General features: G+C 44.3%; 2 protein-coding genes, 1 long non-coding RNA gene and 1 pseudogene across 4 annotated transcripts; 2 read left to right on the top strand and 2 right to left on the bottom strand.

The window, feature by feature from the left end:
- The first annotated feature begins 195,635 nt into the window (after positions 1 to 195,635).
- Positions 195,636 to 439,230, top strand: LOC146798941 (exocyst complex component 3-like). The gene is made up of 11 exons (XM_085626310.1): positions 195,636 to 196,055; positions 240,149 to 240,716; positions 286,979 to 287,090; positions 331,024 to 331,128; positions 351,562 to 351,662; positions 366,801 to 366,902; positions 380,599 to 380,731; positions 384,301 to 384,390; positions 397,483 to 397,638; positions 415,193 to 415,314; positions 436,471 to 439,230. Exons 1-11 carry the CDS (start codon positions 195,827 to 195,829, stop codon positions 436,640 to 436,642), a joined length of 1,890 nt encoding a protein of 629 aa, XP_085482436.1. The 5' UTR covers positions 195,636 to 195,826; the 3' UTR covers positions 436,643 to 439,230.
- Positions 265,460 to 270,729, top strand: LOC146798942 (uncharacterized). The gene is made up of 2 exons (XM_085628021.1): positions 265,460 to 266,373; positions 269,863 to 270,729. The coding sequence occupies exons 1-2, from the start codon at positions 265,842 to 265,844 to the stop codon at positions 270,477 to 270,479; spliced, it is 1,149 nt and encodes a 382-aa protein (XP_085484147.1). The 5' UTR covers positions 265,460 to 265,841; the 3' UTR covers positions 270,480 to 270,729.
- LOC146798943 (zinc finger CCHC domain-containing protein 17 pseudogene) lies at positions 372,975 to 375,307 on the bottom strand (annotated as a pseudogene). The gene has a single exon (XR_014968810.1). The product of XR_014968810.1 is annotated as a zinc finger CCHC domain-containing protein 17 pseudogene (transcript).
- A 127,959-nt stretch (positions 439,231 to 567,189) lies between the features above and the next one.
- On the bottom strand, positions 567,190 to 571,027 carry LOC146798944 (uncharacterized). Its single transcript, XR_014968812.1, has 3 exons — positions 570,530 to 571,027; positions 570,338 to 570,411; positions 567,190 to 567,650 (listed from the first exon to the last, which is right to left on the bottom strand). It is a non-coding gene; the product is annotated as an uncharacterized LOC146798944 (long non-coding RNA).
- Between the last annotated feature and the right edge of the window lie 5,689 nt (positions 571,028 to 576,716).

Below are 576,716 nucleotides of genomic sequence, written 5' to 3' on the forward strand. Positions count from 1 at the left end.
TATGATTTCAATAGTTCTGTGCAAATTAAGCAATTATTTGTAAACATTCATAATCCTGTAAACACTTGGTTTATTTATTCTACGAATATCCTATATGTGCAAAAAGTGCTTTAAAAGTGCTAGTGTCTTTTTATCCACCCCTATAAAGTGCTGTGGTGCAAAAAAAAAACATGTGTTGTTACATGAGCCCATGTATAACAACTACACTAAAGAGAGATTTTGGTTTAGGAATGAGATGCGGCATTCTAAAACCATATTGGGTAAGAATATATGTTCTTATATGTTCCTGTTATGTACCAATCAAAGATTAAAACTACCTTTACTGCGATTAAAGCCAGGTGTGTAAGTCTTCTGTCGTGTTGAGTCCGTACAGGCTCTTGCTGTCTAATTCAAGGATATATTTTGTTTCGAGTCGCCTTAAAATAGCCTCCCTGTTTCCTCCTCTTCTTGGTGGAGGGACGCTATCTATTCCATAGTACTTTAAATGGTCCAAACTACTAGCATGGACTTCTTCAAAGTGGCGGGCCACCGGATAAGTCATATCTTTATTGGTGATTGCCTGTGCTTCCCACATACTGCAGTCCACAAGAGCACTCCAGCACATACACGGCAAACTCAGACTTGCAGGTCAGAAATGTATTTATGACAGTGGGTCTGCCCTTGAATGATGTTAAAAATTACGTTTTATTTTCACCATTTTTACACGCCCTGCATGCTGCACAGCGAACGAAACCCTTATGGTAGGACTGCCAATTAGTGCTTGTTGTTACTTCTGGACTACTGCTGAATAAGTAGTCACTTGTGCTCGGCGCCTTCCTATATGTGATTAGGGAAGTAGTTGGCATTTTATCCCCTATAATCAGATAATTTTGCACTAGGTGGCAATTGTTGTTAACAATTTCTCAGGCTGTCCTTCTGTCTGTTATATGTGAGAATTAGGCGAGGGCTGCTTTCTGTGGCTGAGCTATTTGCTCGTTTGATTATACTTTTTATATATGTGTGTGTGTATATATATATATGTAACATAACATGTGTATTTGTAAAGCGCACGTTCACCACTACAGGTATCTTGGCGCTGAATAACAGATGTTTGTTGTTACCCAACTCAATGGTACTCATTTTATCGACGTCAGATGGATGAAAGGCTGAGTGGACCTGCTGGGATTTGAACCTGTGACCATGAGGTCGAACACAGGCCCCTGCAGTAGACGCATTAGTCCACTGAGTCACCATACCCGGTATATATCAAAAAATACACTTTCAGGCATACAGTGCAGTATAAATTATGCAAAAAAGAAGCAGAGAACCCTGGGCAGCAGCTCCTATATAGAGCACCCTACAACAATAGCGACACTCTGTATTTGCTCACCTGTAATGTCTGCTTTTCTATTTAAGTTTTTAAGCATATATTTAGCACAGTGCTATCCACGCCTGGACAGAAAAGGACAAAGTATTTTGCCATCACTACAGCAAAGTGTTTAAGCATAGGATTAGCACAGTGCCATCCAGCCTTTTACCACTCCAGGCACAGTATTACAGCTCTGGATTGGGAAAATATCATTCAAGCAAACCTGGAATGAATAAAAGCAACCCAACCTGCAATGAACATGGTAACTTTAGTGTATCCACAATTGGCATATTTTAATTACCTGAAAGTTCCCAGTAAAGTGCACTATATGTGCTCAGGGCCTGTAAGTGAAATGCTTACGTTACCCTGTAAACATGCCTCCAGCCTGCTATTGCAGATTCTGTGTGTGCAGTTTTACTGCCATGTTGACTTGCGACTTAAAACCCCTTGCCAAGCCTTAAACTCCCCCATTATTAAATATGCCACCCCTAAGGTAGGTCCTTTTTAGGCCATGGGGCAGGGTGCTGTGTAATTAAACGGTAGGACCTTACATTTTAAGTTTTATTTGTCCTGGCGGTGATAAACTCCCAAATTCATTTTTCACTACTGTGAGGCCTGCCCCTCTCATAGGTTAACACTGGGAATTCCTTATTACTCTTTTGAATTGTAGTTCCTGATTGAGAAGGAGCTGATCTATCATGTTTGGTATCTATGGACTTGTAACAATAAATCCTTAATGGCAAAGTTGGATTTATGATTACAACTTTTGTAGTAAGGACTCCCTTAATACGTACATACATTGTTAAGTTAGCATAACCACGTTAGAAGTTAGAAAGCCATCTTGCTGCTTTTGCACACGACACTGCGTTCACATGTTATTGCTTAAACGAACTGCTGACTCGAGTTTTGCCTCACACGAGAGCAATCTGTTGTTACCATCCCGAGCTCTGCGAAGCGACCTTGGTCTGCACACGATGTGACAAACAGTCTGAGTTGTTAGACAATGCATGTTTTCCACTCTAGGTTGATCGACCCACTATTTAGTCATAACACACGAGCAGCTGCACATACCTGAAAGTTGGTGCTTTTAATATCACGGACATCATGTTTATTATTCAGACCGAAGACGAGCCTTCCTGCGAGAAGACTCCTGATGCTCCTGTGATGTGATTTCACTAAGCTGATCTTTGAGGTATGGGGTCCCCTATTCAAGCCTAAGAGACCTTCTGTTAGTCTAATAATAATATTAGCTTCTTAGTAAAGGGAAAGTGGTAGTATCCACTGTCATTATAACATGATCACCCCTTTTATATTCTATGGAATTGTAACTATGTTGATGGTTTTGATTTTAATCATTTGTCTGCTTGTATTAGCCAAAGGACTGCATATTAGGACACGTGGTCTATAAAAATAAACTCTTTTTATTTTCACCGTGTCTCTGTTGATTCTTGTTGTGGACTGATGTGAGAATAATATACGAACAGGTATTTCCGATTCCCACCATTCCTGAGTATGTACTGAGTCGCGTGTTCTGGGTTGTCTTTTCATTGGGACCGCCGAGCTAAATCTCGGATAACGAATGGGACACTTATGCTAGCCGGATACTGGGTTCTGGGTTCTGAGGTGAGTTTCTGGTACACCACAACTCACTGAGGTCCTGGGGTTCTACGCATAGTTCTGTGTATAAGCAGAATCCCTGCAACATGGCGCACCTAACGTTTGGTCTATGAGTTGAAACGCCTTAGTAGTGCTCGCGTTTGTCCACAACACCCTCATTCTTGTTTCCGGATAACAAGTCTGACGGATTTAAACCTACCTAGGTCTATTGATATAGGTTCTTTCAAGCTTGATAATTAAAAAGGTTAGTGAACCCTTGTGCTACTGATAGTTTCACGTGTGTTGTCCTAATGTCGGTGGATATTGCGGCGCATAGCCGTGCGGCTCTGAAACGTCATTTGACGCAGTATGGGGTACCGGACACTGGTATGAACGTCATCTTTGTGGTGGGAGCCGATGCGGCTCATCCCTATGAGTTGTTCTACTCTTGGGTGACGATTCCAGCGGTGGGGGATGATGACACCTTTCATTCTTACACTGCCGCTGCAGTGCCGGCGAACTATACGCCGTATAGGACACAGGAAATACCAATATCTGCTTGGCAGCATCTTATTTGGTTTAATGGCGCCCTTCCCCATGTGGTTATACCGCCGAGAATGGGCCCTTTATCAATTGCAGGGGCCACTTGGCCGGTACTAGCCGGATTTACGCCTCATCCCCGTTACCTCACGGTGACGGTGGCTGAGCTGCGTGTACTTCACACTGCCCTCATTACGGTATATAGGGCGTTAGTGCAGTATGTGTCGCTCAATATGCAGGCGGGGGCACCTGCTGTTGCGGGACAGCCTACTGATCATCACGCGGTGGTCATTAGTCCTGTTATGGTCAATTCTGTTATGGGCAAGCGCCCCCAAACTAGGGATGATTTCCCCTTTTGGCTTGCTGAAAAATTTGACCAAATAGAAGCGGTTTACCCGAATACTACTCCTGTGGAGAAACACAGGATCCTCACCATTAGTTTGCCTAAGGACTTGGTCCCCCACATTGATGATTGTGCAAATTGGGGCAAGGTCTTTGCAGCGACGTACGCGCAGTGCTGTGGCACTCCGTCTATGTTGCAGCTGCCCTCCGTAATCAAAAGAGTTCAAGAGAACCATGGTGCGGAGTCTGCGATAGAGTTAGGGATGCGGCTCCTCGGGCAATTTGACCTGGTGGCTACCATGATAATTGGTAACCTGAAGGGTGATGCTTTGCATTTCCAGGTTCGTAATGAACTGAAACGAATTCCTGAGGAGGACAAACCGCAGGAATTTGCGAAAATAATCGCAGAGGCATATCGGGATTTGGGTCGTAGCTCTTTAGGAGTTAAGCCTGTAATAAAGAATCCCGATCTAAAACAGCAGGGTAAGGCAGAAACGTCTGGTAAGGACGACCGGCCTTTTTTCCTAAACAAAAATGGCAGGTTAAACAACAGGGGAAGCAGCAGCAGCAGAAACAGGGCTCTCGGCCTGCCTCTCCCGTACAGTCAAGTAGTGAATGCACTTATGATCTGCGCGATCGTGCTGCTATAAAGTCTCCTGATAGATTTCAGGTTTCTGAACAGCGCTCTCCTCGTTCTTCACAGGAAACATCGGCTACACAGTCCGGTGGCGGAGGCGGTGGCAAAGGTCGGGGTGCTCCACAACAGCGTGACCAGCCCCGACAGACTGAGGGTAAAGGCAAGCAGGACGAATTTGCACGACAAAGACCCCCGTTTCAGAAGAAGAAAGTGGCGGCTCTGACGGCAAGGTATGCCTCAGACAGTGCGGACACAGCTTCGGAACCGGACATGGGCGCTGTCGCTCCTGGACAGCGCAGCGGAAATTACCATAGTCCGTCAAGCTCTGCGTCCATTTCTGGCGGTGACAGCAACTGATATATCGGTTACTGTGGAAACAGCTGACACCAGAGTGGCTCCCCCTGATAGACTTTATGAAATAGTCTTATTAATTGAGGGTGACATACAACGTACAATAAAAGGGATTTTTTGGGATAATCTGATCACCACCTATGATATCCTCCTAGCGGAGGCAGATTGGCCCCCAGCTTTCATTTTAGAGGCTCCTAGAGGGGAGGAAGTAATCCTCCCATCCTTTGCGCACACGGTGCCTAAGGATCAAGCTGAAGTGTATGCTGAGGAGTGAGCGCTTGCGCTTGCGCCGGCGGTGTATCGTACTCAGGTGGGATGGGACAGATTGTCCCCCTGCCATGAGATTCCATTGCGGTCTATGCCCCAGCCTCAACCTCAATATCCTATGCGTCGTGAAGCGAGACCCCACGTCGCGGCAATCCTTGAACAATTGGAATATCAGGGTGTTATTGAAACATGTGTGTCCCCTATGAATAACCCTTTATTCACTGTAACGAAGCCTGACGGCTCGTACCGTTTAGTTTTGGATTACCGGCACCTAAACTCCCACTGCCGGACCTGCGCGGTACAAAATACACATAGCTCGGCTTTGGTCGACAGTCTCGTGCGTAAAAGATTTAAAAGGACACTTGACATTTCCAATGGCTTTTTTAGCCACAACCTGTCCACACTGAGTAGCCAGTGGACAGCGTTTACTTCGGGCGGAAAACAAAAACAGTTTACAAGATTAGCCATGGGTTACAAAAATAGCCCTGGCGTCTTTTCTGCTCGCGTGGTTTCTCTTTTAGAAAGAATAGACCCCGAAGCATACTCATATGTTGACGATATCTATCTTACGGATGATGAGCTGATGCCGCATCTGTCTCGCGTTGACAATATTATCGTGAGTTTTGCAGACTATGGCTACAAATTCTATTTTGCGAAGTCACACATCGCGGAATATACGGTGTTGTTTTTGGGCTACGAGCTCAACAATGAAGGTAAGGGGTTAGCCCCCCACTTTCTGGAAAAGTGTGCACGCTTAAGTGCTCCTACGACACTGAAGAAATTACAATCTCTGCTGGGTTTTCTGAATTTCGGCCGTACGTACATTCCTGATTATGCCCAGCGTATCAAGCCGCTTTACGCCTTGGTACAGCCTTCGTTTTCGAAATCTGGCTGGCAGCTAGAACACTCTGCTATTTTACAGTCTTTACAGGCTGACCTTCTTGCTTCACAATACTTGCTGACACGTGATAACCGCACTAACCTGGTAATCAGAATAGTACCAGGCGCGGTGGGGTTCACGTATTTGACGTTTAATGAGGGCGACACAGTCCCCATTGCGTACAAATCCCACTTGTACACCTCTGCTGAATTACGTTTTTCCACGGTCGAAAAAGTTCTGACTGCTGTGCAGATGGCGATCCTCAAGGAACGCGCACTGTCGCATGGAAAACAGATTCTGGTTGTAACTCCATATCCTGCTTTAGAGGCAGTGACTAAAGCAAGTGTACCCAATTCTAAAGCTTTGCATCCACGGTGGATACAATGGGCTACAACATTGACGTCGCCAGACGTCACTTACATCTTTGATGCCTCATTACAGACTCAAGAGTACTTGCAGTATGAATTCGTTCATCCGGCACCTCTGTCTTTGCGCCCGCTCGAAGAATACCATTGTGTCATATACACTGACGGGTCTGCGCAACCCGCAATTGGATCGAAGCACGCTTATTCTGCGGCTTGCGCAATTGTCGTAGGTACATTCGTAAATGGTGAATTCCAATCTGATGCAGTGCATACGCAGTCATTGGGTGATTGTACCGCGCAATTGGCGGAGCTCCGGGCTCTGGTGCTTGCACTGGAGTTTGCTGATCCCCGAGTCACTACTCTTATAGTGAGTGACTCCTTCTACTGTGTCCAGTCCTACAATGACAATTTACACTTCTGGTCTCAGAATGATTACCGCGACACTAAAGGTAGCACAATTAAGCATAAAACGCTTTGGGTTCGAGTGGCGGACTTTAAAGAACGTCTCCCTCTCGTAAGTGTTATTCACACTCTTGGTCACCAGCGGCTTGGTGTCCATGCTGTCGGCAACAGCTTAGCTGATGAGGCAGCGAAAACAGCAGTGGCTACATACTAAGTGGCAGCAGTTACAAGATCCAAAAGTAAGATTGATGATGACATCTTGGCAGCTATTGCTGCTACAGAGAAGGGAGGAGATTACCCGGAGGGTTTTCCCTCTCGGTATATTTATCATTTAAGTCCTGATAACGTCCCATTAGTGAGGATTAACGACGTTGGTGATAGAATAATTCCCAACGCGGACTGCAGACCAGCACTGATCTTGGCTGCGCACGAGGGGTTGGCATCAGCCCACGCCGGTGTGTCAGCTACAATATCTCTGCTACAACAACGTTACTGGTGGTTTGGTTTATATAAACAAGCGTGCGCTTATGTTCTTGATTGTGACATTTGCCAACAGATTAAACCTTCTACTGTTGCGCGCCCACCACAGACACAGCTGTACATCTCTAATAAGCCATTTGGTTGTGTTTATTTAGATCACTGAGGTCCTTTTTCTTCTGATACTGCGTACAAGTACATCTTGGTTGCAGTGGATTCGTGCACACGTTTTCTATGGGTGTGGCCACAAAGGAGTGCTGACTCGCGGACTGTCATCAGGGATTTGCGTGTCTTTGTGGGAACTTTTGCGTGTGGTACCTTCCATTCTGATCAGGGCCCTGCGTTCGCCTCTAAGGCTTACAAGGAGGCTATGAAAAATTTGGGGGTCCTTGTCAAATTTTCGTCTCCCTACCGACCTGAGGGTAATAGTGTGGTGGAGCGAATGAACCGTGACTTAAAGCAATCATTGACGGCACGTGTTTTAGGCACAGGCCGGAACTGGCTAGCCCATTTGTATAACGTCCAACGTGCACTAAATAATCTCCCTAGAAGGTCTCTGGGTGGGCGGACCCCGTACATGATGCTCTTCGGAATCAGAATGTTTGTTCCAGACCTTGATGGTCTAGATATTGCGGCGTCGACCGCACCCTTTGACGTAGATGATCACTGTGCTGTTTTGCAGACTCTACAAGAAGCCAGAGACTCTCTTTCGAAAGAACATTTGCCCTCCATGTCTGAAGCTGAGGTTCAGATTCCGGTAGTCGGCTGGCTACCCCGAGTTGGTGATCTGGTCCGTGAGAAGGTGGAGAACAAGAAGGAGTTCGGCCCCTCTTATCGTGCACCAGTTCCAGTGCTTGGAGTGCAGGGTACAAGAACAGTCATTTTACCTCCACTTCCTGGTCGCAAAGAAAACAGGTACATCTCTATTGACAATGTCAAACTTCAGCGAGTGGCCGATACTTCTTAGTATGACTCCGGCAGTTTCATGCCAGACAATGCAAATAAATTCAATGATGGTTCCTGCTTCTACCACCTTGTCTGATGTTGCAATCGAGATGCATTCAGTTACTGATCCCTTGCTGATACCACCGGCTGGTGGTTTGTCCGATGAGACTGAGTATGCTTATCCTACACGTGGACCTTCGCCTGTTTTACAATCTACAGCACTTGGCCAGTCCCGTTTTTCCTTTGACACTAACTCTTTGCCCTCCACTCCCCCATCAAACATTGCTGTTTTTGTGAGCTGGTTTAAGAAACATTTTTTGATAGCTCCTTGGACATACATCTGGTTGATGCTTTTTGGTATTTTTTTGTTTATGTCCATTGGATTTGTTGTAGTTTTCTTCCGTTTGGTGGATGGCCATTATCTCAAAGAGAGATCGACAATTAGACTTATCAATGGAACTTTGGCCCCCCACTCCTCATCCCACATCATGAAAAGGGACCAGACTTTTGTGAATATTACTGCCTGGCCCGTCATGGATGGAATCGCATGGGATGCAGTTAAATTTCAAATTCATGGGCCTACAGAGGTCATTAATGTGCCTAATGTATTTCGTGTTTCTATGGGTGATGTAGTTAAACAGAACATACGTTCTGATGATTGGGATGTACACGCCATTGAAGCACTGTTTTCAGATTTGAAATATTATGCCGCCTTTGATGCAGAGGATTTGTATGAAAATGCGGCTAATTATGCGGAACAGTATTGTTTTCAACATTATGGCAATCACTTCTTGCATAAATCAAATTTGTTTAGAAATTTTGTAAATTTTACCCAGTGGGAACATTGTCCCACCCCCTCGTTTGGCAGTTCACACACATTAGTTGATAAGTTTACTTATTTTACTGATTTCAGTGTTTCAGCCCCGGCATCCTTTTATTTTAAAGTTAAGCCTGAGTCTGCCTCCAAGGTTAGACTGACACACACCAAATTGCTATATTCTAAGTCCTTTATGGATGAGTTGTCAATCAAAGGTTATGATCTATGGAAGGCTACTATTGATCTTAAGTCGGTTTGGGGTTCCAAACCGTGGCAGGTTCAGGGAACTGAAGCTTTACACCGTGCCTGTCTAGTACCAAATCATATGTTGTTTTTAAATGCAACCATCTTCCAAACCACCTGTTTCGGATTGGCCACTTCTAAAAAACTAAATTCGCCTTCTGTGCCGGATCTGGGTGCTTACCCAAATTGGAATAATCACACAGATCTGTCCCTTCCTGCTTTGCAGTTATTGGTTTCCAATTCGTCTTTCAATATTTCGAAATTTAATAGTGAGGGATGGTTAATTTGGCAAAGCAGTTCTGATACCTGTCAACGTCGTTTTCTAGGACTGAAACCGGGGTATACTCAAGATCGAGTGGACCCCCGTTTTGAGTCGTCACATACAGTAACTACATACTCTGTGGGGAAATTATGTCAGTCCTGGCTGCGACATTCCACCTTGGCATCTGTCAAAGTTCATTTATCAAAGTTACATGACAAAATAGATTTGAATGATTTTGTTAAAGGTCCTGTGGGTGGCAGATCCAAGAGATGGGCGTATGCTATTTACAACGAAGTATGGAAACTGTCGCAAATTGAGGCAGCTTCAAGATTGAGAGCTATTGATCAGGCTAATATGGAAAAAGTATTAGCAGTAATTGATAACAGCATTAACACTCTTTCTTCTCGCATTTATACATTAGATAATATTGTTTCTTCAATTGTTGAGATTGTGCAGGATGGTATGTCTGTGTTGTATCATGGTCAAAACCAGCTGCGTTCTGTTATGCAGTTTGCATGGACATTACAAACATTGAAGGCAGGGAAGGTCCCTTGGGACTATCTGAATACAACATCGTTATTTCTTCCCTTTAACCTTACTGACAAACAACAGTTCATGTCCATGAAGGATGCTACATATTCCCTGCTCCATATTGAGAAATTGGAGCCGTTACCTTTTTCTGTTGCGGAAGTCGATTCCGCTGTGTGGCTCTTACACGGATTGATAAGTCTACCGTTTGCGCTTTTTAAGTTTACCTCTTGTATGAAACACTATGCTCTGGGTAGATATGAACAGCTGGGTACCGCTTTCATACATGAAGTCTGGTCCCTCCCCTTTACGTATAGATGTACAAGGGACGGTACTGAGGTTTATCTGAAGGGTGAAGAATGTACAACGTCACCTGATCATTCTGTTGTGTGTAGGCACATTCAATTAAAGGGTGCTTGTAATGTACACGCTCCGAACTTGGCCTGCGTCCTCAAAGGTATCCCGGTACCAGTGATTACGCCATCTTTCACGCTGCTAGCAAACGGTAGTTATTTAATTTTGAACAATGAAGCTTGCTGCGGGATGTTAGTAGGGATCCCGTATATAGTAACTGTAACACAGAGGGTTGTCTGCTGCAATAACGTCCTGTTTCCACCCCCGCATGGGAGGCTGGATGCTTCTATCTGGCCTTCAATTCCAACCTTGAAAGCAGAGTTCGACAAAATGAGCAGAATAAGAGCGCTATTGTCCCAAAAGGAGGTGCCATTGACTTCCTCCCGGGAAACATTTGTCCTTCACGTCGCAAATACGCACACCGAGGTGCAGGCGCTTTTGAACACTGACCTCCCCCTGCATTTTGGTGCTTTGATCCAAACAATTTTCAATGCCTCGTCCACGACTGGCCTGGCTCATTTTTTTAAACTTGTGGGCTCGGGCCTCGTGACCTCTTTCCAAACTATTTTTGGTGTGATTCCGGCATTTTTTCATTCTATTTTCTCCAGCGTCTTTGGAGGTGTCCCGTTAATTCTGGCTCTAGTGGCAGGTGTGCTACTTTTACTTTTCATCTTGCGGAATGGCTGCTCTTTCTGTGTCACACGTCAGCCTGTCCCGTCTGCAGCTTCTTCGTGACAGGATGCTTGATTACTATGGTGTCCTGCCGTTGGCGACTTTGAGCCTGGCATATGGATTATCCTTCCGGTATTCCTACTTCACCTGCGTGCAACCTGTCTTCCACTGCCTAGATTGTCCCTTTGAATGGCCTATGGATTTGTGCTTAACCAACATGGTGTCTCCGGACCCGGATTTTGATCGACTGATGAGGCCCTTAGTGTCTCACGAGTCTGCCTGTTCTGGTGTTCGGATTATGGCCTGCGGTGCGGCGCATGGTATCCTGGGTAATTGGGACATCGTGAGAGCGGCATATGACTTCTTGAATATGAGTTACTTGGAAGTACACGCTGGTTGCCCTCCGATGGTGCTAGAGGCTCCGCTGATGGAAGAACACGTATGTTCCTTTTCTTTACTTAACTGGATGGCTGAAACCTTCAGTGGCCGTACCAATGATTTTCTGTTGGAAGCAGTGGCCACATATGCTGCATATACTTTTATGGATTGAGTGAACTTTCGTCCACAGTGTTTTCCTCACGTGTCTTGAACTGTCCCTGTACGTCTGCACTTCTGCCCGGTGAGGCGTTTTTTCTTTTTTCACCTCCCACGGCACGTTTGAGGTTTTTTGTTTTTTCTATCTATTTTTGTTTTTTTTCCCTGTTCGAACTTTGCCTGAACTGACCTGTTCCTTTTTAAATTGGATACGCCTTGTTCTGCTCTGTCACGCTTGAACTCTGCGTTCTCTCTTTTCTTGCATACTAAGTAGTGCTTCGATCAAGGGGGCATGTAGTAAGGACTCCCTTAATACGTACATACATTGTTAAGTTAGCATAACCACGTTAGAAGTTAGAAAGCCATCTTGCTGCTTTTGCACACGACACTGCGTTCACATGTTATTGCTTAAACGAACTGCTGACTCGAGTTTTGCCTCACACGAGAGCAATCTGTTGTTACCATCCCGAGCTCTGCGAAGCGACCTTGGTCTGCACACGATGTGACAAACAGTCTGAGTTGTTAGACAATGCATGTTTTCCACTCTAGGTTGATCGACCCACTATTTAGTCATAACACACGAGCAGCTGCACATACCTGAAAGTTGGTGCTTTTAATATCACGGACATCATGTTTATTATTCAGACCGAAGACGAGCCTTCCTGCGAGAAGACTCCTGATGCTCCTGTGATGTGATTTCACTAAGCTGATCTTTGAGGTATGGGGTCCCCTATTCAAGCCTAAGAGACCTTCTGTTAGTCTAATAATAATATTAGCTTCTTAGTAAAGGGAAAGTGGTAGTATCCACTGTCATTATAACATGATCACCCCTTTTATATTCTATGGAATTGTAACTATGTTGATGGTTTTGATTTTAATCATTTGTCTGCTTGTATTAGCCAAAGTACTGCATATTAGGACACGTGGTCTATAAAAATAAACTCTTTTTATTTTCACCGTGTCTCTGTTGATTCTTGTTGTGGACTGATGTGAGAATAATATACGAACAGGTATTTCCGATTCCCACCATTCCTGAGTATGTCCTGAGTAACGTGTTCTGGGTTGTCTTTTCATTGGGACCGCCGAGCTAAATCTCGGATAACGAATGGGACACTTATGCTAGCCGGATACTGGGTTCTGGGTTCTGAGGTGAGTTTCTGGTACACCACAACTCACTGAGGTCCTGGGGTTCTACGCATAGTTCTGTGTATAAGCAGAATCCCTGCAACACTTTAAAAATGCCACTTTTAGAAAGTTGGCATTTTTCTGCCCTTAAGCCATGTGTGGCTGCTGCCTGTTCCCAATACACGTCTGGGGTGGGTGACAGCTGAGCTTTCTGCATTCCCTCTTGACAGCCACACACAAAGGGAGCTTAGGTATGTCTGATGGGCCATTCATATCCTGATGGGTCATCCTGGGCAGTATGTAAGGGAGCAGCTGACACTTACACCTGAAAGGGCTGTGTCTCTTTCCCACACAAAGGACTGCTTAAGCCCCTGTAGTGAGTCAGGAGCAACGGCAGGAAGAAAGGATCTCTGTGCATCCCTTTTTTGCGCTGCTTGACAGCAATGCATCGTTTATGAATCCTGCACTTTGGTGCCCACGGTTCACCTCCTGCTTCACGCATCTCAGCTCCGTTGACGGCGCAACCAAGATACTTTTCAGTGGGACCAACTTGGTTCCTGTATCGGACCTGTGCTCCATTGCAGTCAGCCTGAACTTTTGGATTTGACCCAGTCTAGCACGACCAGATTGCCCCGGCTTGCACTTTATGCTATTAAGCACTATATTATAATATATTCTTTAAAAGTTCATAACTTCTACGTATTGGATTTGTGTTGCTTTGGTCTTGTTTTGTTCATTAAAATATACTCTATTTTTCTAACATGGTGTAGAGTCTTTATGTGGTGTTTCACTGTGTTATTGTGTGAAGTGTTGCACATTGCCTCTTAAGTTAAGTCTGACTGATCTGTTCCAAGCTACCAGAGGGTGTGGACAGGTTAATTTAGGGTGTGGACAGGTTAATTTAGAATTGTGGTTCTTGCTTGGACAGGTTGCATACCTCTGCCAACCAGAAACCCAAGCGTTTTGACTTGCCTATATCTTTGGCACCATTTGACGAATCTTCACAAAACTTTCCCAAAAAAAGTATGCCTGTGATTCTTGTTGCACATGAGAAGTTTGGGAGTGATCCGTCAATCCGTCAAGCAGGGGCCGAGAAAAAGGGTGGGGCAAAAACTTGTGTTTCCCATTTTAATTCCCATATGAAATTTAGACATGGCTACAGCCCAAACTGCTGAAAGGAATTACACCACATTTGGCAGAAATGTAGCTCTTGGTCCAGAAGGCAACCTTCCTGAAAATTGACATAAATCTGTTCAGTAGTTTTGGAAATATTAAGGAAAAGCCCAATTTGTATATATATGGACATGGCTCCTCCACGACACCAACACGGAGGTTTGCGCACCCACACGCCATGAGAAGTGTTGTGATTAACTGGTCATTACCTGTTTGGAGAGTTGCGCCGACCATTTTCTAATGTGGAACCGAGTCCTGCGGTTGAAATAAGATGATGGAAAATTATAGAAGGGATCAGGGTAGGAGTACCCTGACCCCATGGGTGGATTGTACTGGTGTGTCAAGAATCTGTTATTAGATTTAGAATACTAAAATCTCTTTTTTTTCACAAGTGGATGGTGTTGCGACCCAAATGTGGTGTTCAGCACAGTCTCCCATGTATAGTCATGTTGGTGCCGCAAACGCCATAAAAAAATAATAATAACGGCCGCCATTTCATGCGGCGTGAGACATCCCAGGGGATCGACATAAACATAATAAACTTTACAAGAGGTCTGAGAAGGAGCAGCCTGAACCTCTGAGTGTATTTTAGGGATTTGTGAGTGATCTATTTTGAGTTTCAAAATACCAAAATTAGTGTTTTTATTTTTTGCCACGTGGAAGGAGTTGCGACCTATTGCGGTGCTCCGAGCAGTCCACCCGTGTAAGGTCACAGTGGAGTCATGACCCTCGCTGAAACATTTCAATCAGACATTCACCCACTTACAGACCCACTGAGAGACTCACTCACACACACACACAAACCTTTTCAGAGACTCACATTCTCATGCACTCACTTACAGAACAACTCACAAATTCCTTCACTCACTCACAGACCCACTCACACATTTATGTTCACATTCATAGACTCATTCAGAGACTCATTCACCCAGTCAAGGATTCACTCAGAGAATGGTGTGCCCACTCCCAGACCCACTTACCCAATCATGCACCCACTCACATTCCTACTCAGAGACTCAGGCACCCATTCACAGAACCACTCACAGACTCATGCAGCCAATCAAAAACCTACAAACACACTCATGCACCCACTCACAGACCCACTGAGAGAGTCACACACCTACTCACAGAGCCACTCATAGACTCACTCGCCCACTCATAGACCCACTCAGACACTTAGGCACTCACTGCCAGACCCACTCAGAGACTCATGACCTCACTCTCAGACCCATTTAGACATTCATGCATGCACTCAGAGACCCACTCACATTGTTATGCACACACTCACAGACCCACTCAGACATTTACACACCCACTCACAGATCCACTCAGACATTCATGCACTCACTCACATACCCACTCACAGACATATGTACACACTCACATATTTATTCTGAGGCTCACTCACTCACAGATGGATTCAGACACTTATGCACTCACTCACAGAAACACTGAGAGGCTCGTTTAACCACTCACAGACCCACTCAGACACTTGCACATTCACTGATAGACCCACTCAGAGACTCATGCATCCACTCGCAGACCTACTCAGACAGTCATGCACCCACTTACAGAGTCACCAAAACAATCATACACCCACTCACATATAAACTCACAGACACATGCACCTACTCACAGACCCACTCACAGACTTATACACCCACTGGTAGACTTACTCAGATACTTATGCACCCAGTCATGGAGTCATTCAGACAATCACAGACCCACTCAGACACTTAAGCACTGACTCATAGACCCACTAAGAGACTCAGTCACCCACTGACAGACCCACTGAGACACGAATGAACTCATTCATAGACCCACTGAGACACTCATGTACTCACTTACAGATCCACAGACACACTCACGCAGCAACTCACAGATCCACTCACAGGCCTACTCACGCACTCCCAGACCTATTAAGACACTTAAACACTTATTCAGAGTTTCATTCAGACACTTGTGTCGGATACGCTCCAGTCTCGATGTCCCTGCGGACCGGCCCCTTTGATGGGTGGAGCGTGCAGCCTTGAAACTGCGTGCTGCACCATGAACGACTGCTCGTCGTTCCTGAACCCTGTCCACTTACAAGAATGGTGTCTGGTGTTTCGACGTCCGTCAGTCCCTGCTGTATCCTGCTTCATCTGCGTTTCCTAGTCCCTGCTGATCTCCGTCTGCATTTTATCGTCCCTGCTGTTCTCCATTGGACAGTCGGGTTTATCCAAGTGCATCGGGTACATCGTTCTTTAATCCCTCACGTGTGCTTCCTGGAAGCCTGCTGTTGCTCCTGGAAATAAACAGAAGAGGAAGACATTGCAAAAGTGACTTAGCTGATATTTTTTATGAAGACTTGTGATGCCTTGCTTGTTACTGAGCAACAAATCGAAGCACCTGAAAGAAAAAACAACAGAGACATTATAAATATTATTGATTTAAAATATGTTTAAAACATGAATATTACTAATAGTTTGCATGAATAAGCAACAGTAGTTGACATAAGTTGAATATTTTAAGTTGTTTTGAAAGCTTAACCTGAAATGCTGCCTTAGATGATTTAATTATTTTTTTCTTGATTATCCAGGGTTCTCTATGATATTGGAAATATGTTTTTGTTTTTTGAAGAAGAATTATTCATGAGAGATATAAGCATCCTGAAAAATGAGTTTAGTAAGAAGTCGTTAGAGAGTATATACAAAGGTATGAGTTACAATTGTTAAACCAGCCTATTATACATTCAGGTGAGAAAGGGGTTATATTAGGACTCTCTCGTAGTTTCATATTTTAGATGCAGCAGAGACGTGTCTGGAAACACTAGTATAGCTAGCAAAGGAGGAAGGGACATTTAGAACAGATCAAATTCTATAAATAGTCAGCTTACAACTATATTAATTATATTCTAAAAATGTTGTTGTTTGTGTTATAGAATCGAGAAGGTCAAGACCATCAGGAGCCTTGAAGTGATAAACTGACATTCTCCAGTTCGAGGCCCTTTGTCCTCTTGGGCTCAGGTAGGGTCGGTAGGACTGACCTTCATGGTCTATATAGAAGTTGGGAATTTTTAGCATGACCATCTCACGTGATATTACCTGGCTCCTGGTGGGAAATTTACGGAAATAAATTCAGACCTTAACACAGAGAGTGGATGTCCTTCAGAGTTTAACTAGCGCAAATCCAAGTGTATTAGGTTTTGGCCAGGGTGGAAGATCTTCAGGGAAAGGTTTTGCGCAGTTTGCTGCTGCAGGACCCAGTCTGGGTACAGGAACCCCTGCAATTCAAGTAACTTCTCCATCTAACCTTCCTTTAGCACCTCCTGAGGTTTTAAATTTGTAACATTTATAAATCAATGTCAGTTGCACTTTATGTGTAAACCTATTTGTTTTCCTACTGAGCAATCCAAAGCAACCTTTATTTTGTCATATTTAGGGGGCACAGCATGCAACTTTATCAATACCCTTGGTTGAAAGGGATGATCCATTGCTGTATAACAATTCTGCTTTTAAAATAGAATCAAAGAAATGATTTGATCGACATACCTTTATTCAATCTGTGGATACCGAGTTACTTAATTTAAGACAAGGAAATAAGGATTTATTGACCTATATCACTACGTTTAACAGGCTAGTGGCTGAATCAGGTTGGGCTGAAGCTAAAAGGACTTCCTTATTCTATAGGGAACTTCAAGATGGATTTAAAAATCTGTTGGCCCAAGTAGTGGATCCACCAGAGAATTGTAGCGACTGATAGACTTTGTGGTGACTCTTAATCATTATCTAGTAGAGCGCCATCGAGATAAAGGACGGTCAGATACTGAGGTGGTACTATATAGGGAAAAGAAACCTGACTGGGAAATAACTGAAGAATCTGAGCCCATGCAGATTGAGAGTCTTTGTTGGGTAATTGAGTGATGATGAACAACAACGACGTATGGTGTCGAAACTTGTTTGTATTGCGGGTACAAGGGGCATTTTATACGAGATTGCCCTGTGAAACTTAAGAAGAATCGGGAACTAGATGACCCAAGACATAAAGAGGCAAGTGTTTCATGTTCGCAACTTGAAATCGCTTCAAAAACCTCAGCTCAGACTTCCTGTATACGACAATATTGATACTTTTTCGTGACAGCTCAAGTGTCAAGGAACGGGGACTCGGCCTGTTTTCAAATGTTAGTAGACTCAGGAGCTACTAGAAATTTTATAAACAAATCTGTAGCATCATCATATGGGATTCCATTTGAGTGTAAAGAACACGTATATGAGGTCAAAACCATTGTTGGAAGCACATTGAAGTAAGGTCCAATTACCCATTGTTAGACCTGTCAGCCCTTTTGGCTGTTCCCTCCTCTTTTTATGTTTTTTTTCCCTTTCCGTTCTCATATTTTTTTTCCTGTCCACTAACTACTTTTTGGGTGTTGCTGTAGAGGCTCTGGGCGCCCTCTTCTTACTATCTGAGGGAGAGGCGCAAGGTGCTTCCATGAGGAAACCAGTAGAGGGAGGTTAGTCACAAAATGGTGGTTCCAACTGTCACCTCAGCACCTGGGCCATAGACTGCCATGAGAGGTTCCGGAACCTTCTGGGCCACTCTGCCAGTCAGGCCCCAGGTGATAAATAGAGGTGAGGGCAGGGCGGCCATTTTAGGACTCAGTTGAGCTGTGAGGTAGTCAGGAGTAAGGCACCTGAGTGGGGAGGTGGCTGCGCTAGATAGGGAATTGACAGGTCTTAGGGTCTGCGTGACTTCCCTCATCAGCTGACACCACCCTCAACCTTCTGACCGGTCCCTGAGCACAGCCAATGACTTTGAGGAACAACTTCACCTCATGAGACACCTGTTTAGTCAGAATTACTGAAAGAAGATTAGAGGGGAAGCCTCCGTCCTGAGCTCTACCTCCCACACCCTTCTGGTGCCCGGGATTTGAAATCAAACAAGACTCAACGTCTGACTACCAGTCCTGCCTGTCGGGAAGGTGACTGGGACCAAGAGATAAGCATGTGGCTGGCCTATTCGATTGCCCTGGAGTGAATGCGGCACCCTTAATTTTAGCCCCCCCTGACATAAATCCCCACCGGGAGCACTCACCGCCGTAACCCCGAGATTGGGAAGCTGCCCGCCTCTGCTGGGAGGCTGCTGGTAATCACTGGGAGATCTGGGGAGAGAGTCGGGACTCCCTGGAGAGGTCCTGTGAGCAGGCGACGCGCCTGAGAAACTGAGGAGAAGGACATCCAGGAAGTGGAGGTTGCGCAAGGCCGTGAAGCGCCTTCCCAGTGTCATCTGACGAGGGCCGATTCTGTAGCGCCGCCCCACTGTTGCCGGAAAGGAGAAGGCCGCGCCCCCCCGCGAGCTGCATTGCCTCAGGCAGCCGCGGGCGCGGATCAAAGCAGCAGCGGAGTGACGCTGAGTCAGCGCCTGGCCTGTGGAGCCGTGTGGGGTCTGGAGACGACTCCGCGCCCCTGTTGACACCGCGGGTGCGAGGATTTTCCTTCCCCCCCCCCCCGCGAGAAGACCCCGCATTCAGGAAACCCTTGGGGGAGGTGGCCTGTGGGTGTTCCCCGTGTTCGCCCCCTCCGGGGACTTCCCTTGCCGATCCCTTGAGCCCCACCTGCCCCGCGTGAAGGGGGAAGTACTCTACCCGTACCGCCGATCTTCCCAAGCAGAGGAGGACGCCGAGGTGGAACCGTAAGCTGGGATTAAGGGAAGAAGGGAAGGAGTGAGGGAAGGGGGGAGTTACCAAGCAGGTGAAGGCCTGGCAGTCCCGGCTGATGGTCCCAGGGGAAGCCAGGATGTGATACTAAGATCGCCAGTACAAAGAGTTATTCATGTGAAATGTTTAAAGTGTGATACTAAGATCGCCAGTACAAAGAGTAATTCATGTGAAATGTTTAAAGTGTGATACTAAGATCGCCAGTACAACGAGTAATTCATGTGAGATGTTTAAAGTGTGATAATAAGATCGCCAGTACAAAGAGTAATTCATGTGACATGTTTAAAGTGTAATAGTCAGATCGCCAGTACAAAGAATAAATAAAGTGTAATGTTTAAAGTGTAATGGTAAGCTCGCCAGTACAGAGAAGAATTCATGTGTCAGGCCTAACTGTAATAGTAAGATCCGGTGTAATGTTCAATTGTAATACCTTGATTTCCCGCAACAGACTAGTTTGGCAGTATAGCGCCTAATGGTAGAAGCGTGGTCGCATACCACAGCCTCAGTTCCAGGTAACAAAGAGAATAGTGCAGACATCGAACTGAGGGGCAACGAGGTGGGGGGTATTGACCTTTCAATATCCCCATGCCAAGAAACCATTGTGGGAAAGCTATACGAGTGGGAAATTAATAAGGCGTTCTGGGACCTAGGCGCGGGATTGTCCCATCTGATGGAGTTTAGGTGGGGGATCATACTGAAGTAACAGAAGGAATTGTATTGTTGACTGAAATACTATGAAATATTTGCACCGGAAATGTGATGGTTAGAATTGGTTGAGTGCAATTAAAAAGGAAATATAAAACTTCCTCTTATCAGTTTGGCTTATTCGGTGTAGTGTCCTTTTTAAGTGGTGTTGCGTCAAGGTGTGAACTGGGTGTGATGCAAGCACGATAAGCCATGTTGGGATAGAAGCCTGTTGGCCTGAGCCAAGCTACCTCTAGGACGTTAGGTCCAACACCCATTCTGTTGCTTACTTGTGGCTATATGTTCAAAGGAATCATAGGGAAAATATCCAATTTGACTTGATACAAACTCCGCAGTTTCAGACAATTCTGGGAATATCCTGGTTAGGGACTCATAATTTAGATAAAACTGGATGGATCGTTCTCTATAGTTTTGTTCCATATCCTGTAAAGATCCTTGCCTGTATGTGCCTTCCAACTTAGATAGCTGTAGCGATGGTCATAGAAAAAATAGTCCATCTATTCCACTGTGTTAGCTAGACTTGAAAGAAGTTTTTGACAAGCACAAGGCATCTGTCCTTCCATCGCACAGACCCTATGATTGTCAAATTGACCTAGTCCCCAGGGTTCGCATCTCTTGTAGCAGAAGTTATGCATTAACTGAGAAAGAAAACATCCATGTGAAGGAATACCTTGATGAAATGCTTCCCATAGAATTTATCAGACCATCGCACTCTCCTGCCTTGTCGCCTCTATTCTTCGTACCAAAGAAGGGGGTGAGTTACACATGTGCATAGATTATAGAGTTCTTAATGATGAAACTGTAAAAAATCAATATCCTTTACCTCTCATTTCTAGTCTATTAGGCCAAGTTAAAAATGCTCAAGTATTTACAAAACTGGATTTGCGAGGCGCTTACCATCTGGTACGAGTTAAAGTGGAAGATGAGTGTTAGACAGCCTTTCGGACTAAGACCCACTTAGACATTCATGCATGCACTCAGAGACCCACTCACATTGTTATGCACACACTCACAGACCCACTCAGACATTTACACACCCACTCACAGATCCACTCATACATTCATGCACTCACTCACATACCCACTCACAGACATATGTACACACTCACATATTTATTCTGAGGCTCGCTCACTCACAGGTGGATTTAGACACTTATGCACTCACTCACAGAAACACTGAGAGGCTCATTTAACCACTCACAGACCCACTCAGACACTTGCACATTCACTGATAGACCCACTCAGAGACTCATGCATCCACTCGCAGACCTACTCAGACAGTCATGCACCCACTTACAGAGTCACCAAAACAATCATACACCCGCTCACATATAAACTCACAGACACATGCACCTACTCACAGACCCACTCACAGACTTATACACCCACTGGTAGACTTACTCAGATACTTATGCACCCAGTCATGGAGTCATTCAGACAATCATGCTGCCACTCACATACCCACTCAGAGAGTCACTCACGTAATCACAGACCCACTCAGACACTTAAGCACTGACTCATAGACCCACTAAAAGACTCAGTCACCCACTGACAGACCCACTCAGACACTAATGAACTCATTCATAGACCCACTGAGACACTCATGTACTCACTTACAGACCCACAGACACACTCACGCAGCAACTCACAGATCCACTCACAGGCCTACTCACCCACTCCCAGACCTATTAAGACACTTAAACACTTATTCAGAGTTTCATTCAGACATTTGTGTCGGATACGCTCCAGTCTCGATGTCCCTGCGGACCGGCCCCTTTGATGGGTGGAGCGTGCAGCCTTGAAACTGCGTGCTGCACCATGAACGACTGCTCGTCGTTCCTGAACCCTGTCCACTTACAAGAATGGTGTCTGGTGTTTCGACGTCCGTCAGTCCCTGCTGTATCCTGCTTCATCTGCGTGTCCTAGTCCCTGCTGATCTCCGTCTGCATTTCATCATCCCTGCTGTTCTCCATTGGACAGTCGGGTTTATCCAAGTGCATCGGGTACATCGTTCTTTAATCCCTCACGTGTGCTTCCTGGAAGCCTGCTGTTGCTCCTGGAAATAAACAGAAGAAGAAGACATTGCAAAAGTGACTTAGCTTATATTTTTTATGAAGACTTGTGATGACTTGCTTGTTACTGAGCAACAAATCGAAGCACCTGAAAGAAAAAAAAAAAGAGACATTATAAATATTATTGATTTAAAATATGTTTAAAACATGAACATTACTAATAGTTTGCATGAATAAGCAACAGTAGTTGACATAAGTTGAATATTTTAAGGTGTTTTGAAAGCTTAACCTGAAATGCTGCCTTAGATGATTTAATTATTTTTTTCTTGATTATCCAGGGTTCTCTATGATATTGGAAATATGTTTTTGTTTTTTGAAGAATAATTATTCATGAGAGATATAAGCATCCTGAAAAATGAGTTTAGTAAGAAGTCGTTAGAGAGTATATACAAAGGTATGAGTTACAATTGTTAAACCAGCCTATTATACATTCAGGTGAGAAAGGGGTTATATTAGGACTCTCTCGTAGTTTCATATTTTAGATGCAGCAGAGACGTGTCTGGAAACACTAGTATAGCTAGCAAAGGAGGATGGGACATTAGGTAATTAGAACAGATCAAATTCTATAAATAGTCAGCTTACAACTATATTAATTATATTCTAAAAATGTTGTTGTTTGTGTTATAGAATCGAGAAGGTCAAGACCATCAGGAGCCTTGAAGTGATAAACTGACATTCTCCAGTTCGAGGCCCTTTGTCCTCTTGGGCTCAGGTAGGGTCGGTAGGACTGACCTTCATGGTCTATATAGAAGTTGGGAATTTTTAGCATGACCATCTCACGTGATATTACCTGGCTCATGGTGGGAAATTTACCGAAATAAATTCAGACCTTAGCACAGAGAGTGGATGTCCTTCAGAGTTTAACTAGCGCAAATCCAAGTGTATTAGGTTTTGGCCAGGGTGGAAGATCTTCAGGGAAAGGTTTTGCCCAGTTTGCTGCTGCAGGACCCAGTCTGGGTACAGGAACCCCTGCAATTCAAGTAACTTCTCCATCTAACCTTCCTTTAGCACCTCCTGAGGTTTTAAATGTGTAACATTTATAAATCAATGTCAGTTGCACTTTATGTGTAAACCTATTTGTTTTCTTACTGAGCAATCCAAACCAACCTTTATTTTGTCATATTTAGGGGGCACAGCATGCAACTTTATCAATACCTTTGGTTGAAAGGGATGATCCATTGCTGTATAACAACTCTGCTTTTAAAATAGAATCAAAGAAATGATTTGATCGACATACCTTTATTCAATCTGTGGATACCGAGCTACTTAATTTAAGACAAAGAAATAAGGATTTATTGACCTATATCACTACGTTTAACAGGCTAGTGACTGAATCAGGTTGGGCTGAAGCTAAAAGGACTTCCTTATTCTATAGGGAACTTCGAGATGAGTTTAAAAATCTGTTGGCCCAAGTAGTGGATCCACCAGAGAATTGTAGCGACTGATAGACTTTGTGGTGACTCTTAATCATTATCTAGTAGAGCGCCATCGAGATAAAGGACGGTCAGATACTGAGGTGGTACTATATAAGGATAAGAAACCTGACTGGGAAATAACTGAAGAATCTAAGCCCATGCAGATTGAGAGTCTTTGGGGGTAATTGAGTGATGATGAACAACAACGACGTATGGTGTCGAAACTTGTTTGTATTGCGGGTACAAGGGGCATTTTATACGAGATTGCCCTGTGAAACTTAAGAAGAATCGGGAACTAGATGACCCAAGACATAAAGAGGCAAGTGTTTCATGTTCGCAACTTGAAATCGCTTCAAAAACCTCAGTTCAGACTTCCTGTATACGACAATATTGATACTTTTTCGTGACAGCTCAAGTGTCAAGGAACGGGGACTCGGCCTGTTTTCAAATGTTAGTAGACTCAGGAGCTACTTGAAATTTTATAAACAAATCTGTAGCATCATCATATGGGATTCCTTTTGAGTGCAAAGAACACATAAATGAGGTCAAAACCATTGTTGGAAGCACATTGAAGTAATGCCCAATTACCCATTCTGTTGCTTACTTGTGGCTATATGTTCAAAGGAATCATAGGGAAAATATCCAATTTGACTTGATACAAACTCCGCAGTTTCAGACAATTCTGGGAATATCCTGGTTAGGGACTCATAATTTAGATAAAACTGGATGGATCGTTCTCTATAGTTTTGTTCCATATCCTGTAAAGATCCTTGCCTGTATGTGCCTTCCAACTTAGATAATGAGAGGGCTGTAGCGATGGTCATAGAAAAAATAGTCCATCTATTCTATGTGTTAGCTAGACTTCAAAGAAGTTTTTGACAAGCACAAGGCATCTGTTCTTCCATCGCACAGACCCTATGATTGTCAAATTGACCTAGTCCCCAGGCTTCGCATCTCTTGTAGCAGAAGTTGTGCATTAACTGAGAAAGAAAACATCCATCTGAAGGAATACCTTGATGAAATGCTTCCCATAGAATTTATCAGACCATCGCACTCTCCTGCCTTGTCGCCTCTATTCTTCGTACCAAAGAAGGGGGTGAGTTACACGTGTGTATAGATTATAGAGTTCTTAATGATGAAACTGTAAAAAATCAATATCCTTTACCTCTCATTTCTAGTCTATTAGGCCAAGTTAAAAATGCTCAAGTATTTAAAAAACTGGATTTGCGAGGCGCTTACCATCTGGTACGAGTTAAAGTGGAAGATGAGTGTTAGATAGCCTTTCGGACTAAATTTGGGTTATATGAATATTTAGTGATGTCTGATAGTATATGTAATGCACCTGTGGCATTCTAATATTTTACTAATGAGGTTCTGAGAAAGTTCTTGTATATCTGCACAGTTGTTTACCTTGTTGTCATTTTGATTTACTCTTCTTCAATGAGGGAACATGAGAAACATGTAAGAGCTGGTTTACAATGATTAAGAGATAATAAGTTGTATGTAAAGATAGGGAAGTGTGAATTCCATGTTTCTAGGGTCTCCTTTTTGGGTTATATATTGTCACCACAGGGAGTTAGAATGGACCCACTAAAAGTCACAGCTATTTTACTTTGTAAATTTCCCAAATCAGTGAAAGAAATCCTGAGTGTCTTGGGATTCACTCATTTTTATTGGCGATTTATAGATCACTTTTCCACTGTGGTAGCTCCAATAACACAGTTATTAGAGAAAAGAGTGGCATTTCATTGGTTCCTGAGAGCTGTACAGGCTTTTGAACAACTAAAAAAGTCATTTGTTACAGCCCCAAAGTTGCAACATCCAGACACATCCCAAACATTTATAGTGAAGGCTGATGTGTTTCAAATAGCAGTAGGTGGGGTTCTATCACAAAGAAGCAAGGAAACATGTCTACTTCACCCTATAGCTTATTTTTTACACAGATTTACTCCAGCTGAAGAAAACTATTCAAAAGGGGGTAAGGAATTGTTAGCCATTAAGAAAGCCTTCAAGGAATGGAGATATTATTAAATGGGGGCTTTACATATGGTTACAGTGTTACAGACGATAGAAACTTAACATTTTTAAAATCGGCTAACGCACTATCTATGATAAAATTGCAATGGACCCAATTCTTTAATGATTATGATTATATAATCCAATTCCAATCAGGCAGACAGCATGGAAAGACAGACGTTTTGTCGCGCCTCAGACATGGGGTTAGAGAACGTGAAACAGAATATGCATCAATAATACCCTCAGAACTATTAAAGGCGCAGTGTTTTCTGAGGACACCTTTTTAATGGAAGTAGCTGTAGCCCAGAAAACTAAAGAAGCTGAAAAAGTCATACAGAGTTACAAAAGTAATTTAATAAATGATATATATTACACACAAGAAAAAATATTTGTTCCATGACTGCATTACAGCAACATGCACTACAGTGATGTCATACACATATATTATCTGGCCATCCGGGGGAAAAAAGACTTTAGAATTGGTTTGGCAACATTTTTGGTGGCCCACATTAGTACCTAACACTAAACAATGTGTGCAAAGGTGTACAGTGAACGCACAAAGTAAGGATATACACCAAGCACCTGCAGGCTTATTGCATCCATTACCTACTCCTCCATGTCCATGGCATACAGTTTCTATGGATTTCATAACTGATTTACCTAAGACAGAAGAAGGTCACACACCAATCATGGTTACTGTAGATATGTTTTCTAAGAGAGCTCATTTTACTCCATCATCAGGTTTACTTAATTCTAGAGAACTTGCCAATAATTTTGTACAATCCAATTTATGCTTACATGGTTTACCTTCAGTGATTGTATCCGACCGAGGATCTCAATTTGTCTCGAAGTTTTAGAAGGCCTTGTGTGGAATTTTATAACTAGAGGTTCATTTATCTACTGATTATCATCCTCAGACAGACAGTCAGACATAGAGAGTGAACCAATGTTTAGAACAGTATATAAGATGTCAAGTTTTATAAACTGTTGCAGATTGGGCTAAGATTTTATGGGCAGCAGAATTTGCATACAACAATACGCAGCATAGTTCAATCAAAATCACTGCTTTTCAATGTAATTCATGTTTATCACCCTCGTTTCTTGTTAATACCCCCAGTATCTGTTGCTGAGGTCCCAGTGGTTCAGAATTATTTAGATCAGATCAAGGAATATCAACTACAAACACAAGGTAATCTGGATCAAGCTAAACTTGTATTTAAAAGATATGCAGATAAACATTACACACCCACTCCCAAAAATCTGGTTAGTGAACAGGTTTGGCTATCCACACAGCATATCAATTTGAAGGTCCCTCACAAATTTCAACCACAATTTATAGCCCCTTACGAAATTGTTAAAAAGATAAATGACGTTGCCATGAAGATGGATTTGTCTTTACAAATTCAAGTACATCTAGCGTTTCATGTGTCATTATTGAAACCTGTTGCTCCCGGAACCGTGCTTCCCCCTAAACCTCCAGCCGTAGATGTACCTGATGAACCTGAATTTGAAGTGGAGGCCTTTTTGGACTCTAAACGATTTTACCATAGATTATACTACCTGATGAATTAGAAAAGATATGACCCTGAGGATCATATGTGGGAACCTGCATGTCATGTGCTTGCTCCTGGTCTCCTACGCCTCTTTCATTGCTGTTATCCTGATAAACCCAAGCCAGTTGAGAGGACCATGGGGGCTGTGCTGTCAGGAATGCTCCAGTCCTGGCGTCTCGGCAGAGCTGCCCCTTTAATGAGTGGAGGGTGCAGTTTTGAGACTGCGCACGGCACCACGAATGACTGCTCGTCATTTCCGAACCCTGCCCACTTACTTGAATGTCATCTAGTGTTTTGATGTCGTTGATGAAGCGTGTAAAGCAAAATTTTGTATACCTTCTCTATTTTTGCATGAAAATAGTAATGACGTAATTAATTTTAGATATTAATTTGAATTAACTGTGTGCTGTGATATATTAATCAACAACGTGCATTTTTCATAAACACAAATTACACGTGGGGCTCATTGCTATTTGCATGGCAGAATAACTTTAATGACTAATTGTGGTACGCCTATTAACAATAGAAGGTGTGGTGATAGAATATTGCATGATTTATGTTGCTTTAGTGACGTTTGCGTTTCTGTTAGGGCTGAATGGAGAGTATTATTGCTTTAAATGTCGCTATAAGCTAGGAAAATACTAATATATAAAGGGATTAGTGTGGGTTTAACATTAGAATCTTCATTCCCGCATATTAAATATTCTGTTGTGTTTGTTTTGCTTAAGTTGGCATTAGGGCCTACCAAGCCATGATATTCAAAATGGAGTTCGGAAGTGGCCACCGTCTTCTGCGCAGACTCGGATGGCTCCGAAGATCTCCAGGCATCCTCAATTCAGAGGACAGAGTTCCTGGTCAAGGATAGGAACGTGGAGGACTGCCACATTTCAGTCAGTAAAATTACCCGGAGAAACAATAGACACCTATAATAAAGAATCAACATTGTTGCATGAGCAGGACATAAACTGAGGATATGACCAAGCTAATTCTCTGAGAACCCAAGACAGTGGGAAAACTGGACCATATAACAATTTTTGCCGGATGGGCCAATCACAGCTCTTCCCAGTTCAATAAATGTTTCATGTTACCCAGAATTTTATTATAAAAAGAATAGTAAAATAGGGAGGAGTTACAGCGTACAGCGTGCGTCCCGGAGGAGTTAGTGCGTTCCAGAGGGGTGTCCTGAATTGCTTGTACGATTGCGTGGTCCATTGGATATCTTTAGGACTGTGCCGTGCTGAGCGAAAAGAACTTTCGGACTTATTGAGCTTGGCCTGCATTCGATTGGGACAATTATTCAAAAGAATTTTGGTTATGCAGCGCCAATTGAATTAGAAAAGACCCGATAGCGAGAATAGGTAAATCTAAATGTCATGCTAAATTGTGCTGAATAAGTAAATTTGAGTATTTGTTGACCTAAATCCTAATTATGCAACTGAAAGCAAGAAATTAGATAAACTAAATATTGATTAAAAGGAAATGAGTTTGTGGTTCTTCAAGTAGGTTACTAAAAGTATTCTGAAGCTTTAATGTGTTTTAGCTGGTTCTAAATCACCATCAACCAGTCCAACTAATTGGTCCATTGACCAAGTGGTGGAGTGCCTTGATGTTAAGGTTAGGATCCTATAGGCGTTTATGTAAATTTGTATATTCTGTAATACATTTTCCTTCCCTATAGGTGATAAGGTACCCCCCACATGTCCAGCGGATTCCTCATCCCTCCTGTGTGCATACACGTGAGAGAAGCGTATGAGTGTTGGTGTTATGGGCCCCACCAATGAATGCGTGTGTGAATGAGTCAGCGTGACGACGGGTCTGTGACGCAGGGAGGATATGTAAATTTACCCCCCTTTTCTGCTGGATCAGTTTTTCTGGTAGCAGATTGATGGTTTTATTGTATTGGTTTGGTGATTATTGATTATTGACTATTGATGATCGAATGATTGATTGATTTTTGATTTATGTTCTAACATACTATGTTGAGTCGCGTCACGTTCTATGTTGTTTTGAAGACTTCCGGGATGCAGAAAGTTGGATGCCCTGTAGGTACACGGGGAAAACGTGTGGCACGTGAAGTCGCACGGTGTGTTGTCTTGTTGCCCTGTAGGTACACGGGGAAAACGTGTGACGATTAGAGTCACACGACGCATTGTCTGGGTTCGAATTGGCAACATTGTCGTGTGTTATCGGTAGGGACATTTTTCTGTGTGGAAGTGGTGTATGGATAGCGAATGCCACCTGTGAAATTTCGGTCTTAAGAACAGGAGTCAATTGTGAGCTCTGATTACGTTTATCAGTGGAAAGGTAATAGGTCTCCCCTAGGGAAGTGCTAGTTTATCAACGGATGAAATAATTCTGTGGAAGGGCAGAGAAATACAGGATTCTTGTGTAAATGGACTACATTTTCCATATGAATGTGTGTCAGTGAAATAGCATTCGGTTTTATCGTGAAACTCTGGCCTTAATTCTCAGGAGCAGTGTAGTCTCCACATGTGTTTTATCTCCAGAGAAATGGTTAGCTAATGCTTGTTAGAAGGGTAAGGTAGAGGGAAGTGCTACTTTATCGGTGAGTGGAATCATTCCATGGTAGGGCAGAGGTAAGCGTTGTTCTCGAGAAATACGGAATTCTTGTGTAAAAGGTAAAAACTATTTCTTTGGTTTAGCGAAGCGGACAATGGTGGTGTTTTTATGTCGTTACTAACAGATTTTTGGTGAAAAAGAACGAAGAGAAAGTTTGCCGATAAATTTTGTAAAGGAGGGGTCAGTGGAAGCAGGCGTAGCGAGAAAAGCTGACGTCAGCAAGTCCACGCTGGGATTGGCCAGCCATTAAGAGACGTAGATGCTCCGGATTGGGGCGTTAGTGTATGCTGCGCTAGGAGTCGAGAAGTGACAGGGTGACGTTAACGCTCTGGATTGGAGCGTTAGTGTGAGTCGCGCTGGGATTGGAGAATTACCAAAGTGACATAGACGCTCTGGATTGGTGCGTTAGTGTGAGTCGCGCTATGATTGCATAAGACCACAGAATAGTTGTATAGGAAATCTAGCGATATAGAATAAGGAAAAATTATGTATTACGATCCACCAGGAAATGAGAAAAAGTCCTGGTTTGGGAAGAATTTATTTAAAAAGGATAATACGATTGTGACTAGAGAGGGACAGTTGCTTTCTCCACCGTAATCGCCCGCATTCTTCATGGTTGCAAAATATGGGTATCATACATGTATTTGGCTAGATAATTGGGCAAAATATACAAAAGATGGAGATTTAGCGTTTCCAGAAAATGGTTAATTTAATTTAGCGGTATTAAGGAACTTCAGAGAAAGGATGATGAGATTAGAACCGAGACCTAGACCTGCTCAGTTCGGCGACGGAGTGCAAATATGGCCGATGGAATATTCCCTCTGAGAAATGCTGAAGAGACTAGTAGTAGAAAGTGTACAGAAAAGAGAAACAATACAGGATCAGAAGGCTACAAGTATGGTGTGAATGAGTCGGAGGATGATGTACTCGAGGACATGTTTTATAAAAATACCCCCCGTACCAACCAAATTCTACTTTGTTGACACAAAGTGCGCCTGTAAAAGAGGCACCACAAAATATAAAATTCGAGCCAACGCCACCTGAGGTAGGGAAAAATAATCCCTTTAGAGAATCAGAAAATACACAGCCCGGTAGAATGACAAATGAAAACTCAGCTGAATTAGCCAGAACTACCCTGGAATTAACTGAAAAGATTAGGGAATTGACCAAAGATATGGAAGCTGTAACTGTTCCTGTAACAATAGGACCAGTGATGCCTGTTTTTGATAAGCAAAAGGATAGTGAGCATTGTCTAACAATCCCTTATTACAGTAATAAACAAGTTGAAACAGGAAAAGGGAATTCAGGAGAAAATCCATGGGGACAATTGGCAGGAACTTCTGGGTTAAGTACTCCTAAAAATTTGACAGTGACTCAGAGTACAACAAATAAAACATTAATGACAACAGAATCAGCACCAGGATCACCAAAGAGTCTAGAACGAGTGAGGAATGAAATAATTCCTGTAGGTCCCACTTCTGATGAACTAAGTGAGTGGTTAAGGAGCTTACAGCAAAAAGATGCTGAACCTCGACCGTTAGATGTGGCCAAATTAAAAATAACTTTGGAAGACTTGATAGTAGGGACTATTCCCACAGAAAAGTTAAAAGCATATCAGGATGAAGAGCTAATGTTTCTATGTAAAACTATAACATGGAGGGCGAGAAATTTGCATGAGAAATAGGAAGAAGTGGCGAAATGGGTATCGATTTTGAGAAAATAAAGTCATTACAGAAACCATACAGAGTAGATTTTGCTGAAAAAGACATTGAGAATTTGAATACCGCAGGAAGAATAACTCAAATTAAAGAGCTAATTGTTTTACTAAGAAAATGGGGCGATGTAGAATGGAAGAGCAGGTGGTTTCGGAAACAAGACGATGTAACAGACAAAATGTTTGCAGCTTTCCCAGTAAGAGAAAAAGAGAAAGTGGTAACTGAGTGTCCCATGAGGGAGATCCCAGGAGGAGGCTATGTGCATGTTCCTTGGACTAGACAGGACATTTTATCATTTACAAATGACTTTCCCCGTCTTCGCGAGAAGCCGGTGGAATGGTATAGGCAGGTAGACAGGTTTTCGAATTATCAAAAGTACTTTGGATTGATTTGAACAGTCTATTTGATAAAATTATGCCAGCAGATCTATGGGCAGAATGTAAGATTACAATAGGTTGGCCTACTCAGGAATACCCTAGAGATCCTCAAACAGGTGCTCCTGATCCAGAGGTAATGAGAAAATATGAAAAGGTAGTTACCTTTATAAAAAATAAAGTACCACCAAAAGAAACTGATTGGGTAAAGATTGATAGAACTCACCAAGAAGTAAAAGAATCTGTACATGCCTATTATGAGAGATTGTTATTGGCTTTTAAACAATACAGTGGTGATGAAAATTTGAGTGAGAAAGATTTAAGTAATTTTGTATATCGATGTGTGTACGGGTTGTGACCAGAAGTAAGTGAAATGATTAAACAGCATACTGTGGATTAGCAAAATAAAAAGATAGACGAAGTATTGAGGCATGCAAAGTATTTTAGCGATGAGATTGAAGCCAAGCAACGTAAGTTAAAAGCCACGTGGGCTCAGGTTAAAAAGTGGCAGAAAGACAGGAAGCCCAACTGATTGAACAGGCAAATGGCATGAGCCATATGAAACATAAACCCAACATTGGGAAGGGAAAAGGACAGATTAGTATAGAAGAAGCCAAAAAGAAGTGGCCATATCATAACTACGGAAAGATAGGGCATTGGAAATCTGAGTGTAAATTACCCCCAAGTGCTAATGGCGATAATGCATCATTAAATCCACAGGTGCAGAATGAGGTGAGTTGTCAACCACAGCGACAACAGCAGGTTGTTGCCCAACAAAGTCAGGTGCCAAAACCGCCTTTTCCGCAGAGTGTAAACCCTCAGAGATACAGTAATGAGACAGGATTCTACACCGAAGAACAGGTAACTAAGCTGCCGCGCGCTAGTGCTGTTTCGCAGTATTGGCTGCAACGCGATGAGTGAGTCAGAAGAAAGTTATTGATGGTGCCGACGAGAGGAATAAGAGTGCGTACTTGGCGCAACTCTGGAAGTAGACCAGACAGTCCCACTTTGTGGATGGAAAGATAAATGATAAAAACATTACTTTCCTAGTAAATACTGGTGCTACTCGTTCAACTGTTAGATCAGCTGACGTTAAAAATCTTCCTCTCTCGGACGACACAATCCAAGTAGTTGGAGTCTCAAACAGACAGATAAAAACGTACCTTACTGAACCAGTTAAAGTTAAGATATGGAAATTTTCAGACATGCACCGTTTCGTTGGGTGTGATACAAGTCCTGTAAATTTGTTAGGAAGGGACTTGTTGTGTAAGATGAATTGCACGATTTTCTGTACTCCTGATAGTATAGCTTTTGAAACTCCAGATGAGGATGTATTGTACAAAATGACCATGGCAAATATGGAACCGGAGGTTACTGAAACCTTTGCTGTATTTGACCCAGAAGAATTGCCTCAAGAATGAAGGAAAACAGTGAGACCCGATGTGTGGGATTTCACAGGAGAGGATATGGGATTGATGAAAAATTTAGATCCTGTAAAAGAAGGAATAAGTTATCCAAATATTCCGCAGTATAAATTGACGCCCGAAATAATTGCAGGGGTTACTCCTATAATAGACAAACTGATTGAACAAGGTATTTTGAGAGAAATAATAAGCAGCTCATGTAATTCACCGATTATGGGCCTAAAAAAGCCTAACGGAACTTTCAGGATAGTGCAAGACCTGAGAAAGGTGAATAAAATTGTTGTATCATGTTGTCCCATCGAACCAAACCCTTCTGTGATTCTATACCAGATTCAACATGATGCAGAGTGATACACAGTCATTGACCTGTGTCACGCTTTCTTTTCTATTCCATTACACCCTGATAGCCAACAGATTTTTGCTTTCCGGTTTGGCGAACGTACTTTGGCATGGTGCCGAATCCCACAGGGGTATACAGAAAGTCCATCGATATTCAATCAGATTTTGAAGAAATCTCTAGAAGATTTAAAAATGCCCAAAAGTTCAGTACTAGTCCAATACATTGCTGACCTACTGGTGGCATCGAGAACTCGAGAGGCCTGTGTAGTGGATACTGTAGCTCTACTGAATCATTTGGCGGATGGAGGACTTAAGGTATCCCCATCAAAATTACAGTTTTGCCAAAAAGAAGTACAGTACTTAGGTCATAAAATAGAAAAAGGACTGAGAAAAGTGACTGCAGATAGGATCAGGATGATCAAAGGAATGAGAGCCCCAATGACTCGAAGAGAGGTGAGAATGTTTCTTGGAATGGTTGGGTACTGCCGTCAGTGGATCAGTAATTTCTCACTGATTGCAAAACCTCTGGTACGTTTGACAAAGAGTGATGTAAAAGACCTAATTGAATTGAATAAGGAGGAGTTGAAGGCTTTTAAACAACTGAGAGATGGTTTGTGTGAAGCCCCAGCTCTTGGCATGACTGACTATGAAAAAGAGTTTGAGCTCTATTGCAGCGAAAGAAATGGATGTGCGCTTTCTGTACTAGTACAGAAACATGGAAAATTGAGACGACCAATTGCATATTTTTCGGTTATACTAGATCCTGTAGCTGTGGCATTACCTGGTTGTTTGAAAACTGTAGCAGCTACTTGTAAGAGCCTGGAACAGGGTGAAGGAATTGTGATGGGATATCCTGTGAGGGTATTTGTGCCTCATGATGTGGCGATCCTTTTAACTAGGAGTTATGATGCATAGTCGTCTAACTAAGTATGAGAAGGTCATTTTAGGTGCAACGAATGTGAGCCTTGTGAGATGTCTAAAAGTGAACCCTTCAACATTGTTACCTGATGCGGAGAATGTGGAAGTCAGGGATCATGTGGATCATGATTGTCTGGAAGTGCTTGATTTTTGTACTAAGCCACGCCCTGATATAAAAGATGTACCTCTGAAAGAAAGTGACTATGTGATGTTTGTGGATGGGTCATGCTTGAGAACAGACGAGGGGATTTTGAGTGCAGCGACGCAGTATGTACTGTAGCAGCTGTACTGGAAGCATCTTGTCTAAAAGGAGTGAAATCAGCCCAGGTTGCTGAACTATTTGCATTAACAAGAGCGTGTAAGTTGGGGAAAAATCTGAGAGTCACTGTGATTACCGATAGTCAGTATGGCTTTGGTGTGGTGCATGACTATGGGCAGATTTGGTCCCAAAGAGGATTTTTGACATCGGGTTGAACTCCTATAAGGAATGCTGAAGTGGTTGGAAAATTGCTTGAGGCGATACAGCTGCCTAAGCAATTGGCAGTAGTAAAATGTGCTGCACACTCAAAGAACGCTGATTATATATCAGCGGGGAACGAGTTTGCCAATGATATGGCACAATATTGTGCACGCAGCCAGAATTCGGTTAATCGAGGCAGGGAAAAGGAAATGAATTCATGTCCCTTACTTTTTACTAACACTGTGAATACATGGGAGGAGGTGAGGCAGTTACAAGAAGAATCAGGAGATGAGGAAAGGAAACAGTGGATAAAATCAGGATGTGCACCCCGAGAGACAAATCACGTTTGGGTTTATCGGGATGGAAGGCCAGTCATGCCTGATAGCATGGTCTCTAACATGGCACGGATGTATCATGGGCAAGCACATGTAGGAAGGGATGCTATGATTAGGCTTTTCAAACAGACATGGTATAATGCCAAGTTTAGACTTGTAGCTGAGAGCTTGTGTCAGAAATGCCTTATATGTCAGCAATACAATCCTGGGAGGAAAACAGTGGTGAGCCTAGGAACGATAGGACGGGAAGGAGGGCCTTTCACCAGAATGCAGATTGACTTAATTGAAATGCCCCCCTGCAATAGACTAAGGTATGTTCTAGTGGTAGTTTGACTATTTTCACGATGGGTGGAAGCATACCCAACTAGAAGGAGTGATGGAATAACTGTAGCAAAACTACTGTTGAGACAATTTATTCCCAGATTTGGTTTTCCAGTCACGATCGAATCAGATAGAGCAGGGGTACTCACAAACTTTCTGTCGGGGGCCAAAATTACAGTGTGGTTAGTGGCCGAGGGCCGCACTGGTAGGGGTGGAGTCAGTGGGGGCGGGATCAGTGGGGGGCGGAGCTAGAGTAAAAAAAAAACTTTCAAAACATCTGTCTCCCTCTCTCTCTGTCTTCCTCCCTCTCTGTCTCCCTCCCTCTCTGTCCCCCTCCCTCTCTGTCCCCCTCCCTCTCTCTCCCTCTCTCCCTCTCTCTCCGTCTCTCTCTGTCTTCCTCTGTCTCCCTCCCTCTCCCTCCCTCCTCCATCTCCCTCCCTCCCTCCTCTGTCTCCCTCCTTCTCTCTCTCCCTCCCACTCTCCCTCCCTCCCTCTCCTTCCCTCTCTGCCTCTCTCCATCCTCCGTCTCCCTCCGTCCTCCGTCTTCCTCCCTCTCCCTCTGTCCTCCGTGTCCCTCCCTCTCTGTCTCCCTCCCTCTCTGTCTCCCTCCCTGTCTCCCTCCCTCCCTGTCCCCCTCCCTCCCTGTCTCCCTCCCCCTCTCTCCCTCCTCCGTCTCCCTCCCTCCTCCGTCTCCCTCCCTCCCTCCTCCGTCTCCCTCCCTCCCTCTCTCTCTCCCTCCCTCTCTCCCTCTCCTTCCCTCTCCGTCTCTCTCCGTCTCCCTCCGTCCTCCGTCTCCCTCCCTCGCCCTCTGTCCTCCATCTCCCTCCCTCCTCCGTCTCCCTCTCTCCTCCGTCTCCCTCCCTCCCTCTCTGTATCTCCCTCCCTCTCGGAAACAAAATCGGGAGAATGGGGCCTTGAGTCGGGTTACTGTCATGTATGGGCGTTGGAGGTGTGCTGCTGCAGAATCCGACATTTGAAACGCAAAATGCACGTTTTTTTTCCTTACCTTTCAGAAGCATTGAGCGCAGTGGCAGGCAGAGAGAGGGTGATGCAAGTGTTGTGCACTGGCCTGGCAGGTTGCTGGCAGTGCATGCAACCCCATCCCCCCCGTGTGGCAGCCCGGCGGGCTGAAACAGCTTCCAGGTACACACACAGCCGCCCGGAGTACTTCACAGGTCTTTAAAAGACCATTCGCTTGTTGATGAGGCTTTGTTTTGCTTTTTCACCCTTTCTAGAGCCCCTGCATCGCCACCCTGATTATTGCTGGAAGAATTAGCACTCTACACAATACAAGCCCTGTCAGCTGAAACCCCCCGAGGAATCGGGTTTTTGCTTGCAGGAATTGGGAGGCGGGAGACTAGCCTTGAAATTGGTAGTCTCCCGCCTGAATGGGAAGGGTTGGCATGTCTGGGTACGATGTCTGCAAGGTCCGCGGGCCGCCAAGAAAGGCTTGCCGCGCCGCTGGCGGCCCGCGGGCCGTACTATGACTATCCCTGAGATAGAGGAAAGCATTTTCATAATGAAATCATGAAATTGATTTGTGAAGCATTGAATGTACAGCAGAAACTGCATTGTGCTTATTCCCCAGAGGCTTCTGGTGTGGTGGAACAAGTGAATGGCACCATTAAAAATAGATTGGGAAAAATGTGTAGCCACAGTTTTGAAATGGCCTGATGTCTTGCCTCTAGTGCTCATGACTATTAGATCCATCCCTGATAGGAATACTGGATTGAGTCCCCATGAAATATTAATGGGGAGAGCAATGAGTAATGTTTTCATTCCTGTCAACAAACTACTGCCTATATCTGATGACTTGGTATTGGATTATTGCAAGGGGTTGGCTGATTCCATTCATTCTGTGTTTCATCAGGTTGGATCGGATGCAACCACTCTTGAAAAGAAGCCGGCTCATGATCTAAGTACAGGAGACTGGGTGAGAGTTAAAGTGCATAGAAGAAGAAATTGTCTGGTCCCACGGTGGGGTAAACCGCGTCAAGTAATCTTGACCACCACGACAGCTGTGAAATGTGCAGGAGTGAAGAATTGGATTCATGCTAGTCATAACTTGCGAATTCCAAATCCAGTGAATAACAGTGAAGAAGAACACTTTAAAGAATCTGATACCAGTTCTGAGTCAGATTCAGACGAAACAAGAACAAGACCAACTCCTGAAAGGGGGGAGTTAGAATCAAGTCCAGTTATAGCACCAGAGAATCGACCATTAAGAAGGAGATTTGAGATTTCTGACACTAGTTCAGAGTCAGATACTGAACAAGTACAAGTACATGAAAGAGTAAAAGAAAACAGTGAAGAGACTGTCAAAGAAATTCTCGATAAAGAAGCTCCACATGTAAAAATGAGAGAAATTTCACCTGAAATCACAGAAGTAGTTGGTGAGGTACAAGATACAGAGTGCGAGGGAAAGATTGTTGCAGAAGAACCCCGAGGAGGTGTAGGAAAACCACATATCCAGGTAGAAGAAGGAACAGTTAGTCAGCAGGAAAATTGTGTGGAAGAAACACGAGGAGGGACAGAAGTAAATAAGGAACAGGAAGTTATGGAAAGAAAAACTACCGAAGGTAAGAGTCAAGGTGGAACTGAATCTGAGGACAATGACGAAGAACTACAAGAAGGTCGAGTTCTGAGAAAAAGAGCATGGAGAACTGAGAGAAGTGAAAAAGGAAGTAAGTTGAAAAGGCCAGCAAAGGAGGAAGTTTGGCCAAACAAGGTAAAGAGATTAAGATATTGATTAACACGAGTAAAGTCATCTAGTGCTGAACAAGTGAATGAGATGTCTAGCCAAGAGAAATCAAAAGACATTGATCAAGCACTCTTGGAGAAGGGAAAACGGACTAAGAAACCCAACCAGATGTCTAAGTCACCAGAATGGACATACGTGGCACTTCCTGAAATACAAGAGGAAGCAGACAGCCAAGGGGATCTAGGTGTGACTATACCAGAAGTGGTTGAGGAAGACGAAGATTCAGAAATCCTGAGAGTTACCTTGTCCGACATCGGCGAAGAGACGGATGTTCAGGAAATTCTGAACCAAGACTTTGAGAGTAAAGTGAAAGACGATCAAATGTCAAATTGAGGAAACCAAGGTATTCCAGAAGAGAAAAATTTGAAAATACTGAATAAGAGACATATCCGAAAGGAACCAAGTAGGCGCCTACAGCCTTGGGTTTAGACAAAACTAGTTGTGAGTAGACGAGGCTAAGTCAAAAGACACTGATCATTTTCCGAAATGGCAAACACAGAAGGTAGAAAATCTACATGTGTGTTCCTTTGAAGATGGTGCAAGGTGTGTTGCTGTTGTACAGGATTACTAATGCTTCTGTGGAGTGTAGTAGCTTTAATAGTTTCATTTAAAGTAACGTTTGAAACAATAGAAGGTCATAGTGAAAATAAGTCTAATGTAGAAGAAATTCATGATATTCATCCAACTAAATAAATAGATAGAACTTACTTACATAAGGATAGGTCCATAACTGATTTTTCTAACAATGTCTTCTCAAAATTGTTGTGTGAATATATAAAAGCCATGGATGTGAGAGACTGCTACATCTGCATGCAGTTACCTGCATCAGTGTCTGAGGGAGTTACATACCACCATCTTCCAGTGACACACGGAACAACATGTAGTGTATAAGCGAGTTTGTTTTATAAAACAGGGAAACTAGAATATAATTTTTCTGATGTAGATAACATTTTCTCACAAGTACCTTTAGTTCCTGAATTGAATAGGGTAAAACCTGGTAAAGTTTTGGGTGAATTTTTCCTAGAAACTAGAGAATTAACTTTAGAATCAGTATTTAGATATAATCTCACTTGTAGTCTGAAGAGGGAAGAAAATACTTTTTTAAAATATGGTAGAAGAAAGGAGAATCAAGATGCAAAGAAAGATACCTGAGGTAAAGGAAGAAAAGACAGTCTGGGACGTTGAAAGAGAAAAACATTTGAAAGGAGAAACTAGTCCGGCTATGGCTTTAGATTGGCCTCAGAAAGGAAAATTGTGTATTAGAAGAAATCAAACTGTGTATGATAACTATTTTATAGGTGCGAGTGATTGCCATGATACTTATAGAATCATGGGAGGATGGGGATTTAAAGGAGGGAATGATCCGGTATTCCCTGGATTATATTTTATCTGTGGGAAAAAAAGCTTATTAACGATTACCGGACCATTGGTATGGCACATGTTACCTAGGCCTGGTCTTTCCAAAAATATTTCATGTGGGAAGAGGAAAAGATGGTGTGCATGAGATAGGAAGACAACTAACACGTAGAAGGAGGGAAAGTTGGTCAGAAATTGTAGGGGATATTTTTGGAGCACTGATACCAGCCGTTGGAATATCTCTGAATGCACAAGAAATTAGAAAATTGTCTACAGTAGTGGATCGCTTATCGACAAGCACTGCTGGAGGGTTCTTACTGGTGAATACCGAAATGGTTGCCATGAGAGCCCTGATTATGCAAAATCGACTTGCCTTTGATATTATTTTGGCCAAAGAGGGAGGAGTCTGTGGAATGCTAAAGGTGCAACATTGTTGTACTTATATTCCAGACGAAAGTCAAGATTTGAAGACATATTAAGAATATAACTGACTTGCACGAGGAGATTATTCCATTGGAGGTTAAAAGTGTTTGGGAGAAGATTGGGAAAGGGTTTTCAACTATTAAAAACTTTTTAATAAAATTAGGTAGTACATTTATTGGTAAAATTCTAATTCCAGCAACCTGTGTGATATTTTTAGTATTAATTCTGAGACTAGGATGTTTATGTAGCAAAAGAAGAAAATTAAAAAATCACATAAAAAGAGAAGCTGCTAAGAAAAGAGAGAAGGAAAGAAAGGAAAGAGAAATGGAAGATATAGAACTAGAAGAATGGAAAGAGAATGTTTATAAGAAAACAAGAGGATGAAACGGGGAAAACAATCACGTGACATAACAAAACCTAAGAGAACCAAATTCATTTCCATGAAAATGTTATCAAAAATGTAAGGGAATTTGTGGTGATATTAAAAATCACCAAAGGGGGGATTGATGGAGCAGGTAAAGCAACATTTTGTAGACCTTCTCTATTCTTGCAGGAAAATAGTAATGACGTAATTAATTTTAGACATTAATTTGAATTAACTGTGTGCTGTGATATATTAATCAACAACGTGCATTTTTGATAAACACATATTACACGTGGGACTCATTGCTATTTGCATGGCTGAATAACTTTAATGACTAATTGTGGTACGCCTATTAACAATAGAAGGTGTGGTGATAGAATATTGCATGAATTATGTTGCTTTAGTGATATCTGCGTTTCTGTTAGGGCCAAATGGTGAGTATTATTGCTTTAAATGTCGCTATAAGCTAGGAAAATACTAATATGTAAAGGGATTAGTGTGGGTTTAACATTAGAATCTTCATTTGCGCATATTTATTATTCTTTTGTGTTTGTTTTGCTTAAGTTGGCATTCGGGCCTACCAAGCCATGATATTCAAAATGGAGTTCGGAAGTGGCCACCGTCTTGTGAGCGTGATGTCTTCTGCGCAGACTCGGATGGCTCCGAAGATCTCCAGGCATCCTCAATTCAGAGGACAGAGTTCCTGGTCAAGGATAGGAACGTGGAGGACTGCCAGATTTCAGTCAGTAAAATTACCCGGAGAAACAATAGACACCTATAACAAAGAATCAACATTGTTGCATGAGCAGGACATAAACTGAGGATATGACCAAGCTAATTCTCTGAGAACCCAAGACAGTGAGAAAACTGGACCATATAACAATTTTTGCCGGATGGGCAAATCACAGTTCTTCCCAGTTCAATAAATGTTTCATGTTACCCAGAATTTTATTATAAAAAGAATAGTAGAATAGGGAGGAGTTACAGCGTACAGCGTGCGTCCCAGAGGAGTTAGTGCATTCCAGAGGGGTGTCCTAAATTGCTTGCACGATTGCTTGGTCCATTGGATATCTTTAGGACTGTGCCGTGCTGAGCGAAAAGAACTTCCGGACTTATTGAGCTTGGCCTGCATTTGATTGGGGAAATTATTCAAAAGGAGTTTGGTTATGCAGCGCCAATTGAATTAGAAAAGACCCGATAGCGAGAATAGGTAAATATAAATGTCATGCTAAATTGTGTTGAATAAGTAAATTTGAGTATTTGTTGACCTAAATGCTAATTATGCAACTGAAACAAGAAATTAGATAAACTAAATATTGATTAAAAGGAAATTAGTTTTTGGTTCTTCAAGTAGGTTACTAAAAGGATTCTGAAGCTTTAACGTGTTTAGCTGGTTCTAAATCACCATCAACCAGTCCAACTAATTGGTCCATCGACCAAGTGGTGGAGTGCCTTGATGTTAAGGTTAGGATCCTATAGGCGTTGATGTAAATATGTATATTCTGGAATACATTTTCCTTCCCTATAGGTAATAAGGTACCCCCCACATGTCCACCGGATTCCTCATCCCTCCTGTGTGCAGACTCGTGAGAGAAGCGTATGAGTGTTGGTGTTATGGGCCCCACCAATAAATGAGTGTGTGAATGAGTCAGCGTGACGACGGGTCTGTGACGCAGGGAGACTATGTAAATTTGCCCCCCTTTTCCACTGGATCATCGTCCGTCCCTGCTGTTTCCTACTTTGTCAGCATTTCGTTGTCCCTGCTGATCCTCGTCTGCGTTTCCTCATCCGTGCTGTTCTCTGTTTGGGAATCCGGTTAGTCCGAGTGCATTTGGTCTGTCGTTCTTTAATCCTTCGTGAGTGTTTTCTGGAAGTCTGCAGTTGCTCCTGGAAATAAACAGAAGAGTAAGACATTACAAAAGTGGCAAACTCTTCAAGGGGTAACGCCTCACTGGCACCTTATGTGTGTTTAAGACTAGGAGACTTATCTGATATTTGTTTTGAAGACGTGATGACTTGCTGTGACTGAGCAACACATTGAGGCACCTGAAAGAGAAAACAAGTGAGGCATTATAAATATTATTGATCTAAAATATGCGTAAAACATGAATATTAATTAATAGTTGGCATGAGTATGTAACAGTAGTTGACTTCAGTTGAATATCTTAAGTTGCTTTGAACGCTTAACCAGAAATGGTTGATGTAACTAATATAGTCTTGGCTATCCAGAGTTCTCTATGTTATTGGAAATGTGTTTTTGTTTTCCAAAGAAGAATTATTCATGAGAGGAATGAGCATCTTGAAAAACGAGTTCAGCAAGAAGTCATTTTATTTGGCCACAGGAGATAGGGCTCCCGGCTCCCGGAGCCTTTTAAGGCTTTTGGAGGGGGGCCATGTTACTCCCTCCCCTTTTAATTAGAATTTGGTCCCAGGGGATGGGGTCTCCAGGGACTAATAAGGCTTGGGAAGGGGGGCTGCATGCCCCCACCCTCTGAACATGCATGTTTCGGGCCCGTGGGTTGGGGCCAAGGGGCCTGAATGCCAACCCTAAGCCAATAACTCCAAAGGCTGTGCACTGCGTGGTGTTGGCAGCATGCTGGGGGTTTGGGCACAGGGCCTGGGGAAATGGTCAATCCCTGTGGCCAACCCTCTACTGCACACAACTTATGGCCATGAGCAGCGTGGGGTTGGCTGTCTGTAGGGAGTTGGATGCAGGGCCTGACAGCAATCCAGGATTTGCGCCAACCTCATGCCACGCACAAGCGATGGGGTTGACTGGCTGCAGGAGTTGGACGCAGGGCCTGGCTGCAAGGCTTTATGTATGGTAATAAAATATCAATTTACAAAGTAATGTTATACTTGTGATAAAACAATCTGTTTTTGTGTACAAAAAACCTTAGAAATTCACTGAAAAAAACAAAGGTTAAAGTAGAGTGATAGGTAGGTGTGATGAAAAGATCTGGGTTTTTTTTTAACTTAGAAATTTTCCTAAAAAACAATATTATAGTGACATTAAGGTTGCATGAATATGTCAGTGACAATATTAACGTTTTGAACTCAAAATACCACAGACAACCATCAGCTATAGTCAGCAGAGCTAACTGCAATTTGCGCTCCTGCCATGCACTGCTTATGACCTCACATATTACATCACTCATAACATGTGACATGTTCAGTGACATCATTTGTGACATCACTGATGATGCATCCAGACAGTTTCTCAAAGCTTAATGGTTAAGGTGGCTTGCCCACGGTATGTTTGCCTGGATTAATACTAACCCTGGGCGGAGCTGGCGGAGCGGGACTACGCGAAGGTCCATGGAGTTGGGAACAAACTCCGGGGAACTCCGCTCCGAGACTGCCACCCGCCTCCACCCTCCTTTTACAAATCAATTAGACATTAATTAAAACAACAAAAAAACACTTACCTGTACTGCGGCATCCCCGGGCTGCCTTCCTCCTCTTCCACACCGTATCTCTCCTGCATTGGGTAATCATTGCGAAAACTGCGCATGCGCATTTCTTGCGAGAAATGCGCATGTGCACTTTTTGCAATGATCACCCAATGTGGGAGGGAGACAGCGAGGAGTAGGAGGAGGGCAGCCCGGGGACGCCGCAGTACAGGTAAGTGTTTTTTATTGTTATAATTAATGTCTAATTCATTTTTAATAGGGGGGGTGGAGGCAGGGGCTGGCCAACTCTGTTCCGCTGTGAAGTGTGCCATTCCGCTGAGGAGTATGCAGTGCTTTGCCTACTCCGTGTTCCACGAAGAACACAGAGTAGGCAAATCTTCGCACATCCGCTGGCGGAGCGGAGTTCTCCGCCCGCGCCTCATTAATACAGTACTTTCAAAATGTTCCATAACCCTTATTTTGCAATGCACCCTGTACTACATTAGTGAGATGTCCACAATGCTCTTGTAAAACATCTCTATCATAACTTTCATCATACACAGGGATCATTTAAGGAGCTCTCGCTGAGAACATTTATTTGGACTTGAAGTGCAGGTTGGGAAATTCATTGTAGTCTTATATACTAATTTGGCACAACTCATTCTATTGAGGAATTGAAGCAAACCATTCAATCTGTTATGGTAGTTCTGGAGATTAGCATGTCTCTGGCAAAGATTTGCTCAATTAACAAGGCCAGCATTTGAAATTCTCGGGAACAACAAAGCAAAATGTGTACAATTGACTATAGTGATAACTTGTAGTGTGCCAAGTTTTATTTTGGCAGCCGAAGTTATATCAATTTACTGATTTTCACTACTCACAAATTTTGCATGATTGATCCTGCATTTTGTGGAAGGCAAATCCTGCAAATGCACAAATAAAAGTTTTCACACCCTGTAATGGGTGAATTTATGCATAAAATGCACATAGTTCCCTCTGCTGGGGGGCAGATCAAGATGGGGTGCAAACTGATAATTAGTGCACGTCGCAAGCAACGGATATTAGCAGGGGTGCAATTTGCATCTGTATTTTGCACACCATCTTAATTTAATCAAACTTTTATTATGAAGTATATTTTATGTTGAACCATTTTATTTAGTGTTAAGTTAGTATATATACAACAAAAATTGTCACAAAAGTCACGAGTTTCAAGTAAAAGTGCCCAGGTGAAAAACTTCATAGGCTTTGCAAGTGTGTGGAAATTTACCAACTAAAACAAATCTGCAGTCAAAGATGGTGTATCTCCTGTTTATAAAACAATGGGTCCATGCCACTTTTTGTGACTCATTTAACACTGTTGTGAACCATGGTTGGATGCCAATGGTGGGTGATTGCAAAGTTGCATAATGGTTTCAAAATCAAATAACAATATAGCTTATTGTTGAGGGCTGTGTGCTTTTCTGCATTCCAGGTTGAGGTCTTCCATTGTCTGAGGTAAGGATGACTTTCTGGCAGACACAATGTCCCCACACACTGGAATATGTGCTAGACAAATGCACTCAGAAGCTGCCACCTTCTCAGGGGGAAAAACAAAGGTGTAAAAAACCTCCTTGCTGGATGACGACTTCAAAGGATTGAAAAAAACAGAACTCAGGAATCTAACAATAGAATTCCTCTGGACTGAAGAGGCAGGATCAGCAGGTAGAGTGAGTCAGGAAACAAGCGAAGAAACACAGCTTTGTTGCAAAGCACCCCTCAACCAGACTGGAGCCCTTATAAAGCCAAAGAACAAGAAAAGGAAATTATATCACGTGACTGGAAACGTAATAGAATGGGAAGTCTGGGAAGAAACCAATGTAGAAAGCCATGATGGAAAAGAAAAGAAGATAAAAAGCTGAACTAGACTGGCTGCAGAGTAGCATTAAAAGGCAGCTGCAAACCCTCTGGCAGACGATGGCAATTTTAGAGCTGGAGGAACAAGGAGCTGCGGCCGTAAACTGTGGAGCACGAGGGGAGGCATTTAAATGAGACGCACAGTCTGCAGCTGCCGGCTTTTTGCAGAGTTTTCTCAGGCCCGGAAGCAGGATCAGGCAAGGTACCAGGCACCCAGATGGCCGAGATGCTGATGTCACACCACTTGTAGAGAGTACTTTTGCATCCTTATTTTGATAACAAAACAGCACTTTCTATGGAGGACTGGGTACCATTTCTGAAGTACAAACAAAAAACCGTCCTTGCCTTTTGTCCCGAGGACTTCATCACCCCCAAAATCTACCTGAGTGGGTTACCCAATTACATGGAGACAGCAGTCCTTTATTGAAACTTGTTACGAGCCCGATGCCTTTATGATAGCGTCAATTTTGACCTAGCTAGTGGGCAGTGATCTGCAACTCTTACATTTTACTTTATTTTTTTCCCCAGTCATTTAGACTTTTGCATAATGTGGGCATCTCATATTCTGATTGATTATTAAACCAATATGTTGTTAATTGGAAAAAGGGCTGGACTGTGAATTAAAAGCAACTCAGGTTAAAATGTTCAAACCAGCCCTGCTCCTTTCTCCCCCAACTTCTTTCTCTCTTTCCACACATCCAGTTTCTCTTTCACTCTCATTCTACCTCCTGACATTCCCGCTATGATTGCTGCAAAACCTGAGGGCGCTGTAAAAAGCCACAGAGGCGCCATCTTTGGCCCGTGGCCTCCAAAACTCGTAGTCCAAGATCCTAGCTTTCCAGGGAAAAGCCCTTGGCATAAATAACCGGTTCGACCATGTTTGAAAACTGAAGTTCTTTTGTAAATACCTTCTTGAACTAAAATCCAGCAAACTGCTTTTGCAATTATATTTTAAAAAGTTCTTTGTGGCAGTGTACAATTACGAGTTGCACTTCTCTAAGTCTGTCAATCTGAAACTAAGCCATGGACATGAGTTCAGTCACATTACCACTATTGAATTTACACGCTCTTCTTTCGCTTCTTATTTTTGGAGTTTCTGGGTAATTTAAGGGTGTACCACAAGCAAGATTAATTGATTTGCATGCTAAAAATGTGCTGTTTGCTATACCATTTTAGCGTTATAGTCAATGTATGTGTTTGGGTGTGTGTGTGTGTGTGCATTCAATGAAAGAACAAAGGTTAAAGATGAGTTATAGTTAGAAAACCTTGATATAGCATTTCTACACAAGAAAACGTAACTACAAAACGTTAGAAATGTTATAGTTATAACCTAAACTTATAATTTACGCTCCGTCATTTGCCAGGCACAGTCGTCATTCAGGAGGAGGCTTCCGGCATCGTTGAATATGAAAGAGGAAGGCTGTGGCCGGCGGTCCCCCCCCCCCCCATGATGGATGGAGCCGAACACATCCTAGTGATTGTACACACAGATCACGCTGGGAGCCCAACGTGCATACTGGACGGAAAAATACAGGGGCAGATTTACAAGAAAGTGACGCATCTATACAGGTGCGTCCCTTTCCCTGCGCCACCCTTAGAAACCCTTGCGCCACCATAGATGCGCCGTATTTACAATACAAAGCGATACCAAAGGGGATGATGGATGGAGCGCTTGAGCAAATCAAACACTCACCCCCAGTCAACTGATCTGGGTTTAATCCATCATCATTCTTTAGCTCACTCCACCACCCCAGTTCAGACATGGCCATATGCAAATCAGTCTGACCCTGTGCCTCATGGGAACAGTCCAGCCCGAACTGCGAAGCCATGTCTTCCCTGGACCAGAAACAAGCATCCTGGGACTGGTTTCGGGTTCATAACACTCGTCAGCCAGGCTATCTTGAATCCAGGGGCAAAGTGAGCAAGGGACCCACGTCTGGGCATACCCTGCCAACTTAGGGCGAACAAAGCGATACCAAAGGGGATGATGGATGGAGCGCTTGAGCAAATCAAACACTCACCCCAGTCAACTGATCTGGGTTTAATCCATCATCATTCTTTAGCTCACTCCACCACCCCAGTTCAGACATGGCCATATGCAAATTACAATTTTTTATTTATTTACAATACAGCGCACTATGGCGCAAGCATTAACAGATGCGTCAGAAATTCTGACGCATCTGTTGGTGGAAAAGTCACGCATTGCTGGAGTTGTGTCGCAAGCACGACGCAACTCCAGCAATGCGTGTTGAGGCCTATTCCCACTACACTGCATCACTACTTACACCTGCTTGAAGCAGGCGTAAGGTTTTGACGCAGTGGCGTCCTAAAAGTGGCGCAGTGAAATCTTGTAGATTTCAGTTCGTCACTTTTATGAGGCCTTCCTGTGTGGGAACGCCCACCCTGCATACATTATACCTGATGCAGGTATAATGTGACGCAGGGCTTTACAACGTGACGCATCTCCCTAGATGCATCACATTGTAAATAGACCGCATTGTTTGCGCTGCTGTTGCGTCAAAAAAGTGACGCAACTGCAGCGCAAAAGTCAAGCAAGGGGCTTGTAAATCTGCCCCACAGTGAGGGGTTGGACAACTCGTTACAAACGTGTATGTTCCTTGTCCGAAGCTAGTGTCCCGCTCTCTCCAGCGTTTGGGAGCCGGGCGGTGTATCCGCGTTTACACAGTGGGTTTGTACCCGGAGTTCAAATTACTCCAGAGGTGGGTGGACTGCTAAGCTAGGCAGATGACAGCGGACAAGCTGTTTGCGTGAGTAGCATGACATTAGAAGGTAATCAGCAGGTTAATCGACCAGAAGAAGAGATGGTGATGACCAGTATAAAGGCCAAATTGCAGAAACTGAAAAGCAATGGAAGGGTGAATTATCAAAATGGTGGGAGATTGCCTCTTTTAAAAAACATATATTGGGGTTGAGCGGGTACCCGGGGGTCTCAGAATTCTAAGCACAACAAGTTATGAAAATCCACATCCCAACATATTGAAGGAATGGAAGGAACATAAAGCAAGCTCAATGGGTATGATGACAATTCTGAGACAAATCAAGGAATTAAATGAAGGCATTGAGACCAATGGTGATAAGGCAACTGTGATTGAATGAAAAAATTATATGAATGAAAGATTAAAATCGGCTGAAGATGCAATAAAAATGTTTTAAAAGCGAGCAAATTTACTAGGGTTTGCAATGATTACAACATGGGATGGCTACACACCTTCTCCAAAAGGTTTGACTCAATAAGGAGACAAAAGCTAGGAGAACATACTAGAATTAGGCAGGATATCAAGGTGAGTGACACAGAAACAGATATGAGCTTTGATACAGATCAGGAAGAAAGCGGGCCATTATCTCTCAATCAAGTAACAAGCTATCCAGGGCTTTAAGTGGGATGACAAAAACCGGGGGGCTTTTCAAAGGGGTGTGGTCGATGTAATTAAGGGGATGGCTTAAAAACACGTAAACTAAAAGATCCGGGCTTAGCATAGTGTAAATTTGCTGCTTCTGTCATTGCATCCAGATATATAATACAACAAGTAACATTTCACCTTGAACAAGCCAGGATTATTGGCTTTGACAGTAGTTAGTTTCACAAGCTAAAAAGCAACAACTATGGCTTCCTTGTTTATAATAATGAAAATACTTCAGTTCTGAAAAGATGAGATTGTAAAAGAACTTTAACATGTCTCAATGAAGTTGCATCAAAGGCAGTGAGGGGTGGTACTGCTGCAGAGTTAAGATTTTTATTCACCCTGAGAATGAGGGGGAATAAAGGAGAGCCCGATTTGGACTCGTCTCAGCACCTGCTTTTTAGAATTGCTGGTGCTGAGCACCAGCAGGACCTGGCCCACTTAAAGCCCTGAAGCTATCCATCAGTAGTAGAGGAGTTTGATTTTTAATGAATAGACAGACAAACAAACCACAGACCACGCAGAGGAAACGTCGGTTGAGGAGGAAATGGAAGGAAAGGAGAGAAAAGTAAAGGCCACAGGAGGAACAGAGAAAGGCAAAGGGAAACCGATGCAGAGTGGGAAAGTGTAAGTGACAACAACACGGTAATTAATTTGTCTATTGAAGCTCTATCACAGTCTGATTTAGAGGTATTATTGTTGGGATAATGGGATAATGTTTTTGTCCAGAGGCGCAGTTTGATTCTGTCCAAACTAGAATAAAATTATTTAAGTTGGTGAGAAAACTGAAGCTAACCAAATACCATGAACAAAAGCCACGTGATACTGAAAGGTCCGAGAGGAAATCAGCAGCAGTGACATTTTGCGAATACTTAATGAAATCTGTAAACCTGCAAACTTTTATTATGCGATATCTTTTGAGGCACAGCAAAGGACAGGGGTGGGAAATTAATGTTTTCACACTTGTAACCTTCTTGCCGGTTAAACATGGGTTCATGATGACGTCAGATCAGGCCATGGATGTTGATAGCCCAAAATGCCAGAATAGCTGCAGTGACATCGTACAGCCTTTGACCATCAATGGTATCACAGAGTTGACCCCTACTCCACCTTTTATTTATTAAAAAAAAAAAAAAAAGATATTTTTATTGAAAATACAACAAATAGAAATGTGATGACAGTTGGCAACATGTCACACCTTGATAAAACATAGACATATGTTGACAACTTCTCACCCGGTCTCCGAATCCACCACACTCCCAGCCACCCCCAACAGATCAAAGGGCGGTGACAAAGGCCAGACGTCGCGGATCCCCAGCATCCCTAGTAGCATCATAAATTGGACGCACAACTCTCCCCGATTTGCATTCCTACTCCACCATTGGCCCCTCAAGAGCAGGAGCGGCCCGTGCAGGTAAGAGCCATGCGGTGGTGGGACAGGGTGAGGGGTAACTCGACAGGCGATGAGGTAGAATTAATTATTTATTTAGTTTTCCCTCATAGTCGTCTGTCAAGTTCCCCCCATTCCGCCCCACCGCTCTTACCTGCACGGGCCTACTGAAGAGTCTTTTATTTGTTGCCAAAGGCTAAAGGAGGGCAAAAGATCGACAAAGAGGTCTAATCACAGAAAGGAATATGGGCTCTTGGACTTATAATTACTTTCTGTTCGAGCTGCTGCCTCCATGAGTTCCAGGTGTCAGGGGTTGCCAAGGGTTCATGGTAGCCTGTGGTTGTTAGCACAAAGAAATTTGTATAGAAATTTTTGGTCGCTTCTTGATATGGAGTAGCAGGTATGGGTTGTATGATCTGTGACATTATCATTGTGACTGTTGGGTTCTGCCAACATGTGGAATTTATAAAGCGACTGGAGGACAAGGAGGAGAGCTAACGTTGGATTTCCTCTTCACGCCTTCCCAATTTTGGCCGAATGGGAAGCTGGCACAGATGCACAAAATGAAGCCAACAGTTCAGTGGCTAGTGCTGCGCGTAGAGAACAGTAGTCCTGTCCCAAGGACAATTGCAGATAAAAGGGAAGAGGACCCACAAAGTGAAGTGATGATGGTCACAATGCGTGTAGAGCATGGGAGAAGCAACTGCAGTTTTTTTTTAATTCAAGTGGAATCAACAGGCACAAGTATATGCAGAGTGATAGAGCATTGGGGGTACATAACTCAAGGGAACACAATGAAGCACTCTGGGTCTTTGGACCTAACCTGCTGACTTTCTCCCACCATGTTTCATGACTGACCTGTACTTTGGTTTTATGTCAGAACAACTTGTACAAAGACATTGTACTAGAAATATATTAAAGCCAGAACATCGCCTACCAAAATATACTGAAGGCAAGTACAGATGTACTATTATTATCCCCACACCTAGTACAACGAAGAGCTATATCTCATCAAGGTACATTTATGTGGAATTAAGAATAGTACATTCATATTTTTCTATATATACTTATACACAATACTTTTGCAGTTGATATTCTAGCTACAGTATTTTTGTAGCATGATGTAGCCTCAGCTCTCTTGCCTTTTTTAAAAACTTTTTAGCTATACTTGAACAAATGTTTGCTATCGTTCATAATTTTGTAGTTGTAGTGCTCAAAGTTAACTGAAGAGGGAAGTGATGAAGAGTCCCTAGAAAGACAGTCAGCCCTTACTGGGACTTTGCTGAGGGTGTCTGTAATGGCCACCAGCTAGGATCCACAAATGACTGCATGAGATTAGAGTGATCCTGGAGGCTCTAGAGAACTAAGAGGGAACTAGAACCAAAGAGGTTCTATATCCGACCTAAGTCTGATCTTTGAGGAGACAAAGTTGCCCTCTTTACGCCCAGTCTCTTAGCCAGAGACATCAACGTCCATTTTACTGATGTCTGACCCCTCTGTGAGTATCACTCGCTGATATATCCTCCGACCCCTATTTTTACCCTATCAAGGTAGAATCCATCAAGCTAGGTACATTTGAAAAGTGGGCCAAATGGGCGAAACAAACAAAGTCTGTGGGGTATCTATGTATTACCTTAAATTTCTTCATTTGGCTCTGTATAAACTTAAAACATTTATATTAACTTTCATATATTTTCCTGAAATGAAATTTATTTTTCATAATATTCCAAGAGCTCTTACTACTTCTATGTTCTTATCTTAAAAGTGGCCTTACAGATACCTTAGTTATCAAGAGATGTCCCTCATCTTTAAATACACTTCCTACTATCCTTTCTCGCAAATCTCTAAAACACTGACATTAAATGGTCAGGGGTAGTGCAGATTATCAGTTGCTCTTATTCAATGTTGTTACGTGATATGCAACCAGAGCTCCTCCTCATTGTTCAATCCCGTGGGGCTCTTGGTTTGCATCTCAATGATATATTTTGATTCTAGCCTCCTTAGTCTTTAGACCCTGTCTCCACCTCTTTCATCCTTCGGGATGTGATCCAGGCAGAAGAACTTAAGGAGGTTTTGATTAGATTTATGGTACTCTTGAAAGTGGCGTACCACTGGATAGGTAACATCTCGGTTTTTAATGGCACGCATGTGCTCCAGAACCCTCATTTTCGTAGGATGTACTTCCTACATAGTTGAGGGGATTTTTTTAAATTTGTGGTCCTATGACTAGATCTGTTTTCAAAACCTTCCAATTTCTTCGGAAGATTTGTACAATCTCCGAGGATTGGGCTGAGTAATCTGTTATCATTCTGACTTCGTTTTTCTTTTCCTTCCTTGTATCTCGAGTTTCTCTCTCTCCTACTATCAGATTTTGTCTTATCAGATGTTCTCCTTTTCTTTCTGCTTCTCTCAATATTCTTTCTTTGTACCCTCTCTCTCTAAGTCTGCTAAATATTTCCTTTTTAGATTTAAAAAATTTCCTTGTCAGTTGTGCAGTTCCTTCTTATTCTGACGAGCTCCCCATATGGAACCCCCCTGATTACACTGTCTGGATGGAAACTTTCCGCGTGTAGCGTACTGTTCCCAGCTGTAGGTTTTCGATATAAAGTTGTTTGAATCTTATCATCTTCAATGTAAACGAGTAGGTCCAGGTAGGGTACCTGTGCTTCACTAATACATTCCGTGAATGTCAGGTTGCACTCATTGTTGTTCAGGGCCGCCACATAGACATCAACCTCATCTCTCGACCCCTTCCAAATGATGAAGAGGTCATCTATGTAGCGAGCCCACAACACAATGTTGTCCAGCCATTTTTCATTTATCCCTGCCCAGGCCACGTGCTTCTCCCACCAGCCCACGCATAAATTCGTGTAGCCGGGGGCGATGCACGTGCCCATCGCAGTTCCTTGCTTCTGATGGTACAGTTCCCCTGCGAAAAGGAAGATGTTATTTTTCAAACAAAATGATGTCAATTCCATAATCATTGAATTGTGTTCATAATATTTAGCATTTTGCTTTTTCAAAAAGAACTCGATCGCTCGCAAACCCTGATCATGATGTATGCTTGTGTACAAGCTCGTTACATCTAAGGTTACAAGCAACATATCTGGTTCCCATTGAATACCTGAAATTACAAGCAGGAAGTCCTTAGTATCTTTTATGTATGAGCTTAGGTCTCGGACTAGTGGATTTAAAAAGCAGTCAATATATGTAGAGGCATTTTCCAGCAAGCTATTCAGTGAGGATACTATTGGCCTGCCTGGTGGGTTCTTATTGCACTTGTGCACTTTTGGTAGGTGATAAAAAGTAGGGATTTCTGGTGCTTCACACAGAATTAATTTATAGTCCGCATCTCTCAGTATGCCTTTGTCATGCCATTTTTCTAGGATTTCATGAAATTCAATTATACTATTATCATATACTGAGCGAGTGACGGTCCTGTAACATTCTTTGTTCGAAAGTTGTCTCTACGCTTCTTTTTGATATTGCTTTCTATCCATCAATACAATATTTCCTCCCTTATCCGAGGGTTTTATAATCAGGTCATCATAATTTTTTTAATCCATTATTGCTTTCCATTGGGTTTGTGTAATGTTTTCCTTGCTTTAATCTGGGCCCCTCGCTTGCAGTTTCTTTAAGTCACTTATGATTAGATCATGGAAGGTGTCAATTGTGTCGTACGCCGTCTGGGGAATAAATCGCGATTTCAGTTGGATGTTACTTGGGGCACCTACTTGTGCTATTCCTGCCTCTTTGATTGTCCTGATTATATCAGCCTGGCTCGCCAATGTGCTTTCGTATTCTAATTCACGTAATAGTTGTTTTAAGAAATGAGATTTTTCATGATGGCCACCAATTTCCATTTAACAAAGGCGTATTAGTTGGACATTTGACTCATATAAAACCAGAGAAATTTGAGATGTCATCAGTGATGTCATCAGTGATGTCACTGACCATGTCATGAGTGATGTACTATGTGATGTCATCACCAGTGCATTGCGGGCGCGCGAGTTATAGTTAGCTCAACTAACTATAACGGGCAAATTTCTCTGGTTTTATATGAGTCAAATGTCCAACAAACTATAACGTCCCTCAAACCTATGTTTTTTTCAGTGAATTTCTAAGGTTTTTTAAATGCTAATTCCTAACTATAACGTCTGTAAAACCTATGATTTTTTCATTGAATTTCTAAGGTTTTTTAAATGCTAATTCCTAACTATAACCTCTGTAAAACCTATGGTTTTTTCAGTGAATTTCAAAGGTTTTTTAAATGTTAATTTCATACTTTATAATTTATAAAACCTATATTTTTTCTATTTTTTTGTAATATTTTGGAACTCTATTATCCTTTTTTGTTTTTAAGTTGAAAAATATGTAATGTTTTATATCTTTAAAAAAAAGTATATATATTGTGTTTTTTTTGGGGGGAGAAAACTGAAGTCCCATACCGGTAGTGTACCAAGCTCCATCAGCACGCGAATGCTATCCGCCATATTGCTAAACTCATAAAGGATGCGCATTTCGTATTCGATGGGTTCATGGCACCGTGTCCCGTGAAACATCATATACGTATGTGGTCGTGCCAGCTGCTACTTTGGTATGCGACGGGTACACAGTACCAAGCCGCGCCTTACATCATGTACGTATGGGGTCACGCCCGCTGCGACGAGTGCACGCTGCCAGGCCCTGTGTTAAGTCATAGACGTATGGTGTCACGCCGGGAACGCAATTCCCTCATTCTTTTTTTCGTCTCAAAACTATATCTAAATAAGTTTAAAGTGTATATGAGAACAAGCGATAATCTAAAATATTTTAAACATTTATATATTTCTAACTGTAATAAACTTATATTATGGTAATATTTTCTCAAAATCGCATCGGGTGCGGCCTCTTTGCGCGCTCGCTGCGCCATTGCCATGTGACTTTAAATAAAGCTTTTTTGAAAACTTTTTGCTATGTACACATATCTGACAGTACACACAACATGCAACCATCATCTTCATCAATATTCATGCTCTGTAAAACAGCCTTCCACCTGTGATAGCCATGCATCTAAAAGCTACATACCAGACCTTTTCCCCACTGCCAGAGGTAACATGGTTGCATACGCTGTCCACAGCACAATGTAATGTGGTACGGCCCAGGGGCAGTATCATGCATCATAATAAACACACGGACACAGATAGATAGTGGAAGTGGGTACGGGCACGTGCGCTCGACTCCTTTTTATTACCAGGGTCACATATCCAGTGACGTCTGTGCAGGATGCGTGTGGGGTCAGTGTAGACCAGCCCTTAGGGAATGGTTGCTGCTAGCATCAACTACAGCAGTAATCATTGGATCACACACAGAGATTCAATAATAAAAGGGTCAATAGTTTGTGCTGGAGTAAGGTAGGGACACTAGATGTGAAATGATACAGAAAAGATTCTATCGTAAAACAACCATAACTTGTGGTATGCTAAGATACAGGCAGTAGATCTGAAATAATACACAAAAAGATTGTATCATAAAGGGTCTATCAGGTCTAGTGCACTTAGATAGCCATATCAAAAGCATTCAGCATGTGCACAGCCAGCGATGATGCGTGCTGCGGGCATGCCGTACTAAGAGCACTGTCTGTTGCCTACAACACTACATCATCTGCAATAGCGACTCGATCAGAATTGTAAACACTGCTGTCTGCAGTGTAGGCCAGAGAGCGGTCAGCAAGGGCCAACAGCCACGTGGCGTTAACTTGAGCTGCCCAGTTTGCCGTACGCAAAGCACCAAAAACCGCGTGCGGACCCTGTGATGATGCGTATGCGTGGTGCAGACAGAGTGCACTGGAGCAATGTCTTTTGCCTACAGGACTGCGTCATCTACAATAGCGACTCGATCTGAATTGTGAACACTGCTCTCTGCAGTGTAAATTGAAGGCAGTAGTGAGCACAGTCTTCCATGAATACTTTTTCTCACGTCCTCTTCACAAAATACAACAACGTAAATTAAACAAAACTCTGCAATAAATAAATCAAAACAATTCGAATTGCGATCTCTGCTGTCCACTGTGTACTCTGTTATTCAGTGTTCTTTACCACTACCAAGAAGAATTTGGTCATTGGACTAGACCTATAAGTCATCTTAAAAAACTTCTTCAAGTAAGTATACTAAAAGGCTATTGTGTATATTTCAATAGATGCAGTTCTAACATCATACATTGTAGGATCAAGACCCTGTTTCACTCTTTGGACCTTCTGTACCGCGGTGTACTCCACGACTGCAGTCACCCAGCCCCAATAATCATGTGCAGCACTTAGCTACGGAAGCACAGAGTCTGATGCACGTCAACGCAGGGACTTCTGTGAAAACCCACAAGCAGCAGGTAATATCGGACATCGTCCATTCTGGGATCAAGACACCGTTCCACTGTTGGGACCTAGAGTTGCTTGCACCTGGTCGAAGGGAGTACCTTCATCTCCACTCTCAGATGTAGTTCTAACATCGTCCATTGTGGGACCAAGACACCGTTCCACTGTTGGGACCTAGAGTTGGTTACAGCTGGTAAAAAGGAGTACCTTCATCTGCACTCTCAGATGCAGTTCTAACATCGTCCATTGTGGGATCAAGACACCGTTCCACTGTTGGTACCTCTTCGACTACTGTGTTAGTAGTATACAGAGCACTTCACGGTGCTGGGCCTCAGGCTGGGTGCTGTCTGCCTGTGTCGCGGTAGCCAGCGTTGATCTCAGGAGCCTTCCCAGCTCGCAGACCTCGGCCCAAAAGCTTCCGCCGGCACGTGGTGGGCCCTCTTTCACATACGACGGTGTCGAAAGGTGAACTGTGAGGCATATGTGCGTCGCAGTGGCCATGATGGTTTCTGGGTAGCAGCAGGCTGAGAGCATTATTCCTGCAGCCACCTTCGCACACGGCGTCAGCCTCGTGGCGGTGTAAGCTGCCCAGACCTGACAGACATGTTCGCCATTCCAGAAGAGAACCACACCCAGAGAAACATCCCTTTTATTGATACCCCCATGCTAGCCTTGCGTATGCCGAGCCAACCCACTACGCTAAAGATTTGGGGGAGAGGGGGCAAGTGCGCGCTATATTTTCATAATCTTCCCTACTGACTGTACTATCATGGGTGCGTCCACTGTCGACTTCACTCAATAGACCATCAGTGTATGTTGACATGTAAATGTCTGTGCTCTGCATACTCAAGTCTGTCCAGCACATCCCCTCAATACTTTGCACTGTATACTTTTATAATCGAGAATCACTTGCCGCCTTCGCACATACTTTGCTCCCATCTCTCCCCGCATTCTGCATTGTGTGGCAGAGGTGCCATGCCATGTTTGGTTTGTGTACATGGCTCGCTACGGTTTCCACAGTACGTAGTGTTGTTGTGTCTGCTAGGTGTACATGTTGTTTGTCATGTTTTATATAAGGAACCGCGTTTATTCACGAGCAGTGGTTTCTCCCATTTACATATCGCTGTCTTAAAGAGGATACCAAAGTTTTTCTCACAGGTGAAAAGTGGGACCACAATGGCAATCATTCATTACCATGCAAGAATGTTCAACTGCACGATGCTTCTAAGCTTACAGCCCCCAATCGTGCGTGCTTTCTTAAAAGCACGCCAACTCCCACAATCAGACCAACATTCACACAGCTTTCTAACGGCAGCTATCTGCTTCTTAGTAACATGGACTGCTACGCAATGTGAGCTGACATACCGTATGTCCTTACAAGCCGGATAACTTCCTCTGGCAATCTCTATTCCTACCCACACAAAGTAACTCCCAAAGTTCAACTTGGCCTTCAATACCTACTTTGAAAACAGATTTTATTAAACGGAGCAAACTGAAAGCGCTTTTCCCTCACTTGTCCAAAAGTAATTTATCGACTGCAGATAGCACGAACTTCAAGTAAAATACACTCCCTTTAAAAATACGAATCTCCCATTACACTTTGTGAATTGTTACACAATTTTCAACACATCTGACATTTAAGGTGTGGCACACTTTTTTAACATTGTCTCCTCCGGCCTTCTCACAGGCTTTCAAACTGTTTTTAGTCTAATACCAGACTTCTTTCATTCGATCATCTCTGGGATAACAGCAACAGTGCCCATAATTCTCGCTCTGTTTGCGGCCATCCTACTACTATTATAGCTTGTTAAAAATGGCTACGCTCCCTGTGGTAACAAGCATATCCGACAGAATACGTCTCTACGCAAAGCTGCATCAATACCGTGAAAAAATGGAACAACTTTTCAGCTGCCTGCCTCTATCTATTATCGGAGCCAGCTACAACATGACATTTATTTACACATATACAATCTGCGTGCAACCATCTTTATATTGCAAAACTTGCCCAATCGACAGGCAAATGGATCTATGCCTTGCCAACATCCCAGCAAACGCTCCCGATATCCAGCAGGTAATGGAGTATCTTGAAAACCATGAACTTGATTGTTCGGGCAGTGGAGCAATGGCAGATGCAATGCAAAAAGGTATACTGGCGGAATAAGATTTCTGCGCAGCCGCAAAAGATCTCCTGCAACGTGCGACCTTTGACAACATCGCAGATTGCCTGCCAATTCAAATTGCCGCTCCAACATTCGAGGAACATTACTGTCCCTTATGAATTGGATCGCTTCGCTTTTCTCACACGATGGCAACAATCGCCTCTTGGAACATTACGCATCTCAAGCCGCTGAAGAACTTCCGGACTGCAATCTCCAAGACTTATAAGAAATTCACTTTATTCTTCGATTGATTTTTTCCAACTTTCTTGACTTTTTCCTATTACATTTTTTAATACACTTCAATTGAACTATTTTCATATAATAACTTTCTAAGTATGCTTAGGTATTTGAACTCTGTTTTCACTATTGGCCCTTACCTCTCCACACTAACCAGGGATGGATGATGTATGGCCTATGCAAATACGCTATTTACTTGCTAAATTAGCCTAAACCCGACATCCATTTTGAAACCATATCTATTCTTTGTACACACGTCTCTCTGCCTGCCTCTTATCCACGAAGCCCTTTCAAACAAATTAGCTCATCCTCAGCACTCTGCTCACGAACTGGCTATCAAGATCAAAAAACACGGCATTGTTTAGGAACTGGTTGGCCGTGTGATAATCGTATCCTACCTTTATTTTCATTATACAATTTACAGTCATTCATGTCTAATATGTATTGTTTATGTCACATGGAACTGTAACATGTAATGTGGAATTGACTGATGCAGAAGCTTAGGTTTGAATACAGCAGAAGCGGTTGGAGTTTGCCTCAGCTGGATGCCTTAGCTCTTGCACCAGTGGGTCCATTTATGGCACTTAAATAAAGACACTTTTTATAGAACTTGCAGACTCCATCGCTTTATTACACACAGCCACTTTCTTAAACACACTTGATTTCATCTTTTGTCTTCTGTGGCATTGCAACATTCTGCATTATATTCTTCACAATTATTTCTTTATTCCTGCTTGCTAAAACACTCCATTCGAGTCTTCAGACCGGTAGGGGTGAGTAGTTTGCTTCCCACTCCCGCTATAGTCTAAACCCATACTAACACCACTTGCACAGGTATGCTACAGCGGCCAGTATGCTACAGCGCCCAGAGTACATCAGTTTACAGCAATCAGCTCACGGTTTCATCCTCGAGTGTACCGGCACCTCACCTCAGCACCATCTCACTCTGGGCAAAACAGCACTTTCACACCGGTAGGGGTGAATACTTCGCTTCACACTCCCTCTATAGCACACCCTAACCACCCCACAGAGCTCACAGCACTATAATCTAAACCCATACTAACACCACTTGCACAGCTCACAGCTATGCTACAGCGACCAGTATGGTACAGTGTCCAGAGCACATCAGTTTACAGCAATCAGCTCACGGTTTCATCCCCGAGTGTACTGGCACCTCACCTCAGCACCATCTCACTCTGGGCAAAACAGCACTTTCACACCAGTAGGGGTGAATACATCACTTCACACTCCCTGTGTAGCACACCCTACCCACCCCACAGACCTCACAGCGCTCCTACCCTCCTCTTTCCTATGCTTTTAGTCCTTTTTTCCCCTTACTCGCTTCAATGGAATCACAAAATGGCAGCCAACACTTCCTAGTTGCAACCGCTCGCAGCGCTCACAACCGATAAGCAGCAAGCTCGTGCGCGTAACGCCTCAGCCAATCAGATGGCAAAATTCCCAAATATCAATATCTGTAAATTTCGATATTTCTCAAAAACTTACTGAACGGATTTACACCAAATAAACATTAGCGTGCTTTCTAGACCAAGATCCCTCTCCCTGCCAAATTTGGGGTAATTCCATTCACCCGTTCGACCTGTAGCCTTGTCTAAAGTTTCATACGGAAATTAACATGGAGAAAACACGTTTTGGGACCCCCCTTTTTTCTCAGCCCCCCATTGACGAATCACCCCCAACCTTCCCACATAGGAGCTGATATAAACAAAGAATTAGTTTGGAAAATTTCATGAAGATTCATCAAACGACGCCAAAGTTATAAGCAAAACAAAAAAAGCTCTTCCTATGGAAACTTGGTCCTAACTATAACTACCTACTGGCAACCGCCAGTAGGTAATATATGTATATATATAATATATATATATATACATAGGAAATATATATGTCAAGTCTTGTTCACGGTTACGCGAGTCCCTCTTTACTTTCTCTATATATACAGCATTTCCACTTGTGCCTAAAATGAAGCCTATGGGAAATGTAGTTACACATTAAAACCATTGTTTCTAAAAGACATTTCTACAAAAAAGAGATAGTATGTACATATTATGTCTTGACAATTCATACCCATAGTATTGATTCTTTCTTATTACTTTGAAACAGTCTAATCTATGATTTTAATTACTATTTCTGTGGACCGCATTATTTTTATCCACTAATAATCATGCATACTGAGTAGTGATTTTTTTGTTGGCTTACATTTGCCTCTTTACCTTATGAGAGGACTAGTACATGGTATAGAGTCATAATATCGATGTTTAAATATTGATATGCAATAATATTGATGCTTAAATATCGATGTGACACAATATCGACCTGCACGAATATCGTCGACCAGAATATCGACATGCAGGTAAGAAATAACGTTTTTTTACAATTACTGGAGTGGGAATTGTAATTTTAACTGCTCTGCTATCCAACACTTTCCCTACTGTTACACTCCGTGGAGTGGCAATAGTAAATTATTCCCCTCCGCTATCCAACACTTTCCCTACTGTTGCACTTTTTGGAGTGGGAATAGTAATTTTATCCCCTACGCTATCCAACTTTTTCACTACTGTTATAGTTAATGTAGTGTAAAATATATTTTTACAATAAATATTAATTTTCATATTTTAATTTAATATATATATTTTTTATTTTTATATTTCTATTACAGGTTTATGTAAATGTATTTATAATTTCTATTTTGTTTCTAACATTTTATAATTAATAATTCAGTTAACCCCTTCGCTGCAGGGGTAATTCCCCCACGGTGCGGGGGGGGGTCCGCGGCGCCGCTGTGCTCGTGACGAGCTCAGCTCGTCATGGCTCCTAGTGGAGCTGTGCCCGCGGCCGCTATGACGAACTCAGCTCGTCATGAGCACAGCTCCACTGTGACTCGGCTATATATATATATATATATATATATATATATATATATATATATATATATATATATATATATCCTGGTTACCGTGTTTGTTGATCTCGGTAATCCTCCGGACGTCGACAAAACAGGGTACACGGACCAGGTAAAAGTGCAAATCAATATTTATTGCCGAAAGCGACGCCCATGTATATATATCTCTTTAACTCGTAGCACCTCCAATTTGAAAAGGAAGACCTTCTGTTGTGCAGATTTATTTATTATTTAGTCCTCTACCATATAAATATATATATATTTAAATATGTATGTTTAATATTTTTATATTACATTTATTATTTATCATTTTTAACTTTTTTAAATAATTCTAACTATGTTTTTATTAACCATACTTATTATTTAATTAATTTTATTTTATTTTTAAGACATTTAAAAAAAAAACGATCTTTAAACAACAATATTTTAAGCAACGATATTTTGGTTTCGATATTTTTGTACTTATCTTTGTAGAGATAGGATGTCGATATTCTGTCCATCGATATTCTGTACTCAATATTCTTGTAGGTCGATATTCGGTCCGTCGATATTCTGTCAGTGATCCCTAGTACCTGTTATTAAATCCCCACCCATTATTATGTTTGGCGGTCACTTTTAAACCCTTAATTGATGTGTCAATTGTTTAATAATCAGACCTCTGTCATCCCTAGACATATGGGACTTTTCAAATTGTTGTGCTCTTTACATGAAGACACTGGTAGCCATGTTGTAAGTTTCTAAGTCTTCTTTATTGGTTCCATTCCAAACAGTATCAGTCTTAGTTCAGCCATGTACTAGCTCCTACACCAAGCCCACCAGGAGCAGCCTGCCTAGCTGCTCAGCCCATCTCCAACTGTCATCCACACATCCACTCAGGCACCCAGGCATTCCATTCATCACAGTCACACCAACATTCCGTTACCATCTCTCACTCTGGCTGAGCAGCTAGGAAGACCTAGGCTAATTACAATTAAATGTAATACTCAGGATATAACATTATCCCTTTCCTTTTAAAATGAAAAGAAAGATTAAAACACTAAAGTAGAGAACTATACACAAGAGAAGCAGTAATGTTCATAACTCAAGGATGCAACTAAAAGTAAACATCACAAAAGAGCGAACAATGCAAATAAAGAAAAGATGGACAGAATACGACATATAAAAACATGCATCAAAATCCCCCATCTTCTCTCATGAAGAATAAGTCATATCAAAGCGTGAAATAGATTATCAAATCACAAACTATGTTAAAACGAAGAGAAGAAGACTAACACTGCGAACTTTTGGGAAGGATCAAAAATTGTCAAGCAATTTCAACTACAAACTAGCAATAACCCCATCCTTCCCAATGAACCTTTGAAAATAAAGTAGTGAAGGGTGCACACACCCCATGACAAACACCCGAGGCCAGAAACAGACAACAAGGGTGAACCAACACTACAGATGCACGTGTACCACAATATGGACCACATAGAGGGTACACACAGTGAGGTGCAGGGCGAATTCCACACGACCACAACTGAAGCGTGGGGTGACTTACACAGGACAACACGTGATGCGCAGGGCGACTTACACACAACACCATCTGAAGCGCAGGGCGACTTACACAGGACAACATGTGACGCGCAGGGCGACTTACACACAACAACATCTGAAGTGCAGGGCGACTTACACAGGACAACATGTGTGGCGCAGGGCGACTTACACACACACACAGACAAGACGTGCAGCGCAAGGCGACTTACAAACACATCAGACCAACGTGCAACGTAAAACGACTTGCACACACAACACAAGAAGATGGGAACCACCCACCAAGACAAGAACCACCCTCATGTAAGGGAGAAACTGTGATGTCCACCCACCAGAAGACTAGGACGTCCCAACCATAAACAGCGTTAAACTGTGGAATCACGACATATGAAACTTTTGATATTACAAATACAATTCCATCTACTGTAGAACACAAGTGACTTATGCCCCACGCCGGTGAGCGACCTCTCACCCGAGTTGTGCAAGATCAGAGCTTTCCCTACATAGGGGAAACAAAAAACACAAGAACAACCACCATATTGCTGGACTTCACCCAAAATATTTAGGGACAATAAACATTTGAAAGGAAGAATATGTCCACCATAGTTGTGCTACTAAGCGTAAAGGCTAGCATGTAACTTGATGCCCAAGAATCACATGTCATACCTCAATATAATGTGTGTACAGACATGACCAAGGTAACAAAGTACCAAAACACACACAGTTAATACAGACTGTGGAAGCGAGCAGACTGATGACTAAGTGAGTTTCGTTGGCAAACGCCCGTGGTGACTCCCCATTCGCTGGATTCTGGAACCACATAGAATTTGTCCGCCGAAAGGTTTATAGATAAATGTACCTTTAGTTCGCTGAAGATGACTTTTGCCACACAGTATGGGAAAACAGAAAAGCGAAAAGAGCTGCTTCAAAGCTGACACTCGTAAACAAGCCCGCGCCGCCCTGTCCATTACAGTTGACACGCGACGATGTGGTACACCTTTGTGCAAGCTTTATTGCGTACACTCTCGCAGCACATACAGAGTAGCGTGGTTGGCAAAACGAAGGTAAATAACAGGCAGACTGTGCCAGCCCCAAGATGGCGGCACGCTTTTTGCGTCGTCATGCATGGTGGCTCACGGCACGCCAGAGCGTGAATGCGTCTGACAACAGAGCTCCGCACAGCAACCAACGTCACAGAAGTTCGAAGAGGGGACACGTGCAACTCCAACAATAATGTGAGTGGCACGCGCAAATTTTAAATTTGAACTTGTAAAAGACCGTTGTTAGATCCTAAGGCTGAGGGCAGATCGTAAACGGTAATAAAATATTCACTAAAACTTGCCATTCTCTCGACAGAGCTCATGACATTAAGCCCCTCCTGCCCCCTTCTGTTGCCTACTGCCGCTGGCGGTGAGAGCACATAAACAACATGTTACCACCCATGTCCATTACACGTATGACACGCCTCACAGACGGCTTGTACACCCGGCACAACAACTATTACCATAGAACAAAGCACTGTGTAGATTCATGAAGGCAGAGATACACCAGTATCTGACACCAAAGTCAGACGTCACCTTTCCTTTATTTCCATTGCTTTTTGCGGATTATCTTCAGAAACCAAGCAGATCAAAACAAAATGAGAGCCATGTCCCACGCTGTCCAAGATCAATGTGTGTTGCAAACTCCAATCCAATTTGTGGAAATGTAGAGGATCAAAACAAAATCCAATTTGTTAAATGTCCTTAGTAGTGCACTCCATGAGACAAAGCACTAGACTTAGCGAGCTTCCAGTCATCCATTCCTTGTACACTTGACTCCAGATTGTGAAAATTGTTCAGGGTCACACCAGTATTCTCTTTGTAAACTGATTTTAATTAAGCTCACATAAAGACCAAGGCACAAATCTTAGCAACACGACACCACTCTTGTGTGACACCTGTGAATTCACTTCACTGAGTTGGACCACAACTCACATCTTGAACAGCCACACTCCTTTGCGCAGTGGATACATCCATATGGCAGATTCAAAAGGAAGTGGTAGGGTGAAAGTCAGTCCATTCATACCCTAACAAACAGACCATACCTGTGGTCAAGTTCATGGAGCAAGATCAGGCAGGATACAGGTTGGGGCCGTCCGGTGACAGGACACTGGTGGGGCTGGCTTGCCTTTTACTCCATTCTGCTTCATGTATTTTTCTTTCCTTTTTCTTTGTAGTTGCGCTGGTTACAATGGTTTCTTTGTAAACTCTGGGTTACTGTTCAGTCCTTAAGCACACTTGGGTCCAGGTCCGCTCGTCGCCAAAATTATGTTGTGCTCTTTACATGAAGACACTGGTAGCCATGTTGTAAGTTTTAGTTCAGCCATGTACTAGCTCCTACACCAAGCCCACCAGGAGCAGCCTGCCTAGCTGCTCAACCCATCTCCAACTGTCATCCACACATCCACTCAGGCACCCAGGCATTCCATTCATCACAGTCACACCAACATTTCGTTGGCTGAGCAGCTAGGAAGACCTAGGCTAATTACAATTAAATGAAATACTCAGGATATAACACACATGTTTTGTAAACCCATGGGCTCAGTGCCCATTCCTATATACTGCTCATTATGCATTACATGCGGGATTAAATGCCCAATTGTATTCTCAGTTTCTTTCATGCAGTCATTGGTTTCTAATTCCACAAGTAATTCTACTTACACAGCTAATTTAACAGAAAGCAAGTTTCTCTTAAAATTATTTTTCTGTGTCAATGTCTATCCATTCATAGATGAACAAACAGCTCTTTATCCCCAGTTAGGCCATATGGATGTTTGATTTTAAATCTGATGATCAGGTGCGATTCCAAACGTCTCAGCTTTAGTGTCCTCTCTCTTCCTCTTTCGTAGGTACGTTGGCAATTCCATAATATCTTATTTGATTCCAGTCACAAGTTTTTTGTATTTCCAGATGTTTGGCAATAGTATAATTCATATCTTTATTCTGAATCGCTCAGATGTGTTCAAGCATTCTCTTTTTCAAAGGGCATATGGTGCTCCCTATGTATTTCAAGTCACATTGGCATTCAATCATATACATCACATACATTGTCTCACATGTAATTCTCTCATTGATCGTAAAAGTTTTTCCTTTAAAGTCCACAACCTCTTGTATATTTTTCCCGATCAGGCATGCTTTAAATTTGCCACATCATACAAATCCTGTTTGCTGTTGCCATGTTTTTGGTTTTGTATTTTCAAAATTACTTCTCACTAAATGATCTTTAAGTGATGGAGCTTTCCGGTAGGTTATATTCGGTCTTTCTCCCAATATGATTCCAATATGCGACTCTTTCTTTAGTACATTCCAACGTTTATTCAATATACAAATTATTTGTGAGTTTTCTTTGCTGTAACTAAGTATCATTCTGATTGTAAAATCTTCTTTGTTTTTGCATTTGCATTGTGTACGAATATTGACAGGACAGGGTTCCGTCCTGGATGCCTGCACCCCTTTGAGAGAGTGCGCTGTCTGTTGGGGAACCAATTGGTGGAATATATATATATCTATCCAAAACACAGTATTCCACCTGGGACCAGCCGAACTCGCGGCGGGTGCAACCGGAAAGCGGATGTTTTATAGCCGACAAATACCCTGTGAGTGCACCGGACCTTGGGAGTATCACGAACTCCTTGTTTTTGCTGTTTCATAACCGGTTTCCACCACCGCTTCCCGGTTGCACCGGCCGCGAGTTTGGCTGACCCCAGGTGGAATACTGTGTTTTGGATTCAATTTGGGCTGCTGAACCACCGCTAACGGATTCTGTTGACCTATTCAGGTTGTGGCTTGTACAAAGCTAGAGTGCTTCACCATATGTGGGACACTCACAGTGTTTTCGTTTTTAATCCAGCGGCAGGCGAGGGGATGTACAGGCACAGTTATTACGGCTGCCAATTAACATTTTTAGCGATGGGAGCGCCATAGACATTGCATTAGGCAATAAATAATGAAAACGGTGACGCCCCATTACCGGCCCTTCATTGGCCAAGGATCCACCAACCATATGGCAGAACCGTTTAAATGACTGTGTTGTTTCATTGACAGCTTTTCCGCACTGATGACGGCAAGAGCCAGAAACGCGGCTGCTGATGTTTTATAGCCAACACATACCCCGTGAGTGCACCGGACCTTGGGAGTGTCATGAACTCCTTGTTTTTTTGCTTTGTATGTATGCTGCGTTGGCCGAAACGCGTTATGACCGAATTGTACTGCTAAAAACTGAAAAATAAACGCCACACAAAATCAGCATACAGAAGTTGTCTGTTTCTCTTTTCGGTGCCTGGAAGCACCTGCGAGTGCTAATTGTATATATATATATATATATATATATATATATATATATATATATATATATATATATATATATATATATATATATATATATATATATATATATATATAGCAAACTCCATGCGCTGTTCCTTCTCCCGGCGTTTTAAAAAATGGAGGACGGACCACAAGTATGTGCAAAGGAGTTTATTCCGCTCCCTTACACCACATCACCAGCATGACGCGTTTCGATCCCAAAGGGATCTTGATCACGTGACGCGCTACACGGTGCGTGATTGCTTAAGTACATTCCTTACATTTTTTGTTTTTTAAAGTGACCTGTGCATTTGAACATCACATGGTTTTCGACCACATAGACATAGAAAACATATAAAAAAAAATTAAAAAGCTTTCAATTTGTCCCTTTAAAATTACATGTAAAATACAAGTAACATACAGTATTAGATTATAACTCAAAGCTGTTATAACGCTACCATGGCATTGTGCAAACTTGCAATCTCCCTACTCATGATAAATGCTGGTGTCCGATGCCGGTTTGGCATCGGCCGTCAATAGCTTGGTCAGATATCAAAGCTATAATTACAGTACTGTTCAAAGTAAACCATTCATATGTAAACTGATCGACTGAAATGTTCAAATAGTGCAAAAATCTTGTAGTGCAAAGTGCTTGTGTTAAAAAACAAAACATACTGTATGTTTAAAATACAACAAAACACCGTGTGTAAGTGTAAATAGAACTTCTAGAAGTATGCAGCAGCGTGGACTAATGTCTAGTATTTACAGGGATATGTTTACTTTTAAATTGACTTCTCAGTTAGATTTTATTGATGTTTATCTCGGCTGGCATATTTGTATGTTATCCTTATTCAGATAATCTCTATGTGACATTAGAGGCAAGTATATAGATCCTCAGCTTGGTTCAGACCCCCGGGGTGTTTGGTATCGAGGTTTAAAATGTACTTAGTCTCTAATTGTTGTAGGGCTCTCACTCGGTCACCCCCTCATTTCCTGCTCGGAACACTGTCAATCAGAAAGTATATTAAAAGAGTCGGATCTGCATTGTGTTTTTCTCCAAAGTGTCGGGCCACCGGATAGGACTGATCTTGATTTTTTATTGCCCTGATGTGCTGAAGTACCCTCTTATGTCCCTGCAGTATAGTACTGCCTACATACCGGAGACTACAAGGGCACTCCAACACATAAACCACATGGTTCATTTTACACGTAAGGGCCTTGGTAATCGGGATCTCTATAGAGTTAAAAGGGGTTTTGTAGGAAGTGGCGTTGATACAATATTGGCATGCCTTACAGGCTTTACATTTGAAGAAACCATGGCGTTGACTTAACCAAGTGCCTTTACCTGCACTGTCTAGGTCATTGCGCACCAAGGTATCCTTCATGGAGGGCGCTCTGCTGTAAGTTATAGCAGATTTTTTTGGTAACATCTGCCCTATAACTGGATCACCAATATTATTGGCCAGTTCCTATCTATGTTTTTTTTGATGTTTTTACTCTGCTTGTTGTACCCAAATATAAACCTAAATGATCCCTCTTTATCCTTGATGGTCGCCTCTGGCTTGCTTTGGTTGTTTAAAAGGGTGTTAACTGATTACTTTTCTGAAAGGCATTGTTTATGCATTTAGGAGAGTATCCCTGAGCCAAAAATCTTGCTTTGCTAGATGCCTGGGCATGTTTCAAATCATTGTCATCACTACATATTCTCCTCAACCGTATCATCTCACCAAAAGGTATACTCTGAATTAGATGGTCAGGGTGGGCACTGCTCGCATGTAACACCGAGTTGCCCGTGGTGGGTTTTCTATGTAGTGTGGTATGTAACTGCCCATTAAGGCTATAGATCACAACATCCAGAAAATGTACAGTTGTGGTACTGATAGATGCAGTGAACTGTAGATTCAAATTGTTAACATTTAAATTCTGAACGAATGTCTCTGCTTCATTTAATGTACCATGCCATACCATGGCATGGTATGATGAGTTGGGATCGTCTATATATCTCAACCATTTTAAGACATTCCTGGTCATGCTGGTCAAAAATTAATTACGGAGGACCAGCTCCTCCCACCATCCCATGTGTAGACAGGCATAACTGGGGGAGAAGCTGGCCCCAATCGCCACTCCTCGTTGTTTCTGGTACAGTAAATTTCCGAAAATGAACACATTGTTATTAAGGCAAAACTCCACCATATTGACTAACAATGCATTATGTTGATCAAAATCAGAACCTCTACGTGAAAGATAATATCTTAATGCCTTAAGACCATCCTGATGTCTAATGGATGTATATAAAGATGTAACATCCAATGTGATTAAAAGGTAGTCATCTTGCCATGACAAATCTCTGATTTTGGAAAGGAAATCTCCCGTGTCCCTCACGTAAGAAGGCAATTCTTTCATGCGCGTCTGAAGAAAATAGTCCGCATAGACTGAAGTTTTTTCTAAGAGGCTGTTACGTGCTGATATAATCGGCCTTCCTGGAGGCTTGAGTGGATCTTTATGGACTTTTGGAATGAAGTACATTATCGGCGTCACGAGATTGTCGTTCTTCATATATTTATATTCATCAGTATTCAACAGACCTGAGTTTTTCCATGCTACAAGTTTCATATTATAACAGTTGTACATGCTTTTCAAATTCTGATGGTCATAACGATGGTAGCATTCTCTATCCCTTAATTGTATTAATTTGCCCCCTTTGTCGGAGTTTCGGATGATTATATTTTTTTTCTCTCTCAGTTTGTTCATTAGTTGATGGTATTGTAATTCTTGTTTATTAATTTTTCTTTTTACATTGGCCTTTGCCGCATGGTGGAGTTTTTTAATGCTAAAGGTGACCTGTTCATTGAATACATCAATTGAATCACGAAGAGTTATGGGAGTAAAAGTCGATCGTGGTTTAAAAGGTGTTGCACATTTCTCTTGTTCTGATTGACTGGTATTTCGCCCTCCTCCTTGTGTTAAGTCATTACTTTCTATGGCCAGTTCTTGTATTGTTCGTAGAGTTGGCCAGTTAGTTGCTGTTAAATTGAATGGCGGAGATATTTGGCTGTCCGTAGGCTGTTGCTTGGTTTGTTTCTGTAGGAGGAAATGTTTTTTGAGTTTCAGTTTTCTTATACTTTTGAATTAATCAATTCTGGTTGCCGCATAATTTAGAGAACTCTCTGGGCAGTATGACAGGCCCAGGGCCAACAACTGTTTCTCTGCTGCATTAAGTGTGGTATTCGTCAAGTTGATGATGGTTTGGCTATTGATGGCTTGATGTTGTTCTATCGATTCCAGTTGCGCCGTGGTTGTGCCTTCTGTTTCTGCTTTATTTTTGGCTGCTGTACATTTTCGTTGGGCTTGCAGTCTTTTCCTGCACTTGATGGTTGAGTTCCTGCTTGTCTGTTTTGATTTCGTGGACGCAGGGTGTCCCTGCGTTCGATGACTAAAAAATCCACTTCATCTGCCAAGAAATACTAGCTGGAATGTGTGACATGGCTTGTTGTCTGGTTTCTATTTCCGTGTCACTTTCCTGGGCTGAACTAAGGTCAGAATTTGACACCACCTCTGTTGTCCTACCCTGATCAGCTAGTCCAGTTTGGTGTCCACTTCCGGTTCCCTCATATTTGGACATTTTCAATTTATCATATTTTTTGGCAAATGTGAAAACGTGACCGCATTCGTAGTCCATGCGGTCGCGATGGAATTTATAAGCCTTTCTTTCTCTTATCTTTTCCTCCTCTCTTTTCAGCCTTTTCACCATTTCTTCTTTGAGTTTTTTTAATTCATTTTGTTGGGTCATTTGACTTAACTCCTCATTGAGAGCTTCTATCTCCACTTGAATTTTGGCTCGATCTGTTTCTGCATATTTTACTAGAATAATGATGAGCCTTTTAGAAGATTCCAAATTAGTTTCCGCCCATTCTTTCATCATAGATTTGTCTGGGTTCTCATAGCTGGGGGCTAAAAGGATGCAGAGTCCACAAGGGACTCTCCCCGCATCCAAATACCATTGAAGGGACTTGGCCTCCCACCACTTACTTTGTTCTGATCGCATTTGTTTTTCCAATTGCCTCACTTTGTCTCTGAGGCTAATGCTGCGCGGCTCAGGTGGTGCACTATGGGTACTGAAGCCTCTTGTAAATGCCCTGCTATCATCAAACATTCCTGCTGCCTCTTCTTCTCGCTCTCTTAGCCTGTCGGCTGACATGATTGTGGTAATTGGCAAGTCAGTTTCACTATTGATAGCAAACGTGTAAGTTATTTTGGCCGGAAAAGTTTCCCCGATCACTTTAGTATTCGTGCACACCTCCGTACCCAGTTGCTTCGATTAGCTGCATGAGCAAGCCCACACACTCCACAAGGTAATTGCGTCCCGCGGGTCCTCCGACCCGTGTTCGCTTACCTTTAACGTGGCTGAAGTGCGTCTACTGCTATCGCGCTGGGGGGCCTGCAGCCGATAATCCTCCCGGATTGTACGTTGCTTGACTTGAGCCCAAGCCTGGATCCTTTGATGGCGGCCGATGCCCAAACTGTGAAGGGGGCCTGTCTTTAACCGGAGGAATCCGAACTGGTTACATCTATGAAGCAAACTCCATGCGCCGTTCCTTCTCCCGGCGTTTTCAAAAACGGAGGACGGACCACAAGTACGTGCAAATGAGTTTATTCCGCTCCCTTACACCACATCACCAGCATGATGCGTTTCGATCCCAAAGGGATCTTGATCACATGACGCGCTACACGGTGCGTGATTGCTTAAGTACATTCCTTAAATTTTTTTGTTTTTTAAAGTGACCTGTGCATTTGAACATCACATGGTTTTCGACCACATAGACATAGAAAACATATACATCTATGTTACAAGGGGACCTTGAACGTCAAGTTTAAAAGGAGTATATGTTTAAATAATTTGTTTTTTAAAAAGCTTTCAATTTGTCTCTTTAAAATAACATGTAAAATACAAGTAACATACAGTATTAGATTATAACTCAAAGCTGTTATAATGCTACCATGGCATTGGGCAAACTTGCAATCTCATTACTAATGATAAATGCTGGTGTCCAGGTTTATATATATATATCCCAAAACCTTCTCCATTAGGAAAGGAGTGAGCCGCACACTTACGGTAATTTGAAATTGATTTATTTTCCAGCGCTGGCGATTTTGTCCTGATGCATTTCGATAACCTTTACCTTTCTCAAAGGAGGGCCAGGGCATCTGTGGGTTCTAATACACACCAACAAACAATTGCGCTATTTAAGAGTTTTTCGCCCCCTGGTGGGCGCCCCGATGGGCTGACTATTCACGCATGCTGGGACTTGTGGTGCGCATTTAAAACCCCTTAACCTTCAGTGGGTGATGCCAAACGTTCTGCTGTATTTTACAATTACCGTAACTCCCTCGCATGCCACTTTGAAGCTGCTGGAGACCAAACCAAAGTACAATCCTTGGCGGCTGCCTACTGCCCATACTGCTTCCACAAAACATACAAACAAGGTCCTTTCTCGGGCAGGATTGGCGCTCTTTTGAACGGTGGTGCGTTGCTCGCGGCAGGACCAGGCCGGAAAGACATCCCAAAACCCTCTCCATTAGGAAAGGAGTGAACCGCACACTTACGGTAATTTGAAATTGATTTATTTTTCAGCGCTGGCGATTTTGTCCTGATGCATTTCGGTAACCTTTACCTTTCTCAAAGGAGAGCCAGGGCATCTGTGTGTTCTAATACACACCAACAAACAATTGCGCTATTTAAGAGTTTTTCACCCCCTGGTGGGTGCCCTGATGGGCATGCTGGGACTTGTGGTGCGCGTCCTGACCCTCCAATTGTCAAGAGGGAATGCACCGCGGGTACGGGCCACCAGAAGTATTTCCCCAAAAGATTCATAAAGAGCGGGTTCACAGTTCCATATATTTAATTTATTCACCCAAAATGGTACAGACAAGTGTCAGCCTCAGACGCGTTTTGATCGCCTCCGCGATCTTGATCACATGACGTGCTGATGCCGGACCACCACATTTAAATTCAGCGCATCCAATCATTGAAGAGACCAGTGATAGTGCAAAGTAAACATGAAAAACATACTGCAAAGGGAGCACGTAGTTGAATGAAAGCCCTTTTAACAACATTCTATTTTAATTGGCTTCCGCAGCTCTCATGGTGGTAATAATACTTGTACAAGACAGTTAATTTATTAATCGAATGGTCATGCAAATGTATGGTGCCTTGTTATATCTTTTTTAAATCGATTGCAAGGGACACTTATCTTAATGTAATAGTAACTGTAACAATGAATATGCCCATATTAGCTAGAATTATGGCGAGTGCCTAATCAATGGTGCCAATTCTTGAACATAAAAAATGATTTACATATACAATAAATATCCCTCAATGGTAAAAAAGATTATTGCTAAAAAGATAAATAGGTACCATAAAATGACATGTTTAAAATACATTTTAAATTGATATAAATACACGATTCTAAAAAGGCTCCATAAGAATAAGACAACGCTCCCTAAAACATGTGCAAAATCAGTTCAAAAAGTGCTATATGTAAATAAAAAAAACCCTTATACTAAAAACACACAGATGGTGGGACTAGTGCAAGAGGTCGAAAATACTGTTATCTTCAGCCTATAAAGTGCATATTGCTTATATTGCCGCTGCCCTCAAAAATACAGTACATAAAATATCAGTGCAAATTATTCTGGAAGATGCTAAGGAACAGAGAATATCAGACAATATCAAAGCATTGGATGAGTTCTAATCACAGCAATAGATAGGGATATTGAGGGTCATAAGTTAACATGTCTATGCAAGTTGACGTATTGTCTCAGGATACCAGGAGAACCTTCCTGTTTACATGATTACAAAAAATTATAAAAAATTATTATAAAAAATTGTGGAGGTCCTCACTGTTGTTCAAGCCAATGGGCATTCTGGTATCAAGTGTTAAAATAAATGAAGACCCTAACTGACGTAATTGCCTCTCCCTATTGCCGCCCCCCCCGAATTGAGGGAGGGAATGCCCCAATTACAAAACATTTTAAATCACTGACTTTATTTGCATGAATGGCTTTAAAATGTCGCACGACTGGGTAATTAGAATCCAAGTTGACAATTGCACGTAGATGTTGCAATATCCGATTAAAAACTGGTAATTTCGTACTTCCGATGTACTTAAGATGGCATGTGCATTCAAGCACGTACACCGCAAATTCCGTCCGACATGTGTAGTGGTCTTTGATTGGGACTGGAATAACACAAAAAGCTGTACGATACTCAGATACATTGATATCCAAATTTACACGCCCGACAAGATGAGCATTTGAAAAAGCGAGATTTAGATAACCAGGTGGTTTTAAAAGTTAGTTCAGGACTGGATTTAACCAAGGCATCCCTCATTGAAGGTGTCCTCCTGAATGTGATGGCAGGGAGGTCAGGTAACAGGAATTTCAATGTCATGTCAGTTAGAATGATAGGCCAGTGCTTGTAAACAATTTTACGAATGATCTTATCCTGTTTACAATAAGTGGTGATTAGTCTGATTGGTTGTTTGTCATCTGTTATAGTTTCACTCATTGTTGCTGCATTCTGTTCTTATCTAGTTATTAAACATAACTCATGTGGACGAGAAATGGCCTTATCCAAGGCCGTCTGTAAATTTGACAGTTTGTAACCCTGGGACAAAAAACGATTAAGGGCCTCATTTTGACAGTGTATTAAATCAGGTTCACAACTACATATGCGTCGTAACCGAAGAAATTCACCGTAGGGTATACTTTGAATGAGGTGGGGAGGGTTGGCGCTGGTAGCATGCAGCGTGGAATTGCCAGCAGTGATCTTCCTATGAAGCTTAGTTTCAATCTTGTTCTCCCAAATGTACACCTCCACATCTAAAAATTCTACCCTCTGGGTACTTAGGGTGGCAGTGAACTATAGGTTCACGTCATTGTCATTAATAGATGTTACAAAATGGGCAGCCTCATGTTGTGTGCCCTCACATATAATAAAAATGTCATCAGTGTATCTGCCATAATATTTTATGTGGGTGTCCCAAGCCTCCTTGTGGGTTACCTTGAGGACGTGCTCCTCCCACCAACCCACCAAAAGGCAGGCATAGGTAGGGGAAAAGCACGCCCCCATGGCAACCCCTCTCAATTGTTTGTACAGGGTTTTATTGAACAAAAATAAATTATTGTTCAGGCAAAGGTCAATCATTTGGAGTAACATGCAGTTGTGGTCATGTAGATTAATGGCACGGTAATTTAAGAAATGCCTTACAGCTTCTAAGCCTTGTGTGTGATGAATGCTGGTGTACAGCGAGGCTATGTCAAGTGTGATTAACATATATCCAGACTGTCACTCAATTCCTTGCAATTGTTTCAAGAAATCTCCTGTGTCTTTTATGAAGGAGGGCAGGGTTGTCATGTGTGGCTGGAGAAAATAATCAACATATTTTGACATAGACTCCAACACATTGTTTCTGGCTGAAATAATTGGTCTGCCAGGTACAGGGGAAATACCCTTGTGAATCTTGGGAATGGAATACAGGGTAGCTGTAGTTGGAAAATCATTTTTCAAAAATAGAAATTCCTTTTTTGATAATAAGCCCTGTCTCTTCCATTGTTGCAAATGCTTAGTCACATTCATTTTCACCTGGGTCTAATGTTCACGACCAACTTTAGATTAACAGTTAGAGTCTGAAAGGTGGCCTTGAGCCTCTTGAAGGTAATCGCATTTCGGCAATAGCACTATATTGCCTATAAAACGTGAAAATGCAGGGAGCTGTGGGAGCAAAAACATCGTGTGCAGTTGAATTTGCCTCTGAAGAAAGAGCGTGAATGCTCTGAAACGCGTCAGGCAGGAGGATGTATAGAAGCAGAATGAAAATGCCTGTTCCTGAAATAAATGAATTGTGAAAATTCGCTGGCTGGAGGAGTGCGTCTCTAATGCAGGGCATTTTTGGAAGATTTATGACACGGCAGGTCCAGCCGTGAGAGAAACGCACCGCCTTTCAAAATTCAAAAGGGACCGATTTTCCTGAACTGTGTAGGAGAATTCACCGGCGCAGCTGGTTTTTAAGTGAGGAACAGGATTGTCTTTCCGAAACCCACTGAAGGGTAATACCGATCCTTGAAATGTTTTAACTGCACAAAATCCACTGGAGGATATTAATTAAGGGCGCCTAACCACAAGTTCCAGCATACACCAGGATTAAAGCATTCAATTAAGGCACACCGGAGGCCTATAAAACGTGAAAATGCAGGGAACTGTGGGAGCAAAAACATTGTGTGCAGTTGAATTTGCCTCTGAAGAAAGAGCGTGAATGCTCTGAAACGCATCAGGCAGGAGGATGTATAGAAGCAGAATGAAAATGCCTGTTCCTGAAATAAATGAATTGTGAAAATTCGCTGGCTGGAGGAGTGCGTCTCTAATGAAGGGCATTTTTGGAAGATATATATATATATATTTATATATATATATATATATATATATATATATATATATATATATATATATATATATATATATATATATATATATATTCACTGAAAAAACCATAGGTTTCACACACGTTATAGTTAGGAATTAGCATTTAAAAAACCTTAGAAATTCAGTGAAAAAACCATAGGTTTCACACATGTTATAGTTAGCTGGACATTTTACTCGTAAAAAACCAATGAAATTGCCCCGTTATAGTTAGTTCAGCTAACTATAACTCGCGCGCCCGCAATGCACTGCTGATGACGTCACATATTACATCACTCATGACATGGTCAGTGACATCACTCATGACATCACTGATGACATCTCAAATGACATCACTGATGACATCACTGATGACATCATCCAGTGAATGTGTGTTTTTCTGAAAATTAAATATGTTTTATATATGTATATCTCAAGGTCGATGGAAGAATAAATGGGTATATAAGTGTCTAAATGGATGATTTGTTTTTGAAAAATTGATTGTGTAACTGACTGATTAAGTGTATCTCTCACTTTGTGTATAAGTGGCTGCATGGGTTGGTGAGTAGCTACATGGGTGTCTATATAGGTTATTAGTTGTTTTTTTGAGTATCAGTCTGAGTGTCTGTATGGTACGGTGGGGGGTATTACGTAGTGCATAGATGCATGAATGAGTGACTCACTGTTTGTATGTGTTGAAGACAGCATGTGTGCAGGACTGTATGGGTGGATGAGTGTGTGTATGGGTATGTTAGTGAGTGAATGACTGTCTCAATAGTGTCTTCAGAAGTAACTACATATGTTTTAAACTAGTATATGTGACTATTGGTGTATATATGTGAGTATATGTGAGAGGGAGAGATTGAAAGAGTTCCTGTATGAATAAGTATGTGTTTCTATAAGTGATTGTTTAAAAGACTAAGTATGTGTAAGTTTCCGTAGAAGTAAGTATGGTGGTGTGTGTATTACTGTATATGCAAGTAAATGTATGTTTTATTCTTTATTAGCATGAGTGACTATGTGTGTGAGTAACTCTATGGATGAGTGGCATTGTGTAACAGGATGTATAGATGTATGAGTACATATGATGAGTGAGTACATGTATGAGTGACTGTATAGGACTGTTGGTGAATGAGTGGATGTGTATGTGGATCTTAGAATTACTGAAGAGGTTGTTGTAACTGGTATTGGTATGTCCATTGTTTTGAAATTTTTAGTCTCTATTTTTGAATGTGTGTATCAAAGCTTATATTAAGGTGAGAGGAGGTCTGCCACTCTATCACAAGGATGATGTCATCAGTGATGTCATCAGTGATGTCATTTGAGATGTCATCAGTGATGTCATGAGTGATGTCACTGACCATGTCATGAGTGATGTAATATGTGACGTCATCAGCAGTGCATTGCGGGCGCGCGAGTTATAGTTAGCTGAACTAACTATAACGGGGCAATTTCATTGGTTTTTTACGAGTAAAATGTCCAGCTAACTATAACATGTGTGAAACCTATGGTTTTTTCACTGAATTTCTAAGGTTTTTTAAATGCTAATTCCTAACTATAACGTGTGTGAAACCTATGGTTTTTTCAGTGAATTTCTAAGGTTTTTTAAATGCTAATTCCTAACTATAACGTGTGTGAAACCCATGGTTTTTTCAGTGAATTTGCAAGGTTTTTTAAATGCTAATTCCTAACTATAACGTGTGTGAAACCCATGGTTTTTTCAGTGAATTTGCAAGGTTTTTTAAATGCTATTTTTTTTTTTATTCTTCATTTTTTTCAAACATATTTTTAATTTAATTTTCTTATCTTTTATAAAGACTATGCTTAAATTTTTAAAATCCTTAAATATTTTTTTTATATATATTTTTTAAAATAAACATGTAAAATTTATTTCCAGTTTTTTTTTTTTTTTTTTTTTTTTTTTATAGTACGCGTACCGTAAGCTCACGGTAAGCGTACGGTTTACGCAACGTCCGTAATCTATCTACGCTGCTTGCGTATAGTTACGTACTTTGCGTAGCCGCGCGTACTGCGCGTGGGACGCGTGCGCGCTTACGCAACACGCGCACGTTACGCGGAAGTGCCGGGGAGTGACTGTTATGCGCATGCGCGCAAGCGCGTGTCTTTTTTACGCGCACGCGTACTTTTTGCCGTAAGCGTACCGTAAGCGTACCGTAAGCGTACGGTTGGTCATGTGATCATGAAACACAACTTTTGATTGGTTGAAACTACTTTCAGTTCTAGAACTCTCCTACACCACACCCATTCCCCTCATTTCTGCTTGTGATCCCTTGGGAGAAGGAGCTGGTTTGTCTTTGGGATACGATGGCAGAACAGCAGAGCTCTTCTGAGAGTGAGGCTAGCACCAGCAGCACTGTCTTGAGGCAGAGAGCGAGGAAAGTAAAGCCTTCTTATGTTTGGGATTATTTTACTTTTCCAGAAGGCCAGCAAAAGGTGAATGCACCCTTAGTTACTTGCAAGCTGTGTAAGCGTGTACTTTCTAGAGGTAATCCTAACAGGAAGTATTCCTTTGGGAATCACACCATGAAGAGACACCTCCAGGATGTACACAGAAGGACACATGGTCATCTTTTTGGAGGTAACTCTTCAGAAAGACGAGCCAGTACATCCACAGCAGCTCAGCCTGGACCATCATCTGCAGGGCAGACTCCTTCTTCTGCAGGTCAGGTGAGCCCTTCATCTGTGGGGGGAGAATCTCCTTTTGCTGGCCCTCTGGAAATTAACCCTCGGTTTGCGAGGGTTGAAGTACGGTGCGCCACTTGTCACGATCTAATTACTTATAGGGAGACCAGTGTTTCCCTGGTGAACAGTAAAATAGATCAGCACACTTGTCGTACCGTCTAATATTCCCAATCTTTCTTTCCTCTGTCCCTGCATGAACACAACGGTTCTTTTAAGAGCCAACCTTATCTTTCATCTTTTTTTTTCTTTTTTTTTAAAAACTTTTTTTTTTTTTTTTTACCGTACGCGTACGGTAAGCGTACCTTTTTTTTATTTTTTAAAAAAAAACACTAAAAATCATTTATCACATTACAAAGTCCTTGAGAGACTACAATTTTTATTTTTGACTTACCATACTCACTCAAAAAAATATTTATTCATTTGTTTTTTTTAAAAATAGTTTTTAAAATGGTTGTAGTTTCCGAAAATTTTCTATATCGATCTGAAAATAAAGAAAAAAGTATTAATATTTTTAAACCATTTTATAATACAGTACACATATTTACATTTTTTACCAAAAAATATTTTTGCCTTATTTTTGCTGTTTTCAGAATATATTGCATTTCACTATTAATTGTGAAAGCAATTGCATTCATCATTTTACAGCGGGCAAAAAAAATTAACAATCACAAAGATTGTATTAAAAAAGCCCAGAATCTCTTCTCACTTAAACTTATCATTACAGAAATGCATATTATTCTAAAAAAATATCATCTAAAAACAATACTTTTTTCTTTAAAATACCGTCTGATATGTTTGTTTCAGAAGTATAATCACAATATTATATCTCAAATAACTCCAAAATACATCTGATTTTATTTCCTTTAGGCCAAATAGTATTTTTTTTTTTTTCCTGGAATAAATTTCCAAGGGAAAACCATTAAAATTCTAAAGTTTAATCTGTCCAGATCTCACCAATTCTCTGTAACATTTTGGTTCACGAAAATTTTTTGAATAATTTATTTAGTCCACAATAGAATTGCTTACTTTTCCACATGGCCAAATAGTAATTTTTTAAATCATTTTTGAAAAAATTTCCAATGGCAGTCCAATAGCATTCCATAATTTAAAATGTGCAGAAGTTACCGATTATCTCTAAATTATTGGTTTTTCAAAATTGCATTAAAAATTAAAAAAGTCCACATTACAATTGGTTATCTTTCCTTTAGGCCAAATGATAATTTTAAAAATCTTTTTTCTACAAAATTGCAATGGTAATCCAGTAAAATGGTAAAATTATTTTGTCCAGATCTTGCCAAATCTCTCTAAAATTTAGGTTTCAGGAAGATTAGATAGGAATTTGCTAAATCAAAAGGCAAACGTTGTTTGAAAATCAATTGGGAATCATTACACAGTGTCCAGCCTTTTTCACATTTTAGATAAACTGTGTAATGTCCAGAAGTAACAGTAGGTCCATCATGGAAAATTATTGCAACAGTTACAAAAGTTTTTCCTGAAATTGATAATTGCTGTCCTGTAAACTTCTTTATTAAAGTATCCAATTTTGATCCATCAGCTCTACATCGTTGCATCATTAAAATTACATACTGTCCGTATTCCCTTAAAATTAATGTTGATAACATGTCAGAATTACACTCACCACATTTCATGCTATGATTAGCATCTTTAACTAATTTTGCAAAAGTGACTGTTTTACTCTCTGGCAATGTCAAATAAATAAACCTTTCATTATCAACAATAGAGCCACATATATTATAACAATTATCACAACTATGTTCCCATTTATAAGAGAGACCAAAAAAAATGTCAATGGGAACTCCTTCTTCTTCCACTACCTGAAGAAAATACATCAAAAATTCGTGTGCATCTTGCTGTTCATTTTGAGAAAACTGTGTTCGTCCTGAACATACATCTAAAAGTTTTCTAATATCAGTAGCACTTTCTATTTGAGTTTTATCTTTACTCAGCTTTTGAAAAAGGAGACTGAGCTCTGAACAGAATCTTTTTCCCTGATTTACTATTATCTGCTCTTGCAAACTTTCCAGATAAAATGCAACATTCAGCACTACATTAGCGTAGCAGTTGACACCAGAGCTATTTTCAAAATGACATCCTACAACCTGTTCTTCATTGTCCTTTTTCTTTTTGTTTGCAATTACATCACTCCTCTTTTTTTTCCTCTTCTCTATATCTTCATTACAGATATTCTCATTTCTCCTTTTACGAGAAACTACACGTTTCTCCAACACAGGATACTGACCTAAATGAGGAGCATAGCTTCTTCTTAATCTATTATACTCCTTTACACAGTTTGTATCAGCACTAACTTTTGAGTCATCAAAGTCTATCATGAATAAACCTGATAATGTTTTGACTCGTGACAAAGCTACATATGCCATACCTTCTTTGAACACAGTTGAACCAATGTTCACAAATGCACAATCTACAGTCAATCCTTGAGACTTGTGGATAGTTACAGCATATGCTAGTGAAAACGGAAACTGCTTCCTACGTACATATAAGTCTTTCACAAGCATGAAACGAACTGAACAACGACAAATGTCTTTAACTTCCTCTATCTGATCAAATTTTATCTGTAAACATTCAATTCCTTCTTTTTTCTGATAATTAATAAAACCCACAACTCTTCCCATCGCTCCATTCACTAAGCCTTTCTCAACATCCAAATTTCTCCTTAAAAACACTCTACAGTTCATGCAAACATAAAGATTTTTTTCTAATCCTGCTGTTTTGGAGATGTTCTTCTCTAGTGAGTCCAATTTATTTTTCAGTTTGCCTGTTACTGTGACAGTAATTCTTCCATCCTCAATTTTGTCCACTGCTTCCAATTTCCTGATGTCTTCCTTTTCCAATTTCAAAAGCTCCTCATTAAATATTGAGCATTCACGTAGAGTTGGCATTAAGCAGATGACACTTTTGTTTTCTGCAATATTCTTGTATATTTTCTCTGCAACTATTTCTTCCTTTGGAAATAAATTATGTAGCAGCCGACTCTGTAATGCTTTTTTCCCAACATCTGTGAGTAGTCCAATCCTGATATCTTTCAGAATACTTCCATATTCTTCATCGTTTGCTTGCCTCATATTAGTTGTAAGTTCCTTGTACTCAAAGAAGGACCAAATATTTGTATTTCCAATGCTTCCCAATGACTTCTTCGTGTCTTCATGTGTCACAGTATTAAACACTGGTTGTCCTTTAACTGGAGTAAGTTGCAAAAGATCCCCAAAAACTATGACGTGTTTTCCACCAAATAACACGTCATAGTCTGTCTTCAAAATTTGCTGCATTCTTAAATGCACAAAGGCAAGCATTAAGTTTGATACCATGCTCACTTCATCAATAATGAGAACTTGCATCTTCTTCAATACTCGTGAAACTTCCAAGGATGCTTCTCCAGTTAGCTTGTTGAATTGTATTTTGTTCTCATGCTCCACTGGTAACATTAGCAAACGATGTAAGGTGATTCCTTTTATGTTATATGCTGCTAACCCAGTTGGAGCAGTAACCACACAAGACAAAGTAGAATCCGTTTTTTGCTTTAGGTAGCTTCTGATGACTTTAATTAGGAAACTTTTTCCAGTGCCAGCTTGTCCGCTTACATACATCCTGATTGGATGAAATGATGTGCATGAGCACTCTTTTTTGATATGTAGAAATCCGTGATCAATTTTGTTTTTGATCTCTTCATAAATTTGTTGCTGCTCTTGATTCAGTTGTCTTTCCAAATTTTCTAAGTCTATAAATTCTTCTTGAGCTTGATTCATAGCCGTTTCCACTTCATTCATGGCTATTGATGCTTCATTTTCAACGATTGGTTGTCCTAGGGGATCTTGACTGTGTGTTCCTGAACTTTGACTGTCCTGAGAACTGTCTCTAGCTATTTCTGCTGCAATTGTAGTTTCCTGTTCAATTTCTTCATTTAACATTTGCAGATAAGTTGAGAATGTACTGCATTGTATGCTGTCTTTGCAAGCATTAAAAGAATCTTCATAGCTCTGGAATTCTCCCAGTAGTTCATCCTCTGTACGCCATGGTTTAAACAACTGTAAAAGAGCCAAGTAGTAAAATTCTTTCTTGTCGGTAGTGTCGCAACTCAGCTTCCGGTGATTTATCAAACTTCCTTTGGTTTGCTTCACCAAACATCCTTCTTCACCAACAACTTTATATTTTCCACTGTTGATGTCTTCTGCAGCTTTCCGTGAATAAATGTAGTTCTGTAACACTTCATAGAGACACATGTTCTCCAGATGATGACTTCTCTTGGGATAATATGTGTCCAACATGTTTGTTTTCAATATGTCTGTACTTTCTGGGTCATTCTCAGCCAAATATTCAATTTCTCCAACAGATTTCAGTACCCGATTTCTCATTGCTGCAAGGCCTAAACTTGCCCAAATTATTCTTCTTGACTTCGAGTAGAGACTTGCAGAAGATAACCTATCTGAACATTCGTAGGATCCAATTTCTCGATGCGATAACATCTTCAAACTGAAACTGTACAGCTTCTTACTGACAGTCTTCTCGTGAGAAATCTCTTCCCACATTTCCTTCAATTCTGTTTTTTCTGATTTCGTAATGTAAGACGTTACATATCGAGCAACAGCAATGGAATTGTCAGCAACATACTGTATATCCATGTTAGCGTTCCACATGGATAAAATGACTGGGTTGTAGTCATTTATATTTTTTGATTCTTCTTTTCTTTTAAGGTTGTAGGTATTCTTAGGTGATTTTCTTGTGATAGTATGTCTCACAGCTGACATAAAACTGTTGACTCTTCCATTTGTAAGAACAGGTCTAGGAAATCCAAATCGACATTTAGTGTAGTATTTTTCTTTGCTCTTGTATTTCCGTCGACAGTATTTTCCACACCGATGACTTTGGAAACGTAGAACTTGCTCCTTTAACTTGTTCTCTTCTGTGCTTTTAGGTATAGCACATGTTGCATATTCTTCAATGTAAGATAACACTGCTTCATCAGTATCTGTTCCAAACTTTGGGGCATCCTTGATCCACAGCAGCATATGAATATGAGGAGCACCTCTTGCCTGGTACTCTTTTCTCCAAAAGAAATCCACTACTTCTCCAAGGGGTGGATTTTTTTTATTGCAGATGAAGGATATCATAGCCTCAAATCTATGATTGAAATATCTGCAAACATTAACCGGATCCAATGAGCACAGTCCTCCTGCTGTCTTGTATTCGATGTTTTTAATGTTTGAATTGGCCTCTCGTAGAAAATCCAGTAAATCATCCCAAGCGTACTCGGCACAGCTTAGGGTAAGGAACCATGTTGGTGTTCCTAAATTGCGTAACATGCATTTTAGTTCACCATGGCGTCGGTACCAATATTCATTTGTCCCACGCTGACAAGCCATCAGATTGATCAGTTGTGTTTCCAAATGATCATCTCGGTGCTGCACTTTCTCCATAAAATCCTTAGCAGACACATTTTGTAAATGTACTCCACTTTTTAAAATGTGATTTACTGCATAAGACAGTGCAGACAAGTCGCTTTCAAATAAAAGATGGAACAAATAAGGAATACTTTGTCGAAATCTGGGATCTTCAGCATATAGTCTTGTAGTTCGATACTCTGAAGCTGGAATCTGTTCTGGACGTTCATCGTATCGTCCTCCTTTTCCTTTAGGAAACAGCTGGGGAAAACATCGAGCTTCCAAGCTCTCCTCCCATACACTCACGGGATTTCCTTTTGCTTTCTTCATCTGAAAGAGATCAATATTGTCTCCCATAACTTCTTTCAAATGGAGAGGATGTATGCTAAAATGTTCATAAATTTCTTCTTCCTTTGACTTGTCCACTTTTTCAATTTGTCCAGTTGGTGTTTCTGTGTCTCCTTGTAAATCTTCTTCTTCTTCTTCTTCTTCTATATAAATTGATTCATACCATTTGTTATTTTTTTTCAAATACAAATTTGCTCTTTGTACTTTCCGCACATCTACCAGCTCCTGCCAAATCTTCTTATTCTTTGTAGGTACACCATTAACCAGAATAATTAATGGTTCAGTTTCCAAAGTATCCGCATCAATAGTTTCCATATTTTTTTTCAAATCCAAGGGCAAATACACCACTCTACCTTTTAAACCTCTCAGTAAATCTGAAGGAGGTAATTTACCAGTTTTGGGCTCCATACGTACTATGGTCTGGAACGGATGAACACATTGAATGAGTATAGACTCATATGTATTTAATTCAGAAAGTTCAGAAGGAATAGCATCCAATTCTAAATTATTATGTACAGCTCTGGTCGGCATTCTATTTTCCTCTAACTTGTTGTAGCAGTATTTACAAATACGCTGATCTTCACCCAATTCAAAACAATTTTCAAGAAATATATATGTGGCAAAATCCATCCACTTATAATTATCTTCATTTTCACTCTTTCTGTAGAGATCAACATTCCTAGTTTGTTTTCTATAATGAGTTCTGCGGCAACAAATACAAGTAACATTTGGTCTTTCATTAGAGATTATTGCAAATTTTGTTATGTGATCATTAAATGTCTTACTTACACAAGGTTCTACATTCTCTTCCACTTCTGCCTCATTTACTGTGTCCTTCTCTGCACTGTTTTGTTCAGGACCAAAGTAACAAAACTGAATTTCATCAACAACCTTCTCTACATCTGATACCGTTCCTCGGAACAGAGCCCTATTCAATTCATTTAACTTTATTGCTGGACTTTTGGCAAAATACAACCGTCTCACAAACTTTCTCATTTCAGTATGATGAACAGCCAGCATCCTAAAATGATGGAAAACACTATTGCACACTTTTCTAGATAGACAAGCAAGAGAATGACCCTGCAAACCAGTATTCTCTCTCACTCTGCATGGATCCAGACTTTGAAGCACCTTAATCTTTTGTTTTACACTTTTTTTACTATATTCTCTTAGAAACTCTCGAAATCTGTCAATAGATTCCTGATGCACAGTGCAAATACTACTACAATTCCAAGTGTACACTGGGGCTTTAGGACGTCTCCCCATTGCCTCATCTGCCATCACTTGTACCTCATCTCTTGGAACCATTATCTCCTTCTCCATTATGCAACCATTTTTTACTTCGTATGAACGACCTCTGGTGTCAACTGCATGCAGCAAACTATTACTTTGAAAATAGCTCTCTTCATTAAAAAAAGGTTCACTACTTGAACTATGCATCCACTTTCCTAAAAACACTTTACAAAAGTTTGTTCTGTTCACTACTCTTTTGCTTTTGCTTTGTGATTTCAGTACATTAACCATTTTATCTAATGTACGCATCCTATTCAAAATTAATATGAATAGTTTCCTTTTTAATTCTAATGCTTTTGCTGCAATGGCTTCAATTTCTTTTTTTCTCTTGTAATATTTAGCCTTTTGCTTATATTTCTTTATATCCTTTATCAAATTGGACATAACTCTTCTCTGAAACATTTTTCTACGTATCTCTTTAAATGCTGTTTTTCTGTTTATGTTAAACTTTTCAATTGCAGAAGGTATATTTGCATTAACTAAATTCTCAATTTTTTGCTGTTCTCTATGTTTTGTTACATTTTTCCGAGAACAGACATTTTGTACATTTTTCTTTGTTTTGAATATTTTGTTTAGAAATTGTTTTTTTTGCTTACCAGAAGATTTTTTCTTTTTCCCAACATCAGCATCTTCTACTAACTTTGGTCCTCCAGTCGTCTTCAAATATAGTTTTTTTTTTAGCGTTTTTTGAACTCGAGATTTTGTAGGCATCTTAAATTTTGTTCACTGTTCTTCAGTAATACCTGAAAAAAACTAAAAAAAAAATCCTTTATTGTATTTAAATATATTACTACATTTCTTTTCACAATAGTCACAAAACGAAATTTCTTTGCCAATTTGAATGCACACAAACTGCTCTTTTTTTTGGGCAAGTGAAAATCTCTTTTACAAACTGTCACATTATGAAACCAAGCTGTTTTTTCAGACCACCACCATGTGTATTCTCTGTGACTGCCTACACTCCAGCAGGGGCAACCAGCCTTAGTGATGCTGAATGTATTTGCATTACAGACTTAAACCTGAAAACCCCACTCGCTTCTAATTACTGTGCATGACTATACATGGCAAGCACATGGGTGTGTGCTAAGCCTCTGCTTCTTCCCCCAAAAATTCGCTCCCCCTTTCCATCTACTGCAACTGTGAAATCACCAGAGCAAGACGCAATAAATCTCTGCCTATAATTCTTCTATGCACACAGAGTCATGTTTTCACATTAGTGCCAAAACGAAATTTCTTTGCCAATTTGAAAGCACACTTACTGCTCTTTTTTTTTCGGGCCAAGTGAAAATCTCTTTTTACAATTTGAAATCACTTTTACAGACTGACACATTCTGAAACCTTTTTTTTAAATTTATTTAAATGCACATGTCCAAGCTGTTTTTTTTTCAGACCACCACCGTGTGTATTCTCTGTGACTGCCTACACTCCAGCAGGGGCAACCAGCCTTAGTGATGCTGAATGTATTTGCATTACAGACTTAAACCTGAAAACCCCACTCGCTTCTAATTACTGTGCATGACTATACATGGCAAGCACATGGGTGTGTGCTAAGCCTCTGCTTCTTCCCCCAAAATTTCGCTCCTCTTTTCCATCTACTGCAACTGTGAAATCACCAGAGCAAGACGCAATAAATCTCTGCCTATAATTCTTCTATGCACACAGAGTCATGTTTTCACATTAGTGCCAAAACGAAATTTCTTTGCCAATTTGAAAGCACACTTACTGCTCTTTTTTTTTCGGGCCAAGTGAAAATCTCTTTTTACAATTTGAAATCACTTTTACAGACTGACACATTCTGAAACCTTTTTTTTAAATTTATTTAAATGCACATGTCCAAGCTGTTTTTTTTTCAGACCACCACCGTGTGTATTCTCTGTGACTGCCTACACTCCAGCAGGGGCAACCAGCCTTAGTGATGCTGAATGTATTTGCATTACAGACTTAAACCTGAAAACCCCACTCGCTTCTAATTACTGTGCATGACTATACATGGCAAGCACATGGGTGTGTGCTAAGCCTCTGCTTCTTCCCCCAAAAATTCGCTCCTCTTTTCCATCTACTGCAACTGTGAAATCACCAGAGCAAGACGCAATAAATCTCTGCCTATAATTCTTCTATGCACACAGAGTCATGTTTTCACATTAGTGCCAAAACGAAATTTCTTTGCCAATTTGAAAGCACACTTACTGCTCTTTTTTTTTCGGGCCAAGTGAAAATCTCTTTTTACAATTTGAAATCACTTTTACAGACTGACACATTCTGAAACCTTTTTTTTAAATTTATTTAAATGCACATGTCCAGGCTGTTTTTTTTTCAGACCACCACCGTGTGTATTCTCTGTGACTGCCTACACTCCAGCAGGGGCAACCAGCCTTAGTGATGCTGAATGTATTTGCATTACAGACTTAAACCTGAAAACCCCACTCGCTTCTAATTACTGTGCATGACTATACATGGCAAGCACATGGGTGTGTGCTAAGCCTCTGCTTCTTCCCTCAAAAATTCGCTCCTCTTTTCCATCTACTGCAACTGTGAAATCACCAGAGCAAGACGCAATAAATCTCTGCCTATAATTCTTCTATGCACACAGAGTCATGTTTTCACATTAGTGCCAAAACGAAATTTCTTTGCCAATTTGAAAGCACACTTACTGCTCTTTTTTTTTCGGGCCAAGTGAAAATCTCTTTTTACAATTTGAAATCACTTTTACAGACTGACACATTCTGAAACCTTTTTTTTAAATTTATTTAAATGCACATGTCCAAGCTGTTTTTTTTTCAGACCACCACCGTGTGTATTCTCTGTGACTGCCTACACTCCAGCAGGGGCAACCAGCCTTAGTGATGCTGAATGTATTTGCATTACAGACTTAAACCTGAAAACCCCACTCGCTTCTAATTACTGTGCATGACTATACATGGCAAGCACATGGGTGTGTGCTAAGCCTCTGCTTCTTCCCCCAAAAATTCGCTCCCCCTTTCCATCTACTGCAACTGTGAAATCACCAGAGCAAGACGCAATAAATCTCTGCCTATAATTCTTCTATGCACACAGAGTCATGTTTTCACATTAGTGCCAAAACGAAATTTCTTTGCCAATTTGAAAGCACACTTACTGCTCTTTTTTTTTCGGGCCAAGTGAAAATCTCTTTTTACAATTTGAAATCACTTTTACAGACTGACACATTCTGAATCCTTTTTTTTAAATTTATTTAAATGCACATGTCCAAGCTGTTTTTTTTTCAGACCACCACCGTGTGTATTCTCTGTGACTGCCTACACTCCAGCAGGGGCAACCAGCCTTAGTGATGCTGAATGTATTTGCATTACAGACTTAAACCTGAAAACCCCACTCGCTTCTAATTACTGTGCATGACTATACATGGCAAGCACATGGGTGTGTGCTAAGCCTCTGCTTCTTCCCCCAAAAATTCGCTCCTCTTTTCCATCTACTGCAACTGTGAAATCACCAGAGCAAGACGCAATAAATCTCTGCCTATAATTCTTCTATGCACACAGAGTCATGTTTTCACATTAGTGCCAAAACGAAATTTCTTTGCCAATTTGAAAGCACACTTACTGCTCTTTTTTTTTCGGGCCAAGTGAAAATCTCTTTTTACACTTTGAAATCACTTTTACAGACTGACACATTCTGAAACCTTTTTTTTAAATTTATTTAAATGCACATGTCCAAGCTGTTTTTTTTTCAGACCACCACCGTGTGTATTCTCTGTGACTGCCTACACTCCAGCAGGGGCAACCAGCCTTAGTGATGCTGAATGTATTTGCATTACAGACTTAAACCTGAAAACCCCACTCGCTTCTAATTACTGTGCATGACTATACATGGCAAGCACATGGGTGTGTGCTAAGCCTCTGCTTCTTCCCCCAAAAATTCGCTCCCCCTTTCCATCTACTGCAACTGTGAAATCACCAGAGCAAGACGCAATAAATCTCTGCCTATAATTCTTCTATGCACACAGAGTCATGTTTTCACATTAGTGCCAAAACGAAATTTCTTTGCCAATTTGAAAGCACACTTACTGCTCTTTTTTTTTCGGGCCAAGTGAAAATCTCTTTTTACAATTTGAAATCACTTTTACAGACTGACACATTCTGAAACCTTTTTTTTAAATTTATTTAAATGCACATGTCCAAGCTGTTTTTTTTTCAGACCACCACCGTGTGTATTCTCTGTGACTGCCTACACTCCAGCAGGGGCAACCAGCCTTAGTGATGCTGAATGTATTTGCATTACAGACTTAAACCTGAAAACCCCACTCGCTTCTAATTACTGTGCATGACTATACATGGCAAGCACATGGGTGTGTGCTAAGCCTCTGCTTCTTCCCCCAAAAATTCGCTCCTCTTTTCCATCTACTGCAACTGTGAAATCACCAGAGCAAGACGCAATAAATCTCTGCCTATAATTCTTCTATGCACACAGAGTCATGTTTTCACATTAGTCCCAAAACGAAATTTCTTTGCCAATTTGAAAGCACACTTACTGCTCTTTTTTTTTCGGGCCAAGTGAAAATCTCTTTTTACAATTTGAAATCACTTTTACAGACTGACACATTCTGAAACCTTTTTTTTAAATTTATTTAAATGCACATGTCCAAGCTGTTTTTTTTTCAGACCACCACCGTGTGTATTCTCTGTGACTGCCTACACTCCAGCAGGGGCAACCAGCCTTAGTGATGCTGAATGTATTTGCATTACAGACTTAAACCTGAAAACCCCACTCGCTTCTAATTACTGTGCATGACTATACATGGCAAGCACATGGGTGTGTGCTAAGCCTCTGCTTCTTCCCCCAAAAATTCGCTCCTCTTTTCCATCTACTGCAACTGTGAAATCACCAGAGCAAGACGCAATAAATCTCTGCCTATAATTCTTCTATGCACACAGAGTCATGTTTTCACATTAGTGCCAAAACGAATTTTTTTTGCCAATTTGAAAGCACACTTACTGCTCTTTTTTTTTCGGGCCAAGTGAAAATCTCTTTTTACAATTTGAAATCACTTTTACAGACTGACACATTCTGAAACCTTTTTTTTAAATTTATTTAAATGCACATGTCCAAGCTGTTTTTTTTTCAGACCACCACCGTGTGTATTCTCTGTGACTGCCTACACTCCAGCAGGGGCAACCAGCCTTAGTGATGCTGAATGTATTTGCATTACAGACTTAAACCTGAAAACCCCACTCGCTTCTAATTACTGTGCATGACTATACATGGCAAGCACATGGGTGTGTGCTAAGCCTCTGCTTCTTCCCCCAAAAATTCGCTCCCCCTTTCCATCTACTGCAACTGTGAAATCACCAGAGCAAGACGCAATAAATCTCTGCCTATAATTCTTCTATGCACACAGAGTCATGTTTTCACATTAGTGCCAAAACGAAATTTCTTTGCCAATTTGAAAGCACACTTACTGCTCTTTTTTTTTCGGGCCAAGTGAAAATCACTTTTACAGACTGACACATTATGAAACCACCATGTGTAACTACAACAAAAACAATTCCCATTTCTATTATTCATTTCTTAAGTTACCACATACATCCCCTCTCAAACTGTAAACTCACCTTTAAAATTAGTTAGTTGTGAAAGAAATGTGACACTCAAACAGCAGATTATCAGAGCCAGGATCTCTGTTGTGTTCACCTCTCTCCTCTCAGCAGAACCAGATAATGGCAAACTTTCCCTCTATTTTTCCACACATATACATGTAAGTTTCAAATCTCAGTGCTTCCCCCTTTTTTTCAAATGTAATGACACATTTCTATTGGTTGAAAACCATCCCTTTTCCAAAAGTACCCTGCCCCCAACTTGACTTCTGCCTAGTACCCTTCCCCCAACTTGACTTCTGCCTGCTACCATAGCAACAGCTCATGGAACACTGCTGTGTGCAGTTAGGTCAGAAGTTCGACACACAATGTTTCAATTCCACAGAGCAAGAGTGCTTGACTTTTCAAACCTAACAGCAAATCCATAGTACTGTTCTTTGGTTACACATTTTTTTGTACCAATACAAAACATGCTTCTATTAATTTTCACATACAGCCTAGTTTTTTTTCTAGAATGGTATGAAACAGCCAATCAGTTCTTTTTGTTTTGTAAAAAATATGTATGCCTCCATTTCCAAACTGTCTTTCTTTTCATATTGCCATTCTACTGAAAGACACCTCCTGAGTGCATCCAGTTCTCCTTTGAAGATGTTCACAGTGTGGATTGTAGGGCACAGCTATGTCTTCTGGAGTGAAAAGTTTGCAGAGAAAACAGATATGGTGAGAGACCTTGCTTTGCCAAATGTAGACATTAAATGGATTGGTCAGAGAGGGTTAAAGTGGCACCAATTGATGCCATTGGTGAAATCCTTCATTCAAATCCAACACCCTGACCTCATAATAGTGCACTGTGGTGGCAATGACCTAGGCACTTTGACTGGGGTAGGTCTGGAAATGCTTATGAAGGACACCTTTGCACAACTGTTTACACTTTTCCCTAAAACTGCCTTTGTGTTTTCCAACATATGCCAAAGGCAAAAATGGAACTGGTCCAATCATTTCTGTCCTCAGATTGACAAAGCAAGAAAGCACGTCAACAAATCTGTTTCTGCTTTCCTCCGTGACTATGGTATGGGTGCCATTTACCACAACAACTTGCGTTACGACATGCAAGACATTTATAGAGGAGATGGTGTGCACTTCAATGATGAAGGGAACAGAGTCTTCCTCTTGAACCTTAGACTCTGCATCGGTACTTACTTGTAGGTACCACTAAAAAAATGACTCCATAAACACAACAGCTCTTTTTAGAGCTCCCTAATTTCTAAACTCTTAAATCTGCTTTTCATTTATTTATTTTTTTTTTTTTTACCGTACGCTTACCGTAAGCTTACCGTACGCGTACCCCGTGATTTTTTTTAAAATCAATAAATGTTTTTTTTGTACTTTTCTGTCCTTCTTTGACCCCCTTACAATTGTTAGGGGGTCTGTAACTCTCCTCATTGCCCCTTTCCTTGTTTTCACTCTTTTTTTTCAGAGTGAAATACACAAAATGGCGGCCGCCGCTTCCTGGTTTCGGCCGATTCGAATGTTTACTAAGATCTAAGAGCCAATCAGAATCGCGCTCGCGCACGCCACCGTACGCTTACCGTAAGCGTACGGTAAGCGTACCGTAAGCGGGCTCAGATATATATATTGATTTAAAGGCTATTTTCTCAGAATCTACTGAACAGATTTACACCAAACCTACAAAAGGCACTTCCTTGACCTAGGGACTACCTCTCTGCCAAATTTTGAGTAATTCTGTTCAGCCGTTCGGGCTGTAGCTCGTTCTAAAGGTCCTATGGAAAAATGCATGGGAAAAACGCGTTTTGGGACCCCCCTTTTATCTCAGCCCCCGCTTGACGGATCCCCCCGAGACTTTCAGGGTAGGAGCGGAGCGTAGCGCCCCACCTATTTTGAGAAATTCGCGAGGATTCGTCGACCGGCGCCAAAGTTATTCAAAATAGAATGTTGAGGTTTTCCTATGGAAACGTGGTCCTAACTATAACTACCTACTGGCGACCGCCAGTAGGTAATATATATATATATATATATACATATATATATATATATATATTGTCCTTCGTTTCCCCGCAGGGCTGGTTTCTCGCGCACTCACGGAAGGAACAAGGCGTCACCAATTCTTTTCATCAAATTTCTTTTATTACAGCATGCCAGTTTGAAAACTCTACGCGTTTCAGTCCCAGCAGGGACCTTGTTCACGAGACTGGTATGTACTGAAACTTTTTTTGCTTTAAATCCACATCTAAAATAAAACGTGACATCACTTCCTTTTGGTACAGCTAGGCATTATGGTAATGGAAGTCCTTGCTTTTTAACTTAGCGATTTGCACAACAGCGTATTTGTAGTGTTTTTGGACAATTTAAACAACCTCGACTGGGGTATTCTATTGATTGACATCCCCTGCAAAGTACAATGTGAAGACTGCAATTATGATGTATGCTTTCCACGGCATTCGATCAAATTCGTGACTATACCCTGGTATATCTGTATGAATTACCACAATAAGTTGTACTGTCTGTGGCCCTCTAGTGGGCCCTTAGTTTTCATAGTTCGATTCACTGTTGATTGATTCAAACAATGTGTCCCAACCATATTTGATATGTCATAATTATCAATGCCCTCCAGTGGGCCCTCATTTTAGACCTATTTCTGAATCTTAATTACCTCCCAGTCGGCTTTCCTTTCTCATAAGATTTTTACTGTTCCCAAAGTGCCCCTAAATCCACCCAAAATTAGATTAACATATATAAAAACAATTTACTGACAGTCAAAGATAATGTCACTCATAGCAATAAGCTTGAAGTAGGTTATTGAGCAGTTTATAGATGGTAATGGAGTTCTTCGTCTTGATTTAGACCATCAGGGGTCAAAGTTCTGAAGTTCAAAATATGTTTCGATTCCTTTTGCCTCAAAACTCTTTCACGGTCTCCCCCTCTGGGGTGTGTTCCCACTGCTTCAATGGCATAGAATTTTAGATCTTTCCAATTTCCCTTGTGTTCCTTTTCCATGTGTTTGGCCACTGCATTACTCCTGTCGGTGTTTATTGTGGCCCTTACATGTTCCAAGATGCGCTTTTTCAATTAGCATTTTGTGCTTCCCACATATTTCATTGAGCAGGGACATTCAATTATATAGATCACAAATTGGCTCTTACAGTTGATTAGCTGTTGGATTTTCCACATACGTTTGTTAGCTATAAGTACTTCCTTGGTGTTTTGGGCGATTGCACAGACTTTACAACATGTACATTTAAAGAACCCTTTGGGTTTAAGCCAAGTGAAACCAGCCCTGCGGGGAAATGAAGGACAATTTGATTACGGCTTGACCCTGCCGTCTCTGAACGCACCGCCTCAGAGCGCCCAATGATTTCTCGAGTGGGTCGCTTTATAGAAATTACTTTGAAATCGGGTGAACGCCGGCCAGGAAACAAACAAACATTGGACTGCTCACGAAGTCTTACCGGGAAAAGCTGTAACGGGAGACGCGAGTCCGGAGGGAAACGTGGAGCCCGGGGAAGCTGGAATCGGTAAGCGAGCTACTTTGAATTGTTTTCCTTGATACAATGTATCCGAGTTGGAACGAAAGCCGGTTGGTCTTTATTGTGCATACTTCCCTGTAAAATAAACGAGTTAATCTCAAACTCGGAAACTAATTCTGTTCAAATTAAGGAGTTTAAAGTATGCACCAAGGCGGAAGGAACAACCAAGTAAGATCACGTTGATCTAGAAAATTTCTGCAGAAACATTTTTTCAAAACAAGCCAGTTCAACATGGATAAAAGAGCGGTCAACAGAAATGCACTCATTGACACATTTTTTGACGAAGAAGTTATTGCTAATGTTGGGGAAGGACCAACGAGCAGCTCAAACAAGCCTGATATCAAAAAGAAATTAAGAACATGGGAAAAATTATCAAAAAAAGAAATAAATAAGTGGTGGGAAGTGGCATCTTTAAAAAAATATCTGGAAGTTAAACGAGTGCCACGTGGACTCTGCATTGGTTTGATGCCCAATCATGTCGACACAAGTAATGAATTACTTAATGAATGGGGCGAACACATTCTAAAATCCTCGTTAGGACTCATGGAAATTTTAGTCAAACACATTGCAATCGCCTTGGAAAAAAACACCATTCAGTTAAAAGAAATTGAAAAAGAACGCGCAACTGCGGAAATGAACTTAGATCTAACAAAATTCAAAGAGGAATTGGAAAATTATATTGAAAAGCACGAAGAAACCGTGCGAAGAAGGAAACAATCAAAGTTTCAACGCGATAAAGAGGATTATTTGGAAGGACGCATCTTTACTTATGCGAGGAAATACGACCGTTTCAAACAACACGAAAAATCGGACTTGGCAACTAACAGCAGCAGTCTGTCCTCCTTGACATCAACGGATGCGAGTGATCTAGAAGGAGATCCAATCGAAAAAAGATCAAAATGTTCTTTTTTAGGGGAAATGAGGTTGGCACTGCAACAGAAAAACTGGGAAAAGACCATGGGAGGACCATCCTCCAACAATCGAGGAAGAGGCAGGGGGCGCGGCAATGCCCGCAGAAACCAACAAGAAGAGGCAAGCGACAGCACAAAACAAAGCTTCAGCGCAAACCGAGTGGGAACAATGACACGGAGCATGCGACAGAAATGGACTTAAAAAATCTGGAAAGCAGCGTCGCAAAAGACTCACATGAATTACAAGTAATCAATCTTTCAAAGAAAATTCTCACTGAAACTGAAATGGAACTTCTCAAACGTGGACTAAATTTCTGTCCAACAAGTGGCCTGGACCTAGCAGAAACAAGAATAGATCTATATAAGTTTATACGAAAAATCAAACTAGCAAAACTTTTTGCTGAAAACCCAAAAATGGCAAAATTCAGCAGAACCACTATAACACCGGATATGGATTTAATTGCACAAGATGAAGAACACTTCATTACCCTAATGGAATTAGACAAGAATCCGGAAGATGAGAGAGGTGAGTTACAAGCTTATTGTGACCAATTGGGAGCAGGATGCAGCCAAAAGAAATCGCAATCAAAGTTCTATCCGCAATTGCCACATGGAAACAAAATTGATCTGTTTCACGAATGTGTGATAAGAGATCTCTACCAACTTAACCACTCAAAAAAGCAGGACAATTTATCACATGAAGAGAGGAAGGCTCTGTCTGACTTGAAAAACGATGATACCATTGAGATAAAAATGGCAGATAAGGGAGGAAACGCCATTGTTTTAGACAAAGAGGCATACATGAAAGAAGCATACTCACAACTAAGAAATGAAGAATATTATGAAAAACTTAAAACAAATCCCACAAAAAAATGGAAAGAAGAACTGGACATTAAATTGGACACATGGAGCAAACAAAAATTGCTAGATGAGGATGAAGTGAAATACCTCAAAATGGAATATCCTAAAATGGCCACAATATATTTTCTACCGAAAATACATAAGAATTCAAAACATCCTCCTGGAAGGCCAATAATCTCAGCAAAAGGAGCCCTATTGGAACCAATGGCTAATTTCTTGGACGTGTTCCTATTACCATTCGTCAAGGGTCTTACTTCGTATCTACAGGACACAGGGGATTTGTTGAGACATCTACAAGATACCCCATGGCACCCGACATACAAGTTAATAACTATGGATGTCATATCACTGTACTCTAACATTCAGAATGACATCGGTCTCAAAGCATGTAAACACTTCCTGTCGGAGAGAAACATCCAATTCGCCAATCACAACAACATGTTATTGGAAATGATCCAAATATGTTTAGAACAAAATTCCTTCATGTTTGGGGAGGAAATTTTTCGCCAAGTCAAGGGTACGGCCATGGGATTTTCTTTTAGCCCATCGTACGCCTGTCTAACCCTGGGCCAATGGGAGAAAACCTGGGCATGGAGCATTGAAAATGATATCTTTGTCAACAAGACCATAGCCTGGTTTAGATACATTGACGATTTGTTGATAATTTGGGAAGGGACTGAGCAGTAATTTGCTGAGTATTTTGAGATATTGAACAACTCCCATTGTAATCTGAAATTCACATCCAACATCAGCGATCAGAGAGTGGTATTCCTAGATACCGAAATCTACATCTTGGAAAATACAGTACACACGACCTTACATCGTAAAAATACTGCAACAAACACAGTTTTACATGCTGGGAGTTTCCACCAAAAAAGTCTAATAAAAAATATTCCTTATGGTGAATTTCTGAGGATTAAAAGAATTTGCTCGAAAGATGAAGAGTGGGTAAAACATCGAAACCAAGCCATAACAAGGTTCAGAAAAAGAAACTACAGTTCAAAGATGATTCAAACCTCTTTACAAAGGACCACGACTATCAACAGAATGGATTTGTTAAAAGAGAAACAAAAAGAAACAAATGAAGAAAACAAAATAAGGTTAATAACAACTCACTCCACGGAGAATGCACAAGTGATGAAAATACTACGCAAAAATTGGCACATTCTGCGTATGGATGCAACCACATCGACAATAATGGGGGATCACCCAAACATAACGTACAGACGGGCAAAAAATCTAAGAGATCAATTGGTCCACAGTCATTTCAGGAATCAAAAGAAACAAGACACTTGGCTTAAACCCAAAGGTTTCTTTAAATGTACATGTTGTAAAGTCTGTGCAATCGCCCAAAACACCAAGGAAGTACTTATGGCTAACAAACGTATGTGGAAAATCCAACAGCTAATCAACTGTAAGAGCCAATTTGTGATCTATATAATTGAATGTCCCTGCTCAATGAAATATGTGGGAAGCACAAAATGCGAATTGAAAAAGCGCATCTTGGAACATGTAAGGGCCACAATAAACACCGACAGGAGTAATTCAGTGGCCAAACACATGGAAAAGGAACACAAGGGAAATTGGAAAGATCTAAAATTCTATGCCATTGAAGCAGTGGGAACACACCCCAGAGGAGGAGACCGTGAAAGAGTTTTGAGGTAAAAGGAATCGAAACATATTTTGAACTTCAGAACTTTGACCCCTGATGGTCTAAATCAAGACGAAGAACTCCATTACCATCTATAAACTGCTCAATAACCTACTTCAAGCTTATTGCTATGAGTGACATTATCTTTGACTGTCAGTAAATTGTTTTTATATATGTTAATCTAATTTTGGGTGGATTTAGGGGCACTTTGGGAACAGTAAAAATCTTATGAGAAAGGAAAGCCGACTGGGAGGTAATTAAGATTCAGAAATAGGTCTAAAATGAGGGCCCACTGGAGGGCATTGATAATTATGACATATCAAATATGGTTGGGACACATTGTTTGAATCAATCAACAGTGAATCGAACTATGAAAACTAAGGGCCCACTAGAGGGCCACAGACAGTACAACTTATTGTGGTAATTCATACAGATATACCAGGGTATAGTCACGAATTTGATCGAATGCCGTGGAAAGCATACATCATAATTGTAGTCTTCACATTGTACTTTGCAGGGGATGTCAATCAATAGAATACCCCAGTCGAGGTTGTTTAAATTGTCCAAAAACACTACAAATACGCTGTTGTGCAAATCACTAAGTTAAAAAGCAAGGACTTCCATTACCATAATGCCTAGCTGCTCCCAAAAGGAAGTGATGTCACGTTTTATTTTAGATGTGGATTTAAAGCAAAAAAAGTTTCAGTACATACCAGTCTCGTGAACAAGGTCCCTGCTGGGACTGAAACGCGTAGAGTTTTCAAACTGGCATGCTGTAATAAAAGAAATTTGATGAAAAGAATTGGTGACGCCTTGTTCCTTCCGTGAGTGCGCGAGAAACCAGCCCTGCGGGGAAACGAAGGACAATTTGATTACGGCTTGACCCTGCCGTCTCTGAACGCACCGCCTCAGAGCGCCCAATGATTTCTCGAGTGGGTCGCTTTGTAGAAAATATATATATATATATATATATATATATATATATATATATATATATATATATATCAACGCTCCAACTTCCTTCTGTCGCAAAGGAAATAGGCTTTCACGGGAGACGCTCGGAAGGAAATTTTATTCCGGTGTAACAAACAGACGCGTTTCGGCGAATTGCCTTCCTCGGTGTTTACTCGCACACCGGGAGGTCGCCATTTTAAGTGCATGCATAAGCTATCATAGCAATACATCAACATAGAAAGCGGACTTGCACATTCAACAAATATATCGTCCGCCATTGCTAAGTTTGCAATAATAACTTGTTCAGATAGTGAATACATGGCAAATCACAATTTCATCATCCTTAATGCCAATCTGAATTATAAGACAGAACGGAAAACAAGTTATATCCTATGTACACATTTGCACGCACTATGGCAAAATTTACGGGATATTTTTCACGTCAGCCAGCGACGTGAGTCAGAGGGCCCCGCTTTGTCAAGTTGGCCACGGACATATCTGGCGGCTGCTGTTGCAGTATTGTTTGGGCACCGAGGGATCGGTAGTTCCGTGGCACGCCTCACCTTCCAGGACATCCGATGGCGGCGAGATGTAGGGCGGGTTGCATTGTCACTCCTGCCTCCACCATCATTGATTGCCTGGATTGCGGGGCTGAAGCGGTGTTTGGGGACCCGAGGACACACCGAGAAAATTACACACACAGGATATTGGCAATTGGGTATCACCTTGCTTGCCCGGCATCCCGCGATTCCATTTGGACCCCCCTGCAGCACCTACCGGGAGTACAGAGGCATCCTGGGACCCGTAGTTCCTACGAAGGACGGATCGGTGAGCAAGCATTCGATGGGTGGAGCGGGTCACCACCAATGGTGAAGCTGCTGGACAATTATTTTCAGGTGTTCCCATGCCTCCTGGGATTTAGGCATCCGAAGAAGGCCGATCAAGGGCCGAAATGCATCATGCCGCATTTATTTCAATAAAAGGTGTTTCCGTACAGTCCCCCGTGAGGCCTCTGCTCCTTTCTTCCGGAGGAGATTTGTGGGATATTTTTCACGTCAGCCAGCGACGTGAGTCAGAGGGCCCCGCTTTGTCAAGTTGGCCACGGACATATCTGGCGGCTGCTGTTGCAGTATTGTTTGGGCACCGAGGGATCGGTAGTTCCGTGGCACGCCTCACCTTCCAGGACATCCGATGGCGGCGAGATGTAGGGCGGGTTGCATTGTCACTCCTGCCTCCACCATCATTGATTGCCTGGATTGCGGGGCTGAAGCGGTGTTTGGGGACCCGAGGACACACCGAGAAAATTACACACACAGGATATTGGCAATTGGGTATCACCTTGCTTGCCCGGCATCCCGCGATTCCATTTGGACCCCCCTGCAGCACCTACCGGGAGTACAGAGGCATCCTGGGACCCGTAGTTCCTACGAAGGACGGATCGGTGAGCAAGCATTCGATGGGTGGAGCGGGTCACCACCAATGGTGAAGCTGCTGGACAATTATTTTCAGGTGTTCCCATGCCTCCTGGGATTTAGGCATCCGAAGAAGGCCGATCAAGGGCCGAAATGCATCATGCCGCATTTATTTCAATAAAAGGTGTTTCCGTACAGTCCCCCGTGAGGCCTCTGCTCCTTTCTTCCGGAGGAGATTTGTGGGATATTTTTCACGTCAGCCAGCGACGTGAGTCAGAGGGCCCCGCTTTGTCAAGTTGGCCACGGACATATCTGGCGGCTGCTGTTGCAGTATTGTTTGGGCACCGAGGGATCGGTAGTTCCGTGGCACGCCTCACCTTCCAGGACATCCGATGGCGGCGAGATGTAGGGCGGGTTGCATTGTCACTCCTGCCTCCACCATCATTGATTGCCTGGATTGCGGGGCTGAAGCGGTGTTTGGGGACCCGAGGACACACCGAGAAAATTACACACACAGGATATTGGCAATTGGGTATCACCTTGCTTGCCCGGCATCCCGCGATTCCATTTGGACCCCCCTGCAGCACCTACCGGGAGTACAGAGGCATCCTGGGACCCGTAGTTCCTACGAAGGACGGATCGGTGAGCAAGCATTCGATGGGTGGAGCGGGTCACCACCAATGGTGAAGCTGCTGGACAATTATTTTCAGGTGTTCCCATGCCTCCTGGGATTTAGGCATCCGAAGAAGGCCGATCAAGGGCCGAAATGCATCATGCCGCATTTATTTCAATAAAAGGTGTTTCCGTACAGTCCCCCGTGAGGCCTCTGCTCCTTTCTTCCGGAGGAGATTTGTGGGATATTTTTCACGTCAGCCAGCGACGTGAGTCAGAGGGCCCCGCTTTGTCAAGTTGGCCACGGACATATCTGGCGGCTGCTGTTGCAGTATTGTTTGGGCACCGAGGGATCGGTAGTTCCGTGGCACGCCTCACCTTCCAGGACATCCGATGGCGGCGAGATGTAGGGCGGGTTGCATTGTCACTCCTGCCTCCACCATCATTGATTGCCTGGATTGCGGGGCTGAAGCGGTGTTTGGGGACCCGAGGACACACCGAGAAAATTACACACACAGGATATTGGCAATTGGGTATCACCTTGCTTGCCCGGCATCCCGCGATTCCATTTGGACCCCCCTGCAGCACCTACCGGGAGTACAGAGGCATCCTGGGACCCGTAGTTCCTACGAAGGACGGATCGGTGAGCAAGCATTCGATGGGTGGAGCGGGTCACCACCAATGGTGAAGCTGCTGGACAATTATTTTCAGGTGTTCCCATGCCTCCTGGGATTTAGGCATCCGAAGAAGGCCGATCAAGGGCCGAAATGCATCATGCCGCATTTATTTCAATAAAAGGTGTTTCCGTACAGTCCCCCGTGAGGCCTCTGCTCCTTTCTTCCGGAGGAGATTTGTGGGATATTTTTCACGTCAGCCAGCGACGTGAGTCAGAGGGCCCCGCTTTGTCAAGTTGGCCACGGACATATCTGGCGGCTGCTGTTGCAGTATTGTTTGGGCACCGAGGGATCGGTAGTTCCGTGGCACGCCTCACCTTCCAGGACATCCGATGGCGGCGAGATGTAGGGCGGGTTGCATTGTCACTCCTGCCTCCACCATCATTGATTGCCTGGATTGCGGGGCTGAAGCGGTGTTTGGGGACCCGAGGACACACCGAGAAAATTACACACACAGGATATTGGCAATTGGGTATCACCTTGCTTGCCCGGCATCCCGCGATTCCATTTGGACCCCCCTGCAGCACCTACCGGGAGTACAGAGGCATCCTGGGACCCGTAGTTCCTACGAAGGACGGATCGGTGAGCAAGCATTCGATGGGTGGAGCGGGTCACCACCAATGGTGAAGCTGCTGGACAATTATTTTCAGGTGTTCCCATGCCTCCTGGGATTTAGGCATCCGAAGAAGGCCGATCAAGGGCCGAAATGCATCATGCCGCATTTATTTCAATAAAAGGTGTTTCCGTACAGTCCCCCGTGAGGCCTCTGCTCCTTTCTTCCGGAGGAGATTTGTGGGATATATATATATATATATATATATATATATATATATATATCAACGCTCCAACTTCCTTCTGTCGCAAAGGAAATAGGCTTTCACGGGAGACGCTCGGAAGGAAATTTTATTCCGGTGTAACAAACAGACGCGTTTCGGCGAATTGCCTTCCTCGGTGTTTACTCGCACACCGGGAGGTCGCCATTTTAAGTGCATGCATAAGCTATCATAGCAATACATCAACATAGAAAGCGGACTTGCACATTCAACAAATATATCGTCCGCCATTGCTAAGTTTGCAATAATAACTTGTTCAGATAGTGAATACATGGCAAATCACAATTTCATCATCCTTAATGCCAATCTGAATTATAAGACAGAACGGAAAACAAGTTATATCCTATGTACACATTTGCACGCACTATGGCTATTTAACAAAATTTACGCCATGTATTGGCTGTGGCATCCAGGTAACATCGCTAAAAGCGGATTAATACATTGCTTTGAAAAAACCGCCATAAATAAACAAACAAACCTACAGTTGTGGATCATTAATTCGACCATGTTCATATTACATGACGGTACCTCACAACTTGAATACTTTGGGTCTAAATTCCATATGGATAATAACCACTAGGGCCACCCTAGCTTGTTATGTGCATCACAATTTAGCCATGTATTGGCTTACGGCATTACCCCTACACTAAATTAGTGTGTAATAGACCCAATTCCTGTCAAATTGTCAATGTCTGCATCCCGCCGAGTATCGGCTTTTTTGTACCATCCTTAATACATACTCAACACGTAAGACACAACTGCTAAAATCCTTCTCATAATATTGTAACAATGCAATCATTGAATTTGGAAGTCGGAAACAACTCTACTTTCAATTAATCAACTCATGGCAAATAGTACAGATGCTACTATTAAATCTCTACTCATACCTTATATTCTTGTTTTTTGCATTTCTCATGTGCCCAGGTGTGATGCCAGTTCCTCCAGTTCGAAAGGTGCAACCAGAGCTGATATATATATATATATATATATATATATATATATTCACTGAAAAAACCATAGGTTTCACACACGTTATAGTTAGGAATTAGCATTTAAAAAACCTTAGAAATTCAGTGAAAAAACCATAGGTTTCACACATGTTATAGTTAGCTGGACATTTTACTCGTAAAAAACCAATGAAATTGCCCCGTTATAGTTAGTTCAGCTAACTATAACTCGCGCGCCCGCAATGCACTGCTGATGACGTCACATATTACATCACTCATGACATGGTCAGTGACATCACTCATGACATCACTGATGACATCTCAAATGACATCACTGATGACATCACTGATGACATCATCCAGTGAATGTGTGTTTTTCTGAAAATTAAATATGTTTTATATATGTATATCTCAAGGTCGATGGAAGAATAAATGGGTATATAAGTGTCTAAATGGATGATTTGTTTTTGAAAAATTGATTGTGTAACTGACTGATTAAGTGTATCTCTCACTTTGTGTATAAGTGGCTGCATGGGTTGGTGAGTAGCTACATGGGTGTCTATATAGGTTATTAGTTGTTTTTTTGAGTATCAGTCTGAGTGTCTGTATGGTACGGTGGGGGGTATTACGTAGTGCATAGATGCATGAATGAGTGACTCACTGTTTGTATGTGTTGAAGACAGCATGTGTGCAGGACTGTATGGGTGGATGAGTGTGTGTATGGGTGTGTTAGTGAGTGAATGACTGTCTCAATAGTGTCTTCAGGAGTAACTACATATGTTTTAAACTAGTATATGTGACTATTGGTGTATATATGTGAGTATATGTGAGAGGGAGAGATTGAAAGAGTTCCTGTATGAATAAGTATGTGTTTCTATAAGTGATTGTTTAAAAGACTAAGTATGTGTAAGTTTCCGTAGAAGTAAGTATGGTGGTGTGTGTATTACTGTATATGCAAGTAAATGTATGTTTTATTCTTTATTAGCATGAGTGACTATGTGTGTGAGTAACTCTATGGATGAGTGGCATTGTGTAACAGGATGTATAGATGTATGAGTACATATGATGAGTGAGTACATGTATGAGTGACTGTATAGGACTGTTGGTGAATGAGTGGATGTGTATGTGGATCTTAGAATTACTGAAGAGGTTGTTGTAACTGGTATTGGTATGTCCATTGTTTTGAAATTTTTAGTCTCTATTTTTGAATGTGTGTATCAAAGCTTATATTAAGGTGAGAGGAGGTCTGCCACTCTATCACAAGGATGATGTCATCAGTGATGTCATCAGTGATGTCATTTGAGATGTCATCAGTGATGTCATGAGTGATGTCACTGACCATGTCATGAGTGATGTAATATGTGACGTCATCAGCAGTGCATTGCGGGCGCGCGAGTTATAGTTAGCTGAACTAACTATAACGGGGCAATTTCATTGGTTTTTTACGAGTAAAATGTCCAGCTAACTATAACATGTGTGAAACCTATGGTTTTTTCACTGAATTTCTAAGGTTTTTTAAATGCTAATTCCTAACTATAACGTGTGTGAAACCTATGGTTTTTTCAGTGAATTTCTAAGGTTTTTTAAATGCTAATTCCTAACTATAACGTGTGTGAAACCCATGGTTTTTTCAGTGAATTTGCAAGGTTTTTTAAATGCTAATTCCTAACTATAACGTGTGTGAAACCCATGGTTTTTTCAGTGAATTTGCAAGGTTTTTTAAATGCTATTTTTTTTTTTTATTCTTCATTTTTTTCAAACATATTTTTAATTTAATTTTCTTATCTTTTATAAAGACTATGCTTAAATTTTTAAAATCCTTAAATATTTTTTTTATATATATTTTTTAAAATAAACATGTAAAATTTATTTCCAGTTTTTTTTTTTTTTTTTTTTTATAGTACGCGTACCGTAAGCTCACGGTAAGCGTACGGTTTACGCAACGTCCGTAATCTATCTACGCTGCTTGCGTATAGTTACGTACTTTGCGTAGCCGCGCGTACTGCGCGTGGGACGCGTGCGCGCTTACGCAACACGCGCACGTTACGCGGAAGTGCCGGGGAGTGACTGTTATGCGCATGCGCGCAAGCGCGTGTCTTTTTTACGCGCACGCGTACTTTTTGCCGTAAGCGTACCGTAAGCGTACCGTAAGCGTACGGTTGGTCATGTGATCATGAAACACAACTTTTGATTGGTTGAAACTACTTTCAGTTCTAGAACTCTCCTACACCACACCCATTCCCCTCATTTCTGCTTGTGATCCCTTGGGAGAAGGAGCTGGTTTGTCTTTGGGATACGATGGCAGAACAGCAGAGCTCTTCTGAGAGTGAGGCTAGCACCAGCAGCACTGTCTTGAGGCAGAGAGCGAGGAAAGTAAAGCCTTCTTATGTTTGGGATTATTTTACTTTTCCAGAAGGCCAGCAAAAGGTGAATGCACCCTTAGTTACTTGCAAGCTGTGTAAGCGTGTACTTTCTAGAGGTAATCCTAACAGGAAGTATTCCTTTGGGAATCACACCATGAAGAGACACCTCCAGGATGTACACAGAAGGACACATGGTCATCTTTTTGGAGGTAACTCTTCAGAAAGACGAGCCAGTACATCCACAGCAGCTCAGCCTGGACCATCATCTGCAGGGCAGACTCCTTCTTCTGCAGGTCAGGTGAGCCCTTCATCTGTGGGGGGAGAATCTCCTTTTGCTGGCCCTCTGGAAATTAACCCTCGGTTTGCGAGGGTTGAAGTACGGTGCGCCACTTGTCACGATCTAATTACTTATAGGGAGACCAGTGTTTCCCTGGTGAACAGTAAAATAGATCAGCACACTTGTCGTACCGTCTAATATTCCCAATCTTTCTTTCCTCTGTCCCTGCATGAACACAACGGTTCTTTTAAGAGCCAACCTTATCTTTCATCTTTTTTTTTCTTTTTTTTTTAAAACTTTTTTTTTTTTTTTTTTACCGTACGCGTACGGTAAGCGTACCTTTTTTTTATTTTTTAAAAAAAAACACTAAAAATCATTTATCACATTACAAAGTCCTTGAGAGACTACAATTTTTATTTTTGACTTACCATACTCACTCAAAAAAATATTTATTCATTTGTTTTTTTAAAAAATAGTTTTTAAAATGGTTGTAGTTTCCGAAAATTTTCTATATCGATCTGAAAATAAAGAAAAAAGTATTAATATTTTTAAACCATTTTATAATACAGTACACATATTTACATTTTTTACCAAAAAATATTTTTGCCTTATTTTTGCTGTTTTCAGAATATATTGCATTTCACTATTAATTGTGAAAGCAATTGCATTCATCATTTTACAGCGGGCAAAAAAAATTAACAATCACAAAGATTGTATTAAAAAAGCCCAGAATCTCTTCTCACTTAAACTTATCATTACAGAAATGCATATTATTCTAAAAAAATATCATCTAAAAACAATACTTTTTTCTTTAAAATACCGTCTGATATGTTTGTTTCAGAAGTATAATCACAATATTATATCTCAAATAACTCCAAAATACATCTGATTTTATTTCCTTTAGGCCAAATAGTATTTTTTTTTTTTTCCTGGAATAAATTTCCAAGGGAAAACCATTAAAATTCTAAAGTTTAATCTGTCCAGATCTCACCAATTCTCTGTAACATTTTGGTTCACGAAAATTTTTTGAATAATTTATTTAGTCCACAATAGAATTGCTTACTTTCCCACATGGCCAAATAGTAATTTTTTAAATCATTTTTGAAAAAATTTCCAATGGCAGTCCAATAGCATTCCATAATTTAAAATGTGCAGAAGTTACCGATTATCTCTAAATTATTGGTTTTTCAAAATTGCATTAAAAATTAAAAAAGTCCACATTACAATTGGTTATCTTTCCTTTAGGCCAAATGATAATTTTAAAAATCTTTTTTCTACAAAATTGCAATGGTAATCCAGTAAAATGGTAAAATTATTTTGTCCAGATCTTGCCAAATCTCTCTAAAATTTAGGTTTCAGGAAGATTAGATAGGAATTTGCTAAATCAAAAGGCAAACGTTGTTTGAAAATCAATTGGGAATCATTACACAGTGTCCAGCCTTTTTCACATTTTAGATAAACTGTGTAATGTCCAGAAGTAACAGTAGGTCCATCATGGAAAATTATTGCAACAGTTACAAAAGTTTTTCCTGAAATTGATAATTGCTGTCCTGTAAACTTCTTTATTAAAGTATCCAATTTTGATCCATCAGCTCTACATCGTTGCATCATTAAAATTACATACTGTCCGTATTCCCTTAAAATTAATGTTGATAACATGTCAGAATTACACTCACCACATTTCATGCTATGATTAGCATCTTTAACTAATTTTGCAAAAGTGACTGTTTTACTCTCTGGCAATGTCAAATAAATAAACCTTTCATTATCAACAATAGAGCCACATATATTATAACAATTATCACAACTATGTTCCCATTTATAAGAGAGACCAAAAAAAATGTCAATGGGAACTCCTTCTTCTTCCACTACCTGAAGAAAATACATCAAAAATTCGTGTGCATCTTGCTGTTCATTTTGAGAAAACTGTGTTCGTCCTGAACATACATCTAAAAGTTTTCTAATATCAGTAGCACTTTCTATTTGAGTTTTATCTTTACTCAGCTTTTGAAAAAGGAGACTGAGCTCTGAACAGAATCTTTTTCCCTGATTTACTATTATCTGCTCTTGCAAACTTTCCAGATAAAATGCAACATTCAGCACTACATTAGCGTAGCAGTTGACACCAGAGCTATTTTCAAAATGACATCCTACAACCTGTTCTTCATTGTCCTTTTTCTTTTTGTTTGCAATTACATCACTCCTCTTTTTTTTCCTCTTCTCTATATCTTCATTACAGATATTCTCATTTCTCCTTTTACGAGAAACTACACGTTTCTCCAACACAGGATACTGACCTAAATGAGGAGCATAGCTTCTTCTTAATCTATTATACTCCTTTACACAGTTTGTATCAGCACTAACTTTTGAGTCATCAAAGTCTATCATGAATAAACCTGATAATGTTTTGACTCGTGACAAAGCTACATATGCCATACCTTCTTTGAACACAGTTGAACCAATGTTCACAAATGCACAATCTACAGTCAATCCTTGAGACTTGTGGATAGTTACAGCATATGCTAGTGAAAACGGAAACTGCTTCCTACGTACATATAAGTCTTTCACAAGCATGAAACGAACTGAACAACGACAAATGTCTTTAACTTCCTCTATCTGATCAAATTTTATCTGTAAACATTCAATTCCTTCTTTTTTCTGATAATTAATAAAACCCACAACTCTTCCCATCGCTCCATTCACTAAGCCTTTCTCAACATCCAAATTTCTCCTTAAAAACACTCTACAGTTCATGCAAACATAAAGATTTTTTTCTAATCCTGCTGTTTTGGAGATGTTCTTCTCTAGTGAGTCCAATTTATTTTTCAGTTTGCCTGTTACTGTGACAGTAATTCTTCCATCCTCAATTTTGTCCACTGCTTCCAATTTCCTGATGTCTTCCTTTTCCAATTTCAAAAGCTCCTCATTAAATATTGAGCATTCACGTAGAGTTGGCATTAAGCAGATGACACTTTTGTTTTCTGCAATATTCTTGTATATTTTCTCTGCAACTATTTCTTCCTTTGGAAATAAATTATGTAGCAGCCGACTCTGTAATGCTTTTTTCCCAACATCTGTGAGTAGTCCAATCCTGATATCTTTCAGAATACTTCCATATTCTTCATCGTTTGCTTGCCTCATATTAGTTGTAAGTTCCTTGTACTCAAAGAAGGACCAAATATTTGTATTTCCAATGCTTCCCAATGACTTCTTCGTGTCTTCATGTGTCACAGTATTAAACACTGGTTGTCCTTTAACTGGAGTAAGTTGCAAAAGATCCCCAAAAACTATGACGTGTTTTCCACCAAATAACACGTCATAGTCTGTCTTCAAAATTTGCTGCATTCTTAAATGCACAAAGGCAAGCATTAAGTTTGATACCATGCTCACTTCATCAATAATGAGAACTTGCATCTTCTTCAATACTCGTGAAACTTCCAAGGATGCTTCTCCAGTTAGCTTGTTGAATTGTATTTTGTTCTCATGCTCCACTGGTAACATTAGCAAACGATGTAAGGTGATTCCTTTTATGTTATATGCTGCTAACCCAGTTGGAGCAGTAACCACACAAGACAAAGTAGAATCCGTTTTTTGCTTTAGGTAGCTTCTGATGACTTTAATTAGGAAACTTTTTCCAGTGCCAGCTTGTCCGCTTACATACATCCTGATTGGATGAAATGATGTGCATGAGCACTCTTTTTTGATATGTAGAAATCCGTGATCAATTTTGTTTTTGATCTCTTCATAAATTTGTTGCTGCTCTTGATTCAGTTGTCTTTCCAAATTTTCTAAGTCTATAAATTCTTCTTGAGCTTGATTCATAGCCGTTTCCACTTCATTCATGGCTATTGATGCTTCATTTTCAACGATTGGTTGTCCTAGGGGATCTTGACTGTGTGTTCCTGAACTTTGGCTGTCCTGAGAACTGTCTCTAGCTATTTCTGCTGCAATTGTAGCTTCCTGTTCAATTTCTTCATTTAACATTTGCAGATAAGTTGAGAATGTACTGCATTGTATGCTGTCTTTGCAAGCATTAAAAGAATCTTCATAGCTCTGGAATTCTCCCAGTAGTTCATCCTCTGTACGCCATGGTTTAAACAACTGTAAAAGAGCCAAGTAGTAAAATTCTTTCTTGTCGGTAGTGTCGCAACTCAGCTTCCGGTGATTTATCAAACTTCCTTTGGTTTGCTTCACCAAACATCCTTCTTCACCAACAACTTTATATTTTCCACTGTTGATGTCTTCTGCAGCTTTCCGTGAATAAATGTAGTTCTGTAACACTTCATAGAGACACATGTTCTCCAGATGATGACTTCTCTTGGGATAATATGTGTCCAACATGTTTGTTTTCAATATGTCTGTACTTTCTGGGTCATTCTCAGCCAAATATTCAATTTCTCCAACAGATTTCAGTACCCGATTTCTCATTGCTGCAAGGCCTAAACTTGCCCAAATTATTCTTCTTGACTTCGAGTAGAGACTTGCAGAAGATAACCTATCTGAACATTCGTAGGATCCAATTTCTCGATGCGATAACATCTTCAAACTGAAACTGTACAGCTTCTTACTGACAGTCTTCTCGTGAGAAATCTCTTCCCACATTTCCTTCAATTCTGTTTTTTCTGATTTCGTAATGTAAGACGTTACATATCGAGCAACAGCAATGGAATTGTCAGCAACATACTGTATATCCATGTTAGCGTTCCACATGGATAAAATGACTGGGTTGTAGTCATTTATATTTTTTGATTCTTCTTTTCTTTTAAGGTTGTAGGTATTCTTAGGTGATTTTCTTGTGATAGTATGTCTCACAGCTGACATAAAACTGTTGACTCTTCCATTTGTAAGAACAGGTCTAGGAAATCCAAATCGACATTTAGTGTAGTATTTTTCTTTGCTCTTGTATTTCCGTCAACAGTATTTTCCACACCGATGACTTTGGAAACGTAGAACTTGCTCCTTTAACTTGTTCTCTTCTGTGCTTTTAGGTATAGCACATGTTGCATATTCTTCAATGTAAGATAACACTGCTTCATCAGTATCTGTTCCAAACTTTGGGGCATCCTTGATCCACAGCAGCATATGAATATGAGGAGCACCTCTTGCCTGGTACTCTTTTCTCCAAAAGAAATCCACTACTTCTCCAAGGGGTGGATTTTTTTTATTGCAGATGAAGGATATCATAGCCTCAAATCTATGATTGAAATATCTGCAAACATTAACCGGATCCAATGAGCACAGTTCTCCTGCTGTCTTGTATTCGATGTTTTTAATGTTTGAATTGGCCTCTCGTAGAAAATCCAGTAAATCATCCCAAGCGTACTCGGCACAGCTTAGGGTAAGGAACCATGTTGGTGTTCCTAAATTGCGTAACATGCATTTTAGTTCACCATGGCGTCGGTACCAATATTCATTTGTCCCACGCTGACAAGCCATCAGATTGATCAGTTGTGTTTCCAAATGATCATCTCGGTGCTGCACTTTCTCCATAAAATCCTTAGCAGACACATTTTGTAAATGTACTCCACTTTTTAAAATGTGATTTACTGCATAAGACAGTGCAGACAAGTCGCTTTCAAATAAAAGATGGAACAAATAAGGAATACTTTGTCGAAATCTGGGATCTTCAGCATATAGTCTTGTAGTTCGATACTCTGAAGCTGGAATCTGTTCTGGACGTTCATCGTATCGTCCTCCTTTTCCTTTAGGAAACAGCTGGGGAAAACATCGAGCTTCCAAGCTCTCCTCCCATACACTCACGGGATTTCCTTTTGCTTTCTTCATCTGAAAGAGATCAATATTGTCTCCCATAACTTCTTTCGAATGGAGAGGATGTATGCTAAAATGTTCATAAATTTCTTCTTCCTTTGACTTGTCCACTTTTTCAATTTGTCCAGTTGGTGTTTCTGTGTCTCCTTGTAAATCTTCTTCTTCTTCTTCTTCTTCTATATAAATTGATTCATACCATTTGTTATTTTTTTTCAAATACAAATTTGCTCTTTGTACTTTCCGCACATCTACCAGCTCCTGCCAAATCTTCTTATTCTTTGTAGGTACACCATTAACCAGAATAATTAATGGTTCAGTTTCCAAAGTATCCGCATCAATAGTTTCCATATTTTTTTTCAAATCCAAGGGCAAATACACCACTCTACCTTTTAAACCTCTCAGTAAATCTGAAGGAGGTAATTTACCAGTTTTGGGCTCCATACGTACTATGGTCTGGAACGGATGAACACATTGAATGAGTATAGACTCATATGTATTTAATTCAGAAAGTTTTTATGTACAGCTCTGGTCGGCATTCTATTTTCCTCTAACTTGTTGTAGCAGTATTTACAAATACGCTGATCTTCACCCAATTCAAAACAATTTTCAAGAAATATATATGTGGCAAAATCCATCCACTTATAATTATCTTCATTTTCACTCTTTCTGTAGAGATCAACATTCCTAGTTTGTTTTCTATAATGAGTTCTGCGGCAACAAATACAAGTAACATTTGGTCTTTCATTAGAGATTATTGCAAATTTTGTTATGTGATCATTAAATGTCTTACTTACACAAGGTTCTACATTCTCTTCCACTTCTGCCTCATTTACTGTGTCCTTCTCTGCACTGTTTTGTTCAGGACCAAAGTAACAAAACTGAATTTCATCAACAACCTTCTCTACATCTGATACCGTTCCTCGGAACAGAGCCCTATTCAATTCATTTAACTTTATTGCTGGACTTTTGGCAAAATACAACCGTCTCACAAACTTTCTCATTTCAGTATGATGAACAGCCAGCATCCTAAAATGATGGAAAACACTATTGCACACTTTTCTAGATAGACAAGCAAGAGAATGACCCTGCAAACCAGTATTCTCTCTCACTCTGCATGGATCCAGACTTTGAAGCACCTTAATCTTTTGTTTTACACTTTTTTTACTATATTCTCTTAGAAACTCTCGAAATCTGTCAATAGATTCCTGACGCACAGTGCAAATACTACTACAATTCCAAGTGTACACTGGGGCTTTAGGACGTCTCCCCATTGCCTCATCTGCCATCACTTGTACCTCATCTCTTGGAACCATTATCTCCTTCTCCATTATGCAACCATTTTTTACTTCGTATGAACGACCTCTGGTGTCAACTGCATGCAGCAAACTATTACTTTGAAAATAGCTCTCTTCATTAAAAAAAGGTTCACTACTTGAACTATGCATCCACTTTCCTAAAAACACTTTACAAAAGTTTGTTCTGTTCACTACTCTTTTGCTTTTGCTTTGTGATTTCAGTACATTAACCATTTTATCTAATGTACGCATCCTATTCAAAATTAATATGAATAGTTTCCTTTTTAATTCTAATGCTTTTGCTGCAATGGCTTCAATTTCTTTTTTTCTCTTGTAATATTTAGCCTTTTGCTTATATTTCTTTATATCCTTTATCAAATTGGACATAACTCTTCTCTGAAACATTTTTCTACGTATCTCTTTAAATGCTGTTTTTCTGTTTATGTTAAACTTTTCAATTGCAGAAGGTATATTTGCATTAACTAAATTCTCAATTTTTTGCTGTTCTCTATGTTTTGTTACATTTTTCCGAGAACAGACATTTTGTACATTTTTCTTTGTTTTGAATATTTTGTTTAGAAATTGTTTTTTTTGCTTACCAGAAGATTTTTTCTTTTTCCCAACATCAGCATCTTCTACTAACTTTGGTCCTCCAGTTGTCTTCAAATATAGTTTTTTTTTTAGCGTTTTTTGAACTCGAGATTTTGTAGGCATCTTAAATTTTGTTCACTGTTCTTCAGTAATACCTGAAAAAAACTAAAAAAAAAATCCTTTATTGTATTTAAATATATTACTACATTTCTTTTCACAATAGTCACAAAACGAAATTTCTTTGCCAATTTGAATGCACACAAACTGCTCTTTTTTTTGGGCAAGTGAAAATCTCTTTTACAAACTGTCACATTATGAAACCAAGCTGTTTTTTCAGACCACCACCATGTGTATTCTCTGTGACTGCCTACACTCCAGCAGGGGCAACCAGCCTTAGTGATGCTGAATGTATTTGCATTACAGACTTAAACCTGAAAACCCCACTCGCTTCTAATTACTGTGCATGACTATACATGGCAAGCACATGGGTGTGTGCTAAGCCTCTGCTTCTTCCCCCAAAAATTAGCTCCCCCTTTCCATCTACTGCAACTGTGAAATCACCAGAGCAAGACGCAATAAATCTCTGCCTATAATTCTTCTATGCACACAGAGTCATGTTTTCACATTAGTGCCAAAACGAAATTTCTTTGCCAATTTGAAAGCACACTTACTGCTCTTTTTTTTTCGGGCCAAGTGAAAATCTCTTTTTACAATTTGAAATCACTTTTACAGACTGACACATTCTGAAACCTTTTTTTTTAATTTATTTAAATGCACATGTCCAAGCTGTTTTTTTTTCAGACCACCACCGTGTGTATTCTCTGTGACTGCCTACACTCCAGCAGGGGCAACCAGCCTTAGTGATGCTGAATGTATTTGCATTACAGACTTAAACCTGAAAACCCCACTCGCTTCTAATTACTGTGCATGACTATACATGGCAAGCACATGGGTGTGTGCTAAGCCTCTGCTTCTTCCCCCAAAATTTCGCTCCTCTTTTCCATCTACTGCAACTGTGAAATCACCAGAGCAAGACGCAATAAATCTCTGCCTATAATTCTTCTATGCACACAGAGTCATGTTTTCACATTAGTGCCAAAACGAAATTTCTTTGCCAATTTGAAAGCACACTTACTGCTCTTTTTTTTTCGGGCCAAGTGAAAATCTCTTTTTACAATTTGAAATCACTTTTACAGACTGACACATTCTGAAACCTTTTTTTAAATTTATTTAAATGCACATGTCCAAGCTGTTTTTTTTTCAGACCACCACCGTGTGTATTCTCTGTGACTGCCTACACTCCAGCAGGGGCAACCAGCCTTAGTGATGCTGAATGTATTTGCATTACAGACTTAAACCTGAAAACCCCACTCGCTTCTAATTACTGTGCATGACTATACATGGCAAGCACATGGGTGTGTGCTAAGCCTCTGCTTCTTCCCCCAAAAATTCGCTCCTCTTTTCCATCTACTGCAACTGTGAAATCACCAGAGCAAGACGCAATAAATCTCTGCCTATAATTCTTCTATGCACACAGAGTCATGTTTTCACATTAGTGCCAAAACGAAATTTCTTTGCCAATTTGAAAGCACACTTACTGCTCTTTTTTTTTCGGGCCAAGTGAAAATCTCTTTTTACAATTTGAAATCACTTTTACAGACTGACACATTCTGAAACCTTTTTTTTAAATTTATTTAAATGCACATGTCCAAGCTGTTTTTTTTTCAGACCACCACCGTGTGTATTCTCTGTGACTGCCTACACTCCAGCAGGGGCAACCAGCCTTAGTGATGCTGAATGTATTTGCATTACAGACTTAAACCTGAAAACCCCACTCGCTTCTAATTACTGTGCATGACTATACATGGCAAGCACATGGGTGTGTGCTAAGCCTCTGCTTCTTCCCTCAAAAATTCGCTCCTCTTTTCCATCTACTGCAACTGTGAAATCACCAGAGCAAGACGCAATAAATCTCTGCCTATAATTCTTCTATGCACACAGAGTCATGTTTTCACATTAGTGCCAAAACGAAATTTCTTTGCCAATTTGAAAGCACACTTACTGCTCTTTTTTTTTCGGGCCAAGTGAAAATCTCTTTTTACAATTTGAAATCACTTTTACAGACTGACACATTCTGAAACCTTTTTTTTAAATGTATTTAAATGCACATGTCCAAGCTGTTTTTTTTTCAGACCACCACCGTGTGTATTCTCTGTGACTGCCTACACTCCAGCAGGGGCAACCAGCCTTAGTGATGCTGAATGTATTTGCATTACAGACTTAAACCTGAAAACCCCACTCGCTTCTAATTACTGTGCATGACTATACATGGCAAGCACATGGGTGTGTGCTAAGCCTCTGCTTCTTCCCCCAAAAATTCGCTCCCCCTTTCCATCTACTGCAACTGTGAAATCACCAGAGCAAGACGCAATAAATCTCTGCCTATAATTCTTCTATGCACACAGAGTCATGTTTTCACATTAGTGCCAAAACGAAATTTCTTTGCCAATTTGAAAGCACACTTACTGCTCTTTTTTTTTCGGGCCAAGTGAAAATCTCTTTTTACAATTTGAAATCACTTTTACAGACTGACACATTCTGAATCCTTTTTTTTAAATTTATTTAAATGCACATGTCCAAGCTGTTTTTTTTTCAGACCACCACCGTGTGTATTCTCTGTGACTGCCTACACTCCAGCAGGGGCAACCAGCCTTAGTGATGCTGAATGTATTTGCATTACAGACTTAAACCTGAAAACCCCACTCGCTTCTAATTACTGTGCATGACTATACATGGCAAGCACATGGGTGTGTGCTAAGCCTCTGCTTCTTCCCCCAAAAATTCGCTCCTCTTTTCCATCTACTGCAACTGTGAAATCACCAGAGCAAGACGCAATAAATCTCTGCCTATAATTCTTCTATGCACACAGAGTCATGTTTTCACATTAGTGCCAAAACGAAATTTCTTTGCCAATTTGAAAGCACACTTACTGCTCTTTTTTTTTCGGGCCAAGTGAAAATCTCTTTTTACAATTTGAAATCACTTTTACAGACTGACACATTCTGAAACCTTTTTTTTAAATTTATTTAAATGCACATGTCCAAGCTGTTTTTTTTTCAGACCACCACCGTGTGTATTCTCTGTGACTGCCTACACTCCAGCAGGGGCAACCAGCCTTAGTGATGCTGAATGTATTTGCATTACAGACTTAAACCTGAAAACCCCACTCGCTTCTAATTACTGTGCATGACTATACATGGCAAGCACATGGGTGTGTGCTAAGCCTCTGCTTCTTCCCCCAAAAATTCGCTCCCCCTTTCCATCTACTGCAACTGTGAAATCACCAGAGCAAGACGCAATAAATCTCTGCCTATAATTCTTCTATGCACACAGAGTCATGTTTTCACATTAGTGCCAAAACGAAATTTCTTTGCCAATTTGAAAGCACACTTACTGCTCTTTTTTTTTCGGGCCAAGTGAAAATCTCTTTTTACAATTTGAAATCACTTTTACAGACTGACACATTCTGAAACCTTTTTTTTAAATTTATTTAAATGCACATGTCCAAGCTGTTTTTTTTTCAGACCACCACCGTGTGTATTCTCTGTGACTGCCTACACTCCAGCAGGGGCAACCAGCCTTAGTGATGCTGAATGTATTTGCATTACAGACTTAAACCTGAAAACCCCACTCGCTTCTAATTACTGTGCATGACTATACATGGCAAGCACATGGGTGTGTGCTAAGCCTCTGCTTCTTCCCCCAAAAATTCGCTCCTCTTTTCCATCTACTGCAACTGTGAAATCACCAGAGCAAGACGCAATAAATCTCTGCCTATAATTCTTCTATGCACACAGAGTCATGTTTTCACATTAGTGCCAAAACGAAATTTCTTTGCCAATTTGAAAGCACACTTACTGCTCTTTTTTTTTTCGGGCCAAGTGAAAATCTCTTTTTACAATTTGAAATCACTTTTACAGACTGACACATTCTGAAACCTTTTTTTTAAATTTATTTAAATGCACATGTCCAAGCTGTTTTTTTTTCAGACCACCACCGTGTGTATTCTCTGTGACTGCCTACACTCCAGCAGGGGCAACCAGCCTTAGTGATGCTGAATGTATTTGCATTACAGACTTAAACCTGAAAACCCCACTCGCTTCTAATTACTGTGCATGACTATACATGGCAAGCACATGGGTGTGTGCTAAGCCTCTGCTTCTTCCCCCAAAAATTCGCTCCCCCTTTCCATCTACTGCAACTGTGAAATCACCAGAGCAAGACGCAATAAATCTCTGCCTATAATTCTTCTATGCACACAGAGTCATGTTTTCACATTAGTCCCAAAACGAAATTTCTTTGCCAATTTGAAAGCACACTTACTGCTCTTTTTTTTTCGGGCCAAGTGAAAATCTCTTTTTACAATTTGAAATCACTTTTACAGACTGACACATTCTGAAACCTTTTTTTTAAATTTATTTAAATGCACATGTCCAAGCTGTTTTTTTTTCAGACCACCACCGTGTGTATTCTCTGTGACTGCCTACACTCCAGCAGGGGCAACCAGCCTTAGTGATGCTGAATGTATTTGCATTACAGACTTAAACCTGAAAACCCCACTCGCTTCTAATTACTGTGCATGACTATACATGGCAAGCACATGGGTGTGTGCTAAGCCTCTGCTTCTTCCCCCAAAAATTCGCTCCTCTTTTCCATCTACTGCAACTGTGAAATCACCAGAGCAAGACGCAATAAATCTCTGCCTATAATTCTTCTATGCACACAGAGTCATGTTTTCACATTAGTGCCAAAACGAAATTTTTTTGCCAATTTGAAAGCACACTTACTGCTCTTTTTTTTTCGGGCCAAGTGAAATTTGAAATCACTTTTACAGACTGACACATTCTGAAACCTTTTTTTTAAATTTATTTAAATGCACATGTCCAAGCTGTTTTTTTTTCAGACCACCACCGTGTGTATTCTCTGTGACTGCCTACACTCCAGCAGGGGCAACCAGCCTTAGTGATGCTGAATGTATTTGCATTACAGACTTAAACCTGAAAACCCCACTCGCTTCTAATTACTGTGCATGACTATACATGGCAAGCACATGGGTGTGTGCTAAGCCTCTGCTTCTTCCCCCAAAAATTCGCTCCCCCTTTCCATCTACTGCAACTGTGAAATCACCAGAGCAAGACGCAATAAATCTCTGCCTATAATTCTTCTATGCACACAGAGTCATGTTTTCACATTAGTGCCAAAACGAAATTTCTTTGCCAATTTGAAAGCACACTTACTGCTCTTTTTTTTTCGGGCCAAGTGAAAATCTCTTTTTACAATTTGAAATCACTTTTACAGACTGACACATTCTGAAACCTTTTTTTTAAATTTATTTAAATGCACATGTCCAAGCTGTTTTTTTTTCAGACCACCACCGTGTGTATTCTCTGTGACTGCCTACACTCCAGCAGGGGCAACCAGCCTTAGTGATGCTGAATGTATTTGCATTACAGACTTAAACCTGAAAACCCCACTCGCTTCTAATTACTGTGCATGACTATACATGGCAAGCACATGGGTGTGTGCTAAGCCTCTGCTTCTTCCCCCAAAAATTCGCTCCTCTTTTCCATCTACTGCAACTGTGAAATCACCAGAGCAAGACGCAATAAATCTCTGCCTATAATTCTTCTATGCACACAGAGTCATGTTTTCATATTAGTGCCAAAACGAAATTTCTTTGCCAATTTGAAAGCACACTTACTGCTCTTTTTTTTTCGGGCCAAGTGAAAATCTCTTTTTACAATTTGAAATCACTTTTACAGACTGACACATTCTGAAACCTTTTTTTTAAATTTATTTAAATGCACATGTCCAAGCTGTTTTTTTTTCAGACCACCACCGTGTGTATTCTCTGTGACTGCCTACACTCCAGCAGGGGCAACCAGCCTTAGTGATGCTGAATGTATTTGCATTACAGACTTAAACCTGAAAACCCCACTCGCTTCTAATTACTGTGCATGACTATACATGGCAAGCACATGGGTGTGTGCTAAGCCTCTTCTTCTTCCCCCAAAAATTCGCTCCCCCTTTCCATCTACTGCAACTGTGAAATCACCAGAGCAAGACGCAATAAATCTCTGCCTATAATTCTTCTATGCACACAGAGTCATGTTTTCACATTAGTCCCAAAACGAAATTTCTTTGCCAATTTGAAAGCACACTTACTGCTCTTTTTTTTTCGGGCCAAGTGAAAATCTCTTTTTACAATTTGAAATCACTTTTACAGACTGACACATTCTGAAACCTTTTTTTTAAATTTATTTAAATGCACATGTCCAAGCTGTTTTTTTTTCAGACCACCACCGTGTGTATTCTCTGTGACTGCCTACACTCCAGCAGGGGCAACCAGCCTTAGTGATGCTGAATGTATTTGCATTACAGACTTAAACCTGAAAACCCCACTCGCTTCTAATTACTGTGCATGACTATACATGGCAAGCACATGGGTGTGTGCTAAGCCTCTGCTTCTTCCCCCAAAAATTCGCTCCTCTTTTCCATCTACTGCAACTGTGAAATCACCAGAGCAAGACGCAATAAATCTCTGCCTATAATTCTTCTATGCACACAGAGTCATGTTTTCACATTAGTGCCAAAACGAATTTTTTTTGCCAATTTGAAAGCACACTTACTGCTCTTTTTTTTTCGGGCCAAGTGAAAATCTCTTTTTACAATTTGAAATCACTTTTAAAGACTGACACATTCTGAAACCTTTTTTTTAAATTTATTTAAATGCACATGTCCAAGCTGTTTTTTTTTCAGACCACCACCGTGTGTATTCTCTGTGACTGCCTACACTCCAGCAGGGGCAACCAGCCTTAGTGATGCTGAATGTATTTGCATTACAGACTTAAACCTGAAAACCCCACTCGCTTCTAATTACTGTGCATGACTATACATGGCAAGCACATGGGTGTGTGCTAAGCCTCTGCTTCTTCCCCCAAAAATTCGCTCCCCCTTTCCATCTACTGCAACTGTGAAATCACCAGAGCAAGACGCAATAAATCTCTGCCTATAATTCTTCTATGCACACAGAGTCATGTTTTCACATTAGTGCCAAAACGAAATTTCTTTGCCAATTTGAAAGCACACTTACTGCTCTTTTTTTTTCGGGCCAAGTGAAAATCTCTTTTTACAATTTGAAATCACTTTTACAGACTGACACATTCTGAAACCTTTTTTTTAAATTTATTTAAATGCACATGTCCAAGCTGTTTTTTTTTCAGACCACCACCGTGTGTATTCTCTGTGACTGCCTACACTCCAGCAGGGGCAACCAGCCTTAGTGATGCTGAATGTATTTGCATTACAGACTTAAACCTGAAAACCCCACTCGCTTCTAATTACTGTGCATGACTATACATGGCAAGCACATGGGTGTGTGCTAAGCCTCTGCTTCTTCCCCCAAAAATTCGCTCCTCTTTTCCATCTACTGCAACTGTGAAATCACCAGAGCAAGACGCAATAAATCTCTGCCTATAATTCTTCTATGCACACAGAGTCATGTTTTCACATTAGTGCCAAAACGAAATTTTTTTGCCAATTTGAAAGCACACTTACTGCTCTTTTTTTTTCGGGCCAAGTGAAATTTGAAATCACTTTTACAGACTGACACATTCTGAAACCTTTTTTTTAAATTTATTTAAATGCACATGTCCAAGCTGTTTTTTTTTCAGACCACCACCGTGTGTATTCTCTGTGACTGCCTACACTCCAGCAGGGGCAACCAGCCTTAGTGATGCTGAATGTATTTGCATTACAGACTTAAACCTGAAAACCCCACTCGCTTCTAATTACTGTGCATGACTATACATGGCAAGCACATGGGTGTGTGCTAAGCCTCTGCTTCTTCCCCCAAAAATTCGCTCCCCCTTTCCATCTACTGCAACTGTGAAATCACCAGAGCAAGACGCAATAAATCTCTGCCTATAATTCTTCTATGCACACAGAGTCATGTTTTCACATTAGTGCCAAAACGAAATTTCTTTGCCAATTTGAAAGCACACTTACTGCTCTTTTTTTTTCGGGCCAAGTGAAAATCTCTTTTTACAATTTGAAATCACTTTTACAGACTGACACATTCTGAAACCTTTTTTTTAAATTTATTTAAATGCACATGTCCAAGCTGTTTTTTTTTCAGACCACCACCGTGTGTATTCTCTGTGACTGCCTACACTCCAGCAGGGGCAACCAGCCTTAGTGATGCTGAATGTATTTGCATTACAGACTTAAACCTGAAAACCCCACTCGCTTCTAATTACTGTGCATGACTATACATGGCAAGCACATGGGTGTGTGCTAAGCCTCTGCTTCTTCCCCCAAAAATTCGCTCCTCTTTTCCATCTACTGCAACTGTGAAATCACCAGAGCAAGACGCAATAAATCTCTGCCTATAATTCTTCTATGCACACAGAGTCATGTTTTCACATTAGTGCCAAAACGAAATTTCTTTGCCAATTTGAAAGCACACTTACTGCTCTTTTTTTTTCGGGCCAAGTGAAAATCTCTTTTTACAATTTGAAATCACTTTTACAGACTGACACATTCTGAAACCTTTTTTTTAAATTTATTTAAATGCACATGTCCAAGCTGTTTTTTTTTCAGACCACCACCGTGTGTATTCTCTGTGACTGCCTACACTCCAGCAGGGGCAACCAGCCTTAGTGATGCTGAATGTATTTGCATTACAGACTTAAACCTGAAAACCCCACTCGCTTCTAATTACTGTGCATGACTATACATGGCAAGCACATGGGTGTGTGCTAAGCCTCTTCTTCTTCCCCCAAAAATTCGCTCCCCCTTTCCATCTACTGCAACTGTGAAATCACCAGAGCAAGACGCAATAAATCTCTGCCTATAATTCTTCTATGCACACAGAGTCATGTTTTCACATTAGTCCCAAAACGAAATTTCTTTGCCAATTTGAAAGCACACTTACTGATCTTTTTTTTTCGGGCCAAGTGAAAATCTCTTTTTACAATTTGAAATCACTTTTACAGACTGACACATTCTGAAACCTTTTTTTTAAATTTATTTAAATGCACATGTCCAAGCTGTTTTTTTTTCAGACCACCACCGTGTGTATTCTCTGTGACTGCCTACACTCCAGCAGGGGCAACCAGCCTTAGTGATGCTGAATGTATTTGCATTACAGACTTAAACCTGAAAACCCCACTCGCTTCTAATTACTGTGCATGACTATACATGGCAAGCACATGGGTGTGTGCTAAGCCTCTGCTTCTTCCCCCAAAATTTCGCTCCTCTTTTCCATCTACTGCAACTGTGAAATCACCAGAGCAAGACGCAATAAATCTCTGCCTATAATTCTTCTATGCACACAGAGTCATGTTTTCACATTAGTGCCAAAACGAAATTTCTTTGCCAATTTGAAAGCACACTTACTGCTCTTTTTTTTTCGGGCCAAGTGAAAATCTCTTTTTACAATTTGAAATCACTTTTACAGACTGACACATTCTGAAACCTTTTTTTAAATTTATTTAAATGCACATGTCCAAGCTGTTTTTTTTTCAGACCACCACCGTGTGTATTCTCTGTGACTGCCTACACTCCAGCAGGGGCAACCAGCCTTAGTGATGCTGAATGTATTTGCATTACAGACTTAAACCTGAAAACCCCACTCGCTTCTAATTACTGTGCATGACTATACATGGCAAGCACATGGGTGTGTGCTAAGCCTCTGCTTCTTCCCCCAAAAATTCGCTCCTCTTTTCCATCTACTGCAACTGTGAAATCACCAGAGCAAGACGCAATAAATCTCTGCCTATAATTCTTCTATGCACACAGAGTCATGTTTTCACATTAGTGCCAAAACGAAATTTCTTTGCCAATTTGAAAGCACACTTACTGCTCTTTTTTTTTCGGGCCAAGTGAAAATCTCTTTTTACAATTTGAAATCACTTTTACAGACTGACACATTCTGAAACCTTTTTTTTAAATTTATTTAAATGCACATGTCCAAGCTGTTTTTTTTTCAGACCACCACCGTGTGTATTCTCTGTGACTGCCTACACTCCAGCAGGGGCAACCAGCCTTAGTGATGCTGAATGTATTTGCATTACAGACTTAAACCTGAAAACCCCACTCGCTTCTAATTACTGTGCATGACTATACATGGCAAGCACATGGGTGTGTGCTAAGCCTCTGCTTCTTCCCTCAAAAATTCGCTCCTCTTTTCCATCTACTGCAACTGTGAAATCACCAGAGCAAGACGCAATAAATCTCTGCCTATAATTCTTCTATGCACACAGAGTCATGTTTTCACATTAGTGCCAAAACGAAATTTCTTTGCCAATTTGAAAGCACACTTACTGCTCTTTTTTTTTCGGGCCAAGTGAAAATCTCTTTTTACAATTTGAAATCACTTTTACAGACTGACACATTCTGAAACCTTTTTTTTAAATGTATTTAAATGCACATGTCCAAGCTGTTTTTTTTTCAGACCACCACCGTGTGTATTCTCTGTGACTGCCTACACTCCAGCAGGGGCAACCAGCCTTAGTGATGCTGAATGTATTTGCATTACAGACTTAAACCTGAAAACCCCACTCGCTTCTAATTACTGTGCATGACTATACATGGCAAGCACATGGGTGTGTGCTAAGCCTCTGCTTCTTCCCCCAAAAATTCGCTCCCCCTTTCCATCTACTGCAACTGTGAAATCACCAGAGCAAGACGCAATAAATCTCTGCCTATAATTCTTCTATGCACACAGAGTCATGTTTTCACATTAGTTCCAAAACGAAATTTCTTTGCCAATTTGAAAGCACACTTACTGCTCTTTTTTTTTCGGGCCAAGTGAAAATCTCTTTTTACAATTTGAAATCACTTTTACAGACTGACACATTCTGAATCCTTTTTTTTAAATTTATTTAAATGCACATGTCCAAGCTGTTTTTTTTTCAGACCACCACCGTGTGTATTCTCTGTGACTGCCTACACTCCAGCAGGGGCAACCAGCCTTAGTGATGCTGAATGTATTTGCATTACAGACTTAAACCTGAAAACCCCACTCGCTTCTAATTACTGTGCATGACTATACATGGCAAGCACATGGGTGTGTGCTAAGCCTCTGCTTCTTCCCCCAAAAATTCGCTCCTCTTTTCCATCTACTGCAACTGTGAAATCACCAGAGCAAGACGCAATAAATCTCTGCCTATAATTCTTCTATGCACACAGAGTCATGTTTTCACATTAGTGCCAAAACGAAATTTCTTTGCCAATTTGAAAGCACACTTACTGCTCTTTTTTTTTCGGGCCAAGTGAAAATCTCTTTTTACAATTTGAAATCACTTTTACAGACTGACACATTCTGAAACCTTTTTTTTAAATTTATTTAAATGCACATGTCCAAGCTGTTTTTTTTTCAGACCACCACCGTGTGTATTCTCTGTGACTGCCTACACTCCAGCAGGGGCAACCAGCCTTAGTGATGCTGAATGTATTTGCATTACAGACTTAAACCTGAAAACCCCACTCGCTTCTAATTACTGTGCATGACTATACATGGCAAGCACATGGGTGTGTGCTAAGCCTCTGCTTCTTCCCCCAAAAATTCGCTCCCCCTTTCCATCTACTGCAACTGTGAAATCACCAGAGCAAGACGCAATAAATCTCTGCCTATAATTCTTCTATGCACACAGAGTCATGTTTTCACATTAGTGCCAAAACGAAATTTCTTTGCCAATTTGAAAGCACACTTACTGCTCTTTTTTTTTCGGGCCAAGTGAAAATCTCTTTTTACAATTTGAAATCACTTTTACAGACTGACACATTCTGAAACCTTTTTTTTAAATTTATTTAAATGCACATGTCCAAGCTGTTTTTTTTTCAGACCACCACCGTGTGTATTCTCTGTGACTGCCTACACTCCAGCAGGGGCAACCAGCCTTAGTGATGCTGAATGTATTTGCATTACAGACTTAAACCTGAAAACCCCACTCGCTTCTAATTACTGTGCATGACTATACATGGCAAGCACATGGGTGTGTGCTAAGCCTCTGCTTCTTCCCCCAAAAATTCGCTCCTCTTTTCCATCTACTGCAACTGTGAAATCACCAGAGCAAGACGCAATAAATCTCTGCCTATAATTCTTCTATGCACACAGAGTCATGTTTTCACATTAGTGCCAAAACGAAATTTCTTTGCCAATTTGAAAGCACACTTACTGCTCTTTTTTTTTTCGGGCCAAGTGAAAATCTCTTTTTACAATTTGAAATCACTTTTACAGACTGACACATTCTGAAACCTTTTTTTTAAATTTATTTAAATGCACATGTCCAAGCTGTTTTTTTTTCAGACCACCACCGTGTGTATTCTCTGTGACTGCCTACACTCCAGCAGGGGCAACCAGCCTTAGTGATGCTGAATGTATTTGCATTACAGACTTAAACCTGAAAACCCCACTCGCTTCTAATTACTGTGCATGACTATACATGGCAAGCACATGGGTGTGTGCTAAGCCTCTGCTTCTTCCCCCAAAAATTCGCTCCCCCTTTCCATCTACTGCAACTGTGAAATCACCAGAGCAAGACGCAATAAATCTCTGCCTATAATTCTTCTATGCACACAGAGTCATGTTTTCACATTAGTCCCAAAACGAAATTTCTTTGCCAATTTGAAAGCACACTTACTGCTCTTTTTTTTTCGGGCCAAGTGAAAATCTCTTTTTACAATTTGAAATCACTTTTACAGACTGACACATTCTGAAACCTTTTTTTTAAATTTATTTAAATGCACATGTCCAAGCTGTTTTTTTTTCAGACCACCACCGTGTGTATTCTCTGTGACTGCCTACACTCCAGCAGGGGCAACCAGCCTTAGTGATGCTGAATGTATTTGCATTACAGACTTAAACCTGAAAACCCCACTCGCTTCTAATTACTGTGCATGACTATACATGGCAAGCACATGGGTGTGTGCTAAGCCTCTGCTTCTTCCCCCAAAAATTCGCTCCTCTTTTCCATCTACTGCAACTGTGAAATCACCAGAGCAAGACGCAATAAATCTCTGCCTATAATTCTTCTATGCACACAGAGTCATGTTTTCACATTAGTGCCAAAACGAAATTTTTTTGCCAATTTGAAAGCACACTTACTGCTCTTTTTTTTTCGGGCCAAGTGAAATTTGAAATCACTTTTACAGACTGACACATTCTGAAACCTTTTTTTTAAATTTATTTAAATGCACATGTCCAAGCTGTTTTTTTTTCAGACCACCACCGTGTGTATTCTCTGTGACTGCCTACACTCCAGCAGGGGCAACCAGCCTTAGTGATGCTGAATGTATTTGCATTACAGACTTAAACCTGAAAACCCCACTCGCTTCTAATTACTGTGCATGACTATACATGGCAAGCACATGGGTGTGTGCTAAGCCTCTGCTTCTTCCCCCAAAAATTCGCTCCCCCTTTCCATCTACTGCAACTGTGAAATCACCAGAGCAAGACGCAATAAATCTCTGCCTATAATTCTTCTATGCACACAGAGTCATGTTTTCACATTAGTGCCAAAACGAAATTTCTTTGCCAATTTGAAAGCACACTTACTGCTCTTTTTTTTTCGGGCCAAGTGAAAATCTCTTTTTACAATTTGAAATCACTTTTACAGACTGACACATTCTGAAACCTTTTTTTTAAATTTATTTAAATGCACATGTCCAAGCTGTTTTTTTTTCAGACCACCACCGTGTGTATTCTCTGTGACTGCCTACACTCCAGCAGGGGCAACCAGCCTTAGTGATGCTGAATGTATTTGCATTACAGACTTAAACCTGAAAACCCCACTCGCTTCTAATTACTGTGCATGACTATACATGGCAAGCACATGGGTGTGTGCTAAGCCTCTGCTTCTTCCCCCAAAAATTCGCTCCTCTTTTCCATCTACTGCAACTGTGAAATCACCAGAGCAAGACGCAATAAATCTCTGCCTATAATTCTTCTATGCACACAGAGTCATGTTTTCACATTAGTGCCAAAACGAAATTTCTTTGCCAATTTGAAAGCACACTTACTGCTCTTTTTTTTTCGGGCCAAGTGAAAATCTCTTTTTACAATTTGAAATCACTTTTACAGACTGACACATTCTGAAACCTTTTTTTTAAATTTATTTAAATGCACATGTCCAAGCTGTTTTTTTTTCAGACCACCACCGTGTGTATTCTCTGTGACTGCCTACACTCCAGCAGGGGCAACCAGCCTTAGTGATGCTGAATGTATTTGCATTACAGACTTAAACCTGAAAACCCCACTCGCTTCTAATTACTGTGCATGACTATACATGGCAAGCACATGGGTGTGTGCTAAGCCTCTTCTTCTTCCCCCAAAAATTCGCTCCCCCTTTCCATCTACTGCAACTGTGAAATCACCAGAGCAAGACGCAATAAATCTCTGCCTATAATTCTTCTATGCACACAGAGTCATGTTTTCACATTAGTCCCAAAACGAAATTTCTTTGCCAATTTGAAAGCACACTTACTGCTCTTTTTTTTTCGGGCCAAGTGAAAATCTCTTTTTACAATTTGAAATCACTTTTACAGACTGACACATTCTGAAACCTTTTTTTTAAATTTATTTAAATGCACATGTCCAAGCTGTTTTTTTTTCAGACCACCACCGTGTGTATTCTCTGTGACTGCCTACACTCCAGCAGGGGCAACCAGCCTTAGTGATGCTGAATGTATTTGCATTACAGACTTAAACCTGAAAACCCCACTCGCTTCTAATTACTGTGCATGACTATACATGGCAAGCACATGGGTGTGTGCTAAGCCTCTGCTTCTTCCCCCAAAAATTCGCTCCTTTTTTCCATCTACTGCAACTGTGAAATCACCAGAGCAAGACGCAATAAATCTCTGCCTATAATTCTTCTATGCACACAGAGTCATGTTTTCACATTAGTGCCAAAACGAATTTTTTTTGCCAATTTGAAAGCACACTTACTGCTCTTTTTTTTTCGGGCCAAGTGAAAATCTCTTTTTACAATTTGAAATCACTTTTAAAGACTGACACATTCTGAAACCTTTTTTTTAAATTTATTTAAATGCACATGTCCAAGCTGTTTTTTTTTCAGACCACCACCGTGTGTATTCTCTGTGACTGCCTACACTCCAGCAGGGGCAACCAGCCTTAGTGATGCTGAATGTATTTGCATTACAGACTTAAACCTGAAAACCCCACTCGCTTCTAATTACTGTGCATGACTATACATGGCAAGCACATGGGTGTGTGCTAAGCCTCTGCTTCTTCCCCCAAAAATTCGCTCCCCCTTTCCATCTACTGCAACTGTGAAATCACCAGAGCAAGACGCAATAAATCTCTGCCTATAATTCTTCTATGCACACAGAGTCATGTTTTCACATTAGTGCCAAAACGAAATTTCTTTGCCAATTTGAAAGCACACTTACTGCTCTTTTTTTTTCGGGCCAAGTGAAAATCTCTTTTTACAATTTGAAATCACTTTTACAGACTGACACATTCTGAAACCTTTTTTTTAAATTTATTTAAATGCACATGTCCAAGCTGTTTTTTTTTCAGACCACCACCGTGTGTATTCTCTGTGACTGCCTACACTCCAGCAGGGGCAACCAGCCTTAGTGATGCTGAATGTATTTGCATTACAGACTTAAACCTGAAAACCCCACTCGCTTCTAATTACTGTGCATGACTATACATGGCAAGCACATGGGTGTGTGCTAAGCCTCTGCTTCTTCCCCCAAAAATTCGCTCCTCTTTTCCATCTACTGCAACTGTGAAATCACCAGAGCAAGACGCAATAAATCTCTGCCTATAATTCTTCTATGCACACAGAGTCATGTTTTCACATTAGTGCCAAAACGAAATTTTTTTGCCAATTTGAAAGCACACTTACTGCTCTTTTTTTTTCGGGCCAAGTGAAATTTGAAATCACTTTTACAGACTGACACATTCTGAAACCTTTTTTTTAAATTTATTTAAATGCACATGTCCAAGCTGTTTTTTTTTCAGACCACCACCGTGTGTATTCTCTGTGACTGCCTACACTCCAGCAGGGGCAACCAGCCTTAGTGATGCTGAATGTATTTGCATTACAGACTTAAACCTGAAAACCCCACTCGCTTCTAATTACTGTGCATGACTATACATGGCAAGCACATGGGTGTGTGCTAAGCCTCTGCTTCTTCCCCCAAAAATTCGCTCCCCCTTTCCATCTACTGCAACTGTGAAATCACCAGAGCAAGACGCAATAAATCTCTGCCTATAATTCTTCTATGCACACAGAGTCATGTTTTCACATTAGTGCCAAAACGAAATTTCTTTGCCAATTTGAAAGCACACTTACTGCTCTTTTTTTTTCGGGCCAAGTGAAAATCTCTTTTTACAATTTGAAATCACTTTTACAGACTGACACATTCTGAAACCTTTTTTTTAAATTTATTTAAATGCACATGTCCAAGCTGTTTTTTTTTCAGACCACCACCGTGTGTATTCTCTGTGACTGCCTACACTCCAGCAGGGGCAACCAGCCTTAGTGATGCTGAATGTATTTGCATTACAGACTTAAACCTGAAAACCCCACTCGCTTCTAATTACTGTGCATGACTATACATGGCAAGCACATGGGTGTGTGCTAAGCCTCTGCTTCTTCCCCCAAAAATTCGCTCCTCTTTTCCATCTACTGCAACTGTGAAATCACCAGAGCAAGACGCAATAAATCTCTGCCTATAATTCTTCTATGCACACAGAGTCATGTTTTCACATTAGTGCCAAAACGAAATTTCTTTGCCAATTTGAAAGCACACTTACTGCTCTTTTTTTTTCGGGCCAAGTGAAAATCTCTTTTTACAATTTGAAATCACTTTTACAGACTGACACATTCTGAAACCTTTTTTTTAAATTTATTTAAATGCACATGTCCAAGCTGTTTTTTTTTCAGACCACCACCGTGTGTATTCTCTGTGACTGCCTACACTCCAGCAGGGGCAACCAGCCTTAGTGATGCTGAATGTATTTGCATTACAGACTTAAACCTGAAAACCCCACTCGCTTCTAATTACTGTGCATGACTATACATGGCAAGCACATGGGTGTGTGCTAAGCCTCTTCTTCTTCCCCCAAAAATTCGCTCCCCCTTTCCATCTACTGCAACTGTGAAATCACCAGAGCAAGACGCAATAAATCTCTGCCTATAATTCTTCTATGCACACAGAGTCATGTTTTCACATTAGTCCCAAAACGAAATTTCTTTGCCAATTTGAAAGCACACTTACTGATCTTTTTTTTTCGGGCCAAGTGAAAATCTCTTTTTACAATTTGAAATCACTTTTACAGACTGACACATTCTGAAACCTTTTTTTTAAATTTATTTAAATGCACATGTCCAAGCTGTTTTTTTTTCAGACCACCACCGTGTGTATTCTCTGTGACTGCCTACACTCCAGCAGGGGCAACCAGCCTTAGTGATGCTGAATGTATTTGCATTACAGACTTAAACCTGAAAACCCCACTCGCTTCTAATTACTGTGCATGACTATACATGGCAAGCACATGGGTGTGTGCTAAGCCTCTGCTTCTTCCCCCAAAAATTCGCTCCTCTTTTCCATCTACTGCAACTGTGAAATCACCAGAGCAAGACGCAATAAATCTCTGCCTATAATTCTTCTATGCACACAGAGTCATGTTTTCACATTAGTGCCAAAACGAAATTTTTTTGCCAATTTGAAAGCACACTTACTGCTCTTTTTTTTTCGGGCCAAGTGAAAATCTCTTTTTACAATTTGAAATCACTTTTACAGACTGACACATTCTGAAACCTTTTTTTTAAATTTATTTAAATGCACATGTCCAAGCTGTTTTTTTTTCAGACCACCACCGTGTGTATTCTCTGTGACTGCCTACACTCCAGCAGGGGCAACCAGCCTTAGTGATGCTGAATGTATTTGCATTACAGACTTAAACCTGAAAACCCCACTCGCTTCTAATTACTGTGCATGACTATACATGGCAAGCACATGGGTGTGTGCTAAGCCTCTGCTTCTTCCCCCAAAAATTCGCTCCCCCTTTCCATCTACTGCAACTGTGAAATCACCAGAGCAAGACGCAATAAATCTCTGCCTATAATTCTTCTATGCACACAGAGTCATGTTTTCACATTAGTGCCAAAACGAAATTTCTTTGCCAATTTGAAAGCACACTTACTGCTCTTTTTTTTTTCGGGCCAAGTGAAAATCACTTTTACAGACTGACACATTATGAAACCACCATGTGTAACTACAACAAAAACAATTCCCATTTCTATTATTCATTTCTTAAGTTACCACATACATCCCCTCTCAAACTGTAAACTCACCTTTAAAATTAGTTAGTTGTGAAAGAAATGTGACACTCAAACAGCAGATTATCAGAGCCAGGATCTCTGTTGTGTTCACCTCTCTCCTCTCAGCAGAACCAGATAATGGCAAACTTTCCCTCTATTTTTCCACACATATACATGTAAGTTTCAAATCTCAGTGCTTCCCCCTTTTTTTCAAATGTAATGACACATTTCTATTGGTTGAAAACCAACCCTTTTCCAAAAGTACCCTGCCCCCAACTTGACTTCTGCCTAGTACCCTTCCCCCAACTTGACTTCTGCCTGCTACCATAGCAACAGCTCATGGAACACTGCTGTGTGCAGTTAGGTCAGAAGTTCGACACACAATGTTTCAATTCCACAGAGCAAGAGTGCTTGACTTTTCAAACCTAACAGCAAATCCATAGTACTGTTCTTTGGTTACACATTTTTTTGTACCAATACAAAACATGCTTCTATTAATTTTCACATACAGCCTAGTTTTTTTTCTAGAATGGTATGAAACAGCCAATCAGTTCTTTTTGTTTTGTAAAAAATATGTATGCCTCCATTTCCAAACTGTCTTTCTTTTCATATTGCCATTCTACTGAAAGACACCTCCTGAGTGCATCCAGTTCTCCTTTGAAGATGTTCACAGTGTGGATTGTAGGGCACAGCTATGTCTTCTGGAGTGAAAAGTTTGCAGAGAAAACAGATATGGTGAGAGACCTTGCTTTGCCAAATGTAGACATTAAATGGATTGGTCAGAGAGGGTTAAAGTGGCACCAATTGATGCCATTGGTGAAATCCTTCATTCAAATCCAACACCCTGACCTCATAATAGTGCACTGTGGTGGCAATGACCTAGGCACTTTGACTGGGGTAGGTCTGGAAATGCTTATGAAGGACACCTTTGCACAACTGTTTACACTTTTCCCTAAAACTGCCTTTGTGTTTTCCAACATATGCCAAAGGCAAAAATGGAACTGGTCCAATCATTTCTGTCCTCAGATTGACAAAGCAAGAAAGCACGTCAACAAATCTGTTTCTGCTTTCCTCCGTGACTATGGTATGGGTGCCATTTACCACAACAACTTGCGTTACGACATGCAAGACATTTATAGAGGAGATGGTGTGCACTTCAATGATGAAGGGAACAGAGTCTTCCTCTTGAACCTTAGACTCTGCATCGGTACTTACTTGTAGGTACCACTAAAAAAATGACTCCATAAACACAACAGCTCTTTTTAGAGCTCCCTAATTTCTAAACTCTTAAATCTGCTTTTCATTTTTTTTTTTTTTTTTTTTTTACCGTACGCTTACCGTAAGCTTACCGTACGCGTACCCCGTGATTTTTTTTAAAATCAATAAATGTTTTTTTTGTACTTTTCTGTCCTTCTTTGACCCCCTTACAATTGTTAGGGGGTCTGTAACTCTCCTCATTGCCCCCTTTCCTTGTTTTCACTCTTTTTTTTCAGAGTGAAATACACAAAATGGCGGCCGCCGCTTCCTGGTTTCGGCCGATTCGAATGTTTACTAAGATCTAAGAGCCAATCAGAATCGCGCTCGCGCACGCCACCGTACGCTTACCGTAAGCGTACGGTAAGCGTACCGTAAGCGGGCTCAGATATATATATTGATTTAAAGGCTATTTTCTCAGAATCTACTGAACAGATTTACACCAAACCTACAAAAGGCACTTCCTTGACCTAGGGACTACCTCTCTGCCAAATTTTGAGTAATTCTGTTCAGCCGTTCGGGCTGTAGCTCGTTCTAAAGGTCCTATGGAAAAATGCATGGGAAAAACGCGTTTTGGGACCCCCCTTTTATCTCAGCCCCCGCTTGACGGATCCCCCCGAGACTTTCAGGGTAGGAGCGGAGCGTAGCGCCCCACCTATTTTGAGAAATTCGCGAGGATTCGTCGACCGGCGCCAAAGTTATTCAAAATAGAATGTTGAGGTTTTCCTATGGAAACGTGGTCCTAACTATAACTACCTACTGGCGACCGCCAGTAGGTAATATACATATATATATATATATATTCACTGAAAAAACCATAGGTTTCACACATGTTATAGTTAGCTGGACATTTTACTGATAAAAAACCAATGAAATTCCCCCGTTATAGTTACTGTAGGCAACTATAACTCACGCGACCGCAATCCTCTGCTGATGCTAATACTGTATTTAGACACTTATTTGCCCATATCTTCTTCCATTAAATTTTAGCTATACATATATTACAAATATTTTTTTTTCATAAAGACACATATGTCATCAGCAGAGGATTACGGTCGCGTGAGTTATAGTTGCCTACAGTAACTATAACGGGGGAATTTCATTGGTTTTTTATCAGTAAAATGTCCAGCTAACTATAACATGTGTGAAACCTATGGTTTTTTCAGTGAATTAGCAAGGTTTTTTAAATGCTATTTCCTAACTATAACGTGTGTGAAACCTATGGTTTTTTCAGTGAATTTGTACGGTTTTTTAAATGCTAAGTTACTTTACGCCATTTGTGGCGTGCGCGCCCACTTAACGCAGTTCGTTCCGTGCACGGATTTTATCAACTTTAATAAGCCCTGTACATTTGGTGGCCTTCGGCCACCAAAAGCACAGGGGGTGAGGTCAATGTGGATAGTGTTTTTTTTATTTCGATTTTATAATTTCATGTTGCCAAAATTACGTTTTTTTTCTCTATTAATAAGCCCTGCACATTTGGTGGCCTGCGGCCACCAAAAGCACAGGGGGTGGGGTAAGTGTGGATAGTGTTTTTTTTATTTTTATTTTTTTACCGTAAGCGTACGGTAAGCTTACGGTAAGCGTACGGTAAGCGTACGGTAAGCGTACCCTGCGAAATTGCCGAAAAAAAAATAAAACCGTTTTTGCTCTTGGGGGATGTTTGGGGACTCCCTCAACATGACTATGTGGGAGGGAGTTGTCAAAACAGCCCCGTAACATGTTTTTGGCCATCATGTTTGATAAACAACACTCAGTGCGAGAGACAAAATGGCGGACGCCGCTTCCTGGTTTCGGCCGATTCGAATGTTTACTAAGATCTAAGAGCCAATCAGAATCGCGCTCGCGCACGCCACCGTAAGCTTACGGTAAGCGTACGGTAAGCGTACGGTAAGCGTACCGTAAGCGGGCTCAGATATATATATTGATTTAAAGGCTATTTTCTCAGAATCTACTGAACAGATTTACACCAAACCTACAAAAGGCACTTCCTTGACCTAGGGACTACCTCTCTGCCAAATTTCTAGTAATTCTGTTCAGCCGTTCGGGCTGTAGCTCGTTCTAAAGGTCCTATGGAAAAATGCATGGGAAAAACGCGTTTTGGGACCCCCCTTTTATCTCAGCCCCCGCTTGACGAATCCCCCCGAGACTTTCAGGGTAGGAGCGGAGTGAGCGCCCCACCTATTTTGAGAAATTCGCGAGGATTCGTCGACCGGCGCCAAAGTTATTCAAAATAGAATGTTGAGGTTTTCCTATGGAAACGTGGTCCTAACTATAACTACCTACTGGCGACCGCCAGTAGGTAATATATATATATATATATATATATATATATATATATATATATATATATATATATATCTTACCTACTGGCAGACGCCAGTAGCTACCGGTAGGTAGTTATAGTTAGGATGTAGTTTCCATAGGAGGAGCGGTTTTTCATTTGATGATAACTTCGATGTCGTTTGACGAATCCTCGTGAAAGACACACACACACACACACATATATATGTATATATATATATTTTTATCCTCCTGTGCTTAAGTAGCAGCCACCGCACACCAAACCAGAGGGCGCGTCGTCGTCACCGGTCACTTAAGCTCAATCCGGTCTATCATCGCACATCAGCCTCGATACTTTCAAGGAAGGACGACGCCATGTGGTGATTTATTCTGCTTTATTTGTCGTTTACTCTACGTGTTTCGCCTGTGCCAGCAGGCTTGTTCACGAATAAAGTTTACTACACAATATACCATTTTAAATCTTGTGCATGTGATGTAAATCACGTGAGAACAACAAATACATGGGAATAGAAGACAGACTCGTAGTTTTTAAGTCTATCTATAACTAAACAGTGACTTCGAACATCGTTTTACTTCTCAAGTGATGTATTATTAATATATACATCGACTGGCATAAAAAAAAGAATAGATCATTTCATTCTAAAATCTACTACCATTTTAAATCACAGATCAAATTACAAATCAATGCCATTTCCTCGACTAATTTAATTCTAAGAAAATCATGCCCAAAGTGGGCTGAAGTGCCACAGTTCATATTATATGTCACTTAGGTTATCAGTAGCCCAAGTGGGCAATAGACAAATCTTCATGTAATATGTAGTATATAAAAAAGTGCTCTTGTATAGTGCTTAAAAACTTAGGAATTTGGAGAAAGGGAACATTCAAAACTTCTACATTAGAAAATACTAAAAAATATTATTTACACTTTTAATCATGACACTGCTTACGTGGCACAAGAAACAACTTATAAATGTGGATACAAATCCTCTTCTATATTCAGACCAGCAGGGCTTCTTGTGTTCAATTCTACTATATAGCAAGATTCCAATTTTCGCAAGCTTTTTTGTCTATCACCTCCTCTTTTATTTGGAGGAATTGCATCGATGACAAAATAGACTAAACTTTGAACGTCCTTATTATGGAATCGTTCAAAGTGACGTGCCACTGGGTAAGATCTACCCCTATTTTTAATCGCTCTTAAATGTTGCAAAATGCATTTATGTACCGGTAAAATTGTACTTCCAACATATTGCAGATTGCAAGCACATCTTAAAACATATACAGCATAGTCGGTTTTACAATTATACTGTCCTTTGATCTTTTTCACTCGCTTTGATAAACCAGGTTTATACGACATCGTATTTATCCCATGTGTGCATGCTTTACATTTTATTCATTTTACAAAACTATCTTTACGCTTTAGCCAAGATCCACTCGTGGAACTGCTTTTACTTGAAATCATATTGCTAACTAGCATTTGTTTAAAAGATCTAGCTCTGCGAAAAGTTATCAAAGGTCTTTTGGGTACTAATGGCCCAAGTACTGAATCATTTTTAATCACATGCCAATGTTTTGATACGATGTTCCTAATGGGGCCATGTAGTTTGTTATAGTTCGTAATTAATCTACACTTGTTAATATTTTTCTGTATCATTCACTTTAAAAAGTACATCCTCCCTTCTTTGTTTCTGTACCTTCTCTAGTGAAGTTTGAAGACAATACTCGGTATACCCCCTCTCTCTGAATCGATTTTTCAAATTCCTCTACTCTTTCTCTTTCACTTCTGGTTCACTGCAATTTCGTACTACTCTCAGACATTCCCCATATGGGATACTATTCACTAAGTTCGTCGGGTGAAAACTCGCTGCATGAAGCAGTGTATTCCCCGCTGTATCTTTCCTGTAAAGTTTCATCTGGAGTTTGAAATCCTTAATATAGATTGTTAAGTCTAGAAAATTAATTGAAGTATCATTAATCGTGCTAGTGAACTGCAAGTTCAAACTATTTTTCTAAAGCTTATTGATGAATTCTTTCACAGATGGTACTGTGCCCTTCCATACAATGAATAAATCGTCAATATAACGACTCCAGTGTAGGATATTGTTCTCCCACTCAATGTGGTACTGCTTACGGACCACCTGCTCCTCCCACCAGCCCATATGCAAATTCTCATAGCTGGGGGCGAAGCAGGTGCCCATTGCAGTACCACAGGTCTGATGGAACAATTCATCATTAAAGAAAAAATAATTATTTCTTAAACAGGTTAATACCATGGCTAATAACATCTGGGTATGAGACCATATTTTGATTGGTCTATTGCCCAGGAAATATCTAACCGCATTCAACCCGTCTTCGTGTTTAATGCTCGTATACAACGTTGTCACGTCAATGGTAACCAATAGAAGATCTTCTTCCCACGGTAAGTCATTCACTGTTTTGAGAAAAGCCCCCCGTATCTTGTATGTATGAGGGAAGTTGTTTAACTAGTGGATTTAAAAATGAATCTACATTATATATAGTGGTATATACAGTTTTGTTGTCATTAGCAGGGAACTGAGTTTTTGGGAGGCCAAAAGATTTATCTTTTGCTAGACCCCAAAACATGGGCATTTGTAGGCCATGTTAAGGTTTTGTTGTTAATGGAGGCAAGCAAGGAGTGCTCTTAGTGGCCTCTAGTCTCCATGCCCTCCCTTTGAGGCGACATGGATGACACATAAACTTGAAAGGGGAATAGGGACAACAGGAAGTTGGTCGTAGGTAGCAACTGTGGTTTTGTTCTACGACTGTATCAGGCTGGACAGTAAAACACCTGTTGAGAAAGGAGAAGGTAAATGGGCTCAGAAAGAGAAAACAATGCCAGAACTTCATCTGATTAAATGATAAGCCTTTTAGTGGAAATTACTGTTTCCCTGGAACTGCTTCCTCCTGAATATGTACACCTTGATTCTTCTCAAGGTTCTATAGCAGTTCTTTGACAGTTCTCAAATGTGTCCCTGTAAGACAGTTCACCAGTAAGTTCTGCCTTGATAATTTCTCAAGTTTCACAGCAGGTTTAATATCGAAATTACGTTGCTGGAATCAGAATGCATCGGGACAGGCGATGTGGTTTGGGGGTTTATTGATTACTGTGATGATCAATGGAAAACCAGGACTGCAGAACAGAGGGCTGTGTTGAAACTGTCATTCTGCTGAGAGGCCACTGGAGAGAGGGCGCAGTGATGGAGTGCCCCCTCAGGGAGCCGGCAGATGCTTGCAGGGCAGAAGCGCAGGGTCTGAGAGCCCATCAGAGAAAGGGAGCAGTATTTAGGGTTCACCACTGGAGAGTCGACTGATGTCTGGAATGTGGAGGCACCACCACTAAGAGGCCAATGAAGAATGGAGAACACCACAGAATCGCGAAGCATGAGAATATGTGCCAAGCGAAGAGGTGAAGTGAGCCAAGCAGAGATCCAAGAACAACGGGAACATGAAACCAAAGGCTCCGAAAAAGGAAATTTGTTAAGGAGCAAGTCAGCATCAACACAAGTACTTCGATACAGCGCTGATAAACCAAACAAGCAGACTTGTAGTATAGAGGAGTAGCAGCTTCTCTACATGGGTGTGCACCATAGACTTGCCATGCTCTGCGCCATACCCCTGAGACAAGCCCAACCTACCTATAAAGCCATTATGTACGGTATTGCAAAGGAAGGTGGTGCTTGAGGGTTGTTACGGTACCATGGTAGAGTCACTTCTAGTGGGCAGCACTCGTCTAGAAGATGCTCTGAGTCATTTGGTCAGGAGATATGCAAGGGGCATACCAACACTGAAATCCCTTAAAGAATTACCTCTATAATTGGTTAAATGCAGAAATGTAAATATAAGTGCAAATATCCTTATACATAAGGTGTTAACAATTCATCAATTGATTACCAGGTATATTAACATATAATTGTAGAAAATAAAATTCATCCACATAACTGTTGACGAGGTTTCATTATTTTTCAATTTTGGGAGTGGTCCGTAGCGTTTTCGTAACATAAGGATCAGCAAACACACCTTTTGCCCCTTGTGGGCTCGCAGGCCTGGGGCTTTTACAAGGCTGGAAGTGAGCAATAACTTACAGATGTCATTTCTTCTGCTAGTTACCTTCTGGGTTAGAGAGGACACCCAATACGAGGGAACCAAATAACCCAACCAAATTCTCTAACAACAAAAATATGGCGATTAAGGATTGCATTTGGTCACGGGATGTCTCTGTTTTTGGATCTGCTGTGCACTGTTTTTAGGTCTCGCTGAGACAGCGCAAGCTGTCTCTTTGAGACATTTTGTAAGTGGGTTTTCAAAAGTGCTACCCACATGGTTTTGCTGGCCTGGAGCTTGAGTGCACGATGGCGTGCACGTGCACAGCTGCTCCTCTGCTCCTTGCATTCCCCCCTTCTTTTCACCCAGCCCTTTGATGCTCTGCTCGCATCTCCCTCCTCCTCCTCTTTTTTTTTGTCACGTGTATTCAGGCTCCTCGCATTCCCCCCTCCCTTCTCGCCCAGCCCTTCTTGTTTTTTTTACTGCACTTCGACCTCTGGGTAAACATCACAAATCATTTAACGTGGAGTGTCAAAACAAATAGCTCCTTGCTCAATCCAATGAAAAACAATCATTTGCAATGCAATAGGTCTCGCATTTACGCAAGTTTAAGGTATTGGCATTGTAAATGACAATGCGTTTTATTTATATTTCAAAAACCAAAACAATTTCGGGGTGGCCTGAATCTTTTAAGCCATAGGCAGAGTGGAACTGCAGGGGCTCTTAGAAGGGGTGAAACAACAGCGAGACCTCATTAACATGCAAATGGTCTTTTAAAGACCTGTGAAGTGCTCGGGTGCGGCTGTGTGTGCGCCGGGAAGCTGTCTCCTCCCGGGCTGCCACACACGACGGGGGGGGCTGAAGCCCTTTGAGTCCAATGGGTGTTGCGCGCCTGACTCTCGCTCCTCTGTCTCCTTTTGTTCTTTATTTATCCTGTGCTTATTCGTGCCTCTCTTCATCCACCGTTCCTCAATTCCACTCCATCAACTGTCCTCTCTTTTTCCTCACTTCTCTTCTCTCTACTCTTCTGTTATGTTTTCCCATTCTCCTCTAACCTTGGCCTATTCCACTCCTTTTCCCTGTGTTATTTTACCATTCTCTTTCTCTCTCCTAATCTTCCTCTGTTCGCCCCTTCTTTTGTGAGTGGCAGTTCACCTTCATTTTCTCACCCCCCACTCGCATTGCCACCCAACCCGTTCCTCATGGACCTTATTCACAATAGCTGACGTTGATCTGAGTGCATTGTGGTTGTAAACAAGAAACAGGAGAGGCTTTCCAGTCCTGAGCCTTGCTCGCCCCGCTCAGAAGCTGTCAGGGTCCTTCATTGTCCGGGGTTGCAGCCTCGACCTGAGTTCAGAGCACATCAACACTGCTGTGGCAAATATTGAGGCTTAACAGGAGCTAAAGATTACATGCTTAATATGCAGATCTTGCTGTGGTTCAACTGATGCCCCATGTGGACCTTTTCTTTTAGTTGGATGTCACATGTGCAATTATGGTCGCTTATTATCCATATTGCAGGTCATTCCTTTTCATTCTCACTAAGGTGTAACACTGGTGCCCTCTGCCAGTCTTCTTAGTTGTAAGTTAAGAATTAGTCCTATGCATTTCAACTCTGGAACAGTATTACCAGACAATAATGTAGTAGGGATTTTGGATTATGTCATATGAACACAGGCAACATTTGATTGTAAACATTTTTTTTTTATTATAGTCAGAAATTATGACGCCAACAGTAGGTTATGTAGCTGCAATAAATTGTTTAGGTCATTGACTATTAGTGTACCATCACACCGATATACAAACAAGTAATGCTTGATCAATAAGTCTGGTGTTGCCAGCTTTCCCATCGTTCTTTGTGTTTGGTTGAATGCTGTATGGCACCTGGATTGCCTGCGATTTATGGTGAAGATACTGTTTGGCTCTGGGATTGCTTGATGTATCATATCCGTATCCTGAAACCGTTAAAGACCTGGCTATTCTCTCAGCCCTGGGCACCTTGTTTGCTGTGGCCCATCTATCATGACCTATTTTTTATCTTCTAGCGCCTGGACACCCTCGATGGAGCTGTTTCAACTCTAAAGATACGCCACATAATTACACTCTACTCAATGCAACATAAATACACTCCACATACCACTCAGTACCACATCATTACACACCACATAATTACACTACTCAATGCAACATAAATAAACTTCACATAATACCACTCAATGCCACATAATTACACGCCACATAATTACTCTACTTAATGCGACATAAATACACTCCACATAATACCACTCAGTGCCACATAATTATATGCTACATAATTACACTGCACTCAATGCCACATACACACCAAATACCACTCAGTACCACATAATTACACGCCACATAATTACAGTCTACTGAGTGCAACATACACTCCACATAATACCACTCAGTGTCACATAATTACACGCCACATAATTACACTCTACTCAATGCAATATAAATACACTTCACATTATACCACTCAGTACCACATAATTACACACCACATAATTACACTCTACTCATTGCAACATAAATACACTCCACATAATACCATTCAGTACCACATAATTACACGCCACATAATTACACTCTACTCATTGCAACATAAATACACTCCACATAATACCATTCAGTACCACATACTTTCATGTTAAAATCTTTTTTTAATCAGGTTGTTCAGTTGTATATAATGTCGTCTTGGTTTCTATAGAGGTAACAAAAATGATTAACACTTTTTATTATAACTTTTCAACATGATGCACAGCAGCCACAATGCTCTACAACATAGCCAAAAGGTATGGCTAAACACATAAGGTCCCAAAGGCGAGACCTGTTGGCTATGCCAATGCTATGCCAGCGCATGCGCTGGTCTGGCGAGACTTTTTGAGATAGAGCTACATTGCATGTGCGCGGGCGCCGCTCTTGACCGCGATTACTTTCACGGCCGCACGGCTGCTTGGCATAGCCAATAGGTCTTGCTTTTGGGACCTTATAAGTATTTAGTTCTGCAACTGTTGCATGGCTAAACACTTATAAGGTCCCAAAGGCGAGACCTATTGGTTATGCCAATGCTTGTTCTTATTTCGGCCACTCTCCTCTTGGCAGCCATGTTTTTAAGGGCACCTTCGCGTGCGTGTTTCTGCTTCTTGCGGTGTTGCACTTCTGTGCTCTATCAACACTGTTTGTTCAAGGTCAGATATTATTACACAAGCACCAGGATTTAATTGCCGAGGACATATGTTTTTCTGTCTCAGTGTAAGGTTATGGACATACACAGCCTTGTACACAAGCAACATGGCTAAACGTGGAAATTAAAATAAAGAACGGAGAGGTTTAAAATAATTATTTTGTACACAGAGCACTGGCCCGGAATCTCAATTGGAGCATTGTGGAGTGTGATTTTTTTTTAAAGGCGTGTCCGTGTGTGTGTGTTTGGGCGGGGTTGGCGGTGGAGCGAGGGAAAGAAAAGATTACACAAACACAGGAGAGCATCAAAGTATCATGATGTGCTGTGACTTTCTCCAATTATCCGAGGACTCCGCAAGAACTACAGTAGAAGGACAGTAGGAAATATGGCAAGATCAACTGAAAGCTGCCGATTCGTTCTGATGCGTTTTTTCATTTGATTTCACCTTCACAAAAGTTACTCCGAAGAACAGAATTTTATATTTTCCATTCTTCACATAAAGGGAGTAGCCAGAAAATTTAATTACCCCCCATTTTCAACCAAAGCTCTTATGGCACCAAGCAAGTAAAGCAAGTCATCGCATTTCTACCCAAAAGAGCTTGTTTGTCTGTGCAATCCAAGCATCTATCCATTCATCCTTTCATCCTTCCATCCACGCGCTGATATCCACCATTTTACCTTCACATTCTGTCATCCATTCAACCTTCCATCCATCACTCAGTCTGTCAACATTCTGTCTGTCCATCCATCCATCTGCACATCTACATCCAAACCTATCCATCCATCTTCAAACCTAACCATCCATCCATTCATCCACCCTTTCACTCACTCATCCATCTTTCCACTTATCCATCCCCCTTCAATCTATCCATCCATCCATTCAATCCTCTATCAATCCTTTTGCTCATCCATCCACCCTTTCATTCCATCCATCTGTCCTTTCACTCAATCCATCCTGTTTCACTCATCCATCCATTCAACCTTTCACTCAGCCATCCATCCTTTCACTAATCCATTCACCCTTTAACATATCCATTTATCGACTTATGCATCCATCCTTTCACTCATCCATCAATCCTTTCGCTCATTCATCCATGCACTCTTTCACACCATCCATCCATCTGTCCATCCATCCATCCATTTACTATTTCACTCAGCCATATATCCTTTCACTCATCCATCCGTGCATTCATCCATTTACCATTTCACTCATCAATCCCTCTTTTCACTCACTCACTCACTCATCCATACATCCATGCATTCTTTCACTCTTAAAATCATCCACCCTTACGTGCAGTGATACAGCTAGCCTCCCTTTCACTCATCCATCCTTTCACTGATCCATCCATCTTTTTGCTCATCCACTCATCCGTTCATACGTTTACCCTTTCACTTATCCATTTATCCAGTCACTCATCCATCCTTTCTCTCATCATCCGTAGATCAATCGATCGATCAATCAATCCATCCATCCATCCACTCACCCCTCCCACCCTTTCACGTTAATTATGAGACTTAGTCAGCCAAGGTGCAGTCAGAAGAAGCTAGTCATGAAACCCACCCCCGCTGTAGCTGCTAAAGCTGGGGAGGGGAGGGGGGGGGGTTGTTGAAGACGCCCCTGCTTCACATGCACTGCTTCTGGGGGACCCCTGTAGTACAAACAGTTCTTGGCTGTGTAGTTTGTGGTTTTCCCACTGTCATTGTGCTGTAACCAACATAACATTCGTGTTGTATCAGGAGTGATATCCATGTGGAGTATTGTACCCTGGTGTATCTATAGAAATAATCACCGTTTGGACTCTCAGACCTATTGTGGCATGTGCCCGGTAAAGTACACCAAGGCCTTAGTGTAGGATGTCAGTGTGAAACTCCAGCACCAGCAGAAATGTATTGAAGGCCCACACATCTCGATTACATTAACCCCTTCGCTGCGGTGGCGCTGTGCTCAAGACGGAGCCACTCCGTCATGAGCCACGGTTGAGCTGTGCTCATGACGGAGCGGTTCCGTCATGACTCCGCCCAGTTGCGTTGTCCCCCCGCACAGGCGGGGAAACAGCGCCGCGTAGGCGGAGCAGCCGCCAACGGTCGTGGCATGACGGAACCGCTCCGTCATGAGCACACGGCAACCGTGGCTCATGACGGAGCGGTTCCGTCATGAGCGGGGAAGGGGTTAAAACAATCGGAATTGATGACACATATTGCAGCTCACGGGCATTTAGATATCTTTACCGTTGTCTGGAAATATTGAGTTTAACACTGAAACTGCAATACTGACAATTTCTCTGTGCAAATTTCGACAGACAATACCCTGTGTCTGCATCAAACACACGTGCCAACAATTCTGGCTATTATGATCTTTTATTTTATTTATTTTATTTTACAGATTTGTAGAGCGCATGGCTGCCCGTAAGCGTCCCAGCGCTAGTGAAAAGAACCAAGTGCGAGGGAAGCATTATGGGAACAGCCAGGTCTTGAGTGCCCTACGAAATACGAGTAGGTTGGGCTGGGCTCTAATGTCTGGGGGCAGTGAGTTCCATAACTTGGAGGCATTGTATGCAAAGAGTCGACCTCCAGATCGGGCTTTCTTGATTTTGGGTACGGATGCCAAGTTGCAGTGTGAAGACCGTAACGTTCTCATGGTGGTATAAGGAGTAATAAGGTTTTTTAAAATGGGTGGGGCCTTACCATGCAGGATTTTATGTGTCGTGCAAAGTGCCTTAAAGTGTATTCTCTCCTGGATAAGCAACCAATGCAGGGCGTTTAGGGCAGGTTTGGCTGAACAGCGACGATGGATTCCAGTGAGAAGACGGGCGGCGGTATTTTGTACTATCTGAATCAGAAGTTTTTGTGATTGTATTGGAAGTAATGGCAGAATTTTTCTAGCGGTCCGTAGGAGGCCATGGCACACACCAGCCGTTTTCCTTGCTTGGGTGATAAAATTGAGGCCTTCATCTAGCCAGATTCCTAAACTCTTGATTTCTTCTTTCGGATTGGGTGGCGTGCCCATACAGGGCGGCCACAGGGATTTGGGTTGGTAAAGTGACTGATTGCCTAGGACAATTATCTCTGTTTTATCATTATTGAGTTTGAGATGTGAGGTGTTCATCCATTTGGTTATGTCGCTAAGACAGTTGTGGAGGTTGGTGAGGGATTGATCTTGCTGACTTAAGGAAACTACCAATTGGGTATCGTCAGCATATGTTAAAAGCTTGATCCCAAAAGGGGTGACGATCTTCTTCAGGGGGGACATGTAGACATTAAAAAGGGTCGGACTCAAGGACGAGCCCTGTGGGACCCCACAGCTGATGGCAGTGGACCTAGAGAGGAAATTACCATCTGCTACCTGGAAGGATCTATCGTTAAGGAAGGATTCCAACCAGGACAGGGCCGTCCCTGTGATCTTTGCAGATTTAAGTGTACAAAACTATATTTGTCAACGATTGGTTTACAAAACGAAGCAACCGCGATATATCTTTTACATGCAAAAAATCCAGCTGATACTCACAGAAGGAAAATGTTACCAGCACAGGTGCAACCATGTCCGCGGTCACTCATGGCATGAGATGAGGGGGCAATAGAGGCATGTTGATGTGCTGTCACCATTCTGTCGGTCCATTCATTCATCCGCCCTTCTTTATCCAAACCTAACCATCCAGCTTCAAACCCAAGCATTCATCCATCCATCCATAGATCCATCCATTCAGCCTTTCAATCATCCATCCATCCTTTTGCTCATACATCCACCCTTTCCTTACATCCATCATCATTTTAACTCATCCATCCATTCACCCTTTCACTCAACCATCCATCCTTTCACTAATCCATCCACCCTTCAACCTATCTATCTATCTATCTATCTATCTATCTATCTATCTATCTATCTATCTATCTATCTATCTATCTATCTATCTATCTATCTATCTATCTATCTATCTATCTATCTATCTATCTATCTATCTATCTATCTATCTATCTATCTATCTATCTATCTATCTATCTATCTATCCATACATACATCCATCCTTTCACTTATCTATCTATCCTTTTGCTCATTCATCTATGCACTCTTTCACTCAGTTCATCCAATCGTACATCCATCCATCCATCCATTTACCCTTTCACTCAGCCATCCATCTTTTCACTCATCCATCCACCCTTTGACCCATGCATCCATTTCATTAATCTATCCCTCCTTTCACTCACTCATACATGAACCCATTCACCCTTTCACTCATCCAACCACCCATCCTTTCGACCAGTAATCCATCTACCCTCCCTTCCACTCATCCATCCATTCTTCCACCCACTCATACATCCTTTCACTCATCCATCCATACATTTAGCCTTTCACTCATCCATCTATCTATTCACTCATCTATCCACCCATCCGCACATCTATCCATATATCCATCCATCCAATCCATCCTTTCACTCACCGCTCCTACCATTTCACGTTAATTATGAGACTTAGGGGTATATTCACAAGAATGAGTGCTAAACATCTTCAAAAAATGCAACTTTACACATCGCAGCCTATCGCGGCAAAATAACCCTGTGTCAACGTGGAATTCACAACAAGGCGGTACCATGCGATAGTCTGCCGAAACTTCGGCCAATGTCCGCGGTATAACCACCTCGATGGAGATAAAAACACAAACCTCAACGTGAAAAAACATGCGATGGGCCAAAGCGCGATGAGGAAAGCAGTGATAAGCAGCGCCAGGCCTGCAATACACACATGGCAGGTAGGAAAAATCACTATAAAAGTAGAGAAAAAACATAAACACAAACTGACCAACACCCAAGCACCATGGAGGCAGCTGGAGCAGGCGCAGAGAACGAGCGCAACCCCACAAGACCCCCGGACGACCAGCCTGGGACCTCGGGGACAGGGAAGGGCAAGGACAAGAAGAAGAGGAAGTCCGCAGGAAAACAGGATCCTAGTCACGGAGGTGATGGAACACCATCAACAACTGTTTGTCACCTCCAACGTGTCATTGGGCACCAAAAATGGAATATGGCGGGACATCGTGGACAAGGTGAATGCCGTCGGAGAGCACAAGAGGTCAATGGACAAGGGCAAGAGGCGATGGATTGACATCAAGCGGAAGATCAAGGAGAAACTCGCAGCCAACCAGAAGGCAGCAATGCAGACTGGAGGTGGTGGCCCAGCGCCACAGCTCGAGCTGGATGACATGGAGGAGCTGGTGTCGTCAGTCATCAGTGTGGAAACTGTGGCTGGAGTCGTAGGACCAGACACTGCTCGACAGGACACAACACAACCGCAACAGAGTGAGTGACCACCAGGTACTGGGGGGGACGGTTGGAGATGGCCACAATGGCACACATGCACAATCAAGCAGAGCACAGTGCACACCCACAATGACTCTGGGTCATGGCCCTGATCTACAGACAGTCACAATGTGCAATGCCATGCTGTCTGAATGTCAACATATACCATGCAGCTACATACATGTGGACACATTGTGTAATACATCAACTCCCCTTCAAATTGCAGGGACACCGTCAACTCCTCCTGAAGAGCAGTCCCAGCCACACTTCACTGATGATGAGGAGGACACCCCCAGCATCGACACCCAAGTCCTCCAAGACATCATTGACACCATCTGCAACTCACCTCCAGGATCAGGGCAGCCCAGCTGCATCGAGGAGACCCCACCCCCTACCCAAACCACCCAGCAGGAGGCACCCACAGCCCCGGCAGTCTACCAAGACCCCCAGGAACAACACATGGCCTTCCAACACAGTGTGCTGGAGTGCCAGAGGGAGACGGCTGAGCAGGTGTGGGTGGGGTTCACCATCATGGCTACCAAACAGGACGCCATCCTTGGGTGTCTGGGGTCCCATCAGGGACCATCTCCAGTCCCTAACGGACACCCAAGGCTCGCTCCATGGTCTCCAACGAGCCCTGACTGACATCGCTGGAATCATGACGTGGAGAGAAGAATACCTGTCCGCTCAGAGTGGCTCCAGAGATGACAGCCGTGAGTTAGCACACATGCTGAGGCTCATGGAGGACATGGTGCGGATGGAGGCGGAAAGGATGGTGGCCACCGCTGCACATCAGCGGAATGTAGCTGGGATCTACCATGCCCTGCAGATCCTCAACATGGCATTACTGCCACAAGGTGTGGCGCTCATGAATGCTGCTGCCCCCACACCATCCATATCTCCGCCCCCTGGTGTGTCAATGCCTCACAGTGCGGCAGGCGTATCCACTCCGGCACCTGATGTGTCACTGCCACACAGTGTGGCCGACAGTCCTCCTCCGGCCCATGATGTGTCAGTGGCACACAGTGCCGCAGCCAGTACTGCAACACCCACATGCGGGGCAAAGCACACACCCGAGGACCAGGACGTGGATGGGTTTGTGTTCAGAAGAAGGCACTAGCATTCATTTCCGCGACCTGGCCTGTTTCTGCTTGGTGCCACACATAGCCCCATGACCTTCCACTGACCCCCGATACACTCCGCTGCACTCACCTTGGACCGCGACATGGACTGCCATATCCTGCCTGATGACCAATGACACGGCAACCAGACTGTGGGCTGTACCCTTCCTCTTCCGCAGTACTTTTCATCCCCGGATGGACTCTGGCTGGCCCTACACGGACCCATATTGTGTAGTGTGCTTGGCATGGCCCTGTACTGCTCCAGCTGCACAACTCCACTGGATGGGCAATAAACATCCAGTAACGCACTGCTGTGTCATGTCTGTCATCATTCATGTATGAATGTGTGGATGAATGTAGGGACAGTGATTTCCCTTACGTCAATGATGCTCATCTAGTGGGATGCCAGTCACAGTGTGTTACATTGCTTATCGTGTTCCAGGTGCCGTGGACACTACAACCGGGACACACGCATTAGTCACTTCCTTGTCCGGACATGGACTGAACCACGCCCAGAGCCCCCAAGTCATTTTTGCAAGCCCTGCGCAGGTCCGGCGTACGCCAGACCAGACCACTCTGCTTACGCTCCGAGGGGGGGCCCACATAGCTATCTGTCGCATGTGTACTTGCTCATGGTGTGCAGGTCACCGGTCTAGTTGTCAGCATGTCACGGACACTCCCTGAGGGCAGGTTTGCATACACACCACACCCATCTGGCACAGGCATCACAGGCCATGTGACCCCACAAATATAAGGGTCCGACAACGTCACATTCCCCTCTGCCGGTGGTGACTGGATGAAGGACGCTCCACGGGTCTCAATCATAAAGGGCCCATGAGTTGTTGCGCACAGGGTTAGTGGCACCCGAAGCCTTGCAGCTGTAACGGGCCTACCATCACGTGGCGCTGACTGGTGTTGCACAGGGTTAGTGGCACCAAAATAGCTGAGTGGGTGTGCAGCCTGCGATGATGACGTGTGCACTGATGTGGTCTCCGCCATTGATGACTCAGGACTCAGCGTCATGTGTGGGACCTGCTGGACTGCAGGGTGGGTCCGCATGATGTGGACCATGCCATGGTGGCGGGACCGGGGCCTGGAGCTTGCACGGGCATGTGGTGTGCCCACTGGTGGACACACTGGTTGCAGTGGGTGAGCAGTTGGGCCTGGGTGCGCAGGGGCGGCGGTGTCTCTCTCGCTCCCTTCCTTTCCTTCTCTCTCTCACACTCACTCTCCCTTCTCTCCCTCTCTCCCTTCCATTCCTTCTCTCTCACTCTCTCTCCCTTCTCTCTCTCTCTCTCTCACTCCCTTCCTTTCCTTTTCTCACTCTCTCTCCCTTCTCTCTCTCTCTCCCTTCCTTTCCTTTCCTTTCCTTCCCTCTCTTTCTCTCTCTGGCTTTCTTTCCTTCTCTGTTTCTCTTTGTCTCGCTCCTTTGATGTGCGCATGACACACGTCCTGATTTGTGCTTTATTTTCCAGCCTGTGACGTCGAGATTGTCCATGACGGACCCAACAGGAGTCTTCAGCATTGGTGTTTTGTGTTGTATTTCAATAAAGTTTTTGGTTGTTACTTCAGTGCTGTGTGACTGTTTCTCATGTGTTTTCATTTTGCCAATGTGCGTCATCATGTGCTTTTTGTGGCTCTTGTATCGTGCACGGTATGTGTATATCCGGGGGGGGGGGGACGGGACGGGTCCTGGAGGAGGTGGCGGGCCTGGGGTGGTTGCAGTGGGTGTTGTGGCTCTCAAGGTTATCCACGTTGCATGATCATTGTCTCCATGGCATCTGTGGGTCTTCCGGTGTGGCTCTTGGCTAGGCTCCCCTTTATGCTGCAGGTAGTCGTCCTGCTTAACACCAGCAAAAGGCAGGTGTTGATTCCCTGCTGCTACCGCGGCTTATCGTCTGTTTTTGGTTCAATTCGTAGATCTGGCAGTTCGTTATGAAAGTGGTGTTGTGGTTTTTTCGTGTGTTTTTGCACGGTAACGCCTACTCTGCATTTCATTAGGGTTAGTTAGTGGTGTCCACCGTGAGGATAACTTTTGGGGCATTTATCGCAGGAATACTGGCGATGTCTGCAGTTTGCACCGGCTTGTGAATGGGTGTTAAATCTATCTCCACTTTTGATGCGTTAAGGTGGAGATAAATCGGAGATACGTCTTTGTGAATGTCCCCCTTAGTCAGCCAAGGTGCAGACAGAAGAGGCCCATCAAGAAAACCCCCCCGCTGTAGCTGCTAAAGCGGAGGAGGCGGTGGGAGGGAGGGGGTTGAAGACACCCCTGCTTCACATGCACTGCTTCTGCTACTGGGGGACCTCTGTAGTACAAACAGATCTTGGCTGTGAGGTTTGTGGATTTTCCTCTGTCATTGCACTGTAGCCAACATAACATTCGTGTTGTATCAGGAGCGATATCCATGTGGAATATTGTACCCTGGTGTATCTATAGAAATAATCATCGCTTGGACTCTCAGACATATTGTGGCATGTGCTCGGTAAAGTACACCAAGGCCTTAGTGTAGGATGTCAGTGTGAAGCTTCAGCACCAGAAGAAATGTATTCAAGGCCCATGCATCTCGATTACATTATAACAATCGGAATTGATGACCAATAATGCAGCTCACGGGCATTTAGATATCTTTACACGTTGGCTGGAAATATTGAGTTTTACACTGATACTACAATACTGACAATTTCATGGTGCAAATTTCGACAGGCAATACCCCGTGCCTGTATCAATCAATCAATCAATCAGGGTATTTGTGAAGCGTGCTACTTACCCGTGAGGATCTCAAGGCGCTGAGGGGGGGGGGGGGTGTGCCGCTACTGCTCGAAGAGCCAGGTCTTGAGGAGTCTTCTGAAGGCGAGTAGGTCTTGGGTCTGTCGTAGGTGGGTTTGGAGGGTGTTCCAGGTCTTGGCGGCGAGGTAGATGAAGGATCTGCCGCCGGTGGTCGTACGTTGGATGCGGGGGACAGCTGCGAGGGCGAGGCTGCCGGAGCGGAGCTGGCGGATGGGGGCGTAGAAGCTGAGTCTGCTGTTCAGGTAGGCTGGTCAGGCGTTGTGGAGTGCTTTGTGTGCGTGGGTGAGGAGCTTGAAGGTGATCCTCTTGTCGATGGGGAGCAAGTGCAGGTCTCTCAGGAGGGGGGTGATGTGGCGGCGGCGGGGGGCGTTTACGATCAGTCGGGCGGAGGCGTTTTGGATGCGTTGTAGCCGCCGTTGGTGTTTTGCTGGGATTCCTGCGTATCAAACACATGCGCCAACAATTCTGGCTATTGCAATGATTGCAGATTTAATTGTACAAAACTATATTTTGAACAGATTGGTTTACAAAAAGAAGTCACAGCGATTTATCCATTTAAATACATTTTGCATGCAAAAATATCCAGATTTGTTTCAGCTGTTATTCACAGAAGGAAAATGTTACAATCACAGGTGCAGCCATGTCCGCGGTCAAGCATGGCACGAGGTGTGGGGGTGATGGAGGCAAGGGACATGTTGGATGTGCTGGAGGGGGATCAGGGCAGGGGACACCGAGTAGGGGATGAGTAAGGAACCTTAGGTTTTGGACTTCAGAGAGGAAACTCTGACTTGGCGGGTCAAGGGTTAGAGAAAAGAAAGAGAAATCCAGCAGAGCGCTGCCTGAAGTACATGAAAAGGTCAGGAAAACAAGGTCAGGAAAACTTACACAATTTTCAAGACAGTGGACCTCTGGATCGCTTCCATTTTTATAGGGTTCAGGAAGATAGTATGCTTTTAGAACAGTGTCTCTATACAGCAGGGAGCTTTCCTTCTGTCTGTACGCAGTGACATTTCTCCACAGATCCAAATCCACCCTGGCTCAGATCACAGACAAATATTCAGTTTTTCTCGCTGATCACAGGCAGGTATGACAAGACACAAGCATCTGCCTGGTCACAACAGATTAGATGGCAGGTTTCGATCCTTCGGCCTATGCATGAGGATATCTAAGGAAAATCTATTGAGCCCTATTCTAAACTAGGAATAAGGACAGCCCTGTTTAAGTCAGGGAAGCAGGAAAGGTGTCAGCATAATGGGAACTTCAGTACAAGTTCTCCAAATCAAGGGGAAAGCATAGCATAAAGCCACGCAAAATAGCAAGAGGTGTGTACCTCTCCAGATCTAAGGGGCATCTGCTGCCTAACTAACAATGCGAACACCTATTACAACGTACAAAATCGACATAATCTCCAGTAAAATTCCATCATCACAGTAGAAATTGGCTACATCGTTCCATTCTCCCTCCTTCCAATTGGAACATCGGGGTGACTTTGAGCGTCCAGTGTTGGTTTCCACAAATATTTTAAATTTAGGTTAATGGATATATTGGTTTTTCTTTGTGGGTTTTTAGTAAGATATATTTTATATTTATTTTTCCAGCCTTGAAAAAGTCTTAGTAAAAGACGAAACACGTGTCGTCTAGATCGTGTGCTGGGATTTCAGTTTTAACAAGTAAGATGACAATCTACTGAAACTGAAGGGGTTTGGATTCTTTGACAATGGAGACTATTGACTGATGGAAGTGATCTTTCCTATGTGTACTGACGAGTACATGTTATTTTGGATGCAGTGATCAACCTACATTAATGTTGGACTGAACATTTTTTATACGAGGGTGTGCTGTTCAGGCTCTTTCTGATTTTCAATGTATGCATGTTTTTTAATATGCTGATGATGTCTCTAGGTAGGGGATGTCAATATTTGCCTGAAGCACCCCGATTTAATTGTGAACAATTTAAACTATACGCCAAAAGATAACTTGTTCTAACTAATAATTTTGTGTTATATTCTGGTGTGCGGTTATTCCTACCTACTTGTTGTCATATAACTTTAGGGGTGTGCCAGGCTGAGGTGGGCTTTTCCTACTCTGCTTACTAATTCTCCCGCCGTCCTAAAAGCAAAAGTGGGGCCTGGACAGGGGGGTGGGCATCTCTCCTAGTTGAAGTTGCCCAAATCAGCACATCACAACGTGAGACCCTTTGAGACTCACCGCCAAGCGTTGCTGTTCCTCCCTAGGGTGACGTGTGAAGCACCTCCACCCAGAGCAGGCTTTGTTCCTGACCTCCGAGTGCACAAAGATCTCACCCCATGAGGTCAGAAACATGTCTGGTAGTGTCTGGCTGGTGGGGACCAGTCAGCAAATACACTAGAAGTTGGTCGTTTTTCAGGTGCCATCTCTAACATGTCCTCTGAGTGCATTTTATAATAAATCCAACACTAGGCATCAGTGTGGGTTTATAATGCTGAGAAGTTCACTACCAAACTTCCCTGTTTTTAGTAAAGCCATAATGGAGCTGTGGAGTTTGTAATGACAAACTCCCAGCCCACATACTCAAAATGGCTTCACTGCACTTGCAATGTCTGTGAATGGCACAGACACTGTAGGGGCATATTGATCATGCAGCTATGCCCTCACCTGTGGTATGATGCACCCTGCCTTTGGGCTGTTAACCCTGCTAGAAGGGTGACTTACCCATGCCACAGGCAGTGTTGGGGTCATGGCCCACAGCGTGGTGTGCCATGTTGACTCTTCAGTTTGGTCTGCACCAAAACATGCAGCCTGCAGTGGCAGTGTGTGGGTGTTAAGGTAAGGGGTCTCTGAGGGTGGAATAATACATGCTGCAGCCGTCATAGGCCTTCTCTGGTCACAAGGCCCTTGGTACCAGTGGTATCTTTTACAAGGGACTTGCATGTGGCCCAGAGTTGTGGCAATTGTGGAAACAAGGGTACCGTTTTGGGAAAAAACACAGGTGCTGTGGCCTGGTTAGCATGCTCTCAGCGCACACTCAGTCAAGTTGGCATCAGGTATCTTACAAAAAGTCAGGGGTAACCATGCAAAACCTTCCTACAATAGTGTACTGCTTACGTTTATAGCATGTTTCTGAAGTTGGTTTCTTTCATTCTTTTATTTCATTGAGTGTTTTTTCACTATTCTTGGATTTATTCTGAGCAGAAAGTGCCATTCTCTAATATCATATTACTAGGTATGGACCACATTGGAAAGACAATTTGTAAAGTGTTTAAACGTGTTTTAAAACAATTGAGCTCATGGCTTTTTGGTCTTTATTTACCTGCAAGGTTAATTGTAGCTATCTGTTGGTTTCACACGAGTAGCAGAGCATTTTGTCAAAATCTAGGAATGACTTATCATCCAGTATTTCCTCCATTTGACTAATTAAGCAATTAAAAAGGATAGCCTTCAGTGATGATCACTGGGCCTCCCCCTGCCATGCCCTCTTCTCAGAGTGATAATCTGTCACTGGTCTTCGAGATAGTTCCACAGGCATTTTATCACTATGGGACTGACGCTGAGGTTGTTGGGTACTTAGGGCCACAAGTACGAAACATTTTTAGGGTCGGAAATGGCAGATTGGGCCGTTTCCAACTGCAAAAATGCTTTTAATTATGTACAAATTGGGATTCTTTAACACGTTGCTGAATCACAATTTGTGCTGGCGATTCGGAATTTTGAAGGGGTGTGTTTAGGGAGTCCCTTCCAAATACCAAATCTGAATATTTTGTAAATGAATCATGGTCGCAAATCATTCATATTTTACCAACTAAATGAAGGAAGTGGTGACCTATTTGCAAATGGGATGAGGTCCCCAGGGGGCCTTTTCTCTATTGAGAATGAAAAACAAATGTTTGTTAAGAGTAGGCAGAGCAGTCCCACGGACCACTGCCTACTCTTAAAAAATGAAACTGCAGTTTCATTTTTTCTTTGTAAAAGTGGTGGTCTGCTGACATCAGACCAGCATCCCTGTGATGGGTGCGATTCCTAATGGGTCGCAAATTGCGACCTACATCATGAATGTGCATGAGGTAGGTCTATTTGCAACCCACTAGGAATCGCTATGGAAACTCATAAGAGTTTCCTACATAGGAAATACCGATTTCCTAATTGCGATTCAGAGAGAATCGAAATTAATAAATTGGTATTCCTGAAATTGATCCATCTGGTCCTAGATGCTTATTCAGTGCTTAATTTGTAAGAGAATAAGTGCTGGCACCCAAAATGTTGCTCCGAAGCCTGTCTCTGGCGCTACTGAATTTAGCAGTGGCGAATACCAAGGCCTAACTTGCCTTGATTCCCTCATACCTCCTTAATCGACCTTAGACACTCTCTGACAATTTTATTTCACTCTTCGAGGTTTGTTTTCATCCCTGCTTTTCCCTTTGTCACTGGTTTCCTATCATTCGCTCCCTCTTTATTTCCCCCTTTTCTGCTTTTCTCTCTTTTTTCTGCTTCAAAGTCTTATTTGAACATTAAGTCCTGGTTTCCAAAAACTTGTGCCAGTGGGCCTACCTGCAACCACTGACTCAAATTAAGAACGCCTTACAGTTTTTCTCTTGTGTGGAACTGGGTCTGAGGATACACTGAAAAAAAGTAAACCATACCCACTTTTATTCTTTGATCTATGCTCCAAATGACATACCTAATGTTTTATTCCTTTCCACTGTTGAATAATTCTTACGAAGTTCTTGTGTTTCTTTATGTACAATTTTGCTTCCCAAATTATTTTTTGTGTGATTTTCATAGGATAACCACCACCAAGCACAGGTTTACATGCCATTTTCAGCCAAGCTTTTAGTTCTCACCCAGTCCAACATGCATAGGCCAACAATTCGCTGAATCAAAAATAAGCAGGGTGTGGAGGGCAACACATTGAAAAGTCCTGGCGTCTTACTAGTTAAGGGGTAACAGAGAAACCCAACTGCACACTAATCGGACCAGAAATACCTACCCTTCCTTTGATGCAAGAGTTGCAGAAATCTAAAAGACATGCTCACCAACTCCTCATTGCATTTATTTAGTAGGTACACTGTATTTCTAAATGAGGCCTGGTATAGAAGAGGGTAAATACACAAAATAATAAGATGTATATATTCTGCAATTAGATAGGTGGGATGATGGAATGGAGGCGTAGGGCCTCATTACGAGTTCCCCGATGCAAGGAGTTTAATTCTGCATCCTCAGAGTTAATAATAAATGGGGTCATGGTCCGGAATTAGAAGAAATTTTGGTTTGAACTTTGAAAATCACTTGAGAATTTAGGAATGACAAAGGGAATTCCTAATTCAGGGTCCCAATCACCAAGTAATTACGCATCTCTCCTGGGACTGATTCCCCTGGAGATTTCAGTTGCTTTCAATAGCCAAAATCTTTGGGAGTGGGGTGAGTAACTGGTCTGTTTTATTTCCACAGAGGTTGCAATTCTTAATGAGGAAGTTATTATATTAGAGTAAATATGCTGAAGTGGAAACCGACCCAAATTGGTTGGGAATATAGCAATCATTGAGAGAGTATTGAAAAAAACAGTTTCCTTTGCTCCTTGGTTCTGGTGTGCAGACCTTTGAGGGTACCTTTGTCTAAATCACTGGATCTGCAATGTTGATGGGCTCTATTTGATCTACAATATAACAAAAGAGAGAGAAAGGGATTTCACAACTAAGTTGTAAGGGGTACTCCCAGTCCCCTAAGGTATACAAAATAAACAAAGAAGGGGGTATCCTTAAATGAAAGAAGGTAAAAACCTTCTATCTGTTAGCGATTTCACAGAGAAATAAAAAGAGAAATTATTTCTTTTTTATGAAACCCCTCACTCACCAACCTAGTTGGTGACGTGCTTCATCATCGGGGTTCACCCGGGCAGCCGAATACCACCCGGGTGTGCTTCAACGCCTGATTACAGCAGAGCAGGTTTGTTATTATGTCAGTACGTGTAAGTGACGTGTGTGAGTGAGTGAAATAAAGTTAAAAGTAATCCTACTGTACTCCCTAATGAATTTAATATGGAGCAGCAGGATCACAATTAAAAAAGTGGTGAGGTGTAATACTAATGTAGGTTTGATTTGACCTAAAGTATTATCCAAAAATTGATGGTCTACATGTTTCAACCTTTGAGTGTAGTCACAGGTTTTCGTTAGGACCTATCGACACACCGGGCGGTCTACACACATTAAGGTGCATCCAACCCTGGAGCATCTGTGTGCCACCTACAGATACTTGCGGAGGTGGTAAAAGGGTTCAGGGAGTCCTCTGCGTACAGATGAACATGAAAAAAGAACATACAGTACTGGGCCGTCAGAAAATAATCTATTTAAAATTAGAGTGAACAGTGCCCATTTCCGTGTGAACTCTCATTTTTGCGCATATAATCACCACATTCTGAGTTATACGCCCCGGTAATTGCCAGTGATTATTGGAACCGAACATCCGTTCCATATTATGCGAAATTAGCATCAACCCACTAAATCGTTGTGGAAGTCGTGGGTGTCTTACGGCTACACAGCAATGGTGAGCATACTTGATGTGTAATTCTACAGAGCGGCCAGACGCACGTGAAAACGACTCTATTTGTGACATGCGTGCGCTAAGGAAATTATTTAAAAACAGAACACAGTGAAAATGAGGAAAAGACTCAAAACTCACTCGCGATTCTTAATCGAATCGTATCATGGGCTCATAAGGGAGGCAGACGGTGCTGCGTTACTGTTGGACAAAAAACACAAAACACGGGCGGCACTGGTCAGAACACTCAACTCTAAGTGCCTCACGTGTGTATGGCCACCAGCTCTTCCCTCCACACTCTTACCTCAGCTCACCGACTACCTGCCACAAACCTGCGGTACTTCCCCTAGGCGCCCGGATGTTACTGAGTGGGCTGCAAAGCTTCAACTAAATACTCCTCACTTCCTGGTTAAACGTCACATGACTAGTGGGCGTGACCTGGAGTGAGGAGACAATTCTTAAAGGGACAGGTCGGTTTTACCGGTGAATGGCTAGTCAAAGGTGAGACGATAAAAAGGAGTCAAGAGTGATTGTTAAAAAAAAAATTTTTTTTACATGGAATAGGACATTCCACACATAGGAGGAATGCTCCAAAAAGGAAAACAGTAGTTCAACTAAAATTACATGGCACATTGAGGTTACTTGTTCTGCACAGAGTTCCAGGGTATGCAATCGTTCATACCATGTTTGTGGGTGGACAATCTGTGTATCCAGCGTTGTTCTTTCTCATACAGATATTTCTGTGTGTTGGTACCAGTCACAGTTTCAATTATCATCCAACGCATGTCGTTAGGTGTATGATGGTGTTGAAGAAAGTGTTCTGTTAGACGTGTAGTTTGTTTTTTGCATCTAATAGTGCTCCTGTGCTCATAGATTCTCTGCTTCTCTTTCCTTGCTGTCATCCCTATGTAACGAAGTTTACACGGGCAGGTAATTAAATATACTGCATTGGTGGTATTACAGTTTGTGAGTTTTCTTTGTGACCATTCTCTGCCAGGTTCTAGGGATAGTGTTTTCGTGGCCGTGGTGAGGTGGCACACGCTACAGTCACCGCATGGAAAGTGACCTGTAATGTTAGGTAGTCCCCATGAATTAAGGACAGTACATCTTGTTGGTATTTCTGGTTGTTATGGTCTGGTATGTATCAATGCATCCTTAATACTCCTTGCTCTCTTAAAAGAGAACAAGGGTTTATCCCATTTTAGATTGCCTGTATTCAAGATGTTCCAGTGTTTGTTAATTGTCCTTGTGACCTGGTTAGAGATAGTACTTTATGTGGTGACGCACGTAAGAGGCGTGTCCGTCACTTGTTTCAGATTGGGTTCCAACAGTGCCTCACGGTTCTGATTGGCAGCCCGTTTTTTGCAAGTTGCTAATATCTTTTCGGGATATCCTCTGTCTGACAATTTGAGTGACAGGTCATTAGCTTGGGAACGGAAGTCAGAGCTCTTGCTACAATTTCTCCTAATTCTGAGATATTGTCCGAAGGGGAGGTTTTCCCTGAGGGGCCTGGGATGGAAGCTATCAAACCTAAGTAGATTGTTTTTCGCAGTCGGTTTGTAGTGTGTGCGGGTTTAAAGGGCCCCGTTCTCTATGGTGATCACAACGTCCAGAAAGACTAAGGACTGGGTGTCACTGCAGTGAGTAAATCTAAGATGGTCATCACATGTATTTATCCATAAGAAAAATTCATTTAGAACATTCTGAGGTCCATTCCATATTAGGAGTACATCCTCAATGTACCTTCGCCATAGTGTTATGTTACTAGAGAAGGGGTTGGATGTGGTCAGGATGAATTTCTTCTCAAAGTCATAGACATAGAGTCCTGCCACACTCGGGGCGAAGGTACTACCCATAGAAGTTCCACCCGTTTGTAAATACAGGGTACCCTCGAACTCAAAAAAATTCAGTTTCAGGGCTAGGGTGGCGCAATCGATGATGAACCCCTTGGGGGTTCTATGGGACCATTCTGAGTTATCGAGTGACTGCTCAAGCACGTTCAGAGTCGCATCCTGAGGGATGCTGGTGTAAAGGCTTTCAATATCCAGGCTGACGAGGATGGTGTGTTCGTCAACCTGGATTGTTTTGAGTAATGACAGAAGACTTTTGGTGTCCTGGAGATATGTTTCCGATTGTTGGACAATAGTCTTAAAAAAGAAGTCACAAAATCTTGATAATGGCTCCAGGAGTGAACCAATCCCAGAAACAATGGGCCTCCCTGGTGGTGGAAACTTTTCTTTGTGCATTTTGGGGAGGATCTAAAAGTAAGGAATTTTGCCTTCCGTAGTGGTCAAGTAATCTGCCTCCATTTTGGAGATCTCATTGTTACAGGCTGCTGCATTAACCAATGAACTGATGTCACATTTTAGGTCAAAAGATGGATCAGAGGGGAGTGGGAGGTAATTTCTCCTATCAGATAACAGTCTCAGACATTCTGCTCGATACATTGCTTTATCCAGTATAACCACCCCTCCACCCTTATCAGCTTGTTTTATTACGATGTCCTCACCGTTTTTAAGACCCTCTAGAGCAATCTTACAATCTTTGTTGAGATTGAAAAACGGCTTCTTGTCTGGTAGTCTCTCGATTTCATTGAAGACCGCTTGTTCAAAGGTGCTTATTTCACCAGGGACCATGTGTGGTGGTGGTGTAAAACTAGATTTGAGTCGTAGTCCCGTCTCATTAGTGTCAACATTTGATGTGTCATTACTTTTAGTTGCAAAGAACGCCTTTAGTCTTAGTTTACGGAAGAAAGTGGCAAGTTTACAGTGTAGATTGAACTTATCTAGTTTAGGTGTCAGGACAAAGCCCAGTTCCTTTTCCAAAACTTGTTTTTCTGCCGATGTGAGCTCTTTTTTCGATAGATTTGTGACTAGGCTCTGTTGCTGCTTGTCCCTGCCTGGGGTTCTTTTGTCTTGCTCCTTGTGCTGTGTCCCACTGCCCCCTCCTCTTCTTCCCAATGGACCTGTTGTTGATTTTGCGGCTTCCTTCGTCCTCTTCCCCTTCTGCCTCTCCCTAAAAAAGGCAGCCTGAACATGTTTTGTGGGAAAGAGGGTTGCATGAAAGGTGGTTGCCAACCGTACATAGGATTGAAAAGACCGGGTGGTCCCCCCATCATTGGTGGATTAACGGTGGGCCAGCCACTGAATGGTCTTGATCTGCCCTTGTTTCTGTACCTCCCACTGTTCGTACTGGAGGTACTGCTATCGGATAATATGGAGCGGATGTTTGGTTCCAATAATCACTGGCAATTACCGGGGCGTATAACTCAGAATGTGGTGATTATATGCGCAAAAATGAGAGTTCACATGGAAATGGGCACTGTTCACTCTAATTTTAAATAGATTATTTTCTGACGGCCCAGTACTGTATGTTCTTTTTTCAGGTTCATCTGTACGCAGAGGACTCCCTGAACACTTTTACCACCTCCGCAAGTATATGTAGGTGGCACACAGACGCTCCAGGGTTGGATACACCTTAGTGTGTGTAGACCGCCCGGTGTGTCAATAGGTCCTGACGAAAACCTGTGACTACACTCAAAGGTTGAAAAATGTAGACCATCAATTTTTGGATAATACTTTAGGTCAAATCAAACCTACATTAGTGTTACACCTCACCACTTTTTTAATTGTGATCCTGCTGCTCCATATTAAATTCATTAGGGAGTACAGTAGGATTACTTTTAACTTTATTTCACTCACTCACACACGTCACTTACACGTACTGACATAATAACAAACCTGCTCCGCTGTAATCAGGCGTTGAAGCACACCCGGGTGGTATTCGGCTGCCCGGGTGGACCCCGATGATGAAGCACGTCACCAACTAGGTTGGTGAGTGAGGGGTTTCATAAAAAAGAAATAATTTCTCTTTTTACTTCTCTGTGAACTCTCTAACAGATAGAAGGTTTTTACCTTCTTTCATTTAAGGATACCCCCTTCTTTGTTTATTTTCTATTTGATCTACTCCATATGCATCCACAAAGTGACATGTTCACCTCTGTTTTTATAAAATGACTGATACCTTTAAACTTGAGTTGAGAAGCACCATGTTGACCCTATTTTGTGAATGCAGCTACCGCCAAAGTAAATATTGAGATCCATGTCTGCCCTACAACATGTGGATGGACCAAACGGGACTCCATTTTTGTCAAAACCTAAAATCATCACCATATACCTTCTCTTCATATTCTGTCTAGATCTCTGAGAACAACCTTTCAAAGGGAGCTCTCCTACCATCTTCTTAGTAGTACAGTCCAATCGGTGCCATTTCCGTAAAGGCTGTGTTTAGAATTACAGGATCGTAGGGGCAATACGCTACCACACTTTCACCTTTCACACATTCAAGAAATTGAATCAATTAATCTGCAAGAGTGTAGGGGGAAATACAACAGAGGTGCAACCAATAGGAAAGGAGGTAGGCGAAAAAGTTCTGGATGACCCTGCAAGCAGGGCCAGGTCCAACAGGTAGGTGTTCTGGTGTCCCATGCAAGTTGTAAGGATTGAGGGTTGTGGTCTGAGTGTGTGCGCCTCAAGTAATCTGTGTGCTGGATAGTATGGAGGAGGCTGATGGACCCCACGATTCTGTTGAGTCTGACATGCAGATCATGCAGAGAGAAGTAAAAGGAATAAACTCATGTTTTCGGGGTGCGGGTATGCCATATGTCTATAAGGTGCCAGTGTAGGAGACTCGCCCAGCGCCTAGGCATTAGAGGTGGCCAACATGCGTAGCAAGGCAGGGAAAGAACAGTCCAGACCCATGTCTAGAACAGGTTTAAAGTCACCCCCTAGGAGCCACGGGATCCCACTCAAATAGGACATTTTGCTAGATAGTGTACGAAAGATCAAGGTCTGGTCAGTGTTGGGGGCATATATTGTCCCTATCAAAAGACGGCAGTCATCTAAGCGGCCGAGTAGTAACACATCAGCATCTATCACAACCTCATCCAGGGACCCCCGGCTTTACCATGATCAATACCCCCCTGGCATAGAAGAAGTAGTTAGTAGCAAATACTTGGCCTCGCCAGCGTCACTGAAGTCGGCGAGCTTCGACAAGTGTCAAGTGTGTCTCCTGCAAGAACACTATATGAGTGGATCTGGTTTTAAGGTTTGTATATCCAGCATAACGGCACAAGAGCATGTGCATACCCCTCATATTCCATGTGAAAATGTTAGTGTGGGTCATGAGAAATGGGAGTTAAAGCCCTGTAGGCAGGTAACTCATGTGGGGCAGTGGTCCCCACAGTGTATAGTGGCATTAATAATAATAATAATACAGAGATTTATTGAGCGCGAACAGCTACCTCTGGGGAGGTGTCCCGGCGCTAGCGAGTCCCACAACAAGAGTAAGTAGTCAGGAAGGGGGGCAGGATTATTGCGTAAAAAGCCAGGTTTTTAGGAGTTTCCTAAAACTTGCTTCTGACGTAGCGGATTGGATGGCAGGAGGCAGGGTATTCCAAAGTTTCGCCGTGCCGGCCGAGAAGGATCTGCCTCCAAGTCTCGCTTTCCTTATGTGCGGTACAGTTAGCTTGAGTAGGGAGTTTGAGCGTAGCTCACGTTTTTGGTGGTAGCGAGGAAGTCGGAGTTTCAGATAATTTGGACATGTGCCTTTTAGCGCTCTGAAAGCCAGGGTTAGCACTTTGAACTTAATTCTGCTTGCCACTGGTAGCCAGTGCAGCTCGTGCAGATGCGGAGAGATATGCTGCCTAAAAGGGACCCGTTTTATTAATCTCGCAGCCGCATTCTGCACGATTTGTAAGCGTTGCACCGCATATTTAGGTAGACCAAGATAGAGGCCATTAGAGTAATCGAGTCGAGAGGTGATTGTTGCGTGAACAACCGTTTTCCGGCACTCGAGTGGTAGCAAAGGCAGAAATTTCCGCAAATTTTTGAGTTTATGCAGGCAGCCCGTGGTGAGCTGTTGTATATGCGGCAAGAAAGACAACTTCTCATCCCATTTTACTCCTAGATTTTTTGCATGGGGGCTGGGAGATGGGGCAGGGCCCATTTCCGTTGGCCACCACAGATCCGGAGGGGGATGTTTGGGGTTACCAAAGAATAGCACCTCCGTTTTGCTCGCGTTCATTTTAAGTTTGTTTGTGTTCATCCACTTGGCCACGTCTTGCAGACAGCCCCTGATTTTGCTAAATGCTGCCTCGGACGTGTCTGTGTATGGGAAGACTAATTGCGTGTCGTCCGCGTAGGATATTGCCTTGACCCCCCATTTGGCAATCAAGGTGAAGAGTGGGGCCAAGTATACATTAAACAGCAGGGGGCTGAGTGCCGACCCTTGTGGGACGCCACACCAGAGATTTTTTGGTCCAGAAGAGAAGGGGCCCAAGGCCACTTTCTGGGAGCGATTAGTGAGGTAGGAGAGTAGCCAATTGAGAGCTTTGTCTCCAATACCTATGTCCTTAAGTCGGGTCAGCAATCTGCTGTGATCTACAGTATCAAAAGCAGCTGATAGATCCAGGAGCACCAGCATAGCTGATGCCCCTGAATCTAAGGACCACCTGATAGACTCGGCAACCTCAATGAGGGCCGTCTCGGTGCTGAAGCCGGCCCTAAAGCCCGACTGAGTTTCATGTAGGGCGCCGCTGTCTTCAATAAATTTGTTAAGCTGCCGTTGGATTATTTTTTCAAGCATTTTGCCGGGGGCTGCAAGGAGAGAGATGGGTCGGAGATTGTTCAGATCATCCGGTGCGCCTTGGGGTTTTTTTTTCAGCGGGAGAAGTGTGGCCTGTTTCCAACAGTCCGGAAACGTGCCCGTAGCAATGGACGTGTTCCATATGTGTAGGAGGGGAACTGCAATTGCTTCCGACATTAGTTTCCACAGTTTAGGTGGGCAGGGATCGTCCGGGCCTCCCGATTTACATTTTTGTAATTCTTTTACTGCTTCAGAGAGGGTAATAGGCTGAAATTGATTTAAAGGGGTAATAAGGCACTCAGAGACTCTTAGCTCATCCATTAATGTCGGCTCAGGGTCCGTAAAAGTGTCATAGACTTTTAAAATTTTGGTATCAAAGAAGTCTGAAATGGATTCGCAGAGATTTACTGAAGGGATGATATCCGTCTCGATAGCTCTGGGCTTGAAAAAGGATTGAACAATCTTGAATACTTCTTTGCTTGATTGTTCCGCCTGTAGGATGGAGGCCTCAAAGAAGTTTTTCTTGGCTTTTTTAATAGATAAATGTAGAGCATGAAGGGCTTTTTTATAGCTAGATTTGGCAGCGTCGCAGTAGTTATCTCGCCAAAGGCGTTCCAGTCTTTTACATTTACTTTTTTCGGCCTTGAGTTCAGGGGTGAACCACGGTGCAGAGGGAGATTCTCTTCGTGATGTGGCAATACTGGCCGGCGCTATAGAATCCACTGTTTTGCTTATCCACAAGTTCAGAGAAGCCGCATCGGAATTAGCATCTGAGGTAAGGGGTATGGGGGTCGCGCGAAGTGCTGGGCATAATTTGTCCGCTGTTAGATTGTCCCATTTTCTCCGCACATAGGATCGCTTTCCAGTGCTCTGAGATTGGGTGGGGATTGAGATGGTCATGGTAGTTAGGTAGTGGTCCGTCCAGAGCAGCGGTAGCGGAGAGGAGGCTGTTGTGTTTGGTATGTTGGAAAAGAAAAGATCGAGCATATGCCCTGCCCGATGCGTGGTGCCTGTAATAGCTTGAGTCAGATTGGCCGATTGCAGGGTAGAGATAAGATTGGAAGCCTGTGGACAGTCAGGAATGTCGGCGTGGAGATTGAAATCGCCGGCTATGAAAAAGTAAGAGTGGTCTAGAGAGTTTAGGATTATAAAGTCCGTAAGCTCACACAGGGCTGATGTCGGACAGTCAGGGGGTCTATAAATAACTAGGCCTGTAAGAGATAGTTGGGGGGTAATTTGGAGGCAAAAGCGTAGCCCCTCAATGCTTGGGAGTGTTGATGGGTAAGTGCAACCAGAGAAAATGGGTTCACTGGAGTAGTAAATCATAATCAAGGAAAGACGGAAAAGCAGAACATGTAACATCATCAGAGCAGAGGAACAACGGGTATCTGCCAAAACTGCCAAAATGTCAGTGGCAAGTACCGGCCTTAAAGGCTGGCTAAAGGAGGTGCCAGGGGATGGTGCGAAGCCAAGGTTGCAGGGCCCCGTATAAAAGGACATGAAGATACCAAGTATGTGGATGAGTGTACATATAACTGCAGTGCAACATGAGGCATAGAATACCTGTGTGTGAAATTAGGTGGGACACCCCTGAGAACTGGGCAACCGCCGGCTGCAACAGAAGCGAGGTTAGCACATGCATAATTAATACAATAAAAGAATATGGTGATAGTCAGCAATGTTTCATATAAGGTCCTCAGCAGATTGTGGAATCACTTCTGGCGGGGCACTCTGGAAGGCCACGTAGCAGGAAGGCCACGTGGTAAAGGACCCATCATGACTGAAGGATTTCTTAGAGCTAGCCTCTGGTGTTGCAGGGATTCTGCACATAGAAAGAACTATGCACAGGAAACCAGGACCTCGGTGTATTGTGGTGTACCAAAAAAACCATCTCAGTACCTAGAACCCCAATCAGACTAGCAATAGTGTCTCATTCGTTCTCCATACTCCAGCGAAGCTACCAATGATTAGGCAACTTAGAACATGCGACTTTGTTCCTCTCAGGAGTAGTGGGAACAAGAACACTCTTTCACTTAACACTCATACTAGTCCACAACGTGAGTACTCAGAGACACTGCATAGTTTAAAATGTTTATTTTAACTAACATGCTCTATAATGCAGTACACGAGCCAATACTAGCAGCAAAATGCATAAAAACAATATAATCAGCATTGTTACAATTCCATAGAATACAAACTGGGATAACATGTTATAATGACAGTGGAAAAAGGACTACTGTGCCTTACCACCATCCCCGTGCTAAGAGCTAGTTTATTATTATGATAGAAGACCTCTGGGCTTTGTCAGGGGGACCCCATACCTCAAAGTCTTAGATGGAAAAGTCTACATCTCCGGACAAGTACAAATATTCTGTTCTTGAAAGATTTCTTCAAGGGTCTAAACATGCATCCTGTTGTAATATTAAAAGGCACTGAAAAATCAGTAGCGCAGCTCTGTTTTCTGACCTTGAACATTATGTGCAGACGAGAAGCACAGAGCACAGTAAGGTTTGTGAAAGGCAGACTGTTCTCATGTGAAAACGTGCAAGCAAAGTATTTATGAAAACAGAGCCATGTAGGAACGTGTGCAAAAGAGGCTGAATGACGGCCAGGCATTTATGAAGTGATGCTAACTTAGCAAGGTCTGCTGTTAATGCCCTATCCTCACTGCACCCTCCCCTGGTCAGTCCCATGGACGGTGCATTAAGCAGAACACAGAGTTCAATAGTCTGAGCAGTATATAAGAGCATTCATCGTAAGTATGTCTCAGATTATGCAAAGAGAGTCTGTTAGAAATGTGCAGTAATGCTAGAAAAAAATTAACGTGTCAAAAAGAAACACCAAAAAAATGTTCAGCAGAGATGGGCGCCAGCCAAGTTAATCCATCAGAGTGTATGAGCAGTAAGTGGCAACCGCTTCCAAGAGGAAATCATTGTTATCATCCGAAAAAAGAGATGCCATCCAGTTTAGTAAACTGAAGCAACACACGTGTTCTTCAATAATGGGTGCTTCCAGCACCAGCGTAGGACAACTTGCATGATACTCAATGTAACTACGTTGCAGAAAATCATGTGCCGCTGCACAGATGTCCCATTATGCCAAAACTCCAAGCGCTGCTGCGCAGGCCATAAAACCAACACCTCAACAGTCTTGCTCATGGGCCATTAAGGGACTCATTAGCGTGTCAAAATCTGGTGCAGGCGATGTAGTATTGGAGAGGCAAAGATCCAATGCCCACTGATACCGACATTCCATGCAGGTGAAGACAGGTTGCACGCAACTCCAATACGCAAAACAAAACGACAATCCATAAGCCACACTGAGAGTGGCCAGCGGCAATGTACCATAGCATTTAAGCACACGGTTATGTAGCAGCTGTAGCCGGGCGGTGAACGACCACAAGAGGAGCAGCCATTTTGTAGCAGGCAAATCAACAGCAAAACTCCAGCAGATAAGGCAAGCACTAGTGGCACCCCCCCGAAGATGCTGGAAATAATAGAATGAATAAGTGCTGGTATCACACCGAATATAGTTTGTGAAGAGGTTACAAGGCCAGAGCCCACAACTTTAAAAAAATGTGCCACGCCTGCAGTATGAGAGGCATTGAAAATAGTATGAATCAATTCACTGAAATGCTGTAGGAGGTCAGTATTCAAAAGGGCTTGTACTTCTGTCCGCGTGTTAGCCACCTGGAGGACGAATGTCTCACGGGCAGATGTGAGTGCAACTTCTTTTTTTTACAATAAAGCTCTTATTCTGCTAAATTTATTGAAGTCTGCCTTCAAGGTCGGAATGGAAGGCCAGATCTAGTTATCGAGCCTCCCATGTGGAGGTGGAAAAAGCACATTTTTACAGCAAACCACGCGCTGCGAGACAGTCACAACGTAAGGGATGCCAGCTAACATGCAGCAGCATTCTTCATTATTTAAAAGCAGAAAACTACCGTTCGCTAGCAGAGTAAAAGTAGGTTTAATGGATGGTACTGGAGTACCTTTCAAAATACACGCAACATTTGGTGCGGTAAGATTACACGCGCTATGCAATTGTATGTTCTTGCAGACTAGGGAGTATTCGATCGAGGACTCACATGATTCACCAGTCAGGTAAACCTCTTTGTCATCTCTCTAGCATCTGTATGTGAAAGCTGAAGACCACACCTCATTAAGAAAAGAGCCGCCCAAAGGTTCAAAGCGGCCTAGCGGATAATGCTTTATGCAGGAAGTAAATTTAAACAAGGAAAAAGGCAGTGTTATAACCCCGTGGATGAGCCAGACTGCTGAGTCCGTTTCGGCCACGGAGAAGGGAAAAAGGTGTATTTTTTCAATATATAAAAGAGTGTATGTAGCATCTTTTCATGGACATAAACTGCTGTTTATCAGTCAAGTTAAAATGTAAAAATAAACTTGTGGAGTTCAAATAATCCCATGGCACTTTCCCCATTTTCAGTGTTTGCAAAGTCCATGCAAATTACATTACTGAACGCAATTGATTTTGACCATGATATAAAACAGCCTCCTCCTCCTGTACAATATCAACGACAGATGAAACAATATTATCAAGTGTATGAATGCGGGAAGAAAGTGTGTTGCTACTATTGTCAACAACAGCAAGTTCTTTTTCTAAGTTGGCTGGATCTATTGTCCTTAACCTGGATGCTGCTTCCATTTGCAATAGCTTCCATATTTCATTGTAAGCAGCATAAACAAATCTTTTTGATCTTGGAGCAACAGGGCCTTTTATGAAATCGGTCAAATCAATGTCATCTGACAGTAAGGATAAAAAATGTTTAACTGATTTCAGTGTAAAGTGTTGTAACCAATTTAGACATAGTTTCCCAACAGAATAGGCGGTAACCGAATGTGTGTTAGAAAAACGTGGATCAGGTTTATCCTGAATGTAGCTTGGGGCCTTGTTATAAAAATGCAGTTGGCAAGCATCTGCACTGGTTGGCCAACTAAGCCACCCTAGGGGGTCTAAACTGGAAATATTAAATGTAGCATTCGAGATCAGTGCTTGTAATTGTTCAATGGAGTAATTTGTATGATTGCTCCAGTTATTATATTCAGCTAGTGGTGGAATAGTGGGGCCATTCATTTGCTTCGTTGAAGCCAAACCAAGTAGTCTGGAAAACTGAATTATTTAAAAACTAAATTTGTGTTGGGATGAGGCACGCACGATGCAAAACTTCTGTGCCCCGCACCTGCCAGAGTCTAGAACCCAAACTGATTATAGATCCACTGTGGCTTTCCACAGATCATAGCCACCCACAGACAATTCCTCAATAAAGGAAGTGGAATATAACAATTTAGTGTGGGTGAGCATTACCTTAGGATTGGATGTATAATTCAATCTAAAATAGTAAGAACCTGGGTTGTACCTAACAAAATTTGTAAAATAAGTACATTTACTTAACATTGTTTTCGAGCTGCCATTCACTGGAGTTCGGCAATGATCCCATTGTGTTTAATTAAAAACATTTCTAAATATATTAGCTTTATGTAGAAAATGATGTCCATAATGCTGGTAGCAAAATAAATCAACATAATTTGCAGTATTTAAATACAAATCTTCAGCATCAAAAGCAGCATAATACTTTAAATCCGAAAATAACGATTGTATGGCTTGAACATCCCAATCATCAGAACATATGTTTTGTTTAACTACATCACCCATTGAAACACGAAGGACATTTGGAACATTAATAATCTCTGTAGGGCCATGAATTTGGTACTCCACTGCATCCCAGACAATGCCATCTGCAACTGGACAGGTGGAGATGTTGACAAAAGTCTGGTCTCTTTTCATGATGTGTGAAGATGAGTGTGGAGCCAAAGTTCCATCAACTAGTTTAACAGCAGAGCGTTCAGGCAGGTAGTGACCATTGATGAGAAGGAAGAAAATTGTCACAAACCCAGTGGACATGCACAAAAATATTGCAATCAGCACCAACCAGATGTATGTCCAAGGAGGAACCAAATATGTCTGTTTGAACCAGGTAACAAAAAAATTGAATTTTGTAGGGGCTGTAGATGATGTGGAGTTTGAGTCAATTGAAAAACGTGACTGGTTAAGGGTATCCGGTTGCAGACCAGGCAATGACTCGCTTGTCGGATAAGTATACTCAGTCTCATTGTTACAGCTAGATGTCAGCGGGTTAAGCAAGGGATTAGCAACAGAGTCCATCTCTATGGCAGTGTCATTCCTTGCGGTGTCAGAGGCGCCAATCACAGAATGTCTTGCAATTGCTGGACATGAAGAGGCAGGTGTTATGCTATTCAGGATCGTCCAGACGTTGTAGCTTGACATTGTCGATCGAGATGTATCTGTTGTCTTTTCGAGCAGGAAGCAATGGTAAAATGACTGTACGAGTACCCTTCACTCCAAGCACTGGAACCGGTGCACGATATGATGGACCAAATTCTTTTTTGTTTTCCACCTTCTCTCGGACCAGGTCTCTGACTTTGGATAGCCAGCCGATTACCGGAATCTGCAGTGCAGCATCAGTGGCAGAGGGTAAATGTTCCTTTGCAAGACTGTCACGGCTCTCTTGTAGATTCTGTAACACAGCAGAATGATTATCTACGTCACAGGGTGTGGCAGATGCCGCCATATCTAGACCATCAAGGTCTGGCACAAACATTTTCATGCCAAAGAGCATTTCGTAAGAGGTACGCACACCCAGAGATCTTCTAGGGAGATTATTTAGTGCACGTTGTACGCTATACAAATGGGCGAACCAGTTCCTGCCAGTACCTAAGACCCTAGCTGTCAAGGATTGCTTTAAGTCACGGTTCATTCTCTCCACAACTGAGTTGTCCTCAGGCCTGTATGGAGATGAAAATTTGACCTGCAGCCCCAAAGACTTCATGGCATCCTTGTACGCCTTAATCGGCGAACGCTGGACCCTGGTCCGAATGGAAGGTGCCACATGCAAAAATTCCCACAAAGACACGCAAATCCCTGATGACAGTTCGAGCATCAGCACTTCGTTGTGGCCATACCCAAAGAAAATGTGTGCACAAATCAACTGCAACTAAGATAAATTTGTAGGTAGTATCTGAAGAAAAAGGACCGCAGTGATCTAGATAAACACAACTGAATGGTTTATTAGAAATGTATAGCTGTGTTTGTGGTGGGCGTGTAACCGTAGATGGTTTGATCTGCTGATAAATGTCACAAGAAAGCACATAATTCCGGGTTTGTTTATATAATCTACACCACCAGTAACGCTGCTGTAAGATAGAGACCGTCGCTGACTCGCCAGCATGGGCTGTAGCCATGCCGTCATATGCAGCTGTTATCAGTGCAAGTCTGCGGTCCACGTTGGGAATTAACCTATCACAAACGGTATTAATTCTCACATTAAGGAACTTTATCGAGATTTAAATGATAAGAGTATTGTGAAGGGAAACCTTGCGGGTAATTATCACCCTTCGCTGTAGCAGCTATGACTGCCAGAATGTCATTATCAATCTTATTCATGGATCTTGTAACTGCTGCAACTGAACACGTGGCTACTGCAGATTTAGCTGCTTCATCAGCTAAACTATTGCCGACCATTTGAGCACCCACGCGCTGGTGGCCAAGAGTATGAATTACATGTGTGAGTGGCAGACGTTCTTTAAGATCTGCAACTCTAACCCAAAGCATCTTATGCTTAATTGCGCTGCCTTTGGAATCGCGATAGTCATTCTGAGACCAAAAGAATAAGTTGTCATTGAAAGACTGAACACAGCAGTAAGAATCACTTACGATTAAAGTAGTCACATTAGGATCTGCAAACTCAAGTGCAAGCACCAAAGCACGCAGCTCGGCCAATTGGGTGGTACAGTCACCGAGTGCCTGCATATTCACGACACTGGACTTGAACTCTCCATTTACAATGGTACCTGCCACTATCGCCCATGCTGCCGAATAAGAATGTTTTGATTCTATCGCCGGTTGCGCCGAACCGTCGGTGTAAATGATACAATGGTACTCCTCAAGCGGGAGCATGGACAGAGGAGGAGGTTGAACAAATTCATACTGCAAAAACTCCTGAGTCTGCAGAGAGGAGTCAAAGATAAACGTGACATCCGGAGAGGTCAAAGAAGTCTCCCAATGTATCCACAGTGGATGCAAAGCCTTGGAGTTTGGTACACTCGCATTTGTCACTGCTTCTAAAGCAGGGTACGGTGTCACAACTAAAATTAGTTTCCCCTGAGCCAGTGAGCGCTCCTTCAGGATTACCATCTGGACAGCTGTCAAAACTTTTTTTAACAGTGGAAAATCGTAGTTCTGCTGAAATGTACAAATGTGACTTGTAAGCAATAGGCACTGTGTCACCTTCATTAAATGTCAAGTATGTGAAACCAACTGCACCTGGCACGATTTGTATCACCAGGTTGGTGTGGTTATCACGTGTCAACAAGTATTTAGATTCAAGAAGATCAGACTGCAAAGACTGCAGGATAGCTTAATGTTCCGGAAGGCAGCAGGCTTTTGAAAAAGTAGGTTGTATCAAAGCATACAATGGTTTGATACGCTGGGCATATTCGGGAATATGAGTACGACCAAAATTTAAAAATCCCAGCAGAGATTGTAGTGTTTTCAGGGTTGTTGAAGGATGCAAACATGCGCACTTCTCCAAGAAGTGAGGTGCTCAACCTGGACCTTCATTATTGAGCTCGTAGCCCAGGAACAACACTGTGTACTCTGCAATGTGTTACTTTGCAAAGTTACATTTGTAACCATAGTCAGCAAACAAAATAATGATGAAGTCTACACAACAAAGATGCGGTCATAATTCGTCGTCCATGAGATTAATATCATCAACGTACGTGTACGCATCAGGGTCTATGTTGTCTAGCAAAGAGACAACACGGGCGGCGAAAACACCTGGGCTGTCTACAAGAGCAGAACTGTGGGTATTCTGAACCGCAAAGGTGCGACAATGAGAGTTCAAATGTCGGTAATCCAATATAATGCGGTACAACCCATCGGGTTTGGTTACAGTAAAAAGAGGGTTATTCATCGGTGATACACATGTCTCAATAACTCTTGATACTCTAATTGATCTAGAATCTCTGAAACGGGAGCTTTTGCCTTACACCGGAGGGGATATTGTGGTTGTGGCTGTGGCATAGACCGCAATCGTATCTCATTTGGGGGAGAATCTTTATCCCAGCCCACCTGAGTACGGTACAGTGCCGGTGCAAGCACCAAAGCCCATTCTTCTGCAAAAGCCAATGCTTGCTCCTTAGAGACGTTATGTGAAAAACTAGGGAGTATTACCTCTACCGCCTTGGAGTGGCTAGAACAAAATAAAAAAATTAAAGTATGAAGATACAAATTTTATTCGCAACATATTTAGAAGCACAGTATAAAATATCTTATCGGAATAATAGCTCTAGCAATCACAAACTGATCTTAATTCACTCTGTCTTGTATTAATGTAATTTAGGCCAATTGTGTAATATTATTGTTTTTATCATTTTTGTTTTAAGTTTAGGAGTGAGTACAAGAATTAGAGATAAGATATTTTATACTGTGCTCCTAAATATGTTGCGAATAAAATTTGTATTTTAATATTTTCACTTTTTTGTTTGGTTACATTTCCTCCTTGTTCACTTTTCATTTGACTGGTGTATTAAGGGTGTGTGAGGTAAAGTAAGTTGTTGTGTATAATATTTACCCGAAGGGGACTTTTTTCATGACTTTGGTCGTTGTTGGTACCCTTCCCCTTCGTTGCTGGGTCCCTCTCTCTCTATTTCTGCGGCTAGAACAAAAGGCGGGGGCCAATCTGCCTCTGCTAACAATATGTCATATGAAGAAGTCAGATTTTCCCAAAAAATCCCTTTAACTACACGTTGTATATCACCTTCAATCAGAAGTACAATTTCATATACTCTGTCAGGGGGAGCCACTCGAGTGTCAGCGGTTTCAACTGTAATAAATGTCTCAGTTGCTGTCGCCTTCAGAAATTGACGGAGTGCTTGCCGCACTATTGTAATCTCCGCTGCGCGGTCGAGCAGCGTTACTGCTAATGTTAGATTCAGGAGCCGGGTTCTCACCGTCTGTGGCATATCTCGCTGTTAATGCAGCAACTTTTTTTTTCTGAAACTGTGGGCGCAGACGAGGAAAGTCGTCTTGTTTCCCTTTTCCGTCACTCTGACGAGGTTGCTCATGTCCTTGCGGGGCAACTTGACCTCTGCCGCGATCCTGGCATTCATCTCCACCGGCTTGTGAGCCTGATGTTTCCTGTGAAGAACGAGGAGAACGCTGATCAGGAACCTGAAACCTGTCAGGAGACCTAATTCTTGCGCGATCACGCAAATCATATGTGCGCTCAGAAGACACGGGTACCGGTGACGCTACACGCGACCCTTGTTTCTGTTGCTGCTTCCCCTGTTTTTTATTCTTCCAATTCTTTTTTGGAAAGGTGGGACAGTCGTCCCTTTCAGACTGAGACGTCTGCTGTGTTTGCTGTTGTGCCGGTATTCTAGCAAAAGGCTTAACACCCAAACTATTGCGACCAATGGTTTTATAAGCCTGGGCAATAATTTTCGGTAATTTGCGTGGCTTATCGTCCTCCGGGACAAGGCGCAAAGCATTAGACACTTGAAAGTTTACCGCATCTCCCTTGACCTTTGCAAGGATGAGTTCAGCAACTACGTCGAACACCCCGACTAACCTCATTCCTAACTCAACTGCCGCCTCCGGACCGTGCTCATCCTGAACACGCTTTATTATGGAGGGAAGTACAGTCATGGAGGGTGTGCCGAAACACTTCGTATAAACAGCCGCAAAAACTTTACCCCAATTATCACAATCTGTGACCTCGGGTACTAAGTCTTTCTGCAAACTAATTGTTAAAATCCTGTGCTTCTCCACAGGAGTGGTATTTGGAAAAACTGCCTCCAGCTGGTCAAATTTCTCTGCAAGCCAATAAGGTAAATCATCTTTATTTTGTGGACGCTTGCCCATAACTGAATTAACCATGACAGGACTAATAGACATTCCGCCAGGTCTAGCTGGTTGCGCTGCAACCCCAGGTGCTCCCACCTGAAGATTGTGTGTTACAAATTGTACTAATGCTCTATGCACTCGGATCAAAGATGTGTGCATAACACGGAGCTCCGCAATCACAACTGTTAAATAACGTGTATGTGGTGTGTACCCGGCCAAAACTGCCAAAGTGGCCCCATCTATCGATAAAGGGCCTAAACGGACCAGAGTCACTGGGTGGGGGAGGGCTCCATTAAACCAAATGCGGTGCTGCCATGCCGACAGTGGAACTTCAAGTGTCCTGTATGGCGGATAAGCATGAGGTGTCTGTGTAGGAGTGTAGGTATGGAACAGATTATCAGTTCCATCCACCTGCGGAAATGTTACCCAAGAATAAAACACCTCAAAGGGGTACGCTGAATCGTAGGCGCCTAAATGACGTCTGAGTGCAGCGCAGCTATGTGCCGCTATATCAACGTCAGCCATGAAGACTAAGAAACGAAAAACAACTCAGTGCGTGGTAGCGCAAACAAGGGTAGTAATTCAAAAGAAGAACAATACCATTTCATAAATCCAAGCTTGAAAAAACCTATAAAAACATCAATATAGGTAGGTTACACCGTCACAGATGTTTCTGGAAAACAGAAGTGAGGGGGTTGTGGACCAGCAAAAAGTACTACTAAAGTGCCTTGTATATAAGTACCAGACCAAACGTTAGGGGCGCCATGTTGCAGGGATTCTGCACATACACAGAACTATGCACAGGAAACCAGGACCTCGGTGTATTGTGGTGTACCAAAAAACCCACCTCAGTACCTAGAACCCCAATCCGACTAGCAATAGTGTCTCATTCGTTCTCCGTACTACAGCGAAGCTACCAATGATTAGACAACCTAGAACATGCGACTTCGTTCCTCTCAGGAGTAGTGGGAACAAGAACACTCTTTCGCTTAACACTCATACTAGTCCACAACGTGAGTAATCAGAGACACTGTATAGTTTAAAATGTTTATTTTAACTAACGTGCTCTATAATGCAGTACACAAGCCAATACTAGCAGCAAAATGCATAAAAACAATATAATCAGCATTGTTATAATTCCATAGAATACGAACTGGGATAACATCTTATAATGACAGTGGAAAAAGGACTACTGTGCCTTACCACCCTCCTCGTCCTAAGAGCTAGTTTATTATAATGATAGAAGACCTCTGGGCTTTGTCAGGGGGACCCCATACCTCAAAGTCTTCGATGGAAAAGTCTACATCTCCGGACAAACACAGCTCTTCTGTTCTTGAAAGATTTCTTCAAGTGCCTAAACGTGCATCCTGTTGTAATATTAAAAGGCACTGAAAAATCAGTAGCGCAGCTGTGTTCTCTGTTATGTCTAAGGTGCATGGGACTGAGCAAATTCAATTAACAGTGGTGTTGTTTTCTGACCTTAAACATTATGTGCAGACGAGAAGCACAGAGCACAGTAAAGTTTGTGAAAGGCAGACTGTTCTCATGTGAAAACGTGCAAGCAAAGTATTTACGAAAACAGACCCATGTAGGAATGTGTGCAAAAGCGGCTGAATGACAGCCAAGCATTTACGAAGTGATGCCAACCTTGCAAGGTCCGCTGTTAATGCCCTATCCTCACTACACTGGATCCAGACAGAGTGTGGTCTGACATTGTGGATGCCATCCATATGGGCTGATGCCTCTCCAAGATCACATGCACCAGGTTTGGTGCAGATTTGGGTGGTGAAGGGTGGTGCTCCTTCCTGTAATGCCCCTGGTGGTCGCTCCTCGGTCGCACCCCGAGGCCATGTTGCCGGAGGGGACGGGAGGCACAAGGCCCCAAGTCCAGTGTACTCCATCCAGTCCCACACATATTCAACAGATTCAAAGAAGTACACGGTCCCGTGCACCACCACGCGGAGACAGTCAGGGAACAAGAGAGACTATTGTATGTACAGCTCTCAGAGGCGCTGCATGACTGCAAGAAAAGAGCTCCTCTGACGCTGCACTGCCATAATACTGTCAGGAAAGATCATAACAGAGGTATTGTCCACTTTTATATCTTCTAGCTTATGAGCCTCAAGTAAGATGGAGATGCGGTTCCTGTAAAGAAGCAGGCTGAACAAGAAATGCCTGGGGTTGGTGCCAGATGGTGGGTGGCGTGATGATAAACGGTGGGCCCATTCAATCGAAAACAAGGCAGAGAGTGCCAAGTCAGGGAGCAGGGTACAGACCTAGGTCCTAGTGCATGACACTACATTCAGGAATTCCACAACTTCGGGGAGACCAACCACACATATGTTATTCTGTTGAAATTGGCCCTCCGCGTCCCCCACCCTCCATTCCAGCACATGCACACGGTCCACCAGGGCCTCCACTAGAGGTGCTGATTCGCATGATGTCGGTTGGAGTTCAGCCAGCATGTGCTTGACATTTTGTTTTTGTCCACCTGTTTGCGGTGATCAGCATGTAACAGGGCGAAGTCCCCCATCCCTTTATCAATCCTGCTTTCAAGTGATGTTTATGTCTGCTCAAGAGATGTTCTGATCCTCTCCACAGCCTGCAGCACAGTGTCAATTTTAGTGCCAAGGGAAGCAGATGGGTCGGGCTGGCCCATTGGTTCAAGCTCCCAGGCAGCTGCCCCACAACTGATGGCTGTCGCAGCATTTTGGGCCAGGCCCCCAATTGGCACGTGTTGAACATCAGAGGGGCCTGAGTCAGGCAGTGTGTACCAGCAGCCCCCTCTCCCAGTCCGTTGGAGGTTGCTGGTGGTGTGGGGTGTACAGCCAACTAGAGATTAAGGAGCAACTGTGATCATACCACCAAATAGGACCCACTTGTGTGTGCCTTAGTGTATGATGGAATGCTGCTGCATGAGCAGTCCAGGAGTGGAGTGGGGTGCTTGTCCATCAGAAGGCAGAGTGGGAGCTGCAGCATGTGGGGCCTGCTTGCATATGCCAGCCAGGAAATGGCGCTGCAGCACGAGCAGCCCCGGGCTAGTGAGCGACCATGCCCGCCGAGCAAGGACTAAGGAACTCATTCACAGGTCTGGTAGGTGCGCAGGTTGGGTCTCCACGGTGTCTTTTCTTCGGGCCTTCTTGCTGACACTTATGAGTGTTGGGGAGTGTCGCAACATGGGCAGCCCACCTAGGTATTGATTCCACCATCACTAGGTCCCAGGACGTGGTAGCCTGTGCGGCAGGCGGGCGACACCGGCGATGAGGTGTTTCTCGTCACTCTGCAAAACAGTAACTTTGCAGGAGCTGTACAGTGGTCCCAAAGTCCATGGAGCAGAGAGTGGCAGGCTCTTGATGTGTCAGGCCCAACACTGCAGAGAGGACGTGGCTATTGGCGAGCCACGGTGGGGTCTCCAGTGCAGGGACCAGACCGGGGGCCACCACACCACCTAGCGACCACGGGCCCCCTACAAGTGAGAAGAAGTGGGAAGACGCAACCCAGGATACCAAGAGGGGGGTGTACGTGTAGGAGGCATATGGTGGCGTGGCACAGCAACAGAGTGCCACCCCAGGTCTGGCAAGCTGGCCAGAGAGAGCAAGGGAGTGGTCAGTGTAGTCAGCGGCTCCTATGGGGGTTGCAGGCCTCACCGCCACCATATGCCTTGTCTAGTCGTGGCGGAGTGAGCCGGAGTGAGCCGATAGGCTCAGTCTGCCACCCCAAGGGTCGCGAGCCCCAGGAAGCAGGACCTGTCTTGTATCATAATAAGGCAGCTAGGCAGGGGGTGGGTATAGCGGGAGCGGCCGATGGGAGCCAGTCCCGGCCGCAGCAGCCAAGTGTGATGGACAGTGGAACTGCAATGTGTCCCGGCCCAGGTGTGCTGGATCAATCCGCTGGGACCAGGTGACCCCCTTCCCCAGGGGGGCACGTCAGAGTCTGTATCAGCTCGATGGCTGGACCCAGATCCGGTCTCATCACCTGACCAACGTGGTCCAACTCTGCCACAGTGATATGTGGCCAGGCGAGAGAGATGCCCCAGCAAGGGCAGCCAGGGAGAACCAGCGGCAGCCGCGCCAGGCAAGGATGGTGATGGGTGCATAGGCAGCAGGCCCAGCACGGCACATATATTCCAGGAGGGCTGCGTCATCTGCCATAGGCTGCTACATGGTCACACCCCTGGCAGGGGTGTGAGCATGGCGCTGGCCCACGGCCACCCCGTCTCCCACATAGGGGCAGTCATCCTCGGGTCCTGTTGCAGCGCACCATAAGGCCCACCCGGCGGCCCTGTCTGGTTAAGGGGAAGTAAAGGAGGGAAGCCAATGTTGTAACAGTGTTGCAGCCTCCCCGCCAAGGCGCTGCACCAGGGGCACAATGGGGCAAGCGGTGCGGTGCACAGTCACCTTGTTGGCTGGGTACAGTAGTGGACAGGGGCTACTATTGTGCCAGAGTGGGAGGGAGTGCTCTGTCGCTGTTGTTCTTAGCTCACCACTCCACTGCTTCAGTCTGTAAGCACCTTTGTGGCCAAGTACGGAGTCAGGGCCCATGTGCCTTTATGCTCACATGGTCCCAGCGGCCACTCCCAGGCAATGGGCTTGCAGCGGTAGGCCTCGATTAGGCCCTCTTCATGATTTACCACCTGCCGCTTCCAAACCATTCATTTTTGACAGTGGCAGATCCAGGGTACTCCCTGGGGAAAGTTGGTGTGCATTGGTGCTTCAGTGGAATAGTGGCAGTCAAGATTACCCCCAGATAAAGGCGTTGAAGTGCAGAGCTTACTCATGACGTGTCCATCATTGTAGCATTGCTACATCCTCCCACCAATGCGGTTTCATGCTGGCTCGAGGCACTCACCACTGTTGCCCTCTCTCAGGCACACGGGCTGCGACACCCGTCGGCCCTACTCCAAGTTGACTTTAAGAAGGCCTTTGACTCGGTAGACTGGTCCTTCCTGAGCACAATCCTGGATGGAGCGTGGCTGGGGCCCCATTTCTGTAAGTTTACTAATCTCCTGGACTCCCACCCATCTGCGCAGATTCAGGTAAACGAGTCCTCCTAATCGACATCAGCCCCCGGCACTGTAGGCATCTCTCCTCTCTCCTGTTCACCCTTGCGATAGAGCCTTTGACATGCATTATACGGTGCAATGCCCAGATACAGGGCTGGGTATGGGACTGAGGACCAGAGGAGCACATTGTACTGTATGCAGATGATATACTACTCTTTCTAGCTAATCCGCAATCTTTGGGCCTGAGATGCCTGGAAAAAGATTATCTTTGTGAAGGGGCCTCGGGTCTCTGTGTCAACAGGGTAAAGTCACCGCTGGTGCCAATCAAAGGCGACCTGACTACCTGCTCATGGAACACCTTCATCCCTACACATCTTCTATCATTCCGCTACTTAGGGATTTATGTTTCCATGCTCCCGAAATTGACATGAACTCTTAACTTGTCTCCCCTATTCACTCACATGAAACAGGCAGGCCCAGCAGAAATGGAGGTGCTTCCCCTTCAAGTTATGGGGCAAGTGGCCCTCTTCAAAATGATTGTGTTAGCTCAGATCCATCTATGTCTTGCAAAACTTCACCCTCTCTCTCCCCCAAGAAGTGGTTACACAGTCATAACTCCAGTATCCACACCTTCTTGTGGGCAGGTGGCCGCCCCCAGATTGCCCAGGCCAATTGCCCGTCGTCACCCTATGATGGAGGTCAGGGAGTAGCTGATCTTAACTGCTACTACTTAGCCTCACGGTTGCCAGTCAATAATGACTGGCTCAATGGGGGCTGTGATGACTTGACATACCAGGCCGAACTGACCATGCTGAATCCTGAGCAGATCCTGAATATCCTTTATGGGGCCCGATCCACCGCTCTCACCCAGAGAGCACTAGGGTGGTATTTTTACGCTTCAGGGCAGTTCTGCGCCTCACATACTGGGATCGGAATCTGACAGAGGTAATCCCTCCCTCTGACTGGGAACATGGCTACTCCACATTACAATGCTGGAGGGATTCCCAAAATGGGATAGGATAGGAATCACTCTCCTGGGCGAAGTATAGGCAGGCAACTGCATACTGATGCTCCAGGAGATTCAGAAACGGTTCCTGCTTTCCTGCACTCAGTTTCACAAGTATTTACAATTGCGGCATGCCCTTGTGGTTAACATCCCCTCTGGCACAACAGTCCCAGAGTTTAGCCCCCTTGAGGCCAAATTTCTGGCCGGGAAGCTCGGCAAGGGAGAAATTTCACAGGTTTACCTATCCTTGGTTATAAGTGCTCCAAAACAGTTCTCAAATTAAAACAGAAATGGGAGGGCTGGTTGGCTGAGCTGGATGATGCAGACTGAAGGGAAGCCCAGATGACCCCCAGGGAACTGGTCATATCTACACGCCTGCGCCTGATTCAACTCAACTATTTGCACCTCCCTTACATGATCCCCATATGACAGGATCCCCCAACCTACTTGCTTTCGCTGCACAACACCAGAGGCTGGCTTCTTTCATTGGGTCTGGGCCTATCCTGTGCTTGCCTGTTATTGGCAGAAAATAGAGTGCGAGCTCCCATTGGTGCTAGACTGGGCACTCCAGCTTGCCTCTCAGATTACCCTACTGGGGTAGCTTGACGACCTTGACAGCCCCAGACTCGAGCATGTGTTTATAGGGTGACGCTGCTGGTTGCTAAACGAGACATAGCCCGGAAGTGTAACTCGACACACCCTTCTTCAATGGCCAAATGCCAGGCCGGGGTGGACTGGTGTGCTCAACAGGAAAGGCCCAATTACGCGGCCTTTGGCTGCCCACAGAAGCATGGGAAGATCTAGGGCAAATGGTGGGATTACTAGAGACTGAACTGGGGGTGTGATTATTATGAGATGTGAAAACTGGACATGGTCAATGGTGGATGTGATGGGTGGTTTTTGTTTTTGAATTGGTTAATGTATGTGGAAAACAATATCATTTGGCTATTAAAAAATATCTCCTTAAACTCATAAATAGGAGGTGATTAATCCACTAACTGGATTACGTGTCTGTCTTCCAAGTGGCGCCACATAATGTGTTTACATCTTTAATCAGACCTGGCGTTTTATCTGAATGCACTTTGCATGCTTGGATTCTTTTTTAACCTGATCATTTTAATTGTTATTTTACATGGTATTTCATAGGATCAGAATCAGTTCCAGCTTTTTAGAATAAAACAGCATTCCAATTCCCTATAATGTCCCATTTCCACCTTCTCCCTTTTTAGGTCGAGCCTAGCAGAAGCGTGCATGCGCTGCTCGCTCTGCAAGGCATGCTGTCTTGGAGTATGCACTGGAAGCCCCGCCCACTCTCCGTCCATATTTATCATTGGCTTGTATCATTGTCCTCGGTAAATGCTGACTTCTGATTAGTAAATAGGCTTGTTAGTACCTCTTTGGTACCCCCTTGTCTGCATTTTTTACCTCCTATAATGACTGTACCTTTTACTTGGCTCTTTACAGAGTCTGCTTTATCTAGTGGGTGAGCACTATTTTGTTTATTGACACTGATGGGGACAATGGCGGCTGCTTTTTGTATTTGCAGCGAGCCCACACAGGACAATGGTGGCTGTTTTTTTATAGAGCGCTATGCCGTAATAACTTTAGAGACAATGCGCTCAGTTACACATTTTTTTAACTTTCATGTTGAGCGTGGCGCCCGCTTCAGGGACACAACGCTCAGTTAAAAAATATATATATTTTAAACTTTCATGTTGAGCGTGGCGCCCGCTTCATGGACACCGCGCTCTGTTTAATTTTTTTATTTTTACTTTTAATAGTCAGTGCGCCGCCCGCGTCAGGGACACTGGGCTCTGTTTCTTTTTTTTCTTTCTTAACCTTTAATAGTGAGCGCAGCGCCCGCTTCACGGACACCGTGCTCTAATGTCTCACGTTGCTGATCTAATGCCTTCGGTTTGGTGGAGCATTCGTAATGCAATAGGTCTCGCATTTACGTGAGTTTGACCTATTGGCATTGTAAATGACAATGTCTTTTATTTATGTTTTGGTTTTTAAAACATAAATAAAAGGCAGTGTCACTTACAATTCCAGTAGCTTAAACTTGTGTAAATGCGAGATCTATTGCATTGCAAATGCTTGTTATAATGGGGCAATTAGGCACATGAGGTAAAACAAATCAATATTCTTAGGGCCTGATTACGAGGGGGGCCAATAAATTCCGACCCATTCGTAAACCCCTGTTTACGTAAGGGTTCGAATTATGAGTATGGCCATATTTAACGCATATGATAATTATATGATGCGTTAAATACCTCAGCAGTCAATACATTTTGGCAGATTAAACCTGCAAAAATTTAACAGGGAAAATTGTGCTGTATTTACTGTACCATGCGGATTTTGGTGTGTTAAATTCCAAAATCTGCATGTTATTCTCCACAAACTTGTGATAGGTGCTATTTAAGCCAGCAGTTGCCGGTGGGGCCCACAGTCACTGTCACTGACTATTGGGGACCAGAACTTATTTTTATGCCTCAGACATGTACAAGAGCAAGAGGAGGACAACATACAAAGAGGAAAGACGGAGTAAGAGAAACACTGAGAAACAGGCACCCAAAAATAGTGAACTAAAGTTCCAGGGAGTGTCTAATAGTGGATTAAAGAGGGCTGAGGTGGCTTTAGGACTACTCAGCCTTGGTATATGGTGCTGTGACATTTAATTGCACGGGCCGCTGGCTTCTGGGCAGAGCTCTGGGCACCAGCACTTGTTTTACGGCTTATACTTTCTCAGTAAAACTGCAAGTTTGTTGGTCGACATAAACGTAAAAAACTATGCAAGACTGATTCTACGAACACCATCAGGATATGTTGGCCTTAGGCCTGCTAGCTCACAGTGCACCATCTGTACCCCTAGCTGCAATTGAATAACAAGTGGAATGTGCAACCCCAGAATACAACCCTCACTCCCCAATGCAATTGTGGAAACAGATCTAGAAACCTTTCATTTGGTTACTTATGCATACCCAAAGACATGCACAAGAAATACACAACATGGCGTTTCAATATTTATTGATGCACTATTATTCTTGAGTAAAGTACGTGAGTTGCAATAATCAATAGAAGGAAACAGAATAGCGTGATCAGCATTACGGAAATGATGAAGAAGATAAACGATTCCACCACTGTGCTGTAACAGAGAATATATGGTTTCAGATAAATACAGTTATAGTTTGTGCTTCTACCTAGCACTACCTAACGTACTATGCCTAGGTAGGGTGAGTTTGCCATAATCCCTGTAGGGTGATCTAACTCCCCCATTTTCTGCGGGTAACTTTTATCAAGAAGCCCATCTCTGTGGAGAACTGGGCTGCATCCCTTGCAAGAGGTAAACAGGAATCAGCTATGGTGGAATTCTGGCATGGGGTGACCTCACAGTGCCAGCAAAATGCTCCTTTAACTAAGAGATGTTTATATAATAAACAGCACCCATCTTGCCATGCTGAAGACCCAGTCAGGCCGCTATTGTTGATTCTTTTGTGATAGCTCAGTCTCTGAGTGGACAATAACAAACAACAACATTTTATGCAGTAAACTTAGCCCCTGTACAGAATGTTTAAGATATTTGTTATATGCCTACGAAGTAGAAACGTAAGCAAAGCCATATCTGAGAATATTATCCAGCACAGGCTCGTAAGCAAATGTGTGTCAATTCTCAGCACGGTTAAGAAAAGAAGGAAACTTTAAAATGTAAGCATGTAAAATGTGGTGTTCCTACTTTTCCTATATGTGAGCACATGACACACTCATTCTATTACAACTTAAGCACCGCCTGGAAGCGACTCAATTCAAAATATGCAATGTACAACAGTATTATGCTGACTGTAAAAAAAAACTGTTAACACAACATCTTGGAAAAAGCAAACACCCTTAGGCAATGCAAGATTAAGTAAAGCATGTGAAATATAAACAAGAACAACATGGATTATTTTACATGATTTTACGCTCATTGTTCAGAAATCAATCAGTGTTTTTGCCTGTAAAGCTAAGGTCATGAATACATGGCCTGAAAGGGACCCGGTTCAACGTCCGTTTTTAATTGCTACAGGGTCTGGGATTTGGAGAGACCTGGCCCACTTGAAGCCCTGAGTAAAGTATAATCTTTCTATTGCTGCTATGTACCATAGTCTGAGGTGGCAAAGATTGCCACAATCGATTTTATGACCAAAAAGATTTCTGTCTAAAAGGGTCTAATTATCAGACAGTCCCTACAAACGTGTTTGAAGTCTCACTTGCACAGTGGGGGCAACCCTGTAGGGGTCCCTCAAACTTTCAAGAGGGGCCCATTCAGCCCAAGGTTAATGCATATCTTTGAGGCATGGGAGATGCAGGAACCCCTCATCACATTCTGCAGGGGGATCCATTATTTTGTGTTACACCACTGGCTGATGTCTCGCCAACAAAATAAGTTTGTATTGGGAGAAAAACTATGGGGTTTCGAAGTGCCTAAATACCAGTCATTTACCACTTTGTAGTTGGCTTTTCCCCTGGTATGCTATTCATGTCCTTTATAATATCTTGCCATAGGTATCCCCATTGGTTATCTATCACCTGGTTGTCTCTCTAGCATTCCATTTGTGCAGGTATTTGTATTCCATTTTATGCAAATTTCAATTCAATTCAATCTTTCTTTATTCGGCATTTCAAAAAAAGCCATAAAAGATATTGTTACAAGAGCATATACATTATAAAATTCATCACATAAAAACAATAAGTTCATCACATTGATACAAAGAATTTAAAATCATCTCCTTCATTGACATGTGTGTTTGCTGCATTTCCCATGTGATTAGCCTAAGTGGCTATGCAAGAAGTGGCATATTTGAAAAGGTGTGATATGGTCATTTCACAGTTTTACCCTAGGTTGGATCTATGTCGCATAATGTACTGCAAGAGGTTCGAAACAATGTAGACCACCTCTTCCCCCTCGAGTAACTGTAAGTATAATAAAGCTGGGCGGCATGTGCGAAAGCCCCTACGCTTTAATAGGGGGATTAATAATTTCCTCCGTTGATGCGTGTAGTGTTTACAAAAAAGGATGGTATGAAGTGTAGACTGGGATGATGTCCCATCGCAGGGACATGGTGGCAATATTTTATCCCAGTTATTTTTAAACGGAAAAGTGACCAGGCGGTAAAAGAGGTTCAATCTAAACCTGACTAAAAGGAACTGTTCATAGGGAGCTATGTTGTATGTCAGGTAGGGCTGAATACCAAATGCCGACTGGACTAATAAACAGTGTCTAGTTGTTTGTTTCATAACCTCTAAGTTAAGTCTGAGCTCTTCGAGGTGGTTTAGGCAAAGTTTATAAAAAGCTTTTCTTGCTAATTGCTGAATCTTGGTCGGGTCTTTGTAGTAATTTTCTAGGCCAAGATCAGTAAAGAATTTTTTGATGTAGTCTAACCACCTGGATCTATGTGCGTTATCTAGGCTCATACAGTCTTGAACAATTTGCTGCGTAAGGACTGTGTGTTCAGATGTCCAAATCCTGTGCCATAATAACAGAGGCTGAATTCTCACCAAATCTGTGACATATGGGAGACCCAGTTCCAAATGACAGGGATAATTGGGGGCTGCCGTAGGTAGGGCTAGAAGATATTTCAAGAAGCCATTTTCGACCAATTGGATAGAAGTAGCCGCTACGTGACCCCATACACCTGCTCCGTATAGGGCCACTGAGAGGCATTTGGCTTTATAAATTTTGATCATCTCTGAGGGTGCTTTTTTCCCTATTTTCCTTGAAAAGTTTGTGAGTGCAGAAGTGTTTCTTGCAAATTGCAGTTTCCTCACTTCTACAGCCGGTTTCCAACTAAGTTTTTCGTCAATCATGACGCCGAGATAAGGATACTTATCCGTGGTTGATAATCTTTCGTCATTCAGGTAGATGGGCTTAGTTTTGTTCTTCCTTTTAACTCCAGCCTTCATGACGAAAGTTTTCCCGACGTTAATTTTAAGGTCAAGGTTGGCCATGAATGAAGCATAACTGTTTAGGGCCTTCTGTAGCTCATTGGGAGTACGAGCTAATATCACAGCGTCGTCAGCATACAGAAGGGCTGGGACAGGGCGGTTTGCTACCATTGGGAGATCTTGGGTCCCTTTCAGCATCTCTCTTTCTAAGCCGTTTGTGTAGAGGGTAAATAGGAATGGGGCCAGGACACATCCCTGCCTCACGCCCTTCTCCACCCCGAACGGCGCTGTGAGCTCTCCCCCTATGCCGAACCTTACTCTAGCTGACGCGTCAGCATAGAATTCCCTAATGTAAGTTACCGCGGTTTGTTCCAACCCTATATCTAATAGGATGGGCCAGAGTTTGGAATGGCTAACGCAGTCAAATGCAGCTGATAAGTCTACGTAGACCATATATAAAGCTACAGCTTTGATGTTAACGTATTTATCAATTAGTAATGATAAATTTAGAGCTTGGTCTACGGTCCCCAATCCTTCACGGAACCCGTATTGTAAATCGGATAGAATGTTATTTTCCGCGACCCATTCCTGCAAGCGATCGAGTAGTATTCGGCCCATCATTTTTCCTGTGGAGTCCAGAAGGGAGATGGGACGGTAACAGGAGGGTAGGTTCCGATCTCCCTTCTTAAAGATAGGGACTAATATGGAACTCTTCCAGGACTCAGGGATACCGGTAGAGGTCAGTGCATTGAAGACCCTGGTCAGAAAAGGGATCCATAACTCGGGATACATTTTATAGAAGTCTATGGGGACACCGTCAGGGCCAGGGGCCTTGCCTTTTTTGCTTGCATTTAGTGCCCTTTCTACTTGGTCACAAGTGATGGTCATATCAATGGGAAAACTCGGGAACTGGTGCTTGAGAGAATCATTTCCTCCGAGGTCATTTATTATTGGGTTGGACTTAAAGATTTGTGAAAAGTGCTCTACCCATTGTCCTTCGTCTATAGCAACCTCTATGTTAGGGAGACTGCCCTTATCAGTTAAAAAGGGTGTTTTTACTATCTTCCAGAAGGTGATATTATTATTACTAAGACAGCTCTCGTGTAATTGGTCCCAGAGTTGTCGTCTTAGTTCCGATTTCCGTTCCTTAATAGCAATGTTATATGCTCTCCTTAAGCTAGATATTTCTGCCCTATCCCTGGGCGTTTTGTGTAAGGCGAGTTTTAGGTTGGTATGCGCGATGGTACACGAGTGATTAAACCAGCCCTGGCTGCTCTTCTTTGTGCTGTTCTTTTTTACCATTAGGGCATTTTTTATGGCTTGTATCACCAGCCCAAAGTTGGTAATAACGTCATCGTCGGGAGTGGTCATATCCAGACACTTCATTATAGGTAGGTAGGCTTCAGTGATTACAGTACTAGCTGTTTCTTCCGGATCGACTATGGCCCATTTTAGCGAGTATCCGTTTACTCTCGCTAGTTCTAAGTTATTCTGGGTAAGGACACTAGAGGTTTTTTTGGTGGGCCCTATCGAGGTTGAGAAGGTTATACTTAACGGATAGTGGTCACTTAAGACTACCTGGTGGGTTTCAAAGATCAAATCTTTAGATATCGGACCATTTGATTGTAAAATGAAATCTATCGTTGAATTGCAACCTCTACCGTGGAATGTTGGGGCCAACGTCATCTTTCCATTTGTTAGTTTTGATGCAATTCTCAGATCTAGGTTGAAGATTGTTTCATTTAGAAGACTACCTAAAAGTGAGTGGGAAAAATGTAAGATGGGATTATCGTCTTCATCGTTTAAACCACACAAATGGGTGTTTGGGGCAGCACAGATAATCTGGTTAAAATCGCCGCCCCATATGATGGTCACTTCTCGAGGTGATTTTTTTATTGTAGATGATATTATGGAGAAGATAGAATTAATTTTCCCCATTGCGTCCCGATCCGATAAGTTATTATAGAAATTAACCAAAAGGAAGTGGTCCCTGGAATTTGGTGTGATACTGAGAAGCTGAAAGTTGGAATCGAGCATTATCTGTTTGATATTTTCTAGCTTGACCAGATTTGATATAAAAATGGTTAAGCCTCCTTTGGCCCTGCCAGACTTAGAATGTTCAGCTGGTGAGAAATATGTCCTGTAACCTTCAAGATGGGCTTCTGTAGTTAACCATGTCTCCTGGAGGCATAAAATATTAAAATCTACTATAAAATCGGTCCAAATATCGTTCTCTAGTTTGGAGCGTAGACCCGCCACGTTCCAAAATAGGACTGCGATTTTTTGTGTATTACGATCCTGGACGGAAGTATTTTTAAAATGTGGAACAGGTGTCGGGGATACCAAGCTTGCTACTCTTGGCGCCACGGCGTTGTTTTGGGCTGTACGAGGTGACTCCTCGAAGGCTTGAACGGTACGGAATGATGATGGATGGGAAGGAAGGCTAGATGCTTGTCCCTTCCTTGTGCCGTAAAGAAAGCCCTGACTATGAGCCTCTGAAGGGAGTCAATCAACATCCTCGAGTCCTTCAAGGGACGAAAAACGATTTGATGTTGGGATGTTAAAATTAAAGGGTCTTAATCTATCCCGAGGAAAGCTATTGGGCTTGATCAGATTTCTAGCTAGAGACTGTGGGTAGAAATATGTCAGATCATAAGTTCTTATGGAGCTTTGGTTTTGGTTTTGTAGCCAACTAGTTATGTAAGTGGTTGCTCTGTGATCTCTAAAATTGACAATAATTACGTCACCTTGTATTTCCTTTGGCCGGGGGCCTACCCAGGTTAGTCTGCGAACATTCAGAATTTCCCCGTTGATGTTAGGAGGCAGCGGCCTATACTGTCTCAGCCAGTGCATCACCTTGTTTTTCAAATCGTAGTAGCCCTCCCTTTTCCCTGGGTCCAGTGGCGGAACTCCTGTTAAAACTACGACGTAGGGAACTGCTTCTGGAGGTAGATGTATGTGATTGCAATTTAAACCCTGGTTATGTCTGATGGAAGTGTCAGCAGATACGATGTCTTGTTTCTGGTTTGAGTTAACAGATTTAGTATTGTCAATACTCTGATCTTGGACTGCGTCAGTGTTGCTCTCTCTGACTGGCCGCAAGTGGTTTTGAGTTTCTTGGATTGCTGGTTTTATATTTCTTTCTGCGATTATTTTGCTTTCGTTTGTTACTAAAGGTGAGATAAGATCAACAGGACTTTTTGTTTGCATAATTGTATGTGATGATAAGAATTCGAGTTGATCGCAGTTTGTTTATGTCAGCTTTTCTAGTGAGTCTAGTTGTGTAGATAAACCCTTTATTCTTTCTAAGACAGGAAGAACAAGAGATCTGACTAAGATTTCTAATCGACCCATCAGTTCGTTAACAATTACATCATGGGTACAAGTGTTACCTTGGGAACCAGAATCGTTTGTATGTTTAGTGTTTAAAGAGTGAGTGGGTTCTTTTTGGTCTTTTTTGTTCGAGTTAACATTTTTTGAGCATCTCCTCCTTTTTTTGGGGGGGGGGGGGACAATAGTAGTGGTAGATCTTGTGGGCTTCGTCTGTTTGGAATTGGTAGCAGTAAACCTGAGGGGTGATGCAATTAACGATATGCAGTCAGAGGGAACATTGGGGTGGGATTTGGCAGCCAAAAGTGGCGAACGGGTATGGGAATGAGTTGGAGATGTAGACTCGAGAGTAGGTGAAAAAATCCTAGAATCGCTGGGGGTGTCGTGTACTACGGAGGGGACAGGAATTGTGGGGTTCGGAGACAGTGCTGATCGAATAGGTCCGAGAGAGGAGCGCTTATTTTGTGCGAGTTCAGCCGATAGGCGTCTCTCTACTATAGCGATCTCCTGCTCAAGGACTGAGGCGGCCCTAGTGATGAAGTTGTCTAGTGTGCCACGCACAGAGCCTCCCAGTGAGGTTCTACTCCTTGTGCTAAGTGTAGCCATGGTGGATGGTTTGGTTAGTCGACAATGGGCTGTGGTTATGTCAATGCTAATGCAGGTGATCCTAGAGAGTTGGTGAACAAATGCAACACGCTTAGGCTAGAATAGGCACAGTGTGACTAAACGTCCAAGTCAAAGTCTACCTTTCGTTGCTTGCTCCGGTCGTCAGAGGGGGGGCCCAGCCCAGCCTCTTCCTGCCCCTGACGGCCACAGACGGCCCACCCTTTGCCCGGGCTTAGCCCGCGCGCGGTCCCGCGTCGCAGGGGGCGGGATGGATTAAGTAGCGCCTCCGGGCGCGCAAGGTCCGTGGGGTTTCCTTCCGGGTTGCAAGGGGTTGCAAGGGGACCTGGGTGTTGAAGTCCCGCCGAACGCTCTCCCCTCACAGCGGTCGCGGTGACAGGCGACGGCGGGGGAGAGACGTAGGAGCCAAAAGAAGGGCAGTTGAAACAGGTAACTGGAATCAGGGCAAGCAGCGTCCACTGACTGGCAAATTAAAAGTGAAACCACAGGTCCTATGATGAAATCTATGTGCCATTTGAATGCGTCACCTATGTTACATGCCCACTTGGCCTGTTAGTAAGTATGGGAAGGGCCTGGCCAGTGTTTTTTTCAGCAATCAAAGAATCTCACAAAAAACAAGTGTGGAAAATGTTCCACGCTTATTCAGATGGAAAGTGGCAATGGTGTGGTATGTCGCTGGTGGGGTATTTTAGATCACTGGTGAGGTAGTACACTGTCATTCACAGACAGCACATTTTCCGTGGAAATGGCCACTAAATTTGAATAGACATGCATGCAGTTTTCTTGGTATGACTATACAGTGCACAAGCAATAATGTGTGGAAATCGGGTCTCAGCAAATATTTAACATTTACACATCACCAAATAAAGTGCCTTGATTGCTCTGAGCCTTTTAAAAACGTTATTTTCATCACACTTTAGAATGACAAAAGAATGTGCGTCATTTGTGCTTTATTTTGATATATGTGTATAGTTCATTTGCAGATATTTGAATATTGTTGTGTTAGAAAAAAACTGACATCCTACAGCCATACCTTTCACTTACTGTACTTCAGCAAGATTGACACATATGTCGCTTTCACAAAACCCTCTCACTAGTTTCCCAAAAAACAGCCATTTGCCAGAACACTTAGCCTGACAGTTGAACTGTCTTGAATGGGCAGCAAAATTTCTCTTATGAAATCCAACATTGTTATTTCTAGGGGAGCCGCAGCACCCCCCCCCCCCCCCCCCCCCACACACACACACACACAATTTCAGCGCCTACTCCACACCCTTCGATCGCCAACAGCCTAAACTCAAGCAAGCTGGAAATTAATGAGCTCGCGATATGTAGCTTCACCTTTAGAAATGAATATGAAAAGGTTCTGGGATTCCCCGGGAGCACGTGAGCGAGGGGAGGCGTTTGGATTTGTTTGTAGTTCATGTGGGAAAACGGCGTGTGCGCAGACAGCTAGGGTAGCTCTGTGACTCACGGAATAAATGCGCAACCAGTGACTGGGCGATGTGATGTTTCTCCTCGCAGCTTCTATCGCACGTAACTCTTCCGAGACGCCTCTTCAGTGTGCCGGGGAAACCCTCCCACAGACAACAGAGGCGTAACGCCTGTCTCCGCCATCGCTTGCGAATAATATCCCAATGGCGCAGCCATCCAGAAAGTTTGGAAAGTCAATGAAAAAACTATTCAAGAAAAACAAAAGAGATGGGACTGCGAGCGAAAACACGAGCCTTCTCCTGCCCGCGAAAACAGAAACCACAAATAACAAAGTGCAAGCAAAACTGAAGCAATGTGGACGCAAAATCGTCGAAACAGTCCGCGCTGAGAAAACGCGAAATGCAAGACCGAGCAGCCCACAGACCCCTCCAGGTAAGGGTGGCTCACTGAGTGTGCGAAGGTGGGGGGCACAGAGGAAAGCTGAGACGGTTCACTGTAGCTCGCACCACTGCAACTCCAACATTCGAAAAAGCACCTGTTGATTAGAGCGCAGCTCTCACGTTTTCAGACGGCTTATGAGTGACATTTGGCTGAGGAATGCGTGATACTTTGTTGCAGATACATTCATGTTCTTTGCCTTTGGCACTGCCATGATTCTGATAACCATATAGGGCCTGATTCACAGAACTAACAAGACAAAATTCTAAACTTACTACCATTTTTCTCAGTTTAGGAGTAGTAAAGTTAGGAGTCCTAAATTTAGGACTACTAAACTGAGAAAAATCCTAATTTTAAGACTTTCGGTATTCACAGAAGGCAATTAGGAGTCCTAAAGTTAGTAGTCCTAACTTTACTACTCCTAAACTGAGAAAAATCCTAACTTTAAGAGTTTCGGTATTCACAGAAGGCATTTAGGAGTCCTAAAGTTAGGAGTCCTAACTTTACTACTCCTAAACTGAGAAAAATCCTGACTTTAAGACTTTCGGTATTCACAGAAGGCATTTAGGAGTCCTAAAGTTAGGAGTCCTAACTTTACTACTCCTAAACTGAGAAAAATCCTAACTGTAAGACTTTCGGTATTCACAGAAGACATTTAGGAGTCCGAAAGTTAGGACTCCTAACTTCTGTGAATACCGAAATGAGTAAGTGCCTTTTGTGAATACCAAAAGGAGTAAGTGCCTTCTGTGAATACCAAAATGGTAGTAAGTTTAGGATTTTGTCTTAAATTAGATCTGCGAATCGGGCCCATAATTCCTTCACTCACTGTCAGATAAAATGGTAATTACAGTTGGCACATGTGACAATCAATTTGAGGGCTCTGCAGAGAGGCCAAGGATTGGATGAGAATGTAGTATGAATTCTTGTGAGAAACACTACAACTCCAAAGCTTTCATTTGTGCCCAGTTGTGCAGAGCCACCCACAACCTGGACTCACCTCGACAGTTAGGGGTCACTCAGTTCATATTACGCACTGATATAAAGAGTCACAAGATTGGTAAAAAAAAGCGAAAGAAACATAGTATATTCAGGGGCGACTCCGCCTCAAGAGCAGAGGAGCGTCACCCTGCCTGCTGCGAGAGCAGTAGGCAAACACAATTAAATAAAATGGTCTGTCAATGCCATTTTATTTATTTGCCACCACAGAGGCTCGCAATATGTACAGCGCGAGATTGGGTTGGGGCTGAATCCCGCAAATGCAAGATGACAGCACAGGTTTACAGTGCGCATGTCAGATTGGTTGGCCGTCTTGCGACGGACAGCCCCACATGCGTACTGTAGACCCAGCAATCCAACGACTGTGAAACAGCCTGGAGATGGCTGGCACAGGCCCCCCGATTCAAAATGAGGGCTAGGGTAACCTGCTCAAACCAATCCTGGAGTTACTTTCATGTTCCAGGACTGTGGAAAAATGCACAAAGAGGTAAAAACAAAGCATTTACAAAAAAATAGTGACAAATAGATACTCATTAAGTAGCAGATTACCTCTAAGTGAAAGCAGAAAACCTGGATAATTCACAGCTTCCCCGCTTAAATTGTGTGATTTTAGCAAACTCCTTTTTCTTCATAATCGCATGAGAATGTACTTTAAAATGCATGAGTTCAGAATACCAACTGTACAATACCTACAGTGTTTGACTTAATAGACCAAAATGTTGCTTTATAATACTCTGGGAAACATACATGGTTAACATGACAATTGTCTTACCTCTTGGTTCACTAATGGCACTGTTGGCAGTGTGGTGACCGAGGCATGAATGTTTTTAGGTTCATGTTTAAAAACTATCACATTTGATAAGTACTTCTCAGTTCTAGCCTAGAATATGTTAATGTCAAAACTATCACATGTTAAAGAAATACACACTTTTTTAATTTTGAAGAGACTTTATCATATTTTATGTGATATTTGTTGTATGATTTACATAGTAAATATTTTCAGAACTTGACTAGTATACAGGCTCTAGGAGCCACGCCAGACCACTGACTCGACTCTGGCTCGGCCCACCCTTTTAATTGCTTGGCTCGCCTACCTCTACTGTTAATATCTTGCAGCACAGTACTGATAAACACTTGCAGGCACATGCATCAAAAGAAAAACTGATCGCAAACAGGCAGATTCTCGGAATCTGCACCTTTACGAGCAGTATTTTTGCATTTGGGATGCATCATCTCAAATACAAAAATCGCAATTTAAGTAATCTCTAAATTGCGATTACTTAAATTGCGATTGCATTTAAGGAATCGCATATTGAGATTCCTTAAATGCAAAGCATTAAAGTAAAAAAATTAGCGATTTCGCTAATAGGGGGCGCAAATTACCATGAAGTTGAACTTCATGGTAATTTGCAAAAACTTTGTAAAATGCACTACAGTGCATTTTTCAAAGTTCCATTTTACACACACACATGCATATGCAGATTTCAGGGGTGCAACAAGGTGTCCTTTTGACACCCTGGCACCCTTGAAATTGCATTCTCAATTTGCGATTCTCTAATTGAGAATCGCAAATTGAGAATGTCTTCCCATTCATTCCTATGGGCCTCTAGGCCCATAGGAATGAATGGGGAGGTATTCCTTAATTGCGACTCGCAATTTGCGAGTCGCAAATTAGGAATGTTTAAAATCGCTATTTTTAAAGCGATTTGTACTTGCATAGGCTTTTGCGATTCCTTAATTGCGATTCCTTAAAAATCGCAATTAAGAAATTGCAAAAGCCAACATTGATGCATGTGCCTGTTGGTGTGATAGCACCAGGAAAACATAAAGTGATTTTGAAGTCTAGTTGCCAATTATGTTTTGTAAAACGTACCATTCTAGAGCCTGTGTCTTCACAGTGATGTCTAGTCAGAATACAGCTACTTACTAAACATAGGTAGCCCATTTGTTGATCATAAATCAGATGAGGTTTATAATAGAGATTTTAACAACATACTGCAAGATATTTGGTCTGGCTATAGGGGCTCTCTGCTAGATCTCATGCCATCAGTTCTTAAAGAATTGTGATAAGAAGTGGTAAAGGTGTGGTAAGTTGCCAGTCACACCTTTTGGAACACTCTGTTGTAAATATCTTACTTAAATGTGGTGTGGTAGCACACTGTAATTTACTGACAGCACATCTTCCATTGAAATAGTTACAACATTCACACTGACATGCAGTTTTACTGATAAAACTATATTGTGCTCAAAAGATAATGTGTGGAAAATCGATTTTCTGAAAATATTTTTCCTTTGCAAATCTAAATAAAGTGTCTTGAATTGTTTTGATGCATTTAAAATCTTTGTTTCCATCACACTTCAGAATTACAAAAATAGTCCTTCATTTTTGCTTTCCTAACTGCTGATATATTTTGAAATATTTGTACAGTTCATTCACAGGTATTTACATTTTGTTGAGTTTTTAGAAAAAAAGCTGACACCCTACAGCCTTTTCTTTAGCACTCCCCGTACCCCAGCAAATTGTCAGATAGTCCACTTTACAAAATCCTCTAACTTTGCATTCAGAGAAAGAAAAGTAAAAACCAATCCCCATGGTAAAAAAACATAAGCAGCAAGTTGTCAGAAGACATAGCCTGACATCTGACCTCTGTGTTTGAAATGTGACAAGATAAAAATAACATTTAAAGGCATCTTTATTGCTCATTCTCCTTCTGAACTCCAGCACGGTTATTCTGGGGGTGCTACAGAACCCCTGTGCCGCTATCTTCAGCATCCATGTGTTTTGGCCCGTTATCTGTATTCATTGCTGCTTTAAGGTTTACCACACTTGCTGCTTTAAGATTCACCACATCTTATGAGGATGGACAGGCATTAGGAGGAGAGACTATTGTATCAAAGATCTGCCCTGATGGACTCTGAGACAGTCCTTCTATATGACCATCGTGGTGCGGAGATAAGTGAAGGTCAGAGTATATATCTAGTTGGACATGCAGCGCTGGATTAGGTTAGAGTTCTCCGTTTGCCAGCATTGTTTGTCAATTCTTTCTATAGTATGCCCACTTTGCAATCTTATTTAGCAGTTGCTGTAGGGTGATTGGTTATAGTGGTCTTGAATATACACTGTCCCATTGAGCCATTCTGAATCTGTTTCATCTTATGTCTATTTGTGCTAAAATGCGATTGGGGTTTATCATGAAGCCTGACTCGGTTACAAGTGGCTAAGAGACGCAGTGGTGTTTGGCAAGGCAGAAAGCCAGAAGAGGGGTAGATGTCCTGAAGTGAGCATCCATTTCTGGGAGGTGGGGAACTTCCTTGGTGTTCTGGGGTAGGAGAGGTTGAGGTTCTGGTCCTAAGCCTTTTTCAGTACCTAACAGATCCAAACAGTGAAATGGCCATGCACTCTCCCTCTTTTGATTCTATTCATAATGAGACCACCCTGGGGTTGCTTGTGTTCCACTTCACAGAGGAGCTGGCCTGGCAGTTGGGTCTGGACTGTTCTCATTGGAGCAGAGTCAATACTAATTTGCATATGGCTGGGTCCAAACTAAGGTGGCATGGTGTGCAAAATAATGATGAACTAGGGTGCGGCCCGAAGTAATTACCAGTGGCTGAGATAAACATTCCATTCATCACTTTTTGTATACTTTAGTGTGTCGCTCTAAATGGGACTGGTATGGACAGACGTGAGTCCTGTGCACACTCTGTCACTGGAACCAAGCTATACCTGGCTGAAGAGCCCTAAGTAGGGTGAAACTGGTCATGGGTTGTGTGTGGACCTGGCTGCCGGCTTCAGTCTGGACTGTTCCCATTGGAGAAGGGTCTGGACTGATTTACATATGGCTGGGTTCCAACTAAGGTAGCATGGCATGCAAAATAACGATGGACTGGGATGTGGCCCTAAATAGTTATCAGTAGCTGAGATTAATTGAAGCATTCCATCCATTACTCTTTGTATACTTAAACATTTTGATGAAACTAGCTGGTGCACAAGCTCTTAGAGCCAGAGCCAACCATTTGATCAGCTCTTCCTCTTAATTTGCTGCTCGTCTACCTCTAAACTACAATTATCTGACTGTACATCAAGGCAGCTGGCACTACAGCCACATCCCTCTAATTTGTGCTAAGGGTGTTGGAGGACTTTGAGAGAATGGCAGGCGGCGTGGCCTTGAAACAACCTTGCCGCTTCATTATCCACACCTACTATAGTTCAGCAAATGAAAAGGGAGAGGAAAGTCTGGCAAAGGCATAGGTGAAATACCTGTGGGTGGCACAGACTTGAATAGTGTGATTAGAAAGGTAGGCGTCAGACTTGGCATCCTCGGCGTGGTTTCCCTGACTTTTTGCCTTAACCTCCTGCATTTTTTCACTGTGTAATGGATTTCGTTTTTGCTGGCCTAGATGCTTCAGGCACTTTGTCACTGCTGATCAGTGTCAACGTGCAAGTGCTCCCTGTATAAACTGTGATTATGATTGGTTATCCACAATTGGCACATTTGAGTTACTGGTAAGTCCCGAGTAAAGTGCACTGGGTGTGCCAGGGCCTGTAATTCAAATTCCACTTAAGTGGGCTTGCAGCACTGGTTGCGCCTCTCATATGAGTCGCCCTCTAAATGTGTCTCAGACCTAATACTGTGGTGTCTGTGCACAGTTTTAAACTGCCATGTCAACCTGGCAAGTACACCCGCTTGCCAGGTCTCATCTTCCTTTTTCTTACATGTAAGGCACTCTTTAGGTAGGCCTAAGGTACCCCCATGGGCAGGGTGCAGTGTATGTGAAAGGGAGGGCATGTGCTGATGTGTTTCATGTAGACATTTTCTTGTTTAACCATTCTGGCTGCCTCTGCTGTTTGTGTATTTACTGTCTGTTTTTGGAGTTACAGGATCTGAGGATGTGCATTCCCTGTAGACAGTCACACGGGGGTTGAGGTGTGTTCTACCTTTCCTGGGTGACTAATAGCTGGGCTGAATAGACCTTGGCTTCATTTAGAGTAGTGGGAGGTGTTTCACTTGCAGCTGAATAGGCTGTGTCTCCTTTGCACAAGGCTATCTCCACCTCCTGTAGTGAAGCTGGGCCAGAGAGGGCAGAACTGGTTTGGACTGGGCTCAGAGACCCTTGCCAAAAAGAGAACAAATAGAAAATGGGGTATAAGTCTTGGAACTTAAACTCCAGAGAATTAGATCACTTCTGAACTCAAGGGGAACCTCTGCCAAGGAGAAGATCTGGAGAGCAGTAAGGAGGAGTACTGTCCATTTGCTGTGTGTGCTTTGCCGGGTTGGCCTGCAGTTGCTGCTTCTAATAAGGAGAAGACAAAGACTCACTGGAACTTTGCTGTGAACCTGCTTGAAGAAGAATCTCCAAGGGCTTGTGTGTGCTTGCCTCCTGTCCTGAAGTCTAAGGGCCACAAAGACTTCACCTGCACCCACTGACCAGCACCTGGACTCCTCTGTGGACTCCTGTATTCAAAAGGGCGCCAATTCCAGTTCCTGTGCCCTGAGAATGTGTGTGGTTGTTCCTGCAAAGCAAGAAAAACAACTCAGGCGCTGTCAGCGGTGTTGCCAGTGAGGCCATGACCATTACCGAAGCCGGGGGCACCGCTTGTTTAGTGCACGATGCAAAGCCCTGCCTGCACTGCAGCTCTGATGCCTCTTGATGTTTGTCGATGCCTGCAGTTATCAGCTTTCCTGACGCAAGCACTCGCACCGACACCGTCACCGCCAGCGCCAGTATCACGTTATCGCTGAGCCGATAACCGATGAGTGTGACTTCACAAACTCTTCGACGTCACATCGCTTTACCAGAACTGATGCCTCATCGCCGACACCGCCTCGATTCCCCTGTCCTGGATTCGACGCCTCGCCCCCTCACGGACGCAACGCCTCACCTCCCCTGTGGCAGAAAAGAACTGGCTTCACCTCGGCACCGACGCCTCACCTCCACAACGCTGTGCATTGCCTTATGACTTCGTTTCCAAGGTACTGTTGTTTGGGGGTCTATGTGATTCCGTGCCTGGCCCACGCACTTTGTGGTCTGCGCGGTGCTTTGGATTTGTGCCTGTGACAATGTCGTAATAGCTCCGGCTGGAGCAATTTTGTTTATACAGTTTTATTTTTGAAGGTACCATTTTAAAAGCGATAGCTTGATACATGTATGTTGGATTTTTGACGTTTTAGTCTTGTTTGGGTTAGATAAAGATACTTTATTTTTCTAAACTGGTGTGGTGTCCATTTGTGGTATTTTCACTGTGTTACTGTGTGTTTAGAGTTCAAATACTTTACACATTGCCTTTGGGATAAACCTGTCTGCTTGTGCCAAGCTACCAATGGGGTGAGCAGGGGTTATCTGAAGTATGTTACTCCCTTACCCTGACTTTAAGGAAGGGTCCCTACTTGGACAAAGGTGCGTATCTCTGCCAATTGCAGACCCCCATTTCTAACAGTAAGCAGGGTCTATTATTGCTCGGATAAATCTTGTTGAACTCACCAGTGGTTTTAGCCACTCTGAACTATTACGGTTCTCGAATTAAACATTTGGAAAGAACATTGTTGCCACGCCAGTTCTGGAGCACTTATTAACATGCATGTAAATGTAGTTTTGCTTTTATTGATTTAAATTGTTTTTCCTCAACTTTGCTTCTAGTGGTACTAGCTGACATTATCTCAAATGCCAGTACAGCAGATACAAAAAAAAGAAATACACTTCTGCTTTAGTTCCTCGCTGTGGTCAATTAAGAAGCAAAACACGCTCATGGCACTTCCCCAAAAATGTGTTACATATTTTCAGGAATAATATTTAATCTAAATATAAGGTAACCCACCTTGCCACTAAGTGCCTGATTGCAAGTTGCTCGTTAAATTGCGATCCGTGCACAAACACGTTTCCTGTTCGCTAGGGCATAATTTGGTGGTGCAATGTTTTGTAGCTAAAATTATGTCTTCCTATACTTAAGGAGACCGTGTGACACAGGATGTTCTTATTTTTAATGCACTGGTATCAGACAGTTCTCATGTCTTAAGAGCTGGAGGTGTCATGTAATTGTGTTGACCCTAGTAGTGTCTCTTAAAGTATTTCTTTTATTTCTATGGGTTCCTTGCTCATAGGCTGATTTTACTCTTAGGCGCATACTCCTCGTTTGGTGTGCTTCTGTTTTTTAGAAGCACTGGGAAAGAACGGAGTATTTCAATGTTTGGGTGCTCATGAGATGTTTCCAGTGTTTAATGCACTAAAATTGGCGAAGTTATTAATCTTCCTGCAGCTACAGGCCTCGTACAGTGTGTTACCACCCTTATGGTCACACACCGCATACAAATAATTGTTATTCTTGGCTTTCACATGCCTGACATGGAGAATTCTCTCATTTACACAAAAGGCTCAAATAAGGGGCGTTTATCCATAGGTACATATACCTCACATAGGATGTTTCTATCTCTAAGAACACATAGGACTCTTATTCAGTGTTATCATCCGCAGGGGCATAGCAGTGCTCAATTTGAGCCAATGGTTTCTGCTGCTTTGCACTGGCACTTAATTGTTGGTACTGGTACTTATGACAATCCCAAACATGGTGATGCTGTCTGTCTAATTTTGAAATGAGCACAACAGTTTAATCATTATTTATACATAAAACATGACTGACAAGAGCTGCCCAAGCCATTCTTATAGCTTTGGGCGACCAGGAATAGTCCAAATTGTCGCCCTTGTCGCACAGCACAGGCTGGGGTAATGGGTGGTGCAAGCTTCAGTGGGCTCCTGATAATTCCCCTGGCACTTTTTTTTTTCTTTTACAAATTAAGCATCCCTGTACAGAGTTTGCATCTATCTCCAGAAGCAGAGGTCTCACACAGTGTTTCTTTTTGCATAAGTGAGAGACCCTATTAGTAACAAGCATTTGCAAATCCAATAGGTTTGACGCTCACTGCCAAACCTTTAGTATTTTTAATGCTTGTTTTGTAATAGGTTTTGTAAAATGTTATTGTTGGGTGCACACAATTGACTAGTAAAACGAGCCTCCTCCAAGAAATGCTCCCTTGGGCTTTGATTTATAATAGCATGGTAAATATGGTGGTTATGACAGCAAAATCAACATGTTTGAAAGGTGGGGAATACCCGATGGCAATAGTGTGTATGATTGTCATCGCTACTCCTCCATTCATGCACTTAAAGTCATCCAAAAGCATTGTCATGAATTTCTGGGAGCTATGGAGGTATAATTGTTGCACCTCCCACTAATTTGCACCATTGGCATTCGTTTTGATCTTGCTAGCAACTGTGTAGAACTTAAGAAAGTGTTTGACAATTGAGTCACTAGACATACAGCCTGCAGAATCCAGTATTTAACGACAAAGGTCCCAAAGATTGACTTTCTCTATTGTCTGACTTCCTCTATAACAGATGGTACTAAACACATAACAAGAGCCATGTAAAGTATGTAAAGTAAAATTAAAAGGAAGTACTAGACACTATTCTATTCTGCGTAATGTTATTTCTAAACAGTTATGGGACAAATATGTACTTTTTTGCAGTAAAATAACATATTTGATGTTCCTCTCTGTTCTGGCTACAGTGGCTTTAGCTGTTGTGAGTTCTCAAGTCGTTACTATAGGAGCATGGCATATTGATGATGGTTACTGTAAGAAATGTGGTTGTTGGTTGAATGTGGTTTGAGCCCAGGTCAAGCAGCTACCACAATACTTGCCAGGGTGTGGCACAAGGCAACCCTAAATTAACCTGTGCTTTACCCTCTGGTACCTTGGCACAGAGCAGTCAGGCCTAACTTTGAGGCAATGTGTAAAGTATTTGTGCAACACTCCAAAGACTAATAAAGTGAAAACACCACACAAATATTATCCCACACCAAGTTAAAAACATTTTTATACGTTATTTTTAATAAATGAAACAAGTCCAAAACAACAAAAATCCAATCAGTAGAACCATAGATATCCAATTTTATAGGTTTCAGTGAAAATAGCACCAAATAGCACAAAGCTCCAACTGTGGATATCTGGTCGCACCAGACTAGACAAAGCCACAAGTTCAGGCCAACCATGATGCAGCACGGGCCGGCACAGGGACCCAGTTAGAACGGCTGAGCAAATTACCTTAAATCCTGGTTTGCGGAACATTGCGAGGACCCGTGTTGAAGATACATTGCAGTCAAATGCGATGCAGTAGTTCCAAGATGCAACAAGACTGCGGTGCGAAGTCCTTTGTTGTCGTCGAGGATCCCATTGATGAAAGACTGTGATGTTAAGCCTGGCATTGAGGATGTGTCACACATTCAGGGTGCAGCGTCGGTTCTGAGGAGCTGCTAGCCTGTGATGTAGAGTCCGTAGTCGAGGCTACCATCAATGAGGGATCCAAGGGCCTGAACAGAGGATGCATCGCTCAGAGGTAGTTCCAATGGGGCAACGGGCTGCACGGCGATGTGGGTCCTTGCTGCGGTACTGATCCAGCCAGCAGCGGCAATGCGCTGATTCTTCTTGGGGTTGCGCTGCACAGCAGAGGTGTTGCGTCGGTTCAGTTGGCTCCACAGAGGCTGGCAGAGCACCTTAGACCCACTTCCAGGGTTCAGGACTGGGGTAGCACTACTTGGCAGGGTAGACTCACAGATGGCAGAATCCAGGTGCTGGGATCGAGGTTGTTGGACCCATCTGTCCCTTAGGCCCAAGTCAGGAGGCCTTACAAATAGCCCTTGGAGTCACTCAGGTGGTCCTGGGTGCAATAGATGCAGGTCCTGTCCTTCTCACCCAGGCAAGAGGGCAGCAAGCATGGAGTAAGGGGTCTAGTCTTGGACCCTTGAGATTCTGGATAAGTTTTTTAAGAGCAAGCATTAGGCTAGTGCCTGTCTTCCTCAGGGTGTTAATATGTCATTTAAATGACCCCTGACTGTCCAGAATGGTGCCCATGTATTTGTATTCAGAGCTGTGCAAAAGCAGTTCCCCCTTTAGGTGCCACCTGCTGCGAACAGCCAATTTCTGGCCAAAGATGACCGTCATTGTTTTCTTGTAGTTTATTTCAAGACTGTTTCTGCTGGTGTAATTGTGCAGACAGAAGAGTTGCCGCTGAATGCTGAATCTGGTTAGACTTAACAGCACGAGGTCATCCGCATAGAGCAGATGTGTCATATGCCGACATCTCAGCTTGAAAGGATGATAGTTAGCTTTATCTAAGACCTCTGACATGTTGGCAATATATAAATTGAAGAGCACAGGGGCAAGAATAGAGCCTTGTTTCAGGCCCAGATTTGTGTGAATTTTTCCTTGAAATGCATGTGCCGTCCTCCAGGTTGACCTGCACCCAGGTGTTAGAGTACAGCCACACAATTGCTCCCACTAGATAATCCGACAGGCCCCAATCCTGAAGTTTGCACCACAGTGAGCCTCTGGGGACGGTGTTGAATGCAGCTTTAAAGTCAATAAAACAGGAGTAAAGTGTAGAAACGCTCCAGTAGTGAAGTAGGAGGACCTTATCGGTAGTTGTACTTCTAAAAAAATTAATTAACCCCTTGTGTGCCATGCCCTTTCCCCGCCCTGTGCCGGCCGTTGCATTAGCGGGCGGGGTTCATGACGAGCTGGACTCGTCATCGGCACAGCGCAACCGTGGCCCATGACGAGTCCAGCTCGTCATGGGCACACAAGGGGTTAAGGAAGAGCAATATAGGTGGGACTTGTAACAAGTGAAAAAACAGCTGAATTGCCATGTTATTTCAAATATTCTTTATTTCACTCACTGATTAAAAGCAGCAACAGATTTTAGTTTAACCTTGCCAATCCAAATTGAAACCGAGCTGATTTCGGTTGGATTCCTTATTCCAAGATGGCGGCTGTGCCTGGAGCGAGAAAAATTAGTGTGATAAGTCCATTCCTCACCAAATAGTCCTTATACGAACATTTATTGATAGCACAATCTGGGGGTGGCGTTGCTTGCATTGTGAGATGGAGCATTAATAATGACACGCTGACTTTCAATATCCTGATTGCAGTGAGCGCAGCTTCTCAGCAGTAGCCAGGTCATGTGGAGCGTCATCATGTAAGAAAACATTGTACCTCAATTGTTGTTAGGAAAACATTGCTACCGAATATCTTTCAAATGCATGCTGGCTTGTTGGAAGTGTAGGGATTACAACCGCTGTTCTGAGTTCTATCTTTGTAGTCATTAGAACCAACTGCTTGCTTTGTTTTACACATTCCATAGTCATGTGGTGGCATCGTTCTGAAGATAAGTTCTGGGCTTACCATGGGAAAATTCAAAGGAAACCAAATAAAAAGATGTACTGTTTTTGGAACGTTGCAATTCCAAGGCTTGCGCGTGGACAAAAAGTGCAGTTAGTGACTGATCCATTACACACAGCAAGATTAGAAGCAACTAACGTTTTCTGAAAGTTGTAATCACAAGTTTCACGCATGAACTGCAAGCACGGTTGGTGACTGATCCATAGCATACTGTAACTTACTTTGCATTCAAAATTATCCTTCCTTAATGCCTCATAGTGATCACACCTTAACAGGAACTGTTGCAACAATCCACAGCTAATTTGCTGTCAAACCTCTAGTGTATATGGTTTAAAAGTGAGCCTACACTATTGTTTCCGCTAATTGAGGCTTTTTAGTTCTGCTAAACGTTTGAACTGGGGCATGTCTATTAATCCTTATTGTTTATGTTGTTGTTGCATTATTGTCATGTGTAGAAAACATTATTTTGACATCTGTGTTAATATGTTGCATGATATTTAATTGAATGGGCATGTCATTCTTCTTTAATGCTTTAATGTTCATGGCAGTATATCAAATAGATTGAACAAAATGTGTTTGAATTATTAGTGAAAAATACATTGTGATCACGCTGATTAAGTTTTGTGACCTCAAAATCAAAAGATTCTTTTTCATGGATTAAAGCCAGTACTGGCTCTCTCTTTGTTGTTTCACACTCACTTTCCAAAGGTGGCATTTTCAAAATTGTAATTGAAATTTCGACTTTACCATATGTAGAGATTTTTTATTATAATTCCAAAGACACCAAACATGAAGGAGTCACCTGTTCCCATTTGGAGATTACAGGGTATTAAATGTATTAAGGTAACTCCAATGTTATCTTATAGGAGAGGCAGGACTTAATGTAGTGAAATATTAATTTAAGAGTGTTTCACTACCAAGACATGTAAAACTTAATAAAAGTACATGTCCTACTTTTTATATACATTGCACCATGCCCTCTGGGCTGTCCAGGGCCTACCCCAGGGGTGCCTTATATATGTGCTGTCATTTATCCTGTCTGCTTAAGTTGTGCTGTTTATTTATTAATAACGATGGTTGATATGTACTGTGAGTTGCAGGGTGTGTGCTTGTGACTGTTGGCAGATAGGGCTTCTTTTGTTTTCGTGAGTACAGTGATGGCTGGAATGAGTATTAAAAGGAGCCATGGACCATGTCAATGCATTTGGGGTTGATCCCCCCCCCATGCTTTCTTATTTTAAGTGTGGCCAAATAATTACTTTGACTAAACAACTGCTCCTATATATTGACAAAACACCCTTAAATACGAAACAGTACTGAGTCCAATACTTCAGGGTCTGGCACAGTGCTCATGAGCATTATTTCTCCGCAGCTTCAAATCACAAAAATGTCTGGTGGTGCATGACTGGTTCTCAGTCCATCAGCCGCCAGGTCCTCAGCTTTTCAGCTATAAAAGCAGCCTGCTGTTCTCCAGGATACCCGTGGTTATCCCTATGCCATCCATGGCCAGATGAAGCCACCAGATGTGTCGTTCCAACTGTAGGGTATGCAATTCCAGAATAACCAACATTTTAACTTCTTTTCCGACCACTGTGAGAAAACACGCGTAGAAATATTTTTATGTGCTTATGATTGAGATATCGATCAGTTCTTTACTGAATTGACCGCTGGACATTGCCTTTGAATAACACTGCCTTACTGCACCCTTTCTAGGACAGAGAGGCACCGTGACTAATTGTTTAACAAATACATCACAAGAGCCGTTTTGCATATCTGCAATACTTCCCTTCATATATTCTTTGACTACCTTTTGATATAGAACACCAGCCTTTTCATCTGCTTAGCAGGTCATAAGAACTTCTGCTTTATGTTTTATCTAACCTGTATGCCCTGTCTCCTTTAAAATTAATATATGATAAAATTGTACTATATTTTCCCTTTGCCTGTCCACTGGCACCTGGTTCGCACCAACAAAAAATTGAGCCACTGGGTGGCTTCTAAAGTCTTGCTTTCTCAGCTGAGGCTGGGCCAGACAAAAAGTTAATAAATAAATCTGCAGCAGATTATCTCAAAACCTGATTATGGTGTGTAGGGTATGGTTTGCTAGCCACTGTTATTTCATTCTATTAGGGATTGCTATTGTATCTTACTTGTAATCATGTACAATTGTATATTTTATAAATGTTTGTGCAGGTACATACAAAGCACTAGTTGCGGCCTGCCAAGAGCAAGCAGCAAGCCGGAACATAGAATAAGTAATCAGTTTGGGCAATAATATAAAGATAAAGTAAGCCATTCCTAGGATTTACTCCTGTAGGAAATCCATGTTTTTGCATGGATCCCCTAGTTTCTTCTCCTGGATATCTGGTATTGCCCCATCTAGATAACTGTATCCTGCTAAATAGGTCCACACCGTTTGTGCCATTTTTTTAAACTGGAAAACTGTGTTGCAATCAAATTCATACATTACACTCTTTTGTAAGTCAGTTGTAATGTGTGCACATATGGTGGAATCTGTGCAGAGATCAACCTCTATCCTGCAGAGAAAGTTTTCTCCACTAATATGAGGAGCAAAAAGCTGCAACATGAATTTAAACACAGCGATATGGCAGCATAAATCAAGCCATGATCACAAATGCAAATGTAAAACTGGTTTTGCATTTGAAAGGCCTTGTTTAGCTGTACATGTGCATTTAAATACTATCCACTGGTACTTTGTGTGTAAATCTTAAACGTACAATGTTTTCCCAGTTGAAACTACAAAGCTATCATGGGCTAATACGGTGGGTTGAGTGCAAGTTGCTGCGACGTGCGGCAGTCTTTTAAAGTAGCATTTTGCTTAAAAGGCTATTCTAGATAACTGGAGTTGAGAAAATAATACCAATTTCATTTTACCATCGTGTAGGTGAGTAAGGATAGAAAAAAAAACAAGCACTTGCAATGCAATTGGTCTCGCCTTTGGGTCCTTATATGTATTTAGCTATGTAACACATTAGCCTGGGTGCTGAAACATCTACTGTTCTTTAACATGGAGGGAAAGTAAGCACCAAACTGTGGCACACCAGGTATGGGAACACATGGAGAGAAATAGTGCCTATCAGTGGGAAATTTTACAGTCCAAAACTCTGTTTTTAATATAAAATCAGCCCCTTCGGTGGTCATAACACTGAAAATACAAGATTTGAAAAAACTATTATTGTCTACTGGTGCTCATTGAATACAAGTTTATATGGCCTGGAATCTAGGGAATGCTAAAGTGATTCTGGTATTTTACTGACCTCTGCTGGTTGTTTTCTATCAAGAAAGTTAAATAGAGGCAGTTGCCAGAAAGTCTCTAAGTAGAAATCAATTCTGGTATTTTATTGACCTCTACTGTTCGTTTTCTATCAAGACAGTTAATTAGAGGCAGTTGAAAAAGCAGAAAGCAATTCTGGTATTTTACTGACCTCTACTGGTCGTTTTCTATCAAGACAGCTAATAGAGGCAGTTCAACAGAAAAAAAGTCCCTAAACAAAGGCGGAAGCAGACATGTCCTAGGGCTGATCTCCAGAACCCACAATTCTTTCAGTCAGCGCAAGCACTGTCTAGGCTCGACCTAAAAATCTGTGGCAGCAGTGGGTGTGACCAACAATATGACCTACAAGATGTAATTCCCAAGTCCACCGCACCAACATCCCCATCATTATCCAGCATTTCTTTGTGGCAAATGCCCCAAGTTAATTCAAACTATCTACAACTGAAATGTAGACGGCTGTCAGTGGGCTGATATTGGAGCCTAAGTAATCACGTTGAACTGACGCTTCCTTTGTGCCTGTGTGGACAATGGTGACTAAGAAAAGCTGTCACAAATTCGCCTGCCAAGGATACAGCCTGAGGGCCAAGAAATTGTAGAGAAAACACATTGGTGGAAGTCAGATCACCCATCATGCTTGAATGGGTGGGGGGCATGGTCCAGCACAGAGGGGATGTCAGCAACCAGTCCTGGTGGCTGGGGAATCATGCTTCCCTCTGTGAGATGGCCTGTGCCTCTTACTGTGGTGCAAACAAAAAGAACAGATGATGGACGGAATGCTGAACAAATCAAACATTCACCCCAGTCACAGATCAGGGTTTAAGCCATCGTTTCTTTGCTCACCACACTACCCAGTTTGGACCCAGCCATATTGAAATCAGTCTTGACCCAGCTACCCAAAAGAATAGTCCAATCTGAACTGCCAAGCCAGGGCCTCCTTGGACTGGAAACAAGCATCCTGGGACTGATTTTGGGTAGGGCTCCCGGTTTTCCGTTTTTACGGATTTCTACATATAAATACAGACGGAAAACTATTTTTCCTTTGTCTGTATTTATATTTAGAAACGGAAAAATACTAGTAAAACTGCATGGATGAGGTCGCCTTCAGGCATGTGCTAATCAGCAGTGAGGAAGCACACCTCGGTTGCACATTAAGCTCCTCTGCTACAATCTAGTCACTCGCCTCAAAGACACTCACTTGCAGTGCACGTTATGTTAAAGGCAGACGGCCCATTGTCATTCTAATGTGATAAACATCTGCAGTCAGAATGACAATGGGCTGTCCACAGCCTGTGTGAGGTCGGGGAGGGGCTGTTGCATCCCGTGGAGTTCCAAAGAGATGTGCGAGCTGGCCCCAAGAACTTTTTAACGCCTGGGGGTTATCGCAGCTAAGCTCCCCGGGTGCACTGATAAACACTGAACAAAGCATGGGCCATGAGAAAGCTTACACCGGCCCATTGTGCCTGCTGCCACCAGGCCCTGGTGCGTGGGTGCCAGGAGCTGTTTACACAGGAGCTGCGGGTTCACGCCTTGCCCTCCAACAATGGACTGCCAGGGACGGGCATTCCTTCCTGAACTCTATTTGATGAGAGGCAGACAAGGCCTGGTCTGTTCGGGGAATGCCAGGAGTTTCCTCCCCTTGAAGAAAGGCCCCCCTGGGCTGAATCGAGACAGAGAGAGTGAGGCGTTCTCCTTTCCACCCCTTGCCATGGTTCAAAGACACCGCAAACAAGCTACAGAGATGAGTTTTCCAGCACCGAGTGTAACGTGACAACGTATACATTTATATAGCGCTTGCTGTTTCAGGTTTGCAGCTTGGCAGAGCTACAAATAACTACTGCCACTAACGCCCAACTATATCTTACTCATTTTATTGCACTCAGAAGGAGTACACACGTGTACATATCTGCCCAAGAGCACACTGCACCTGTTGAACTAAGGTCCTGACCTGTTTCTCGCTCACTCCTGCAGTACTTGCAGCACCTCGTCTGTGAAAGTGTCACCCAGAACACTTTTTTGGGAGCCTGGACTTACTTTAATCCAGAGCAAGATAGGGACAGGCTGAAAACTGAGAAAGAAGGAAGAGGAAAGTAGGATAACAGTGACAAGAGTGAGACGACTAGAAGTGCAGATGAGTGGGAGAATACAGAGACTAGAATGTAATAGAGAAGGAAATATCCTTTCCCCAGTCAGAGTACTGTGGGGAACTTGTGGCCTTGTGTAATTTGCCAATGATGTTCACTGATAGCCCGACAGCACTCCTTTTCCTTACTACTTTAGAGACACCGAATGGCCTGTATCCTTTTGAGATGGTTCCAGTCCTGCAATTGAAAATCAGTGGGGGTTTGACGTTGAGAGCACATCCAGTTTAGGAGCTCTGTAGATTTTAGCACTTGCTCGGTGTGCTCTGGGCCCTCTTCATCAGCCAAGCTAGCTTGAATCCAGTGGCACAGTGAGTGTGGAGCCCATTTCTGGGCATACCCTTCACACTTAGGGCATCAAACGCATAATGAATTATTGCGCTACAGCTTCTCTTTTCTGTGCTGGATAGACTGGGCAGAGGTGCGGATTTTTGCATGGCCTGCTGGCAGATGTGAGAAGATCCAGGCTGGTCAAAGGTGATGACAACAAAAGCAAAGGACACACACAAGAGCCTGCCCTCTGTCTGTTATGCTGGATTGTTGGGGTCCGTGCTATGGAGCTGCTGCAATGTGGTGCTGACCCTAATGGATCTAGTGGCCTGGCTTGCTATGGGAGGTGAGAGCAGGGGGGAGGCTGGCTGTGAGGAGTCCTAGGGCCTAGAATACTGACCATACCATGTCCTGGAATTCGATCTTCCTTATCAGGCATCTCTTTCGGGTGAGGCTAGTGCCAACCTGTGCAGTGGACGCTGGGATGACCTTTTCAAAGGCTTATTGATGGATTGCTGAAACATTTCCTGGAATGAAACACCAAAGATTGATCACAAGTGGTGGGATTTTTTGAGGTTCTGGTTCATAGAGTCCCAACCTTGTTTTCAAAAAATCATATGATGCTTTAAAGGTATCTTAGTGAGAAGGTATTGTGTGCAACACAATTGCTTATATCTTGAACAGACCCAGGCCAACCTTTGGCAGGTGAGACTCCTTATTTGATTATTGGTCCTAATCTGGTTGAATGTTGCTATGATCTAGAGACTAAAGGAGGCACCGAAAACCCAGCAATCGCAGGGCCTGAAACCTCAGTGGCTAAGCTGTTCCTTGCCCTAGATGATTATTGCCTGGCTAGGGAGCCCCTACAAAAAGTCAAGGCACCAGTTGAAGACTAAAATACACCCGGTTTGCAGTGCAGGAAATAACATCAGTGTTGGAGACCAAGTAAGACATTGTTGTTAATGATGTTGGGTGTTCTGAGGGCTGGGAATGGAAACTCATTGATAGAGTAAGGCCAAAACTAGTCACTATTTAGTTTGAGATCACATACCCAAAGAAGGCGGTGACAGACATGATGGAAAGGATCAGATTTCTGGAATACAGGGCAAAAAATGTTGAGAGTAGACACAGACGACAATATTAGGGTGGGAAGTTTATCATAAATGATTGAAGTGTTAAGATTTTCCTTGAGGACCGGCTCTTTATGACACAGACGCAGAAATGTCTGTTGGCTTTGTTTTCTGTTGAAAGGGCTCACAGTGTGCTAGTTAGTCCCTCTTCCGGTCAAGATAGTAGGTAATCATTAGTTAGCTATTGCAGCTGGGGTGGTGCGTAGGGAGCAGCTAAGCTTCATGCCACACAGATTCACTACACTGTACGCCTCCCAGTCTGGATTCCGCAGCAACCACAGCACCGAGACCGCCCTCCTCGCTGCCACCGATGACATCCGCATGCTGCTAGATCAGGGACACACCGCGGCCCTCATCCTTCTAGACCTTTCCGCAGCTTTCGACACAGTCTCACACCGCACTCTAGCAGCCAGACTACACGAAGCGGGAATACGAGGAGCCGCCCTCAACTGGATCCAATCTTTCATCTCCGGCAGAACCCAGAGGATCCGACTCCCTCCCTTCCTCTCATAAGCGATGGAAATCAACTGTGGAGTACCCCAAGGATATTCACTCAGCCCCACGCTCTTCAACATCTACATGGCCCTCTCCGCCAGCGTCAGACAACATAGGCTCAGCATCGTATATCCTACGCCGACGACACCCACCTCATCCTCTCGCTCACAAAGAATCCTGAAAACACCAGACTCTGCTTCCAGGAAGGGATGAAGAACGTAGCTACCTGGATGAAGGACAGCTGCTTGAAACTAAACTCAGAAAAGACCGAGGTCCTCATCCTCGGCCCCCGCACCTCCGCCTGGGACAACACCTGGTGGCCCTCTGCCCTCGGGAGCCCACCCACCCCTACAGACCATGCTTGGAATCTCGGCATCATCCTTGACTCCTCCCTCTCCATGAAGCACCAGATCAACGCCGTCGCCTCCACCAGTTTCAACTGACTTTCATCCTCCGTAAAACCTTCAAATGGATGCCCCCCGACTGCAGAAGGACCGTCATCCACGCACTCATCACCAGCAGACTAGACTACGGCAACGCCCTCTACGCCGGAATCAACAACACTCTTCTACACAAACTTCAAACCATCCAGAACGCCACAGCCAGACTCGTCCTCGGGACACCGTGCCACGAGCACATGACGCAACACCTACGAGGCCTCCACTGGCTCCCCGTCGAGAAGAGGATCACCTTCAAACTCCTCACTCACGCCTACAAATCCCTCAACAACATCGGTCCCAAATACCTCAACGAGAGAGTATCCTTCCATGTACCCAAGAGAAACGTCCGCTCCGCCGACCTCGCCCTAGCAGAGGTCCCTCGCATCCGCAGAAACAGAACCGGCAGGAGAGCTTTCTCCTACATTGCAGCAAAAACCTGGAAAGAGCTCCCGCTGAACATCGGACACTCCCTGACCCTGCACACATTCAAGAAGGACCTGAAGACCTGGCTCTTCGACTGATCCAGAGCCGCTGTCCCCCCCCCCCCCCCCCCCCCCCCCCAGCGCCTTGAGACCCTCATGGGTGAGTAGCACGCTTTATAAACCCCTGATTGATTGAGTGATTGATTGAGTTCATGCAACCAGCACATTTGCGTGTAATATATGTTTAAAAAAACCTCTGTGGCATTGGATTTTTATTATCTACGGCCCAACAATAACTTGTTGGTGAAGTTGTCATATTCTTCATTACATCAGTCTGATCTGGTGGCTTAATACCTTACCTCCAGCTAAGCCTTCTGAGGCCTAGAAATGATTTAATGATATTCAATGTTCTAAGCAGTCTCGGACCCCCTGAGTGTTCTTCGCAGACTCCCAGGGGTTATCGGACCACAGGTTAAGAACCACTGCTCTATGCACTTTAACATTTTTTTGTATGTTTGAATGTATATATGATTCTCATAATGAATTGTGGTACACGTTATTATGAGATACAACTTATGTGTGTGTGTACTTTTTCATAAATGACTGTGATATATAAACACTATAAATATATGTTGCCTAAAAAGACCATGGTCTGATACTCAATAGTAAATCATTATAATGCAAATGAGGCGGTGCCCAATAATGACTTGCATTATTGCAGCGCTAAAAGTTAAAGTTTAATCAATCGCTTAGGGACCTACTATAATATTTCACAATATGAGGCCACGTTCCAGCGGGTTTTTAGGGCTTTCCCTTCTAATCTCTGGTACTTTTTTTGCTGCAGCTGCTATTGCTGTTAATTGGTGCACACACTTCAATTAATTCCTGGTTTGTCAGTAGGATGAGTGACACCTTTTTCATTCGACTTACTTTCCATCACGTGAGAGCGTTATGTGATTTCTTGTTGCCTCATACTGTTTTCTTTTGGCTTCTTTAACATAAGATGTGGCCAAAAATAATAATACTGCCATCCGTTGAGTCATTTTCGCTCTATCTGGAAATTCATGAGCGCCGTGGAAGTTAGCGGTGTCCTCGTGCGCGGGAACCCTGCCTCCCTACGCTTCTCTTTTAAACACTAAATGCAGTGGCGGCTGTTACCCTAAATATTTGGTGAGGCAACCACTGACTTGCAATGCCCGGGGGAAAGGGTGTCGAGGTGGGAGCAAGGTGTACGAATGTTTCTCTGGCCCTCCAGGTCCACTGCTGTCACTAGCCCGCAGACTCCGACTCTTCACCGCTCCTTCTCATCCGCTGTCATCCCTCTCTTCAGCACGAGATTTACCCCTTCATTACTACCCATCTTTGTTCATCCTGTGTCTCTTCCAACAGTTTTAATGCCTACCAGTGCACCATCCATCACTTACTCATTCCCTCACACTAACAGCTGGGACTGCAGCTTGATTGCCTGTGCTCAAATAAAGCCCACAGCCTTCTGCATGTCTAGGCCAAACATGTTGACTTTACCAATGTTTGCTTTTAAAAGGCAGAAAAGGTTATGAGTGCAAGAATGTTGCGCTTGGCTTTCCTTTCAAATCTGTGAATAATGTAATATAATAGTACTGCTGTTTTGTATGTTCATAAGAACTCACGGGTGAGTAAAGCATACGGTGTTCATGCGCTGACAAGTAATGGCTCACCCGGTAAAAAATGCATTGCAGAGTCCAATATTTACAGAGCGCGTGAGACCTGGCAACTCATGAAATACCCAGAAACAACAGAACATTTCCGAGCAATGCATTTCACTGCACATTCCTGTGGAGAAGAGCTTGAAAATTCTTGTTCAGAACCGAAAGAAGGTCGACACCCCTATATACTTCTGAAATGTGGGCACTCCAGACAACAAAATAAGTGGTTTATTACCCCCATGCTGCTTGTAAACACTACATGCAGCTGTGTGCAGAATGTCGTTTTAAGAGTGCACGTTTGCAAACTAACTGACTCATTCTAAGGAATTGACAACATGACGAGGATTCATTGTTTCAGACTTCATGCTGCAAAAGCAATACAAGCTATGCATAGACTGTCACCCGGTCGTTGTGCGCTGGCGCTGGTATGCAGCAGTACTCCACACTAATCCAAACGCTGCTCTCATGCTGCTGATAATGTTAGCAGCATGAAAGCAGCGCCAGGATTTGCTGGAGTGGGCTGACTTGAAGCTCACACAGGCAGTGGGTGTCTGTGCCTGCCTCTACACTTGCTGTGTAAGACAGCTGGGTGGAGAGGTTTACACTGGGCATGTCAGGCTGGCCATCGCAAGACAGCTGGCCAAAGTGACATGCGCAGTGCAAACTGGTGGCAGTGGCGGCTGGTGGAATTTGAAACTGGTGAGGCATATGCAGAACGAATCAACGTATGCGAGCGCGAGCAAGCCCGACGGCAATAAGGGGGGTTCGGGGAAGATCTCGCATTTAGCGATGCACCGCGCGCAAAGTAATTTGTTTTATTTACTTAAATATGTACTTACCTCCGTTCATCCATATTCCGGTGTTTACATTTCCCCGCCCCGCCTCACTGCCCCACCGAACTCCCTCCACGGACCGCTACTGATTTCAGAGAATTTCTGGGTTTTCAAGTCACACACACACCGACAGGCTCGGCACATTTGTTAACTCGCAGAGGCGTTGAGACAGATGCACTGACAAACACCACTGTCAGACCACTGACATGCAGGCTTGTGTAAGGAGAATTACACAAATCAGCATTCAAACACACAGGTTCAGAAGATACAGAAAAATTGTGCAAGTACAGAAGAGGGTAATAAAAAACGTAAACACCGACCTGAAGGAATTACAGGCTTGCAAAGATACGTGGTACAAGAAGTACAACGTCGCCATAATGGTGAAAGGATAAGACGGCCATGTCGGGATTTGAACCTGAAGCTGGCAGAAATCCCCCTTCTTTTTGCACCGCGGACATTACACCACAGGGATATCCTAGCGCCAACTGCGTGTTTGACATGCAGAGCTCCTTCAAAACACATTTGCGTCAAGCACACGCAGAAGCAAAACAAGCACTGGCGTCTGGCAAAGCCAATAGGCCTGGCATGCATTTTGAGCCTCAAATAAAACATAAAACCCTGCTGCAGAGTAAAATCAAACAAAACAATCTGTATGCAGTGTATTTAGGAGATAAAACATCATTATAATGATTCCGAATAGTTTTGAGAAAATCTTGCAATTGAAAGCGATAACATCTTCCTGAAACACATACAAAGCACTAGTGAAACGCTGTTTTGCTCCGCGACCCACCAGCCCCTTGGAGACCAGCTGGGGTGCTCGCAATCCAGCTAAACAAAATGGGAACCCCCTCACCACGAGAACTTCGAGCCAGGGACTTGGCCAGAGGGGTCATTAAGCCCAGGGTCAAGAAGGTGGAGAGGCCGTAGAGCTGCAGATGCGAAGGTAGCCCGAGGGTCGAAAGGAGTCTGGAGTCCGGGGATACACGGGTGTGCAGGTCAGTAAGACACTGCTCAGGAACGATGTGCCGGTTTTCCAAGGAAGCCACCCGCTGCGTCAGAGCAAAAACATGTTAAATATTAATCTGATGCACACACTGAAAGAGATGGAGCCGGCCAACTCTTAAAGCAGCAGCGCAGCGTGTAATTCACAACCAAGGGGGTCTATGCTTTGCACAGTCACAATGTTTCAAAGGGGCATATGTATCAACATCTCCATTTGCGATTCTCAAATAGCGATTTTTAAAGAATCGCTATTTGAGAATTGCAAAACGGGATGTATTTAAAAAATCGCAAAACTTTAGCGATTTCTTAAAATTCCTTAATTGCGATTAGCAAATTGCGAAATCGCAATTAAGGAATACCTTCCCATTCATTTCTATGGGCCAGGAGACCCATAGGAATGAATGGGAAGTAATTCTCAAATTGCGATTCGCAATTTGCTAATCGCAATTTGAGAATAATTTCAAAGGTGCAAGGGTGTCTCATGATGACACCCTGATGCACCCCTGAAATGGGCATGTGTGTGCATATGGCACACATACATGCCCTAAGGGCATGTATGTGTGCCACGTGGCACTTTGTAAAATTCCAATAAGTGCATTTTTAACAGAAATCGCAAATTACCACCAACTAGAAGTTGGTGGTAATTTGCGATTTCTTAAGGATAATTCGCAATGCTTTGGTGCGTGGTACATATCATTTAAGAAATCGCAATTTGCGATTTCTTAAATGCTTACGCAAAATTAAGAAATCGCTAAATTAGCGATTCCTTAAATTTGCGATGAGAATTTGCTTCATACATCCCGTTTTGCGAATTTTTAATCGCAAATGCTGTTTTTTGCGAATCGCAGCGTTTGCAATTAAAAATTCGGTTGATACATATGCCCCCATATGCTTAGCAATTGCGAATATTTCCTCCTGAAATACTTGGCATGTACCATGTTGTGTTTCTCCCAAATCCCCCGGCCTCTCCCCCAAAAATAATATTTTTTTGCACTCTGTACAAAGTAGTTCAATGAATTTTCTGAGCTATACCCTGAAAATAAATCTGAAATCTTTTAGAAATATGGCGCTGAAACATCAAACCATCGACGGAGCACAATGATTCTTTCGAGTGTCGAACACATGCTTTCATCCACAACTTCCTCCCAAAAAAGTCACACTGGCCACAACATAGGCTTTTCTTTTGAAACTTAGCATGGAGGCCAAACATTGAATGGGTATGAATTCGGACCTCTACACTCACCATTAGGGCCAGTTAGTTACACTCTGCAAGAATGTCAGAGATACTTAAGAGTGCAGTACGTCAGCACCCTCAGCTCTCGGTTCAGCACTTTGTATGCAAACCAAAATTCACGCGCTACATCTACATTGTCCCTAGTACCTAAAGCAAATGCAATCTGTAGAGAGCACCGTGTAGGAAACCTGCACCCTTCCTTGCAGTGGTGCCGTTCACTCCAGGGCAAGTAAGATGACGCCATGTCGTAAATACAGGCAGGAACAGCACCAGCCGTGGAATGGGCTCTGAAACCAAACGAAACCGCTCCCTGCGCCTTCATACCCATGACCCTGTGAAGATGCCAGGATATCGCTGGGTCTCTCGACCCTATAGCAGGGGCTTGGGGTGATTTTGGTATAACCTCCATTGCCTGGCTGAAACAGGAGCGCTGCAAAGCTGAGCTTCCGAACCATCCCATTTTCCAGGCTATCGACTGCACGCACAGTGCAATCAATAAATCCATAGGAAATGCAGAGAGATTCATTAATCTTGAGGGGCCCTTCGAGCTCGCATGCAGCTGAAAAACGGGGTTCACATTCTACAAAATTCACGGACAGAGCGTGATTTTTCCATGCCAGGAAATGAGCTCTATCCAAGTGTCTTTGCAAGTTGTTTTCGGAAAGCCTTATGTAAGCACCACTACAAATATAGAACAATTAGACACTCCAGGGAAGCAGTGCGCGCCGCCTTCTACTGACCACATTGTTAATTTACCCCGAAGTCGGCCTCGTTGTACAGAGTCACGGAAGAGTAATTTATTGTTTGTTTTAAGGGGTTACTAGAAAGGAAGCCACCCGAACTATACATGCGGGTGCAGCATTACTTTAATGTGTATTACACGAATACCACCCTGCCCGTACCATGACTTCCTAGCCACTGCATTCCACACCATGTCAGCCACCCCAGAATTCATAGGCAGTCGCGGCTCGCGCTCTAATACTCGCGGGCGGGGGAGGAGATGTTAGGGATCACGCGCGGGGGAGATTAAAATAAAGCACCACTATTAAGCAAACTTAACTAAACTTACCGGATTCGGCCCGTCGCCTCTGCGAGTCCTCCTGGGCCGGGGTCCGACTACCGCGTTGGCAAGTACCGCCTGCTCTCAGCCAATCCAGACGCTGCTCCAGCAGCAGCGCCAGGATTGGCTTGAGCAGTAGTGCGCATGTTCTGTTTAGGGCTTATTATTTTTTGCGACCGGCCCGAACATGCAGCATGGAACAACCCTCGTTCTTCTAATGAGCAGCCTAGTGTGCGCATGTTCAGGGCTGGTCGCAAAATGTTTAAGCCCTAAACAGAACATGCGCACTCTTGCTGTGCGCTCCGCCCACCACCTGATACGTGTTATGGTGGTGGATGTCAACTTGCAGCTGAACTCCTGTAGTGTAGTGTTGCCCCGCCCCCTTCTAATCCGACTGCCTCCGGCTCTGGCGGCCTGGGATACAGGGATTACCTAATTGAGTGAGTCAGAGTTACAGAGTGACGGGCTGACGGCAACGCTCAGTGGTGGGGGCAACGCCCAAGCGCCCTAATAGACGCACCGCCCCTGACTGGTGGAGTGAGCCCACTCTCCTGCAGCCAGTCAGAAGTGGCCCGCCCCCAAACTCGGCTCGGCAGGGGAAATGGAAAAATAAAATGGTAACAAATGCATTTTATTACAATTTTAGTTTTCACCTTTGCGGTGCTGGCTGCGGGGGGGGGGGGGCAACGCTCCTTTGCCCTCATGCAGGTGTCCTCTGCTGATAAGCTGAAGACAGCCAGTGGCATAACGAAAGTTGAGGGGGCCCCCCTGTCTGGTACACAGATGGCGCCCCTTCCGATTTAATCCGGAGCTCTCAGGCCTGAGTTCTGTGATGAGGGGCCCCCTGCAACTCGGGGGCCCCCCTGCACTGCGGGGGCTGCGGGGGCCTGTGTTATGCCCCTGAAGACAGCCCTTTCAGGTCGGCTAAGGTATTTTTAGGAGGATCACAGATTTCATCATAGGAGTGTAGCGTAGTGGCTTCCGACGATTGATGTTCAAGCATTATTGAGAATGTCGTCATTCCCCTAAAAAAGAAATCGAACATTAGTATGTCAGCTGGATAATCTTCGTCCCATCTCTCGCCTGCCTTACTTTGCTAAATTAGCAGAGAAGGTGGTAAACATCCAACTGACTGCTCACATCAATCACCATAACCTTTTTCATCCTACACAATCAGGCTTCCGTACCATTTACTCTACTGAATCGGCACTGCTCTTATCTATTGAAACCATCCGTAGACATGTAGATGCGGTAAAGACGGTTGCTCTAGTCCTTTTAGATCTCAGTGCCGCATTCGACACTGTTGCCCAACATACGCTACTTCAGCGCCTTAGGGAAGGAGGCATGGCTGGTAGGGCGATGGAATGGTTAAGGTCCTTTCTACTTGACCGCAGTTTTCAGGTATCGCAGAAACCTTTCCTCTCCAAAAGTGTCAAGCTGGACAAAGGGGTCCCTCAGGGCTCCATACTTAGCCCGACTCTCTTTAATCTCTACATCACCCCCCTGGCAGAGATTGTAGGGAATTGTGGTGTCATACGCTGACGACACACAACTTGTGGTGACTCTTACTCAAGACTCTGAGGAGGCAGCCATTAATTTTTCAACGTGTCTTCAAGAACTGGCATCATGGATGGCCTCTAATTGCCTTAAACTTAATAGCAATAAAACCGAGGTTCTAGTGATAGGTAAGGCTCCCTCGATTTGGTCTTCTGCATGGTGGCCTCAGACGCTGGGTCCTACCCCATCATCTAGGGATCAGGTAAAGAACCTGGAGATGTGGCTAGATACCAAACTATCTTTTGAAACCAGGCGAATGACGGGAAACTGTTTTGGGGTCCTGCGCAGTCTCCGGAAGACCTTAGATGTACTCCCTGTGTCAGCGAGGAAAACGATGGTCCTCGCCCTTGTGACATCTTGTTTGGACTACGGGAACGTTCTTTACTTGGGATCAAATACTAAATGTGTTCAGAGACTCCAGAGTCCAGAATGCAGCAGAGTGTCTCGTTCTAATGCTTTCGAGGAGAGCCTCATCTAGCAAGGCCTTGGCTTCCCTGCATTGGCTCCCGGTGACGGAACGTGTTCTTTTTAAAGCTATGTGCGTTAGTCACCGCATTCTGCAGAAGAAGGGCCCCTCCTATTTGCATGACCTTCTTATCCCATATGTCCCCATGCGTTGTTTAAGATCTAGTGGGACGGGTCAGGTCAGCATTCCGACCATCAGAAGAGCCAGGATGGGCGGGCGCTCCTTCCGCTCTTTAGCGGCCACACACTGGAATAAACTTCCGTTAGGGCTCCGACTGGAATCATCGGAGACTATTTTACGGAGAAAGCTCAAGACGTGACTTTTCCCATCTGGTAATTCCCCTGTCTGATGTCTTTTTTTGCCTCACCCTACTTGCCTGGAACGGGCTCTTGTCGCAGCGCGGGGACACACTAGTGTAATATGCTCTCACGGGAAAAAATATTTTCTCTGTGGTGAAAAAAATACTAAAAAATGCTTTGCAGACTGCAAGATGGCCGCACCGATGTGAGGCTCCCGACGCTCGACCCCTCGCATCCGGCCTTTCTCCGTGTTCCGCTGACCTAGCAGCGCCCCGGAGGTCCCTATCTGCTGCGGGACCGGGGCTCTATCATCGGTGACATTCTTGGCCGTCTACATGCTCCCTGGCCCGAGTTTTGCCGACTTTCGTTTCGCGGCCGCGAGGGACGCGGCTGGCTGGATCTGAGGCCGGCGCCGGGGGCTACGCGAGACCGCGGCGCCCGAGGGGGGCACGGGCCGTGTGGCCGGCGGCGATTGGCCTTACAGCGCGGGACCCGCGGAAGAGGGTCCCGGTCCTGTCCGGAGCTGCTGATCCCGGATCCCGGTTTGGAGGGGGGCATGCTGTGCCCACGGGACTCCTGAGCCCTGCAGAGACCCCGAGACAACGCCGATCCGAGGAGAGAGGCGCGCACCTGAGTGAGCGGCCCGTGGGGCCGGGCCTGGTTTCCTTCCCTGTGGTGGCCGAGAACTGGCGCAGACAACGTGAAGCACCCACAACAGGTACTGGCGTCGGCGGTTGGCGGCGGGGGCCCATCGCCACACGAGGGTCCGTGCGCTCCCCTCCCCCGTCGCCACCTGGGCAGAGAAGGACCCCCTATTTCCTCCCCCCTCCTTGGGGGGGGTTCAGTTGCAGAGCGCCGCCGGTGTGTGCCCGGGAGGCCGCTGTGGGGGCTTAATTGGACACGGGCCCTGTGCCTGAGATACCGGTGGGACTAGACCACGCCGGGTCACCTTTACGCGGGGCTGCGGCACCCCCGGTGGTCTCTTGGCCCGTCGCAGCGGGAGGAGGGCACCGCTCCTGCCCCTCGAATCCACACCAGCTGGCTGTTGGGACACTGGGACGGCGAGCCACACAGCGCCTGGGCACCGGCGCACGTGCCCCGAGGGCAGTCATGGGCAAGGAAAGGGGTGCCAAGTCGGCGGCCGCGCCCCACCAGACCAAGATTGATCGCTTCACGACCTCCGAGCCCCCGGGTGTTGGGGGGGAGGCGGCGCCGACTCCCGGCACGGACCTTGCCGCCATTCTGCAGGCCATCACCGCCTCCCGCACGTCCTTGGAGGGGATGGTCGGGGAGGTGAAGGTGGACGTGGCGCTCCTACGACAAGATCTCCGCAATGCCACGGCCCGCATCACCGAGACAGAGTCCCGAATTTCGACCGCGGAGGACGACATCCGGCAGCTCCAAGATCAGGTCCGGGAGCTCACGACCCATTCCAAGGAACTGCACCGGCGTGCGGAGGATGCCGAAAACCGGGCCCGCCGCAACAACCTCCGCCTGGTGGGCTTTCCGGAGGGGGTCGAATCTGGCCGCACCGACGACTTTCTAGAGAAGTGGTTCAAGTCCTGGATGCCGGCGGCCAGCTTGTCCACCTGGTGCGTAGTGGAAAGAGCGCACCGGTCGTTGGCCGCCAAACCTCCGGTGGGGGCCCCACCGCGCCCCTTCATCCTGCGGATCCTCAATTTCAGAGACAGAGACGCTATTCTGAAGGAGGCGCGACTGCAGTCTCCCCTGTCCTTTAATAACCACACCATCATGGTTTTCCCCGACTACACCCGGGAGGTTCAAGAGCAACGCCGCTCATACCTGGAGGTGAAACATAAGATGCGCTCCTTGGGTCTTCGATACCAACTTCAATTCCCGGCCCGCCTCCGCGTGGTCTTTCAGGATAAGACCCTGTTTTTCGACACTCCCCGGGCGGCCTGGACTTGGCTCACTGAGGAGCGACCCCTGCGCCAATCTGGGCGGGCGTCCCCGGCTCGGAGGCCTTCGGACCTGGATACCACCAGACCCCCTCGCCCACGCCGCAGGAGGCGCACACAGTCCCGGCGGCCCCGGGGGGGGGTTGGCAGCTGGGCCTCGCTCCACGAGCATGTCGGGCAGGAGGCCGCGGGACTCGTCTGCCTCATCCGAGACATCCTCTCAGGCGGCTGGGGGCCTCCGGAGCCGGTCACCGCGCCCGCCGGACCCGTCCCTGACCCCCCTCATCGCGCCTGTGGACCTTTCTGATCTCTCCCGCAGCCCGGCCATTTGACTCTGGGTGGTCTTCTGTCTTGGCAGCAGCTCTGGCGGCCCGGCCCCGCGGCTGAGGCCTCCGCCACGGTCCTGGACTCAGTGGATCTCCGCTCATGGGTAGTAGTCTAGGCCGGAACACTTGCATCCGTACTTCTGGAGGGGTCCACCACGCTCTTGACACCGAGCGTTTCGCTTGGGGCTTTTGTAATAGTTGTTGAAGTTAGGGCGACAGATGCTTCAGTTCTCGAAGTGTAGGGTGGGGGGTGGGGGGTTGGGGGTTGGGTTTTGTTGGATGTTTTGTTGGATGTTCCTCCTAGGGAGGGTGGTCCTCTTTGTTTGTGTCTGGTTTTTCCTGGGTGCCCCGCATCGCTGCTTCCTGCGAACGTTACCGCAAAGCTCCGCGCTTGTTCACACACACGACCTGCTGCTGCCCGCTCCCGTCTTGGCGCCCCTTGGCTTCCTCCCGCGGGCGTCATTGCAGCGCTCCGCGCTGGCTCACACACACGGTCTGCTGCCGCCCGCTCCCAGCCTGGCACCCCTGGCCCCCTATTGCCTGTCCCCTGCTTTCCCCATGGGCCCTGGTCCCTGCGCGCCGGTGCGGCATGATGTCCTCCTGGCTCCCTGGGGTGGCTCCGACCCTGCGGCGTCCCATTGCGCCTGTCGTATCTATGGCTGACGTAGCCCCCAGGGCGCAGCTGCGTATCCTGTCCTGGAACGTGAACGGCCTGCTGGATAGGCTTAAGCGCACGGCGGTCCTTAAGTATGCTCAGCGCGTTGGGGCCGACGTCCTCCTCCTTCAGGAGACCCATCTCCTTGGGGAAAAATGCCCTTTCTTGGCGCGTTATGGGTACGACCGGGTGTGGCACTCGGGGTTTTCCCGTGGTTCCCGCGGGGTGGTGGTCCTGCTGCGTCGTTCCTTTCCCTTCGTCCTTCAGAGGGTGGCCCGTGCGCCCCATGGAATCGGGATTGCTATTTGTGGTACACTGGAGGGTCGCCCGGTCAGCTTCCTTTCGCTCTATGTGCCCCCCTCGGGATTGTCGCAGGCTTTATCCCACGCTGCCTCGTTGTTGGACTCTCTCCCCGTGGGCGCTACCGTCCTTGGGGGCGACTTTAACGCGGTCCTGGCCCCACAGCTGGATTCGTCTGGACCGATTTCGGATTCCCGCGCCGCGCGGGCGAGACAGCTGGCGGGATGGGCAGAGGCCCAGGGCCTCTGCGACGCCTGGAGGCTCTGGCATCCTCACGATCGTCAATACACCCACACATCAGCCGCTCACCACTCTCATGCCCGTATTGATGTGATTTTTGTCCCTCCCACCGAGTGCGGAAGCGTCCAGGATGCCCACATCCTTCCCAGGGGCATTTCGGATCACTCACCAGTCCTCCTGAGTCTGGGCCCCCCGCCTCACGCGGCTAGGCCGGTGTGGAGGTTCAGCGCCTGGTTCCTCCAGGATAAGACATTGCGTGAGGCGGTTGGCACTGAGCTTACTCATTATTACGGTGCCAATGAGGGCTCCGTTTCGTCGGCGGGCACCCTCTGGGAGGCTTGCAAGGCAACCATCAGGGGGGCGGCCAAGGCACATGTGGTGCGGCACCGCCAGACACAGCTGCGGCAGCTCACTGCTTGCGAAGCCCGGGCGCTGCGGCTGGAGCAGTCGCTCTCCGAGCACGACGACCCGGCGGTAGACCGTCAGTTGCGGCTCCTTCGTCAGGAGATTTGTCAGCGGTCCCTCGAGGCGGCCAAGCTTCTTTGGCAGTCCTCGGTAGCGAGGGTGTATGGCTGGGGGGACAAGAACGGCGCACTGTTGCACCGCCTGGCCACTTACCCCAGGGCGTCGCGCATCATTCCGGCGATTACCGACTCGTCGGGGGTGCTCCAGTCCTCCTCCGTGGCGATGGCAGCGGCATTTGCCCAGTTCTATTCTCAGCTCTACCGAGCGCGTGCGCCGGACCTTTCTCTGGACGCCCTGCTCGCGCCCGGGACCGCCTGCCTGGCCCGGCTTCGGCCGGACGAAATGGAGAGCCTGGAGGCCCCCATCTCCGTCGAAGAAATAGGGGAGGCAATCGGGCGTATGTCAGCGGGGAAGACACCAGGCCCGGACGGCTTTCCTCAGGAATTCTTCGCGGCCTATAGGGACACCCTGGTCCCGCGGCTGAGAGCTCACTATGCGGAGGCGCTTGAGAGGGGTTCCTTCCCCCCGGAGTCTGACCTGGCCACGATTGTGGTTTTGCCCAAATCCACGCCGCCGTCCACCGACAGAGCTGCCTACCGCCCAATTTCGCTCATCAACACCGATGTGAAGCTCTATGCGGCGGTCTTGGCCCAGCGGCTTAGGCCCCTGTTGTCTACCTTGGTCCACCCGGATCAATGTGGCTTCATGCCCGCTCGGGGCACGCGCCACTGTCTGCGCCGTCTCCACGTGGCCTTGGCCCACCGCCATCGTCTGACCCCGTACCTCGCTCTACTCCTCGTCGACTTCGAAAAGGCTTTCGATTCGGTGGGGTGGACCTACCTCTTCGACGTCCTGTCCCGCATGGGCTTTGGCCCTCGGTTCGTGGGGATGGTGCGAGTCCTCTATGCCCGGCCCCGTGCCAGAGTATTGGTTAATGGTGCGTTGTCAAGGCCCTTTCGGATCGGCCGGGGGACGAGGCAGGGTTGCCCACTGTCGCCCCTTCTCTTCGCTCTGGCGATGGAACCTCTGGCCGCCCTGATTAGATCTGACCCCCTCCTTCGGGGGTGGGAATGGCCTGGCCTGGAAGCCGACAAAATCGCCCTCTATGCGGATGATGTCCTACTGTACCTTGGGGACCCAGCGCGCTCCGGACCGCGTGCACTATCCATTCTGAGCCGTTTCGGCCGGACATCGGGTCTCTCCCTCAACCCGCGGAAGTCGATCCTGGTTCCGTTGCACCCCTCCAGGGAATGCTTTGACTGGCAGGAGACCATCCCTCTGCGCCGCTTATCATTTCAGTACCTGGGCATCTGGGTCTCCCTCCTCCCGGAGTTGAGCTGGGCGCTCAACGTCGCCCCCCTGGTCAAGAGGGCCAAGGTCGACCTGGCGCGATGGCAACAGCTGCCCCTTAACCCGCTAGGGAGGGTCGCCCTCTACAAAATGATGATCCTTCCCCGGTTTCTGTACGTATTGCAAAACGCCCCCCTCTCCTTTCCGCGACCGTGGTTCCGCGAACTAGACGGGATGGCGACGAGATTTCTCTGGGGCGAGGGGAGGCAGCGGCTGGCTCTGTCGACGTGCCGCATACCCACCTTTGACGGGGGCCTGGGCATGTCTGATCTTTACCTCTACTACATGGCCACCCGCCTCCTGGTCATTCACGACTGGTTTGGAGGGGGTTGGTCCGACCCGGCCTACAGGGTGGAACTCAACGGCTTGGGTTTCGCCGATATCCAAGATCGCCTGTACGGCGCCCCCATCCCTGCTTCTTGCCCGGACATCACCAGGGCTGTATTCCTGTCCTGGCGAGTGGCGCTCCGCCTCACCCGATGGACGGGACGGTTGACCCGGGTTACCCCCCTGTGGCACGGGACGTGGTTGCGGGAGGTCACAAAACTGGAAGGCTTCAAATCATGGGACCTCATCGGCATTTCCCAACTGGGGGACGTCTGGCGGGGAGGGCGGATGTGTTCCTTTTCAGAGCTGCAGGCGCGGTTTTCCCTTCACTCCTCTCAATTTTATAGATACCTCCAGCTGCGCCACGCCATACGCACCTACACCCCACTGGACGTCCGGCTGCCAGACCACAGCCCTCCGGAGGCTCAGGTCCTGCTGGGCAACCTGGGGAGGGGGGGCATTTCCAGGATTTATCGCTCCCTCGTCAATTGCACCCCTACATCCCTTGCGGGTCTTAAGGAGCGCTGGGAGGGGTGGGTGGGTCCCCTGGATGAGGCCGACTGGCGGGACGCCCTTATGGCCCCCCGCTTGGTGACGGCCTCCGCTAAGCTGCGACTCATCCAAATTTATTATCTCCATGCGGCATACCTCACACCGGCTCGCCTTCACCGTGCGGGCCTCTCCGGGGACGCGGCCTGCCCCCGATGTGGTTCCGAGCCGGCGGACTTCCTGCATATGGTGTGGTCCTGCCCTGCCCTGGAGGGGTTCTGGAGAGGCATTGAAACCGAGCTTACGGAGGTCCTGGGGTGGGAGGTGCCACACGACCCCCGACACTCGCTGCTGGGCATCACAGATGGTTTAGATGGCACGCGTTCAGAGCAGCTGTTTCTCATGACGGCCTTGATGGTGGCCAAGCGCGACATTGCAGCGGCATGGAAGCAGCCGTTGCCGCCAAGTGTGGCTAAATGGGGAGCTGGGGTGGACTGGTGCGCGGCGCAGGAGCGGACTCTCTATCGGGCACGAGGATGCCCCAAGAAATACCGGAAAGTTTGGGGGAAATGGCTAGGCAATATACTTTAGTAGGACGGTTCGGGGGGTGGAGGGGGGCTTCTGGGGGCGGGGGGGAACGGGGGGTGCTTCCTAATGTATTGCTGTGTGGTACTGCTTCGGAATACCTGACTGTTTCTGTTGTTGTACCGTTTAAAACAATAAAAACTTGTTTATCAAAAAAAAAAATGCTTTGCAGTATTGTGAGATGTTTTTGCATGGACAAATGTAACCTATTAGATATTATGTTTGCTACGCATTATTTATTATGTTAGAAATTAGATGTGGTCTGGCCACCGAAGGAGCGAGCCAGATGCTGGACTGTAGGTAAGGTCAAGGTCCTTTTGTACCCTCTAGCCCTAGACAATCTGACCCACCCCAGCATGCATCACGAGTAAGACTCCAGGATTTGTGGTATTTAGTTTTTTGACAGTCCCGTCTGTATATATCCATATTTATTTTTTTACTCATTTTAGCTGTATTTATCCAATTTATGTTATGCTTAGTGTAAACAATGAAGCTGCAATGGGGTATATTTGTGTGTTTATTGAACCAAGAAATGTTTACTCATGTTTGGATGTCTAATTAAGTTTTAGCCATTTATAGTACAATACAGTCATTTGAAATCATTTGAATTGTAGAACAGTTTAAACAGCTGTGTTGCTGCAGTTATTTAAGCTTCATTAGGACATCCTTTTCCTTTTTTTAACTTCCATACCTGTCGATCTGCACAGCTATTGACCCAGCATGCATGATTGACACTAGTGAGAATTGTGCAGAAGAAAACCTGTTTTGTTTATTTTTAAATATTTAAAAATAAATACAGCAATGAAAATGGATTGTTTTCTGTCTGTATTTACCTGCAAAAATCAGTAAAAATTGAACATTGGGAGCTTTAATCATGGGGCAGCCCAGTTCAGCCATTGGGTGCTTTAACTGTGCGTTATGGCAAGCTGCCCTTTCACAAGGAGCACATCCCACACAGAGTAGTTCCCTTTCGTGCCAGGAACTACAGTAGCAATTTTGTTTAGATTGATGATAGACCGGTAGCCTCCCCAACAATAAAGTTCTGCAAAACCCTTCAGCGAAAAAAATAAGAATTGCCAAATGCAAAAGGGGGGCAGCCAACACCAGACCTATTGGCTTTGCCAATGCTTGTTTGAAATTTGAATAAAAGTTATCCGACCCTCGGTCCAGGTCCACTCTCTCCCCACAGCTCCGCTGTGCCGTCTCTTGTCTCCAGACCCCGACCTCCTCCTTGGGAGGTTCAAGGCTGCTGCCTGCTCCTGCGCCTGCTGCCCGCTCCAACTGGGACCAGACTGCCTGCAACCACGTAACCTTTCTCATCCGTTTTTTCTTAATTTTTCCCTGTTGTGCCACTTTTATTGTGCCCATCTGTGTCTTGCTCTAATTCCACCACTGTTTTTATTTTCTCGTGCCTGCCTGTTCCTTTCGCCGCTGCTGGCCCTGAGGCCCCTTCCCCCCAGAATTCCCCTCCAGAATTCTCCCGCTCCGGCCTCCCAGCTTCTCCTCCCACCTCCCCTACTTAATGGCGGCCACTGCAGGGGAGTGCAAGTAAGACCGCCGACCCTTGGTCTAGGTCCACTCTCTCCTGCAGCTCCGCTGTGCCGTCTCTTGCCTCCAGACCCCAACCTTCGTCTTGGGAGGTTCAAGGCTGCTGCCCGCTCCAACTGGGACCAGACTGCCTGCAACTACCGTAGCCTTTCTCAGCCGTTTTTTTCTTTATTTTTCCCTGTTGTGCCACTGTTATTGTGCCCATCTGTGTCTTGCTCGAATTCCACCACTGTTTTTATTTTCTCGTGCCTGTCTGTTCCTTTCGCCTTTCGCCGCTGCTGCCCCTGTGGCCCCTCCCCCCGTAATTCCCCCGCTCCCGCTTCCCAGCCACTCCTCCCTCCCACCTCCCCTAATTAATGTTGGCCGCTGCGGGGGAGCGCGAGTAAGATCTCTGACCCTCGGTCTAGGTCCACTCTCTCCCCGCAGTTCCGGTGTGCTGTCTTCTGCCTTCAGACCCCGACCTCCTCCTTGGGAGGTTCAAGGCTGCTGCCTGATCCCGTGCCTGCTGCCTGCTCCAAATCGGACCAGACTGCCTCCAACCACCGTAACATTTCGCAGCCGTTTTTTTCTTAATTCTTCCCTGTTGTGCCACTGTTATTGTGCCAATTTGTGTCTTGCTCTAATTTCACCACTGTTTTTATTTTCTTGTGCCTGCCTGTTCCTTTTGCCGCTGCTGCCCCTGTGGCCCCTCCCCCCGGAATCCCCACCGGAATTACCCCGCTCCCACATCCCAGCCTCTCCTCCCTCCCACCTCCCCTACTTATTGGCGTCCGCTGTGCTGACGCGCTGTCGGCGCGCCGAAGGCGCCAAAAGCAAGCCCTTCTGCGCCTGCTCCCACTACCCATCGCTATGACACCACCACCCTCCTTGCACTCAACCCTGGAAGACTTAGACAATGCCAACAGGCCTCGCCGAACACAAACCACAGCTAGTTCTCCTGCCTCCACTGCCGCCAGACTCTCACTGCCACCCCGGCCTCCAACACCGCTGACGCCAGCACCGGCGACACCATAAAATGCATCCTCCTCAACGTACGCTCCGTTCACAATCACGCCATGGAAATCTGGAACCTACTCGACTCACTCTCGCCCGACATCGCCTTCTTCACAGAGACCTGGACCAACGCATCCTCCACCCCCAACATCAACACCGCCATCCCAGATGGATAGAAGATCCAGAGGAAAGACCACCCTAACCACCCAGGAGGGGGCCTCGCCAGCACCCACAAGAGCACCCTCCACCTCACCACCTCCAGCGAAACCTTCCCCTCCACCGAACACCTGCACTTCCAGATCCAGACCACCCCCAAAGCCACATTCTGAGGAACCCTCGTCTACAGACTCCCCGAACACCCTTCGCCACCACCATCACTGACTTCATCGCACCCCACGCCATCACCTCAACAAACTACATACTCATTGGAGACCTGAACTTCCACCTCGACAACCCCAGCGACCCCAACTCCACTATCCTTTGTGACAACCTCACCAGCATCAGACTTAAACAACTCGTCAACACACCAACCCACAGAGCAGGACAAACCCTCGACCCCATCTTCGAGGCAGGAAACAGCATCCGATTCAGCCACCCAACGCAGCCGCCATGGACCGACCACCACTAGTACACTTCCCCATCAACAAACCCAAGGCACCCAAACCAGGCCCACGCCCACCACGAAGGAACTGGAGAAGGTTACTGATGAGCAACTTAACTCCACCCTCACCTGAGACAACCACACCTGGGCACCCGACACAAACGATGTAGCTAGAGAACTCCACACCTGGATCACCGACTGCGCAGACGAACTCACCCCGCAACGCAACCCCGACAGACAATGCCCCAGGAAAGCTGCCTAGTTCACCACCGCTCTCCAAGAAGCCAGATGCACCTGCAGACGCCTGGAGAAGAACTGGTGAAACATCAAGACAACCGGAAACTACACCACCTACAAGGATGTCTCGACGGACTACCACAACCAGATCAGAGCCACCAAGAGGAACCTCATCCACAACAAAATCCTGGACAACTCCACCAACTCCAAGGAACTTGTCAGTGTCATTCAAGAATTCACCAACCCATGCAGCGAAGCTACAGCCATCTCCCCATCCCAAGACCTCTGCGACAAGCTTGGAACCTATTTCCACCTCAAGATCAAAAACCTCTACGACAACTTCATCGACCTTCCACTAGGTGCCACAGACAGCCCCACGCCCCCAGAAACACCAGCCAGCCCACCATCTACAACTGGACAACGATCACGGCCGAAGTCACCGTCTTGACCATGAAAAGCATCCAGTCGAGGGGCCCCCACCGACCCCTGCCCCCTCATATCTACCACAGAGCCGCAGCCGCCATCGCACCCGTACTACAACTCACCATCAACACCACCTTCAAAACAGGCACCTTCCCAGACGACTGGAAGCGTGCAGAAGTCAGACCCCTGCTCGAGAAGCCCACAGCTGACCCCACAGACCTCAAGAACTATTGGCACATCTCGCTCCTCCCCTTCGCAGCCAAAGTTGCAGACAAAACAGTCATCAGGAAACTGGCACGATTCATTGAAAGAACGCCGTCCTCGTCCATCCCAATCTGAATTCCGAAGAAACCACAGCACAAAGACTGCCCTACTTGCCACCACAGATGACATCCGCACCCTCCTGCACCAAGGCCACTACGCACCCTCCTCCTACTCGACCTATCAGCGACCTTCGATACCATCTCCCACCGCACACTAGTCGCCAGACTACACGTCGCAGGCATACAAGGAACAGCCCTGGACTGGATCCGATCATTCCTCACCGGAAGAGGCCAAAGGATCAGACTCCCATCCTTCCTCTCCGACCCCACAAAAGTCACCTGTGGAGTCCCACGTGGTTAATCCCTGAGTCCACCCTCTTCAGCATCTACATGGCCCCCCTCGCAGTCATCGTCCGACAACACGGCCTCAACATTGTATCCTATGCCGACGACACCCAGCTCATCCTCTCCCTCACCAAAGACCCCACCACTGCCAAACTCAACTTCCAGAAAGGAATGCAAGACGTTGCAGTCTGGGTGACCAACAGCTGCCTGTAGCTCAACGCCGAGAAGACAGAAGTCCTCGTCCTCTGTGCCACCCCTTCTGCATGGGACAGCACCTAGTGGCCGACCACCTTCGGAAACCCACCAACCCCCTCAGACCACGCCAAGAACCTCGGCATCATACTTGACTCGTTCACTCACCATGAACCAACATGTCAACGCCGTCACCTTCAGCTGCTTCAACACCCTCCTCATCCTCCGCAAGACCTTTAAGTGGATCCCCCTGAGTAAAGGAAGACAGTCACCCATGCACTCATCACCAGCAGACTGGACTATGGAAATGCACTCTAAGCCGGCATCAACAAATCCCTACTCCGCAAATTCCAGACAACACAGAACACCACCGCCAGACTCGTCCTCGGCATCCCCCGACACGAACACATCAGCCAACACCTACGAAGTCTCCACTGGCTCCCCGTGGAGAAAAGAGTCACTTTCAAAATCCTCACTCATGCCTACAAATGCCTACACAACAACAGACTCAAATACCTGAACGACAGAATCAACTTCCACGTACCTAAAAGGAACCTCCGATCTTCCAACCTCGCACTGGCCGAAACCCCACGCATCCACAGAGACAGAGCAGGCGAAAGATCCTTCTCTCACATTGCAGCCAAGACCTGGAACGAGCTACCGGCAGACATCAGACGCGCCCCCTCCCTGAACAACTTCAGGAAGACCCTCAAGATCTGGCTCTTCCGCTAAACAGATCTGCGGACCCTCCCCCTTCATCACCTTCAGACCCTCACGGGTGAGTAGCGCTCTTACAATTCCCTGATTGATTGATTGATTGATATGACGCTTGTTGTACGATTTACATGTTAAATATTTCCATGTCTCGGCTCGTGCATGGGCTCCTAGAGCCAAGCCAGACCCTCGGCTCAGCTCATGTTTGGCTCTCTCTGTTAATCCATTAACTCACCTACCCCTGTTACATATATGGAAATTTCTGTGTTAGAGTAAATGGGAATTCTGAGTGCTTTTTTGGCGGGGTCCTGGGAAACTGTAACTGTTGTAACTTCCCCTGACCTACTTCTAGAAACCCTTGAGAATTCCAGTAACTTGAAAATCTGCACCCAATTGTAGATTTAATCCCCTTGGAGTAGATTTTACAATTTAGCTACAATGTTGGCCAGAGCCGGACTGGCCGTAGGGGGCACTGGGCGTTTTCCCGGTGGACTGCTAGGGTGAGGGCCTTTTTTGTTACCAGGGCCGGCCCCTTGTAACAAAATCGGCCGAAGCCGGTCCCAAGTAAACAGCTCGGCCGCCCCCCCGCACCACAGGGGGCGGGTCAAGCAGTTTGCCTGGTCTAGTTTCGGTTCCCAGTCCGGCCCTGATTTTGGCCTCTAATGCTTAATCTGCATACCATGACCATAGCATTTGAAAATGGGTCCATTCAGGATCTGTACCCTGGTTTGTGGGGATGTTTGAACCATACACTACAATGGCTGCAGTCTTAAGTGAACCTGCCCTTCTACTTGCTCCCTGGTACGTGGCTTGATTGCTCAGAGAGTTAAACACTGCTGACATATGCGATAAGTGCAAAATCCCAACATGATCCACTTAGCCTTCCATATCTTTCAGTTGGAGTGCTAGTAAATTGAGTTATTGTAGCATCTGTTATTTGCAGTGTTTATAAATGGCTGAAATGCTTTATAAAGCTCAATATTTTGTAAATGTGACTCTTTTCAGAGTTGCTTGATTTCACAACAAAACCCAATGATTGCGAAGGCTGTCATCAATTAATTGGTGCCACACCCTGTTGACATTGCTCCAGTATATATCACATGCACCCACACACAGTAATTATGTTGAAGGTCAGAGATTGCCATGCACTTGGCAAACAAGCTGGCAGGTATTAGTGAAAAGCAACACAACTGGTTTGGAAAACTGGTTCTACTATTGTCTTGTTCCTGAAATGTATATCCCAAAACCAAACAGACCTAATAAAAGCATCTGAAATCATGTGACTAAAAACAAAAACGGAGTTATAAAAACTTATGGGAACTATAACGTTACCAGGGAATACCAAGACAGGTTTATGCACTTGCTATGGAGGCAAATTGTGGACAGTGTTGCTAAAAAATTCAGGAAAAGAGTCAAAACAAGATTGCGGGACAAAAGGAACATTTTATGAACCCATCTGCAGATGTCAAACAATGATATAAATGTATGTAAGTAATTATATGACTGACATCGGTAAAAGTCAAAATAGGTTCATGTTCTTTGGTTTTTATAATACCCAGAAGCACTGACCAATCATTTACATATAACTTGCTCACTTGAATATGAAAAGCCCAGCAAACGTGCGTTTACCCCTTAGCCTTGTTTCTCATCCCCTCTCTCTTTTATGGGACATGTTAACAGTGGACTAGACTTAGCTGGGGTCGACTCTGGTGCAATGGCTTAGAGGGGTCTCCTCCCCAACGGAACCTGCCAGAAGGAACACCCAAGTAAACCCCATCAAGAAAGGGATCAGGTAGCCCCTGAAACTGTGAAATGCCCACCAGGAAACCCGAGCCAGATAACTTTAACAGAAAAAGATGCATCAGTTGTCTCCCCAATAGTTGAACGTACCCGGGTAAAAGCCAACTGGGACATACAGACCCGGCCCTCATCTATGTGGAGTTCAATGTAGGGATCCCACCATTGGGAGAATGCATGTCAGGTGGTATCCCACCAAAAGGAAAATATGTCCCATGGAAGCAACCAACAGTGAGATACATGCCAGAGACCTTTCCAACAGGTTATTGCATGCTAAGAAACCACAATCAGGAACAACTCAAGGTAACCAACTAAGAAGGAAATGTGTGCTGGAAGGCTATCACCAGGGCCATGTATGTTATGGAATAACCTATAGGGATGTATGCGGCAGGTCTCAGCCAAAGTTGAAATGTGTGCGAGGTAAACCACCAAACGGTTAAGAACAAGTAAATATGCACCGGGTAAATCATCACCAAGAAAATGAGCTCCCGGTCACCCACCAATGTGAGGCCCACACAAAAGCTTTAATCCACACTAATGACCATTCTGTAAACAATAATTTGAAAATGGTACAGAAAAAAGAAAATGATCTTTACACTTGTAAATTCTATTGCAGAAGGCTCAATCCTTTCATTGTAGGGTGATCTGTAAATCTGCATATACCCAGGTGCAGTGTATAATTTGTAACAAACATAAGTGCCAGGGCTCTCATGAGGAGGCCACTGCAGCGTGTACCACACATTGCCCCTGCCATGCTGCCAATGATATTACCAAGACAACTACTAACCATCACACTCCTACAAGTGTGAGAATTCGGACTATTCCAGGACCCCAAAGCTATAAAAATGGCTTGGGCGGCAAGCAATATATTTTTTAATGTGTATTAAATTAATAATTGACTGTTGTTGTGGTCATCTCTAAATTAGACCGCGCCGCCTTGTGGCAGACTGTGACAAGCACCGGTGTTGACAATTAAGTCCAAGTGCCGAGCACTGGAAACTACCTGCTCAAATTAAGCACAGCCCTGGTATAAATTTCTACTAGGGAATGAAGAATAGTTCAACAAGAGGTGAGTTACACCTAGGTGTAGGAGTAGATCTACACCTGAGTTTGCTTGCACATTCCCATTTACTTGAATCAGGCACAAAGTTTCTGTTCTTCTAGGTAATTTAATAAATGTGTCTCGTGTTCATTTCAGGCAACTTTATATACTATAATTTTAGTACAAAGTGAAATTATCATTAGATGCATCACCAATGTCCTGTGTGGAGGGGTGAAACCATCGATATTCAACCTCCATCTGACATCAGTGTCATTTGAGTATCTGGTCTCTAGGGAAACAACAAGTGGTGTGTGGTTAGTAGTATCTGGCAACCAAAATTGTAGCTGAGACACGTTAGCTTTTGTGAATCAATTACTTTGACTGCGTTATTTTAGGCTGCATTTTGGATTATATGCATGGTAGATGTAAGGTGCTTACAGAAGAAGAAAAACTTTTGGACAAAGTGGAAATCTTTTTTTTTTTTTACTCTTTAGAACTACTATGTATCTGTCCCTTTAGCAACATGAACTCTGCTTTAAAAGTTTTGAATGTAACTTTTGTGCTGGAATGAAATTTTATTGCTATGTTCTTTTATGATTCTTTGAATCGAAATAAAGACAAATTGAATTGAATAATCTCGCAATCGATTTTCAAAATCAAAGATGAAATAATGTATTATGTTTAATATATTTTATGCTGATCTATAATTATAATTCTGTATTTTAGGCAACGATCTGAAGGCACTGTTGGAAGGAAACAAGTTTCTTGAAGCATGTAAATATGTAAATGAACAGGAGGAAAGCAACTCCATTGATGCAGAATCATGTTACCAAGATATATCCACCTGTATGTGGAAAGTCATTGAAGTGTTCCTCTCTGACTGTGTTTATTCGCATGGTGCCTTAATACAGGTGGTTGAAGCTGTAAAGTGGGAGAAGAAAAAGCACAGAGAATCTCTGGAAAAGAGCTTTGACTCTGAATGTGCCGCAAGGTGGATTCACAAAGAATGGGAAGCACAACTGGAGTGCTACCTAAAAAAAGCAATACAAACATGCATTCCTTTGTTTCCTTCACGTAGTAGAACATTGAGTGAACATTTAAGAGACCTTGAAATCTTCATTGATTCCAAAGTTGGGGAACATGGACCTTTCCTCAAAGAAGTCGGGCTTCTCGTAACCTACATAAAATGCTTTGACCTTTGCATTCTTGATCACCTTGAAGCTGTTCTAAATTACTGTAATGAGTATGGAAAATGTGCATTACTTTACCTATGGGTTACCAAACATTACAAAAGGTAAGTCCTGCTGAATAGATGTATCTGACACACTGTGGTGAAGCGTAAAATTATTGTCCTAATGCACCGCAGCGAGCGAGCCGGCACTACTTACGGAGGGTTCGGGGGGGGGGGGGGGGGACCCCACCCATGAGAAAATTTTGAAAAAAGAGTGGACAAATGCTACATTTTCAAGCAAATTTGAGAAAGCAGGAAGGTTAATAAAGTAATTGTGAAAGTGCATTTATTACATTAATAAACAGATGTCATATAACATAGGTAGCTGCTTATTCAGTATATGTCTCTTTGCTCTCCCTGGGCCCTTACATATCACTCCTCTGTGTCTTTGCTCTCCCAGTGCCCTTACATATCTCTCATCTGTATGTTTGCTCCCCCTGTGCCCTTACATATCACTCCTGTGTGTCTTTCCTTTGCCCGTGTCCTTACATATCTCTCACCTGTGCCTTTGCCTCTCCATGTGCCCTTACATATCACTATTGTGTGTTTTTGCTCTCCCCGTGTCATTACATATCAGTCCTCTGTTTGTTTTCCTCTTCTTGTGCCCTTGCATATCACTCCTGTCTGTTTCTGCTCCCTCAGACCCCTTACATATCACTCTTTGGTGTCTTTACTCTCCCTTTGCCCTCATATATCACACCTCTGTGTCTTTGCCTCTCCACATGCCCTTACAGATCACTCCTCTGTATATATTCTTTTTCCTGTGCCCATCCCTCGCAACCCCCTTTGCCTTTATCCACCACTCCTAGATACTTTGCTCTCTGTGCCCCTTCTGCATCAGTCACTGTGTCTTTCCCTCTCCTATCTGTTTCACTTTTGCCTTTAACTTTATCTCGTATCTATCGCTCTGTCCCGTCCTCTCCCTGTGCACTCATGCACCTCTCCAGAAAACTTAAATAAAACCATCATACTAAGGTGCTGCTAACCCTATCTACCTGCCAAAAATGCACCCATATCCCACAGCACTTTATCTTCAACCACCTCCTTCGTTGCACTCTGTCCTGAGATGCATCCTCAGACCCCTCTGATCTGTCACAACCAACAGAAAAACACTCCCCCACACAAGATCCCAACAATACACCCTGCCTACCACTCATCCCCCACTGTGCAGCATGCTACCTGCCTGAAAATGTGCTATCGCGCACTGCAACGGCATATGAAGCACTATGTGAGTGACACAATACGCTAACTTATCTCTTCCTATCCATCACTTCGCCATCTCTCCTCAGCTTCCTTCCCTCCCACTGTGTTGCCACGCGCCTCTTTGTCATTGTGCCTCTCTAGCCTCCCGACCCTCTCATCCTCTCATCTCCCTCCCTCAATGCCCTTCTCCCCCCTTACTCTTCTCATTCACCCCCTCTCACCCATCCATCGCTTTGTCACTCCTGACTCACTTTTAACCTTTCATCTCAATGCTCCATGGCGTTCTCCATTTCAAGCTACTGTTTAGTTTCTTCCCTCTTTCTCTGCCCCTGTCCGCCCTCCTCTTTGTCTTTCCCTTCTCCATTTGACCCTCCCAGTCTAGTCTTTATTCTCCTCCATCCATAGTGTCCCTTCCTGCTCACCCCTGTGTCACTTTTCCCCTCTCTAAATGTAGCTGTTACTTCTGTGCTCGTCCCACACAAGCGGTTACTCACCCACAGTCCACTGCGCCAGAGCCTCAGAGGCGCCATACCATGGTACCGGGCGCCATCAACTCACATATTACTTTCTCACAAACGCACGTCTTAAGCGCAGTAACCCCACGTGCTGCCTCCTCCTTAAGGCAAAATGCACAAACCACCATAAAGCCACTACTCCCCCACACTACACGCAGAGACACTGCACTGGTCACTATTATATGGATGTGGATTACAAATATGGATTATTATTATAAATCCCCGTCACCACAGAAATCAAGTGCCCAGGTCCACACGTGGGCAGCTCATCAAATCCACGTTTTTTTCTATGTATTCTGGGACTGGTAGTCCTGTATCTCTAATTAACCGGTACTACAAGTCCCACAATGAAAAGACTAAATTTAGACTGTGTGTGCGCCCAGAGGTGTGAAACTTGTCAGCTCCGCACTCTTCCACCATGAAAGACCTATGACCTGACCCCCCTCCACCCCGCCCCCAACCCTGCCTTCTGTGGAGGACCATTGCACCAGCCACCTTAACCCCCACACACTTTCTCCCCTATACCCATCCTCACCTCGCCAGAGAACCTATTCAACGCCTCTTCAACAAAGACAGGACGGTGACCCTGACACTTACCAAACCTAGCATTTTTGGAATCTCTGGCATGTGGGTTGAATTGTAAACTGAAAGTAACAACGCTGCACCACATGTTTAGAGGTAGTTTTAAAAGCAATTTAGTTTTGCGTTAGCTGAGTTTTCATGCTTTACTACTCATAGACTGAGACTAATTTGTTTTCATCGTTAAGATATCTCTGCCGTGCTTTGGTGTACGTCTATTCCCTCTTCAGATCATTGCTGCTGTGACACCTGTTTTGAGAGCTGCATTATCATTTACATCATGTAGTCAGTGTACTTTGTGAGCATAGCGGTATTCTTCATTTACAGTCCCTTTCCTTGTTTTGTAATTATAGCTTCATCCTCAGCACAAAACCCCTTCTACGTTACTGGTGTTCTCACCTCTCTCCAGTCTTTGCAGCAGGACTGATGTAGCATCTTCCAAGTCTTAAAACCCAAACGAGGGGCCCCCGTAGGTGTGCTATAAAAAGCACAAAGAACCAACGATGAGCAATCTGATGAAACCTTATCACACTATTCGCGCTAAAAATGTCAATCAAAAACGGATCACTGTTTTTTTTTTTAGAGTTGTGAAAGTTTCAATTGAATATGTTAGATGATATAACTATATCGGGCAGCATTTATTAGTATTTCTAACCTGGCTTTACCTTACAATTAGAAAGATTTACTAAGGAAAGCTCCCACAACGATGTAGTGAGTTTGTCAACAGGCACTATTATCTATAGAGTAACATGATACTCTATTAAAGCACGTACGAAGAAGTATTCCGCTGTTTTCGCTGTTAAGCAAAAGTAAGCAGAGTGAGGTAAAGTCATGGTTTGCCAAGAGTAACATCATTCAAGTAAGTGGGAGCAACAATCTTAGCTAAAGCTGCCTGCCCACACAGTCTCCAACCAGCGGCAGCCACTGGCCAGCATGCTCGAGGGGGGGAGGGGAGGGGAGGGGGTTGTCACCAGCGGGGAATAAAACAGTTAAAATAAGTACCTCCGCACCGTCTCCGCTCCAAACCGCGGCCGGCCACATTGTACTGGTGGGTCGTCCGCGTGTTCCTGCTACAGGAAGCAGCCAGCAGGCAGCTTCCCTCCCCTACAGCAACGCAACGCGAGCCAATTACAATGCTGGTAGGCGCAGCAGGCGAGCGCCCCAGCCGGGACATTTTCTCTGCATAGAGAGAAAGGGAGAGTGGGCGGTCCTGCTCGAGGGCAGGGGGAAGTGGCTTACCCACTGTTGTGGGAACTGACTGTTTGGTCTGGTCCAGGGCCGACCAAACAGTCAGTACCCACAACAGTGGGAAAGCCACTACCCCCTGCCCTCGAACAGGACCGCCCACCTGCCTGCTCCCAACCAGGCACAGAGGCACTTCTGCTTTCTCGCATGGCGAGAAAGCAGTGGGGCGACGCCCCCACGCCCCAATGGGGGAGCCACCACTGTAATGCAGAGACATTTTAAGGTATGTTAAACATGGGCAATTGCCTAGGGCTCCTACCTCCCAAAAGGCCCCCTGGCAAAGTTATATTTCTCTCTCTGTAGTTCACCTCTCTCTAGTTCTCTGTCATAACCTCTTTCCCTCCCTCTGCCTACCTATAAATCTCACCCTCTCTCTCTCTACCCACTTTCACCTTGCAGATTTATGAAGCCGTGGGCAAGATCTGTTTCAGCTGTTTTTGCGTGACATTGTTTCCACAAGTTTAATTTAATATTATTTGGCATCTTAAGGGCTTGAATTAACAGAAAATGTGTTATAAGTTTAAATTTGTTTTGGACAGGGTCCCTAAATATGTCCTGCCTGGGGCCCCAAACAGGGCTGGACTGGCCGTAGCGGGCACCGGGCATTTCCCCAGTGGGCCGCTAGGGTGGGGACCGGTTTTGGGCCCCTGGGAGGCCATTTTTGTTACCGGCGGTCGGCAATATCGGCCCCTTGTAACAAAATCGGCCGAAACCCGCCCTCGCAAACTGCTCGGCTACATCCCCCCTCACCACAGGGGGGGCCGGCCGAGCAGTTTGCCAGGGCCGGTTTCGGTTCCTAGCCTGGCCCCGGCCCCAAAAAAACCTTAAGATAAGACTTTGCTAATGAAAAGTGGAGTATTTTGGTCTGCTATTGGGGATTTCAATCGTTACTAGAAAGAGCAGAGTATGAGAAAATATTGTGATGTTGATGGGGCAATATCAATGTAAAGTCAGAGATAACGTGTCTGAGCCCATAAAGACTTGACATTCCAAGCCGACTCCTCCCACCATGTTACATTTCGCTTCGGGCAGAGATAAAATGAGGGGCTATTTATGGACTGTTATGATAGGTAAAAAAACATACTTTCTTAACTACAAGCAAAATGGATGTTCTGAATTTAAATCTCAAATACTTTAGGTCACTTGGATTCCATTGCTTTAAATGTTTGTAGTGTCTTTTACTTGACAGTAACTGCATTTCAGGGAGGTAGGGGCCTAATCACAAAGGCCTTTGGAATATGTAAAATAGTACTCTCAATCAATCAATCAGGATTTAGGCTAATCACCCGATAGGGTATCCAGTTGTTTGCAGGTCCTGGAGGCTTATTAGAACAGCCAGGTCTTGAGGGTCATTCGGAATTCTGGAAGTGAGATGATGGTCTGGAGGTGCGTGGGGAGGCTGTTTTAGGTCTTTACTACGATGTGGGAGAAGGAGTGACCTCCACTTCTGCTTCAGTAGATGCGGGAAGTACGGGCAAGTGAAAGGGAGGTAGAGTGTAGTCTTCTCGACGGTTGGTGGAAGTTCAGGTGGTGGTGAATAAATGTGGGTCCTTAGTTGTGTAGTGCCTTGTGTGCGTGGGTCAGCATCAGGTCAGCAGCAGCAGTGGGCCAGAATACAACTCTTGTAGGTACTTTTACACGTTTTTGCGACTTGAAATAAAAAATCTAAAATAGGACTACTCATATACAATTAGAAATGACTGTGCACTCTTTGGACTTTAATAGGGAGTTGGACATTTCGGGGCTACGTCACAAAGGCATGTAAGAGTATGTAAGAAAGTACTTCAGTAGTACTACTTGCTATAGTCATAAATGCTTTTGTAAATTGGCCAATTGTTTTCTGGGATGCCATAGATGTTAATACAATTCTGTATAATTATAAAACTGCGCATATAGTTCAGTGAAAGATAGCCACATCTGTCCCTATTTTAGGCTTGCATTCAACACAGAACTCTCCTTTTATATACTGGCTACACCACGTGGTTCATTTAGAAGTGGGTGGCAATGGTGAGAGTGGTAAAAATATCTGGTAATTGGGGGCTCGGCTGTGTTTTTTTTGCTTCGACAATAATACAATGGTGACACTGGAAGAAGACTTGTTATGACTGCACACCCTCTGGTGATTATAAGAGATGTCGTCTGCAGCATTTTTCTGCTGGTCAAATAGGATCATCATCAGGACTATTGAATAAGGTGCCTGAGAGACATTGTGCCAAATATCTCGAGTGATTGTACGATGTAGATATTACAATCCTGAAGCGGGAGCCGCGTCTGTGAAAAGGTAATTGCAGCTGGTAGAGAGGTGCCTTCAGGGGGGCGAGCCGCTCAATCTCGCGCCACATGAAGAGATAATTCAGGCTAACGCACCTGTGACTCGATCACTGATTATTGCCAAGCATCCCGTGATTTCACTCCCACAATTAGGCTGCCTCTCTTCCCTGTATCATGCAACAAAGGCATCTCTCTACCGGCCGAAATTAACTTCAAGATGGCACAATGTCTCTCAGGCACCTTATTCAATAGTCCTGTTGATGATCCTATATCTCCTTGAGAAGGATCGAAACGCTGTCGACACAATAGTCAACCTTATACACATTGATTCTTGTATTTAAATATTGTGTAAAGGTTGCTTTCTCGCATTCGTTGTTCCACACTTTATGTATGTCTCTATTTGAAACAACTGCATAATTGCCTGAGATCTTTTACTTTTGTTTGTCTGTTTAACGTGGGTCAATGGATACAGGCTTGTATCCCCCTGTTATTTGACTCACATTTGTTTGTTCTGAATTTGATTTAATTTGCATATTAAAATTGTCTTTATCCGGCTGGATACTGGCGCAAATATAGCACTGACTGGGGCTATATTCATCGAACTCATTCCTCACTTTTTCAGGGACCACTGTCTCTTGTTAAAAAAAGGATAAAAACTAACAGCAAAAACATCAGCAGTAACACTATTACTGATGGTTATTTCCCAAATTAGAAGTTGGAGGTCCTTAAAATGGAGACAACGGCACAAGTAATGGTGTTCCTGCTAAATTTACTGGACCATATATTAATCACAGTTGTTTGTCCCATCGTACATTCTAGGGTGCAGGTTAGGTAAACCAGCACTAGGCTTATATTATTGTGTTGCAGTACATAATGTGCCCAGGGCCAGTGTTGCCACTATGCACACACTGATATTCGTTACTTCTAGTTGCTTTAGTGCTTCGCTATGGTGTAATCTTTTTTGGTTCCCTCATCCTCCCCACCAACTTAAAAAGGAGCAACTAAGACCTGGACATTTCTCTCAAGGGCTCCACTGTGGCACCAGGTGGCAAACATTTTGTTTGGGTGGTGAGACCTTTCTTGCCCCTCTGTCAAAGAGGATTGACCAATAGATTGGTACTTTATAGCCCATGGTGGGATGAGAAGTATAGTAGTGCTGGGACAGTTTTCAGAGTGGGTGATGGTCACTGGATTCAGATTAATTTAGGTTACTAAAACCGTAGTGTTGTTGATGAGTGAATATGGGAAATTACTTTTTAAAAATTCTAAAGTGGAAGAGTGAGTTGAGATACCCAGGCGCGTGGTGTGCACTATATAATTACTATCAGCCAGTAAGTCAGTGGGCGCGAGGGGGGTCTACTTGAGGCATTTTGTAAAACTGGACTGGACTGGAGCATTTTCAATACATAATAAATGGTGAAATTGTCGTATAGGTAGCTATGGCAGTGCATGTCATTTTCCATCCAAATTGCACCTTGATGCTATTTGGAGCTATGTCTTAATTGTTTTTCCACAGTTTATAATGGTCTCCTTTATTGTTAGCTCAGCTAGGGATTTCATGAAGTCCTGTAATACTCAAACTACTCAAGATAAGGGGTGAGAAGTACCTCTCTTCTGTCCCCCCCCCTCACAAGTAACCTAACACACACAAAAGGGCAAAGGGAAGTAATCAAAGTAGGGTTCCCTGCTTTGATTACCTCCTTTTCCCCTTTTGTGCATGTTAGCTCATTTAATACTTAACATAATAAACAGTGTTCCTCTTGCCTTCAGAGACAAATGGCACAACCTTTGCCCTTAAAGTTTAACATTTTTTGGAACTAAACTCTTTTTCCAGAAATATCTTGTTGCAGTTTTCTAAAAAAATACTCTTTTTGTTCCTACATTTTTATTTATTTTTATTAACTAAACTAATTGTATCCAAACATTAGTTTGTGATGTTCTAGCTTAAAATACACACATTTAGCTCTACAATGCCAACTTTTTATTTTTTTGTAAATACAAAATTATTTCCGCCAAATATCACCTAGTTTTTTAATGTTTGAAGCCGGTATGGTGTACATAGTATAGGTGTACACCCCCCTTACAATTGAGAATGGTTGTTTCTATGAGAACCCATTGTGGAATTTCCTTTCACAAAGGGACAATATACTTAGCATGAGTCAGTGTGTGTGCAATCCATTACGTTGCGGTGTGCGGTAATAGTAAGCCACCAGCAACCATGGCAGCATGTGATTTCAGTGCTTTAAACCTAGGCCCTGTTCCAAATTAATGTTTTAATATTTGACATTCAGAATGTCCTTGGGGCCGATTCACAAAGTCAGCTTTACCTGTGAGTAAATCTACATGTGTAAATTTACTCTTACATTTTGTAGCAACTTTACTACTTTGAGCTATTCAGCATTTCAAAGTGTAAAGTTACTATAAAGTGTAGATTACATGTACCCACCCCCTGAAACAGGGATGGAGTGTGAAAAAATATCAAATACAACTGGAAAGTCACTACTACTACTTGTAAATTTGAAAGCATATGACGTTTCACACACTTGGCAGTGACCTCCACAACTGCGACTGAGAACTGCTTATGGTAAAGTATATGAAAACCTCTATATGTTTATTTAAGTTTAAAAAAAAATGTAACACTATTTTATGTTAATGTAAATACATTGTTATATGTTTATTAAATATAGAATAACTTTAATCAATGTAATAGCAGTATTAACCTAATTTGGACTCAAATATCTAATCTATGTACACTAATTTAAATTGCAATACTTTTTTTAAAGAACTATTTAAAAAAAAAACTACCCAAAGTAAAATGTTTATTGATTACGCATTTAAAGTTACGAAAGCTTATGTATAGAATGCATTTAAAATAATTATGTTTTAAGAAAGTGGCATACTTTTTTAAATTTCATAAAGTTCAGTCCAATATTTTATAATAAGATAATGTATTTTTTTATATTGAATATTTACCATTAAATAAAATGTAAATGTAATAACTTATTTCAACATTATTTTATTATAATTCCGTGCCTCCATTATTTTTTATGGTAGAGTGCTGCAGTACCAGTGGTTGGCCATGTGTGGTGCTAGGCATACTCCACGCCTGAGCTGGAGTACATTTACTACTTTTTTCAACCAATTGTGGCTGTAGTTTGTAAATACGAATGGGCTCACTCTTGTGGGTGGGTGTTTGTATTTGAAAACTCTCCTCAAATTTTTATTTACCTCTCTCTACACTCCTCAATTTGGATGTAAGTCTTCCCCATTTTCCTAGCACTCCCCTGTCTCCCTCCCATATTTAATATGAAAACGTAGATCTATGTGTACAGATATCTCCGCTCACCTTGCAGAGACTGCTGCATCGGAAAGATAGGAGTTTGTGAATAGCAATTCGCTAACTCTTTTCTGGGAGGGTGTACGTCCCACCCTAATAGACATACGTGTGCAGAGATGTTTGTATAGAAAAGATGGGAGAGATAGAATTGTAGATGTCTGCACGTAGGTTTGTTAATAGCATTTTATAGTACATGAGTAGAACTATTTCAGTACTGCTAAACATAACACTAAATACAGTTTGTGAATCGGCCCCTATAAGTTTTTTTCTATAACAGATCATTACAAATATCTAATTAGAAAGCACATTAGTCAACCTTTGTAACAATGGCTCCAAATCACCTTACATCATCTTATCTAAACTTCTGTTAATCTGTATGCCCAAACATTAGAGGCGGGAAGTCAGTGATCAAATATGTGCTCCTACCAGTGAGATTTTAGAGGCTCATTTGAACATAGGTATTTCATCTTGTGTTTTCCAATTTTATCCATATCCCGAGAAATTAGAAAAAGAAGGGATTTGAGCTATGAGAGCTGGTTTAAGGTCTCTGTCATCATCAACATTACCAACAGGTGTTCAGCATACAACCATACCTGTTATTCTCCTGCTAGTGTGGTTATATCCAGAATATCATTATTTTGACACGCTGCTGCTAGTGTCTCCTATGCCAGCAGGACAAGCAACGGAAGAATGTGCATACCTGCTTCAAGCTTCCCAATACCCGAAAGGGGCAAGACAAGAAATGTCCACATTTGATCACTTTTGAATGGCCCTGAAATAACCAATCCACTTTTCTTATAAAAACAGCTTCTGATCCCAACTGTTATAATAACGTAAACAGACAGCCCCATTCCACACAAACAAAGGCCTTTTTAGTGTCTATGGAAATTACTATTTTGTCATTAAGATCATCTTTTGCCTGGGGGCGTGGCTAGTGTCCACTCAAGCTCACTGAGACCCGCATTGATGACAAGATGGTGGCGCCTACTTCTTTACCTGAAGATCGAGCATGAGGCATCCAAACACACTCCTGCACACAAGTACTCCAGTGGGTTCTGCACTTGCTCAGACTCCAGTAACAAACACTGTGCCCTTGTGGTGAGACCTTGAATTTTTCCTAATAACTAACACGATGCACACCCTTGAATTGCTCTCGCCGCGTGCCCCTGGGGGCCCAGTGAGTGGTTCTCATGGCCCACGGACCTTAGCCCTGGAATTCAGAATGCCCCAATGCCTTAAACATTACCATTCCCGACAGGAAGATCTGGGCTCAAATATTGCCCATTTGTGCTGGCGCTGCGGAGCACGCTTTAAACTTATCTCACCACATGACCTCTCACAATCAGTGCGCCATCCTCATGGCGCTCAGACCTCACTGCACACATGCCCCATCCATTATATCTAACACACACCCGATGGCCTAATAACTTTCACTGTAATGAGGGCCTCCACCACTGCAAGACAGTGATCGGGACTTCCATCTGGACTTCCACCGTACCGATGTTTTAGCTGGCAGATGATGTTATTGCTTTTGGCTAGTGCTGTGAGGTATGCTCTGACTCTCTCTCGCTCGTGGCCCAGTGCGCGAACCTCAAACCCAGCATTCGGTGCCCATTACTGTGCCAACACCCTGCCTGCACTCATTAAACCAAATCTTTGCTCAGCCTGTCAAACATACAAGGATAATGTGCAGCACACAATAAGGCGTCTGATGTTGCGATCAACAATAGAGAATGTGAGACTGCAATCTCGGTAAACCTCTTTGGTGCAGGTGCTTTCTATGGATATGTGATGGATACTTAATGGATGAATGATAGATATGTGATGTTCAGGTAAACTCAGATGACCTGATGTGATCCTGTTCCATAAGCGAGCCTTCCAGTGGGTCCGTACACTGCATACTAGTAGGGTGATTGATACCTATAGAACACTGCAGGGGTAGCGCAGCTATAGTAGACTCTGCACTGTGGCCTTATAACAGACTCTTCTTATCTCCGCTGCTGATACCCTGCCATGGTCACCCATCTTGTCAACCCAGCTGGTCCGACGCAAACCCCATTGCCTCAGTACTTCAGGTATTTGCTTATTGCTCTATCAGAAGTCAACTGGTACACTGCAAACATGGTAGACCAGAGGGATCACAAGACACCGAAAGACATAGAAATCAAAACTGGATTCAAAAGGTCAAAACATGAAGCCTTGAACCCTGAGTCACCCTTTAAGGACAAGCATGAGAAACAGTCCACCATGGAAGTGATTCTCCAAAAATACAACAACGTTCACGATATTGCTCAAGGCACAAAGACCAACACTGACATGTTGCAAACTGAAGTAGCTGCAATCAGAAGAGACCCCAAAGAACTAAACTTGAGAGTATCGAAAGCCAAAAGCCAAATAAGCATGACAGAAGATCAGCTGACAGTGCAATCCAATCCCCTGCTTAAGAACAGTAACACCCTCCCGACTCTCAACACGAAATTACCGAACCCGGAAAATCGTAATAGGAGGGGGAACCTCAGAATCTTTGGTCTGCCAGAAGCAACAGAAGACAAAGCTCCTTCTGTGATCGCCTTCTTTGAATCATGGATCCCGGCGACCTTGGGAATCAAATCCAACAAGGACCTATAAGTCAAGTGCTGCTAGTGGGCCTGCAGCACTGATTGTGCCACCCACATGAGTAGCCCTGCAAACATGTCTCAGGCCCGGCACTGCAGTGTCTGTGTGTGCAGTTTTAAGCTGCCATTTCGACCCGGAAAGCACACCCACTTCCCAGGCCCAATCCTTCCCTTTTATTACAAGTAAGGCATCCCTAAAGTAGGCTCTATGTAGCCTCATAGGAGGGTGCAGTGTATTTAAAAGGTAGGACGTGTACGGGGGGTTTTACGTGTCCTGGTAGTGACAAACTGCTAAATTCGTTTTTCACTACAGCACGGCCCGTCTCTTCCATAGGTTAGCATTGGAGCTGCATTCACTCTAGACAGTCAGACAAAGGTAGCTGAGGTGTACCCCGCATATCTTGATGACCCATCACCAGGTCTCCCCGAGCTAGATCGGAGGGAGGAGTTGACACTTGCACCTGAATAGGGCTGTGCCTATCCATTCACACAGCAGTCTCTACCCCCATCATACTCCCATTCTCAACCACAAGATGAGCATAGGCGGTTTCCTGCACCTCCAGGCATCGCCATTACACGGACGTACCCGCCCGTGTCCTCCCATTACTTACGTAGCCTTACTCTTGGCTCCCTCTACCCGTTAATCGGGTCGGATTTTTCACCGATACAACGATACCCGTATTACGCTCTACACAGGCCTGAAGAGCCACAGGCATCGATCGACCTGTTGACGAAATACGTGTCGGCTGGCGTTGTTGTTTTTCTCACGAACATTGCTTACATAAAACTGTCTTAACGGAACTACCGGTGTCGACCTTCAGACAATTTCTTATTGTGTATCAACTGTTTATCTATTACGGTTGCCCAGTTTGCTTTAAATCTACCCCCATCATATGTCTGGAGCCAGGGTCAGGAAGGGCAGGGTCTTGTGGCTTACAAAGACTTTCCTTTGAAGTTTGCCTACTTCAAAGGCTGAATTGGGTATAAGTACTGGACCTCTGACATCAAATACTCGGAACACTTCTGGATTGAGGACATTCTGCAATAAGAAAAGCTGTGTTGCTGTCAGTACCATCTGCCACTTTGATGTTTACTTTGCTGTGCTGGCTTGCTTCTGCTGCATCTGTCCTGGGAGTGAAAGGACTGGACTTTACTTTCTACATCCTGCTTTCAAAGGCTTGAGATGAGCTTGCCTCCTGTTGGAAGTCTCAGGGCCATCAATGACTTCCCCTGCAGCACCTGGACTTTTCTGCTGAAAGCCCCACTCTTCGTAGTGGTGCCAAATCTAGTTCCTGGGCCCTTGGAAGTGAGTTTGCTGTGTTCAGCAAGAGGAAACCAGCCCATCGACTTTAAATGTGACTTTGGAGCCGGCGCTGCTCTTCGAAACCATGCCTCTGTTTGCAGCGGAGAGTGGTCCCCGGTCCACACCCAACGACTGCCTCTGAAGAACCACCACAGATGGAGTCCCGAGTACTGTGTCACCGAAGTCCGTGGTGCTTGACACCAACTCTGCTGCCGCACTGATGGCCTAGTGGTGTGACATCAACACTGCGAAATCGATGCCGCATAGTTGACTCTCGACACTTCATTGACCCCACACCTCCAGAGGAACCGCCGCATCACCTCCCCTGTGCCTTGCAAAATCCCAAGCACCGACTTGCCAATGTCCTCAACCACAATAAGAAACCAACGCCGCCCTGGCACCCGTGACACCTCACCTCCCAGGTGCCTCGCAATGTCTTAGTTTTGTCAACTTTTCCTAGGTACTGTAACCGGAGTCTGTATGACTCCATAGCCGGCCCGCACTCCATCGTGCTCGTCCTCGAACTCTGAGATTTAACTCCGTCAAGCACGTCGTTATAGCCCTGCATTTAATCTTTGACGATTTGTAATTTCATTTATGCATGTTGGATCTTTGTTGTTTGGTCTTGTTTTACTCAGATAAATATTGGCTAGTTTTCGAAACTGGTGTGGAGTACTTTTGTAGTATTTTTACTGTGTTACTGTGTGCATGTATAAATACTTTACCCATTTCCTCTGAGGATAAGCCTGACTGCTCTTGCCAAGCTACCAATAGGATGAGCAATGGTTATTCTGCGGGAGTAACTTACTTACCCAGACTAGAGTGAGGGTCCCTGCTTGGACAATGTGTACATCACTGCCAACCAGTGACCCCATTTCTAACAATGCCCAAAAGGGCAAACGATTATTTTACTTAAATAAAACTGGAAAGTCCCTGGTGGCCTCCCTAAAGTTCAAGCACAATTATAACTTATCCAGATGATTAAAGATGAACAAAACAAATTACAAACTTCGGCAGAAGTGATACTTAAGGTTTTCCAACGTTTCTATACTAAATTATACACACCCTCTGTCAACACCACCCTAAACGCCTGCTCAGAGTTCCTGTAACTGTAACAATTAAACAAATCTCCAACAGTGATCGAATGTCACTAGCCAGACAAATTACCAGAGAAGAGATTTATCGTACCATTAAAAGTATCCCATCTGGTAAGGTGCCAGGACCGGACAGTTTCCCAATTGAATTTTACAAGACCATTTCACCGTCAATTATTGACACACTAGATTTGGTTCCCTCCCACTTCACTGCCTCTGGTTCAGTATCAGGGACCGCATCCAAAGCCATCATTGTATTCATACTCAAAGATGAGAAGGACACCTGTGAATCCAAAACCTTTTTGCCTATATCTCTCATAAAGATGTAAGCAAAGATATATGCAAAAATCCTTCCAAACCGCCTTGTACCTCTGATTCCTAAACTATCCACCCCACCCAACCTGGTTTTATCAAAGGACGGCTAGCCAGCGACAATATTTGCCTTTTCTCCCATGTCATTGAGAAAGCCTCCAACCTGCTTTCCCCCCTTGCAGCGGCCATAGTCTTGACGCAGAAAAAGCTTTCGATAAAGTCTCATGGCCATACCTCAAAGCTGTTCTCTCAAGACATAACTTAGGGGAAGATTGTATCACGATGACCATGGCCTTATACTCAAAACCCTTGGCGAGAATTTGAGTCAGTGGAGCCCTATCCCAATTCTCATGACCTTGCCATTATTGTGATTCTAAACAGTATTGATTGTTTCTCCTGTTTCTCTGGATACTCCCTCCACAGGGACAAAACTGAGATCTTTCCCCTGAATGTCCATTGCCACCCCTCGATAATTGGCTCCTCCTACTTCCAATTGAAGTCCATTATCAAATACCTCAGGATATGGTTTTGTAACAACCTTTTTGAGTCTATCTCCATCAATGAAAACAAAACACTGAATAAAATAAAGGATCTACTGTCTACATGGTAACCAAAACATATCTCCTCATGGAGTAGATTTGAAACTGTCTAAATGATGGCATAAGCACTGATTAACTTCAAATCCAGTATTCTCCCTGTTCGCCTCTCCCCAAAAGTCTTCCTCAAGATTGATAAGGGTGTTTCAAACTTCCGCTGGGAGAGCAAGAAGCCTAGAATTAGTCTTACAAAACTGAGGACACCCACCAGAGTAGGAGGTTGCAACTTCCCAAGTTGGGTCACTTACCAAACTGCCTACCTGGCAGCCCGAGGCTCACCATGGTAAGAAACTAATCCTCAGTCCTCAAACTGTCAAAATCTTTAAAGACACTATATCTGCCATATTGTCCTTAGCCACAGCACTAGCAACTAATATTTTCAAATCATTTCTTAGTCCCATATTGGAAAAAATAAGAAATGATTACAAATTTCCAACTCATTAACCATCGGCCCGATATGTGCAGCCAAAGGGATCTTCACAATATCAGACATCTACACAAATGCCAAACAACTCTTGTTTGCTTCCCTACAACTCAAGTACAATCATGGATTTTTATGATTTCCTACAAATCAAGGCCAACATACCCAAGCTTGATTCCCTCCACAGTTCACCTATACTACGAAAATTACAACTGATACTCTTGAGGGGTCATGCTGCTTTGATATTCTACAAAATAGTCACTACTACCAAAACCCCATGCCACACACCCCTTTAACACACAATTGGTTGCCCCACTTTTCCTCTATAGGGCTTGCTTTCCCAGTGAAGACACCTGGTCAAAAATTGGAAATCTACTTAAACATAGACTGACTCATTAATCCAAACGAAATTCTTCACTGTACACTGCTTTTACCGGACCCCCGCAAAATTGTCCCGACTGAAACTCAAAGACTGACACATGCTGGACATGTGACTTGCCACCTGGTGCCTGGTTCTCTGGCCCACATCTGCACGCCTACTGGTGAGACATCTCTTTACAATTACAAAAAAAATTACAAATCTCCATTTCATTATCTTTCCCACTTATCATATTGGGACTACACTTTGCATATCCCCCAATTGACCTCCCTGACACGGACCTTACCCTACTTGATCTCCCACTCACTATTGCCATCAAATTGATACTGATTAATTGGAAGTCCAGCAACAACGTATCATATCAATCCAGGTGGGCTTGGGTTACCTACCTAAGAAGAATGCATATAACCCAATCTCTTAATAAAGGTTACCCTATATCCTCCCAATTTATTCGATGATGCTAGACCTCTTTAATCGCAACCTATCCTCTTAATGGGAAATCTAGCAATACCAATACTTTCCGATCACTTGATCTCAATCTCTGATACTATCCGAAGTGCAATAGCTCTCCTAATAACTCACATTACTCCGCTTCACCCCCTCTACCCCTCCCCATCCTTAGCCTTTGAATCAATCTACATTTATAACCACATATATGCTACGTATATACTATTTAAGAGCACCCCACAAGAATCATCTAGACCCCTAACACCTATTGCTATATACCTTTTTCACAAACTAATTCTCCAATTTGACATCACAATCCTTTTGTACAATTTCAAGCACTAAATGCTCTGCGGACTCTGGCTATTATGTTCATATGTATCTCATTACGTACATGTCTCGACAATTGTACTCATTTCTTAAATTATTCTTCACCCTCTTTTGATTTACTCTGTGTATTGTTTTCTCGTTATTAAAAATGGCAATGAAATATTTTGAATAAAGAAAGTTGTGTTGCACTCCAGAGTAACTCAAAATAGTGATCTGAATTAGGAGCTATTAAGGTAATTTACAAAACTGTGTGTGCACTCTGTGAGGGGACTCTACCCTCACCCCCGAATGAGACTAATGAGAGTACCTAGGAAAAATGCTCCGGGCACAGTGTGCACTACTATTTCCCACGACAGGAATAGACTCTGATTATGACTCCGATGAGCGCTCTTTAACAACTTGAACAAAAATGTTATATGCATAGACACTAATATTCAACAAACGAAAGTGCTGCACATTATAACAGTCGTAAATGAAATCTTGATCAATTCGATTTAATTACATGATTCTTGTCAATAAGTCTTCCACATGAAGGCTAGATTTAACATTCTTTAGAGACTAGCAGTGCAATTCATCCCAATATATTTCTGGCTGAACCAGTAGCCCTACGTCAGGAGTGTCTACAATCAAAAACATATAGGAAATTTAGAAAATGTAACATCTGAAAATATTATGTTATATAAAGGACCTCATACCGTGAGGGACAATTCCCAATGTGTATAAAAACTACAGAAGGCCACCAATCATCACATAAAACTCCAACATAACTAAGTAGTTCTTCCAGGTGGTAAATTTCATGCCTCTCTTGATCTCCTGTTGTGCAACAAAGTGCTCTGTGAGTCAGTTTGCTGAGGAAATGAAAAAGGAGAAAAAAAGTGCAGCAAAGGTGATAGTGCACTGAGGTAGTTACTATTAGAGATATGCCTGCGAACCGCCTCGGGAGTAGCCAAGAATGATATTCCAAGTTGAAGCATAAATCTTGCAAAAATGCTTATTGTGAATTCTCATGCAAAGGTGTATGAGATGACCCCGCCATTTACAGCATGTATTCAATGTTTGTGCCGCGAATTCAATCTGAAAATGATGAACTGAATGACAATATGACGCTACTATATGAGTGTCCAATCGCTCCTGATATAGCAATGATTAAATCCTTCAGTGGAAAATGCTGGCTTGCAAAATCTGGACCCGACTCCTAACAAGCATTTGCAATGCAATAGGTCTCGCATTAGTAAAAGTTTGAGCTTTTGGCGTTGCAAATAATAATGCAACACCAATAGCTGTAATTTTCAGTAATGCTAGACCTAAGTATGCCACTATGGCACAAAATGCACACACAGATGACAGAACAATGGGAGAACGTATTCGGTAAACAAAAGATATGTGATGACGATGTCAGCTATAGAGACAACACATTCAAAAATAAAAAGACATAATAATAGAGGGTCGGAGTGTCCTTAATTATTAAAGAGAATCGGAATGTCAATACGCCAAAGGCTTCATCATGTTACTAATAGGAGCTCCCTTCACAAACAGTTACAGCAGTTCACAGTTAATTCGACAAACATGTCCCATACCTAATAACAAAATACTGCCAAAGAACATGTCGCACTATTGCAAGGTTTTATCAGTGCTGCCACGTGCCAGTCTGCCATTGCTGAATCATTTCTGTGGCACCGATGACAGCGCCAAGTGTTACATTAAGTTTTTGGGGGAGAACGTGCATCTGCTTACTTTTTCTTCTTCTTTTGGAGTACACATTTAGGACTGATCTTCCCCGTTGCCGTACCCAATCCTGCCTCATCGAACTCAAAAATTCACCTCATTGCCAGCACTTTTCAGGAATAATAAAAAATACTGCAATGGCTCACATCAAAACACAAATATTGCACAGGTTCACGCATACACTGACAGAAATACTTCAGAGGCTCACATTCCCACACTTGCCGAAATACTACAAAGGCTTACACTCACACACAAATACTGCACAAGGCTCACGCGCACACACAGATACTGCACCGGCTCACGCGCACACACAAATACTGCACCGGCTCACGCGCACACACAAATACTGCACCGGCTCACGGGCACACAAATACTGCACAGGCTCACACACAAAACAGAAATACAGCACAGGCTCACACACATACTGCACAGGCTCACGCGCACACAGAGAAATACTGCACAGGCTCACGCGCACACACAAATACTGCACAGGCTCACGCGCAGACACAAATACTGCACAGGCTCACGCGCACACACAAATACTGCACAGGCTCACGTGCACACACATACTGCAAAGGCTCACACGCACACAGAGAAATACTGTACAGGTTCACGCGCACATTTACAGAAATACTTCGACGAATTCCGGAGATTCTAATGGCAGTCGGGAGCCTGGTCAGAGCCGCCATGAAAAGAGAGTGCAGCCTGACATCAGTACTTGATTAAAAATATTGTCAACAGCGAGTTTTATTACGTGTGCGTACGGATATAAGAAAACAACAGCAATAAAAAAAAAAGAAAACTAATCACAAAGAAAGTTCTCCCAAATAATATTCTAGCTATTATGTAGAGCGTGAAAGGCGCCAAACAGAACTCAGCCCTGCTTAAAAGTAAAGGTCCCATATGCAGAGGGATTAAAATTGAGATTAAATTCTTCCATCACACAGACAAACCGGACATTCAATTACCCTTAAAGGAAGTAGATAGATAACAATTTGCTGCTTTCGGTAGATCTAACCTGTGCTACCGCCAGTTTTCTCCATATACATGCCAGTTGTTTGCTTCGTTTTTCAATGCTCCCTTACTAGTCTTCAAGCCGGAAGTCAGGCGCCCTTGTCCGGGACGTGGGCGGGGCCTGCTCTGGCAAAAACAGAAACCGGCGTGCCGTGCTAACGCGGGGCTCCCATGTTGAAGGGAAAGCCCCGCGGTGGCGGCCGGAGTGAAGAAAAGCCCCGGGTCCCAGGAGGGGGCCCGGGTGAAGAATGCGGCGGCCGAGGATGACCACAGCAGCGCGGGGCTCCCAGGAGTGCAGGGAAGCCCCGCAACAGAAGTGCTGCAGCCGCGAGGAGGAGCCCCCCCAGAAGAGCAGCCCAGTGAGTAAAGAAGGGCTGGGGGGGCTCCGTGTGGGCTATTGTTGCTCAGAATTGCAAAAGTACACTTTGCGCCAACAATAGCCCACACGGAGCCTCCAACGGGGCTGACATGTTATCGGAAGCGGGACAGGAGATGTGCACATCGCGTGTGTGCACGTGCGTGTTCATGTGCGCGTACACCGGCTCAAATCCGCCAAAAGCCTTGCGCGTGCCCATCTCCTGTCCCACGTCCAAGGCAAGTCAGCAACAATAGATCTCGCTGCGGACAGCTGCGCTTCGCGCTGTGTTCGCAGGCGAGACCTAAAAATGGAATGAACCGTAAAAGGCTTCTCGAGAGTATAATGGTGAAGTGATAGACAAATAACATAAGTTACTAACACATTCTTGCTCCAAAGTGAAAACTTGCCGAAGTTCTTTAAACAGTGTGTCCCACGAGACGCAGTCTGCAGGAAGCCTCAATCCAACTAACAAAAAGAAGAGGAAAACCACCAGAAATGACACCGTAACGTGACTCACAGAGCACTTTGCACAATAAGAGATCAAGAGAGGCATGACATTTACCACCTGGAAGAACTATTCAGTTATGTTGGAGTTTTATGCAGTGGCGGCTCCTCGAGGGAGTGCTGCGGGGCGGTGAGGCGGGGCGGGGGTGGGGCAGGGTGGGTGGTAGTAAACTCCAGCATACTGCTGAACGGAGATAAGTAAATAAATAAATAAATAAAACAAATTACATTGTGCGCGCTGCATCGCCATTTGGCGTTGCAGCGCACGATGTTATTTGTTTTATTTATTTATTGCACTTGCTTGCTCTTTGGTACTCGCCTTGGAACTTACAGGAGCTCCGTACCAGCTGGCTACTCGTGACCAGAAAAGGACCTTCTCTTATCCATTTTCCATGCCCTAACTACCCTCCATCTGGATTTTTGGCACTCTGGCGACCCCTCGCTGGCGGCGTGAGGGGCCCAGGCCAGGTCCTGGGACTACCCGTTGTTCTGGATCTGTTTTTTGCACCGGACACAGTGATTTCCCTTGCTTTATTTAGCATTTCATACTTGGGACCCAGGGCTCAGTGTTCTCATTGATATCAGTTCCAAGGCATATCCATTCACCGCCTCAGACTTAGTGGTGGACTTAGTTCATCCTCGGCTGGACCTCAGGCGCTTCCTTTTGTTGCTTGTCTTGTTTCATTGCGCCCTGAAAAAGGTGAGACCCACATCGGGGTCACAAACCAAAACGCGCGTCGGCACTGGAAGTTTTATGTGTACTTGGTTTCCCCTTTTCATGTCAAGAAGAATTTAGTTCTTTCATTTGATGACTTGTGTTTACTACGGCTCTTCAATTATGAAATAACATTGAACTGATCATTTCTTCCACTTATATGATCTTGTGGTTTTATACAGTGTCATTAACCGTTTAGGATCAAAGGGGGTCTTTGATGCTTTGTATATATATTAGTATCCAGAAGGTTGTGAATCCTTAGTTTTTAGCACGTCTGTGTATGTATGGGTATGCACTGGTCTGTGTGAACGTCAGTGAGTGTGAGTTGTCGGGTTGCGCTTGGGTTATATCTTGTGTTCAGCATATTGTATTTTCAAATATTTGTATTCTTTGTAATCTATTGAATAAATTTGATAAATGTTTGTACCAAATTCATTTGTGTACTGTTTTGCAGTAGGCCCGCTTTCATGTACATATATACCTGTATTAGTGACTATTAGCATTTCTAATATATTGTCCAGGCAGGATAATGTTGTTTTGATTGTATTTCTCAGTTTCCCCTGTTTTTCTTGCGTATGTATCAGTTTCAGGGGCCCCTTCCGTGTGAGTGGATCTTCTGTAGTTTTTATACACATTGGGAACTGTCCACCACGGTATGAGGTCATGTATATATCATAATATTTTCAGATGATAAATTTTCCACATTTCCAATATGTTTTTGACTGTAGACACCCCTGACGAAGGGCTACTGTATCAGCCCAAAATGCATTGGGATGAATTGCATTGCTAGTCTCTAAAGAATGTTAAGACTAGTCTTCATATGGAAGACTTATTGACAAGAATCATGTCTTTGTAATTAAATTGTTGCACTTTCGTTTGTTGAATATTAGTGTCTATGCATATATAATTTTTGTTCACCTTGTTAAAGAGTGCTCATCTGAGTCATAATCAGAGTTTTTTTCTGTCGTGGGAAATAGTAGTGCACACTGTACCCAGAGCATTCGTTCTAGGTACTCTCATTCATAATATATTTTGAACATAACAAATAGATCATCTTTCACCTGCCACATAGCATAAAAGAGGTTTCTCAAATACGTGCTGGAAGAATAAATAAATAAAATATTTATGTGACTAGCAAATTAACTTTGAATAATGCTGTTTGTATGTCGACTCGGTCAAAGAAAATCCTTGCATATGACAATCGAATTCTGAAATGGTCTATTAATAAAAGAAAAATTATTATTTGTGAATCACAGATTTGGTAGGGTACCCTAGCAACCATAAATTAAATTAGCTCTTTAAGCTAAAAGAAACCACAAATACATAGGGTTTCAAATACAGAAGTTCAGTGAGAATCACATAACATTGTAAAAAAAGGGAGTGCACAGGTGTTGGGGCCTGAGATAAGGAGAAAAGAATAGTGCAAAGTTTAAAAGCAACACAAATGTAAAAAAGATTTCGGCTGAACAAACTAATCAGTACTTTCTAGTCTCCGGAAGTAAGATGTGAAAGAGAGGCTCAAACCTTCATACATAGATAAACAATTTCAGTAGGCATGATTAATGATGCAAGATGTGACCTTCTACCAAAAAAACTAACGTTCAAGAATCATGTTCTATGGGATTTCATGGTGTCAAATTAATTGAAACACCTGTAAATTAAAGTTAACAACTTCCATGTCGTAGACATTTTCCATTCTTCTCTACTCCGATTAACACCATTGGACGCTCAAGTGCAGTGGCCACACGTCCTGCTGCAGGAAGTGCTGGAATTTGAGGTTGTGCCTATTGCTACCTCAAATTCATGGGATGCGTGGTCCTAATGAGGGTTTTTTGCATGTTTGCACATTCTCTTATTTTGGTTTCTGCTGTTCAATTTAGATATCTGCAAGTAAGGTCAAAACCGGAGAGCTATGTAAGACCCTTTGGCTTTAGCGACAACATTCTCGATTATGAGATCACTCTTAATTCCGATGCAACTGGTATCAACACTTACTGGTGCCATCGGAATTACAAGATACAAAGGAACATCACAGTTTAATTTCATCATGAGATTTCAACTGCTTTTGCTTCCCCACGACGGCCACAGTTAAGGGTGGGGGCGGTGCTGCCGATTCCTGCGTTTGCTGTCCCGAACTCCCCCCCTCTCAGCTACGCCACTGGATCAGACTTCTGATCTACCGGTATTTTCGCCAATCCACCATAGAGTTACTAGAACCCCTATTATTGGTAACTTTACGGTTGGCAAAGTTTCCAGGCAGAATATTAGGGCATGCAGATGAAGCCCTGAATGGTGCGAGCATCAGTACTGAACACTGTGGCTGCAAGTCCACCTTGTGTGGGAGTTGACAACATGCAAGTGTTTTGTGGTGACAGTATTTGCTTTAGCTGCTTTGGTTCCCTGAATTGCATTTCTCCAACTGACCAGTAGATGGCAAGGTTAGGAAGGATTTGAATACACGATCTAGATGAGTAGGGGGGCTTGGGGGGGAAGGCGACCGCAGGGAGTCCCCACCCCCGGGCAGTTTGGGAGGGGGCGTGTGGAGGGAGGGGTTTGCGGGCCCCGCGCGGTTTTTGAACTTGGGCTGGCTAGTAGGGAAAAGATAGCCCAAAGCCAGCCCAATTAGAGCCCAAATGTATCGAAATGTTGCCCAGGTATAAGTACCTTGGGAGCCCGCCCCCGGCCACCATTTTAGGTTTGGTGACCTGGTGGCCGGGAGCGAGGATAGTGTCGTGTTTTTTGTCGGAGGTGTCTATTGATTGTGTGTAGGTTCGTGATGTCGTCCCAGGATTACCGAGTGCTGGAGGCTCTTCGGCTGTTATCGGAGGCAGGCAGGATGGACTTGGTGATCGGGGACGTCGCGGGGCCGTCGCGGCCCCCGCGGCAGGCCTCGGCCGGAGTGGCGGCGGCTGTTGCGGCGTGTACTTCGCCGAAGCGTTCGAGGCAGGGTGCGGTAAGTGAGAGGGGGCGCCCGCGTGTGAGAAGGGCGGTCCCCGCTCGTCATGGACAGTCGGGTCGGGTAACGGTGCCGGGGGAGGCGGGTGTGGTGTCTGCGGCGGGGCCTGGGGCGGGTTTGTCGGCGCGCTCCGTGTCATCGCCTGCGATGGTGGGTAAACGCGGGGGCGGGCGCGGCACGAAGCGTCGTTCGTCGTCAGGGCCGGAGGTGGTGTTAGGTAGCGCGCGGGAGGAGGAGGCTTTGCGGAGTGTGGGCGGGCCGGCGGGTGGTGAGCAAGGGGCTGGTTGGGCGCAGGGGTCGGCACTGGCGGCCGGTTATGCCGGTTTTGAAGTCGGAGATTGCTTGTTTGTCGCGGGGAGGGCGGGGGGGTTGAATACGGGACCGGAGCCGTCACGGGGCTCAGTGCCGGAGTGGAGGGGCTTGGGGGGGTATGCTGGGGCGGGTGTGGTGGACGAGCGGTGCGGGGGGCAGGGCGAAGCAGCGCCTGTCAGCCCCTTATTGTTTTCGCCGGGGTCATCCATAGGGGGCGCGGTTGGTTCGGTGGGGGCGAGTTCGTTGGGGGAGGGAGAATGGGCGCAGGTGGAAGGGTGGGGTTCGGCACAGGAATTGAGGAGGCAGGGGGAGCAGGGGTTTGGGGAGCAGGGGTTTTTGGAGCGGAGGAGTGCAGAGCAGCTTCAGGTCCCAGGAGGGGTGGGCTGGCATTCCGTTGATGAGGATCTTGGGGGGGGGGCTGGGGAAGGGGCGTTTAGGGAGGAAGGTTGGTTTGTCGGGGGCGGGGAGGCAATTGGGGGGGGTGTTGCGAGCGAGGGTCTGGACATTTTTCCCTCCTGGGCAGAAGGTGTCAGGAGCCTGGGTGGGGAGGGAGCGGCAGGGTGGTCAGGTGCCCTGGGGCAGGTAGCGGTAGGTGGAGCCAGGACGAGGGCAGTGTATGGGGCGAGCGGTCGGGCCCGTGCCAGGTCAGTCCGGTCGCTGTCTGGGGGGAGAGGTTATGGCGAGGAGGTGGCGTCGGCGGTGGGTCATGCTCGGTTGGAATGGAGCGAGGATGAGGAGGAGAGGGTGGCGCCGCTGAATGCGGGAGCGGGACGAGTGAGTGCGTCAGGTAGTGGTGTGGCAGGTTCGGTCTTGCTGAGGGGTAGTGGATCGCGGGCAGCCAGTGGTTTTGTTGCTCCTGGCACACCAGTCCAAACTTTTTCTTTACAGGTTAGGTCAAGTGGCAGAGCAGCGGACTCGGTAGGGCAAGGTACGGCCCATTATCGCCGAGGAGAAGGGAGGATGAGGCCTTGCGCGGCACATTCCGTACCGGCGGGGGATCCCGTCGCGGTCAGCGCACGAAGGTCAGGCGCGACCTCGCTGGCCCCAACGTCACGGCGTTCAAGGTGGATGGACTTTTCTGATAAACTGGATGCTTGTGTTGAGCGTGGTAGAGGGGAGGACCGGCGAGTACAGTCGGCTCCCCCGCAAGGTGGTTATAGGGCCATGGAGGCCGCTGGTGCTAAAGTAGGGTCCGGTAAGGCCCGAAAGGTGGATTTTGCCGAGGAGGAGCGGATGGTGGAGGAGCCATTACTGCTCGACTATGATGAGGATAGCCCCGAGGAAGGGGAGATACGGGGTGATGAGGTGGGGGGACACTCTCATGCTTCTCGTAGTCTGTTTCAGGTTCCGGGTGTGGCACCCATTGCACAGTCGGTGGTGGTGAAGTCGGCTGGAGAGCACGGCCCGTCAGCGAGGGCGCATCCTCCAAGGGATTCTTCGGCACGGGCGGTGCAGCGGTCGGAGTCGGTCCGCACACCCTCCTTAGAGCCAGGTGAGAGCGCAAAAACACAGGCCAAACCTATTATGGTGTCTGTGGGGTCTGGAGAGGACGGGGGTGGGGGTTTGTCCGAGGGGAGATTGTATAGAGGCAAGTATGTGAAGGACACTGGGGTTGGTACGGGGACGGAGGGAGCATTGTCGGGGGCCAAGGTGGAGAGTGGGTCTAAGGCGGAGGCAGGCGATGGTAAGGAAAAGCCGCAGAGCAAGGAACTAAAGATTAAGAAGCTCCCCTATATGGGGGTGACTAAGCCCCTGGGTGCGCATTTAATGCTGGCAACCAAAGAGCGTATTTGGAAGGGTGAATATGTTGAGATTCTGAAACTGTTACACAGGGAGGTGAGGTCTAAGGAGGGTTCTAAAGAGGAAGAGTACGAGCTGGCCAAGCGCCCTAAGGTGCCGCTGACGATCGAGAACTGGACGGCGGCGTTCTTAATTTATGCTAGTGTTTACTGCGAAAAGTTTCCTGAGCGCTGCGTAGCCATATTTAAGTATATGGACGTTATTCGGAAGGCTCAACTCACTGGTACGGGTTATGCTTGGGCCCAGTATGATGAGGAATTTCGAGCACGTATGGCTTGGGATGATGAAGCTAAATGGGGCGAGTTGGATAATGACCTGTGGCAACATACTATGGGGGCCGCGCCAGGGGGAAAGACAATTTTTACGGCTAGTGGTCTGCCGTTAGTGTACCGGCCCTTTCAGGGAAAGCCCACCCGGGGTGGGGTGGGAGGCTCAGCCGCATCACAGTCTGGGGTCGGGGCTTGTTGGGATTTCAACAAGGGCCTGTGCACGCGTGAATATTGTAAATACAAACATGAGTGTTCTAAGTGCGGCAAGCGGCACTCCCTCGTCAACTGCTGGGGAGTCAGGCCATCAGGAGGGCAGCAAGCAGGTGCAGGGTTGCCTGGCAGCGCGCAGCAGTCACAGGGTGGGCGAGGGGGTAGGGGCGCACAAGGTCCTGGGCCAAAGGGCTCCTACACCAATTAAATTGGCTCGGCTAAAGGCTGCCCTGGAGGGCTACGAGGATTTGGTGGCAAAGCGAACTCTTTTGGATGGTTTCAGGTGGGGTTTTCATTTGGGGTACCACGGGCCCCGGCAGAGAAGGTGGGCGGATAATTTGAAATCCGCAGCGGAGCACAAGCTGGTGGTGCGAGAAAAATTGAGTAAGGAAGTGCATGAGGGGAGGATGGCAGGCCCGTTTGGAGACTGGCCAGTTCCTAATTTGATCATTTCCCCTATTGGTGTGGTGCCCAAGAAGGAGGAGGGGCAGTTTCGGCTGATTCAGCATTTGTCATGGCCTGAAGGGTCGTCAGTCAATGATTTTATCGACGAAGACGCGGCTTCGGTGTCATACTCATCAGTTGACGTCGCTATGTCACTGGTTGTGGCCGCGGGCGCAGCTGCAGGGATGGCAAAATGCGATATTAAGTCGGCTTTCCGGCTGCTCCCGGTTCATCCGGATGACTGGCCTTTGTTGGGCATACAATTTGAGGGTGAATGGTATGTGGATAAGGCGCTACCCATGGGTTGCTCGGTGTCATGTGCTCTTTTCGAGCTCTTCAGCACTTTTTTGCAGTGGTTTTTCACGCACCGCACTGGTCACAGCTGGGTCACACATTATCTGGATGATTTCTTTTTTGTGGGCTCGCCGGGCTCTTCGGAGTGCCGGCGTGCGCTGGAGTCGTTTCAGGAGCTTATGGAGGATTTGGGGGTGCCTTTAGCTCCGGAGAAAACAATGGGGCCGGATACTGTCATTTCATTCCTGGGCATTGAACTTGACTCAGTTGCCATGCAGGCCCGGCTGCCCGCGGATAAGAAATCTAAAATGTTGGTTTTGCTGGACGAGATGTTGGCTCGACCGAAGGTGACGGTGAGGGAAATACAGGTGTTGCTAGGCCATCTGAACTTTGCTTGTAGGGTGGTTCGGGCGGGGCGGACTTTTTGTCGGCGCCTGGGCCGGGCCTTAGCAGGCCGGCACTTGCCTCATCATCATGTGCGCCTGTCGGCTGGGGTGAAGGAGGATTTGCGGATGTGGTCCTTTTTCCTGCACTCATTTAACGGGGTGCCTTTGGCCAGGGACGAGGATGTACAGTGGGATGTGCAGCTGTTTTCAGATGCGGCGGGCAGTGAAGGTTTTGGCATCTACTGGCAGGGTCATTGGTGTGCAGAGCAGTGGCCTCGGGAGTGGAAGAATGGTGGGCGGAGCATTGCCTTTTTGGAACTCTTCCCACTTTTGGTGGCTTTGACCATTTGGGGCAAAGAGCTGGAACACAAGAAGGTGCTTTTCCGTGTGGACAACATGGCGGTGGTGCAAATAGTCAATAGACAATCGGCCAGGGATGAGCAGATTCTGAAATTACTGAGGGTGTTTGTGCTGGGCTGTTTGCGCTATGACATTTCATTCAGGGCTTTGCACGTACCGGGCGTGGACAATGACATCGCGGATGCTTTGTCTCGTTCACAGTGGGAGAGATTCCATGGGCTGGCCACAGAGGCGGACAGGACACCGACCCCGATGCCGGAGCACCTCTGGTCGGTCGGCAACGCAGGGTGTTTCAACTGGTGGTAGGTTCTTTGTCGGTTTCCACGCGTACGGCGTACACATTGGCATGGAAGGAATTTTTGGCGTCAGGTGCTAGTAGGAGGGTAGAGCCGGGGCGCAGTTCGGAGGATGTGGTCCATTTTATCCTTGACCTCATTGAGAAGGGTCTGTCGCGGGTCACTATAGCAGGGAAGTTGGCTGGGGTTGCTTTCATGGGGAAGCTTTTTTGGGGTTATGCCCCGTCTGCTGGGGAAATAGGTCGCAGGATGCTTGAAGGGTGGGCGAGAGAACGGGGCGGTACTGGGGTGTCCCGTTTGCCGATTTCCTGGCAGACGCTGGCTCGTTTGCTGGCTGTGTTGCCTGCAGTTTGCACTGGCGATTTTGAAGTTGCATTGTTTTCTACCCTTATGGTTTTCATGTTTTTCGGAGCTTTCAGGGTTTCGGAGCTCCTGGGGACCAAGTTGAAGCGGGGTATTTGTTGGCAGGATGTTTTCATATCGGACGCTGGCGTACATGTTTGGTTGGCCAGTTCCAAAACAGATCAGAAGGGGGCTGGTAAAGGGGTTTGGTTGGAGGCGGGATCCCCTAGTTGCACATGTCCGCTGCGCTGGGTCAGGCAGTGGAGGTCGCTCTCGGGGGGGGACGGGGGCCAGTTAGTTTTCCAACACATAGACGGGGCGCGCGTCTCTGACTATCAGCTGCGCATGGTCCTGCGTAAGGGGTTGCAGCGGTTGGGGTTGGATGGCGCGCAGTTTGGGACACATTCTTTCAGGATTGGGGCAGCGACTGAGGCGCATAATCGGGGTTGGTCGCAGGGCGATATAATGCGCTTGGGGCGTTGGTCCTCTTCCTGCTTTCACAGATATGTACGGGAGGATCCTCCTTCGGCGCCTGCGTCTACTGCTTTGGTGTGAGTCTCATATTTGTTTTTCATTTCAGGTTCGGTGGCCGGGCCACACACGAGGGAGTTGACGGTGTGGATTGTGGGGCATTCCTTCGTCAAGTGGGCGCACGTTCAGGCGTGCAAAAGTTATTTTGGGGAAAGTTTGGGTTTCAATGGCAGCCTTTTTCGACTGGTATGGAAGGGAAAGGGGGGGATGCTCTGGAGGGAGCTGATCCCCTGTCTGAATAAAGCCATGGTAAGGGGTCAATGCCCGGATATTCTTTTAATTCACTTGGGGGAGAATGATCTTTGTAGTGTGAAAGGGGTGGTATTGTTGCGAGCCATGAAAAGAGACTTGGCGTTGGTGAAAGAGCAGTGGTCGGGTTGTCATGTTCTCTGGACAGAATTGGTCCCGCGGAGGGTGTGGAGAGGGGCGTTGAAGCCCAGGGCGGTTGATAGGTCTCGGAGGAAAGTGAATTTGGAGATCTCCCGGTTTTGCCGAGATTTGGGCTTTGGGAGAGTCACTCATAAAGATATCCGCTTTGAGGCGGTAGAGTTTTTTCGGGGAGATGGGGTCCATTTGTCGAGGTTGGGCATGGATCTTTATTTGTTGGAGCTCAGGGAGGTCTTGTCTCGGTGCTTGAGGGGGCAGAATCAGGCTCGTTGTGTTTAAAGCCTTTTTTGTTGGGGGGCAGAAAGAGGGGAGGGTAGTTGCACCGCCCCCCTCTTTCTGGGTGGCGGGGGTTATGGTGATTTCTGGTCAGTTTTACCGGAAGTTGGTGGAGTGATTGGGGTTGAGTTGGGGTTATCGACAGGAAAAGGTTAGTTTGGTAAATTTAGTTCGGTTACACAGTTTGGGGGCCGATAGCTGAAAAGGGGCAGGCAGGGGAGTTTTGGTTAACAGAAGGTTTGGATTTAGAGATTGTTGGGGGGTTATACAGGAGTGTAATGTTTTATAATGTTTTATAATGCTTTTATATTGTTGTAATGTTGTAATGTACGGGCGGGGGCGGGCTCGAAGGTATTTAGGGGAGGGGGCGGGGGGCGGGGCTAGGCATGTTATATTTAGTGAGGCCTAGTTTTGGAAGGCGTTTCGGCCAAGGATTTTAATTTGTAATGTGCACCTGTTTCCAATAAAGCGGCCTTTTACACACAACGATCTTGTCAGTGGCCTGCTTCCCCCCCTCCACCCCTCCCTCCCAAGGGGGGCTTGGGGGGGGAAGGCGACCGCAGGGAGTCCCCACCCCCGGGCAGTTTGGGAGGGGGCGTGTGGAGGGAGGGGTTTGCGGGCCCCGCGCGGTTTTTGAACTTGGGCTGGCTAGTAGGGAAAAGATAGCCCAAAGCCAGCCCAATTAGAGCCCAAATGTATCGAAATGTTGCCCAGGTATAAGTACCTTGGGAGCCCGCCCCCGGCCACCATTTTAGGTTTGGTGACCTGGTGGCCGGGAGCGAGGATAGTGTCGTGTTTTTTGTCCCCTCCCTCCCTCCCTCAAAAAACACGTTTTTTGGGTGTTTTTCTCCACTTTTTTCGTTTCGGGGTCCGGGTTTTCAGCATACGTTTTTCCAGTTTTTCCCCCTTTTTTGCGAAATTTTTCAGGCGTTTTGTGGGAACAGATGTGCAAGGGGTTCTGCTATGTTTGTACTTTGTCGCTTGGAGCAGGTGCTGTGCGTGGGTTATGGTGATTTCTGGTCAGTTTTACCGGAAGTTGGTGGAGTGATTGGGGTTGAGTTGGGGTTATCGACAGGAAAAGGTTAGTTTGGTAAATTTAGTTCGGTTACACAGTTTGGGGGCCGATAGCTGAAAAGGGGCAGGCAGGGGAGTTTTGGTTAACAGAAGGTTTGGATTTAGAGATTGTTGGGGGGTTATACAGGAGTGTAATGTTTTATAATGTTTTATAATGCTTTTATATTGTTGTAATGTTGTAATGTACGGGCGGGGGCGGGCTCGAAGGTATTTAGGGGAGGGGGCGGGGGGCGGGGCTAGGCATGTTATATTTAGTGAGGCCTAGTTTTGGAAGGCGTTTCGGCCAAGGATTTTAATTTGTAATGTGCACCTGTTTCCAATAAAGCGGCCTTTTACACACAACGATCTTGTCAGTGGCCTGCTTCCCCCCCTCCACCCCTCCCTCCCAATGTTCTCAGCAGGTTTATTGGCGTGTGTTTTAGAAGGGGGGTTATGCCACTTCTGCAAACTGCAAAACTGAACAGTGAATGGATATGTTTCCCATTCTCACCATCCTGAGTGAGAATCATGTTGTGGGTGTTAATAACAGTGTAATCCAGACTCAGAGAATTCTTTCCATCTGTTCCAAGTTATTTGGTGGTGAAGAAGATCTAAGCTTGCCGTCCGTGCTGGAAAAAACACAAATCGCCCGTTTATTACTGTAAATGTCGACAGACCCCATATCACCTTTCCCACCTTGGAAACTCTGCTGGCAGTCACTGCTGCTGCTCTTCAGGTGACAGCAGTGGCTGTGTCTGAAATGAACTGCTGTCCTCTGCCACTGTTTGAGATAGGGTTGCACAGCCCATCTGTATAGTGGTGCCATGTTAAAAGTGGGAGAGGGGGTGAGAAAGCAAACACAGAGACAACTGACTGCCATCTTTCTATCCTGGCCCCCCACCACCTGAAAACATATGAGCATCAAACAAAAGGCTGTTAATCAGGAAGATTGATGGTAACCTAGGGCACAAATGTATCTCTGAGAAGCAAAGTCTGTTCCTGACGCAAAATGCTTGCTGTAACTTTAAGGCATTCAGTAAAAGATTGTCAGAATTTGGTTCAGGTATACTAGAGGGGGTGGCAAGAGGTGGGGGACAGAATCAAATTCGAGCCATCACTAGCTTCAGTGGCATGAAAATAACTACAAGGACTTGAAATACAGAGTCTTTTTACGTGCATTTCCCCACATGTCAGGGCGAAAACCAATGACGTTTTGTACCTGCTGGAAGCTGGTGATGGGTGGGAGCATTGGGTAGGGACTCTGAGGTTAAGGCAGGATTTAGCCTATTTGGAGGAACACTGTCTGCTCCCCATGCTGCTGTAGTGTTTCGGTGGGTGCCAAGCTGTGCTGCCGCCTGCAGTCTCTGGTCCTCCAGGAGTAAAGACCGGTCCAGTGTCATTGACTCTTGATTGCATTGCCCTTGCATAATGCAAGGGGACTCAAGGGCAACAGGATTCCTAAGTCAGATTTCTCAAGCCACACAAAGTTACCTTGGATGGCCCTGCATTGCTTGGTAAATCTGGAGAAGCGCAGGCAGCCCGAGTCGCAGCCTTACGTTACTCTGCGCTGGGAAGGTGTTACATGGGTGGAGTTTGGGAGACCAAGCACACACCCAGGCTTTTTTGCGCATTTCCAGATTTACCAAGACTAGTAAACCTGGCAATGCATTAAAATTGTATGCCTTCCAAAAAGAGGTGCAACAAGGAGAAATATCCTAATTTCGCCTCATTGTTTCCTCTTTCTATGTGTTCTGCATTCTGCAGCACACTTAGAAAGAGGAAAACGCCTCTAAGGATTTTTTTTTTGTAAATTCTATTTAGAGGCCTGACATACCCGTGTCCTACTGGTTAATACTCTTTTAAGAGTCTTTGGATTCTGTTATAGAGGAAAACTTGCCACTCATTTGAGGATGGGGCCAATAACATCTCCTATTAAGTCAAATGTCAACCAAGATGAGTTGGCCTCCAAAATTAAAAAGATTTCTCTGAATAAGTCACTTACGATAAGGATGTAAGTTTTCCCTAAACATAATTAGAAACAAATATGTTCCATAAAATCTTTTCACAATGAACTGCTTAATTTTAATTTTATTTTTTGTTCGTAGGAGGAAGGATACCGTATATCACATATTTTACAGTTAAAAAAAAGGGCAAGAGATTTTGATCTAGAGGTATCGTAACAAATCACACTGTATATTTGATAACGAGACTGACTTCCAAATTGCATGCAAGTGTTTTACCCTATAGGGGCATACAAGGCTAGAGATTTTTCAAGGCTGTTCTTATAACATGTTCGATGAAATAATTCAGACACTAATAAACTGCCTCCCCTCTGCCATTTCACTAAGTTCCTCTCTTCTTTCGAAAATCTTATCTCCTGAGGGACCCATCTTTGTATTGCTATATCTACAAATTCCAGTCTGTATCCCCTGACTGTCTCTAGAATCCATAGATCCTGATTCACTTTCTCCGAATCCCCCACAAATTGTGCTAGTCTGCCCACCAACATTACTGGGATACCTAAATGGTCTCATAATATTCTTAACTGTTGAAAATCCTCTTTGCCATCTATATCCTCAAGTTGATATTCCTCTATTTCACTGCCTTTGGGTGTAGAATCCCTGATAGGATCCAAATCCCACCTTGTGCCAGGAGCCTGCACATTTAGCGCATGTCTAGCTCCTTACCGCCTGACCTGAAAATAAAGAGTGTCTGTCAGGCTGACTGTTGTAATCGCCTACTTGGTACGTTCCTTCCCCCCCCCCTCCTTCCTCCTCCCTTGGTTCTTCCCTCTCCCTGTCACCAACATTCCATTGCACCCTTCCTCTGACTAGGCTGGATCCTGTGGTGGTGTATGACCATTAAAGAAGAGTTCTTACTTACCTGCCTTCTGGTCATCTTTATAACACTGGCGACGCATTGCTGTGTGGGGACGGCTCACCATCACCCCCAATTGCTTCTTCAAATCCAGCTATCCTGTGTAGGCGGTCGTGAGTACCTTGCTGCCCACGGAGGCTCTGCTGCTTCAAAGTAAGACTGAGGCTGTGCTTAGAATGGTGCTTCCACCTCCTTCGTTTTATTAAGCTATTTTGCTGCTGCATGCTTGTGGCTGAGAGAAGGATTAAACTGTGCCACGTTCGTTTCGCCTCCGTGGTCTTATGACACTTGCTCTGTGTGTGGGCCTCTTAGCGCTGCTTCTCCCGTCTTGCCGCGGCTCCGTCTGTGGTCCTGGAGGTGAAGGATCGCTTCCAGCGCTGGTCCGCCTTCGCCTCAGTGACGAGGCTTCTATTGTCATCTGTCCCTCTGGTGACGCTTCGGCCATATGGCAGGTGACTCCCTTTTGTCTCCTCAGTGCTGTCCGGAGTGAGGCAGGCTGCTGTCTGAGGTGCTGTGTGGTCGCTCTATTCTTCGGTCGGAAGGCAGCTTCTTGGAAGTTTCTCTGGGGCATTCCCTGTGTGATCTACTCTCGGCGCCACTTTCCAACTTCCTCACATGAGCGGCGCATTCCATTTCGCACGCCCTCAGCTGATCGTCGATGGTGACTTTCCTCAGCTGAGGCGCTCAGGGTGCGCTGCCGATTTTGGCCTCTGGGTGGCAGTGTGGCTCAAGTTTTCAGTCCGGTTGTGAGGAGATCGTCTCCAGCGCTAGTACACTTTCCATCCACGTTGTGGGACCCTCTATCAAGCTAATTTTTCTAATTAACTGACTGACTGGCTAATTTTTCCTACGTTCGCTGATGGGCACAGCTCAAGGGATTCCTGCCTGTCATATCACGCTGACGGGCACAGCTGCACATTGTGTTAATCACTGCTGGGCACAGTCATACCTCTTAGGACGTGCTTGTCTGCTCAAGCTGACAGGCTCAGCTGCTCCTCGCGAATGGTTGCTGTCACACGCTCTAAGGGTCTTTTTTTCATTTTGAGGAGATTTCCATCATATACTGCGGAGTTTAGTGATTCTTTTGCTTATACGTCATGGTTACTGCACATTGGTGATTTTGTTTCTTATACCTCATATTGTCTGTACAAGCGTATACCTTGGATTTTATGTACTGCTTCATTCATGTATTGCAGTGTACAAGGGGGTTGTGCATGTGGGGGGTTGTAAAGCAAAAGTAGAAATTGTGATTGCTTGTCTGCATTCTTAGCAACGTTTTGCATTGTGTGGGGTGCTCTTTCCAGTCTTTGTACATAATGGCAGCCGCTAATATGTCGCAGCCTCCACCATTCCTTAACGAGGCAGGAGAGCCAGTTCTGCCTTGGAAACAATGGTTTGGGTTACTGGAGTCCTATTTAATTGCTATAGGGGGGGAGAAATTTTCCCATTTACGTAAATTACACACCCTGTTACACAATTTGGGTATTGAGGGACGTAAAGTGTATGATGACATCTCCACTAATGCAGAGGGTGGAAGTGACAGTGATGACGATGAGAATGTGTATATGGTGGCAGTAAATAAACTACAAAAACATTTTAGTAAGAAAATAAACGTAGTGTTAGAGAGACATAAATTCTTCTCAAGAACACAGGGAAAAAATGAGAAGGTTAATCCATTTATTGCAGCCTTAAAGGGTTTAGCGAACACATGTGAGTTTGAATCCCTTCAGGATTCCCTGATTAGAGACCAGTTGGTCAGGTGCACCAACAATCATAAGATTCAAGAGAGGCTGCTTGTGGCCAATCCTAACCTCAAGGAAGCCATAGATATAGCGGTAGGGATTGAGCACACGGCAGATTGTATGGTTGAAATGAAAGGTGAAGGGGGCAAAACCATGGAGGTCAATGCCATAAGCAAAGATCATAAAAGTAAGATAGCTAACACCCCACTTCAGGGAAATAAATTCAAGTGTTATAGATGTGGGAGCCCTACACACTTAGCCAATAACCCGATTTGCCAAGCACGTTCTGTTGTCTGCCACAAATGTGGGAAAAAAGGACATTTGTCCAGGGTATGTCATGATCAGCGCTCTAAAGCGGTGTTGGAGATTGAGCCACAATTATTTCCTGATCCCAAGTTAATTTTTCAACTTAAAGACAAAAACAATACCGATAAATTCCCATCTTGCAACATTACCCTGGATAACAAAACCCTAACGGTCTTTGCTGATTCATGTTCCCCTTACACCGTGGTTGATGCCACCATGTTTTCTCAACTGTTTCCCTCATGGGAAGAAACGGTACAACCTCCGGACATACAACCAGGAGGCTACAATGGGGACCCCATACCCCTATTAGGCATGACCACTAAGGAAATAGGGTTCAAAGGAAGGAACACGGTGGGCAAGATATACATTACCCAGAAGGGGTCCAACTTGTTGGGATGGAAACACCAGAGGGAACTCGGGATTAAGTTAGACCCCAACAGTCCCGACCAAGTCCTCTTAGTGGATCCCTCGGTGGGAGGGATGGATGTTTGCAATGATTTCCCCAAAGTGTTTTCTGATGACCTAGGATTACTCAAGAATTATCAGCATTCCATCAAATTGAAATCCAATGCCAAACCGGTAGCACACAAAGCCAGACCCATACCACATTTAATGCACGTGCCTCTTCAAAATGAGCTAGACAGATTGCTGTCGTTGGGGGTGATCGAACCTATAGAGTGTTCACAGTGGTTGGCCCCCATTGTTCTTACCACCAAGGCTACCAGTAAGGACATCAGGCTCTGTGTGGACCTCAGGGACCTTAACCAAAACATATGGGTAGACAGGCACCCCCTTCCACGCATTCATGAGGTGCTTACCCTCATTAATGGTGCGAGTTGTTTCAGCGTTCTCGACTTATCCTCTGCCTATCACCAGGTGGAGCTTCATCCCAACTCACGACATCTCACCTCCTTTGTGACACCCCTAGGAGCCTTCCAATTCCGTCGCATGCCTTTTGGGTTGGCTTCTGCTGCGGCCGCCTTCCAGAGGATCATGCAGCATGTCTTGAAAGACCTTCCCAGAACACTCTGTTTTCAAGATGACATATTAATCTACGGGAAGGACTTAAACGAGCATAACGTCACCCTCAGGATGGTCTTGTCCAACTTGGAAAAATCAGGGCTCACTCTAAAAAAGGAGAAATGTCGTATAGGGGTGGGATCGGTTGAGTATCTAGGACACACCATCTCTCAAGATGGGATCAAACCCAAAATAGACCTAGTTAAGGCGATTAGGGACACTGAGGCCCCTAAAGGTGTTCAAGACCTTAAATCATTTTTGGGCCTTTCCGAATACTATTCAAAATTTGTGAGGAACTATTCCTCAATAGTGGAACCTTTACGTAACTTACTCAAATCCAGAACCTTGTATGTGTGGTCCGATGCCTGTCAGAAGGCCTTTGATCTTGTCAAAGAAAGCATAATTTCTGCACCATCCCTGGGTAGGTTTGACCCGAACAAAACCACAATCCTTTGCACTGATGCAAGCAATAAAGGGTTGGGGGCCAGTCTCACCCAAATGGGGGAAGGCAAGGAACACATTGTGGCCTTTGCATCTCGAGCTCTTAAGGGGGCAGAAATCAACTACTCAGTGATGGAGAAAGAAGCACTAGCTTGTTTCTGGGCGATTAAACACTTCCGCTTCTTTCTGTGGGGTATCCCTTTTACTGTAAAGACGGACCACAAACCACTGATGTTTGCTTTCACCACCAAAGGGGCTAACAAAACCACTCCCAGAATTGCTAGATGGATTTTGGGACTGGAAGGATACAATTTTTGTGTGAGATATATGCCAGGTCATCAAAACACGGTTGCTGACTTTCTGTCACGGTCTCCCTCAGAGGGAGAAAGTACTCCTGTTAGCTGTGAATGTGATGATGTGATTTTGCAACTCACATGCCTAAAAAAAAGAAGAATGGAATGACAGTATGCAAAATGATGCAGAGATGTGTTCAATTAAAGAGTTCATCAAGAATGGTTGGCCGGAAAACAAGAATGATATTCCTATCAGTTTAAGTAAATTCTGGGATGTCAGAGTAGAACTCAATATACAAGGCAATGTGGTTTGCAGAGGGGAGAAAGTGATTCCACCGGAGAACCTGAGAGAAAAGATTGTGGGGCTTGCGCATGCAGGACACTTAGGGCGAAGCCTAACCAAGAATAAAATCAGACTGGAATATTGGTGGCCAGGTATGGACGCCATGACGGAACAGGTGGTGAGAAATTGTGTAGACTGTAGCCGGAGTGACAAAACTCACCAGACCCGCAAGCCCCCCCTGTCACCTGTCGAAGTGCCTAATCGACCATGGTCAAAGTTAGCCTTGGACATCATGGGTCCCCTCAACCTAAGAACATTAAAGGAACGGTTCATTCTGGTGCTAGTGGACTATCACTCAAGGTGGTTGGTCTACAAATGTGTCCAGCAGATAGACACAAGAGTCCTCATACAATTCTTAGAAAGTGTGTTCTTTGAGGAAGGGTTACCTGATACCCTTATAACAGACAATGGAGTACAGTTCACTTCGGACAAGATGAAAGAATTTCTGTATCACCGGGGCATCACTCACCTCAAATCTGCTTTGTACTGTCCCCGTGCTAACGGGTTAGTGGAAAGGATCAACCAGCTGTTCAAAGAGTGTTTGCAGAGAGCAGAAGTAATGGGGACACCAGCAAGTTCAGCGTTAGTGGAAACAGTATGGGCATATTGCACTTCTCCAAACAGTGTGACTGGGGTTTCTCCGTTCACCTCTCTCAAAGGAAGGATCCCGAAGACCAAATTAACTCCACCGGTAGGGCCAAGAAAGGACGCCGGTGTAGTAAACAGAGGTGAAATCTCAAGGAAAGTGGAGGAACACCAAGCTAAATACAAAGTCAGGTATGACCAGACCAAACATGTAAAAACACAAATGTTCAAAGAAGGTGATTGGGTCCGGGTGGATTTACCTAAAGCACGCAGGAAAGAAGCGTCAAGATTTTCGGATCCTTACAAAATAACTAGTGTGGGTAGGAATGTAGTCCATCTCGACAATGGCCAAACATGGAGCATGGACAGAATCATTCCTCATGGACAAGGGGGTGACTTGGACAACGGAAGTGACCCGGAGACAGAGTTGCAAACCCTCAGTCACAGAAGGTCTATGAGAGCAAGGAGCTCACCTGTATGGACCAGAGACTACTGTGTTAAATGAGAATTATTGTCAAATGTTCCTTGTGGTTCTTTACCTAGCTTTGTTGTTCTACTGCTTACATTGTTCTGCAGTGACCTTTCGCTGCTTGTTATATCTGCTATGTCTCTCTTTGCCCTATGCAGGGAGGTGTGTTGTAATCGCCTACTTGGTACGTTCCTTTCCCCCCCCTCCTTCCTCCTCCCTTGGTTCTTCCCTCTCCCTGTCACCAACATTCCATTGCACCCTTCCTCTGACTAGGCTGGATCCTGTGGTGGTGTATGACCATTAAAGAAGAGTTCTTACTTACCTGCCTTCTGGTCATCTTTATAACACTGACCTTTGGTCATCCTGACAGACACTCTTCTTGGTGGGCAAAGTGGGCAAAAGGTGAGGGTGTGTGGCCCCTCCACCCATTAGGCCTGGCTCTGGCTGTTCAGAACATTAATTTTCTCGCTATCACCAAGGTGGCTGTAAAAAATGTAGGAGAGTTGCCTCTCATATTCTAATTGGTCGGCCTCCACTGCATGATGGCCCAGGATGCCTGTTTCTTGCACTGGCACATCACTATTCTGTTCACTGCATATAAATAAGGTGAATTTGTATGAGATTTCATTTGTTTAAAAATGGTCAACAATGACATGTAATGGGAGGAGCCTAGCGCTTGACCAAGATGGCCGCGTGAGCTTAGAGCTCCCGAGACCCTCGCGCCCTCCGTCGACTATCCTGTCTCTAATCCTGATGGTATGCATGGCATCGTGTTGCTGAGTTGTCAGGGAGGCGATTGATGCTACCCGCGGTCGGATCGCCCATCGGGAACCGGACTTACGACTGGCGGAAGATTGCGGCCTAACTCCCGGGGATGCCAGGGGCTAGAGTTGGCAGGATGCCCGACTCCTAATTGATCAACAACGGCCTGGCGAGGATTGAACTGTCGGACGGAGGTCCTCGCTCTTTCACTTTCGATTTCGTTCCCTTTGTCTGCCCGGACACTGTAGAGCTCCGGGTGGCTTTATTACCCCAGGGACGCTCGGCGGGCTACTCTGGCAGCACAAGGCAGACCTGCTCACTCCTTATTCCTCTCTCTGAGAGGGAACAGTCTTAACTGCACTGGACTGCCTGGAGTCCATTATGTCGGGCAAAGCAGAAGGGGATCGGCTGAAGACTAAGTCCACCAGGCGGGGAACGTATTCCCAAGTCAACAGTATGGACCGCTACGCCCTCCTGAAAGCATCGCCGAGTGGATCGAGCCAGGCGCCGGATGCCCAGAAGGAGGACTCGCCTGGGACACCGGAGCTCTCCCTACAGGATGTCATGGGCGCGCTCGACGGGATGCAGACCTCGATGGGGAGGCAGTTTGAGGCCCTGGTGCATAAGGTGGATGCCATCCTGGTAGATGTCAATCTGATCCGCTCGGACCTGGGCAAGACGAACGAACGCGTTAAGAACCTGGACCACAAGACCACGGGCCTCACTGATGATGTTGCGGATCTGCAGACCGAGGTTCGGAAGCTGAGGGCCGAGAGTGACCTCGCCGCCCGCCGGCTGGAGGACTTCGAGAGCCGGGCCAGGCGCAACAATGTGCGCGTCATCGGGGTCCCGGAGTCCTCGAATGAGGCTTCGGCGGACCTGCTTGTGGAGGATTTGGTCCTCAATCATCTGAAGCCTAAGGGCCTTGGAAAGTTTTTTGCGGTGGAAAGGGCCCATAGGGTGCCGGGCGGGCGGCCTAAGGCGGGTGCCCCGCCGCGGCCGATTGTCGCCCGGCTCTTTCATTTTCGAGATCGGGACGCTATCCTGCAAGCTTCGAGGGTGACGGGCCCAGTCCCCTTCCAGAATGCGTCGGTGAATTTTTATCCGGACTTCACCCAGCAGGTGCAGAGACAGAGACAGAGCTTCCTGGGGGTGAAGCGGAGACTTCGGGAACTGGATCTGAAATATGCCATGCTTTTCCCTGCCAGACTACGGGTGGTGCATGAAGATCGGACATTCTTTTTTGACTCTCCTGTTATGGCCGACGAATGGCTGGACGCTTTGCCCCGGCGACGGACGGGGGACGACACAGCCGAGCATGGAGACAGTGGCCGGGATGGACAGGGCTGATATCTCAGAGCCGGCCTGACTTGATTTGACCATACTTGAAGATTTGAACAGAGTGCAGTAACTGTGGAGGGTTGCGGGAGGACGAGGGGTGCTCTTTTCCTCCCTTAGGGTACTTTTTGTTGATTTTTTGTTTTTGTAGGGCGACAGGCACACTGCAAGTTGGGGGGGCTTTGTAAGCTGCAGCAGGGGTGCAGGGTGGGGGGAGTTTTGGGGATTTTGAGTTTGTTGTTGGGGGGTTTATTTCTGCAAGGCATGATGATTATCCTCAGGGCTGTTCCATGGTGGCTCCTCGGGTGTGGGGTGGGCCTCTTTCCGTTTGAGGATGGGGGGTAGGGGCTTAAGTGTTATAAGCTGGAATGTTAATGGTTTGGGGGATCGCATCAAGAGGGGGATTGTTTTGAAATTTTTGAAACGCTCAATGCCAGATGTTGTCCTGCTGCAGGAGACGCATCTCATAGGTAATACGTGCTATGCCCTGAATAGGAAGGGGTATAAATTCATTGCACACTCGGGATTCTCTTCTGGGTCCAGGGGTGTGGGCATCCTCGTTAGAGCATCGTTGCCTTTTGAGGTGGACTCCACCATTGTTGACGATAGGGGGAGGTTTGTGGCGGTGGCGGGGCGGTGGGAAGGAAGGACTTTGGTTTTGGTTTGGGTTTATGTCCCGCCGGCCCTGCAGGCCTCCACATTTGCTGAATTGGGCAGGGCTTTGCTGACTCTCCCGGGGGGAATGCTGGTAGTGGGAGGGGATTTCAACGCTGTGGGCTCCGGACTGTTGGATAGATACCCGCCCAGGGACACAGGGGGGGCTCAGAAATGGCTTCCAGACTTCCTGGATACGTTTGGTCTGATAGACTGCTGGAGGCTCCGGCACCCCACACAGAGTCAATACACGTTTCACTCCGGGGCGCATGGTAGCCTCTCCAGGATTGATTACCTGCTCACTCTGGCCGCACATGCCTCGTTGATATCCGAGGCGAGGCACATGGCACGCGGTATCTCTGACCACTCGCCAGTGTGGATCCGGCTGGATCTAGGTCGGGAGGGAGGAGGGAGGGTGGCCCCCATCAACCCATGGTATTTCCGAGACCCCAAGATGCGCAGCGCCCTGGTAAAGAAGGTAGATAATTACTTTAAGGACAATCTGGGAACCGTGGACTCGGCGGTGTCGCTGTGGGAAGCTTTTAAGACCGTGCTTCGGGGGGAAGCCCTCTCCCTGGTGGTGGCTGCCAAGAATCGGAGGGATGGCGAGGTGCGGCAAGTGGAGGAGGAGATCGCGGCCCTTGAGGGGGCTATGGAGGAGGAGGTTACAGCGTCCTCACTGCATGAGCTTTGCTTGAAGCAGGCGGAGTATAGGGACCTGGTGACGAACGCCGCTAAGACCCTCAGTAGGGAACAACAGGGCCGCCTGTATGACGTTGGTGATAAGGCAGGGAAACTCCTGGCGTGGTTGGACAGGAAAGAACGGGTCAATAGAGTGGTGCCAGAGTTGACGGGAGAGTGGGGAGAGGCGATTGTGGAACCTGAGGGGATTGTGAAGTGTTTCGCGGAGTATTTTCGTAGGGTTTATTCCTCCGTGTCGGACAGGCCGCCCGAGGACTCGTCTGATCTCCTCCGTGATATCGAGTTGCCCTGCCTCTCTGACATAGATAGGGAAGATTTGGATGGTGACATAACGGTTGACGAGGTGGCGGGGGCGATTCGCGCGTTAAACTCGGGTAAGGCCTCTGGACCGAATGGACTGCCGATCGACCTGTACAAACTGTTCCCGGATAGGGTCGCCCCTCACCTGCGCGCCATGTTTTTGGAGGCGCGGGGGGATGGGATCCTTCCGTTGGATCAGCGGCTGGCGTCGATCGTGGTCATATATAAAGAGGGTAAACCCCGAGATAGGTGCGCCTCCTATCGGCCCATTTCACTCCTCAACGCTGAACCGAAAATTCTGGCCAAACTCCTGGCTACCCGTTTGATTAGGGTACTTGGCGATTTGGTCCACCCGGATCAATCTGGCTTCATCCCGCACCGAAACACAGCATTAAACCTTAGGCGGCTTCATGGCGTCATCGCCAGGGCGGGCACGCTGCGTGAACCGGCTATTGTGGCATCTCTTGATGCCACGATGGCCTTTGACACGGTGGAGTGGGCATACTTATGGGCCGTGCTGGCCAAGTTTGGTTTCAGTCGCGGTTTTGTGAGTTGGGTTCGGTTGCTGTACGAGGGGCCACTAGCGAATGTTGTTGTGAATGGTCGGGCATCTACTCCGTTTCAGCTTGGTAGGGGTACTCGGCAGGGTTGCCCCCTGTCGCCTCTGTTGTTCGCCCTTGCCCTTGAACCGTTGGCTGCGTGGATACGTTGGCACCCGGATATACGGGGCCTTCGGTGGTCGCCTGATCACGAGGACCGTATTTCGCTTTATGCCGATGATATCCTGCTGTATCTTGCCTCACTTAAGAAGTCACTTATAGTGGTACTCGCATCGTTCGGTAGGAACTCGGGGCTTGTGATTAATTGGGGCAAATCGTACTTGTACGTTCTTAGTGGCGAGGTCCCACCGATCCCTAGAACATGTTCGATACAGGTTGCCCAGCAGGGTTTCGTGTATTTGGGGATTTTTATATCCATGGATCCTGCTGTGCGCTATGAGAGGAATCTGCTCCCCCCCTTGGCGCGCTTGAGGCGAGATGTTGAAGGTTGGCGGAGGCTGCCGCTCTCCCTTGTTGGGCGTGCGGCCCTGTTCAAAATGATGTCTCTTCCCCGCTTCCTCTACGCCCTCCAGAACACCTTGGACTGGGTACCGGCCAAATACTTTCGGGAGGTCGAAGGCCTCCAACGGACGTTGCTGTGGGATGGACGGCCGCGAATAGCTATTTCAAAGTTGACGCTCCCATGGTACGATGGGGGCATTGCGCTCCCAGACATCCGACGGTACTATTGGGCCACGCAGCTGAGCGCGATCAACCATGGGTTTTATGGCCCTGCCCTCAGCCCTGGGTATGCCATGGATAGGTGGCTGCTGCGTGGCGGCAACTACTACAGGGCGTTGTATTCGCGGTCCTTAGACTCGTCCCTCACGGGGCCCACAGGTGTGGCGGTGCGTGTATGGAAGATGGCGACTGATTTGTTGGGCTGGAAGGATAGGCTCACCCTCGCTACCCCATTGTTTGAATCGGAAAGATTGGGAAGACTCTGGCATACGAAGGGCTTTGATAAGTGGGACCTGATAGGTATATCCAAGGTGGGAGATGTGCTGCATAAGGGGAGGGTGAAGTCCTTCGAGGAGTTGCAGACTGAGTATGAGCTAGGGCCCTCAGAGTATTTCAGGTATATCCAGCTGCGTCACGCCCTCCGATCAGTCCTCGTGGAGGGTGAGAAGGTGCCGGAGTCCTCTCCCCTTGAGGACCGAGTCCTTGATGGTCATATGCCCGAGAGCACGATCTCGCTCATATATAAGAAGTTGATTAACGTCCGGGCAGACATGCTTTTGGGGCTGAGAGAACAGTGGACTAGGGATGGCCTTGAGTTGGATAATGAGGACTGGCAGTCAGCGGTTTCTTCTCCTAGGGAGGTTGCGATCCCGTCGCGTCTGAGGCTGGTGCAGCTTAAAATACTGCACCGGGTGTATGTGACGGGGCCAAGGCTGGTCCACATGGGATTCTCGGAGGACGGCCTGTGCAGAAGGGGATGTGGTATGGTGGGTACTTTCCTGCACATCATTTGGGAATGTGGTGCCATTGTGGAGTTCTGGAGGAGAGTCCATGCAGTTATGGGGGAGGTGACGGGCATTGCGGTACAGCCGGAGGCGCGGTGTTGCCTCCTGAACGTCTGGGGGCCCACTGACCTCGATGAGGCGCAGACCCAATGGGTGACTCTGGGTAACATGGTAGCTAAAAGGGATATCGCGCGATTGTGGGGCTCCTCGGGACCCCCTACACTGACCGCGTGGAAGGAGAACATGGACTGGAGCATGTTTAGGGAGAAGACGGTCTACTGCTGTAGAGGTCGCCCCCGGAAGTGGCATGCCATCTGGGGGCGGTGGAACCAATACAGGGGGGGTATATGTCATGCCCCGGATCTGGAACCTCCCGAGGAACAGCTTTCCCCCTGACCTACTTTCCAGCACAGTTTGGTTTTAGGAACCGTCTTGGGCCTCTGCTGTCCCCCTTCTTCCTCCGTACACAGTCTTGTAACTAGTAGATGGGTGGGGTCCGGCCTCCCCTGGGGGCTTTCGCCATGGGCTTTCAATGTCCTTGCCTTGCTGGGGTTTGTTGTGAGTTTTTTCTGTGTTTACTTAAAATTGGACCTTTGCATTACTCTTTGAACTGTATTGGGGACACATCACTGTATCTAACTCTCAATGCTGCCGAACCTTCGGGCTGTCGGCTGAATAGCTGTGTCCTGAATTTTGAAATAAAGGTTTAAAAAAAAAAAAAAAAAAACAATGACATGTAATGAATATTCAATAATGTAAATTGACTCCCTGAAATAAATACATTAAAGGTAAGTTAAAAGCATACTACTAACATGATTAACTTTTGTGCTAATTACGTTTCAGGTGTAAATTCCCAAGTTAGTTTGTATTTGCATTCATTGTATATGAGCTATTTGCCCATGATTAAATTGCCTACCCTTGCTATTTATCCACGTTTCCAGATGGAAAGACATGCTGATAATCTGTTTGGCAAATTGAAAGCCCTGTGCTTATTGCAGGTCGCAAAATTTGTAATTTCGCACTACCTGCAGAAAACCTCTTGCAAATAGCATTGGGTTGGGGAGATGCAGTTTGTATTTGGGCAGCTAACACTGGTGCAATTAGCTCTTTATCAAACACCCCAGGGCATATTATCAAGAACGGCGTTAAAATTCTCACCGCTTTAGCAGCTGGAAACTGCCGCTAAAGCGGCGATAATGGGCTTGATAATATACCCTAGAGAATTCCAATAGAAGCCCATGTTCTGGTGTGAACCTGGGCTTCCTTTGGAATTCTCAAGGGCATATTATCAAGCCCATTATCGCCGCTCCTGCCGCTAAAGCGGTGATAATTTTAACGCCGTTCTTGATAATATGCACCCCTGCCTCTTGGGAGTTTGCACCTGAAGCGGAATTGGCACAAGGGTTTCAGTTTCGACTTTATTGTTTTAGTGTACCTGGTATAACAAAAATGCAGTTTTTAAAATCACATGCATAGATTTTTGTCTTGGAGATACTTATTTTGCATTATCACATTTTTAAAGAATTGTAAGTGCATCTTGTATTTGTCATAGGAAATTTATGGGATTCTCTGATCTCCACGTGGAGATTCTGGAAGCACAAGATCCATCACTACATAGCACCTGGACTTTCAAGGCTGAGAAAAAATTCCTTAAGTGTGTAACGGTAAGTCATCAGAATATTATAATGTGTGCTAAAGTAGAACTCTCACACCTTTATCAAAATCTAGATGTCTCAACTGCTACTATACTTGCAATGTGAGTGCCTAAGTCTGGTTTCTCACGTGTATCAATTCAATGACAATAATACCCCCTGAAGGATGATCTCAACTACTATTCAAGCTCATCAATTACTAGAGATCACAGGTATAATTTGACCACAATGCCCTGAGGCTGCCGATGGCGTCACAGCAAGTGACACCATATGGCCTTTGAGCCATGGCCGCACTGGCCAGCTGGGCAAGAGGGCAATCCCCCGGGAGGCGGAAGCCCCAGGAGACCGGTTTTGACACTTGGAAGCCGGTTTAGGCCTCCAGGAGTGGTGGTGCACGTTACACGATTCCAGCAGCAACTTTAAAAAGTTGCTCTGGTTCTAGCACACGTCTGCACATGGGGGCTGAAGTTAGAATTTTTGCCAGGACTTTTTTTAGTTCCCAGTCCGGCCCTTCTTTGAGCCCAGTCACATCACCAGTTATAACATTTTACAATCATGTTAGAAATGGGGTTCCTTGTTAGCTGAGTTATAACCCCCAGGCTAGGCAGGAACCACCACACTAGTAAGAGTAAGTGAAGTACACACTAAACGTTTGCCTGTGTTCACCCAATGGTAACTTGGCACAGAGCAGTCAGGCTCAACTAAAGAGGCTATGTGTAAAGTATTTGCGCAACACACTGTAATACAGTGAAATCACCACAAAAATATTCCACACAAAGTTAGTCAATAGTATTTCCTTTTCTCTTTAAAACAAGGCCAAAACAACAAAAATCCCAATTTGCAAAAGTATAACGATAACCACAGTGTTGAAATCAAATGTAATAATAGGTTTCACTCACACAGATCCCAGGGGGGATCGATAGATATGTCTCCTCAAAGTTTCTGCATGCCACAGGATGTCTCGGGATTTCAGCCGGCCGCGATAGTATGCAGGTCGGCTATAGGAACCCCACGGATCCTAGGTGCACACAGTACCTTTCGCTGGCAAGGTCGTCGGCCTCAGGTTCAGGGACCCGTGTTGGTTTACGCTTGGCGTCGTCGTTGCCCTGCCAACGAGTGAGGAAAGTAAGGTGGGGCTCAGCTGCAACGTGCTGCTCTTGATCCAGACTCCACTGGCATATGCGTTGCCCTGGCAACACTTAGGTAGAGGAATGTGGCGATCGATTGCTACTCGCTGTTTCTTCATCTGGACTTCGCCGCCACTCGGAATGAAGCACGGCTTTAGGGATCCATGGAGCCCCGAGCACAGAGCTCAACTGCAGATGTGGGCAAGTTCTGGTCTTGGTGCAGAGAGCACTGCTGGCAGTCTGGGTCAGAGTCACTGTATTTGGAAGTGTCAAGCGCTGATCTTTGCAAGGCTCAGCTGCTGGACTCAGGAATGGCTGAGTCCGGTAGCTGTGTAGATGAAGATGAAGTCTTTGATGGCCCTCAGAGTTCGTGAACAGGTGGCAAGTTAACATGCCCTTGAAGTTGCTTAAGTTACTTCTAGAGGTTGTAGCAATAAGGCTCAGTCCTTCTCACTGGCCAGGCAAGAGGCAGCAGGCAGCAGGACAAAACAGCAAAGAAAGTAGCAAAGTGTCAGTCCCCCCTACAGCACAGCACAGCAATCATCAGTCATCAGGCTAACACAGCAAAGCAGTTAGCAGTGTGACAGTTCCTCCTGAAGCACAGCTCCTCTTCCTGGCAGAGTTTCCTCAGGTCCCAAAAGTGAATAGTGTACATGGTGTCAGAGGTCCAGCACTTATACCCATTTTAGCCTTTGAAGTAGGGAGACTTCAGAGAAAGGCCTTTGTGGTGCACAATGCCCTACCCTTTCTTGCCCTGGCTCCAGACTCACAAGAGGGGTGTATACAGCCCTTTGTGTGGGGACAGGACCTAGCTCTTTCAGGTAGAAGTGTCAGCCCCTCCCACACATCTTGCTCATTTGAAAATTGATTTATCTGTGATCTCTTTTATCAATGTATGTGAGAATTGTTTGTTTGTGAACCCCTGTTCTTTGCATTTAAATATAAACTAAATCTCTATTGATACACCTGGCAATTGTAATTTACTTACTGAACAAATAAAGTATTGATTTAATTAATTTGCGGTTTCATGAGTTGACATTCTATATAGAATATATTGAATTAGAAAATAATTTTCAAATGAATCCCTTGTAGGCATCTTTTCCTGTTTAACTTTATTACCCAAGCCCACAAGGGTATACTGGCGTGCCCTAATTTACTGAAATATATTTCTAAATGGGGCATTTTCACACCTGCAATTTAAAACTCAACTTCACTAAAAGACGTGTTTTTAAATTGTAAGCCCAGAAACACCAAACGTACTTTTCCTATATTTTCCCAATTGAAAGTTACACTTGCGAAAGGTTACACGGCTACTCCAATGTTACCGTATGTCAGAGATAGGCCTTGCAGTAGTGAAATACGAATATAAGAGTATTTCATTACCAGGACATGTAAAACCTAATAGCACATGTCCTACCTTGTAAGCACACTGCACCCTGCCCATGGGCTGTCCAGGACCTACTCTAGGGGTGACCTATATGTAATAAAAGGAAAGGCTTGAGCCTGGCAAGAAGGTGAACTTGCCGGGTCGAAATGGCAGTTTAAAACTGCACACACAGACTCTGCAGTGGCATCCCTGAGACAAGATTAAAGGGATACTTTGGTGGGTGGCACAACCAGTGCTGCAGGCCCACTAGTAGCAGTTGATTGATAGGCTCTGAGCACAGGTAGTGCACTTTACTAGAGACTTAAAAGTAAACCAAATATGCCAATCATGGATAAACCAATTGTCATCACATTTTAGGTACAGAGCACATGCATTTTAGCACTGGTCAGCAGTGTCCTAAAGCCAACAAATATAAGGTCAGAAAAAGAGGAGGAGAAAGTCAAAAAGTTTGCGGTAACCCTGCAAAAAGGCCCATTTCCTTTAAATCAAATGAAGCAAGCCAACAAACTCCAAAATAGGCGTACAACTAATAAATAACTTTAAATAATCACAGAATCCTAAAGTCTACTAATTTATAGGGATCACAACTGAGAAGCCTCCCGACTTATAAAGAATGGCCATGCTGCCTGAGTTGAGAGGATTTGGGAAATCTGAAATTCTCTCCCATTGTCAGAATATATGAGTCAAAGACACTTTTGATTAATGCAGCACCAGAGCTATCACCCTTCAGACAGATGACAATATATTGGATTGACCTTAGGTTGAGCTTCTAAGAAAAAGGGATGTTGCTAATTAAGATACTTGTACAATAGGGAGAGATGAGAAGTGGTGGTCGTTTCTTCCGCTTTACCTCCGCCAAGCTCTGGAACACTCTCCACCTCCGATCGGAACCAAATATCCTTCCCTTCCGTAAACTTCTGAAAACTTGTGTTTTTCAAAACCCCTCCTATTAAGCTGTCGTGACCGGCGCTGGGACGCCTTCGGGTAGCCATGCGCTCTACAAATATCCATAACATAACAATGATCATATAACAGCACCTGCTGGGTTTCAGTCCATGCTTTTTGCAACCTTTCTAAGTCCTCTTCCCAGCTCGGTAGGAGAAGGCAACAATCCTTTGTGACTGATCGCCGGGCCACCATATCTTGAGGTGACCAAAGAGTCTCTGATTGAATTATAATAGTTTAACTCAAGTCAAGTAAATCTTTATTCGAATTTATGAACAAATTCATAAAAGATGTATAATTATAAAACAAAGTGTGAACACTTCCAAAATATACACAAAAGGCATATTACAATAAATTTCATACATTAAAAACACAACACAGTATAAATAATGTAAAATACTAAAATCTTAAAATGTACTACTTTAGTGACACATATGTGGAAGAATTCAGGTCAAAATATAGTACCACTATCTATTCATTTTCGTCATAGCTGAGATCATCTAGGAAAATCAACAATTTTCTTCTGCATAAAGTAATTTTAATAAAAGTACAATGCCAAAACACATATGGACATTTAGGGGCCGATTCCGATCCTGCATTTTTTTTTCCTGTCCGACTCGTATCGGTAAATTGTTCCATACAAATCGTACAGGTCCCGTCCGACCCGTGAAGTATGATTCGTACGGGAAAAATACAACTTTTCCCAATCCGATTTGTACGGATCGGCCAGATCCTTACAAATCGGATGGGGAAAAGTTGTACCAGATGGACCTGGACACTTTTCCGTACAAATTGTAAAAATGCAGTCCAACCGTACTAGTACGATCCGGACCGGCTTTCCGATTTGTACACGGGGAATGCCATTACCCGCTACGAAGCGAACTTTGTACGACTCGTATCCCGGTAAAAGTTGTTCCCGGGGTGCGAGTCGTACAGGGGAACGAGTCGTACAGGCATACACCCCCGTGCGTTGTGTATGTACGGTGTGTACCCCAACATCGCGTATGTACTGTGCGTACCCCCAACATCGCGTACCCCAACATCGCGTACCTCGGGTATGCGATGTAGGGGTATGCGATGTTGGGGTACGCGATGTTGGGGTACGCGAAGGTGGGGTACGCGATGTTGGGGGTACGCACAGTACATACGCGATGTTGGGGTATGCACCGTACATACACAACGCACGGGGGTGTATGCCGTACAACTCGTACCCATGGGGACTCTGCTTTTACAGCTGTTTTTGGCTCCCGTAAGAAAAGAGCCGTATGGAGTGCCATAGGGACGATTCTTACTTGCTGGGCTGGAAACCGCTGCTTAAATACATACAGACGTCGCGTGCAAGCTGTTCCGGATCAGAATCGTTGGTTTATTTTAGCTGTATGGTCTTTTGTACGATTTGTATGGAAAGAGGCTTTCTGTGCGAATCATACTTCCTAGGTTGTAAGAAAAGTTTACCGGGTACGAGTTGTACGGGAAAAACGCTCCATTCAACGATTTGTACAGCCTTTTTCCAGGATTGTAATCGGCCCCTTGGTAATTGCTTAAGATAAGTAAATGCCACCTCATAATAAAATATGCCCTGGGACAAGAAAAGTGGGCTAAGTAAACGCTTTCTGATATCACTGTAAAATTTGCAAAAAAGCATAATGTGCAGAGTTGATTGTATTACATTACCATCGCACTGGCATCTAGGTAGGTTTTGCAGCCATTAATCCGTTCTTGGGAAAACCACTAAAAAATTAATTGTCTTGGCGTGTAATCTGGTGAGCAGAAATCTATCACCCATATTCTTCACTCTAACCAGATAGTCTTGTATCCCTTCTACCCTATATCCTAGGAGATATCTGGTAACTGCTGTTTTGGACTTTTCTTGATACTCTCTTCGGGTATTCCTTTTATTCAAAAGGATAGGTTTAATTTATTTTTTACTATATTTCAGTATACCATGGGGCTCCAAGGAATCCAGGCTTACCCCTAGTTCATGGAATATGGATCTCACATTTTTTAACCAGGGGATTTTTTTCAGAATGATCCAGACCTAAATAATCATTGATAACCTCCCTAGGAAACTTAGTGCCCTCTTTTGACCAAATGCCATACCATTTTTTCAAAATACTTAATTGAATGGCCTCTTCAGTATATTCTATTCCCAATTCTAAATGCACTATTGAAGTAGAAGTTGAGCTGGGCACACCCAAGAGTCTTCATAAAAAATAATTTTTTGGGCTCGTAATAGAATACACTTTTCTCCACCCGACAGTGGTGAGCCATTCAGAGCTACTGGTAAACATTTACTCCTGTACAACCTCACCATTTCTCTCACTGGTTTATTCCCTATTTTCTTATAATATCTAAAAACTGCAGAAATGGCTGTAATAAAATTTAATTTAGCTACCTCCGTATGAGAAGACCAGTTACTTTTTTGAGAAAATGTAATACCTAAATAATTAAAAGTTTTGACCTCTGTTAGTTTATGTCCCTGTACATAGAAGCTTTTCCTGGGTCTCTTCTTATTGCCGCAAGATATGACAATCATTTTCCCTAGATTTAATTTAAGGGCTCTGTTTTCCATAAAATTAACAAAGTGATGGTGCAGTGCTAGAAATTATTATTGCGTCATCCACGTAAAGCAAAATAGGGGTTGGGCGTGTGCCTACCCTAGGGGCATCAGCATTAACTTCTTGCAAGGAATGATCCACCTCAATAATATACAAAGAAAATAAAAGGGGGCAAGCACACAATCCTAACTAATCCCCCCGGTCACTCGGAACTTCTCAGTGCATTCTCCATTTCTACCATAACGCACGGAAGGTGTTAATGTAGCATATAATCTGTAAAGGAAGCAAACAATGTCGCTAGGGACACCCATATCCATTAATACTTGTCAAAGTTTGGCATGGTTTACAAGATCAAAGGCCCTCGATAAATCAGCAGAACATAAATATATATGCTGCTCTCTTGTCAAAGCATATTTACTGATAATAAGGTGTAGGTTAATCCCCCGTTTCACAGTGCCTACTTCCTTTCTGAAGCCAAATTGTATATCTGAGATTATCCCATATCCGTTGGCCCAAGCTTCCAGCCTTGCCAATATCACTCTGCCCATTAACTTCAAAGAGGAATCTAGGAGTGATATGCTGCAGTAGTATCTAGCGTCAACTCTATCCCCTTTCTTAAAGATGGGCACAATCACACTTTCAGACCAAGCTGATGGATAGCGGCCAGAAGCAGCAGCATTAAGAATTGAGGTAAGAATCGCGACCCATAATAATGAGTATAGTCTAAAGGCTTCCACAGGCACACCATCAGGCCCTGGCACTTTACCTAATGTGCTATTCCTTAGGGTGTTACTAACTTTCTCCATGGTAACAAAATCCAATGGAATATAATTTGGATTATTAGTACTATCCCTTAATTCATAGCACCAAAATGGGAAATCCAAGCACCAGATGGAACTGATATATCCAAAGTTGGGGTGGAGCCTTCCTTCAGAAATGGTGAATTCATAATTCTCCAAAACAATGTATCATCACCCATATCAGCTGCCTGTTCCAAGTCCGCTGAGTCTGCTCCTCGAGTTCCTTTTTTCTGTTATCTATTTCGGCCTTATAATTAGCTCTTAATGTCCTGATTTTTTCCCTATCCTTTGGGGTTTCCTGGAGGGCTTTTCGTTGAGCTTGATTCACTTTAGTACATAATGAGTTAAACCACCGTTGGGCCATTTCTATCTCCCTATACTCTATACTTCGTGGTGGTCAATGCAATTTATCAGAAATGGCTACAGTAATTTTGCCAAATGCTTCCACAATTTTGCTATGGTCCTCCACACCATTTGGTACATATCACAAAGGACTCCGATTGTTCAGAAACAACAATTTTGAGCAAAGGTTAATTTATCCCATACCAATTAATAATGGCAGTTTTATTTCACACTTGATTGGGGGTGCTTGCTCATAAGACTCCCCACTGCTGCAGGAGATATTCAAAGTCAGAACTAATGCAACGTGATCTCTAAGCACTGTACATATAGTTTTGTAATCTTTAATTAACTGTAAATTCTTGGCTGTGATAAGGATATGATTAATAACAGAACAATGCCTGTTACCAAAAAATTTTGGCATATCAATCCCATCTTCTTTCAAATTTCGGTCAATTCTTTCTATATTATACTGATATATTATTTCATGTAATATTTTCCCATAGGGATCAAGTATGAAATGAGACTGATATGCCCCAGACAGCACTACCTTTATTGTGACACTATTTTCTTAAATTCTCCAACCAAAATATATATAGAATCTGTGGTTAACTAGGTTAGGAAAGTCTCAAGGTCCTTTCTTAATTCCACTACTACCCTACCACGGGCATTATTAAAAAGTTTGTTATAATAATTAAGTAAAACAATCTCATACCTTTTGTTAATTGTAAGATGAACCATCTGCTAGAAGGGAGATTTTGTCATTATCTTTCAAACCTTAATAGGTATGTGGTTTGTGAGGAGTATAGCTAGACCACCTTTTGCTCGTCCATGTACTGAGGGTGTAGCCGGTGTTGAGATTGAAAAATACCCATCAACATGTAGATTCTCCTCAAGCCAGGTCTCTTGGAGACAGACTATATTAGTAAAATGTAAGGACCTAAGCCAATCTGGACAATTTATTTTGGACTTGACACCAGCCATATTCCAACTCATGATCTTTACTAGTTCCCTTTTATCTTGTACCATTTCTCCTTTTGCCACGCTACCTATTATCTGTCCTATTACATTTTCTTCCCCAAGCCCCAATTCTCTCCACTTGGCTCCCTGGAATTATCATGTCAATCTAACTCTTCCTAATGGGATAATGGGGTAAATCTGTCAGATAGGGCAAGCGTTGGGAGAGGTATACCATTAGAACCCTGTTGCCTCCCAAAATTTGAGTTCGCTGGGCACTTATTCCTGCACTGAGTATCGCAGGGTTCCATTTCAGGGGATACACTCCTCCCGGGTAATCGGTCTATAAAAGTATCCCAGAGGAAGGGCTTCAATTCTGCTTTGGCTAGGGGATCTCTGCATTAGGCATCGTAGGAGGTTTCCCACAATAGTGGGTCTATGAAAATTCAAAATAATACAATCTTCTGAGTTATCTCTGGGATGGATTCCAAACCATGGAACTCTCTTTACATGCTAGATCTCTCATGACAAGTCCCCCACCCAACCAGAATTTAATTGTAACCAGTGAATTTATTTATTCCACAGGGATTCATAATCCTCCTCGCCCTCCTTTTGGAACCTTGGCACACACTTAAGAATAATGGTGTACGGGGTACATTTAGGGGGAGATGGGGGTATCATTTTTGAACTGGTCATCCTTCCTGCTCATTTTCCTCCCAGGGTCCAGACCATTGCAACTTATATTCCTTACTGGTTCCATTAAAAGGGATTGAAATTGCTAGGGGGGAGGGTAAGTGCTTTACTTGTTTTTTGGTTATGTTGTCTCTTAGCATCTAGCCCTCCACCAATTCATTATAAGTCACATCGATTCTGGTGTCCGATGATGGTGGCACCAGATTTCCATGCCCTTGTCTTTCGCTTATGATGTTATTTAAGATGGAGAGTTGTGAAGATATAACATTTAATCTTCACAAGAGAGGGGCAATTTCCAGTTAAACTTGATCTCTGAAAAGTTATTTACTCTTTTTCATCTGTAAGCTCATAACAGAATCCAATGGGGGGGAGGGGGGAGGGGCAAGAGTCCGTAGCCTCTCTGTTAGAATTTATTGACTCTGCTACGGTGGTAAGTGCTTCCTGCCTTTCTTCTCCACCCTCCGCATGGGACTGCTGTACACCTTTTTGGGTTTTAGTTGGTTTTGCCTTAATACTTGTTTTATAAGACCTCTTTGCTCTTTTTGTTTTAAGAGGGCTAGTTTCTATATCAGGCTCCCCAAGACTCCCTACTTCCCCTTGGTACTATCTGGACCCTCAAACATTTCTTAGTCTGGGAGTGTTTGATTAGATTTCTCTACATTGGCATCCACAGGGGCCACGCCCAGACCAAGAGTCTCCTTTCAGTTAAATTTATTTCTGAACTTACCACACTATTAGCCCTTTCTAGCATGTAATCGATTGCGGTGTTTTTAGGACTTTGCCCACCTACAATACCCACCTGCCTCCTTTTTACTTATGAATAGTATACCACAAGCAAAGAGTCACAAAGACTCTTTCCTTCCTTCACCTTTTGTGTGTTTTAATGTTAGGCAGAGGCCAACAGCAGGGTCCAGTCCAGGTCCATTGCCACCAGTGAACTAGTTAGTTTCAATCAATCAATCAAATAAATCTTTATTCAGATAATAATATCCATAAAAGAATCACACAGATAGAATTTAGAAAAGGTCTTAAGAATTGTATGTAAAATCCATAAAAATGATCTCATAATGTGGACAATTAGATATAGAGATGCAGGACACCAGATACCAAGCTAGACATCAACTCAATGCTCATTGAGTTAAAAGACATTATCAAAGGCATCAGTTGAGGGATAGTTAATGGGCTATTCATTTCCATATCTTAAAATGTCCAAGTATAGCAACTGTTTCCTGCTTTGGATGGCATAAGAAGCTTGGACAGAAACTCAATAGCACAAATTCACATTATTAAGATTATGGATAAATTTAAAGGCATTTTTATAATAAATAATTTTTCCTTTTAAAAACAATGGCTGCAGTATTTGTTTCCTCAGATCTCTATAAAAGTTATAAAAAAGTAAAAAGTGCAATGTAGTCTGGTTAGACTTGCCATTTGGGGACAAAAGCCCATCTCGGGGAAAGCAACCAAAAAGTGCAATGTGCCTATTTGCAGTCTCGTTAAATAAAATCTGTGTTGAATATTTGGTACTTAAATGAGATAGCTCTAGGCATTCGATTGTATGGGACCTGAGAGGTACATTGATACTGTCGGTTTGACTCACTCTCTCTTTTCTCTATCAGCCATCCTTTTTCCCATCAAAAAGGAATTTAAATCTTTCTTACTGAATTTTAGTACTCCTCTGGCACATCGAAGCTCAGTTTCCCATCCACCTCCTTTAGCAGACTGTTTACATATGCCAACCAGGGTATTCTTGCTCTGTGTTCCAAAGTAGGACAGTCTGTTATCATCTCTTTGGTGAATTTAGTGCCGGCTTTACTCCATATGTTATACCAGAGTGTGATGTTATTTGTCTGCAAGCCATCCTCTAAATAGGGGTCTGCTAATTCCTTGTGAGCGATGTAAGAGGAGATTGAACGGGGCACAGCTAATAATCTGCATAGGAAGAGATTTACCCAAGTCTGCAACAATTTACAATTTGTCAGTCCCCACAATAGAGATCCATAATTGACGCTAGCAATACATTTACTTCTATATATGGTCAACAGTTCTCTAATTGACAATTTTTGTTTCAAACCTAAAAAGGACTTCTGAAGATCTAATGAATTTCAGTTTTGCTGCTTCTACATGAGTCCCCCATTGGCCATAACTAGAGAAATTCACACCTAGATATATAAAACTTTCTGTTACAGCAAGTGCTACTCCCTTAACATGATGAGTTTTCTTCTTGGGTCTCCCTTTCCCACAAGTCATAGTAAAGGTACTTTTAGATACATTTTTATATCCTTTTCCTCCATGTATTTGGTGAAGTCGTCTATCAAGAGCTGGAGACCATTACCAGTTCTAGATATCAGGACGGCGTCATTCTCGTACAGGATTTCCGGTGTTAGACATTGGCCAACTTTTGGAGCATCTGCATTTATCTTTTGCAAAAACTCATCTACCCCATTAATATATAATGAAAATAAAAGGGGGGCAAGAATGCAGCCTTGCCGAATTCCTATGGTTATTTTAAACTGTGATGTAACTTCTCCCCTTGACCCGCAGTGTACCCTTGATGTTAACTGTGCATATAGCTGTGACAAAAAGTTCACAATCTTAGTGGGGGCCTCCATCTTGGCCAGTGACTGCCACAACGTGGCGTAATTAACCAGGTCAAATTCACTGCTCAAATCAGCAAAACATATATTTGCTGATGAGCAGATGAAGGTCAATACATTGTTCCATGGTGCCCAGATCCCTTCTAAAACCACATTGTGCGTCTGTTAGGATCTTATTGTCTATCACCCAGGATTCCAACCTTTCTAATATGATTCTGCCCATTCATTTAGCAGAGAAATCAAGGATGGATATTGGGCGATAACACATTGCATCCTCCCTGTCCCCTTTTGAAAAAATAGGGACTATAATACTTTCTGTCCAAGATGAGGGCAGATATCCTATGCCTGTTGCATTGAATACTTGCATCAGTATAGGGGCCTATACATTAATACATGATTTAAATGTGTAAATTGGGATCCCATCAGGGCCAGGTACCTTTGCAACAGCAATTCTTTTCATAGAGGTAGTAACCTCCTTTAGACTAAAGGGTTTTAGGTATGGTGGTCCTACAAAGCATATTGCTCCAGGGGTTACGTCCATGTCTTGGTTTTCTGGGTTGAAAATTTCACCATAATGACTCAGCCAGTTGCCTGTTAGACTAACGACCTTACCTGAGGACCTGATGTATCTTTTAAAAAGGGCTGGTTTTCCAGAAAAGGGTAACATCCCTTGTTTAAGCTGCCTGTTGCAGTTTTGTTATTTACTCTTTTTCATCTGTAAGCTCATAACAGAATCCAATGGGGGGGAGGGGGGAGGGGCAAGAGTCCGTAGCCTCTCTGTTAGAATTTATTGACTCTGCTATGGTGGTAAGGGCTTCCTGCCTTTCTTCTCCACCCTCCGCATGGGACTGCTGTAAACCTTTTTGGGTTTTAGTTGGTTTTGCCTTAATACTTGTTTTATCAGACCTCTTTGCTCTTTTTGTTTTAAGAGGGCTAGTTTCTATATCAGGCTCCCCAAGACTCCCTACTTCCCCTTGGTACTATCTGGACCCTCAAACATTTCTTAGTCTGGCAGTGTTTGATTAGATTTCTCTACATTGGCATCCACAGGGGCCACGCCCAGACCAAGAGTCTCCTTTCAGTTAAATTTATTTCTGAACTTACCACACTATTAGCCCTTTCTAGCATGTAATCGATTGCGGTGTTTTTAGGACTTTGCCCACCTACAATACCCGCCTGCCTCCTTTTTACTTATGAATAGTATACCACAAGCAAAGAGTTACACCTAGGCCCGAAAGGCAAAAGAAAAGCCTCTCCTGGTAGTTTTATACTAAACCCACCTCTACTTTTATGGAGATGAAACTGGATGAAACTGTTACTGAAAAGTTAAATCAAGCCAATCTAAATATTTTTCACCCATCAAAATTAAGAAACAAGAACTGCTAAATCAATTAGTCTGTTTACTGCAAGTAATACTGGTGACTTGTTTGAATCCTCGCATGGGATAATGAACTGGCCTCTATATGTTAAAATCCGACTATCTTGAAAGTAATCAGTTCAGATACCATAACAGCGAACATCAGAGGGGTCGCCCAGCCCATCCTCTTTCAGGCTCTGATGGGCACAGCGGGATGTCCAAGGCGTTTTTTAGCATGTGTTGACTGTGGACCCCACCCCCTCAGGATGACTGCTAGCAAGAGTGCCTCCTGACACATTTCAAGCCGGTAGTTGGAGTCCGCAGGGATTCTGTCATCTCCTCTGTGCAGCTCCTAAAAAAAGTGTCAACAAATGCGCCTAATCATTATATTCGTTTTCCCTTCTTTTTGTGGTTCTCTTTTGCCAGTCCCCCTTTAGACTGGCAAAGAGACCTTTAGACAACCTGTCTATTAGGTTTCAACCCACTACCAAACAGCATAGCACAGTATGGTCTTATGGTGCCTGAGTGCAAGTCACCATTGGAGTTTGAATTGCCCAGTAGACCACCACCACAATATCAGGCTCTCACCTAGATGTAGCTCTTTTTCAACACTACATAAGACCCAGTAACCGCGTTGCCGTTCACCAATTTACTCGTACACAACACATTACTTGCCTTGCGCTATGGCTCGTCTCCTGAGCGGTAATGATATCGGCCTCAGCGCCCCCTCCCTCGGGCCCACCAGGCGAAAGCAGAAATGTAGGAAGTGCCATCCCCTCACAACCTCCCAACCTGATTCCTTCCTCTGCTGTCGGGGTTGTAGACAATCCTTTGTCTACGGATCCTCGGCGTCGCTTCTCATTGCTCCTCTCTGCGTCTCCCTCGGCATCTCCCTTGCCGGCTCATTGTATGTCCCAATGCATGTCCACTGATTCCGATGCTCTGAGCATTCAGTGCTGCAGGAAGACCTTAAGGCGGTAGGCACAATGGCTTCTTGCTCCTAAGGCAGCTAGTACAGCAGTCAAAAATTTTGGGAGTCATTTTCCTCCACCGTTTCTCCCTCATCCATTTGCATGGGAAGGATATCTGACAGGCAGCATGGAGATAGACCAGTGCTGCCTTTCAGGGACCTCTGGGGCAGTGGGGATGAGCACAGGCAGGTCCTGGCTACATCACGGGCCACAATGGCAAAAGAGTAACCATGACGCACATGTTTGTAAGGGCTCTCCTCCTCACGGGCCACTCCCGTATCTGCCAATAATACTGACCCCAACAGGTAAAATCTCTGACGCTCGTTTTCCACCACATATTTCAACTCAAGTCAATGGAGGTCACTGAAATCTCTTAGATGAGAGGAATAGACAAAGCAGCCTTGGTCATTTGTATCTGAAAAACCTCTTTTATTTACCTCTAATCTTGGTTATTCAAGTGCTAGTTTTTCTTGAGCAAGGTACTCTTTCCACTCACCCTTCTTTGCGGGGAATATTCTTTTGGTTCCGTTTACCAATACTTAAGTCTTTGTGACTGTTTGTTCCAGGATGGTGGGTGAGTGTAAGAAATTGGATTATTATTTTAGATGTGAAACTGCCCAATTCAAGAAATAATTATAACTCTTGTCAGGGCTAACCCTCAAAGTCACTTAATTACCCGAGCTCATCCCCCTGGTAACTATGGCACATAACAGACTGGCTTAACTTAGAGCACCGTGTAAAGTTTTTATGCTGTACCAAAACAGTAATAAAGTCAAAATGCAAAACAATACAAATCTCAAACCAAATTAGAACAAGCATTGGAAATGCAATAGGTCTCGCATTTGTTTAAGTTTGAGTTTTTGGCTTTGCTAATGGTATAGTATTTTAGCCATGTGCTATTGAGTGTATGTATGTGATGTGAGTGTAATTATGTGGGTTAAATTGTAATTGTTAGCTGTGGAGCAGTATGAAGCATAGAGTTAGGAGGCAAAGAGCAGTGTGATGAATTGGGAAGGAGAGTGAGGATTAGAAGAACGGCATGAGGGAGAAGGAAGGGAAGTGAGGAGGAGAGTAGCAGGGATCGCGGGGCGCTAATGCACACAGGGGGAAGGAATCAGGGGCAGCAGAACACTACTATGGATTCTTTCAAACCGCTCTGAAACACGGAAGTGTACGTGCAACGAGGCAGGAATGAGGGTGTGATTAGGGTAAAACGTGTTTGGAGGAGGGAGTGGGGTGTTGTCAAATGCGTCAAATTGTAACTATAAGTTTCAAATGTCCTTCTATTGTCCATGCCAGGCCTAGTGTTCAAGCAGCCTTGTTGTCTCCTCGGGAATGCATTTTGAGACTCATGTTTTTCATGTTTCATAATATAAATAGTACAAAATTTAATGTAAAGTGATGTCAGCTAAAAAGTCAAACGCTGCTCAGATTTTCCTAAGGCAAGATGGTAGGTCCGTGCCAGCGACCAGGTACCGCTGCCTTGGTTCTGTTTCCTGGCTCTGGAGCCGGTTATGTTTGGATGCCTGTTTCCATGCATCACTGGTATTCTGGTTCGAATTCAAGGGTGTTGGTGCAGGGGGGGTCGGCAGGCAAGCGATCCCTGGGAAAGCCCGTGCCGCGTGCAGCCTCACTGCGAGGTCCGCCTTAACACACCCGGCTGCTCTGCTCGCTCGCCGTATCTGGCAGACGTCCAAGGTGTTGTGACGTGACGAACGAGCCAAACTCGTTGGCATATGACCTCTCTTCCCTCGAGATACAGCAGAGTCTGGTACACTCCGCCCGCCTTCCGCGTCCTGGCACAGCTCTCATGGGTGGGGCCTACATCCCAGCACTTTCGTGTTAGAGTGTAATAGGGGCGGGGGTGCTACGAAGGGGGCACAGCAGTGTTGCGTGCAGGGGACACAATTTTACATCATTGTTCCCTCTGAGCGGGTAGGATACCCCAAGAATTCGCAAGCCGTCCTCCTCCCCGCCGGGTTGCTGATACTTGCCGCCCTTTTACTCGCCCCACAAACACGGATTGCTTTTTATTATTATGTATTTCATTCTCAAGATACTTCTAATTTGTGCCGCTGCGACCGCCAACTCATGGGACAGTACAACTGCAGTCTTTCTTGAGTGTGCCGTCATTGCCATCCCCATTTTGAAGGAACCCTTGCTCTGAATGCGATGGAAGGTAGCACATGGGAGGAGTGGTGGGAGGGGCTGCAATGACTAATGCCTTTTCTCAAACAAGCTGTGGCCATGCCATTGTGTGAATGAAAAAAGAAAGTGCACACCCAGTATTTAGAAGACACTGTGTCACGCCGAGCAGTAAAAGATCCAGTCCAGGTGGGCGGGACAAAAAGTGGACAAGGCGGGAACCAGGAGGGACTAAAAAGCCTCAGTCACAATCAAAGGACACCGTTTTCCATATCCAATGACGCAAAATGACGCACACCAATGGAAATAACGGGCGGAGCCGAAACTTAACTTCTCAAAGTATATTGATTCCAAGAAGCCCTCGCAAAGCGTGCAACGCATGTGCGCTGCAACGCCAGGCGAGACCTAAAAATGAAGTGAAATGTAATAAGCACAATTACACCAAAGGACAAAAAACCAATAAGAGAAAGCAGACATATGAAATGTTAAAGTTTTAAGTAGAAATAGCATAAATAAGCACATGTCATTGATAGTCAATGGTTGCGGTAGACCAGAACTTAGGAGCAATTAGAGGCTTACAATGATGGAGCATGTGTCAGATATAACATAATACAGGTTAGGCCAGTTCAAAGTTTGTATCTAATGACTTAGCCCTTTAAGTTCTAATCCACCACAGGAGTACATTTCTAAACGCACAGGACCTCAGAGGAGGCACTTAGCGAACTCACAGGGTGTCCAACAGAGGAAACACACAAAAGGTGATAGGAGAAATGCTTGCAGTTTGTCTAACCACTAGCAATCATTCGGGTAGCATAGCAACCCATCATTCTTTTGCTCACCTTGCCACCTTAGTTTGGACCCAGCCATATGCAAATTAGTCTTAACCCTGCTCCTCATGGTCCTAGATTACTTGTGTTCTCATTCAGTGAGGCCCTGGCTTCGCAGTTTGGGCTGGACTGTTCACATGAGGAGCAGGGTCAAGGCTGATTTGCATATGGCCGGGTCCAAACTGAGGTGGCAAGGTGAGCAAAGGAACAATGGGTTGGAATGCTACCTGAGAGTTTCCTAGTGGTTAGATGAATTGCAAGCATTCCTCCCTTCTTCTTTTGGGTTTTTGATGTACTGCCTTAAGAGGCAAGAGTATGCGCACACGGGTCCTGTGTTCACTGTGCCACTGGAACCAAGTTATACCTGGTTGATGAGCCCTTATCAGGGCAATAACGGTCCTAGTTTGCTTTTGTTCCTGTTTGGTGAGGATCTAGTTGTTCCCATAAAGAGCAGGGTCATAGCTGATTTGCACATAACTGGGTCCAAACTGAGGTGGCATGGTGAGCAAAAGAATGAGAGGTTGGGATGCTACCCTGAGCAATTGCCAGTGGTAAGACAAATTGTAAGCATTCCTTCCTTCACCTTTTGTGTGTTTTAATGTTAGGCAGAGGCCAACAGCAGGGTCCAGTCCAGGTCCATTGCCACCAGTGAACTAGTTAGTTTCAATCAATCAATCAAATAAATCTTTATTCAGATAATAATATCCATAAAAGAATCACACAGATAGAATTTAGAAAAGGTCTTAAGAATTGTATGTAAAATCCATAAAAATGATCTCATAATGTGGACAATTAGATATAGAGATGCAGGACACCAGATACCAAGCTAGGCATCAACTCAATGCTCATTGAGTTAAAAGTCAAGTCAAGTCAAAGGCTTTATTTCGATAAAAACATATCATAAAAGCTTTACAATTAAAAAAGAGTTTAAATTCATTTAAGTTAAAATCCAATATCACATTAAGAGAAAGACATTTCATAAATAGATGTTAAGAACGTATTAAACAATTTCTTTAAGCCTTTTGCTTCTGATGCGCCATGCCCAAGATAGAAATTTTGATAGGGCGCAAGCATACAGAGGGCGGGAGTCAGACATTAAAATACGTAACGCCTCAATGTAGTGCCTAGTGCCTAAAGAACGGCACAATTGCTTAAGCCATCTTCTTCTTGGGTATGCATACTGTGGGCATTCAAATAAAAAATGGGCCACAGACTCTTGTCTAGATAGACAAAAAGGACAAAATTCAGTGGTCTGGGCAGGGGGATTCCACCGGGAAGTAAAAACATAAAGTGGGAGAGTCCCGGTCCTAAATTTGAAATAAAGAGATCTATCAAAAGGTCTCTCAATAATGTCGAGATACAATTCCCGGATCGGCTGATCCTTGAATTCCAGAAAGTCCTCCGTGAGTCTACCCAATGTACAGTTCAATTTTCTTTGAGTCGCAATCCAGTTCCAGTATAGAGACTTAAGCGTAGCTTTCGGTGGGGAAGACCTGTTTTCCCATGCTGCGCTTAGCCCCAGATTGCACAAGAGGATTTTCATGTCGCTCAGCCACTTTATCTTGTGCCATCCCGGGAGTGACATGACTTCGGAGAGGCCTTTGGCATATTTAGCTAGTTCCGGGACACGCCATAGTCGGGCCCATAGCAGTAGAGGGCGAAGTTTCGCCAGGTCATCAATAGGACGACAACCTAGATCGAGCATCAGTGGGGTCGTTGGAGTACCTTGAGGGAGTGACATGATGGCCCTACAAAACTTTCTCTCAGCTCTTGACAACTCACTAATATTGCATGAACCCCACAGCTCAGCCCCATAAAGAGCAGAGCTGACTGCCCTTGCTGCATAAATTTCCATAACAGGGGCTATAGGTCTAATAGCACAGGAGCGCTGTTCCTTCAGTAGGGCCCCTGTTACTCTCTTGTGGGCTAGCAACATCTTGCATAAGTGGGGGGCCCATTGCATATTATGAGATAAGCGGATCCCTAGGTAATCAAACACATCCACCCTCCCCAAAGGTATGTCATTTAATTTCAAAGGGCGCACAAGTTTTTTGGGGGGGTTCATCACAAGATATTTCGTTTTGTCAGTGTTGATTACCAGGCCCCGTTTAGCGCAAAAGAGTTGGAAGTTATTTAATAATTTTTGGAGGCCCATAGGGGATTTGGAGAGTAAAAGGGTGTCGTCCGCGAAGAGGAGGGTAGGGATACGTTCCCCTGCCAGGGATGGTTCATCTGAAGGATCGTTCAGCAGATGCTCAACCACACCGTTCACATATAAGGAAAAAAGGGTGGGGGCTAGAACACATCCCTGGCGAACCCCTCTCTCTACCGGGATTCTACTAGTTCTCTCTCCATCCCTGCCCCATCTAATCTGGGCAAAGTTGTTTTCATGCAACCTTGCAATTAACAAAAGTAAGTAGTGGGGTACGCCCATGTCAGCAAGGACTCTCCAGAGGGTCTCCCTGGGTACCAAATCAAAGGCAGTCTTTAAATCGATAAATGCGAGATAAAGACTGCCCTTGCCTAGGACCACCACCTTCCAATACACTAGTAACAATCTAAATGTCTGTTCAATGGTACCAGTGCCTGTTCTAAATCCTGCCTGGTAGTCGGAAAGGATATTGGTTTCGTCGATCCATTGTGATAATCTGACCAACAACACCTTCCCGACTACCTTTTGGGTTATATCCAGCAGGCTTATAGGTCTATAGTTAGACGGGTCGTCCCTGGCCCCCTTTTTGAAAATAGGGACGACCTCCGCCCCTTTCCACGATGTCGGAATAGGAGCTCCCCTACTAATGGCATTGATCAAACAGCAAATGAATTTGCCCCAATTCGAAATATCCGAACGTAGCAGATCCCCGGGGATACCATCTAAGCCGGCTGCTTTTTGGGGCCTAATGTTACCAATTGCATACTCGACTTCTTTGATCGAAAAAGCAGAATCTGCCAAACCTACCCCCCAGTCATTGAGTGTCGTGATTGTGCCTAACGTGTCGATTTCATAGTCTACGCTTCCTATTGGGAGATCGGGAGTTGCTGGCGCCACCCCCCGCACCAGATCCTCATTAGAGGTGGCTATGGGGGAAGTTTCAAGAATATCCCCAGTGTGACTAGCATACAATTTAGTAAAATGATCGACCCATGCTTGACTTGTGATATTGCATGTGATGAGTTCGCTGTCGGGTCTTGTTTTAGCTCTAATTGCATCCCAAAAACGCCTTGGATCTTTCCCCAAGCTGGCCTCTTTTAAGGAGCACCAGTATTCAAGCTCCCACTCCTTTCTAGCGCTTGCGAGGGTTTTCTTGTATAATGTCCTAGCTCCCTGAATTGCTCCTTGATTTTTGCTTTTGATGGCCTTAATCAAGAGTGATTTTGCATGTCTACAGGCAGATGTATACCAGTCATGTTTCCCCCTAGGCTTCCTAGTTACCTTGTTCTTGGCCAGATGCTCCTCTTTAGAGAACACATTCCCAATAGACCTAAGGGTTTCCTCAAAGATGGAAGTGACCCGGCCAGGGGTCGAGAAGGCCGGGTCATTGTTGTCCAACTCCATTTGTGAGGCAATAAGCAGTGTGTGTATAGTGTTGAGTTTGGTTTCATCCTTGGAGACCAAACTCCACTTCAAACGTCTCCCACAAGAGGAGACAGAGATTTTGTTAGCTACCTTAGGAGATGTTTTAATCCTATCGTTGGGCCAGGGATTCCTAAGGGACAAGGAAAGCGAATTATGGTCGCTTTCAACTGTAGACAAAACGACCATATCCTGGACAAAACCCCAGAGGAAGAAATCTAGCATGATATAGTCGATCCTTGAGGTGCAGTTAGGTCTGTTAAATGTGGCCGCGCCCATAGGATCTGAGCGTGTGCGGCCATTGGCAGCTCTCAAGTCGAACTCCAGCGTTAGAGCATTCAACTGGATCGCAGTTGCAGACCATTTTTTAACCGGGGGGATGGCCAAAGACGGGATGCCCCATCTTACGTCATCCTCAGCCGGGTCAGAAGCGTCATCCTGTATCAGGGGCTCGTAGGTGCAATTAAAGTCGCCCGCGACCAGAACTTTAGCTCGAACTGTATTTTCTCTCAATATCGTGTCAAGAATGGAGACTGTCGGAGACGTAGAGCCACACTTAGCACCTCTGGCATATACATTAAGTACATCAAGAATAAGTCCCCTTTGGGGACCTCTCAGGGAGATTCCTAGGATGTCAGGACAATTGATTTGTTTTGCATCTATACGAAGATTTAAAGCAATGCTTATCCAAATGAGTAGGCCTCCAGAGGGACGGCCTATCCCATTTCTAGCAAGAACTGCAGGGACAAAATAGGTGACATAACCTACCCGGTGTAAGGGTTCTAAACTCCAGGTCTCTTGGAATAAACAGATCGTGTGTGCCTCTACTAAGGCATTCCACTCCGGAAGGCATAATTTCCTGTGGATGCCAGCAAGATTCCAACTTAGAATTTTTAGAGTACCAAGAGGATCGTGGACAACATTTTTTTGGGCACTTTGGTGGACAATAGAGGGCGTGAATAAAACAGGGGGCATAAGCTCAGTAGAGAGCTGAGGCGGTATGCTCCCATGCCCTGTGGTCACAGTGGAGCATGGGCTTAGAGCCGAGGCCTGCGGGGTTTCTTGAAGAATTAATTTCGGGGATGAGGCAGTCTTGGTTGAATCAATACTGTTTTCAAAGACAAAACTATCTAGGGGCTGGGATAATTTGGGACTATCATGGTCGGTTTGACTCACTCTCTCTTTTCTCTATCAGCCATCCTTTTTCCCATCAAAAAGGAATTTAAATCTTTCTTACTGAATTTTAGTACTCCTCTGGCACATCGAAGCTCAGTTTCCCATCCACCTCCTTTAGCAGACTGTTTACATATGGCAACCAGGGTATTCTTGCTCTGTGTTCCAAAGTAGGACAGTCTGTTATCATCTCTTTGGTGAATTTAGTACCGGCTTTACTCCATATGTTATACCAGAGTGTGATGTTATTTGTCTGCAAGCCATCCTCTAAATAGGGGTCTGCTAATTCCTTGTGAGCGATGTAAGAGGAGATTGAACGGGGCACAGCTAATAATCTGCATAGGAAGAGATTTACCCAAGTCTGCAACAATTTACAATTTGTCAGTCCCCACAATAGAGATCCATAATTGACGCTAGCAATACATTTACTTCTATATATGGTCAACAGTTCTCTAATTGACAATTTTTGTTTCAAACCTAAAAAGGACTTCTGAAGATCTAATGAATTTCAGTTTTGCTGCTTCTACATGAGTCCCCCATTGGCCATAACTAGAGAAATTCACACCTAGATATATAAAACTTTCTGTTACAGCAAGTGCTACTCCCTTAACATGATGAGTTTTCTTCTTGGGTCTCCCTTTCCCACAAGTCATAGTAAAGGTACTTTTTTTTTTTTTTTTTTTAAATATATTTATTAATTTCACCATTACACAGTTAGCACAATATATCGCATAATCTCCGATAGTAGATTTGGATTCTCATAAAATTTTACATACAGTGAATTAATATCGATACACATTCCAATATCACAGATTTATCCGGGCTTTCCCAGCTTAACCCTTTTAACCAATACCTTCCTTCCATTTTATTATAGGGTCCCATATCCTTAGCCCCAGTTTCCTTCCTGTTCTACCTTTCCGAGCATATATAGTTTTCTCCAAATTATAGGTTGACAATAGGTTAGTAAGCCAGACTTGCATTGTAGGTGGGTTTTTATCCAGCCAGGCCCTGGCTATGCAGAGTCTAAAAACTGCCATTGCCACAAAAATAAAATCTCTCTGGATAATATTAGTATCCGTAACAATTCCTAGCAGTATTTCCGGGGGGTTTAAGATAACTTGAATGTCCAGGGAGGCATCAAGAAATTTTCCTATATCTTTTAACACTGTTTGTAATTGCGGACAAGTCGCAAATATATGGATTTGATCTACCTCAGGGGAACTACACCTTGGGCATGTAGTGCCGGCGGTGCCCCCCCACTTTGCTATTTTTGCTGGAGTAAAATATAACGAGTAGAGAGTTTTATAGTGCTGTGATTGCAGCGGCGCTGAGCAGAGGAGAGTAAAGGTACTTTTAGATACATTTTCATATCCTTTTCCTCCATGTATTTGGTGAAGTCGTCTATCAAGAGCTGGAGACCATTACCAGTTCTAGATATCAGGACGGCGTCATTCTCGTACAGGATTTCCGGTGTTAGACATTGGCCAACTTTTGGAGCATCTGCATTTATCTTTTGCAAAAACTCATCTACCCCATTAATATATAATGAAAATAAAAGGGGGGCAAGAATGCAGCCTTGCCGAATTCCTATGGTTATTTTAAACTGTGATGTAACTTCTCCCCTTGACCCGCAGTGTACCCTTGATGTTAACTGTTCATATAGCTGTGACAAAAAGTTCACAATCTTAGTGGGGGCCTCCATCTTGGCCAGTGACTGCCACAACGTGGCGTAATTAACCAGGTCAAATTCACTGCTCAAATCAGCAAAACATATATTTGCTGATGAGCAGATGAAGGTCAATACATTGTTCCATGGTGCCCAGATCCCTTCTAAAACCACATTGTGCGTCTGTTAGGATCTTATTGTCTATCACCCAGGATTCCAACCTTTCTAATATGATTCTGCCCATTCATTTAGCAGAGAAATCAAGGATGGATATTGGGCGATAACACATTGCATCCTCCCTGCCCCCTTTTGAAAAAATCGGGACTATAATACTTTCTGTCCAAGATGAGGGCAGATATCCTATGCCTGTTGCATTGAATACTTGCATCAGTATAGGGGCCTATACATTAATACATGATTTAAATGTGTAAATTGGGATCCCATCAGGGCCAGGTACCTTTGCAACAGCAATTCTTTTCATAGAGGTAGTAACCTCCTTTAGACTAAAGGGTTTTAGGTATGGTGGTCCTACAAAGCATATTGCTCCAGGGGTTACGTCCATGTCTTGGTTTTCTGGGTTGAAAATTTCACCATAATGACTCAGCCAGTTGCCTGTTAGACTAACGACCTTACCTGAGGACCTGATGTATCTTTTAAAAAGGGCTGGTTTTCCAGAAAAGGGTAACATCCCTTGTTTAAGCTGCCTGTTGCAGTTTTGCCTGTGCTTCCTCCTGCAACTCCGCCTTTCTTTTTCTAAGTGCTTGCTTATAGGCTAGTCTCAAGGTGAAATCTCTTCCCTATTTCTGGGGTGGATGTGAAGGGCTTTCTTCAGGTTCCGGTTTGCACTTGAGCAAACCCGGTTAAACCACCTAATGGGTTTGTTATCAGGCCTCTTTATAGTTGGTCTCACTTTACCCCAACGGCTATTAATAATTTGATAAAACATCTACAATTTACAGGGCAGAGAATATTGGTCAGTGCTGGTGGAAAATTCATTGGGGTGATCCTTAAACACTTTTTCTAATAGGCGAACTCAGTTGACATTTGTCTACCTGAGGCTAATACCATTTGTACCATGGGTTTCTATATGTTCTGCCAATTGTGGTCCCTCGGTCCACTGTGTTTTACTATTAAGCAACATCAACAAGGGGTGATAATCACAAAAAAGGCTTGGAACATTTTTAAAAGAGTCCACCCATCCAAGGCCATCTACAGAGACCAGGATGATGTCAATAATAGGACCAGAATGGTGTTCCTGGAAAGAGGATATACATTTTCCCTCACTATCCCTTGCATGTTCCATGAACTCAAAATTTTATCTGAAGATCAGTTTGTTAAGAGCCTCGCCATATGGATTGTGTTGAAAATGAGTTTGGTTACCTCCATGGATATTTGTATATGCACACATCTTACTAGAGGGCTTATCACAGGTTTCAATATTAAAATCCCCGACCCATATATAAATGCAGCTATCTAGAACACTAGTCTCAAAGGATTCCAATTCTCTCCCCAGATCATCGATAACCCTTGTTAGAATCCGGGTTCTCTGGTTGGCACAGGTAGGTACTTGTGTCAAGCAGGGAACCTTTCCTCTAGTCAGGGTAGGGGGGTACACTCCAACAATAACCCCTGCTCACCCTCTAGGTAGCTTGGCGCGAGCAGACAAGGCCTATCTCAGAGCGTTCAGGTTAAGCATTTGTAAACACACACACAGTAACTCAGTGACAACCCCACAAATGGACTCCACACTGGGATATAGAAAAATAATGCTTTATGTATATGTAGTTTAGGCTTAGCACAAGATCAGATAACGTTTAAACGGCCCACAATACTTATTAAACAAAGAGTTCTTGGTTTGAGCGTAGTTTTAAAGTTCTGTGCGCTTCGTTCCTGTCCGTACGCTTCATACGCGGTAAAAACTGCTTGGGAACGAGTCTCACACGCACTGTAGGCACTTCAGAATGAAGCGTACACCCTCCGGTGCGAACAGGCACAGTACCTTTACTTGGTGAGTTCGTCACGGATGCTGCGCTGACATCAAGCGCGATGTACGGTGCGTTGTCCTCCTGGTGCGATGCGTACTACGGTACGTTAGACCTTGGGCGTGCAGGGCTTCAGCGGACGGTGCGTAGGTACGGTGCGTTCAAAGTTCGTCGTGGCGTTCGTGCCGTACCATGAGATTGGCAATCTTGACTCGAAGCGCTGGATACAAGCGAACAGTACACTCCGCACAGGGGAGATGTACGCGACTACCGTACGCACCGCAGCCTTCCCAAAGCAGGGGAAAGGAGCGTACGCTGGCAGTACGGTTCGTAGGGGATAGTAGCAAGTATGGTTCGCAGTCCTTCCGTTACGGTGCGAGCTACGGCTCGTAGGGGCCTGTTAGTCGCGTTGCTCAGGCCGGACGATACCTTCCTTTGCGGTGCGAGCTACGTTCGGGCCGGACAGCGGGATACCAGCTTTCAGGGGGTACGCTGCGATCAGCGAGACATACGCAGCAGTTCGAGTCAAAGATGTGGGGAAAACGGTCTGTTTTCCAAGGCGATCTCACGGCAGTGAAGTCCACTGGTCCTGGCACTTCGTTCAGGGGGCAAGCTCACTTACAAGCCCTTGGAGATCTCTCAGCACAAGTCAAATAAAAGTTCCTTGAGTCTTTTCTTCCTCTTCTTCAGCAGCAAGGCAACCACTGCAGGTCAATCCCCCAGGTCAGGGACAGTACTCCTCCATGCAGCTTTTCCAGTTCCTTCAGGTCGAACAGAGGTTTCTTCTTGGCAGGACAGGATCTAGTTTCTTAGGAGCAGGGCTCCTACATTTATACCACAAATCCTTTGTTCTCTCAGGCCAGGGGGGCCCTTGCCCAGTTCAGTCCAGTTCTGGAGCACTTTGTTGACGCGATGCAGGCTTCTTCTTTCAGGGTGCCGGGCAGAGCTATCAGATGCTCCACAGGGGGTGGAGCCAGCATTGTGTGGGCAGAGCACAGCCCTATTCAGAGTCCAGGTGTACTCCTCCCACCCATCTATATGTCAATCTTCCTAGTCACCACCAGGCTACCTAGCCCTGCCCATCTGGGTTTCCCCAGCCCTGTCACTCACACAAGGCAGACAGCAGATACACATCACGCAGAGGCGGGCTGAAATGGTTAGGCAAGCAAAGGTCAACTTTCTAAAAGTGGCATTTGCAAACGCAGAATATTAAAATAAACCTTACGAAAAGATGTACCTTATTATTCTGAGTTCAGGCATACTAGACTCGATTTTCTACCATGTTCCCTGGGTCTGTTAGGATAATAGGATGTAACAATCATAACAGCCCATTCTGGCCTATGAGAACAGGGTAGCCTTACAATAGTGAAAAACGAAAATGGCGGTAATTCACTATTAGGACATGCCACACACATCAGGGCTTGTCCTACCTTATGCTACAATGCACCCTGCCCTTGGGCCTACCATAGGGGTGACTAACATGAAGTTAAGGGAAGGTTTAGGGATTGGCAAGTGGGTGCACTTGCCAGTCAGCATGTTAGTACCAGACTGCACGCAGGTTCTGCAATGGCAGACCTAGACACATTTTACCAGGCCGCTTCTGTGGGTGGCACAACCAGTGCTACGAGCCCACCAGAGGCATTTGTATTTGCACGCCCTGGCACTCCTGGTGCACTTTACTGGGGTCTGATAGTAAACCAAATAAGCCAATCATGGAATCCAACCAACATATACATTTTACATAGGGAGCACTTGCACTGTGGCACTGGTTGGCAGTGGCACAGGGCTCTGAGCGGCCAACACCATAAAAACACATGAGGCACAGCGACAAAAAGTGGAAGGGAGACTCACGCCAAGGTGCTAGGTCTAACACGTGTCCCCTCCAGCTGAAAAGTGGGGAGAACTACCCTACCCCAGGGAGTTCCTCATCACTAAGGCGGAAAAATCTGGACAGACCGTCAGCATTGGCGTGATCTGTACCAGGGCGATGTTCCACCGTGAAATCCATACCCTGTAGGGAAATGGACCACCTCAACAGCTTTGGATTCTCACCCCTCATGTCTGAACCCGGAAGTGAGACCCAAACAGGTAGGTCTTAGCTTCTTCAGTGCCCAGACCACAGCAAATGCCTCACGCCCAATAGCACTCCATCTCTGTTCCCGTGGAAGTAACCTCCTGCTAAGAAAGGCTACAGGGTGATCTAGGCCCTCTTCATTAATCTGTGAAAGAACAGCCCCCACACCATGCTCTGAAGCGTCTGTCTGAACGATAAACTCTTTGGAGAAATTGGGAGCCAAGAGCACGGGCGCCGTGCACATAGCAGCTTTCAGGGCCTCAAAAGCAGGTGTCAGTCCAAATCACTTTCCTGGGCTGCTTCTTAGAAGTCAGCGCTGTCAAGGGGGCAACAATGTTGCCATACCCCTTGACAAACCTCCTGTAGTACCCGGTGAGACCTAGGAAGGCTCTCACCTCTATCTGGGTTTTGGGCGACTCCCAATTCAGGAATGTTTCTATCTTGGGTTGAAGGGGCGTCACCTGGCCGCTCCCAACCTGGTGCCCCAAGTACACCACGGAACCCTGCCCGATCTGGCACTTACTCGCCTTGATCGTGAGGCCTGCCCTCCGCAGCGCCATCAACACTTCCCAGAGGTGGCACAGGTGTTCCTCCCAAGTGGAGCTGAACACTGCGATGTCATCCAGGTAGGCTGCACTGAACGAATCCAGTCCAACCAACACCTGGTTGACCAACCTCTGGAAGGTGGCAGGGGCATTCTTCATCCCAAAGGGCATAACCCGGAACTGGTAGTGCCCATCAGGGGTGGAAAATGCTGACCTCTCTTTGGCCCCATCGGTCAAGGCGATCTGCCAGTACCCAGAAGTTAAATCAAATGTGCTGAGGTAGTTGGCAGCCCCTAGCCGATCTATGAGCTCATCAGCTCTGGGAATGGGGTGTGCGTCAGTCCTGGTGACCAAATTGAGTCCTCTGTAGTTCACACAGAACCGGAGTTTGGGTGTGGCTCCCGGCGCTGCAGCCTTTGGATCCAAGACCACTGGGCTGGCCCAAGGACTGCTGGAGGACTCAATTACCCTGAGTGCAAACATCTTGGAGACCTCCTCCTTGATGCATACCCTCACCCTGTCAGTCACCCTGTAGGCCTTGAGCCTCACAGGTGTAGTATCCCCAGTGTCCACATCATGGACGCACCAATCAGTGACACCGGGAACCAGGGAAAACAGATCAGAAAATTGCCCCAACAATTGGCGACAATCATTCTGTTGCTCAGGGGTCTGGGTGGAAGAGAGGATGACACCATCCACTGACCCATCTTGCTCCTTGGCTGACAGAAGGTCAGGAAGAGGCTCGGTCTCCTCTTCCATCCCAGCATCTGTTGCCAAGAGCATGCCCACTTGGGACCTCTCCAAGTGGGGCTTGAGGCGGTTGACATGAAGGACCCTTAAGGGGTTCCTTTGAGACCGCAAGTCCACTAAATAGGTAACAGGACTCTTGCGCTCCACCACCTCAAAGGGACCGGTCCACTTATCCTGGAGCGCACAAATCTCCACGGGGGCCAAGACCCATACCTTCTGTCCAGGCTGAAGCTCTACCAGAGTGGCATTCTGGTTGTATCACCGCTTCATCTCCTCCTGGCTGGCTTCCAGGTTTGCCTCAGCAAGTTCCCTGAAATGCCTAGTCTGGTTCCTGAAGGCCAGCATGTAGCTATATACATTCTGGGGAGGTTTCCTGGGAGATTGCTCCCAGCCTTCTTTGACCAGACTTAGAGGTCCTCTCACTGGGTGGCCGTACAGAAGCTCAAAGGGGCTGAACCCTAGAGACTTCTGGGGCACCTCTCCGTAAGCAAAGAGAAGGCATGGCAAGAGGACATCCCACTTACGCCTCATGGGTTCCTCAAGAACCTTTATCAGTTCTTCAGGGTTCGGTTGAATCTCTCAACCAACCCGTTTCCTTGGGGGTGGTAAGGTGTGGTGAATTTGTAGGTTACACCACACTCTTGCCAAAGGGATTTCATATACTTAGATATGAAATTGGTACCCCGGTCAGACACCACCTCTAGACGGAATCCCACTCGGGAGAAAATTTCCATCAGTGCACGTCCCACCACGGGGGCTGTCACTGTCCTCAGAGGGATGGCGCCCGGGTACCGGGTGGCATGGTCCACCAGGACCAGGATAAACCTGTTGCCCATGGCTGTCCTGGGGTCCAGTGGCCCCACAATGTCAATCCCCACTCGCTCAAAGGGGGTACTGACCACAGGGAATGGCTGGAGAGGAGCCTTCTGCTTCCTCCCACTCTTTCCACTTGCCTGGCAAGTCTGGGAGGTCCTGCAGTGAGTGTCTGAACTCCGGTGCATTTGGGGCCAAAAGAAGTGGGTGACAAGCCTTTCAGAGGTCTTGTCCTGCCCGAAATGTCCTGCCAATGGCACATCGTGAGCCCCAGTAGGAAGGCTCTGAAGCGCTGGGGTACCACCAGCACACGGGCTGACCCAGGCTCAGCAACCTTAGGCTCAGAATACAGGAGGTCGTTCTCCCAGTAAATAAAATGTGTTCCAGACTGATCACCGTTGGCCTGGTCTGCAGCCTGCTGCCGCATACCCACGAGAGAAGGGCATTCTTTCTGCTCCCTGCAGAATTCTTCCCTGGAGGGTCCTCCTTCTTGCTGCCAATGGGTCAGCTCAGGCAGGTCCCCCAGTTCAGCTATCTGTTCCCCTGTAGGTTCCAGGGCATCCCCCTCAAGGTCTGCTTCCTCCTGGACCGTGGGAACTTCGGGGCCGGTTTCCCTTGCCCCCTGCCTCTTCTCCCTAAGGCCGGTTCCTGGGCCTCCCTCTCAGGCTCCAGGTCCTCTTGAGCACCCCTACTGGCTGCCATGGACCGTGTGGTGACACACGCCCAATCAGGCATACCCAACATCTCCAGGTGAGCACTCCGCTCCACCTTAGCCCAAGGTGAGCTCTCCAGATCATTCCCTAACAGACAGTCTACAGGCATGGCGGGCCTCACAGCTACCTGAAGAGTACCAGAGACCCCCACCCCCACTCAAAGGGAACCTGAGCCACCGGGCAGTGACTCTCCGTGTTGTCAGCGGCAACAACCGGATAGAATGCTCCTGGGACAACCTGCTCCTGAGACACCAGGTGGCGCTTGACAGCCATCACACTGGCTCCTGTATCTCTCAGAGCTTCAACCCTATGGCCATTTATGGTCACCCACTGCCTGTATTTCTTAGTGTTCTCAGGCAGCTGGGTTTTGGGGACCACTTCACGGTCTCCTAATGAGACCAGGGACATTTCTACCGAACCCCACCCACCTTGGACACCCATTTCTCCACCCAGGGCTACATTAGCCGGGTTGCACCAGTGGGTGCTGGTTTACCAAACTGGCGACACTTGGGATCATTGGCAAAAGGACCCAGCTCACCACATCTGTAACAATTTGGGGGCCCTCTTTGAACAGGGTTACCTGTCGGGGACCCGGTCGGTTTCTGGGGTGGAGGAGGCTGAGAACCCTTTCCTGGGTTCCCTTGGGGATTACTTTGGGGCCTCTTTTGGAACTCCCTCTGTTTACCCTTGTCCCCCCGCTCTTCTGCTGGGGACCCTGCCCACCCTTGGCGGAGTCTCCCACGTGACCCTTGTGGACCCTGGTACTGACCCAGCGGTCTGCCTCCTCAGCAAGCTTTCTAGGGTTAGTCAGCCTACTATCAATCAGGTGCTGGCGTAGCTCAGGTAAACAATTACTGGACAAGTGCTCCCATGCCATTAAATCAAGAAGCCCTTGAAAATGATCGACCTTGCTACCCTTTTCCCAACCATCCAGTGCTCTGCAAAAAAAAAGTCACATACTCCACATACGTACTATTGGGAATCTTAGTGCAACCCCTGAACCTCTGCCTATACATTTCAGGAGTTAACCCATACCTAGCCATTAAAGCATCCTTCATATGGGGGTAAGAGTTATACACATCTGAGGGCAAATCTAGCAGTGTGTCCCGCCCTTCACTCAAGAACCGCCCCCACAACCCCGCTCCCCAATCCTTCTCAGGGACCCGGAGGGAGGACATGGCTACTTCGTAGGCTTTGAACCACTGCCCTATGTTATCATTTTTAAAAAGTTCCTTCACTACATCTTTGGGTATGTACACTCTGGACTCTACCTGAACTTGGGGTGTGCTGCCACCAGAGGGAGTGCTTCCCAAGCCCTGGGCTTTCAACTCCAGCTCCCTCAATTTCATCTCATGCTCCATTTGGCTTCTCCTCTCTTCCATCTCTAGCCTTTTTCTTTCCATTGACAGTTGTCCATTTAGTTTCGCCATCTCTATCTCATGAGCTCTGGTTTCCTTCCTGTCAGCCAACTCCTCTGGCGACAGGCCTCTGCCCAAGCTAGCGATGCTCTCTGCCTGCTCAATTTCCTCCATCTCATCAGAGTCTTTTCTTGACTCCATCCAGGCCCTCAGCGCCTTGCAAAGATCTGCTTTGAGCTTACATCCAACAGTGGGGACTTTGAATTTTCTGCAGAAGCCCTTCAGCTGGGCTTTTGTGTAGCTCTCTAATCTCTCTTCTTCCCATTCCACGTCTTCAGTTTCAGAGATGAGGGATGCTGCCCTTTCCACAACACCATCCATGATTCCTTTAACAACTGGCGATTTCCACAAAAATGCGAATTAAAAGTAAGTGGTTGCGCTATTGGTCTTTCTTCACTATGTGGCGTTCACCAATCACTGTGTATGTATCACAAATGCAAATTTGTAATCCTCACCGCTGACCACCAATGTTAGAATCCGGGTTCTCTGGTTGGCACAGGTAGGTACTTGTGTCAAGCAGGAAACCTTTCCTCTAGTCAGGGTAGGGGGGTACACTCCAACAATAACCCCTGCTCACCCTCCAGGTAGCTTGGCGAGAGCAGACAAGGTCTATCTCAGAGCGTTTAGGTTAAGCATTTGTGAACACACACATAGTAACTCAGTGACAACTCCACAAATGGACTCCACACTGGGATATAGAAAAATAATACTTTATATATATGTAGTTTAGGCTTAGCACAAGACCAGATAACGTTTAAACGCCCCACAATACTTATTAAACAAAGAGTTCTTGGTTTGAGCGTAGTTTTAAAGTTCTGTGCGCTTTGTTCCTGTCCGTACGCTTCGTACGTGGTAAAAACTGCTTGGGAACGGGTCTCACACGCACTGTAGGCGCTTCGGAATGAAGCGTACACCCTACGGTGCGAACAGACACAGTACCTCTACTTGGTGAGTTCGTCACGGATGCTGCGCTGACATCAAGCGTGATGTACGGTGCGTTGTCCTCCTGGTGCGATGCGTACTACGGTACGTTAGACCTTGGCCGTGCAGGGCTTCAGGGGACGGTACGTAGGTACGGTGCGTTCAAAGTTCGTCGCGGCGTTCATGCCGTACCATGAGATCGGCAATCATGACTCTAAGCGCTGGATACAAGCGAACAGTACACTCCGCACAGGAGAGACGTACGCGACTACCGTACGCACCGCAGCCTTCCCAAAGCAGGGGAAAGGAGCGTACGCCAGCAGTACAGTTCGTAGGGGATAGTAGCAAGTATGGTTCGCAGTCCTTCCATTACGGTGCGAGCTATGGCTCGTAGCGGCCTGTTAGTCGCGTTGCTCAGGCCGGACGATACCTTCCTTTGCGGTGCGAGCTACGGCTCGTAGAGGGGCCTTAGTAACGTTGTTCGGGCCGGACAGCGGGATACCAGCTTTCAGGGGGTACGCTGCGATCAGCGAGATGTACGCAGCAGTTCGAGTCGAAGATGCGGGGAAAACGGTCCGTTTTCCAAGGCGATCTCACGGCGGTGAAGTCCACTGGTCCTGGGACTTCGTTCAGGGGGCAAGCTCACTCACAAGCCCTTGGAGATCTCTCAGCACAAGTCAAATAAAAGTTCCTTGAGTCTTTTCTTCCTCTTCTTCAGCAGCAAGGCAACCACTGCAGGCCAATCCCCCAGGTCAGGGACAGTACTCCTCCATGCAGCTTTTCCAGTTCCTTCAGGTCGGACAGAGGTTTCTTCTTGGCAGGACAGGATCTAGTTTCTTAGGAGAAGGGCTCCTAAATTTATACCACAAATCCTTTGTTCTCTCAGGCCAGGGGGGCCCTTGCCCAGTTCAGTCCAGTTCTGGAGCACTTTGTTGATGCGATGAAGGCTTCTTCTTTCAGGGTGCCGGGCAGAGCAATCAGACGCTTCACAGGGGGCGGAGCCAGCATTGTGGTGGCAGAGCACAGCCCTATTCAGAGTCCAGGTGTACTCCTCCCACCCATCTATATGTCAATCTTCCTATTCACCACCAGACTACCTAGTCACACAAGCCAGACAGCAGATACACATCACGCAGAGGCGGGCTGAAATGGTTAGGCAAGCAAAGGCCAACTTTCTAAAAGTGGCATTTGCAAACGCAGAATATTAAAATAAACCAGTTCAGGCATACTAAACTCGATTTTCTACCATGTTGCCTGGGTCTGTTAGGATCATAGGATGTAACAATCTTAACAGCCCATTCTGGCCTATGAGAACAGGGTAGCCTTACAATAGTGAAAAACAAAAATGGCGGTAATTCACTATTAAGACATGCCACACACATCAGGGCTTGTCCTACCTTATGCTACAATGCACCCTGCCCTTAGGCCTACCATAGGGGTGACTAACATGAAGTTAAGGGAAGGTTTAGGGACTGGCAAGTGGGTGCACTTGCCAGTCAGCATGTCAGTACCAGACTGCACGCAGGTTCTGCAATGGCAGACCTAGACACATTTTACCAGGCCGCTTCTGTGGGTGACACAACCAGTGCTGCGAGCCCACCAGCGGCATTTGTATTTACACGCCCTGGCACTCCTGGTGCACTTTACTGGGGTCTGATAATAAACCAAATAAGCCGATCATGGAATCCAACCAACATATACATTATACATAGGGAGCACTTGCACTGTGGCACTGGTTGGCAGTGGCACAGTGCTCTGAGCGGCCAACACCATAAAAACACATGAGGCACAGCGACAAAAAGTGGAAGGGAGACTCACGTCAAGGTGCCAGGTCTAACAACCCTATTTCTCGTGTTGTCAAAAACATGATTGTAAAAATTAATCAAAATAAAATTGGCTTATGTGCCCCAAAGGTAACTATAACTCGCTCCCTGGCCATGCACAGCTAATTACCCCACATATTGCATCACTCATGACATCTTCTATGACTTAATTGATAATATCACTGCAACATTTGAAGTGAAACTATTATTGAGAATATTGTGCATGGCAGGGGCATGTGTTATGCAAATTTATTCTATAAGTACATTTTTGTAATATGTAATACATAATATAATAATGTAAACATTTAACAATAGGTGGAAATTTTGTAATAAATCATTAAAAAATAATGTTAATTTATTATAATAAATTACATTTCGTATTTTATACATTTTTATTGAGAAAAATCACATATCGATTACATATAAAAGACATACCATGTAAGTGACATAAAAATACCTATTGATATTATCAAAGAAATATAAAAATAGACGATCAATCACAAAGTCTGGAACAGTGGATCCATTAAAAAACAATACAAATGCTTTATATTCTAACAAACAATAAAGTGCCCGCATGTCAAATTAGATCGCCACCTCCACTGTTACTTTGTTCATTCAAAGGTAGGAACCCCTATACAGTACAAAGATAATACCAGCCATCAGAAAAGTACCATCGTGCCGTACTGAATCCCGACCGCCATCAGAATTACTTCATACCTTCAGTAATTACCAGAAAGAAACAATTACTATTATACTAGTAGCACTGAACACAAAAACCAAGGTGCTCATGCCAGCTAGATCATACATACCCCTGTCCAGACAAAAAGCAGACTTACGTACCCTGACCCGTAGTCTACGACCTAAAAAATAGGCCAAATCAAAAAGCCAGATTAACAACTATTCACATGTCTTGTATAATTAGGTACAAAGAAATCTTCAGCAGCTATGGCTGGCCCTCATGGAACGACCAGTTGCACTACTGCTGAATCTGTTAAATCCAAAAACTGCCATAAGGCATTAAATCTCTTTAGGCCCCCCACCCATCTTGCATATGCCTCCTCAAACATTTCTGTCCTAAGCATTTTATTGAACAACTCTTGGTATATTGGAACCCTGGATGTTTTCCAGTTCTATGGAATCAATGAGCAAGCAATTAAAGCAGCTATCGATATAAATACCTGTCCCCACTTGCAAATACCTGAACCCTGACCCTTGCTAACAAACCCAAAAAGTGCCACACAGGCCTCCGGGTCTAAATTAATCTGGAAACCGAGACTAAGAGCAGCGAAAACCTTCCCCAAAAACCATTCCCACATTTAGCAAGTGAAAAAATATGCAACCAACCTCCCATCCCCTGTTGCTGACAACAATTTAGCGATCCTCGTCTGCCGGGTAAATTCTGTGGAGGGCAGTGGGGGTATACAACTAGAAGGTGGCAACTGGATCGGAACATTCTTAGTAAACAAGAATGGTTGAAAGATATGAGAACATTAATTTAAGATTTTTTTTTATTTGATTAGGTGTTCTACATCATTGTTTTCGGTCTTGGATGCCTTTAAACCTACTGTTTGGGGGCATATTATTGCTTACAAAGCTCAGCAATCCAAAATGCGTGCAGAGCGGATAGCTGTGCTTCAATCAGCAGCAGATACAATGAGGTATTTCTGGCCTTGTTTAATATGTGCTCTTTAACACAGTAGTCGGTGAAGTTCACCTAGAAAGCTAGATAGTACTTAGTAATTTCTAAAGGGTTGTCTGATAGTCAAGTCACCTGAATGCCCTAGCAGGACATGAGTCGTGAAGGATGAGGTGGGTGGATCACACATGTTCCACTGCTAAGACACGGTCGGCCCCTCCCCACCATGTCGCATCCGCTTCCGCGTGGCGTGACGCTGACTTTTGGATGCCACGGCCGAGAGAAGCTGTCGGCTGCACAGTAGCGTGAATGCCAAAATCGCTGGAATTATCAGCTGCTGGAAGGAGGGAAATTAGCTCCTTAAAGGACCTGGCAGTTGCAGATCAAGTGAGCACTGCAGCATGAAGTGACCTGCTGACTGCAATTGCGTCATATTCAAGGGGAAAATCCAGCTGCCAAACATGAACCCTTTTCAGCAGTTCTACACCAGTGCTGAATGAACGGACGCCATGAGGAGTGCTCGATTGGGGGAAACTGGCAGGTTTCTCACCGGATGGCAAGTGCTTTGGTTGATCTGAATGTGATACTTGCATTTTACCCGGTTGAGGGTCACTGGTCAGCTTTCCCCAAGCATCAGCCGTACGTTATTTCAAGCCAATGCTACTGTCCTGTTGTGCTTCGTGGGACATTTTTGTTGACAATCCTGGGCCATCATCTCACGTTTGGGACTGAAGCCAGTGTCTAAATGGCATTACAAATATGGGAAAACATCTTAAAACTGGCAATCTTGTTGGACATTTTAACCCTGCCTCAACGCAGGCCTTCAGAGATAAAAATCACACTACTCAAGCGAAATCCACAGCTGCATGGGTAAATCACAGTTTTCAGATCCATCAAGAGTCAGGGTTTGCAAAGAGCCCATAAACTCAGAAGAAGATCTGACCACTACTCTTAAGGAGGGTGAGATAGGGCCAGTAAGTCTGCCTTTGGAGTTGGGGTAGAAGCTATTGTGACTGTAATTAACTCTCCCACAGGGGCTGAAGTTGGGGTACATAACAAAGAGAACAATAAGAAGAATGTGAAGAATGATACACCTAGGGTTGACATGGTGGATGCAGACATGAAGCATACTACAATAAAAGATTGCCCCTGTTTGTAAAAAGGAAAGTAATGCCGTCTGGCTAGCTAGGGTCACCTCAGCCCTCTGCTATTTAATCTCAGGCAGAATCGCAGGCCCTTGTATCAGGACTGAGTCTGGAGGCATCTCAGTTTAAGGCCACTGATTACTAGGTATCCCAGTCTGTCAGTTCTGATCTCATTCCAGAGGCAAATTCCTTATTGCCGACAATAGTGGCACCTCAGTCCCTGAAGACGCCGCAGCAGAACGTTCAGAATGACTCAACGGTCTCTGCATAATGCAATATTAAAACAGTGCTTAATATTATCTTGGATGAAATCTTAATGCTTCTCAGGCAATTGAAATTGCAGCCTGCATCAGAGGCTATCTAAAATTGAAGAAACTATGATACATATTCCTGAAAGGCTGCAGGAAGCTGAATCTAGAATATTACAATTAAAGGACCAAGTCACCTCAATTCATGGAGAATTCAGTCACCTCAGGAAGCAAAAGTCCTCACTGGAAAATCAAATTGAAGAGTTAGAAAACCATTCACAGCTCTCTAACCTACGGATAGTTGGTGTCGCAGAGGGTTGCGAGGGCCCTCAGGTCCTTCTATGGTGGACACTTTCATTAATATATTGAAATTCATTACATATAAATATTTGATTCAAAATTAAGAGTCCTGTAGCTTTTTATTTTGTTCTACATTTAGAATAAATACATTTAGGTCTATTATAATGGCGGGCGGATTGCCACCGCTCGTATGGTAGTGGCGATCCGCCTGCCATTATTCACCGCCCGCCTCCCATTTCCCCCCGCCATATTAGGATGCGGGGGGACCCCGGCGGACGGAATGACCGTCCGCCGGTTTTCCGCCGGTCTAACAGGAGACCGGGCAGAAAAGGGGAATGATTTGGTGGCGGTGTGTGGAAGACACCGCCATCCATATCAAGATGCAGGCGGTGAAGTGCCTTTCCATGGCGGCATTGCCGCCATGGAAAGGCATGCGGAGTCTGCATGTGGGGGTCCGTTTTGGGCCCTCAGGATGTCGGGGGAGTGGGGGGTGCACAATGCCTTTTTGATTGATAATTAATTATGTAAATTGTGTACTTAATTAATTTTTATCTTTCGTGTAGTTTGTTGTTTTTGTTGGGTATAGGGTGGGAAGGAAATTACAGTATTTAATTCATGTTAATGCATAAAAAATATTTAATTAATAATAATGTACCTTTGTGTAATTAAGATATCGTTTGTTTTATATATTAGGTGTCAGTTGTTTTATTTGTAGGGGTAAAGGGTGTGGAGTTAATTAAATATAATTTATTGGCTATTCATTAATTATTATCAATTGTTAATTGTTAATTAATTAGGTAATATAAATTATTAAATTAACTTTTTTTTAATTCAAATATTAGATGCGGGTTGTTTTTTTTGTAAGGATAAAGGGTGGGAAGGAAATAATTATTATTAATATTTTAATTGATAATTGATTATTTAAAAGGCGTTAATATCATTTAATAGATATATTTTAGGTGTGTGTTGTGTAGTTTGTATAGGTATGGAGTAGGAAGTTACTAAATGTGAAAATATTTAAATATTTTAAGAAATTGTGTTTTTTGTTATGTTATGTGTTAATTGTGTTGTGCTTTTTAGTTTTTTAGTTAAAAAACTATTGTATTTATTTGTTGTTATTATTTTGAGAATATAGTTTGGTATTTTAATTGTAATTATAATATTTGTAATAATTTATCATATATAATAAAGATTGTAATTTTTTTGTAATTTGTTTATTTTAAGAATAAATTTACATGATATAATTTTCTAGTGAAATATTTAAAAATGTTATTTAATAATGTTTTTAAAAAAATTCAAAAGTGAACTAACCCTCGGCAATCTAACACTTTTCCTACTATTGCGCTGATTGGAGTGGGAATGATACATTTTTCCCCAATCCAACACTTTCCCTACTGTTGTAATGTGTGGAGTGGGAATAGTAAATGTAACCCCTCAAGCAATCTGACACTTTCCCTACTATTGCACTGACTGGAGTGGGAATAGTACATTTTAGTCCTCCGTAATCTAAAATATTCCCTGCTGTTGCACTTATTTGGAGTGGAAATAGTACATTTTACCCCTCCACAATCCAACACTTTCCCTACTGTTGCACTGACTGGAGTGCGAATAGTAAATTTTACCACTCCGCAATCCAACACTTTCCCTACTGTTGCAGTGACTGGAGTGGGAATAGTAAGTGTAATCCCTGTGCAAGTCAACACTTTCCCTACTGTTGCATTTATTGTAGTGGGAATAGTAATTTGCACTTTTCTTGAGTTTAATTTTTTTTGTACTGCTTTATAAATTGCAGTGGTTATACTATATGTATTATTTGTGGAATTTTTAAGTTTCATTTTTATTAGTTAAATGAACATTATTATGTTTTGCGTAGTTAAAATTATAATATTTTTTGTTAGTAATGTTTTTAATATGTAATTGTTTTCGTAAATTTAAATTTTTATATTTTTTATTTGTAAATAAATTGTTAATTTTTTTAAATGCTTTACGTTATTGGGTATATCTATCTATCTATCTATCTATCTATCTATCTATCTATCTATCTATCTATCTATCTATCTATCTATCTATCTATCTACCTATATATATATATATATATATATATATATATATATATATATATATATATATATATATATATAAACCACACTCCTGAAACAAATCCATCATTTCGGAAAATCAGGTTCGGACCACAGCGCATTGATGAAATCTTGATGCTTTATTGCAATCTCCACAGCATGACTCGTTTCGACCAGGTCACCCCGGTCTTCCACATCTTATATATTTACCTAACACAATTATTAAATTATCACATAAATTAAAATTATACGTTTAGTCATATTTAAAATTACATATATAATAAATTGTAGATAGTGATATATAGTGATATATATTTGATATATATTTGTTTTTTAAAATAAGTATCATAGTTATATTTTTTCTTAAATTAATCAAATACCTGCAATTTTCTATTATATTACTGTTACTTTTAAATATATTTAATATGTATTATTTATGTTTATATGTAAAAAAACATTTTTTTTACAACGATAGTGACATCGATATTTTTGTTTTGATATTTTTGTCATTCACTAAGTATAGGATGTCGATATTTTTGTGGCCAATATTTTGGTGTTGATAATTTTGTAGGGCGATATTAGTGACGTCAGTATTCTGTCAGTGAACCAAATACATAACATGAATTTACATAGTTAGCATAAAAATATTTTTACTATTTTTTTCAAGTTTAATTAACTTTTTTAATTTCCCTCCCACAATATTCTTGTCATGATATTGTTTTCAAGATATTTGTGTTAGACTATTTTTTTCTGACAACATATTAACGTCATGCCCAGAGCAGCCAGCCCAGAGCAGGAACATGTAGGTATGTTTTACATTTCACCGATGATAGAGGATTTTCAGTGTGCCTCACCAGGACGCGAGAAAAGGGAAATGCAGGAATATTGTGTCGATGTGAATTCTGGGGATCAATTTATTTATTTTTTATTTATTTGAGTTTTATATAGTGCTGGCTAGACCCGGAGGTATCAGAGCGCTTTACATAAGGTTCCACAAATTTACAACAGTTACAAGTTACATCAGTTACAAGAAAACATTTCAAGAGAGTCGGAAGATGAAATAAATGGAGCTTAGATGAGTAAGGGGGTGAGGTAAGGTGTAGGAGAGAGAAAGGATGGAGATAGGATGGATGGAGAGATGAAGGAGAGTCCGCCCAAAGTCCGGCTGGGTAGGTGACGGCCGAGGGGGAAGCCCAAAGCCCATCTCCTCTATAGCTTTTAGGTAGCACCACCGGGCATCAGGCAAGCAACTAGGTCTCAATGAGAAAACAATTAGAGAGCAAAGAGGAGGGTAAAATGAAGCGTAAAGGAGAAAGTGGGTGGAGTAAAGAGGTATGAGGGAGAGTATGACAGAGAGACGAAGTAAGGTCTGCCCAATGTCCGGCTGGGTAGGTGACGGCCGAAGGGGGTAGTCCACAGCCCATCTCCTCTATAGCTATCAAGGAGCTCCACCGGGCATAGGCCAGAATGCTAGGTCTCCACGGTCAGAGGCAGGTTCACAGACTCGGTATCCTGAAGGGTAGGCCGGATTGGGGATATGTTCGAGGTCTGGACGAAGTCCGTTCTTTTCTCAGAGGAGTAGCACGACATAGTGGGGAACACTGTGGCAGCCATCTTGAGGTCAGGCAGTCCCAATGATTTTAAACAAGAGATCAAGTCCGCTACTGCCCCGAGGATAACACCTCATTAGGGACATGCCCCCGGCCATCAGCTAATCCGGGCCGTTACTAAAGAAGGATTCATAACCACCATTTTAGGGTCAGGCATCAACACGAAACAAACACCGCGAAGTGACAAACTTGGCTGTATCGCTAAAAATACCTCAATGTTAGGTGTGTTTGGTCAAATCCTCTTGAATCAGGTGTCTGAAAGGGCAAACAGAGTCCTTGTTGGTCTTAAATATGTCCGCGAGTCATCTCTCGCAATGCGCCATTTTGTCTCCTCCTTAAACCATACTTTGTTAGATTACTGACGATATTTGTGCTCAAAGTAAAACCGGGCCAAAGGACTCTCATTGCACCAATGCTGTCATTAGGGGGCCGGCCGGAGTGTACACCGGGCAAGATCCATGGGACCCCAGTCGGAGTGGTGCAGGTCGAGATCACCAGGGGAAGGTCTGCAGTGGGCGATGTGTGCACTTTTGCAGGGTCTCAAAGCGGCCCGCTCACCTCCCAGAGCAGCAGCCTCAAAATCCGCAAGTCAGCATGTGACCCAGGCAGCCGAGAGCTCCGATGTATCCGATTGCGGGGTCGCAGTGCCTCAGGAACGCGCATCCACCTCAGGTCTAGTGCTCCCGAAATCCTTGCGGCCTCTCAGGACACCACCGATGTCGAGCCCGGTCCGGGCCACCACCTTCACCCAGCAACCCCTTCCACGCTTTTCTGTTCAGCTGTAACCAAGGAGCCTCTCTCCTGCTGATACACTCTGCATGTACGTACTGCTCGCCCATTACCAGCCCTTCTTGAAAGCTGCCTGCACTTCGATCCCCTCCATCTTTGTTTCTTCAGTGAGAGGCAATGCAGGATGTCCTCACTACCTCGGGTTATCCAGAATGAATCCCCGTGATTGATTCTTTATTTAATTTGATCAGAAATAAATGGTCTAGCTCGTGTCTGCAAACCCCAGTACATCCTCCATGGAGCGTGTGATAGGCTGCAGCTGCCCTACAGAGAAAGGACTCGAAGCATTTGCTTCTGTTCAACAAACCAATAATCAATAATAGAGCACAAAAGAAGGAGAATTAAGCTTCTTAGTCCCCTTGGTGATATCCCTAGTAAAACTACAATATTGTTTTTGAATAAACTCTGACATGCATTAAGTGGAGTGAGATTTTTTTTTTAAACCAAATGATCAAGGCTTTTCCTTTTGGTGGGGTGACTTTCTTATTTTCATTTTAAAGCAAGATTTTTAAGGTGGTTTCTACAGTTCCTCTGATTCAGTACTTTCATATGGGGCAGATTTCTGGAATTATAGGCATGTTGCTCTTTTTTTTTTATATAAATTTTTATTGAAACTGAAAGGTTGCATGTTGCTCTTGACTGACTTCCGTCATTGAGAAGCTGAACATCTTTCAATGTAAAGCAACGTCAATCGCCTAATGCTTTGATCTTTCAAATACATTCAGTTCACAAGGCTAGCAGCCAAAATGTTCGACATCATTTTCGTTTTTGAGAGTTCAAGATTTGTTTCAAGTAGCTTTATGTTCTACTACTATGTGCAAATTTATGTCATGTTATAGACTTTGTTAAATTAGAACTGTGAAGTTTTCTGCCAGTCCCAAGTTGTGTCCCCCAAGAGTGTGGCCATGTTGGCCCAATGCATGTTATTCTGGTTTCCCACTGGTTGGTGAATGGACTTAGGGGCATATGTATCAAAGGATTTTGTATTCGCAAACGCTGCGAATCGCAAAAAAACAGCGTTTGCGAATACAAAATCGCAAAAGGAGCTGTATGAGGCATTTCAGCCTCGCAATCTTAAGGAATCGCTGAATTTGCGATTTCTTAAGTTTGCGTAAGCATTTAAGAAATCGCAAATAGCGATTTCTTAAATGCAATGTAACACGCACCCAAGTTGTGCGATTTCTCCTTAAGAAATCGCAAATTACCACCAACTTCAAGTTGGTGGTAAGTTGCGATTTCTTTGAAATATGCACTTTTTTGCATATTTCAAAGTGCCATGTGGTGCACATACATGCTCTTAGGGCATGTATGTGCGCCATATGTGCACACATGCTGATTTCAGGGGTGCATCATGGTGTCATCATGACACCCTTGCACCTTTGAAAATATTCTCAATTAGCGATTAGCAAATAGCGATTCGCAAATTGAGAAGGACTTCCCATTCATTGTTATGGGCCTCCTGGCCCATAGGAATGAATGGGAAGGTATTCCTTAATTGCGATTTCGCAATGTGCTAATCGCAATTAAGGAATTTTAAGAAATCGCAAAATTTGTGCGATTTTTTAAATACACCCCGTTTTGCAATTCTCAAATAGCGATTCTCAAAAAATCGCTATTTGAGAATCGCAAATGGAGATGATGATACATATGCCCCCTGGTTCCTCTGCAGTTTCCTTATGATCAAGGGGTGTCGCCTGAGTTCCATTGGTCCTCTCCTTAATTTCCTTCAACAAAAAGCATGTACATTGGTTTTGTTATTATTGGGGACTCAAAATGTTTATCCTGTTGAAAATTATTTTAAAGTTGAAGTGCAATACAGAAAATGAAATAATAACATAACTATGACTGATAAAATAATTAAAAGATGGTACACCTCCAACAGATTAAATAAATAGTCTATTTAAATGTACAGGCATGGATTGAGGGGCAGGAGGCTGGGGTTAAAAACCACATAACACTATTGTTTTCTATATGTTGTACCCAGGACTGGAGAAGAGATCGGTTGAACAGAGTACTTCGTAGCGAGTTGAGTCCATTGCATAATCAGACATTTGGAAAAGACTCTGAAACCTTTCTGGAGATATTTCAGGTACAGTCAATGGTTACTTTTTTTAGCGAAAAGGTAACTATTAAAACATGTTTATTTCCTTTCCTAACAAGACCAGCATATGCCTTCTTTACTACTGAAACAGGGTGCAGGGTATGTGCCACCGAGTCTGCAAATCTTGGCTTATAAATAATGTTCTTGTTCCCAGATATTATATAGCACATATATCATATGTGCCTTCCTTACATTATATTTCCCTATGAACACTCCATCAGCACTCTTATTCATTGTGGAAACCAGAGGTTTGCCATGATGTGGTGCCAGACCAAATTGCTGCTAATGTCAGTAGAATGGGTCCGGCTGATGATGGGGACCAACCGCAGAGCTATTGCTAAATCTCCCTGTACCAAGATGGTGGCGGTCAGGGGCATAACAAATGCCCCCGCAACCCCCGTGGTGCGGGGGGGTCCCCAGGCTTCCCTACACTTGAAGGGGTCCCCTCAGCCCCAGACTGAAGTGAGTGCTGAAGCACAGGCCCGAGCAATGCACTTCATTTCTGTTTAGCTCCAGCCTTTCTTCCGGTAGGTAGCATCACACACAGAAAAGGAACAGTTGCAATTTAATAGCTTTTGTTTCTTGACAGCGTAGAGAGGCCTGGAAGGAAAGACTCCCCAGCATGCAGAAAGAAACATTCAAGAGAGCGGCAACCAGGAGAGGTCAAAGGGCTGTTCAATGGAAGAAGCAATGCAGAGCGGGAGAGAGAGATGGTAGAACTCTGTGTGAATGGGGATGGGGTTGCACTCAGAGGGACTTAACCTCCCCCCCCCCAGCCTTAGTGCAGGAGGCCCGGGACCCTTCGGCCTTGCAGCTTGCTTGTCACAAATCATGCAGCAGGCACCAACATGCTTTGCACTTTGTGCAGAGACTGTGGGTTAAGGTGATACTGCTCTGAAGAACTGTAAGTAACACTTTATTCTTACATTTTAGGAAACCACTGATTCTACAGGAAAGCAGGCCAGGGTTTTTGTAATTGCAGGAGTGGGTGAAGGGCTCTTGCAGAAGGCCTGGAAGGATGACTAAAGCAGAACTCAGTGTTTGACTGCGGACCCTCCCACATCCAGCCTGCACCCTCAGTAAGAGTCCATTATCAGAGTCAGACTACAGGGGTGGCAAGCAGCATAGAGCAAAAGGGTCTCTTGTGTCCTGCATCAGCCTTCTCCCCGGCCATGTTGGCATCCTTCAGCTGCTGAAGGGCTGTGATTCCCGGGGAATTAAAGAAGTAGTGAGGCTAGCGCTGCACTAGCTGGTGTCCCCCAAACAGGTGAGTCCACCAACAGCCCTTTTTTTTCTACCTTGATGTAATAAAGGGAGGCATGGAGTAACTGGCAGGCACTGGGGTATTGGGCAAATGCCACAGAAGCTTACATTATGCCTCACCACCTGGTCACACCAGACTTAACAAAGCCTCAGAAGCTCCCACTGGGGCCCCTGCAAGTACTGAACAAAGGCAACTGTTTTAACAGTGCCTGACAGCAGATGGAATCTGGGTAGGTTAAAGACGCTACTGTTTGGGGACTCGGTCTGAACTCTGTTTTTCTCTCGCCTTTTGTCTAGGGGTGTCTGCCGCCACATGTTCCGCGCCGGGAGACCCTGTTGGGTAGCTGTGCACTTTATAAGTGTACGAATAATAATAATAATAATAGGAGTGACTCCTTGCATTGCTTGGTCTGCTTTTCAGAGGTAAGTTCTGCCTTCCCCCCCACCAAAGTGAGATCTGACCAAGTAAATGCACCTGCATTAGGATTTCCAACCTTGAAGCAGAATTATATTTAGCACAGATGTGGATTGCACATGTTGCTCTGGTCTGAGGATGGAAACGAGAACCAAGCCAGGTTCAGATCTAGTGACTCTGTCAGTGGTGCTGTCAGCTCAGAGTGTCAGTGTCTAGGTTTTGTAGCAGGATGGCTCTATAGCTCAGAGCCCTGGCCTGCGACTCTATCCCAATGATCATCTAAATAGCGGACATTGCTCCTTTTACATGTATGTTTTTCCTCCATAATTATTGAAAGCTGGATGAGAAAGATGGGACAGCTTTTCTATTTTTCAAACTGCACTAAAATGAGTGCACCGCACTTCCTTAAAATGTATGTTTTTCGTGTTGTAGGAAAGCACTGAAAACTTGTGTAAAAGCTCTCAGAGCTCTGCTCCTCGGAAGAAAGCAAATATTTAAAATACCATAGTCAGGCTGCATTCAATATACTTATTCCTAGTGTCTTCCCATCACCTTGCAAATCTCTATGCCCAACACAACATCCCTCTTTTTCCCTGTTGGTTGCCTCACTTTTTATTCTGTGGGTTACTTGATCACCGTTATCTCCTAACATGTAGTTTCCATTCCTGCTTTCTTTCCTCCCCTCTATCTAGCTTCTACTATGATGTACTGTTCTTCTGTGCTTCATTCTTCCATATAGTCCCCTTCATGCACTGTGAATGACCCTCATTTCAGGTAATCTTACTCTCTAGACAGCATCTGCTCAGAGGTTGTCACTCTTGACCCTCCAAACCCCCATTCTCTTTCTAGCTCTTTTGTTTCTTTCTCGGTTTTTTCCCTTTCTTATTTTCTTCTCCTTCCCATAAATGTCCCTCCTTTCTACCCTTACCTCTCTGATCTGTTTCTCTCACTCATTCCTTTATCTCTTTGCCAACTGTTCTGACTTTCTAAGTATTCTTTCTCTCTCTTTATCCCTAACTCTTTCACTTACTCTCTCTCTCATACACATTCTTTAAGAGTGCTCCTCCATTAATCACTGACTCTCTCTACGCACTTTTGTTATGGACTGTCCTTCTCGATCTTCTTTTTTTTCTCTTTCCTTGACTGCATCACCTTTCATCCTCTTTCAGTCTCTTTCCTCTTATACATCCATTATGGCCTGCTATCCCTTGCTATTTGACCACTCTTATTTTCTTGCTGCTTCTTTTCTCCTGTATTGTTTCTCGTCAATGACGGTCACTCTCTCCTGGCAGTCTCCATCTCTCCTACAGCTGTCTCCTCTTTATGAATGTGTTTGGTCTAACTATGATTCTAACTCATGCTCTACAATACATCTTTCATTATGTTACCTTGATTGTTCATTTTTGTTTCCCCCCTCCACTCTATTCCCTTGTATTAGTTCCTTGGCTCATGTGATCGGTGTTTGGAGCATTGCTGAATAAATGAGTGTGCCAGTTAACTGTTACTGTGCCTATTGGCAGGGGCGTAACACTAGCCCCTGCAGCACCCGCAGCACAGGTAGACCCCGAGCCCCAGGGGGCACCCGCTGGCACTGTGCACCTGCAGAGGTCCCCTGCCCTGAGACAGGCCCAGACTGGCAGTACCTGGGGTTTCCTGGGGCCGGTTTTGTTACAGGGGGGGTTCGATTTTCTTATTGGGGATCTACATTACATCAGGCCACCCAACCCATCAAAGGTGTTTGGTGCGGCCTAAATGCCAGCTTTAGAAGTAGCAGCACTGGGTTAAACTAAACACCATTGTCCCTCTTTTATTTTCAAGTCAGTTAGTCATCACAGAAATAAAAGAAAGACAACGTGGCTCTGCACTCATGCGATAGCAGATGGCACAACCTGTAGCGGAGTGGAGCGCCAGTCTGACCCTGAAAAAGGTAATTGCGCTTGTTGGTTTTGCAGGTTGAAAGGTGTTTAGTAGTCTGCCTCAGTAGAAGTTCTTGAGTCGGGCTTAGTGAATGGGTATGCACAGCGAGGCAAGGGTGAGCACCAGGATGGCCGGGCCCTGTGTCATCATAACAGCAAAAGGTCAGCAGGCCCAATTACTTATATGGAGGAGTTTAGCGCGCCTCCGCACCGAGTTAGACCAGTTAAGCATTACAAGCACACTTTTAATGCCAGGAGAGAACACGGATGCAGCCTAATCACCCGCAGTTTCTTCCTTGAAATATAAATTAAACAAGCTAATATGTACATCATTGTTTGTCGGAGGCCACACAAAGTCAGCTGGCGTCATATGTTGTCGCAGCAGTTGGCATGCAATCTTCTTCCAGAAAGACTTCATGCCTTTCAGGATCATAAAAGAGACTTGCTGCAAAGGGCAGCAGTTTGAAGAAAGTCATCTTAGTATGTTTTACTTTTTGAGTAACATTACTGCGTCATAGGCCATAACATTAAGCTGAATACAGATTCAGATGAAACCACTATTCAATGAGTGCAACATGCACTGTATGAGTTGGAAGTATTTGCTATTTCAGCCATTGATGTGTGCCTTTAGTGGTGAGAGCCTGTCTGCTACATCCTATCACTGATTTGGCCCTGGCTGGATCAACTAACTGTATTTTCTATAGCTAAGGTGGAGGATGAACCTAGCGTAGAGGCCCCTGCTTCCCCACTTCTGCCGCTCTTCTGTACAGTATGAGACCATGAGCCTTAATCCGAGACCCAGCCGCACTATAACCAAGTGCCACGCCAGTGTTGACTGCTCAGTGTTTAGGAGCCGACTCCTGTGAGCCAGTCTACCTGTCCAGGACAAGTCTCTGCGACTCTGCTCTCCTATCTGTCCACACCACACGCGCTCAGCACCTCTGCTAATTGTTTTCTGCCTTCATCAGACTGCCCAGTAGTGCACGCACTTCAAATAAAAAACCCAAACATAAGCAATTTAAACCAGTCTTTACAGTGCAGGAGACCATCTCCTTTCAACTTTAGAAAACTCAAGGTCATCATATCAGTACAGGAAAAATTCTCTTTTTTAGCAAAACTGTGGACATTGTTTTGAATAAATAAAAAAATGAAAAACCTTTTGAACGTCGTTCAAGATAGATCTCCGCTCCCCTCTTTGACTCTGAAATGAACACATATACTTAGATTACACAAAAAGAGTGTATCTGCAGGCTGAAAAGCGCCTCCAGCAGTTTCCACCAACTTTTGTGTAGGCTGCCGCTTCCACTAATTACTTTTTTATTGGCTTGGGCTGCACTCCCCTGGTGCAGACTGTTTTTTCAAATGTCCGTGCATCTTCTTTTTAGCCTGGGTTATCTGTGCGTCTGTCCATGGTTGGTCATTTGGCACTGTAGCCGATTTGCTTTAAGAACTGCCAGCTCTAAAATCAACACTTGTTAAAATTCAGCAGACGCTTGAAATACAAAGCTACTCTTGCTACTTTTTCTTTCTGTGCCTCCTCGGAAAGAAATGCAAACGTTGAGACTCTCGGGGGTGTCCAACATAGGTCTAGGAGAACTGGTTCCATGCAAGATATTCAGCTATCCATGCAATTTAGAGTCATTTTATGTGGATGTCTTCTATTTGGATATCCTAAATATTTGGCAATGCCCCAGTATTTTCTACAGCGCAATATCTGCCTTTCCGTCATAACGCAGTCTTGAAGTGGTCCTTGTCATTGCTAAGTACAAAGGATTAAGAAATACACAATGTAGCTATTTTGAGAACAACTGACTAAGGATGCTATGGTTTGCTACCAAGTTAGTAATATGTCAGTTCAAATAAACAAGCCACCATTGACTGTAATATTTATTAGAAAGAGATACTTTCTCCAGCATGTGCGTGCTCTTATCACCACATTGCCAGTGCAGCCCATGCCGTTGACAGGAAGTATGGGTGGGCATATTTATGATATAGTTTTACAGTGGCTGAAAGTATTGATAATGTGGTCATAATAGTAAGAAGCATGTTAGTAAGATGAATTTTATTTATATCATATTAGATTAAAAAAATTAAAAAAACATGTGACCATTTTTCAGAAAAGCTGTTTTTTCAAAATCCTGACTGTAATGCCCTGGGATGCATGGGTGAGGCTGCCTTATGTGTTAGTTAGGTTGACAGGGCTTTCGGATGCCTGATGTCTTGGATAAACTTATACGGGGCAGGAGCCCTGTTTGAGCTTGCACCATTGTTGTTTTTAACACAAGACAGAGTGTAGAAGTTTGTTTGATGAAAGTGTGACTCTAAAGATGATTTTGAAAACGTTAAAAATCTGTGATCCTGCTGTTTTAAATGAAAGGTTATATTAAACATAAAACTATGAGAGCAACATTGTAAGAATCGGACAACCTTATAAGAGCTGCCATGTCATGTATGTTGGGTTATGGTATAATGAAATTGCACGATATGTTATGCTGTTAAATAGTATGGTGTGCCAAGTTTTTCTATGTGTTACGTTGTCATGCTTTTGTATTGTGTTATGTTACCGGGCTGTGATACGACATACCGTTGCTGATTTAAAGAGTGCTGCAGGCACATAAAGGTCTACTTAAGGGCACTAAGACACACAAGGGAAGGGGGTGGGCACAAGAAGGCGTATACAGCCAGCTCCCTTGCGTGGTTGAAGGGCACCATCCAGCAGTTTTCCAGCTGCTTCGCCTCAGTCTTCGTGGGCAGTGCCAGTTTCATTGAGGCATATTTCCACCTGAGCAGGAAGTGGACCCAGAACCTCTTTGCATTCTTCATCGTTGGGGGTTCTGTATTTCTCTTCTCAGGGAGAGGTGGTGGGAAAGCGTTGCTTCTATTGGGATGTTTTCAGTTTCTGGCAGCCCCCAGTTGCGCTGGCTGCTTTCCAAAGGAGGCTTGATGGAGGTAGGCTCAGCCTGGCCTGTTGCCTCTCTTCTGATATCCTGCTTCCAGTCGGGTGAAGGGCCTTGACCAGCTCCGGCACAGCAGCTAGATCGGACCCTCCATGCAGATGATTGCTCTGGCTCAGCTCTTCTTGGTGGGATCCTGGAGACCAAAATGAGCCACACTTCCATGTGGCTTCTGTCTGCCACCCACGCTCTGCCGTCAGGTGCCAAACATTACAAGTCAAGCAGTAACATTTGATGGAAAACGTGCAAAAGAAAGTCATACAGATTTAGTGGTGCTTCTCTGGTCTCTTTTCTATGTTCTCTGTAAGAATGTGGGTATGACTGGGTATCCCGGTGCACTGTAAGGTCATCATTTACTATGTTTTAAAAGTTAATACATTTGAATATACAATGAAAAATATGTTGCATAATGCACAGCTTTTGCTATAAAAAAATGTATTGGGGGAGAACCCCCCCCCCCCCCCCCCCCACAAGCCCACTTGCAAGAGTCAGTCTGGCTCGCTATGTACCATTGAGAGACTGGTCTGACAAAATATGGCAGGGCTGCTTTGGGTTCCCAGTCTGGCCCTGTCCTTAGAGCTCCTGACTGGGTCCAGAGCGCGCGGGCCCCCTCCATGTACTTTTCAGGGGGCCCCCTCAAGTTTCGTTACGCCACTGGTGGCGGTCTGATGCTCGAGTCCTGTGACTTTAGCAAGTGTACAAAGCATGGGGGACGCACTTAATGCTCATTTTGCAGAAATGACTATTTGGAGAATGCTATCAGTAATCTTCATGTTTTGAGTAGATGACACACGCACTTAGGGGCTTGTTGACAAAAGCATTTATAATTCTGAGAGGCAACACTAAAGGAGAACTCTTTTATGTACTGTCACATGCTTTTTTAATCAGTATTGATACGTCAAACTCTCTATTATTAAAAGAGAACCGAAAGCACAGTTCTTTCTATTTGTACTAATTCGATATGAATATTTAGAAAATATTTCCATTTTATCCCCATTTTAATTGTTTTGATGCCAAGACACTTAGGCACGCCTGGTAAAGGCAAGAGGTATTCTGGGAATGGAACCACTTTATAACTCCACCCTCGTGGACAGAGTAGGCATTAAGGCCGGCAAGGGAAGGATAGAATGTTATCAGTGTTATGGGGTCCGATTATCTGTCTGTCCTCTTCAGGTGTTCAGTATCTGATGTAATGCTCCATGCTCAATGTATTTTTCCGCAGATCTTTTCCGTTATTAAGACTAAACTGAAAGCAGAAGCCCCATAACGCCCACATATGATCTGTATACAATATTGAGTAAAGCAATCAAAAATGCATATTAAATTGCACATTTGCATAGCACAGTTTAGATAATCTGACTACTTTTGGAATATATGAGTAAATATTCGAAGGCAAAATATCACCTCTAGTGGAAAGGTAATCTGCTGGACACAACTGTGCAGAGAACATATACAACATGTGCCAGAGAGAATTTGTTGGGATGTTTTTGGGAGAAGTTTTAGTTTTTCTTGATTGTATTTTATACTGGAGCTGTTTAACATGCGCATTCGCCGCTTTATATTTTTAGGGTTGGATGAAGACAACTTTGGGAATCTGAAGAGGAGCTAGTGAAATTGATCAGTGATTAGGAGGCCTTCGTTAGCAGCATAGCTTTTATTTCCAAACAACAGAAATTGTATTCTTGTCACTACTGGACCAAAGTCTGATGCATTCATTGTGATAATGTTGTCCAGGGCTCGGTCCTTTCCTGAAACTAGCCTGTGTGTGAGCTAGAAATTCGGGTAACTGTAATGATCAGCATGGGTGATACCCCAGTAAACCAGTGAAAGAAGGTCTGGCACTTGTAAATGCGGCATGCGGAAGAAACGGCATGATGAAAGAAGGATTAATCCTGGCGAAAACCTACATAATTATGTCCAAGACTTTATGCCAACCAAACGCATACAGTAAATCTGATGTCTGCAGAACAAGTGCGTTTAACATTACAGGCTCACTCATAGTCATAACTACTATTTTGGAAAGGCAGTATTAGAAATAGGAACAGCACTCATGCAAAGCTCATAGGAGGTGGATAGCACAATCCAGAGGAACAAGATTCTAAACTCTGACTCTGAGTGTAGAACCAACAGATTTGATATGTACATCATACACTATATACTCCTATTAATTGAGATTAAATTCACCCACCCAATCACTGCAGGCTACAGCTCCACCTATGTTGAAGTTGATCTCTGTACAGCACTAATCCGCCACTGCATGATTCCAGAATGCCGTGTCAGTTCAGTATCTTGCAGCTACATGCCACATACAGCCTAACACATATGTCAAATTTGCTATAGTTCATAGAGGACCGCAGTTAAGTTGCAACAGCAAACACCTGTTATTACACCATTGCACAAAAAATCCCTGTGTAATGGGTGCAGTATAGAGTACTCAAGTCCAAATGGTACCAGTGAAGACAGGAGAACATACATATCATTATAGAAACTCCATCCCTTCCGCATTGCATAAATAATCTCTAAGGCTGATCTGTTGCTTACCAGTGTCTTCCCTGGAAGGGCTTATGATTCTGGCATAATTACAACAGTCACATTCTTGAGATAATGAGGAGGTATATGATGAACAGAGAACGTCCTCTTGGATAGGAAATCCTGAAATATTGTACCAGCAATTTCCAAGGTATGTCCTGTTGCATCAATGAAACATAAATAAGAAGAACGGCCAGGGCATCCCAATGTTGTACCATGTGGTAGTGCAGAGATTAAAGATGCATGCAGCATGTTGACCACTTTGTGTCACTTCTTTTTAAGCATTGTGCAGGTGACTTTAAGTATTCATTAAAAACCTGGCACTTGGTTCTAATTACTATCAATTAAACAATTAACGCTCTATACAACACAAAGCAATGAAGCACACATTAAGGCCAGCAATGTGGTTGGGAGAGTAGTGACACATCTTTGGAGGGACACTACTGTATACACGTAGAAGGTGTGCAAGTTCATTGTGCTTGGGACAGTGTTGTACAGCATTGTTGTAAAGCACAGAATTCAAATGCCAGAGAAAGACAATGCTCTACCTGAACCACAGGCCAATTCTGTTCTCAACAACATTTTAGGCCATCACAGTGACAAGTGCCTTAACGATGAGGCATTAGGCTCTCCAAATAGGAACTGAGAGTGAATCCTCCTTTGCCCAGTGTAACACCAGCAATCCATGGACCAGACAACAATTTTGCTTTCTTTTCTAACACAAGCACTCCAAGCTGTATAGTCAGTTGGGGTGGTAGAATCACTTTTTAGGTTTGACCTACACATAGATTTATCTGCCTGTTGGCAACAGACCTATTGAACAAATTTAGAATGGGCTTTCGGTGTGCCCTTTCCTCATGCTTTAATGAATTTCTTGCCTACCACGATTTCCTGCAATTTCCTTCATATTCTTGTCTTTGTTCCACCCAAAGATCATTTTGATCACACTGGTTTGACTGGATGATTTGTATCCGTCCGCTGGTGGTATGCTTTTTACATGGCAGCAATCTTGCAATGCTTTGCTATAAGAAAAAGTACTGAAAGATTGGCAGCATACTTGGAACTGGACAGCGGCCATTTTGGAGTGTTTTTACTTAAAGCAATTCATACGTGCACAGACCTGTCAGCCATCTTGGTGACCTTTATTTGTTTAGAAAAAATCCAAGATGGTGTGTTGATGAACAAACACGGCAGCCATTTTGTAATGGCTTTAAAGCAAAATCATCCAAAATTGATCATTTTGGAAGGCTTATGCACGTGCATGCTTGACAGCCATCTTGGAATGATTTTAAAAAAAATACTTTCATACACAGCAGCCACGCGGAATGTTTTTTTTTTTTTCTGTGCATGCACATTCACGATGGCAATGTGGGAAAAAAGCCAATAGGTCAGTGTTCCCATGTCAGATGAGGCCTATTGGCTTTGCCAGTGTTTATTATTGTTTGGTAAGAGATCCCTTCTCTTTTCGTAAGAGATCCCTGGGATGGGCAGTGACTCAAGTGTAACAGGTGTTGAGAGCTGAATGGAGGTTGGACTTCTGTCTCCTGCACAGATTATGCAATCCAGGAGTGGTTTTCATTAAAACCTATGTTTTATTGGTTGTAGTCAATGTGGCCAGGTTGTTCCTTATGATGATGTAGCAATCTGCCATCTACGTCGTGATTATGAAGTTGTTGCTGGTCAAAGTGTTTACTGCAGGTCATACTGAATGTCTAATTTCCATGGTGCATATTTTCTCCATCCAAAGCATGAGTCTATTGAAAATGTCTACTTTGGTCTGTGATCAATGCGCAAACCTTATGGATGCCCTGGCCAAAAGAAATCATGGCTTCTGTCTGTGCCCTCTCTGCCTATGTTTTTCAGAATCCTCCTAGGTTTTTCAAACTCCTCATAAGTAGACCATGGATGTCATAGATATTGGTTGGCCAAAAGTAAGAGGTTGAAAGGAAAGGGGTATGTAAACTGTTGTTCATTATCATGTGCTTCTGTTGTAGGCTTTGCACAGGTACAAATGGCTGTGCAGCATGTTCTTTGTTACTCATAGTACACAAAGAACATTAATGGTATATAGGTCCTGAATTACCTAAATGCGTGAATATACATTTTGACATAAGTTCTTTAGCAGACTGATAAATCATTCCTGCCATGTAATGTGAATGTAATGCTGTGTAAGCTTAGGTGTTTTTTTCAGGGGCATATCCTTGCTCCTTGTCTGATTGCTAGTCACTGTCACAGCATGAGGTACCCTGAGTGTCATTTTAGATACAGAAAAATAGAGATTAATGGTAATGTCATGAGCTGTGTCTTGGGTTGGGTGTACTGTCTGTTGATCATTCACCGGTACCTTGTTCTGCTGTCCCTTTAGTATTCACGACTTCCACTCCAGCGCCTGTGGAGACATCTGTTGTGTAACTGTTGAGCTCCTCCCATGGGCGTGGCAGAATCTCAGTACAGGAACCGGTCCTTCGGAGGTGACCAGAGAGTCCTGATTGTGTTGTGCCATCAGAGCTTCCAACCGCCTCCTTTGATGATTCATGGTCCTCAATGCAGGAGACGTTAACTTTATCTTTAGCAACATTGTCTGGCAAAAAATGTGACTGTTTTGTGGTGTTAGCTTGAAGTGAGATAACCAAAAAGGCATTCATAATCATTTACAGCCTCTGCCCAAGAATCTCAGGTTAATCATAAATAACATTATTTTCCCTGTACCTCGTGAGTATTTCCAGTGACTGGCAGTGCAAATATTATAGAGAAGGGTATGCAGTTTTTTCATCCAGCACAGTTTATTTTTGTCTTCAAGAGGGCTACTTTTTGAGCCTGGTATTGACTCTCCACAGTCCCGGGAGTGGCTGATGTTATAACTTACAAGTGCAAAATTTACTGATATTCAAATGGTAATTTCTAGACAAGTGCCTGCTGGTAATGTCCTGCACATCTAACCTGGGCTTCTACTGGAATTCTATAACGCATATTAGCAAGCCCATTATCGCCGTTTTAGCTGCAGGAAACTGAAGCGGACACTGCCATCTGGACACAGAGAGCAGGGGGCGGATGAATATACAGCCAAGGCGAGTGGAGGCCAGGCCTGAACATAAAAGGCCTCTGGAGAGCGAGGGGCGGAGAGGTATCTGGTTTTGGAGGAGCTTGGGCGGCCTGGGCCGACGCGCGAGTACTGAGCGAGTGAGCTGGGACCCGGTGGTGCTCCCTCAGGACTGTGGGGGCGAGGCCCTACTTGCCGGCCTACTGGGGAAAACACTGGGCCTGATTTATAGAAGCGCCTCCGCTGGGCTGTCGACCGAAAGGGGCAGTGAAGGGCCAGCGTGTCGCCGCCTTGGCTGCCTTGGGTGCTGTCGAGCCCCCGCAACAAGGCCTAGGAGTGAGAGGTGAGGGGGAGTGACTGAGGGGCAGCGGCCCAGACTATGACAGACCCTGGGGGCAGGGACCCCACTGGACACTAGGCGGCACCCCAGAAAAGTGAAGGAGACGAGGTGTTGGATCCTCTGCGACAGTATGGGAAAGGACTAGAGGGCAGAGCAACGGTGAAGATCCCCCTCACGCAAGCATTCAAGCTCTATAGCCTGTAGAATACAGTCCCACTGGGTGTGGCTCACTTCCTGATTCTGTGCAAGGCGAGGTACAGCGGAGCACAGCTAAAGGGGCAAACCTGGATATGGCCTCTGGCAGAGCAAAAAAGGATAGGTTTGTTAAGACTATGCTGCTCAAGACGCCCCAAATAGAAAACCCACCTGCCCAGAGGTTTACAGCAGAGATGGAGGGAGCGGGAGATGTGGAGGAGACCGATCAGCCGCTCCTTCCTGGAGTCTCTCTTCGCCTCTTCACAGGATCACCTCCATTAAACGTTATCTGTCGGCGGATCTGAGAGAGGTGTGATGCGACCTGGACTCACTGGGGGAGAGGGTAAACTCCCTGGAGGACCACGAGTCCGGCAGGGCAGAGGAGCTTGAGAGTCTCCAACAGGAACTTATCCGTCTGCGAGAGCAGAACCTGGACCTCCAAGCGCATACGGAGGACCTTGAACACAGGTCCCGCTGTAATATAAGCATTCAAGGTATTGCGCCAGGGATGGAGGGCATGAATATCGAGGCTATGGTAGCAGACCTATTTTGTGCGCTATTAGGAGAATCGGAGGACTTTAATATCAAGCTCAATCGCATGCACAGGGTGGGCCCCCGGAAAAATGGTTCGGCTTTCCCGGCCGACATTTTAACTTGAGTACAAGTGCTGAATACGAAGGTGTTTTGGCCTGTTACTGGACATCTATGTCGTCGAGGCCTGTAAGCTCATGGGCATCATGGATCCAACGGAAGAAGAACCGTCACAAAACAGGACAAATAGAAACCAATGAAGCAGCCATGGGTGGATTTGAATTAAATCTCCAGCCGGCACTATGAAACCAGACTTGGACACCATGACCAGAGAGCAACAGGCCGTCCTGGCGACCCTTACTGGGGACCCCCCTGGTAAATGGCTGTTGAAGTGAACTGGGGGAACCAGCAAACGCTATGCAGCTACGTCTGTTAAATCCTTTTCCATGGCTATCCGGGGCCGGCCTGGGAGGGGTTGGGGAAACACTGGCCACGGGCACCCGTTCTCTGCTTTTCTGTCTGGGGCATAGGCCTCAGGCCAAGTTCATTCCACAATGTTGGCCTTTTGTCCCCTGGAACTTTGCCTCATGGGTTTAATTGTTTTTTTAAAATGTATTCCCTATTATGTTTCCCCCCCTCTCCTGGGTCTCTTGAACCTCTAGCTTCAATTATAGCTGCAACCATTCTCTGGGTGGGCCTCCTGGGTCACAAAGGGGGGACGGGGTAGAGGCAGTTGGGAAAACATTAGCTCATCTTGTAAATCTTGTTGAGATCATTCTGATACACTAGCAAAGCTTAAAATTCTCACTGTAAATGTGAAAGGGTTGAACAGCCTGATTGAAAGAAGGGCTGTCCTATCCTACCTAGAGCACTCAGCAGCACAAATATGCCTGTTGCAGGAGACCCACCTCTTAGCCATAGATACACACAGACTCAGATCAAGGACTTTCCCACAACAGTATTTCTTCTCACACACCACTAAAACGGCAGGCGTGGCTATCCTTTTTTTGCACACTTTTAGGGGCAAAGTAGGGGCGAAGCAGGCGGAGATCAGAGGGAGACTTCTGGCTCTCTCAATCACCATCAATGAGCGTGACCACACCCTTGGCACCTATATGCACCTAATGAGGGTCAGGAAGCATTCCTATGACGGGCAGTGCTGGACCTAGCCACTTCACCTGATCAGCAACTCCTGTTAGGTGGCAACATAAACATAGTGTTCGATAATCAGCTAGATCGCTCGGCACAATGACATGGGCTAGTGGGGGCTCTCACACAGGTTGGGCGGGAGTGGCTGCGAGACTTAGGACTGTTGGATATGTGGCGTACGCTACACCCAAACACCATATATTGCACCTTTTCTTCGCACGCACATAAAACCTACGCCAGAATCAATTATTTTATTGGATCCCGTTCACCACTCTCACATACACAAGCCTCAGATATTTAACCTCGCTCACACTCTGACCATGCAGCGCTGATACTCACATTCACAATCCCCAGACCATCATTCACCTGGCAGCTGCGCGACACTCTGCTGCACCGTCCGGAGGTGATAAAGCGTCTAGACAACGCAATAAAGGAATTCCTGACTTTCAACGACACAGCCGACACCTTCATTACTACGCTATGGGAAACACTTAAAGTATATGCCAAAACACTCTCACAGGAGGACTGGGGGGACATATTTTACTGCGCGCGCCATGCCGCGTGGAATGTTTCTAGCACTGAAGCCGCAACTAAGATAGCCACTTATTGGTATGTTACTTCCCCTCGAATGCACAGATATAACCCGAAACGCCCCTCGTACTGCTGGAGAAACTGCAGAGCAGAGGGTACACTGACATATTTACTATGGAAATGCCCTCTTATCTCGTCATATTGGGAACAAGTTTTAACTGATATAATCATTTCAACATGCAGATACCGCGCTTCCCGGCACACATTGTCCTAGGCTTACCCAATAAGCTTACTTTTCCCCTCAAATCACACAGAGTCAGACAAATGGGAATAGCCCTGGGAGCAGCACTACCAAATATATTATCCCATTGGGGCACAGATAGAATACCCACACACCAGGGTTGGTTATGTAGGCTATGGAACGTCCTTGGTATGGAACGCATAACTCTTATGGATAGAGAGCTGCAAATGGACGTACCAAGTCTGATTACCGACCCATCCTACTTTCAAAAAAAGGTCTTTGCATTAGCCATAAGGTTCATATCCTGCTTGACTTAAGGCTGTGGTGCGGGTCTTGCCATTGGTGTGCCGGGTCTCAAATATCGCCTCACCAAAGCGCTGTCAGTTGCCAGGACCAAGCGGAGACCAGACCCATGCAGACTTGGCCAGGTACTGTGGCTGATGGTGGCAGATGATGGAGGGGTCCAGAGCATTTTTAGAGTGAGACAGCCATCTTGATGCACCAATCCACACCCCCGGTTACAGAAGAATTTAACAGGCCATTGTCCACAATTCTTCCTTCTGTGTGGGTATTTTTTTCCTATGTTTTTAAATGTCTTTAATTGAAAGAACATGCTTTCCTATTTGTACGGCCTTATACTCATTGATATTAAAAATAAGTGTTTAAGTAATTGTCTTTTAATAAACTGCCCGTTTCAGCAAACATCAAGACAAACTTTCACAGGTTGATTTAGTAGCAGAGGAATTTCTTGCCTGGGCCTTCATGTATTAGATCAATTAAAGAAAAAGCAAACAAGAGTTCCCCGACAATTTTTGAACTATGGCGTGGACACCAGTTCCAAGCCATAATCTTGGGTATTATGAATATATATTAGGAATAGACTGTATTCATAACTATTCTTTTCTGCAGCGGTTCTGCTTCCTTTTGGTTAATATATTGTTAAAGGTGCTGAGCTTAGTGTTTTTCCAAAAATCCATAAAAACTTTAGAAATTCACTTTCTGTGCTTCAAGTGAAACTAGATATGTCACTGTTTAAAAGAATCACAGTTAATCAATAAAATCAATAACAATGTTTAAACCATGGTCACATATACAATAAAGAAAGCATATTTAAAAAGAATATGGAGGTATAGCTAATTAACACAATGCAAAGTAATTGACTCCTTGGTTACATGCCCTGTTTTAAAGAATCTGGAGAGTAGTAATTAGAAACTGGGAGCTAAAAGGAGCTAAAAGATATTACCTCTTAAAGACAACTCCATGAAGCTATTACGCGGGTTGTGTGATGATCACTAATATTCTGCTGCTTGGTCCTTTTTAAAATGAATTCAACTCTCATCAACAGGCTCTCACAACTCCTGTGCTGCTGTTGTTTGGACATCTCATTAATATTTGCATATTCACAAACTGCACTTAATTTTTAAAAATAGGTTTTTAAATAACATTATTTCCTAAGGGGGTCTTATTTTAACTCCATACCTCCATTATTTGCTATGGGAGGATGTTGCAGTAACAGTGATTGGCAATGTGTAGTGGTGACTTACTACAAAAGTGTAAGTTACTACAAAAGTGGAGTTTGTGAATACTGAGAAGTAGTAAACTTACTGAAAAGTGTAAACTTACTCAAAAGTGTTAGTTACCTTTGTGAAAAAGACCCTCAGTGTGTGTACACCAGTATACAAGTAACACCATTCAATTTACGCCTTCCTGTTCTGTCATTACTCAGATTTGACAGGGGCCCTCATGTCAGCCTTCATAGTTTTTGCAGTCATTCACATTCTCCTGCTGAGTCACAGCATCTCGCCACTTCTCTCTCCTTCTACCTCTTATTCGTACTCACAGCTTGCAACACATGCATTCAATTCCATGCTCAGCTGCAGTGATTCTAGTAAGTTTGGCAGGGATCTGTGTTCACCACAATCACTGCTAAGGCTGCCAATGCATCATATTTACTTTGATGGCTAAATTACTTCTATTACCTCAGTCCCTTGAGGTTATGCTTGTCTCAGCACAGCCTGCAATACCACAGCAGTCAAATGAAACAGAAAATCCATAGACATTAAGCTTTTAATAGTGTAGAGGATGTTTAAGTACACTGAGAGAGTTGAGATAAAATGTAGACATTGCTAATTTTAGCAAGATCATAGCAGGTCATTGAAATCCCTCAGTTCTGGTGGGTTGCAATTTTGGGCTGAAGGGTCCTTAAAGTAACCATAATCAGTCTACTACTTTCTGTAAAATATATCTTTTTCTAGCTGCAGAAAAGATTTAGAAGTTGCAGGTCTACTTATTAACTCAGCGCCGTTCCCTGAATAACTAACATAAGGCTTTTGTTTCTAGAGGCATTATTATTGGTGTTTCGACAACTAAAACATCTGGCAGTTTTTAAGTAAAGGAGTTGATGGTTTATGACTTTCACTGACCCTCTGCTATGCTTTATAAACGGTCCAGGGTCTCAGTGGCAGAATGCAAAATAATGCCCTACTACAAAATTTGGGAAGAGACGCATAAAATGTCACTTAAGCAACAGGCTTGAGCCAAACTTATTGCCTGATTACGACTTGGGCGCAGTTGCTCCGGATCTCCAATGGCACGGCTGCGCCAAAGCTGCACAAGGACTGCCCACCTTATTATGAGCTGAACTCGTGTAACACGGATGGTCCTTTGCCTTTCCCATGGCGGTGCCAGAAAAACAGACATCGCAATGGGAACGTCAAAAATGTTCCAGCATGGCATCAATGGTGACGTTCATGCCGTGATGGAACTGGGGGTGCAAGCATACGGGGGGGACACATGTTGTGCCCCCATAATGCATCCCCAAGGCGGGTGGGGCATGCGGGCCCTGTATGGTCCCCTTTATTCCTGCACCACCAGCTTTTTCATGGCAGGGCCCCCACCATGAAATGGCTGGCGGTACAGGAACTCGTAATATGCTCAGGGAGACTGAGCCAGTCCCACTGAGCATGTTACATTGTGGTACAGCTCCTCCACTGCCAGGGACCTGTTCCCTGGCACAGGTGGTGGTTCACCACCGATATGACTTTGAAAGTTGTAATCCGGCAGGCGGTGGACCGCCACTGCTGCACCACCGCAAATGCAGCATTGGAAGACAACCCCACTCGTAAGCAGGCCCAAATTCTCTGATGGGCAAGGACATCATACCCCACAGGGCTTCAGTGAGCTTTGTTGCATCACCCTATTGCCCAAATCCTTCCACCCTAAAAGGAAATCTATTCCATTTGAATAAGCAAAGATGTAAATTATCAATGTTGAGTAAACATGATGTGTATTAGGTAATGGTGTGAGTGCTGGGCTGGTTTTGTTGAATTTACTTTGCTAATCATAGGGACTGATGTTAGAATACAGAGGTATATATTCAATTATGAGAGTATTTGAAAGGGTAGGTGTCTGAAATAAATTGTACCAAGAGGATTGTCGGTAACTTAGCTGAGCATCACTGATGTAATTTATCATTTGATGAGTGTTGCAGTATGTGAGGTGATAAGCAGTGCATGGCGAGGGCACAAGTTATAGTTAGCTCAGTAAACTATAACTGGTGAATTTCAGTGATTGTTAGTTTACAACATTATTGAACTACAACGTCACTTTAACCTTTGCAACAATATTCTTGTAGTGCAGTAATTTTGTATGGTATGTAGTCAACAATATGCTGACATGCAACCTTATTAGTTAGGTTTGTAGTGCAAGCTATGTTTATCCGAAAGATTTACATTAGCTCACTTAATTATTGTATTAAAAAAAAAACAAGGCCTCAAGTGAGGATGATGACCTACCTGTGATCCAGTAATAACATGTTCAGGGTTTTATTGGTAAGTCGCAGAACATTTTGCATATATATTGTTGTAAAGCAGCACACTCAGATTTGTGCAGAGAGACACATTTACCGGACCAAGTGTCCATGTATTCCATGGTTTATTGCTTTGGTTTATTTTTTATTTTGAACAACAGTAGGCTAAGGCAAGGAACGCGGTTTGTTGTAAGGAACAGATACAAAGTAGAACAAACAATTCATAGAAACACCCTTATACTGCTGGGTGGAGCCTGAATAACCGGGAGGGTTATGAGGATTGGAGCGGGGTCAGGGGTGCGTGTTCAGTGGCACTCAGGCCGTCTGTACGGAAGGATTCGCGGAGAGGTGGGAGTCAGTTATTCAACAAGGTTGTCGATGGGTATTAATTGGTCACGTTACGGACCGAGTTGCGGGGAGGTAGCCGGGAAATAATTCACCAGTATCTGTAAAGCCTAGCCATGTGCGGCGTGTTCAGCGGCAATACGTTCGTGGTGTACGAAGTCAGCTAATGCAAGCGGGATTCAGAAGTCCGTCAATATGGAGTGCTGGTTTCCGTACAGACGGCCTGAGTGCCGCTGAACATGCACCCCTGACCCCGCTCCAATCCTCATAACCCTTCCGGTTATTCAGGCTCTACCCAGCAGGCATTTTATCTATTGTCCTGATGATGATCCTTGTATTTTTCCAATGGATCGAAACGCCGTCGACACTCTAAAAAACGCCTTATATGCTCAAAAGAACTTACTGTAAAAGTATAAGGGTGTTTCTATGAATTGTTTGTTCTACTTTGTATCTGTTCCTTACAACAAAGCGTGTTCCTTGCCTTAGCCTACGTTGTTTTTCCTTCTGTTTCACACTATTCCCTTGTGTAGACAGGACAGAGGCTTGTGTCCCACTTTATGTATTAAATGTTTCAATGTTTGCTTACCAACGTATAAGTAAACATTTCTTGACCTCTGTCCGGCTGGACAAGTCCTTGTAATATAGTACTGATTCAGTCTATATTTATTTTCACCTATACCGTATTAAGTTCTAGGGACCACTGTTGTTGTTCAAAATAATTAATTCCCAAGGTCCCTTTTCGACCTTTCTTGGGTGCCCTTGTTGTGTTTAAATTGGTTTATTTTTTATCATAAGCATATAGATTTCCACTAGAGGCAGCTTCAATGTGCAAATGCAATATAACAAAACAATACACAAAATACCGTAAGAGCCAAAGACCAACATGTGAAACATCCACAAAGCAAACTAAAATATTGCACCATACAATAAACCCCACCACTGAAAACCTCTTGAGGCCAAATCTGCCACCAGAGAAATAATCAAGATTCTTCTAAAAGAAAAATAGAGTTTTCAAATTGGTATTGAACCCTCTGACAAATGTAACAGTTTAAAAGGGTTTTGGCAAATCATACCAAAGCTACGTACAGGCATGATCCGGGTGAAGAACAGTTGTGTGATCTAGAAAGAATATCAATCCACTTACATTTATTTTTCGATTTGTAGATTTTAATAACTACCGTTGAAGACATGCAGGAGATGGCTGATTCTATTATACGCAAAGTCCAAGACACATGTTGGGAAGATCTACATTGGTTTATAAATAGGTATGGGAGATACCCAAATGCTGAAAATTTGAATATGTGAAAGGTTGAAATGCAAATTTTAACATACAGGCTGATAAGTCAAAGGCTTCCACTAAGGTGGTCTGCATAGCCTATACATTTCCAGTTTTAGTATCCAGTAGTTGTTCTTTATTCGTTGAATACTCAAATACATGTCAAAAACATTAGTTGTTTTATTATTGTCATGTCCATGCAGAATATTCACTTAGCTGTCATCCTGACTGGTCCTCAGAATAGCATTCCAATATTATTGTCTTAATAGCATTTCATTGGTACAAATGTACATTTAAATAGTGTATGTAGATGTGACAGAGTGGCTTAATTGTCAAAACATGGAAGATGGTAACCTGAGTCCTAATTTGCTTCACAAGATCCTGAGCAAATCACTCTTCCTACATCTTGGCACACTTGTTTGACAGAAATTGGGAACACTAGGAAATGGTTACAATGCTCGTACTAATAGTTTTATGGAAAATGGCCTTCCATATATACAATTTGCTACTTATATTATAAAGCATTAAGTGAGACTCATTTGCTTATAATTGGTCCTCTTCTTCAATGGCACAGCCAAAATAAAAATAATTCGACCCTGATTAATTCAAGCAGTTCCATTCATCACGTTTTTGCTGTCGATGTAGTTATCTGAGGATCTATTTGGAAAAACGGATAAAGGCTGCTGGCCCCATACGTAGTTTGTTTTCCAAAAAAAGCATTTTAGATTATTTAATTTCTGGAGTGCAAATGTAGACCCTCTATTTAAATACAACCGGTTGTCAACTTATACTGTACTGATATAGTATAGATGCAGATGCACAGACTGTAATATCATATTTGTTTCCATTCATGAGTATGGGGAGGACCCATGTCTCACAACATGGCAAGTCTCAAATGGGTCATGATATCTCTCATCTCCCTCAAAAATGGTAATAAATATCATGTAAGTTCTGTGTGTCTGCATATGGGGTTATTTAACCAAAGCGAAGAAACAATGGGTTAAATTCATGCAGAGATGTTACATTAACAAAGCCTCATGACTATAAGCAGAGTTGTTTCCCTGTGCAAAGTCAAAGTAAAATACAATCTGTTGGGGAACAAACTGTGTTTTTCTCCTGCCTTTTTCACTGTACTATTGTAATAATACGGAATATTACCAGTAGTAATTAATGTGTAAAATGTTGTTTTATTAGCATAGTTGCTGTAACTAACACGTTATTTGTTGCAAGCCAACCACAGTTCTGATTTTTTACATTGTTTACTTGTAGCATCAGAATCTGAAGTGGTTGGCATTTAGGTAGGGGAAGTTGCGCTCATGTAGTCCTTTGCTTTATTTTTGCTACTGGTGTACTACTTGTGGAAAGTCAAAATTTGGCAATATCTCCTTGACATAGTGCTGCATTATACACTGCAACCCTTTTGTTCAATCTGCATGTAACCATCACCACATTGCTCCCCTTGTTCCATCTCCTGCCTCTTCCTTCTCTCATCAAGGCTAGGCAACTGGACTTTATGGGTATGGTACCTGAATACCAACATTAACCATAATATTTTTTTCAAAATAGAATGAGTACGAAAATATTGTTTGACATTATATTTAGGTATATAATCCCGTTTCTTTGTCAATAATATTCATTTTGAAAGTATCACTTACAATAATGCAATAGTATTTAATATAGTTCATTTTTATATTTTATAATTGCATTGTTTAATATTTTATTTGAACTGCTGTTTTGCAATGTGCCATTTTATTTATTTTGTTGCTTCATACCTTGTAAATTTGTCATGTTGTGGGTTATTTTGGGGGCTAGGTGGGTAGTCAAATTTACATTGCAATAATTAATTTATTAATAACATTTATAATGATTACATTTTTAATTGAATGATTTTGAATTATTTTTCATATCACGAATTGTGTGGTTTTTTGGGAGAAGTGTTTTAATATTATGTTAATGGGATTTTTTGGTGGTCCACGTGTATTAATGGCATTTCTTGCCTTTATGTTACAAAAATGGAATGCACAATTTGCAGTGTGTATTTTGGGGGTAGTCTTTTTTCTAAAAATAAACTCTATAACATATTTTTATTCTTTTTAAAATATTAAATTATATTTTTTAATTGATGGTTATATTACTGGTTAAGGGGTGTATAGTGTGTTTGGGTGGGCAGTGATTTAATGTTAGATAAATATTTGGAAATTGTTTTTTATGGTAGTTTTGTAATTATTGTTTTTGCTGTTTTAATTTAAATTATTTTTTATATTGTGGGTGTGTTTCAATTGTATTTTTAGAAAATATTAAATGTATTAAATATGTCATATGTTACATTAATTTTATATTTTATTGTATTTGGCTTTTTGTTCCATCTATATTACTATATAAAATATATAGTTATTTCGGTTTAATATATTATTGTACTTTATTATAGAATAGTAAATTCCGCCCCCCAAAATCTTTGCACTTTCCCAATGTTTTGGGTTTGCATTAGAATAGTTACTCCCCACTTTCCTTCCCACCATGGTTTCTCTTTCCCCAGTCTTTGCAGTTCTTAAGTTGAAACAGTAAATGTAATTCAATTTTTGCATTGCCCCATAGGTTTGTGGGATTGGACCCGGAATAGTAGGTATAACAACCCCAATTTCTGCATTTTTTCTAAACATTTATGGTTTGCAGGTACATTATTAAAGGAAACGTTTATTATAAATAGTTATTACCAAATATTTTTTTACTTTATCGAATTAGAAGTATTAAATAACAAATTAAGAAGTATGTTTGTTTAATTAAATCAGAGTAAATTGAAAATAAAAAAGTATATGTAATATTACATTTTAAATGGGCTTTTCATGTAAAGAATTTAAGATTCTTAATATCGTATAATGATGAGCCGAAATGGGGCATACTCCTCTGGGGAATGATGGAAGATTATACAAGGAAAGACCAATGTAGAGGCCCACAGAGCTGCACCACACAGCTCCTGACTCGAAGCCTTACAGGATCCGACGCAGCATGACATAGAGCCTAATGAAGCCACCCCATGCAGCTCCTTACTGAAGGCTTCACTGCATTTGGCACTGAGCGTCACAGAGCCTCACAGCTCCCTACTGAAAGCCTAACACATCCAACATGGAGCGACGAAGAGCCTCGCAGAACTGAGCAACACCATTCTCACATCGAAGTCAGAAAGTAAAACTTCCAATAGGACGAACATGGTCCTCTATCCTGCCCATGCTCCTTCAGGATTAGTCTGAACTTGTACTTAGAAGCAGGGAACCCTAGTAACATTGAACGATTGACTTCAACAACCGCCGCAAACATTCCCGGCTGTAGCACGGACCAAGGGCTCAGCGTCATTATTCAATTAAACAAAACTTCTGATAATCTGCTGGATGAACCCCAAAAAACTGAGATGCCCCCAAATCAAATAGGGCGCACTAGTTTTGAAGATGAAAGCCACTGCATAAAGAGGTCAGAGCAAACAAACAGCTATGACCCAAGTAAGCAGAGACCCCATTGGGCTGTATACAAAGACACGAACAAAAATCAAAAAAAGGTCCCTGCCATTCGTGTCACATTACCAAGCACCAATGTAACCACAGGGAAAAGTGTCACCATATCGTCTGACCCTCAAACCCCGGGAAAAAGTGACCAAAATACTCATAGGCAAATAAGAACAAAGGCAGATAGACACATGAATGACCAACTGCAACTCACGATATACACTGGCATCAATGGCATGCAAGCAACAAAAGAGAATGCAAATGTGGAAAGGATAGAACCACCCCCAGGACCGGTGATTACAACCAGTGGGTGCCACCGTGAACAGGCAGGACCCAACAGAATAGACCGGGAGGTAAAAGCCACGACATTCATGCCACCAGTACCAACTTCGAATGACACGTATAATCAAATAGCGCAATACCTCCACCTCAAGGCAAAGGGTCATGATGATCAGAAATTTGCTAATAATGAAAAGGCCCAGATCACTAGTAAAACACCCACAGAGATGCAAATAGTTACAGCAGGGAAGATACTTTTTATTCCCAACTACGAGCCTCAAGGCACTCAAGACTACCTAAATCGAGGGAACATTCTCCACCTCACATCAACCATCCCAAGCCTAAGCCACTTAACATCCGCGGACCTACTATCAATTGAATTCGTCACATTAGGAGACAACGTGCCTAGGGAAGGCCCACTTGATGCCTGGAGGAATGTAGAAGTAGCAAAAAACATTCTCGCAGAAGTGAATAAATTTGAAGAGTGGGGAATTTCTCTGAAAGAACAAACAAAAAAGGGCTACCCGTCACCCCTGCTAAGAAGATGTAGGAAAAGAGAAGACCATACAACCCCGACCACTCGCTCAATATTACACGGCGCCAGGGGGGCCGAAACCACAATTAATAATCACCAGAGAAAGTTATTGAGCATTAATGGTAATTGAACCTATTGCGAGGCAGGTAAAATTGAAGAAAATTGAATAAAATTGCTCTCCTGGAACATCGCAGGAGCAAAAAACATCCTAAACCATAGTACAAAGACAGCTGACTGGGACCAATATGACATCATAGCGCTGCAGGAAAGGTGGTCAATGGAGCCAATCGATGTACCAGGAAGATTATGTTTCCATGTAGGCGCGATGCGTTCCCAGCGCTACGGCCGCGCAAGGGGGGGTTTATCTATTTACGTATCCACTGCATTAAAGATAAACGCCTCGCATATGCCTATATCAGCAACGGACATGCAAATTATTAAGCTGGAGAGTGCAATAAAATGCGTGGCAAGAACAACGGTCCTAATTAACATATATGCCCACCCAAAAAAACAGCAAAAAAAAGACCTGTTCAAACGTCTTGTAAACGTTGTAACTTCCATCCGCCTTGACCACCCAAGTTGGGAGATTATTGCTACGGGCGACTTTAACTCCAATCTTTTACATCAATCGGAGGAAGAGGACAACATCTCAGTGGCAAATGAAATGTGGAAAGTCGAATCCCAGGAGGTCATACCGGCCCTGAAGAGAGACAAAGTGGGCAAAGAATTGGTGTGGGACCTGGAATGACTCGGTTTACGGGTAATAAATGGAAGATCTACGCACGATAAACACCCTGCTCCCACATACATAGGTCACAATACAAATTCCATCCTGGATTATACATTAGTAACTTTGCCTCTGCTGAGTCTAGTCAAAAAATTCCAAATAATCAGTTCTCTGGACAGCGATCATTCTATGCAACACATTGAGATGAAACTAAGTTCCCCCAGGTATGCAAATGCGCCAGCCATACCAGGTCAACTCTCAACAATTAATCTGAAGCGGTTACAGTGGACAAGCATCACATTACCTCAAATAGCGTTGGATGCTAAGAACTTACTACAAACAATCATGGCAGAGAAGGATTTATGTTCAAAAACCTGGGCTAATTTCCTGGAAATATTGCCAAGATCCAGCAGTAAGGCAAAGAGGCAGAGCAGTCCTACGACCAAAACTAAACTCTCAATAACCACACTAGCTATGAAGAAATATCTTCAAAAACTCACAAGACGGATACAGGGTTCAAGGACGAACCAAGGCATCTGGCAAGAAGTTCGGTTGATAAGGAAACAATATAAAAAAGCTAGTATGGATGGAAAAAAGGAACAAAACCAATGACTTTTGGGCTAAATTGGTGTATAACACAAAAAAAGCAGACTCCAGGGCGTTCTGGATGCAAGTCAACTCCATCAATAGAGCAGCACAACCCATAAGCATGACATGCATCCCTGAAACTGTTTGGGCTCAGCACATAGTCGATACATTCTCGGTAAAGCCAGTGGAGTATCAGGTCACGATGGCTACAACGGTATCCGAATTCTCAAAAAATATGGTACAGGAAAGCAAGCCTGCTCTCAGCCCTAATGGCATGTCCAACAGCCAGGAGAGCCTGGATCGATCAATGTGGTCAGTTGACGATCGACGAATATCATCTATAATTAAGAAAGGCAAGCAAGAGAGCGCACCAGGGCCAAATGGCATCCCGCAGGTGATCTATAAAGAGGACCCCGAGTTCTGGGCATGCAAATTCAACCTTCTGTTCCGGACAATCAGCAACTCAGGTCAGGTCCCGGAAAGTTGAAGGGGTGCCATCATAAACCCCATCTATAAAGGCGGAGACCGCAAAAATCTAACAAACTATCGCTTAATTGCCCTGATCGATGCAGAGGCAAAATATTATGCTTCCCTGGTGCTAGCTGATTTAGCACAATGGTCGGACACGAACAGTAAGATCCCGTTAAACCAGACAGGGTTTCGTCGCGGAACAGGTACAATGGCTAATGCAATGGCGCTGTGCTTGATTGGCGAGAATAGTTTACATAACCATCGGGACCTATATACCTGTTTCGTCGATTTTAAGGCGGCCTTCGACCGTGTTAATAGGAATTTACTATGGGCCAAATTGAAGCAGCAGGGTTTACCGGAGTCAATCCTAATGCCGATTATCAACCTGTATAGTAACACCTGGATGCAGGTAAAAATTAACAATGGGCAAAGGCTAACTAGGAAGATCCACACCTTTGACGGATTAAAGCAAGGCTGTGTGTTGGCTCCCCATCTCTTCAACTTATTCATGGCCGACCTAACAGTAAGCCTTGACCTGATCAACGCACATCCTCCCCGGGTGGGCATGCTTCGTGTAACACATCTATCCTATGCCGACGATGTGGTCCTGCTAAGCCAGACAAGAATAGGCCTGCAACGCCTCCTACAGGAGTTGACCCACTACACAAAGCAGAACATGCTAGAAATAAATAGCACCAAAACAAAAACCATGGTCATAACCCGACATCATAAATTACCACCAACCTTTTTAATAGAAAACGTTAAACTGGAAGCGGTTGGAAGCTACAAGTATCTTGGGATACTGTTGGACAAGCGTCTTAATTTCCAGGCACAATTCACCAGCATGGAAAAGAAGGGCATGGCCTTAATGCATGCCTTTATGAGCCTAGCAACTGAACTAACAATAATGAAAGCTAAATTAATCCCAACAATAGCTTACGGAAGCATACTGCATCATGGCAAGAGTGCACAACTTTTGGATAAAGTGCAAATGAAAATCTATAAGTATGTCTTTGCGCTACCAAGTAACGCATCACTGGCCCAAGTAAGACTAGAATTCGGCCTGAAATCTCAAGTGCTGTTGAGAAAGTACGAGACCATAAAATTCTGGTACGATGTCTGGATGAACCAAGAGATCATGCTCTATCGAGCCATGTGGGAAACAATCACCAAAAATCCAAACTCAAATCACGCCAAGTATCTTAAAACGTCAATAGAGTCAACAAATTTGGCTAGCCTCTGGGAAACTAAGCTCCCAGTACCTTCATTCAAACAGGAAGGCAGCCATTAGACACTCATTGTTGGACGACAAAATAGCTTTTAGCCACCGGTCACATGCCTGGATGACAATTCATTCTTACAAAAAACTAGTGCCGGCGCTCGTCTTGGACCTTGCATTTTCGCCTTTTATTAAACGTAAATACCTTAATATAAGGTTGGGTAATCTTCCAACTAATGCCGAGCATCCAAAGTGGAAGCCCCAAGAAAGTGAAGGGTGCGGGTTATGTGGCGCAGCAAGACAAGACTTTATCCACCTAATTTGTATTTGCCCGGTTCTCACACAGGAACGTCGGAATTGGTTAAAAACCAAGTTCAAGGAGCATGGAATACGTACATGTCGGTCCGCTGTCATACAAACCTTATGTACAGTAGACCCACAATTCATTTGCAGGACAATTAAATTCATTGAACATTTTGAGAAAAAGCAAAAAACATTAGCAAATTGTTGAATTTGGAACATGTTATTCCTTACAGTAGAATGACATCTGTTTTTATCTTCACAGTAGTGTAATTTTTTTTATGTTTTAACATATTGTCGTATTTATATTTTGTAATGGTTTTTATTAACTATACAATAAAGTATTTTTTTGTGGTTAGTCTGAACTTGTGACTTTGTCCTGGTCCTGCACGACCAAGTACCTGCAGTTGACACTATTTTTAGCCATAAACTTTCAAAATCCGTAACTCTGGTTCTTATGATTGGATTTTTGTTGCTTTGCTGTCATTTTATTTATTAAATTATGCTCTAGTTTTCTAAATAGGTTTGGGATTTTTGGGGGGTTTCCACTTCACTACTGTTTGAGTGCTGCTTCGATACTTTACACATTGTCTCTTAGCTAAGCATGACTGCTTTTGTGCCTAGCTAACGCACAGTTTTATTTAGTGACTTTTGTGGTTCACCCTTAGAAGGATTGTGATCATTATTTATTGAAGGGGATTCTTATCCTCTTCAATCAATAATCCAATTTCTTACAGAAATATAGTGCATTTTATATAATTTCATGAAAATAATTTAGTTATGTTTATTGTTGTTAAAATTGAATAGGCTTATGTTTTAATATATTGTGTATTTTGGGCCCTTTTCACAAAGGGAAATCTACCCTCGGAGCTCTCCACATACTGGGCCTCATTACGATGTTGGTCGGAGTTGCCTCCAACTGACATCGCCGCGGATGTGTGTAGTAACCAAGTCCAGACAGGTTGTTGTAGTTCAGGATGATTTGTGAAGTAGGTTACAGGATATGTAGATCAGATAGATAAGTCCAGTACAGGTCCCGAACTAGCCCCACCAGGAGCAGCCAGCATGCTGCTCAGCCCATTCTCAACTGTGGCTTTACTTCACAGACTCCCAACATTCCATAATACATCATCACAGTGACATTCCACTGGCTGAGCATGTGGTGGAAAATGGTGTACATAAACATGAACAGGAAACTAGGATACTACAATGTGAAACTGACTGACCTCTGCACATTGTGCAGTCGCATACTTCCATTTTACAATGGAAGCTTGTGTGGCGGTCCGAAACTCCCCGCAGCACAAGCTCCCATTGTACAATGGAAGTTTTTGCACAACCCTGCACTGTGCAGACACCTCATGGTGCCTGCCACACCATGCAGGGATGTGAAGGGGGCACCACGGGTGCCCCCTAGGGCCACAACGGGAGGTCCAGGGGAGATGGGGCCCCTGTTAGGGGCCCCCAGAGTCGCTTTCTGACATCCTTTCCAAGTCGGAAACGCTGACATGGAAAGGCTTTCAGATACCGACATCATAATCCCGACTGCGGAAACGCAATCCATAAGGGATTATGACCGGTTTTCTACTGGCCGACTGGCTCTTTGAGCCCGTCGGAACTGATTAGAGTTCCTCAGTTGGTTTACACTCCGACCGCCAACATTGTAATTCAGCAGTCGGAGTGTAAACTATCATGTCGGTCGGAAAGCCTCTGACCAGTGGTCGGAGGCTTTCCGACCAACATCGTAATAAGGCCCTGTGCGTTTCCACCTTCATCTAGACTGAGACCTAAGCATCGATGATTTTCATCAATTCTGGGTGGAATTTCTACTCAGTAGTAGGATTTCTAAGCCTCCCCCCACACCTTAGACAAAATGGTGGAAGCTCATATAACTGAAGTTATGACAGTAAAGTTTTTGGTGTAAGTAACTTACAAGTAGATTTGTAATCCATCCCTATAGGTGGAGATGCTGGCTGCAGAGGTGGTGATCTCCACCTTTGTCACGTAAAACTCAGAATGGAAGGTAAAGGGAAATATTATGTATCAAAGTGAGAGAGGATGAGAGGACTAGTCCTTATCCCTTGGAGTAATGTATAACAGGCGTTGAAGCACAACCGGGACACATTTGGTGTCATCGGGTGGGCCCGATGAGGACGCATTCCACCATCTAGGTTGGTGGGTGAGGGCTTTATAACGAGAAATAAGACTTTTCTTTAGCATACATCATCAACCATACACTTTTGAGACTCCTATCACGTCTAGTTAGACTAGTTCTTCTTGATTAGATACATTACTCCAGGGGATAAGGACTAGTCCTCTCATCCTCTCTCTCACTTTGATACATAATAATTCCTAGCAGCGCACAGCTGTGAGAGCGTACATTCCATTGTTAGCCATGGGGGAGAACCCAGGCCTAATATACACTGAAAACGATGTCAGTGAAATTCTCGCAGACCCCTCTTTTCTGGCAGATTTTAACATCTCCAACACCATAGCCCAAACTACTGACTGGGACACCCTCACAGAGAAAAAATGCAACTGCATAAGAACCATCCTAAATGGCCTCATCTAAACAGAATACTTATGCACCAACACAGCCCCACGTGGACTTCTTGTTACCAATGCCCCCAGAATCTTCCTGGAGGATGCCACCTTCAGGAAGGACTGGGCCCAGATCGCCTGGTATTGTACCAGGAACTGGCTGGTGCTCATCATTAAAACCGCCAAACGATTATCTGATGCCATGATAATCGATATTCAAGCCACAGAAAGCCATTTCAAAACCACCATAATGGGATTAATGAAGAAACTGGATGAACAAAACAAAGAGATGGCAGAATACAAGGAGTACGTAACCCAAGCCAAAATAACAAAATTCCAAAAATACCTGAAGAAGTTTTCCTATGTTAAGACATACCCCTACACAGAAGACAACTATGTAGCACCAAACAAAACAGATAAATCCAGTGAAACATCAGGAGAGAGCAGCTCAATATCCAGCGACTCAAGCGCCGGTTCCCTAAAGTCAAGGGGCAAGGGCAGGGGGCGCCAACAACCTTGGCAACAACCGTGGCACAGTCCACCACAAGGACATTATTTTGTACCTTTGCCCCCCTCCTCAAAAACTGTATTTCGGCTGGCCCCAAATGTACCAATTCGGACCACCCACGTTCTTCCAAGGCAATCTCAGACCGCCTTTTTAGGACAGGGCCGCAGATCTCGGGGCCGGAGGCGAAACAACCAACAAGTACACTGGGCAGCAGAAGAAGAACCAGTCAATGCCAATACCCGGAACAAAACACGGGCACCACAACCCGGACCAAGGGGACATCTCTAGGATCCCAAGACAAACAGGCACCTGCAGGACCCGACATGGAAATGCCCCCCACACTAGTATTCAACCTGTCTAGCACCCCACTAACCCCCACAGCAGCAGGAGAGCATACTCAACAAAGGACTCTCATTTGTCCCCACTACCCGACTGGACAAGTTCCTGCTCCATATGGAACTAGCTGATTTCTTTAGGAAACTCAAACTTAAGGCCTTTTTTGAGAAACATCAAACGATGGATGATAACACCAACACCAACGAGACGGGGTTCAAACTCAAATCCACCTTCATACCCCCACCCACTACTGTCCCAGTAGAAATCAACACTTTTGAAAGGCAGTCTACCATGAAGTTGAACAAATGGATTCCACAGGATCTTTCAATAACCTGTCAAAGATGGACAGAGAGATCATCAAGAATCTGCAAGACAATCCCACACTCGATTTCAAACCAGCCGACAAAGGCGGAGGAGTCGTTCTACAGGATAGAACAGATTATGACAAGGAATGTCGCAGACTCCTTAGTGGCGAACGGAACTATAGATGTCTCTGAAATGAGCCCACCAAGACATTACAAGCATCCATCAGAAATCTAGTGGAGCAAGCAGAGGACGAACAACATATCTCCAAACAAGAGGCAGACTATCTATGCACAAAGAACACCAAAGTACCATATTTCTACACAGTGCCAAAGGGCCACAAAGAAACAAGACCCCCGCCAGGACGCCCTAATGTGTCTGGCATCAGCTCGCTATTGGAACCCCTTTCCAGGTATTGTGATTTTTTCTTAAATCCTTTGGTACAGAAGACACCCACATACATTAAGGACACCAAGCATTTACTGAACATCATTAAAGACTTGAGTTTTGACCCAACGAGCCAACTCCTGGTGGGACTGGACATAGAGAGCCTCTATACAAGTCTCCCCCAGGACACCACCTTACAAGTACTGCATGACATCTTGATGGAAACACCTTGGGAATACCACACACCAAGAGAGTTCATCCTAGAATGCGCAAAACTCGCCCTCAAAGAAAATTACCTTGTATATGAGGGGGAATGCTTCTTACAGACCAACAGTACATCCATGGGGAGCGTTTTTGCCCCCAGTGTGGCAGGACTTTACGTCCACCACTTTGAACAGACACACATAACCTCCCAACCAACCCATATTCTTCTAAAATCCGAATATGGCGTCGCTACATAGACGACACCTTCATGATCTGGGAAGGTACTCCCGCTACCCTATCGTCATTCCTCCCATGGCTTAATGAAAGAGACCCATACCTTTGCTTTACCAGCACATCCAGCCCCAATACCCTGGCATTTCAGGATCTCAACATAACAGCCGAGGTGGGTACACTCAACACCAACACGTACTACAAGCCTACAGCCAGGAATTCGCTCCTCTGGTTCTCGAGCTTCCACCCGAGGACCCTTAGAGAAAATCTTCCAATTGGGCAATTCCTACGCATCCGCAGGAATTGCAGCCAGATCTGGGACTACAATGAACACTCTACTGCCCTTGCCTCAAAACTACAGGATTGCGGTTACCCAAGGAAAATCATCCAGAAAACCAAAAAGCAAGCCCGCAATCAAAACCACTAAGCCCTTCTGGAAGACATCACACGGGAAACATCCAGGCCTCCAATGACTTGCATTACAACCTACAACGTAGCTTCAAACAAAGCATCCAACATCTGTCTCCCTCTGTCTCCCTCTCTCTGTCTCCCTCTGTCTTCCTCTCTCTGTCTCCCTCCCTCTGTCTCTCCCTCTGTTTCCCTCCCTCTGTCTCCCTCCTTCTATCTCCCTTCCTCTGTCTCCCTCCCTCTGTCTCCCTCCCTCTGTCTCCCTCCCTCTCCGTCTCCCTCTCTCCGTCTCCCTCTCTCTCCGTCTCCCTCTCTCTCTGTCTCCCTCACTCTACCTCCCTCCCTCTGTCTGTCTCCCTCTCCCCCTCTGTCTCCCCCTGCCTCCCTCCCTCTGCCTCCCTCCCTCCCTCTGCCTCCCTCCCTCTGTCTCCCTCTCTCTGTCTCCCTTTCCGTCTTTGTCCGTCTCTGCCTCTATCTGTCTGCCCTGTCCCTGTCTCTATCTGTCTCTGTCTGTCTCTATCTTTGTCTGTTTCTGTCTCTATCTGTCTCTGCCTCTATCTGTCTCTGCCTCTATCTGTCTCTGCCTCTATATGTCCCTGCCTCTATCTTAGTCCCTCTCGCTGTCTCTCTCTCTGTCTCTATCGCTGTCTGTCTCTGTCTGTCTCTACCTCTATACATCTCTGCCTCTATCTGTCTCTGTCAGTCTGTCCCTGTCTCTGCCTCTATCTAGCTCTGTCTGCCCCTGTCTCTATCTGTCTCTGCCTCTATCTGGCTCTGAATCTATCTGTCTCTGCCTCTATCTGCTTATGTCTCTGTCAGTCTGTCCCTGTCTCTATTTGTCTCTGTCTCTATCTATATCTGTCTCTGTCTGTTTCTGTCTCTCCCTACTGCCCTCTGTCACCCTCTGTCACCTCACCCGACTCTGACACCCTGCTGTCCTCTGTCATTCTTTGTCACCTCACCCCCGCTTGTGTGGCAGCCGAGGCAGCTTCCCTTCCCGGGCACACACACAGCCCCACCCGAGTATTTCACAGATCTTTAAGAGACCATTTGCATGATAATGAGGCTTTGTTGTATTTCACCTCTTCTTAGCGCCCCTGCAGCTCCACTCGGACTATCACTTGAATCGCCCGGCCCCCACAGAGCAGAGTCTGTGTTTGCTGACACTGTAAAAAAAAAAAAGAAACACTGGTACGATGTCTGCAAGGTCCGCAGGCCGCCAAGAAAGGCTTGCCGGGCCGCTGGCGGCCCACGGGCCGTACTATGAGTACCCATGCTCTAGAGGCCACGCCGCGACTGATCTGGTAAGACCTTTCCTTTTCAGCAATCACCAATGGCCACCGCACCAACTTTTTTTTCTCTTTTCTCTCCTAAGAGCCAGCACCCCTGCGGGAAACTCATGGGGCACTCGCAGCAAAACGCTTGTGTGAGAACTAAGTTATTTTTCTTCCTTCTCACTACTTTGTCCTTACCGATACTGCCACTCACATTATCGCATATATCGGTTTTCACTGTAAATACTTCACCCCGCCGCTAGTTCCGCAATCCACACAAATGCGATGGTTACAATTACTTGACTTGATTATGCATATTGAGCTAATTCCCATCTCTGTATGTTTGTGTTGTCTTGTATGTTTTTTCTGTACAGGAATGCCTTGAGAGGGAAGCCCCCTTTTACATATAGTGCACCTTAGCGCATGCAAAACACATTGTTCTGATCTATGACACGACTAGTAGCATAGTTCATACTCTCACACATCACAAAGGTCCTGAGGAAAGCCAAATTATAGAATACGGCCTGGCTGAAACATGTAGACCACCCACTGGATGCAGGAGTACCCTAATACCACTCCACCTACATCCAACACCTTGTTTTTATTACTACCAGAGGCCCAAACATTAAAGTAAACCTTTGGGTAATGGGACCACTGGACAGTTTTTAATCTATCACCCTTCCCGTCACCAACACTGCACACTCAGTAACATACCTGCTCCGCTGTAACACAGGCGTTGAAGCACACCCCGGACACATTTGGTGTCATCGGGTGAGCCCGATGATGAAGCATGCCACCAACTAGGTTGGTGGGTGAGGGCTTTATAACAATAAATAAGACTTTTCTTTAGCATACATCATCAACCATACACTATTGAGACTCCTATCATGTCTAGAAAAGTTCTTCTTGATTAGATACATGTATAGGGAAATAGCATTCACCTGCCTGACTCTCATTAAATCTGAAAGCACTTAAATTCAATACACAAAATTACACATTGCTTTTTCTATTTTAGGAAAGCAGATTTGTTGCTGCGCATTTCAATTTTCTTGCTGCCACTATTGAAGTTAATGTTAGTGAAGCTCCTATTTTCTTAAATATGTATTAATGATTGCCAATACAAAAAATCATTCATTTTCCGTACTATTCATGTTTTAACAGACTATAATAACGGGAACTTGTAAAAATGTGACATTATTGTCTTATAACTGTAGATATGGAAAAGATATAAAAATTGTAATTTTATTTAATGTAAAAAATAAGTTTATTGCATTGGTAAAAGTATATCATAACAATAATACATTATTTATGTTTAATCTGAGATATGCAGAAGATTTAAAAACTGAACTCCAAAAAGAAATCAGAAATTCAGGAAATATGAACATTGTTGTTAAGAAAATATTAAGAAACTCTCATATTCTCAGGTAAGACCTGTTTCAGTATGGAAGTTGCTCTTTCTATAGTGCACACAAAATTTGTTATCCCAATGATGCCGGTAATTCCTGTTACTTTCCATATCAGGAATACTCGGACACTCTGTGTTCAAATTAAGATGCCAGCAGGGATCTGGTGGTTAGGGTAGATAACCCCTTTTTGTATTCTGAAATGGATAGATTTATGCTTATTTTGTGTGAATTATTTAAGATTTTGCAGGTGTGAAATTTCATGTGCATTTCGGCCCTTTGAGACCGGAAAGAGCGGAAAATGGCTTGTTGTAACAGTACAACCACAGCAAGAGACATTTTCTCCTGAAAACGTTACCTACTAGTCTATTGTGTAACGTTTGAATTACACCACGTTCAGTTTTCATGCAAGTCACTAGCAAACACATTTCACAAAAGAATATGCTATTTCAGGTTACTTTCATGAATGTTCACTTTTTTTGTGACAAAATGCACAATTTCAGATAGCTGGGCTTTGTTTGCCTTGTGTTACAGTGATTAGTGTATATGATCATAAGATCATGTTCATGGAGTGTGGTGTCCATAGATGAGATGGTATTTATAGGTCTGCACAAAATGAAGGCCACTCTGCAGGTTGCCTTTATCCACTGTGGTTTTTGCAATCTGCAATACTATGTTGCCTGTGTCGTTGACCTAAACTATACAGTCATGAGGGCAGAAAAAACACACATCTGTCCCATTGTCAAGTCCGTTTTACCTACACTCTATCTGAAAGTCATACATTCCATATTTTCTGTGTTGCGCTGGCTGCAGCCTAGTTACCATGAAAAGTGGGCAGAGGCTGTCTGGGCCCAATCTGTGAAACCACAATGCCAGCCCAAAGCCCGGGAACGAGACGGAAATCATAGGAAATATCCCCTCCTGCTAATTGAATGAGTAATTTTTAAGCGAAGCTTGTGGTTTTGTTGACTCCACTTTTCTTTGAATGTGCCAAAAGAAGAACAAATTCTACCCCACTTGACCCAAGTGCTTGATATTCACATGGACTCTGAAAAGGAGAATCTTCCAGCATAAACATGCAGTTGTCATCCCAAAGGATAAGATCAAGTGTACCTAAAGAAGCTCTGTTATGGTGCCCAGACATGAAAGAAGATGAAACAGAATCCCATGAAAGCGAAAAAGAGCAATCCTTTGAGCAAGAGGACTAAAAGTGGTTCCCAGTTGCCCGAAGCCTGTTAGGAAGTAGCTTCAAGAATAAAACTTCTTCAACACTACGAGGTTTGGAGCTCATGAGATGTAGACCTGGGTTGAGAGTGTGCAAAACTGTATCAACCTTCAACAACAAGCTACAAGGTACTGTTCAAACCATCTCCAGATGGACATAGAGAATTTCCTCTTCACTCTGTGCCTTAGGGTGGCATTCTGGTACATGTTGCCAGTCATCCTGATTCCACAACCATTAGTACAGGCTTCTAAACCCTAACTGATACCAACAGCTGGCCAGTGGGTCGTAAATCCTATTTACTAATTAGCAGTGTTTGATTCAGGGGATTCTGTTGAAACCTTGGCTCCCATGAATGGTCCTGTCAAGAGGAAATCTTGACTAAGATTGACCAGTTCAGACATACTGGCCCCTGCAGTTTGGTATTCATTGGGGAATATGATTTAGTTGTCCTATATCTGTCCGATGTTCTAGTAAAGGCTTTTAATCTCAATGATGGCACATGATAATATGTGATTCTAAGAAAAGAATAGTTTTCCTTAATAGTGTAGACAATGTTCCTTTCATGTCAGGCCAACTCTGCTTTAAACTGTGTAGAACTCAAGGAGGCGCTGGGGCTGGGTAAACCCTTTTGTGCTTTGTGACACTTATACAAGGGTTAGGGTAAAGGTAATAACCTTTCTCGTGCCCCAGGAAATCTGTGGTTAATTTGAAAAAAATCGAAAATGATGGGAATAGAAATGTGCAAAAAATAAAGCTGTGTTTCCGTGTTTTTTCTGAATGTTGAGATATGTACTCCAGTCTGGAAGGCCAATACAATTATCCTGCTATGTCCCGACATGTGACTGATCAACATGAGAAAATGTGTTATTAGGCTGAGAAAGCTACACTAAAAGTAGCATTGCTTACATTATAATATTGTTCTAAGTGTATACTTGGCATAATTGTACAAAGAAAACAACTTTTCCTCACCTAATTACTGCTTTTGTATAGTTCTGTGTAGTTACACATGGTGTAGGGAAATATGTTAGAGATATAGTGTGTAGACATGCATTGCAAAGGTTTCTTTTTATTGTGATTGGAAGGAGACAGTAGTAAATCAAGAATACTATAATTCCAAAGGATTTAAAGTTACAACTTATCTTCTCTCTTTTTACAAAACATAGCAATTAAACAAACATTGGATGAATGTGTCACAAGAACATGTTTTATAACCAAACTAATTCACAGGTACATGATATGAAAAAAATGGCCTCAAACTCTGAAGAGACGTACATACACAAAATCATAACGAAGACATAAATGTACAGCATACGCTAGAGTATAACCTAGAGGCCGGTAAGGATGCCAGTGGTTAGCTAGACAGGTAAGTTGCCTACAAATTTATCCAACCACCTTGGTGATCTGCGTGACCTGACCTATTCTTATCTACTTGGTGAAGACCCGGTGCAATTAGTTAAACAAATGGTAGAGGCACTATCACCTGTACTATCACCTGCAGCTCCGCCTCCAGACATCAGGCAGCTTGCTCCATGTCCATCATTCACTCTCCAATGCAATCATTCAACTTTGATTCATCAATAAATGACCATACACTACGCCCTCCATCCTCCTCCATTTCTCTGTGCATTCTACCTTTTTGAAAAAAAGCTACCCATCTCAAATTCCATATCTGACTATTGACTATTCTTACTCAATTACCACCTACAGTTCTTACTTTGTATGACCCCTTGAACTTGGATAAGCCTTGGTCTGATTTGCCAGATTTCTCCTTAAAGCAATCACTTACTGATGTTCTATGTCCTACAACTGTGTAACTTGCATGTCTGTCATCTCCTTCCAACTTAATTGCAGGCATCCATGTTGGAACAAACTTTGTTCCAGGAGACCTTGCCTTCATCATTTTTAAACTGTGACTTTCCAGTCAACAGATTTACTGTAGTGCAATGTGCCCTATAACGCCTCTCTTACTGCTTCCTGTTCCTGCAATCTTGAACTTTTATAGCCAGTTCCATGGTTCCTTTAACCAACCTGCTGAACCTTTTCATGTGGCATTGCCTTGTGGATTGTATAAAGATGGCGAAAATGTTCGATACCACAGCCATTCAAAAGTGTTTTTATCTCTCCAGACAGACAGCAATTACATGCCATTGTCCATTATCAAGCCGGATAGAATGCCTTCTCTTCTAAAAATCTCTCTCAATGCACTAACCGTAGTCTGAGTGGTGCTATTGCTCATGGATATGGCTTCAACCCATTTCTAACTGACATCCACCAACACAGCCGCATGCCTCTCTTGCTCAAGTACAAGCAAAAATGGACCAGGAAAATCCAGACACAGTTTATCCAACATTATTTTTGTGTCACATAAGTGCTGGTCATCACTCACCACATCCAACCCTACCTTCAGTCGCTTCTCTGCTTCCGTACACACTTAACAGTTCATGGTCCCTCTCTTGACTTGCTCATCTAAACAGACCACCAAAACCTTTCTTTCAAGTGTTTCATTTTCACGGTTTTCCCTAAATGTCCTTCATGGGCCAATGCTATGAGTTTTTCCCTAATACCACATCGAGGCACAAACCCGTCGCCTCTGACCATCTTCACACATGAACAACTCACCGTCAATCTTATAATATGGTCAAGCCCCTTTAAGAAGTGTACTCTTCCCGCTTGTTGCATTTTTTGTTAAAACACTTACTACATGCAAAGTGTTATCTTCTCTCACTGACTGATTCCAATCGTCCTTAGATATAGATCTTACAAACCCTTCCATGGCATCCCCTACACTTGCCACAAACGCCTTCGTCTCCAAATTGCATTCCTCTACAGTAACATCAGGTAACCTGTACAAACAGTCCACAATCTTATTCTTCCACCCAGGAATAAACTCAAGCACATAACTACACTTTTGAAATTTAGCTGCTAATCTCATTAACGCAGCTGAGCAATTACTATTTCCACATGGTCTTAATACCCTCAACAATGGCTTGTGAACAGTCAGTAGTACAATTTTGATGTCCCATATATTAATACGAAAATGAGTGATGACCCATACTGCAAGCTAATGCTTCTCATTCTATGACTGGGTAATTTCTCTCAACAATTGACAGAGACTGAGAACCAAAAGTCATAGGCTTTTCCACTCTTCCATGCAACTGGAAAAGAACCACTTCAATTCCCTTGGCACTTGCATCTTCTGTTAAGACGGTTTTTACACATTCATCTACACCCTAACTGTTGCTCCTCTCCCCATTCAAACTTTCTCCCTTTCCTCAATAATACTCTCAAGTTCTCTGATTGGTGTGGGAAACATTTATGAACTTAAAATAATATTCTAACAAGCCTATGAACAACCTGAATTTCGCCCTGTCGTACCCTAAGTATTCTATTTCACTTTATAAAAATCTGCACTTTGTCTTGCAAATTGTAAGGCCTAAATCACAATTGTACTCAGAAATGGTTCCAGTGTCTTGTTTTGTGTTTCAATAAAGTTACTGAATATCACGATATCATCCTGAAAGAACATGACATTTTTGAGTCCTGAAAGAACATCTGACATTAGACTTTAAAGAACACTAGCAGCCGAAATTGGTAAACGATGAACGCCATTAGTGCCTTAGATTTTTAATGGAATTTCATCTGGCAGTAGACACTTCTCTTGTCTAACTTTGAAAAGTACTTACCTCCAGATAACATCAACATCCTGTTGTTGATGTCGGAAACTGGAAAACAATCAAAAACAACATGTGCATTGAGACTTCGATGATCCACACAAAATCTCAACGATCCATGTGCTTTCTTGGTGATAACCACAGGAGAGATCCATTCCACTGGTGCGATTACTCGATCTTTGATCATCTGGCTCAACATAGCCTTTGCCTCATTCCTAATGGCTACTGAGACTCAACGAGTAGTAGATCTCACCGGCCAAGCCACTTTTCTTTTTTTTTTTTTTTTTTTTTTTTGCTGGATGTTTATTACTTTAATTTCCTCCATGCATATGGTATTGCATACAGTCTTCTTCAACCACAATCTTACAGTTAACATACCATAATCAGCGATTCCCACCCTTTTCCTCCATATTTAGAAATAGCTTTTTTATGTGGTATTCTTCCAGAGTTTTTTCAAAAGATCTCTTAAGTTGCATTTACGTATTTATCTAAGTAATGTACAATTTGTGGGTAGGCCACATGCTCCAATTCCCACTTGGAATGGCTGAAACAATACGGTAAAAATGATAACTCAATTGTTTAATATTGGTTGCAATTGCTTTCCTGTGGCATATTCAAATTAGCAGTAAAACACATTAACTCAGTATTTACCGTGTACAGCTACAACACGTGTAGCTGCAGTTTGTATTCATTTTCTTGACGTACATCAGCACCAAACACATTTTCTAACAAGATAAATCAGGTAAAGAGCTCAATAGCTTCTAGATCAGGATTTTCAAAGTCCAGGACCATCATTGTTAAAGCCAAAAAGGGAAATCTGCATTCTTGATAATGTTTTTTAATCACTCAAACCCAATTCTTAAATAATTACAAACTCAGAATTTCTTCTCTGTGGGGAAAATATATTTTCTTGTGGTAAAAGCCCTTCCTTTAAACTTCCACCAAATCTGAGGGTGATTGGATCCCCTTCCATCATGTAATTACCAACCATTTCCAGGAAGGAATGGGAGTTTCTCAGTGCCCACATGCGAGGCTATCCACGCCTCATAATGCCAGGTTCTCACTAGTAGAGTGGGATTTACTACAGTGGATTGTGCGGCACTCATGGCAAGGAAATCCACAGTAATACTTTAGGTATTGTCTGTGTGTGCTAGACCAGTTATGCACAAGGTGCAAAGCACTGTCTACAAATTTAGGTTTGCTTTCATATCTGATTTATTTTCATTAAAAATAGTTTAAATTAAGAAATACATTGTTAAGAATATCAACACAATAAGGCATCATGCACCATCCAAAACCACACATTCCCTTTTCTATACAACCCCACTTAGGATAGACTCAAATGGCCAATGCTGCAGCCACTCACGACAGACCTCTTCAATATCTTAACGCATTTAACTCCTTCACTGTCTTTTGGGTCTGTTTATATGTCTATTTTGTTTGTAAGTGTGCCTAAGGACTGGAAGAGGCTAACTTCTCTGATATTTTAGCAAATCAGAGGGATATCTTCTTATCATCAAAAGCTTGGAATAGAGGTACACCTGCACCCTAGTACTTAAAAGCCTAAAGGCAACTTCCTAGGAGGACAATATTCTCACCCCTTTTCCATCCTAAAGTCCCTCATTGATGAACAGCTCATCCCACTTTTCTCAACCACACCACTCCGAGAATCTTCCAAGCTTCTCTAAAACGGTCTCCGATGCTCCTGCAACTCAAAAAATCCACAGGTGATTTATGACTTTACGATTACATCCTTCAAGTTTCATTATTTTGGAAGATCTCTGTGGGTGGGGTGGGCTCTATCTAATAGTTGTAAAACGTTCGCCTGACATGGCTGCCTGCCCTAGCGTTAGTGATCCTTAACAAGCCTTAAGCTCAAAGAAGATGCAATAGATGCCTAACTTCGACCTCACTGCAACCCAGCTCTTAATCCATAACCATAAGAAATAATATTACAAAAGATATGAAGCTGTAGTGAAACACACAAAGGGGGACAAGTTCCATTTGCCATAGACTTAAAGTCTGAACAAACATTTCTTGTAAATCTGCTTTTAGTTGGAATTGTTGGCATTACAAAATAAAACAAATGAAAAGTATATATAGACTTATGGCACATTAAACTAATATCTTTGCACCTTTCAGTTTTCTAATCTTATAAAATAGACCTCATTGTAAAGGAACACAAAACAGGCATATTTGCCAAAACCTCATATTTTGTTCATGACCAGTCCTTTCCACTTGGGACGTGATAAGCAAAACTAATCTAATGGCCATCCAGTTTGCGGGATGGAGTAGACCTGCATGGAGCAATATGATAGGACAATAGCAATAAAAGTGATGGAACTCTTCAAACACACGTAGTCTGATTGGAGGAGGGAAGGAGCATCTCTGTCCACAAAATCTGAATGTATTTTGAGGCAACTTGTCATACAAATGGCTAAAACCAGAGAAGGGATGGTAAAAAAAAATCACCATGTGCATCAAACGGTCATTTCTGTGTCCAGTAGATGACAAAAAACAGTCAGTCTCTACTCGTGGCCTTCTTTGAGTCTCTGTGTTTCTCCTTCTTGTGTTTCTTCTTTGACAGCTTCTTGTGCTTCTCAACGTGCCTTCCCCTCTTGCTTGAGAGCTCACCTGCATCACTGTCTGAGCTGTCAGACGCCTCTGATTCAGAAGAGAGGCGCTTCTCTTTGTGTTTCTTCTTCTTCTTGCTCTTTTTATCCTTTTTTCTTTTCTTTGAAGAAGATTCTATTTGGTTGGGTTGACTGGGCTGCTCCTCTTCCTCCTCCATCTCTGGTACAAGGCTGTACTTTGTGCCTCCAGGTTGCGTGAAGCAGTCTTTTGCAAAATGACCTTTGCAGCCACACTTCTTGCAGATGGTGTTCAGAACAGCCTCCAAGGTGATCTTCTGTTTGCTGTAATCTCGGAATTCCCGTTTCTTCCTCTCTTCCTGCTCAAGGACAACGTTGTTGGGGTCCTGGTCCTTTCCTGTTCCTTGGTTGACAACTTTCATGGACAGAGAGAGTTTCATTTTGCCATCAGTTTCCTCCTTTCCAATCACTTTAACCCAGACGTTTTCCCCAACGTCCACCGCTTCAGAGGGATTATCCACCCGACAGGCAGACATCTGTGTTTTGTGAACAAGGCCTTGTTTTCTGCAGCCTGGAACTTTTATAAAGGCTCCATATTCTGTAACACTTGCTACCTCTCCTTGGAAGATATCATAGAGATCAGGTAATTGTTCCATGGTCAAGGGATCTCACACCTTATGGGTCTTGTGAAAGACTGACAAAGAGTGAAGACTCTATCCAATTACTTCGCCAAGCAATAACGTGAGTCCCTGGTTGCTACTAAACAAGCCTCTCTAATCGCCAGAAAAGTTCAACAAAACCGGAGGCGGCCATCTTTATCCATTCGTGTTCACGCACACAGCCAATAAGGAAGCCACTTTTCTTAACGCTATTCTATGAACATATCATTTGGCTTCTCCAACTCTGTCTTCAAACACGCTCTCATACTTATTAAGAACTCATTACAGATTCACTTCTCTGATTACAAAGACTTATTTTGAGGCTATAGGATTAACCACAATATTCAGATCATATTGGTGTGTACAATCTAATATGGATGGACCTGATTTTGCTTTATACACTTTACCACTTATTTCCCTTTCAGAGAATTGAATGTTTAATAACTTAAAACCTACTACGTTAATATTATCTCCCTGATAGCCTTTCAAACACTCACCCTTTGGCATCAGGGTTTATCTTGGCCAGTTGTTAAGAAATACACCTCTCTGTACTATGGTGTATAGTGAGCCTGATCCTACCAACAACGTGAGCAAAGCTGTCACTGCCCCTAGTTGGTCAACACTCTCATACCAGAAACAGACACACTGGAGCAGATCCATAGTGAGGGGTAGGAGAGCAGAACCAAAGTACAGGAAGCTGCAAATAATAATAATAATAATATGAAATTTATAATGCGCTCAGCTTACCCGGGGGCATCCCGGCGCAAAAGATCAGAAGGAGAGACACAGCTAATCACTGCTAAGGAAACAAGTGGGTCTTAAGGAGTTTCCTAAAAGGTAGGATCTTAGGCTCTGAGCGAATCTTGAGGGGCAGAGAGTTCCAAAGGGAGGCCACTTGCACAGAGAAGCGCCTGCCCCCAGAACGAGCTCTTCTTACTCTCGCTGACTGAAGAAGGTGTTTTTGGTCCGAGCGTAGCAGACGTGGGGGTTTGTAAGGACGGGCCATATTAGCAAGGATGGGGGGGCCTTTGCCATGTAGAATTTTGTGGGCTGTACATAGCGCTTTAAATCTCACCCGCTCCTTCACAGGGAGCCAGTGAAGCGCTTTGAAGGCCGGGGCAGCAGACTGCCTTCTGGAAACATCCATAAGGACTCTCGCAGCTGCGTTTTGCACCTGTTGGAGGATTTTGAAGGTCGCTTCAGGAGCACTGAGAAACAGCGCATTCCCATAATCGAGCCTCGATAGAATCAGGCCACGTATCAATAGCTTCCTTGCTGAATCAGGAAGCAGAGGTAGCACCTTTCGGGCTGATCTCAGTAAGCCAAAGCAAACCCCTGCGGTCTTCCTGGCATGAGTCCTGAAGGACAGGTCTTCTTCCAACCATACTCCCAAGGACTTGATCTCCTTCTTGGGGGATGGTGGGTCGCCAAGAGACCGGGGCCAGCAGCTATCAATAATGGAGGGGCTGGAGTTGCCCAGGAGCATCAGCTCGGTTTTACCTCCATTAAGCTTGAGAGCGGAGATAGACATCCAACGAAAAACATTGGCAAGGCAGTCGTGTAACACCTCAGGTTGTTCCGCCAGCTGAGTGAGGCCCACCACCAGCTGAGTATCATCAGCGTAGCTGATGATCTTCACCCCCGAAGGGGCGACCACTCTTTCAAGTGGAGTCATATATATATTAAATAGGGTAGGGCTCAGCGATGAGCCCTGCGGGACTCCACATTGAAGAGGGATTAAGGCAGATTGCTCTGACCCTTCCCAGACTTGGTAGAAACGGTCAGAAAGAAAGGATTCCAACCATTTCAGGGCCGTCCCTGAGACACCTACCTCTGACAGACGTTGGAGGAGCACCTGATGACTCACGGTGTCAAAGGCAGCACTCAAGTCCAAGAGGATCACTGCCACTGACCCTCCTGTATCCAGAGTGCTCCTTGCCTCCTCCACTACTGCCAGCAGGGCAGTGTCTGTTCCATGGCCGGGGCGGAAACCAGTCTGGGAGTCTCCTAGCAGGTGGTTAGACTCAAGATGGTGAGAGAGCTGACGGTTGACCAACTTTTCTGCAATTTTCGAAAAACCAGGCAGAAGTGAAATAGGCCTGAAGTTGGTCAAATTGGATGGATCCAGTCCTGGTTTTTTCAATAGGGCTTTCACCACAGCCTTTTTCCATCTCTGGGGCACTGTGCCCTGAGCGAGTGAGAGGTTCAAGAGATCAGTCAGAGGAGTGGACAAGGTGTTAGCCACGAACTTGAGGTATTTTATGGGAACAGGGTCACTCGGGGAGCCACTCTTCATCTCCAACAGGACTTTTGTCACCTCCTCCTCCGAGAAGGGGCCAAAAGATGCTAGCTCAATCGAGTGACTTGTGCGGCTAGTAACCGGTTCATGGCTTTGAGGAATAGTGGGTAAGGAAAATAAGATTTTCTCTATTTTAGAATGGAAGAAACTGGCCAGTTCCTCACATTTTTCTTTGGGGTTATCATACAGTACTGGAGGGACTGGGGCTTTCAGGAGTTCCTTGAAGATTTTAAACGATTCTCCAGAAGAATTGCTTGCTCTCTCAATCCTGTTACTAAAGAAAATCTTTTTAGCGTCCTTCAGTGCGCTTTTATATTTCCTCAGCTCCCTTTTGTAATTGGCCCGGCTTTCTTCCGTCTGCTCTCTCCTCCAAGCACGCTCAAGCCTTTTACAAGAGGTTCTGATGCACCTAAGTTCAGGGGTATACCAGGGGGCAGAGCCAGTTCTTCTCTCCCTGACAAGTCTCCTTTTATTCGGGATCAGTAAGTCCAGAGAATTAGTCAGCCATTCGCCCAAGAGCTGATCAGCGATGTTGGGGTCATCTACAGGGTGAGGACAGGTTTTAGCCAGTTCTTCCGCCCAACTGTCCACCGGGAGCTTCGACCAGAGTCGTTCCACAATATATTGTCTTGGTGCGGGGTCACTCCGGTTCCCCAGCAACCAGCTAAACGGAATGAGATGATGATCAGTCCAAGGGAGAGCCAGCATCTGGAGAGCCAGTAGGTTCGCAGAATTGGCAAAAACCGCATCAAGCTGATGACCTCTAATATGAGTAGCTCCCATATTAACTAGATGTAGGTCCAATGCCCTGAGCGAACTTAAAAAATCCCTTGCTACTACGTCATTGGGGTCGTCAAAATGGAAGTTGAAATCCCCAAGAATGACAAAGTTGGACGAAGCAGCAGCCAAGGGGATAACAGCCTCCATGAAAGAATCCACAAAGTTCCCTAACGTAGCGGGGGGCCGATACACAAGGAGACCAGAGATAGAGACAGTGGAGGAGACGCAAAGGGTAAACTGACAACTTTCAGCGTTGTTGATGCCACAGTCTACCGCTTTGCATAAGAGTGTGTCTCTATAGACAATGGCCACTCCACCCCCTCTCCCATCCGGCCTATCAAGATGGAACATGAGGTATCCTGGGGGGAGAGCGTTGATAATGTCGGTGTCGGAACCTGAAGTCAGCCACGTTTCCGTCAGGAATAAGACATCAAGACTGTGGTCCACAAGGACGGAGTGAACCTCCGTAGCATGACAAGGCAGTGATCTGCAATTAAGCAGAGCCATAGTTAATGGGTCAGGATCCTTACGGGTGTTATGCGGGCGACAGACACGACAATGTCTAAATGTAGAACCCTCAGTCCAATAATAGCAACAGCTGGGGTGTCTGGCCGTGCGTAATGCAAGCAGTGTGTCCCGCGAATACCTGTGTAAAGGGGCCCGGGGGCTAGACGTGTTAAGCAGAGTGGTATGCCCTATGCCCGTCCGGGCCCGGACGGGCACAGACGGGCTAGTCTTTGGCGTGTCTTCGGCGTGCCGAGGAAGTGCCCGCTGCGCTCGTCCGCTGCGCTTCCGCGCAATGAGCATAGTAGAGGGGAAGAGGAGGGGGTGTGGCTAATCAAAAGGGGCGTGGCCCCGAGTCACGTGAGAGGTGACGATGCCGGGAGGTTGACCTTCCCCCAGCAGTGCGCGAAGCAGAAGCAGCAGGTAGGACAACAATTGCGATTAAAAAGTCAAACAAAACAGTGCAAAGAATACAATTTTTTAAAAAGTTAAGGAGCAGACCCCCGGCTTCCGCCTCAGGGGTAAATAGCGTGTCGGCAAACAAGAGATGCTTGATGTTGACCAACTTCACTTTTATTTTCTTTTGTACTCTTTATTTTATTTTATAAGCTTCATAAAGCTCGCAACATTTTTTATAATTAAAGGGGAAAAGCACAAATTGATTTTTGCAGGGGTACTCTTCAAAACCTACTTTTATTTAGTGGGTTTTCTTGCAAAGGGTTTTGTAGTAGAATTGTCCTTAAAAACATTTAAGAAGAAAACTCTTCTACAATACAATTTTTAGTTTTAAACTCTTTTCACTGCTTATAAAGCCATGTAAAGTCTACAAAATGTGCAACTTTGCGAAGTTGCAAAGATACACCGATACATTCCAGGAAAACAAAAATTGTATAAATAATTCCAAGACAGAAAAATACCAACATGGAAATGAATTTTCAAAACGTGTTTGTGGCAGGGATGAGACAAAATTGCACCTTTGAGAATTTAGGAAGAGAAACCAACAATATAATGCCGGAAGCAGAAAGTCCCAGGCATGGAGTTCATTATCCTCAGTTGCGTTACCAATTCCCACTAAGTAAGTGTTGTACTGGATCGCTTTTAGAGCTATCACATTCTTGCCTATCAATGCTGATGTGTTGTCAACCAGATGTTAGCTGAGATCTGGTTGAACCCCCATCCTTAAAAGCTGGTTATACTCCCTTGAAGCCTCACCACCCTGTGACTCCTGAGATGCCTCTTCTGGGGGATTTGTTGTAGAAAACCTAAGAGGAATGAGATCCAATGAGTTGTCAGTGAGTTCACATGAGAACAGAGAGGAACTGCCCTACCTCACCTGGAACACAAAAACTAACGGCCTCATAAGGCAGCAGGCACATCTAAAACCCTGTTTGCTTTGAGGATTGGGGTGAGAGAAGGTGGGACAGCCTGACTCTTTCTATTGCACACCACGGTGGATGCCTTTTCTCGCTCCTTTTACTTTAACATATTTGGTATCCACAATAAGATTCATATTACTCAACTTCACAGACAATAAAAAGATGATATCTTCTGTTCAGGAGAATGTTTACCTCCAACCCTAAAATGTTACCACCTTGTCAAGGTATAGCTATAAACATGCAATTATCTGTTTGCTTTGAACATCAACCATTATAAAGCCTACCCAGTCATTAACCACATCCTGAGCTAGGTAAGGAGAATGAAGCAAATCCACCTCTTGGTTTAGTTGATTTAAAAATTGAATATTAGTGCACCCTCTACTATTGAAAATATGGGGGCTTTTACAAGATATTCACCAACTCTGGCTTGGATGTTACATGCCACTTGAAAATGTGTTACACCACACTCCCCATGCTTGGAGGTCTAGCCAAAGCCATAGTTGTAAAACGCAATTGAAAAATTCAGCAATGCAAAATGTCATTTCAGTTTGCTGATATATTATTACCATTCTTCATTTTCAGCATATAATTTCTGTAATCTTCCTTTTATAGAACCACAAAACATAACTTAGCCGAAAGAAATACTCCCACCGAAGAGATGGAGAACATATTGAATGCGGGGATACAGAAAATAGAAGTCCAGGGCGCTCAGCATTTACTGTCAACTTGTCTCCCAGTAATTAAGGTATTGAGAGAGGAATGAATATAATCCTCGATTGACTTTTAAAATATGTATCTGTTATTCAGTGAAACCCCCCAGGAAATTAGACTTTATTGCTACTGATTTGATATCTTCACTGATCTCCCAATGTCATGGCATTCTATCGGGACAGTAGTGACAGTGGTGTAGTAATGGTGCAATGGGCCCTGGTGCAAGCAATGTATAATGGTCCCCCGCCTAGCATTTACTAGCCACCATATAAAATACAGCTATCATTTGAGTGTGTCGAGCCTCTAGGACTCCTGGGCCTCGGTGCCACTTCACCTGCTGCACTCTTGATAGCTACGCCCCTGAGAATAACTCAGATTCTCATACATAAATAAAATCGAGTTCTGTAAGTGTGCATAAATGGAAAGTGACCCTTGGCATGTGGGACACCTGCAGGCAGGAGTGCCTTGGGACACAAAAATCGTCTGGGGCACTAAAATAAAAGTGGCCTCCAGTAGAAAACTAGATAGCTAAAAAAGTGTCCACAGTTTCAAATTAGGCCACTGTTAAGATGGCAAAGACACACAGTATGGGTATTTTGCAGTGTATGTGGGAACTGCATGCATTTGTGTTTAATGCAGGAAATGTTTGTGGCAATATTAGGGAAATCAACAGTGGCCATAAAACAGGCCCACAAACTGCCAAAAATCGGCCAACCTAGTGATCTGTCAGATCAGCCCATATGGCATTTCCTGTTTGCTCTATAGGACAGTCCGACCCTGCCTTCGGGTGGCTCAGGCTTTGATGTTACAGGAACTTGCATTCTGGTACCCGCCGTTTTGCTTTAACTGTAATAATGATAACACTATAGTTACCACAGCTTGTCAATGAGGCTCGACAAAAATCCAGGACAGGTTGAAGTTTGTCACACCTCTTTCAGCGAAAAGGACGTGCGGGTTAGGTCATGTTGAATTGATTTATAAAGCTCTTGTTCACCAGAGGATTATTTCCGCTGAACTCCAATAGCAGGATGTAGTCAGGGCGAGAGAGGGACTTTCATTAACTTACTTTAAAAAAAAAAAAAAAAAAAAAAATCCTATCTCTCCTCCTTTGCTCCGGTGCACGCCTCTCCAGATCCTAACACAGTTGAGGTGCGTAAGCCACCATGATTTTCTTCTTTCTTTAATGCCTTTTTTGTTATGATATCACGTTCTACTATACTATATGGTATTTTTCATTCCTATACGTAGGCTCTGTTCATGTAAGCTTCATGCTTGTTATAATTGCTTTTAATGAGAGTTTCTATTGAATTGCTTATTTTTTGTATATGTTTATCATGATGATTATACCCCGTTCCCCTCCCTTCTCCTTCCCTTCTTTATTTCTTCAATAAACTCAAACTTAAAAAAAAAAAAAAAAAAAAAAAAAAAAAAAGCAGATCTCAAAGTCTGCTTGAAGGACCCATAGTTGATTGTAGACCAAAGACTTTCTAGTAAAGCATTTCAAATATTTGCTGAGCAGACCCCGAAATTATGGCGTGGATGTGTGTTGTGCGTAAGATGTATATGTATGCTCATGACGTTTTCTGTGCACAAGGATACTTGTACAAAACAGGTCACTTTTTTCATAACAAACACCCACAAATAGCTTCTTACACCTCTATGCAAGAAAATCAAATGCAGTCAAAATAAAGGTAAAATATCCCTCGATGACGTCGAAAATGTAAGACTGGAGCACTTTATCTTAGCTCCACATTTCTTCTTTTGCATTCTGCTGAGGTGGAATGGAAAAAAGCAAGACATCTTTGACCTTATTCCCTGTCCAGATACTGCAATACGACATGCCCCCCTATTGTGCATCACTGTGCATCAACCCTGTTGCACATCACACCAGGCTCCCAAAATGCACACAACCCTATATCCCTATACTATACATCACCCAGAGCTCAACTGATGGACAGCATCCGGCACGCTATATGCGAGCCAAACCTATTCAATTTGTCAGTGCTTGTCTTATGCTGCCGAGGCCCATATACACAGTACTGTACACTGACACTTCTGTAAGCTGTGCCCACTGACATATTGCAAGTGATGGGGTCTCAGCAAAATCTGGCGATCGTCTTGTAAAATTTGAGTCAAACCTCTGAGTAGCAGATATAAAAACGAATGAATGAGCGCCCTTCACCTGGGTAGGACTAAGGGGCCTGCAACTACTCAGCGACCAAATAACCTATGCCCTTCTGCTTTCTACATATTTACTCTGAGCAGCCAATAGTGCTACAAGGCCATGTCCATGACAGAATGTGCGCTAAACAAAACCCACTAAAACAACATAATATAACATTATGATTAAGGCTCCTACTTTTCAGTTTTTACTGATTTTTATATATAAATACAGACAGAAAACCATCTATTTCGTGTCTGTATTTATTTTTAAATTTGGAAAAATACAGAAAGCAGTTCTTCTTTTGGGCAATTCTCACTACTGTCAATAATGGGTGGCTGGTCAGTGACTGTGCAGATTGATAGGAAGGGGCAGTTAAAAAAAAAGAGATTTACTTATGAAGTTTAAATAACTGTAGAGGGACATATTTTGAGCTGTTCTACAAAATCAATATTTTCAGATAATTGCATTGTACTGGAAATTTCTAGAACCCCCCTGGATATTGAGACGTGAGTATACTTGTATTTGTTAAATAAATGTGGAAATATACCTATTTCTGCTACTTGTTTACACTAATCACAGAATAAATACAGATAAATACATTTTAAATTAGCAAATAATAAATATGGATAAATAAGGACGGAAATGTCAACAAAATAAATAGCGTAAAACCAGGAGCCCGAAATACGATGTATTGGTATTGTCACTGCCACCCTAATTGATCTCCCTACCTCACTGGTACTGTTTCTACCATGAAATAACATTTTCATTATATCAACTCATGCTGAAAGAGCCTCCTTTAGCTTCCTCTTTCAGCAAGAGTTACATGGCCTGTGTCACACTGAAAGCTCTTCAAAAAGCATGCTTATATGTGCTCCCTGTTAAAAACCCATAAGGTAAGAAACATCTAAGCAGGGAAAAAAACAATTTTCGGCTTCAAACGAAGAAAATCAGCTCTCATCAAGGTGGGCCCCAATGCTCTTCCGCAGCTCCCTACCTGTGGAACCCTTTACAACAAGACCTCAGACACTGAGAGGATCTTCTCCAGTTCAGGAAAGAAACCTAAAGATGCCTTATTCAGGCAATACATAGCCCTACACCTTCTCATCACCCCTACCACCACACCATCTCTCCTCCTTGCTTTCATTCGCCCTCACTTCCCTTGCTGGATGCTGATGTTGGCTGGAAAAGTGTGGTTCTTACACTTATTGGGCCCTTATTATAGTTTCAACCTTGTTATTACATTGTGTAGTGCACTGATACATGATTTGGATATAGTGGTGCTATATAAACATGTTAAATAAATGTATTGCACAAAATAACATAGCAATGGACTTCCAAAGAGGCTGATTGAACGGCACATGTGAATGCATTTTAGCAGTTCCTTCAAACACCGTGATAATCCTTGTTCTAATTCTTTTTCTTGGTTTGAAATACTGAAGAGTCATTTTTCAGAAAACTGCACGGACTTTCGTTGGCTTAGAACATACCTGGAGGAGAACTTAAATGTCCTTGACATGACTCACTGTGAGGTAACGTGGGGCATAGCCATAAACAGCTTGTTTTTACTAGGGATGCTAAAAAATAAATATCAGCCAAAAACTTGTGTAACTTATTAAAATTAACTAAGGATATAAGATACAGTATTTCCGTACCATTTCTACTACTGTAATGATACCTTCTTTAGAGATGTATAATGTTGACATGGTTTTACTCTGTTTTGAACATGTGTCTCTTAGTACCAGTGCACAAATCCTAAAAAAAACAGAAGTAGGGAAACTAACCAATTTAAGCCGTATGCAAGGGACATCATGGCATCACAGGAAGTGACATCATAGGTAGACGCTTCACAACCCATGACCTTACAGGAAGTGACATAACACAAATGGGATTAGATCCTAAAACATAACCCATATGTGGTCTATCATGACTACATTTGAGCACATTACTAGACCTAACAAATGAAATTTTGCTTCAGGTTTGTGCCAAAAACGTGACGCAACCCTGATGCAAAGTATGGGACTCAACTTATACATTTGTTTTTTTTTAAATCTCAGCCACAAAGAGCTAGGCAACAAGGGGGAACATGGCAGTACATCTGTTCTGCCTAATTGGTTGCAAAGTCTGCATTTTAAAATATGGGTTTAAATGCACCTGCTGCAGAGATCTGTGTGTGCCCAGTAAATCTCTGGGAATAGTAATAATGTTAAGAAAACTTTGAAGGGTAACATATTTGGTAAAGAGATCTATTTTGGCTAGTCCCAGTTTTGAATCAAAGTAGCAAATAGGGTTAATGTGTCTCGTACATGCACATCATGTAACATGCACATGACAGCCTTTTATTTTAGGCAGATAGGTAAGTGGGTACCGCTTTAAACACAGAGATCGTTTTGTTACTTGCAGTTCATAAATTGTAATCCTTCCAATATAGCACAGTGCGCTATGAAGGTCATGTGAATCCTACACCTTGGAACCTTTTCTGTCTTATTTTACACATCCTGTACATTTATTGTCAGTGTATAATGTGTACATGTAATGTAAAACGCTCTGACTCCCCGAATTGGGATGAGTTCAGCATATTTCAGTGGGGCCCAACTCCTTGGCAGGATAGGCAGCATCCACCCTGTGAAAAGAGTAGGTAGACACCCTAAACCTGCGTGTAATTGTATACGGTTCCCATGAGCATTAGTGTCTGCAGCTAGAAGGCAGCAACATGTTTCTTTTTCATCACTAAGGTGGAACCGCGCATTCAGGTATACAATGGCAGAAATGCACTGCAGTCCTTCAAAAAAGGCCATATGAACTTAAACAACCATTTTAGAAAGTCACTGAAGAATAAAAGATCTGACTTTGATGCAACTATTCCTTTCCCAAGATTTTTTCCTTTGGACAGGAGATTCACCTGTACTTTTACCTTTTGGAATCTGTTCAGGGCTCCTATTCTTATGGAACCACTACAAACCTAAGATCTGGTGCTCTCTTTGGGGAAACTATTAATTTCCCTTAATTTGCTCTCCACCCCCTGTCCGTGCCAGCCCATTGTCTTTTGTTCTGGCACAGTATTCAGCTGCTGATGGTACTTTTAAAAGTTGAGGCACAGTAGCTTCACCCAGGAGTAATATCTACAGGCCTCCCCATGTAAAATAAGTCCAATAACGTGGAGCATTGTTTGAAAACCTTAAGTCTTATGTTCATGACTTCTGCAGTTACGATAAAGAAACAAAACATCAGAATGGATCACATTTGCCTTCCCTTAGATGAAGGGGAATATCTTTTTAGTTTATAATAGTAAACACAAGATGAAGGATGGTGGCTGCCCACAGAGAACCAACAAAGAGAGCCCCCTCACTCTTTTTCTCTCTGTACTTCCTTCATCTCCAGATTTTTCCTTAGGAGAATACTCAAGGTTTCCCACACGAGTAGGCTCCAGAAGATTTTAAGTGCCTGCTGTTTCATAAGCAAAAAGAACAAATGATGGACGGAATGCTGAACAAATCAAACATTCAGCCCCAGTTACAGATCTGGGTTTAAAGCATTGTTCTTTTGTTCATCATACCACCCCAGTTTGAACCCAGCCACATGCAAATCAGTCTTGACCCTGCTTCTCAGTGGAACAATCCAGCCTGAACTGCCAGGCCAGGTCCTCCCTGGACCAGAAACAAGCATCCTGGGACCAGTTTCGGGTATCACTCCTCATCAGCCAGGCTAGCTTGAATCCAGTGGCACAGTGAGCACAGGACCTACATCACTGCGCCACTGGATCTTAGCCAGCCTGGCTTATGAGGAGTGATACCCCCAAACTGGTCCTAGGATGCTTGTATCTGGTACAGGGAGGACCTGGCCTAAGAGTTTGGGCTGGACGGTTCCCATGGGCAACAGGTTCAAGACAGATTTGCATATTGGCTGGGTCCAAGCTGGGGTGGCATGGTGAGCGGAGGTGTGTGGAGACAGATGCAACTTTATCCGAACCAGGACAAGGATTGAATGGGGGCCCTATGTAATGGAAGGCGTTATGATTATGAAAGGGTCATAAATTAATAAAGTTTGTAAGCAGGGTTTTAGAGTTGGAGGTGGTGTCCTTCCAGAGGTCGATATAAACAACAAGGGATTGGGAACAGTCAATGTGGCATCAAAACACTCAGTTGTACTGTTGAAGAAATAAGAGCACAAATGACAAGCTCTTCGGTAGGGGAGATAGAAGCTGCACAGGTAGAGGGAGTGAAGTTTATGAACATGTCTAAAATCTCTCTTGAGTCATTACTGGCATTAATAATGCATGTAGTATAGACATTTCAGCAAGCCTTTCTTAGGCATTCATGCAAGATCCTAAAGCAGCAAGGCAAATATCCTTAGAAGAACTCTTATAATGGGGCCACCAGTTCTGTACTAAAGGTTTACCTTTATTTTTAAAGGCAGCCACATCTTTAGAATACCAGGGGGTGAAGGGGCATGCACCAACAGGATGATGATAGTCATTGATTAGGGCTATAATTGTCCAAGTTCTAAAGTTAGCGGTACTAGCGGTCAGATATCTTCCAAACTCGAAAATGCTCTTTATTTAATCCTATGATCAATTCTTCGGGGGACATTTTTAAGTAGGTTCATTTATATGTCCCGCCAGAAAAAGTGGTACCATGGATATCAATCACAGGTAAAGAGATAAAGAAGTGACTAGCTGAAGGGTCATTTCAAAGCTTAAGAGGGGATGATATGCTTAAAGGAGTCAAGTCAAGGTTTGAAGCAGCCTTTCAAATGTGGCATTCTGAGTTCAGTAGTTGATTCAGAAGAACTTACATGTGCAGGTGGCATGGTTATGGAGAATTATAAAGCTTTATATTGGGCTTTGCCAAAAGGCACTGATGAGTCTAGAACCAGGGGCTGTATAATGAGCATGTGCTGTGGCTCAGAGCAGAGCTGTGTGTCTCTTTTTTAACATCTTCCTCTGACTGAAGGGCATACATTTACCTTGGAAATATTTTGGGGGGTGGCAGAGTTCCAGAGCCTACACATGTAGGCAGAATCAGCTAAAAGGTGAAGGTGGGTAAGCCGCCGTGGAAAAAGTGAAAATCTGTGAAGAAGTGAACAAAATGGAAGCCCTACAACGGTGGCAGGATGTTACAGAATAGCCATACATTCATAAGCTCACCTATGTAGGCTAAAAGGGTTTCATGGCTAATCAAGTCCCCAGTTACCTGGAACAAGTCACGAAAGGACCTGTGGTACTAGAGCACATTGACTTCTTCTCTGAACTTGAAAGAACATAAAGTAGGGTAAATTATGCAAGAAATTAGTCTCTGATACTTCCACCACTATGCTCTTGCTGTTTCATACATGTAAACAAATGAGCCCAGTACCATATGAATGGATACCATGCTCATTTAGTTAAATCACCTGGTGTGTAAACACAATGCTAAATTTGATTTGCATGGAAATCATTAGCTTTGACAGTTTACTAAAATGATGGTACTCCTTTAGTGCTTAATTTGTCCGGGTGTTAGTCGGTGCTTGGCAATAGCACTTATTATAAAACACCAGCACTTATTTATGACAGTCCATCATATGGTGGAGCTGCCTGTCTATTTAAGAGCAGATCTCATCTATATATAAACTTTTACAAAATAATGAAACCAGCGGATTCAGGCCATTCTTGAGGCGACTTGGAATAGTCCAAAATGTCACACTTTCGATGTGTGATGGTTGACATTAGGTATTCTTGGAATGGACAGCAGGTAGTGCCAACTATGGTGGCCACCTGAGAAATACTTTGGTCAGTGGCAGTTACATTTTTACAAATTAGGCTCTGCTACACCCTTGTCAGAGGATTTGCTAAACTGGGGGAACACAGTCACCTGCACAAAGGTGCCCCCTTATGGGACAGTGACTGTATTAAAATAGGAGGGGGGGTCGAACCCTCTTCGTATAGATTCCGTGCCAGAGGACTACAGACTAGAGCAGTTTTTTATAAAGGGCAGATTGAAAACATTTGTGGAAGCTGGGGATGAATTCCATTTTTCTCCGACCCTCTTTTAGGATTTCCTGAGACTGTAGCACTGGGACCAGGAGAACCTAAATCCCCATCCCATGCTGCTCCAACACTCCTCCATGCTCAACTACCTGCATAGGTGTGGGGCCTTCAAGAGCACAGTCTTAGGCCTATACAAGATCCTCACCACTGCTAGCTACTCAACGCCCATTTCCAAACCGTTGACAATATGGTGGTCCACTTGCAAATAGAGTATACAGATGAGGACTGGACAGCCCTAATGCGTGGACATTACCAATTGCTTAGAGAGGCATAGAAAAAGCTAAGTTACTAGGGGCCATTAACTAATCTTTTGGTGTTAGATCACACCATGGTGATAACCCCGAAGTTGTACATCAGAAGACCGGATGGTTTGCTTTTGGGTTAGAAGAAGCCAAACTTGGCATCCTTGGGCTGTAGAGGATGGACGGCACGCCAGACGGGCAGCTGCTCCAGTATGGCGGAGGAGCATCGCCCCCCCCCACCAGCAGTGCAAACCCCCCCAAAAACGATAATAACCCTGTGTTTATTATTTTTAAAAAAAGTACGGGCCTCTTGGGGACGGGGCCAGGGGGATAATGGGCACCCACGGGAGTGGTATGCACTGTTATAAATGCACATGATCGTTTGACCAGCCATCTCAGGCTGGCCAAATCGTCATGCGCATTGATACTCTCTTCAACCCAGCTCCATTGCTTGTTTGGAGACAGCAAAGCACAGGTTAAAATTCCAAAAGTGGAGCCCTTTTGAATCCATTACTCCCAGTACGGCAGGTTATTTCATGCAGAACATTCAAGCATCAACGGAGTCTGCGGAGTCTTCCTCATCAGTAGAGGACTTCCGCCGGAAGCCAGCAGGGTCCAGAAAATCAGCAAGGAGCTGCCACCAGACCTAAAGATGGTCCCCCACCACATCATTATGCTAACACTGTTTCAGCCACACCTCTTACGCCATCGCCCACTCAGCTGCATCAGCCACCCAGTGCTCCAAACTGGGACCACCCATGACTCATCCAGTCGATTGCCACATGGCACTTAGCCAGCATCAGTAACAATTGCAAAACAAACGCCATTTTCCGGCCTTTCGTCCGATGGCTGTAACCCAACAGGCAAATGGTGGGCTCCGCAGAACTGGGGAACAGCTCCACCGCCCTCACCCCAGCCACCAAGGCGGGCAAGTCCATGCCAAATGTAAAAAATAAGCTGCAGGGCTCTTGTATCGGTATCTGGCTGGCTTATTAGGACACATTTTATGCAAGAGCACACGTGTTATGTATGTGCGGGAGAGTACACTAGTGTCTCTTGCCTCCAAAAAATACTCCAATAGCTGTTGAGTACGAGAGGGGGCGAAGGCGTATTAAACCTCTGCAGGGAAGCCTTCACTTTCCCGAGCTGTCCCTCTGGGCAATTGCCGAAGCACTACCCAAACCTATTCTAGTGTGAGATCCGCTTCGAGATCCAGGACAGTGGCCTCCCCCAGCTGGGGGAGCATTAAGGAGGCCAAAGATGCAGATATGTGCTCTGGGTCAGGAGGATGAGGGCTGTGGTACACCTGCTCCAAATGAGATTTGAAAACCTCCACTATTCCCCCCGTGCGTGAATACACCCCGGCCCTGGGGGGATTGAAGATGAAGTATGGGGGGAGCGGGGAGTTTCCTACCATAGGATCCAATCTAATAACCTTCCAGAGCTGTCCCTCTCCCTATGGAGAAGTTGGCTGTAAGATTTTATGGTGAATTTATCCAATCGTTCTCGCATGTTTGCTACCTGCCGCTAGGCCACTAACTCCCTCCGCCTACCCGCTATATCATCTGGAGGAAGCTGTTGTAAGTGCACTCAGCCTGGAGAGTGCGCCTAACCCTATAGGTGATTCCAACGCAGCACCCCCGTATCACAGCCTTCAGCCTCCCATTCAGTAAACCTGTGACATGTAGAGGATGAATTAGTCTCAAAATTATCCGACAGCCCCTCTGCCAGCGTCTCCTTGCCCTCTTTATCTTGGAGAATCTTGGGGAGGAGCCTTCAGATCAAAGGTGACCAAGCACTGCTCCCCCATCTGATCTCACAGCGCACAGGGGTGTGATTAGTCAAGTGTTAGGACAGATGGGCCACTATAAGGACCACCACCCCCAGTGACACCGACAAAAAGATCCAATCCAATTGGCTGAACGTATTATGTGTCGGCAAATAGTAGCGGTGTGGGTGTTCCTCCATATGTCACATAACACCAGGTGGGCAATGATCTCTTGGAGTGAAGAAGTCCTCCTATGCTTAGTGTTGTGTCATTGGGGGTGTCTATCAAGCTCCCCGTCCAAGATGCAATTACAATCACCAGCCCAGACAACCCGACAATCCAGCTCCGGCGAAAGTACCTGTACTTTTGGATAAAATTGCCCATTATCAATGTTGGGCACATAGGTATTAACAATGACTATGTTCACTTCATCCAGTCTGCCTTGTATCAGAAGTTAAGGACCCTCAACATCCACCTCCATGTACGAAAGGGCAAAAGGAACACCCGGTGCTATCCAGATAAGGACTCCCCTAGCAAAAGTCGAATAGTTAGCATATTGGATTTGTCCCCTCCATTTCCAGGCCAACTTACTATTCTCAGCCTCTGAGAGGTGCCTTTCCTGCGATCAGGCAATATCAGCAGTGTGTCTCTTAAAAAAGGGGAGAACCCTATAGCGTTTCTTGTAAGTGCCCAGTCCCCGCACATTCCAGAAGATGAGCTTACATGTTCCGGACCTACTCGTTATTATTTGAGGTGCGCGTGGAGATTGAGGCCTCCCTCCCTGTGACAAGATGACAACGACCTGTGGGTCAACATAATAAAACACATTACCAATCCCATCCCAGGCGAGTATAAATGAACCACATTATCATATGAGTTGAAAAGATTTGATGTGTTAGGACGTACACCATCGCAACCCAACCTTCCCAGGACACCAACAAGTATCAACTCTAGATTTGAAACCCTCCTTTGAAGCAGAATACACAGACCTCTTTGCATAGCATATTTGTGTAATAAGATCACAAAAAAACATAGGCTCAGCGCATCCACCGCAGAACCGCCAATGACTCATAAGAGACGATCAATACCGCAGGAGTAGGCGGTTAATTTGCAGCATCTAATCATTCAGTACTAGTAGTAGTGCTAGAACCACACCATTTACCCTGCAGTAGTGATGAGGGCGAGCACTCTCTCACATCCAAAACCCAAGCGGCAGCGGTAACAGTGGACCACCCCCAGTTAATGAGTCACAGTACCAGTGAAAATGTCACTACATTGGGAAGGTGTGTCCGAGGCCCCTCCATCTTGGGGATTGTCAGTTACCAGTGACTCAGACACTAATGAAGGCTCAGCAGCAGCAGAATCTATGGTTTCATCGTCTCTGATCATAATGTGTGCCATGCTCTGTGCTGCCGGAGGACCTCTTCCCTAATACTTAGCACGTCTACCCCCACACCACCTAGTGCGGGTATGGAAGGGGTCTGCTTCACTCAAGGTGCGCACATGAATCATGTCCAACATGTCTAACAAGGACCAAACGTTCTTGGGACACTCAAAGAAATGTGATTTCCCTGTCGCTATGACACGTAGCTTTGCAGGGTAGAGGAGCATATACTTAATGTCCACCACACGTAACCTCTTCTTCACCTCCAGGAAGGATTTACACCACTCCTGCACTTTCTGAGTGTAGTTAGAATAGACTGCAATATTTAGATTTTCAAATTGCAGTGTGGGCGTTCTTCTGGCTGCTCTCAATATCGCGTCTCTATCTATGTAATCCAGGATTTTAGCAATAAGAGCCCTCAGCAGAGTGCCCGACGGAGGGACGGGCACCAGCACCCTGTGCGCCCTTTCAATGCCAAAGTCAGACAAGTCCCTAGGGTGCAGTGTGTGCCTCACAGGGTTTCCAAGAATCTTTCTGTCGACTGGCCCTCCACCCTCTCAGGGAAGCCCAACGGGCACACTTCATTCCAAAGTGATCGGCTCTCAGCGTCTTCCACTCGATTTTCCAAGGTGTTAGAGACAACAGAGGGTTGGGAGACCTATTGTTTAAGCTGACGCACCTCTGCTTGCAGTGATGTTATATTGGTTTCCGCATTATCCACATTGTCTGCCCCTTTACCAGTGCACAGCAATTTCACCTCAATGGAGACTCTCTCTATTGGGCCTCAAGCACCACTGTAGCGCCCTGTATAGCCTCGATGAGAGCCACTCAATGTGGCTCCTCTTGTCCCTCAGGCGAATGCTACGGGGTCTCCCGAGTTCTCCTTGTGAGTGATTCTATGGGTGGGCTGATATGGGGTTGTATACACTGTGATTGTATTTCCCTGTTGGTGCCACTGAGGTCTGTCTGTCCCCATGATGTGGCCGAGGAAGAGCAAAATACACCTGTAGGTACGCCAACAAAGCGTGTGGCACAGACCACCTCAAGTAAGTCTCTAGCAGAAAGGTGTTGCGAAGACATGATACTGGCTTAGGGCAAGCAGAGCACAAGACAGGATAATTGCTTTCAAGGGGTCTTCGCCAAGATCAGCAATAGTACTGCGGCCAGTCACAAGTTGAGGTGAATGCTGTGATGGCAACCTGTCGAGCTGAGTAGCGGCAACAGTCCAAGCACCAGCCCCGGGCTTCAGTTTCAGAATTGTGACTGCCCCCATCTCCACAGGGAATGATCGGGCTTTCAGAAGAGGTTGGGAGAGCAGTACCCCTCTCTGCTGCCTCCCCCTCTGTGGATGCCGCTAGTTGCCCCAGAGCCCCCAGGCAAGCAGGCAGCCAGCCCCCCTCACCATCCTAAGGGAACCCTAGGTCGGGCCTAAACCTTGTAGACCCCAGGAGAACCCCCACTCTTGTCACCCTGAGGGGAGACCACCCATTTGTGGGCGCTGTCCAATAGGTCCCACTCCTCCAAGAGGACCCACAGCACCAGCCCAGGTGATCCACCTCCGGGACCATGGGGATCCGATATAAGCCCTGCGGTTATCTGGTGAGCAGTCAAGTGTTGATCCATTCCTCTCACTGCCGCTGCTGAGATCCCCCAACACAATAAGGCAGAGCGCCAATCCAGGGCCTCACTGGTTTCTCCACAGCACCTTCAACAGATTACAGGCCTCATCTGGGCCCTGCACGGGCAGAGGCCCCAACATGGCACCAGGAACCCGGGTACCAGGCCACAGAGCATTCAAGAGCCAGCTGGGTGGGTCCCCACTCTGGACCACCAGTCTCCACCCCTCCAGGCACCCCGCTCTCAATGCCATGGATGGGGGGGGCTAGCGTTGCTTGAGGGGGAGAGCCGCTGGCAGGGAGACTGCCTCAGCCTCTATCGGGGCCCGCACCCAGACCCCAGGATCCCTGAGAATAGGCAGGATGTTATTGACGGCCTCTCCGGTCGTGTACAGGGCCCGTGTTTGATGTCGGATTGAGTCACAATTAGTCCCACCAGGAGCAGCTGCCGGCGTCCCCTGACAGGCCACAGCGGGGAGGAGGGGGGGGCGGTAGCACCACCAGGCCCCAGCCAACTCATTTGGCAGGGCCCCAGGCACACTCCATTCCCTGTGCAACAGGAGCGGGTGTGAGGCAGCGAAACACCTCTCAACGGCAATTGCCGGGCATGTAGAAGCAATGCCATGGGTTGATGTTGCTAGCAACGGCTATTCAAGGCAGGATTGCACAAGATTGATCAGGCACATTCTGTTGGCCGTCTTTCCTGGCCACGCTCATAACTGTCTGGGCATCTTTGAAGCCAAAACAGATCTCTTTATCATTGCTTCAAACTACCTCATTAATAATGTGCAACCTTCAGTGCCATTTATTTTCTTACCACACATATGCCCTGTCTCCCTAGAACTAAAGCTTGGAATGATCTCTTCTAGGTACATATCCTCTCTCACATTGTCTGGTTCCAAAGCATCTCTTTAGCAGTGCAAACATTGAATAACTCATTGCCAAGCTACTGCAAATGCCAACTTTAAAATACACTTATAAGAACCACCTGTCTTCATATACAACACAATCTCATTATGAATAAAGTGATTGGATGGTGGAAAAAGAAGAACCTAGGCCTATACCAGTTCTCTGATGAAAGCAAAAAAGTGGTTGGCAGTATGCTTGTATCAGTCCTGGCCCCTGTAAATTTCCTGGGCCATATGTCAGTTCATAATGTTTTACACACCTACAATAGTAGTCAGCCATATGCTAATCATCCTTGGTCCTGCTTCAGTAGGAATAGTCCAGCCCAAACTACTAGGGAGATCTCATCCGAACTAGAACGCTAGCGATCTATGTCTTGCTTACACTGTCGAAACCGCTACAGTAGTTGGACTGAGGACAGAAGCACAGTGCAGCATCTGCCCTACAGGGAAAACATACCACAATTACCAAGTCAGGCTCGGGCCTAACCCCACCCTGACCTTGCCCCTGTACCACCAAACATTGACTCCAGCCAACCCTCCCACTGACATTTTCCTCCTGGTCTCAGCGGGGAGAAAATGTCAGTGGATTTTCCATGGACTCAGAGAATAAATACCTAGAAAGTTAACTGGTATTCCTGTATCTGTGTAGTTATTCCCCATGCTGGGGACAAAGTTTCTAATTGTCGGAATTAGGTGAAAAATCCTATCTGGAGTCAGAGATCTCACCCCCCCCAATTTCCCTGTACCAATTTTGGGTCGATATTGCTTGTATTCCATCAGTACACGCTAATGATTGGTAGAGCCTTTTCAGCTTTTGACAAAAGACCCCAAAACATTGTGATCAATTGTGCTAACTTTTGAATCTTTGACACTCCAAGAAAAGCACAGAAAATTGAGAAGCTGCACCTCCTAATCACGGTAGAGTATACATGTGCAGTGGATTGTGTCTGAGATACGTAGAACTGGCCCCATTTGGACAGGGCACCATTTGCAGAAATAGCATTGAGAAATAGTGTCAAGAATGTATTTATTAAATAATTTATAGAACTCAACTAACCAGTGAATAGTGGGACTCTGTACTTGTTACCATATTTAATATGACTAAACCAGACAGCTAGGAAGTGGGAGCCACAAGTTAGGAAGACTGCCGCAGTGATTCTTGTTCGATACCCACCTAAGAAGTACACAGAGTGATATGAGGTAAATAGAGGGAATATCACCAAAAAACAGTCTTCAAAAGTAACAAGCTTACATCATTAGATCAGGTCTTTGAAAAATTATTCTTTGAGCAAGTACTTCTTAAACACATTATGCAAAGTGAGGCGTGAACAACAGCATCTAATGTTTTCTGGCGGACAGTTCCACAGTATGGGGCAATATCTGGAAATGACTGGGTCACCATTTTTGGTTAAGTTTCCTTTGGGGTTTAGCTTTACTTGTTGATCATGCTCCTCATGTGATGGTGAGTTTTGCTGGAAACTTGGATGGCTTTTGGAGGCGATTGGCTTTATATGTAAGATAAAGAACTTTGTGATTCTAGATTTGAGGGGCAGCCAAGATAGGTGTGTTAGGAGTTTGGAAAGATTGCCAAAGTTATTGCCTATTACCAATGGGGTAGAGTGGCAAACAATTATGAGAGGAGCCAGAGTTTAATGAGGCAGTCCTGTGAGCAGAACAATTTCTCCATCTAAATGGAAAGCACACTGGCCTGAAACAGCAGGCAAAAGTCTTTGTACAAAACAATGAAGATACTAACCAACAACCCTATCAGTGTCCCCTTTTCAGAATTTACGGATGAACTCAGGCCAGGAGCACAAATTGAAAATGAATGAAAGAACAAATTAAAAGTATATTGCCATGTATATTTTCGGTCTGCTATCATCCAACTCCACAATTACCATCATTCCTACTACGTCTATCATTGTCAGTCTTATTCTTTAGAATTTTCAGGATGTCTTTTCTTAATTTGATTTACAACTGAAATCTGTCTAATAAATCATTAAGACAGGAATTAATCTTTATTTAGTTTTGTTTCATATCTTTAACAATTGTTTAAATGATTGAGTACTGAAGACATGTCTAGAATTTGAACTTTAAAATGTCATTGTATGTCACCTGTCTGCATAGATGTATTCATTTTGCTTGATTTTCATTTATTAGTGGAAAAGAAAATTTGTTGCTTTATTGAAAAAAAAATCCAAATTAAAATGTTATCAGTATAAAATGCCATCCAATATGGGAAACAAGAGAACCCAGAGAAGGAAATCTCTGGCAACATAACAGAACACAACACAAACAATACCATACTATACCATACCATGAACAATTTACACTAATGAGCACTAATCTAGTACTAACTACTTCATGTACTTTTAAATGATTCTGAAGTGGCTCTATTCAAGAAATGTTTATTTTCAATTAGTACAAATATATCTGTGCCCTCTTTCCACTTTTACTAATAGGGAGTTGGAAATTTAGGCCCATCTGCAAAAACATTAGTATAGGAAGTAGGATACTACTGTGGTGGTGTAGGACTTTAGTAAAAATAATACGAACTATACACTCTTATTCGAGTTGCATTCATCTGGAATGTTGCAAAAGGAATTAATTCATGCTAAGATTTATTTTCCGTTTCAGGGGACCTCATCAACATAATGTAACTAATTGTTGGTGTTTTGCAGGGCTTTGTAAAGACTGTTCACCACAGAGCTTGCATGGAGTGCTTGAGAGCGTTTCTGATGACTACAAGAAAGTGCTCATATTCAACTGAAAAGGATGTCATCAGTGTGTTTATCAAGGAAGGAAAACAACTGCAAAAGTTTTTTCAGAAACGTTTGGTAAGTCCAGAGTTTTAAATGGGGCATGGCCAAAGAAGTGTAATTATGAATCCTTTTTTAAAAGACCTAGCCAGTGGGCCTGATTCACAAAAGTAAACTTACACTTTTGTGCAAGTTTACTATTTTTTTGCTATTCAAAAACTATGAGTTAATTGTTAATCTATGGGAAGGGTAGTCATCTTCCAAATATATTAATCTCTCCTTTACACCACTTTTTCCTTTTAGACAATTACTCCCTTTTTCTCTGGACATATTTCTCAAATCCCCAAGCTGTATATATTTAACATCATCTTCCACTTCATCACTATGTTTTCACTCTGTCCTTCTGCATGTACTTCCTTCCCTTCACCACAAACACACACACACACACGCACACATGCACACACACAAACACGCACACTCTAACACACACACACATACACACACACACACACCCATTATCACTTTCTCTTTGTCATCACCTATAAACACATCACTTAGTTTTCTTTTGGCACTGTCAATATTTCCATAGCTGTGTACACATCCTTCATGCTCTTTCATATAGAATGGTTATTACAATTGGCACCTATGTGACAGTTGCATTGTGTGCTTGGCATAGGCCAAGAATTGTGGGGAATCTGAACACCTTTATGACCCATTGACAGACACTGGGAGTAACTTGTGCTACCTTCAGCCTCAAGTACAGAGTTCTCAATTGGACACTGTCATGAACACAACCTGAACTCACACAGACACCTTTTGTCATCTTAGTTTACAGCATGTACCATGCAAAAGTCCAATACTGAATGAGACAAAATACAGAAACACATCTGAAAAAAGCAAATGCCCTTAGGGAATGGTAGACAAAGTGATAACTTGTAAAACGTGAACAGGGACTGCATCGCTGATATGGATTACCTTTAGGGTTTTTACAGTCATTGTTTAGAAATTCGGTCAGTGTTTATGCCTGTATATATCAATTCGTTTTATTATCAGTAATCTAGCCTAAACGTTGATCAGCAATCACCAGTAAGCATTTAGGGGCCGATTCCGATCCTGTATTTTTTTCCCCGTCCGACTCGTATCGGTAAATTATTCCATAGAGATCGTACAAGTCCAGTCTGACCCGTGAAGTACGATTCGTACGGGAAAAATACAACTTTTCCCGATCCGATTTGTACGGATCGGCCCGATCCTTACAAATCGGATCGGGAAAAGTTGTACCAGACGGACCCGGACACTTTTCCGTACAAATTGTAAAAATGCAGTCCAACCATACTAGTACGATCTCTGGACCAGCTTTCTGATTTACGATTTGTACTGAAAACATCCCGTACACAAGGAATGCCATTACCCGCTACGAAGCGAACTTTGTACGACTTGTATCCCGGGAAAAGTTGTTCCCGGGGTGCGAGTCGTACAGGGGTATGAGTCGTACAGGCATACACCCCGTGCGTTGTGTATGTACAGTGCGTACCCCAACATCGCGTATGTACTGTGCGTACCCCCAACATCACGTATGTACTGTGCGTACCCCCAACATCGCGTACCCCAACATCGCGTACCCCATCATCGTGTATGTACGGTGCGTACATGCGCGATGTTGGGGTATGCGATGTTGGGGTACACAATGTTGGGGTACGCGATGTTGGGGGTACGCACAGTACATATGCGATGTTGGGGGTACGCACAGTACATACGCGATGTTGGGGTATGCACTGTACATACACAATGCACGGGGTGTATGCCTGTACGACTCGTACCCCTGGGGACTCTGCTTTTGCAGCTGTTTTTGGCTCCCGTAAGAAAAGAGCCGTACGGAGTGCCGAACAGACGAATCGTACTTGCTGGGCTGGAAACCGCTGCTTAAACACATACAGACGTCGCGTGCAAGCTGTTCCGGATCAGAATCGTTGGTGTATTTTAGCTGTATGGTCTTTTGTACGATTTGTATGGAAAAAGGTTTTCTGTAGGAATCGTACTTCCTAGGTTGTAAGAAAAGTTTACCGGGTACGAGTTGTACGGGAAAAACGATCCATACAACGATTTGTACAGCCTTTTTCCAGGATTGGAATCGGCTCCTATATGTTCCACTGTTCGAAATATGTCTGAGTTGGTCTGCTCTCTTACCGTTGGGGCTTACTAGCATGAAGGGAAGCACCTGGGCTACCTGCAGTCCCATGTCACTGTTGGTGCCCAACCATTTGGCCATTGTGTGGGACTGGTCTTGCACCCCAAGTAGTTCTGTGCCATGTACACCCACTCATTTTACGCATAGCCTTGTGCTGCAATCTGCTAGAATTGCACCCTGTACAAACTTCCTGCCCTGCTCAAATGCAGCTGGCTCCCTGGTGGAATTTTGACATTTTGAGGGATTGGGCCAAGGCATGCTCAAGCTGCCGTAGCCTGATGCTGGGACACATATAAGCTAGCATGGCTATGGTGGATTAAATGAATTCTGACAGCAGGTCCTCTCTGAAGGCCGAGACCGAGATGCCGGTTCTGAGACTGGCATACTGATGGGCCAACAATTAACGGAATAAGCCAGAGAAACTGCAGCTTGGACCCCAAGCCCCAGGGCAGACTGAAGTGCAGCCATAACAACCCCTCCAAGCCCAACACAAAGACCTTTAAAATAATATATTTATTCTTGTGAAGATCTGGGGGGGGGGCCTCTTGCCTGCAGGAGGTTGTTTGGTTTTCTGCTCCCAGGTCAGCCCAGGGAGCCTCGTGCTTTTCTTTTCCTCTTCTGGGTAGGGCACGCTGCACTTGTGATGTTGTCCATTTATTGATGCCATGCTAGCACAGGCCAAGTTGAGGAGGGTGAGATCATAGTTTGGGCCCTGGGGGAGGAGGAAGCCAGCAGTCTGCCAGTATCAGCTACAGGTTGGGCTGCCTCGCTAATGTAGTCCCTGGCTCACAACTAGCTTCAGCTAGAATTAGGCAAAAGGCAGGTCCTCTTGTTTAATTAAGAACTGTCATGGGTGGGAAAGGACAGGGCACAGGCGTGCAGCCCAGTTGGTTCCAACACTGAGATTGTGTGTGTCTTGAGAGAGGTTGCTCTTTAAGACAGGAGCACTACACCATTGGTGAGCAGTTGCTTACTGGATTTTCATTCAATCTGAAGAGGAGAAGGTGTTATATGAGCCTTCCTGCATGGATTTGGGGTTTTCTGATGTACCAGTCCTGAGGAAAGGACCCGCTGTTGGCCTTGTTAGTTAGCTGTCACTGAGCTTGATATGGTGTGAGGAAATCCCAGTTCCTCTGCGGCATGCAGTATGACACATGTATCTCGGTATCCTCTTCAGCTGGTGAGTACACTGACTGACCTGCCCCTCCACACTAAGCTGGATGCCCAGTGTGTATTTTATCCGGAATACAGGTAGACTGTAGTTGCTAACCTGAGTACAAAGAGATTTTAAAACCTTTAATCTTTTTGCCATCTGGTTTGGTATACCCTGTGAACAGTCAGGGGTTATATAGGTGGGTGAGCTTTGCTTTGGAGGGATTGTTTATCTACCAGTGGTTAGTGAACATAGCTTGACCTTGCCCCAAAGAACAATTTATTACATGTTTTATGGTTGTATCCTTTATTTTCCATCTCAAAAATTTGTTATATTTTGGGACGGTTACTTTTCAAAACCCTACACTCTGGCCCCACAGAAATTCACAGGTATTGAGGGTGTCTTCGTGTTATTTCACGCAGGTTGCTGATTGGAGAGCACAGATACTGTTTTGTCTCACATAGCACAGGGCTCTTTTACTCTTTGTCAGTCTGGCCCCTAAGACCCTAGGTACCTTCATTTGTATGTGGCTGGGTAGTGCACGGGAGATTTCTTTTAACTTCCCAAAACGTTTTCTCCCACACCAACTGAGAAATTACCTCAGCTTTCTGAAAGAGAGCTGAGGGCCAATCACCAGTATGTTTCACAGAGATCAATGACATAATGTCGAGGGAAACCATATTGAATTACAAAAATATGGGAATGTAAATATTGTTTACAAAAATAACACCTTCCTATGCGTAACTAATAAATACATAATTATTGATAACCGAAACATCAATGTTACAAATATCTATTTTTACTTATAGCAATAACATAAATGATGGAACCAAAAATATCATTACTTTTAAATAAATATATAAAATGTCAAAAATATCGAAACCCAGAATATCAACTAAATTAATATTGCAAAAAATAAAGCGACACAACTACAAAATACTATATTATCTTTATTATCTGTTAGACAAAAAGTAAAAATCAACTCCTACATCAATAACAAATAATCTAACAACCTTATATTCATTTTATAATACTAAAAAAACTTTCAACACCAAACAAAATAATTATACACTTCAACACTTCAAATTATCATGAAACTAAAAATATTTACAACAACTAATCTAATATAAAAATGAAACAAAAATAAATTAAAATGTATACATAAATCAGACACCCAAAATAACACGTTCATCATAAAAAGCAATAGCTGACTAAAAAACATATAATTAATTAAAAATACAGTATAAAAGGAGTACCAAATTCAACCACTTACCACACCAAAACGACTCAGAGCCTAATTACGAGTTTGGCAGTGTGGGAACAGGCCACCACTCCAGGGCCACGCTCCCAAACTGCCAAACTCGTCTGCCAACCTCCTGCCAGATTAGGAGTTTTCTCCTGGTCTGGTGGATGGTACTTTGGCATCCCAGGTGGTGAGCCTTAGAAAGGCACAGCAATGGGAGCACCAAAGCAAGTTTCTGCACGGCATGACTGTTAGGTCCATTTCGTGCAGGAACTGGGGGTGCATGCATACAGGGGGCACACCATGTGCCCCCCTGCATGCATCCACATTGGACCCTGAAGCAACAGGTGGTCCTACAGTGCCCCCTTAGTTTCCTCACAGCCACACTTTTCATGGCAAGCTTACCACCATGAAAATTGTTTTGGTGAGAACACTCGTAATATGCTTGGTGGTGCCACACCAGCACTGACAGCATATTACGGGCCTCAGACCGCTGCAAAACCTCCAGGGATTGCGGATCCCATGGCGGTCTGACCGATGACTGCTTTACCGCCACCGTGGGTTTGGCGGTGCATCGAACCCCAAAACTCCTAATCAGGCCCTAAAACTGCAAAACAACAATACTCTGCCAGATTTCATACAGAAAAGCATAAAAGAAAAGTGGAAGAAAACATACAACTACCTTCACAAGTAAGTAAATCATGTATTTAAACGTACTTAAAAGTAACTTATTTAAAAAATACAAATAACTAACATAATGAGGAACCTTTCAACCTTGATAATGACAACTGGATTATTATATTTATTACAGCAGATAACTTATTAAGACTAAGCCAATGTGAAACATGGATGATGGAGGTAACACTCAAAATATGCTCCAAAACACTTACTCAGATTTACACCATACAGAGAGAATATCAAATTACTAATATACCCCTCATACACACCTTGCTGCCTAAAAGAAATAACTAAATGCAAACTAAAAACAACTACTCCCCACCATAAAATAGTAATTGACATAGAGAAAGCAATGATACAAACATAACTTAAGGCCTGATTATGGGTTTGGTGGTCCGACCGCCCGAATGCCATGTCCGCAGCCGCCAGTAGACCACAGCACTGGTGGTCTTCAGTCCACTGTATTACAAATTTTACCGCAATGCTGACAGTGTGGCTCTGGAGATCTTGTGTTGGTTGTGATTATCTTTCCATATGTATCAATTTAGTTTGAACATTTTTACTGCATACCCGTCAAAGGCATACATATGCATGATTCATGGGTTAATATACCATCTTCCCATTGGCAGAGTCTGACCCATATTTGGGCAGTCCAGGCAATGGGTATATTGCACAAAAAGGACTCACCGATGTAGTTCCGCAAATAGGGTCAAAAGTTGTTGGGGTGAAGATGCTATTGTGAAAGGGGGACCTGAAGAAACAGATCCACGTCGAACTCTGATGGAAAGAACAGGAAAGGGATGAGTACGCTCCTCAAATCCTTCGTTCCCTCTAACTCTTAGCTGCCCGCCCCACCGCCACGGTCAGCTTGCCGGAAAGTCGACTCGTAATACAGACGGCGGTTAAAGTCCTCTGTACTGTCCTATGGCTGCTCCTTTTCCCCAACCATGACCCCAGCGGTCTGCAGTTTGCTGGCAGTGTCGGCTGTTCAGCTGCGGTCTTTGCAACAGCAATCTGCCTAACTCATAATACGGCAGTTGGACCACGGAGCACGTGGCAGTCCGACACCGGGTACGGCGGTCCATGGATCGCGGGTACGGTGGTCCATGGACTGCCAAATTCCTATTAAGGCCCTTAAAATATACCCACACACAGCCATACAAGGCTGTTAGTACCATTTTAGCCAAAGCATTTGGAGACATCGCCAATAATCTGTATAAGTGTAGAATTTGCGCTAAACAGCAAATTTGCCTTTGAAATAAAAAAATTATTACACTAGTCAATGTCCCTGTAACATAGATAGCTAATCCCTACAACTTACTTATTGAAAGTTTTATAGAAAGTCTCATATACAGTCCATTGTACCAAACAAAACGAACATAAACTACTTTTAAGATGCTTGGGTTGGCAAACTGTACCCCTCTGAACACAGACGCCAACCCAAATTCCACACACCATGGTGGAATGTCAACGACAGCACCATGGCTCAAGAAGCCCAAACCAAAAATGCACAATGCCTTCCAAGCCACTCTACGGAAAACCCAGCTTACTCCATACAAATTCATAGAAGTCATATAAAAAGAACAAAGCTACCTACAGCTAAGAATGGAGCAATCAATAACTCAAAATAAACCTACAGTAAGAAAACAAACAAGTAGAATGTACTGCATGCTACAAGGTAATGTTAGACTCAAATTAACAAGAAAGGAGAGCATTTCCCCATTATAAAATACCAAATTACCTGCACAGTAAGCAACACACCTTAACATACGTACACACCACCAGAGCTAAAATATTTTTATCTAAATATTAAACAAGTTATTTTTATGCATCAGTCAAAACAACCTAGAAAAAAACATAGAAAAACAAACTGATACATAGAAATAATATGTTTATCAATTAATAGAAAATCAGCACATCACCAACTGCAAAGCACACCATTAGAAATAAAAACAAATTGAACCAAGTAAATCCAACGCAGAAATGTAAAATAACACATTGCAATTATACATACATAATAAGATGTCATATTTCACTCCCACAAACAGTTCACTAAAAAAAGGTATAGTTCTATAACTGTAAATCTTTGCCCATATCCATGTTGTCAAAATGTAATCCACCGAAACCGGAAAGATTATATTTAAAAAAGCCCAAAAGAAATGCAAAAATGAAATAGGTCCAAATAAAATCAAACAAAGCAATCCAACATAAGGAATAATACAAAATAAAAACATTCTTTACAACAACAAAAAAAATGCTCCTCGAAACCTGAAAAAGTAATAGGACATACAATAACCAGCTACAAAAAACTCTGTTTTCGAATGTGACATAAACATTACATAACGAGCATACAAAACACAAAAGATAGCATAATATTATCTAAAATAACTAGAAGCTACTATCAAAATCTAACTGAGCCTAACGCAGAACAGTAGTGAACCAAATTACACAATCTATGACAACAAAATCCTCAAACTAAAAACCAACACTATAACAACCATGAAATAGTTATACATGCATCCCACCTACCCCCAAAACCTTATAGAAAAACTTAAAAAACATCTTAGCTTGCCTGACCATCAGCACTAGGTTACAGCAACTCACTGCCAGGAAAAGCATCAAATTACAGCAATAAACTACAAAAGTACACTTAGCAATAAAACAAATTAGCCGCTAAATGAAAACATAAAAAAGAATGGGATTTTGACATACAAATAGTTTAAAAATGTTTTTAAAATGTGTAAAAATATTATAACAGTGTTAAACATGCCAATAAATGTGTAATGAAAATACGAAAATTATTAAAAGTATACAATGAATAATGCTATAAAAACAAAAAATGAAGGGCCTCATTTGGATGTCAGTTGGAAAGCCTCCGACCAACATCCATGGTTTAAACGCCAAATTATTGCGAAGAAGGCGGTCGGAGTTTAAACCGGCTGGTCAAACCGACTGGCTTCCGAAGGGCTAGCCCATTGGCCAGTCGGAAAACAATCATAATACCTAATGGACAGTGTTCCGCTGCCGGGATTATGATTTCAGTTTCTGACAGGTTTGCCATGTCGGGCGTTCAGAAAACGGCTTTGGGGGTCCATAGCAGGGCCCCCTTCCTTCTATGGCCTCCGGTTGTGGCCATGTAAATCCCTGCACCGTGTGCCACACGGTGCAGGGATTTACAGTAACTTCCATTTCTCTATGGGCGCGTGTGCTGCGGAAATAGGATAGGAGTTTGCGACCGCACCAGATGTTGGTCTGAGGCAACTGCGACCGACATCATAATCAGGCCCAAATGTTATAAAAATATGTATATTATACTTACGAAAGTATATGAAAGCTGTTAGTAAAAATGCATGTATAACAAATATAAATGGATAAAACAATATACCATATTAGCAGAAATAATGAAAGCAATTTAAAAGTCAAACTGTTAAACAAAAATAAAGCATGTTTTGTATTTCTAAAATATATTTACAAACTTAAAAAGTAAGACTAAAAGATTTTTTATATGTTTAAAACTGTTAGTTAAATGTAAACATATACATTAAATTAAATTTGAAACAAAAATAAAAATTGCAAACTGTCAGGTACATTTCTTATTTTTAAAAAACAATAACAACAATGTATGTAAAAAATGCAGTCATTAAAGTGTTACATCTAATACTTACCCTTTAATTAAAAGAAATGTTACGATAAACATGTTATACACTAAAACATTAGATTAACTACTCCCACTGCAATTGAAACCGTTTTGGTGAATATGTTTTGACATTAAAGACTTTTTACACAAAATTACTATTTTCACTCCAGTCTAAGGGCCTGATTTAGATATCGGTGGACGGGTTACTCCATCACAACGGGGATGGATATCCCGTCCCAAAATTAAATTCCCATAATATCCTATGGGATTTATATTTTAGTGGACGGGATACCTGTCACCGTTGTGATGGAGTTACCCATTCTCCGATATCTAAATCACCCTTAGCCATTTAAGCAAGATTTTTCTAAACTAAAGGGGTGAGATTTGCTATTCCCATTTAAATGTTAGCCATTTATAGGAAGGTGTTGGACACTAAAGGGGTGACGTTTACTATTCCCAATCCAATGTAATACATTTAGGGGAAGGTTTGGGACAGTAAAGGAGTAATCTTTACTATTCCCACTCCAATCTAAGCCATTGAAGGGAAGGCGCTGGACACTAAAGAGGTGACATTTAATATTCCCACTGCAATCTAAGTCATTTTGGGGAAGGTGTTGGACACCAAAGGGATAAGATTTACTATTTCCATTAAAATCAGAGCCATTCATAGGAAGGTTAAGGACACTAAAGGAGTGACGCTTACTATTCCCAAAGCAATGTAATACATTTAAGGGAAGGTTTTTGACAGTGAAGGGGCAACATTTACTATTCCCACTCGCATCTTAGCCATTTAGAGGAAGGTGTTGGGCACTAAATATGTAACATTGACTGTTTCCACTCCAATTTAAGCCATTTAGAGACACTAAAGAGATAACATTTACTATTTGCACTCTAACCTAATAAAACCTTTTAATGTCATTAACACTAAAAATAGGACAACATATAAAGACAAATGTATAAATATATATATATTTTCATAGAGTTTTAAATATGATTTATAAAACATTGTTTATAAATAATATATATTGTAGGTAAAATAAAAGAACTAAGTAAACTATTCCAAAACTAATGTATGCATCAACAAATAGTAAATAATGTAGTTAAATGGTTTAAAATATGGAAAATACAGTAATAGTATTCATTCTTTTAATACAATTAAAATTAATTTTTTCCACAACCTACTTAGATACAAAATCAATCAAATAAACACATAAAGGTGCCGATTCCGATCCTGTAAAACCCGGGCACAAATTGTCGTACGGAGCGTTTTCTCCGTACGACTCGTACCCGGGAATTCCACCGTACAAACCAGCAAGTACGATTCGTACAGAAATACAATTTCCGTACAAATCGTAAAAAACACCGTGCGGCTAAAAAATACATACTATTCCGATCCTGGACAGCGCGTACGCGACGTCCGCACGGAGTCAGGCAGCATTTTACGGACCAGCAAGTACGATTCGTACCCACAGCACTCCGCACGGCTATATTTTTACGGGAGCCAAAAAGTGCCGGAAAAGCTAAGTACGCCGCGATGCACGAGGAAAAGGGGGCCCGGTACGCACCGTACCCCCAGCCCCGTATGTACGCACCGTACCCCCAGCCCCCCGTATGTCTGCACCGTACCCCCAGCCCCCCGTATGTACGCACCATACCCCCAGCGCATAACCCCAGCCCTGTATGTACGCACCGTACCCCCAGCCCCCCGTATGTATGCACCGTACCCCCACCCCAGTATGTACGCACCGTACCCCCAGCCACCCGTGTGTACGGGGGTACAGTGCGTACATACGGGGGCTGTGGTTATGCGCTGGGGGTACGGTGCATACATACGGGAGCCTGGGGGTACGGTGCGTACATACGGGGCTGGGGGTATGTGCTGGGGGTACGGTGCGTACATACAGGGGGCTGGGGGTATGGTGCGTACATATGGGGGATGGGGGTATGGTGCGTACATACGGGGGGATGGGGGCACGGTGCGTACATACGGCGGGCTGGGGGTACAGTGCATACATACGGGGGCTGGGGGTATGGTGTGTACATACGGGGCTGGGGGTATGCGCTGGGGGTACGGTGCGTATATAAGGGGGCTGGGGGTATAGTGCGTACATACGGGGGCTGGGGGTACGGTGCATACATACGGGGGCTGGGGGTACGGTGCGTACATACGGGGGCTGGGGGTACGGTGCGTACATACGGGGCTGGGGGTATGCGCTGGGGGTACGGTGCGTACATACGGGGGGCTGGGGGTACGGTGCGTACATACGGGGGGCTGGGGGTACGGTACGTACATACGGGGGCTGGGGGTACAGTGCGTACATACGGGGCTGGGGGTACGTACGCACCGTACCCCCAGCGCATACCCCCAGCCCCGTATGTATGCACCGTACTCCACCCCCGTATGTACGCACCGTACCCCCAGCACCCGTGTGTACGGGGGTACGGTGCGTACATACGGGGGCTGTGGTTATGCGCTGGGGGTACGGTGCATACATACGGGGGCTGGGAGTACGGTGCGTACATACGGGGCTGGGGGTATGCGCTGGGGGTACGGTGCGTACATACGGGGGGCTGGGGGTATGGTGCGTACATACGGGGGGCTGGGGGTACGGTGTGTACATACGGGGGGCTGGGGGTACGGTGCGTACATATGGCGGGCTGGGGGTACGGTGCATACATACAGGGGCTGGGGGTACAGTGCATACATACGGGGGCTGGGGGTATGGTGCGTACATACGGGGGCTGGGGGTACGTACGCACCGTACCCCCAGCGCATACCCCCAGCCCCGTATGTATGCACCATACCCCCACCCCCGTATGTACGCACTGTACAGGGGGCTGGGGGTATGGTGCGTACATACGGGGGGCTGGGGGTATGGTGGGTACATACGGGGGATGGGGGTACGGTGCGTACATACGGCGGGCTGGGGGTACGGTGCGTACATACGGGGCTGGGGGTATGCGCTGGGGGTACGGTGCGTACATACTGGGGGCTGGGGGTACGGTGCGTACATACGGGGGGCTGGGGGAACGGTGCATACATACGGGGGCTGGGGGTACGGTACGTACATACGGGGGCTGGGGGTACGGTGCGTACATATCGGGCTGGGGGTACGTACGCACCGTACCCCCAGCGCATACCCCCAGCCCCGTATGTATGCACCATACCCCCACCCCCGTATGTACGCACTGTACGGGGGGCTGGGGGTACGGTGCGTACATACGGGGCTGGGGGTATGCGCTGGGGGTACGGTGCGTACATACGGGGGGCTGGGGGTATGGTGCGTACATACGGGGGGCTGGGGGTATGGTGGGTACATACGGGGGATGGGGGTACGGTGCGTACATACGGCGGGCTGGGGGTACGGTGCATACATACGGGGGCTGGGGGTATGGTGCATACATACGGGGCTGGTGGTATGTGCTGGGGGTACGGTGCGTACATACGGGGGGCTGGGGGTACAGTGCGTACATATGGGGGCTGAGGGTATGGTGCGTACATACGGGGGCTAGGGGTACGGTGCGTGCATATGGGGGGCTGGGGGTACAGTGCGTAAATACGGGGGCTGGGGGTACGGTGCGTACATATGGGGGCTGGGGGTACGGTGCGCACATACGGGGGCTGGGGGTACGGTGCGTACATACGGGGCTGGGGGTATGCGCTGGGGGTACGGTGCGTATATACGGGGGGCTGGGGGTACGGTGCGTACATACGGGGGGCTGGGGGTACGGTGCATACATACGGGGGCTGGGGGTACGGTGCGTATATATGGGGGCTGGGGGTACGGTGCGTACATACGGGGCTGGGGGTATGTGCTGGGGGTACGGTGCGTACATACGGGTGGCTGGGGGTACAGTGCGTACATACGGGGGCTGGGGGTATGGTGCGTACATACGGGGGCTGGGGGTACGGTGCGTGCATACGGGGGGCTGGGGGTACAGTGCGTACGTACGGGGGCTGGGGGTACGGTGCGTACATACGGGGGCTGGGGGTACGGTGCGCACATACGGGGGCTGGGGGTACGGTGCGTACATACGGGGCTGGGGGTATGCGCTGGGGGTACGGTGCGTATATACGGGGGCTGGGGGTACGGTGCGTACATACGGGGGGCTGGGGGTACGGAGCGTACATACGGGGGCTGGGGGTACGGTGCGTATATACGGGGGCTGGGGGTACGGTGCGTACATACGGGGCTGGGGGTATGCCCTGGGGGTACGGTGCGTACATACGGGGGGCTGGGGGTACGGAGCGTACATACGGGGGCTGGGGGAACGGTGCGTACATACGGGGGCTGGGGGTACGGTACATACATACGGGGGCTGGGGGTACGGTGCGTACATACGGGCTGGGGGTATGCGCTGGACGTTTTCCATACGCTTGTGTATTCGGGACGCCGGTACGGACCGGACTTGTGGGCTCGGACTTCAGTTTTGCGACTCGTACGTAAAACTGTCCGGGGACGTGTCGTAGACTTTTCCCGAGGTCATTCGTATGTATTTTTCACGTACGAATCGTACTTCGCCATTTGTACGGGACTTGTACAATTCGTACGTAAAAAATTTTTTTTTAACGGATCGGAATCGGCACCAACATAGTAAAATCTATAATAAATTATGACGACTTTATAAAACATTTTTAAAACATGTAAATGATACAATTTAAGTATTCATATAACATAATATCTTTTAGATTTCTACACCTAAAACATGTATTTTATTTCATAAATACAAATTCTAAGCAAGATTTTATCAAAAACAAATCAAGTAAAATAAATCTTCAAAATATTGCCGACAAAAATATACACAAATTTCATTTGTAATATATTAATGTAACGGTGCAGACATACGGGGGGCTGGGGGTATGGTGCGTACATACGGGGGCTGGGGGAACGGTGTGTACATATGGGGGGATGGGGGTACGGTGCGTACATACGGCGGGCTGGGGGTACGGTGCATACATACGGGGGCTGGGGGTACAGTGCATACATACGGGGGCTGGGGGTATGGTGCGTACATACGGGGGCTGGGGGTATGGTGCGTACATACGGGGGCTGGGGGTATGGTGCGTACATACGGGGGCTGGGGGTACGGTGCATACATACGGGGGCTGGGGGTACGGTGCGTACATACGGGGCTGGGGGTATGCGCTGGGGGTACGGTGCGTACAGACTGGGGGCTGGGGGTACGGTGCGTACATACGGGGGGCTGGGGGTATGGTGCGTACATACGGGGCTGGGGGTATGCGCTGGGGGTACGGTGCGTACATACGGGGGGCTGGGGGTACGGTGTGTACATACGGGGGCTGGGGGAACGGTGCGTACATACGGGGGCTGGGGGTACGGTGCGTACATACGGGGGCTGGGGGTACGGTGCATACATACGGGGCTGGGGGTATGCGCTGGGGGTACGGTGCATACATACTGGGGGCTGGGGGTACGGTGCGTATATACGGGGGCTGGGGGTACGGTGCGTACATACGGGGCCATTTGTACGGGACTTGTACGATTCGTACGTAAAAAAATATGGATACGAGTCGTACGGTAATTTTTTTTAACGGATCGGAATCGGCACCAAAATAGTAAAATCTATAATAAATTATGACGACTTTATAAAACATTTTTAAAACATGTAAATGATACAATTTAAGTATTCATATAACATAATATCTTTCAGATTTCTACGCCTAAAACATGTATTTTATTTCATAAATACAAATTCTAAGCAAGATTTTATCAAAAACAAATCAAGTAAAATAAATCTTCAAAATATTGCCGACAAAAATATACACAAATTTCATTTGTAATATATTAATGTAACTTGTTTAAAAAAATCATCATAACAATTAATGGAATATTACAATTTAGGTAGAAATTAATAAACAAAATAAAAAACAAAATAAAAACTCAAAATATTTTTATAAATATTTTATCATACAATGAGAAAAAAGTAAAATAAATTATTAATGATACAGCAAATTTGCAAACAAATTAATTCTGACTTTTTTAAATATCTCCTCATCCTTCCTCCTATAAACCCAAAATTCCACTCCTAAGACATAATAAAATATATGAAATCAAATAAATTATGCAAAATAATACTTAAGTAATTATTTATAATATTTACAAACTACATAAAATAAGCGAGAACTAAATATTAACACAAACATTATCATACACCACTAATTAAATACTACAACAAGGATATAATAAATTACCCATAAAAACACAGCAACATTTTGGAAATAAATATTTTTTAAAACGATATTCAAAACACTTAAAACGATATTCCTACCTTCATTATTCCTGTTAATTATATTTTTGACATCACAATATTCTTGACACGAACATTATGTAACACAATATTTTGTATTCAATATGTTGGACAAACCATTTCACAGTCCTAAGATGGTTCAGTTTTACATCAGCTTACACCCTACCCTATTTCAGTCTAAACCTTTGAACATTATCTGCTACAGAGTTTTGCTACATGCAGTGTATTCCACCACTAGGGGGCTCCATTTTTAAAGGTACTTTCCCAGATTGCATTGTAGAGGTGGTAAGTGTTTTAGGACGATTGCCAGAAACTGCATTTAATTTCAAACATGCCACCTATGAAATAAACTTTGTTAGTGACCTTTTACAAACAGCTACAAGAAGTGCACAAAAGACAAACTTTTCCTTAAGATGCCATGGTCTTCTTCCCATGCTGTCCTAGTAATGTCCATTATTAAAATCTTATTGAAACTAAGTTTCAAGAACGTTTGGGTTTTCTTAAATAACTCCTTAGTATATCCTGTTCAGCTATTTATGCAGAAGGCAGAAACGCTAGTAGTGTTACCACCATGAGCTTTAACCTTTTTTTGAGGATTAAGACCGATAAGGCATTATCTGGAGTTTTCCTTGCTCATTAATTAAAGTACTTTAGTTCTATTCTACTCTTACTGCTGCAGCATTCCACAGAGGTATGTCATCCACTTAATATGTTGCAGACAGATATTATCTGCCATGTTTTGAGGGGAAAATGTGCTTTTACTAGTGCTTTCTAAAGAGAAAGGAAAAAGGAAGAATGGAGTAAGCGAATCCTTAACTCCAGTAACACAAACCAACTCGTAATCATCTTTGCAACTTGCCCTTCTGGTGCCCCACCTAGCACTGTACAGCTTGCTAATCAGAATTTACAAGCGCCTTTGCGAACCTAGAAGCATGTTCCAACGAGTCACTCATCAAACATTACAGAGGTCCACAAACACACAATGCAGTTGCAGTACACTCCTCATCTAATCAAAGAACTTTTAGCTGGTGCATACTTTGTGTATCATGGGCATCCCCTTCCTCTTATCAGCTAGGGTGAACATGATATGTCATTATTGTCTTACAAAAGCAATATTTCTTCATGTAATGCTCTCAAATATTTGTTAACATGGGCACGTCAATTCAAAGATCTAACAGACATTCTGAGAACCAAAGGTGTCATTATCATCTTTTATATATCGACCTGCAACAATGTTCCTTCCAAGATATCGATTTACACAATATTGTCAAGGTAAGTAGATATGGAGTTAGAATGTTAAGGGTCTGATTACGAGCCAGGCGAATATGTGAGCAGAGATACTATATGGCTGGAATTTAAATTTCTTGCTGTTCTCTCCACATAAATAATTGCCTGTTATGAGTCTAACCCCTTGAAATGCAGAATAACTGTGCAGACCCAGTTTTATGGGCAAGGATTCCACATAGGATCCCCAGTTCCCTGGAGTTTAATCCCCACATTTACGACCGGTAGGCTAGTGGCTGAGGGAAGGGCGGATGTTGCCCGGCAGTGGGGAGCATTTCATGCCCATTTCTAAAGAGATTTTACCATGCAGACTTTTGGGCTGAAAAAATTGGGTCAGTGGTCCCATATTTGGAAAATTGTTGTGCAAGAACCCTGGTCACTTGTAATTGAGCACAATGCTTTAATGAGATATTGCTGTTTTCATATTGTAATCAGTCCTTAAATCAACACCCCCTATGTTTGCTTACCTTGATGATATCTCGAAGTCTTTATGGTAGGCTAATATATTTATATTCGATATTGTGACAACCAACGGAAGGAGCCAAAATGATCCTTTTTGGGTATAGAGACCTATCCAACCACCTATTAATCCTATTACAACGTATACATTGATCATATTACAAATTATACATATGCGTTCTGACGTACTATTTTTTAGCTGCAATTATGGTTTATAAAAGAGCGTGGGGTAACAGGTGAGCCCACTTTAGATATTGGCTCTCTTTACAGTGTGTGATGGCATTTGTTTTCCTGCTCACATGTTCACATCCATATTAAAATTAGTCCATTCAGTGTCAGGGCTGGTAGGCCAATATCTGCAATCATTTCTCCTTTTATTTTATTTTGTTATTTATTTTATTAAGGTCATATTTACATAATCCTTTGAAAATATATGCAAACCACCTTTGGAAGGAAGCACTTTTTTCATTACTTTTACACTTCTAATACATTTTCCATGTGTTTACAAAATAAATTAATAAAAAAACATTGCGGCTTGCCACTGGCAAACTAATTGGCTTCGACAATGCTTGTTTTATAGTGTTTACACCTTAGTAATTGGGCTTGCTTGTAATTTATTGATTTGTCAGGAATGTGCTGAAGAATAACTGAGACTGGTAGAATCTTTGTTAACTTTCTTTCCTCACTCCCAATAATAATGTTCATATATTGCTTTTCTAGGGCCCATCAACTGCTCCATTGGTTAATCCATTTGAATCAATTGCTGCAATTCTGCAAGCTAAAGACTTTGAGGCAATGAAATATTCTGTTGTATACTTCATAAACATTCACTCTGATGTGAGGTAAGTTATGTTAATTGTATGTGAGAATATTTCCGACAAAAATATTGTCTGAAGTAAATATTATGTCCTAAATATGTATATAGAAAGAATATTGTGTCTTTGTGATTTACATTTTCTCTTATTAACTCCATTGGGTCAATAATTTTGTAAAAGTTTTTAGGAGACAATATGTTTGTCAGACGATATTTGGTCCATGATATTCTGGTACCATACCATTAAACCTGATCTTTTTTAGTGAATTGTGTGAGGAGCACAAGTTTGGAAACTTTAAAGCAATCTTGTGGGTAATTTTTATTTAACACAGAGTTTATCGAATACCATGTTTAAAACAAGCTCACTGTTTCTGAAGGTTATTCATTCATACATTCTCAACCCCGTTCAGAGGGCCACGGGGTAAGCAGGACCTACTGGGGCCACCCTTGAGGTTGAGGCCTTTTACTCCTGATGTCCCAGGACCAACCTACAATGGTTCCTGAGCAACTGGTCAAGTACCGTTTTGATTCTCAGTGGTAGAGCAGGTCGAGCAGTACATTCTGCTTGGGAAGAGGTAGATACAGGGGTTGAACTGAGAGCCACAACTCAAAATAGTGTAGCAGCAATAAATGATTGTCCGGTCAAATGCCTGTTTTTATGATAGAAGAAGTATTTATATATGAACACAAAGTAAAATATGACATTCACAAACAATACACAGTCATGTGAGGTCTGGGCTCTAGTGTTTTATAGGCGGGTTTCTGAGTCGCATTCCCCTCTGACTAGTGGTTGCGGTTATTCCTAATTCATTATTGGTGACATTTAGGGTATGCTTCACTAGTAGTCTGAGTCTCAGGAGTCCCACTCCCACTTTTGATTAAAGTCAAAAGTGTTCCAGCAAAAAAACGCTATTTGGCAAGATAGTTCCCACAGGGTTGTCTGGCCCGAAAATCAACCTTACTCGCACCAGAAGGAACCAAGTGACCAGCGTTTCTGAGGTTGCCCAACGCAAAAACAAAGAGATTATGGACGGAGCACTGAAACGTTTCAGACACTCGCCCCCAGTCACAGATCTTGGTTGACTCCATAATCGTTCTTTAGCTCACTTTGGCAGACCAGTTCAGACACAGCCATATGCAAGTAAGTCTTGATCCTGTCCTCATGGGAACAGTCCAGCCTGAACTGCCAAGCTAGGTCTTCCTTGGACCTGAAACAAGCATCCTGGGATCGGTTTCAGTGTAACACCCCTCATCAACCAGGCTAGCTTGTATCCAGTGGCAAAGTAAGCAAGGAACCCACGTCTGGGCATACCCTGACAACTTAGGGCGAACAAAGCAAACACAAAGAGATTATGTACGGAGTGCTGAAACTTTTCAGTCAATCACCCCCTGTCACAGATCTGGGTTGAATCCACAATCGTTCTTTAGCTCACTTTGCCACCCCAGTTCAGACCCAGCCATATGCAAACCAGTCTTGACCCTGTTCTTCATGCACAGCTGACTGATATAGGCCAAGGGTGAGTTAAGCACACATGAGAAAACTTTAAATAAATGAGCCTGTAGGCGTTATTCCAGTGACACAGATTTAAAAGGATCTGTTCACTCCTACTGATCACTGCATGGTATTCTGACACCAGTGTGGTTGTGCTGCTTAACACCTGGTGAAGGAAGTAGCCTTTCTCCACTATGAGGGTAGCACTTTGGACGTCCCCTCTGGTCCAAAAAGATCGGAATCTGTGAGACAGACCCATGTCATGGTCTACACACATGACCTGTGTTCGCCCATGACAACAAATATCAATATTAGGGATCCAGACATCTTTACAGTTGAGGCACTCAAGGTAAGTGTGCATGTCCATCACCATGCAAGGAACTTTTCCATCCCAATACTTACTTTCCTGTTTACAAGTGTTTAATTGTTTTGATTAGTGTTAGCCATTTTCTCCATTGTAACTGAAATGTGCTCAACAGTTATTTTTTAAAATTGCAATAAGGTTTTTTCAACAGCATTGGTTACTAAAACAAGACTACATGTATATTGCTTACTATTATTAGGGGTGGCTGAATGGAATGTAACTGGGTTAATGTGAGTAACTGGGTTTATGTGAATAAGTAATTAATCAATCTGACATGGGTAAAAACTGGATAAATAGTGCTCTGAGTTTGGAAATTCAAGCAAGTATGTAGGCACGGTTGATATTTCTGTTATGCTTGAGTAATCTTGCAGAATTTCTTGAATTTTGTATTTTGCTTGGTACGCAAAATACAGCAAATTACACGATTAGGCCAAATTTTTAGCAGTAGCGCACATGAACAATGCTAATGACAATTCGGACGAAAAGTGTTCTCCTGTCCGAAATGGACAGGAGGACTAATTTTTGCTGAAATATAGCTTTAAATGCCAGTTTTGCGTTTCATGTCATTTTGCTTCATTTTTGCAGAATTTCTATTAATTACACAAATTATTCTAATTTTGCACCACCCTAGTACCAACACTTAAGGGGTGATTACGAACCTGGCAGCCATACCATCAGGCTGTAGTGTTGGCGGTCAGGAGACCGCCGTCATCCCAGCGGCATCCTAACCGCCATATTATGACATGACTGCCGTGACTGTGGTGGTCTGTCAGCGGCAGCATGCTCAGACTCTGTCTCACTATGTGAACCTGAAGGTGATGCCGCTGCGGTGCTGCAGCTGCACTGCTGTGTGCACACTGTTACCATGCACCATGTCGGGCATGGTACAGAGTGCACGCACAACAGTGCATGCAGAGGGGGGCACAACATGTGCCCCCATGCACTGCCCCCACTTGGCGATATAGTCCGAGGGTCCGGTTTGGGGCCCCCTCTTTATGTTTCCGACATCCTTTATATGGCGGGGTCGCCAACATGAAAAGGATGACGGAAAGGGATGTCATAATCCCGACGGCGGTGCCTGCCACGGCACCGCCACCATTCACTGGTCCTGACACCACCGCCACACTGTTGAGATCCAATATCTTGGCGGTGGCGGCAGTATTGAGTTGGGCAACTTTCAGTCTGACAGCCAGAGTCCCTAATGCCGTGGTCGGACCGACGGGTCATCGGCGGTCGGACCGCCGGCATAGTAATCAGGTCAGTAATGTGAATGGGGTAAATTCTCTTGCTGAGAGGATTAGGTCCGCTCATATTTTAAAAAAGAATTGGCAGAAAGGGTTTACAAAGCATACTTAATGCAAAGAAAAAGATGAGGGGTTGATATACTATTTCACAATAAGTTTAGATTTACCATGCAAGAAAAAGTAGTCAACAAAGAGGCGTGATATGCAGTAATGCAAGGTAGGGCACCTAATCATTGTTGCGATATATGCCTTAACTTGAGGTGAGGACCAATTTCAGGGCATATTATCAAGCACGGCGTTAAAATTATCGCCGCTTTAGCGGCAGAAAACTGCCGCTAAAGCGGTGATAATGGGCTTGATAATATGCCGCAGAGAATTCCAATAGAAGCCCATGTTGACACCAGAACATGGGCTTCTATGGGAATTCTTAAGGGCATATTATCAAGCCCATTATCGCCGCTTTAGCGGCAGTTTTCTGTCTCTAAAGCGGCAATAATTTTAACGCAGTTTCTTGATAATATGCCCCTTCGTTTGGAGCTGATGGGCAGAATTTGTGGAAGGGCATCTGACTGTAGTGGCAGACTTTAACAACTTGATGCAATCCATGTTATATGGGCCAGGTGGGAGCAAGGACTTAACGAATGGGGCCTCAAGGAAATTAGGGAATCAGTGGAAGACCTTGGGTTATCAGACATGTAGATGTTACTGTGCCAGGAAGAAAAGGATTTTACTTTTTTCTCTCATGTCCATTGCTCTTACCTGAGAGCCAGCCGGATGCTCATTTCAAGTCACCTTGTAGGTAAGGCACAAGGAGGGTCAAGTGCAATGATGTCAGGCCATGCCCCAGTCTTGATGATGCTGTCAGCAATAGGGATATGATATGGAGGATGGGTCAATATCTGTAACAGGATGCCAACAACAGGGCAGAAATTGTGACAGTAATCGGAAATTATTACGAGATGAAAACTATTATGATGGTTTTCCTATCCATGTTATGAGACAGAATGAAGGCTGTGATCTGGGGCAGGCTGATTGGCCTAGCATCTGCTTACTGGGAAAAAGAGAAAGGTCAGGCTGGAAGGAGAGTTGAAAGTGACTGAAGATGAATACTAACTATTCACGTACAAAACATATTAAGTAAAATGATGAAGATAAAGATGACATTTATAAGATATTAATAATTAAAAAGAGGTCTGAGGGGCCATTGTTTACTCTGAAACAAAAGGTCAATTTAGAGAACAGGTGCATTAAGTACAGAAATATCACTTCATATAAACATAATGTCCTAAATATCATTTATAAAAATCTCACATTGAGTGCAGATTTTCTATTATTTACTTACTATTATTTTTGTAAACTATATTTAGAGCACAATATTTAGGTCAGATGGTATTCTGACAATGATATTCTGGTACCACACCTTGGGCAACATACAGGTACTTGGTCTAGAAAGTAAATGGTAGATTAAAGTGTTCAGGCACTTTTACCGTTCTTGGCACTCTGAGGGAGATTAATTTTACTTAGAACAAAATGACTTTCTAAACAAGTTGCCATTTCCATTGACTGTGTAGCCAGTGGGAGTTACTGGGATCCCTGATACAGAGGAAAGCTGTGCAGAGCGATTTCAGGGGTTAGAAGTTGAACAAGGACCCAAGCCCAGGTGGCTTCTAGTGTGAGTTCTGTCAGACTTTCCTCCCTCTTTTGGCCCGTATATTAATGCAATGGATGTTTTTTCCAAGAGACAGAGATAGACATCGATCCCCATAATAAGTAAGGCAGATATCAATTTGCAAAGCTCGACAAGATGAATTACTCTACTGAGTATACAGATGTATTTCACCACTACATATTGACTTAGATCAGCAGGAAGATTCTTGCCAATCGGTTGGAAGATATTATTCCTAGTTTGAGACATGACAAACAAGATGGGGTTGCTAAAGGCCACCAAATTATTTAAAAATATTGCTGTCCACCTCATCTTGTTGAAGACGTTCCAAAGAAAGAAAATATGGTATTGATTTGCCTCCACATAAGAAAGCTTTCAACATAATGAGCTGAACATTCATCATGAGAGTTCTCAAGATCTGTGCTCGATACTCGATATGTACTCGATAACGACTACCTGTGATATTCAGGGCAGCTACCAGTCTGCTTACAACAGAGAGGAGGTTATGATCTCAAGTGAGGAACTGAGAAACTAGATTCCATCACTATTCAAAGAGCTATGCATATAAGAACAGAACCTGTCTTTAAAATTAATATTGTGATTTCTGAACTCAATGCTATAAATCTGAAAAAAGCTGAAACCAATTATGAGAGAGGGCTGCTTCACTTTCCTGTCTCTTAACAACTGGTTAGATACCTGAGTATCAAGGTAACATCCCGCATTAACCAATTATTTGTCATATCAATTTGCGTAGAATTTTAGAAAAGTTTCAATTTATCGCAAAATATATTTGTATGGATATTGTGGTGGATGTCTGTGATTAAAGTGAATGTTATATCATTTATTAGATATCGTTTAGGCCCTGTACATAAGGATAGTTCCCAGTTGGTATGATTACTGCAAGATAGCGCATCTGTATATATTGCAGGAATAGACACCAAGGGACTCTAGTAAGTGCCGGGGTCAAGCGGACCAGGCAGTCGTAAGGTCGGCACCTTTGGATGGGATGTTGCTGTGAAGAAAACAAAGACCTGCAAATGTATACCATTGCAAAATCTCAAGTACCCTCCTAGAGGTTTGGGACTCCATGTCAGTGAAAAGATTCATACCTTACTTTCCATCCTCACAAACACTTATTGAGTTTAGCTCAGAGTTCTCCCCAGTGAGTGAAGGGACCCTTCATAAGGCTCAGAGAAAAAGAAAGAGAGAGAGACTGCTTACTATACATGAACACAGTAAATTTAAGTTGCAAGAAGCTTAGATAAATATCCCCCATTTTTCCAATGTTTACACAAAACTAAGATATTTTCTATAATCTACAGACATCAATGTGGCAACCTTGTAATGTACTTAACACGCATGAAACAGTTAACCAACTGTCATAATTTTTTTAGTCACGGACAGCTCCTTACTCCACTATACTTATTTCAACTACAATACAAGCACTTCACTTTCATGCAGCATTCTCCCATTAAACCACTCCTAATGTAGACACCTTACATAAAACTGCGAGCAACTCCCTCGTCCTAACAATCCTACTTTAAATTATCTCAAATTGCCGTGACCACAATTGATACTCAGATTATGGTGCATGATATAACAAATCTTTCGCTTCAAGGCCCATCATAAACAGCGTTCTACTACAGTATTGAGGGTTTAATATCTTCCTGCACTTATACCAGCTCCACAATATTGACTACCAATATATTTCCATGGTAAGTAAATGTGGAGTTAAGAATAGTAAATCTATATTTTCCCATATATGCTTACTTTGGTGATTTATTGGTAGTATCGATATTGTGGGGTTGACATACGTGCAGGTCAATATTGTTGACCTTGATGTTGTGACATACATCTTTCAAAAGTTTGGTAAGCATATCTAATCATAACACAAATAGGGTGATGATAAATGATGATAATTTTCATTCCTCGCCAATATTCTTTTGGAGCCAGCACAAATGCTGGAAACCACAACTGTCATTTTAAACATTGCACATCTTCCTCGCTTACCTGCTTTCGAGCTAGCCCACACATTTGGTCAACACATGTGATTACAACTGAAATAAAAAGATCGAAAACAGTTATAATACTCAGTCCCTCACAGATGCTAATTATAATGACTCACTTTCTAAAGATAAGGAAAATTACATCTTATTGAATCTCAATTACTTTAATGGTTGTGACCCATAAATTCTGAGCCAGCATAAACTACAGCGACTGGCCATTCCATATAATACCACAAACATCTCAACTCCATCTCCACTTTATATCAGACCTCATCCAAAAGCTATGTCCCACAGCAAAAGCATACTCTGATGCTGTCTAGATTTCAGCTTCTTTGACACCTGCTCATTATGTGTAGCCCATTAGCCCATGAAAGATGAAGATTCAGAAGCACAGCTAGGAAAACAAAACTGGTGGTGGATTGCAATCATTCATAAACATCATGTAACGAAATAATGTTCGCTCAAAATCTCTTTATTGAGTTCTCACAACTTAACATGTGACTATCCAAAAATGTTCCCTCTACTTAGGCTATACTTCTCAAATGTATGCCCTGTAAATAGTGACAATTTTCTGAACACCTACCCAGTTTTGCAAATATTCAACTGATGACATTTAGAAACATCCTACGTTTTGAGTGACATCAGCCTGCATTGAAACAACAGTAAAGGAAATAATGACAAAGCCCTTTATATCTTACTAAGCAAAATTATCTAACCTAATGATCTAAAAACACATAACAAGTTGGGTATAATATATCTGATTATTGAACCTACTCACTATTTAACCACTGAGGACCCCGTACATTGGTCACACCACCACATTATTCAATTTTTTAACTATCTTGAAGTAGAGATACCGAAAACTGGTGATGAATACATGACACATCACTTACATATATTCAAATGAAGAGCTCAACATTCTGAAAGAAGTAAATGTACCTAGAAGGACCACTTTCGATATGGACTACAACAAAGCTGCCCTCTTCAGTCTCATGGATGGAGTACCTCTTAAAGAAAAAGCTCAGAGTAAGATATTCTACTGCATGGTTATTCCCCAGTCTGAAAGTAAATTGCTATCATATAATCGTGCTGATGATGCATATGTGATGCTCAGTAAAGGCGAAGCATTCCTGCTGATCTGACTGGACTCACTGTAAGGTTTTTTTATTGCTATCCGTCAAATATTGCTAAAGAACTCCCTCAAAAATATTTTGGTTTGGCGAAACAGTCCTATAATTATTTATTGAAAGATACCACATCAAACTTAACAGCTCAATCTCTAAGCCAACTCCTAGCCCATTTTGTGTCTCATAAGATTGGGTACTTACTCCTATGCATTTAAAACTATCGCTCGAACCGTTAGGTAATCTCTTGAGAAGCATGGTGAATCATACCAAGGGCAGTTCATTTAGAGCAAAAGTCTTCAAATCTAAGGTATTTAGTCTTTAGGAACTTTCTGAATCACAAGTGGTTAGCTTTGATTCTGAAGGAAGGATTGAGAAAACAGCCTGGGATCACGAACTCTCAGGATTTTGCCTCTGTGTTTGACCTCTTCAATCATTGTTGGTGGATCAGGTGGACAGAAGATGATTACGGCTTAGAGGGACTATCCATACTAGCCCCATGGTCTGATATTTATTAAATACTGTTAATGATGGAGATGGAATCCCTTTAGCTGCACAGGAGAAACTGTTTCTTGCAGTGTGCTGCACAGCTATCTGGTGCTTCTGCATTTTCCTAATGCAATGTGTATTGCGTTCATGCAATCACTTATTAGAACATTTGAATTGTTAATCCAGCCACGTGTTCTTATTTTGTAGAAATCAGGTGTTTCTAGAGCTTATATACATTTGCTTCCGACATTTTTCATTTCTGGAGAAGCATGTTATCTTTAACATGCAGACTAGAGAAAGATAAACGAGCCTGAGAACTCAAATGGAATGATCTTAACAACATTTTCAGGGAGAGGCACTATGGACTGAGCCATCCATATCTAGGCTAAAACACAATAAAGGGGGGTAAATGTCTTTAAATCAGTCATGACAAAAATCCCTTTTGCTCTAATCCAATAAAGATAGAGCAGGATAGTGCTTGATCTGAGACGATGTTTGGTGATGCTCGACACCGGCACTTAATTCTCAACACACGCACTTATGCCAGTTGACTATATGGTGGCACTGTTTGTCTATTTTTTAAGGTTAGTATGTCAACAGTGTATAATAATTAATATACATTCAAATTTGTTAATACTAGCCATCCAGACTATTTTAGAGCTTTGGGATGGTAAAGAATAGTCCACATTGTCACACTTGTAGGATTGTGATGGTTAGTAGTTGTGTTGGTCAGGCATTGGCAGCGCTGGCAAGGGCAGCATGTATGGTGCAAGCTACAGTGGTCTTTTGAGTAGGGCTCTAGCACTTAAATTTTTACAAATACAGCACTGCGAGGTGGGAATCCGACCTTTCAAAATCTTTTCTTGATAGTCAGAGGAACAATGGTGTCCACCTCCTAAACTTGGTGAAGGGGGAGCATCATTCTCACATAAGAATAGTTGTGTCACAGAATATTGACCTTAAACATATTGACCTACAAAAATGTTGTAGCAAGAATATTGATTACAATACTATTGTGAAGGTAATTTAATATAGGTGAATAGAGATTTACCATCCTAAACTCCAAATCTATGTAATAAATATATATACATATATATATATATATATATATATATATATATATATATATTTGTATATATTTTGTCAAGGTACATATATGTGAAGTTAACTGTGGTAAACCTAGACTTACCTATCTATTCTTACATTCTCTTTCTATTATTGTTGTCTATATACTTGTTACTATATGTATGTAGTCTAGATTTATAAGAGTCAATACTACTTAAAAGATACCTTCCCTCAGACTACTGTGTCACCATTAAAAGTGGAATACTGTACTATGATGTAAAAAAAAGTATACTTCATTGAATCTGCCAATGACATTAGAACATTTTTTAGGAAAATACTTAAAATTATCTTGAATTAATTAAACTTTCGTAATGCAATTTTGGAAAGAATGATGACACTTTTTGGAAGATATAGTCCATTGATTTGAGCCTACCAGGAATCACAGTGAAAGAGATTTCCAGTTTAATAATCGTCACACATAGCTCCCAACAACATTGCACATATTTGTTTTTTTAACAAACATATTTTTGTAATTATATTATTATAGGCAACACACAACAGTGCACTGAATAGTGTCAGCATTAACTATTTGTCTGTAAATAAATGAACATTATTGGTGCTCAACCAGTTTTTCATAACCTTACCAAGCGCACGCCAACGGCTTGGACGGGAAGCTTTGTAGTCTCTATATAGACGTTGGTGCTGCCCGAGTGGATCTGTCTATATTTCTTGTGATCTCAAATAAATAATAGCAACTGTGATATTCTCAGTAAAAATTACAGATACGGGTCATAATTTTAAAGAATTTATCTAAAAAATTATTAAGCAAAAATACATGAAATATATTATTATTAGAATGCTTGGCAGTAAAGAATACAGATCATAAGTACAAAGAACGTAGTGAAGTTCAATGAAAGATACAGTATAGATTCACCTTACAAAATTGGGAAATGAGGGTCCTAGTTACAGAGGGAAAGTACATTCTGGTGTAGGATTTTAGACAAAGGATTTCATACATTACTACACAGGTACATTGTTCTCAGGATATGCACCAAGCAAGAAGAAACTTTTACTACAGAATACATTTGAAGATTCTCTCATAATACTATTGCATTGAATTCAGTTGCTATCATTTTTTTTATCAAGCACAATAATCATCACATTGTGTAAACGACAGTCTGAGACAGTTGTGATGTCCTTGGTTAGGTACAGCGTGGTGAGAAGCTTCTGGGAACGCTCAGTGCACAGCTTGCAATTCCTTATTTAGAGCTGAGGAACAACAAGAACAACAATGATCATGTGGTTAAGGTTCCACATAATTTCAAAATTGAGTAAAACATAAGCTTGGTTTAGTTTCTAAAGAATGTAAAGCTAAAAAGAGTAAACAGCTCCCACACATGACAAGCAGAGAGAGTATCGAGGTCAGGCTCTCAAAGTGCTGGGACCTCCGGAGTACATCATAACTAAAAAGTGAAGCAACCAACAAGGTTGGAAGAATGTACACAACAAAAAATACTCAAGACTTCAATGCCCCAGGAGCATAGCGCGCAACCAAGATGGCCGCGTAGGTGCGAGGCTCCCGAGGACCTCCGCGACCTCCTGCATAAATCCTGACCATATCCTGTCCTAGACGAGGGGACTGTGTTCGTGAGACCGAGCTGAGGTGCCACCAGTTTTCCGTTTCCAAATCGGACCTCGGGCACCGGCGGGAGCATCGATTGAGGTTTGCGGCCTTCTCCACGCCGGCCCCCCGGATTGGAGTTGTGGGGCGACCCGGAGACAAAGTGAATAACAGCGGCGGGCGAGGCTGGGCGATTCGCGTACCCCGCACTTTCGCTTTCGCGCCCTCCTTGCTGCCAAGCGAGGTAGGGTCGCGAGGCGGCGTGCGGTGGTGTGGCTTCATCGGGGTGCCCTGCCGGCCCGCCAGCTGTGATCCGCCCTTCGGAGCTGTGGTCGCCCTCCCCCGGAGCCCGTGAACTGGTCTGTCAGCCCCTTTCAAGGAGATTGGCACGATTTGGGGACTGGAGCCATGTCCACGAAACAAGATGGCGACCGGGCAAAGGTGAAATCGACCCGCCGTGGCGCAGCCCCTCAGTCTAACAACATGGACCGCTACACCCTCCAGAAGGGATCTCCAGAGGCGCCGCATAGGTCCCCTGTTGGCCCGACTGATGCTCCTGCTCCGCCCGCGGATCTGACCCTCCGGGACGTCATGGGCGCCATCGCCGAGATGAAGGCCTCAGTGGACCAGCGCTTTGACACTCTGGCGCAAAAGATTGACTCGGTCCTCGTGGATGTGGGCCTGGTGAGGGCCGATCTGTCCAAGACAAATGACCGGGTCGACTCTTTGGCCCACACCACCTCGGGCCTCACAACGGACGTGGCAGCCCTCCAAAAGGAGGTGCGCCGACTGGGCCAGGCGAGCGCCCTGATGGATCGTCGACTGGAAGATTCCGAGTGTCGGGCCCGGAGGAACAATGTTCGCATTGTCGGGGTGCCGGAGGGACGTGAGGAGGAGGCGGCGGATCTGTTTGTGGAGGACCTGATCCTCACCCGTCTCCAGCCCCGGGGGCTGAGTAAACTCTTCGCAGTGGAACGTGCCCACAGGGTCCCCGGAGGGAGACCTAAGATCGGAGCCCCTCCGAGGCCTCTCATTGCCCGGATCTTCAACTTTCGGGACAGAGACGCTATCCTGCAGACTTCTAGGCAACAAGGACCGGTCAGACTCGACAATATGGACGTAAACTTCTATCCTGATTTTACTCCGGCGGTCCAGAAGCAGAGACTGAGTTTTCTCGGAGTCAAACGTCGCCTACGGGACCTGAACCTCAAGTATGCGATGCTTTTTCCAGCGAAGTTGAGGGTAGAGGTGGATGGCCGCACACACTTTTTTGATCGTCCCGAGGCGGCCGGGGACTGGTTGGACACTTTGCCCGGGGATCGGGGCCGGGGGGGTGGGGGGGGGGCGCGGTTGGTGGGGAGGGCTTGCCAGATCAGGACTGAGGGACTAATAGTAGGCCTTGCTCTGGACAACATTATTGTCATCATTGACTGATTGTGTAAGTTCCCCTCCCGTGGAGGTCGTACGGGGTCTCTTGGGGGCTTTCCCTCCTCCTCTGGGGGACTAGTTAGTGTTTTCATCTATGGGGCGACAGGCACACTGCACTTTGGGGGGGCTGTTTGGGCTCATGCAGGGGTGCAGGGAGGGGGGAGTTCTGTTGGGATGGGTGGGTTGGGGTGGGGTGTTGTTCGTTTTCACCGCAAGGCAAACCCTTTACTGTATTGGTGTTTTTGAGGTGCTCTCGGGGGGACAAATGATGGCTTCTGTATGTGATGGGGGGTAGGGACTTGACTTTGTTGTCTTGGAACGTTAATGGACTGGGGGATAGGATTAAGCGAGGTGTGGTCCTGCAGTATCTGAAACGAATTTCGCCAGATGTGGTCTTTCTGCAGGAGACACACCTTATTGGTAATTCCTTTTGTGCCATGAATCGGCGTGGCTATCGTTTGGTGGCCCACTCGGGCTTCACGTCTGGCTCGCGGAGGGTGGGCATCATGGTTAAGAACTCGCTCCCGCTGGAAATAGATGAGGTGCGCCATGATGAGAGGGGACGCTACACTGCCTTGGTGGGGAGAATGGAGGGCAAAGTGGTTGTCTTTGTTTCAGTGTATGTCCCACCGGGGCTACAGTCTACCACTTTTGCGGACCTGGGGCGCCTCCTCCTTGACCTTCCGGGGGGGCTTCTGGTGGTTGGGGGGGATTTCAATGCGGTGGTTTCTGGGACTATGGATCGTCACCCCCCTAGGGACCTCCCCCGGGCGCAGGCGTGGCTGTCCGGCCTCTTAGATACATTGGGATTGGTGGACTGCTGGCGCTTAAAACATCCCACGCAGCTGCAATACACCTTCCATTCGGGTGCCCATGGTAGCCTCTCGCGGCTTGATCATATCCTTGTCCCTGCGGCCTATGCTGGGAGGGTGGGAGAGGTGCGCCATCTGGCGCGGGGTATTTCAGATCACTCCCCGCTCCTGTTGCACTTTGGTGTCCTCCCGAGGGGGGAGGGCAGGGTAGCTCCAATCAATGCCTGGTACCTGCGCGACCCCACTATTCGTGCTGACCTGATTAAATCCTTGCAGCGGTATTTCGAGGAGAATGTGGGGTCTGTCCCTTCGGCTATCTCCCTTTGGGAGGCCTTCAGGACAGTTATTAGGGGGGAGGCCCTCTCCTTCATATCCCATGCCCGGAGGCGCGAGCAGGAGGAGGTGACCCGAGTGGAGGCCGAAATTACTGACCTAGAGGGTGATTTGGGGAGTGGGGTGACGGATGCTGCACTGCACGTTCTACACCTTAAGCAAGCGGCCTATAGGGCCCTCGTCACGGAGGCAGCCAGGGGCCTCAGTAGAGAGCAACAGGGGCGACTGTATGATGTGGGTGATAAGGCTGGTAAATTGATTGCGTGGTTGGATAAAAAGGAGAGAGCGAGTCGTGTGGTTCCGCTGATTGAGAGGATGGATGGTGTACGTGTCACCGAGCCAGAAGACATTGTCTCTTGCTTCGCGGATTATTTCCGCGAGGTGTATTCCCCGGTCTCTCCCTGCTCGGAGGCGGATTCTCATGCCCTGCTTCGAGATATCGCGCTGCCCTCCCTTTCGGTGGAGGACAGGGAGTCGTTGGATGCTGCTCCTACCTCGGACGAAATTGCCCTCGCTATACGCTCGGTCGCATCTGGCAAGGCCATGGGCCCGAACGGCATCCCTGTCGAGTTGTATAAGCTGCGACCGGACGTACTGGCACCCCACCTCCGCGCGATGTTCCTGGCGGCCCACTCGCGGGGCTCCCTCCCGCCGGACCAACGTCTGGCTACAATCGTGGTGATCCACAAGGAGGGGAAACCCCGAGACCGGGTTACCTCCTATCGGCCTATCTCGCTCTTGAATGCGGAGCCCAAAATCCTTGCCAAGGTGCTTGCCAACCGGCTGGTCAGCGTGGTGGGCGATTTGGTCCACCAAGACCAGTCTGGCTTTATCCCCCACCGCAACACGGCCCTCAATCTGCGGCGCTTGCACGGGGTGCTCGCGCGTATTCCGTTTGTGCGGGAGCCGGCCATCTTGGCGTCCTTAGACGCCACCATGGCGTTTGACACGCTCGAACGGCCATACATTTGGGCGATGCTGGCGAAGTTCGGATTTGGACCGGGATTCATCAGCTGGGTCAAATTGTTGTACTCGGGCCCGTTAGCGCAGGTGGTAGTGAATGGGCGAGTCTCGGCCCCGTTCGCGCTGGGACGGGGCACGCGACAGGGTTGCCCCTTGTCGCCGCTCCTGTTTGCATTGGCCTTGGAACCCCTGGCGGAGTGGCTGCGGTGGCACCCTTCCATCCGTGGTCTCCGTTGGACCCCCGAGTATGAGGACCGCGTGTCCCTCTACGCTGACGATATCCTTTTGTACCTAGCCTCCCCGTGCAAATCACTGATTGTCCTGGTTGATGTCCTGCGCTCCTTTGGCCGCAACTCAGGCCTTGTCATCAACTGGGCTAAATCATGTGTCTATGTGCTTTCCGGGGAGGCTCCCGTCCTCCCGCGGGGATGTCCGATCCAGATTGCCTCGCAGGGGTTTCGGTACCTGGGTGTCTATATCACGCTGGACCCGGAGGCCCGCTACGAGCGAAACTTGCTTCCCCCCCTCCAGCGCTTGAAGGAGGACGTCGCGCGCTGGCGGCGCCTGCCGCTTTCGCCGCTCGGCCGGGCGGCATTGTTTAAGATGATGTCGTTGCCGCGCTTCCTGTACGCTCTCCAGAACACTATGGACCTAGTCCCGGCGCGCTACTTCCGTGAGGTGGAGAGTCTACAGCCCGCCTGTTCTGGGACGGGAGGCCGCGTATAGCCCTGGCGAAGTTGACGCTCCCGTGGTATGACGGGGGGATTGCCCTCCCGGACATTAAGCGGTATTACTGGGCCTCCCAGCTAGCTGCAATTAATCACGGCCTCTATGGGCCCGCCTTGAACCCGGCATTTGAAATGGACAAGATGCTCCTGCCCGGTGGCGACTACAATCGAGCACTCTACTCTGGCGCGCCGGATCCCCGCTTGACGGGGCCCACGCGTGTCATGGTGCGGGTGTGGCACGCGGCCAATGCAGCTATGGGGTGGAAGGACCGTTTGACCCGGGCGTCGCCGTTGTATGCGCCTCAGCGGTTGGGCTCCCTGTGGACCTCGAAGGGCTTCGAGAAGTGGGACACGATTGGCATCAGTAAAGTGGGGGACCTCTGGACGAGAGGGGGATTTAAAACATTCGAGACGCTGCAGACGGAGTTTCAGCTGCAGGGCAGTGAATACTTTCGGTACTTGCAGGTCCGTCATGCGCTGGGCTCCGTCTTCCCAGACGTCGCCTCCATCCCGGAGTCTTCCCCCCTGGAGGATAGAGTGCTGGATGGCCACGTTCCGGATAGCACGATCTCCCTCATTTACAAAAAATTGATTAATGACCGCTCGGGCCTGCTGACCGGCCTCCGTGAGGCTTGGGTTGCCGACGGGCTGGAGTTGGACGACGAAGACTGGATTTCCGCGGTGGCCTCTCCGAAGGAGGTGGCCATACCGGCTCGCCTTCGCTTCGTCCAGCTTAAGATACTCCACCGGGTTTACATGACGGGGCCAAGGCTTCTGGGTATGGGTTATGCTGAGGATGGGTTGTGTAAGCGTGGGTGTGGTGCTTTGGCAACTTTTTTGCATATTCTGTGGGAATGCCCGAAGGTGGAGCGATTCTGGCGTGGTGTGCATGAGGTCCTGCGTCTGGTTACGCATGTCGCACTGTTGCCTGAAGCGAGGAGATGCTTGCTGAATGTGTGGGAACCAACTGATTACTCGGTTCCGCAGACGCGATGGGTGACTCTGGGATATATGATAGCTAAGCGTGACATCGCTCATCTGTGGGGATCCCAGCGGCCCCCGGCGGTGTCGGCCTGGAAAGAACATATGGATTGGTGCATGTTCCGAGAAAAGGTGGTGTATGTGGCGAGGGGCAAGCCTGGGGCGTGGGGGAAAATATGGGGCCCCTGGAACGCCTACCGCGGGGGTATCTGCGAGCCACCACTGCTGCCTGCTGCCTCACCGGCTCCGTCCCCCTAGTTGACCCCCTCCCCCAGCCCCGGGCACAGAGTTCCCCCAGTCCTGGACTTGTTTCCCTTCCCCCTCTTCAGATTCCTGTGGATGGTCGGGATCCCTCACTTGAGGAGCACGTGTGGTTACCTTTGATTGCGGGTTGCCTTGCGGGTGTGGTTTTTCTATGTTGTTGTGTGTGTATAAAATGAAACCGTATTGTGGGCTTTGAGTTATGTGGCCCACGTCGTTGATGCCTCCTGATTTACTTCTCTGCAACGCCAAGTGCCCTTTTGTAAGTTTGTCAGGTGCTCGTGTCACTCTAGCGGCCGGCCGGAAGGTTGTAGGCCCATACTTGTATATACTTGAGATTGCAAATAAACGGTTTCAAAAAAAAAAAAAAAAAAAAAAAAAAAAAGACTTCAATGCCCTTTCAAAGGTTGCTAATGCAATGTTTAAAAGAAGAAAAACATTTAGGGCCCCATTAGTATCGCGGGTCCACCCGCCATACCCTCGGGAAACGGGACCGCCCGCTGAGGGTGCGACGGTCCCGCACTCCCGATTAGTATGTGCCCGCCACACTGGCGGGCGCATGGCACATCTGCAACATTGCGGCAGGCGGTGCCGAGAGCACTGCCCGCCGCAATGCCACAAAGGCAGCCTGTGCCTTTCAATGCACAACATGACAGGCACCACGCGGTGCCTGCCACGTTGGACATTGAAATGCAGGGGGGGCACCCATGTGCACCCCCCAGATTCCCTGGGGACCTGCTATGGGCCTCCAATGTCAAAAACCGCCTGCCTTTCCATGGCGGCAACGAAAGGCATGTCCCCGCCTGCATAGTAATATGGATGGCGGTGTCTACCAGACACCGCCACCATATAAACTGCTTTTCCTCCCGGTAGGCAATCAGGCGGATTGCCTACCGGCGGAAAACCGGCGGTCGGTCTTCCCGTCCGCCGGGGTCCCCCCTGCCATGGTAATGTGGCGGGGGAAATTTGTAGCGGGCGGAGGTTTTTAGCGGGCGGATCGCCACCGCCATACGGGTGGTGGCGATCTGCCCGCTATACTAATGGACCCCATAGTATTAAGGACTGATTACAAGTTGGCATAAAATTCAATCCCCTCCCAAACCCATGTTTGCAGTGGGACTACAATTCCAAGAAATGCAGAGTTTACTGCATCCAGTAATTACCTCAACACTCAATTTTCACCGGGTCAAATTATACAGATCATACCTGCTCATATTTACTGGGGAAAAATGACCCAGTAATACTGGAGATGCAGAACTCACTGCATGCATGTTATGTTCCATTTCCAAGTTTGAACTCTGGATTGATGGTAGTTACTTGGCCTGTTAAATAACTCACCTGAGGGTGCAGTATTTTCTTGGTGGGGTAAATACTTCAAATCCTTGAGGGCACTCGTGATTGGAATTTAAGTATAGATCAGCAAACATCCATCAAACTAGAACTAATTCTACATTATGTTGAACGTTTCTGTTTCAGCTACTCTTGTGGTAGTATGTGAAGAAATCAGTAGTGTATGGAGACAGTACCTTGTAAGTTAAGGTAAAAGTATTTTTAGATTTACCCATGGGTTGCCTGTCTACATTGCTTCTAGGAATGTTGTAGCCAATCAGAAAACTCTGGGCTGTATGTCCCTAGGGTCACATTTCCTCAGCCTAGACCTCATACTGAGTGCCCATGCCAGATGTAATGGCAGCACAACCAAATGTATCACCAACTACATGTAACGAAAATACCTTGCCCTCCCTGGAACCACAATGCTAGACCCTTTTTAGGAATACTTTAGTGGCTCCACCTGAGGTTAGGCAGTTGGTGTTGCTAGAGTTCAACTTACAACCACATGTTGCAGGGGCTACATTTTTACTCCATTATATTTTGCAGAGCACAAGTCTGTTTTGGGGCTGCAGCTATCAATGTTTGTATTTTGTATATGGATTTTTGATGCCCCAAAAGGAAATAACCTTGCAATATGTAGAATGATGCTAATTGTGTGCTACATGGTAAAAATGTGCAAATTATTTCCCCCTGGACATTTTATATACATATTTTCACAATTCTTTGGTTGTAAATATTTTTGTTATTAAATTGTTGTTGCATGATATTGCTGTAGTCAATATGCTGACATACAACCACGTAGATATGACACCGTAATATACTTACCACTGCATACGTATCTCTGTGAAGTGTCGGTTGTTGATGTTTTTGCTATGATATTCTTTTACTGTAATATTTCTGCAATTGAAATTCTGACATATATCCACTTGCATGAACAAGAAGATGCCCAGTGTCTGCCCTCCTTAACACCATTTTTCTAATCCTCAGTCACATAAACACTTGCCAGCCAGTATGCAATTTCTTTGGTCTCTGGCATAAACCTAATCTATTAATTTCTAATTATCTTTTGGGGTTATGGATTCGGGGCCACCCCATTTCCTTTATACCATATCTTAACTCTTATCTACTTTTCTAATCTTAGATGACTATGTTATTTTCAATAACTTTTTTCCAATTTCATCATCCAGACGAGTGGCTCTTAACCTTTTGGCTTCTGTGGACCCCCACTTAATCATTACTGGAACATGTGGACCCTCACTGAGTAATTTCTGGAATCTGGGGACCCCCACTCAGTCATAACTGAAAGTCAGGTACCCCGGCCTAAACGTTTTCGATGATTTCAAAACAATTCATAAGAATATAGAAACAAGCACTAAACAAACAAGTACACAAATGAAATATTTTATTTAATTCTCAAACAAATATAAAAAAATCTAATTTTTAGTTTTAATAGGGAAGTTAGAGCATTTTTTATATGCAAGTGAAGCCACTCAGCATCCATACTATATTCTGATGTACTTGCAGTGCTCCCACAAATCAATCTGAGTGTACTTACTTAATTTTTAGACTCCACTTTCAAATTCCTTTATGTGTACAGAACTTTTTAAAATTGTCGGTTGTACATGTTGCTTCTTTATTTATATACACTTAATCTATTAATATTACTTAATTTTCTTAGCAGTCGTGTAAGCCCAGAGTAGGCTTTAAGAACCCCCAAGGGTCCTCTGACCACAGATTAAGAACCACTGATCCAGACATTTGATTTGTGTGTGAACTCCAGCAAGTACAATGGCTCCTCACAGCTTGTTAGTGGTATGTCCCTCCCACTGGGCTTTAAACATATTTCTATGCTCCACATACAGATGGAGAAGGTTCAGTTGATTGCTCAGTATCACCACTGAAAGGTCAATCCTCTATGCTATTATTTTGACTGAGTTGAAAACAATTTTCACCTCTTCTAAAAGGATAATATTTCTAAAACAAAGGGTGTTGCTACAACCTACAACTGAGTTGATACCACCTGCAGACAATGAAATCTAGTCACAGACTTTCAATGGCCAGCTAAACATTCTCTAGGTTAGCCCAGAATATCATAGAATGGAGAGAAAATAAAAATATTTGACTACAAAAATATAAACCACTCTTAATCCTACAGTAATGCCGTTGGGAGCATGGAATGCTATACAACTGTAGTATATAAAACAAACAACCCGAAATATCAGCACCAACTAACCACCTAAATTAGAGTTAACAGGAGGTCCTAAAAATTCGAATGACCTTTTGCCCATCTAAGACTACACCTTCTTTAAACTATAGTTCTCAAGGGACTTGTGAATATATTATGAACATTTACTGCCTAAATTAAATTATACCTTTATGTATCTCCCCATTCCCAGTTTTGTGCTTAAACAAATGATCAATTACTGGTATCAACTTGATTTGAAATTTTTGCAACAAGATTGTCTAACGTTGGCCATTGCCGGACATTTAGCGCAACCATTGACTGCTCACATTAGTTACAGTTCAGTATTTTGTATTTAAATAAATAAAAATGATATCCTGAAAATCTGGCATGGCTTACGCCAAAGGACCAACTCTGGACACCCCTGACATACTAGTTAACATGTTCCGTTTTCTTTATATGTCGTAGCTATTAGTATACCTATGTGCACAAATGTAGTGTCTATTGATACATCACAGTTGCAGCTTGCCCCATTCACCTCTGTATCTTCAGGTGGCAATCTCTCTATAATTTTAAAAACATTTCAAGAAAGACTCCTATGCTTGTGCATACATAGCAGCCTTTTTGGAATGTTTTTGCATTAAGAAAAATATTCCAAGAAGGCCGCCATGCATATAGATGCAGAGCAGCTATCTTGGAATGTTTTTTCTTAAAGCAAAAGAAAAGCATTCCAAGACGGCCTCCACGAATGTCTCAGAAAACTTTAAAAAAGGGAAACCATATCAAGATGAGATGGCCAAAATGCAGCTGTTTTAGAATGCTTTTTCCTTAAAGTGAAGGCATTCCAGGATGGCCACTATACATTCTCACACATGGCGCACATTAGAAAGAAAGAGCATTGGCAAAGCCAATAGGTTTGCACCCAGCTGTCACTGGCGAGTCCTATTGCCTTTCTAGATGCTTGTTACTTAAATTGTTTCAACTGTCTTTTTGGCTTTACCATGCTTTCTTGTTTATCTAGGTTTGTCCATTATGTGTTATAAATGTCCATACTTTACCTGTCGTGTCTATTAACTCTGTGCTCTTTTTTAAGGGATGAACACCTCCATGCCATCATGGATCTCACAGGATCTGTCAAGCGAAAAGAAAGAAAAGCCATCTTGCAACTGTTACAGAATGGGAGTCCAGCCACTGAAGAAGCATGTTTTCTCTTTTTTGATGATATCACCCTGGGGAGACGAAAGCTTGGTCTTTGCTGCTGCTAGTTTGGCACATTATACGAACCCTAGAATCCTGTACATTTTGCAATTGTTTGAAAAAATAATGGAAGGAGAAGATCCTGATCTTCAAAGAGACCCTTTGTTTCTCTTATGCTGCTCTGACAGAGACACCCTCAATAGTGCTGGGGTATTCCCAGAGCCTATATTATCTCAGAACAGTTGCCCGTGCCAAATGCTCTGGTTAAGTCAATTACAACATCTGTCACAATAGGGATAATAATTGGGTTCCGGTCTGTTGAAACCTTCTATGGAGAATGTTGTATGCACACAATTCGGAACCTGATAAGAGATGACCACATTAAATCTACTGTTTTACATACAGCTAAACAGTTCAGACAGGCACAGCTATAGGTAAGTCATGAGGCAGGTAAAAAAATATAATCTGTAAAGATGTAATGGACCCGCGGAGATATTTTGACATATGTTAAAAAATAAACATTAAGGATATGAAAGATTAGTAAAATGTTGCCATCAAAGGCTTCATCGCCACTTACTGCTCCCTTGGACACGTGAACTGAGCTCAAAGCCTGATTATCTACTACTAATCTTATCTGACACCAAAGCACAGACCACGCTATACCCTAACCCTTTAGGAAGCCAATTTTGATCGTCTAATTCAATTTTTTGGTTAGAACTTTTGTAGGATGGGTCATATTTGACACATTAGCCCATAGGTTTTGTTTAGGGGCATTATCAGAACATGCAACGTTCACCATGGTGTTTTCAAGTCAGCCACCTGAGTTCTTGGGAGTGCCTACTCCAGTAAGTGTCTGATTCAAGCGCTTTGTGGCATGAGTCTGTACTGCAACCAACATGATGTATTCCCTTGTTGTTGGGTGACAGCTACACCAGCTATCTACAATGAAATGGAAATTTACCAGAGTGCTGGTTCAGCAGAGCCGCCACTATTGAGCACATCAGAAGATGGTTGTCCTGTGGGACTTCTTTAACCCCAGAAGCATCTACCACCCCATGGTGGAGACACTGATCCAGCGCAAACAACAACTCGGGAAAAAGGTGAGAACACAACTGTCCTCCTTGCGTCGCAGACCTGCCGTCACACTAACTCATTCACACACGCATTCATTAGTGGGGCCCATAACACTAATACTCGCACGTTTCTCTCTTTCACAGGTCTGCACAGAGGAGGGGGAATGATGCGCCGGACATGTGGGTGGAAGTACCTTATAACCTATAGGGAAAGAAAAGGTATCTTACATCATATACATTAACCTTCGCCACCAATAGATTCCTAATCCTAAACATCAAGGCACTCCGCCCACTTGGTCGATCGGACCAAATAGTTGGATTGGTTGATGGTGACTTTAGAACCAGCTAAAACACATTTAAGACTCAGAATCCTCTATTCTCTTTTAAAAGAACCACAAACTCTAAATTTTTCATTAAATTAGCTTTTGTCTCTTCAAAGTTTAGAATTTCTAGATCAATTTAATTAAATCACAGAACACCATATTTACCTATTCTGGCTATCTGGGTTTTCTCTAATTCATTGGCTCAGCATAACCGAATTTTGTCGTTAAATTGTCCAAGGATCAGGCCAGACCTCAAAGTCCGAAAGTCCTTTGCTCAGCACGTTACAGTCCAAAAGATAATCAAAGGACCAGAAATTGTGCCAGCATCCGTCATCGGAAGGTCTCAAATAGCGTAACGACCTCTCATCCTCTACTCCTCCCTATTCTACTACTCTTATATAATACATTTCGGGATAACATGAAACATTTTTGGGCGGAGAAGAGAGATGATTGGCCAAGTGAAATCATCCGAGTTTGTATTGTCTGTTTTCACAGGGTTTTTGCTGATGAGTTCTCCGGCTATGAGCAAATGTCCGAATGTTGCAATTTTTTTAATTCATTCATTGTTCATTTATAACAGTTCTTGTCTTCTGGGGTCTTTGGCAGCGCCCCAGTAACCTATCCTTGACAGGAACGGCATGTACAGAGGTCGTCAGGGAATTCACGGTACCATCCGAGTCTGCGCACTAGGCTTTGCGCATCACGAGATGGTGGCCACTTCTGAATCCGTACTCTGCCGCCATCTTTTGTTAGGCCAAGATGTCAACTTAAGCGAAACAAACACAAAAGAGTAATTAATACAAAGAAATGATGCTTCTAATGTTATACCCTCACTAATCCCTTTTTGTATTAGTATTTCCCTAGCTTATAGCGACATTTAAAGCCTTTACGGTCCTCCACGAAGGTGCAAACGTTACAAAAGCAACATAAAGCATGCGATATCTAATTATCACATATACTACTGTTAATATGCGTACGTAGTTTAGATATTAAAGTTATTTTGCCTTGCAAATAGCAAGTTACCATGTGTAATTCATTTATGCAGGTTGGTTAATCTTAATATATCACGGCACACGATTAGTAAATTATAATAAGTAGGTTATTCAGTTAATACTTTCATGCAAAATAGAGGAGGTATACAAAATTTTGCACTACCTGCTCCATCAATCCCCCCTTTGGTGATTTTTTAAAAACATCACCACACTACCTTTAAAATGTTGGAATTTTTTTTTGTAAAATAAATGAATTCAATGCTTTTAATCTTTTGTTAGATTACATTACTGTTTCCCCTGTCTCTTCTCTCATTTTTCTATACATATTGTCTTTCGACTCTTCTAATTCTACTTCTTCAAATTCTCTTTTTCTTTCTTTGTCTTTATTTCTTACAGTATCTCTTTTTATGTGTTTTTGTAATTTCCTTTTCTTTCTACATAAACATCCTAGTCTTAGAATTAATACTAAAATATTCACACGTTACTGGAATTAATAATTTACCTATAAAGGTACTACCTAGCTTAAGTAAGAAGTTCTTAATAGTAGAAAACTTTTTCCCAATCTTTTCCTAAATACCTTCAACCTCCAGTGGAACAATTTCCTCATGCAAATCAGTTATGTTCTTAATGTAAGTCTTTAAATATTGACTTTCGTCAGAAATGTAAGTACAACAATGTTGAATTTTCAGCATTCCACAGACTCCACCCTCTTTTGCCAAAATTATATCAAGGGCAAGTCGATTTTGCATTACCATGGCACGCATGGCAACCATTTCAGTATTTACCAATAAAAATCCTCCAGCGGTGTTTGTTGACAAGCGATCCACTACTGTTGATAGTTTTCTAATTTTATGTGCATTCAAAGATATTCCCACTGCTGGTATCAATGCTCCAAAAATGTCTCCTACAATTTCTGACCAAGATTCTCTTTTCCTATGTGTTAGTTGAATACCTATCTAATGTGCACCATCTTTTCCTCTTCCCACATGGAATATCTTTGGGAAAACCAGGCCTAGATAACATGTGCCATACCAATGATCTGGTAATCGATAATATGTTTTGTTCCAGCAGATAAAATATAATCCAGGAAAAACTGGATCATTTCCTCCTTAAATCCCCATTCTCCCATGATTCTATAAGTATCATGGCAATCACTGGTACCTACAAAATAATTATCATATGCAGTTCGATTTCTTCTAATACACAACTTCTCTTTCTGAGGCCAATCTAAAGCCATTGTTGGACTAGCTTCTCCATTCAAATGTTTTTCTCTTTCAACATCCCAGACTGTCTTTTCTTCTTTTCCCTCAGTTACTTTCCTTTGCATTTTCAATCTCCTTTCTTCAACCATATCCAAGAAAACTTTCTCCTCCTTCTTTAAACTGCAAGTTAGATTTTTTCTAAATATTGATTCTAATGTTAATTCTTTAGTTTCTAAGAAAAATTCACCTAACTTTTTGCAGGTTTAACTTTATTCAACTTGTTAATTACAGGTACTTGTGAAAATTCATTATCTACATCTGAAAAATAATATTCTAATTTCCCTATTTTGTAAAACAAACTTGCTATTACACTACATGTTATTCCATATGTTACTGGAAGGTGATGGTAAGTCACTCCCTCAGATACAGATGCTGGCAATTGCATACAGACGTAGCAATCCCTCACGTCCATCGTCTTCACATATTCATATAGTAATTTTGAAAATACATTGTTAGAAAAATCAGTTATAGACCTATCTTTATGTAAATAATTTCTATCAATTTTAGTCGGATATATCTTCTGAATCTTTTCTACATTAGTTTTATTCTCACCATGTCCTTCTATTGTTTCTAGTGTAACCTTAAATGAAACCATTAGAGCCAACGCACTCCACAGAAGCATTAGTAATCCTGTACAACAACAACACATTTTTAACCATCTTCTAAGAAATACACATTTAGATTTTCTATTTTCTGTGTTTGCCATTTCGAAAAATGATCAGTGTCTTTTGACTTAGCCTCTTCTACTTCACAACTAGTTTTGTCTAACCCAAGGCTCTTAGCACCTACTTGGTTCTTTCAGTTTTACGTCTTTTCCGGTAATTTATTGTTTCTCCATTTTTAACACCTTTATCTTTTCAATTTGGCATTTGATCGTCTTTCACTTTTCTTTCGTAGTCTTGTTGTAGGATTTCCTGAACATCAGTCTCTTCTCCGATGTCGGACAAGATAACTCTCAGGATTTCCAATTCTTCGTCTTCCTCAACCACTCCTGGTACATTCACCTCTGGATCCCCTTGGCTATCTGCCTCTTCTTTTATTTCCACTGCCACATATGACCATTCCGGCGACTTATACTTCTGGTTAGGTTTTCTCATTCTTTTATTTTCTTCTACCGTCGTTTGTTTAACTTCTTTAAATTTTTCTTGGCTAGACACTTCATTTACTTGTTCAGCTCTAGATGAATTCACTCGTGTCAATCGGTATCTTAATCTTTTTATCTTGTTAGGCCAAATTTCATCTCTTGCTGGCCTTTTCAACTTACTTACTTTCTCGTTTTTCTCAGTTCTCCATGCTCTCTTTCTCAGGACTCGACCTTCTGATACTTCTTCATCACTGTCCTCTGATTCAGTTCCAACTTGACTTTTTCCTTCAACCGTTCTCCTTTCCACCACTTCTGTTTTGTTACCGACTTCTGTCCCTCATCGTGGTTCTTCCACACAATCTTCCTGCAGACTAACCATCCCTTCCTCTAACTGGATGTGTGAGTTCCCTACAACTCCTCGGGGGTCTTCTGCAAAAATCTTTCCCTTACTCTCTGTATCTGGTACCTTACCATCTAATTTTATTACTTCAGGTGGGATTTCTCTTGAACTTCCACTCGGGACTGTCTTATCAAGAATTTCCTTTACAGTTTCTTCACTGTTTTTACTCTCATTCTTATGAGCTAGAACAGGTTCAGTCTCTGATTCTGAGCTGGTGTCAGAAATCTGTAACTTTCTTCTTAAAGGAAGGTTCTCTGGTGCAATAACTGAACTTTGTTCTGATTCCCCCCTTCCAGGAATTTGTCTTGTACTTGTTTCTTCAGTATCTGATTCAGAACTTGTATCTGATTCTTCAAAGTATTCTCCTTCCTTGTTATCTACTGGGTTTGGAATTCGCAAGGTATGACTAGCATGAATCCAGTTCTTCACTCCTGCACATTTTACTGCTGTTATTGTAGTCAAGATCACCTGATGTGGTTTTCCCCAACGTGGGACCAAACAGTTCCGTCTTTGGTGCACTTTTATTCTCACCCAGTCCCCTGGACTCAAATCATGAGCTGGCTTCTTTTCAAGAGTGGTGGCATCCGATCCAACCTGATGGAACACAGAATGAACGGAATTAGCCTACCCCTTGCAATAATCCAACACCAAGTCATCAGATATAGGCAAAAGCTTGTTGACTGGTATGAAAACATGTCGCATTGCTCTTCCCATGACAATTTCATGGGGACTCAGACCTGTATTCCTATCTGGAATTGATCTAATTGTCATGAGTACCAGCGGCAAGACATCAGGCCATTTCAAATCTGTGGCTAAACACATTTTTCCCAGCCTGTTTTTAATGGTGCCATTCACATGTTCCACCACACCAGAAGCCTCTGAGCGATAGGCACAATGTAGTTTTTGTTGTACATTCAATGCTTCACAAATTAATTTCATGATTTCATTATGAAAATGTTTTCCTCTATCTGACTCAATTGTGACTGGAAAACCGAATCTAGGAATGAACTCTCTTAGTAATAGCTTGGCTACTGTAATTCCATCACTTCTTCTCGTTGGGTATGCTTCCACCCATTGTGAAAATAGACAAACCATCACCAAAATATACCTCAACCTGTTACAGGGGGGCATTTTAATTAAGTCAATCTGCATTCTGGTGAAAGGCCCTCCCTCTCGACCTATTGTTCCCAGATTTACCACTGTTTTTCTTCCTGGATTGAATTGTTGGCATATAAGACATCTTTGACAAAGACTTTCAGCTACAAATCTAAATTTTGCGTTATACCATGTCTGCTTAAAGAGTCTGATCATTGCATCTCTTCCTACATGTGCTTGTCCATGATACATCCGTGCCATGGCAGACACCATGCTATCAGGCATAACTGGTCTTCCATCCCAATAAACCCACACATGAATCCAGGAGGAGCCTAGCGCGCATCCAAGATGGTCGCGTGAGCACAGGGCTCCCCGGACCCTCGCTGCTCCTCGGAATTTATCCTGACAATATCCTGATTTGGTTTATGGAATCTGGGAGATGACGACCGGCTGAGCACGTATCTCTTTTCAGAAATTTAATCGGACCTGTGAATCCTGAGTTATCGTTGTTTGAACTTTTGGGACCCACCCGACGGAGGTGCCCGGGGCGAAGGTGAGCCGTGGGGCCGTGTCGCAGTTGAACAACAACGGCTGCGGCGCGGTGCCAGGGGCCGCTCGGCCACTTTCGGTTTCACTTTCAGACCTCAGGGGGCTGGCCGGTGGAGCGATTGAGGTGGCGGGGTGTTTCCCTGACCTCTGCACAAAGCTTTGTCTCCACCTGCCACTAGAGTGCCTATCGCCTTGGGTCCCCCCGCACCGCCATATTGTGGCCTCGGGTGAGGCGCTGGTTTCCAGGGCCGGTATCCCAATTACTTTTGATCGGCGGTCCCCCTCGGAGTCCGTGGCCGCATGGGGGGCAAGGGGGGCCCCGAGGGGCGTAAGACTAAATCCTCCCTCCGTGGAGGATCGGTCCAGACCAACAACATGGACCGCTACACTCAGGGCAGAGGCTCTCCTGGAACGGCCGGTCCCCCCTCAGACGTCGCCGGTGGTGGCACATCCGTCTCTTCGGGACTTTCCCTACAGGACATCATGGGCGCCATTGATGGCATCAGGGAGACCATCGCCACGCAATACGAGGCCCTGGCCCGCAAGATCGATACGGTGGCGATTGATGTCACCTTAATACGGGCGGACCTCTCCAAAACAAACGAGAGGGTTCAAACTCTCGATGCGCGGACCTCCACCCTGGGTGCGGATGTGTCGGACCTGCAGGCCGCGCTTGGCGACATCAAGGTGGTCAATGAGCAGATGGCCCGGCGGCTGGAGGACTTCGAGGGACGGGCCCGACGCAACAACATCCGTGTCATCGGCGTACCGGAGTCCTCCGACGACCGCCCGGTTGACCTCCTGGTCGAGGAACTCATCCTCCAACAGCTGACCCCTGCGGGCTTGAGTAAATTTTTTGCCGTTGAACGGGCTCATCGAGTTCCGGGCGGGCGGCCACGGCCGGGGGCCCCCCCGAGGCCTATCGTGGCCAAACTGTTTTACTACAGAGACCGGGATGCGATTCTGCAGGCCTCGCGGGTCCATGGCCCGGTTCGACATGAGAACTCATCCATTAACTTTTATCCGGACTTTACTCAACTTGTCCAGAAACAGCGGATGGGATTCCAGGGGGTGAAACGTCGTCTTCGTGAGCTGGGCCTAAAGTACCCTATGCTCTACCCTGCCAAACTCCGAGTGGAACATGAGGATCGGACTGCCTTCTTTGACTCTCCTGTGGCCGTGAGTGACTGGTTGGACTCGCTGCCGGACAGAGGTGGCCGTCCCGGGCCCTCTGCAGGTGCCAACGGTGACGGGTCCCCTTTGGAGTGACTCTTGGTCCTTGATTTTGCCAATTTGCACTGCTCAGCTGGGTTGTACTTCTTTGGTTCAGTGTGTTTTGCTAGTACCTGTATGGGGGGCGGGCGGGGACGGGTCCCTTTCCTCCTCCGGGGTCTTTTTGTAGACTGGGGTTAGTTGGGCGACAGGCACACTGCAATTTGGGGGGGTTTTTTGGCCCGCAGGGGTGCAGGGTGGGGGGAGTTGGGTGTTGGGGGGGGTGGGGGGGAAGGAGGGGTTGTTTTGTAGTGTGGTTTTTGTTTGCAGGGCGAGGTATTGATTTTCTGCCACCTTTGGGACTTGTTCTACTTGCGGGGGGACCTCTGATCTATTGGAGGGGATGGGGGGGGGACGGGTTGAAGCTGATGTCATGGAACGTCAATGGGTTGGGGGACCGTATCAAACGGGGTGTAGTTCTGCAGTATTTGCGTCGTCTGACTCCTGATGTGGTGTTTATCCAGGAGACGCATTTGGTTGGTAATGTCTGCCATGCAATGAACAGGGGGGGGATACCGCCTCGTGGCTCACTCTGGTTTCACAACTGGCTCCAGGGGGGTGGGCATTCTCCTGCGATCCTCACTTCCGTTGGAGATCACGAGGGTGGTCTCAGATGACAGAGGGCGTTATGTTTGTCTGACTGGGAGGTGGGAGGGGCATCCCCTTGCCCTGGTCTCAATTTACGTCCCACCGGGCCTCCAGAACTCCACCTTCGCGGACTTGGGTCGAATGCTGCTTGAACTTCCGGATGGCCTTTTGCTTATGGGCGGGGATTTTAATTCGGTGGTTTCGGGTGACCTGGATCGTCACCCACCCAGGGCCCTCCCCGCTGCCCAGGCTTGGCTAGGTGGTCTGTTGGAGACCTTCGGTCTGGTGGATAGTTGGCGATTAATGCATCCGACCCAATGTCAATACACCTTTCACTCTGGGGCACATGGGAGTCTTTCTAGGTTAGACTATTTCCTTATGCCCGCGGCGCAGACGGGTCGAATTCGAGAGGTCAGGCACCTGGCGAGGGGTATCTCCGATCATTCCCCGCTGTGGCTTCTCTTTGACACCGAGTCGCGGTCTGCAGGGCGGATCGCTCCCATTAACCCGTGGTACCTGCGAGACCCTACGACCCGCGAGAGTCTGGTTAAGGCTATGAACCATTACTTTCTTGAAAACGAGGGGTCTGTGTTGTCTGCAATGTCCCTGTGGGAAGCCTTTAAAACCGTAATCCGCGGACACGCCCTCTCCCAGATAGTGGTGGCTAAGAAGCTCAGGAGTGAGGCGGTGGTGAAGCTGGAGACTGACATCTCGGGGCTGGAGTCGGCCTTGGAGGCGGGTGTCACTCCGGACGGGCTCCATGCCCTCAGCCTGAAACAGTTTGAATACAGATCTCTTGTCACCGACGCTGGCAAAACTATGTATAGGGAGCAGCAGGGTCGGTTGTATGATGCCGGGGACAAGGCGGGAAAGCTGATTGCGTGGCTGGACAAGAAGGAGAGAGTGAATCGTGTGGTCCCGGAGTTGCGTGTCTCGGATGGAGTGTGTGTGACTGAGCCTGGTGAGATTGTGGAATGTTTTGCCGACCACCTCCGGACGGTGTACTCCCTGGTGACTGATAGGGATGAGGAAGATTCTCGCCTTCTCCTGAGGGACATTGCTTTGCCTGGCCTTTCTGCCGAGGACCGTGAGCAGCTGGACGCTCCCTTGTCGGTAGATGAAATCGCGACTGCGATTCGGTCCCTTCGCTCGGGCAAGGCCATGGGTCCCAACGGTCTACCTATCGAATTATATAAGTTGCGCCCGGATAAACTAGCGCCCTTCCTCCGTCGTATGTTTCAGGAGTCCCTTGAGGCCGGTTCCCTTCCGGTCGACCAGCGACTGGCCACGATAGTCGTGATCCCTAAGGAAGGTAAGCCACGGGACCGCTGTGCCTCTTACAGGCCTATCTCACTGCTAAATGCAGAGCCTAAAATCCTGGCTAAAGTCCTTGCCAATCGTTTGTTGAGCGTCATCTGCGATCTGATTCATCCTGATCAATGCGGCTTCATCCCACATCGCAACACCGCCCTCAACTTGCGGCGTCTCCATGGCGCCCTCGCCAGGGCAGAGTACCTCTCCGAACCGGCCGTGCTGGTTTCTTTAGATGCCACGATGGCCTTTGACACCATCGAGTGGCCATTCCTCTGGGCTGTCTTGACCAAATTCGGCTTTGGGGAGGGATTTCTTGGCTGGGTGAAGCTTCTCTACACGGGACCCATGGCTCAGGTGGTGGTTAATGGGCGGGTCTCTCGGCCCTTCGCTCTCGGTAGGGGTACGAGGCAGGGGTGCCCGTTGTCCCCTCTGCTCTTTGCTCTCGCCCTGGAGCCACTCGCCGCTTGGCTCCGCTGGGAGCCCTCGATCAGGGGGATCCGGTGGGCCCCGGGCTTTGAGGATCGGGTCTCGTTATATGCTGACGATATCCTCCTGTATCTTACCTCGCCGCGGCAGTCGCTTAACGTTCTCTTCGATGTTCTGACTTCCTACGGGAGAAATTCGGGTCTCACGATTAACTGGTCTAAATCCTGTGTCTATCCTATCTCCGGTGGCCCCCCTCTCCTGCCGCCTCGGCTTCCGATCCAAATATCTCTGTCCGGCTTTAAATACCTGGGGATACACATCTCGTTGGACCCGGTAGCTCGCTATGAGCACAATCTCCTGCTTCCACTTCGGCGTTTGAGGGAGGACACGGCTCGGTGGTGTAGGCTGCCCCTGTCCCCACTGGGTCGGGCCGCATTGTTTAAAATGATGTCCCTTCCCCGGTTCCTCTATGCACTTCAGAACTCCTTCGACATCATTCCAGTGGCCTACTTTCGGGAAGTAGAGAGCCTGCAGAGGAGACTGGTGTGGGACGGACGGGCGCGTATCGCCCTGGCCAAACTCACTCTCCCCTGGTACGACGGGGGCATCGCGCTTCCCGACATTCGCAGGTATTATTGGGCCTCACAGCTATCAGCCATTAACCATGCCACGTATGCGCCTGGCTTGAACCCGGCGTATGAGATGGATAAATTCCTGCTTCCCGGCGGTAACTATAACAGGGCGCTTTACTCCCGCTCGGCTGGACGGACCCTGACGGGCCCCACTAAGATCGCGGTACGGATTTGGAAGGCGGCCAATGTAGCCATGGGCTGGAGTGAGCGACTAACATGCGCTACTCCTTTATTTGCCTCCGACCGACTGGGAAGCCTCTGGACAACGAAGGGGTTTGACCGTTGGGACACGATTGGCATCAGTAGAGTGGGAGACTTATGGATGAAGGGCGCGGTTAAGACCTTCGCGGCGCTCCAGAGCGAATACGAACTCACGGAAAAGGAGTTCTTCCGATACGCCCAGGTTCGGCATGCCCTGCTCTCTGTCTTTGGGGAGGGGACCAAGATCCCGGCCTCTTCGCCCCTCGAGGACCGCATACTTGATGGTCATGTTCCCGACAGTACTATCTCCTTAATCTATAAAAAACTCATTAATAATCGGGCTGACCTATTGGTGCGCCTTCGGGAGACGTGGACGGGGGACGGGGTGGAATTAGACGACGAGGACTGGCAGTCCGCACTATCGTCCCCCAAGGAAGTTGCCATTCCAGCCCGTCTCCGCCTGGTCCAGTTAAAGATTCTCCACCGGGTGTATGTGACGGGCCCCCGTCTGGTCTCGATGGGATTCTCGGAAGATGGGCTCTGCAAGCGGGGGTGTGGGCTCAGTGCCACCTTTCTCCATATCCTTTGGGAGTGCCGGGAGGTGGCGGAATACTGGCGTCGGGTTCATGGGGTCATGGGACAAGTCACCGGGGTGGCGCTGCTGCCGGAGGTGCGTCGCTGTGTCTTGAATGTGTGGGAGCCCAATGATTATAACGCGGCGCAGACTCGGTGGGCGGCCCTGGGCTACATGATTGCTAAGAGGGATATAGCGCAGCTTTGGGGCTCCCAGCGGCCACCCACCGTGTCAGTATGGAAGGAAAACATGGACTGGTGTATGTTCAGGGAGAAGACTGTATATGTGGCCCGCGGTAAACCCGGGGCATGGGGTAGAATTTGGGGGCAATGGAACGTGTATCGTGGGGGTATCTGTACGCCCCCCCTAGTGGACACCGAGATTGCCTTGTCCCCCTGACCCTTGATGGTTCCTTGCAACTGATTGTAATAATCGAATATAGATGTTCCTTTCCCGTTACCCCCCCCCGATCTTTCAGTACTCCCTCCTGTTGATAGCTAATTGAAGGTTTGGAGTAAAAGTCCCCCGGATGTAGCCTGACCCACGCTTTTTGCCCGTATGCCTCGCCTTTTGTTTTTTGTTGTTATTTATGTTAAATGTATGTCTCCTGCTTCTCTCGAGCTATCCTGAGCCATTTACGGGGCTGGGCCCCAGGTGTCGCCTACTGCTTTAACTAATGTACGATCCTTTCTGAATCTAGCGGCCGGCCCTGGTGGTTGTAGGCCCATGCTTGTAACTGATTTATTGTTTCAATAAAAAATTTTGAAAAAAAATAAAAATAAAATAAAATAAAATAAACCCACACATGATCTGTTTCCTGTGGTGCACATCCTGCTTTTACCCACTGTCTCATCTCCTCATCTCCTGCTTCTTCTTGCAACTGTCTCACTTCCTCCCATGTATTCTCTCTTCCCCTTTTGATCGAATTCTGATTTCATGCGCAATATTGAGCCATATAGTTTGCGAATTGGTTACCAGCTGACACATAGTCATTAGACTTTGTGTGTGCTGCACACTTCACAACAGCCAATTGCCTAGGCAGCTGTATCGCCTCAAGCAATTTTCCAACCACTTCAGCATTCTTTATAGGAGTTCCACTTGATGTCAAAAATCCTCTTTGCGACCAGATCTGGCCAAAATCATTCACTACACCGAAGCCATATTGACTATCGGTTATCACAGTCACTCTCACATTCTTTCCCAACTTACATGCTCTTGTTAAGGCAAATAGTTCAGCAACTTGAGCTGATTTTACTCCTTTTAGACATGACGCTTCCAAAACAGCCGCTACTGTGCATACTGCATATGCTGCACTCAGAATTCCCTCATCTGTTCTCAAGCATGATCCGTCCACAAACATCACATAGTCACTTTCTGTCAAAGGTACATCTTTTATGTCAGGTCGGAGTTTGGTACAGAAATCAAGTACTTCCAAACAGTCATGATCCACATCATCTCTGACTTCCACATTCTCAGCATCAGGCAGTAACGTTGAAGGATTCACATTCAGACATCTCACCAGGCTCACATTTGTTGCACCTAGGATAACTTTCTCATATTTAGTCATACGACTGTGTGTCATGAACACTGTGCGGCTCCTTGTTAAAAGGATTGCCACATCATGAGGTACAAACACTCTCACAGGGTATCCCATCACAATTCCTTCACTTTGTTCCAAACTCTTGCAAGTGGCTGCTACAGCTTTCAGACAACCTGGCAATGCTACAGCTACGGGATCTAATATAGCTGAGAATATGCAATTGGTCTCCTTAGTTTTCCATGTTTCTGTATTAATATAGAAAGTGCACATCCGTTTCTTTCGCTGCAATAAAGTTCAAATTCCTTTTCATAATCAGGCATACCAAGTGCTGGTGCTTCACATAAACTGTCTCTCAATTGTTTAAAAGCTGTTAATTCCTCTTTGTTTAACTCAATGGGGTCTTTTACATCACTTCTTGTTAAGCGTACCAAAGGTTTTGCAATCAGGGAAAAGTTACTTATCTACTGACGACAGTATCCAACCATTCCAAGAAACATTCTTACTTCTCTTTGTGTCATTGGTGCTCTCATTCCCTTTATTATCTTGATTCTGTCTGCAGTTACTTTCCTCAGTCCTTTTTCGATTTTGTGGCCTAAATATTGTACTTCTTTCTGACAGAATTGCAATTTCGATGGGGATACTTTAAGTCCTCCATCAGCCAAATGATTCAATAGTGCAATGGTATCTACAACGCACGCTTCTCTAGTTCTTGAAGCCACAAACAGATCATCTATATACTGAACCAGAACTGAACTTTCAGGCATTTTTAGATCTTCTAGAGACTTTTTCAATATCTGATTGAATATTGAGGACTCTCCGTGTACCCCTGTGGAATTCGGCACCATGCCAAGATACGTTCGCCAAATCGGAACGCAAACATTTGTTGGCTATCATGATGCAATGGGATAGAAAAGAAAGCATGACACAAGCCAATCACTGTGTACCATTCTGCATCATGAGGGATCTGATATAAAATCACAGATGGATTTGGTACAATGGGACAACATGATACTACAATTTTGTTTATTTTCCTCAGATCCTGTACTATTCTTAATGTTCCATTATGTTTTTTCAGGCCCATAATTGGTGAATTACATAGACTGCTCATTATTTCTATCAAAATACCTTGTTTGATCATTCTGTCTATTATGGGAGTAACTCCTTCAATTATCTTGGGCGTCAATTTGTACTGAGGAATATTTGGTAACCTATTCCTTACAGCCACTTTTACGGGATCTACATTTTTCATTAATCCCACATCTTCTCCTGTGAAATCCCAGACTTCCGCTTTTACTGTCTTTTTCAGCTCTTGGGGTAGTTCTTCAGGGTTAAATGCCTCAGTAATCTCAAGTTCCATATTAGCCATAGTCATTTTATACAGTACATCTTCATCTGGAGTTTCGAATGTTACACCATCGGGAGAACAAAATATAGTGCAATTCATTTTGCACAGTAAATCTCTTCCTAACAAAATTACATGGCTTGAGTCGCACATGACAAAGCGGTGCATTTCAGAAAATTTCCCTATGTTAACTTTTACTGGTTCAGTGAGGTACGTTTTTTTTGTCTGTTGGATACTCCAACTACTTGGATTGTTTAGCCGAGAGAGGAATATTTTTAACATCAACTGATCTAACAATTGAACGAGTAGCACCAGTATCTACTAGGAAAGTAATGTTTTCGTCATTTACCTTTCCATCCACAAATGGGCCTGTCTGGTCTACTTCTAGAGTTGCGCCAAGTACGCAGTCCTCTTCCTCCCCTCGGCACCATCAATAACCTTCTTTTGACTTACTCTCTTCGCGTTGTAGCCAATACTGCGAAACAGCAATAGCACGCGGCAGCTTAGTTACCTGTTCTTCGTTGTAGAATCCTGTCTCATTACTGTATTTCTGATGATTTAGGCTCTGTGGAAAAGGCGGTCTTGGCACCTGATTCTGTTTGGGAACAACTTGCTGCTGTTGCTGCCGTTGACAACTCACCTCTTTCTGCACCTGCGGATTTAATGATGTATTATCACCATTAGTATTCGGGGGAAATTTACACTTGGATTTCCAATGTCCCATTCTTCCGCAATTATGACATGGCCATTTCTTTTTGACTTCGTCTATATTAAATTGTCCTTTCCCTTTTCCATTATTAAATTTTGATTTCATACCCGTACCAGTTGCTTGTTCAATCAATTGAGCTTCCTGTCTTTCTGCTACCTTTACCTTAGCCCAGATGGCTTTCTCTTTTAATTTACGCTGCTTTGCTTCAATCTCATCACTAAAATATTTTGCATGTCTCAGTACTTTGTCTATCTTTTTGTTCTGCCAATCAACTGTATGCTGTTTAATCATTTCGCTTACTTCAGGTCGCAATCCGTACACAAATGTATATACAAAATGACTCAAATCCTTTTCACTTACGTTTTCGTCACCACTATACTGTTAAAAGACAAGAATCAGCCTTTCATAGTATGCATGTACCGATTCTTTCGCTTCTTGATGAGTTCTATCAGTTTTTACCCAATCAGTTTCTTTAGGAGGCACTTTATTTTTCAAAAAGGTAATTATTTGTTTATATTTTCTCATTACTTCGGGATCTGGGGCACCTGTTTTTGGATCTCTAGGGTATTCTTGTGTAGGCCAGCTGATCATTACCTTGCACTCTGTCCATAAATCTGCAGGTACTATTATTTCGAAAAGACTATTCAAATCAATCCATAGGACTTTTGATAATTTCACAAACCTGTCTATCTGCCTGTACCACTCAACTGGCTTTTCGCACAGTCAAGGGAAATCATTGGTAAATGACAAAATATCTTGTCTAGTCCAGGGGACATGCACAAATCCTCCACCTGGAATCTCTCTCATAGGACATTCAATTACTACCTTTTCTTTCTCTCTTACTGGGTATGCTGCAAGCGTTTTATCCGTTGCATCATCTCGTTTTCGGAACCATCTACTCTTCCATTTATCTACATCGCCCCATTTTCTCAATTATATGATTAAATCTTTAATCTGAATCATTCGTCCTGTCGTGTTTAGGTTTTCAATTTCTTTTTCAGAAAAATCTACTCTATATGGTTTTTGTAATGACTTAACCTTTTCAAAATCAATACCCATTTCATTTGCCACTTCTTCTAATCTTTCATGTAAATTCTTAGCTCTCCATGTTATGCTTTTACATAGCAACATTAATTCTTCATCCTGATAACTTTTAAATTTTTCTGTAGGAATAGTCCCTAATTCCTCTAAGACTATTTTTAATTTGGACACATCTAAAGGTTTAGGCTCAGCATCTCTTTGTTGTAAACTTCTTAGCCAATCACTTAATTCATCAGCAGTAGGACCTACAGGAATCATTTTATTTTGTGTCTGTTCTAATCCTTTTGGTGATCCTGGTACTGACTCTGTCGTCATTATTGCTCTATTTACTAAACTCTGATTTACTGTCAAATTTTTAGGAGTACTTTGTTCAGAAAATCCTACCGTTTGTCCCCACAAATTTTCTCTTGTATCTCGTCTTTGTATTTCTTTTTCTCTGTTTCCATTATAAGGAATCGTCAGACAATGCTCACTATCCTTCTGTTTATCAAAAATCGGCATTACAGGACCTATTGTTACCGGAACAGTTACTGCTTCCATATTTTTAGTTAATTCTCTAATCTTTCCAGTCAATTCTAGAGTAGTTTTAGCCAATTCAGCTGAATTTTAATTAGCCATTTTACTAACTTGGGAATTTTCTATTTCTCTAAAAGGATTATTTCTTCATGCCTCATGTGGTACTGTTTCAAATTTTATATTCTGTGGCGATTCTTTTACTGGAGCACTCGGTGTCAATGTGGAATTTGGTTGATATGGGGGTGGATTTTTATAAAACATATCCTCAAGCACATCATCCTCCGACTCATGCACACCATACTTATAACCTTCTGATCCTGTATTATTTCTCTTTTCTGTACATTTTCTGCTAGTGGTTTCCTCCACATTTCTCATAGGAAACAACCCATCAGTCACATTTGCACTTCGCCATCTCTTCATTTTATCATCATGATTTTCTTGTCAATATGATCTACCAAACATATATCTATACCTTCCGCCACTCCGTTGTCGTTCTCTGACATACATCTCATCTTCCCATTCTGTCAATGCTTCAAACTGTGTAGGTCTAGGTCTCGGTTCTAATTTCATCATTCTTTCTCTCAGATTTCTCAAAACTGCTAAATTAAATGAACCATGTTCTGGAAATGCCAAAACTCCATCATCTTTTGTATATTTTGCCCCATTGTCTAACCAAATACATGTGTGATAACCGTATTTCGTAATCATAAAAGATGCAGGTGATTTCGCTAGAGGGATCAACTGTCCCTCTCTAGTCACAATCGGTTTGTTCTTTTTAAATAAGTTCTTGATTTTACCGAACCAGGACTTTTTCTCCTTCTCTGGTGGATCGTAATACATCATTTTCTCTTTTCTGTCTCGCTAGATTTCTCCTACGACTGTTTTGTTTGTTCTATCCAATCGTAACGCGACTCACACTAACGCACCAATCCTGAGCGTCTATGTCACTTTTACAATTCTCCAATCGCAACGCGACTCACACTAACGCATCAATACTGAGCGTTTACGTCACCCTGTAATTCTCCATTCCTATCGCGGCACACACCAACGCACCAATCTGGAGCGTCTACGTCTCTTACTGACTGACCAATCTCAGCACGGTCTTGCTGGCGTCAGCTTTTCTTGCCGGCGCTGCTCCTGCTCCTGCTGCCTGCTGCCCCCTCCTTTACAAAATTTATCGGCAAACTTTTTACATTCACTTTCTCACTAAATTCTGTTAGTAACGACATAAAAACGCCACCATTATCTGTTTTCCTAACAAAGGATAGTCTTGATCTTTTTCACAAGAATTCCGCTTACCTCTGCCCTACTACCGAATCGTTACTTCCGTTGATAAAGTAGCACTTCCCTCTACTTCACCCTACTAGCAAGCATTAGCTAATCGTTTCTCCAGAAATAAAACACCTGTTGGAGACCCACTGCTCCTGAGAATTAAAACCAGAGTTTCACAATTAACCTGAATGCCATTTCATTTACACACATTCCTACGGAAAATGTAGTTCATTCATGTGCTTACCTCTGCCCTACTACAGAATTATTTAATTTGTTAATAAAGTAGCGCTTCCCTCTACTTTATCCTTCTAACAAGCTTAGGGAACACCTATTACCTTTCCTGTGATAAGCGAAATCAGAGCTCCTTTTGGACTCCTGGTACTTAAGACCAAAATTTCACAGATGACCTTTCGCTACCATACATTTCTCTCATACAGAAAATGTCCCCAACGGCAACACACGACGATGTTACCAATCAAACCAAGACAATGCGTCGTGCAACTTCAATCGTTACACATTTTCCCCGTGTACTTACAGGGCAACAACAACAATTCCATCTTTCCCGAGAGCAGCGCTTACCTCTGCTCTACTACGGAATCGTTACAAACTTCCAACTTCTTACATCCCAGAAGTCGTCAAACAACATGGAACGCAACGCGACTCAACATAGAGTGTTAATACATAAACCTATACTTATCCACAGTCAATAATTAATAAGCAATAGGCAATTTACAAGCAATAATCACCAAACCAATGCAATATAACCATCATCCTGCTACCAAGAAAAACTGATCCAGCGCAAACAACAACTCGGGAAAAAGGTGAGAACACAACTGTCTTCCTTGCGTCGCAGACCTGCCGTCACACTAACTCATTCACACATGCATTCATTGGTGGGGCCCATAACACCAACACTCGCACGTTTCTCTCTTTCACAGGTCTGCACACAGGAGGGGGAATGATGCGCCGGACATGTGGATGGAAGTACCTTATAACCTATAGGGAAAGAAAAGTTATCTTACATCATATACATTAACCTTCGCCACCTATAGATTCCTAATCCGAAACATCAAGGCACTCCGCCCACTTGGTCGATCGGACCAAATAGTTGGATTGGTTGATGGTGATTTTAGAACCAGCTGAAACACATTTAAGACTCATTATTATTATTATTTTTATTTATATGGCGCACGAATCATCCCCAAGGGGATCTCTCGGCGCCTGGGCGGCGGGCTTCTGCAGCGAAATGTATCAGTTAAATAGCCAGGTTTTTAAGTGCTTCTTAAAAATAGTTAACGAGGGGCAGGAGCGCAGTTCTAGAGGCAATTAATTCCAAAGTTTCGGAACCAGATAGGAAAAGGCACGGCCCCCTATCTTTACTTTTTTGATTTTTGGCACTAGGAGAAGCTTTCGGCTGCTAGACCTTAAGAATCCCGATGGTATTTTACATTCCAGCTTTTTCAAGAGGTATTGAGGTCCCTGTCCATGGAGTGCCTTGAATACTAAGCACAGAAGTTTAAAGAGTGCACTTTTTCTAATGGGCAGCCAATGAATCTCTTTTAGTAGTGGCAAGGATGCCGTCCACGGGGGTTTGTTTAAGGATTTAAGGGTTTTGATCTGTTCTTCCATGGATAGATTGTTATCCATTAAGATACCTAGGTTTTTTTACCCCCTTTTGGGGGAGGGGAGCTGTTCCTAATTCCTCTGGCCACCACTCTTCTGTCCAAATCTCTGCTGCTTTGCCAAACAATAAGATCTCCGATTTGTTGGAATTCAGCTGCAGATAGTTGTTTTTCATCCATGTGGAGATTTTCATCATGCAGCTCTTAAATCTGTCTCTGGTCACCATGGGGTCCTTCTCTATGGGAATAATCACCTGAGTGTCATCAGCATAGGAGATGGTTTGGAACCCACAAGATTTTATAATGGTGGCCAGGGGCGACACATAGATATTGAACAGGGTGGGGCTTAAAATAGAGCCCTGAGGAATCCCATTATCCACCGCCGAGGTCTGCGAGACAAATGAGTCCAGTTGAACACATTGCGATCAATCCGATAAAGAAACTCTGCAGCCACTCTAATGCCCTTCCAGTGACACCACTCTCTCGCAGTCTATCCAACAGGATTCTGTGAGAGATGGTGTCAAAGGCTGCTGACAGATCAAGAAGGACCAGTACCACCGAGGTCCCTTCGTCCAACAGCATTCATATGGTGTCAGTTACCTCTACCAGCGCGGATTCCGTGCTGTAACCAGCACGGAAACCCGACTGCGAGGGATCCAGGAGATCATGCTGCTCCAGATAATCTGATAGTTGGCGGTTAGTCAGAGTTTCCATGATTTTAGAGCAACCTGGGAGGAGCGAGATCCATCTATAGTTCTGTAGGTCGGCACCATCTGCTGTGGGTTTCTTGGGTAGGGGTTTAACAAAGGCCTTTTTCCAACTGGCCGGGAAGGAGGAGGTAGCTGGGGATAAATTACATATTTCCGTAATGGGCTCCGCTAGTTCCATTGCTAACTCCGTTAGCACATATGGGGAGCTATGTCAGACGGGGAGCCTAACTTGACACATTTCAAAAGTGGTAGCACCTGCTCCCTAGTGATCGGTGCGAAAGTCTCCAGCTTTACTATGGAGGCATTTACTATGATGGAAATACTTTCCCCGTTGACTGATCCCTGCTCAAAAGAGTCATAAATGTTATCTATTTTATTTTTAAAGTGTGTGGCTAGATTATCGCAAAGTTCCTGTGAGGAGGGGCAGGTGGGAGCTGCTACTCTGGGGGTGGTAAATTCCTTAAGAATCCTGAAAAGTTATTTCGATGAGCCCTTTGCCTCCTCAATACGAGTGGCTAGTAAAGTTCTTCTTGCTGTGTTACAGTTTTTGAGATAAAGCCTATGTGCTGAATTATAGGCCAGTCTGTCTACTTCGGTTTTTGTTTTTCTCCATTTTCGCTCCTTAACCCTGCAGGCAGCTTTCTCCAGCTTTAAGTTGACCGAGTACCAGGGTGCCAGACTCAATCTCTCATAGATTGTAGTTGTTTTACTAGGGGCGATTTTGTCAAAAGCCCTTGTAACCTCTGACTCGAGTTTTCCTAGGGCTACATTGATGTCTAGACATTTATTACCCATAGGAGGAGAAAAGACCGTACTGAACATTTTGGGGGTTATTTTTCTCCATTGCCTGCATGTGACTTTCCGCCCTAGTGGTCTTTCCCTGCTTTTAGGCGCCGAGAAAGAAAAACTAAGGGCCATGTGGTCCGACCAGTTAACTGCTTGCGGAGGTTCTGCGCTCAAACTGGAAATGTTGGTAAAGATATTATCCAGCGTATGGCCTGCTAAATGCAACAAACTAAATTAAAAAAATTGCAACATTCAGAATCCTCTATTCTCTTTTAAAAGAACCACAAACTCATATTTTCTGTTAATCAATAATTGTTTATCTAAATTTTCATTAAATTAACTTTTGTCTCTTCAAATTTTAGTATTCCTAGATCAATTTAATTAAATCACAGAACACCATATTTACCTATTCCGGCTATCTGGGTTTTCTCTAATTCATTGGCTCAGCATAACCGAATTTTGTCGTTAAATTGTCCAAGGATCAGGCCAGACCTCAGAGTCCGAAAGTCCTTTGCTCAGCATGTTACAGTCCCAAAGATAATCAAAGGACCAGAAATCGTGCCAGCATCCATCATCGAAAGGTCTCGAATAGCGTAACGACCATCTCCCTCTCATCCTCTACTCCTCCCTATTCTACTACTCTTTTATAATAAATTTCGGGATAACATGAAACATTTTTGGGCGGAGAAAAGAGATGATTGGCCAAGAGAAATCATCCGATTTTGTATTGTCTGTTTTCACAGAGTTTTTGCTGATGAGTTCTCTGGCTATGAGTAAATTTCCGAATGTTGCAATTTTTTTAATTCATTCATTGTTCATTTATAACAGTTCTTGTCTTCTGGGGTCTTTGGCAGTGCCCCAGTAACCTATCCTTGACAGGAACGGCGTGTACAGAGGTCGTCAGGGAATTCACGGTACCATTCGCGCATCACGAGATGGTGGCCACTTCTGAATCCGTACTCTGCCCCCATCTTTTGTTAGGCCAAGATGTCAACTTAAGTGAAACAAACACAAAAGTGTAATTAATACAAAGAAATGATGCTTCTAATGTTATACCCTCACTAATCCCTTTTTGTATTAGTATTTTCCTAGCTTAAAGCGACATTTAAAGCAGTGTATTCACCTTTACGGTCCTCCACGAAGGTGCAAACGTTACAAAAGCAACACAATAATCTTAATATATCACGGCACACAATTAGTAAATTATAATAAGTAGATTATTCAGTTAATACTTTCAGGCAAAATAGAGGAGGTATACAAAATTTTGCACTACCTGCTCCATCAACACCTCCTGCCATAGAAACACCTTTCTCCCACCTTCTTCACCCACTAGCCTCTATTTTTGACACTCTCCACTCAGCATAACTGGCTGAAGCTCTCAAAGCACCTCCAAGCCATGTTGGGTACCACATTTGAGTGCAGAGAGAGAGCTGCCTTGCTATCGCTCTGTCGATAATCATTCACTCAATTGAGAATGTCTGCATTTTCTTTTGCTTTGAGTGCATCTTACACCAGAGCTCTTTTAACAATACCTTCTGAAGGAACAGAGTTATATTACAAGGTTGTACAAGGGCATAATTCATGACTGGACAATCACGATAAACGTGGAGTTGAGAAAATCTGAAGGAAGAAGAGTAAAATGAAAGCCATTGCTGTGTAATTAGTGTTTGCGAAACGTTTTATTCCGATTTCTCAGTAAACAGCAAATCATAAATTAATCTTAGGTAAAAAATAAACTTAAAGATACCTTTAAGTAGCACATAGATTGGTTGGCAGGTCAATCATAGAAAACTGTACTTACATGTGGATCATATTAGGGGATCAATTTCGACCTAAAAACATAAATTTAAGGCCTAAACATGTTTCTGCTAAGCCTCTCTCCGTGCATATGTGTAGGACTAGCTAGTTGAGATGAAGACCATTTCCCTACCCTAAGATGCAATGACTTAGAGATAGCTGTGAAGTCATGATCCTATACCACCATATAAAATGTCCTGTAATTGTCCAAAAAATAAATATCTGGATTGCCTAATCTGAACATTAGGTTTGTCAAAGCTAATTTTGTCTGTTTACTACAAAATCAGTGGGCTTTAGCCCCACCTCAAACTACTGGTATCCTTGTGTGAACCCCCTTTCATTATTGGCTGGAGACATTGTCAATCACACCTTGGATACGCCCAGGGGAGTATTTTAGTCTCACCATCTTTCTCTTGGGCATTTGTGTGTATCCTTCGCCTTCTAAGAAATGCTTTCCATGAGAAGCATGAGAGAGTATTTTACATTTGCAAAGTACTCTCTATTTTCACACTTTTTGTCATGTTCAATTCTTAATTGCATGCATTCATTGTACGCAAAAAGCTAACTTTTTTATTTTTCTCTCAGTAAAATACAGTAAGCCAAGCGAATTGCTAGAAACCCCAAAGCACCATTCCTCTAATGGCTTTCAATTTAAAATAACCCTGTGCAGTCCCCAGCAACCACATTCAGCTGCTAGGCCACTGATACGATGAACAGCACCCAGCAACTTCCATGTTCCTGCCATTGGGCTAATGCTGAAATACAAATTCAGCGTGCCCACTGGCTTTATCAGATCTAATAGACCTACCTTATGGAAAATGCAAACCATGTTGCATTTAATCGGTTGCCTGATACTGTGGGGTTTAGGCGTCTCAGAAATTGAAATTACTTGACTTGAATTGCTTAAAGTTTGCTGTTTTAGGATCTAATAAATCTGTTGCACCGTTAGTCTCAGGGAAACCTTTATAAATGTCAGTCACAAGGTATGTGCAGTTGATGACATAAGTCATGCAATAACCCAGTGGCCGCCACCACAAACAAAGGGTGGTGGGGTGGGTTGAGGGATTGCGGGAGCAGTCGCAGGGGGTGGGTGGGGGAGTGTTGCGCAGGGGGAGGTGTTAGAAATTCTATATTAAAATAAAAACTTCCGTTTAGCTGCCGGCCGCCTCCAGCGTTGCGGCGCACTGCTTCTACTCTTCCGGCCTGGTCCCAGCAGCCCCTGGGGCAGACTCCCATCCAATTCCCATGCTGCAGAGCAGCGCGGGGATTGACCCGAGTGGGCTAGAAAGATGCTCCCTTCAGGCCAGGGAGTCTGTAGGGGTTTCTCCAGCCTGGCTGCTCAATTCAGCCGGGCTGGAGAAAACCTAAGTGCGCATGTGTGTTTTTGTCAGCCTGAGACAGCCGGCCAAACACACATGAGCACTTTGGGAGTGCACGTAGCACTCCTCCTCACCCCTCCCAAGCATCAGCCTCGCCCCTCCCTGCAGCTGAGGCCCAGAGCCGGCAAATACAAAATAAAACGATGCTAGAACATCGTTTTATTTTTCATTTGCTGGCTCTGAGCCAGGCAGTGGTGCGACGCACCTCCACCATTGCAGAAGAGCCGCTGCTGCAATAATCTGCAAACTATTCCCAGATATTGAGGTATTTTCCTCTAATGAAGACAAGAAAACTCTGTGTGCATGTACGTTTCCTGTTCACTACAGTGTGGTTTGTTTCTTTTGTGTACTTGAGATAGTACTGAGGTTGTCTATTGTCTACTAAGGAGTAATTAAAACATGCCAGTTTCTATCCTATCAGTAGTAATGTGTAGGCCATATTGTAGATGTTGATAAGATATCGATTCTGATGAGATGTATGTGAATTTTAATATTGTTTTAATGCTATTTCATTGCTGCTGTGTAAAATGTATTTAATAAAATATAAAGAAAGATAAATAAAAGGAAATTATTAGCATCTTATCTTCTTCTGGGCTTGCAGAGTTCTGAAAATCTGTGGCTACTATGGTGTAAAAGAATTAATGGGAATGTTCCTCCTAATCCTCCAAGAAAACCTCGCACACCTATTCAAAGGGATCCGGCAATTTTGCCTTACCTGAGTTCATTCCTCACACCTGCCCTTTGGTCCTGAGAAGAAACTCCACTTGTGATTTTCTCACTTCCCGATCCCCTAGCAACTGACACCTCCCTGTTCTTGCGCAGGACCTTCTAATGGTACTCTCTTCCATCACTACAAGTTGCACTGTAATACATATAACTTGTCTTTTATGTAATATTTCATACCACATGTATGCCACTTCTAAGCACTATGATAGGTCTTACTATTACCCACTTCAATGGTACCCAGTTAACTGACCTCTGAATAATGAAAGGCCGAGTCCTTCCATTTCAGGAGGAACTGAAGTTATTATAACCATACTGAACCAAGCTGCGTCTCTATCAGGAACCTCATGAAGCTGCTGGTCAACCTGGGGGGTTAGAGAGGTAAATAGAATTTGCACTAGCTACTCCAACCCCTCCCTGCAAGAGCACTTGGCATGCCAGAGGGCCTACTCCCTTCAGATGTTCGGTAATTGTGTGGAAGGCTGGCTTTGCATGAAAGCGTATTTTCTCTACAGGTTGTTCTCCCCCTGTACTGCACTCTTCACTTGTCTGTCCGACTCATCTTCCCACGCGTGCAGAGTGTCACTGAGGAGCCTAACATTCTTGCTATGTGTTCCATGTGTCCTCCACTCTCACTCCGTATCTCCAGTTCTACAGCACTCAACAGCCCTCCTCCTGCTTGGCTCTCGAAGTAAGTCTTGCTTTGGGTACAGTGGGCCTTGCCTGACAGAGCCTGGTTCCTGCAATCCATTCTCACTACCCACCTCTCCCCGCTAAAGAGGGGATGGGAAACAAGTATATGCGAAATGCACCAAACGTACTTCCCATAGATAGGGTTGGACTGGCAAACTGGGCAATCAGGCAGTGCCTGATGGGCCAGTCTGACAGGCCGGAGTGTGGGCCCGTTTCATCGCCTGCTTGGCTGATTTCTACTGATAATGCCACACAAGGCGGTGCAAAACTTGAAATTAAATTTATCAAGCCACTCACTGAGTGGCCCTATGTGGCTTGGTAAATCTAGTGTAACGCAAGGCAGCGCAAGTCGCTTCCTTGTAATAAACTGCGTGGTCTGGGAGTTACATGGGTGGAGAGTGGGCGTTCCCATGCATCTACCCATGTATTCTGACGAATTTCCAGCTTTAATAAGAGTGGTCGACCTGGGAATACATCAGAAATGTATACCTCCCACCAGAGACGCAACAAGTCGAACTATCTTGATTTCTCCTCATTGTTTCCTCTTGCTAAGTGTGCTGCATTCTGCAGCATACTTAGAAAAAGGAAAATGCCTCTGAGGATTGTTTTTGTGCAGGAAAGTCCCCCTTCCTGCATAAAAACAATCCATGCCTTCGACGCAGGCACCCTTGCACCATGGTGCAAGGGAGCCTGCATTGGTGCTAGGCAGCACATTGTGCACCAGCACAGGCAGAGAGCAGGAATGCATTGTATATTGTTAAATATGGCTCATTCCTGTCCTCTCCCTTTCATGCAGCAAAGCAAGGTGGCTTGTTGTGTTGCACTGCGGGAAAGTTTGTTAAATATCTCCCTAAGATTATAAAGGAAGTAGCCTGTTGCAATGCACTGTGTCCTGGCTCACTATATTACTATAATATGCTGCATCCTGTGGAGTCAGCCCATTATATTGCACTGCATCCCAGGGACACTGACAAACAACACTGTGCTATATCCTAGCAGCATCAGCCCACCACATTACATGGTCTCCACAGATACTAATCCAGAGCACTGAATTGTAGGGATAATATTATACCATCTTCGATTGTATTTAAGGCGCTCTAAACTAGCACTTCATGTTGCTTTACATCCCTGAGACACTACTCTTCACTGTATCATAGTGGCTCGAATCCAGTTTTCTAGACTGAATTCTAAGGACACTAATCTGTTGATATGCACCTTAGCAATACTGTTCCACTATAATAAAGAGGGAGGCACTAGCCTACGACACTGCATTGTATTCAAACGACATTAATCCACCAAAATACTTTGCATCCAATGGACACAAACTTACTATACTGCATTCTGTCTATACCATCTTGCCACAGTCCACACTAGTCTAGTTTCCACAACTGACAATAGTGGACATCATCTCAAGGATACAAACTCACCTCACTGCACTACACCCAACCACTCATATAACATGGAATTCTAGGAATACTAACACAGCACTGTACCCTCGCAATACGAATTAACAACACTGTGTTGACCCTTGTGACTCTAACCAACTACACTGTAATGTGTCCTTAGGACTATTCCACTTCAGTACAGCCTAGGTACCGAGACCCACCACCGCAGTGTCATCAACTCAAGACCATGAAAACCATCATAGTGATTTAGACCACAAGGTTGCAGTGTAAGATCAGTAATCAACTCTCTAAAACAGCATCTCAGGGGTCACATTAAGCTACCAGACTGAGCAGCATGCCAGGGACAATAACTCAGCCCACTGAACACAAACCCTCCAGACTACATTAAATCCCAGTAACATTAACACACCTTACTGAAAAGACCATTAGAGGTACTAACCCAGCACACTGTCCTGCATCCTATAAACAACTACTCAATACACTGGATTGCATCACTGATGTACTGACCCACCCTCGTGCACTAACCATCCACACTACATTGCACCCAAGGAACACTAACCAATCACACTGCACTGAATGCTAGGGACCAAGGGTAACAAAACTCACCACACTACAAAGTATTGATTATAAGCCTTAACGAACAAAGGGAGGACTACTGTCCGAGGGAAATGGGGAGACGGGAGGAATCCAAGGATGTTCTGATATGTGGACCATAGGAAAGGAGTTTCAAGTGTAGTCTCAAAGTTTTACAGTGTGAATGTGGAAAATAATGAGACACGTGATATGGGATTCTCGAATGTTCTCTTTGTGGGTATAATTGGTGATCACACTTCAGCTAGAATCAGCTTCGGGTTAGACTTAGAGAGGTACAGACCTATTTACGATATTAGTGTTGTGTGGCTTTGTGCTATGCAATACTTTTTTTCTAGAGAACCTCTACAGATGTTCTGCAATGCTGACAACGTCCTACTTGGATCTAAAAAGGGTTTCTCCAATCAGTTCTACAGAGAGTAGGCTTAGATTAGGTAACTTAGATTCACTCATGCCTAGACAAGAGTAGCGCAAATCATATACATACCATCATTTCTTTTCTTTATTTTCTGCACTGAATTCCTTGTATGCTTCATGTTAATCAAACGAACTTTTGCCAGACGATTCTGTACTTTTACAATATATCATTGAAACTTGTGTACATCAGTCTGGCTTTGAATTTGTAATGAACTCATACTTAACCTCATTTACCAACTTTGGGTCCTCTCTGTGTGACCAAATTGGTTACACTGTAATTTGAATTTGTGGATGATGGTAACTTCTCTTTATTTCTCAGGCACTTAAAAATATGAATTGCAGGGAAATGTGGATATTTGGCCCAGTACCCTGCCACACCTCATGCTATTGATGTCACTAGAGCCACTCTCCCGGTACAACACACTGGATTCTAGGTATGGCAGCCCATTATTTTGGGTTGCATGCTTGAGATTTTATTTTGTAGCAATTATGTTTTATTGGCATAAATTAAGTACTGAAAAATAACAGCAAAGACAGTGACATGCAAGTCCAGTATGGACCAATATTGAGATACAAATGTTGACTGCGATGCATGCAACAATAACAAACGTTACTAATATATAAGAAAGGGAGTAAAGAAAGAGAGGGGTAAGAAAATAAGCTAGAGAAGTAGGAAAGTAAAGAGAGAAGGGAGAAGGGAAGGGAGGAAGGACAAAAAGAAAAGAAGGGAGGGAAGATGGAACTACAAAGCCTGGGAGAGAAGGCCGGTCATGCGAAGCCCAAGTATATGAATGCTGGGGGGAAGAAAAAGTGGGGGTTCGATGATTCAATGCGAATTAGAGGAGGGCATCCTGCAGAAAGGGAGACTATGTGAGAAGAAAAATATCTGCTTTGTCCATTAAATTGTAAATTTTCTTTTCTTAGGACGCAGTTTTGTACATCTCTGTGAACCCTTCCTCGTGTGACGGCAATTGTTGAGAACGTCAATGTCACAGAATACAGATCTTGGCAACTGTAAGGGCAGTGACGAGCATGTGATGGGCATGGTGGGTCATCTCGGAAAGATCCGATAAGTCATGGAGGAGAATTAGGGGGTCTGAAAGTGACGAGGGAAAATCCATTCATTCCGGGAGCATAGACCCCACTACCGTCAGTAAGGGGGAATGGCAGCAGAATCCAGTAAGATATGAACAATATCACAGGGTGCGTGATCGCATTGCTAGCAGGCAGAGTGATGGAGCAACTCAGCAACCTGAAGCCATGCTGGGGTCCAGACCTGTAGGATCAAAAAAGACTGAGCTTCATCCATGCCATCTGGACTCCCCATTCCAGGGCCTCTAAAATTTCTGCCCATTCCTCCTCATCATATTCCACCTGCAGGTGAGCCTGACAGGTCGTCCTTAGGCTAGCCAATTGTGGCTGGTAGTAAAGGTGGCAAATCAAGAGATTGTAGAATCCAGTCATCACGCCACTAAACTGACCTCAAGTATTAAAGTATGAGCTCAGCAGGCGGTGACATAGTTGTGTATAGCACCAGTGTTCAGTATGCAAGTGGCTACATTTGTCCCGTAGCATCTCAAAGGACTTGAGTTTACCACCGGAGATCAGGTGTGTAAGAGTCAGGATCCCAACTCTGCACCAAGGGCCCCAATCAAGTGTGGCCCCCATGCAGATAAGTATTGCTCCAAAGGAGAGCTTTGTCATGGAGATGCGCGGCCACAGAGAAGAGATTGAGAGCCCGCATCCAGGCAGTATATGGGGCTTTCAGCATGGGGTTGGCGGACCCGGTGGTGGTGAAGCCAGGCGGATAGAGAGCCTGCATTCCCAACGAGGCCTCCTGGAATCTGCGTTCGATCACAACCCATAACGTGGGGACTTGGACAAGTGGGTGCATAGACGCCATTTTTGTTTAATGTAGGGCTAGACAGTAATGCTCCACATAAGGCAGGTCTAGTGCCCCTGCTGATCTGCGGGGCAATAAGTTTCCGAATTACAAGGTGAGGTCTAGCTGAACCCCAAATGAATCTATCTGAAGGAGGATCGAGAGGGGTAATGATTGGGGAAGCATGGCCAACACATACATGAATTTCTGGAGGGTAACCATTTTTACCACTTGAGTCTGTCCCCAGAGAGAGAGGTTCAGGTGGGACCACATCACGAAGTCCAGTCGCATTTGCTATATAAGTGGGTCCAGGGTATCCGCCACCATACGCTCCAGGCCTCTGTTAACTAGGATGCCCAGATACCTGAGGCAGGAATTCTTCCACTGGAATGGGTAACAGGTGATGGTGGTGCAGGTGGTGGTCTGTGACAGTGGCAAGGCCTTGCTCATTCCCACAGTTCACTTGCAGCTGGATATTGCTTCAAAATCATCAATGGTCTCCAGTACCGCGGTGTTAGAAATGAGGGGGCTCTGGTTGACGCAGGTGTGAACCCACAACAAGCAGGGACCCTTTACTTCTGGTCAGGGCGAAGGATGACTCCCCAGAATAACCCCTGCTCACCCTCTAGGTGCGTGGCGCGAGCAGTCTAGGCTAAGTCTCAGGCGTACACGGTTAAGCAAATGCAATTACACCTACAGTAAACCCCTTGCATGCACCACAAATGGACACCAATCAGGAAGTATATAAAAATAAGCTTTTATGTAGATTCAGCAGATTCAAATACAAGGCCCAGTAACGTTGAACTGATGGGGCCACAATTCTTGGAAATACGGTAAAGTTCTCTTGGTGTTACGGAAAGTTCTTTAGGCGGGCACAAGGTAACTGTAGGCCTCAGCGCACTTCGTGCTGAGGCAGCGCCCAGGAAGCACACAGCAGATGACAGGGAAATAAGAACGTTGCGGACCCTGGATCCGATGCGAGCTTGCGGTCGAGTTCGTAAGTACAGTACCTTGTTTCTTGACGCAAAGGCGGGTGCGGGATTTCAGCGGCTCTTCGACAGAAGAGCGAGGCGGCGTCCGGGGCTCCCACACTTCACGAGGGTGTCTGATCTTCAGGCTCACGACAAGAGCGGGGTGTTGCAGGTGGCGGGTGAACAAAGCGGGGCAGCCGGGCACGCAGTTACGTCCGGGCCGTCCGAGGCTTGGGGATGCTCACAAACGCCGATTCCGGCGGGAGGGTGAAGGTGCACAGCGAGCCTCCACGAGCGAGGTGACGGGGCAGCCCAGCACAGCGTAGGGGGAACGGCTCCGATCGAGCGAGGCTCTTCCCAAGGCGGGGGCGGCTAAGCAGTCCTGGTCACGGCTCAGGGAGGGACTGGGCACGAGGGTCACAGCTCCGGCGAGGGAAAGGACACCACAGTCCAGCAGCAGGCGAGTGAAGATCAGGTAGAGCCCAATGGTCCTGGGGCTCAGTTCAGGGGGCAAGCTCAGTTCCAAGCCCTTGGAGATCGTTTTTGGAAAAGCACAAGTCTTGAAAGTAAAAGTAAAGTAAAAGTCTTCAGCAACAGTTTCTCTTCTCTCCTTTGGCAGCAAGGTCACCACTGCAGGCCAATCCCCCAGGATAGGGACAGTCTTCCTCCTACAGCTTTCCCGGTGCCTCCTCCTCAGGCAGAGATTCTTCTTGGTCAAAAGCGGATCTAGTTTCTTAGGAGCAGGGCTCCTCCATTTATACCACAAATCTTTTGTTCTCCCAGGCCAGGGGGGCCCTTGCCTAGTTCAGTCCGGTTTCTGAGCACTTTGTTTACGTGATGCAGGCTTCTCCTTTCAGAGTGCAGGGCAGAGTCATCAGACGCTCCACAGGGGGTGGAGCCGGCATCGAGGTAGCGGAGCACTGTCCTATTCAGAACCTAGAAGCACTCCTCCCACCCATCTACCTGTCGATCGTCCTATTCATACCAGGCTACCTAGCCCTGCCCATCTGGGTTCCCCCAGCCCTGTCACTCACACCAGCCAGACATCAGATACACATCACGCAGAGGCGGCTGAAATGTTTAGGCAAGCAAAGGCCGACTTTCTAAAAGCGGCATTTGCAAACCCGGAATATTAAAATAAACCTTGCGAAAAGATGTACCTTATTATTCCGAGTTCAGGCATACTAAACTCGATCTTCTACCATGTTCCCTGGGTCGGTTAGGATCATAGGGTGTAATAATCCAGGCCGCCCATACTGGCCTATGAGAACAGGGTAGCCTTGCAGTAGTGAACAACAAGATGGCGGTAATTCACTACTAGGACACGCCACGCATCCAGGCTTGTCCTACCTTAGGCGTACAATGCACCCTGCCCGTGGGCCTACCAGAGGGGTGACTAACATGCAGCTAAGGGAAGGTTTTAGGGACTGGCAAGTGTGGGCACTTGTCGGTCGGCGTGTCAGTACCAGACTGCACGCAGGTTCTGCGATGGCAGACCTTAGACGTATTTTACCGGCCGCTTCTGTGGGTGGCACAACCCGTGCTGCAAGCCCACCAGCGGTGTTCGTATTTACATGCCCTGGCGCCCCTGGTGCACTTTACTGGGGTCTAATAGTAAACCAAACAATCCAATCATGGAATCCAACCAACATATACAATTTACATAGGGAGCACTCGCACCGTGGCACTGGTTGGCAGTGGCACAGCGCGCTGAGCGGCCAACACCATAAAAACACATGAGGCACAGCGACAAAAAGAGGAAGGGAGACTCACGCCAAGGTGCCAGGTCTAACACGTGTCCCCTCCAGCTGAAAAGTGGGGAGAACTACCCTACCCCAGGGAGTTCCTCATCACTAAGGCGGAAAAATCTGGACAGACCGTCAGCATTGGCGTGATCTGTACCAGGGCGATGTTCCACCGTGAAATCCATACCCTGTAGGGAAATGGACCACCTCAACAGCTTTGGATTCTCACCCCTCATATGCATCAACCATCTGAGGGGCCTGTGGTCCGTCTGAACCCGGAAGTGAGACCCAAACAAGTAGGGTCTTAGCTTCTTCAGCGCCCAGACCACAGCAAATGCCTCACGCTCAATAGCACTCCACCTCTGTTCCCGTGGAAGTAACCTCCTGCTAAGAAAGGCTACGGGTTGATCTAGGCCCTCCTCATTAATCTGTGAAAGAACAGCCCCCACACCATGCTCTGAAGCGTCTGTCTGAACGATAAACTCTTTGGAGAAGTTGGGAGCCAAGAGCACGGGCGCCGTGCACATAGCAGTTTTCAAGGCCTCAAAAGCTTTCTGACAGGTGTCAGTCCAGATCACTTTCCTGGGCTGCTTCTTCGAAGTCAGCGCTGTCAAGGGGGCAACCATGTTGCCATACCCCTTGACAAACCTCCTGTAGTACCCGGTGAGACCTAGGAAGGCTCTCACCTCCGTCTGGGTTTTGGGTGCCTCCCAATTCAGGATGGTTTCTATCTTGGGTTGGAGGGGTGCCACCTGGCCACTCCCAACTTGGTGTCCCAAGTACACCACGGAACCCTGCCCGATCTGGCACTTACTCGCCTTGATCGTGAGGCCTGCCTTGCGCAGCGCCATCAACACTTCCCAGAGGTGACGCAAGTGTTCCTCCCAAGTGGAGCTGAACACTGCGATGTCATCCAGGTAGGCTGCACTGAACGAATCCAGCCCAGCCAACACCTGGTTGACCAATCTCTGGAAGGTGGCAGGGGCATTCTTCATCCCAAATGGCATAACCCGGAACTGGTAGTGCCCATCTGGGGTGGAAAATGCTGACCTCTCTTTGGCCCCCTCGGTCAAGGCGATCTGCCAATACCCAGACGTTAAATCAAACGTGCTGAGGTAGTTGGCAGCCCCTAGCCGATCGATGAGCTCATCAGCTCTGGGGATGGGGTGTGCGTCGGTCCTAGTGACCGAATTGAGTCCTCTGTAGTCCACACAGAACCGGAGTTCGGGTGTGGCTCCCGGCGCTGCAGCCTTTGGGACCAAGACCACGGGGCTGGCCCAAGGACTGCTAGAAGACTCAATTACCCCGAGGGCAAACATCTTGGAGACCTCCTCCTTGATGCATGTCCTCACCCTGTCAGTCACCCTGTAGGCCTTGTGCCGCACAGGTGGACTATCCCCAGTGTCCACATCATGGACGCACCAATCAGTGACACCAGGGACCAGGGAAAACAGGTCAGAAAACTGTCCCAGCAGCTGGCGACAATCATTCTGTTGCTCAGGGGTCAGGGTGGAAGAGAGGATGACACCATCCACTGACCCATCTTGCTCCTTGGCTGACAGGAGGTCAGGAAGAGGTTCTGTCTCCTCTTCCATTCCAGCATCTGTTGCCAAGAGCATGCCCACTTGGGACCTCTCCAAGTGGGGCTTGAGGCGGTTGACATGTAGGACCCTTAAGGGGTTCCTAGGAGACTTCAGGTCCACCACGTAGGTAACAGGACTCTTGCGCTCCACCACCTCAAAGGGACCGGTCCACTTATCCTGGAGCGCACACGGCTCCACGGGGGCCAAGACCCATACTTTCTGTCCAGGCTGAAGCTCTACCAGAGTGGCATTCTGGTCGTACCACCGCTTCATCTCCTCCTGGCTGGCTTCCAGATTTGCCTCAGCAAGTTGCCTGAATCGCCTAGTCTGATTCCTGAAGGCCAGCATGTAACTATATACATTCTGGGGAGGTTTCCTGGGAGATTGCTCCCAGCCTTCTTTGACCAGACTTAGAGGTCCTCTGACTGGGTGACCATACAGAAGCTCAAAGGGACTGAACCCCAGAGACTTCTGTGGCACCTCACGGTAAGCGAAGAGAAGGCATGGTAAGAGGACGTCCCACTTACGCCTCATGGCTCCTTCTAGGCCCATTATCATGCCTTTGAGGGTTCGGTTGAATCTCTCAACCAACCCGTTTCCTTGGGGGTGGTAAGGGGTGGTGAACTTGTAGGTTACACCACACTCTTGCCAAAGAGATTTCATGTACTTGGACATGAAATTGGTACCTCGGTCAGACACCACCTCTAGAGGGAATCCCACTCGGGAGAAAATTCCCATCAGTGCACGTCCCACCACGGGGGCCGTCACTGTCCTTAGAGGAATGGCTTCCGGGTACCGGGTGGCATGGTCCACCAGAACCAGGATGAACCTATTGCCCATCGCTGTCCTGGGGTCCAGTGGCCCTACAATGTCAATCCCCACTCGCTGGAATGGGGTACCGACCACAGGGAATGGCTGGAGTGGAGCCTTCTGCTTCCTTCCACTCTTTCCACTTGCCTGGCAAGTCTGGCATGTCCTGCAGTGAGTATCTGAACTCCTGCGCATTTGAGGCCAATAAAAGTGGGTGACAAGCCTTTCAAAGGTCTTGTCCTGCCCCAAATGCCCTGCCAATGGCACATCGTGAGCCAGCCCCAGTAGGAAGGCTCTGAAGTCCTGGGGTACCACCAGCGCACGGGCTGACCCAGGCTCAGCAACCTTAGGCTCTGTATATAGGAGGTCGTTCTCCCAGTAAACGAAATGTGATCCTGACTGATCACCTGCGGCCTGGTCTGCAGCCTGCTGCCGCATACCCACGAGAGAAGGGCACTCCTTCTGTGCCTTGCAAAAGTCCTCCCTGGTGGGACCCCCTTCCTGCTGCCAATGGGTCAGCTCCGGCAGGTCTCCCAGTTCAGCTATCTGCTCCCCTGTAGGCTCCAGGGCATCCCCCTCAAGGTCTGCTTCCTCCTGGACCGTGGGAACTTCAGGGGCCGGCTTCCCGCGCCCCTTGCTCCTTCTCTCTGAGGCCGGTTCCTGGGCCTCCCTCTCAGGCTCCAGGACCTCTTGAGTACCTCTACTGGCTGCCATGGACCGTGTGGTGACACACGCCCAATCCGGCATACCCAACATCTCCAGGTGAGCACTCCGCTCCACCTTAGCCCAAGGTGAGCTCTCCAAATCGTTCCCTAACAAACAGTCTACAGGCATGGTGGGCCTCACAGCTACCTGAAGAGTACCAGAGACCCCCCCCCACTCAAAGGGAACCTGAGCCACCTTGCAGTGTCTCTCTGTGTTGTCAGCGGCAACAACGGGATAGAATGCATTGGGGACCACCTGCTCCTGAGACACCAGGTGACACCTGACAGCTGTCACACTGGCTCCTGTATCTCTAAGAGCTTCCACTCTATGGCCATTTATGGTCACCCACTGCCTGTACTTCTTAGTGTTCTCAGGCAGCTGGGTTGGAGGGACCACTTCACGGTCTCCTAGCGAGACCAGGGACATCTCTGCGGGACCCCACCCACCTTGGACATCCCTCTCCTCCCCCAAGGCTACACTAGTCACCTGCCGGGGTGGAGCACCAGTGGGTGCTGGTTTACCAAACAATGGACACTTTACATCAGAGGCAAAATGCCCCAAATTGTTACACCTGTAACATCTTACGGGCCCCTTTTGAACAGGAGGACCTGTCGGGGCCCCGGTCGGTTTCTGGGGTGGGGGAGGCTGAGAACCCTTCCCTTGGTTCCCTTGGGGACTATTTTGGGGCCCTTTTTGGAACTGCTTCTGTTTACCCCTGTCCCCCCCACTCTTCTGCTGGGGACCCTGCCCACCTTTGGCGGAATCTCCCACGGTACCCTTGTGGACCCTGGTACTGACCCAGCGGTCCGCCTCTTCAGCAAGCTTCCTCGGGTTAGTCAGCTTACTATCGATCAGGTGCTGGCGTAGCTCAGGAAAACAATTACTGGACAAGTGCTCCCATGCCATTAAATCAAGAAGCCCTTGATAATCATTTACCTTACTACCCTTTACCCAACCATCCAGCGCTCTGCAAAAGAAAGTCACATACTCCACATACGTACTATTGGGAATCTTAGTGCAACCCCTGAACCTCTGTCTATATAACTCAGGGGTCAACCCATACCTAGCCATCAATGCTTCCTTCATATGGGCATAAGAATTACGAACATCAACAGGTAAATCTAACAGTGTGTCCCGCCCTTCACTCAGGAACCTTCCCCACAACCCCGCTCCCCAATCTTTCTCAGGGACCCGGTGGGAAGACATGGCTACCTCGTAGGCTCTGAACCACTGCCCGATGTCGTCATTCCTGAAAAACTCCTTCACTACATCCTTGGGAATATAAACTCTTGGTTCCGCCGGTACTGGCGGTGTGCTGCCACCAGAGGGATTAAGCTCCAAACTTTTTGCTTTCAGCTCCAGCTCCCTCAGCTTCATGTCATGCTCTAATTGTAGTTTCTTTTCTTCCATGGCTAATCTTTGTTTTTCCATATCCATCTGCCCCTGGAGTTTTGCCATTTCCACCTCGTGTGCCCGGGTTGCGGCCCTGTCTGCCAACTCTTCTGGCGACAGGCACCTGCCAAACTCATGGACACTTTCTGGCGGAACCACTTCCACCTGATTCTCTGGTGCCTTTGACTCATACCAGGCCCTCAGCGCCTTCACAAATTGTTCCTTCTTTTTCAATCCAGTTTGGGCAATCCTGAACTTGGAGCAAAGACCTTTCAAGTCTTCATTGGTACGATTCAGAAGCGCGTCTTCTTCCCAATCTACGTCTTCAAATCCAGAGATTATGGAAGCCGCCCTTCCGGCTGAAAGTGAACCAGGCATGGCTCTAACAACGGAGACTCTTGGCAAAACAAAAACAAATGCTAGCCTTGTGGCTGTGTTACTGGTCTGCTCTCACTACGTGGTGATCAGTGATTCACTGTACGCAAACCACAAATGCAAATCCGTAAATCCCACCGCTGCCACCAATGTTAGAAATGAGGGGGCTCTGGTTGACGCAGGTGTGAACCCACAACAAGCAGGGACCCTTTACTTCTGGTCAGGGCGAAGGATGACTCCCCAGAATAACCCCTGCTCACCCTCTAGGTGCGTGGCGCGAGCAGTCTAGGCTAAGTCTCAGGCGTACACGGTTAAGCAAATGCAATTACACCTACAGTAAACCCCTTGCATGCACCACAAATGGACACCAATCAGGAAGTATATAAAAATAAGCTTTTATGTAGATTCAGCAGATTCAAATACAAGGCCCAGTAACGTTGAACTGATGGGGCCACAATTCTTGGAAATACGGTAAAGTTCTCTTGGTGTTACGGAAAGTTCTTTAGGCGGGCACAAGGTAACTGTAGGCCTCAGCGCACTTCGTGCTGAGGCAGCGCCCAGGAAGCACACAGCAGATGACAGGGAAATAAGAACGTTGCGGACCCTGGATCCGATGCGAGCTTGCGGTCGAGTTCGTAAGTACAGTACCTTGTTTCTTGACGCAAAGGCGGGTGCGGGATTTCAGCGGCTCTTCGACAGAAGAGCGAGGCGGCGTCCGGGGCTCCCACACTTCACGAGGGTGTCTGATCTTCAGGCTCACGACAAGAGCGGGGTGTTGCAGGTGGCGGGTGAACAAAGCGGGGCAGCCGGGCACGCAGTTACGTCCGGGCCGTCCGAGGCTTGGGGATGCTCACAAACGCCGATTCCGGCGGGAGGGTGAAGGTGCACAGCGAGCCTCCACGAGCGAGGTGACGGGGCAGCCCAGCACAGCGTAGGGGGAGCGGCTCCGATCGAGCGAGGCTCTTCCCAAGGCGGGGGCGGCTAAGCAGTCCTGGTCACGGCTCAGGGAGGGACTGGGCACGAGGGTCACAGCTCCGGCGAGGGAAAGGACACCACAGTCCAGCAGCAGGCGAGTGAAGATCAGGTAGAGCCCAATGGTCCTGGGGCTCAGTTCAGGGGGCAAGCTCAGTTCCAAGCCCTTGGAGATCGTTTTTGGAAAAGCACAAGTCTTGAAAGTAAAAGTAAAGTAAAAGTCTTCAGCAACAGTTTCTCTTCTCTCCTTTGGCAGCAAGGTCACCACTGCAGGCCAATCCCCCAGGATAGGGACAGTCTTCCTCCTACAGCTTTCCCGGTGCCTCCTCCTCAGGCAGAGATTCTTCTTGGTCAAAAGCGGATCTAGTTTCTTAGGAGCAGGGCTCCTCCATTTATACCACAAATCTTTTGTTCTCCCAGGCCAGGGGGGCCCTTGCCTAGTTCAGTCCGGTTTCTGAGCACTTTGTTTACGTGATGCAGGCTTCTCCTTTCAGAGTGCAGGGCAGAGTCATCAGACGCTCCACAGGGGGTGGAGCCGGCATCGAGGTAGCGGAGCACTGTCCTATTCAGAACCTAGAAGCACTCCTCCCACCCATCTACCTGTCGATCGTCCTATTCATACCAGGCTACCTAGCCCTGCCCATCTGGGTTCCCCCAGCCCTGTCACTCACACCAGCCAGACATCAGATACACATCACGCAGAGGCGGCTGAAATGTTTAGGCAAGCAAAGGCCGACTTTCTAAAAGCGGCATTTGCAAACCCGGAATATTAAAATAAACCTTGCGAAAAGATGTACCTTATTATTCTGAGTTCAGGCATACTAAACTCGATCTTCTACCATGTTCCCTGGGTCGGTTAGGATCATAGGGTGTAATAATCCAGGCCGCCCATACTGGCCTATGAGAACAGGGTAGCCTTGCAGTAGTGAACAACAAGATGGCGGTAATTCACTACTAGGACACGCCACGCATCCAGGCTTGTCCTACCTTAGGCGTACAATGCACCCTGCCCGTGGGCCTACCAGAGGGGTGACTAACATGCAGCTAAGGGAAGGTTTTAGGGACTGGCAAGTGTGGGCACTTGTCGGTCGGCGTGTCAGTACCAGACTGCACGCAGGTTCTGCGATGGCAGACCTTAGACGTATTTTACCGGCCGCTTCTGTGGGTGGCACAACCCGTGCTGCAAGCCCACCAGCGGTGTTCGTATTTACATGCCCTGGCGCCCCTGGCGCACTTTACTGGGGTCTGATAGTAAACCAAACAATCCAATCATGGAATCCAACCAACATATACAATTTACATAGGGAGCACTCGCACCGTGGCACTGGTTGGCAGTGGCACAGCGCGCTGAGCGGCCAACACCATAAAAACACATGAGGCACAGCGACAAAAAGAGGAAGGGAGACTCACGCCAAGGTGCCAGGTCTAACACGCGGGATGGAGGAGAGTAATGCCGATAAAGTGAGTAAGATGTAATTTGCATATAGATACAGTGTCGAGGGACCTCCGGGCTTAGGAATACATATGGTTTGATCCAATTGGCGTGGGGTTACCGCTAAAGGCTCCATTGCAAGGAGAAATAGCAGGGGGGAGAGTGGGAAACACTGACGGGTACCCCTGTGCACCAGGAAGCGGTCTGAGAGAGCAGCCCCTGCATGTGACCTGCACCAATGGGGAGTTGTAGAGCCATCTCTCTCTGGAGATTAAGTCATCACCAAGGCCAAATCTCTGGAGCACGGCAAACAGGTAGTCCCATTCTATCCTGTCAAAGGCCTACTTGGCGTCCAATGACAGTGCCAAGGCCTCATCGGTAAGACCCGCTGCTAGCTAGACTGCATGAGCTTACGTGGGAAGATGATTGCGTGATGAGCCGCCTGGGACAACCCCCACTTGTGAACAATGAATAAGATAGGGGAGGACTCATTTTAGGTGGGCAGCTAGAATGTTGGCCAGTATCTTGACATCCCCATTGATGCAGGGATATGGGGCAATAACTGCCATGAAGGAGAGGGTCGTTTCCTGGTTTGGGGACAGTAAACCCAAGGAGCCCGAGCAATCACCCTGAGCAGAGGCCTCATAGAGAAGATCCACCACCTTGGATTTGGTCCATTTGTAGAATTCTGCCAGTAAGCCGTCCTCACCCGGGGCTTTGTGATAGGGTAGATCCAAGAAGGCCTTCTCTGTCTACTCCCTGGTGAACGCACCCTGAAGAAGCTGTCTGCTATCCTCTCAGTGGCATGATAAGCGAATACTATCCACGAAGGCATTCGTCTGCGTTTGGCCCTGGACAATTTCCGGGGAGTAGAGGACCGTGTAGTAAGATGCGAATGTGTCTGTGATTTCATGCAGCTAGGTGACCAGTGCCCTGGAAACAATGATGATAGCGGGAATTGCCATTCCCGCCTTCCTCTGTCTGAGCTGCGCTGCCAGCAGCTGTCAGCCTTCTCTCCCTGTTCATAGTGCTGGTACTTCAACCTCTGAAGTGCATACTCGGCTTTGGAGGTAAAGAGGGTATTGAAGTCCATGCATGCCTGGTAATAGTTGAAGGGCGGGCCGTGTAAGAGAGCTTGAGGCAAGCTATATCCACTTCCAGTGCCTTCGGATGCTCCTCCTTCTGCCTGTTGGACAGGCCAGCGCCCCTCATTAGCTGCACACTCATTGTCGTCTTCACCGCTGCCCACAATGTTAGGGCAGAGTCAACGAGCTGTCTATGGGCTCCTGATAGATATGCATGTGGGTTTTGAGGTGGTTTTTGCCCACCGGGTGATTGTAGCAGGACATGTAGAGATGCCAGGGCTTGCAAGTTGGCCTTGACAGACCCAAATCAGCCTGTAGGGCTATAGGGGAGAGGTCCAAAAGTGCATCCTCTACTATTAAAGTTTTGCAGGGAACGGGAACCAAGGGATGGGCCTTCAGGAAAAAATTCAACCGTGATTGCGTGCCATGAACCGGGGATAAGTACGTGTGTTCCTGGTCCATTGGATGCAAGAGCCACAATACGTTGCAAAGGCCATGATCAGCCCCGATATCTCCTAGGAGGGTTCTGTGTACATTTTTGAATATTTCAATTGGACCGGTGCGGTCTAAGACCACATCTCGGGCCAGGTTTCAGTCCCCGCCTATCGGGATGTTGGCGGTATCTATCTCCGTTAATACATGGGTGAGTTGAAGAAGGAAGGCGCGCTTCAGACCCTTGGAGGCATACACCTAACCTACGCATAGTACCTTTGGTTTGGAGAAAACATAGCGACCCTCCAGATCAACCCAGGTCTTTATTACTACATGGGGCGTAGTCTTTTGACTTAAGATGGCTACTCCATGTTTCCAGGGCTCCGTAAGTCATCTACTACTCGCAAAGGACAGCAACTGTGTATCTCTTTGCCTACCCAATCCCGCTGGAGCTTCTCAGCTTCTGTCTCAGTGAGGTGCATCTCCTTGAGGAGAGCTGTGTTGGCATGTTTGGCATTGAGATAGGAAAGCACTTTTTATGCTTGATGTAATGTGTAAGACTGTTGGGATGTTGAAAGGGCTGACGAGAAACGATAGGAGGAGGGTGGGATAAGCAATAGAAAGAACACGCAAAACAGAGAAGGAACCTAAGCGAATGCCCAAGAGAGATATAAAAAAGAAAGAGAAAACCGAAAAGATGAGGAGGGAGAAAGGAACAAGTATTCAGGGGGGGGGGAAAGAACAATGCACAAATAAACACAATGCTATGAAAACCAAAAACCAGTTATGCAATTACGTGCACTGCAATACGTGTCCTATCAACTGTAGTCAGCAGGTCTACACCTGGGGGTCATTGCATCCGGAAGGCCATTGGGCCCAGTGGTCGTCAGGAAATATGGGTGGTGGGTACTAGCTCCCACCCCCCAAAAACAAATCAGGACATTGGCTATGGCAAACATCAGAGGGTAGGTGAGCAATGACGTGAAAGAGAGAGGCCTGCTCCAATGCCTACAAGCTAAGTGGAAGGGCAATTGATGAGAAGACAGGACACACTGTGTCTCAGCACTTTAATGCAGCCATGTGGACCATAACCACATATGATATAACTTTGGAGGGTGAAGGAGGGGCGTGTGTGCAGAGTTTTTTGTGTCATAACTACACTCGTAGAAGTAGTAGACAACATAAGACTTTCTCTAGATGAGGGACATGCATCAATGCTGGTCTTATTAGATCTATTGGCTGCCTTCGACACCATCTCCCACACAATCCTAACACAAAGGTTGGAGGAGATTGGTGTCGGAGGAAAAGCCCTCAACTGACTGATGAACGTCCAGTAGCTGACAAAGGAGTCCCTCAGGGGTCTGCACTCAGCCCCATGCTTTTCAACATTTACGTTGCACCGCTGGCAAAGGTAATCAGATCATATGGGTTTGATGTTATCTCGTATGCAGAAGATAGCCAATTGGTAATAACCATGGGACCAAATCCGGCAGACAACAAAATAAGATGTAAAAACTGCATGCATCACATCACCAACTGGATGCAGACAAATTGCCTTCAACTTAACGCAAGCAAGATGGAGGGGGTAATATTTGGGAAAGCACAGGAATTCTGGTTGGACGACAGGTGGCTGACGAGTATCGGCCCACGCCCCACCCCAAAAACAACAGTAAGGAATCTTGCCATTATAATTGATAACAAACTGTCTATGAAAGACCAGGTAAACCACACTTTGGGTACCTGCTACGGCATCATGCGAACCTTACGAAAAATCTTCTAATGGATTCCATTGGGAACTAGGAAATCCCTAGTACATGCGTTGGGAATCAGTCGCCTGGACTATGGAAACACCTTAATGGCGTCCATGAATGAGAAACTATATACCAGGCTTAGGGTGGCACAAAACACCACACCATGATTGGTATTACACCTCCCACCTCATTCTCTGTCCGCCCCATCTTAAAAACCCTACACTGGTTACCAATAAGGAAACAAACACGTTTCAAGCTCATTTGCCTTACACACAAAACTCTAGATGGAAATGAGCCACAGTACTCACTAAGAAAACTTAATGGGTATGCGCCAATAAGAAATCTTCGTTCAGGAGGAAAATAACTACTACTCCACAATAGGACCTGAACTGTTAGAAATAGTGGATAATTTTCCCACTTAGCCCCTCAATTGTGGAACCAGCTCCCAGGAGCCCAATCCTGGATTCGAGAGAGCACAAGTGGTGGTCCAGTGTCTCCAACTTGTCATGGAAACCAGAGATCTCTGCACGGATTGACTACATTTCGTTGGTGAGGTCCGTAATTTTCGCGTCCATTGTCTCCAGTCTATGACCCACCAAAGTTACCTCTTTGATGATCAGGTCCAATGTGGTCTCCGAAGGTCCTTGCGGAGGGGATGAAGGTTTAGTTTGGAAGACCACCTCTGGGATGAACAACTGCCTCGGTTTCCCGGACACCATCCTGGGTTGGCGTGCAGTTGACCCTTGGTAACGGACAGTATCCAGGTGTGGACAGTCTGTATCTCCATCTCTTCGGCAGGGGACATCAGGGGATGTCAATTTAGTGCAGGTCTCTTTCACATTGTCCAAACTTGCCTGAAAGAGCAGACCAGGGATGGACTGGGATAGCAGGGCTTATCGACAATACCTTGGAAGGAGCGGGTCATGTGCTGGTGGATACTAGGAGCCAGAAGTTGCTTAGGAGCAGAGAATATATGTCCCCCTCTGGGGAGGTATACAGCGTTATGAACAAGAGGAAGGCTGCATCCAGCTGTGAGCACTCACTTCCACAGGGTCCCCTCAGGTATCAACTGCGGCCGCTGCTGCTTGGCCTTTCAGAGTAGACGAGCCAGCTGTGGGTGCAGGTGGCCAGGAAGCCACCCACAGAATGTCAAAAGCGGTCATGTCAGACCCTTGGTGTGCTGAAAGGGGCAGACTGCACACAGGTCATGAGCTCTCACTCTGTCGCGGGACCAGCTACATATCACAAGGGATATCCGTGTTGGAGTGAATAGTTCCTTTTTGCACTCACTAGCTCAGTTTTTAGAGATTTTTGCCCACTGAGACGTGGCCGTGATGCAAGAGGTGGTGAAATAGTGTGGTTTCATCTCTCTTTCTAGCCCTTGGGGTTGGCAGTTTGCTTCTACTACTGACTTCTGTTCGAGCAACTGCGGAATGAAAGAGACAGAGTTCTGCATCCTCTCACATGCTGCAGATGTGTCGATGGCCCTCACTCAGCACAGACCCCAGGACCTGACTTGTGCAGCCGCTCAGACGCAGTATAAGGTCAGACCTATGCAATGCCCATCTGGGTATTAGTGTGCCATGGGTCTGTTCATCAATGCTCTGGGGATGTCTTCTCTCTAAACATTGATGTCTCTGGTTCTTTGCTAGCCCGAGCTCTCTGTTCTCCTACGGCTCCAACTCCAGGCGTTACAGCTCAAAGTATTGATGAAGGACAGTTCACTGTTGTCTTCCTCTTCTGTTGCGTTGTTATACAAACTCTGGGCCAGGGACAGTTAGAGATGCGATAGTTCCATCAAGTTCACGGCCACCTGTGGAAATTGTACCCACGGGCCAAATGACAGGCCTCGAGGATAGCCTGCAGAAATGGAGAGCAGCTGTGTTGTATGAAGCACGCTAATGTCTTTCAGGTGTAGCAGTGCCAGAGAAAAACGTTAAATAAACAAACACATAAGTAAATACATTCATTGATGTGTTTGCTGCCACCGTTGTCCAGCTGTCAATTGATTGGAGTTTCTTAATAAAGGAAAAATATATTTTATCTTTTGGTTCCCTCTTGTGGTTACTTATATATATACAGGGATTATTTTAACAATGCTTTGGATATTAACACACCATGCTGTACAGGCACTAACCAATCACACTGTACTTGATTGCTCTGCATTCTAGGGATCTTTAACACCAAACCTCACTGCATTCCAGGTGCTTTTACACATCCCGCAAAACTATACCACATTCCTAAGAACATGTTTTCACCATACTTAAATGGATTCTTTGGACAGCGACCAGAATACGGTACTACAACGTAAGGACACTATCTCACCACACTACTTCATAACCACCCAGGGTCACTAACCCACTATATCACTCCCAGGGGTGTTATAGACAACACTGCACACAAGGAATCTTAACTCATGACATTGCATTGAATCCTCAGTACACTACCACCCACATTTTCTGCGCCCTGGTGACCCTAAAATAACGTTCTACGTTGTATACCATAAACTCTAACCCATTTCAGTGCACTGCATTCTCTGAATTCTCTGAAAAATAATCCAACACACTGCATTTACATCCTAGGGACACTCACCTACCACATTGCACCGCATCATAGAAACACTATGGCACCACCCTGTTATATTATGTTGATTTGTATAGCACACTATTCACCTTGGAGGGTATCCAGGCGCTTGACTGTGCTGCAGCTACAGAAACCAGTCCACCACACTGCAATACATAAGGTGGGCTATAATCCATTGTATTCTACTGCCTTCTAGAGACTCTGATGGACTACACTGCATACTTGTAACACTAACCCAACACACTACACTACACTGTAAGGTCACTGACCCACCGCACTTCACTGTAACATGGAGATACAAACCAATTACACTGCTCTGCATGCTAGGGACACCTAACTACCACATTGTAACGTACACTGAAGACAACAATCACTGAACTACATACTAAGGTCTCTAACCCATCTCACAGAAGTGCATTTGAGGGAGAGATTAACTCACTGAACTGCACTGCATCTGTGAAAATATGGACGGCTGTGTTGCCCCAAGTGGAAGGGTAAACATTTTTGCAATGCTAAGTGTTGCATCACAACGCAAAGGCAAGCGAGAGTTGTCTTGCATGAGATTTGTACCTAAGGGGGACATTCCAGTAATCTCAATGTGTAAATCACATAATATGTGTAATTTTGCAGAAATACACATATTACACTTTGAAAAAATGACACAGTTTTTCCTTTCCTATTATTTGCAGTGGATTTCATTTGGTGCGTGCGCTTCACACAGGCCTGGTCGCTCCATATTAGTGGCTATGGAATCCTAGGTCTGGTGGCAGTGTCCCGTCCTGTTATACCCCCTTTGCATGCATAAAGGGATGCTGGTGCTACATGCCGCAAAGCCATTTCAGTGTTTCTGCGTCACCTTTTAACTTAACAACGTGTGTTAATCGCGTTTGCTGTATATGTTGCTTTGCATTACCTCGGTCCACTTTGCATTACTAGTCGCGCTCGCGGCCACATAACCTCCCCTCCTGAAATGGCCGATTGGGCCATTCAGAGACCGCATTTCTGGACAAATAATCACCATTTGTTTGCAGTTTTCCTGCCTTGTGCCGAGTCTAAAAAGAAAAGGGTTGAAGGGCCTTCGCAAAATCCTAGGGCTGAAATCTTTGTTTAGGGGCCAACCACACCAATGGAGCATGGTCAGTGAGCAGGAAAAAGGTGCAATCCAACAAGTAATACTGAAATGCTTCCATGGGTAACTTAATAGCTAGTGAGCAAGCTGATATAAATTATATCAGTCCCAGGATGCTTCCCCCTTATCAATTCCAAAGTTAATCAATTTCAGCCATATTTGTTCCTTATTCTTCATTTTATTTCACGTTTTGTTGAATTGTAAAACATGGTGATTCCAATTTTCAAGTGCGTGTATAATGCTCACTAGCCTTTGATACAGCATGTCAAAATCCCCAGTTCCATAATTGATATGAATAACTTAACCCAATGCATTTTGAGCGTGTCGCTCTTCGTCAGGGGTAACTACAGTGCAAGAAAAAACAATGTATTAGAAATGAATTTCAATATCACACTACGCAATAACCTATATATAATATTTAAATGTTAACTCATGGTCCCCATGCTCATTTCGTTTATCCCCCCTAAAAACCTAGTTTTGCTAAAACATACTAATAACAAATCAAATCTATGAAATTACCAAAAATAATGCATCCGTTAGCATGACCTATGTTTATACACCTTTCCAGATGTTAACAAACTGCAAAATCGTATGATGAAATTCAATCAATTATATCAATTCTCTACCTTCATTTCAATGTTGCGGCCGATCAAGCAGCAGGGCCATTTTGTGAGTTGTTTGTGCACAAACATTACCCATGCTCCCACTGTGACTTATGTTTGAATTTGAAATAAACTGCCCATCTCCAACCACGTGTTTCCCCACTCCGTGTGTCCATAGAAACAAAGAAAATCCGCAAGAAGTTAACCAAAATAATTAAATCAACTATGGCGCACACGTGAAAAAGAAAACCTGTGCATAAACCCACAAATATAAAAATCGTTCATTATACAAAATATTTTTCAATGAAGTTCTGAGTGTAACTGATTGTAGTATCCTCCGACGCGAGGTAGTGGTGCAGTCTACCCGCGTCGGAGGTGTTGCGCGAGCGCTGACGCATGACGTCAGGCGCTCGCTATAAATAAAGGGGCGTGGCCCGCAAACGGCAGTCGGGACCACGCTGGAACTACAACAAGTGTCCCCGTGTGTCTTTAAGCGCCGCAGCGCGTTAGCCACGAGCGCACATGGGCTAGGGGCCATCACACTGGCGACGAGGGGCAGAAACGACCCCATGCAGAGGTGCTGACAGGCCATTTCCTCATGTACATCAGCTGTGCCCTCGGCCCTGGATCCATGCTGTCTCGCCTGGTTTGAGCTCCCCTGCTATGTGCCCCAAGCAGGGTGACGGACGCCCAGTACAGCCTTGTTACCCAGGGGAGTGCCTGCAGATTGGAGTTTGCCCCACACCCAGCCGGCGGAGCCCGTGGAGGAGTGTACCCAGCACCTTGGTGAGCAGAGATCCCTATGGCGAGGCCTAACACGGACAGGCCACAGGCCAAGCCCTGACTGTGTCTCCCCTGTCCTCAGCCAGGCGGCTGCCACTGTGCCCAGGGGGTAAGCAGCGCACGTGCTGCGAAGTGTCTTTGCGGCTGCGCCAAGATGGCGTTGATTCCCGCCATTGAGCCGTTTGTGGTCGACGGAGCTTCCTCATCCCTTGCCCCACGATGGAGAGACTGGACTGATCGCCTCCAGATCTACTTCGAAGGGGCGGGCATAGCCCGAGAAAGGTGCAGAGCCCTACTCCTCCACCTGGGAGGCAAGGACATCCATCGCATTTACAAGACTTTGGTGGAGGCCACACCTAAGACCTACGTCACGCTTCTCAATGCCCTGAATGCGTTCTTCGAGCCGATGGCGAATAGGGACTACGAAAGATTCATATTTCGCCAGGCCAAGCAGGAAGCAGAGGAATCGCTTGACGCATTCCATGGGCGCCTGAAGGAACTGGCCAGCACGTGCGGATTTAGGGACGAACAAGAAGAAATCCGAGGTCAGATAATACAAGGATGCTATTCGTCCAAACTCAGAGTCAACATTCTTCAGGAGGACGGCAAATCCCTTGCGGACATCCTCACTCTGGGCCGATCAAAGGAACTGTCGCAAGCCAGGGCATCGCACATGGAGGCGGCGCTCCACCACCCTGTCAAGACGGAGCAGGTCAACGCGGTGGACACAACTAACGCGGTAAGGCCCAAATCGCGCCAAAACGCAGGAAGAAAGCAGCAAGACAGGAGAAAAGGATGCGGATACTGCGGAGGCATGCCCCATCGCCTGCAGGACTGTCCGGCGAAAGGGAAAAGATGCAGTGCATGCGGGTGGATGAACCATTTCGCGGCAGTATGCCGGTCCACAAAATCACGGAAGGAGGCAGCTCAGACGGTGGCTGAAGAGTGAGACGGGGAGGATATGGATGATGACGCGGGGGAATACCCGGTCCACTACGTGTTTGCAGTAGACCAGCCACGACGGAAGAGACAACGCCTTCCAAGGTGCAAAGTCAAGATCCACAACAAGGATGTGAGAGCCACCATAGACACGGGGGCATTGATCGAGCTCATGGCTCAAATAAATCCAAGCCCCCCACTAAGCGAAGCAAGAATCAGAGTATTCGCATATGGACAGAAGACACCAATCCCGCTCTTAGGGTGCTTCAAGACGGAGATTAGCCACAAAGACATCAGGATCCCCACCACAGTGTACGTGACCCCTGAGGGAAATGGGATGCTGATCAGTGGACAGTCAACGGAAGAGCTGAGGCTGATATCGTTCGCCCTGGTGGTGCAAGAGGAAGAATTAGAGGCCATCATGGAGGAGTTCGAAGACGTCTTCAAGGGCATCGGATGCCTCAAAGAGAAAGAAGTATCTCTCCACATCGACCAGTCAGTCCAACCGGTGGCGCTGAGGCACAGGCGCATTGCATTCCACTTGCGCAAGAAGGTTGAAGACGAGCTGGAGGCATTGGAGAAACAAGGGATTATCGAGAAGGTCAGTGGACCCACCCCGTGGGTGTCCCCGATCGAAGTGGCAAGAAAACCGAAACAGCCGGGGCAGGTCCGCATCTGTGTGGACATGCGACTCCCCAATGCCGCGGTGAAAAGGGAACGTCACCTAACCCCCATCATGGACGACATCCTGGGAGAACTGAACGGTGCAAGATGGTTTTCAAAGATGGATCTTCGGTCCGGATATCACCAACTGCCGCTACACCCGGACTCTCGCTACATCACCACCTTCTCAACGCATGTCGGCCTCAGGCGGTACCGACGCCTAAACTTCGGAATCTCAAGGCATGCGGAGGTGTTCCAAAACACTATCCGGGAGGTTCTCAACAGGCTACCAGGGGTCTTGAACGTAAGCGACGATCTCTTGGTGTACGCCTCGTCGATAGAAGATCACCATCGGAGACTGCGAGGGGTCCTCCAGAGGATTAAGGAATCCGGACTGACCCTACACAGGGAGAAGTGCCAATTCTTAAAGAGGAAGATCAGTTTTTTTGGCTACACATTCTCCGACCAAGGAGTCGCCCCGGACCCTGACAAGGTAAAAGATGTACAGGACGCCCCGGCACCTTCCAACATTTCAGAAATAAGAAGCTTCCTAGGGATGGTGAACTTCTGCGGGCGTTTTGTCCCGGACTGGTCGAACCGCACAAAGCCCCTCAGGGAACTGACAAAATCCACCACCCCTTGGCACTGGGGACCAGAGCAGGACCAAGCCTTCAAAGATACCAAGGCGGCCTTGTCGGCAGACACAACCCTGTCATATTTTGATCCGGCCCGATCCACCAATGTCGTAGTGGATGCCAGCCCATATGGGCTAGGGGTGGTGCTCACACAGTTGCAGGAAAATGGTGAATGGGCCCCGATAGCATATGCGAGCCGCTCCTTGACGGACACAGAACAGAGGTACTCGCAGATAGAGCGAGAAGCGATCGCCATCCACTGGGCTTGTCGACATTTTCACGTCTATGTGTACGGACACCCGTTCACTGTGTCCACAGACCAAAAACCCCTCATTCCCCTGTTTCAAGGATCAGCATCAAAGCCTCCACCGAGGATTGAAAAGTGGATCCTTCAACTACAGGAGTACAAGCCAGGCTCCTCTAATCCCGCGGACTATCTCTCGAGGCATCCCAGAGTGGTCACTAAAGCGGAAGAAGAGGACGCTGAAGATACGGAGGAAAAATTCCGGATGGTGTCAGAGAGATCCCGGCCATTGCCCATGAGGGGGAACTACCTTTACAACGCAACTTTTACAACGCTATGCTATTACAACGCATTTTTTACAACGCAAAAACTTTTACAACGCATGCTTTTACAACGCATGCTATTATATGGTAAGTACTTTTACAACGCATATACCTTTACAACGCATTCTTTGAAAATGCCTTTACAACGCATGCATTTACAACGCATGCATTTACAACGCATGTTGTTATATGGTAAGTACTTTTACAACGCATATACTATTACAACGCATTTTTAAATGTTGGTATTTTAATTTAAATAAATATATATATCGTATAATTAATTTTTATTAAATAAAATATAATTTTAAAAAAGTGAGTAGTTTTTCCAAATATTAATACTTGAGTATTTTGTCTAATAGAAATGTTTTTTTGGATAGTTACATTAATACTTGAGTATTTTTCTAAATAGAAAGAGTATTTTAAAATTTAATTTGAAACATATTAGAGTTAATAGTGAGTTTTTTTTAAGTTAAATTAATACTTGAGAATTATTCTAAATAGAAAGAGTATTTAATATTTAAATTAAAAAAAATAAGAGTGAGTAACTAAATATTAATACTTGAGTATTTTTAAAATTTATAAATGTATTTTTTACATTAATTTAGTACTTGAGTATTTTTTTAAAAAACTGCATATTTTAAATTTAATGAAATAAAAAATTTTGAGTACTTACTAAAATTAATAATACTTGAGTATTGTTAAAAAATATAAGTAATAAGAAAGATTAATACTAGAGTATTTTTAAGTTTCTAAAATAAAGTATAATTAATTTCCAAAAAATGGAAGAGTACTTTTTGACTATTTTAAAAAAAAATAAGAGAAATTTTTTAAAAAAATTTACAAATATAAAAATAATTTAAATATTACAAGAGTAATAAAAAATGCATTTTAAAAATAATATTATTTAAAAAAAAAGAGAAGGAAAAAAAGTACTTACTTTTAAAAAAAAATTCCCACGGTTTTGCATTGAAGTCTATGAGCTTATTTGTCCTTCATTTATTTTGGCAGCTTCAGAATAAACAACCCGCGGAACAAGAAAAGAAGGATCAGAAAGAGAAGAAAGAGGAAGTTTTGAAGGGAAAAGACTATAGAGTCGAGGTAAGGAACATATTTAGTAAATTTACATTTATATAGTTACAATTTTGAAGTTAAAATGACTTTTTAATAAATAATAACAGCAAACAATTATTGTTTTGAAAATATTTATTTATAGAAAAATCATGAAAAAATAAACCATATTTTTATTTAATTTTGCAATGTAAGTAACATTTTCAAAAAAACATATAAATATTTTATTTACATTTATAAACATTTATTAACAGATTAGTTAAATAAAGTAGTCCGTTGTAAATTTTGATGCACGCGATGACGTAATGACGTGAGCGTCGACGTAATGCGCCATTTTGCAGAGCATCGGAGGAGGAAGCAGCAGGAAGCTGATCTGCGGTCAGGTAGGAAATATTTTCATTTGAAATTATAGATTAAACCTTTAAAAGGGATACATATATAGTGAGGAAAGAATAAGGAGAGGTTGCGGGAAAACTAATTGATGTCTTAAATGTTTTTAAACATGTCCACATTAATGTCATTAATGTATGCCTATGTCGGGTCGCGAAAAGTTATTTTTTTATTTAAAAAAAGTATGTAACTGTTAAAAATTATAAAGTTACTGTTAAGAAAGTTGATTTCTTTACTTAGGAAGTAACAAAAGTAATGTCGATCTTCATTTCTAATTTAAAAAAAGTAGCGCACTTGTAAAATTTGGAAATTAAAGATTGATAAAAAAATGGTGATTATGCAGCAAAGTGCATTTTGGATTATGGTTTGACTTGTAGAATTTAGATATGTTTGAGATTTGGTGATTTCTTAGGACGGAAATTATAATGGAAGTTATCGGTAATTATATTAATGGAGTTCAGATTTTGAAAAATTGTTCAAATACTATGGCACAGTAAATTTGTAGACATTCGTAGTTTTTGCTAGAAATGAAGATTTGTAAAAATACAAAAAAGGACCCGACTTGTTTGTTTGAAAAAGTTTTTAGAAAAAAAGATTGTATGCCAATTGTAATTTGAAAAATATTAAATTTTGAAGCAAAGCAGGAAAGTAAGTTAATACATTATTTTAGAAAGATAGAATGTTAGAAAGATTTTCCAGGTAGTCTATAGCCACACACAACGAAAATTGTTGTAGAATTGCCAATAGTCTCTCAGACATTTCCCTTGTTTTGACTGTTACTCGTGGGTTTAGACTACCTGCGAGTGTTTGGGCTATTCTCATTTCTTGAAAACTTTGCTCCTTCTTCAAAGTTTCCAAAAAAGAGTAGAAGTTTGGATGTGGTTTGCCAATTGTGTGGTTGAAGGAGTTATGCCATCCCTCAATGGCATTGTTTGTTTTTGCTTCTCCCTCTAAACAACTCGTGTAGCAGTTCCACCACTCCACATGGAATCGTGGCTTCCTCCTGCGACCCGATCTGCTTAGGTGTCCAATCCATGTGTCCTCAAAATAATTTAGAATGGGTGCCAATTTTTCTTCGTTACTCGTATAATAAACAGATTCTATAATTGCAGTGTAGTACTCGTCCACACTATCGGGAGGAACAAAACAAAGTGCAGTTAATTTTTTAAGTTCAAATTGTAGTTTGCTATCCCGAGAATATTCTGCAACTAGGGATGTTTTCTGTAATTTACGCCAAAATGCCTGCGAAAAATGAAAAAAACATCCCTGAATTTGGGTATCCGTGTACGTTTTAGTGATCACATTGATCATGCTCAATTCAAAATCAATAATAATTTTTCGAGGACTTGAAGATGTTTTACTTTTAATCACTGATAAAAGTTCAGTGTATGTTGCAGAAGTCTTATCAGGTAGCAAACTATAAACTAAGGGAATAACACTATTGTTAATTTTAGCATGTATAGTGTAAATTTGAGTGAAAGGATGGGGTGTACTTTTAAACGTCCCATCCATCATCCAAATTTCACTACTTTCTAACTTAGCAAGGTTACGTGGGGTACTAAAAATGAGAATTCGTTTCTGAGGGTTTTCGTTGTCATGCAGAAGGAAAGGTTCATCAGAAAAAGAAATAGAAAGATCATGAGGAATTCTAATGTCAGAGAAAGAATGTGGTGTAGATAATTGAATGTTACTTGCCTGCTTTTGTCTCTGAATAATTCTTCTCAAATTAGGAATTATAGGCATGTTACTAGCAACATGACTGGGGACATGCTGTGCAACCTCTCTTAAAATGGATCCTGTAGAATCATTGGAGGTGCTTGCAATAGCTTTCATTTTGTTTATTGTTTCTCTAATTTCTACCTCCATTGCAGAGGCAGAGTGGTTATGTTCTGTGGTTTTCACAACTAAATTATCAACAGTAACCGCTCTGCCACTGCAATGGGTAGTGTAGTATTGCACACACCTCCAATGATTTCTAGTTAAACTTATTCTTTCCTTACTATATATGTATCCACCATGGTTTAATAAATTTTTGCCCTTCTTGGATTTAATAAACTTTGCTGCTTCCAGACTAGACATTATCTGAAAAGAGAAGAGAAGAAAAAAAAATTAGCCTGACAAAATAAATGAAATACCAAAAAAAAATCATTTACACTATCCAAAACTTTCCCTACTGCTGCACCTTCCAGGAGTTAGAATAGTAAATTGCACCCCTACACCATCCATCACTTTCCCTACTGCTGCACCTTCCTGGAGTTAGAATAGTAAATTGCACCCCTACACCATCCATCACTTTCCCTACTGCTGCACCTTCCTGGAGTTAGAATAGTAAATTGCACCCATACACCATCCAACACTTTCCCTGCTGCTGCACCTTCCTGGAGTTGGAATAGTAAATTGCACCCCTACACCATCCATCACTTTCCCTACTGCTGCACCTTCCAGGAGTTAGAATAGTAAATTGCACTCCTACACCATCCAACACTTTCCCTACTGCTGCACCTTCCAGGAGTTAGAATAGTAATTTGCACCCCTACACCATCCATCACTTTCCCTACTGCTGTACCTTCCTGGAGTTAGAATAGTAAATTGCACCCCTACACCATCCAACACTTTCCCTACTGCTGCACCTTCCTGGAGTTAGAATAGTAATTTGCACCCCTACACCATCCATCACTTTCCCTACTGCTGTACCTTCCTGGAGTTAAAATAGTAAATTGCACCCCTACACCATCCAACACTTTCCCTACTGCTGCACTTTCCTGGAGTTAGAATAGTAAATTGCACCCCTACACCATCCCACACTTTCTCTACTGCTGCACCTTCCTGGAGTTAGAATAGAAAATTGCACCCCTACACCATCCAACACTTTCCCTACTGCTGCACCTTCCTGGAGTTAGAATAGTAAATTGCACCCCAACACCATCCATCACTTTCCCTGCTGCTGCACCTTCCTGGAGTTAGAATAGTAAATTGCACCCCTACACCATCCAACACTTTCCCTACTGCTGCACCTTCCTGGAGTTAGAATAGTAAACTGCACCCCTACACCATCCCACACTTTCTCTACTGCTGCACCTTCCAGGAGTTAGAATAGAAAATTGCACCCCTACACCATCCAACACTTTCCCTACTGCTGCACCTTCCTGGAGTTAGAATAGTAATTTGCACCCCAAGACCATCCATCACTTTACCTACTGCTGCACCTTCCTGGAGTTAGAATAGTAAATAGCACCCCAACACCATCCATCACTTTCCCTACTGCTGCACCTTCCTGGAGTTAGAATAGTAATTTGCACCCCTACACCATCCAACACTTTCCCTACTGCTGCACCTTCCTGGAGTTAGAATAGAAAATTGCACCCCTACACCATCCATCACTTTCCCTACTGCTGCACCTTCCTGGAGTTAGAATAGTAAATTGCACCCCTACACCATCCCACACTTTCTCTACTGCTGCACCTTCCTGGAGTTAGAATAGAAAATTGCACCCCTACACCATCCAACACTTTCCCTACTGCTGCACCTTCCTGGAGTTAGAATAGTAAATTGCACCCCAACACCATCCATCACTTTCCCTGCTGCTGCACCTTCCTGGAGTTAGAATAGTAAATTGCACCCCTACACCATCCAACACTTTCCCTACTGCTGCACCTTCCTGGAGTTAGAATAGTAAATTGCACCCCTACACCATCCCACACTTTCTCTACTGCTGCACCTTCCAGGAGTTAGAATAGAAAATTGCACCCCTACACCATCCAACACTTTCCCTACTGCTGCACCTTCCTGGAGTTAGAATAGTAATTTGCGGCCCAAGACCATCCATCACTTTACCTACTGCTGCACCTTCCTGGAGTTAGAATAGTAAATAGCACCCCAACACCATCCATCACTTTCCCTACTGCTGCACCTTCCTGGAGTTAGAATAGTAATTTGCACCCCTACACCATCCAACACTTTCCCTACTGCTGCACCTTCCTGGAGTTAGAATAGAAAATTGCACCCCTACACCATCCATCACTTTCCCTACTTCAGCACCTTCTTGGAGTAGGAATAGTAAATTGCACCCCTACACCATTTAACACTTTCCCTACTGCTGCACCTTCCTGGACTTGGAATAGTAAATTGCACCCCTACACCATGCTACTTTTTTACTACTGCTGCACCTTATAATATTGGATAAAAATACCTTGTTTTTTCGAAGTTGCTTTTCTTGGTGACTCTTCTTAAGTGGGAAAGGCGTGTAGGCTGGAGTACACACTTATGTGTTGATTGGATTTGAAATGGAAAAATAAATGTCTGGAAAAGTGAAAAAAGGAAAAAAAAGAGAAAACTGAACGATGTAGAGAAATGCGAATTTACAATTATTTTTTGGAAAAATTAATAATCATTTTTACTGTTAGTACATAACACTTTCCCTAATGCTGCACCAACCTTTAGTCATGAAATAAAATTCTTAATTCTGCAACTCTTTCTATAATTATATTGGGTTTTTCTTTTACATTCACAATGAAATGGTTAGTCTAATATATAGACGGTTAAGAAACCATGCTGAATATCAATACCTTGTTTTTTTAAAATTGCTTTTCTTGGTGAGGCTTCTGTAGTTGATTTGGCCTGTTGGCTCAAGATTTAACGTATGTGATGGAAAGAATCTTTCAGCAACGAAACAAACTGTTGTGTTTTGAAAAAAAGAGGAAAAAAAAAACTTAACGTTGGTTTGAAATGCAAAATCTGATTAACTTTTAAAAAATAATGACATACAATATAACTAATACTACAAAACACTTTACTAACCACTGCACCTTCCTGGAGTTGAAATAGAAAAATGTACCCCTACACCACACAAAACTCTCCCTACTGCCGCACCTTCCTGGAGTAGGAATAGTAAATTGTAACTCTATACTATCCATCACTTTTCCAAATTAGGCACTTTATAGGAGTAATAATTGGAAAAGGAGTGATTAAAAATTTGAAGAAAAAATAACACTGATAATGTAAAATACCTTTTTTAGTTGTTGTTTGTTCTCGTCCCTTTAAGGTAATGCTTGCAGCAGGATAAAGTTTTATTTTGTTGCAGATGTACTCTGGAAATAAATAAATGTTTTATAAATTAATGTTCCTTAGCCAACGTTGGTTAAAAATTAAAACCAATTTTTAAACAATATGATATATGACAAATGAGTATGTGTAACAATTGGTGAAAGAAAACATAATACACATTGAATGCATTTTTACAAAAAAAAAATATTGGTTACACCGATACTATCACTCAATTACTGTAATGCTGAACATTCTAGGACTTAGAATAGTAATAGTTACCCCAGTAACATGAATCGCTTTTTCAGATGTAGTACCCAACTGAAGTCTTATTAGTAATTGTTACTCCTGCATCATGGTATATTTTCGTTTATGATGTAGTGAGAATGAGGTAAAAAAAAAAAAACATTTGCCATACATCACTTTAGCTAATTTTAAAATTATATTTTAAAAGTTAAACAATTAAAAATAAATTACATTTACCTTCACAATCTTAAAGGTGAGTTGATTACGTGGTGGTGATGCTAAATTAGGTACACCAATTGTTGAATCTCAATATATTGCAAGTTTCTGTTTTTGGAAAAGAAAATACTTGTTTTAAGTTGGTGTATATTTTTAGTGATAAGACATTAGAAACAGTACATTTTAAAAGTTATTATTATGAATTTTATCTAACATTTTTTTTGTAAAGTAAATATATTTTACGCAAAACCAAGGTTTAAAAATATTGTAATGACTTACTAGTACTTGCTGTCTTATAATGCTTTTCCGAACGAATTCCGTGCTCTCTCTGAGGAGGTCGCAGTGGAGGTGACAGAGGGTCAGGTTTTGACGTCTGGTCTCTCTGGTAGTTGATAATCAACTGATTGCAAAATGGTGTCTTCCTGGTATTTATAAGTTTTAGTCAGTGTCACTATTAATTTTTTTTTAAAGTGTGTTTGTTGTGTTTTTTTTTATACTTTATTTTACTGTGGAAAATGATAATTTAAAAATGCATTTTAAAATGTATTGTTTTCATTCATTTGCTCCGTTTTGGCATCCATTTTGGAACATGTCTTTTGGTATTGTTTTCATAGAAAGTGTTGTAGGACAAGTTTTACAAGTGAGATGGTTAAAATGGCGCCTATGTGTATGTGTCTTCTGTTTTACTCTGTTTACTTACTTTCCGATTTAATCTTGATAAAAATGTTTAAGCACTGTTGTTAAATCTATCGTTCTTTTTGTTAAACTTTGAAATGTGTGAAAACGGAATTTTATTAGGGATTTTGAGTATTAATTTTAATACTCGAGTATTAAAATTAATACTCGAGTATTAATTTGGTAATGCATTTCTGTAGATTTACGTTCAGTTTTTCTCCACATTTTAATACACTTCCCCACCCTAAAACCCCTAATTTCCCTGCATCCCGTGCCAGATTTTATTGTACTTTTAATTAAAAAAAAAAAAAATCGCGTTGTAATGGTATGCGTTGTAATAGATTTCGTTGTAACAGCACTTTTCAGTATTTTAATAGGTTTTGCGTTGTAAAAGTGTTCGTTGTAAAGTAATGCGTTGTAGTAGTACTTGCGTTGTAAAAAATGTGTTGTAAAGGTATGCGTTGTAATAGCATGCGTTGTAACGTCATACATCCCCCATGAGCCTTGAAATGATCGTGGCAGCCACCCAGACGAATGCCTGCAACTGGCCCTGATGGCAGTCCAGTCGAATGACTGGTGCCCCATCCAGTCCTCCATGGCCAGACGAACGCTGCAAGCAAAGGCCGTCCTGGTGTCACTTATGCGGGTCAAGGATGAACTCTCGGTTGACAACAGCGGATGTCTTCTCCGAGGCCCGCGACTGGTGATCCCATCCCGTCTGGCTCAGCAAGCGGTGGACCTCGCACACCGGGGCCACCAAGGCATGGTGAAGACAAAGAGTCGGCTGAGGGCCAAGGTATGGTTCCCGGGGATAGACCCTATGGTGGAGCAAACGGTCCGAACATGCTCATGGTGCCAGGCGTCGGGTCAGCCGGATCACCCCCACCCCGTCATCACCGAGGATAAAACCCTCAACGACCATGGGAGCGGGTGAGTGCAGACTTCGGGCACCTCCCGGATGGATGCTATGCCCTTGTGATCATCGACGACTATACAAAGTACCCGGAGGTCGAGGTGGTGGGAAGCCAGACCGCCGCGGAGGTCATCACAAAGTTCGAGAAGACCATCGCAACGCATGGAATATTCGAAGTGGTGAAGACGGACAACGGCCCACCCTTCCAAGGGCAAGAGTTTGCTGACTATCTTAAGGCTTGGGGGATCCAACACCGGAAAGTGACCCCGCGCTGGCCTCAGGCCAATGGGGAAGCGGAAAGGTTCATGCGGACTCTCAACAAAGTGGTACGCATTGCGCACGCCGATGGATCGCCACTCGAGAGAGCCATCTACAGCTTCCTGAGAGAATATCGGCTGACGCCTCATCTCACGACAGAGGCAGCTACGGGACCTGCGAGCATGGGCCGAGTAGTGCGAGACACCATCCCGCATCACCCAAGCTGGATCCCGCCTCAGATTGATGCTGGGAAGGTCCTAGCCAACAGGACCCACTCCAATGACCAGGCCAGTGCTGACCGGGGAGCCCGGACGTCAACCATTCAAGTAATGGACAGAGTCTATCTCAAGGACAGGTATCCCGGGAGCAAATTCCGGCTCCCATTTGAACGCAAACCTTGGACAGTAGGCCGCCGAACTGGCACCATGATCACAGCGAGAAGAGGAACAGAGGAGGTCACACGGAACGTATCTTTCTTCAAAAAGGTGTACCCCGGGACTCCAGACCCGCAGTTGTCAGAACGCCAGGGCGCCCGGCCAAGTCAACCGCCAGCAGAGGAAGGCCCAGAAGGGGACCAAGGGTCCACCCCCACCGAGGACGACAATCAATCCGACCAGAGTGCGCCCTCACTGCCAGGAACACCAGGCGGAGGGTCGCCAAGCTCTCCGGTGAGGTCCCCTGGGAGCGCAGCCTCGCAAGGAGTGGCCCCAACAATACCATCAGTGCGGGGACAGCAGTCCGGATACGGCCTGAGAAGAAATCCGGCGCCATCCTCCCAGCTGGCCGATTTCCGGTGTGACGGACCTGGGACTGGAATTCTAGTGACTGGTAACAGACCTATATGGTCAATGTTTGTTTGTTGTTTTGATAAAGGTTAGAAGGAATGTAGTATCCTCCGACGCGAGGTAGCGGTGCAGTCTACCCGCGTTGGAGGTGTTGCGCAAGCGCTGACGCATGACGTCAGGCGCTCGCTATAAATAAAGGGGCGTAGCCCGCAAATGGCAGTCGGGACCACGCTGGAACTACGAGTGTCCCCGTGTGTCTTTAAGCGCAGCAGCGCGTTAGCCACGAGCGCACATGGCCTAGGGGCCATCACACTGATGTCCATAAATTATGCCACATATTTCTTTCGGCATTAGTGTAATTCTCGGGTGCTGGGTCGGGTCGGACGACTGTGTTTACTTTTAGAAAATGTTTCCAAGACTCGCACACCTTTTACTCCAAAGTTCATCACAGGTATTCATCGGATGCTATCCTGGTGTGTGTGCTCTTCGTCCTGAGGCACCAAGAAACATTCATTGAGCAAGATGATATAAATTATATCAGTCCCAGGATGCTTCCACCTTATCAATTCCACAGGTAATCAATTTCAGTCATATTTGTTCCTTATTCTTCATTTTAGTTCACGTTTTGTTGAATTGTAAAACATGGTGATTCTAATTTTCAAGTGCGTGTATAATGCTCATTAGCCTTTGATACAGCATGTCAAAATCCCCAGTTCCATAATTGATACGAATAACTTAACCCAAGGCATTTCGAGCATGTTGCTCTTCGTCAGGGGTAACTACAGTGCAAGAAAAAACAATGTATCAGAAACGATTTTTAATATCACACCACGCAATAACCTATACATAATTTATAATGTTAACTCGTGATCCCCGTGCTCATCTAGTTTATCCCCGATAAAAAACCTAGTTTTGCTAAAACACACTAATAGCAAATCAAATCCATGACATTACCAAAAATAATGCATGCGTTAGCATTACCTATGTTTATACACCTTTACAGATGTTAACAAACTGCAAAATCGTACGCTGAATTTCAATCAATTATATCAATTCTCCACCTTAATTTCAACGTTGCAGCCGATCAAGCAGCACGGTCATTTTGTGAGTTGTTTGTGCACAAACATTACCCATGCTCCCACTGTGACTTATGTTTGAATTTGAAATGAACCGCCCCTCTCCAACCACTTGTTTCCCCACTCCATGTGTCCATCGAAACAAAGAAAATCCGCAAGAAGTTAACCAAAATAATTAAAGCAACTATGTCATGCACGTGAAAAAGAAAACCTGTTCATAAGCCCACAAATATAAAAATCGTTCATTATACAAAATGTTTTTCAACTAAGTCGCCTCCAATACTGCTGTATTCCTTTCCTCCCTTTCCCCTCATTAAGGCATTTTTCTTGAAGGTCCAGTGGAAGAATGCACAGGTGGTGGCAGTATTGCCATACTGGCCAAGGAGCTCAGGGTTCCTGTTGTTGAATAGTTTGGCCATGAGTCCTCCTTGGATCTTGCATCGGAGACCATCTCATCTGTAGTCTCCCAATCCTCAACCAATGGTCCCTCTAAACTTAATGGTTGGGAGGTTGAGCGGCAGACTCTAGAGAGGCAAGGTTTGCATGTCCATATTATTTCTGTGGGCCGGGTTATCACAGGGATTCTACTTTGTCGTCTTATTCAAAACATTGGACTACTTTTGACACTTGGTGTTCTCTTCATGATCTTTCTCCTACATCTTGTTCTACATCTTCTATTCGCCAATTCTTTTTGGATCGGTTTCAAAAAGGTTATGCACTGTCTACTTTGAAAGGTCTGTGGGCATCTATCAGGGCATTCAGGGATTGTTTCCTTTTCCTTGAATGCCGGGCCTTTGGTTACCAGGTCGTTTTGTGTTTTTCCCTCTCTTCACCTGCTGTAAAATCTTCTGTTCCAACGTGGGATCTTTCTCTTGTTCTTAACGCTCTTCAATCCTCTCCTTTTATGCCTTTGTCAACTTTGGATTTGAAGTTCCTTTCCTTTAAAGGGACCTTCCTGGTGGCTATCAAGTCAGCCAGGTGATTAGGGGAGCTTTCTGCTTTGAGATGTTCCCCTCCATATTTGCGGTTCATGGAGGATGCTGTGATGTTATTTGTTTCTCCCAAAAGATCATTCTAAATTTCATACTTCTCAGGAACCGGTGTTACTTTCTCTCTGTATTTCTCCTTCCTCTACTGAGGAACATGTGTTGTACACTCTGGATGTAAAACATGCATGATCTGTTTATGTTGAAATCTGCTGCATTTCGGACTTCTGACAGTCTTTTTGTGACATTTGGTCTTGCAGGGCACGGGAAAACAGATTTTAAGATGACCCTGTTGTTGGATTAAGGACACCATCTCCTTGGCATATCAAGGTTCTGACTTGCCTTGTCCTTGCAATATTCAGGCGAGATCCACTGGAGGAATGTCAGCTTTGTATGCCGTATTTAAAGGAGTGTCCTTGGATGAGATTTGTCGGGCTGGGACTTGGGCCTCTGAACACACATTTATTAGAGATTATCGTTTGAATTATGCACAAACCAATCACTGGATTGGTAAGAGTGTTGTGTTACAGGCTGTGGAGCCTCCTGTTCCTGTTTAATTGGTTTTGGATATGGAATTAAATTCACTTATGTGTGCTTTATATCCTGTGCTATACTTTATTTCAGATGTTGGTATTACAAAGACCTTCATTTTGTGGGGAGTATACTTTTGTATACCTCATGTTGTTATGAATGGGTCGAGGACGAGGAACGTGGAGGTAATGCACTGATAACTTACCAGTAAGCCTCATTGCTAATTACTTAAAATACACATAAAGTGGGCTTTGGCTGCCCCCAGCAGAATATAAGTTTCTCACCTCATGCTATTGGCTATTTGGTTTGTCATTCTGCCTTTCAAGAAGTACTTTACATGCGAAGCATGACAGATTATTTTACATCTGAAAAGTACACTCTGTAATCACACATTTTGTCACAAACAATTCTTTATCTCCTATATATTTTCTATACAAAGAGCAATCCGTTTTGCTACTTTTTGTCTGAACAGTTCCAAAGCCAAAGGGGGAGGCATTAATGTGATAAACAACATTTATATGCCAACCCATGTAAACAGCATTTGTGAATGTCTGTGTTTACATGCTTTGGCACATTAAAGCTAGAACTATTGTCCTTCCCAATATTGTAACAATAAAAGAGCTTTAAATATAGATACAATTGTAAATTATCAGTATATATATTTTTGAAACAAAACATATTTCTTCATCCCAGGTACTAATCAAGCCCGACCAAGACTACCTTCTGAGAGCAGACGGAATCGGGAGAATTCAGGGTGGTATGGCCATAAGCGGAATGAAAAATACTTTTAATAAAAGATAAAGTATTTTTTTGGTGATTACTGCAATCTTTGGAGCACTGGCAGCTTCTCTAAGGGGCATATCATCAAGGACCTTAGCGCTAGGATACTTATCGCTGGGTAACGTGGAATTTTATCGCTGAGATAGCGTGCTATCAGCAACGCTTATGTCAAAAGCGATAACATTCCAAGCACTAGCTGCCAAATGTGAGATTATCGCTGGAAATCCAGCGATAATCTCACAAAGTTTGGCGATAGCTTGTTGATAGAGCAGGGCAGACTTAGCCATGATATCCACCTTACATTGGATATAATGGTTAAGTCAAACTAAAAGCAGGCGTAAGGAAAGTAGTGATAACCAAGGTTAGCACTACTTTTCTTATCGCTATGCTTGTTAGCGCGCCCATTGATAATTGGAGAAATGTCAGTTAGCGACATTTCTCCAGTTATTTTGGGACGGAGCGCCCACTTTGCATCTCATTAGAGATGCAAAGCTGGGCGTTACGGGAAAGGGAGCTAATGCAAGGATTCACGCGATCGCGTGATCTTGCTGATAAGGCGAAAAAATGATCGCCTCTTTTCGTCCGAAAACGGTTGCAAAAGTGGCGATAATTTTATATTGCCTCCTTGCTATTATGCCCCCAAGTCCCCTTAATAACCGATGACAGCCAAAGACTGAGATTTGCAAAACTGAAAGGTGTGTGCACACGGGTGTTTGTTTAGTGCAGACATGTGTAGTTGTTAAAAAATAGTATTTGAATTTGAAATAATTATGTAACTTGTCATTTCACCATTTTCTTTTTAATTTCGGGCAAATTTTATTGAGCACATTTTTCAAAAACAAAAACAAATGAACAGAGAAAAAAGGACAATCAGAGGATACAAGGGTCCAATTTAAGGTATACATTTCAGGTGCGTAGAGTCCTGGAGGGTTGATCGTGACCTGATCATGACCTGAGGGTCTAGAATACAGAGCAAAATCCAGGTAGCAGACGGTAAGTGAGAGCGAGCAAAACCACATATTAAGATTAGATAAACCAAATTTCACCATTTTACAACATCTGATCAGTAGGTGGCAGCACTGTCTTAAAAACGAAAGCACTGTAGCTTACTTTTCCACGTAAGTTTTTTGTATGAGTAGACGAGTGGGTGCGCTTCACCGTTATCGTTATTATTCCATCTTTCAGTGGGAGGAGATACAGGCATTATATACATTCAACGTTATAGGCACTTGACTGGGCTCCCTTGCAGAAGGCAGGTTCCAATTCAAGGTTTTCGGCCCTACTGTGGCCTAATGGGCTAGCTGCCAGGTAAGCGTGCATTCGAGATGTGTCATATCTTAATTCCGAATTATATGATATTGAAGTGCAAGGGCCATATTAGCGCACATTACAGCTTGAGTGAATGGGATAATGAATGAATGGGATAATATCTATAGCGCGCTCTGCAAAATTGCCTTGTTGGGGCAGATAACAAAAATACACAGAAAGAGAGCACCTTTTTGGGTTTTCTGAAAGTTATAATAAGTATTGTCTTGCGATACGAACACAGGAGAACAAAACAAGCCTATCGTGGCAACTGTAGTATCCGGCTGGATACATTTTAGTGTTTCTCTGATGCTGTACATACACTTCACACCCACCCACCACAGGCGTCACCAGTCAGGTGACCCTGATAATAAAAGGGGCAGAGCGCACGTGCTCTAGGCCAGTTATCCACCCATACCATATGTGTCTGTGTGATCATTTCACGAGTATGTGGGCCTAGCGCCCGCCAACTCCACAGCAACGACATGCCTATCACCGTCATTCTGTAACCTAGGCCTCTCTTGGGTTCCTTTCCTTAGGGAGTTGTGCTTGCTTACGAGACAATCCCTGGTGGAAAGGGGATCATCACCACAGTTTGAAAATACATATGGTCAGATACTACGTTATATGTCAGTGAAGAAAACAAAAAGGTGATGGGTGGAATGTTTGTATTAATGTCAGCCACCTGTAATTAATTAATTGATCATACCAGTCCATTGCGTTTTTGCCCACAATGTACCCCCAGGAAGGAGCTAGTTGTATGACCTTCAGCCTTCGTTTTGCAACACAAGCAACACCAGACCTATATCAGCCTCATTCACAAGGTATAGCTTGAGTCATGTGGCACAGTGAGCAACAGGATCAATGTCTGGGTATACCCTATACACTTAGGACATCAATCAATCAATCGATCAGGGTTTTCTAAAGCACGCTACTCACCCGTGAGGGTCTCAAGGCGCCCGGGGGGGGGGGGGGGGAGGGTGTACATGGTTCAGTCGAAGAGCCAGGTCTTGAGGTTCTTCCTGAAGGTGTGCAGGGTAGGGGAGCGTCTGATGTTAACCTGGAGCTCATTCCAGGCCTTGGCTGCGATGTAGGAAAAAGCTCTTCCGCCTGCTCTGTTTCTGCGGATGCGGGGGGTTTCTGCTAGGGCGAGGTCAGCGGAGCAGAGGTTCCTTTTGGGTACGTGGAAGGAGACTCTCTCGTTGAGGAATTTTGGTCTGATGTTGTGTAGGGATTTGTAGGCGTGGGTGAGTAGCTTGAAGGTTACTCTCTTCTCGATGAATAGCCAATGGAGGTCTCGTAGGTGTTGGGTCATGTGTTCATGTCGTGGGGTTCCGAGGATGAGTCTGGCTGCAGTGTTCTGGATGGTTTGGAGTTTGTGTAGGAGAGTTCTGTTGATTCCGGGGTAGAGGGCGTTGCCGTAGTCCAGTCTGCTTGTTATGAGTGCGTGGGTGACGGTCTTTCAGCATTCAGGGGGGATCCATTTGAAGGTCTTGCGGAGTATGCAGAGGCAGTTGAAACTGGTGGAGAAGACGGCGTTGACCTGGCGGGTCATGGTGAGGGAGAAGTCGAGGATGATGCCGAGGTTTTGAGCGCGGTCTGCCGGAGTGGGTGGGCTCCCATGGGAGGAGGGCCACCAAGTATTGTCCCAAGCGGAGGTTAAGGACAAGGACCTCTGTCTTCTCTGAGTTGAGCTTGAGGCAGCTGTTGTTCATCCAGGCTGCGACGTCCTTCATCCCTTCCTGGAGGCATAGTCTGGTGTTTTCGGGGTTCTTCGTGAGGGAGAGGATGAGCTGGGTGTCGTCTGCGTAGGATACTATGCTGAGCCAAATTTGTCTGAAGATGGCGGCGAGGGAGGCCATGTAAATGTTGAAGAGCGTGGGGCTGAGCGATGATCCTTGAGGTACTCCGCAGGTGGTTTCGGAGAGGAAGGGTGGGAGTCTGACTCTCTGGGTTCTGTCGGAAAGAAAGGATCGGATCCAGTTGAGGGCGGTTCCTCGTATCCCAGAGTCGTGGACTCTGGCTGCGAGGATGCAACGTGAGACGGTGTTGAAAGCTGCGGAAAGGTCTTGAAGGATCACAATTAGTAAAATAAAAATGTGATGGGTGGAGTGGCTTGTGTTCCTTTTCAGTGGGAGGCATGGAATGTCACTTCAGTCTGAACTATTCTTATTGCAGTTGAACCAAGGCTGAATTGCATGTGGCTTGTTCCTGTCTGAGGTGGCATGTGGACCAATACAATAATGGTCTGCGATACAGCCAGAGAAATTAAAAATTGTGGAGGTTAATTAAATACTTCCACTCACCACTTTTTGTCTGCGTTATTTGTGAGTGGCAGCAACCAGCTGCCAGCTTTTAAAAGTATAATTTGCTAAAGCCTAATTTTTGCTAACTTCACCTAAATAATAAGGGGAACTATCAGTCTCCAAGTATATAGTTAATGCAGAAAGGTGTTGTACCAAACTATCGCGTACTCAATATTATACTACAAAAATATTGTAGGAAAGCATATCAGCGACCAAAATAGCAACAAGGTAAGTAAGTGTAGGTACTTATAGGTTTATTATGCTTTATGCCACATACATGCACATTGACGATATCTGTATCTTCAAGGTTGTAGATTTGGAGTTAAGAATAATAAATGTTTACTTACCAATATATACTTAGGGCCTCCTTTGCAACAATTTGACACAGAACAGCGCTGCATGTCACTTTGCTGCGCAGCTCTGCATCAAAAGAGAAGGGCAGGATTGTGCCGTACTTATAAAATACGTCACATTCCTTTCCCCTTACACTGTGCTGGCACATAAATGGCTACCTAGCACCAATGCAGGCACCCTTGCACAATGGCGCAAAGGTGCCTGCATAGAAGTCAGGTTGTTTTTGTTAGGGAAGGGACACCTTCCTTCACAAAAACAACCGTTACACCCAGTGCTTACTCTGAGCTGGTGGTTTCCGGTGCTCAGCACTGGCACTTAATCATCAACACCGGCGCTTTTCATGAGCAACAGTTAAGGCTGCATTCATTTATGGTGGGCAAAAGGAGATTAAGTAATTTGCCCAGAATCACAGGATGTTGAGCCGACGCCAAGACTCAAACCTGGTTCCCCAGTTCCAAAGTCTGTAGCTCTGGCCACATCCTTTCCAAACTTTCATTGTTAATAGTTGGTTCTGTTTTAGGCAGCGCTCACAGGAGAAATGGGTCGGTGCAAGCTGCCTCCTTAACAGAGTCCCAGCCCTTTTTTGTTTTACAAATTAACCACTGGTTACCCCACCCCTGGGGAGGTGCAGGGTTTTGACGCATTCCCAGATTTACGCTATGCTGTAAATCTTCGAATGTGTCAAAAACCATGGCTGTGTAGAGTGGGAACACCCAGCGCAACGCCCATGGCACGCCTCCCTGAGGCAGTGTGAGGCAACGCCGTGACTAGCGCTGCGTTGCCTTACACCATATCTACGAGGCCATGAAAAGCTACGCAGGGTGGATTTCCTTGGCCTTGTAGATATGGGTCTGCACTGTGCCCTGCCCAATGTTATGCGGGACACTGGGCTTGTAAATAAGTCCCTAATTTGTTGATATTTTGGTCATTACTGTTTTGGATATGATATTTCTGTAGTATGTTATTCTTGAAGTTGATAATCTGACATACACCTGTCACAAAGCACTTGGGGGCATATTATCAAGCTAGGCGATAAAATTATCGCCGCTTTAGCGGCAGAAAACTGCCGCTAAAACGGCGATAATGGGCTTGATAATATGCGCTATGGAATTCCAATTGAAACCCATGTTAGATGTCCTTCACATCTAACATGGGCTTCAATTGGAATTCCATAGAGCATATTATCAAGCCCATTATCGCCGCTTTAGCGGCAGTTTTCTGCCGCTAAAGCGGCGATAATTTTATCGCCTGGCTTGATAATATGCCCCTAACTTTGTAATCTGAATACAACAAGAATAGTGCACTTTTCCACACCTCACCACACCCATCACTGGCCACACTAAATAATACGTTTGACAGGCGTAGAAATGGGATACGGGGAGTGGGATAAGAGAGAAAACAGACACGCTGCCTATCACCACTTTGCGTAGTTACTCTGCTCTGAAGCTCATTTTATCAGTCAATGACTACCTTAAATTTTTCTCTATGTAACCAACTCTCTGAAGTTCTTAGTATGAAACTGACTTTCTTGACACTGAAGCATAACAAAATGTAAATGACTTCTTAAGTGCTCCCAATGGTCCTTGTTTATTAGCAAGATAACTACCTCAAGCTTCGTGTGACTCCTGGCGGTAATATATTTCTGCCTTGTTTCTTATACAACTGGAAAATAATTAACAATTATTATTATTCTGTGATTTCATAGCAACACATGTGACTTACTAGAAACCACTACCTGAAATGCATATTCATATAAACAGGCTGTTTGGATGGAAATATTCCCAGCATCATAAACAGGCATGTACTCCTGCATTGATGGCCTGACTGAATGTGAACCTGGTATCCAGGCTTTTTGTTTGGCCCTAGCATCATGCTAACCTAGCAGGGGTGCAGTGGTATAAATCTGACTCTGGTAATGCAAGATTCAGAACCTGTGCTGCTACCTGGAGAGATACACAAAGCATGCCCTTGTGGTGAACGTAGCCCTACTGTCCATGGCTAGGGTGAATTGCATAAATTGGTGGTGGCAGTGTACCGAGTATTGTGAATCATTACTGTGATCAGACCTTATTCTGTGTGTCAAGGAGAGTGCAGGCTACTGGTCCCTCTTGTGTAAAGTTCTGCTGCTTTGTGAACCTCAGATCCTTGTGCGGACACACCATTAACATGCTGAGTGAGTGTAAGTGCAGTGAGTAGGTGACACATGTATGGTAGTCGGACTCTATGTGCATTGAAAGTCGAGAACTTGGACCAGTTGGATCCATTTTGGATAACCCCTGGAGGGTGGGTACCGCTTTCAGAGACGGTGGGGGTGTATTGATTACATTCCTGTGGCTGGAGGGTGGAGACCTTGACAATGAAGTGAAAGAGAACAGAGACAGGGCTCGCCTGAGAAATTCATTGAGGGCCCTGTGAGAAAATAGCTGCTGATTAATAAATACTGAGCGCTACCATTTGACAGATGGCAGGAGTGAAGGGTTGGACTCCAGTTTCTGTTAAAGTTAAAGAAGTTCCTGGATAGAGTCTGCCTTTTGTCTGTACCTAATTACTGCTTGAGGAATGCTGATGACAGCCATGTGCAGAGACCTCATGCTTATTTGTGAACTTGTCTTAGATACTCCTGCTTGAAGCCACGATCATTTCTGGCTGCTGTGAGAACAATCACCTAGCACAAAGGCTGCTTCTGAGGAACAACCAGAAAATGACATGCAACAACCTAAACAGGTCCCGACACCTTAGACAGTGGATCCACATCTCCTGTCTGGAAAATGTGTATAAAAGTGGGATCCAAACCACCCAACTTGGTTCCCGTTCTAAATTCTTCATGACAAATGGCACTTGTGCTGAGCAGTGTGCTTAAACAACTACTGTATGACAAGGGCTGGTGTCTGCACGAAAGCCTGTTTCAGAGATGAGGAGACATCACCTGAGGTTGGTACTTTCTGTGAGAGAAGCTCAGGGTCTGCCTCGAGCCTAGATGCTTGCCTGCCCTCTGGTAGGTGAAAGGAGTGTGCATGGCCCTGAAGGAAGAGAAACGGTCTAAAAGGAGAAGCCCAGTATGTTTCTAGCATGGGAATAGCCAGAGAAAGTACGCATTAACAAGGAAGTGAAGCCGGGACGTGCCCATGTGTGGAGGGGTACTGTGCTCTCTCCGAACATTCTTGTCATGAACTTCATAAAGATTTCACCAAGTAGAGAGTGTCGTGTGTGATTGGCAGGTCGCTGTGAGACTAAGAGACTGGTGCTTCATCTGCTGACATCGGAATCAGAATGCTCCGCTACAGCCAAGGTGGGAGCCCTCATCAGTCCAGCAGCCACAACTGCGGAAGGCATTCACATGAGTAAGATTGGGCTGGAGGCTACAACTGTCACCCCAGCAATCCTTATGCACCTGGCCTAGGAAGGCCCTGACATGGGTATAATACATAAAGTGGTGGTGACAGCATACAGTGTTTTTAGAAGAGATCATTACTGTCATCCGGTCTTTTAATCTATGTCACAGGGAATGAGGCTTACTCTCCCATCAGTGTACATTTCCACTGTTATGTGTATGCCTATAGCCTTGCATGTATATCCCATGTGTATAAAGTGTGTACATGTATAGTGTGAGTAACATGTGGTCCATACGGTTTGCGTATGAGTGAGCTTGAGTAATGGAGGCCAGTGTCATCCATTTTGGATGAACTTGGTCTGGCCTAGCCTAAGCTGTAGGGTGAGGACTGTCGCTCCAGAAGGTGGAAGTGTCTCTGCCTGCATTTCTGTAGTGGGAGGAAGGAGATCCACACACTGAAGTGAGGAGGTTAGAAACAGGGCTACCTTTAGAATTCCATGAGGCATTTTCTTGGCAAGAAGCTGCTGATTATTCTTCCTGAGTCCTGCCATGTGGTGGATGGTAGGCATGTGCATAGCAAGGGGGGGCGGTCCGCTGCAGGCAGCACGAGTTTTGGGGGGCGGCCTACCCCGCTCTTATCTGTGGCCTCTGTGGGAATCACCAGCACCCCCCTTACCTGCAGCTGCGGTGATTGCAGGAATCGCCAGCACCCCCCATCTCTTACATGCCACGCCCCAGGCGCCCCATGATCTAGCAATGCCACTGATGGTAGGGGTGAGGAACTGAACTAAAGCTTCTGTTTTGAGAGATGAGGCAATTTTTAGGTGAGGCCTTATCCTTGTGTCTGTCGCTGATTACTCTCAGTTAGGCTGATGAGAGTCAAGTGCAGAAAACTCACACCTTTCTTGTAGGTGCTCTAGGTTGTAGACAGCCACAGTGCTACGTGCTGTGAGAAGCATCACTCTACACAAATGTTGTGTCTGGAGAGCAGCCTTGAGGAGAACACTTGAAAGAAAAATAAACCCAAACCAGTTCTGCAGTTTGAGTCACTGTATTCATAACCCCTGTCTAGAAGCTGTGTATAACCGAGGAACGCAAACCATTCCTCATGTTCTATTAACAAGTCCTTTATGAAACAAGGGAGGGAATGCTCTACAGAGTACTCAAAGGACTGTTGTGCAACCACGGCTCATGCCTGCCTGACAATCAGTCTCTCAGTGGTGAGAGGACATAACCTGAAGTCTGTACTTTCTATTGCTGGAGCTGTGGCTCTGCCCGTAAGCATCTAGAAGCCTACCTGCTGAGAGGTGGAAGGATTCTGACTGACCCTGCATAAGAGACTGCCTTGGAAGTGAGAGATCCTGCATGTTCCTGGTGGCTGTGGGATGTCCAGTGAGAGCTGCTAGGCATAAGAGCGAACCAGGGAGGATATTGTTTCCTGTTAGCTCTCCCAGTCTCTCATCTTGGTTTCTGGCGGGAACTGCAATGCTGTGCTCATTGTTGGGCCATTCGGGGTTGCAACTGTGTGCCTGCCGTATCCACGACAAGGGCTGCAACTGCATCATTTCCAAAGGCGCAGACAAGGCCTGCAACTGAATGATTGCCATAGGTCCGATGAGGGCTGCAACTGCATGATTGTTATAGGCCCAGATGAAGGCTGCAACTGCAAGTGGGTCAGAGGCCCGAATGAGGCTGCAACTGCCTGACTGCTGCAGGTCCGGGCAAGACTGCTATGACCACCCGAACACAACCTGGGTGACATTTGTCATCGGCCTAGATGAGGTCGCATCACCACAATATCTGAAGACTGCTACTGGTGGCCTGTGCCTGCATTGGCCTCTGCTTCACAGGTCCACAGTTGGAGGCAGGGCAGGTAAACTGACAGATGAGCCCATGCCTGCCTCCAACATTCTCCATTGGTCTTTGTGGTCCTGCTTGGCGGCACAGGATATTCAGGGGGATGCTGCTCATAACAGGAGGTGAACTATGACCCTAAATATGCCATCCGTCCTGAGAAGGGGTAAGACTAAAAAGACCAAGCATGCATTTGACTGTGGGCATAATAATTCACCTGAGCTTGATTCACGTTAATTGTTGACTCTATAAGAGAGGGGGCACAGAGCTGGGGTGTACCACACAGGAGGAAATAGCAGAGGGAGTAGTAGGGGGTGTAGTGCCTGGGAGAATTATTCTCAGAGACAGTGACTTATATGATCATTGGATTTATGTACTATTTTATGTACATGTGTGAGAAAAGTACTCTGTTAGTGGGGGAGGGTATCAAAGAGTGTAGCACCTCAAGCTATATTGCAAACATTGCAAATGATAAGTCTGTATCTGAATTCCCTAATTGCCCTGTGTGGCATTTCATTATGCTGTGTGATTGAAATACTTTCTTCTTATCAAAAAGATAAGCACTGGGCTAGACAATATGTTATTGTGTCTATTAGTTGACTTGCGTTCTAGGATCTTGCACACAACACTAGCTTTCCGTGGAGCTTTGACTGCCCTCGCTACCCTGAGAGTCAAGAGGGTAAAGGACGTACAGTTTGCAGAGACAATAACAGGACAGGACCCAGGACCCCAATGGCAAATGACCTCAACCACCAAGGTTGGGACCCAGTAGCCCCAGCCTACCCAGAGGGCGCCCGAATGAGGTCATAATCCATCATATCTTGGTGCAAGAAATGATACGTTTCTCCACCAAAAATCCACAATGTTGAAGAAATGTAATAAATCTTAAAATCTTAAATTACTAAGTCCAAATGTTCAAAAATAGTTCAAAGTTAATTATCTGACACAACTTGAATTAAGAATGTTTTTCTGTATTTAAAATGCTCTTCATCAAATTCTCAAGGATGTAGTAATTCTTCCAACATGAATCACAAATCCAAAAGCACTGGTCCTGACTGCAGCAACAAGTTACACATAATGCAAGATGGATGCCATCTTGTAAGCTCGTGAGAGTTCAAGGATTTCTGGAAAATGTTGTTTCATAGTCTGTCGCTGTCCCATAGTTCATTCTCCAATCGTATAAAACTTTTCATCAGGCTGCACATACATTTTAAAAATACCACCAACCTCTCCTCTGAACAAATAAGGGGAACTTTGGAATATATTGCCCCTGCGCTGTTGAATCAGCATCACAAGCCTTGCACCCTTATTTGCTTCCTGGCAACACCCTGCAATAAAATAAAAATCAATAGAGACTTGATTTTTATTATGTACTGCTGCCATTATTTTTGTACGGTTGTCGTATTACTGCTCACATGTCTGTGCTAGTGAGCTTACTCCTTTTTGTGTGGCAGAGCCTGCCACTCAACAGGTTCAGAGGTAATTGAGACACTAAAGTCAGCCTCCTCTTGGAAGGGATGGCCTGGGTAAGGATGACAATCAGGGCGACTTAACTGATGATTTGCCTTGGCACGTCACAGGTGCGGTCCCCGAAACTGCTCAGTCACCTGTGTTTTATTTTCAGCCTTCATCAGAGCAAGGTCAGGCAGCCTCGAGAGGGACAACAGGAAGTCCCTCCATCCTTTTTTGCCCACCAGAATTGGGAGGAGCACACAGGTGAAACAATGAGACTGGGCCTGTTAGACCTGGCATCTTTTGGCGTGGTCTCCCTTGACTTTTTGGCTTACGACCTCCTGTTTGGACCATGTGCTGCTGGCTTAGAACTTTGAGCACTTTACCACTGCCATGCAGTGCCAAAATGCTGTGCTTGTCACTTACATACTAGTGATAAGTGTATACATGATTGGCTGACTTGAGTTAGCTTTAAGTCCCTTGTTCAGTGGGAAGACATACCTAGGGCATGTAACTCAAATGCTACTCCGTGGGCCTGCAGCACTGGTTGTGCCACCCACTGAGGTAGCTCTTCAAACGTACCACAGGCTTGCCATGGTGGGGCCAGTGTGTGCAGGTTACTGTTACTCAGCTTGGCATATAAAATCTTCATGCCAAAGTTCTGCATGTCTCTCACTACATCTGAGTACTCCCTAGGGGCAGGGTGAGGGGTAGGGCAGAAAGAGGGCATGTGCAAGTACGTGCTACCTGCCCTATTAGTAAAAACAAATCGGATGGTATGTTCAGTACTGTGAGGAATGCTTCTCGCATTGATTAACATGGGGGCTCTGTGGAAATGCAATTGAACTGTATTTCCTATGTGCAGAAGAGTAGCAGAATCTTGTTTGGTACTGATGGATTAGTAATGGCAAATCCACTCCGATAGTGAGAGTGGATTTGACATTACTAATGTGGAAATGCCATTTTGGGCAAAGTGAGTATTTTTATGCTTGTTGCTGCGTGTGCCTGTCAGCCTGTCTCCGATCCACATCTGGGTGCATGGGGGACAGCTACATCTGTGCATTCCAGACAGGTGGCCGTAAACTAGGGGCACTCAAGGGAAACTGCAGACCTCTGACTTTGAGGTGCCTTCCTGGGACAAATAAGAGGGGGTGAAATTGGCACCTGCATTTCAAGGGACAATGCCCTTTCCCCACTAGAGATATTGTTCAAGCCTGCCAGGGTAAGATGGCTAACAGGACTACATTTAGAGGGGGTCTGTGCATTTCAAAGGTGGCCTTTTGAACTGATCTCATCTTCAAAGGCCATTGTAGGTATAACTACTGGGGCTCTGTCCCCAGGAGTTTTGAGATGATTTTGGGATTGGAACCATACTACTCTGGTTTGACGCTGGGACATAGACGAGAGGAACCACTGGAGCTAATTGGCAATTGTCATGGCCCGGGTCCCTAAGCACGCTCCAAGGGCTGGTTGGCTGGGCTCCTGTCCACGAGATCCCAATGACAGAAAGGGTCTCCCTGTTTCCACGAGATTTACACAGGGCATGGCGGAAACGGATGGAAGTTATCGTTGGTCTGGACAAGGATCCTCCTGAGGCATGCAGTAACCACACTGTGTAGAGGAGTGTGCTAGTAAAGATCAGCGGCCCATTTGGGGTGACATAACGTGAGGAGTTTGAGGAGTGCTGGGGAAGTCTGCTAAGTCTGAGGCATCCAAGCTTGCAACTGGAAACCTGTGTTAGCTCGCACTTCATAGCATGTGGTGTTAGGGGACTTTTGCCATGTCTGCAGTACACGAGCCAGAAGCCTGGACTGTCTCCGATCTCCAGATCGCGAGGACAACAGTGCCTAACATAGCTGCCTCAGTCCGAGGTTGCCAACTCCCTCTCCCCAGAAACACATCACAAGGAACTCTGTTGTTGGTAACATTGTGATTGGACCTGAGGGATCTTGTTGTGCCTTGTGTGCACCCATGGCTGGCTGCCTGGAGTAACTGCAGCTAGCACCTCCAACTGGGGGGAACATTTCTCCAAATTGGAAGCGTGCCAGCTTCCGGTGTAAATCTTTTTCCTGTGGAGGAGTGGATAGGGATCGCACACTCGTGAAGGGGCCACTGGGGGCCTAATCTGGATGGACGAAACCAAGTAACTGTTTACTTCTGCTTTAGGTGGTCCTGACAATCTAATCAACGTGTCGCCAGCTGGTGCAGCGTGTATCTTTGGCTGGTGTAGTGTGAGTGGCTGAGGGGCTGGATCACGAGGCGCAGTCAAAACCTGTGATTTCTTGACCGTTACAACTGTATGGGGTATGTGCTAATGGGAATTTTGTGTTTTATGCTATTGTGATAGTGGGAAAGTGCAATACCTCTGAACATCCTGTATATATCTTCCTGTTATTTTTTTATGTGGGAGGGATCGCTTGGATCGGGAATACCTCGGAGAAGTACGCACATGGATTTATGTTGCTTACGAGACTGAGCAGATAACGGGGCAAGTGGATACCTATGACTGGTACATATATGTTCATGCCGTTCTGCTGCTAATGGTAACGTTCAATAATTGCATATAGCTGTAAAGCATATATGAGATGTGTATGTTGTTTTGATTTTAATGTGTGTAATACAAATACCCGTATTTTATACTTACGGTGTGGAGTTTTTTTGTAGTGTAATCAGTGTGTTGCTAGGGTGGTGCTGTGCCAATTCTTTACACTTTGAACCTGGGGATAAGCCTGACTACTCTGGACCAAGCTACCAAAGGGTAAGCACAGGTTATCTGATCAGTGTATCATACTCATCCTATCTGGGATGATGGCTTCTGCCTGGCTTCGGTGCATCCCGGCCATCCAGAAACCACTGGGTCTAACAGGACCTCTTTAAGAGGAAGGTGAAGGCATGGCAGGGAGAGACCTTAGTGGTAGATTTGGAGTTTGCATCATCAACACCAGAGGAGACTAGATGGGGTGTTGAAACAGTGCCACTGGAACGAAGGAATCGGCCTGTGAGAATATAAAAGTGGAAATCGACCAAGATTCCCTATATGTAGATTTTACAAAATGTGAGCTCGGAAAGTACAGCCAAGAAGTATCTAGACGAGCAGATATGGAATATCTACCACGCAGTTCATCTCCCCCACTTGGTGGCCTGACGCGGCTTTTACCAGCTTCCAGAATTGTTTTATATTTTTTGATTCAATAGAGTCTAACAAATTTTCCCAGCACTTATCTTTGTACGCTCTTTTACAGTTAGTTTTTTATACTCTTTTCAATTTTTTAAGGTAGCTTTGCCTCTTGTAATCATGTTTTTTACCTATTCTTATTATTACTTTCCTTATTTCTCTTTTTTTCTTTAAACAATCCACAGAAAATCATTTTGGTTGTCCAGCAGGGATTATATAATGATTTTTTTAAATCTTTTTTTAGTTCCTTTCGGAGGCATTGCACTACTTGGACTATCTTTCCTTCATACCATTCCAGAGTCTGGCCCCCTATATCTCCGAGAACTATCGTCTGTTGGAATTTCTCTCATTTTTCCATATATTCTTCTGTTAATCTAGTAGTCGCTCTTTTAGGATATTCAACTTGTTGAGCAATTACTGGTTCTCGGGGTTTCGGGGAGCTCCTTTGGATTTTCATTTGCAGGGGAGTATGATCACTGCCTTCTTTCCAATGTATTTTAAATTCCCTCACGAGAGGGAAATTCCATGCAAACATAAAAATATAATCTATTGGGTAATTTTGTGTACCTATTTTAAATGTTTTCTTTGCTGGGCAATCTGATTCAGTTCTGCCATTCAGGCAGAAAAGACCCTTCATCCCTAGATAATTTCCCACGTCCTGATCCCGTCTCAAGGGTTCACAGCTTGGAAAAGTTGCTTGTTTAACTCCATATGCATACAAAATTTCCCTATGCCAAATATCCACCTTTTTTGGATGCAATTTATGATTAAAATCACCCATAATAAAAAATATGTCCGCCTCGTACTTTCCACATAAAGAGTCTATGTCCTCTTTGAAATTCGCCATCTCAATTCCATACTCTACAACATTATCCCACTGCATGTACACGTTTATAATAATTACATTTTCATGCTTTTTATCCATTATCGGCAACAGTAATCTGCATACCAAGAGCCATTTACATTTTACTTTTAGCAAATCCACATTCTTTGCTACTTTTGTAGACAGTAGCGTCATAATCCCCCCGGCCGGGCGACCAAACCTTTTTTTCCTGGCTGGTCGGTGGAGTTGGAGGAACCCGTCAAATATCGGGGTCTCGTTGCATAGCCAAGTTTCTTGTAAGCACATAATTTCCATATTATTTACTATCTTAATTATACATTCTTGTTTTGTTATATCTCCGAGGCCATTTATATTCCAAGATAAAAAATGTAGGCTATGCGACACCCCACCATCCTATTCCACCTCACTCAGGCCCCCCTCTTCATCCGTATCAACCCTATCCCACTGGGAATGATCTGCGGAGCTACTTCTTTGATTCCAATTACCCCAGGGATTCTCGATTGCTGAGTTGTTGACTATTACCTTCAGATTACTTCCCCCTTCTTCTTTTTCCTCCAGTAACCCCACCTGTCGCTTTCCTAGGCCTGCATGACAATCTAAAAAATTACTACCTAAATTGCCATTTCCCTTTAATTCTCTCTCTGGGATTAGGCGAATACCCTCATGCTCTATCTCCCTCGCCACCTTCCCAATTGCTGATTTTACCAAATCGTAATGAAATAGAACTCTTGTGATCTCCTTTCCATTTCTGTTTTCCATAAAGCCCACCTGTCTCAAATCTTTTGTTCCTATTCCCCTCAAACTTGGACATTTAGAGACTGAAAATAGGATTTGAGACCTATTTAAGGGTTTAAACTTCCTTGTTTTCTTTTCCCTTTTTTTCTAGTTGGTAGGGTTCAAAATACAGCCATTTGTTACTTCCCCCCTCTGCCTCTATCTTAGGGAATTCTATTCCTACCTGCTCAATGTTTTCCCACTTACCAATCCCCTGTTTACTTTTTCCTTCTATCTTACCTCTTTGCCGGGTTTCTATTTCCTGCTTTTGATTCTTATGGGAATGTATTTTATATCTCACTTTATTTATTTCTAGATCAGGTTTTGTTTTTAGTTTCCTCTTTCTTGGGCCTTTACCACTTAGTTCCTTTCCTTGACTATTATAATCCTTTCTTTTACTCTCGACTCTTGGGATCTTTACTGGTAATAGTTTTTTCAAAGGGGATTTTACAGCAGCCTCTTCCTCCTTTTTATTTATTTATTTCCTTATTTCTACCTTAGTTTTCCTCTTTTTCTCTACCTTTCTTTTTGGTTGACCTCTATTATTCCAGAAGCTGTATCTCAAATGTTCCCCTCTTCTTTTTATCAACATAGGGCGTTTGGATATATATACACTGTGTGAGTTTTCTACTGAGCCTGCACATTCTCTCTGTACCGTAGGCTGAAGGTCTGCTACAGGTCTCAACATATGTGGCAGTTGCCCTCTAATGCCTTGCAGTTCCTCCTCAATGTTTTTTAAATGTGACTTTTGCGTTTTCTGGACCTCATTATTTAACAATGTAACTTCTAGGATTCCCTGGAGGGTTTTCTGTAGCATCAACAATAGATCCATCATTGAAGAGGAAGGAGTTGCGGAGAAATCAAGATCCTGGTGACTATTTCTCTCGGGGTCCTCTGTTCTTTCCGCACTTGATTTTTCATGTTAAGTCTGAATTTTACTTTCTTTTAATGGTGGACCTGATATATTTTGTACGTCCCCCCAATCTGCTCTTGATCCTTGGCTAATATTCTCCACTTGGCCTGAGGTCTCTTGTTCCTGCACTTGCGTCGAGAATAGTTTAGGCGATGAAGACAATCGTGGTGCTATTATTAGGTCCTCCTCATTTAAAAGAAAATGATTTACCGAAAGCGATGCCTCCAATATTCCTTCTGGGAGTTCTGCCATGTCAGACTCATTGTGTTGCACTACTTCCATTGACTTTATTACTAGGTCTGACTGTTTATAATGTTTTCCTAAAAAATCCTTTATAGATTTAGAGGCCGACAAATTTCCATTCGTTTTTTGCAGAAGCCTTTTAGTTGCTTTCTTACTTTTCCTCTTTTGGGTTCCTGCTCCGAGCCTTTCTTTAGAGCTTGCTTGGCTCTCCTGGCTCTCTTCCGAGACCATAATCTCCCCAGAGCATTCCTTCCTTCCCCAGTTTTGCTCCGTGATCCCCCTACGGGTTTTTTGATTCCTTTTTGGTGCCATTGTCCTTAAAGTAGAAGGAATCGCAAATATGTCCCTTTTTTCCTTTAGAAATATATACTCCAATTTTGTGAGACTTTCCACGTTTCGGCTGACTTTCCTGCTTCCTGCTTTCTCCTTTTTAACCTGCCCCCAAACCACCCAAATTTTATACTTATAGAATGCTTAGAGGGGCAGATGGGGTGCTAAAAAAACGTAAACTACAAAGCTGTCCATAAAACTTACCTCTGTTGTGCCGTTTTCCCGCCTTGCCAGCCTGCTCGCCTTTAAATCTCTATATTATTTTTAATTAGTAGTCTTGGAACCTCTCCAGCCCCACTTTCCTTTTCCGGGGAGGTCCCTCCGGCATTCACCTCCCTCTCTTGATCCTCGCCCACTTGCCTCGTCTCCCCCACTCACAGCGCCAGCAGTAGTAGGCAATAGTAGGCAGTTTTGGGCACAATCACCGTATTTTCAACAGCCCCCCAGGGCTTTCCTCCTGGAGCTTTTCTCCCGCTCTTGCCTCTTGCCTCCTGGTCTCACAGTAATTTTTCCAAGCAGCGCCCTGTGCTTCACTGGGTCCGCTGCATTGTCCAAACTCAAAAAACTGCGTTTTAACCGAAGTACCAAAGCTGGCTTTCCTGTACACCAGATCGCTAGCAGTACAGCACTCTCCTCGCGTCCCGCGTCGGTGGGCGGTGCTGGTGCTGATGCGGTGTGCGGCGTACGTCTTCCCATCCTCGCGTAGCTAGCGGCGGCTTCACGGCAACAACAGAGGCATCACCAGAGGTGAATGGGAAAGTAGAAGAAACAAGAAGCCATTTTCTGGAGGAATTCCATCAACCCGGTGAAGGACTGTGGAGACTGTGTTCTGCTTCATCTCAATACTTTCGACTTGAAAGTCTTCAATTAGGGCTTAGGAGAAGAGATTCCATGTTGTATTGCGGAGAAGCCTGACTTTTGTGCAGCTTCTAAGGCGTGAAAATATCTAATAATAGAGACAGCTGAATTTTCCCAGAAGAAAAGTAGCAAGACCAGTTGTGACTAGACTTTTGAACGTGGACTTCGGACGGAAAGCACATTTTCCTGCTCAAACCTGTTGTCTGATTTTAAGGAGTCTGGAGTCTAACTTGAAAGTTTGGGGAAGAATTTTAATTCCCTGCCTTGAAAAACAGTGACAATAAAGGAAAGCAAGGATGAAAAAGAACGAATATACGACGTTACATCGCGGTGTTTACACCGCAATACCTTTACAACGCAGGCATTACAACGCAAGTCGTTACAATGACTTGCGCTGGAAGGCACTGGACTTAGGAATAGTATGATTTACTGTTCCAACTCCAGCCTACGTTACAGTAGGGCAGGTGTTGAAATAGTAAATCATATTATTCCTTATCTTAGAGCGCCATCCAGCGCAAATCATTGTAATGACTTGCGTTGTAATGCCCGCGTTGTAAAGGTATTGCGGTGTAAACACCGCGATGTAACCGATGGTTCCCAAAAAGAACATCCAAGACAGTGAGATAAAAAGGCATGAAGGGTCTGATAGTGAATTAAAGGTGAATAAGGTGCAATCACGACTACACAGCTTTGGTATTCGGCGCCGGCTGCGGGCTTCTGAGCGAAACGTTGGGCCCCGGCACTTATTGTTCTTCAAATTAAGTACTGTTTTTAACAGTAATGTTTTTGGGGTTTGGCATTTATCTATCACGTTACATTTTTCCTGAGAAAGTCCTTTGTGCTTGTGCCACGCTTCTAATAATAAGCTGTAGTGTAGCTCCTATTTCCCTCATAGGCTCTGCGCATTGGAATAATATACACTATAGTTCTGTGCATAGGACTGAGGTCAGTATGCTCCTATCGAGTATATTAAACTTAATTACTTGTGTGTGCCAGCTAACTCAGAGGTAACTAGAAAATTCTCGAATGAACAAGAAGGGATTTGTTTCTGACAACCGCATAAACATGACAACTTTGTTTCCTTTCAGAATTGGAACGTGTCTCCGAATCGGGGAAACAATAGATAACAGTTTCACTCAGTCAATCGTACATGCTTAATGTCTACACAGAAAATAGGAAGATAGGCGTTTTCAATAAAAAAGGATTTATTGAACAGTCTTATTTCTCGTGTAAGAGATATGAGCTGTCACGATCATTAGACAGTAAGCAAGATATAATATGCACAGCGTCAGCAGTAAGAAGAAGTAAAACTGCAACAGCATTGTCTTTTAGCTATGACCTATATCTATTTACATACACATAAATACACAGGCTAAAAGTGGATACTCATCTGGTGCTTCTAAATAATTCTACCCCAGTGTACCTAACCTGAATGTAGTGCGAGGTAGGACGTATGAGCTGATTTAAGCTATAGGTGGTCTGAGCTTAAGTTAGTATTTTATATGAGATGCCAAGAATTTCCTTAGGTTCTAGTCAGCTCCATACCTTAGAATGAGAGAGGTGGGAATCTCTTTCCAGATTGTGAACTCTAACACCCCGCATGGGGAGTTGGAACACTGGAAGCTGGAATCTCTGCGTGCAGGGAATACAGCGTCTGTTCAGTGCGTCAGGCGGGGACTCGAACTCCTTCAGGACTTGCCGCGGCGAGCCGTATAGCCGAGCTGTGCCGTACCGTGAATTGCTAGAGCATGTGAAGGTATATTTATACCTTGAAGGTCTCTAGTAATGTTAGTATTGACGTAAAGTCGGGCAGAGGAAGACGTCATGGATGAACCCCTAAGGATTAGTAGTTCATGCATAATAGATGAGTTCTTGGAGAAATCAATAATCCCAGAAGGGAAAATCCCAACGGCTTAAGGGTCTGGTTTCTAAGAACTAGTTGTGACGTGGGATGGACGGATGTAGGTGACCATGCCTGTATTTGGATCTGCATAGCCAATGCCTAAATAAGGACTGGAATATTATGCCTAAATAAGGACAAGTCGAATTGTGCCTATATAAGGACATGATTCAATAGACCTACATACGGGTATCTAAAGTGACACACAACACCCACTCCACTTTCGATAGAACAATATTACTAAATGCTAAACATGATAAATATGTAAAAATAGAGTATCATATGATTCACTAAAAACATGTCTACAAGCAGAAAAATCATCTTCGAAAAACAGTGGCTATGCATTAAAAAGCAATAGTGCTGTACATAATTAAAGCAAGTCTCATTCTAAGCAATCATATTACATTGATCGCTAAATGATTGAGCACAAGTATATACAAATATACATACAATGAAACGGTTCAATGGTACAGAAAGGAAAAACAAACCATTTCATGTCATGATTACATCGGTGTTAAAAAATATAAGATGACGACGTGTCCCTGGAAGTGTTCAAGGAAATCTATTCTCTAGAGTCCATGAGCCAAATAAAATGATAAAGTGAAAAAGCAAAAAGTTCCAAGCTTTGTCTTTTGTTTTTAGAAAAATGAAGGCCAAATTCTTTGATTGTCTGGTACAATGTGAGCCAAATCAAAAGGTAGTGGAAGGTGTCGGAGAGAACATGTAATCCTCCAATCCTGTAGACAAGAAGTCGTTCACCGGTATTGGTAATAGGTCAAATACCTCATTTAGAAGATTAACTGCACATAGATGTGGAACATCATCAGTAGCAGTATTTGATGTTACCTGTGCGCCTGTTGATCTGTCTCGCACCTCAGCAGTAGCATGTCGCGTCTGTGAGATCTCAATGAATGCCGTCATCAGGATTGGTAGCCGCTGGGAACAACACAGAGCATGGGCCATTATCGGGTCCAGCAGAGTATGGATATCTGTAGGCATGACTGATGGAAGTGCCAGACATATGTCTAGCACGCATTCTTCACCGCAAAGCAGGCAACGCAGAACAGGTAAGATGCAATCCTGCCAGAATGGTCTGAATGACAGAAACCATCTGACGTTCAGTTCTCGTAGACGAGGTAAACCCAGTAGTTGTACTATGTGCTCACGACACCTCTTCTCTAGGAGCACTTTCTCCTAATTGTTGGGAGTGACGCTGGTGGATAGGCTTGCTATAGCGTAGCAGGAGAATCAAAAATAGGATTCCCGCAATGAGTGCTAAAAGAAGCGGCAGACCACCAAACACCGAGTGCATAAAGTTTGGAATGATTCAGAGGACTGCTTGAAAAGGTGTTAACAGTCCCGAACATATGGTCTTAAATACATGCACAATACCTCTCGTATCAGACATGTTTAAGATACTTCCCAACATTTCCGTGAAATGTGTAGGGCAGTTGGTACATAAAAGAGCCTGTATCTCAGCCGAAGTCCTTACAATTTGTAGATCATAGGTTTCTTTGGCAAAAGTCAAAGGCACAGTTTTCTGCAAAAGGATGGCTTTCATTCTGCTTAGAGTATCAATTTGTATAGAAGAGATGTTCAGTGAAGGCCATAAAGGCGACTCCCTGACTGTGTCGATTTGGGGGAACAAGATTTGCATACAGCAAGTGACCCTGGAAGCAACCGTTACTAGATATGGGATACCTGGCAACATGCCACAACAGCTCTGATCATTCAACATGAGGTAACTCCCATTTGAAAGTTGTCCAATCGTTGGATTAATCACAGCGGCTGGTGAACCCTGCAGGTGGCAGGATAAGTTTGAAATGGAACCGCTACAGGCCCCGTGTAAACTAATATCCCGACATATGAATGAACTGCTCGGTGCATTTTCACAGTGTGTACCGCTAATATACACTTCACGCCCCCACTCCAACATCTGTGTGTGTAAGGTAAATCCCAGGATGTCCTGATGTATTCTTTACCCAACCTTTCATATTTGCCCGCTGGTATGTATTTGAGGCAATACTGAAAATGTAAGGTTGTAACAGGCAGAGTTATTTTGTCATGAATTATCCATTCAGTAGCTGGTTTTTCTGCTACCGTAAATGGCATTTTTTACAGTTTTTCAATGCTCAGCATTGTATACTTAGCTCCCCTTTGTGCCAGCTCGATCTGTTTATCAGTGAGATTGTATTCTGAGAACAGAGAAGATGTGTTAATGAAACGCCAAGGCACATAGCCTGCACGCAAGTTTTGTAGCATCCAGCCTAATGATAGAATAGAACGTAATTGAGACTGGCCTTGTTGCAACTGGACCAAATCTTGTTCCACAATGTCTATTGCTGAGGGTGCAATGTTGCCCAATGAATATATCCTGGATGACAGAGTTGTTAACCCATTGTCGACTACAGCGAGAGTTTTATCTAAATTGATATGATCAATTTCTCGTATTCTTTCTGCAGCGTCTGCTTGGGTAACCTTCCATACATTATAAGCAGCATAGATACCTGAATATATGAAACGTTTTTGACGCGGTTTTCTTGGTCCTAGCAAGAAATCCCTAAGGTCTGCGTTGTCTTTAAGTAAAGATACGTGTTGTTTCACATCCCCTAGTGTAGATGTCTGCAGCCAGTTGAGGCATAATTTTCTACACTGTATGTTGTTACTACCCCTGGATGCTGTCTTTGGACATAGCGTGGGTTTGGCCTACTGATTGTGAAACCCTGTGTTCTGTTCAGGAATCTTTCTTGACAGTTGTTTGTGTCTATGGGCCAGAGCAACCATTTTTCCCATTCGGAACCCGTTCTGTTGTTTTGTAGAATTTTATGTACGTCAACCTCCCCCTGTGTAGTGCTACCACTGGCAGGTTTAGGTATGGGCGGAGTGTTCATGTCTTTGATCTTGGCTAATCCAAGGCAAGACGTTTGTTGGACAGTGTCATTCAAAAACATTATCTGCTGTGGGATGATGCATGCTCTAAACAAAGCTTCCATCCCCTGCACTTGCCAATCTTTTGTACCCCAGACAGCTTTTGTGTCAATAGTTTGTTTCCAAAAATCAAAACCCTGTCTAGACAGTTGGTCAATAAAGGATGCAGCTGTTTTGTAGTTGTTAACATATTTTTCTTTCCTGATTTGTTGATATTTTTATAATAAAACGTTTCTGGGATGGATGTTTTATATCCTGAAAAATATGGAAACTTCTTTGCAAATGTTTCTGAGCTACCCTCGGTGGTGTAGGACAATGTTCCCATTGGTTATACAAAAACCATTTCTAGGAGTTGTAGTTTTATGCAAGAATTGATTACCATAGTGGTTGTAACAAAAAAGCTGTTTATAGTCTGTTGAACCCTCTAAATATTCATGGTTAGAAAATGCAGCAGACCTATCTAGATCAGACATCATGTTTTTAACAGTCTCAAAGTCCCAATCATCAGAATAGGTACTGGAGGTGATAAAGTCACTTAATGATATTTTGAATAAGTGTGGAATCTTCACAAGTTCAGACGGACCGAATATATCTTAATCCGTTTTGTCCCAAACTATACCATCTTGTATAAGAAAGGCTGTGATGTTCACTGCTGACAAGTCTCTTGCTTCACGATGGGATGATTTGTGTGGTTTCAAAAGTAAGTTCACAGTTTTGCTTTCTGTGTCCAAGTGAATATATCTACCCTCTGTCAACATGCTCAAAGTTATTACCAAAGCAAGCAAACGTAGAAAGAAGAAAATTCCAGAAATAATCCATAGTTCAATCCATGGTGAAACCAGATAAGTCTTTTTCAAGTGATGAAAAGAGTCTTGTGCATGTTCTTTAAAAGTCTTTTTTGCTGGCCTTGTTTCTGATTCGCTGGGATCCTCAGAAAATGTATCAAAGTTAATGAAATAGCCAGAGGCAGTTCTGTCAATGGTGGAAATTGCTTCAGGATTGGTTGAAATCGCTGGCACCAGCTGATCACGTGTTACGTTGGTGTAGACAGTTGTATATGGACGAACTGTTATTTGGGTTTTAAGAGAAACGAGTTCCATAGCATTGTTGCTTAGTCCTTCATTTTTTACTGTTGGAGTCTCAAAGGTGATGAGTCTTTCAGTTTGAACCTCTTGGATAGTAGCTAGAGGAGTGTGTCTGCTACTTGGTCGGAGTCCACTTGGCCTACTATTCAGTATTGGCCACATGATGTGGTTTGATGTGGTCGATGGACACAAATCTTTTCTCCTTTTTACCAGCAAGGAGTGGCAGAAGTATTGTTCTTGATCCGTGGATCGCTAGGACAGGTACTGGTTGTCTGTAAGAAGGCCCAAATTCCTTATTATTCGTGATCTTTTCTCTGACTAGATCCCCAAGCTTTGGGATCCAGACAGGCCTTGCTGGGATGGCTGTTTTTTCCCCAGTGGTGGTTGGCTTCAGGATGACGTTGCTTTGTTTTGTTCTTAATTCATTTAAGTCCTGTAAAACAGCCAAACGATTTTTGATATCAAAAGGTTTATTTTCCACCACTGTGCCTGCACATTCTAGATCTGGGACCCACATTCTTGTCCCAAATAGGACCTCATATGGAGTGATTCCCCCTAGAGAACTTCTTGGCAAATTGTTTAAAGAGCGTTGGACCCCATAAAGATGTTTGACCCACCCATCACCCATACCAAATACTCTAGCTGTTATAGACCGCTTTATGTCCCGGTTTTTTCTTTCCACAACTGAATTTCCCTCAGGATGGAATGGAGAAGAGTACCGCAATGCAACGTCCAAACTGGCCATGGCTTCTTTGTAACCCCGAGAGCTAAACGTAGGGCCCTGGTCAGAGAGTAGCGTGCCAATTGCGTATGTGCCGATAAAGACTCGCAAATTTTTTATAACAGTTCGAGCGTCAGCAGAGCGCTGAGGCCACATTCATGGAAACCTTGACTTAGTGTTTTTGGGATCGCATTTGTCCAAATGGACACCTGCACGTAGATAGTCTCATGCTGTCTAACAATGGTGTCTGTACTGGGCAGGCTACTTCATAGTCTGGTGTCTGGTGGCGTTCTGCACTGCGATCTCTATTGCAGTCTATGCAGTTGTTGATGAAGATGTGAATCAATGTATTCATTCCAGGCCACCAGTACATCTCTTTTAATGCTAGTATTGTTTCAGAGATCCCCTGATGTGACAGACCCTCTCCCAGATGTGCTTCATAAATCAAAGCTGCTCTGTGTTCCATGTTTGGAATTGCCCTATCCCCCACTCCAGGGATTCGAGCAAACGGAACATTGTTCGCATCAATTATGTATGAGTATTTGAGTGGAAACATTTTAGGTAACGCTGCGCTGCTTCCTTTGCTTCAAGCATTGACAGCCAGTAATATCTCACTGTCTATTTTAGTTTTTGAACAAATAATCGCAGCTATGGAAGCCGTTTGCACAACCTCCTTCTCGGCTTCGTCAGCCAATGAATTCCCTGCAATGTGAACGCCATCACGTTTTTGACTCAGCGTGTGTATCACGTGAGTGTTTTGTAGTCCGTGTCTCAACTGAACTACTTGTCCCAAAGTGTCTTATGCTTAATTGTGCCACCTTTTGCATCTTTGAAACCATTTTTTTAAGCCAATTCTGTAAATATTCATTATATGATTGTACACAGTAAAAGGAATCGCACACTATCAGTGTGGGGAATTTGCGATCCGTATTTTCAAGTGCCTATTTGAATGCTTGTAGTTCAGCTCGCTGAGCTGTACAGTCTCCTAGAGACTGTTTTAGTGACCATCGGTCGGAATTTACCATCGCGCATACGACCGTTAACGATCGTGCATGCTGCACTGTAAGCTTGCTTACTCCCAGTTCGGGGTTGTGCTGATCCATCAGTATAAATTATAAATTCGTACTGGTCAACAGGGAAAATCTCAATAGACAGAGGACATTCATATTCATATTGCAGGAATGCTTGAGTCTTCAAATAAGGATCAAAAACATATTGAACATCTGTTGCAGCAAGAGAATTAACCCACTGTATCCATCTTGGATGCAAAGCTTTTGTATTTGGAATGCTCGCTTTTGTTAGCGCCTCTAAGGGTGGTACCGGAGTCACGACAATAATGTCTTTCCCCTGAGCTAGAGCTCTTTCTTTTGCTACAGCGGTTTGATTTTTTTCTGTTGAAGTGAAGCGCATTTCTGCTTGTGTGTACAAATGGGATTTGTATGCAATCGGTACTTTTTCACCTTCATTAAACGTTAAGTAGGTAAATCTGCATTGATCCGGTATGATTCGGATCACTAAGTTACGTATATTCACGCGTGTTTGTAAGTGGTTTGTTGCTAACATGTCAGCTTGTATTGAACTCAGGATATTTGTGTGTTCCTGTGTCCAATCTTTTTGTTTGAAATCTTGTTTGATTAATTCGTATAGAGGTTTAACCCTTTCTGCGTAATTTAGAATATAAGTTCTTCCAAAATTCAGGAAACCTAGAATTGACTGTAAGTTTTTCAGCGTTTTTGGAGATTGGAGCAGTGCACATTTCTCTAAAATGTTTGCTGCCAGGCTTTTGCCTTCACTTGAAAGTTCATAGCCTAGAAAAAGGACAGTGAAATGGGCAATTCTCGATTTTTTTAAATTGAATTTGTAGCCCTCAGAGGCAAATCACAGTATTATAGTATTTACCCTGTTCTAGTGCCTATCCAGGTCCTCATCTGTTAAGTAAATGTCCTCGACATATGACAATGCCTCATCATCATACATTTGTAGTAACTCTGTTACTCTTGCTGAGAATAACCCCGGGCTGTTCTTGAACCCTTGTGGGAGTCGACAAAAGTGACTCTGTATCCCCATTATTGAGAAAGCTGTCAAGTACCTACTTTCAGGTGCTATGTTCTGACAAAAGAAACCATTTGAAATATCCAATGTGGTTTTATATTTTTTACGCACAATGTTATTCATTAATGCTGTACTGTGTGCATTTTGCACTGCAAATGTTTTAGAACAAGTGTTCAAATGTCTGTAATCCAAAACTAGACAGTATGTGTTGGCTGGTTTTGCAACAGGAAACAAAGGATTGTTCATTGATGAGGTGCATGTTTCAATAACCTCTTGATATTCAAGTTGATCTAAGATCTCCCTGACCTGTTTTTTTAGCTTCTTGCTTAATAGAGGACTGCCTTTGCACAGTTAGTTGAGTTTTTAATTGGATTTTATGGTGAGGTGAATCCTCATCCCATCCAACATGATTTTTATATAATGCAGGAGCTTGGGCTATTGCCCATTTCCTGGCATAAGAATATTTTAAATGTACTGGAACATGGTTAGAGAAGGCTGGCATAATGATGTCTTCGCGATGTGGGCACTCCCTGACAAATTATGGTGGCCAGTCTTTTTCTGCTAGAAGTATGTCATAACCCCTTGAAAGCTTCTCCCAAAAGAGTGCTTTCACTTTTCTTGGTATGTCTCCCTCCATCTGGAGTGTTATTTCGTATAACTTTTGTGGAGAACTAAACCTGGTGTCTACAGTTTCAACTGCTATGTATTCATTCAAGTCCACTATCTCCAGAAGTTCCTTCAGGTTCTGGCGAGCTATTGTTACTTTTGCTGCACTGTCCAGCATTGTCTGAGCCCATTCTCTGTTTTTGAGTTGTGTTCTCAGGATTTTCGGCATGTCTGATCTTCAGACCTGCCACCTTTTTCTTGGAGAACTGAGGTTTTGGTTTATTTTTCTGAACGTGTTGATCGTCACTGGACTTCACGCGTTCTTCTTTTTGTTCTGACCGTCTTCTTCTTTCGGATGTCTGTGAAGATGTCTGAAAGGTACGAGAGGAACGTGTTTCAGTATCTTGATACCTGTCAGGGTTTCTCAAATTGTCCCTATTCCTGAGGTTATACCTCCTTTCAGAGGGCTCCTTTTGAGGAGACCTACCATCGGGATTGAGAACGTTTCTCCTATGAATATTGGTTTTTGTTTTCCCCTTCTTTTTAGAAGATGTGGGATTGTGTTTAACTAAGTCCTTTTCAGGATCGTCACACAGTTGTGGTTTAAGTGGTTTCCCTCCTAAACAGTTCCTGCCCAATTCCTCATAGGATTTTTCTATTATTCTGGGTAGTTCTTTTTGTTGTTCTGTTACATCAAATTCTCTCAATTTCTGGCGAATCGCCACTGATGCTGCCTCTCCTTTAATATTAGATAGTATTATTGTTGAGACCTGGTCGAAGTTTTCAGTAATTTCATACCTAGGTTCAGAGCAGGCTCTGCACCGTATTCATTTTGAATTTGTTTCAGGACATCAGGTATTACCGCAATAGACGGAACACAGTGTGTTTTAGTATAGATGGCAGCAAAGACTGTGCCCCAAGTGGTGTAGTCTTCCGGATGTGGTGTGATCCCCATTGGTAAACAGATTGTTAGAATTCTGTGTTTTTCATGAGGGCTAGTATTAGGAAATACTGCTTCGATTTGAGTAATTTTTTGAGCTATCCAGAATGGAATTTGTTCACGTTTTGTGGGCATTTTACCCATGACTGCGTGTAAAGTCTGTGGTGTAATTTTTAGTGTAATCCCCTGATGAGGGGTCGGATTTGGAATGGTTATTGGTGGTTGGACTGTTAAAGTCTGCATCACATATTGTACTAACTGTCTGTAAATTTTTATTAACTCTTTGAGTTGAATGAGTAAATCCTCGTATGACATCTCTTCGATGTCAGGATGAGGTGTGTAGCCGGCTAAAATCAGCCATGTTGCTCCTGGTCTACCTAGTGGACCGAGCCTGGTTATATTATTGTAATGTTCTAGGGCGCCTTTTGCCAGAGCTGATGGTATTTTAGTGGAATTTCAATATCCTTGAAGGGAATGTATTCCTCAGGTGATTCATCTTCTTTGAAGAAGTGAAACACATGTGTTACTGGATTTGATTCTGGGAATGTAATCCATGAATAGAATACCTCTGTCTGAAAAGATTAATGTGCCTCTATCACAAAAACTGCTCTACCACCTCTCGGTGTTAGGCCATGTTTTATACGTTTGAGAGTGATGGCTCTTCTTAAATTTGGATGGATGTTTATAACACCCTCATCGGTTTCATTGAAACCTGTAGTATCAAAGGTTGTTACGGCATGGTCAGCCGCAGCCTCTGTATTATCCTCGTTCTGGGACATTGTTTTTAAAAAAATGCAGAACAAGTTTCAAGGAAACAAAGTTAAGGTGCACAATATTTTGGAACACTGTATCCTTCAACGTTGAATAAACCAAACATCTAATACATAGGATTTTTCGTCCTACTCAGCTGTGGCGGATATTATCCCTACCCACTCCAGACGTCTTATGGAGTATTATGAGTAGGGGTCTCTGAGAAAAGCACGACTGAGTTACTTCAGTATCTAGCATTAAATTAGTACCTTACCAAACCGTTGGGCACCATGTAGTGTAGTTCCTATTTCCCTTATAGGCTCTGCGCATTGGAATAATATACACTATAGTTCTGTGCATAGGACTAAGGTTGGTATGCTCCTATCGAGTATATTAAACTTAATTACTTGTGTGCCAGCTTACTCAGAGGTCACTAGAAACTTCTCGAATGAACAAGAAGGGATTAGTTTCTGACAACCGCATAAACATGACAACTTTGTTTCCTTTCAGAATCGGAACGTGTCTCAGAATCATGGAAACAATAGATAACAGTTTCACTCAGTCAATCGTGCATGCTTAGTTTCTTCAGAGTTACACTGAAAATAGGAAGACGGGCGTTTTCAATAAAAAAGGATTTATTGAACAGTCTTAGTTCTCGTGTAAGAGATATGAGCTGTCACGATCATTAGACAGTAAGCAAGATACAATATGCACAGCCTCAGCAGTAAGAAGAAGTAAAACTGCAACAGCATTGTCTTTTAGCTATGACCTATATCTATATACATACACATAAATACACAGGCTAAAAGTGGATGCTCATCTGGTGCTTCTAAATAATTCTACCCCAGTGTACCTAACTTGAATATAGTGCGAGGTAGGAAGTAGGTGCTGATTTCAGCTATAGTTGGTCTGAGCTTAAGTTAGTATTTTATATGAGATGCCAAGAATTTCCTTAGGTTCTATTCAGCTCCATACCTTAGAATGAGAGAGGTGGGAATCTCTTTCCAGATCGCGAACGCTAACAGCCCGCAAGGGGAGTTGGAACACTGGAAGCTGGAATCTCTGCGTGCAGGGAAGACAGCATCTGTTCAGTGCGTCAGACGGGTACTCAAACTCCTTCAGGACTTGCCGTGGCAAGCCGTATAGCCGAGCTGTGCTGTGCCGTGAATTGCTAGGGCAAGTGAAGGTATATTTATACCTGGAAGGTGTCTAGGAATGTTAGCATTGACGTAAAGCCAGGCAGCGGAAGACGTCATGGATGAACCCCTAAGGAATAGTAGATCATGCATAATAGATGAGTTCTTGGAGAAATCAATAATCCCAGCAGGGAAAATCCCAACGGCTTAAGGGTCTGGTTTCTAAGAACTCGTTGTGACGTGGGATGGACGGATGTAGGTGACCATGCCTGTATTTGGATCTGCATGGCCAATGCCTAAATAAGGACTGGAATATTATGCCTAAATTAGGACAAGTGGAATTGTGCCTATATAAGGACATGATTCAATAGACCCATTTACGGGTATTTAAAGTGACACACAACAAAGCTAGAGATTCCTCCTAAAAACAGGTTTATCTGTTGGGAATTACATTGTGTTGATTTTTTTAAGACTGAGTCGTTTCTCTCCTCAGTTTAGCAATCAGTTTTTCTACAACTGTTGAATGGATGAGTAAGTGGCTGGATAAATGAATGTACATATGTATTTATGTGAGATTTGTTTAGTTCAAAGCTAGCCAAAAGGTAGCAGAGGACTGTACAGGGTCACAGGCAAGGATATAGTCAAACGGTGATTAGAGAGGAAGATGGCTTCTTAGACTAGGGATGCATATGTGGATGGATGAATGGGTGCGTTAAATGATGAATGGACGAATGGATGAATAAGGAAGTGAGTGCATGGATAGATGAGTGAGTGTGGGCAACAAAGAGGCTGGAGCCAGGGATGGGCTGGTATAAATACCCGGCCCCAGACCCTTAGGTGCCGGAAAAGCATCGGAGAGCGGCACCAGAAGAGGGGGGCTTCTATGGGAGCCCAAAGGACTGGAGAGCGGTTGCTAGTGCCAAATGTGGCACTATGGGACTGCCCTCTTACGAGGGCACCCTTTGTGTGCTGTGGGCAGCCGCAGATATTGTGGCTCCAGGTCTGAATCCAATAGCAGTCCACAAGCTCAAATCTAACCAGTGTCTCTTAACTGCTCCCTGAACCCCTCTGCAAGTAGAAAACCTCACCCAGCCACCATTTAACTCAGATCCAATCACAACTTTTATTTGTTATGCCCGCTACCAAACATGTTGAAGTTGGTGCCTGGGCTGGGAACAGTGCAGAACCAGGGATATGAAGCTGTACATGAATTTCAATTCACCAAAAGGCCAGGGATAGCAGAAGTGACATCACATGCCATTTGAACTTCAATTTCATTCACACACACACACACACACACACATTGTTGCATATCAACACAAAATCAAACATGCACACACTCCATCTCTCATGAATATATTTTCACATGCTCGCATGCACACATCATAAAGTTATAAGCATTTTTTACTTACTTCTGCTGCCAGGGAGGGTCATATTCTAAATAATTCTACTACATTTTTTATTACACTAATGGTGAATAATACAGTATTATTCACTATTAGTGTAATAACAAATGGATAAAAAAATAAAGAGATTGGAGGTCCAACAGATGTCCATAAGGACGGGCTGCCACTGTTTTCCTGGCACTGATTTTGCTACTTCTAAAGCCAGGGGTCGCAAATGCAGTGCGAGGGGTCACAATGGGCAAGCCAGGGGTCACAGTTGCGGACCCCGGCGACTCCTAAATGACGTCCATGAAGCTGTAGTGTGAATTGTTGCTGCTGGTGTGCAACACAGCCCCCCACCTGCCTCTCCCCGCACACCCAGCAAACTTAATTTTAAAAGTACAATCATGGCAGCCCCACCACACTTGTGCCCAATGTAGCCTTCATACATATGCAGGCTGGTGACTATCAATCACTCCCAGGCACTGGTTTGCATGCAGCATATCATACAAAGCTTACTTACACTCCCTCACATTTCCGCTTTGGTCCTGCCTGCTACCTGACATGTTGCAGCTGGAGCCCGGGCTACAAGCGGGGCGGGTCGAAGAGAAAGGCTCTGGCCACAGCTGCTGACACTGCAGAGTAAAGTAGGACTGTTTAACTCTGCCACAGAGTCCTGTCTTCTTAACATTGCCTTTTCAAATCCCATCCCCGGGGAAGGTGGCCGTTGTGTTGAGGAGGGACGGGACTCGGCTGCCTGGATGGGCCTTGGCCTCCCATTCTCACCCGGTGGCAGTGGTGACAGTGGCAGTGTTAGGGACTGACAGTAGTGAGAGCTCTCTAGCTCAACAGCCTGTTTAAGGGGAAGATGGATTTGCTTTTCTGGGTGGGCAAGAACTGCAGCTGCTTCCTTTATGAATTAGTGCATTTTAACCCTTTTAGAAAAAGAGTGCAAGGCTGTGCCCCTATGCAGGATCATATGCCTACTGTACCAATGAAACGGACGCGGCAGACACAACAATCTATACAACATGGGTAACAAGTTCAGGTATCCAGTGGCAGATGATGTTAGCTGATTAATAAGGGGATGGCATTTACAACAACAAATGGCATTCCTTATGGACGTCCCTCTCTCTCTATATATATACAGGGACGTTTTAAGGATTTTGGGGGCCCTGGGCCAAACATATTTTGGGGGCCCCTATTCGGAACAGTTTTGAATTTATGCTCTTTCATGCCCTCTTTAACTAGGTCACTGACAGTGCACGGGTGCACTTGTCCAAATTCAAATTGTATTTACATCTAATATTCAGGGATAGTGATGTGTATTTTCAATATTGTAACACAGTAGCAGCTCACTAATATTACAGCAAATAATCTATGTGACTCCCTCCCACTTCTCATATGTGAGGACCTATATTGATCTAAAAGAAACTTTTGTAATAGATGTTAAATGAAACATAACTACAACTTTTCTTTGCAAAATGTCTGTAAAAGAATCTCACATATCACCCACATTAAAAATAAATTAAAGGAAAGCGGTTGTTCCAAGGAATCTGTTTAAGAAATATTCAAGTTCATCAGGGCAAGACTGCAGAACAGAGCTGGCTCTATCTGGGAGCCCCCATGAAAGGCTGGGGCCCAGGGCCAGAGCCCACTTTGCCCATGCCTTAAAACGTCTCTGTATATGTATGGATAGTAAGAGCAGATAGCCAACACCAGGTGAAAGAGTGCCAAGTGGGCTCCCTCGGCGTCTTTGAACTTAAGTAAACTGAATCAGTTTACTTAAGTTCAAAGACGCCGAGGGAGAACTGACAATCATGTCAGTCAGCATGACGTCGGACCGCCCACCCCCTTCAGAGTCTGAAGGGGGTGGGCGGTCCGGCATCATGTTGACTGACATGATTGTCAGACGGCAGCAGCACAAGTGTGCATGAGTGGGGAAGGTGCGCACATTTTTGCACCGTCCCCAGTCATGCTCACTAGTGGCTGCACAGGCTGGCGCATGCATGCCCATTAGGAGAGCGAGGGTTGAGCAAAGACTCAAACCTCGGTCTCCTAATGGGCAGGCGGGCGAGGAGTAACCATGCCCTAAGCCAATCCTGGCGCTGCTGGCAGCGCCAGGATTGGCTGAGAGGGGCTGTAGGTGCCAACGGACCCGAGGCGGCGCGGACGGCGGACCTGCTCAGGACAGGTAGGATTTTTTTTCATTTATTTTAAAACTCCCCCCCCCCCGCCCCCACCCCTGTGCTACACCCCCCTCCCCTCCCCCCCGCCCGCCGCGACTGGACACAGGCCATTTTAAAGGCACTGTAACAATGGGCCTTGTGGTGGAAAAGTGCGAGGCCAAAAACCCAATCTCGGTCACTTCTGAGGGTAATATTATAAGCGCGGCTCCCGCCTTGTGCCGGACTGCCGTTGAAGGCCTACTCATGGCCTTCAGCAACGTGAGGACTCTAAGCCCCAGCGTGCCTCCAGGCCCCCAGAGACTACTGCCTTATCTGTCAGCCGGCAGTCAAAAATATTCGCACCCCAAATTGGCCGATAAATTGCAGCTAACTGGACGTTTCTTCTTGGCTTGCAATGCACGGCCTCTGGGGATCTGGGCGTGTGGCTTTCTCAAAGCAGCCTGCCGCCTGTTACTGGCCCCCAGCCCGGGCAAGACTGACTCCAGATTAAACTTTTCTCTTAGCTGGCTGGGGTTTTCAAGGGTTCAAGTGAGTCTCGGCAGAAGGCTCACCATCCTGTGATTCCGGGCATGTCAGAAAAGGTCAGATTTAAGTGATTTGAAATCACTTAAGTTAAATCTTTCCGTGCCTAAGAATGAATGTGCCCGTCTGTAATGCAGTGCAGCTGTGGCTCATGTAAAGCGTGCAGATACCTTCGGGTCGAGTTCGTTCTATACAAATAAAAACATACAGCATGATTGACCCCCTGGTTTGTTTCTGCTGATGGGATGTGTTAGACCTGGCATCATTGGCATGAGTCTCTCCTCCATTTTTTTCCGTTTGCCTCCTCTGTTTACGATGTTTTTGCTGGAATATTGCTTTGGGCACTGTGCCACTGCTGATCAGTGCCACAGTGCAAGTGCTCCCTATGTTAAAATTGTTACATTGATTGGTGTTACCATAATTGGCTTGGTTGACTTACGGTTCAGACCCTAGTCTAGTGCACTGCGTGTGCCAAGGGCGTGTAAGTTAACTGCTGCTGGTGGGCTTGCAGCGCTGGTTGTGCCACCCACAGAAGCAGCGTGTAAAATGTGTCTCAGGCCTGCCATCGCAGAGCCTGTGTGCAGTCCCTGACTGCCATGTCGACTTGGCAAGGAAACCTACTTGCCAGTCTCTAAAACCTTCACTTTGCCACATTTCAGACACCTCTATGGTAGGCCCTAGGGCTGGGTGCATTGTGGGTAAAAGGTAGGTCATGCCCTGATGTGTGTGGCATGACCTAATAGTGAATTACAGCCATTTTCGTTTTTCACTATTGAAGGGCTACCTGCCTCCAATAGGCCAGACTGGGCAGACTGATTATTAACTCCATTATAATCTATCTGACTCAGCAGGGAGCATGGTAGCAGGTCGAGTTTAGTATCCCTGAACTCAGAATTTAATAACACACCCTTTAGGATGGATGGTTTTTTAATTCTGTGTTTGAAAATAGCCCTTTTAGAAAGTGGCTATTTTCTTGTCCAACTATCCACCGGTCTCTGCTGGTTTGGTGTGTGTGTCAGGGGCTGGGTGGCTCCAGAGGTCTGAATGAGTCAGTGTGGGGTGAATGAGGCATCTGCACTTAGAGTGGGGGAAGAGTAGTCCCTGATAGCCTGCCCTGCCTGACACAATGCTGGCTCCACCTCCTGCCGGGCGACTGATAGCCCTGATCCTGCCAGTGACAATACTGGCTCCGCCTCCTGCTGGGCGGCTGAGGACCCTGCCCTGCTCAGTGAATGGGCCAGGTGCCTCTGCCTGGCAACACCCACAACAAACCCAGGATGGGGGGAATTTCCCTGCTTGGACAAACAGAACAAAGCAGAAAAGGGGTATAAGAGAAGGACCCCTGAACCAAAGAACTCAGATCACTTCTGACAAGGAAACCTCTATCAAGGACAAGAAGCCTGCTGGTCTAAGAACTTGCCTCCCCCTTCTGCCAGTGTGCTGTTTGCTGGGGGGAACCTGAAGCTGCTTCTTTATTTTTGCCAAGGCAAAAGGAGAGAGGAACTTTGTGTGTACTCTCAAAAGCTTGCTAGAAAATCTCCAAGGGCTGGAAGAGTGCCAGCCTCCTGTTGAAGTCACAGGGCCAAAGGACTTCACCCTCTACTGAATTGCTGATTGCTGGAAAGTGTTATTTCCAGTGCACAGGGGAAATCTGCAGTCTCGACGCCGCCGCCGCCGAATCCAGCTCGACATCGTGAGTAACGGCTCCAGTGTTCCGAGTCTTCGACGCCGGCCGAGGGCCCGATCGACGCCAGTAGCGACGCCAGGAGTAGTGAGTATCGGCTCCAGCTCCAAGTGACCCCGTCCTGACGCCGGTATCGACGCCGCTGAGTAGTGAGTATCGGCTCCAGCTCGAAGCGACCCCGTCTCGACGCCGCTGCTGATCGCATCGACTCGACGCCCTTCTCGACGCCGTGAGCGCTGCTCCGGCCCGACACCCCCTGGCGCCGCTGCGGATCGACCCGAATCCGAGGCACGATCGACGCCGACCTCGACGCCGACATCTCGACGCCGTGGATCATCGTTTTCTTCATTTCCAAAGGTACTGTGTTTGGGGGTTCTGTTGCGACTCCAGGCTCGACGTAGCGCTCCTCGCGGTCGACGCCGAACCTTGGGAATATCGTAAACTCGACGTCGTGTGACTCCTGTGGGGGTCACATTGTTGCCAAGAACTGTGTTTTTAAGAAGAATACTTACTTTTGTTGCTAAAGAACTATTTCCTAAGAAGAAACTTCACCTGAACTATTATTTTTCCTTCCAAAGAGTATTTATTAAGATTGTGGTATATTTTTGTCGTTATTTGGTCTTGTGCTAAGCCTTATGTAAAAATACTATTTTTATAATAACTCCTGTGTTGTGTCCACTTGTAGTGTATTCACTTTATTACTGTATGTGGCCATAAATGCTTAACACACTGCCTCTGAGATAAGCCTGTCTGCTCTGCCAAGCTACCAAGGGGGTAGCAGGGGTTATCTGAGTGTGTAATCCCCTTGCCCTGACTAGAGTTGGTGGGTCCCTATTTGTCAGAAGTGTATACCTCTGCCAACTAGAGACCGCCGGTTCTAACAGGATGCTGCTCTCTTTGTCGAAGAGACTCTTCCTTCGCATTATGCCGTTTGCCACCACCACGGCATTCCACTGATTGCAGTGAGTCAGGGAGAGAAATGCACAGGGTGAGTAAGGCGTGTAGGAAAAGCTCGATGGCAGTGCCCATGCTAAATTACATTGAAACGTTAACTTAGCCTGCCTGTTTGTTTTATCTGTTTATTATATCTGTGCCGCTGAGAGGTGTTGATACGTGTTTATGCTGCTTAGAGCATGTGTGACTGCGGATCGGAATACATTAATTCATGGATTCTGCAAAATGTTTAATTGACTAGCCTCTGTGGGTTACACTGTGCTGTCAGGTTTGCAGGAGAATACCGGAGCACCAAGGGAGCTAACTAGCGAAACACAGTAACTGGAGCCCATCAAGAGGTCGGTTGGCATATAACGTGCACCTGGGGTATCTCATGCCATTAACTGGATTAGGAAAAAATATCTGTTGCCTGTTATGGCCATTGATTTCCTGGAGCACATCACGGCTTTAAACATTATATCCATAGAATCGTTAAAAGGTGATCCCTGGAGTACAATATGGCTCTAAGTGTTGTTAGTCAGAGTTCTGAGGCACATCATGGCACTAAATGGCAGACAGGGTATGAGGGGAACATCATGGGGTTGATTGGCAAATGGGAAATCCCTGGAGTACATCATGGCATTGGCGTAATATGCGGGAAATATGAGACGCATCCGAAGGCACTGAATGGTCTGTGGTGGTTAATTAGGTACATGAAATGTATGTCTGCCATATTATGGGGTAACTGTGCATATGATGACAGACTGATGTGTGATGTGACACTTTAGTATATAAAAGCAATGGCAATCATTGATGCAGGTTGTATTTTGAGTGTATATCCTAGAGAAAAGTGATGTCATTCTGTGGTTATACTTAATAGGCAGCCACCAATATCATTTTCATGTGAAATCTTTTTTATTGATGTCACAACTATGCTTCCACAAGTGCCTTATTAACCTTCTTACTTTCTCAAATTTGCTTGAAAATGCACCATTTGCCACATCTTTTTTCAAAAGGTTCTCAGGGGAAGAACCCCCCTCCCGCCTCCAACCAGACTTTATGACAGTTGGGCTAGCTCGCTACGCTCGCTTGATACACATCAGTCACGCGATTTTGTTTAAGCCTCACCACTTTCAAATGTCACCAGCCGCCCCTGCATTGATTACGTTGTAAAATGGTGGGTGCAAGCATTTGCTTCTTTTCATTTCAGGGTAAAATTAAAGTAGAACCCAGGAGATCATAGCAATCAATGTGCAGACAATGGTCACTTGCCATGGCTTTAGACGGAACATCAAAGGAGTTCCCGGACCTCCCATAGAAAATAAAAAGGTAATATAAAACCATGAGTAAGTGCTAAAACGTGCATTTGGGGTAGTTTTTTTTTTTTTGAAACCGTTTATTACAAAATTAAAAAAATATACAGAGATGGGCCTACAACCTTCAGGCCGGCCGCTAGCAAGCAAGAGGAGCATTGGATACAAACAATAGCGCCCATGCCGCGGCGAAGGGAATTGCACAGGAGTTAAAAGCGGTGGTAGCCACACCATCCGAGCACACATAACGGTTTCATTTTAATATAAATAACACAAGAACAAATCCACAAGGCAACCCACAATCGGAAACAGCAGCATGTGCTCCCCTAGCGGGGGGGACCCTACCAATCCATAGGAGTAGCAAGGGGGGAAAAAGGGCAAGACTGGGATTAGGTGGACTCAGTGCCCGGGACCGGGGAGATAGACTGGCTGAGGGGATGGGGCCGGTGACAGATCGGGCAATAACGGCGGGGTACAGATTCCCCCGCGGTAGGCGTTCCAGGGGCCCCATACGTTCACCCATGTCCCAGGCTTACCTCTCGCAACATACACCACTTTTTCCCGAAACATGCACCAATCCATGTTGTCCTTCCATGCCGAGACAGTCGGGGACCTCTGGGAACCCCACAGTTGAGCTATGTCGCGTTTGGCCACCATATATCCCAGAGTCACCCACCGCGTCTGTGGTACCGAATAATCGGTTGGCTCCCACACGTTCAACAGGCATCTCCTCGCTTCGGGCAGCAGCGACACACGCGTAACCACCCGCAGGACCTCATGCACACCACGCCAGAATCGCTCCACCTCCGGGCATTCCCACAAAATATGGAAAAAGGTCCCCAAAGAACCACACCCACGCTTACACAGCCCGTCTACAGCATATCCCATACGCAGTAGCCTTGGCCCCGTGACATAGACCCTATGGAGTACCTTGAGCTGGACGAAGCGAAGGCGGGCCGGTATGGCCACCTCTGTCGGGGAGGCCACCGCCGATACCCAGTCCTCGTCATCCAGCTCCAATCCATCGGCCACCCATGCCTCACGAAGGTTAGTCAGCAGTCCCGAGCGGTCATTGATAAGTTTTTTATAGATCAATGAAATCGTGCTGTCCGGTACATGTCCATCTAGCACTCTATCCTCCAGAGGGGAATACTCCGGGATGGAGGCAACGTCCGGGAATACGGAGCATAGCGCATGATGGATCTGCATATACCGAAAGTACTCCCTGTCCTGCAACTGGAATTCTGTCCGTAGCATCTCGAACGTTTTGAATCCCCCCCTCGTCCAGAGATCACCCACCCTGCTGATGCCTATCATGTCCCACTTTTCAAAGCCCTTCGAGGTCCACAGGGAGCCCAAATGCTCAGATGCGTATAGTGGCGACGCCCGGGTCAAACGACCTTTCCACCCCATCGCCACATTAGCCGCGTGCCACACTCGTACCATGACACGAGTGGGGCCCGTCAAACGTGCGTCAAGCGAGCCGGAGTACAGCGCTCGGTTATAATCACCACCCGGCAGTAAAATCTTATCCATTTCAAAAGCCGGGTTTAGAGCGGGCCCGTACAGGCCGTGATTAATCGCAGCCAGCTGGGAGGCCCAATAATACCGTTTGATATCCGGGAGGGCGATCCCCCCGTCATACCACGGGAGCGTCAGCTTCGCCAAGGCGATACGCGGTCTACCCTCCCAGAGCAGTCGGCGCTGCAAACTCTCCACCTCGCGAAAGTAGCGCGCCGGGACGACGTCCATTGTGTTCTGCAGAGCGTACAGGAAACGCGGCAGCGACATCATCTTAAACAATGCCGCCCGGCCGAGCGGCGAGAGCGGCAAGCGCCTCCAACGCGCAACATCCTCCTTCAGGCGCTGGAGGGGGGGAAGCAAGTTCTGACTATATCGGGCCTCCGCGTCCAGGGTAATGAAGACACCCAGGTACCGAAATCCCTGCGGGGCGATCTGGATAGGACAGCCCCGCGGAAGGATAGGGTCATCCCCAGAGAGAACATAGACGCACGATTTAGCCCAGTTGATGATAAGGCCGGAGTTAAGGCCAAATGAATGCAATACATCAACCAGCACTATCAGTGATTTACGTGGGGAAGCCAGGTACAGGAGGATATCGTCAGCATATAGAGAGACGCGGTCCTCATACTCGGGGGTCCAGCGGAGACCACGAATAGAAGGTTCCCACCGCAGCCACTCCGCCAGGGGCTCCAAAGCGAGCGCGAAAAGGAGCGGTGATAACGGGCAGCCCTGCCGCGTGCCCCTGCCCAGCTCGAACGAGGCCGACACTCTACCGTTGACCACGACCTGCGCCAGCGGGCCCGAGTACAACAATTTTACCCAACTGATGAATCCTGGGCCAAACCCAAACTTCGCGAGCGTCGCCCAAATATAGGGCCATGCAAGCGTGTCAAACGCCATAGTGGCGTCCAAGGACGCCAAAATGGCCGGCTCTCGTATGAACGGGACACGTGCGAGCACCCCATGCAAACGCCGCAGGTTAAGCGCTGTATTGCGATGAGGGATGAAGCCGGACTGATCCTGGTGAATCAAGTCACACACTACGCCGACCAGCCGATTGGCCAACACCTTGGCGAGGATTTTGGGCTCTGCATTCAATAACGAAATAGGCCGATAGGATGTGACCCGGTCCCGTGGCCTCCCCTCCTTATGGATAACCACGATAGTAGCTAGACGCTGGTCTAGCGGGAGGGAACCCGCCGAGTGGGCCGCGAGGAACATAGCACGGAGATGTGGCACCAGCGTATCCGGTCGCAACTTATACAACTCGATGGGAAGACCATTAGGGCCCATGGCCTTGCCGGAAGCGACCGATCGTATAGCGAGGGCAATTTCTTCGGAAGTTGGAGCAGTGTCCAACGACACTCTGTCCTCCTCCGAAAGGGAAGGCAGCGCGATATCCCTGAGCAGGGCGTGGGAATCCTCTTCAGAGCGGGAGGACACCGGGGAATACACCCCACGGAAATAGTCTGCAAAGCAGGTGACAATTTCTTCTGGTTCAGTGACACACACACCATTCTGTTTCTCAATCAACGGGACAACTCGACTCGCTCTCTCCTTTTTGTCCAACCATGCAATCAATTTACCAGCCTTATCACCCACATCATACAATCTCCCCTGTTGCTCTCTACTGAGGCCCCTGGCCGCCTCCGTGACGAGGGCCTTATAAGCCGATTGCTTGAGTCGAAGAACATGTAATTTGTCATCCGTCACCCCATATTCTAGATCACCCTCCAACTCGGTTATCTCCGCTTCAATACGAGTCACCTCCTCCCGCTCGCGCCTCCGGGAATGGGAAATAAGGGACAAGGCCTCTCCCCTGAGTACCGTCTTGAATGCCTCCCACAATGAGATCGCTGATGACACAGACCCCACATTCTCGTCAAAGTAGCGCTTAAGGGATTTAACCAGCTCTGCGCGAATGGTGGGGTCACGCAGGTACCAGGGATTAATCGGGACCACCCTACCCTCTCCCCTCGGAAGAATATCAAAGTGCAACGAGAGTGGAGAGTGGTCCGAAATACCCCGTGCCAAATGGCGCACCTCCCCTATCCTCCCAACGTGTGCCGCCGGAACCAGGACATAATCTAGCCGTGAGAGACTACCATGAGCCCCTGAATGGAAGGTGTACTGCAGCTACGTGGGATGTTTCAAACGCCAACAATCCACCAGCCCCAAGGTATCCAAGAGGCCAGACAACCAGGCCTGGGCACGGGGGAGATCCCTAGGGGGCTGACGATCCACAGTTCTGGAAACCACAGCATTAAAGTCCCCCCCCCACCACTAGAATCCCCTCCGGAAGGCCAAGGAGGAGGCGCCCCAGATCCGCAAAGGTGGTCGTCTGCAGCCCCGGCGGGACATAGACAGACACAAAAACGACCACTCTGCCCTCCATTCTACCCACCAAAGCCGTGTAACGTCTCCTGTCGTCATGGTGCACCTCATCAATCTCCAACGGGAGCGAGTTCTTAACCATAATGCCCACACCCCTTGAACCAGACGTGAAGCCCGAATGGGCCACAAGGCGGTAGCCCCGTCTATTCATGGCACAAAAGGAGTTGCCAATGAGGTGTGTCTCCTGCAGAAAAACTATATCGGGCGAGATTCGCTTCAAGAACTGCAGGACCACACCTCGTTTTATCCTGTCCCCCAATCCATTAACATTCCAGGACAACAAGCTCAGTCCCCTACCCCCCATCATAAACAGAAGCCATCACTCGTCCCCCAGAGAGCACTTTAGAAATGATACAACGATGTTTTTGCCTTGTGGTAGAAACGAACAACACCCCACCCCAACCCACCCACCCCAACAAAACTCCCCCCTCCCTGCACCCCTGCATGAGCCCAGACAGCCCCCCCAACTTGCAGTGTGCCTGTCGCCCCTATATAGTGAAACTAGCTAGACCCCCTAGAGGAGGAAAGAGCACCCCTTCTAGACCCCACACAACCTCCAAAAGAGGGGAAAGAACAAAGACAGAAGCTTTGGTCGAAAGTGGCATCATAATCGTCCAGAGTGAGGTCCAATATCCACCCCTCAGTCCCGATCCAGTGAGCCGTCTCCTCCCGCCGCCCCCCCCCCCACCGTCCCGAGCACTACCCCCAGACAGAGTGTCCAGCCAGTCCCCGGCCGCCTCGGGACGATCAAAAAAGTGCGTGCGACCATCCACCTCTACCCGCAGCTTGGCCGGGAAGAGCATGGCGTATTTTAAGTTCATGTCCCGGAGCCGGCGCTTAACACCCAGGAAACTCAGTCTCTGTTTCTGGACCGCTTGAGTGAAATCGGGATAAAAGTTCACCTCCATATTTTCCAGCTTCATCGGCCCTTGCAGTCTGGAGGCTTGCAAGATCGCGTCCCTGTCCCGAAAGTTAAAAATCCGGGCAATGAGAGGCCGCGGAGGGGCTCCGACCTTCGGCCTTCCCCCGGGAACTCTGTGGGCCCTCTCCACTGCAAAGAACTTACTCAGTCCCCTAGGCTGGAGATGGGTAACGATCAGGTCCTCCACAAAAAGATCCGCCGCCGCTTCCTCCCGTCCCTCGGGTACTCCGATGATGCGGATGTTATTCCTCCTTGCCCGACTCTCGGAATCTTCCAGGCGCCGATCCATAAGCACACTCGCCTGACGAAGTCGGCGCACCTCCGTTTGGAGGGCCGCCACCTCAGTCGTGAGGCCCGACGCGGTGTGGGCCAAAGAATCGACCCGGTCGTTGGTTTTGGAGAGATCAGCCCTCACCAGGTTGACATCCACTAGGATCGCGTCGATTTTGTGGGCTAAGGTGTCAAACTGCTGGCCCACCGAGGCCTTCATCTCAGCAATGGCGCCCATGACGTCTTGCAGAGTCAACTCTGTGGGCAAATCCGGGGCATCCGGAGGGCACTCAGAGGACTTGTGCGGTCCACCGGGAGATCCCTTCGGGAGGGTGTAGCGGTCCATGATGTTGGCCTGATGTGCGGTGCCACGCCGGGTCGACTTGGCCTTCGACCGATCGCCATCTTGTTTCGTGGCCATCGTCGCGGGTCTCACCCCCTCACCAGCCACGCAGTAAAGGGCAAGCAATCAAGGCCACGGGGTCCGGGGGGTCACCCCAGGATGGCGGAGCGGGCCACAGCAGGCAGGCAGGCTGGGTCACCCAGCGAGGCCACCCCAACACCAAGAGCGCCGCGATCCCACTTGCAAAGACGGCAAGGGGGGCGAAAGTGAAAGTGAAAGTGCGGGGTACGCGACTCGCCAGGCCCAGCCCGCCGTTGTTGTTCACTTTGCCACCGGGTCGCCCCCAAACGCGAGTCCGGGGTCAGGAGCGAAGGAGGCCGCAAACTTCAATCGGTGCTCACTCCGGCACCCGAGGTCCGATTCGAGAACGGGAAACGGGTACCACCTCGGCTCAGGCTCACCGACACAGTCCCCTCAACCGATGCAGGATGAAGACAGGATAAACGTAGGAGGTCGCGGAGGTCCTCGGGAGCCTCGCACCTACGCGGCCATCTTGGTTGCGCGCTAGGCCGCATTTGGGGTAGTTGTAGCACATTTCCACATTAAGAGCCACTAGAAATGGCATTTGCTCAAGCTTTGTAGGGCATTTGGTGCCTACATTGGCAGGTGCTAAATTCCTGTAAAAACCGGCATGCAATGGTATTAACACATGCAAAAGAACCACAAACCCTGTTTGCACATATCATATTTGGCACCCATGTCAATAACACCCAATGTCAAGGATAATTGGTATTTTAGCCAGTGTTTTTAGGTCTCGTCTGATCCAGCGCTTGCGCTGATCTGGCCGAGACATTTTGTATACAGGCTTTTCAAAGTGCTGCCGTGGCCTAAAGCTTCAGTGCACGTGAACGTGCACGCGCGCAGCGCCATGTGTCTTTCCTCCATAGCAGCGATCGTAATCGCGATCACTTTCACTTTCGCGGCGCGGCCGCGTTGGCAAAGCTTGTTAGAGTTGCAACTGGTTTCTTTTTCGGCTCAACTGCACAAATGAAGTAAGGGCGTTCGGAAGAGTCTAATGCCACAGCTATATGTGCAGCCTTTAGCTTAAGAAATCAATTACAGTCGCTGCCGATCTGGGTCACAGCGCAGAGCTGAGCCAAGGGCAAATGAGACCGTAACCTTCAGCCATCTGCTCAGCAATATTTCACCCAGTCACGCCGCATGCTACATTCACTTGTGGAAGCAAATGCAGCATGAAAACTCGCCAGAGCCAGCCTTCCCGCGGTAGGGGTGTTCTGCGTTTCCAGAGAGTAAAAACAAACATCTCTAGAATAAGAGAGGCGGAGGTGGGGAAATGTGTAAAATTAACGGAAAATAACAACGCAAAGCTGATTCATCGGATTATGTAATCACTTGCACATGCCAGATGGTAACACGCCGAGCCTGAAAACAATATGGCGTTTAAACGCAGTAGAAGAGAATGCTTCATGGAAGAGGCATAATGACCAGCTACTGAGCCGTCCACAAACGTACACAGATTTGCATCAGGGGACCTTAATACTGCTGCTGAAGCATCCACATTAAACACAAATGTTTTCTATGACAGTGCTCTTATTTGTACCCACAAAATGACTGTGCAAGCAGCGATCAGAGGGATTCATAGGCGGCATCGGCCCCGCAATCTTGCCTCAGAGCTCAGCACACATCACACACGCAGAGCACTGAAAGAGGTCTGTCTCCTAGGGCCTTATTTAGAGTTTAGCAAGGGGTTTCCCACCCAAGGCAGGTGGGGTATCCGTCACGTTTGTCCAAACGTCCGCCAAACTCTAAAACAAGCTTTTAGGTTTGGGCTTTGGGTTGGCGCTCAAGCCCCGACCCATTAAAGTCTAGCGATCCAAACGAGCCTTTGGTGACATGTTAGTTTTGAACGAAATCGACAAATAACTACTCACAAATGTATTGAATAAATAGTCCGTCCTTAATGGTTCAGCATTCAAGCCCTCCCCGCCAAAAAAATCCACCTGGCACCTGCAGTTTAACTCCTAAGCAAGAGACCAATGAAAAGTGCGCTTCCCTCACGCCAATACGCTTCCCGCATAGATCTTGAAACAAATACCAATACAATTTCAACTAAGTACACCCCACAGTGTAGCCTGCCACTTGTCCGATGATGTGCTTCGGAGACCCGCAAGGAGTATGAAGCGCTATACACGTACAATCACAATTATAATCACCTAGCAAAACAATTCAAAATCTATGACCACCTAGGAGGCCCAGTTCGACAAAGAAGGAAAAAGCTTTCTGGGCGTTCGTTCATTCAGAGATTATTAATCATATGCAGGATCAAACAGTTAGAAAAAGACACGAGTCACACGGGTCTAATGTTTTTCAAAACACACAGCTGATAAACGAACGTACATTCGCCTCTAGCAACGGCTTCTTAAATACTTCAATACGAAAACCCTCGCACCCGGCGCATTCTCATAAACACGGAGGTCACAAGGCGCCTCATGACGCCTCTGTTCTCCTGGTTATATGTCCACCCCTTACAAGTGAAGTATGCCGCTGCTAAACTGGATGGTGTCAACTCCGCTGCATGCGCACTAAAAAACAAAAGGAACAAGTAAAGCATCTTAAGTCAGGCAAGTGGCCCCATGGCAAGGTTCATGAAGTAGCCACACGTCTCAAACATCTGACTCTCCAAGGAGGGTGCGATTGAATTATTATTATGGGGGGAACCTATGGAAATCAATGGAGAGGAACGGTTTTGTGGAGAACCAGGCAACCTTTTCAATACAATCGATGGCAATGGAAATGGAAGGGGCTTCAAGTTTTTTTTGGCAGCTGAAAATGAGTCAAAGGAAGATGCCATCCCTTCAAATGAGGGTGAGTTTAGGAACGTGTAGGACCAGCTACAGTCTCACTTTCTTGAATAAAAATACTGACTCAAGAGTGTCCATCTGTCCCAACACAATCCTGTCCTCACTGAAGAAAGACTCATGTGGGTTAGACACTGTTGACATTTTTGCAGCTTGTAACACGTTCCCTTCTTTAGTGGTTCCCCATCAAACAAGCATTTGCAATGCAATAGGTCTTGCATTTACCTGAGTTTAAGTTATTGGCATTGTAAATAACAATGCCTTTTATTTTTATATTTTTTAAACGGAAACAAAAATAAAAGGCATTGTCATTTGCAATGTCAATAGCTCAAACTCACGTAAATGCGAGACCTATTGCATTGCAAATGCTTGTTTGTGCTTGCTAACAAGCAATGGCATTTCCATTCAGTATGGCTTTGCCAATGCTTGTTTGTTGCCATTATTGACTGGACCAATGCTTGTATGATGGCAGAGCAAGTATTGGCAAAGTCATTAGTAGCAAGCAACCATGTTGGATTGCTTTTTCGTATACTAACATGAAGGCCCTCATCGTGGAAAAAGCTGTCTGTAGTGAGACTGCAAAAATGAGCTAATGCATTCAGATAAATGCAAAATTCGTTGTGCATTTTATTTGGCATTATTTTCCAGATAGGTTATCATCAGTACCAAAACATATGCAAATACAGGCACAACTGCTATGTGCGAAATTGTGTTTATGCACCTGGTTGAATTACATGATAAATGACACATGTGGTAGAATGCTGTTTACTCTGAAGATCGTGAAAAAATTATATATTTTCAAAAAGACTAAGAAGAAATTAGGGAAATTCCCTACAGTGAAGTCACGGGGAGTATGGAAAAAGAGGTCATAATTCATATTGACTGTGTGAGCAAATGTATTTCTGAAAAATGATGGTTCTTTCCCAGGACCAAACCATAACAATTAATAAAAGCAAATTAAATAACCATGCACATCCATGGAAGCTAAAATATGAAAAGCCCCTGTTTTATCAATACAAACATCTATTAGTGAGTTCAAATGCACAATAGCACAGCAGATTTCGCCATGAGTCAGAGAGCGAGCCAGGGCTTGGGAATAGCAGGGAATAGTTCATGAAACAGATGCCACATGTAGAGCTCAGGGAAAGTCCTACCTTTTTTTGCTCTTCAGTCTTCTTTGATTTCAGCAGCGGAATTTCCCGGGAGGTTTCTGCTCGCTTTCCCCGCACGGTGAAGCTGTCTTCGCTGATGAACCGCAGCCTCGGCAGAGGCAAGTTAGGAACCGCTGTGGGCACAGCGGCCTCACCTTCCTTATCCGGTTTAACGTGATTGTTTAATGTAGTGCTCGGAGGGTGGAGAGGGTTAGTAGTAAAGCCATTAACAAAGGCAATAGGTTTGGCTTTTGTGTGCACATGTGCATACACGGATACAACATATAGCAAACGTGTACACACGTATGACAGAATGCAGAAAGATCAACTCACCTGCAGCCACCTTCTCACACAGACATATGAACAGTCATGTACAGAGACTAGTAGCCAGTGGTTGAAGTGGGTGGGATCTTTTGTGAACGATGCCCCAATCTTTTAAAATTTTACACTAACTTCTAGGGGGCATATCAACAACAACCGGCGATAATTATCGCTCAGCGCTCTTAGCGTGAGGATAATTATCGCCGGCTAGCGTGAATTTTTATCGCTGAGATAGCGTGCTATTAGCAACGCTTATCTCAATAGCGATAAAAATCTACACGCTAACAGGCTAACGTGAGATTATCGTTGGAAACCCAGCGATAATCACACGTTACCTTGTTGATAGGGACAGGCAAACTTAGCCATGATATCCTCCTTCCATAGGATATCATGGCTAAGTCTGAAAATTAGTAGACGTAAAAAAGCAGCGTTAACCGCGGTTAGCGCTGCTTTTTTTGTCTCTAACAGGGTTAGCGACATTCTTGATAATAGGAGAAATGTCGCTTAGCGACATTTCTCCTATTATTTTACTAAGGAACGCCCCCTTTGCATCTCATTAGAGATGCAAGGGGAAGCGTAGAGTAAAAGGGTGCTAACATGCAAATTTGCGTGTTAGCGCCCTGTTGTTGATAGGGCGCTAGTTTTATCTCTGCTTTTTTGGCTTTTAAAGCCAAAAAAGCAGAGATAAAGCCCTTGTTGATATGCCCCTAATTACCACACTTCTTGTTGCCGTGGCCCCAAATTCGCTGACTACCAGCCATATCTCAATCTTCACAGCCACATCGCAGCCATGGCTAACAGCACAGGACTCCAACTTAGGCAGCTCTGGAGCATCACACAATTGATTCAGGACCTAGGCCTCCAAACAGTGTTTCGGTCACTCGTTCTCGCTAGACTAGACTATGGACTCGCCCTTCTCTCAGGCATTTCCAAAGTTCACCTCGGCCAATCGAGGGCAACTCTGCATGCTGCAGCATGATTCGTTTTCGGTCTCAAGAGGTTTGTCTACATTTCCCCGGCCCTGCTAACACTCCAGTGGCTCCCCACTGAAGAACGAGCCTGATTCAAAATTGCTTGCATTACCCGCAGAGTGCTGCACACTTCCTCACCCTTTTGTCTATACGAGAAACTGGAAATCTCTGGAGCAAATAGGGGATCCTGAAATGCCTAGTCCCTGAAATAATCCAGACATTCTCTGAAAAAGCCAGTAGAATGTGAAACTTTTTGCCTCCCTCCGTCTAACCACCTGCCTAGTAACCTTCAAAAAGGACGTCACACTCCTCCTTTTTGGCAGACATCTTTCGTAATTCACCCTTGACCAGACTTATGTACTCACTCCACGGCGTTCTGACCTGCCTTTGTTAGTTCACCCCACCATCTAAATTGATGCTGTAATTGCGTACTTCCTCTACCCAATTGCTGTAGCTGTTTCTTGTGGTTACTCCTGCACACATCCACGGAAGTAATCGTTTGAGTTTAATTACCAGTAATGTAACCCGCTGTGACCCTTACATCTTGCTTGTTGTAAAGTGCTCTGATGCCTCGGGCTATGTCCGCACCATATAAAATTGCAAAAATAAAAATAAATAAATATTGTACACATCATTGTTCGCGTACTTTTTCGGTTGAGCCTATAGGCCGCATGCATGCGCTGTCGCTTGGTGACCTATTGTGTCTTAAAAAAACTTCTACAAGGGGGCTTTTTGCACACCTGTTACTTACCTATCGTTAGCATCATTATCATTCTTCTTTGCTGCCTTCTAATTCACAGGTGTCACTCCCTGCGTCACTTCCTTTTCTTTCAGTGAGGCATGGACCAAGTACATATTGATTTATCTATGTAGTGTCCATTCCCTGCTCGCTCTGTGATTGAGGTACTATAAGTTCTTTTTTTGGCTTTTTTATATAGCACAAGCACAATCTAACCCAAAACTATTAGAGCTCTTTACATGAGTGTCAGTTACATTACACAAGTTCACATTTACAGGGCCGGACTGGGAACACAAACCGGCCCTGGCAATTAGGTCTGACCGGCCACGGGGAAATACTTACTACACAATGTAAGGGGTTTAGCTAGAGTAAGGAAGGGTTACGTGTTGAGTTATGCAGGGGTTTAGGTAGAAACAAACATCCACCCACAAAAAAGTAAGACCATTGCTATTCACAAGCTGCACTTCTAAAGTTACTACTGCTAAAAAGGATCCAAAAGAATTGTAAACGTACTCCAGCTGAGACTTGGAGTAAGTCCAGCACCACACATGGCCAATCAATGGAGCAGCAACATTCTTCCAAAGGAAATAATGCCTTGGTTACTTACAGGTAATCTTCATTACTATGAGTTCAGGTCTTCCAATGAAGATTACCAGGTCTTCTAATGAAGATTACCGGAAAGTAATTGCATCATTACTTCCTCGGCCGCCTGCCCCAATCCAGTGCTAACATACATAACTGATTGATAATATTAAACATGAAGTTAATCTTTCAATAGAGAGTACACAAAACCTTGTATGCCGAATTGAACATGAAGTTTAATCAGGGATCAATTCTCCCCAGAAATAAAAAGAATCATCATTGTCAGAAAGAAAATAATACATCTAATGACTATACAGAACACAGGGCATGATCTCTGAAGAAAGTAGAAAATCCTATAAAGGGAATGAAACGTATGTGGGGATCGTCACAGAGCTGCACAGCAAATATCCCTGAACGAGGCACCCCTGAAGAAAGGCCATGAAGCAGATATATGTGATAGAGCAGAGGTTTTACTCTTACAAAATTGTGGCAAATAAGAAAGAAAATAATTGTGACAACATTTTACATTTATGATGACAAATGTGTGTTAATTGTCACGTTTATTTAAAATGACAAAATTCAACATTGATTTAGATACTGCATAGTAAAAGCATGCAGAATGTTGGAATGATTCCATATCATATTTAAGTTTACTTAATAGATGTGAAATTTTAGCACTTTAACAAGTCTGATCTTTTGATTAAAAAGTGTGATAATACAGTGGCTAAAAGATTTTACATGCAAAATTAAAAGTTCCATGTGCTAGAAATGAATAGTAACTTTATGTGTAACATGTGCTCTGAAAAGGACAAAAGAAAAGTAGGTGCCACAGTGGTTTTAGTTAAAGCTGCTTTTCTGGGAATTTATTTTCTCTGAATGCACCTTTTGAATACTTGGGCCTGAGTAATAAATTTGTAAAAAAAACTTATATACTCTATATGTGTAAAACAGTGACATTTTAAACATTTTATGAGTACCCCATACTTACATGAATCAATTGAAATGTTTAATAATACATTTATGTGAGAGAATAACACTTTGTGGTATGCAATCCGAGATCCATATTTTAGCAATGTGAACTGAGCTGTATTTCATGTTGACCTCTAATCTTGCCTCTTGTCCCAAACATGAACTCACAAACAGAATAGTCTGAAGCCTATGGGAACTTTTCATAAAGTTGCCACTTGTACTTTAACTTTCAATTGCTACTTTGACATTTGCAGCACAGCTTGATCATATTTGCAGCAAAACTGACACATACTAGAACAGATGCATGGGAGAGAACTAATGGAAGTTTCAAGAGCATGACCTCGCATACAATGGTTAAGGAAGCTACATAATATGCATCATCTAAATTTTTCTGGATTGTATACTTTTTACCTACTACATCATCCTCATTCTATCGAAGACGACCAATGGGACAGAGTGGTCCAATATTCCTGATGATGTCAAGGGGTGTTACCCCGGAACCCCTGGGGTATAATTGGTCAGACTTTGGAACTAAACTTCGTGCACTTGCTCAGCCATTATGCAGCATTGTGACTGACAGCTTGAACAACTAAAGACAACGCGAACTGTGACGCAATACTGTGATCTGCTGCCAGCTGGTATGCTAGCTGAGTGGAACCTTTTAGGCTGAAGGGGTTCATGTCATGCTGCTGTGACTTTAAGTTTTCTGATTTCTGTCTGTTACAAACTGGAATTGGTCACTTGGATCTTACTGAACTTAACTAAGGGCTTGTATGAGGTTTAGCTGATTTTCGATTGATCCGATTGCTATACATTATCTACAATCTCACTCGGCAGAGGAAGATTTTCCCTTTCATCTCTGGATCTCACAGAGTCTGATATTGTTTTATTAAACCTATTTAGCTGAATTTGAGATTATATACCATTTATTTTAATGTTCTTTACCCACAAATGAAATACTAAAACTTTGAGATTTAAAACTAAACTCTGCTGATTCTATCTCATTATTCACTTTTCGGTAAATCTATTGATTGACTTCCCTAAACTTTGAGTAATAACTAATTGAGTGTAGAAATTGCCGTATTCCTGGTCGTCATTTGATAATTGCCCATCCTCCGAATATCCAGTCCCTTTAAGCACAAAACAAATCTATCGGAGGACTGAGTGAGTATGGTGATGGCAAAAGACGAAATTAATGAATAATATAACACACTAGACAGTCAATGGGGAAACCTTTCTAGGGCCCGGTGTGCAACGCTACAACATGTGTTTGTTGACCTACCCTGCGGTATTAGATAGCTTGTAGCTCTTACATTTTGCAGACATAATCCATCTAGAGATAGTGACTGTGAACGGATGACAGCCTTTATTGGAAACCCCCAAAATAAAAAGTAGAGAGCCCACCTGTTGAAAAGGTCCTTTCAGAGTAAATGGACAAAGCTCTGTGGGGACCTAAAGTGTGAAACTGTTCCTCCTCTGCCGAGGTGAGAGCTGGGAAAAAGTCAAGAGAACAGTGTCTCCACAGTGGCTCAGGAAGAGGTGCCACATAGCCCCTCCGCTTTTATTAAAATACTGTCCTAAGGGCTGGGGTCACCGGGGCCTAATAAAGGCCCCAGGGGGCAGCGCACCCTCTCCCCTTTAAATTTAAGCTGTGGCCCTGGGGGTAATGTTTTGAACTAAAAAAACACAGAAATTCACCAGTTATAATTATCATAGCTAACAATCACTTGCACCCCCGCCATGCCCTACGAGGCCCCCTCCCCATTTTGTTAAATATTTGCTCCGGGGATGGGCCCTCCAGGGCCTTTTGAGGCTCTGGGAGGGGGCCTTACAGCCCCTCTCCCCTTTATGAATACAGCACTAGAGGTGGCTTCCCTAAGGCGTATGGTCAGGAAATGTGCCGCAGCTGCCATTTTTTTTCGATCCAGCGGGTTTGCAGCATTTTTGCCAATTCTTTCTTTTTTGGCCACAGGGTGGTGGTTAGGGGGAAGTTCCTGTGGGTTTCCCCCATGAGGCCTAGCGGGTCACAGCATCCCTACCCTACTCCCTTATATTTATTTTTGTAAACATGTTCAGGACGAGACTAAGTCCAAGTCCTTAATTGGCTGCAAGCAACATTTTTCTCATGTTGCTGACAGCCAAACAGAGTGCTCGCTCCCGGGGGGAGTCTGACTCCCACGGGACCAACATGGCCTAAGGGAAATACAGCTTCCTGGCCCAATCAGAACGCTGTATTTTTAACCTGGCGATCTCGCAAGAGTCTCTCGAGACTCTCGCAGACTCAACCGTCCAACTATATAATTATTTTTCAAGCTTAATTTCTGACAAACTAGTGAATGGATTTACACCAAATCACAAAAAGCACAAACTGTGGATCACGATCTAGCTTCCTGGCAAATTTGGTGTAATTCTGTTCAGCAATTTTTGCGGTAGTCCGTTTTAAAAAAAATTATGGAAAACGCATGGAGATTTTGCATTTTTCAACCCCCTTTTTTCTCAGCCAACACTTGACGGATTACTCCGAAACTGTTCATGCACAAACTAGTTAAAAAGGTGCACTTTTTGGGAATGTTTTGTGGAGATTCCTCCAAGGGTGTCAAAGGTTTTAGCAACACACAAACGCGTTTCCAATGGAAAATCAGTCCTAACTATAACTACCTAATGGTAACTGCCACTAGGAAATACACACATATATATATATATATATTACCTACTGGCGGTCGCCAGTAGGTAGATATAGTTAGGACCTATTTTCCATAGGAAAACCGCAACATTCTGGTGCCGATTCCGATCCTGTAAAACCCGGGTACGAATGGTCGTACGGAGCATTTTCTCCGTACGACTCATACCCGGGAATTCCACCTTACAAACCAGCAAGTACGATTCGTACAGAAATACCATTTCCGTACGAATCGTAAAAAACACCGTACGGCTAAAAAATACGTACAATTCTGATCCTGGACAGCGCGTACGCGACGTCCGCACGGAGTAGGCAGCGTTTTATGGACCAGCAAGTACGATTCGTACCTACAGCACTCCGCACGGCTATATTTTTACGAGAGCCAAAAAGTGCCGGAAAAGCTAAGTACGCTGCGATGCACGACGAAAAGGGGGCCCGGTACGCGACGTACACGCCATCACCCACATCGTACGTGTCATCATGTACGGTGCGTACCCCAACATTGCATATGTACGGTGCGTACCCCAACATTGCATATGTACGGTGCGTACATACGCGCTGTTGGGGTACGCACCGTACATAGGCCAACAGTGCGTATGTACGGTGCGTATGTCCGCACCGTACCCCCCACCCCCGTATGTGCGGACCGTACCCCCCACCCCCATATGTACGGACCGTACCCCCCGACCCGCGTGTGTCCGCACCGTACCCCAGGTGTACCCCAATCCTCGCGTATGTACGGTCCGTACATACGGGGGGTGGGGGGTACGGTGCGAACATACGCAGGAGAAGGAGGCAAGGGGGGGGGCCGTACGACTCATACCCCAGGCACAAGTGTACTCGGAGTAGGGGTCGTACAAATTGCGCTCCGTACGGGGCCTTTTCCATGCGCTTGTGTTTTCGGACGGGCGGTACGGATCGTACTTGCGCGCTCGAATTCAGTTTTACGATTTGTATGTAAAACTGTCCAGGGACGTCTCGTAGACTTTTCCCAAAGCGATTCGTATGTATTTTTCACGTACAAATCGTACTTCGCCGTTTGTACGGGACTTGTACGATTCGTACATAAAAAAATACGGATACGAGTCGTACGGTAATTTTTTTTATGGATCGGAATCGGCACCTCTATTTGGAATAACTTTGGCACCGATTGACGAATCTTCGCGACATTTTACAAACTTTTGGCCAGCTCTGGTCCGCTCCTATCCTGAAAGTTTCATGGTGATTCGTCAAGCGGGGCCGAGAAAAAAGGGAGGTCCCAAAACGCATTTTTATCCCATAGGACCTTTAGCCGCAGCTACAGCCCGAACTGCTGAACGGAATTACACCAAATTTGGCAAACAGGTAGTCCTCAGTTCAGACTCGTGCCTTTTGCTTAAATGGTGTAAATCCGTTCAGTAGTTCCTGAGAAAATTAGAGTTAAAAGTACATATACATCTATGGCCTCGGAGGATCCGCGCACCCTATGCGCACCCAGCGCGCACCCTGCCGTGCATGAGCTGTATTCTAATTGTCTGTCAACACTCCAAATCAGGAAGTGTTGGCAGCCATCTTGTGCCGTGGTAGAACCGAGGCACAAAAAACCTAAAAAACAAACACGAAAAACGCAAAAAGGGGGCAGGGTAGAAACATCCTGAACCCCTAGGCCTGCTCAGGGGGTCCCACAGGGACCCCCAGGGCCAAAAAAGCATTTTTTTAAATTAAATCGGCGAGATTCGCGCACCCAGCGCGAATTTCGGACGGAAATAAAAAAAAAACTTAAGCGCGGGCTCCCGCGCTGAATATGCTAATTTGCCCCCGGGGGGGCCAAATCCCAGGGGCATAATAAAAGTTTAGTCACTAGTCTGCAGTAAGATACATTTAATGACTCACTTATAGAGTCAGTCACGCACCTACAAAATAATCCATTCACCCACTTATACACCCACTCATTCTTCCATAGGCGTTTCCCTATATATATTAAACATATTTAAACTTTACAGAAACACAGACTCACTGGATGACGTCATCAGTGATGTCATTTGAGATGTCATCAGTGATGTCATCAGTGATGTCACTGACCATGTCATGAGTGATGTAATATGTGACGTCATCAGCAGAGCATTGCGGGGGCGCGAGTTATAGTTAGCTGAACTAACTATAACGGGGGAATTTCTAGGGTTTTGTATGAGGGAAATGTCCAGCTAACTTTAACGCCCCTGAAACCTATGGTTTTTTTAGTGAATTTCTAAGGTTTTTTAAATGCCAATTCCTAACTATAACGTGCATGAAACCTATGGTTTTTTCAGTGAATTTCAAAGGTTTTTAAATGCTAATTCCTATCTATAACTTATCTCTAAAGCTATGATGTTTAATGATTTTCATTGGATTTCTAAATCTTTCTAATTCAGTGTGTCAATTTCTCTAATTATGTTTTTTATCACCATTTTTGTAACTTATTTTAACAATTAATTATTTTAAAAATTAAAAAATATTATTTGTTTTTAATGTTTTTTTTTTTAATTGTATTTTTTTTTAAATGTTTTAAAAATATTTTGTAAAATATTTTTTAAACTATATTTTCAATACTTTATTATTTGTTTTCAATTTTTGGGGGGATTCGCGCACCCTATGCGCCCCGTTCTCGATCCCTGCGCGAAAGCATCCGCGTACGGTATGCGTTGGGTACGTGTTTGGTGCGCGATTGCAATGCGACCGGTACGCGACTCCACGCCTATACGCGACACTTACGATGCACGTTACGCGACACTTGAGCGCTTCCGCGATACTGTCATGTGCGTGTATGACCTGGTGGGTGCGCGAATCCCGCGAAATATTTTACATTTAAAAAAACATATATATATGTATTTCATGTGAATATTAATTGAAGACACTAAACTACTCATAAAAGTAATGTCTTTTTACTTCTAATCATATATTCCTTTTAAATTCAATTTCGGGGATGCGCGCTCGGTGCGTGCTGCCTATGCGCACGGTGCGCGGATCCCATGTGACCTGAAAAAAAGAGATTTGATTGGTTCATTACACTTCCTCTTCTAACTATTGAAAGACCCCACCCATTTCAATCATTCTTCTTTGACCTTCTTTGAAGGAGCATCTCTTTGCAGAGAAGAAGCTTTTTTGGACTAAGTTTACACTTAGCTCAAACTTTTTTTTTACAAACAACGGCTTCAGGGCAGCAGGATCTTCTCATTCTCTGCACTGTGCACCTGTCATAAAAACCAAAGAATGGCAAAGTTTCCCTCTCATTTTCCACACATATACATGTAAACATCAAATCACATTCCTTCCCACATAAATTCAAAAGCTAACACACATTTCTATTGGTTAAACATTTCAACCCTTTCCAAATGACATAAATTTGAACCGTACCCCCAATCTGCCTTCTGCCTGTTACCATAGAAACAGGTCATGGAACACTGAACTGAGCACACAGGTTACAAGTTCAGCACACAATGTTGCTAATCAAAACAGCGTGTGCTTGACTTTTCAACATATCAGCTTATCATATATAATGTTCCTTTCAATCAGTTTTTGTTAACCAATAAGAATCATGCATTTAAAAAACAGAAACATGCACCCTACCTTTCAGTGTAGAAGGTTGTCAAACAACCAATGATTTCTTGTCTTTTTTCAAAACTGCATCTTAGCCACCATTTTAGAAAAATCTTACTTTTCAAACTGCCATTTCATTTACAGAAACCATCTGAGTGCATCCAGACCTCCCTTCAAGATGCTTAGAGTGTGGATTGTGGGACACAGCTATATTTTCTGGAGCCAAAGGTATGCAGAAAACAAAGGCATTCACAAAGACCTAGGTTTGCCAAATGTAGACATTAAATGGATTGGACAGAGAGGATTAAAGTGGCACCAATTGATGCCATTGGTAAAATCCTTTATGCATATCCAACACCCTGACCTCATAATAGTGCACTGTGGTGGCAATGACCTAGGCACTTTGACTGGGGTAGGTCTGGAAATGCTTATGAAGGACACCTTTGCAAAATTGATTTCACTGTTTCCCAAAACTGCCTTTGTGTATTCTAACATATGCCAAAGGCAGAAATAGAACTGGTCCAATCATTTTTGTCCACAAATTGAGAAAGCTAGGAAACATGTGAATAAATCTGTTTCTGCTTTTCTCCGAGACTATAGAATGGGGTCCATTTACAATAACAATCTGCGCTTTCATATGCAGGAGATGTATAGGAGAGATGGAGCACATCTTACTGATGAAGGAAGCAGAGTCTTCCTCAACAACTTTAGACTCTGTATAGGTACTTACTTATAAGTACCAAAAACTCTCAATGAACACAACGGCTCTTTTTAGAGCCACTCAAGAACAAAACACTTAAGCTTGATGTTTATCTTCCAAAAATTTCATTTTTTTTTCCTTGGATCCGCGCACCCAACGCGTTAGGAACCGCACACCCTACGCGAGAGAAATCATGCATCCAATGCATTAGGATGCGCGACTCCTAATTTTACCGTAAAAAAAAATAGCCCCTATCACTAATTTTTATTATCCCCGGGGGGACCCCATCCCCCGGGGCTTATAAAAAAACGTTGGGGACCGTGGGGGGAGCCCCAATGCCCCCACGGTCGCAGCCGGTTCCCCGCGTCCTTCGGAGCCGGCATTGCTTTTCCACATGGGGAGCTGCTGACATGCAGCTCCCCGTGTGGAAAAGCAATATCGTTTGGATTTTGAAAGAGAGAGCAGGTTTCCCTGCTCTCTCTTTCAAAATCCTAATGAAGTTTGCTATGGGAGGGCCGGAGACTCCCGCCCTCTCATAGCAAACAACAGTGTCCCGCGCAAACAACAAGTCCGTGCTTCGGGGTTTTTTTTTTTTCAGGCGGATGCGCGCACCCTGCGTGCATTTTGCCATTTTATTTTTTATTTTTAAAAGGGGGCCCCAGGGGGTCCTTCTGGGACCCCCTAAGCAACACTAGAGGGTCAGAGTATTTCTACCCTACCCCCTTTACATCTTTCACACACTTATTTCCCTTACTTAATCAGCCTCGCTTCTACCGAGGCTCAAAATGGCTGCCAACAGTTCCTGGTTTCGAATGTAGACAGACACTTGACAGACAATTAGCATTCAGCGCGTGATCGGGAGGGTGTGCGCTCGGTTCGCAGAGGGTGCGTTTAGGGTGCGGGGAGGGTGCGCGGATCCTCCGAGGCCATAGATATATCTATCTTTTTTAGTCTCATTTTCTCAGGAACTACTGAACGGATTTACACCATTTATGCAAAAGGCACGAGTCTGAACTGAGGACTACCTCTTTGCCAAATTTGGTGTAATTCCGTTCAGTAGTTCGGGCTGTAGCTGCGTCAACAGGTCCTATGGGAAATTGCATGGGGAAAACGCATTTTGGGTCCCCCTTTTTTCTCGGCCCTCGCTTGACGAATCACCACGAAACTTTCAGGATAGGAGCGGACCGGAGCTGGCCAAAAGTTTGGAAAATTTCGCGAAGATTCGTCAATCGGCGCCAACGTTATTCCAAATAGAATGTTGCGGATTTCCTATGGAAAATAGGTCCTAACTATAACTACCTACTGGCGACTGCCAGTAGGTAATATATATATATATATATATATATATCTCAATTCAAAAGGTCGCCCTCAAGAAGACGCCGCACATGTGAAGTTAAAAGCCCTTTATTTGGAGACGGCAGCAGAGTAAGCATTAGGGGTGGGCGGAATTTGCGAAATCCACTTTCGCAAATTATCGCGAAAATGTTAAAAATTATCGCAAACACGCGGAAATATCGCGAAGATGCGGAAGTTTTTTTCACGCATGTTCGCGAGATTTTCTGCATGGTTGCGACTCGCCAACTTACCCATGCGGTTGCTCGCGGGCGCGGCCATCTTGTTTTTAGTTGTCTCGCGGTGCATGATCGCGAGAAGAAAGACGTGATCGCGCGACGCATGACGTCACTGCGGGCGCGAACTGTCGCGAGACAGCGCAAATGGCTAAAAACAATACAACATCTCATGGAGAACGCGACTGGATCAAGAAAACTTGTCGGCGAACGCAGGGATTCAGGTAAGGCGATCGCGCGCGAGAATGTATTATTTTACAGCACGAGCAAGAACCAAATTATCGCAAAGCTGCGGAATGCGGAAATTTTGACATTTTCGCGCTTTCCGCGGAACGCGAAAATGTCAAATTATCGCAATTTCCGCGAACGAACGAAATTTTAGCCCAGGCCTAGTCAGCATGCCACCATGACTTGAATCAAATTTGCCGTTTACAAAACGCGTTTCGGACATCTGTTTTGTCCTTGTTCACAGGCTGGGCAATAAATGGAAACAGTCTCGGTGGGGGCCACCTTGATAAATGCAACCCAAGTCCCGCCCCAGTGGGCATCGGCGCACTTGCCTCTTGGTTCCTGTAGTCCCACCAAATACCGGAACCCCAGTGGGTGCTGTTGCCAAAATCCAATGTCTCCTACCCCAGTGGGTGAGTCCATGTGTAGAATAGCTGCGTCTGCTGCCCTTGAACTCTGCCAATAATGACCTCCACATTCTATTTTACGCTCTTGGTTACGAGCGTAGGAGCCGCCATTCTCTAGAAGCGGGGCACCTTCACGGCTGGACTGGCCAATCAACATCACTTCAAAAGGTTGCCCTCAAGAATACGCCGCACATGTGAAGTTAAAAGCCATTTATTTGGAGACGGCAGCAGAGTCAGCATGCCACCATGACTTGCATCAAATTTGCCGTTTACCAGGCGCGTTTCGGACATCCGTTGTGTCCTTGTTCACAGCCTGGGCAATGAATGGAAACAACAGTCTCGGTGTAGGCCACCTTGATAAATGCAACCCAAGTCCCGCCCCAGTGGGCGTCGGCGCACTTGCCTTTTGGTCCCTGTAGTTCCACCAAATACTGGAACCTCAGTGGATGCTGTTGCCAAAATCCAATGTCTCTTATCCCAGTGGGTGAATCCGTGTGTAGAATAGCTGCTTCTGCTGCCCTTGAACTCTGCAAATAATGACCTCCACATTCCATTTCGGAGCCGCCATTCTCAAGTGCTTTGAATGCTTTGAACTCTCCATTGTGCTGTCTTTTGTGCTCTACTTTGCACCACCCCTCTTTCCTCCAAGATGTTCCAATGGTTAAATATCTACAGCTGCGTGATGATGAGGTGACAAGTGACATATGCCATGCACATTTTATTTATTAATTTATTTATTTATAAGTTTTATATAGCGCTACCTAGACCCGAAGGTATCAGAGCTCTTTACATAAATGCACGATCGTTTGATTGAAGTTCATACATACACACAGACAAAGAAAATCGTTAGGCACTCAAGGTAGTTACAATATGCGGACATTAGAACAGCATAAGTTAAAGGTGTAAATTACCTAGTAGTCAGCTGAAACAGTCAATCGACGGTTGCAACCAGTTAAGTTGGTAAGAAGTGAGCCCAACATGGACATGCATCAGCATCTTGGCTTCACTTGTGTTCATATTGGATCGGGGCAAGTCGCAGACAAGGGGTTGAAATTTGTGGGTATTTTCACCAGGCTCTTGGCCATGCCTTCAAAAAACCCCAGTGCTGGATGTCATCCCCTGGGGGCACGTGTCAATGTAAATGTTAAAGCAGGAGGCAGAACATCACGATTTGAAGAGAGCTTATTTTGTAACCAGAAAAAGAATGTACTAGTCAAGATTTTAGAAGGAAAATCCGAGAACATTTTGGCTTCCCATAGGCATTTATTTGTGGCAAGATATGTGTGCTACTAGTAAAAATAAATATGAAAACATCTTGAAAAAGAAGAGGTTAAAATCGCTGGAATTTTGCATTAAAGTATTCATAGTTAAAAAATTATGAAAAAAAAACCCGTTCACAGTCCATGCTTGCCTTGTGGGAATATTAATTGTTGAAACTGGTTTTTCGTGAATACATATATTCTCCTGTACCCACGCACTCGCATGCACTCCTGTCACTCATGGAGAGATTCTGCCGTTTATCCCACTGTGTCATTTAGATTAAATACCTGGGGGCATATTTACAAGCCCCATGCGCCACATTTACGTCGCCGTTGTGTCACATCTGTGACGCAGCGGCGGCGTAAACCATGCACCAAGTTGTGCCTTATTTACAACGTGACGCATCTAGGGAGATGCGTCACGTTGTGAAGCCCTGCGCCACATGAAACCTGCGTTAGGTTTCATGTGGGCGTTCCGGAGCAGGGTGGGCGTTCCGGAGCAGAAACGCCTCGTAAAAGTGACACAGTGAAATCTACAAGATTTCACTGAGTCACTTTTACGTCCATTCTACGTCAAAACCCTGCACCTGCTTGAAGCAGGCGTAAGGAGTGACGCAGCATGTTAGGCATAGGGTGCCCCTGAGCATTGCTGGAGCCACGTCGCTCTTGCGACACGACTCCAGCAATGTGCCGCCCTTACGCCACAGGATGCGACACGCATCGCCCTATCCTTGCACCACAGTGTGCCGTATTGTAGATGCGACAAATTTGTGGTGGCGCAGGGAGGGTATTGCGTGTCGCATCTTTTCTGGCGCATCCCTGCTGATTTGCAGAGATGCGCCAGAACTCGTAAATCTGCCCCCTGGGATGTCCCTCTTTTGTGAGGGATGGCTGGAATATCACCACGAATGCCCACAGTCTGTCATGTATGGGCATATGTTTTGCAAGAGGTAGCCATCATGTCACACAAGTGCCCACAGTATGTCATGGATTGGCTCCTACAATGGCTATAATAGCCAGCAGGATCTGATTAGGACACAATCTTAAAACGGAGGAAATGTACAGGTTGGTGGATGTCGAGCTTACCCGGATTCACAAATCTTACATCTGCCTGTAAGGATTGTGAGTCTTTACTCTTGTTTTCAGACATCTCCATATGCTTGACATCATTTTCCTCATTCCAAATGCCAATTGTAAGTTTTGCCTGTAAAAGAGTCGACTATTCTGAAAAAGTTGCAGTAGAGTGGATTACCCTCTCTTTAGGATTCATTTCTTGTATTAGCTAACTTAATTCTTAGCACTGTTTAAAGTTTGTTGCCATCCACATGTCTGGGATCAGTAGGTTTCCCTAGATGGCTGCCAAACCCGGTATCCAAAACATAGCTGCCGCTTGCAAAACCAGGTCGTTTTGTGATAGATAGGGGCACCTGCGTTTTGGATACCGGGTTCGGGAGTCATCTAGGGAAACCTACCGATCCCAGACTTTTCTAAGAACTAGACACCCGGGGTAGTCCTGAGGTGTGGCTTGCATGGATCCCCCTACGTTGTCTTACCCAGAATCCCCTGCAAACCTCAAATTTAGCTAACAAATCAAATTTTCCTCACATTTCTGTGTGGTAAAGTTGTGGGATCAATGGGCTGAAATAAATTTCCTAACACCCTGTATCCCCCATGTCTCCTGATAAAAATGGTACCTCACTTGTGTGGGTGGGCCAGGTACCCGCAGCAGGGAAGGCCCAAAACGTATTGTGGAGACATAAAAATGATCTATCACAAAATGACCTGATTTTGCAAGGTGGGCACCTGCGTTTTTGGTCCCTGGTTCGACGTCCGTCTAGAAAAACCTAGCAAACCCGGACATTTCTGAAAACTAGACACCTGGGGAAGTCCAGGGAGGTGTGACTTGTGTGGATCCCCCAACGTTTTCCTACCCAGAATCCCTTACAAACCTCAAATTTCACTGAAACAAAATCACATTTTTCTCGCATTTCTGTGTGGAGAAGTTGTAGGATCTCCCGGCTTACACCACCCAGCGTGCCCCCAGGTCCCCTGATAAAAATAGTACCTCACTTGTGTGGGTAGGTCAAGTACCTGTGGCAGGGAAGGGCCCGAAATGCATTGTTGAGACATCAAAATTATCTATCACAAAACTACCTAGTTTTGCAAGGGGGCACCTGATTTTTGGGCCCAGGCTCGACAGCCTTCTGGGGAAACCAACCAACCACAGACATTTCTGAAAACTAGACACCAGGGGGTGTTCAGGGAGGTATGGCTTGCATGGATTCCCCAACTTCTCCTACCCAAAATCCCCTGCAAACCTCAAATTTAGCTACACAAAATCAAATGTTCCTCAAATTTCTGTCTGGGTTCGTGGCACAGGCACAAATATCCTACCGCACAGCCTCCCAAGTAAAATGATACCTCATTTGTGTGGGTGGGCCAAGGGCCTGCGACTCGGAAGGGTCGAAAACATAGGGATTGAGGGGATAGCACAGTGAATTTCAAGCACTATATATGTTTTTTAATACATTTCTACGCGATTCTGAATTTGACACCCAATCAAATGAGGTATCAATTTTATTGGGAGACCAAGGGGAATGCTGGGTGGTAGGACATTTGTGCCGGTGCTGTGATCCCCAAATAAATGTATGGAAAAGTTGTTTTTTAGGCTAAATTCTGGGTAGGAAAATGTTGGGGGATCCATGTAAGGCACACCTCCCTGCACTCCCCCGGGTGTCTAGGTTTCAGAAATGTGTGGGTTTGGTAGGTTTCCCTTGATGGCTGCCGAGCCTGGGACGGAAAACGCAGGTGCCCCTCTTCCAAAACCAGGTCATTTTATGATAGATAATTTTTGTGTCTCCACAATACTTTTTAGGCCCTAGCCTGCCGCAGGTACTTGGCACACCCACACAAGTGAGGTACCATTTTTATCAGGAGACGCAGCTCAGTTATTGGCTTTGGGTACCTTGGTTTCTTTGTGAACCTACAAGTCCTATATATCCCGCAACCAGAAGAGTCCAGCGGACGTAACGTATATTGTTTTGAAAAAACTACCTTACTTAGAAGAAGTTAAAACGTTTGCACAAATGGCTGTTTTTTCCAACTCAATTTCAATATTTTTTTACTTCACTTGTTAGTTTCTATAGAAAAACCTTGAAGGAGCTACACAAATAACCCCTTGCTGAATTTAGAACGTTGTCTACTTTTCAGAAATGTATAGCTCTCCATGAGCTATTATTGCATTCACGCCCATTTCTGCCACTAACTGTAAGGAGGTTGAAGGCACAAAAAATAGGAAAAATAGGCTATGTCCCAGTAAAATGCCAAAACTGTGTAGAAATGTTTTGTTTTCTGATAAAAGTCTACCTGTTCCTGAAATCTGGGAAGATGGTGATTTTAGCACCACAAACCCTTTGTTGATACCTTTTGCAGGGAAAAAACAGATGCTTTCTTCTGCAGCACTTTTTTCCCATTTTTCTGAAAAAACTAAAAAATAAGCTGTATTTTGGCCACTTTCTCGGTCCTCTCCAGGGGAATCCACAACCCTGGGTACCTTCAGAATCCTCAAGATGTTGGAAGAAAAGGAACCAAATTTGAGGACATTTCACTGTGGGGCAAGCACCAACACACTCGTATGTAATTTAATCTTTACCCAGAGACTCGTTTCTGACCACAAGTAAAACCCAGCAAATACAACAAGCACTGGTACACCCAATGGGTCTTGGCTTCAAAAAGACCGAATTATTCTCTTTTGTCAGTGCTCCTCTAGTGCATAATCTGAACTTCCGAACTATTCTGGAGAGTGACATAAGGCTCCGGTGACCGGATGAACAAACTTCAAAATAACCCCATTAACTGTAAGCCTCTGAGGGGACAACAGATGGCAGGAGAGCAGCTCTGCTTTACCTAACGAACATGCAGTGAAACGTAGTAGTCTGTGGTCTATGCAAGGTCCATACACGTTAGGGGGGTAACCCTTAAACAATTGTAGCGACTCTGTAGAAATCAACAGCAGAGCATCATCTTTTTTTAAGAAATGTGGGTGGGTTAAATCAGTGACGGCCCGTGTAGGGCGTTTTAACTGGGCGGTGATGTGGCGCAGAGGAGGGGCAGGGAGGGGGGTTGCAAAATGCGGCATACGGCCGTTTTCAGGTAAGTTACGAAAAAAATTAATAAAACGAATTTCGTTGCGCGCGCTTCATCGCCAAACTGTTAAATACTTTTCTAAATTGTGAAACGTACCCATAAGTGACTCTCTGAAAAAGAAGGATGTAAACATCCCAGGCCTGTGGAGTAGCGTGCCACATCAATGTCTGTATTGATGCTGTAGTTTGCATTTTCCAGTGAAGGGACACAGCGCCTTGACAAGCGCTTAGTGACAGTGCGTGTAACGCAAAATGAATGTGTTGCCATTACATGCAACCCGTGTATCCTCGGATTGCTGGACTCGTCCATGGCACAGTGTCCCGCACCTCCCCTCATCCCCTGACAGCAGCTGGCGAGCCATGCTGTACTGCAGTGGTCCAGACCGGAGATTCACATCCCAGTAGGCACTGGGAAACTGTATCACAGCCTCTCCAATTGGAGAGAGGGAAGTCAGCTTACCTTCGCTTTAAAGCAACACACACACACACACACACACACACACACACACACTTGCATGCACACATACATACACTGTACTCCAGGAGAGGCAGATGGATAGGGTGTGAGCCCCATTTGAGGCCTCAAATAACCTTTTAAATTCAGTGATGCATAGATTAACATCAAGAAAGGTGCACCAGTACTGTAAACCTGTGTTAAAAATATCACACGTTTGGTCAAAGGCTTCATCCACATTGTGGTGAAAACTCTTCCTTTGCAAAATTATTCATAAATGAACTTGAATAACCATGACTATTTGAAAATGATGTCACGACTCACAATTGCCAAAGTAATTATATATTCTGAATCATACATGCAGTGCACAGAGCAAGTAGGTTTCTTGGCACTATCCTAATCGAGAAACCAGGGCTATAACGCATGAGGCAGCCACTAATCTAGAGTTTTCTAGTCCTATTGCCTTTGAACTTAAGTGGGTTGGCCTGACTGCGTGGATTTTTAGGAAATCCTCACCAAATTTTGTAAGAGCCCTCTCATCTTATGTTAAACAGGCACATATTTGAAGCTCGTTTACTTTTGCAAACAGCCAGGGAAGTTGTGAGCCACAATATGAGTGCAAGGGGAAATGGGCGCTCACAGGACCTATTTCCAAACAGTTCAGAGACCTGCCTCCACATTGCACGTTCCTTTGTGGCGTGTTCCATTCACATTTCAGCACATCCCACACCCCCGCCTGCTTGCGGTCTCTAGATTCCACTCCGACTGCCTTTCGCCGAGCTGAGGAGCCATTTTCTTCAGAGCTGTGTAAACAGAGGACATGTTTTAGGTTGTGTGCTTTTTAAAAGTGAAGTAAGGCATGCCAGCTTTCTATCCCTGCCCTTGAGTATGGTTGATGGCGTATCGCTTCACCGCAGGCCACACTCACTCGTTCCAAAATAAATATTTAATAGCGTGTGCCACCAGTCATGCAATGAACTTTCCTAACTGCCTTAAGCACACACCCCACATCTATAAAGGGGCGTGGCTTCCATTGGTGCAGCAGTTTTAGTTTCACCGGGCCCAGAGGCCTGAGGGGCCCGCTGAACCGAGATTATTGTTGTATTTTTTAATTTAAATAGCAGTCGGGGAGGGCATTTTAGTGCGCTGTGGCCCATGGCTACCCTCCTGCATCGGTAAATAGATTTCGATTAAATTAAGTCAAGGTTGATGACAGGCCTGGAAGATGGGGTATAGTGTGCATCCTTTTATAACAAACCTATGTAGCATGCGCGCTTATTGCTATAACTTACAGGCAAAGCAACACATACTTAGGGGCCTTATGTAGAGTGGCTTACTCCATCAAAGCGAATGGGGCTTACTCCATCAAAGCGAATGGGGCTTACTCCATCAAAGCGAATGGGGCTTACTCCATCAAAGCGAATGGCTAACTCCATCAAAGCGACTGGGTCTTACTCCATCAACACGAATGGGGCTTACTTCATCAAAGCGAATGGGGCTTACTCCATCAAAGCGAATGGCTAACTCCATCAAAGCGACTGGGTCTTACTCCATCAAAGTGAATGGGGCTTACTCCATCAAAGCGAATGGGGCTTACTCCATCGAATGGGGCTTACTCCGTCAAAGCGAATGGCTTACTCCATCAAAGCTTGATAGATATGACGTCCCTCATATTGCATGTGCCGCAGCCATAATGCACTTGTAATAATGCGGAGGACTGGACACCTGTCACTTTTGTGATGGATTATCCCAATCGGTAAACTCTAATGAAGGCCCTTAGATTCATACCTGTGCATATTTGAGAAGTCTTCAAAATGAGTGCGCACGGCTGGGAAAGCAGTTACATTATTCGGTGGGCATATTGTCTGAAGTATGCCACGACCTGGACTCTAGTGACAGAAACTGACAACCAAAAAAGATCATAACCTTTATATGACTTGTCAGTAGTTAAACCGGGCATATTGACTATTGTAACCGTTAGCTAATTAGGGTTCTGAAGCCGCATTACAGTGATGGCAACTGAGGCGATGGTCATGCTTGATGTAATTGTCATTGTACAGCATGGCCAATGAGCTTCCATTACAGTTTAAAGGGCACCTTTGCTTCATGGGCAGCCATTGCAAAATCTTGACTAACGTCATAGGGTTCAACTTCCAGACCGGTTGGAGAGTTCTGAACCCTCTTAACAGGGTGGATGTCTTGATTTTGGAGAGTTAGAAAGAAAGATTTGCCAACATAGATGAACAGTTGAAATCTACAGCAGTTGCCTATATGCAGATGAATGGTGAGACTGAGCTGAAGGCTTAATTTGGTGATTTCATTCACATGATTTAAACGTGAAACAGCCTTTACAACGAGGTTTTTACCTCGTTAAGCCTTTACAACGCATTTTTTAGCGCGGATATTTTTACCACGAATATGCATCTAAAACGCCTGCCAATACAACGCATTTAAGGTAAGTTGGGGGGTGTGGGTCTCCCCCCAAAAATACATTGTTTTTAAATATAAAAGCAATGTGTGGTATTGGCATGCATTTTAAAAGCATTTTCGCGGTAAAAACATGCGCGCTAAAAAATGCGTGTAAAAGGCATGCGAAGTAATTGCATGCCATGTACCGTTGTACAATTTAAACACCACACACTTTTGTCCCTAGGCACGACTCCAATACAGGTGATGGAAGGAGATGTTACCTAAGTCATACTGTAAATTAGGTATAGAGGGAGATCTTACCTAAGTCATACTGTAAGTTAGGTACAGAGGGAGATGTTACATAAGTCATACTGTAAGTTAGGCACAGAGGGAGATGTTACCTAAGTCATACTGTAAGTTAGGTACAAAGGATGATTTGAAAGCCTCTTTGGGTCTGGCTATATGCCCGGTATGAATAAACCGATTTTTAACACCCCAGACCCACTAGACAGCGTACAGTACTATCTTTATGTATTGTGTAGTACCAGGGTTGGGGAGGCTTCAAAGCTAACCTCTTCACAACCACCCCCAATTATTTATATTTGTGGGGTGGATTCCTGATTAACCAATGTCTGTACTCTTTTTTTTAAAAAAAACAGTAATTTATTGCAAGAACCCTCAGCTTGTAGACCACTGTTGTCAATTGTGGAACAAATTTTACATCTGTGGCAACCCACACCGTAAAAGTTAGTGGAAAAAATGTGCAGAGCAAGGAGGCACCTCACGTGCGCAACACCATAGCGGGCTAACACTGGTTAGATCATCACCAGCACTGCCACGTTTCTCATCATAGGTTGCCACCTTGTTAAAAAAAATGGGAAACTGTACCAACAAAATTGAAGGAAAGAAAAAGGTGAAAAAAAAGGAGTGAACAATTACACACCCAAGTCCTGATTTAAAAATTGAGAAAGAGCCATGACTACCACAATTTTATTCTCTGCTCATGGATCAATTCAATAGTAAAAAGTGCTGTAATTCAACAGACACGAAGTCAAAATGCCAACATGTTTCATTGCCTTACTTGTACGGCAAATTCTTCAGGACAACAGGACTTCCTTCACCATATCAGCATATTTCATGCTGGATTATTTATGTCTACAGAAGATAAAAACAGCAGTGGGTTCCTGCAATTACTCACTGAATGGTAGGGCACAATCACACTCAATCTGTCGTATTCTACTCAGATGTTTAAAAGGCATGAGTTTATCATTACCCGTTGTCAGCCAGGGTGTCTCATACCGGCTCGACAGCGTCTTAACAGGGGCTGTGATTCTATGTTTCACAAGCCCTTTTTGAGCTTCTGGGCATTCTGCAAGACAATTCCAAACATATATTGTATCAGACATCAATGTTTTGCCCGTTTTACTCCACCGCATAGAAATTCAGCAGTATATGCCTGGTTGTCGATTTTGCCCCCTAGCTTCATTATGACTTATACACCTCATATGCACACATACAGTGACGGGGAACGGAGTTCTACATCCAACTAGGACAGGAAACTCGAACATCCATATCCTTTCATGTTTTACCCGATTTACTTCACCGCATATAAATTAAGCGGTGTATGTCTGATTGTCGATTTTGCCCCAACATTACACACACAATGTCGAGAGTCGGAGTTCAGCATCCCACTCGGATAGGGAACTCACACCTCCATATGCCTTCATGTCGGGCTCTCAGGGTAACAAGGAAATGTATTACAATCCATCCTCACCCCACACTCATACACCTCACCGTTAAAAATGGCAACCCGAGCTTCGTCTCAGCCGCTCCGGGCGCTTCAAACCAACACTCTAATAAAGCCATCACACATCACGTGACGTTACTATCCAGATCACGTGATACATCACGATAATGAAAGCGCCATCTTGGAATGGGCAGAGTTCCGACTTTTTCATTCAGAACGGACATTAATAACGTATTGCACGTTGTGTATCACAAATCCACTAAAAATGACATCGTAGCTATATATAAAAACTATGCCATAGTGAAAAGGAGTATATGAATAAACCGATGTCATCAACTCCAAAAAACATACACTAAGGCCCATTCCAAGTTACCTGTGAACTCTGCAGGGAGCTTCAGGGCTAGAATTAAAATTCTTGTCGGTAGCTTCCAATGAGCTAAGGAGGTTTACAAGTTAAAGCTCCCTAGAAAGGGGAGTAATTTACCAGAACCAGAAGTTGCAGATTATTTTCCAAGATTCAGTGAGTTAAAAGGTGATAGTTACTACAAGGTTCGAGCTGGTGGCAAATATCTTTGGGAGAGAGGAGGCCAGTACAGGGGGCACTTTTTATTTCTGGGGGCTCATTGCCTGCTCCGCACTTGGTGCTGAATTTTGCAGGCATGGGTTGTGACTCTGTCTGCAATCCCTGCCCCTCTCAGCCTATGGTTTTATTAGGTAAAACAAGGTCTGGTGTTTCTGGACCCAATAAGTTTCAATCTGGAAACACTAGGCCACTTGTAGTAGAATTGGAATGGTATTGCGCTCATGGATATCACTGTTCATACATTTCATAATCGGGGTCAGACAGTTCATAATCGGGGCCAGAGAGGGGCTTTAGCTAGTCCCCTGAACCCATTAGTTTGAATGAGTTAATCTTCATCAGCCATTGTTTGAAGAAAGTGTCATTCACATTTTGGATAAGGTGAGAGAATTATTTCATTCTCATTGTTAGAAATTGTCTATTAGATGTGTGAGTGCACCTGAATGTGACTTTGCTCCTAAAGGTGATTTTACCCCAAATGTGAAAACTTACTTTGTAACAAAGTTGATTTTGCATTTAAAAGTGTGTACCTAAAAAGGATTATACACCTAGATGTGAAAATGAGAAGTATATTACCCAATTATTTTGTTTATCTCACATAATCTCCTGGTAATTACAGTGAAGTCATTAGGAAACTGTGTGCAGTAGTCTGTAGCTCAGTTCTGATCAGCTTGTGTGGATTTTGTTTCATGGACTGCAGGGATTATCTAACTAATGCTTCTTCTAAATCCAATAGTTTCCCTATTATTGTGTTTTGGTCTCACACTGTTTGGTGCACATTTTCAAATTCCCTAAACCTGTTGTCTGATGTGGAAAGCTGCACCACACCTAGTTCTTGGATGATCTATTTTATTTTATGACACTTCTTCCCAAACAATCCAGCCTCTGTTCAATCAATCAATGAATCAGGGATTCTTTAAGCGCGCTACTCACCCGTCAGGGTGTCAAGGCTCTGGGGGGGGGGGTGCAGCTCCGTATCAGTCGAAGAGCCAGGTCTTGAGCCTCTTCCTGAAGGTGTGCAGAGTGGGGGAGCGTCTGATGTTGACTGGGAGCTCATTCCAGGTCTTTGCTGTAGGAGAAGGCTCATCCACTTGCTCTGGTTCTGTGGATGCGTGGGGTCTCTGCCAGGGCGAGGTCGGCAGAGTGGACGTTCCTTTTGGGTACGTGGAAAGAGATTCTTTCATTGAGGTATTTGGGTCCGATGTTGTGGAGGGATTTGTAGGCGTGGGTGAGTAGCTTGAAGGTTACTCAATTCTCGATGGGTAGCCAGTGGAGGTCTCGTAGGTGCTGGGTCATGTGCTCATGTCGTGGGGTTCCGAGGACGAGTCTGGCTGCAGTGTTCTGAATGGTTTGGAGCTTGTGTAGAAGGGTTTTGTTGATTCCGGCATAGAGGACGTTACCGCAGTCCAGTCTGGTGGTTATGAGTGCATGGGTGACGGTCTTTCTGCATTCAGGGGGATCCACCTGAAGGTCTTGCAGAGGATGTGGAGGGAGTTGAAGCAGGTGGAGACGACGGCGTTGATCTGACGGGTCATGGTGAGTGAGGAGTATAGGATGATGCAGAGGTTTCGGGTGTAGTTTGATGGAGTGGGTGGGTTTCTGAGGGCGTAGGGCCACCTGGTGTTGTCCCAGGTGGTGGAGGAGGGTCCAAGGATGAGGACTTCTGTCTTCTCCGAGTTGAGCTTAAGGCAGCTGTTGTTCATCCAGGCTGCGACGTCTTTCATTCCTTCCTGGAAGCTGAGTCTGGTATCTTCGGGTACTTCGTGAGGGAGAGGGTGAGCTGGGTGTCGTCGGCATAGGATACTATGCTGAGCCCATGCTGTCTGACGATGGCAGCGAGGGGGGCCATGTAGATGTTGAAGAGCTTGGGGCTGAGCGAGGATCCTTGAGGTACTCCGCAGTTGATCTCTGTAGGTTCGGAGAGGAAGGGTGAGAGTGATCCTTTGGGTTCTGCCAGTGAGAAAGGAGCAGATCCAGTCGAGGGCGGTTCCCTGTATGCTGGGGTCATGGAGTCTGGTGGGGAGAGTGTGGTGGTAGATGGTGTTGAAGGCTGCGGAGAGGTCTAGTAGGATAATGGCAACTGTGTGACCCTGGTCGAGTAGCATGCTGATGTCATTGGTGGCGGCGACGAGGGCGGTCTTGGTGCGGTGGTTGCTGCGGAATCCGGACTGGGAGGAGCTGAGGATGGTGTTCTCTTCAATGGAGGTGGTCAGCTGGGAGTTGATGAATCTCTCTGTGACTTTGGCTATGAAGTGAAGGAGAGAAATGGGCTGGTAATATTTCAGGTCCGTCGGGTCAGCCAAGGGTTTCTGGAGGAGGGGCTTGACCTCTGCCCGCTGCCAGTCTTCGGGGAAGATGCCGAAGTCATTGTCCCAAACTGGCGCATCAACATATCTCTTCTCTGTTGTACGTGGCCGACATCGTCTTCCTCAGTCAGACGCCAGTGGGGCTCCAAAGATTGTTGGATGCCCTAGCCACGTACTGCCAGGCAAATGATATGCAGATCAACTATGAAAAAACAAACATAGTTATTTTTGGATGGAAAAAGAAAAAACAACACCACTGGCATCTTGATAACAATCGCCTGACCATCGTGAATCAATGTAAATATCTAGGCTGTGGGTTGAATAACAAAGTAGGTCATTTACTACACTTGAACTCACTAAGACCAAAATTAGCCTTGTTGCAAGGTGCTTTTCGGACAATATCCAAGGGCACAAATAAGTTCTCTTTCGAGGCACTGTTGAAAATTGTCTCTGCTAAATTGGTGCCAACACTGTCATATGGTTCAGAGGCTTACCTGGAAAAATTGGGATCCTCTTTGAATAGGGCACAGAGTGCAGTGTTCAGGTCTTTTTTCCAACTGCCAGGTAACACCTCAACAGCGCAAATTAGACTGGAATTCACACTACAGGATCAAACATTTGTACAAATGGCCAGCATAATAAAATGCCTGCCCTCTACAAGATCTGCTGTGCAAGGAACATTAAAACATCTTATCTGGCTTGAAGTCATGGGTTTCAACAGCACAAAACATACAAACATCTGGTCGCAAGCCCTAGACGTAGCCCTGGTTCAGACTCAATCACAGGAGCTATGGCACTTAAAGTTACCTCATTTATAGTTCAAAACACTCCTGAACAGAAATGTAAACATTTTATCAAGGAAATTGGATCAAAGAGCATTTGCTAAAAGAAAACACGCTTACCTGGTCCTCGGTAGTTACGACAGAAAAAGCTTGCAAACATATATTAACTAACCATTCTCCACCTACTATAAGAAGAACTTTCTGCTGCTTCGGATAAGAACTGTTATATCTATAGATCTGTTTACACCCTGGGTGGACGAATCAGAGTCAACAATGTGTTGGCTGCGTAACCTATCTCAGGAGTCAATAACGCATCTGTTCTGTATATCTCCCAAACGATCGGTTGAACGCAGAAGATTCCTCGGGCTGCTATGGATCAAGGAGGGGACACGGATATTACCATCCGCTGTTAGTTTTCTATTGAACAATGAGCAGCTGCAAGTGATCACTAAACTGGTAAACCTTTTAGGATGCGTGGAGAAGCAACTAAAAATAAACTCTGAACCCCAAAACGAGGAAGTGGAGGATTTCTGAATATTTGCACTTTTAATCATTTAATCTTCTAATGCTTTGACAGTATTGCTTTTCTTTTGGACCAAATGCTTTTTTATTGAGCTATCAACCTTACATTGAAATGTATTTTATCTGTTTTACCAGTGTGTATTGATGATTAATTATGAACTATTTGTTTAATTATGGACCCCTTGACAAATTGTGATAATAACCATTACGTTAAGGTTATCTGTAATTTTAGGCACTTTGATAGACTTTATTGTCTAATTAAAGTATTTTTTTAATTGAAAATTGAATTGTATACATTCTTTTTGAAATAGACAAACCGATGCTAGACAAAATTAAAAGAGATTTTCACCACACTAGTAAAGCCCTTATACACATGTAGTGATTTAGGAACATCTTAGATGAGATTTAGCTCACAATATGCAGGAATTCCATTCCCCTATTACCTTGCATTGGAGTCAAGCCTGTTTTAAGAGGGAGAAACCAAAAATGTATACAATTCAGTGGACTATCTTCTACCTAAATTGGGAGTGTTGGCATAAGCGATGATCCTTATCGCAGGGACGATCAGAATAGCAAATAAAAGACATGTAATCAGAATATGAAAATCGGAAGTTAAGGAGGAACCTGGAGACTTTTTTTTAAATGCACAAACAATTCAAATGAAAATACAAACCTAACTTACAGATGCACTCTCTGAATTCACTTAAGTATTCCTGGATTTTAAAAAAGATATGGTGTATTGCAAACCGTAGGGAATCGTGTTCATAATGGGAAATCACAACCCTAGCTCAGAAGAATAGCTGCAGAGTTTCCAGGCAGCAGGTGCTTTCACGTGGTCCTGTGGGTTAAAAAGGAAACTGAAGGGGCGTGGCTTTGGCGCCGACTAAGATGGCCGCCTGAGCCCGGGACTCCGCTGCATCGGGACTGATTTTTCACTGTTGATCCCCTTTCCGCGCTTGTCTCTTCAAAATCCTGTCATATATCGGCGTCGGAAGACAGCGCGCACCTGGTGAGCGTCATTATGTCCTTTTTGGTGCCCAATTAACATCTTTTTCATCGTGGTTTTTAACCGCCTCAGAACGACCGTCATTTTGTGGATAGCGCGGCGCTGACCCTCTGCTAGCGTGCGCTAAGGACTTTCCACCTCCAGCCTCTACAATGGCTGTTTTCAGGTTCCAGTGGCCTTTTTATTATTAATATCATTCTTCTGCTCCTTTCATCTGCTACCTATTTGCTGGTTTCTCTCACCTTGGATAACCAGTCACAACAGGAAATATGCTGCCTTGTTATACCTCACAGACCCACCTCTGGCAGTACTGACATGTTTACCTATCTAGTTCTTTTTCATTGCAGAATGCAGATTGCGCCAGTCTTGAGGGATTTTTTGGATATCACTGTATTATGTATGCCATACTTTTTCTTCTTCCTGATATAAAGCCTGTTTTGTCAGTTTTCTATCAGTTACACAGTGTCAAGGCTCTTTGTGTTACTGCTATTGTGGTGGGAGCCTCAGCTATCTCCAG

The sequence above is a fragment of the Triturus cristatus genome, chromosome 9 (assembly GCF_964204655.1).
Source record: "Triturus cristatus chromosome 9, aTriCri1.1, whole genome shotgun sequence".
In the NCBI taxonomy this organism is placed as follows: domain Eukaryota; kingdom Metazoa; phylum Chordata; class Amphibia; order Caudata; family Salamandridae; genus Triturus; species Triturus cristatus.

Coding starts and splice junctions, on each gene's coding strand:
- LOC146798941 (XM_085626310.1), top strand. CDS start 195,827: ATGGCGCAGCCATCCAGAAAGTTTGGAAAGTCAATGAAAAAACTATTC. Junction 351,663..366,800: donor CTACATTGGTTTATAAATAG/GTATGGGAGATA, acceptor GTTTAATCTGAG/ATATGCAGAAGATTTAAAAA. Junction 366,903..380,598: donor AGAAACTCTCATATTCTCAG/GTAAGACCTGTT, acceptor TTCCTTTTATAG/AACCACAAAACATAACTTAG.
- LOC146798942 (XM_085628021.1), top strand. CDS start 265,842: ATGAGGCCTTGCGCGGCACATTCCGTACCGGCGGGGGATCCCGTCGCG. Junction 266,374..269,862: donor CACACCCTCCTTAGAGCCAG/GTGAGAGCGCAA, acceptor TTTTCATTTCAG/GTTCGGTGGCCGGGCCACAC.